We start from the raw sequence: 474,907 nt of genomic DNA on the forward strand, positions 1-474,907 counted from the left end.
ATTTTGCGAGAAATTCCCAATGAAAATACAGTTTACACTGTAAACCAGTTTCCTGGGGGTAAAGTGTAGATGACTGAGGAAGGCAATGGCAAAGCACTCCATAAACAAGAAAACGTTGTGATGTGACGTCCGCCCCCATGGGTCAGTAATGACTCGGTGCATGCAACCTTTACCTACATTGTATACAACTCGGCTCCACCGAGTTGGAATTTTCCTCCACTCCAAGGAACTTTCTCTGACAGCTCAAAAAGGAAAGCTTCAGTGACAGGATAAAAGCCACTTTTTTTTGCTCCCTGTGGGAGAAAGAGCAGCTTGCTGGGTGGTGGTTCTGATTTTGCTTAAGGAAACTGGGCTGGGAAAGGGTTACAATCTCAGTGAGAACTAGGCCTCAATTGCATCCCAAGTAACAGGTACAGAATGGAGGCAGCCAATAGCAAACCACCTCTGTTAGTCTCTTGCCATGAAAACCCCACCAGGGGTCGCCGTAAGTCAACTCTGACTTGAGGGCACTCTCCACCACACAACAGGTACAGAATAATACATCTGTTACCGACCTAAGGAAAAGAAAACAGATCTGTTCTCATTTGCCATGGATTTAACAAAGCAAGTTTGTCTTTGCATTTCCTAGCAAGCTTATTTCACTTGTTGCAATATGCAGAAATGAGCTGGGAGACAACGCGAGCTGTGACAGAGGATGGGATGAGTGCCCAAGACATCCTGCCAGCATGCTGATACAGGATGCCCTTTGAAGTAATCCTCCTCCTGGCAATTCTTGACACAGCCCAACTGCTTTGGTGAGCAGGCATGGTACCAGCCCAACAGATGGGCAGAGCAGAACAGATGGGCAACCCTATGCATGGTTTCCATGTGAAAAACGGAAGAGTCAGCCAGGAATTGCTAAAAGAATGCTGTGACTGTGGTATGAGATACGTCGCAGTTAATAGATCCGGAGGAGTTAGCCGTGCTAGTCTGCAGTAGCAAAATAGCAGAGTCCAGTAGCACCTTTAAGACTAACCAACTTTATTGTAGCATAAGCTATCAAGAGCCATAGCTTTCTTCGTCAGGGGTTTCAATTTTTTCCAAGAGTGTGAAGTTGAATACCTCCATTTACCTACCTACCCCTTTATTTCCTTTCACTTCCAGTGCATCCCATTTCTGATACTAGAAGGAAACTGCTGGGGGAGGAAAAGTACCCACAATACACAGTGCAGGTTGAAAAGAGCGAGAGAGCGACACTACATGAGACATCTGACATATGAAGTGTTTAAAAGGACAGAGCCGGCGGCAGGGCAAAGGCTTTGCTATACACTGGAGCTGTGTGAAGGGGCTGTGAAATGCCAGAAGGGAAACTTCAGCCCATTATAATCTCTCCTGGTCCAAGCTCGGCTCTGGAAGGCAGCTCCAGCCCATTTCCATTCCTCGCTGTCCTCTGGTTGCAATCCTACACAGTATTAGACTGATGAAATTGACAGAGCCTTCAGGGAGGCGAAGATGACCTGAACAAACCCTCTGAGGAGCGAGCTCTGCTGGCTGTTTTTTTAAACTATGCTTTCCGACTAACATTGCATCTCCCCACACTTGGCAAACACGAGGCGTTTCATGTAGAGAGACTCCAAGAGTGAGAGTGAGCAAGCTGGGTCTGGGGACTAGGTCTCTAAACATGGGGAATGGAACAGGACTGAAGCACTGGAAAAGTTAGCAGTTAAGAATTTCTATGTGCCCCCTTGACATTGAATGTTGGGATCTCACCAGACAGTTTAGTGGCTTACATTTGGGTGCTGGAGGCAGGAGTTGCTCACTACTATGCACAGGAGGCTTGTCCTCCAATGATGCATACTGATGTAGGGCAGGTGAATAAAATGTTGAACAAATAAAGTCAGTGTGGCATAGTGGCAGGCTAGGATCTGAGAGACCTGAGTTCGATTCCCCACTCTGCCACCTGACCTTGGACAAGCCACCTACTCTCCATCTAACTTACCTCACAGGGTTGTCAAGAGGATAAAATGAAAGAAAGGAGAATGATGTAAGCCACCCCTGGTCTCCACTGGGGGGAAAAAGTGAGATATAAATGAAATAAAAATTTAAAACGCCATTTTTGGAGGATCCAGCTGTGACTGGTGGTGGTAAGAAATTTCAGTTTTCCAGTTCATTTGCCCAAATGTCTGTCTGGTATGGATTCCACTTAGAAGTCTGCTATTATGAGTTTGTAGGGGGAAACTGGAGGACAGGAGCTGCGCCAGAGATTACATTTCAGAATTCATTGTCAACAACAGAAAGATGGCTTCAAAACGCAGACTACTTTTACAGGACTGTCATGTCTAACTTGTGCCACAACATATGTTATATACATGCTTTAGCATAAGGCACACTAATATTTACTTCCTAATAAACTATTCATAAAAAGCCATCTTGTTTGGTATGGACAAAAACGGTTTCGTATTAACAAACAAAGCCTCTGCAGAAAACAGGCCCTCAAAGTTTTTATTCCTTTAATAAATAACATTTTATTGCATATGGCTATTAAGGAGAGCAGCCAGGATCGATACAGACTAAATACATGACGCTACTCTAGTTCCAAGTATTCTCATCCCAGCACGATCACCGATCACTCCTATATACAGCGTGTACATTGGAAGACACAGCAAGATAAGTCTCTTGTCATATCACAATAGCAAGAAATATATTTAATATCTTGATATTCAGAAATAATTATGTATTCAAAAAGAAAACACTGCTTATTCACTAACTGTTTCTGTTACATAGCCAAAAATATTTTAAAATTTAAGGGAGAAAAATCAAGCAAAATATACAAAGACCCCAAATATACATTGCAAAGTTTTATCAAACTTAATGTTTATACATTTTGGTTCCATATTGTAAACTAAATTAAGAATGTAAATATTTGCATATGCCTTTCGTGAAATGTACAGTATAGACAAGAACTTGCTATAGATTCAAGTTCCTTTAAGATGCTGCCGACTTGCTGTGGCATCAAGAAATACCAGAAGCCCCACCAGAAAGAAGTTAAAATTTTGGTTTCCGCACGTACCGCATTCAGTGTCCCCATTAGCTGGGGACATCGTATGCAATTATCTTCATTATAGCCGTGCCGGCAGGAAGGTGGGCTGCTTAACAGAACAGGTAAGATTGATATTTACATATCAGTTACTTTTTCACCAGCATATGCATTGTAAGATCACCCTCCCCCCCAATGCCCTCAAAAGGAACACTAAGTGGGTGGGAATTACATTCAGGTTTGTCTTGTAATACAATCTTCTGTTCTAAGATTCAGCAAGGAAGCAGGAAGACTTTGCATTGCATTCGGCTTGAGCATTAAGACACTCTGGCTCCGTTCGTCTCCATCAGAATGAAGAGATAATGCTTTGTTTCCAATGACATAAAAGTTCATTCCTTCGCATAGAGAGCTTTCGAGAAAAGCAAACATGTAGCGTACCTTCATAATATGGGAACACAGAAAAGCTCATTACATGGCAAATGTTGGGGATAATCATATCTGGTTGGTTTCATTAGGTTCAGAAAAATCTGTAGCTGAGAGCCAAGCTACAAGTGACGCCTGGCACAGGTTGGACACTTGTCAGCTTCCCTCAAGTTTTGATGGGAAATGTAGGCGTCCTGGTCTTGCAGCTGTAATGGAGAGCCAAGCGGTAAAACCAGGATGCCTACATTTCCTATCAGAACTTGAGGGAAGCTGACAAGTGTCCAACCTGTGTAAGGTGTCACTTGTAGCTTGGCTCTCAGAAACACCAACAGCATCACACTCTCTGGTGTGGCTCAAAGCTGGGAAAGCGCCATCAAGGCTGTTGCCCCTGCATAAAGAACCACCTTCATTATCTCATCCTACACAAGACAGACTTGGTTGGGTAAGCTCTCATTGAAGAAATGTTTACACAAGCTACAAAATTACATTGTCAGCTGCTGAAAATAATCCCCCCCCCTTTTGTAGGCTAAAACACTGGATTTTAATTATATTTTTACAGCCGCTCTCCCCTTGGTTTCTCAATTTTCAAACAAGGAATTTCAAGATTCAATAAACTAGACAAATACTTCCTGATATATTGCTTTTCGGTCAAAACCATGTAGAAGGGGAACAGGTTTAATCACACAGCCGCTTACAAGAAAAAGACAATTTAGTTCGGAATAATAAAACAACGTACCAGTAACCGTCTGCAATAGAGCAAGGAGAGGTTTTGTAAAAGCAATAAATTAGTACGAGTGTTCCCATGTCAAGTTTTCTGTGAAAACCATCTACACAGCAAGTCATTTTAAAAGGTAGTGAAAGATCTACAAGAGTAGTTTCACTCATGTACCATCTGTGACATGTTGATAGCTTTTGGCCACAATAGACGAATTCAGTCTCTCAGGACTAATGGAGCACTTTGACATACTAGGATCAGAAATCAAGGCCATGTTCCAAATGCGGCATCAGTACACGAAAGACTGTTGAGTGTTGTGGCTTGTTGGCTGGAATTGAGGGAGCTAAAAGCTGTTCAAGATTGGAAATCTCAAAACGTGCAAGTATCTCACTGAGGCCTTCAATGCAAAGCTACTATGAAAATACCGGAAGTGTGATGACAACGAAGTTCACCCGGTGTTTAACACACATATTGAAGAATCTATTAAAATTATTATTAGGGGCAAGGGCTCCAGGGGATTTCACTAACACACTATGAAGTCAGAGACAAGTACCAGTGTTTGAAACATTCTAATAAAGAAGCTGTTGTCACACATCTGCACTAAAGAGGAGTTAACGGAATGCCGTGTAAACAAGAAGTTACAGCCCGTCAAGGATTGTGCAAAAGGATTTTGTTACACAGCATACTACAGTGTCTGCCAGACACTGCCAGACACTGTTCCTTGGTAAATCCAGTTCAGAATACACAGTAAGAATCTGATAAAGAGATACTTGGGTCTGCACACCATTGGTGCCAAGAAGAGAGGTGATACTAGACTTCTTATATCTGCACCGTATTTACTGTATTGGGCCTTGCCTCGAGACTACCTCCAGATACTTTTGTATGTGTGTGCGCACTCATGCACACCTTCAGGAGAATAGATTGCACTTACTAAAATGTATCTGTCCAAAGCAGCCTGCCTACTTCCTTGCCTTTTCATACTTTCACATCAGCACCAATAATTCCACAAGAATATCTAATTTAGTGACTCTTTAGAAAACCAAGGAGCAAGGAATGTCTTGGTACTTGCAGAGCTATGGTTTTTAACCCTCATGCTACTAAAAACATGTTTACAGTCCCCACCTAGTTTTTCACCTACAGAAAGGGAGGGGGGGATTTTAATCACAAATCACCACAGAGTGTATTTAAATAACTTACACAACCATATTGGTTCAACAGGTAACCGAGATAATGAGGTTTGTTTCTCAAGCCATGTCAGCCATCTTGATGGCTCAGTCCGCCAGTGTGTGATGCCGTGAATATTCAACTACAGAGGTTTTTAAATTGAATGAAACCATCTGTATATACTTAACACAAACACTTTGACATGAAGTTACACATGCTCACAGACTACGTCTGTCGTACAAGGCTCAGGGGAGGCACCCTGGAAACAGTTTTACATTTCCAAAAGTCTGTTTAGTCAATCAAATATAGACAAAGAGCAACACAAGGCTGAAACAACCTCCAAGCATCACATCTGTGAAAACAGCAGCCATGACCCTCTTCCTACCAAAATACTGAGTCTGTACCTGCCAAGAACTATTAGAAGAATGGGTGGAGATTTTGCCTCTTTCCCCTTTCAAATTTCATTCTCTCTCTTTTTCAGGAACATTTCATTCCTAGCACGAGGGCATTAATAGACCTGACGGAGTGACCCAAAGTGCAATCCTATACAGAGCTACTCCTGTCTAAGCCCAATGAAATCAATTGACTTAGCTTGGAGTAACTCTGCATAGGATTGCACAGACGATATTGTGTTCAAAACCGTGTTTTCAATCTGTTCACCACCCATTGTACCCTTGCATTTCTAGCATGTCAGTGTATGGGAATGTTTTTTTGGTTATTAAAAATGCAGCTAAAATCAGGGTCCACTGATGAACGTAAGCACAGAAATAGGGGGGGAAAGGTCTTTGCAATGTGAAGTACTTAAAAAGCTTAGACAGAGATGATTATACAAATGTGTCAGAGGTAAAGAACAACAACCAAATACAGTTTAATGATATTAAGCTCTGTTGTTTCCATTAGTTAATTTATTATTATAAATATCTTGATAAAAGTCTAATCTAACAAGTTTCATCTTGGCTTAACCTTTCCAGCTCCCACTCTGGGCTTTGCCTGATAAGTAAACACAGCGGCCAGGGAGTGAGAACCACTCAAACCAGCAAGCAGCAGGACTCTTTGACTGTATTAAATAAGGCAGATAGACTGTTCCACACTCAGCACAGAGATAAAAGGAGAGATCCCAGCAATGGTACACCAGCAATACAAATCCAGTTTCGCTTTTTAACTGAGGTAGTGCTGTAGTAGATTTGAAAGAATGCCAGTAATCACCAGATTTGAGTGCTGGAGCAGGTGAATAGTTGAATCTCCTAACATACTGATCAATAAATACAGTTCATCTGTGTTGACAAGGTGAATGGCCACGTGTATAACAAAACAGCTCGCTGAAGAGGTTCCAAGTCCTAAAGGGTATTATCTTAAGCACAGTTTATGCAAATAGCAGCAGAGTTTTGCAATGCATCCCAGGGAATTGAGACAGGCTGCTTTCCCGACAATATAAAGCGACATCAAATAGAGTAAAAGGGACCGTAAAGCAGCTTCCGATTGAAAATCATTTTAAAAAAATTCTACCAAGCAGCTTTTTTTTTTAAACGTCGGACATCTAGGGCATGGTGGTAAAATTGTTTTTGTTTTGTTTTTCATTCTGAAAAGAGAAAGAAAAAGAAAAGTGTCAGTAAATTTTGCGACAAGGAGGAAGAAGGTACAGTCAGGATATGTTCAGTTTATGTATAGCATAAGTGGTCATCCTTGCTGGATCCGCATGCAGAACCTCATGCAGCTCTTTTTCACCAGACAGACGAACTTCCCACGGAAACGAGAGTTCAGGAACAACCAGTTGTTCCTGTGTCTAGCAGAAGCCTCCATGGAGAGTACTGATTGGCTGGCCTTTGTGACATCACAGAGTCATAGTATACCCCCCCCCAAGGGCAGAGCAGAGTGCTGATTGGCTACTTGGCTAGCTCTTGCGACAATCACAAAGCCATGCACCTTCTTGCCAAGAGCAATGTTCCAAATTACAAAAATGGATTGTCTGTTCTGAAAATTAAAAGCCGCCAAACCTTTAACCAATAAACGTTTTTTTTAAAAAAAATCTCTTTTCAGGAGACATCTGTCGGCCTAGAACAAGGGTCCCCAACCTTTTTGAGACAGCAGGCACATCTGAAATTTTGAGAGGGTGTGGTGTGCCATCGCAAAACGACTGCCCCAAGAGGAGGAGCCAAACCAAAATGGCTTCAGCAAACTTAGCCCCTCACACCTCCAGTAAAGAAGGAAAGCCTGAAGGGGTAATGGAACCACACACACTTAAGAGGCAAGCCCATGTTCTTACCCGTCCTCCTGATTCTCCAGTGGAAAGCCCTTCTTTATTTGAATGAGGGCATCAATAAGAACCCTGCCTTATAATGGCTCACCCACTTTAGTGCCAAGAGAAATATCGGCAGGTGCCCGTGCACCCACAGGCACCATGTTGGGGAATCCTGGTGTCGAACATGTGGAAGAAAACAGAAAAGCAGTGCTGGATTTTGAACCAAATGAAAGGCATGGGCCTGTTACAAAGAAATCCCACGCCAGCTCCTAGAGATAGGTTCATCTGTATGCACTCACTGAATTTCATAGCTACTTCTTTAGGATGCATCCTAATCCCCACCCTGGACTGTACCATCTGCACATGGAGAAATTTCTGTAAGACGCAGAGCTCTTTCCATATCCCCCCTCCCATCATGCACAAAGACATTATGAATGGAAGGGTCCAGATCCCCAGTCAGCCCTTCCTGAGTGTAAGGCCTAGTGTAAGGCACTTAAACTCAAGTCACTTGTATCAGTTGCAGGGATGAGATGTCAGACGGAGGAGATAATGAAGCAGACCCTAGTGAGAAGAGAACATTCCCATGTCTGGCCTGACACCACTCGTCTTTTTACAAGCAAAACGCTTAACAGTATTGGGGAGGGGGGTTTAAGGCTCACAAAATGCATACAGGGACAGGGGACCTCCCACATCCCCGCAAGTCCCTCTTTACCAAGTCTTAAGCCTTACACCTGAAAAGAGAAAAGGGCGCCCAGGCTCTTTTCAGTGGCAGAGGCTAAGTGCCAACTCGGGCCTGTCTTTTCAGCAAAGCGAAAATCAATCAGAAAGCCAAAGGCAACCACAGTTTCCACCAATTCAAAACGAAAAGTCACACTTGGGCAGTTTGGGAAGAGACGAGGGGCAGGAAAAATAGAGCCCAGCAAGTTTAAAGAGCCCCCAGGGCAGCCAGTCCGTCTCCCCGCTCTCACTTTGGAAAAGGTGACATTTGTGGATTGGGCAAGGGGATAGAAAACAGCTGCTCATTTGGTTGTTGTGGATTTTCTGGGCAGTATAACCGGGGTCTTGGCGTTGTAGTTCCTGATGTTTCACCAGCAGCTGTGACTGGCATCTTCAGAGGTGTGGCATCAAAAGACAGAGATCTCTCAGTGTCACAGTCACTGTGACTGTGACACTGAGAGATCTCTGTCTTTTGGTGCTACACCTCTGAAGATGCCAGCCACAGCTGCGGGCGAAACATCAGGAACTACAATGCCAAGACCCCGGTTATACTGCCCAGAAAATCCACAACCATCGTTCTCTGGCCGTGAAAGCCTTCGACAATACAGCTGCTCATTTGAGTCAGTCCCAAATGTGAAGGGCCCTGTGTCCAAATTATTGTTTCTTTAACATGCGGTGCCTAGTTTAACAAGGACCTAGCCTCCATTCTGAAAATTACGTATTAAACACACAGATTTATAGAAACCTATTTACAACATTTTATATTCTGCATCTGACGAAGAGAACTGTGATTCTCGAAAGCTTATGCTACAATAAAGTTGGTTAGTCTTAAAGGTGCTACTGGACTCTTTTTGATTTTGCTACTACAGACTAACAAGGCTAACTCCTCTGGATCTTCATCAGTTGTGTATCTTCAGTATGACTGGGTGAGACAGCAAAGAGGTTGCATCGACCTTTGCAAACTATCCCTGCCAGTTCTTTCCTGAACAAGGGAGGAGTGCTAATAAAACACCCAACCACCCACTTGAATGGGGGGGGGCAGTTTCTTTCCAGCATGTAGAAGAAATGAAAAGCAGTATGATATGGGAGAAGAGGAGGGGAGAAAAGAGAGCCATGGCCTGCTTCAGAGAGTAGCTGGTGGTACCCATAAGCAGCAAAGGGGCCTTCTTGTGAACAGCCTACTCATGAGTAAATACCTGCTCATGAGCCAGTTTTAAAAACTGCTTACATACAATATTAAAAGACACATACAAAAAAGGACTACTCTTGAAGTATCAAACTAACTCCCCTTCAAAACTACAACTGCTTGGACGAAGAAGCTCCCATCTGAACCGAGGCACAGCACCAAACCCTGTTTTCAGTGCAATGCTCAGCCCTTTTTCTAATATTTTAGAGGATGCTAGCGAGGCATCCTTTGTACAGCCACCATCCATGGACCAACAGGGTGAACTGGATTCTCCCTTTCCTGTGAGAGAGCACACACACACACACACACACACACACACAGACAAACATGTGGCTCCCCAAAGGAAGACTCCCAAACGAGCCAAGTAACACAACTGCTCAACTCTGACCTTACAACAGTCAGAAGCACTCAAACTTCTAGTCAACTTTCAAAGCATACAGTCACTACACCTCCTTTCTTCACTGACACTAAATCCACACCGACTAAGCAAAATTCAGGTGACTCTCCAGGGTTTGTGTTTTGTCTGCACAGTGGGAAAGTATCATATTTCCCTTTGCAGAGGAGAAGCTAACATCAGAGGGAATTCAGCTGCAGGACTTTTCACTGTGGCTAAAGACAATAGTCCAGCCTTAATTTCCTATGCAATAAAGCTCTTTCTAGAATAGTAAGTTGGCTGGGTTTCAAAGAGATGCTGAGCCATTCCATGGCTAACTCCTGTAATAAGCTCGAAGCAAGCATTTTGTTTCACTGTTTTATACAGGGCAGGATCTCACTCTCAGTTACAGCTTCCCACAGTGTGCACACGCAACAAAATAAACACAAGTATATGGTTACCCTCGACATGTGCATTTCCTATCCAGGAAGCCATCTTTGTTTTAGGACTGCCTGCATTCTCTGAATCTGAGAACATCCATCTTTCTGTATACAGGAGCTAGAGAGGACACGGCTATCCTAATACAAAGAATTGGCCTAAAATCCAAAATAAGTTATCAGACTGTTACAGAAACAGCAGAAAAACCATTTTTGAAGAGCAGGAGGAAAAATTATTGCCTTTTTGTACTGTCCAGAACGGTGGTGGGGTCCAGCCACTACTTGTTAGGGGTGAGTGTGTAGCCTTGGGGCTGCCATCTGCCGAAGAGGAAGCATTCGGCCGGAGGCTTTCATAACATGCTGGCATCAAAAATACACAAAGCAGTGGATCCCTGCTAACCTGCTATGGAAAACTGCTGTATCAACTCTATATTCTGCCAAGTTCTTCCCTTATATCTTTACTGAGTGTGTCCGGGTGGTGGGGGAAGAAGAGATATTTATGATAAAAATCATAATATACTAGTATTCATATTTATCTCAAAAACTAAGTATTTTACCATGTGTATGTGCCTGTACCGTTACTGGACTCAGCTGTGTAATACAAACATCAAATTTGATTATAATGTTAGATGTTTCAATAAAGAACACGTTTAAGGCTATTTGATATCTAATACACGGCAGGGAAGAAATCAGAATCGACTGCACCGTTGTAGATATGCACTTTTGGTGGTTTAAGTTACTGGAATTAAATGCAACACAGACCTCTTTCCCCAACAGTGAAAGCCTTTACATTGTAAGTTCTAGAGGAGCACCAGCTACGGCAAGTACTTTCTCACATGCAGCAACCCGCAAAGCAGCATATCCAGTCAGCTGCGTCTTTCATTCATTATGCCAAAATGTTTGGATTTAAGTCACTTTCATTCCCATGACCAAGTAATCCAAACAATAAAAATGAGCCATCAGCAACAACGTTCACTGGTAGAAAATAAAAACACAACACAGCACAGCATAGCATAATTGACTGAAAGATAAACCAATGCAAGTCTTTAATTTTTTTTTTTTTAAATCTTACTATGGTATGGCTACAATGGCAACCATAGTTCAATTTTCTTCACAACTGGAGACAGCATTAGTGCCCAAATAAGGCCAGGTCCATGAAATTCTAAGCTTCCATTTCTCTTTGAGACATATATGCTAGTGCATTTTTAAAAAAAGAAAGAAAGGAGTGCCTTACCGACTGGGTCTCTTGTTCTCTGGGATCAACATGGCAACAATTCTAACAAACTGGGGAAAGAAAAGAAAAGGGTAAGGTGAGGTCCCTTCACAAGTCCTTTAACAGCATTTCCTTGATGTCCTGTGTGGTGTGGCAAGAAAGCAGGGAACGTTGGGTCTAGCTGTGCTTCACCATCTCTAGCTTTGAAATGCTGAGGCTCAGTTTGGGAGCCACTCCTGATTTAGAGTCCCGTGCCTGCCACCTTCCTTCCTTCCAGCCAATCTATCCTCTCCTGCAAAATCCCTCATTTCCCCCAAATCCCACCCACCTTTGGGGGAGACACATTCCTAAAAGAATGCAGCTGTCCAAAGCCTTTTGAAAGAAGATTTTGAATTGCTCCAACTTCCCAAGTGTCCTATCTACAGTACCGCTAATAATAGCAAACACAGGAACACATATAACTTAACTGGTTGCTCTCTATTCCGTGCACACTGATTAGGGGTTCTAATTGTTTTCGAACCACCTCACATTTTATACCATGTCATATCTGCTCCAAGGGTTCTGGTGTCTAATCAGAGTTTATTGAGGCAAGTGAGGGTTGAGCCTGGCATCTTCAGACATAACAGCTGACCTGCAACCCAGATTGTGACAGATCACAGCTGCCTAATGCAGGTTCCAGGATGACTGGAAATGTGTCATCTGCCCTTCATTGTTGCAGTAAACACAGATCAGATGCCCGTATTCACAGTGACAGCACATTTGTCCTATAAAGTTTACTTCAGCTTTAATACAGCTGCCGAGAAGAACAATCAGCTATTGGTGAAATACAATCAAGCGAAAACACCTTGTGCTGGTGTTCGTATATACACATTTATTCATTTTGTATCACCCTTCTAAGTGTTGAAGATCTCACCTGGTCACCAATCTGGGGAGCCATAAAATATTAGACTTGGCAAAACAATATAAGCAACAAGCAAAATAAGTAACCATGCACCATAAGCAGTTACTACCCAGTCACCAGCACACCTTATAGAGCTTTCAACCATTTGGGGGTGGGTGGGTGGAGGGGTATGTTCACCACTTTGGGTCCACGAGTGGAAAGCAGGATGTCAATCCCACTCCCATCACTACAGGTCACAACTGGTTATTACAAAGATCTGAAGGTCTTTTCAAGGATTTGAGAAAGATCTAAGCTTATATTGCTAGTCTAACATCCTGAATATCTTTTATATTCTATATATGATCAGGCCAACTTTATGGCACTGCATAATGTTATACAGTTACATGTGCGTGTGTGTAAAGTGCCATCAAGCCACAACTGACTTATGGCAACCCCTGCTGGGGCTTTCGAGGCAAGGGAAAAGCAGAAGGGGTTTGCCAGTGCCTTCCTCTGCAGTCTTCCTTGGTGGTATCCCATCTAAGTGCTGACCCTGCTTAGCTTCCGAGAGCTGATGAGATCGGGCTATACCATGTTGCCTTCCCTCCCATACGTTTACATAAAGTTTCCAAAAGTTCTGAAGGAACAGGAAAGTATGATCCAAATGCCAAGAATGACTGGAATTAGCAAAGAGCAGACCAGCACTTAATTTTGAATTTAATAATTACTTTTGTATAGAACTTCGTTTGCTTACATTACTACTTGGTTAGGACACAACACAGAATTATTTGGCATATTCATAACTATGAATGTGTGCAGGTTTTTATTTCAAAAATACGAACATAACCTCAACGTAAGATGTTGTACCCATAACATTTACTGCCCTTCCAACAGCACCTGCACAGTCTAGATTTGTCAAACATGCCACAGAGTTGAGATGGTACAAAGATTGGGCAGTAATTGTATAAAGTTGTAAATGAGTGGCTGGGGGAGTATAGAGAGCCTTGCATCACTTTTGGGGTGTGGTAAGTTCCCATTAAAATAATAATTAAGTGGTCTTCTTGTAACTGACTCATGGAGACCCCTCACAGAGTTATCAAGGCAAGAGATGTGCAGAGATATTTTGCCATTGCCTTCCTCTGTGCATCAATATTGGTCATCCAAGAACTAACAAGGACTTACCCTGCTTAGCTTTTGAGCTTTTACAAGCTTGCACTAGACTGGGCTATTTAGGCTGCTTCAAGTTCCTGTTAGTCCTAAAAAATCTATGACAGAGGCAGGGCTTTTTTTCTGGGAAAAGAGGAGGTGGAACCCAGTGGTCTCGGAGAAAATGGTCACATGGCTTGTGGCCCCGCCCCCTGATCTCCAGACAGAGGGGAGTTTAGATTGCCCTCCGGGAAATCTCAACTCCCCTCTGTCTGGAGATCAGGGGGCGGGGCCACCAGCCATGTGACCATTTTCAAGAGGTTCCGGAACTCTGCTCCACCGTGTTCCAGCTGAAAAAAAGCCCTGGACAGAAGTTCCCAAACTTTTCGCCCTCTTGGTTCCATAAACTCATCCACAGTGTCCCTCACCGTACCCCTACCCTACAAAAAGAATTATTCAGAACAGCAGTCCACTAAGTAAGATCATAACAATAACATTCAAAACCATAACAATTAATCGCACCATTTATTCAAAATCCAATGAATTTTTTTTTTTAGTTTCATTAAACTATAGCGGTCTGACTGGTGGCGTGTTTACTAAAAATTCTGATAGTTTCCACAAGATTTCAGCACCATGCCGAGGCAGAAACTTGAAGCAGGGAAGATGTTTTGCTCTAGCCTGGTCAAGTGAATAACACACTCAAAGGGGTCCACCTCCACTGCCCCCCCTTGCCTCTTAGCACCCTCCTAGGTAATCCCACCACTCCCCAGGAGGTGCTGCCACCCACTTTGGGATCTATTGATCTCTGATCTGTAACAAGGGTTCTGAGTTATTTTAAAAAATTATAAATCCAAAAAGGAGAAAATATTCTGAAAACATATTTAGAATGTTTTCAAGTTCTAACACTTCCATGAGCCATGAGGCAGCTTTAGAGGAAGGCCTCGGCCTCTATAACAACAACATTTATATACTGCCCTTCAGAACAACAATGCCACACTGGGAGCAGTTTACAAAGTGTGTTGTTACACCTCACGACAATCGCCCCGTGAGGTGGGTGGGGCTGAGAGAGTTCTGGAAGAGCTGTGACTGACCCAAGGTCACCTAGCTGGCTTCAAGTGGAAGAGTGAGGAATCAAACCTGGCTCTCCAGATTAGAGTCCTGCTGCTCTTAACCACTACACCAAACTAGCTCTCCTGTTGTTGACCCTTCAGAGTAACTGGTTGACCACTGGGTAAAACAGGAGGCTGGACGAGCTGGATCACTGGTCTGATCCAGCACGGCTCTTCTTGTTTTTCTCTTGCCTAAAAAAAAACACCTTTAAGAAATTTCCAGATTTCTTCCCTATTCTAAAATTATATATATGGTTTGTGAAAGGGCTAAAATGTGTGGGGATTTTTGCTAAATTGCAAGGCTGCATTTCTACAGAATTGGCTAAGTTGAAATGAAAAGCGGAAAAAATGTCTGTCCACATCGGTATGTAATCACTTGACCGTAAAGAACCAACCTATGCAGCTCCATTACAGTTGCAGAAGTGGAGGATTAAGAAAGAAAGAATGAACCTCTTCTTCTCCAAGGAACCTGACTATACCAACAATGCAACTACGTTATCAAGGAAATGTATACGCAGAAGAACGAGTGTCTCCATCCATGTGCTCTGTGTGTGCATTTGTTTTCTTACAAAGTGTGTAGTTAACCCCACTGTACTACTTAAAAAGATCTGCTGATATTAACACGGCTACTACCCCCGCAAATGTTTTACTGTAACTTGTAAATATTGCTCAGTGTGCAAAATTTGGGGAATGCTGCCCCCAGGACCTAATTTCATAAAGACAGTTACTATTCTAGGAGAGGATGCTGATTGTATAAGGCAACCAAACAGTAGGAAAACCAAAGCTCTACTAAACTGATTAATTCAATTCTATCACATAATGCTGGGTTTTAATTAATAGCTCTTAACATTTTATTATAATTTTTATTTTGTATGCCACCTCACACAGATTCTTGGGAGAGGCAGCGTCAACATTTTCTAAATAAAATAATAAATAAATCTCTGGGGGCTCAGTCATAGAATCATAGGGTTGGAAGGGACCTCCAGAGTCATCTAGTCCAGCCCCCTGCATAATGCAGGAAATTCTCAACTACCTCCTCTCCCCCCCCCACCACCACTCTCACACACACTGACTCCATGCCCAGAAGATGGCAAAACACTGTCAGGATCCCTAGCTGAACTGGCATGGGGAAAATTGCTTCCTAACCCCAAAGTGGCAGTTAGCATTACCCTGAGCATGTAAATCTTCCCAATATCATTCATGCCACTGTGCAGCACATAAAGTGGCAGACACAGACAGCTAAACCAGAAGGTAGTTGAAAAAAATTCTCATAACCAAGCATGCAATCTTTCTGTTGCATATTCTTGGAATAATCAAACTGGCCTTAATATAATTAATCTGGGGTGTGAGAAACTGTGGAAATATCAGATCCATTAAAACTTGAAATTGATTACTTCGATCCAGTCATTTTCTACAAAAATGCTTGTGTTTATAGTCACAACGTCCCCATAACTGCGTATACATGTCTTTGTGAACATGGGACTTACAGTGCAATCCTATGCAGAGTTACTCCAGTCTAAGCATGATGAAATCAGTGGGCTTAGACTGGAGTAACTCTGCTTAGGATTGCACTGTCAATGTAGCACAACGCAAGGGTGCACTTTGGAAAAAGATTGACATATACAGACTGACTAAACTTGATTTTCGGTCCAATTGTTAGAAAGTATTTTCATTTCTACATTCCTTGAAACGGCTATGAATCTTTTTTTTAAAAAAACTTTAAAGGGATTAAATTTAAAGCACTATTCCCTGAAGCTATCTTGTTTTTAAATTAATTTCAACATTGCAAAAGATTTCACTTCTTTAGCAAGTAAACCAAGCCCCACAAATTGAGCTATTTCTCCAAAAGCAACACACAAGACGACAACATTAGCCTCAGTTGCCATCTTAAAAAGAATCCAAACAACCAGAAGCGGACTCCTTCCTGCTGGTATGAATAACCGTTCACTTTCCACCATCCAACTTAATCCATTTTATATTAATCGCGACAGTTTGGAAAGGGACCGTTTAACCTAAACAAAAAGTTTCACACAGAGCCATTTACAAAACTATTCAGGTGGCCAACACAGTACCCACAGAACATTTTTTAAAATGTCAAATCAAAATGAGCTGGTTTAATGGCTGAAACGAGCAATATCCCTAAAAGTAATGCCCGATTTAAAGCATCCATTATTATCACAGGTGATAATTGCATTCCAAAAGAATTTTGCCCGGTTTGCTTTCTTCCGGAACCCTTTTCCAGTATGCAAGCGATCCACAGCACAATCCCAAGTGGGTCTATACAGAATCCTAATCAAGACTACTCAATAGGACTTACTTCGAGGAAAAGGCTCTTAGGGCTGCGCTCCCCATTTCCTGCCTATTCTAAAGGATCGCTTCTCTTTCCACTTGTCCATCTAAACGAAACTGACTACAGGTATAGGACTTCTTAAGATAAAAGCACCAAATAAGAAACAGGGACAGGAAAAGGGCCAGCAGAACTTAGAAGCATTTGCTGTCCTCCTTGTTCACCTACATTCAAATGCGTAATAAGACTAGAACAATTGCAGGCATTTGGTCCCTCTATCGCCTAGAAGTGGGATGAACTACCCCCGGGCATCTTTTGGGAGGGATGAAAGATGCAGTAGAAATAATTCCATAAATAATAGTGCCTAGGAGATTGGCATATTCAGCTCTGGGCAGAGCTGTCGCCTACAAATACAGCACAAATTCCAGAAGATTAAAATTTACACCAAGGAATATAAAGTATTTGCCAGTCCTGTTGGAAAGTTCTCCCCACCCATCTTGCTCTGGTGTAACGATCCTCTTAGTTTTAACCAAATCCCTATAAAATAAAAATATTCTTATCGAAACAACTAAGTGCCTGTTTATTGTCTACACTGCTTAGCTTAACTATTTGCATCAACTACAGCTCGGGTTCAGACGTAGCATGAGACAATGGTTTCTTTAAAGTTTGGGAAATCTGAACTTGGCTCACAATCAGGCAAACCTTGGCTTGCCTCAACAAATGCTTTTGTTCCGACCAGTCTCTTTAGCCATGGTATGCAAGGACGGTGTTTTAGGGGACAAACCAGGATTAAACCAGAAAATCCACATGCATACATCACACGAGACCAGAGTTAAGGCGAACTGTATAGTAGCTAAATCAACTTCAGACCATATAGGCTTGGATTTGGCCCGGACCCAAGAATTCTGGGGTGCAACATGGAGGTGAAAAAGTCACATTTTGTGGGCAGAAATCATTCCCTCCAAGGAAACACTCTGGTGCACCCAGCGCATGGTTTTAGATCCTATTTATTTATTTGTGTACACCCCACCTTTCTTCCCAATGGAGACCCAAAACTGGCTTACATAATTCTCCTCTCCTCCATTTTATCCTCACAACAACCCTGTGGGGTAGCATAGGCTGAGATTCTGTGACTAGCCCAAGGTCATCCCAACAAGTTTCCATGGCAGCACAGGGATCTGAATCCGCTTCTCCTAGATCCTAGTTAAATACTCTAACCACAATACCACACTGCAATACCATAATTAATAGAGGTGAGTCCAAACAATTACCCTAACAACAGTTTAGTTAAGCCACGGTCGGAAGTTCAAATGTACCTTTCTAAAGAGCTGGTTTTCACACCTTTAAAGCTTAACCCTGGGAGGTTTTTTTTTGTTGTATATGAAACTGTCCCCTTATTAAAAAAAACTTCTTATAGAAGGTTCTGAAAAAAGTTCAATTAAAGCTGGGTTGTTCAGTAAAGCGGCAAACCCACTCAACTGGTTCATTTAAACATAATGTGGTCGTTCCTTCAATTTAATGCATCAATACGTTCGCATTACAAAAATTGAGGTTTGAGCCATTTCTTATAAGAGACACTCATAAGGGTAGTTAAATAATAGTTTTCTGCTTTCTTATTCAGATATCAGTTCAACACAAAAAAGTAAGGCAGATCACCTCTGATGTTTATCACTAGGTCAGCCCCCAGGGAATACACAGCAGCATCTGGTTACTAAAAAAACTGCTTAAATTAATATGTCCTTTGTAACAAAGGGCCTGCATTCAGTGAAGATGTGTTTTATTTTTTAGCCAGCACACTTGATCTAATGGAGGATGCACTTCTATTTTTACAATTTCAGCTCTCAGTAAGCTTTCCAATCATACACCCCAGTGCTGTTTACTCCTTTTATCAATCTGTAATTTAGCGTCAGAACGATACGCACGTGCCAATTGGAAATCCCAAGACCGAACAAGGTAGCAACAGCACTTTTTAAGCACCGAAAGGCAACATGCCTTTGAAACAGAGGTGGCTGGTGATGACATCCTACATACCATCTTGCACTGGCGTAAAAAACAACAACACCCTTCTTAAATCACCTTCACCACATCCCTAATGCATTTAGAAATAACTGAAACTGGTGGGATAACTAGGCCATAAGCACTGGTCGGTGCATTAAGAGGTAACTAACCGTAAAGATACTTTTCTTCATAGAAGTCCGTTTGTTCTGCCAGTTAAATGGCAGAGTGGCTTTGCAACCTGGCCCACATTCTCTGTCTCTCCGCTTTGCCCCCTTACTCAAGGTCACTGGTCCATGGCTCTAAAGGAATAGGTGTTGTGTTGTCATCACATGACCTGCTTAGCCCAAGATGAAAAAGGCACCTGGGCGCTACAGTTCATGCCCATTGCGGCACACTATTTACAATGTTAATTTTGTTAAACGCTAGGTTTTAGACAATCTTTGCAAGTTCTCTCCTCCAGCTCCACTCCCCATCATTTAAAAAGTAAACTGACTTCTTTCTGGAATGCAACCTTTTCAGTTAAACTTTTGAAGAACTGATACTGGAAGAATATCTATTGCAAGCTCACATCATTATATGCTAATCAAACCCCACCTACGAGATCTTTCCTGCTTGTCTGATAACTGATTACCAGTAATGCAGCCTCATCATTGTTCGTAACTCTGTTCAGTATTCATTTGAGAAATGCCCGATCAAAACACTGAATGGACTTAGTATCATATACAGAAATAATTTGCAGGCAAAGACATTAATGGTGATCCCAGGTACGTGAGGAAACCCTGTGTATCAGACCAGCCTAGCCCACCTCACAGGGCTGTTGTGAGGCTAAAGTGGAAATAAGAATGATGCTGTAGGTTGCTTTGGGTCCCCCCACTGGAGAGAAAAGCAGGGTATCAATATCTAAATAAATAAAGTGAACGGAGTATTCACTGTAGGAGAATGAACGGTGTGAAACTACACAGTTAACACGCAAACACTAGTGTGTGGTTGAATTCAACATAACCGTTCTGAGGTCCAGCTACTTGAATTTAAATGATTTCAGAGAACTATAAATTATCTCCCTGTGAACTCAAAAGAAGCATTTAAAAACATGTTACAGTTTGTGGATCTCCGCACTGTTTGTTTTCCCCCTTGGATGTTGCTCCCTCAAAATCCCACAGGTCACAGGCAAAAAACTGCACGTTAAGGAAGGAAACTGACCTTTCACGGAAGCCGCTTCTTTCACACCGTGGGCCTGGAAGTCCATGCTAGCGTAAGTGCCATTGAGGGGTTGCCTTGCTTTGGCCTTGCCTGGGTCGCCATTTGCCAGAGGGTCTCCCTCCACATCCACGGCGATGTAGTTCAGGCCATTTTGGAAGCCTGCCGAGGTCTCCCGGCACATCGGGCTGCTGTTCTGCTCCTCCGCCAAGCCTTCATTTTTCCTGAGGGACACGTTCTCCACAGAAGCAGAGTTGAGCCGCTTGGGGACGTGTGCAAAGGAAGGAGAAACGGGGGTCACGGTTGTCGTGGAAGAGAACGTCTCCGAACTGTGCCTCCGGCGCCCCTGAGGATCCACCCGGATGACTTTGGCTCCGTGGTTGGGATCGGGAGGAGGGTTGGCAAAGAGAAAGGCTTCCACTCCCGAGATCGTAAGTCGTTTCAAGCCAGCCACGGGGCTGGTGACACGAGGGCTCTCCAGCTTGTGGGAAATGGGCTGAGGCGGGGTGGTTGCTGTTGAAAAAGCCATCTCAGCGTAGTCCCCCACCTCAGAAGACGGGCTAGAAAGGCAAGCCACCCCCATCCCCATCTTTAGGTAATGCTCATCTGTCTGCCCGGGGCTGGGGCAGGAGCCTGGTAACAGGACTTCATCCATGGATCCCACTGAGGCAGTGCCCAGTTGCGACCCATTAAAGTTGAGGTTCATGTAGTTGGAAAGAGGGGAATCAGGACGCTCACCCACACCAGGGCCAAGCGAGGAAATGCCACAGGCTGGCACCAGCGGGTAGCCCAGGCTGACATATTCCCCACTGGAGCTTTGGAGTTTACGTGGAAGGGGTTCCTCGTTCCTACCGGGCACCAATGTCCCCAAGGAAAGGCGACTGGGCCGCACACCACCACCAGGCAACCCTGCCTGCCGGCTGAGAGCGCTCTCTGTCTGGCTGTGGCGCATGGGAGAAGGCATCACCCTGTGGTGGCAAGTGGGGGGGAAAGGCTCCCCTTTGGGGGCATGGATCGGCTTCCCCGCTAGCGAGTTCATATGCACGTAATAGTCACCGTCCTTCTCATCACCCAGAGCATTGGGCCGACCCCGGCAAGCATGGGCCAAAGGACCGCACAAGCAGCTGGATCGGACTCCGGGTCCCAGAGCACCGAAGCCCTCAGGCGAAGGCAGGGGCGAGGCAGAAGAGGTGGAAGAAAGTCCATGAAGAGGAGGCACCAGCAAGGGAGACATGTTGATATAGTCGCCATTGACCAGCCTGCCGTCAGGGCTCTCCCCAGACAGCCGGCTGCCAGCACCCCACATGCGCATGTAGCCACTGTCATCGGGAGAACTCTCACTACTGGTCTTGCAGGGGCGAGGCCGCAAGATCTGCTGTGGGGCTGACACGCTGGTGGGGCTCATAGGCATGTAGGCATTCGAAGAAGCCTGCCCTGGTGAGGCAGACGCCACCCCTGGACTCATGGGCATGTAGCCCTCCTCCCCGCCACCGCTGCGCCCCAGATGGGAGCTGTCACTACTGCTGGTGCCCCCCGAGCCAATTTCCAAGTCGCAGTAGTCCTCTGGATAAGGGGCGTAGGTTGTCCTCGAAGAAGCCCCCGCTGCAGGGACGGTGGCCCGCATGAGCGTGTACTCATCCAGGGAGGCGGAGGAAAGCGGAAGGGGCAAGGGGCGCTGGTGTGCCGGCGTGGTCAGGGAGTAGGTGCGCTTCCTGGGTGCTTTGTCCGCTTGGGCGCTCTCCCACAGGTACAGGCCGAGCGGGCCCCGCTCCATCGCCATGTAGCCATCCAGCTGCTGCCCCGGGGGCGTCTCGGGGGTGTTGCTGGGGTTGCTGACCGTGGAGGAGGAGGAGAAGGGCCGCGGATCCCCCCCGGGGCTGGAGCTCAAGTCCTCGAAGGCCATGAAAGCGGCAGGGTCGCCGGGAGAGCCGGAGGCGCTGGAGGGCCGCTTGGCGAGCAGGCCGGCCTCGGAGGCCAGCTTGGCCAGCACGGAGGCCGAGTGGCCCAGGGCCAGCGAGCGGGCCGGCCTGCCCGCGGCGGCCAGCGAGTGGGGCCTCCCGGCGTCCGGGCTGAGGGGGCTGCCGGCCAGCGAGCCACCCCGGCCGCCGTCGCCCTCGCTGGCCGTCCGCGCCCGGGCCAGGGTGTCGGTGCGCGAGCGGCGGAGGAGGCCGGTCTGGCTGGGCGGCAGCGCGCCCAGGGCCGGGGGGTGGTGGCGCCGCCCGGGCACCGAGATGGGCCGGCTGCCCGCGGCCGAGGCGGCGACGGCGACGGCGGCGCCGCCCGAGGAGGACGACGACGACGAGGACTGGCTCTTGCTGCGCGGGCGGAACTCGGCCAGCTCGCGCAGGGCCCGCATGGCCTCCAGGATGGTCTCGTGGATGTTCTGCGCCACCACGGCGTCGTCGGCCTGCATCCACAGCTCGCCGGGCCCGGTGGCGGCCGAGCGGCCGAGCTCCATGAAGAAGAAGCTGTCCGAGTGGCCGCAGCGGCGGATGTTCATGAGCTGCAGCGTCACGGCGGGCCGCGGGCAGTTGAGGCGCACCAGCCCCACCGTGCGCGCCGCCAGGCACAGCCGGTGCACGCCCGTCAGGTTGCGGCTCTGGCCCAGGCCCTTGGCCTTCAGCGTCACCTGCCACACCTCGCGGTAGGCGGGCGCCGGCGCGGCCGGCCCGTAGCCCGCGTCCTCGGCGGCCGGCGGCGAGGCGCCCCCCGGGGCGGCCTGGCTGTCGCGCAGCAGCTCGGTCAGCGCCCGGAACCAGGCGTCCTGCTCGGGCTCGCTCTCGGCCGCCAGCGCGAAGTACTCGTCGGGCGTGTAGAGCGCGATGAGGTGCTTGTGCTTGGCGTCGGCCCGCTTGTGGATGTTGAGGCAGGCGTCTAGCGCGATGGCCCGCTTGGGCGCCGCCGCCTTGCTCCGCCACTTCTTCTCGCTCTCGTAGTACTCCAGCCGGGCGGGCTGCGGCGGCGCCGACGACGCCTCCTCCCCGCCGCCGCCGCCCGCCCGCAGCACGAAGAAGCGCTTGTGGCCGTGCTTGTGTTTGCGCAGGTAGCCGCACTTGCGCACGTCCGACGGCGCCGGCGGCGGCTGCTGCTCCGGCGGCTGCGGGTGGTTGTTGTTGTTGTTGAGGTTGAGGCCGGCCGAGGGGCTGCCCGGCGGCTCCTGCCCAGGGGGGCTCGCCATCCCCCGGCCCGGGACGGCTACGCCGGCCGCTCCAGCGCGGAGCCGAGCCGAGCCCGGCACAGTCGCCTCCTCCCGCTTCAGGACCACGGACGCGGCCAGGAACTCCTCGCGCTTCTACGCGCCCCAGCTAAAGAGCAAAACAACACGTGACCCGCCGGGTTACCCAGACGCTCGCGCTGGAGGCGAGGGGGGGCCGCGAGGAGGGGAGGAGGCCACGCCGTCCAGCGCCGCTCCTCCTATCGCGCCGCGCAGGGCCGCGTAAAAGACAACGCACTCCGCCAATGGGCCGCGGGAGGGAGGGTCTCTTGCAGGACTCTCAGACACCATTGGGCTGCCGGCGGGAGTGTTTGTGAGCCTCTCCACGCGCGGGCGCGCGCGGGCGCGACGCCCCTCTCCCCGTCGCCTGGCTGCTCGCTACCTGGCGCCCCCATCACCGGGGGCGCCCCTCGCGCGTCCCCTCAGCGCTTAGGCGCCAACGCTGCGATGCTAAGCGGAGTTGCGCCAGTCTAACCCCTTGGGGCGCCCGTTTTCCCCGAAGGAGCCCGGGCGCTTTCCCTCTAGCCTGCTTCAGGTGGGTAGCCGTGTTGGTCTGCAGTAGGACAGCAAGATTGGGGTCCAGTGGCACCTCAGAGGCCAACCAGGTTTACCTTTGTACAGTCAAAGCTGCCTCCCTCAGATATATGTGTATTGCATGCTATCAGGGCGCTTCTACTCAGGAAAGCTTATGCAAAAGAATACTTCTTTAACATTGCTTCAGGAAGGTAGTTGTGTTGGTCTGCAGTAGAAGAGCAGGACTGTGAGCTTGTGGCACCTCAGAGACCAACAAGGTGTTCAGGGCATGAGCTTTCAGAATCAAAGCTCCCTTCCTCTAGCCAGGTGGGGGGAGCTGGAAAAGGTGGAGCACAGGCCACCTGGCACAACGCAGATCTGGCACTCCCTCACCGGTGCCCCTTCCCAGCAGTTGTGTGTTTAACAGGCCAGTGCCCTGCCTTCCTCCTCCGAGGCCCAGATTTCAGCCGCTCTGCTTCTCTGAGTTCCAGACCAGTAAGACTAGTGTCAAGCAAGAGAGCATCCCCACGTGTCCGACTGCCCCGGCACCTGTGTGTGTTAAAGTACCATCAAGTCACTACTGACTCATAGCAACCACTGTTGGGGCTTTCAAGGCAAGTGAGAAGTAGAAGTGGTTTGCTATTGCCTTTCTCTGCAGAGTCTTCCTTTGTGGTCTCCCATCCAAGTACTGACCCTGCTTAGCTTCTGAGATCTGACAAGATTTGGCTATGCAAGATTGCCCCCCCCCAGCAACTATTTTTCACTATTCTGAGGATCAGACATCAGCATTGGATACCAGGTTCCAATAATGGGCAAACAGGTCCAGTGTAGGGTTGCTAACCTCCAGTTGGGGGGCTGAAGTTCTCCTGGAATTACTGTTGATCTTCAGAGATCAGTTGCCCTGTAGGAAATGTCTGCTTTGGAGATTGGACTCTATGGTATTCTACCCCAGCTAAGGGCCCTCCTCTCCCCAAACTCCACCCTCTCCAGGTTCCACCCCCCCCAAGTCTCCAGGAATTTCCCAACCCAGAGCTGGCAACCCTAGTCTGCTAGAACCTCCTGGTTGGGGACAATCCCCCAGCATGAAGTAGGCGGCACAGAGAGGTGGTGGCTTGAATTGCATTGGCCAACATTTAAATGCATTTTTGAAGAATTGACACGTGGTGTTTTCCCACAAGAGACTCGAGGCAGCAAAGTATTGTTCCAGGGGTGGGGATGGGAAATCCCCCAGAAACCCAGGCACTGGAGAGGTGAGCAGCCAGGTGCATTACCAGGCATACCACAGTGGGTTTGGCTTTGGGTCATGGGGCAAGGCACTTAGTTGCCTCCTGCTTCCTTCTCCTGGCTTCTGTGTTCACACCAAGCAAATACTTTATTTCAGCACTAGGCCCATATTTACTGCATGCCCAATCTCCCCATCTCTCATTCCTCTTTCCTATCCCCCAACAAATTCTAGGCATGACACAATATTTAAAAATGAGCAAGATTTGAGTCCCAATTGCAGCTTAGAGACCGACTAGATTTCCAGGGTATTTCAAAAATGATGTCCCTATTTAACTGGTACTTGACATAAAATGGGTCATGCTCAGCTGTTACGTTAACTCCTGAGGGAAAGCAGGCAAGAGCTGGGGACCCCTTTGGACAGGACAACTCAGCATTAAGGGGTGGTGGCGACGCAGCATAATCTTTAAGGGAGCAGCAGACCAGAACTCAAAAATGAGGACAGAAAACCATGACTGATGGAGAAGACCGAAGGGCTAGTGGAGATGAGGACGTTGGGGGAGGGCTACAAGTGCCTATCTATGTGTCTGTGTTAGAAGCACTGGCCCAATACCACCGGTGTGCTTCATGGTGCACAGGGGTGGTGTTAGGCGTTATGTGCCGTCCGGTCACCTCTGACCTATGGTGACCCTATGAATGAAAGACCTCCAGAACGTCTCCTCATTAATAGACTTGTTTAGATCTTGCAAACTGGAGGACGTTGCCTCCTTTATTGAGTCAGACCATCTCATTTTAGGTCTTCCTCTTTTCCCACCGCCTTCCACTTTTCCTAGCATTATTGACTTTTCCAGAGAATCTTGGCCGTTTCCAGATGGCTTACCTGAAGCCGCTCCATGCCGCAACATTGTGGATCGTGCTGGGGAAAACGCAAAATACCGTGTTTTCTCGTGCGAGTTTTGCATGACGTCGCGCAAAACTCGTGCAAGAAAACGCGATATTTCGCGTTTTCCCCGGCACGATCCACAATGTTGTGGCATGGAGCGGCTTCAGGTAAGCCATCTGGAAACGGCCCTTGTCTTCTCATGATGTGACCAAAGTACGATAGCCTCAGTTTTGTCATTTTAGCTTCTATGGAGAATTCAGGCTTGATTTGATCTAGAATCCACTTATTTGTCTTTTTGGCCATCCATGGTACCGGCAAAACTCTCCTACAGCACCACATTTCAAATGAATCCATTTTCTTCCTGTCAGCTTTCTTCATTGTCCAACTATCACATCCATACATAGTAATGGGGAATACCATAGTTATTAACTTGTGAAAAGGATCTTTCAGAACTTGCAGCAGTTACAGTTTGGGTTAGAAACAAGAGAAATTGCTAGTGCTGCTCTGAGTCTCATCTGTGCTGAGACAGGCAGGGCTGGACCCACAGCGCCCCCCAATGGTTGGGAGGAGTAAGGCATGGAGTACCAGGCTACTGTTTGCACCTATGAGGAAGGTGGGATACATTATTAAACACAATACCAATAACAATAAAAGGGGCAAGTCTCCCTTCTTGCTCTGTGGGTGTTAGGCTGTTGCAAACAGCCGTATCATTCTAATATCTGGCCAAATGGAGCCTGGCAAGCCATAGCAGATTTGCTGATACGCAGAGATACACATTCAGATCTGATGCCTGTGTAGAGGTATTAGGATGGGGCGACCCAGGACCAAATTCTGACTCAAACACTAAACTAACATGATGATCTTGGGCACTCCGTTTCTCATCCTAACCTCACCTGTGAGATTGTTTGGAGGATAAAGGGGGAGGGCTGGAATCATGAAGATCACCCTGCATGAAAGGGAGGGCGAGCAAAAATTAATAAAACCAGAGGAATTGATTAATAAAATCAGAGGAATATTCTTCTTCCAGTGCATAAGAAATGAAGAATGGGAAGTGTTTGTATTTGTGTATTTATTATACTTTTCTCCCTAGTTTTCTCCCCATTGCAGACCCAAACTGCCTTACAAAATTATTCTCCTCTTCCCCATTTTATCCTGATGTCTGCTTTGAGCCTGTGTAAGGTTTCCGGCTCAGGGTTGGGAAGTTCCTGGAGATTTTGGGGTGGACACGGGAAGGCAGGGGTCAGGGAGGGGAGGGAGCTCAGCAGGGTATAATGTCATAGAGAGCCAGTTTGGTGTAGTGGTTAAGAGCACGGGACTCTAATCTGGAGAGCCGGGTTTGATTCCCCACTCCTCCACAAAGCCAGCTGGGTGACCTTGGGTGAGTCACAGTTCTCTTGAGCTCTCTTAGCCCCACCCACCTCACAGGGTGATTGTTGTGGGGTAATAATAACACTTTGTAAACCGCTCTGAGTGGGCATTAAGTTGTCCTGAAGGGTGGTATATAAATCGAATGTTATTATTATTATTATTATTATTAAATGTCCACTGGTTCTGAGTAGAAAGATAGGATTTTCTACCCCATTATATTTTTGTTATGTCTAGAACAGGAGGCTGTGACTAACAGGATTTTCTGATTGCCTGGCTGTCAGGAACACCACCTCATCAAAATTTGGCACATATGTATGAGGGTTTTAGTTATGTGATATTCCCAGGAACTAGTACTGTTTGAACTCAAGAGGAGGTTAATTCCCTGCTTGCGCTATGACATATAAGGGGCATTCCAAGTTTCAGTCCCCAAGGCATTTTCAGTACATGTTCCCTATCAGTTGCAGGGGGAAAGATCCATACGGAAATTCCCCTCCTGTGCAGAAGCAAGGTTTACAGTAAGAGAAAATTCCAGTTCTCCAATCCAGGTCATTCAACTTTCCCATAAAAGTCATATGAAATGAATTCAATTCTATGGAAAATTATTTGGGAGACACGTGGCTCGGTGAAAAAAAGCCATGGCTTGGTGATTTGGCATGTGCTTTGTGTACTGAGGTTTAGTCCCCGGCATCTCCTAGTGGTGGCAGGTAATGGGAAAGACCTTTCACTGCCAGAGATCCTGGAGAGCCACACCAGTCAGAGCAGACATATAAATATATAAAGCTTCCTTATACTACCAGGTCTATGTAGATCAGTATTGCCTCCTCTGTGCTACGCGGCTCACGTCTTTCCAGCACCTTTTCCCAGACCTAACACCTGAGAACATTTAACTGGAGGTGCCAAGAACTGAACTCGGCTCTTGTACTTGCCAGGCCAAGCTTGGGCCTCTTGTTGTCCCAGGGACTGCTGCAGAGAAGTTACTGAGCTAGATGGAGTAATTTGAATGGCTGCACAGCAGTTTTACAGGCTCATATAATTTTTGAGGTATGGTTGGAATTGCTCCTTGCAGATCTTTGGACAGGTGGGACTGGAGCAATGAGGAAAAAAAGCAGGCCATTTCCAGAAAGTATTTCTCTCTCTCTCCCTTCCCCAAAGGGAATGCACACCATTCAGATTTCAATAGTTTCTGCAGTAAGGTGGAGACAAAGCATTATAATTCACACTTCTCTGTGCTCAATATAGGGGATCTCAAGGCAGGGCACTTGCTCTTTAAAGTGAGGCACGTCAAACTATAAGGGTTTTTTCACACTGGAATGGGATCATCTTCTAACTGCTGTCCAGGTGGGAAGGGCTTTGCTGGCTCTGTCTTTACTTAGCTCTCCATCTTTTCTACCAGGTTGCAAAATAATTATTATTTTGCAAAACAATTGATAATTGTATTTTCCCCTCCATAAGTTTCAGATTTATTTGGTCATCAGACTACACATCGCTTGGTCTCTGATGTTATCTGGCCTAATTATGCCTTGTTTTATGTACATTCTCTAGAGCATTAAAACAGATTCCAAGCATGGGCAACCAAAGGTCAGAGGGCCTCCACTACTGTACCAAGTGTGTTCCCTCACAGTGAACAGACCCAGTTGGCATTTGGTACGGAAATCAGACAAGTACTAGGTAAGCTGCTGCCTCTGGCCACTGTGCTGTTGGTTTACTTTGATGTTCTTCCTAGGGCTGCCACGTGTGCCTTATCTGACCTCATTCTCATGGAAGTGATAAATCTGTGCTTGGGCTGCCCATAATGCCATGAATCAGCACTCTGCCGGTTCGAATCCCACTACTGCCATGAGCTCAGCAGGTGGCCTCGGGTAAACCACTTCTTTCACCCCCAGCTCCTCAGGTGTATTGTGGGGATAATAACAACACTGACTTTGTTTACTACTCTGAGTGGGGCAATCTGTCTAGAAGACCAGTATATCAGTGGTTATTATCATTATCGCTATTACTATTATCATTGATGGGGGAGGCTCTCATAAATAGGAAACCAGCGCAGTGGGGAGAAAACTAGGCCAGAGCCCCCACGTGCTAGTTTTCTAGGCGCAGGACTGTTTCTTAATACAGGCGCATCCAAGCCACGCTGCTGGCAGCAGGTGCCTTCCATGTCTGCCGGAAGCAAAGCCTCGTCCTGTGCTGAGCCGGCAAGTGTTCCAACAGAGAATCGCGGCGGCTCTCGCCCGAGGGGCGGCGGAGGAAGAGGCCGGGGCGCCCTTCCGCTCGTCCCGCCGTGTCCCAGCGAGAGGCGCGCAGTCACGTCCCTCCACGCGCCTCTCCTCTGCAGAGCAGGCCGAGCAAGAGGCGCCCCTGCCCCCGCTTGGCTTCAAGGCAGAAGGGGCGGCCACGCCGCTCCAAGGAGGTCCTGCGCCTCGGAGCGCGCTGAGTCACGTTCCGCGCGGGCGAGGAGACGCGAGAGCCGCCCGCGCGTGTTCTCCGGTGCGCCCCTCGCCCGCGCCGGACTCCTCGTCTGAAGCGGTGACGCGCGGAGGAGGAGGAGGCGCCCGTGACGCACGCCCCTCCCTGCCCGGCGCAGCGTGCGGCAGCCTACGCCAGTGCCCACGCCGCGGCTTTGACGAGGGAGGCGCCGCAGCGCGCAGCTTCTCTCGCTGTTAGCAAGAGGAGGCGCGGAATAAAAACTCGCAGGGAACCAGCCGGCGTCTCCCACAGTGGGAAGAGCCTACTGACTTTGGGCTGCTAGGGTTGCCACCTCTGGGTTGGGAAATTCCTGGACATTTGGTGAAGGCATTCCTGGAGTTTGGAGAGGGGAGTGGTGCAGGGATGTGATGCCATGAGCCGCTGCCCTTGTCTCCCGGGAAACTGCTCTCTGTAGTTTGGAGATCAGTTGGAATTGTGGGAGAAGTCCAGCCCCCAGCTGGAAGTTGGCAAAGCTAAGCGAGCAGGCGCCTGTCGAGAGGGGGAGCGTTTCCCGGCCTCGCAGAATTTTGGATGGGGGGAGTATCCGGGAGAGAGGGCTGCGCCTCCCTCCAGCCATCCAGGGAAGCAGCCCTCGGTCATTGTCTCTGCGGCTAGGCAGGTTCACCAGCTGCAATTCAAATTTCTTCCTCCTCCCTGAGACAAAGCACATGTGCAGCCTGGACCAAGGCTGTCTGAAGCAGGGAGTTTTTGACTCTCGAAAGCTTACACCCTTGAAAAAACTCTTGGTGGTGTCTAAAGTGCCACTGGAGTCCCTTCCTGCAGTTCTTGTGTGGACCAACACTGCTGAACCACCTAAAACTGAACCAGGTTTTGTTTTTTTTCACTCCTTTCACTGGTTCAGCTGATGGATTGCTCCAGTGCCAGGGTTAAGGGCCTAGGATTGCCAGCTCCAAATTGGGAAATTCTTGGCGATCTGGGGGTGGAGCCTGGAGAGGGTGGATTTGGGAGAGAAGGGACCCCAGCAGGGTATAATGCCACAGAGTCCACCCTTGAAAGCAGCCACTTTCTCCAAGGGAAACCAGACCTAAAAAGTCTGCCAAGAAAACGTTGTGATGCGACGTCCCCCCATGACTTGGTGCTTGCACAGGGGACATTTTAAAATTCAAGTCATGGGGGGACGTCGCATCACAACGTTTTCTTGGCAGACTTTTTATGGGGTGGTTTGCCATTGCCTTCCCCAGTCATCTACGCTTTACCCCCAGGAAACGGTACTCATTTTACTGACCTCAGAAGGATGGAAGGCTGAGTCAACCTTGAGCCGGCTACCTGAACCCGGCTTCCGCCAGGATCGAACTCAGGTTGTGAGCAGAGCTTGGGCTGCAGTACTGCAGCTTACCACTCTGCACCACGGGCTCTTATTGGGAGTAACACTTGGTAAAATGTTAAAGACAATATAGCATATACTTCCCCTTACATTGTTCAGATTTAAGGGGGAAAAAACTTGAAGGCCCTGAGAACTGATGATGTACTAATTTTAGTAAACCTCAAAAATTGTGCATGAAAAGTTGTTGATGTGGCTGTCCCCTTACCTGCTACAGCAGAATTTAACAGTAAAGATCTTTGGAGCATCTCATTGTATGTATTATCAGATTGGGTATTATAACATACTTTAATTCATTTGAGAGGAGACAGAGAGATAAGAATTTTAGCTTTGGTTTGAATTTGACCTGCACAGCCAACCATGTGAATTCCTACCTTGAATTTAGATTTGGATTATCATAAGTGCTTAGGGACTTTATAACCAAATCGGTAAAACATTCGTGTACTGTCTCCCACAAGACAACCTCCTGAAAAAACATTAGGTTCAACTTTGAAACAGCCGTGCTTGCCTAATATTTTATCAACAATGGTATCCATTATTTACTAATTTTAAGAAAAAAATAATTTTCAGAAATGGAAATACTTCCATAGAAAAACTGGAGAAATTTCCACCCGCTTCTCTGCCAATGGCTGGTTTTAAATCAGTGTGATTAATGTGTCGAATTAGAACTAAGGAGTCCCAGGTTCAAATCAGCTGTGAAGCACACCAAGTGACCTTGGGCCAGCTGATCTCTCCCAGTCTAACCTACCTCACAAGGTTGTTGCTAGGCTAAAATGAAGGATATCTATCTGCACTACCCCCCCACAAACTCCTTCAAAGAAGGATGCAATAAAAAAGTAATAGACTGAACTCAAATTTAGCCAGTGGTGTGTAGTGGTTAGAGTGTCAGGCTAGAATCTAGGAGATCCTGGTTCGAATTCCCCACTCTGCCGTCGAAGCTCACGGGGAGATCTTTTGCCAGTTGTGCTCCCTCTCTCAGCCTAACCTACCTCACAGGGTTGTGAGGATAAAACAAGAGAAGAGAATGACATAAGCCACTTTGGGCCCTTGTTGGCGAAAAGCTGGGGTATAAATGAAATGGTGGTGGAGTGCCCTCAAGTCATAGCTGCCTTATGGCGACCCCTGGTGGGGTTTTCATGGCAAGAGTCTAACAGAGGTGGTTTGCCATGGCCTGCCTCTGCAGCCCTGGTCTTTGATGGAGGTCTCCCATCCAATTACTACCCAAGGCTTCTGTCCCACACCACCATGAGTTTTGCTGAAAGACCCACAGATAGAATAGCAGCTGTGTTCTGTCTAACCTCTTCCTTCCTCTTTTTGTTGCCCAGGTTTACTACAGCAACAAGGGCCTACCTACCTCAACACCCTCAACGATGCCATCATTCGCGCCAACCTGCCCCAAAGCAGGGGGAACCTGGCTGCCTGCGGTGAGTGGCCCTGGAAACGGGGGTCCCATACGGCATAAAAAACTCAAGACAGAAATCAGAAGTGGTGCTGAGTTAATTTCTTTGGTTTTTAGCTTTGTGGATCTCCAAAGCTGTGTCTTGATTTGGGATGGTAAAAAGCCCCGTAGTTGCTGACTTGCTAAATCTGTCACTCAGGAAGCCATGGATGCTGAATAGGGACTATGAATGGTTATCACATTATCACAGGTAACAGATTTCCTTTACAGAGGCGGGGTCTGGGGGAGCTCAGTGGCACCTGGCGTGGGCTTTCGGGGACCACAGATCTCTTTGTCAGATGCATCTGGCAGGGAAAGCTGTGGTTATCGAAGGCTCATACTGCATTGGAATTGGATGGTCTAGCTGTTTGGCTGCTACAAACTAACATGGCAAACTCCTTTGAAGCCAACTGATCCACACACCAAAAGGAGATGTTTACATATACTAGCAAAGGAATGTTTTGGTTGCACCCTCCCCCTTTCCCCCCCTAATTGCCTCTTCTCTCTCCTCCCCTTCTCTCCCTCCTCTTCTGTATTTGACCAGTCTCTGTATCAGGCATCTGACGAAGAGAACTTGATTCTCGAAAGCTTATGCTACAATAAAATTGGTTAGTCTTAAAGGTGCTACTGGACTCTTTTTGATTCAGGAAGCCATGGTGCTTCTCTCTCCCTCTCCCTCCCTCTCTCCTTCAATCCCGCCCCCCTCTCAAGGCTGTCAGTGGGAAGCACTCCTGGGTCATATGGAAACTGAGTGGACTGAGAAGCAATCTGAGCCTGTGCTCAAATTGTTTTGGCATTGAGGAGCTGGATTGCCATATCAGGAGAATCCATCTGTGAGAAACTTGATGCTGCTTGGTGGTATGTGCCTAAGTGGGAGTGAAAGGAAACTCCCTGAACATCCCCTCTTCCCCTTATGTGCTCCAGGTATCACTCTGACCAACCACCCAATGAACAAGACTAGTGCCAGCCTCTCTTTGGATTACCTGTACGCAGGGCTTTTTTTCAGCAGGAACGCAGTGGAACGGAGTTCCGGCACCTCTTAAAAATTGTCACATGGCCGGTGGCCCCACCCTCTGATCTCCAGACAGAAGCGACTTTAGATCGCCCTCTGCGCCTGGTGTGGAGGGCAACCTAAACTCCCTTCTGTCTGGAGATCAAGGGGTGGGGCCACCGGCCATTTGACCATTTTCGCCAAGGGCAATTCAAACCTGAAAAAACTCCCCCTTTGTTCCAGCTGACCCAAAGTGATGTCATTGTGAGGTCTTGAGTTCCACCACCTCTTTTCCCAGAAAAAAAGCCCTGCCTGTATGTATCCTTTTTTAATGGATAGCTCACCTGGGCTATCTAGGTGAGGCCATAAATGAAGTAAATAAAAATAAAAAATGGCTATCACTGGAAGATCAAACTAGTTCTGAGTATTAATTATTGTTCTGTGGAAAATAGCATTAAAGGCCATGTTTACACAGCTTGGTACTTAAGTACTGAGCCAGATTCTTGCAAGGATAAATTGTTTAATGGAGGTTCCTTCCCAATACATCATGTCCCGTTGCTCAATATCTCAAGAGCAAAGATGGTCCCTTCCGGTGATGGAGACAAGATTTTGAATGGCGCGAACTGCCTGCATAGTGATAATGGAACTGTAGCAATGAACCAAATTTCAGAGGGTTAGCCGTGTTAGCCTGTTGTAGCAAAATAAAACAGAATTGTCGTAGTACCTTACAGGCTTGATACGTTCCAATAGAAGCTTCTTTGCCCTTCATCTGATGAAGTTAGTTCTGGCTCACAAAAGCTTGTGCTGGAATAAACTTTGCTCATCTTTCAACTGACACTGGACTTCTGATAGATCAAACTGACCTTTAGCTCCTGTTCGCAGGTATCCCAGAGCAGGGCACCTCGTTGACATCCCCCTGTCACATTTGACATAATTGGCAGAAAAGAGGACAAGAGAGTCTCGTTTGGGTAGTCTGTCTAACCTGTAGGCTCCTGTTCATGTGACTTAGGATGCAATTAATGGCCTTTTTCCCCTAGTCAGGGAGTGAGTTTCACCTTAGATGTGTCCCCTCTCCCCACAAGCTGTTGATCTTGTTTGAGTAGAACAAGTCTATATTTGCAGAGAAACCCCCACAGTAGAGAGATAAGCCTCAGGCCAGCCGTTTCACAGGAAGTGCGAGTTCCACTGCCTTTATCACCCACCCATCTCTCTGAGGACTCCTCTGCCACAGCTCTTCCTGCTTTGCCTCCCCCAGGTCTGTGATAGGAGGGCAACATTTGGAAGACGGTCCACACAGATCGACCGAAAAGTGGGTGGCATGTTCACTGTGAGCATCTTCTCTCAGAGCACCCCAGCCTGCCCCAAAACGCTTTCCTTTCCTCAGCCCAAGTGACCATGGAAGCAACCTGCCAGCACCCTCAAAACAGAATTTGTGTTTATTCGTTTATACCCTACCTTTTACCCCTTTTATCCTCACAACAACCTTGTGAGGTAGGTTAGGCTGAGCGAGAGAGTGATTGGCAAAAGCTCACCTAGTAAGCCTCCATGATAGAGTGGAGATTCGAACCTGGATCGCCCAGATCATAATCTGACGTTCTAACCATCACACAACACTGGCTCTGAAAATATTTTTCCTTTTAACAAAGTTCCTAACATTGTTCTACAATCAAATCAGGGCATCCTTTGTTTAAATCTCGCCCCATATGAGCCCCAGAGGACCCTTCGTTCATGTAATAAATATCTGTTAAAGGTCCCTGGCCCTAGGGAGGCCCACCTGGCATCGACCAGGGCCAGGGCCTTCTCGGTCCTGGCCCCAGCCTGGTGGAACTGCTGTGTGGAATGTCCAAATCAAATTATGTGCTGCCTTGTTTCTTTGCTCTATGTGTGTGTGTGTGTGTGTATATTTATATTTATATAATTTTAATGATAAGATGTAGTATTTTTTAATTTTAATGATAATTAAATATGTTTTAAATTGTGTTGTTATCCGCCCTGAGCCCACTGATATGGGGAGGGCGGAGTATAAATCCAATAAATTAAATTAAATTAATATTTGATAGAGGAAGAGGTCAGCAATATTAAAACAAAAAGAGTCCAGTAGCACCTTTAAGACTAACCAACTTTATTGTAGCATAAGCTTTCGAGAATCACAGTTCTCTTCGTCAGATGCATGGAGGGCAAGAAGATGCATGCCCTCCATGCATCTGATGAAGAGAACTGTGATTCTCGAAAGCTTACGCTACAATAAAGTTGGTTAGTCCTAAAGGTGCTACTGGACTCTTTTTGATTTTGCCACTACAAACTAACACGGCTAACTCTTCTGGATCTATGAATATTAAAACAGAAACGCATGAACAAATCAGTCGTGCAAGCCTTGACTCTCAGTGCAATCCTAAGAAAAGTTACTCCAGGGTAAGCACATTGATTTGGAGCAATTCTTCTTAGGATTGCACTGTATATCAGTATGAGTAATATTTGGGCTTTGCTCTTACTCCTTTTCAGTCGTAAGTGTCTGTTCACGTATTTCATTTGTAAGAAGTTTGCTTACCAGTTATTGCTGTACCTGATGGATCTTGCTCTTCTTTTACCGTGTTGCATCGGTGAGGTTGTGGCTCAGTGGTAGAACATCTGCTTGGCATGCCGAAGTCCCAGTTCAATCCCTGCACCTCCAGCTAAAGGGATTGTGTTGATGGTGATAGGCAGGGCTTTTTTTCAGGGGGAACGTGGGGGAACGGAGTTCCAGAACCTCTTGAAAATGGTCACATGGCTGGTGGCCCCGCCCCCTGATCTCCAGACAGAGGGGAGTTTAGATTGCCCTCCGCGCCACAAGTGGCGTGGAGGGCAATCAAAACTCCCCTCTGACTGGAGATCAGGGGGTGGGGCCACCAGCCATGTGACCATTTTCTCTGAGGGCAACCCACTGAGTTCCATCACCTCTTTTCCCAGAAAAAAAGCCCTGGTGATAGGAAAGATCTCTGCCTGAGATCCTGGAGAGCTACTGGTGGTCTGAGGAGATAATACTGACCTTGATGGACCAAGGGTCTGATTCAGAATAACCCAGCTTCGCGTGTGCATTTTAAAAATGAAATCCTGCCATCAAGACATAGTTGACTTATGGCGACCCCTGGTGGGGGGTTTATGGCAAGAAACTAACAGAGGCAGTTTGCCATTGCCTGCCTCTGCAAGCCTGGTCTTTGTTGCAGGTCTCCCATCCAATTATTAACCAAGGCCGAACCTGCTTAGCTTCTGAGATCTGACAAGATCAGGCTCTCTTGGGCTATCCAGGCCAGGGTTATGTGTATATTTGTGTAAGAGAAAAAAATACAAGAAGATGGAAGGAGCAGTGAAAGAATATGAAACAGAAGAAAGACATGGCAGGGTTCTTATCAATGAAACACAAAACAAAGCGGCAAACTTGCATTCTGTCGTACTGAAGACGTCTGATTTTAATCAAAACATCTTCCAGCCTTTTTAAAATGCCGGTAATGAACATTTTAAACAATTATTTAACTTACGCTCCACTTAATCTGTGTCTAACAGTTTCACACACTAACCCTGAATGCGTTACTTGGAAACAAGTGATTTATCCAAGATGTAGTTTTAAGTAGGTGTACTTCGTCAAGCAGTCTTAACTGGAGATGCTAAATTCGTTTCCATGGAGGTAAGCTCTGCTTAAATAATGGAGAGAAATCCAAGTACCTGCATTTACAATTAGGGTGCAACCCTCTCCATTAATTTTAAGACACATTTTAAAACTCAGATCTATTCCCAGCTGGTCTCAGTGGAGATCAGTGCTACAGAATCCTATGTGATCATCCTCTGCCAAGTATCCATCAAGGGAAGTGTGTGTTTACATTCAGCTTTTCATATAGCCATCAATAATGTAGGAACAGCCTGCATTTTTTTTTATCCATGAGCATGCCTTCTTACAGAAATAGTAAAGTGAAATTTCTTCATGGGTATTATTGTGGAAAGAGACACTAGTAAATAGCTTGCAGCAAATGTTACCTGACTTAAGACTCTGCCCGGTTTAGGTTGATCTTCCTCCAGCTAAGGAGGAGGTGTCAGATGAAGCACGCACACGCACCCCAGTTCCCCACAGCTGGAGTGAGTTTATTCAGCCAAATAACTTGGGCAAGATTTCATCTGGGACCTCTTTAAGACCACAAGAAGCAACTCTGCTGCAAGGGAATTGCTTGCCATAAATATGCATCATTAGAAGCAAACCTAACCACCTCGAGGCTTCCTTGCGTCAAGATGCTGTCTCTCCAAGGTAATCTTAGCCCCACCTCCCCGCTGTCTTCTGTTTTTCAATTTGATGTTTGCTTATAACGAGAACACTGTATTGTCCCCATATTTTTTTAAATTCCTCTAACAGATACAAAAAACGCACAGTGGCAAACCTCACCTCTCCCCCTCTGTCAGGGCATAAGTGCCAGGATGAGATTGCCTAGCCCTTCTGGTGTTTGTAAACGCTTCCCAAATGACTGGCTCTTGCATCACCCTCCATATTCTCCTGAGCGGCAGTGTTATTTGGTGGGGGGGGGGGATTGTTTCATCATCCCAGACTATACAGAGGGTGAGGGGTCTGGAAGAGTTGGTCTCATCTGGATGGGGAGAGATTAAGGAGGATGGTTTCGTTCTACTATCTGAAGTAAAAAAATGGCTGTGCAATCTAAGTATATCTTTCTTGGTAAAGCCAATCTATGTAAGCAGGGCTTTTTTTCTGGGGAAAGAGGTGATGGAACTCAGTGGGTTGTCCTTGGAGAAAATGGTCACATGGCTGGTGGCCCCGCCCCCTGATCTCCAGACAGAGGGGAGTTTAGATTGCCCTCCGTGCCGCCGAGCGGCGCAGGGGGCAATCTCAACTCCCCTCTGTCTGGAGATCAGGGGGCAGGGCCCACCAGCCATGTGACCATTTTCAAGAGGTTCCGGAACTCCATTCCACCACGTTCCAGTTGAAAAAAAGCCCTGTATGTAAGTATTGGCAGGTCATGGGGGGCAAGTGGAGAGCAAGTGAACAGGGAGGAATATACGTGAGTCTGTTCACTTGCCGTTCAAATGTCGTCACTTGTAGCTTGGCCCTGAGACTGCCCCACGGGCCCCTACCAGTCACCTCTCTCACCCCCACCAAGAAGTTAATTCCTCATTCCCTCCTCTCTTGTTTTCCAGAAAGAAGTAGTTTTGTGGCCTTTGAACTTCTCTTGCACTGATGTGGCAAACTCCAGATAGTTGCTGATGTGGAAGAGACAACATTTACAATGCAAACAAGAGTTCTCTCTAGTGCAAATTCTCACTCCTTTTACTAAGAGATTGAGTCAAGAATTGTTCTACAGGGTATGCACAAAAATGCTGGCCTGAATCCAGCCACTTTCATAAGACTTACAGGCGCTTAAGAATAGGGTTTCTCCCAGAATTACTTATGCTTATGGCTTTCAGATCACTGAAACAATCTCTGTGTTGTCACGAGTACTTCCCATTCTCTCACACTTTTTAAAAACAGACCAACATTTGTATGTAGCAAGACATGCATTCTTCAGAGTACTCAGGCAGCATAGAAAAGCAGATAATCTTTTCACCTGTACAGAGAAAAATGTCATAGTATATATTATTTGTTCAAACCACCTCTAAGTCTGCTCAAACATCCTGGGTCCCAGACAGGGCTTTTTTTCTGGGAAAAGAGGTGGTGGAACTCAGTGGGTTACCAGCACAGGGGGCAACTCCTGGCGGGAGGTGGAGCCCCTGGTACCACATGCACGCGCGCAAAGTGTGTGCACACTCCCAGGACTGCATAGTGATGTCATTTTGGGTTAGCTGGAACAAAGAGGGAGTTTTTTAAAGTTTAACTCACGCTCGGCGAAAATGGTGACATGGCTGGTGGTCCCGCCCCCTGATCTCCAGACAGAGGGGAGTTTAGATTGCCTTCCGCGCTGCTGAGCGGCGCGGAAGGCAATCTAAACTCCCCTCTGGAGATCGGGGGCGGGGCCACCAGCCATGTGACCATTTTCAAGAGGTGCCGGAACTCCGTTCCACAGCGTTCCAGCTGAAAAAAAGCCCTAGTCCCAATTAAGAAACCTCAAGGGCTATAGTTCCATGAAGGGTGAAGAATCTCTGGCATGGTCCAAACCTAAAATTCCCATGAGTCTTTGGGGAAAGCTTTAAACAGGTTGATGCAGCCCTTTGGTATTCAAGTACGTTGTTATTGCAGCTAGGCCACAAAACATTTTTGCACATCAAAAACATTACCACCCTCTCCTACTGTATAGCAGCTGATCATAAACAAAACTTGGTGGGAAGTGGAAGGAAAGAGACCCTTACCCTGGAGAAGTATTGACTTTTAGAATATTTCAAATTTCTGAAACAAGAGGAAACAGTTCTCTATTTTATCCTTTGTTGACAAGGACAAAATAAAAGTGTCTGGTTACTGAATGATAGATTTAAGTTAAACTTTAAGGTTGGCTTCCCAGCTCATCAGACGAATTGAAGGAGATTGTGAAATCTTCTCTTGTGGAGGCTTGCAAGTAAAGACTTGGCAGGAAGCTAATAGCCGTGTTGCAAAACTGTTTGCCCCCAAATCTTCAAATATGGATTGATGAGATATAGAACCTGACTTGAGAATTTTAAACAGAGTCATTTTTGCACAAATTAAAAAGGAGTATTTGTAATGGAGACCGTTAAAAAGAAAAATCTCTCAGTACAGAGAAGCACAAGAGCTGTATCCTGGACAAGACCCAGGAGAATTAGAATATATTTTTTATATATTACAAATTGTGGCTTACTTTATGCATATTTATGACTCACACGATACTGTCCTCTAGGTCACCAAAAGATGGGACTCAGGACGCAAAACTGGGCGAAGAGCCAAGTTGAATCACACCAGGGGCACGGTCACCATTTTGGTTTTTACATAAAAGCAGGAAAGGGGGAAAACCGATGTAGCGAGAGAGGTTGGAGAGGGGGGAGGAGAAAGTTGAAGCAGCAGCAGCAGCCAATTAAAGTGCGTTGGGGGGGGTTCCTATGTAGCAGGAAGGGGTAGAAGGGTGTTTTTAGAACTCAAAAGGCTGATAGGATCAAGAAAGCTGATAGCAAAAACTTTCTCCATACATACATGCCTGTACGAGTTTTCTCTCAAGAGACAGAAGTTAAGTTAAATCTCTGCGTGTTTCTTTCCCTTGATTTTAAGGACCTCGTTCATTACAATAAAAAGAAATTTCTAAATTTCGGCGCTCTCCACCACCAAGTCTATAATCACATCTAAAGTACAGAACAGCTGTGGTTCTCAAAAGCTTATGCCTCAATAAAGTTGGTTAGTCTTAAAGATGCTACTGGACTTTTTACTATTTTGCAACTGCAGACTAACATGGCTAATTCCTCTGGATCTCAAGTACAGTGACATTGATGGACCAGTGAACTGATGCCGTATAAGGCTGCTTCATGTGGTAATAGGTCTGATGTCGCCGTAACTCAGCCTTCTGGTGTGGCCATGACCTCATTCAAAAACCCAGTACAAGAAAATTTGAACTTGCCTTTCTTTTCCTTACATGTGCACATGGACAGTGGGAGAACGGCCAATCAGTACTTTTAAGCGGAACGTGTGAAATAGGTCAAAGCTACTGATCTTAGCTAGAAACAAAGCATTCCCAGAGGCTAGTGCAGAACATCCAAACTAATGAGAAGGGAGAAAGTGTCTTGTGACACTTTGAAAGGCTTAACAGCTTTGTGGGTGGCACACACTGTTGCGGACTTGAATCTATGTGCCTATAGAGAAAAAGTCGCAAATGGGGACAAAAGGGTGTATGTTTAGACACGCTATGATCTATGTATCTGTATGTATGTACGCACACTCAATAGATAACCGTCTTCCGCTGCTCCTCCCCTCTGCCTAAACAAGAACAAAATTGGTACGAAATAACTTTTCCACTGACGCACAACCGGGGATGCTATCAGGTGTCCCTTGAGTCACAGCTGTCAAAGTGCCAGCGTTACGCTGGGCAGAGAAAACAGATCCGCTTTAAATTTCTCCACTGTTATGTAACTGTGGTTTCAGGGATTACTTGTACTTTTTCATGAACATGTCTGCTGCTACCTTTCTTCTTCACTGCTGATGCAGTTGCTTTATCAACTACTGAAATATCGACAGATTGGACAGCATTGCTTAGGTAGCTGCCTGAGCAAAGGAATCTTCTCAGGGCTTCTCCAGAGTAAGATTCTTACCCAGAGGCCGCAGCAAGGCTGCCGTGAGTCACGCCCTGGCATCGGTTCCACCCCAACGTGTTTGGCAACTTTATGTGCCTTTCCCAGGTCGGTTTGTTGTGTGTTTTCCTTGAAGTACCAGGAAGACATTAAATGGCAGGTAGGACAGGGTTTTTACTGGTAGTCTTAAGGGGGAGGGATAGAGAGAATGAATACTGACCAACTTCCACAAATGTGGAGCACGCTGGCAAAAAGATACCACCAAAAAACCACTTGTGACAGTTGGGCTGACAGGAACAGGCCCTAATATTTTTGGTGGGAAAACTCCCCTCACCCTACAAACCTGCGCTATTGTCCTCACGCTGACAGTACATATTGATTTTGGGATTAATTGAGGGCTATCTGTCCATCCCACATTTCCCTGTCACGACATCTTTCAATTTAAAATCACTGCAAACTCATTCAAAACTCACAAAGAGGGCTTCAATGGTCTTTCAGATAAAAAGGACATTTCTAACCCTAAGATATTCCAGTTTAGCTCTCAATTGGATTTCCTACCGTTTTAACATTTGCGACTTAATTTATGCTGTCTAACTTGCCCACTTTTTTTGGTTTGCTGTTTGACACAACCAGTCTTTCTCCCTGTCTTCCTTGTTCCCTCATCGCTCAATTTCTTGTTCTCTTTCCATCTTAAAATTTCTAATTCTCTGACTCCCTTTCTCTCTCTTCCTGAGCTAACATCCATTTCAATCTCTCTTCTCCACATTTCCAACTGTTCTGCCCACACAGTTTCTTCAGCCTCTGGTTCAGCGATTTGGTCTCCCTCAGCTTCTTCAGCTCCTGCCACATGCTCTTCAGTCTTTTAAAGAGGTGTTATGACAAAATTTTACCTTATGATTTACAAAACTGCTTGGGCCTATTTCTAATCACAAACATTTTTCCTGTCAGATTTGATGGCCTTCATCCTAAATATCCCATTGTTCTAGCACCAATTTATGATGGTTTTGGGAAGCAGGAACAGGCCCCCTTACCCTCCTGGCCAATTGGGGGCCCTGTGAAGCTCAGGAGCATGCCTGCTGATGGGTGCAATGACGTCACTTAAAGAAGTAGGGTTCCCAGGTGGTAGCTGGTGGCAGGCAAACTCCAGGAGATTTGCCCCCTTGCCCACCAATCCACCAGCAATCAGCAGGAGGTGGCAGGCACCCCAGGAACATGCGTGGCATGCGCACTCCCAAGATAGTGTGACAGTGATCCAGAAGTGATGTTGTTGTGCCAGCCGCAGGAGTGCTCCCGCGCTTTGTTTGGAGCTGGTTTTGGCTCCCAATGGGCCAAATCTGCCCCATGTAGAGCACAGGAGTGCTGTCATGGCCGGCGTGATGATGACACTTCCAGAAGTGACATCAGCGCGAAGCGTGTGAATGGAAACCTCATGACAGGTATGAGGTAAGTGCCAGGTCCCCCTCCCACTGGGGGGGTGGGTGGCATCCCTATAAGGAAGTGATGTCATCATGGCTGGTGGGAGCGCACCCACTGCATGCTGGTCCAGGAGGCTCTTTGCCTCCTGGGCCCGTTCCCTGAACTACTCCCCCCCCCCGCCAGCCAAGTGAGTGGCAGCAGGGGCCAAAGGCTGTGAGCAGTGGATCCCCCGCCCCAACCAGTGGACCTGGCAGCCCTAAAGGAACCCTAAAATATTTTTGGTTGGAAAGTCCCCACACAGCTCAATGCCATTGTCTACATTTTACTACTGTTTCTGAAGTCCTCTTGTCAGACCCAAAAAGAAGATTCAACTAATGGTAATCCACAGAGCAGGCTGGAAAGGTAGCTATAAGTGGAGCTAACATATTAGTTCTTTGCTCAGCATACATCTTGTAGGAAAAAAGAAAATGGGCACCATTTTCCCCATTCCCGTCATCCATGATAACTGTTGGCTCCTTTGTAAACAAAAATCAGCTACCCTATGTCATTCCTGGGTTTTTCCCAGAAGTGACACAACCGACATCTCCCCTTTAAAAACATCCCACAGCTGCTTGGAGCAGCAATGGGAAACAGAACCTTATGGCGGGGACTCCTCATCTTAATTGGGGTACTGGCAAGTCTACTTTTTACTTGAAACACTGGTAAGCCCTGACCTGGATAGCCCAGGCAATCCTGATGTCCTTGGATCTTGGAAGCTAAGCAAGGTTGGCCATGGTTAGTAATTGGATGGGAGACCTCCAAAGAAGACCAGGGTCACTATGTAGAGGCAGGCAAAAACAATCTGTCAGATTTTCTGTATTCCCAGGTTTTTTTTAAAAAAGTAAATCTTTAGAACCTTTTCTTGAGGAAGGAGCACCTCTGTTACTCCCTTGCTTTGAAAACCCCAGTCGAGTCAGCTACAACTTGATGACACTTTCCAGCACCTCTAAGAGCCAAGCTAGAAGTGAGGAATGACACTTGAACGGCAAGTGAACAGACTCACGTGTATTCCTCCCTGTTCACTTGCCCTCCACTTGCCCACTCCACTCCACTGAGTGCCTCCGTCCTGACTCCTCCTCCTTGTCTCTGTGCCTCTTGGGAGAATCTCTCACCACATGGTCTTCCAAGGAGAAGGATGTAAATTCTCAATGCTCCGCCATGGAGCTTGGTCGACACAGACCCTCACCTCTCAACCTCACTGCCTACCTTTCAGGCCATGGTTTAGAATGAGGGAATGTAACTCTATAGACTAGGATCTTTCTCTTTTACTACAAGATATTTCTATGGAAGAAATCTACTTTAATAAAACTGTAAGTTGTATCTTTCTATGATATTGTCTGAAGACTAATTAATGCACGTTCTGGGGGTTTAAACGCTTCTGCCTAAATAACTCTGCTGTTACTCTGCTGTGATACCAAATAAAGGTTTCACAACTATAGTTTCAAACCAAGAAACTTCCGATACTTTCTCCCTCTGAGGCCCCTGTTTGATTGTTTCTCCAGTCCAGACCAACGGTACAAAGGGGATTGACAGATAGTGGAAAATGGGATGGACTTTGTTGACTACATCACTCAATAATTCAAGTATCACTGAAACATGTATTGGGCCCATTGAAGATGGTCTTCATGTACTTTGACAGAGCACGGCACAAAAATATTGAGCCTGGGTAAGTAAACACTCTTTCAGTTAGTTAAGAGCACTTCCACACAGGTTGTTTGCCCCAGCTTGTGTTTTACCCAGTATCATGGGGCTTCCATGCACCTCCCTGGGTTCCCCCCATTTTTCCTGGAACCTTTCCCAAAGTAGTTTTGCTATGATGAGCAGAGTCACCTGGGCTCAGGAGCACATGGTCTGCAGCTGCTAGAGGAGGTAAGGGCTTTTTGCCTTTCTTGGCTGTGGTGGGTTAAGCTGAGAAGCTAAGGGTGGTCCTCTCTAGCTTTGGGGCTTTTTGTGTGTAGTTTTGTGTTGATTTGAGTGTAGTTTTGAGGCTGAGTGTGTTTGGGCTTGATTGTGTTTGAGGGTGAGTGTGTTTGTAAGGCTGCTGGGGGTTGCTGGAGTACAAGCCACACACACCCTTTGTGCTCACCTCCTGTGCTTAGCAGGAAGTGACCTTTTGCATTGAAAAGGCAACTGCTGGGCAGGGGCGCGAGCCTTTGGCGCGAGCCGAAGGGCGAGAGCTAAAGGGCTCTTGGCCGGGGGATCATAGCCGTTTTCTTTCCTCTTAGTGTGTTATTCCTAAAACAGATTAATGAAGTCAGAATGCCAGCAGGGGGTTGGGGGCTTTCCAGTGTATTGCACTGAGTGTCACATGTATGACTATCTGCCTTCTGGTCAGAAGTCCTGGATGTGTGCTCGCTGCAAGGAGCTCCTGGTTCTCAGGGAACGAGTACGTACCCTTGAGGCCAAGGTGGCTGACCTGGAGAAGCGGAGACAGTTAGATAGGCACGAGGACAAGATTCTCAGGGACAGGATAGATGTGTCCCACTCTAAAAATGGCAGCGTTCTTGTTGTCAAGGAGAATGAGGATCTTGTGGAATCAGGGCACCGTACTGAGGATAAGGGGATCATGCCCTCAGAAGGGACCTCTTCTTCAGTTGGTGAGCAGGTTTCCCTTCGCATCAAGGAACCATCCCTGGGTGGGGCGGGAGGGAGGCTCTTGGTAGTTGGTGATTCGATCCTTAGACAAGTAGATAGCTGGGTGGCACAACCGCGTTCTGACCGTATGGTGACTTGCCTGCCTGGTGCGAAGGTAGCGGACATTACGCGTGTTATAGATAGGCTGGTAGATAGTGCTGGGGAAGAGTCAGCGGTCGTGGTCCATGTTGGAACCAACGATGTTGGGAAATGCAGTCGTGAGGTCTTGGAACAAAAATTTAGGCTGTTAGGCAGGAGACTCAAGGCCAGGACCTCCAAGGTAGCCTTCTCAGAAGTGCTACCTGTTCCACGCGCAGGGCCAGAGAGACAAACGCAGATCAGGAGTCTCAATGCGTGGATGAGACGATGGTGTAGGGAGGAAGGGTTCAAGTTTGTTAGGCACTGGGATTCTTTTTGGGACAAGCGGGAGCTGTACAAGAGAGATGGTCTCCACTTGTCCCGAGAAGGAACCCGGCTGCTGGCACTTAAAATCAAAAAGGTGGCAGAGCAGTTTTTAAACTAAATGCTAGGGGAAAGCCGACAAGAGATAAAGTGTCTCTGGTTCAGGATGGTTCATCTCAGAGAGATGAAGGGCTAGGTATAACACTTCTACAGGGAGATAGATTAGAGTTGTCAACTGAGATGGAGACAAACAGTGCAGATGACCTAACTACGTCTCGAGGCAAAGTGTGCCGGGGAAGTTACAGGTGTTTATATACAAATGCTAGAAGTGCCCGAGGTAAAATTGGGGAGCTGGAATGTTTAGTGTTGGGCGAATCCATAGACATTGTGGGCATATCAGAAACTTGGTGGGATGAGGAAAATCAGTGGGACACGGTGATTCCTGGATATAAATTATATCGGAAGGATAGGGAGGGAAGGGTTGGTGGTGGGGTGGCTCTATATGTCAGAGAAGGTATACATTCCAGTAAGATTGAGAAGGTAACTGAATTAGATTCGCTTCTGGAAATGCTATGGGTTGAAATTACGGGCCCAAATGGAAACTTAACTGTGGGAGTTTGTTATCGCCCTCCAGATCAGAAAATAGAGGAGGATTATAAAATGATGACAGGATTAAAGATGGCTGCTAAACAAAAAAAACTGTGTTGTAATGGGTGATTTTAACTACCCACACATTGACTGGGCCAATGGGTGTTCGAATCGGGGGAGAGAAAGTGAGTTTCTAGACTGTCTCAATGACTGTGCTATGGAACAGATGGTTACAGAACCTACTAGGGGAGAGGTGATCCTGGATTTGGTCCTCAGTAATGCTGAAGACCTGGTGAGAGATGTAAATGTGATTGCACCACTTGGGAACAGTGACCATAATGTTATTGAGTACAACATATGTATAAATAGGAAATTGCCAAATAAGACCAACACAGCCATGTTTAACTTCAAAAGGGGTAACTTTTCTGAGATGAGGGGGTACGTGAAGAAGAAACTGAAAGGGAAAGTAAAAAAGGTCAAAACACTTGGGGAATCTTGGAGACTATTTAAAACTACAATCCTGGAAGCTCAAATTAAATATATACCGCTGGTTAGGAAAGGCACAAATAGGTTTAGGAAAAGGCCAGCATGGTTAACAAGCAATGTAATAGAAGCTGTAAAAGGTAAAAAGGATTCTTTTAGGCAGTGGAAAACTAGTCGGAGTGAGGTTGATAAAAAGGAGCATAAGCTGTGGCAAAAAAAGTGCAAGTCTGTGATCAGACAGGCAAAAAGGGAATATGAGGAGCATATTGCAAAGAACATAAAGAAAAACAATAAACAATTCTTTAAATATATTAGAAGTAGGAAACCAGCTAGGGAGGCAGTGGGGCCCTTGGATGACCAAGGCGTAAAAGGATTACTAAAGGGTGATAGGGAAATGGCCGAGAAGCTGAATGCGTTCTTTGCTTCTGTCTTCACTGTGGAAGATAAGAAGTGCATGCCCACTCCGGAAGCACTGACTTTGGGAGGGGTTTTGAAAGACCTGAGTCACATTGAGGTGACGAGAGAGGAGGTTATGCGACTGCTAGATAATTTAAAAACTGATAAATCACCGGGCCCAGATGGCATACATCCAAGAGTTCTGAAAGAACTCAAGTGTGAACTTGTAGATCTCACAAAAATATGTAATCTGTCATTAAACTCTGCATCTGTTCCTGAGGACTGGAAGGTAGCTAATGTTGTCCCCATCTTTAAAAAAGGTTCCAGGGGAGATCCGGGAAATTACAGGCCAGTCAGCCTGACGTCAATACCGGGTAAGTTGGTGGAAACTATTATCAAAAATAAAATTAGTGGGCACATTGATGACCAAAAGCTGATGAGGAAAACTCAGCATGGGTTCTGTAAGGGAAGATCTTGTCTCACCAATCTGTTAGAGTTCTTTGAGGGAGTGAACAAACAAGTGGACAAGGGAGACCCGATAGATATTGTTTATCTTGACTTCCAGAAAGCTTTTGACAAAGTTCCTCATCAAAGGCTCCTAAGTAAGCTCAGTAGCTATGGGATAAAGGGCCAAGTCCTCTTGTGGATCAAAAACTGGCTAATTAATAGGAAACAGAGAGTGAGCATAAACGGGCACTTCTCACAGTGGAGGGTGGTGAGCAGTGGGGTGCCACAGGGGTCGGTATTGGGTCCAATGCTTTTTAACTTGTTTATTAATGATTTGGAATTGGGATTAAGCAGTGAAGTGGCTAAATTTGCAGATGACACGAAATTGTTCAGGGTGGTGAAAGCCAGAGAGGATTGTGAGGCACTCCAAAGGGATCTGTCGAGGCTAGAAGAGTGGGCATCCATGTGGCAAATGAGGTTCAATGTAGCCAAGTGCAAAGTAATGCACATTGGAACCAAAAATCCAAAATATAAATACAAGTTGATGGGGTCTGAACTGGCGGAGACTGACCAAGAGAGAGATCTTGGAGTCATGATAGATAACTCACTAAAAACGTCAGCACAGTGTGCGACTGCCATAAAAAAAGCTAATGCTATGCTAGGGGTTATTAGGAAAGGGATTGAAAACAAATCAGCCGGTATCATAATGCCTCTGTATAAATCGATGGTGAGGCCTCATTTGGAGTACTGTGTACAGTTCTGGTCGCCACACCTTAAAAAAGATATCATAGCACTGGAAAAAGTACAGAGAAGGGCAACTAAAATGATTAAAGGGTTGGAACACTTTCCCTATGAGGAAAGATTGAGGCGCTTGGGGCTCTTTAGCCTGGAGAAAAGACGACTGAGGGGAGACATGATAGAGGTTTACAAGATAATGCACGGGTTAGAGAAGGTAGAGAAAGATGTGTTTTTCTCCCTTTCTCACAATACAAGAACTCGTGGGCACTCTATGAAATTATTGAGCAGTCGGGTTAGAACAGATAGAAGAAAATACTACTTTACACAAAGGGTGATAAACACATGGAATTCGTTGCCACAGGAGGTGGTGGCAGCTACAAGCATTGCCAGCTTCAAGAGGGGACTGGACAAATATATGGAGCAGAGGTCCATCAGTGGCTATTAGCCACAGGAGATAGATGGTATTCTCTTTGTGGGGAGGTGGTGCTCTGTTGTCTTGGTGCTGGAAGGAAGGCAGTGGGAGGGCTTCTGGTGTCCTGGCCTTACTGACAGTCCTTTAGATGGCACTGGATTTCTAGCCACTGTGTGTGACAGAATGTTGGACTGGATGGGCCACTGGCCTGATCCAACATGGCTTTGCTTATGTTCTTATGTTCTTATGAAAGATTGCAGCAAACCTGGGTTGCTTCCATGTGGATGAGAAAGTCTGGATGTTCTATGTCCCATCCAAATGGGCATCATTTTCCCCACGCCTGACTCCCATGGTAACTACTGGCTCCCTTGTAAAAAAAAAAATCAACAATTGACATATCACTACTGTGTTAAAATTGTCTATCAGGTTCTTTGAGATCCCACTTTTTGTTACAAGCATCAAGCTCCTTCCTCAAGAAAAGGTTCTAAGATTTACTTTAAAAAGAAACCTGGGAATACAGAAAATCTGTTATAATGCTATAACAATCTGTCATTTATTAAAAAATAAACCCTGGGAAGAAAGTGCTAAAGATGTGTATTACAAAACAACTGTTAAATATCAAAAAAGATCCCAGGATTCCGTAAAACATATTTATCTCAATATCAGGATTAGGAATCACCTGTGAAAATAAGGGCCTAATATCTGTCTGTACCAGTCTGTCACTTTTCTGCCTCGGTTATTGGTCACCCCCACCCACTCCAACTGATAGCCAGATGTCAGACATTAAATCCAAGCAATTAAATCATTGCCCCTAATCTTGGTTATAGAACCTCCCATCCAGGGCTTTTTTTCTGGGAAAAGAGGTGGTGGAACTCAGGACCGCACAATGACATCACTTTGCAGCAGCTGGATCAAGGGGGGAGTTTTTTAAAGTTTAAATCGCCCTCAGTGAAAATGGTCACATGGCTGGTGGCCCCTCCCCCCGATCTCCACACCGCGGAGGGTGGAGATCACCGCGGAGGGTGATCTCAACTCCCCTCTGTCTGGAGATTAGGGGGCGGGGCCACCGGCCATGTGACCATTTTCAAGAGGTGCTGGAACTCCGTTCCCCTGTGTTCCAGCTGAAAAAAAGCCCTGCTCCCATCTGTTTTTAGTTCTAAAAGAAACATTCAGAAACAATTGTTGAAGGTATGTGCCGGATGGTTGACCATCGATCCCACTGTTGTTAAAAGCCTGCTTTAAAATGCATTTATTTCCTCCTTGCTGGCGTAAGAGCAGACATTTAAAATATCTTTGTTGCTGTTGTCGTTGCATTTCTTGTAACCGGATAGCAGCAAGCAGCAGAGCAACATTTTCCGCTTCTTCGCTCCAACTCCAGGTGCATCAGACAGAAAGAGCGGAAACGGAATTCACAGTCTGCGAAGCTGCCTTTTTTCTTCGCAGCTAATCTGCCAGCTATTATTCATGAACAAATAAGGACAGAATGATCATATAGGACATGGTGTACTTTTGCCGGCATGAAGAGAGGCAGAGAGTTCCCAGCAGCAAAATTACCACAGCGGCGTCAGACTGTGACAGCTTGTTCCCTTAAGTCTGCGTCTCTCTAGTGTTGTCATATCCTTTGTATGCAAAGAAAACAACTGTCCTCCTCACCCGCTCCGAGCATTACCAAGATAGAATGAACCAGGGGTCAGGCCGTCCGTTTGGTGGCAGAGCATCTGCTTGGCTTGCGGAAGGTGCCAAGTTCAGTCTGCAGCATCTCCAGCTAAAATGATCAAGTAGGAGGTGAGATGGAAGAGCTCTGCCTGGGACCTTGGAGAGCTGTTGCCAGAATTGACAAGATTGACCGCGAGTGGTCTGGTTCAGCAGAAGCTTTAAGGCCCTTAACGGACTGAGATCGGCATATCTTTGGGACCGTCTCTCCCTGTATGTTCCCCAGAGGGTGTTACACTCGGTAGATCAACATCTGCTGTTGTTCCCTGGCCCCAAGGATGTTCGCTTGGCCTCAACCAAGGCCAGGGTCTTTTTGGCACTGGCTCCGGCCTGGTGGCATGCTCTTCCAGTTGAGACCTGGGCCCTGAGGGACTTTTTACAGTTCCTGTAAAGTGGAGATGTTCCACCAGGCCTAGAGAGTGGTTGAGGAGCTGGCGAACTATCCTGCTGGTCGCCTGTTTTGTTTTGTTCCGCTCCACTGTCCAATGAGATCTGTTGATTTTGTTTTGTTATTTATTGTATTTTAAACAGTGGTTTTATAACGTTGCGACTCGCCCTGAGCCCACTTGCGAGAAAGGCGGGATATAAATCCAACAAATAAACTAAACTAAAGGCAGCTGCAGGTATGTGTGTGGCTGGACTGGGTTTCATTGACAGGCCTGGAGACGTGGCCTCTGAGGTACTGCGCTGAGTCCGCACCTGTTGTCTGTGTTGTTGTGGCCCAACTCTGAATTGAGGGGACCTTGTGGCGCTGACAGCATAACAGAGGGCCATTTGGCTTAGCTTGACCTTCTCTGGCAGCATCCTTCCAAATGCTTCACGGGCCAGTCTGCCCCTGGAATGAACAGAACAGCTCCTTGGGCAGGGCTGACCTTGCCACAAACCAGGAGCAAGTGCTGTCCTTGAAGGGCGCACAAAGAGCTGCCTACATGCTACTGCTTCTTTGACAGTTAGCCAGTTTTGCACTTCTGGAAAAGCAGCCTTTAAACGTTTTAAAGAAACAAACGTCATTATGTCACTGCAAAAGCCACAAACGTGCTGCTGGTGGTTCCCCTCAGGGATTTTTGACTGCCTGCCAGTTTCTCGTGCAGCCTGTTTGCCCGTCCCACTCAAGAAGCCTCTCCGTTATTCAGCTGTTTTGAGGCATTTGAATGTGTTAACTCGAGCTGGCTGTGTGCAAGTAGAGTTGGGGAGGCTGCCTTAAGATATGAGGCTTGTTGCTTTAAAAAAGGAAGGGATGCACTTTATTGGTAACAAAATCCATACTGATAGGAAAGGTCAAAAAGGCATTCTAACTAAATAGAAGTTGTGAGGTGTGCTGGTCCCAATGTCAAAAGCTGAGTGTCACGGCGGGTACCACCATCAGTTCTGCGTCTAACACCTAAAGCACAGCACAGATGACACCAAGTCATGGAGCTTCTTCTTTGTCCTGATTTTTTTTTTGGTAACATCCAGCCTAAAGAACAGTTCTGTAGAACTAGAAAGCTTGCACATTTTTATGTGTCATTTGGTTAGTCCTGTTATGTGGGTTGTATTTTGACCGTGAGAGACAGAGAGCACACACTGCCTTCTTGGTGGTTGGAGAGGGGGTAGTTGGAGGGAAGGAAATCCCTCGGATGATCAGTCTCTGCATTAAAGGGATAGCAGTGGAACGGACGAGAGGAAAGCAGACAAACTCCCAAAATAGGCAACTTATTGTCTATAGCATTCTTTGAAGGGTGAGTTCAACTGCACAGGTACAAAGAAGGAGTGGACTGCAAGCGTTCCGCGCTTCGTAAGTAGCACAATGTACTGATTCAACCACAACCCTGCCATATCCATGCCTCTCAGGTAAAAAAGTTAGTTGGCAGACGGTGCAAGTGCAAAAGCCTCTGTTAACTACCACTTGTTTGTTACTTCTTACCAAGGCACAATCAGGCACATGCAGATGTTCAAGCAGTGTAAAAATAGTTAAGAACACTGCTTGAGATGAAGTTTTGATAGAAAACATAGAAAGGATCCCGTCAAGAGATCACCTTAGGTGAGCAAAGAAGGTCATTCAAGGTAAGTTCACCTGGTGTTTGTGTCCAACTTCTTTGCATGCCTGCTTTTCATTCCCCAACATCCTCTCTAAATTTGGAGACCGTTTGCGTTGGCTCCTTCTCCTGCAAGTTCCCTTCTCATCTGCTTTCTGCACATTGTTGAGGCACGCCGGCCATACAGACATTGCTACCTTTGAGCAAGCAAAAGGCAAATATGCCTACCTTATTGTTCTGAAATCATAGTCAAGAAGGAATATGCAGTATGCCAAAATTAAGTGCATATGAATAAAGTTTTGTATGGAGTCAGGGTCCACTGGAACAATTTCAGTTCTAAAACATGTTGCTTTCACATCATATGAATGGCTGTGGCTCAGTACCTGTTAGGGGCTTTTAGGAGGTCAAGCAGTTTCAACAGTACTATAAGGTTGCCACCAAATTCCAGAATTCAGTCTGGGAGCACATGTAGAGGGTCTGAGCCAAGCAAACTCCAAGCAATTGGGGTTGAACAAGCCTTCCATTTGCATCTTACGGCTGGGTAGAGAAGACAGTGATCTTTGTCTTCTTATTTATTTATTATATTTATATCCCACCCTCCCCGCAAGCAGGCTCAGGGTGGGTCACAACAGTAGATAAAATATACAGAGAGAAAATCACAATCATTTAACACAGCCTTCTAATAAAACACCTGCTCACCGTATAAAAACCATATAGCATCTGACTAGGGTTGCCAGGCCCCCTCAATCTCCCAGTGGGAGATTGGGGCCTAGCTCTTACCTGGGGGGGGGCGGGTGCATGCGCTTTGCATGCGCTCGCTCCTGCAAGCGTGATGATGTCACTTCTGTGAAGTGACGTTATCACACAGCCCCTGGATTGCGCTGTTGGGGGCTGCTGCGGAGCGCAGGAACGCTCCTGCACTTCACAGCAGCCCAAAACAGGCCTGATCCGCACCAAAACGGGCCTGATCTGCACCCATTTTGGCATGGATTGGGCCTGTTTTGGGCCCCTGCGGAGCGCAGGAACACTCCTGAGCTCCAGAGGGTCCCCGATCCAGGCCAAAACAGGCCTGATCCTGGTGGCGGCTGTGTGCGGGGGCACGCAGCACCTCAGAGGGGCGCACATGGAAGGTGCGCCCCCCCCCCGCTGGCCAGGTAAGTAGGGGCGGGGGTGAGAGGGTGGAGGCGGGGAATCCCCCGCCCCCACTGGGGGTCTGGCAGCCCTACATCTGATGGAGGTGGAGGTGCAGCTTAACCACACATGATCGTTCATATATAGGAGGTAGATGGTCAACACCCTCCCTACGGACATAGGGGAGACCGGGAGAGAGGCTCATTTGATGGAATCCCTGATTCTTAGTTTGAACCCACTGATTAATGCTCAGTACAAAAAAGCTCAAGAACAATTCTAAAAGTGGCAATGTTTAAAATGTTTAAAATCTGCCTAAAATAGGCAGTTTTCACATGCTCTTATAGGGACAGTCCACTCACGAAACCTTGGCAGCTTTCCCACAGGAATCCAGATATCTCCGTTTTCAAAACGGTTGTGGGTTATTTGGCTTCCTTTTTTTGGTGCCTTTTCTGGGTCAGCAGAAAGTGCATTCCCAGAAAAGGCGCCAAAAACCCTGAAGCCACACGGCGCACAACCATTTTGAAAATGGAGACATCTGGGGGAAAGCTGCCAGCGTTCCGCAAGTGGGCTGTCCCTATAAAAACGTGTGGAAACGGCCCTTGATCAGATAGATGAAGAATAGCTGCAACGGCATCATAAAGATCATCCTCAGGATGCGTTGAGGTCCATTCTTCTGGAGGCCTGCAGCAGAGCCCAGAGGAAATGCTCAACTCCCTCAGAAGCAGCAGTTGCTAGATGAGACGACAACTGCTTTTTTAGTTCAAGGGAGCAGGACCTCCTCAGTTCTCACTTGAGCCCCATGGTATTTCATGGCTGGCAGACGGAGGCGGTCTTGGTTTTTCCTTTCCAATCCTCTTGGGGTGGTTTACCATAGGGAAGTTAACAGATCAGCTCCAGATAGTACCGAGTCTTTCTCTCTCTCTCACCCTTGTGAGAAGGACACCCTTTGTTTGTTTTTTTAGTCATGAGAGAGGCCATTTTGAAGAACTTCAGGAGACCAAAATGCTGTTTCTCTATCTGGGGCAGATAATGTAAGCCCCAAAGGTTTGACTCCTTGGGGTGGCTGTTAACCACTCGCTTTATGATATACCGGGGGAAACAACAACATCACAGTTCGTGGTCCATCTCAGGGAAATATCTCCCCGCTTCTTCCATTTTTTGACACCTCTGGTGCAGATCTGCCAGTCCTAGGGTGTCAGTCCCTGGCAGTAACATCTCCAAGTCCCTCAGAGCAAGCAAACAGATGCATTGGTTGAAGAAGCTTTATTTAGAGATCTATTCAGTTCAGGTATTCACTCATAGGGAAAAGTTGGCAGAAGTAATTAGGCAAACAATAGGACTACTGATATAGAGGGACGGTCTCCCGCCCCCTTTGCATTCAGGCGTGAAAACCCAAAAGTTATATGAGAACAATTTAGCTTAGTCTAAATAAAGTACAAAGTGGAATCTTCTCTCCTGTGAAAAAGATACAGTTCAGTACACAGCTGCAAGGCCACTCAGAAATCAAAGTGCATATTTCTAGAGATAAGGAATGAGCTGCTGGCTCATTTGGAAATTAATATTAATATTAGCAGTTTGGGCACTCTCAGGAGGCTTATATGGCATTAATTTACAAGTATAAAATGCAGTGTAAGATGCAGCCTACAACCATGGTAGAAATGTCTCATTCTCAGTATAAAAGTCAGAAGGACAGAGTGATGGCATATAACACAACAATGGCATGGATGCTGGCATACATGACAAGATCATTCTAAACCTTTGCTCTCCACTCAAAAGTACCGTGTTCAAAACCCACCTGATCTTGGGTATTTAGTTTCATTGGTCAATGAGATTTTAGATTAAACGTTTGCATACAGCCTCATCGTCCTTCATTGGCCCAGACCAACCCTTCCTCTCCTCTCCTGATCTTTGATAAAAGCTAGCAAGTCACGGATTTTATCCTCAAGCCTTTGGAAGACTGTTCTGCTATAAGTTTTATATTAGCTAGACACTATCGGCTTATTTTTTGTGTTTTAGATCTCTCTCTCTTCCCCACCCCCCCCGACCCCGAATTTCCCCTTGACCATCTCTCTCTGTTTGGCTCTGGGGCAATTCTGTCAGCCAGCTTGCTAGGAAGAAGGTAAAGGGAGAAAGACCATTGCCTCTCAGAAATGAGGGACAGGTCTTCCCTTCCTAGAAGGTGGGAATTTCTTCAGCTCTGCTCACACTCTTTGGCTGCTGAATTCCATGGCAAGTCTAGGGCAGATCATAGCCATAAAAGGTTAAACGCTTGGAAAAATTCACACAGGTGCAGTAGACTTGAGATAACTGAGCTAAAAAAGGCTACTTGGTTGTGTTCCCAATGTGTTTGGTTGCTCTAACAGCATTTTTAGAATGTCATCATAAGCGATTAGTTCAAAAATAACATTAATGATAGAGGTATGCAGGGCTTTTTTTCAGCAGGAACGCGGTGGAACGGAGTTCCGGAACCTCTTGAAAATGGTCACATGGCTGGTAGCCCCGCCCCCTGATCTCCAGACAGAGGGGAGTGTAGATGGCCCTCTGCGCCGCTGGAGGGCAATCTCAACTCCCCTCTGTCTGGAGATCAGGGGGCGGGGCCACCAGCCATGTGATGATTTTTTCCGAGGGCAACCCACTGAGTTCCACCACCTCTTTTCCCAGAAAAAAAGCCCTGGAGATATGTTAACTGGGGGAAAAAAACTGGTGCGAGGCAATGGAACCAGATGTGAAACAAACTCCCTGGTTCCATTTCTGTGACTGGCCCAAGATCACCTGCTGAGGTTTGATGGCAGAGTAGGGATTTGAACCTGTGTTTCCCAGACCGTAGTCTGACAGTCAAACCACTACACCATGCTGGCCTGCTCTTGTTCTGCTGCAGAGCTCTCATTTTCACAAGATAAAAGTGTTAACCAAAAGAGAATTCTGGAGTAGCAAGAGGGGCTATGCAATCCAGTATCACCCACTATGAGCGGCTCATCATGATACAGAGTCCATCTTGTTCCAGGCTCCTTGTGAAAAAGTTGCAATTTAGACCGTGAAGGCTTGCTGCATCCCCGTTGTTGGGGTGTCCCATGCAGGCTGTCTCTTTGTGGCTCGCAGTGAAGTGCTTCCAGACCCGTTGGCTTTTTGGAGGGCAGCACTGCAGAAGGGGGCACTTCATGCTTGTTCCCACAGCATTGCTGGATCCAAGCTGAGCGGATCTCCCCTAAGGCAGAGAAGCCTTAGAGGCTGCTCTGCTCAGACCTGGTGACACACGAGGAGGCAATAGGCAAGCCTGTGCCTTTGACCTTGCCGCTGGCTAATGCTGCAGTTAGGGTTACCAACTTCCACGTGGTAGCTAGAGATCTCCTGGAATTACAACTGATCTCCAGGCCATAGTGATCAGTACTCCTAGAGAAAATGGCTGCTTTGGAGGGTAAACTGTATGACATTATACCTTGCTGAGGTCCCTCCCCTCCCCAAACTCTTCCTTCTCCAGGCTCCACCCCCAAATCTCCAGAGATTTCCCAACCCAGAGATGGCAACTCTAGCTGTAGTCAGCCCCTGGTGCACACGAGAGTGCTCCTTCAGGGCTTCTCCTTCTGAGCCCCGGGAAGGCTGGGAAGAGAAACCAACATTTCCAAGTCCCAACAACAGCACTTGAACTCAGGGCAGAGAGGAGGCCAAAGGCTGTCTGTCCATGACCCAGGACTCTTCCTCTCCTCCCTCCCGTTTCCAGAGGGGCAGCAACTAGAGAGGGCAGCCCTGGTCAGCGTGTCAGGCGAATGCTCTCAATGAACTAGGGTGAACTTAGCTTGGCCCTGTTGATCATTAACTGAGCAAAGGGCAGGAGAAGAAAACAGAGCGAGATGAAGAGGACTCCGGCCTTGTTTGTTTGGCTTTCATCAGAACAAGCCGACTGTTGATTTAAGCTGGTGCTGTTTGTAACTCTTGCTGCTAATCAAATGGCAGGAGATGAATCATAGATAATGTCCTATAAGAGAACCAATTCCCCTTTGAATCTCTGTGGAAAACATCCTGTGAGCCTCGCTCAGTTTAACGGGAGTGAGGGGGAGAAAAGATTAAGCAACTGAAGCAGTTCAAGGGCAAAGGAGCCAAACTCTGTACTGTTCATAAATGCCCCCGCCCCCAAAATTCCTTTGGCTGGATTTTCCTTGTTGTCATCAGAAACCCTTCCATCAGTAACTATCTAGGGAGATTAAGGTAGAGTTCAGTTCAGACTTAACTTACAAGGTTGTCTGTTTCCATGTGGGGGCCTAGACTGTTCCTTGAATTACAAGTGATCAGTTCCCCTGGAGAAAACAGCTGCTTTGGAGGGTGGACTCTATGGCATTATACCCCACTGAGGTCCCTCTCCTCCAAACCACACCCTCCCTAGTAGAGTTGCCAGGCAGCACCTAGTAACTGGCAGGAGGGGACAATGCCAGTTGCAGCATCATGTCACTTCTGGTAAAAAATGGAACTGACGCTGGCAGCTCTAGGAATCTCTGGAAACTCTATGGTTAGTTTCCAGTGATTCCTAGAGCTACTCTATGTTCTTTCTTTTTTTACCAGAAATGATATTATGATGCAGCAATGCTGCTGGTTTCTTTATTCTCCTGCCACCACTCTGAGCACTGGTGGACAATAGGAGAGGGGGGATCCCCATTGGTGGAATAGTACCCCTCTCCTCAGACTCTGACTCCTAAATTCAGGAATTTCCCAACTTAGAGTTAGCAGCCGTAAGGCTGCCAGTATTCACACTGCCTTCTCTCCACATTGCCCAGGGAGCCCAATACTAACTCCAACCTGGCACCTTACAGGTGTGCATGACTTTCCACCCAGGAGAAGACCAATGGCCTCAAGTCACGATCAGGGCCTGAAGCTCTCCCCCTCACCACTTTTTTGGATTAACCCCCCACCCCACCTAATGAAGAGTTCTGCAGAACTCAAAAACCTGCACAGTATTTTGAAAAACTTTAGCTAGTCTTAATAAAAGGTATTACATGGCTTTGTTTGGGGGGGGGGGTTCTTTGGATCAACATGGCTACCTGTGCTAATCTGTCTCCCAAAGACTGCCTGTGGGAAGACAGAGACGTGTTGTGAAGTGTGCGAGCCTGCAGAAGCTCCGCAGAATGGCTGCTGGTTGGGTGTGATCATGCGGCACAGAAAATGGCCATCAGCTGAGTCCAAGAGGCTTTCACTGGGTCTGTTGGACACAGGGCAGCTGTGGAAATCTGTCATTCTCTCTGCCCGTTGTCTGTGAGCCATTCCTCGCTGGACTCAGAGCCAAAACACACGAGAAGAAATACCTAGGTTCAGCACGTGTTCTCTTACCTCAAGGTTTGCCGGGATCTGTAGGCGTCCTGGAAACTTAAAGTTTAGCATTTACAGAGCAGCAGGAAGGGAAATACAGGCGCCTGTATTTCCCTTCCCCTTCCTGCTGCTCTGTAAATGCTAAACTTTAAGCTGCCAAGACACCTACACTTCCCAACAAACCTTGAGGTAAGAGAACAAGTTTAGCATTTACAGAGCAGCAGGAAGGGGAAGGGAAATACAGGCGCCTGTATTTCCCTTCCTGCTGCTCTGTAAATGCTAAACTTTAAGCTTCCAGGACGCCTACAGATCCCGGCAAACCTTGAGGTAAGAGAACACGTGCTGAATCTAGGTATTTCTTCTCGTGTGTTTTGGCTCTCAGCATGACTCAGCATTCTACTTGTTGACACAGTGATAACTTCTATGTAAAGCGACAGGAAACCACACGCCTTGCAGGATGGGAGACATCCCCTCCTTATTCTCATATCCTCATAAAGGTCTCACCTTTTTACGTTTTCTTCTTCATCTTCGGTCTTCGTTGGTTTCAGGGCTGAATTTGGTGGCGTAGCCTGAATAAAACTGACCTTCAGTTCTGTGGTTAGCAGCTTGTGAAAAATAAGAGGCTGTTTCCAGAACAATTTTTTTTTTTTTACAGAAATAGTTTTATTACAAATTTTCATTTTTAACTACACAGTCAAGGAATTACCTCAAAGGCCTTACTTTTCAAAATATCTTTTATATTGGCTTGGATATATGATACAATCAGTTTGAGACATAAACATTCTCAAATAGCATATTTTATAGAAAATCAATAGGAATCTGCTGAGTGCTTGACATGGAATATTCAATACACATCTTAAGGCCTTGGTACATGTTTCAAAATCAAGTCATTCAGTGTATTAGTGCTTAACCCTGAAAATATTAAATACTTAAAAAGGAAGCTCAAGGCATGACTTTACTGAGTTAGTCATAAGGTGACCGGCAGGATTTTAACCCTCCTAGCAGAATTAGATGTTTTGCACTTCCCTTCTGTGAGAGTTGATACTAAAAAAAAGAAATCTAAAAATAAACTAAAATTCATTTGCCCAGTTGTTGACATAAATTAATATATTTACTTATTACTGGACCGTTCTGAATTCCACAGGAAAATGGCCTTTAAACAGCCACAGAGTACCGGAGGGCAAACGTCTCTCTCGACTGACAAGACGTTTCCTCCTTTTGCTCGTTGGTTTCTTCGCGCGACTTGCAATTCAGGCGGGAAGAGATCGTTGCAGGCCAGCACCTTCCACGGCGTCACAGGGAATCCAGTCCTCCTCCGCCTCCAGAACTCTTATTTACATTAGTATTACTTTGTACAATGACCGTTAACTACCAAGCCAAGAGCCTGAAAATTTGAGGCAGGTTGGCAGGGCTTAGGAAGGAAGAAGAAAGTAAACCTGTATATCTCATCGGCACAAGTGGGGAAAGGGGCATGTCACACAGGAGGCAGAGACGCAGCCTGCCTAGCACCTTTGGAGGGGGTGGGGTGGGGGGGTCTGGATTTTGGGTACGTATCAGTGCATCGCTTTCCATATATAAGACTGTAGGGTGGATCCTGACCACATCCAATCACTCCACTGAGCAAAGTTTACTTATTTATTAATTAAAATATTTATACCCCACCTTTCCTTTTGGCTCAAGTCTGTAGCCTTCCTCCAGTCTAAACAGCCTTCCTCCAACTTAAGTGGCTCCTTAGTTGGAGGAAGTCTCCGTAGGCTGAAGGAAGGCTACTTGGAGGATGGTGGAATCCACCTCAGCATTTCTTCCAAAGTGCCCTCTGAAGCTTATCTTCATTGTTATCTTCTTCCTCTTCAGCAAGAAAAGGGCCGGGAAAGCAGAGGTTTAATTAGATGGGTTCCTTTAAGGCACTTGACGGTTTTATATTGGGCAACAAGAGTGAAGTCTGTAGACCTAAGCTTCACTGCTGTTAAAGGAATAGCACCATATTGTGACATTAGCTACAACTGGAAAGTCCTTATGTTCTCCTCATACAAACTTGGCAGCGGCTAACGTTAGAGCGGAGCTCTCCTGCTTTCAGAGTGGAAGGAGTTGGTTTTCTGAGGGGGGAAAAACAAGAGAGACAGAGAGTCTTCAATAACCCACGAAGAAAAAAGTTTAAAGATTTTGAGAGGCTAATGGAAAATATCTGGCCGCCATAGCTGGGACGTATTCAACAACAGACACAAACAACTTCTTTGGCCAGAGCGCTGGAAACCCTTTCCCCAAAACGGCATTCTCATTTTCTCACTGTTTTCTTAGTTTGCTCCATGTGTGTTCTCTGTAAGCTTGGCTCTTATTTCTCTATTAACAAAAAACCCCTTTCCTGTTGAACATCTGCCTCTTTATTTGAGTGTTCTGGTATACATAGGTAGAGAATCCCAGTTGCTCCCTCTTGCTGTCTCCTTTAATGCTAATTCCCCCTATTCTGGGAGCAGCCAATAGGAGGGGCTGACTCCCAGGTAGCTTCAATGAGCTGTCTCTTTAGACCCAGATGTTAAAGGGATCCTTACTTACAGTTGGAGCCAGTACACGAGACATGGTTCAACCAGAAGCTAGGTGCATCTTTATTGCTCTAGATTTATTCGTAGACTAGTGGTGAATTCATAATGACTTTTGCATCCTTGCTTGAGGGGGTAAGTTGCCGAACAAAGAGGGGAAGAGGGCAATAAACTAACACTCTAACAGGAAGATCTACAATAAACTTCTCAAATGTCCTGCTGTCTTAATACTGGAAGGGGAACTACAATTCCCGTGAGTACCAATTGTTAAAGGGACAGCACATATTTCTGACTACACAGATACAGAGGCTTTCTAAGCTGTGGTTACAGTACACCCCCAACCAGTTAAGGAGACCTCCTATTTGGGTAACACATGGACTAGATTATCAAGCCCACAGGACTTACTTGAACATTTCGTTCCTCTCAATCGTGGCGAGCCAGAAGCTGTAAGCGTTTGCATAATAGTTACAGGTGCCTCTGCCATGGCATTCGATGAAGGGCGCACTGCGGAATTCTTCCAAGCAGGAGCCAGGAGAGGCCAGGGCTTGTCCTGAGCCCTCTGCTCCGGCGCTTGTGTGCTGTGAACAAACACAGGCATCAGGTTAGAGAGGGACGTGGCGTCGGTTTGGTTCTGGACTTAGGTCTTGTTTGTGCTTAACACAATTCAGCAGGGATGGTGGCTGTCATTTGCGTTCTCCAGTTGGGAAAAGGAGGCAGATGAACGGCAGCTTGCAGGAATTGCATTTAAATAGAGATGCAAGAAATGAAAACAAACAAGATGGTTTCTTTGCAAACGTAGTGATGCAAAAAGCTTGTGTTTGGGCAGAAAAACCCAGGTTCCACTCTATCTCCTTCTGAAGCAGCCCTGCCCTAGAAATACATTCCAGCAACTCTGACTTTGGGAGTGCTTTAATCTGAAATGCAAGATTCGAGTCCAGTAGCACCTTAGAGGCTAACAAGATTTTCCAGGGTATAAAAGCTTTTTGAGGAGTCAAGCTCTCTTCATCAGATCTGACGAATCCTTGGAAATCTTGTTGGTGCTGAATCTTGCTCCTCTGCTGCAGACCAACATGGCTACCCACCTGGAACTGTAATCTGAAATGTGTCCCTGTAGAATTTTTAATCTGTTAGGTGCTCGCTCTTATTGCTCTTGGTGCAGGCTGATGGAGCAAGCAAAGACAATTGCTTTGCTGACTTCTGCTGGTCTAAAATCTGAGAACTTCAGGGGCGCTTTCGGTATTTGAGTTTCATTACGAAGTTAAAGGTATAGTCCTTAAAATGCAAGCAATGTCTTTTCAGGCTGCTGAGCAGTGTTCTTACAAAACAGGCCGGTGTGCTTCAGGAGCTTGAAAAGGGTAGAGGAGGACAAAGAATATTCTGAGGAGCTTCTTATCTTTTCCATGTGGACACTACGTAAATGCACAATGGGAGAGGGGACAGACCCCTTTGCCTCCCTAGTCAGTCAATTGCCACTTTATCCTCAAGAAATCCTGGGTTTTGGCTGCCCCTCTGTTCCCAGGCACATTTCAAAGTGCCGGTGCTCACCTTTAGAGCACTAAACAGCTTGGGGAACAGGGTAATCGATGGACTTCTCTCCACCTGGATTCCATCTTCCCAAGCTCTGCTCTCTGTGCCCTGCCTCCAGAGCAACTAGAGTCAGGGCTTTCTCAGCCGCTGCACCCTGGTTGTGGAATGCCTTCCCCTTTGAAGCTCACCTGCTGCCTTCCCCACTAGGGACAAGGCAAAAAAAAATTCTGTCCCCCTCCCCGCCCCAAATTTAACTGAAAATATATCTCATCTTGGTTTTTTCCTCCTCTCTGATACCAACAACAACATTCGATTTATATACTGCCCTTCAGGACACCTTAACACCCACTCAGAGCAGTTTACAAAGTATGTTATTATTATCCCCACAACAATCACCCTGTGAGTTGGGTGGGGCTGAGAGAACTCTGAGAGAGCTGTGACCGATCCAAGGTCACCCAAGCTGGCTTCAAGTGGAGGAGTGGGGAATCAAACCTGGCTCTCCAGATTAAAGTCCTGTGCACTTAACCACTACACCAAACTGGCTCTCAGGATGATTATATGGCCTTCTTTTAGAAGGTTCGCTGACTTTTAAACAAATGTACTACTTGTTTTATTTTCTTCTTGCTAGCCACCTTGAGCAAAGAAGCAGGTTGCAAAGGGAAAATTTCTTGTATTTTCCAGGCCACATCCAAAGCTGTAAGCTCTACAGCAATAAGACAGAGTTGACAGAGGCTGATTCTGCACATGTTGGATAATGCACTTTCAATGCACATTATCAATCGTTTGAGGTGGATTTTTTGTTCCGCACACAAAAAAATCCGTTCCAAATGATCTATAAAGAGGATTGTAAGTGCATTATCCAAATGTGCGGAATCACTCAGAGTTGGGTTTTTTCTGTGAAGGGACTTCCCGGATGCAACCCTGTGAACGGTTTCAGTGCACATTCCACTGGCAGATCTCACACTACAAACCATGTTGCAGTCTGGCAGCCAGGCACAGTGTGAACCGACCCAAAAGACCAAGCTCTGTGCAGGTCTCCCTGTTCCCCATGAAGTAGGAGTCTGCCTCAGGCCACTTCACTAGGAGGAAACTAGGATATCGTGGCCACCAGAGTTACCCTCAAACCTCTGTAAAATTAGTTGGAAAACGGGCATTCCTTCTGCAGAGGAATAGGATGAAGAAAAGAGGATCATTCTGACTCGGATGCATGGTAAAAGCACCACGGGCTTGATCCTGACACATCGGGCACTCACCATCACAAAGGAGTAGCCGATCCAGAGAGAGCTCCAACCATCAGGACAGGGTGGGATTTGGACTGTCTGGCTGTGAACTGCCATCACCATTGCGGGAGCTTCGCATACAGCACATCTGAAAAGGGGAAGGTACAAAAACTGCACAAATGAGATTCTGTACTGCACCCCCCCCCAAGTCCCTCCCCTCCCCTGCATCTGTGCCATTTCACACATCACAAACCCCACCTCCTGCAAAGCCCCGTTATTTTTCCATTCCGGTATTAATTAAACAACAATGGTCTGTACGAACATGCACAAAGGCTTCCCTGAAATTATGAATAAGTCTGAATATTCTGCTCGCAGAATTGAATCTAAAATGAGATTGATTTTTGTTTCATTTCTACAACCAAGCAGCTGAAGGAAAAACGTTGTTTTACTATCCAACAGTGGGGGGGAAATAAAGCATGGATAGGCCCCCTTCTTTCCCATCAAAGGCCAAAGGAAGGTGGAAAGAAAACCACCAACCCCTGAGAATATTATAGTTGGTTGCAGGGGTCATTTCGTAGAAAAAGAGCTGCAGGAGCTCATTAGCATATGCCACACCCCTTGCCATCACCGGAAGTGTGTCATTAGCGTAACTGATTTGCATATGCCACACACCCTGACATCACTTATCCTGGCTGTTTTGGACCCAATTCTGGCCATTCAGGGCCAAAATTGGGCCCAAAATGGCCAAAAGGGGCCCAAAATGGTCAGAATTGGGCTGCTGCTGAGCAGGATAGTGACCCACCACCCATCAGAGGCCCAATCCTGGCCATTTTGGGACCAATCCTGGCTGTTTTAGGCCCGATTCTGGACATTTGGGGCCAAATCCAGGCCAAAATGGGCCCAAAATGGCCAAAAATTAGGTGGGCGGGGCCACCTGACATGTGACCTCTTTGGAGAACTACCGGAACTGCGTTCCTGCGCATTCCCCCTCAAAATGAGCCCTGGTTGGTTGTAGAAATTAACAGCCAAACTTTAAAGGAGAAACATTCGAAGTTGTTTGTGTTCTAAGTTTTCAGGAATGTAAGAGAAAGAGCTGAAGAGAGCTGGCTGGGTCTCTGCTTCTCACGTTCCTTCCCAGATAGTAAGTGGCCATTGTGGTCCCTGAGGAAGTAGAGTAAGATACGTGCAGCTCCAAGACTATCCAGCATGCATCACTCAGTGTCCCAGCAGAGCCACCCAGCTCCTTTCTCTCCACTCTGGGCAAAGTGAAGACCAGAAGCAAAGGAGTTAGAAGAGCACAGCCACAGAATGGGACATCCAGTGGGCAGCAGTCATGGAAGCCTGAAACCACAATGACCTAACAGGAACCAGGGTTTGCGTGTGATGCCCCCCCCCCCCCCAGAGCAAAGCGAAAACACCCACAATTTAAAATAATTGTTTTAAGAATGAACAAAGAGAGAGAGAGAGAGGACTTAACAGAATCCTTTTATTTTTCAAAAAATGAGAATTTCAGTCTTGTGCTGATGCTCACCTGCTAATGAAGGGCCGGATACTATCCCCGGTCACGGGAGCCATGCTCATTGGCATCGGCTCCGGGGTGGAGAGCCAATAGGAATAATCATTCCGGGAGGCGAAATTGCATACGTTATTAATGTTACAGAAGAGGAAAGGCATTGTGCTGAATTTACGTAGACAACTGCCAGCTGTGCCTGAAAGAACAAACGTCAGAGGGTTGGCTCCATATGTTTCTTGTAACATCATTATGACACCATTCTTGAATTGTTTAAAAAGAATGTCTGCTAAGGGCTATGGTTTCTAACCTCACACCGAGGCAGGCAGGAAGGCGTGTATTTGTTCAGAAATCTTCTCAAGGCTTTAAAAAGACACACATGAACAGCAAGCAGCAGGAACATGGCATGAGTTTCCCCGTTAATAAGATCTGTGACTCACTGAGAGCCAAGCTACAAGTGACGCCTGACACAGGTTGGACGCTTGTCAGCTTCCCTCAAGTTTTGATGGGAAATGTAGGCACCCTGGTTTTACAACTTGGCTCTCCATTACAGCTGCAAGACCAGGATGCCTACATTTCCCATCAAAACTTGAGGGAAGCTGACAAGTGTCCAACCTGTGTCAGGCGTCACTTGTAGCTTGGCTCTCAGATTGGCCCCCCTTTTCTGCCTCTCCATCCCTTTCTTGCATGCATCCAGGGCCTCTGTGCCAGCCGATTCCCCCATTCATCTCAATGCATCCCCCCTGCTCTGAAGTTAAAGGGGAGATTTTAAAAAATCCCATTTCCTTTTTGAAGTCCGTTATGAAGGCTTTCAAAATCCTCTTCTCATTTCTGGTGACCTAAGCCAGGTTATGTTAAAAATCTAGGGTCCTTTTATTTTTGATCTAGGAAAATAAAATTAAGTTGATCTAGGAAAATACTCCTGCCTTATATCATATATATGAGCAACCAATACTAAAGAATTCTACTAAAGATCTTCCAAGAGCCCACAGCAATGGTCCAAGCTTGCTCTGCTCGCTGATGAAAATGAAATTGCCATAAATCTGAAGTATGCCACACCCATGTAAAGCTTGTATGATGTCTGTTGTATGATACAACATGCACGATTCGCTGATTTGCACATTCCTTCTCCCTCTCTAAACGGGGAAAATCGACTACGCCCTGCCCATTTAATTGGGTGCCTTGCAGGTGTGTTGGGGAAGGATTGCGTGTTCCCGGTCTGGCATTCTCGGGGAAACAGCTTGTCCTAGCGACTTGCAATCATCAAAGTATTCTGGTCTGGATTAACTAAGACCAAAGACCATCCTATTCTCCCCTTGATTTTCAAAAATAAATTCATTGAAAGGTTACATTTTATGTAGCGCCGCAGGAAAAGTAGGAGAGAAGGAGGGAGCCGGGGCTGCAGATCTCTGATCAGGATTTCATTTATTAACTCTCTCTCCCTGCCTATGACATTAATCAATGTAGCTCCTGGCTGGCTTTGGGAGGTGGGATGGAGGTCAGCGGGTGCTGCTGTCACTCTGCCAAGCGCAGGAATCCCCTTGGCAGAGCTTACAGAAGGCCTGCAGCAGTTTTGAGGAAGATACCCTTCCCTTCTCCAAGGCAATGGACACCACAATCATCTATGCTCGTTGTCTAGGCAACGTGAGACTGGACTTCTTTTGTGTTCTCTCACCCAAGTCCTGGCCGTGCGCGCGTTCGTTTCCTTGCACGTAAAGCAAAGAATACCCAAAGTACATGAGTCTTGTTCCAGATGGGCACAGGGGCTCTTCGGTGGTTTGACTGTGCCGAGTCACGAGGAAGCCGTGAGCCACGGAGGGAGTCCCAGGTGGGCCCATTGCCCCCGGCACACCTTCAGGGCCAGGCGGGCCAGGAAAGCCTCTTGGCCCTGCAAGACAGCAAGTGTATTTCTAAAAGGAGTCGATGGAGGTTGATAAAATATGATATGCTCAGCTCTCAGACACAGCTGTTGTATATTACTACACAGGCTATTTTAAACACTTAAAGTACATAGTAGATACATCATCAATAGATTATATTCTGTTCACACTCATGAATGAAGGGTTGTTTTCAGTTTCTTAAGTCCTTTTAGTTAAGCTCCAAGGCAATAATGAATGTAAAGCCTTTTCGTTTTCTTAAAGACAGGATAGCTTACACCCTTTCTATTCAGGCGAGTTCTAACCAGCAGCAGCCCCTGAACTTTTACACCAAATTATGGACATGGAAATGTTTTGTTGGATTTGCTGACGCCAGCATTTCCACACAGATCCACTGCGCAAAAACGACTCACACAAGTCACCGCATCCATCAGCTGTACATCGACAGCTTGGCCATGATCGTCCAGCAGGACAACGGCTAGTGCCATCTCCATAATTGTGCCTGCACAATTCATTGGGGTAGTGGGCTATCTCTAAGAATCTTTTTGAGATTCAAAATATTGTATAGTTCAGTTTCAGTTCAGGATTTATTGTATTGGGCCAAAATATTTTATAACCTCCCCTTGTCTATTTAGAATAGCAGTAGAAAAACATAGAACACCACAACGTCCTTTTTATCAGAGACTCCCAAAATCTTGAAAAAACAAACAGTTGCTTGGAAAACTTCAAATATCTACAGACATTTCTGTAAACTTAAAGCATTCAAGCTGTAGGTTGGATCCAGACTAAATTGCCAATTTCTTGTGATTTCTCCTTCCTGCTGCAGGTACACCTTAGGTCTTTCCTTGGGGTCTCTTATCCCCCAGAAACAGCATTTTGTGGAAACCCATGGGTTGCAGTGGGAGGTTACTTGGGCTTACCTGGGGGGCCAGCAGGACCACTTTCTCCTTTCTGACCAGGTCTTCCATCAAAGCCTGGGCTGCCAGGGGAACCAGGCACCCCCACAGCTCCTGTTACACCTGTTAAAGCAAAGACATCATTTTTACTGATTCACGGAACATGGCCTACAGTTGGTGACATGGCCTCCATTCGAGAAAAATCAAAATTGCCCTTCCAGGGTAGGGGGTGATATTTACAGAGAGTTGCTTCAAGAAGTGCAAATTCTTCCCTAATTCCCTGGATTAGATTACTGTAATGGGACTGATGTACTAGGAATGCCAGAAATAGTTAAGATTGCGTTTTTTAAATGTTGTAAATTGTTTTTAAGGTCTTTGTGATCCAAAAACGAGATCTAAAAATGAACAATAGTTTGCCTCACCCTCTTTTGGTGATGAGGTCAGGGAGACAGACACCGCTCAGGGCCAAACTACATGACACGCCAGACACGTATTCTTCACGTGTCTGGTCTCGCAAGCTTACCTAGAAGGGGTAGTCTTAAAAATAAAAAAAAGCCGCTCGATGCGATTCTCAACCAGGGACAATTGCGACTGGAGGGACTTTCTCTCAAAAATCCTCTGGGAGCTTGAGGGGGGGGGGGGGGACCATAACAGGAGGTGGGGAAAAAGCTGAGTTTTTTTGTGCATGATAATCTCAGTTCCTCTCATTATTCTTCTCCTGGTAGGGAATCACAGCACAGATTCTCTCTCTCTCTCTTTTTCTCTGTGCTTTTTTCCTGCCTTTTACATCTCACCCCCCCACCCACCCCGTCTCCGAGCTCCTGAAGGAAAACTGAGCGGAGTGGATTTTCTTACAAAGAACAGCTGCTTGACTGGAGAGATTCTCTCTTTCAAAAATCCATTGGGCACATTTGGCCTGAAAGACTCAGTTGATGGTGCCTTGTAATAGGTGCACTCTGTGAACACTTGGCCAAATAGATGCGCGCACAGTCATCCCATTGGGTGAGCTATGTTGAGTGCTTTTTTCTACTTGGAAAGAAGCACTGGAAAGGTATAATATTTGATGTCACCCGTAGTTACTCTAGGAGAGGTTCAGATCACTTGGTTCCATTACTGAAACACTATCAGTGCCGTCCTATGCAAAGTTACCTCTTCAGCTCATTGATTTCAACAGGTTTAGGACCAAACTAAGCGTTCGGAGTTTTAACAAGTTGGGTTTGGGGTACCTGGTTCCTCAGACCCAACTCAAGTTCCTTCCAACCACACAACAACTGCAGGCAATGGCTTTAAAGGAAATAAATAAGGGAAAGCCCAAATGGGCTAAGAACACCACTGCAGGAGAGGGTTCCAGCCGTTGCCCCAAGTTGTTTTCCTGCGCTGAAAATGCATTGGGGGGGAGTTATTTCCCCCTTTTTGCTGCTCCATTTGCACAGGAAGCAGCAAAAGTGGGATATAACTCCATCATGGGAAAATGGCTGGGGGGGGGAATCAGGTGCCCTTCCTCCCCTCCCTACTTGCCGTTCCAAACCCATTTAGGTTCTCCTTTATTTTTTAAAAGCCATTCCCTGTGGTTGCTGTGTGGCTGTGGGTCCAGGGAAATGGTTAAAATCCCAAATGTGTCGTCTGTCCTTTAGAAGACTTACATTCCATTTAGCACCGCACTGCTTGTCTTATCACACTATGATACACTTAACACAATCTATTTGTGGCATGCAAAATTGTGGAAGGGTTTAAAGCTCTTTCATTGAATGGATTATATATATTAATTCTCCTTTCATAAGTACCAAGTGTTATCAAACACTTAGCGATCCCATTCAAAAGCCCACGCTGGGACGGATGTTCATGTCCCTCCCACCCCCCTGCACAAACCCGCAGTTTTTCATATACGCGGTGCCATGCACCCAAGCAAACGAGTGTCCCAGCCTTTCTGTTAAGATGCTTTTAAAGGCCCCCTAATGCCACCCAAACACAAACCCACCCCTGCCTGACAACCAAACTGCTTATGCAAAAGGCCAAATCATCTAAAAGTAGTCATGCTGCTCTCAAAAGAAACAAAGTATTACAAACGTAAGCATTACACATTGCAGGGGCTGTGGTTCAACGGAAGAGCATCTGCTTGACATGTAGAAGGTCCCAGGTTCAATCCCTGCATCCCTTGTTAAAAGAACCAGGCAGCAGAGGATGTGAAAGACCCTGGAGAGCTTGCTGGCCGCCAGACAATGCTGATCTTGATGGACCAAAGGTTTGACTCCGTTTCTTGAATTATAACGGCTCTGGATTGGAGTGGCATTTGCAATCTTTCCTGAGCAAAGTTAAAGAACTGACACAGAAGCTACATACAAAGCTGCTCACGGGCGCCTTTCTTTCGCTAGCTAGAAGCAGGGCTTTTTTTCTGGGAAAAGAAGTGGTGGAACTCAGTGGGTTGCCCTCAGAGAAAATGGTCACATGGCTGGTGGCCCCGCCCCCTGCTCTCCAGACAGAGGGGACTTTAGATTGCCCTCCGCACCGCTCAGCGGTGCGAAGGGCAATCTAAACTCTCCTCTGTCTAGAGAGCAGGGGGCGGGGCCACCAGCCATGTGACCATTTTCAAGAGGTTCCGGAACTCCGTTCCCCTGCGTTCCCCCTGAAAAAAAGCCCTGGCTAGAAGCATTAAGAGAGCACCTCACCTTGTTGCCCTTTTGGCCCTGGAAGACCAGAAAATCCTTTGGGTCCAGCTGGGCCTTGAGGACCCGGTAAACCTGGGTCTCCTTTCAGGAGCTGAGCAGGGCCTGGAGGGCCCGGGGGGCCTGGGAAGCCTGTCAAAATGAAAGAGGCAAATAACATGAGAAAACGGTTACCAATGCAGTGCAGCAGTCAAAGCCCATCTGACATATATCCTAGATCGGTATTCTCTGGTGGGTTTGTGGGGGAAGACTCTATGCTGAATTAGGAATATTCCCACTCTTGTCAGGTTCAAATTCAGGTATAGCCCAATCTCGTCAGATCTCGAAAGCTAAGCAGGGTCGCTACTTGAATGGGAGGCCATCAAGGAAAATTGTTTCAGCCATGTTGGTCTACAATAGAACAGCAAGACTGGAGTCCGGTGGCACCTTGAAGACCAACAAGATTTTAATGGTATAAGCTTTCGAGAGTCAAAATTGGCAAAGGGAGCTAAGAACGGTTGGGACTTGGATGCGGGACCACCAAGGAAGACTCTGCAGAGGAAGGCAATGGCAAACCATCCCTGCTCCTCATTTGCCTTAAAATCCCCTAGATGGGTTCTCCATAAGTCAGTCGAGACTTCACAGCACACACCCACATATATCAGGTTCAAACAGGGTGTTCGTAGCAGAGGCCCCTTGAGAGAGGCTCAAAAAGTTGACTTTCTGCACATTTCACCCAAGGTGTCTTTGTTTGTTGACAGTTCTGAAACACCGCATGTTTATAAAGCCCTGTCATACCTTTAGCACCGGGAGTCCCTTGGTCGCCTTGTTCACCTTTGAGTCCGGGGAAACCCGAAGACCCTTTGGAACCTGAAAGAGGAGGAAATCTTCAATAACCTGCTCTTTATTTTTTTTAAGTTACTCCGCCCTAATCACCTCCTCCTGCCAATACTAAATAGTCAAGCCACAGGCAATCCCAGCTATACTTAAATCTGATTCAGGGGTGAATTGACCAGGAACTTTGCCAGTGGACTTCTGCACCCTTGAGGGCCATAGACAGCCAATCCCCAGCATCTCATTTAAGATCAAATAGTTGGTGATGTAAAAGACCTCCACCAGAGACCCTGGACAGCAGCTGCTAGCCTGAGTAGACAACGCTGACGTTGGTGGGCCAATGGCCTGATTCAGTCAAGGTAGCTTCATGTATGACCTGGCCAAGGGGTATACGGCAAAGCAGACCAGCAGGGCAGAACCAAGTGCCTCCTTGGTACTTCTGTGTCTGCTCATCTCAGCTTGCTTATGGGCCGCTGTGAGGTCCCAATCCAGCCCACTGAAACAACCAGGGGATCGTGCTGTGATTATGCCATGAATTTACCAATGAAAGTGATGACTATTATATTATTTTAGATTTCTTCCAGCTGCTTACATTAAGTGAACTTGCGGGATGAAAGGCTTTTAACAGAAACCCGTTGTTTCGCACGCTGCTGCTCGTACTATTGCTACCTCTTTCTGAGTAGTACTAATGGAAACAGACACCAAATTTTCATTCTTATGCTTAAAGATATACCAATTGGGAGTTGAGAAGAGTAGTAATAGAAGTTATTTTGTCAGGGCATGTGCCACTAGAATAATCTTCCATTTACATTTTAAAGCTATTTTGAAAGAATGGTGATTTCCATTGTTACAACCCCCTTTCTTTTTCAGTTAGATTAGATTTTAACCCTCTTCTTATACCCTCTGGGTGGATTGCTACCACCAGGAATAATATTCCAAAATAGTTAATTTAAATTTCCCTTTTAATAACATGCCCAAGCGTCAGGCTCCTTCGTGGATCTATGTGACCCTGAGGATAGGAATGGGTTATAGGAATAACACATACGCTTGGATGAACAACAAAATAGACTTTTATTTTTACAAGAATCATATTGGTTTCACACTAGTACTTAAGCTTGATGGTTTCAAGGACAGTTATCGGTTCTTAAAGTTTCCTTACACAGGCTCAGTCACACAGATATACTGTCATGGCCCAGTCTGAGAGTGAGGTCTCCTCTGGAGGAGAGGAGCCTCGTGTAGCCAGCCAGGACTCCTCAGGAGAAGAGGAGCCCTGTGTAGCCAGCCCTAGCCCTGATTCAGCAGAAGCCAGCAATCAGGAGCAACAGCTGCTGGCTGATCAGAGCTTACAGCCAGCAGCTGAGGCACCAGCACTCTCAAGCTCCAATACTACAGAGGAAGCTCAGCCAGGGACTTCTACAGGTGCAGCGCAGCCAAGAGCCTCCACCCCCCCAGGTTCACCCACGCCCAAGGAACGCCGCAGGCAGCGCCAGAGACTGGAACTGCAGGAGAGACGGCGCAGTGCTCGCCTCTTAAGCCAACGCCAGCTGCTGGAGAGTGACGATGAGTAGTGGCAGGATAGAGCCCCAGCAGCTGGCTGAAAACCACGCCTGGCTATAAGAGCCAGTCTGGAGGAACTGCTGGGCGTGGAAGCAACGTGTCTACTGCTTGCAACCACTCCGTGTTTCGTGAAGCTTGCCTGTGCCTGCTTTTGGACCTGATACTATCGGTGAATGACCTTGGACTGTGCCTGACCTTGCTTTTGGACTCTGGACTCACTCCTGGCTTTATTTCGTGCTCTGACCACCGGTTTGACTTGGCTTTTGCTCTTGGAACTCCCCTTTGACTTTGGCTTTAAGGTTTGGACTTGAACCACCCTGCTTGGGCTGGCCCAGCCCGTGACATATACTTTCTCTCTCAGGCGTGCACACAGTTTGCGTGCTTCAGATAAATTAATCTCTCACTCAAATATACATAGATTTTCTCTCTCAGGCACACACACAGTTTGCCTGCTTCAGGTAGAATGAATGTTCTCTCACAGACACACGAAGTTCAGGCTTCCACACAGGTTGCCTAACTGAACTAGAATGAGAATCCCCTCAGGCTTCCACACAGGTTGCCTAACTGAACTAGAATGAGAATCCCCTCAGGCTTCCACATAGGTTGCCTAACTGAACTAGAATGAGAATCCCCTCAGGCTTCCACACAGGGTGCCTAACTGAACTAGAATGAGAATCCCCTCAAGCTTCCACACAGGTTGCCTAACTGAACTAGAATGAGAATCCCCTCAGGCTTCCACACAGGTTGTCTAACTGAACTAGAATGAGAATCCCCTCAGGCTTCCACACAGGTTGCCTGCTCTGCCCAGACTGAATCTTTTCTCTCCACTCAATAATTAAAAACTGCAGTTCGCTCCACCCACGCTCTCAGTCAACCAATCATCTCACTCATTCCTCTCTTTCATCCCCACTCTTCATCTGTACCACACCAAGCATTTAAAGACACACACACACTTAAAATCATTACATCCACCATGGCCAAAAATCCTCAGAGGAGACCAGGCTTACTTATATTTCCTTGCCTACCTTGAGGGCCAGGAATTCCAGGAGGTCCCATGTCACCTTTCTGACCAGTAGATCCAGGAAAGCCAGCATTTCCCTGCACAGTACAAAAAGCAACCCTCAGTTGTGGCACCCAAGCCCCTTTGGAGAAGTGTAATGCATTGATAGCTCAGCAGCTCCTAAAATCAGGGTGCAGGCTCCATGTGGATCCTCTAAATTCAAAAGCAGCAAAAAAGGAGCTATGCTTGGAAGATAAGGAGCCAAGCTACAAGTGACGAATGACACTTGAACTTCAAGTGAACAGACTCACGTGTATTTCTCCCAGTTCACTTGCGCTCCACTTGCGCTCCACTTGATCATGTAGTGGAGCGCAAGTGAACAGGGAGGAATACACGTGAGTCTGTTCACTTGCCGTTCAAGTGTCATTTGTCACTTGTAGCTTGGCCCAAGATCTAGGATCGGCTTCAGCCAAGCTCATACAGGTGTGGAGATGGAGAGCACAGAGGAACGTGCATGCCAAATGAATCCAAATTCTGCACTTGAAGACTTGGGCTCTTATGCTTCCCATCTGTTTATGCAGCTCTTCATCCATTGCAGAGGTGGATTCTGGCCAGAAGAATGTAATTAGCTACAAGGGAGAGGCCCACAATGACTGTACAGGGAAGGGAGAGGTAGTTTTTAAGGTACAAAAGCTCTGCCACCTGATAAGCTTGCCAGGCCTCCCACCGGCAAGTCCCATTGCCTGCCACCACTCGATGAAGCAGTAGGAGAAAAGTAAAATAAAAAACAGTGACACAATCACTTCCAGGTAGCTCTAGGAATCGCTGGAAACTCTATGGTTTTGTCATTTTCAAGTTGTATCCAGAAGTGAAGTACTGACGTTGGCAATGTCACACACATGCCCCCTTGTTCCTGTCCCCAGCCTTCCCACCTGTTTCCATACTCAGCCTGGCCACCCTATCAATTGATCCTGACCTACCCAAGGTCATTTCCAGGCTGACTAGTATGTAATGAGTTTGAAAAGAAATGACTACTTTCTATGTATAATGCTTTTGTGAAATATAAATACCATCTGCATGATGTCAAGGACATTGCCCTGAAAAATCTGCTGCTAGAATCAAGAAATCACTTGTGCTCCCAAAAATCAACTTACAGGGAGTCCTTGAGGGCCTGGGTCACCTTTGGTTCCTACCCTTCCAGGGGTCCCTGGCCAACCTGGGGTTCCTTTATCTCCTTTCACCCCTGACAGTCCAGGAACCCCTTGAGATCCTTGCGGTCCAGGTAGCCCTAAAGAAGAGTGGACAAATCAGTTATTGGCAAAATGAAGCTCGGCTTTCATTTTCCCATTCAGTAGTTCTGTGGAAAACAGCCCCGATATATTCCAGCATCTTGCTACAGATACTACCACGACTGTCATTGTTTGGGAAGCAAAATGTACCAACCTGAATCCTTCAGTACTAAACAGAGGGGATTTTGGAATCCATATGTACAGAATGAACACATGCTTTTGGGGGTGGGAGGAGCTGGCTGTTATTAAAAAAATGTGATTTCTTTTTAAAACTTCCCTCCATCTTGAATTTGTCATTTATCTGTAGTGTACAAAAATGTCTCCTCTTAAGTTATGATTAGAGGTGGGCATGAACCAGGAAAATTCCAAACCATGCAGTTTGTGGTTCGTCATGTTTCACAAACCACGAACTTTCACAAACTTGGCCTGGTTCATTTGGTTCATGAAAATGTCACTTCTGGGGCAGCAGAAGGTCTGCAGAGAGCCCATCCCTCTTTTTGCCTAGGAAACTGATTGATCAGCGCCAGGCTGTCTGCAATGATGAACTGAAAAATGAACCAAATGAACCAGCCAAAATATCTTGTTGGTTCATCAGAAATGGGCTCTGACAAACCACCAGTTTGCGAACTACGAACCAGCCCAGTTCGTGACAAACTTTGGTTCGTATTTCGGTGATGATGACTACAATCAGGGCTTTTTTTTCAGCTGGAACGCGGTGGAACGGAGTTCCGGAACCTCTTGAAAATGGTCACACGGCGGTGGCACCGCCCCCTGATCTCCAGACAGAGGGGAGAGAGCAATCTAAACTCCCCTCTGTCTGGAGATCAGGGGATGACGCCACCAGCCATGTGACCATTTTCTCCAAGGGCAACCCACTGAGTTCCACCACCTCTTTTCCCAGAAAAAAGCCCTGACTACAATGAACAAACTACATTTCTTAAGGCTCTTGTAAACAAATTGAATTTCAGTAGGTTTTGAGTAGTAACTGACACTGACACTTGGAAAAAAAAGAAATGACTGCTGCTGGTCTGAAGAGACAATATACCTTTATATGTGATCGTCATTACTCATTAAATTTGCTTAATCTGAATCCTTACAGGGAGAGAGGGTGGTATGATATAGCCCAATCTCATCCTATCTTGGAAGCTAAGCATGGCTGGTACTTGGATGGGGGAACACCAAGGAAGACTCTGCTTCACACTTGCATTGAAAGCCCGTTTCCAGTGTCGCCATAAATTGCTTGTAATTTGACAGGTCATATGTACATAATCTGAATCTTAAATCAACTACAGTTCCCTTACCTTGAAGCCCTGGTCGACCTTGAGGTCCCCGATCTCCCTTGGGTCCTTCTGTGACTCTGCCTGGTAATCCAGGAACACCTGGCTGGCCTTGTGGACCTTGTGGACCTGCAAATCCTGGATCCCCCTTTGCACCAGGAATCCCTGGACTTCCTGGGGATCCTGGGAAGCCCACATCTCCTTTTATACCTAAGATTTAAAACAACCCTAATTTTGGTTAGATAAACCATGTCTAGAATAAAACAAAAACATCAGAAGCTATGTTAATCCATAAGAATAAAATTCACAGAGACAGCAAGGGTGTCCTAATGACATCAAACAAAATAATTGTCATTATTGGTTATATGCACGGGATTATTATACTGACAGATCCACACCGGTCATAGGGGATAGGGGTGAATAGTGTGCCATCATCATGCTGCTCCCCTCCCCCATGGCTTTCTCAGAATGTTGTATGGGTCTATGCCATGGTACTCTCAAGTCTAGACTACTATAATACACTCTACGTGGGTCTACCCTTGAAGACAATTCAGAAACTCCACCCGGTGCAGAATGCAGCATTTTGTTCACTACTGAGAGCCAGGTGGAGTATATGCATACTGCGCCTGTTCTGTAGTCACTCCTTTGGTTACCAATTAGTTCCTGAGTTCAATTCAAGGTGCTGATTCTTACCTACAAAGCCCAGGACACACTTATCTACAGGACCTCTTATCTCAGTATGTTCTACCGAGACAGCTTTGCTCATCTGAGGGAAGCCTCCTGAAGATGCCTTTAGTAACTCCACTGGACAAGTAACTAGTAAAGACTCACTTTAGGTCAAGGCTTTACTACCCAGACAACTCATTTCAATTCCTGCCAAAAAATAACTTCAAAAAATGTCAGCAATTCTACCAGGATGTGAAATGTATACCACACACATCTTCCTGTTGGGCAAATGCAATGAAGTATTTAAAATAATTCAAAACCACGACTTTCTGATATCACCAAAGGGCTACATGAAGCTAAGACATTGCATTCGTCTAATCAGGATATCCATATTTCAGATGTCCACGTAATTTTCTTTCTGTCCAGTGTTGTTTCTATTACCTTTCTCGCCCTTGTCACCTGGGAAACCAGGAAGTCCTCTGCCTGGAAGACCTGAAAGATAAAGATAGCCACAGTGAGAAAATATTAAAAAATTAAATATCACCTCAAAATCTTGTTACAGGAAATGCCCCACCAAACTCCAGAACTGCCTTCCAGAACACCTCTGCAGAACCATATGAATGGCATTCCATAACCAAAGAAGCTGAGTACAGAAACTGTTATTTGGCTTGGGCATTGGGTGAAAGCGGCGTGTGCAGTGGGCACAATCCAGAAAAGTTTAATTGTTCTTAATTGTTCTAACTTGCCCCCAATATAGTTAGTGCTGCTTGTCTATATGCCTTCCCATTGATTTTGTTGGATAATTTTTTACTCTTTTCAATATCGATGGGGGCAGTTCTTGTGCATGCGTGTAACCTTTCAATAATATTGACACCTCTTATGAAGTCTGTGGAGACTAATGGGTTAGAATGTTCAATAGGGCAATTATTATAACAACATCTTATATACATGGAGGAGGAGGGAGGAAAGGCTTACCTGGGTCACCCTTTGCACCAGGGAGTCCTGGGATTCCATCATAGCCTACTTCACCTTTTTCTCCTTGGGACCCCGGAAGACCTTGGTGACCAGGGTCACCTGCAAAAGATCAACGTTTTTTGTCATCAAGGTTTCAGCATATGACAACGGTGGCTAGGCTTTTATATACGCAAAAATGGAAAAGTACAGTACTGCCTTCAATGGATGACTGGATTGTGAAAATGATGGAGTTAGTGGACATGGCTAAACTTACAGCTCCGATCAGAGATAAAACATTGTCTACTTCCATAGTAAAATAGCAACAACGCCCGTTGTGGGAAAAAATACAACAGGCTCTAGAAAGAGGAGGGTGGGCAGATGGGTATTGCCTCCTCCTCCATGACTGATCCTGACTGGGTGAAGGTGGGAGGGAGCAGGCATTGCCACCTGCTGGGTGAAGCAGGGGGTGAGCATTGCCACCTGCTCCACTCCTGATCCCAGCCAGGTGAATGGGAGGCAGGCATTGCCTCCCAATCCACACCTGATCCTGGCTGAGAGAATGGTGGGATGGGCATAGCCACCTGCTCCACTCCTGGTCCGGGCAGGTGGAGTGAAGCAGGGGGTGGGCATTGCCACCTGTTCCTCGCCTGATCCCAGACAGGTGAAGGGGGGCAGGCATTGCCACCTGCTCCACTTCTGATCCCAGCCAGGTGAATGGGAGGCAGGGTATTGCCTCCTGATCCACACCTGATCTTGGCTGGGAGAACAATGGAGTGGGCATTGCCACCTGCTCCACTCCTGGTCCCGGCGGGTGAAGGGGAGGGTGGGCAGTACTTTCTGTTCCGCTCCTGATCTCAGCTGGATGAAGGCAGAAGGCAGGCATTGCTGCCTGCTCCATGCCTGATTCCGGCCTGGGTTTCCTACCGCAGTGCGCTCTCAGAGGAACGGGCTGCCTCTTCTGGGCTTCCCTCCATGGCAGTGCTCTCTGGAGGTGCATCAGGGTAGAAACTGAGTTGTCTGGAACACGGTTAGCCTTTTATATAGTAGGACTGAAAAACCCTTATTGACTTGCTGCGTGAGACGAGAAAAAACGAACTGATAATTTGTGGATTTGATTTCTAAGAAGATAAATCTGGGAAAACTAAATAGAACGGGGCTTTATTGAAAATGTAAATTCTGGAGGTATCAAAACTACAAGTAAAGACATGACAGGTGTTGTAGAGAAAAATGGAAAATGACTTCTTATACATGTATTGTTTTTCTTTGTTTTTTTCCTTTAATTTTTGTTCTCTTTTTTTTCTCTTCTTTATGTCTTTTTTCTCTCTCTTTTCATTTGGATTTTAAACTTATCAATAAAATAAAAGGTATTCAGAAAAAAAAAGTTTCAACATTTCTCTTGGTGTATAGTCAAGAATAACAGGACATTCTCACTACCATTAACTTACATTTCAAAACATATAGGCAGCCATTTGTGATTATGCCTGAATTAATGCTACACCTGTGACAAATGGATCAGATATCAGAATTTCTATGAAATCAGTTCAGAGTTCAGCAGAAGACAATCCTGGGTTCCCCTCAGAATGTTTATAGTGAATAAGAAGTGGCTATATCCTGTCATGAAAAAAATTAATATAAATATAGCCAGGGCTTTTTTTCAGTGGGAACGCAGTGGAACGGAGTACCAGAACCTCTTGAAAATGGTCACATGGCTGGTGGCCCCGCCCCCTGATCTCTAGACACAGGGGAGTTTAGACTGCCTTCTGCGCCGCTCAGCGGCGCAGAAGGCAATCTAAACTCCCCTCTGTCTGGAGATCAGGGGGCGGGGCCACCAGCCATGTGACTATTTTCTACGAGGGCAACCCACTGAGTTCCACCACCACTTTTCCCAGAAAAAAAGCCCTGAATTTAGCCCACTTGATTGAAAAAGCTGGGGGTAGGCAGAATCTATATAATATGTGTTTATTTACATTTCACAAAATTTTTAAAAGACATTAAAATATATTTATCATAAGGTGTAATATACTGGCTTACATTAGTATCCAATTGTAAGCAAAGTATAAATTCTAGAAGGATAACCATGTTAGTCTGTTTTAGCAAAAAACATCAGTCCTCCAGCACCGTAAACTGTATCATGGCCAAGACTGTCGTGGCTTATGTAAGTCTAAAGCTGACAGATATATATGGTACATATTTTAACAACATTTGATTTATATACCGCCTTTCAGGACAACTTAATGTCCACTCAAAGCAGTTTACAAAGTATGTTGTTATTATCCCCACGACAACCACCCCGTGAGATGGGTGGGGCCTGTGAGAGCTCTGAGAGAGCTGTGGCTGACCCAAGGTCACCCAGCTGGCTTCAAGCAGAGGAGTGGGGAATCAAACCCGGCTCTCCAGATTACAGTCCTGCTGCTCTGCAGCCAAAAGGACAAAAAAAAGACAGATACAACTAGGGCTGAGACAGGGGTGTTCCAACTCTATGCAAAGAACAGGCAATTTTGGACTCAACCACAGCAGGGCTGTCCCTGCCCTCTTTGAAGCCAGAGGGAACCAAGCTACTACCAACCGCTGTCCAATCTCCTTAGTGACAAAGGCAGCAGTAACACCTCAAGAACAATTACCTTCCCTGATGGAAAAAAACTCTCGTGAGATCATGTTGAATTTGCTAATAAATTCTAACTCAAGAATGTTCTGTTGACGTCTCCTTTCAAAGGTCAGCCAAAACTGATCAAAATGCTTTCTTGTGGATTTCTGAAGACTTCCATTTAAAATGTCCGCTCGGTACCAATTTATTCTCCCACAGCAGCCCTGAAGCTGCTGGAAATGTGGAGAGGGCAGAATATAAATCGAAAATAAATAAATAAAGACCACATACATTACTTTGTCCCCCCTCCCCGCCATTTCTACCCATGTATTGCAATTTTCCAAATGACTTCATGCACCTGATCAAACGTGCTCTAGCCCACCAAAGCTTACATTTGGAGTTTTCAATGTGCCACAAGGCATTTGGTGGTCTTTCCAAACTATAAAGGCATCACATCTTCTCTGGTGAAGACATTGGCTATAAATTAACCAAGCTATTACAGTCTCCCCTAAACATCAAAAATGCCAACTTAGGCCTGGGGAGGGCAGTCTGGAGTTCCTTTTGTTATTTTGTTGGTGAACTTGACCAGTTCGCATGTTCTTGGTCACAGATGCCCAGCAAGTGAGCTGTGTGTGAACTTGAACTTCTGAACTTGACTGAGAGAGGGAACAGCCTCTAAGGGCCAAATCACATGGCCCGGAATGATACTAGATGTATGATGAATTGCAATTTCCCTCCTGTGTAGTTCACTTGTGTACCAAATTTCCTAATGAGCCCATAAGTCACTATGTTTTTTCTGACACACACAGCTCACTTGCTGGGCATCTGTGACCAAGAACATGCGAACTGGCCCTAGAAATCACCTGCTGCTTTACAATTTGACCTCAATTTTTACAATAGAGGAGAACGGTAATATGGAATTCCTACCTGCTTGTCCTTTTAAACCAGGAAAACCAGATGAGCCCGGTAATCCTTTTTCACCTCTTTGTCCTGGTGTTCCTGGAATACCTTTAAAACACACACACACAAACAGTTTAAATTTATTGTATGACAATCTGGTAGTGCTAGCTCTACTTTAGTACACAGTTTTAAAAGAAGCTTTCAGTCACTTACCTGGAAGACCTGGAAGACCTGACTGTCCTTTGGGACCTGGAACACCAGGGACACCTGGAAGTCCTAAAGAACCTTTTTCACCTGTCTCCCCAGGTTGACCTGGAAAACCTGGCTTTCCATGTTCTCCCTGAGGGGTAGAAGAAGCAACAGTAAAACAATAGTAAAAACTGTTTAAAAAGTAAAAAAAACCAGTAAAAACAGTTAAAAATGGGAAGCAGAGAGTGCTTTAAATATCAACAGTTGGGTTTTTGACAATTGGAGGTAGGGTTGCTAGGCCTCTCAACCAGTGGGAGACCAGGGGTGTCTGTGACATGGGGGCAGCCATTGGTGATGGTGGCCATTGGTGATGGTGTAATGTCACTTCTGGGAAAACCAGGAAGTGACATCATATCTCTCTGGGAATGATTAGATTCCTAGATAGTCTATGGTTTTACCAGAGATTCCAACAATTTCTAGACAGGTTTGGTCAAGAAGTGACATTACTCCGTGACCAATATCATTTTAAATTTGTTTATTCCCACTGACCACTGTCGTACTGTTGGGCAATGCCAGCTGTGGGCGAGAAAACTGCCTCCAGTGGTTATATGGTAGCCCTAGTTGGAGTAGGAAGATAAGAGACGAAAGTCTGGTGAACAGTTTAGCCTATCCAGAGAATTATTTTAGGGATCAGGTTTTTCATTAAAACCCTTTATGCTGTATGGAAACTGAGAAGGTTACTGAAGTAGAGCTGAGACCTGGGAATTAGTTATACCAGTTTCATCCAGAGTAACTACCCTCATGTATGGTTTAAAAATGAAATCCCATATCTTCCTGTTACCCGTCAATATTTCCCTCGATTTGAGCTATAACAAATACATTTTGGTTTTGTTCGCTTTTTCAGAGACGAAAAACCATCTTGTCTCTGTCCATATACCACCTAACTCTACTTATCAACCGCAGGCTTGGGTGGGTTTTTCAAGCAAGCCAGAATTTTATCCTCAAACATTATTTCTGCTGGAATCCCCAGTGCGGTGGGGAAAGCAGGAAAGTGAGGGGCGGGGAGATCTGGCAAGGTGATTTTGAAAGGGAGTCACCCCAGGAAAATATCGCAATACATAATTCTAGAATGGCATATTTATAACATTCCCCACTCTGCTCTTTTCTCTCTAATGTCCAACCTACAACATGCTTAGGACCGAAATATTCATTACCACATACAGCTGTGTGCAAAGTTAGCTACAAAGCAACTGGCAAAAAAGAAACAGCATGCACGCGTGGGGGCTAATTTTAATAATAAACAGGGCTTTTTTTCTGGGAAAAGGGGTGGTGGAACTCAGGACCACACAATGACGTCGCTTTGGGTCAGCTGGAACAAGGGGGGAGTTTTCGCCCATGGCGGAAATGGTCACATGGCCGGTGGCCCCGCCCCCTGATCTCCAGACAGAGGGCAATCTAAACTCCCCTCTGTCTGGAGATCAGGGGGTGCGGCCACCGGCCATGTGACTATTTTCAAGAGATGCTGGAACTCCGTTCCACTGTGTTCCTGCTGAAAAAAAAGCCCTGATAATAAATAATAACATTTGATTTGTATACCACCCTTCAGGACCACTTAACACCTACTCAGAGTGGTTTACAAAATATGTTATTATTAATCCCACAACAATCACCCTGTGAGGTGGGCGGGGCTGAGAGAGCTGTGACTGACCCAAGGTCACCCAGCTGGCTTCAAGCGGAGGAGTGGGGAATCAAATTCCATTCTCCAGATTAGAGTCTCGCCGCTCTTAACCACTATACCCAAACTGGCTCTTATCCTGTCCATCATGTTTCTCCTGAAACTCTCAATCCCATATTTAACTTTAAAGTTCATGGAGGGTAGGGGTGGGAGCAGTTGAGGTAGGGTTTCCAGAGAAACCTGTGAGTAGGGGAAAGTTCTACATCACAAATCATCCCCTTCCAAGGACATTTGGTGGCACAGAAGTATCCCTCTGGCCCTTATGCGTAATGTGTAGATTGGCACTGAGGGTTCTGTGCTGATTTCAGTAGGGTGATGGGTGAGGAGCTCTAAGAGCCAGGGAGAGAGGAGCAGAGACTAGATAGGCAGTGAATGGCACAAAGGGGGTGGTAGGGGCAAGCTCAGGCAGCAAAGGCAATATGAGAGACAGGGAGTGATTCCGCACACATTGGATAATGCACTTCCAATCCTCTTTAGAGATCATTTGGAACAGATTTTTTTGTGTGCGGAACAAATAATCCCCCTCAAACGACTGATAAAGTGCATTGAAAGTACATTATCCAACGTGTGCGGAATCAGCCAGGATCTGGCAGGTAAGAGGGCATGTGCAGTTGCTAGAAGGAGCAGCACAGAGATAAGCAAGACTACCTTTCACATATTGATTAAAAACAGCCCTGCAAATCTTTGGCTGTCAGCCCCTTGTGATAAATACTAAACTGTATTTGAACCCTTTATATCTGCACATATAACAGTATCTCTTATAGCGCTTTTTTAAAAAAATGGCTTAAATCTACACGGGTCTTACCCCCGTTAAATTAGAAATAAATACATTTAGCAGAGGATTTGTCTGTCATTTAGGAGGCTGAGTGTAACCAAACGGAGGCTCGGGGATACCTTTTCACCAGGAGACCCTGGGATGCCAATTCCAGGAAGTCCAGCCTCTCCTTTCTCCCCCTTCAAACCTTTCTGTCCAGGAAATCCTGGTATGCCTGGATCACCCGGAAGACCTTGGACACCCTTTTCTCCCGAGTGCCCTAAGAAAAAAGGTTATATGATATTACATTATACTCTTTGCTACAAATGAATTTTCATCTGACTATTTGGGGCGCTGTCCATTCAACAGACGTTAGGCACCAACAAGGTAGAAAAGTTAATATTACCTGGCAGACCCATTTCTCCCATGGCTCCCTTCGACCCAGGAGGCCCCGATTCGCCAGGGTACCCTGGAGATCCCGGGTCCCCTTTGAGCCCTAAATAGCAAAGGAAGTATTAAACATTGGATTAACTCACACAGCTCACTGAGATGCACTGTGATAAAGCTTATGCTTCTACATGTGTATGTTCTTGGCAACATGATGCATAGAACAGTTGTAGGCTGTGGTAGCTAGATGCTACGCTGGGAAGAAAGCAGTGTCATACCCGGTTGGCCAGGTAAACCAGGATCGCCATCCTTCCCTGGCACGCCCGTTGTGCCAGGCTCTCCTTGAAACCCCTTCTCTCCAATTGCTCCTTGATGACCTGGAAAGCACAACCATTAAAACCTCGTTTAAACTGTAGGTTCATTTCATAGTTCTCTTCCTATCGTATCAGAAGCTATGCTCGACATAATGGTAGGAATCTGTTGGTATGAACAGGAGCTGAAAACTTTGTGAGAGTAAACAAATACTACAGTTTATCATATACCAACATCATAAACCAGAGGGATCAATTGAAAGCACAATTTAAACCTATTCTGTGGATTGGCCTGGAGGGGGTTATTGCGTGGCTGGCCTTGCTTGGTGGCTGAAGTCAGATGTGATGACTTGATTTGGGATTTAATGTTGCCATATAGTGCCTGGCAACCAGCGAGAGTATTGTGGGCAGGGACATGGTAGGGGGGCTCGCAACGCCAGCTTCGGTCATACATCACTTTCGGTAAAAATCTAAAAGTGACATAGGGTAGCTCTAGACAATGTTGGAAACTGTATGGTTTTACCATAGAGTTTCCTGCTATTCCTACAGCTACCTTATGTCACTTCTGGATTTTTAGTCAAAGTGGTGAAGTGCTGCTGGTTATTTTTCTCCTGCCACTGCTCGGAGTAGTGGTGGGCAACAGGAGCTGGGGGCAGGCAGTTCTCCACCCCGACTGGGGGCTTGGTGCCCAATCTGTACGTAAGCATGATGTAGACATGACTCAAACTCAAAAGACGTGATCTGCAAGTTACAGATGCTGTTCATCTTTACAGACCTTTTTCGCCTTGATCTCCCTTTTGCCCTTTCATGGTCTCCATGTCGACGTGATCCATTTTTCCTGGCTCCCCGGGCAAACCCGCTTCACCTTTTTCACCCTTGAAACCTGAGTCACCTCTGGGTCCTGGCAGTCCAGGAAAACCAGATTCACCTGCAAAACACATGAGCACTGAGCAGTAGACACGTCCCACCAGAACGACCACAGATGCTGGGTGGAGGGTAACAGGGGCATTTTCACAATTCTTTGAAAGGCTTGGTCTACAGGCTTGCAAAAACCCATTCAATTCACAATACAATTTTAACTTATTTTAGACTACCTGGTTTTATTTTCCACACTGGATCCAATTTATTTGTACTGGATTCATCGAGCATTGCTCATCCAAGTTACTTGCACTTCCCTTTTCGATATTTTAGGTATTTGTTTTTCAGGACATTTTTCAATAATTCAAAATACTTTTTGGGTGGGGGAGAGAAGTATACCAGATAACCCTGAACTCGTTTACATGGATATATATCCAGAAGGGTACGCAGGAATCCGGCCAAAAGGAGCAAGCAATCGGGCTTGTGGCAGTGTATACATTACAGTCTGCATAGATACAACATAGTGATCTCTACATGGAAGTCCCTGGGTAGGAATTTTGTATTCTGAATCCACCCTTAGAGATAATTTAAAAGAAGATATTCCCGCTCAGTTCACTTCAGGAAACTCATTCTACAGGATTTTCCAGCTACAACCCCTGATCTTCATTCATTACATTTACGGTAAAATAACTGACTGATGTCAGCCAAACCTCCTCCCACCCATAGCTCGAACCTCTTGTGGCCTCTTGTGGTACTTCCATCCATGAATCAGAGAATGTCACCCAGAATATGTGCACCAACTGTCTTTCCAGTGTCTCAGTCCTCGAGGGACACTGAGTTGCGCTTTACATCTTTCTTCGGGATTGATTTTAGTGTCTCAAGCTTCGAGGGAGATGGGACATTGTTTCCGATTTTCCTTTTCCTCCCTTTGAAAATCAGCATGTGGTTCAAGGCACAGTTTGGATTTCAAGCGGAGAACTGCAGCCTGAATGTTTATACCATATTTTACTCTATCTCAGTGTTTAATGTGAGCAAACTCACATACTCTAACAACTGAATGATGAACAGTTGAGTTAAACCAGAGACCTGACTTCACTCAGCCAATTAATCTATCCATACTTCTTACCTTTTTCACCAGGAAGTCCAGGAGATCCTAAAGGGCCAGGAGGACCCTGAATTCCAGGGGTTCCCATAACACCCATTTCTCCTTTGATCCCTGAAACAAAATTGGAAAAATTTTGTGACTAAACTTCGTGCAATTCCATTGGCATCCAACAGTTGGTGTGTCTAACTTCTAATGATGAGCATCACCTAAAACCCACTCGTGTCTAAAGGATATATTTTAAACAATCCATTTGACCATCATTTAGCTTTGCCTTCTTAGGTTCTCTTCCTAGAATAGACATTCATCGTATAAACTGATGTAAGACAGTTTGAGAGAGGAGTTCTACATATATATATCATCTACTATATCTCTCTCAGGATCACTTGGAAAAAAAGGTCCGCAAACTATATAAATCTTCTATTGGACCAATGGGACAAATACCAAGACCAAATTTCAACAACAAGAAGAGACCTAATAGCCACCTTACTCTAGTAGCTGCGAAGAGTGCAATAGCTACCTTTTGGAAATCTAAGTCTACACCCTCAATTGATAACTGGCACAAAAAAATCTGGGACCATTACATATCAGAAAAGCTGTATGATAAAATTCACCAAATAGAAAAATTTCCAAGAACAACCACCTTAATTGAGAAATGGTTTCCTTTCTTTGAATACCTCGAAAATAATAGTTCCTTACGTGGTCTTTCATACATATGCAAATATATCAGTAATCTGTCAATTTAATATGTTAGAATTTACAAGTACTTTCTCCATTTATTTGTTCAGATATATGCTCAGATATAACCCACTAAAATTGCTCTAATATGCATTCAATTGTTACTTACTATGACATGTCATGTGTTTATTCATTCTGATGTATGAATTTATTAACGGATTTTAACATTAACTTCTTGTATGAGTGTAAATTCTTGATTGTATATAGTTTAATAGTTTATAGTTATTTTAAAAAGTCCAGGATCACTTGGAAAGACACAATAATGTTAAGCGATTCTAACAAAAATTCTTACTAATCTGTCAACTTCTAATTAATTTGGTAACTTATTTGATAACTTTTCTATTGTTTTGTTATCATGGGTGAGGACAACTAATGGGGTACATACACAATCAGATAGTCCAACTTCCTGCTAAAGCCAGCAGGGCCAGAAAAGTATTTTTTCCCAGTGAAAACTGGGATTGCGTATTCTCATACTGCATTATTTCTGTTCCCTCCTGTGTGTTTAGCTTTACAAAACTCTGCTGTGTTGGTCTGCAAAACAGAAGGTTTTGAACTAGTGATGATCTCTTTCAGTTAAAGAATGTTGCAAATTTTATTCCAGAGTTAGTCTATAGAACCCTGATAGGGAAATTTTTTTAGTAGTACTCTGCTGCCAATTATAAATTTCCCTTCTACCGCTTACCCAAATAATGCCTGATTCCGCACATGTTGGATAATGCAATTTCAATGCACTTTATCAATCGTTTGAGGTGGATTTTTTGTTCTGCACACAAAAAAATCCGTTCCAAATGATCTATGAAGAGGATTGGAAGTGCATTATCCAACGTGTGCGGAATCACTCATAATCCGAGACACCAACCACAGTGATACAGAGACATGTGAGTTTTATTGTTACATAAAACTCAGATGGATGAGGTTCCCTGGGTCTGAGCTACTTTATGCTTACTTTAATGCTAAATTGTTTACAGAACAAAACGAATCAAAAGGTCAAAAAGATTCTTACAAACATCTCTTCAGAATCACGTTTCCCAGCATACATGGCACCATACAAGCTTGAATGACAAGTCAGTCACATCTCACTATAATACAAACACCTCAAATGCTGGAGCCATACTTTTGTTATGAGTTTGAAACACTTCTGAGAAGTAACACTTCCAAGGCTGAAATCTTAGTTACGGAATGAAAACAAAAAAGATGTTTACAGTTGCTGGAAACTCTCTCACTTGTTACGAATTTACGCTGACCCGTAGCTAAATCTCACCAATGAAGCAGAAAGAATTTGCCACTGAGGTAAATTTGTCTTCTGTGTCCATGTCTTGCTTGAATGAATGCTCACACATGATTTTAGAAGAGGGGTCCCTTAAAAAATCCCTTAACAAACCCACACAAACATACCTGCACAATTCAAAATATTCTGTGTAGCTTAGGAAAATCTAATAATGACAACTAAGGTAGGGAAGTCCAGACTAGAGATGGGCACAAACAGAAAAAAACCCCACAAACTTGATGTTCGTTGTTCATTGCCATCCATGAACAGGAACTCACGAACAACCACAAACATGGCCCTGTTCACGAACATGTTCGTGGTTGGCTTTTCGTGGAGGCCAGCAGGCTCTCATCCAGCCATCATCCAAGTCAAGATCCCTACCGCACCACTCCCAGAAACCTTACCTGAGCAGGCAGCAGGAAAGGTACCAATAATAAATAATAGCTTGGCCCAGAGCCTGGCAGCAGCCCTGGAACTTGAAGGGGTAGATCCCTATCCTACCACACACAAAGAAAATTCAAGCTCCAATGCACTCTATCAAAATGCCAACAGCAACTGTCTCTCCACTGTCTGCAAAGTCAGAGCTGGGAACCCCCCTCCCCCCTGTTCTTTGCTCCCTTGTTGTAACAAATTTGGAGCTCCACACTTGAAAGGAGCACCTGCCTATCAAGCTAAATTGGACTTAGACTGGAATTTCCAGGGCAACAGCAGGAGTTCAGACAGAGTTCAGGCAGTCCCTGCCTCCAATTGCCAAGGGAACTGATTGCAGGTGCCAGACTGTCTGGCTTGACGAACAGCAACGAACGAGGCTTGCAACGACCACCTGTTCGTTTAGAATGGGGTCTCATAAACAGCTTGTTTGTGAACAGCAGATTGAGCTGTTCGTGGCTTTTTGTTGTTGTTCGTATTGCTGTTCATGCCCATCTCTAGTCCTGGCATCGGGTCACAGCACAAAGAGGTAGACAAGACCCCCATTGTCCCCCGAAGTCACGTTCCTTTACTGTTCCCAATGAGTGTGTGGGGAGGAAAGGAAGCACAGCCCTGTGTTGAAAGTGAGAGAACCAAAGGGCAAACGCCCGAAGTTTTACTTCCACCCACTGGATCGATTTGCTACCCTCTCCAAACCTGCAAGCCAGACCAAGAGAACCAAGCAGGTACTATGCAGTCCACTCCACATTTCTCTAATTAAAGGTTTTCACATCATTTCAGTGATTCTTGTTCCTCAACTTCTCCCAACCCTTCCCTGCATTTGAAATATGAATTGGAAGAACCCTTGATTGAAATATGGTCACATGGCAATTCTCTCAGTTGTAGAGGCAGACCTCCATTGCAGAGCACATTCCTCTGGGAGGACAGAACGGAGGACAGCATTGCACAACCAGAAGGAACATGTAGGATCCAAACTGAAGCCCACACATTAGACATTTCTTTCCCTGCTTGTCTTGTTTTGCCCGCTGCATCCAATCAAAGTCCCATCGACCAAAGGAATAAAGAATAGTGGCAAGGTAACACTCAGACACTTGTTTTCAGAGGGGTAGCCACACTAGTCTGCTAGAGCAAAACAAAATAAGGCTCCTATGGCACCTTAAAGACTAGCAAATTTATAATAAACGTTCATGGAGTTGCACGGCTGGTTCTTTACTCGCAGATGGCATACATGGGCCAGAAGCAGATTTCTAAAGGTGGGGTCAGAAGACAATGAAATGCACAGAAATCTCATAAGCTGGACTTCTTTCTGTACATTACCTGTGCAGTTGACCTTTCCCCGCTTCTGCGTGCATGTGTGTTTCTGCCGACTTTGTGCATCTCACCAAGTATTCTCTAGCCCAGAAATGCTTCGGCCAAAACAAATCTGTGAGTCTTTAAGGTGCCAAAGGATTCATTTGTATTATCCTTTATAATGCCCTGCCTGGAGAAGTCCCTGAGTGCCCTTCCCTGTTCGCTTCCTAGGGACAAAGTACATGTAAGTCATTCTCAATACATTCAGCAGAAAGGTGACACATATAACGTGTGAATACATAAATCAATGAATTCAAGGCTTACATGAGCCAGGAACAGGGGTGTACACTAATAAAAATTCAGTGTTATTTGGATTCAATATTTGAATACTAGATATAGTTAGTATTCCCAATATGCGGCTCCAAAAATACTGGTATAGTATTCGGATTTTGGTGTGTTTTTTTGGAATTATGAATATATTCAGCTTATTTATTTATTTATAATTTGTATTCCGCCATCCCTGCGAGCGGGCTCAGGGCGAATAACAACATATTAAAAATACAATTAAAAATTCATTATTCCATATGGAGAACTCTTTCCAGAAGGCTGTAAGGGCCATTTTTCAAGCAAACTAGACCAAAATTGCAGGGAGCCTAGTCCTTCCTGTCTATTAAAGACCTCCCCAAGTTTTAATCAAATTGGAACAAAGGTCCAATTGGTTGCCATTGAACAAGCTGCCCCCAGCTACTCTCCATTCTCTATTGGGGGGAGGGATACAAGGCTTTCTCCAGGACACAGGAAGCCTTAGCCAAACATACAACAGCAACCAATGACCAAAAACCTCCCAAATGAAACAAAACCAACATCAAATCAGAGAATCCCATGAGAACTAACATCAAATCAGAGAATCCCATGAGAACCAATGTCAAATCAGAGAATCCCACGAGAACCAAACTGAAGGGACACTGTTACAAGCCCAACAGAACCAGTGTCACTCAAAGATGCCAAGCAGAACCCAGGGACACTGCAAGCCCAACAGATCCAACATCAAGCCACAGAATCACAGCATTCACCCTAGCAAGCCCGTAGCACCATGGCAGCAGCCAGACCTGGCAATGGCATACGGCAAGCAAGCAACACCGACGCAGACCCACACTCAGTAACACTGTTTCTCTCCCCTCTCCTCCTGTTGCCTGAAAAGTCTGGGAAACAACAACAACAACAACATTTTTAATCCGCCCTTCCCACAAGCGGGCTCAGGGCAAGGTACAGCAGTTATAAAAATATAATACAAATATTAAAACAATTCATAAAACCACAGTTCATCATAAATCTGGATTATTTAGGAACATAACTACTGTTTTATCAGAATATACCCGAATAAGCCAGATCTATCCAGATATGCCCAAATAATGCCAAATTTATATTTGGCTTGGAAATACCAAATCGCACACTTCTAGCTAGCAAACTTCTGAAGCTTTATTACTGAAAGTTATTGTGGAGTTTCTTTGATAAAGTTTATTGATTTGCTAAATGTATATTGAATTACAGTTCAAGTGGTTTTATTGTGTCTGATTCTTTGAAAGCTCGTAGTCTATTTTTATTGTTTTTAATGCTCCAGGCATGGAGGCCATGAGAACGGGCAGGCTATACATTCTTAAATCAGTAAAGTAAATCCCTGTTCATTGATAACAGAATTTTGTAGCATCTTTTGGATGGCTTCCTGGCTTCTGTGGGCTTGTGCCCAACCAAGGGTCCATGGTGCCTCTTGACCATGGAGCCAGCCTTAGGGGTCCAGCATGCAGGCTTTAAATCCAAAGAAGCGGTGAGATCACATATCATGTGTATACTCTCTTGTGTTCAATCTGCTCAGGAAGAACCTTGCACTAATCATCTTTTGGGAGATTCAACAGGCAGGGTCAAGAAATCAGCCAGTTCCCAATTCTCAAAAGCCACTGGTTCTTTCCAGGGGTCATTTCATAGAAAAAGAGCTGGAGGAACTCATTAGCATAGCTCATTAGCATATACCACGCCTCCTGCCATCGCTGGAAGTGTGTCACTGGTATAACAGATTTGCATATGCCACACCCCCTGACATCACCTAACCTGGCTGTTTTGGACCCCATCCTGGCCATTCAGGGCCGAAATTGGGCCCAAAATGGCAAAAAGGGGCTGAAAATGGCCCCTGATGAGCAGGAGAGTGATCCACCACCCATCAAAGGCCTGATCCAGGCTGTTTTGGCCCCAATCCTGGCCAAAATGGACCCAAAATGGCTGAAAGTCAGGTGGGTGGGGCCACCTGACATGTGACCTCTTTGGGGAACTGCAGGAACTGCGTTCCTGTGTGTTCCCCCTCGAAATGAACCCTGGTTCTTTCAGGGCATCCAAACAACTCGTTAGCAGAACTGATTCCTTCTATTGACAGAATGCTTACACTTCCCAGGCATGCTCTTCTATGCCATCTTGGATCGTAGCTAAGGGCTCTGCTACTCCATTGCTTTTTGATATGAATGTGCTCTAGAAAGGGGAAGGAAATTAAACAAGGCAGAAGTGTACACCCCTGCCATTTTCTTCCTTCTTAATATTTTCATATATTGCAACAACATAACTGTTTTAATGCATCAGTGAGGTAGTAACATAACATGCTATTGTTCATTAGAAGTCAAAATGAGTACCTGGAAGTCCTGCTTGCCCTTCTCTTCCTTGTGTGCCAGGTAGACCTGGAAGCCCTTGCAAACCTGGCAGCCCAGGTGGTCCCTGGCCACCTTTATCTCCTTTTGGCCCTGGCATATCTAGCCCACGGACACCAGGGTAGCCCTTCTCTCCCTTTATTCCTTGAGATCCTGGAATAATGAGAGAAAGATGTATACAGCAGCTCCGAAAACCGTACATTCAATACAGCTGGTGGTACATGGCACTCTTGCTATTGTGCCTAGGAAAAAATATATCATTTTTGAAGTGCTTTATTTTTAGCACTTTTTAAAAAACCTTCTCCATTTTTGTTCCCCTTTCAACATATAGGTCAGGTTGCTGATTAATGAAAGAAAAGCCCCTATAATGTAACAATTTCATCAGAGGAATCTGTACTTTCAGTGCTATGCAATAATAAAGCAAAGCTATGATTTCCACAAGGGGAGGAGGGGGGTGAAATGGCATGGTATAGCCATTCTCATCAGATCTCATGGCATGGTATAGCCCTGTCTCATCAGATCTCATGGCATGGTATAGCCCTGTCTCATCAGATCTCATGGCATGGTATAGCCCTGTCTCATCAGATCTCCTGGCATGGTATAGCCCTGTTTCATCAGATATCATGGCATGGTATAGCCCTGTTTCATCAGATATCATGGCATGGTATAGCTCGCTCATCAGATATCATGGCATGGTATAGCCCTATCTCATCTGATCTCATGGCATGGTATAGCCCTGTCTCATCAGATCTCATGGCATGGTATAGCCGTCTCATCAGATCTCATGGCATAGTATAGCCCTGTCTCATCAGATTTCATGGCATGGTATAGCTCGATCTCATCAGATCTCACGGCATGGTATAGCCCTGTCTCATCAGATCTCACGGCATGGTATAGCCCTGTCTCATCAGATCTCATGGCATGGTATAGCCCTATCTCATCAGATCTCAGAAGCAGGGTCAGTACTTGGATGGGAGAATATCATGAAAGGCTGGAGTTGCTCTGCACAGAAAGGCCACGGCCAGCCACCTCTGCTGCTCACGTGCTTTGAAAGCCCCTTGCTGGTGTTGCTCTAAGTCAGTTGCAAATTGATGGCATGCCCATACATTCATATGATTCCCTCAAAAAGTGTACCAGCAAGTTTAAATTTCAATTTTTTTACAAGAAGAAATCAAAGTCTTCTAAAAGCAACCTTCCTACAGTTCTGCGCTACGCCCAGATTCACAGCAAATGTTAAGAAATGCAAACAGCCATACCGATGATTAAGAAAAGCTTTTAGTTGCGCAAATTCAAGCAAATGTGCTTGGTTTTAAGGCCGTCAGCCCCATCCATCTTTATTCCAAATGTAAATGAACAGGAGATAAAAAGCAAAAAATTACCAGTTGGTCCTGGAGGCCCAGTTTGCCCTTGTGAACCTGGAGGGCCTGGAGGGCCTATTCCTGGCACACCGGGAGAGCCTTGCAGGCCGGGTGATCCAGCAGGACCAGGGTCACCTAAATGAAAAATCGAACGACATTATCTTTCATTCAGAGTCAATTGATAGCTTCTTGTACAGTCTTCATTCATTCATTCGTTCGTTCGTTCGTTCATTCGTTCGTTCATATTCAATTGACAGCCTGCTTTTTTGCTTCCAGCAGTGCTCTCCTAAGCAGAATTACACCCTTCGGAGGCCACCCTGTTCAGATTGCACTGTCAGTCTTCAAAGTGGCTAACACATACAAAAATGCAGTTCAGTTCAAAATCAAAGCAATAAAACCATCAAATCAAGCATCCTGAAAGAAGGAAATGACATTAGCTCTTTCCCAAGTGCCCTTTCCCCCAGGTGGTCAAATCAATCACAATAGGAAAGTTATCCTCCAGATGTTCAGCGCCACAAAGACGAAACCTAGAATAATTCACAAATCCTACGTGCCCTGATAACATCTTAATTAGATGGTTGCAATGCACTGTATGTCGGGCTGCCCTTGAAAGTTTCAGAAACTTCAATTAATGCAGAATGCTGCAGCCAGGATGTTGGCTGGAGTGGGTCATTAGGCGTATTACTCCATTCCTGGCTTATCTACAATGGCTCCCAATTTCTGGTCTCAGTTCAAAGGTTTGATTCCTTATATGGTTTGGGACAAGCATACCTTAAAGCCTGCCTGCTCCCATCATGGCCGATTCCACACACGTTGGATAATGCACTTCCAATCCTCTTTATAGATCATTTGGAACGGATTTTTTTGTGTGCAGAACAAACGATTGATAAAGTGCATTGAAAGTGCATTATCCAACGTGTGCGGAATCAGCCCATATGAACCTATTTGGCCACTACATTCATTTTGTGAGGTTCTGATTTGGCAGTGCCCACCTTCTGAGGTTAGGCAGATGGCAACCCAAGAAAATACGTTTTCAGCCATAGCACAAAAATCGTTGAACTCCCACCCCAGGTGTATTCCTCTGTCTCCTTCCATCGCTGTGGTCTGCTGGTGGGTGAAAACTTTTTTTGTTTCAAGAGCCATCCCCTTCTCTTTTCTGCCCTGTGTTTTAAGTGCCGTATCTGTGTTTCTACATATATATTTTAGTTTTGGCTTTAATTGGTTTAATGTTGTTTTATAATGTTTTGCTTTTAATTGTTGGCTGCCTTAGTGGCTCTGATTGAACAGGAAGGTGGGATATAAATTTTGCAAATAAATAAGCAAATAAATCATTGGTATAGTTTTATGCTGTTGCCATATGCCATCCTTTATCTGCTGCACTGGAAGGCCCCCTAAAGTCAATACCCTCATAATCGATTGACATTGTCTGCGGGTGCTATGTGCCGTCAAGTCACCTCCGACCTCTGACAACCCTATGAATGAAAGGCCTCGAAAATGTCCTATTGTTCACAGACTTGCTCAGATCTTGCAAACTGGAGGACGTGGCTTCTTTCATTGAGTCAAGCCATATCATTTTAGGTCTTCCTCTTTTCCTACTGCCTTCTACTTTTCCTAGCATTATTGACTTTTCCAGATTATCTTGTCTTCTCATAATGTGACCAAAGTACGACAGCCTCAGTTTTGTAATTTTAGCTTCTAGGGAGAATTCAGGCTTGATTTGATGTAGTACCCACTTATTTGTCTTTTTGGCCATCCAAGGTATCTGCAAAACTCTCCTCCAGCACCACATTTCAAAATGTTTTCTAGTCCCAGAAAAATGTGGGGCTCATCCCAAACAAAATGCAGTTAAGGCCTGCTCTTCATCTCCAGAATAACTGTATCTTTTCAAGGTCCAGAAGTTGCTAACTCTTCACAAATTTTATTTGCCATTCATTCTTCATAATTGTGAAATCCACCTATGCCTCCAACTTCATAAAATGTGGTGCAAGGCAAGTTATCTGACAAGCTGGCTATAAATTTCACCTCATTTGCATTTTTACACAGAGAAAATTAACCATAATACTATTTTAGCCAATCATAATAAAGGAGTTGTGGGGGGAAGGCGGCATGGTATCGTCTGATCTCTTTAAATCTGAGAGCCAAGCTACAAGAGACGAACTACACGAGGAGGAGCACATGAAGGGAGTCGCAATATTAGTCGGGAAGCTGAGTTTTAAGAGATTAGGAGGCTTTGTCAATTTCTCCTCTATACAGAGCCAGAGAGATTGCTGCTCAGAGGGTTTGTTAATTTCCTCTTTGCCTCTGGAAGGCTCCATCAGTTTCACCTCCCCTTCTAAGAGGAGAAGAGGAAATAAACAAATCTTCTGAGCAGAGTTGTCCCTGGCTCTGAAGGGAGGGGAAATTGACAAAACCTTCCAATCTCTTTTAAAACTCAGCTTCCTGGCTAACATTTTGACTCCCTTCACATGCTCCTCCTCGTCTAATTCATCTCTTGTAGTTTAGCTCTCAGAAGCTAAACAGGGTCATTACTTAGCTGGGTGACCACCAAGGGAGATGCTGCAGAGGAAGGTAATGGGCAAACCACCTCTGCTTCTCAGCTGCTTTGACAGCTCCTCGCTGGGGTCTCCATAAGTCAATTGCAACTTGATGGCACATGTGTGCACGCACGTATACACACATGCACATACACACACACACACACACACAACAAAGGAGTTACCTTGGAGACCTGGTTGCCCAGGCACACCTGGGAATCCTTTTTCTCCTGGTAAACCAGGTAGCCCTTGATCCCCTTTTGTTCCAGGAAATCCATCTCGTCCTTTTGGTCCAGGAAATCCTTTCTGACCTGGGAGACCTACTCCAGCATCACCCTTAACATAGGAATAATAAATCACTGTTGATAACAGCAAAGGCAGAAACAGGACCAACCCTCATAACATCAGATGAAAGCTACTGTATGTCCAGCTGGATGCTAACAAAACGCAAAGATACGTTAGGCTAAGAATGTGAAAACTGGCTACTATTTGTGAGCTTTTGTCCCCCCCCTTCCCTCAATCATTTACTGAGCTCTTGTGATGTTATGGAATGAGCACAAACATCCTAGCTTGAGTGGATGAAGCTGCAAGCCATAGAATGCTGCCAAAATCTGGAATAAAATAAATAAATAATATGAATAAAATTTTCACACAGAGGTTAGGAAGAAGAGGGGCTGTTTGAAGACAGCAGGAAGGGAGAGGGGAGACAGAAAGAGAACTGGGAAACGGAGTGTCAGGTTCAATGTGTATATGAGCTGTACTGACTCCATTTTCTAATGCTTCTAGTGTTTAAGTGCTTTCTCCACAGGTGCACAAGTTCCCAAGCAGACTTCTCTCCAAATGAGATTGTTATGGCTATCAACGTTCCACCCAAGATTGGCCTTGAGAGAGACCGGCTTCCCAAGCCTGAAAGATGTTGTTTTGAGAACTATGGGGGGAGGCTGGTTCAGCTGGGAACTGTTACTTTGTACCTCATGCTTTTCTCTTCATTGGTAACAATGCTCTTGTACCATCCTGAATCTTCTATTCAGGCCAGTGGACTATAATGAACTATTTCTGCAGTAAAGTTTCCTTATTCAAACAATGGACTCTTGTTTGCTTGCAAAGGAGAACCTGTAGGAAAGACATTATCTAGCCACAGTCTGACATTTTGTTACCAATCATGTCTAAGCCGGGCTCATCGGAATCCAAAGCAGTCCCGGACAGGGATCCTTTGTTTGATCCGTATGCGTCTCTCGGCGAACAACAGTTGCAACCTCAAGGCCCTGCACTGGCGGGGAACGGAGCTTCAACTACCACCCCTCCTCTCATCGATCTCGACAGTGAGGGTGAAAAGCCGACGGCCACCACCATTCCACTGTTCTTGGTGCCTACACCCTCGGAGTGGGGACCCAGACCTCGAGAAACGAGAGAACGCAGAGCCAGCGGGATGCTCCATCCGTTACCCATGGATGGGCGCCGAAGCCTAGAGACAGTCCCTGAGCAGGACAGCAGCCAACCATGGCTATTTTGGAACAGGACGACCGAACAGATGGAATGGGAAACGTCCCGCTGCGGAGTCCTAAGTTGGGACTACTCGGAAGTCACCCCGTGGACGGGACAACCAGAGATTTCCGAACAACGTTGGGTACAAATGCAAAGTCATACCCTGGCTGTGGATTCCGGCATTTCTGCAGTTACAGGACTGGCCAAAGGAATTCTAGCAGCGAGGTCGCAAGACGATCAGGGAGACCCTCCACCATGGAGGCCGAGTACCCCGGTGGCCACCACCGTGGGAGACTCATCTACACTGAGTGAAAGACCAACGGACCAACCGGGTCCAAGTAGAGTTCAAGTACTAGAAGCTAGGATAGCCGATATGGAAGAAAGCCTAGCTCATGCCATACATCTACTCTCAGTAATGGTGACGGGAAACGGAGAGAGGCCATCACCCAAAGAAATGGCTCTACAAATAGCTACCCTCCAAAGCGTCATTTCCAACCCGCGGGAGCCCGCCCCAGTCCAGCCGACAACCACGGACGGACAAGGGACAGGAGGTGAAGGGGATTCCGATAACCTGTGCCCAGACGATCCTGAGGGGTCTACATCTGACACGGAGGAAGAGGAAGATTCCTGCCCCGGAGATACTCCGACAGAAGTCCCTGAAGACCCCAGTCCCGGAGATACCCAGATAGAAGTCCCGGGAGAGGGCGAAGGCGAACCAACCCGCCCGACGGGATCAACTACTCCGGTAATACCCCCCCCCAACTTCTCTGGTAAATCTCCAACCGGATCAGCAGGAAGAACGTCCAGCTCCTCCAAGGGGGGGAGACACCACACCAAACGCATACAACAACCCCCTTGCAACAACCTCCGGGGGGGGGTCAACCTCTGCAGACCATACCCCGAGGACTACTTCCAGGTCCGAGATTGACAACGCCGGGAGGGGCAAGCCCGTGCGGTCCGGCACCTTCACCGCAGCGGCCCCTTCCACTCCGACCTCAACAAATACCACCACAGCAGCCTGTAAGGCTACCACCAGCGCAACCGACGTTACCGCCTCCCGATCAACCGGTAAGGCCTCCCCCACTTCGGCCGCTTCAACCCGCACCCCAGCAGCCACCTCCGGCCCAACCTGTACGGCCACCCCCAACCCAACCGGCGCGCCCACCGCCAGCTCAGCCGGCGAGACCGCCACCAATTCAACCGACCCCGCATCTGCTGCCGCAGCCGGGGGGGCCCGGGCAACCATTTCCGCAGCCACAACCCCGGCCCCAACAACCCCCACCCCCCCAGCAGCCTCCTATCACACCGCAAACGCAGCTATCCATTCCGATGGACTACTACCCCACCACCACCACAGCCCCAAGACATGATCTCCCAATGGGCTGGGTGAAACTGGAAGCCACTTTTGATGGAGATCCCTCCAAGTTGGGATTTTTCCTAGTGCAAGTGGTACAGTTCTTCAATCGATGGGGACATCTATTCGGAAGTGAGGCCAGCCAGATCGAACATCTCGGATCACGGCTTCAAGGCAGAGCAGCAGACTGGTATGTAGGACTATATAATGTGGGGGCCCCAGAACTTAATACCTTACAAGGGTTGGTAGATGCGCTAAGGGCACAATACGAGGACCCGTTAGAAGAGACTAGAGCCAGAACGGAGTTGCAAGCTCTTAAACAAGGCGGCATGTCGGCCAGAGACTATGTTACAAAATTCCGACAACTAGCCGCCAAATGCCCCAGGTGTGAAGAATCCACTAAAATAATATTGTTCAAACAGGGATTAAACCCGAAACTTTTAGATAGAGCTCTCATGCAAGATAATCCTCCTACATTATTGGGATGGATTCAACTAACCTGTGAAGTTGAGAATCGTATATTAGAAGTCCGATTAGTTGAGCAACAACAACAATCGGGACAAAGACGACCCCTAACTTTGCAGAAGGGAGGACGGGGCACTGGATATGCTGCCCGAGGAGCGCGAGATGCTAGATGGCAACAAGGTTTGTGTTTGCAATGTGGGCAAAGCGGTCACTTTGCAGCACAATGTCCATACCGGCCTGTGCAGAGACCTCCGCTCCAACTCCGGTGTCCAACCCCTGCTCCGTTTCCCCCAGCGCAACGCCCAACACCAGCTCCCAGAGTGGGCAGGGGCCGTGGTACCTCTCAACGAAATGTCCCCGACAGGGGGTTAGAGGCGGAAGAACTCATGGAATACGACCCTACCGCCTTAAACGGAGAAGAGAATCCAGAAAGCCCACAGTCAGGAAACGAGATGGATCTGTCGTAAAGGGACCCAAACGGCAGATCCACCCTCGGTCCGTCCCAATAAGGGACCGACCACAAGGGTCCATATTGTTTATACCAGTGACTTTGTTAAACCCTGAAAGAAAGATGCATATCCGTGTACAAGCCCTAATTGACTCAGGCTGCTCTAGGGACATCATTGCCCCCGCCCTGGTTAATGGACTGGTGTTACCAGTGCGGGAATTGAAAAATCTAGTCATTTTCGAACAAATGGATGGCACCAATATGAGCCCCGTCACCACTGAAACCATCCCGGTGGTGACGGGCATGGGCCAACACTGGGAAAAACGATCTTTTGTTATTAGTACCACCGCCAAATACCCACTAATTCTGGGCAGCAAGTGGCTCTGCGATCACAACCCCTACATAAATTGGGCAGAAGGTAGCGTCACCTTCAGTCACGCCAATTGCAAAGACCATCGATGGAATCAAAATTGGGGTACAAATCCGACCCACACCGAAACGGCCCTCCTTACACAGGAAGAAATAAACCAAATACCTAAACATTACTGGACCTACTTACCGGCCTTCTCCGAAGAGGAAGCCGATACCCTACCCCCGCACAGACGGACCGATTGTGCGGTAGAGATTTTACCCGGAGCCTCGCTCCCAAAAGGCCAACTCTACCCTATGAGTCTCCAAGAAAGGGAGGAACTCAGAAAGTTTATTGACACCAATCTCCAGAGAGGATTCATTCGTCCAGCCAATAGTCCCCATGCGGCACCGGTACTTTTCGTAAAGAAAAAAGACGGAGGACTCCGACTTTGCACAGACTTTAGAGGACTTAATGCTGTTTCAACCAACAACGCCTATCCCATCCCGCTCGTCCGAGATCTACTCAACGTCGTGGCTCAAGGTAAGATCTTTACAAAATTAGATTTGAAAGATGCTTACTTCCATGTCCGTATCAAAGCCGGGGACGAGTGGAAAACCGCTTTTAATACATCTCTTGGACAATATGAATACTTAGTTATGCCTTTTGGATTAACTGGAGCTCCGTCTGTATTCATGTCCATGATAAATGAAGTGCTACATGAATTTCTGTATAAAGGAGTGGTGGTGTATCTGGATGATGTGTTAATTTATTCAGAATCAGAAGAGGACCATATAGAATTGGTCAAAAAAGTCCTGGCCACCCTAATGAATAACAAACTGCCTAACCTTGGTTACTGTATATCCCAAGATGGCTTAAAAATGGATCCAGCCAAAATACAGGCGATCCAAGAATGGCAAACTCCCACTACCCGTAAAGAACTGCAATCTTTCTTGGGTTTTGCCAACTTTTACCGAGAATTCATTGCAAACTTCGCGCAAATCGCGCTTCCCCTGACGGAACTGTTAAGAACTAAAGACAAGGGGAATCAAGCAAAAAAGCCCAACTCTAAATTACCGTGGACACCGGATTGCCAGTTAGCCTTTGAACGCTTGAAAATGCAGTTCATAACAGAACCCGTTCTCCGCCACCCCGATGAAAACTACCCCTTCATAGTGCAGGTCGACGCCAGCGATACTGCAATTGGGGGAGTGCTATTGCAGAAGGGGGAGGATGGGAAGCTTCGACCTTGTGCGTTCCTGTCGAGAAAGTTTTCTGAGGCTGAAAGAAATTGGAATGTGTGGGAGAAGGAAGCCTTTGCAGTAAAGGCTGCCCTCACGAATTGGCGGCATTGGTTGGAGGGGGCGCGCCACCCATTCGAAGTTTGGACAGACCATAAAAATTTGGAAGCCCTCCGAAGTCCCCGCCGACTAAATGCCAAACAATTACGGTGGGCCGAATTTTTCTCCAAATTCAAGTTCACCTTAAACTTCCTACCAGGCAAAACCAATTTTCTTGCAGACGCCCTATCGCGCATGCCCCAACATAAAAGCAAACGGGAGGAGACTATAGATACAGTCTTCCCACCTACGCAATTGGGAGGCGTGGTGACTACACGCAGCCGCACAATTCAGCCCCTCCCAACCAGTTCCCAAGAATGGAAATCGAAACTTAAGGCTGAGGTGGAAAAGGAGGGGGATAAAGCACCCAAAGCCAAACTGAATCAATCCCAGCAGGGGGATTGGCTAGCAGGAAACCGCTTTTATGTGCCCGACAGTATGCGGAAAGAGGTTTTGCAGCGGTGTCATGATGCCCCCACCGCAGGGCACTACGGTTACGTGAAAACGCTACATTTAATACAACGGCAGTTCTGGTGGCCGGGCATGCGCAAAGACATTTCCCAATATGTAGCCTCCTGCCCCATTTGCCTCAGCGCCAAAACCCGTAAAGAAAAGCCTCCAGGTCTGTTGCAACCCCTAGAGACGCCGAGTAGACCTTGGGAGACAATATCCATGGACTTTATCACTGATTTACCAGTCTCCAAGGGACACAACTGCATTTTAGTGGTAGTGGATCTATTTTCCAAGCAAGCTCATTTCATCCCATGTACCACTATACCCACCGCTCGGAAACTGGCAGATCTATTCCTAAAACACATTGTAAAATTACATTCTTTTCTGTCCAAGGTGATTTCGGATCGCGGCGGACAATTCGTTGCCAACTTCTGGCGGGAGCTTTTACAGATGTTGAATATCGAGCAAGGAATCAGTTCAAGCCACCACCCGCAAACCGATGGGCAGTCGGAAAAAACTAATCAAATCCTAGAGCAATTTCTTCGTTGTTACATTAATTTCCAGCAAGATAACTGGGCAGACCTCCTCCCTCTAGCAGAATTTTCATACAACAACAGTGTACATGCATCTACGGGAGAAGCCCCTTTTAAGGTTGTGTATGCAGCCCACTTCAATCCTTTTCCATTAGACGCTCCCCCCTCCCTTGCACCGACTTCGCCAGATGTCTCTTCATGATGGGAGGAGGCAGCCCAGCACTGGACTCTCATTAAAAAACAACTAGAGAAAGCCAAGCAAGATTATAAGAAATATGCAGATCGCCACCGTGCGGCCGAATGGGATTTGCAACCAGGAGATCATGTTTACATATCCACCAAAAATCTAAAACTAGCACAAGTCAGCCGCAAACTGGCGTTGAAGTTCCTCGGACCTTTTACAGTGCACAAAGTAATCAACAAAGTGACTGTTGCTGTAAATTTACCCAAAAACCTTCGCCATGTCCACGACACCTTCCATGTCAGCCTGCTGAAGAAGGCCCCAACAGATGATAAATGGCACGTCAAGGCTCCACCCATCCCTACTTTGATAGATGACCAAATACATTACGAGGTACAACAAATTTTGGACTCTAAACTCAAACGCAATCAGTTGTTTTACCTCATCAGATGGAAGGACTTTGACTCTGGGTTCGATGAATGGGTGAATTCTGTACATGTTCATGCTCCTAGACTAACCAAAGCTTTTCATGCTCGCTATCCATATAAACCTGGGGGGGGATTTATTTTAAAGGGGGCAGAATGTCAGGTTCAATGTGTATATGAGCTGTACTGACTCCATTTTCTAATGCTTCTAGTGTTTAAGTGCTTTCTCCACAGGTGCACAAGTTCCCAAGCAGACTTCTCTCCAAATGAGATTGTTATGGCTATCAACGTTCCACCCAAGATTGGCCTTGAGAGAGACCGGCTTCCCAAGCCTGAAAGATGTTGTTTTGAGAACTATGGGGGGAGGCTGGTTCAGCTGGGAACTGTTACTTTGTACCTCATGCTTTTCTCTTCATTGGTAACAATGCTCTTGTACCATCCTGAATCTCCTATTCAGGCCAGTGGACTATAATGAACTATTTCTGCAGTAAAGTTTCCTTATTCAAACAATGGACTCTTGTTTGCTTGCAAAGGAGAACCTGTAGGAAAGACATTATCTAGCCACAGTCTGACACGGAGTAGAAAGCAAATGAGGTATAATGGCTGAAGGAAATGGCTGAAGAAAAAAGGACAGAAGAGGGCGACGGCATGATACGAAGTGACCTGAGGTAATTATGTGCAGAGCAGAGATACAAGGCAAAAAAAGGAAGTGGGGAAAGGAACATGAGGATAAACCTCAGGGCCAAGAGGGAATTGAGGGGACAGGAAGGCCAAGGATGCGGGCGAGGTAGGGACCGAATGTCATACATTTATCTGAACCAACAAGCCAAAACTCAGGCTACATGTCTCTAATTTTATGCATTTATTTAAAAACAAATTCGATCTGATCTCTTTGACTATATGGCTCCTCATTTCTCCTTCTTACCTTGGTTGTGGGATATTCGACTTCTGTTTTAATGTTTCAGTTATCCTCCTCCACCCTTTGTCTCTGCCAAGTCCCACTTAGTCATACCACCCCATCCTATCTATCCATAACACTTGGACAGCGCCGGATCCAGGTGTGCGGACACCTGGGGCAAACTTTGCCCGGGCGTTCCGCGTGCGTGCTCCCGGTGCTGCGTGATGACGTCACTTTTGTGACATCATCACGCAGGGCAGGAGCCATGCACGGCAAGCCGGCCGCTCCAGCGCCCGGTGAGCCATGGAACTGGTGGCGGCGTGGGCATGTGCTGGGGTGGCTGGCTGGCTTGCCGAGCACGCAGAACCTCCCAGCCCTGTGCTCAGCCACCCCGCGTGGAAAGCCAGCTGCCCCAGCGCACGCTCTCACTGCCGACAGCTCCGCGGATCACCAGGTGCTGGGGTGGCCGGCTTGCTGCGTGACCAGCTGAGCGCAGGGCTAGGAGGCCCTCCGTGCAGTTAGTGTGCCCCACTGCCCTGTGCCGCCTGTGCGGCAAGCCAGCCACCCCAGCGCATGGTGAGCCGCGGAGCTGGCGGCAGCGAGGGCATGCGCTGGGGCAGCTGGCTTGCTGGGCTGGGAGGTCCTGCACGGCAAGCCAGCCAGCTGTCCCATTGGCGGGTCTGGCAAGGGTCTCCCAACGCCTGCGCTCAGCTTCCCGGGCAGCTGGCAGCTGCGACCGGCGCCCCCTCTTTGGCGGTGCCAGAGGCAGGCTACCCCCCTGCCCCCCCTCGATCCGGCCCTGCACTCGGATGAGGCAGAGATGTTGTCTGGTGGGACTTGCCACAACATGAGGAACATCTGGAAAATAAGAGCTCCCGTGGCCATGCAAAGGTGGCAAGTGTTTGAGTGGTCATTATCGCCACCCTCAGTTGTTGCCACTCTCCCAAGGTAGCCCAAGAAGCCCCCACTTACTTTGAGACCTTGTAACCCTGGTGCACCAGGTAACCCGCTGGAACCAGGATTGCCCTTCTCCCCAGTTGGACCAGGAGCGCCTGGCTGACCTGGGAAACCTACAAAACCAAATACATGATCACTCAGATAATTTTGCTAGCAGACCATACTAAATTCCCACAGCTATCCCCAAAGCTGAATAAAACACCTCACAAGGATTGCTTTGATTTAAGGTAAGAGAAAATTGAGGCTGGTGGTGGCCAACTGATGAAGACAACTGAAGGATGTTTGTTAGAGCAGACAGTAAAAGCCCAGGTTTATCTTAGCCCTGAATATGAGTAATGGAATGCAACTAGGAAAGACTTCAGAGAAGATCAATATTAGACCTTTCACAGCATGACAGTAGAAATCTAACTCCTGGCAAATTTGGAGATATGCATCAAAAATGTGGTAATAATCTAGAGAAGGGAGAGTTAAACTTGGCATTTTCCTGAGCTTACTACAAATCAGGATGTGTTGGCTGGCCAGACTTGGGCTGAATCCACACTCACCTATTTTCCATTTTTCAAACGCAAAGATTGCGTTAGTTCTTATCCCGCAATTTTCAATCCACTGTTAACATTCATGGCCAAATTGTGTATGCCTTGCGAGACCCAATGTTCACATGTTTGGAGGAAATTGCGCCATAGTGGGTGGGGCTTAGCTCACCCGCACCAACCCCCTTTTTTGTTTTTTTTTAAAAGATTTCCACTATATCGAAATTGCTGTTTTGAAACATCAGAAAATAGAAATTTCGTGCACCAATTTTTCTTTGTGTTCATTGGTTCCTATCTCTGGCGGGCAATTTAAAAATTATCTAAAAAGGAAGCACTTAAGAAAGATCGCTTTGTTGGGGGAAGTGGCTGCTAAGAATCAGGATTTACCCAAGTTAAAACATCATTTTTCCGATATTCCCTTAATTCCAAACCAAAAAAAAAAGACGTCGAAGCGGCCATGGAGTCCTAGGCATTTGTGGTGCCAATAAGTGTTCCCTTGTATTCAGTACGGTTTTCCTTTTTTGTACAGCGGAACTGAAGTGGGGGTGGTTAGAGGGGGTGGGCATTTGAAAACCGATTCTAAGCATTCACATCCAAAAGAACCAAAAACAAGCGTTGAAACCACAGCGAAGGAAACACATAAGACTTGCGGAATTAAGTTGAGAGAGTGTGAACAGCACTGAGAATTGCACTGAACAAGTGGAAAAATGCTGGGAGAACATAAGAAGTGTGGATTCAGCCTTGGAGGCCTTGGCCTAAGTTGTCCTCTCCCTTCCTAGAGCAGACTCTGCCAGCAGCAGAAGAAGGAGGGCATGGCGGGTTCTGCCAGCTGCTCCTTCCCTGATGTCCATCCCACAGCCCATTCATGGCCAGCCCAAACCAGCCGCAAGGAGACGGAGAAGGAGAGAGAAGGATGAAGAACTTGCTCGTGTTTCTTTGCTGAGGCCAAGCACATCTTTGTACTGCTCCTGCTTGCCACTTTCAGTGTTCCTTTCAAAAAAGGCAAGCTATAAACAGGAAGTATAAATCAAACTATTTTGTGCCCTTTGTTGAAATCATGCAGTAAATGTCGACCACATTGTTATGCCTGAAAAGGCTATCTCCTCCAGTGCTTCACCCAAAAGACACTGGAGGCCAGGAGTAAGAAAAGGGTAAGATTGATTTTGTTGTTGCAAGAACAGGAGGGAAACCAGGCCTTAGAAGCCCCCAAAATTGTTTCCCTCTAGCTCCTCCCTTGAGCAGCAGAGTTTTTATAGTGTTTTTGACATCACAGTATCAGCGTACTTAATTATAATATGATTGGTTCATAGTATATGTCGCAGTTAGAAATTTCAGTACGCATGTCACCTTTTTAGTGCAAAGTCAGCTCATATCACATTTGCGCAGGTGTGGCACTACAGAACAAACCATTGTCTTGAGTATGTTACCTTTTAAGAATTCCTTTCCGACTGAATGTATCTGGTAAACAAACAATGCTATTATACAGACAAAGCTCTGAAGTCTTGCTTTCCATAGTCAATGTAACTAAACACAGTTTCTCAAAGTTACTAAGCAATGGTGAAATACTTATTGCAAACACATAAGAAATCACTGCTTGTATTATCAACATACAATTAATTGTTATTATAGGTGAGCTTGGCCATGGTATCAACATGAGACAGTAATTGTCTCTCAAGGGCTTGAGGCAAAGTTAAGCTTTGCCCACCGTCATTCGACCTAAATATGGAATGTTTGGTGGAGTAAAATGGTGGCTTGTCTTTGTGAACTTTTCCTATGGCACAGACTTAGGTTTGGGCTTGGAGATTCCCCAGAATCACAATCTTCAGATTACAGAGATCAGTTCCCCTGGAGAAAATGGCTGCTTTGGAGGGTGGACTCTACAACAACTACATCTACAACAACAACATTCAATTTATATACCACCCTTCAGGATGACTTAACACCCACTCAGAGTGGTTTACAAAGTATGCCATTATTATCCCCACAACAAAACACCCTGTGAGGTGGGTGGGGCTGAGAGAGCTCCTAGAAGCTGTGACTGGCCCAAGGTCACCCAGCTGGCTTCAAGTGGAGGAGTGGGGAATCAAACCTGGTTCTCCAGATTACAGTCCTGCCGCTCTTAACCACTACACCAAACTGGCTCTCTATGACATTATACCCTGCTGAGCTCCCTCCCCTCCCTGACCCCTGCCTTCCCCTGTGTCCACCCCGAAATCTCCAGGAACGTCCCAACCCTGAGCTGGAAACCTTACACAGGCTCAAAGCAGACATCACCGTGGTCTTTATAAAGGGAGAGAGCAGCTGCGTGTGTATTGGGGTTTTTTCCCATTTCCATTCACTTTGGAAGACCTCCTAGATGTAAACGACCCTCTCCACCAAGAAATTCTCTTCAAATGGCCAATTCCTTTTCACAGCATACCTTTAGGCCCTGGAGAACCAGGAAAGCCTATTCCCGATGGACCTCTGACGCCTTTTTCACCTGGCAAGCCAGGTATTCCTGGGATCCCTGGGTCCCCCTTGTCACCTGTGCAGGTCAAACAAATTAGGCTTTGTTTAGTTTTTATGCAAACAGAGACTTGTGGGTGGGATTGGGAGAGCTGAGGAGAGGTCCCAAGCACTCCTCACATTAAAATAAGACGAGGTACCTTGGATGCCCGGCAGTCCAGGAGGCCCGGGAACGCCAGCTGGCCCTGGAGATCCGTGCATGAAAACCGCCTGGCCAGCTTCACCTTTCGGCCCTGGAAATGCAAAAGAAAGATGTAGCAATGGAAGAGAAATATATTCCCACCACTTTGGTTTTCAGAGCAAACCCTTATTTTCTTCTCTCCTGCTTCTACAGGACGAAATCAGAGTGGGCCTCTATATTCCTGAAGTAGAGGCTTTAACTCAATGCAATGGAGGATCGGAATCCTAGGGGTTTTTTTTCAGACTTCAAAGCCCCTGTATGATAGAGCTGCTGATGTGACTGGGAAAGACATACTCGGGGAGGGCAACTGCATCTTTCCTTCTGTTCATATCCCTAACATGCCCCCCCCATGCACACACACACACACACACAGTTGCACTTAACATTGCAATACGCTGTACTGTCTTTTTGGGGGGCCTCTGTGGAGCTAACAATTTCTTAGAAAGGGAGAGCCCATTTTTTGTAACACAGACTAAGAGAAAATTTGGATTTTATATTTTATTTGCTACTGAAAATTGGAAGCATTTAGTTTCTGTAGTTTTCCTTTTTGTTTGTTTTATTAGTCTGTTCTTTCCCCCCCTTTTCTTGCTTTTGTTATTAGTTGCTATTTAATGTGATTTTTTGGAAGTTGGATTTCTGTTATTTGGTTAATTTTTGTATATAAAACTCTAAATAAAAAAAAGAGACCATTTAGAGAGGGGAAACACTATGAGAGGAAAGAGTTAAACTCGCATCCCCTCTCCATGCTTCCCCAATGTGATCAGTAGCCCCCCCCCCGCCTCGATCTCCCACTGCTCTGAGATTGAAAACAAAACAAACCTCAGCACATTATGATCACAGACCTACTGGGTCATACCTAGTTACAGCTGAGGCTTCTTAACCCAGCTTAGAATAAGATCTTACTGTTTTTGTTATTTTGCCGATCTTCATTTGCTGTAATGATTATTTGTGTATTAATAAATCTGACATCAACATTCCTTAGAAACTGTAAATACTTTAAATTATTTTTTCCTCAGATTGGGTTTTAGAGCAATGACTGAGAGTCCAACTACATATTACACACTGATCAGGCTATGCCTGGGTCCACAACATGAGGACTAGACACATGCTGTGAGTTCTGCACTGGAGAATTTGCCGTTCCCAGGACGTGGGGGCTTGATGTAGATAGGAAATGTGCTGCTCAGGAAGAAGGTGCTTAAGCCTTTCTGTACACTGTTTTCCCAACAAGTCACTGGGGGAGGATCCATATACGGTACATATAAGTTTCCCCAGTACATCTAATAGAGCCCCTGAGGCAGTTGCAGGCGGGGGAAATGGGGCCTGAAAACAGCACTGCATGCACCTGAGAATTGTCTCCCATCAGGCAACTCACAGTACACCTAGTCTTCATGTGGACGTGCCATGAAGACTATGCACCTTGCATGTTCATACCCTGAGGATATGCTCCATGGGTTTGCCCTGAATGCAAAGTTGAAAATGGAGCATCAGCGCCCACAGACCTCTCCCACTATGCCAATCAAAACGAAAGGCATGAAACCAAGGGTTTTAAACCAGCCTTTGGGAGTACCATCTGCAGGAACCTTTTGCTTGCAGATGAAATGTGAGATGGCTCTAAGAAAATTGGATCTCAAAAAGGAAATGCCTGTGCAAGGGAATAAGTCTCTCACAGCATCACACTTGAACCTTGTCTCCTGCCAACAGCTAGAACAACATGCTGGTGGGCATGGATCTTCTCTAAATTCCCCTTCCATCATCAGTCCCTCTGACCCCTCCCTCTCAAAAAGTGTTTGTCTAGGGTGCTAGGCAGAACCATATAGGGTAGATCTAGGAATCATCAGAAACTCTATAGTTTTACCATAGGGTTTCTAGCAATTCCTAGAACTACCCTATATAATTTTTAAAATTTCAATTAGTTTTTTCTACTTTTCTTCCGAGTAGAGGTGGGTAACAAAAGCAGAAGGATTCCCCTTTTCCACCAGGAGAATGGGAGCCCTCTGTATGTCTCTTCCTGATCAATCAGTCTAAGCAGGTGGGAGCGTTTACATAAAAAGAATATTCCTTATTTTCCTCCTGAACAAAGCCAAGTAACAGAGTCACTGTGCACCTTCTTCTTCAGCATCCTCAGACCACAGTAGCATCCTCTAGCCCTCCCACTTCCTCCTGGTAGGAAGAGAAAGATGGGCCTTTGTGTTTTATTGAAGAGCCATGGTGTGGCACAAGAATATTTTGCCCAGGCACCATTCCTTAGCGCAAACAGGGCTTCAGGATGTCACCTGGCTCCCCAACAGCTGCACAAGGCTGATGCATCCCTGAACAATTCTGCCCAGAAGCATCTCTGCTCAGGGCCTCTTAATTCTTAAATATGAAAAAAACTTTTGATCACAAGCCCTTATATAGACATTGACACAAATCAGAAGAGGAGGAATAAAGTCAGAAGAGAAGAAAAACGCTTTCTTGCTCCCGACACTATATTTTGACAAGGCTTGTTCACATCTCCTGCTGTCTATCTGAATCTCATGAAAATCACATGTATGCAGGGTTGCCCCTGCCTCTTGAGCAGCAGCAGAAAAAAAATTCAAAAGTGGCTGTTGGGCCTATGGCTTTACCATAGAGTTTGCATTGATTCCTAGAGAGACCTGACATCACTTTCAGTTTTTTCCCGGAAGTGACATCACATCATTGTTGACAGCCACCTCTTCATTGCCCCATCCCCTTGTTCTCCTGCTGGTTGCTATGCAGTGCCTTGGCAACATACATGTACATCATACTGTTGATTGTTCACTAATCCTGTTGCCACCCCTGTGAGGGAACCCTTATAGGCATGCAGATTTTCTATTTCAAAAATGGCCATTGGTGTGTATATTAAATATTTATTTTAAATATAAATATAATGGCCTTACCTTGGAGCCCTGATGGGCCAGGGATCCCTGCAATACCTTTTTCTCCTTTATTGCCTGGTGGCCCTGGAAGCCCCACTCCGGGGTTACCGGGGAAGCCTCTTTCTCCACGGGGTCCTGGAAAACCACTTGTTCCGGGAGGGCCACTGTCACCTTTTAGGCCAATTGTTCCCTGATTGTAATGAGACAGAAATGTCACTCTCTCTTCTACATCAAACTTTCCTGTGGCCTCCAGACTATAAAGAGCATTTAATATTCTTTCATTACTTTAGATTTAACAGCAGATGTTGGTGTTATCCACCGGCAGGGTAGGATTAATCAGTATGCTAAATAATATACAAAGAAGGGTCACAGCAACATTAGACTCTTTTATGTGGGACTTCCTGAATGCACGTAAAATTCTGTTCCTGGAATTGCATAATTTTACGCTTCTCAGTGGCTGTCACCTCAGCACAATGCAGGAAAGGGGAACTGTGCTTGTTTCTGCATATAGACATATTTGGAATATTAGCACACACAGTCATACTTTAAACAAAGCCAAGAATCTTCTAGAGCAGGAGGAGGGAAGGCGAGAGAAGACAGGGCATGCCCTTCCTCCCTGGGAGAAGGAAAAAGTGAAAGATGCTTGGTCCTTAATTCTGAGGAGAAAAGAACAACACCAAGGCATTCAAAAAAGGGAAGGCCCCAAGACCAATTTTCAACTGAACTGTTCAACTATGGCCTCTGGAGGTCATGTTGTTGTCCTGCATTTATTGGAGGCCACAAAATGGACAAAAGTGTGACATCAGGGCTACTGCACACCTAGCCAAATGCCTTTCTTCACCTGTGCTAACAACTTAAAAATACAAAGTTACACCCAGAAAGAAAGGAAGGGAGAAAGGGAAACATTTTTTCCCAATATATTTATCATTTATTTTGCCTTTCTTTATTGGCCCTCTAACACAGACTGGAAATGAAAAAAAATTTTTTTTAAATCCTGGGCAAAAACATATTTTAAACGACATTTTTTTAAAAAATTTGCCAAATCTGCAGCTTAGAATCAGAAGTGCCCAAGGGAGACCAGTCAAAATCCTTCATACAGCCCTAACAAGGCTGAGCACCCTTTTTATCAGAGGGCCTTGAGACCCCTGATTAAGGGGCAGTTGATAATCAGAAGTGCAACAGGTAAACCCCAAATGAGAATGACATTAGATACATCATTCCTAAAATTACTGGGACACTCTCCCTTGAATAGAGACCCCTGTAAACTGTCAAAAACATACTTGAGCCTTGCTTAGGTCTCAGTACTGCTTGATGCTCTAAGTTTTAGAAGGAACAAGTGGGGGACTTGTGGGGGGGGGATCTCATTTCCCCCTCTCCTTCCCCGTCCTTTTTCCTTCCCTGGACCCCCCATAGCCTGTCCCCCTTTTCCTGCTTCCTTCTCTCCTTCCCACTCACCTTTGTCTATCTTTACCTTTTCCCCTCCCCCCACAGCCTCTCCCCAACGGGCCTAGAAAACTGGCTAAACTGTTATGGTTGCCTAGCAACAGTTGCTGAGAGTATCTGGTTAAAACTACATGTATTCCTTTTATCATTTCGGTTTTTTTAAAAACCCCAATATATCTGTTTTAGATTTCAGATTTTTTCTGCAAACCTAGGGCCTTTTTCAGGTGTGCAGGAAGATCTGTCTTGTCGGTTCATGGTTCCAGCCTCCAGATTTAAGTATCCAAAGATCAGGGGTACTTGGTTATTAGTGTATAAGACAGACTGTGCAATGTCACTTAATGCTAGCAGAGACATTGGAGTCCAAGGGGAGGACAGTTCAGGGCTCAGAAAGATCAGCTTCCTGATCTTTCTTTTATCCTCTTCTGCTGCTGTCCCTTTGTTACCCAGAATGCTACTGTTAGAGGTTCCTTCCTTCCTGTCACTTCCTCCTGTCTCTCTCTTTCCTTAGTCCACTAAGAGAGCTGGACATGCTTTCTACAATCTCTCTGTCCGAGTTTAGATTGCTAGCTAGAAGCCTTTACTCTCTCTTTCTTATAGAGTATGGAATTCTCTTACAATAAAGAACTTTTATTTCTTTTCTAAGTAACAAATGTCAGTGTTAAATTTTTCTTCAAGCATGTGCAGAGATTCTGCTCTGCTTTCACTAAGCACCTTCTAAGCATTTGTAATGCAGTTTGTTTTATGGCCCTGATCCAAGCAACTCTACTGCTTATTGCCTCAGAGTTTCTAGGACGAAGTGTGAAGCCTTCAGAATTACTAAACATGTCCTAAAAGTGGCCAGGCAATGAAATATTTCTTTTCTTTGATCTTATATACAGGAAAAAGTCAGTCTAAAGAGAATTTGAACTGTGTCTTTTTTTTAATATTGAGTGACCCACAACCTCAGAGGGAAAGCTTCGACTGTACAAGAGAGAGGAAATATATAAAGTTCCTATAAAAAGCCAATTATATTTTCAAACATGCTTAAACACAGGGCTTTTTTTCAGCTGGAACACGGTGGAACAGAGTTCCAGAACCTCTTGAAAATGGTCACATGGCTGGTGGCCCTGCCCCCTGATCTCCAGACAGAGGGGAGTTTAGATTGCTTTCCATGCTACTCGGCGGCAAGGAGGGCAATCTAAACTCCCCTCTGTCTGGAGATCAGGGGGCGGGGCCAACAACCATGTGACCATCTTCTCTGAGGGCAACCAACTGAGTTCCATCACCTCTTTTCCCAGAAAAAAAGCCCTGCTTAAACACAAACTCTTCATTGCTTCTCATGAAGAAATATTTCTCAGTAGTAAAGCTGACAGGAAGCCCCTAATATTTTACCCTCACACTTGTGCTTTATATATATATATTTTTAGAGCATAAAAAAAGAGATGTCCCATAGGCCAATTAAGGGCCAAACTAGATGTTACTTCTAACTTGCAGCTTCAAGTTACCCATGGGAACTCAATCCCAATATGCTGACTGCAGCACAGGAGAAGGAAGAGTTTTGGCCTTCAATCCTGAGCCGTTTTCCAAGCTGAAACAGCCTTTGGGGTGTTATTTGGACATGCAGCCCCCAAAACAGCAAATGATACCCTGCAGAGCCATTTTGGCTCAGAGAAATGGTGTGGAGGGAGAAAGGCTGAAGTCCCTCCTCCTTCCATGCGAAAATCTTGCTGAATTGGTCCCCTGTGGTGCCTCAGGATTGAATTCCCACGAGGAACTCACAGCTGCTGTGTCAGTGCAAGTCCCCGTGGCAGCCACCAATTAGATCCAATGTCTAGTTTGGCCCTTAGACTCTTCCATGAAGGCTGTGATTCTTCTCAAGTCACTTCCTTAGGAAGAGTGAATACTGGAAATGAGGTGGTTTTAGTGATTCTGTGGCCCTGGACAGAAATCTAGGATGGGGCCCAGGAATCACTGCCACCCCACCTTCCCCCCAACTGCTGGGGCCAATCAAGGGGTGGCCCTCACAATGTGTGGAGTGGGCAGGAGCTAGGACTGACAAGTCCTCAGTGGAGAGGGTGGGGGTTGTCCAATGCTGCTGGAAATGGCAGCAGGAGAAAAATTAAAAAAGAAAAATATGGCCTCATCTACTTACAGGAATTTCTAACCATAGAGTTCTGGCAATTCCTAGACTGAGCCAGAAGCTAAAAAAACCCCCGATAGATCTAGGAAATGCTCTATGGTATGGCCAGAAAGTTCTTACCATACTTCCAGGTAGCTCTAGGAATCACATGAACTCTATGATAAGAATTTTTGTAAGTAGATGAGATATTAGTTTTCTTTTTTATTTGTCTCCCAGGATGCAGCCCCTTCCCACTGGTTGCCTCTTAGCAGGAGCCACTGCCATTCCCAATAGGCAGCCTGCTCTTCTTCTCCCCCCGCCCCTGCCTTGGAAGGATGGGGCCATGGACAGTTGATGCCCCCCCCCCGAGTGTGGGGCCTAGGACAGCTGCCCCTGTTGCCCATTGGCTAAGACCACCCCTGTCTTGAACCAACATTGAAATTGGATACTAGCATACCAAAAAACAAGGGGGCTACTGCTAGACTTCTTTCTTTCTTTCTTTCTTTCCTTCCTCCCTTCCTTTCAGTATTAATTTCAGTTACATCAATACAAACAGAAAGAAAAACGATATTGCTTCACTGATAAGTTTTTCCCAACAAAAAGGGAAACAGAACACATTCTGCATATCTGGTCATCTGATACAAGTAACAGTTATTGACTACTAATCATGTTTGTTAAACAAAAGTTAGTTCCATGCACTGCAGCACCTCTTTCCCTTGTGAATCTATTTTAACAACGTCATTCTTTTGCAAGGCCACGAGTCACAACAGAACATAGTAATATGTTACTTTTTCAAAGAGGACATTGTTAGGGGAGGGGGGGCTTTCTTTTGTTTCCAAAGTTTCGGAAAAGTTAATCTAGCTGCTGTTACTACATGCAGTGTAAATCCCTTGATACTTTTCCAGTATGGATACTGCATAGATCAGCAGAAATAATTCAGGCAGATGTGAGTAGAAATCCACCTCATGTGCAAATATTTGTCAAAGGATTTACTTGCAAAAGTATCTCAACGAATGAGAATGATCAGATGGGACAAAGCAATATGGCATGCATAAAGATTGTGGTGTCTAAGGAAGAGGGGGAATGCATTTGCTTCACTTGGTAAAATGGCAGTCTACAATTAATTAACTATAAAGAATGGCAGACAAATATAGACAGATGTGACGTACCGATGCACCTTTAGGACCTGGGATTCCTGGCACGCCGTCTCGCCCAGGCCTTCCATCTGTGCCAGGAGTACCAGGAGACCCAGGGAAACCAGGATTTCCCTTCTCACCCTTCATATCAGAGTCAAAGAAAATATCTCCAGGTTCTCCTTTAGGTCCTGGGTTTCCAATTGATCCAGGTGCACCTGTCGGTCCCTGAAATCACATTTAGTTACAGTGTCATTAACTGAAGCATAAAGTATAGCCAAGTAATATCACAAAAGCTGCAATTCTGAACAAGCTAGCTAGGAAGAAACTCGCACTGAACTTAGTAGTGTCTTAGAAACTGACTTTTGTGTAATATGTTTAGGAGGGTGGTGGAACGGTATAGTATAGCTCAATCTTGTCAGATCTTGGAAGCTAAGCAGGGTCAGCATTTGAATGGGAGACCACCAAGGAAAGCTGGGCTTGCTATGCAGAGGAAGGCAATGGCAAATCACCACTGCGCCTCACTTGCCTTGAAAGCCCCTTGCTGCTCGAAAGCCCCCTTTTTTTTTTCTTTTTTTTTTGAAAAATTTTTATTGGGTTAGAATCCATTATTTCCATATTTACATTCAATTTTCCCCAATTTTTTCATCTCTAACCCCCTCCCTTCCCCCCCCCTTTTTGTTGACTTCCAACAGCTTTCCAACCCTTTGTCCCCTTTCCCTTACTTTTATTAGCTTCCTCTATCTAAAACAAATATATATTCTCCATTATTCTAAGCAGTACATCCTTAACTATTTTTAACATTATATGCCCAAACTGTAAGCCTTTGTTTCTATCTTAGATAAACAATTTATCCCAATTTTTCAATTTCAGGTATTTCTATATATCATAAACCATATAGATCATACATTCGTTTATATCAAACAATTTGACTTATTCTCTATATATATTACTCATTCTATCTTTTTATAATAGTTCTATATATCTCTCCTCACATAGTCAATCAATTTGACCCATCTATATCTTCAGACATTCAGTTTGGTACAAAACTTGTCAGAAAAAAAAGAAAATATTGTTAGTTAATCGCTCCTTATATTTAGTCCTTATAATTAATTATTTTCTCTATGTTCTGTTTGTTAACCTATATATATCTATATATATGTCAATCTATTAATCTGACTGCTTATTAATTCACATTTATCTCTTCTCCCCCCGGTAAAGTCTCCCCCCTCTACTTCAATACTTCAGTAGTTCTCAAACTGCCACAGTTTTCCTCCCACCTCCCATTTCTTCTCCAGGTATTGTTTCAGCTTCTCCCAGTCTGTGTTGAACTGCCCTGAGTCCAGATCTCTCAATTTTCTTGTCATCTTGTCCATTTCAGCCATATACAGCAATTTGTAAGTCCAATCTTCAATAGTTGGCACTTCTTGTACTTTCCATTTTTGCGCATACAAAAGTCTAGCTGCTGCTGTCATATAAAATATCAACGTCCTGTGTTGGGCTGGAATTCCCTCCATTCCCAAGTTCAGTAGCAGGAGTTCTGGGTTCTTATTAGTTTGAAATTGTAAAATTTCACTCATTTCTCTTATTATTTCCCCCCAGTACTGCCTGGCTACCTCACACGACCACCACATATGATAGAGGGAGCCCTCATGCTTCTTACATTTCCAGCATTTATTAGAAGTATTCAAATTCCCTAGCGCAATCTTCTTTGGTGTCATGTACCAACGATAGATCATTTTATGAATGTTCTCTTTGATATTAATACATGTCGTTGTCTTCATTGTAGTTTTCCACAAGTATTCCCATGCCTCCATTGTTATTTCTTTATTAAAGTTTATAGCCCATTTCACCATTTGTGTTTTAACTATCTCATCCTCGGTATACCACTTCAACAGTACTTGGTATACCTTGGATATTCTTTTCTTATCTTCTTTAAGAAGGGTCTGCTCTAGTTCCGAATTCTCTATTCGTATACCTCCCTTTACAGAGTCCGAATTATATAAGTCTCTGATCTGTCTATACTGGAACCAATCGTAGTTAGGTGATAGTTCCTCTTGTGTCTTTATTCTAAGTTTGGATGCTTCAGTTTTAGTTATTTCTTTATACGTTAAACATTGTTGTTCATTATCAACAGCTCTCGGGTCTATCACCTCATATGGAACCACCCACAAAGGGGTTCCTTCTTGTAGATAAATTCTGTACTTCTTCCAGATTATGTATAGACTTCTCCGAACAAAGTGATGCAGGAACATCGGGTTGACCTTTACTTTGTCATGCCATAAATATGCGTGCCATCCAAATATTTTTTTATATCCCTCTAGGGCTAATAGTTTCTTGTTCTTTAATGTCATCCATTCTTTCAACCAAACTAGGCAGATTGCATCATGATAAAGTCTCAGATTGGGCAGTTGCATTCCGCCTCTTTCCTTTGCATCTTGTAAAACTTTCACTTTCACTCGAGGCTTCTTGCCTGCCCAAACAAAATCTGATATTTTCCTCTGCCATTTTTCAAATTGTTTGGAGTCTCTGATGATTGGTATTGTCTGTAGCAAAAACATTACTCTTGGTAACACATTCATCTTAACTGCTGCAATCCTACCCAACCATGACAAATTCAATCTATTCCATTTAATCAAGTCTCTCTCTATCTGAGTCCATAGTTTTTCATAATTGTTTTTGAATAGATCTATGTTCTTTGCAGTTAATTCGACTCCCAAATATTTCACTTTACTTGTTACTTCACAATCCGTTGTTTCCATTAACAATTGTTGTTTCTGCTTAGTCATATTTTTGCATAATATCTTTGACTTCTTTTTGTTAATGAAGAAACCTGCCAAGTCTCCAAACTCCTTGATCTTATCTATCACTCTTGGCATGTTCTCCAATGGGTCCTCTACAATTAACATTATGTCATCCGCAAATGCTCTGACCTTGTATGAATAGTCCTTTATTTTTATTCCACGAATTTCATCATCTTGACGTATTTGTATCATCAGAATCTCCAATACTAAAATGAACAACAATGGAGATAACGGGCAACCTTGTCTTGTTCCTTTACTTATCGTCAATTTCTTGGTCAATTCATCATTCACCACAATTGCTGCAGTCTGGTCTCTATAAATTTCCTTAATTGCTCTGATGAATCTTTCTCCCAATTGTAGCTTTTCCATAGTGGCAAACATAAAGTCCCAGTTTAAATTGTCAAACGCTTTTTCAGCGTCAACAAAGAAGAAACCAACCTCTTTGTCACAACGCTTGTCATAATATTCAATAGCATTGATCACTGTCCTTAAGTTGTCTCTTATTTGTCTGTCTGGCAAAAAGCCTGCTTGTTCCTCCTCTATGACTTCCGAGAGCCACCCCTTCAATCTCTCCGCCAATATCTTCGCAAAAATTTTGTAGTCATTGTTGAGTAGCGATATAGGTCTATAATTTTTCACATTAGTCAGGTCTTGGCCCTCTTTTGGGATCAATGATATATTCGCTTCACTCCAAGTTTCTGGAATCCTTTGATCCCTTAAAACCCCATTCATCACCTCTTTTAGGAATGGTGCCAGTTCATTAGCCATTGTCTTATAGAATTTAGCCGTAAGTCCATCTGGCCCTGGCGCCTTTCCTAGATTTGCAGATTGTATTGCCTTACTTATTTCCTCGTCAGTTACTTCACTATTCAACTTATTTCTCCAAGCTTCCGAGATTTCTGGAAGTTTGGTTTTCTCCAAATATGACGCTATTGATTCTTTGTTTACTTCTTTTTTATTATACAGCTTAGCGTAAAATTTATAAAAGGCTCTACTAATGGTAGCCTGCTCCAAATACGTTTTGTTATCTTCGCAAATTTTATTTATTATCTTCTTTTCCCTTTTCTTCTTCAATTGCCATGCCAGGTACTTCCCAGGTTTATTAGCACCCTCAAACGCTTTTTGATTCAGTCTTTTGAGATTCCACTCCAATTCTTTATTGCTCATTGCTGTTAGCTGTTCTTGAAGTATTTTAATTTCCTGGTATACCTTCTTTTTCCCTGGTCTCTTTTTTAGCTGTGTTTCTTTGGCTTTTATTTTCTCCTCAATCTCTTGTCTTTTCTCCTCTTTCTTCTTTCTTGCTCTACCATTTAAGTCCATTAGTATGCCCCTTACAACCGCCTTGTAAGCATCCCAAACTTTATTGGACTGCTCGAAAGCCCCTTGACGGCACACACACAATATGTAATAGCAAAGTGCCAAAACAGTTTCAACTTTCAGCATGGATATTCCATAACTGCCAAGATGACCTGTATTCCGGTGGAATTTGTTCCATGTTTTACAATGATTCTGAGAAAACTGCATGTAAAAATGTGGCATGTTATTTTGTTTCTTTTGCCACATGTAAATCTCCCAACTCTGAGCCAAGCTACAAGTGACGCCTGACACAGGCTGGACACTTGTCAGCTTCCCTCAAGTTTTGATGGGAAATGTAGGCGTCCGGTCTTGCAACTTGGCTCTCCATTTAATTGAAGGTTGCAGAGCGGCAGTCTATGGGAGGGAGAACATGTGGTTGGGAGGGGAGTGCAGGCGTCGGGGTCTTTCCAGGAGCCCCCCTTCCCCTCTGCTGGGCGTGTGGGGGTGGTTTCTGTAAACTTCAATTAAATAGAGAGCCAAGCTGTAAGACCAGGACACCTACATTTCCCATCAAAACTTGAGGGAAGCTGACAAGAGTCCAACCTGTGTCAGGGGTCACTTGTAGCTTGGCTCTTAGTCTTGTGCATTCCTACATTTTATCCCAAGAGAGAGATATCCATGACACTGCTGAAATAACGCCTCGTTGAAAAAAATATGTCCTTTTGCAAAATATCCGTGTCATTTCCAGCACAATCATTCTCTCCTAATGGTCTGGTGCAGCAGTGGTTGAATTTGTAGCATCTTCATGCTCGAGTAAGAACATTACTCACAGTCCTAATGCATGGAACTCTTCCCATAGCTCAGGTATTAGGGGATGAAAGCACTGAGTAACCCCCTCACCCACAATAGATCCAGAGGAGTTAGCCGTATTAGTCTGTAGTCACAAAATAGTAAAGAGTCCAGTAGCACCTTTAAGACGAACCAAATTTATTGTGGCCTAAGCTTTCGAGAACCACAGTTCTCTTCGTCAGATGCATGGAGGGTAAGAAGAAACTGGCCAGAGCTGGTGAGGGGAGGGGGGAGTAGACTCTTAAGTGAGAGTCCCGATCTCTCTCTTAAGTGAGAGTCCTGATCAAGAGCACTGGAGCAGATACGATTGTAATGTAGGTGAGAGTCCTGATCAAGAGCATTGGAGCAGATACGATTGTAATGTAGGTGAGAGTCCCGATCAAGAGCATTGGAGCAGATACGATTGTAAGGTAAGTGAGAGTCCCGATCAAGAGCATCGGAGCAGATACGATTGTAAGGTAAGTGAGAGTCCCGATCAAGAGCATTGGAGCAGATACGATTGTAAGGTAAGTGAGAATCCCGATCAAGAGCATTGGAGCAGATACGATTGTAATGTAGGTGAGAGTCCTGATCAAGAGCACTGGAGCAGATACGATTGTAATGTAGGTGAGAGTCCCGATCAAGAGCACTGGAGCAGATATGATTGTAATGTAGGTGAGAGTCCCGATCAAGAGCATTGGAGCAGATATGATTGTAATGTAGGTGAGAGTCCCGATCAAGAGCATTGGAGCAGATACGACTGTAAGGTAAGTGAGAGTCCCGATCAAGAGCATTGGAGCAGATACGATTGTAAGGTGAGAGTCCTGATCAAGAGCATTGGAGCAGATACGATTGTAAGGTAAGTGAGAGTGCCGATCAAGAGCACTGGAGCAGATACAATTGTTAAGGTAAGTGAGAGTCCCGATCAAGAGCACTGGAGCAGATACGATTGTAAGGTAAGTGAGAGTGCCGATCAAGAGCACTGGAGCAGATACGATTGTAAGGTAAGTGAGAGTCCCGATCAAGAGCATTGGAGCAGATACGATTGTTAAGGTAAGTGAGAGTCCTGATCAAGAGCATTGGAGCAGATACGATTGTAAGGTAAGTGAGAGTCCTGATCAAGAGCATTGGAGCAGATATGATTGTAAGGTAAGTGAGAGTCCCGATCAAGAGCACTGGAGCAGATACGATTGTAAGGTAATTACATTCCATTCAGATTCAGCTATGGAGGGGAGGGGTCACACCTAGCCTTAATTGTGCACTCCACCTCTTTCATGACTTTTGAAACTGATGTGCATCGACTCCCCCCTCCTCTCACCACTTACATATCTCTGGCCAATTCATACCCTCCATGTATCTGACAAAGACAACTGTGGTTCTCGAAAACTTATGCTACAATAAAGTTGGTTAGTTTTAAAGGTGCTACTGAACTCACCCACAATGAGGCACATTTCTAGTTGAGCATGGACATCCACGTGGACAACGCATGCATCTGAGAGGGCTGTCACTTCAATCCCCAAATAACAAAATGTGACCTTGTCTCCATTCACCTCAACAGAACTTATGGCCTGCACTGGAGTCCAGGAATTCTCTCATGATAGAGAACTAAAACTTAGTTGTGAGGCATCACTTACCGTCACTCCAGGAATGCCGTCGTACCCAGCAATGCCCTTGTCCCCTTTAGCACCTGGGGAGCCCGGAAAGCCTTTCAAAGAAGGGGAAAGAAATTCATTGAACTGAGAAGTGTGAATGGTTACTAACAGTACCGTACAGCAGAGGCTTTGCAAGCAAGTCAACAATGCATTAAAAAAACCACATAAAAGAATAAAAATAAAAGAATAAAAAATAAGAAACAAGAAAAAGTAATAAATAAGAATAAAAAATAATAAATACTGTGACGGATTCATTGTGTTGTTAATAATGGAGAAATTGTTAAAATAGTAAATTGCTTCCTTGTTGAGCACACAATTTTACCACCTTAAAGGTGGTTTCATTCAAATGATCAACAAGAAGAAAGGAGGTATAGAAATCGTCAGATCTGCCAGGATATTTGGTTAAGTTTGGGGTGATAATAGATTTTCCAAATGTCCTCGTAGAATGAGCTATGCAAAAGGACATGTTTGACTGTTTCAACTGTGCCCGATTGACAGAGGCAGATATACTAGGGGCATGGAGTATGTGAGTATCTTCCTTCCAGAAGAACTGAAGGTAACCATAAAGCGGGCCAATGTAAAGGCTCTACGGTATTTAGGGAAATCTAATGTGTACAGCAGGGGTCCACAACGTGGTGCCTGTGGGAAAATTGTGCCTGCTGATACTTTTTGTGGTGCCCGTCAAGTATCTTTAGAAAATGGGTGGGACCAGATGGAGCTTTTGCAAAGCATGGCATCAGATTGGCCATTGGAATATTGATCGGTTGTGCAGTTTTTTAAAAACATTGCTTTGGCAGAAGCAGCTTTGACAGCACGAGGGTCTTCACTGTGTGACTGAAGATGGCAGTTATTTTGTGGTTGGCTCTGCCTCCTGAAGCAGCCATTTTACGGCAGCCATTTTGTTTCTGCACACACCACACTGTCAGAATTCCAAATGTGCCCACAAGCTTAAAAAGGATGGCGACCCCTGGGGCAGAGGTTTTGCTGGGGCAAAATGTTTGCCACAGTTCCTGGCCACCAGAGCAGATTAGTCCCATGATCCGTAGCTATAGGATATAGCTGAAGAGCTATATCCTATATCAGTTGTTTTATTATTTCTCCAGTTTCCAAGAACTCGAGATGCTGAAGAGCTGAGAGGGTAAAACCATAAAGCTGTATTTTCTCCTCAACAGCTCTTACCCACCCTGAGCGATAATTATCTAAGAAAATTAATGAGGTTAATTGGGGGGCGGGGTCATTGCAGCTAGCAAAGACTCTCTCTAGTACTTGCTTTCAAGACTCAGTTCAAAGTTAAAGGGAAAAATATTTGCAGAAGTGATTAAGGTAAACTGCAACTCAAAAACAGTTAAAAGCTTTTAATAACCTAACCCGAGACTTTTTATTTAGTGACATACTCATGCTAGCCACAATCGGTAAAAAAAATACAGAGAATGCTCAGACTAAATTCCTGCATTGAAGCAGAGAGACCTGGCAGGTCTTCCCCACTCATTCACAGGAGTATTTTGGTACTCCGTTGGTTAGTACTGCCATCTTAAGACTTCAATAGACCTAGAACACCGTAACTCTATTTAGGGCTGCAGTGTTAGTGCAGGAATACTTTGCCTTTACAGAAATACAGGAACAAAAATAAAAGGTTGCTAAATGGTATGGCTGTAGCAGAGACATTTACAGAACCGCTGTTATGGAGCTCTTATCTGCAAAAATGGTTGGACTTGCCATGGACAGGGCAGGGGGTGGGGGACAGAGAGAGAATGGGAAACAAATAGCATTTTCTCAGTAGCCACAATATTGTGGCTTGAATTCTTGGATATTACTTTGAATTACTTGGTGTGGTGTGGTTTGCAAGAAAATATTTTTCAACAATATGTTTGTTTTTAAAGACATCCTGTTCAACAGAGCTTCTGCCTGAAATGTTAAAGAGTTCTATTAGAGTTATGCATGACCTCACTCCCTGACATTTTGTGGTCAGCTCCACCTCCTGCGGCAGCCATTTTGTGGCTGGCCCCACCTCCTGCAGCAGCCATTTTGTGGCTGCGCCCACCACCCTTTGTCAGAATTCCAAAGGAGCCTGCAAGCTTGAAAAGGTTGGGAACCCCTGAACTGGCAACAGTCTGCCCTGACAAATGATGTCTGCAATAAATGAATAACAACTATCCATCAGAGCTAGCCATATAGGGCAAGCTCACCACTGATGTGGCTACTTCAATGGCCAACAGGGAAGCTACGATGGAGCAAGCTGGGCTGAGTGGTCTTTTGGACACTGGCAGTACTGCTTGGGGCAGTTCGACTCATCCCCACCTGATGCCGGAACAAGAGGCGGTGATGGGTAAACCTGCATCGTTTGTCTTCCCCACTGGCAAGGTCCTAGGCAAGCAGCAGCCCGCCAAGCACTTTCCCAATAAGTTAAAAGGGCCAAAGTGCCCCTGGGGAGCTTTGAGAAGACATCAGTACCTTGCTTCATGAATCTAGGTATTTACCAATCACAGTACAGATCTCGAAAGGAAGGCTGTTCCTTTGGACTGGATTCTCAGTCCAGCTTTACTGACTATGAATTTCATTCTTCAAAATGGATCGCAAGAAGAGGTATGCATTGTCATGGTTCAACGCTGATGCAGTAGGCCAATAAAATTTAGCACACCCGCTTTGAAGTGCTTATAGAGCTTCCCGGACCGTCGTCAGTCAACATAAACTTGATTTTTAAGGGGCCATCGACAAGTCACCATGCAAATTGGAACACAGTCCTACAATCCCGTTCTCAGCGATCTAAGAAGTGGGGATGGATGCTACTGCAATCACAAGTGAAGGATTCATGGGAACGCAATTAGCGCACCAATGTGCTTGAGAGCCCAAATTCCATTTGTGTAGAAATAACCTGATGTTCTGGTATTCTTGCCACTGACAAGTCTCTGTCCTGATGGAAGCTAGCAGGGAAAATTCACTGACTTCATGGTCACATGTGTTACAGCAGAAGTCAGTTGTGTTCTTTTGCATATGAAGCAATCTGTCGAATCGACAAACGGGAATAAATCTTGTTGGAATTTTCCCTTTGCAACCTAGCGGAGCGCTTATTTTGTGCCTTACCTGGTTCCCCCGGGAGCCCCTGGGGACCTGGTGGTCCGGGAAGGATGGGCACATCACAGGAGAGACAACTTGTGCCCTTTTCACCTGAATGAAAAAACATACAGACATGTTTGAGCAAGATGTCTGAGCAAGATTATTTTTTAAAAACCTGTGGATCACAAGTGGCAGTGCAAGCTTGTATCATCACTCCTATATCCCTGGCCATAACAAAATAATGCGCACAGAACCATCTGCATGCAAAATACTCTTTCCCAATAGCTTGCAAGTGTCCATCTGGTACAGAGCCAAGAGGGACCAGCTCCGCATGCCTTCACATGTAGATGAGAAGAAGGGAATGAATGTTCACTAGCAGACAGGGAGTCATAACTCCAAAGAAACCTGTCCTCCCTGAGCCACGGACAACAGAGTTCTCAGAGAAGCAAGGCTCAGACATGGAGGATGATCTCAAGGTGCACACAGTAGTCCTACGAGACCCAGCCTCACTCGAGTGGAGTTCTGCAAGACCCAACAGGGCAAGTCGCAAACAAGGAGTGGACAATAGCATACACCCTCACACTCAACAGGAGCATTATCAGCCATTGTTGCAATCCCAGCTTTGGGTTGTAGATTGCAGGTGGCTGGTTGTATGTCAATGGGAATTGGCTACACAGTCAACTTGCATTGTGCAGTCAACTTGCACTTGGTTCATCCAGCCCAGGTGAAGCGCTCACATTGCCTGTGGCATTCAGTAGGTACATTCGGGGAGAAGCATCCTTAATGGCAACCTGGGAGTAGCAGAAAGAGAGCGCGGTCTCTTCTCTTGGGTCCTGCACTATGCAATACCCAGCTGCACTTGTGCTTTTCTGGATGGGGGACTTGCTTTCTCAAGACTCATGTTATCCCCCTTACTGACTGGCCATGTGCTCAGTGAAGCCATGGTTTAGAGGACTCTTGCCAGAGCTCCCCACTACCTTACTGTGTAACCTGTAGGCCTGGCTACAGGGTCTTGCCAGGGGGCAGGAGAGGACCAACCTTGCTCCTTCCCACATGTGTTCAATAGTTCATCGTATCTCCCCCATGTTGAACTGACTGTATTGTGCTCAGTGATGACATCCCGGAGTGGAGGTGTAGCTGGGACTGGCATCTACTTAGCATTATCATATGAGTATTCTAAGTACAATCCAAAATGGCAGCTCCATATGGTACAGCCCACTAGCCCTTCAACAAACGCAGCTGCTATACCAACTAGCAGTCAAGTATCTGGACCTCATCCAGAGTTTCCAAAAGAGTACTTGGATCCAAATCACAAGTCACAGTGAGACAAGAAGGTAGCTGACTTTATTGCTCCTTGGACTACCATATAAAGGGCCAGAGATACCATCCAGAAATGACGGACCAACATATAGGCTGCTTCCACACATGTTGGATAATCCACTTTCAATACTCTTTAGTGAACATTTGGAACTGCTTTTCCATGTGTGGAACAAAAAATCCACTTCCAAAGGATTGCTAAAGTGCATTGAAAGTGCATTATTCAAGGTGTCTGGAAATGGCCATAATTAGAGATGCCAGCCGCAAACAATGAACTGGACAGACACACAACCAGAGATGCCATCCACAAACAACAGACCAACACGTGACTGGACGCCACCCACAAACAATGGAATGACCCCTTTGGGAAAGAGAAATAATTGGTATTGGCACTGATTGTAGGCTGTAGTGTTCTATACAAGGCTCTGATCCAGGAGCTCAAGTGGATGAAGTTCAAAAGCACAAGCTCCTTTCCCAAAGAGTGCCTCCTCTGCCCAGGCTTCCACTCCATCAGTCACTACTGGCTCCGGTCCACTGGTGCCCGGTCTCTAGGCATCTACGCCAACAGGAGCCACTGGAGCCGCCCCTGAGCTGGCCAGAACCAAGCAGTCACCTCCCAGATCAGAGCAGGAGCTTAAGGAGCCAGGAGCTGTGCTGATAAGATGCTACTCCAACAAGAAGAGCTCATCAGAGGCAGAAGTGGCTGAAGAGAAAGCTGGTGAAGGCACATCTCCTGGTGTGCTCGCCACTGTAGCTGGCCTCTACTCCCTGAGACATATCACGGTGGTGTTAGGTGACAAAACCCACTTGTGACCCAAGAACAGGTTACATGCAGACTGACATGCTGGCAGCCCAACATGGCCTCAACTGAGCAGAGACAGAGCACCTAGGAATGGGTCCAACCACTGCTGAGTCATGGGGAATGAAGTGCAATAAACTTTGGACCTGGTCCAGAGGAGGTGCCATGTTCCCAGGCTAGGAGTTTATGTCCTTTCTACAGGGTTTGGGCCCCATAGTGCTGGCTCGGCTTAGATCCAGGCTGAAACAATTGCCACGGAAGGCCAGTTCCCAGACCAAGGGCACCCTGCCAGAACCTCTTGGCCCATCTTGCTCCTGGCTGTCTGTGGCTCACTAGGAACTCTCCCAGTAAGCAGAAGGGCCAGTCTACCCATGAATGCCAATATGATTCTGTCCAGCCCTTTTCATAAAACAGCCTTTCCTTCTTTTGCCCGAAACTCCCTTCAAGCATAAAATAAAGGTAATCTCACTATATATTTTTGGACAGACAAGAACATAGAACTAGGAAAATCACAACCAAGGTCAACGGTGTTACCTTTCTCTCCTCTTTCTCCCAAGAAGCCTTGCTGGCCAGGGACGCCCGGAGAACCCGGATCGCCAGGGAACCCAGGCTGACATCCGAGAATTCCATCTGCAATTTGAAAATAAGAAAGAAGGACACGGTTCCGACATGTCAAGGCAAAGACTTAAGACCTTTGTCGCTCAGAGGAATCCGAGTCATCAACACGGACAGCTACAAGCAAGAATAAGTAGCAAATCCTTTTTGACTGATCGGAGTCGTGTGAAGATGTGAGGGGTAATCCCTTCTTGCCCGAGGCTAGGTCACACAGCACTTTTCTCCCATACCCAAGCCATTCAGATGATGCTCCGATATGCACCTTTATGACATAACATGCAAAGTGGCAGGTCACAGATGCTCTATGAAGCTACCTTGATGATGTCACTGGCTTGAAACTGGCTGTTGCAACTAAAAAAACCCACACTGCTGGCTAGGGACATGCAAAGGGGGAGCAGGGAAGGGGGTGTGGCTCAGAGGTGGAGCATCTGCTTGGCAAACAGAAGGTCCCAGGATCAATTCCTGGCATCTCCAGTTAAAATCATCAGGGAATAAGTGATGTGAAAGACCTTTTCCTACTTGGGCCCCTGGAGAGCAGCTGTCAGTTTGAGAAGACCAGACCGAGCCAATCCCTTCCTTTAAACCCACCAACTTGATTCTATCCAGTGCTTTTTTTCTGGGGCTACGTAGGGCTACGCATACCCCTAAACTTTTTGTGAATCTAATGGGAGAAAGTAAAAATTTTAAAATTTTGGAATTCCCGCTAAACCAACTCCAACTGAGAGTACCCTTAACCTTTTTTTTAAAGAAAAAAAGCACCGATTGTATCCAACAAGATTGGCTGGAGGAGCCCTAAACATCCACTGAGCCATGGTCAGGAAAAGCTGCCCTTCCATGTTCAGAACTAACTGGCTGGATGCACGTCTTCTTGGCTATGAAGCTTATGAGGCAGCCTCTTAATCCACAACTCAAACTAAGCCTACAGATGAGTAACTGAAATGAACACCAAGTCTCCCCCCCCCCACACACCCCTTTCTAGTAACCACTAAAGTGGCATAGCCATTTGGTCTGTGATGGCACTAAACCAATTATTAAAAATGAAGGGGCTGTGTGTACTTTATTGCAATTATTTTCCCAGTTTTTTTGGCAACTGTACTGATGCCATTTACTGAATCCCATTTGCAGTGCAGTCCTGTCTTTTTGTTTAATTTTAATTTAATTTATTAGATTTATATTCCGCCCTCCTACACCAGCAGGCTCAGGGCGGATCACAATTTACACACAAGTTTGTTTCGCACCTTTCCTTCAAACTCATACTTCTGTGGGATTAGCAAATTTTAGTAGAGACTTTGGATCAATTATGTAATCATGAATTTACACTAGTAAGAGACGCAAAATGTATTTTCTATGCATGTTTTAAATAACTAGTCTCCGCAGGGCCTCTCTGCCTATATACCAAAGAAGAGGGGAGAAGTTTAGCCTTCAGGAGATAGATAACTGGACATTCCTGTGATGCAGAGGCAGGGGTAGAGACAAAGGAAGAATTATGAGTTCTCCCCCCACCCCTCCCGTTGGAGAGGTGTGTGTGCGCGATGCTGTCACGAGAGTGAGAAATGGAGAATAGCCAGTCTAAAGGTATAAAAAGATCAGATGCTTATTTTGAATGTGACTTTCGTTTCTCCAAAATGATGTCATGAGCCCTTAAAAGTAGCATGTGCTCCTTTGTTCTCTGGTACACTCTGAGCTCACTTGTAGCCTGTACCCTATTTGCAAATATACGTTGTTCTTTACATCAGACCTTGTCTGTCTCATCTCTCTTTTGCTCGGCGAATTGGAAGGAGCAAGGGGGAAGGCACTTTTGTGCAACACTTCCCTCCTTCGCCTTTTGTTTGAGGGAGCTGGGTTTTTTTAGGATTAGAGGGGGGAAAGTTTTTGGAGATTCCACTAGGGTTGCCAGCTCCAAGTTGGGAAATTCCTGGAGATCTGGAGGGTGAAACCTGGAGAAACCTGGAGAAAGTGGGTTTTGGGGAGGGAAAAGACCTTGGCATGGCATAATTCCATAGAGTTCACCCCCCAAAGTAGCCATTTTCTCCAGGTGAACTGATCTCTGTGGCCTGGAGACCAGTTGTAATTCCGGGAGATCTCCCGCCACTACCTGGAGGCTGGCAACCCTAGATTCCACATTCCTCTAACAGCTCCAGCTCAAGAGAGAGAACAGCTCGCTTACCATCGTTTAAAAAGCAGTAAACAAAGCTATGGCCACACATCCCGGTTTGCAACCTTGAGTTTAGGTCAAAATCCAAATAAAATACTATTTGGGAAAAAAAAAGCTTTGCTGATGGAATGAAGCTGGAGAGGCAGGCCTGCCCCCCCTCTGCTCCTGCTGCAGCCCACAGAGCCCCCCTCTCCGAAATTCTGCTTCTCATGAGTCAAGGGGGGCAAAGTAAGGTTCTGCAGAGGGAAGGGGAAATGGGCAAAAATCGCCCTCTCCTCTTTCACTGCTGGGTTTTATTTTTTAATTTATACCCCACTTTCCTCCTCAATGGAGAATCAAATCAGCTTAGCACATTCACCCCTTCTCCATTTTATTCTCGCAACATAGTGTTATGAGCCTGGGCCTAGTGAAGCCTAGTGGCTCTGGGGAAGCCTGCACTAAGGTGACTGCAGGGCCTACATTTCCCAGGTTCCCTTCGGCCCCTGTGATTGGGTAAGAGGGGATTCTGAGGGAATATTGCACCAATAGGAAAGTAGGGGGATGGTGCCTGAGAGAAGGGAGAGCTGAGGAGAGACTGCTGCAGACAGAGGGATCCCTCATTCCAAAAGAGTGAGACAGTTAAGAACAGTCTAGTTAAATGCGTTTTTGAACACCAGTTCTTAATAAACCTTTTAAATAAAGTTCCTTACTATTCTCCCTGGGTCCTCACGCCTCATTCGGTCACACAATAAATCAAATCTACTGGGAAAGAGTAAACAGAAGGGCTCCCTTCCAAGGAAACCTGTACCAGAGTGGTGGCAGCCTACAGAGAGCTTCCCTGGATCTCAACCTGCTGTGACAGGTAGGTTAGGCTGAGTGTGTGTGACTAGTGCGAGGTCACCCGGTGAGCTTCCATGGCAGAGCTGGGATTCAAAACAGGGTCTCCCAGCTCGTACTCTGACATTAACCACTACACTATGCTGCTGGCTCGTCATGTTGGTTGTCATAATGCTGGCAGGATGGCACCTTTGGATCGAACCATTGTTGTTTAGTAATGGACCTATGGGTAGAAACTGGAAGATGGCATGGATGAAAATTCCTCTCCCCCATGCTACCATCAAGCTAAAATACCACCCCTTGTGATTGATTTTAACTTTAAAAACAAATGTAGAAGGTATTTTTCTTTTTATCTGAATTCTTTCTGTACATACAAAATTGTATATTGTGGGTAATCGGATTGACTTGCCTGCAGTGCCAGGAGGCCCCGGAGGCCCCGGTAAGCCAGGAGGGCCTTGGACTCCGTCTCTTCCTTTTGGACCAAACAATGGAAGTCCAGGGGGGCCCCTGTCCCCCTTTTCTCCTCTCTCACCAGGAAATCCAGGAGCCCCTATTATCCCTGGGCTGGGTTGTCCTTAAGAACAAGAACATGGAGAGAAGAAGGCATGGATGAAAACCAGCACGAAAGAAAAAAGCAATCGACCAAGAAGATTACAGTATACTGATGGCAACCATCACCTCTACCACTTACAGAAGGAGCAGTCACCAAAGCAGCAGTGGGAAAAAAGTTAGATGCTGGACAAAAGCTTTTCCCTGAAACCAACCAACCCAAGCCACAGCAAAATATGGTTACTTTTCAGAGCTATTGTCGAAGGCTTTCACGGCCGGAGAACGATGGTTGTTGTGGATTTTCCGGGCTGTATAGCCACGGTCTTGGCATTGTAGTTCCTCACATTTCGCCAGCAGCTGTGACTGGCATCTTCAGAGGTGTAGCACCAAAAGACAGAGATCTCTCAGTGTCACACTGTGGAAAAGATGTAGGTAGGTAATTTATATCTATTCAACCCCACCTTCCTGAGTAGATATAAATTACCTGCCAACATCTTTTCCACACTGTGACACTGAGAGATCTCTGTCTTTTGGTGCTACACCTCTGAAGATGCCAGTCACAGCTGCTAGCGAAACGTCAGGAACTAGAATGCCAAGACCACGGCTATACAGCCTGGAAAATCCCCAACAACCACTTTTCAGAGCGGCTGCTAGTCCCAGTGCACAGAAATAGACACTGGTTGAGTGCCCACGGGAAGCCGGTTCTGTGCTATGCCAGTCTGCCATGGCAATCTGCCCCCAAAGGAAATTCCCCCCTCGCCCCAAATAACATGGTGGAATTGGTGGAAGTTTATGGGGAACTGCTGAATGCAAAAAGTCTGCCATGTGGAGCAGCCTCCAAGAGTTTTGAGTTCAAAAGCTATGACCCCACTCAAGAGGAGGCTGCATTCAGATGCTGCATGTAACTAAGGTTAAAGAAAAATGTGGCCCAACACCACTTTTGGTTTGCTGCTTCTTAAACCACAAATCAGAGTTACTTTATTTTGGATACCGGTAACACGGAAACAAGCATGCAGGTTAAGCACACAGGTTAACTGGAGCTAGTCCACACACACACACACCCCAGTTAGGGTTGCCAGTCCCCTGGAGCCCAACCCGGGGGGTGGGGGATTTGGGGAGTTTGCAAGAGTGCCTTGTACTCACAAAAAGTGTGCGCATGCTCCAGAGTTCTTCCTTGTCACACCGGGAATGATGTCATTCTGGTGTGACAAGGAAGAGCTCTGGACTGCATTCCTGCACACACCGGAGCTCCTGGGCCCATTTCCCACACTCCCCCACCCCCCATCTGCTGGGTGAGCAGTGGCAGCGGGTGGAGGCTGGGAGCAGGGGATCCCCTGATCCCACGGGGGGGTGGGGACTGGTAACTCTACACCCTGCCTATGTCACATCTGAACCAGAGTTGGTGTTTAGCCATGATCAGTGGTGCAAGAAGGGAGGGTCATACACTCGAAGAAGCAACAAGCAAAGTTTTGCACATTTGTCCTTAACTGTGGTGAAATGAAGCTGAACATGACCTCTGTTTGACGTGACAGCGAAGACAATGACTAAGCAATTGATAATGTAAAATCACAACACACTAAGGAGACCTATAAGCTGTTTATTCTCATTTTATTTATTTTAGATCGAAACATCTGGTCTATCAATCTTATCTACAGTTGCAGAGCAAACGCTAGAAGATTCTGAAGGCGGAGCCTGGGGAAGGTTGTGATATCACTTCTTGCTGACACACTAGAATTTTCCCTAATATCCATGGTAAGACCACATAAACATGGGAAATCACTATGGGGCACATTTTCCAGCCATTCTTTGTTCCACCTCTCAGTTTCTTGAGGATGGAGGACTGGGCAAAAGGGCAGGGGTTTACCCACTGCAGGCAGGCAAATGACAAGTCTATTCTTATCAGCAACTTAATCTGTAATCAGTGATTTAATCTGTAATAAAATCAAGAATGGAAAAATCGAGTAAGTTATTTAGCAAATGTAACTACCATATAGTGAACATTCTACAAAAGCGACAATCCTGAGCGGATTTTAGTAATACCAGGCATAGAAAACTTGTGCATGGCAGTGGAAGAAGAAAGCAACATTACAGGATATTCTATGAAGTATTTAATTTGTTATCTTAGTATACTACAGGGTTATAAAAGTTATCTATGTATGTGACTTTATCAATATTTGATAGGGAGAGAAATATAAAGCTGTAGAAGTGGTGGTTGTGTTGAAACTAAAAAAAAATTGGTATCGAAGACGTTCTTGAATTTAAGCAGAGAGGTAAGATTCCTCCTCAAGCAAACGCATCACTAGTCTCACCTGGAGGACCAGGAACCCCAGGAAAACCTGCAAAACACAAACAAAGGAATGTTAGAAGTCCATCTTTGAATTGGCCTTGGCACTCAGTGTGCAGGCAGGTTGTGTTCTAGAAAGCCCTTGAGATGGTCAGCCAGAATGGGAAGTCACAGTTTTTTTCTACAACCAGCTCCCTTTCAGCATGGCAAAACAGAATTACCAAAAAAAAAAAACCCCAAGAGAACAACTATTGTTTACAATCTCACCAGCAATGCCCATTAAAGCATAGCATTACTTTGTAATTCCAAGAGGCAGGAAACTAAAAGAAAGGAACGGGTACCTTTGAAACCTGGCTCCCCTTTTTGACCTGGGGGTCCTGGAGGGCCCGGATCTCCCTTTTCCCCAAACAGTTCCACATCTCCTGTACCGATAACCTGAACAAAAGGGAAACGGGCAAGAAAGAAGGAAATTCAAACCCCTCAAACTGGTAACAGTAATGAACATTTTCCTACGTAGACTTTGTTTGCTTCGTTCCCTTGGAATTCAATCAAGGGTATGCAGATTGCAGTTACAATCTGCCATGGGATGGTGTATCATATATGAAATTTTGGTCATCTGCTCCAGGTTAGTAAATTCCTGGAGATTTGAGGGGTGGAGCCTGGGAAGGGACTTCAGTGAGGTGTAATGCCATAGATTCGACTGTATAAGCCATCCATTTTCTCCAGGGGAACTGATCTCTGTTATCTGGAGATCAGTCGTAATTCCAGGAGATCTCCAGGCCCCACCTAGAGGCTGGCAACCCTGGTGATTCGAGGCTGACGAGGGATTTTTCTCATCACATCTGGAAGTAATCTCAGTTATCTGTATGAGATTAGATGAAAACAGCCCTCGTGCAGATGTGTGAGATGGGACAATGTCTTGTCTCTCCCAAGCAACTTCTTGGGCCATTGAGAATCCTACTCTTCAGCCAGTGAGTCTGCAATTTCTTCAAACAAAAATTTATTGAGGAGAGAGAGAAGCCCAGCAGATAAGAATAAAAGACTGCCTTAACTTCCCTAATCTGTGAAAATGCATAATTTGTGAAATCTTCAGACACAGTTATTAAACCATTAATTTGAGAATAACTTCAGTCAAATGTTCTGAGGGCTACATATTCTGAGTCTAGCAACCTTTATTAGTCACTCCTGCATGGGAAAAAATATGTTTGCACCACATAAAGCCACAAACGCACTGACTGATAGCCCCAAACTTAAGAAGCACGCCCGGCAAGTTCTTTCATATAATGAAGTGGTCATTGTTTAACTATTATTGCTTTCTAATGACAAAAAAGTTGGCTGTTGTGCTATACATTAACAAATCAAATGTTTCAAGGGGAATCAGTTGGAAAAACTTACGCCCTTTATAAATTTCAGATTTACAGACCTATAAGTAGACCTACAGAAAATAACCCTGCATTGTGTTGTTACACTGTTACGTTGTTAATTATTTGGTTAACTAAACTGAATTAAAAAAAAAGAAAGAAAATAACTCTTAAATCATATTTTAAAAAGAAACCGTCTCAACTGGATCAAAACAGGTAGATAGGGCCTTTCTAAAAATGTTACTGCAAAGAACTTGCCACTTTAGAGTCCAGGTTTTAGTAGAATGGCTGAACTCTGGTTCAGAACTCTAAGTATTGTTGAGATTCCAGCCTATTGAAAAAATGTGCTGCCCAAGTTAATTGGTAACACCTTCAGAGCAGTCTCTGTTTCCTGGAGATTTGACCTTGAGAGACTGTTTCACAATCTACACATCCTATGAAGCAGAAACGTCAATTAACAGCTTTGCCCTGATTGGCTCTTGAGTTTCGGCATGATGTTAAGCTATTCTATTCTATTCAACATGTGAGAGAAGCTGGAAGCTCGATGCTATTCATTTCCTTTAGCATGCCTCATGTCGCATGGCGTGAGAGAGGGCTTACATTCTGTGAACGGGTGAAGAGCAATTGAAGATGCCAACCAGAGATGCTAGATAGCTAGCTCCGTAAGTTTTAGAAAGGCGGGTTTTTATGTAGGAACAGTGAGGTTTCTTGTTTTATGTCTGTTGCCTGTGTTTGAGTGCTTTACGCCTTGCAACTTTCAAGTCAATAAACGTAAGTTTTATTTCAGCCTGTGTGTGGAGTTTATAGCGTGACATGGGTACACTTCAGAACAAACCTAGAGACTGAAAAGTCTCACAAATAAAAAGAAACAGGTACTTCCCTCCTGCCTGACTGTTGGTGTGGCTATTATCACTGCCCGAAGTTAGGAGGTTGGGGGGAACCTGGTTTATATAGTGACCAAGGAAATAGCATACTGTGGTTATACTTCAAGCATATATTCCTTGAAATATAAGGTTTTACACTCACAATTCCTGGAGGGCCTGGGAGACCAGTTACACCCTTATCTCCCTGAAAAAGGAAACAGAGTACATTTTTAAACAGATCAAAGGAAACTGTTCTTACACAATCCAAAATAAAACAGAAGTCCAGTGACACCTTAAGGACTAGCAACGTTGATTTCAATATGAGCTTTCATGAGTCACAGCCCACTTCTTCAGACATACGAAGGGAAAACCATTCTGAGAATTCTTCTTAGGAGGAAGATCAGTGGTGGTGAGGGGAATCAAGGCAGAAAGGTTTGGTGCGAACTCCTGCATGAACCTTTCAACATATGTATTTGTAACCAAAAAATGTTCGCTTTGTTGCAAGCCCACCAAAGATGATAAAATGTTCCTTCATGCTGTTCACATTCCCAACATTTATTTGAGATACCTTTAACCATTTTTGTCATTTTGTCTGGAGACATGTACCACTGATACATTATCATTATATAGAAATTCTGCTTGAGAGTGGAACTCAAAAGTAAATGTGAGGCCTTTTCATGACGTTCTTAAATGTTCCTGTTTGAATGTTATACTAGTTTGTTGTTTATGTTTGTTATGTTTATATACCCCAGAAAATTTATGTTTATGTTCGTTCTTTATGTTCGTTATTGTCATGGGCCAGTTTGGGCACACTGGAAGTGAGGAGTCCTCAGAAGGAGAGGAGCCTCGTGTAGCCAGCCCTGACTCAGCAGAAGCCGGTGATCAGGAAGAACAGCTGCTGGCTAATCAAGAGTCCACAGCCAGCAGCTGAGCCAGCTCCAACACCACCAGTAAAGCCCAGCCTCCAGTTGCCCAAAGTCCTTAGTCAGCAGCTGAGTCAGAGGCACCCATGCCCTCCAGCTCCAACACCACTGGTGAAGCACAGCCAAGGATGCCCAGACCTCCAGCCTCTCACCCAGAGAGCGCCGCAGACAAAAGCAGCGGGTGGAGCTGCAGGAGAGGCGGCAAAGTACACGCCTCCTGGCCAGATGCCAGCTGCTTGTTGAGAGCGATGAGGAGTGAGCACAGGATAGCTCCCAAGCAGCTGGCTGCAAGCCCAGCCTGTCTATAAAACCAGCCACAGAAGACCAGAAGCCGTGGAAGCAACGTGTCAGAATCCTGCTCTGACTGGGACCACACTGCTGAATCTTGCCTTGCTGTGTGACCCCTGGACCGTTCCTTGACCTTGCTTCTGGATCGCCCTGGCTCTGACTGGTAACTGACCTATGGACCTCCTGACTTGACTTTTGGATTTTGGACTTTGGACTTTGTACTCACCCTTGGCTTTGGACTTGTGCTCTGACCTCAGACCGAACTTGGACAACTCTGCTTGGGCTGTCCTAGCCCACAACAGTTATGTTATGTTTATGTACCCCAGCAAATTCCACAGCTCAGCCATATTTCTACAACAAAGCCCAGCTGTGAGATAAACAACAAAGGTAAGATTTCTGTACCTGCAGTTTGTATAGTCAAGCTTTAATGGCAATATTGCTCCATTCTGCAAGTTAAACACCTACAAAGATACAACAGGTTTTTAAAGGTATGTCTTCAAAATATATGTACTTACTTTAAGGCCGTCAGCACCAGGTAATCCCGGAAATCCTGGTTGGCCACTAAATCCCTAGAAAGAGAGCAGAAAAAAATTGCAACAAAATTCCCTGTTAATGCAACAGAGACAAATGTTGCTTTTGTAGTAACAAATGTTCTCACACAGAGTATGAATACATTTTATTTGGGAAATCAGACTAAACCTGAACTCCAACTCAAAGGTTGGGTTGGAAGCATACTCCATGAACCAAAACTGAACCAGAAGAAAATCTCTCCTAAACACAAAAATAGCAATCGGATCAAAATAAGTGGTCAATAACCAGAAGTCCATAAAGACTGTTCAGTTCTGGCAGGAAGTCAAAAAAGAGAGTTCCCAAAGATGGGAAGGTAGAGGAGAAGAGAGAGAAAGAGAAAAACAGAAGTGATAATTCTGGATAAGAAGTTCTTCCAAACTTGATCCATATATTAGCTTGGATCCCATGGGAGATTTCCACAAAGGGGGAGATTTTTTGCCAATCGTCTTCCCACCCCAAACTGTCCTCCTGGAGCAGAATTTCTCGGGTACTTTAGGCTGCAGCGAGAAGAGAGAAGCAGGGAAGAGTTGCTCTCTGGGCAGAAATCCCTTCTTTTAGCAGAAATCTCCAGCGGATCGAAGCCATTCCAGATAAAAGAAAAACAATCTAACCAAATGGTGGCCTGATTTGGAATTTCTCACTACTTATTTCCCAAATGATGAACTAAGGACAAAATGCATTGTGATGTGGAAGATCTACATTAAAAAAAATGTGCCAATTAATTCAGATTATGAGTCTAAACTCCTCAGAGTAATCAAATTCCAAGAAGCAAGAGAAAACATCATCCACAAACATACTACCTTATATGCTATCTCGAGAAGAAAAAGACCAACATATTGTTGCCAGAAAGAAAGATTGAAAGACCTCATCCTATGGAAAATGGTATTAATGGCTAATACGGTTTAGGAGTGTATAGGAATTTCAGTTGATATAGTTGTGCCTTTGAATAAGCTATTTGTCCAGAATGGAATCATAGTTTGGTAAAGGCTTAAATTTGAAATGGAGGTATAACCTGGGGATACCCGCTAACTGAAAACAAAACAAAAATTCTAAACAATACAAGTTTTGAACGAGGCAATTCTAAACAATACAAGTTTTGAACGAGGTTAGAAGTTCTAACTACAGAAGTTCAAGATTGAAGGCAATTTACGGAATTTGCAAGTTATTTGCCTAAAATCAATATGGACTTTATTTTTTTGTATGTGGCTATTGTAAATATTGGATATAGATCACTTTATATTTAATTTGTAATCATTTGTCAATGTGTCTTTGTTGTTACGATAGTATGCTTGTGTAGGAGATATTGTATAAAACACTTTGGCTAAACCTTGTTTTTAATTAGCCTGTTTTTACGGTGGGTTGTTTATTTTGTTTATATTCTATCCCTCCATTCTCCTTTCTCCATCTCAATGAGATTTCTTCCAACAAAGTCAACGGGCTTCAACTGGAGTAACTCTGCATAGGATAGATCCAGAGGAGTTAGCCATGTTAGTCTGTAGTTGCAAAATAGTAAAGAGTCCTGTAGCATCTTTAAGACCAACCAACTTTATTGTAGCATAAGCTTTCGAGAACCACAGCTCTCTTTGTCATCTGTCGAAAGGTAAGTATTCCAACGTAACTTTTCCTGTATTTTATCATGTTACTCATTTTATAGGAGTTACATCAAAAGTTTCTGGCATTAACTGAAGCCTTCAGGATTTATGATCAAAACTCACCCACCTGACGCTCAATAAGCATCCTAATTATGTGGCCTGCCTAAGACCACAAACCCCGGGTTGGGGGGGGGGGGCACAGTACATGACATCTACATGGGAAACGGATCTGAACAGCTTTAGACTGGAGTGGCTGAACTAAGTAAATGGAACAGTTTTACAAAATTAGCAATACCTGAAACATGCTGGCGAGCTAAAAATACTAAGGAATGTTAACGGGAACTAGAACAAACCCCTATTTTGAAGGTGTTTGTTCTAGCTTGTTAGTCCTCCAAAATCAGGCATTACCAAAGAGTAATCTCTAAGAAGGATATAAAACACGGACAATAGAGAAGATAAAACAAAATACATACAGTGTTTCCCTTTTCTCCATCCTCTCCATCTTTTCCAGGTCTTCCCTGTAACATAAGAAGTTTCATTTTACTTGGTCAAAAGAGAATCTGTGAGACCAAATGTTAAAGTCACAAAATTATGCACCAGGCCAAGATTTTTTTCCTTCCAATGGATGGTGAGAGGCAGCTGGAATGCTGCAGTACCATCCGGGTGGGTCTGTCCTGCAATAGTCCTCACATGTCCTGCTATGCTTATACCTCCCATCCCTTGAGCACTGGGGAGGGAAAACCCAATCTGGGCACCTCCTCCCAGGAAGCATCTGATTGGTGGAACAATCCGCCAGCACTGCTGCTTTCAGAGAGCTGCGGATCCTGTTAGTTGTAAGAGTTCTCCCTACTTTTTTAAGCCGATAGGCAGTATGGTGTAGTGGCTAGAGTGACAGACTAGAATCTAGGCAGCTCAGGTTTAATTCCCTGCTCTGCTATGGAAGCTTGCTGGGTGACCTTGGGCCAGTCACACACTCTCAGCCTAGCCTACCTCACAGGGTTGCTGTGAGGGGGGGAAATGGAGGAGGGAATCATGTAAGGTTCTTTGGGTCCCCACCGGGAAGAAAGGCAGGGCATAAACATAAGTATTTTTTTTTCAAAAATGCCAAATGTCACTTCCAAGGAAGCTGTCCATTTTTTTCTGGTTCTAAATTGTAACATTTCTACCCATCTATGTTCTTTCATTCGTCTGTTTAAAATTTCCCCCAAACAATTTAAGAGCCAAGCTACAAGTGACGAATTACACTTGCCTGGCAAGGGAACAGACTCACGTGTATTCCTCCCTGTTCACTTGCCATTCACTTACTCTCCACTCTCCACAAGTGGAGCGCGAGTGAATGGCAAGTGAACAGGAAGGAATACACATGAGTCTGTTCCCTTGCCAGGCAAGTGTAATTCGTCACTTGTAGCTTGGCTCTGAGTTTCAGCCATGAATGATTATTCTTCATTTGGAAATCATGAGGATCTACCCTAAGAACAAACTCGCGCATGTGCACACACATACATATCCAGGGCTTTTTTTCTGGGAAAAGAGGTGGCGGAACTCAGGGGGTTGCCCTCAGAGAAAATGGTCACATGGCTGGTGGCCCCGCCCCCTGATCTTCAGACAGAGGGGAGTTGAGATTGCCCTCCGCACCGCTCAGTGGTGCGGAGGGCAATCTCAACTCCCCTCTGAAGATCAGGAGGCGGGGTCACCAGCCATGTGACCATTTTCAAGAGGTTCCGGAACTCCATTCCCCCGCATTCCCTCTGAAAAAAAGCCCTGTACATATCTATCCCTGTGTCTGTCTATCATCTCTATATCACTATCTCTGTCTCTATGTCCAACTAGGGCATATCTGGACTTTTCTACAGAATCTCACAATCTCTGAGTCACTTCATAAAACTAGGAATAAAGAATGTGATTTGACAACTTGATCCTAAGAACAGTTGCTTCTACAAATAAATGCTTTGGCTGTGACAACAACTGGGTTGCAGCTTCTTGATGTTGCTGACAGATGCCGCTGCTGGCTTGTGCCTAGAGTTCCATCCGTCTAGTATAAATCACAGCCCTAATTTAAAAAGATGCTTCACCTCCACTTGACTTGACCAATTCATGTTAAGAATTACGTGATCCTTTGAGTAAAGAAAAGCTGACTTGGGAATGATTTTTTTCCAGTCCTTTCAGTGATACTCAAGTCTAATTCTGTACCTAGAAGGAAGGTACTAGGCAAAGGCCCTCATGCTCTCAAAAAGGGTGGGTTTTTTTTACAATGGTGATGCATTATTTCCATAAACAGAAAAATTACCTGTATTACCTGTAGTACACATATTTAAACCTTACTGCAAAAACAAATGGATGAATAAATATCACGCATACGTACCCGTGGACCTGGTTTCCCGGGTTCACCTTTGTCCCCTTTGACGCTTATGCTTGGTGATCCCTTTTAAAAAATATATCAATATTGACATTAAACATGTTTCATTGCTAATTTTTTTCTAAAACACCCCCCCCCCAATCAATCCCTCAAGATGCCTTCATATCGTAAGATGAGCAAACAAGAGGCTTAATGTTACTTACTGGATATCCGGGATCTCCCTTTTCACCAGGATCCCCCTGTTAGAATCAGAAAATACAGCAGGTGAAAACACAGCAGGAGAGCAGTGTTGTGGGACTTCACTGCCCTCTCTGTCCTCCCTCCAGCCTACACCTGCATATCACAGTGTACTGTAGTCGGGCCATATACTTGGGCCAGCTGCTAAGTGCCTGGGGGAAGATTTTCTATGGCTATTGATTTTCAGTGAAACTGCAAGAAAGGATAAAGCTGAGAATAGTAGATGTTCCTTTGCTTTCTGAGTCATACATCAATGAAGAATTTTTTTAAAAAAATGGGAGAGAGAAGTATCCAGAATTCTGGAAGTTGTTGGCTGTGTACAGTTCCCTAAGCAATGCCTACTTACCCATACACAGTCAATAATTCTCAGTTCCCTCCCACCCTTGCAGTTCCATTTCCTACATGGCTTGTCTATTGCCTGCCATGTTTTGATTCATCTCCCTTGCACTTAGCATATACCCCTTTCCTTCTCTGCTTTCATGTCCCAACCTCTCTGCCCATAAATAGTCCAGTACCAACTCTCTTCCTTTCACATCTTCACTGCACCATTTTCAGGATGTGTCTCAGAACTCAGGGCCTACCCAGATACTTAACAGGAACATGCCAAATCCTTACCCATCTCACCTCCCCAACTCATTACTTCCTTAATCCAGTGCTGGGCTGGAAGGAAATCACAGGGGCAGTGGATACGGTGGGAAGAAAGGCAAGAAGAATTCAGCTGCCCTCATTCATGTTTTTTTTTTAATGTTAAAATGAAAAACGCACAACTGCCCCCACTTTATGAGTGGAGGGTATATAGCTAGAGGAGACAGGGCTACCTAGAAGCCAGAGGGTCTGCTTCTTACTGTGTATGTGTCAATATATTGCGGCTGTGCAAATGCCAAAACATTCTACACATGCATGACATTTTATACAGGCAAAATGGGTAAAGATGGATGGCATGAACTTGCTTACCCCCTCCTCAGTTACTGTGTGGTAATGGCAGTGTAACGAGCTTTTTCCCGTGTCTGAACTAAGCTTCCACTTAGCCAAAAGAAAGCTGTATCTTTCTCTTGGAAAGCTTTCAGCAATTAGTTTTCAGACCTGTCAAACAGCTAAATTCTTTGAACCACCTGTTTATTAGTATGTTTATTTTATATAGGGTTCAGTATTGCTTTGCAGCCCCTTATCAAGCACACAGACACCTATCTAGAGTTTATTGAAAATACACCCTAGTTTTTTAATGAAGCAAGTAATTAAAATATAAACGGTTATTAATATAAATCCTATAAAAACAGAACACAGAAAGGCAATGAGAAATAAGTTTGCTAACATTTCCTAATTAATTCTAAGTTTAACATGATCAATGTTTCTATGAAATGCATAGGTAAAGATAAATTCTCACCTAAATTCTCTCAAGAGATTTCTTCCATCAGAGCTCTGCCATTCTATCTGAATTTGCATTTTTATAAGTTATCATATGCAAATATCTAAGATCTATTCACATGATAGCACAAACAAACGATAATTGGTCTGATGCTTCATCGAATATTCATAATTTCTATTGTATAACCTTCCAATTAGTAAAAAAATGATGTTATACTCAAACTTGCAAAACAAAACTATAAATCTCTGAGAAAGGTCAGAGTTAAGAGATCACTATTGGTTGAATCTCTGATGGCAGGACATTAATCTCGATAGAGTCCACTATTTTAAGTAACTGTCAAAAGATTAAAGCACACCTGTTAGAATTACCTAACACTTAGGAAAAAAACACACAGACGGTTCATGCAAAGTTTGAAAGTTCATCTAGAATACAAGTACATGACCTAGTATTGCATAGTATTGATTATTGCCATGTGCTTTTATCTATATTGGTGCAACGGCTGCATGACCTATGCCTCATCCCATACCATGTCTATGGAGAGGATTGTGGATCAACGGCATCTCCAGTCAACAAATGTCCCAGAAAGAACCATTTACTTCCAAAAAAGAAAAACAAGTGATGGCGTTAAGACTGTTTATTTCTAGTTTTATGGCCTCGTTCATCCTCGCCGTCATTATTTTGGAAACAATGCCAATAATATACACAGCAATAAAAGCCATAATCTTACTTTATTGCCTTGTATGACTATGGTCCCTTTTTCTCCCTCGTGTGGTGTACCTCCTTGGGGACCTGGTGGGCCCATAACTCCCCGTTCACCCTAGAGATGCCACAAACAAACAAACAAATTAGCAGCCAGGGTTGCAGTCTACATAAGCAGAAACAAAATTAAAGTCTTCTACTCAGGGCTTTTTTTCTGGGGAAAGAGGTGGTGGAACTCAGTGGGTTGCCTGCAGAGAAAATGGTCACATGGCTGGTGGCCCCGCCCCCTGATCTCCAGACAGAGGGGAGTTTAGATTGCCCTCCAATCTAAGCTTCCCTCTGTCTGGAGATCAGGGGGCGGGGCCACCAGCCATGTGACCATTTTCAAGAGGTTCTGGAACTCTGTTCCCCCATGTTCCAGCTGAAAAAAAGCCCTGCTTCTACTCACTCCAAAATTGATTTTTCAGATGTTTATTATGGTCTAGCCAGTATTGAGACCTGGATGATCAAACTCAACCAATTCACCCCAAGGCCGTCCTGTCATTGTGTAGGATTGTGAGCTGAGAGATTTTCGTCTTTTAGAATAGAGGCAAAGGAATTTTTTTTAATAAGGACTGATAAAACAGAGTTTTCTGGTTGCTTTTGAGGAAACTGCATTTCTCAGAGCGACAACAAATATTGTTGGAAGCTTGCGAGATTCTTTGTTTTTCTCTAGGTTCAGATTTTCAAAGCTCAGGTCTGAAGTAAATGTTATGATTGCACTGGCTTCCTGTCGAAGCCGAAGATAGTGTGTTTTTTCAAAAAAAAAAAAGCATAATATTTTACTACTACACCCAATTAGGTTCTAATTTCTCGGTCTCTTACGTAATTTATGGATTTCATTGTGATCTAGATCTCACAACTACACTCGTGTGAAACGGATTATGAAATTTGCCTGTATAAGACACAGATCAAGCAAAGCGATAAATATTTTATTCAATTATCAAGGTTTAGTTTTGAACCTACATGGTGTTTATCAGGCACAGTTGGCCAGAACAAAAATGAAACAATATGGTGTTCCATTGGAAGATAGCTGGGTCTGCTGCCCACCTCAAAGTGGCAAGTACATACTATAACCAGGGCTTTTTTCTGGGAAAAGAGGTGGTGGAACTCAGTGGGTTGCCCTCGGAGAAAATGGTCACATGGCTGGTGGCCCCGCCCCCTGATCTCCAGACAGAGGGTAGTTGAGATTGCCCTCCAGTCTAAGCTCCCCTCTGTCTGGAGATCAGGGGGCGGAGCCACCAGCCATGTGACCATTTTCAAGAGGTTCCGGAACTCTGTTCCCCCGTGTTCCTGCTGAAAAAAAGCCCTGACTATAACTGACTCACAGATAGGCTGGACATACCTGCATGTCAGAAGCTGTCCTGTACTGAGTTAATCCATCTATTCCACTATTATCTACTCTGGGTGGCAGCAACTATTATCATGGTCGTAGAGAAAAGATCTTTTCCAAACACTTGATGTTTAAATTATCAGTGTGGGAGACTAAACTGTAACCTTCTACATTCAGTGCTGCAGAGACACATGGTAGTATATTCAAGTCCCACATCTGCCAATGAAATCATCAGGTAGTCATGGACAAATCATGATCTCTCTATGGGAGGAGGACCTTGGATAAATGCTGTCAGGGCTTGTTGCTGCCGCCACTGGGCGGGGCCCCAGCTGGGCCAGCCCTGACATCAGAGGGGCACCAGGGATGCTGCAGGACCCTGCTCTGTGGAAGGAGGAGTGGTATACATCACCCTGATTCCCTCTCAATCCACTCGCTGGCCTGCTCAACCTGGTCTGCTTACCCTCTGCGTCCTCCATCATCTCCTCCTCCCAGAACTCTCCTCCAAGCCTCCACTCTTACACTGCTCTGCTTCCACTCCACACCATCACTCCTTACTCACACCCACCAACCCAGAGCTCTTCCCAGCCACCCTTTATAGGGTTTCCTTTCTCCACCCCGCCCTCCTTCCAGGCTTGTTCCCTCTCCTGACTTGGCCCAGCTGTGCCTTCCCTCAGGTGTTTCCCTCTTACCACTAATCCCTTCTAGGCTTCTTTGCCTTGCTGGCAGGGTGAGGTTGAATGCGAGCCATCCCCAGCTGAGGTCTCCTTGGCCTTGCTCCCGAGGAGCTGCCCCAGTGGGCCTTTGAACTGCTGAGCTTGCCTGGCCTTGCTCATGAGGAACTGCCCCAACCAGCTGCTGCGCTGCTGAGCTTGCCTGGCCTTGCTCGTGAGGAGCTGCCCCAACCAGCTGCTGCGCTGCTGAGCATGCCTGGCCTTGCTTGCGAGGAGCTGCCCTGGCCAGCTTCTGGGCTGCCTGCTCATTGCTGCTGGGCGGGGCTACCCATCTCCTCCCCCAGAATGCCTGTGGCAGCTCCACCTGGAGGGGCTTGGCTCCTAGCACCTCCTGAGCCAGGCTGCTGTCCTCTAGCCAGGGTGTGGCTCTGGGCTGTAGTGGCTGCTTCTCCTCCTTGGCTGGTAAGGGCTCTGTTTGGGCTGTTGCTGGGTCCCTATTCCCCCTGCCTTGGCCCTTTTCCTCTTGCCTGCTTAGCCCCCTCTTTTCCCCCTGGAGGGTGGGACTAGCTGGCCTCTCCCTGCTCCCCCCAGCCTTCTGAGGCTTTGGCCTTTCACCCCTTCCCCCTGGAGTAGGCAGGTTCTGGCTCTGTTTGCCAGACAGAGCGGTTGAACTGCTGTCTCCCGGCTGCCCCCTGCTGCTGACCCCGGACAGCAAGTCCGGGGGCTGGGCTGCTGACCCCGGACAAATGCAACTGGATTAGAGTTGCAGATGCAATTTCATATACTAACCATTTGAATGGTGGTTACCATCAACCTCAATCACTTTGACAGAAAGTGAAAGCCTTTTTGTTCTAGGTAATAGCACTCACTTTGAGACATGCTTGCTTCTGTTATTACTTGCCCCGTAGCATAGGAGATAACATAAACTAGAAGGACATGATTAAGTCTTGGATCCCTCACCTATGGACTGCTCTTCAGTATCAAAACATTAGGGGTAATTCAACAAGCGGATTTGGGGTGTTTCTCTAGGGTCTCTGAAGGTGGCTAACATGGGGGGCATTTTTTTTAAAAAAAATGTATCAGGTGTTCCACACTTGTCAGAATCTGCGATACTAGAAAAACACATTAATGTCTACAAAAGCCCTAGAAATCAGTTTAATACTAAAAAAAGTGCTTTTTGATATACAAAGCCCCAACTTCTAAGAGGTTACTGATTTGTTTTGTCACAGTGTTGTTTCTATAATGCAGAACACAGGAAAAACAAAAAATAGAAGCCCCTTCGAATTAGCTAGCTCTTTGGCACACCAAGAACTAACTTTGTAGGGGTTTTGATTAGTTTCATGTTCTTTTTAACACTGCAACCCGTAGTTGCATTTCTCCTGGGACCCCTCATTCTTGGGGTTATGAAAGTGTATCCTCACAGGACTTTCTCTCTGGAAAATGGGAAGAAGCTTCTCAAAATCCAACAGAAGAAGACTGGAAAAACTCAGAAGAGAGAATGTTTCCCAATGAGATGGACCTGGGGAAATGGACTTATCCATTGATTTTAGCTCCCAGAGTGGTCAGCTTAAATCCTAATGAGGGGACAGTGCTGTATGAACCCATTTCCTGCAAACTGTCCGTTTGTTATTGGGACAGAAGTGAGCAGCCTGGATCGCCGCACAGATTTTTGCATTTAACATAAACCTTGGACTCAAAAACATTAGCTTTGCTTCTTTGCTGAATTAAAACAAAGCTGGCTCATGATCAATATGGAAGGGAACTCAGTCAGCGTTCTTCTGGCCAGGGCCAAGCTGATGCTGCAGGGAAGTTCCCAAGCAGGGAATGAGAGCGATATTATCAATTGCTGCTGATCTTCAGCCCCCGCATCAGAAGCAGATCTCCGAAAGGGAAAGTTCAACTAAACATAGCCACTGGGGAATCCACCTTCTCCGAAGACACCTACGCCTTTAAAAAAGATGGTTGCCACCCAAACATCCTGCAGTTAGGAATCTCACCAGCTACAGTAGCTCTTTGGAGCTGAGGAGGTGTCAGGTGACCTGTGGTAGGTCTGGCCAGGCCCATGGAAAAGGGGTGAATTTTGCAAGCACTCTGATTGCAGGCTCCCAGTTGCCATTGCAAGCATAGGCGGATGGTTTTCCAAAGAACAAGCTTACCTTCTCGCCTTTTGGTCCGTGGAAACCTAATCCCATATGGCCCTGGAGACAGAGAGTGGAAGCATTTTATAAAAGAAAGGCCGCTTGTTTTCAGGTATAGCACTTCTCAACAGACAGGACAAATTTTTTAAATGTAGGGAAGCAGAAAGTCTAATCCTTATTTTTTAAAAAAATTAAAATCATGTGATGATTAGGGATATGGATAGCGTACATCATCTACTCCCCTGTCCACATGGAGAAAACAAATTTGCCAGGCTTCAGTATATCACAGAATCTTTGAGCCCAATGCATAACTTGGCCTTTTGTACACCGAGACACGGACAGGAACTGGTCAGCAATTGCTATCCCAAGGGCAAAGTAGCCAACCACTTTTACAACGTTGCAAAGCCTTTGGGTTCATAGTCATACATGGCCCTGATTCAAGCATTTCCACACATGCACGTTTTCACTTAAGGAAACCAACCAACCTCTTGCTTTACGATTATGCATCGTGGAAAAGGGAAAAATAGACATCTAAAAGCAAACTGGGTGGGGGAGATTCAATTCCCTTCGCCACCCACCCTCCTGGCCCTATCCTGAACTGGAGTTGCACATGGTTGCAATTTACTTATTCAACACATTGAAAAGACCAGATCACGTCTCACCCAGCATCTTGTCTAACTTGGCCCTAAGGGACTTCATAGGTACATTTCTGCCTCTAGACACAGGACCAGAGTGTTTCAGATGTTGTAGGCCTGGCAGGAACTGGTGCACATCGGCCAAGATATTTTACAAACAACCAAAAATAAGATTTTCACAGGTAGGAACAAATAGACAACAAGTCCCCGTGAATAACAGTCACTACCTCAATATATCATATCACTTTTTCTCTCAAAGTGCAAGGTGCATAATAGTCTGTGAACAGTAATTATTATCAATAAGCACCCACTCTGTTACAGTTATATGCCACCGGCACCTTTCAATCAGTTAAATATCACCGGAAAACCAATATAATATCACATACTCAAATATACTCATGAATATACACAGATTAAATACACATTGATACAAACTTCATGAACAATGTTCAATAAATATTCAAAAAATATTCAATAAATTTTACAAAGCCTAGTCTCACTTTTTAGCACCCTGGTGCTTCAGAATAGATGAAGCTGTCCTGCCCTGAATCAAACCCAGACACTGCAATCCTAAGCAGAGTTACTCCAGTCTAAGCCCATTGAAATCAATGGGCTTAGACTGGAGTAACTCTGCTTAGGATTGCACTCTTAGTTTCGAGGCCAGTCTTGTTTCCTGGTATCAGGTGGACGTCTTCTGCATCATCTCCCACCTTATCCTTTTAACTAGAGCTATCAGGGATTGAATTCGAGATCTTCTACATCCGGGGAGGCTCTACCACTGAGGTGTGGTCCTTCCTGAACAAAGCAGCCTTAGACCATTGCTATATTAAGATGAATACCACCTGCTCTAACAGACAGCAGCTCTCCAAGGTCTCAGCTGGAGGTCCTTCGCATCACTTCCTGCCTGATCCTTTTAATCGGAGATGCCAGAGATTGAACCTTGGACCTTCTGTCTGCCAAAGCAGATGTTCTCCCACTGGCTCATGATTTCCCCAAGGAAATGGTTATCTTGGAAAAAACATTTCTTGTTTTTATTGATTTTAACTTGTTCACCACCCAGAGCCCCTGAGGATGGGCAGTTTATAAATTGAAATATTATAATAATAATAATAATAATAATAATAATTTCAAACATTTGCATTATTGACTGAGTTCATCCTTACCTTCTCACCTTGCAAACCAGGTGGCCCTGGAGGACCCTGCAAAAGAGGACATTTTATTAATTCTACGTTTTACTTTTTTCAGGTTACTTTAACAAAGTTAATAAGAGGGGTCTTTGTTTCTATTACATTTTTATTCCCTCCTACCTCTGCAGCTCAGGATGGCATACAACACTTTCCTCACTTCCCTTTTATCCTCACAACCACCTTGTGACGGCAAGGTCAGGGCTGAAGGATTAAAGACAGAGATTGTTCTTCTTTTCTGCACAAAATGCAAATACAGCAGGCCCATGCAGCCTCAATTTGCCTTGCAGTCATGCATGGAAGGTAGAGGTGATTTGACTTTCAACTTCCACTTGGTTTTGCTGCTTGAAACTAGCTCCCCCATTCTGCTCTTAGAATTTTAACAGGGAAAATACATGTCTTTTAAAACACACACACGTTTCTCCCTTTGAAATGCTAATATTAAAGTAGAGAGTTCAGTTTCAAATACGATGGCCTAGTCTCTACTTAGAGCTAAACTACAAGAGGCGAAGCTGAGTTTTAAAAGACAGATCGGAAGGCTTTGTCAATTTCCCCTCTCTACAGAGCAGCAAAGATCACTCCTCAGAGAGTTTGTTAATTTCCTCTTTGCCTCCAGAAGGCTCTGTCAGTTTCACCTCCCCTTCTAGGAGGTGAAGAGGAAGTAAACAAACCCTCTGAGGAGTGATATTTGCTGCTTCTCTGAGGGTTTTTTGTTTACTTCTCCTCAGAGGGTTTTTTGTTCACTTCCTCTTCACCTCCTAGAAGGGGAGCCTTCTAGGCACAGCCTCCTGGAGGCAAAGAGGAAATTAACAAACTCTCTGAGGAGTGATCTTAGCTGGCTCTGTAGAGAGGGGAAATTGACAAAGCCTTCTGATCTATCTTTTAAAATTCAGCTTCCCAGCTAACATTGCAATTCCCTTCACGTGGGCATCCTCATGTAATTCATCTCTTGTAGTTTAGCTCTCAGTTGTTGGAGGAGAGGGCCTTAAGTCCTTATGGCTTATGGCGACCCCTGGTGGAGTTTTCATGGCAAGAGACTAACAGAGGTGGTTTGCCATTGCCTGCCTCTGCCACCCTGGTCTTTTTTGGAGTTCTCCCATCCAATTATTAACCAAGGCCAACCCTGCTTAGCCCCTGAGATCTGACAAGATCAGGCTTATCTGGGCTATCCAGGTCAGGGCTCTACTCAGTTACCATATCTGAAACTGGGTTCCTTGCCAAAGCCTCTTTCCCTTCCCTGCATGGACCCAAGGCAACTTGAGGCTACATGAAGCTGCCATTTTTATTCCATAGGCAGAATGAGATGTCTATTCTTCATCTTCTTTGTCTGAATCCTGAGAAGGGGTGACTGGCCCAGGAACTCCATGTGAATTTCATGGGAATTTGAACCCACTAAATTTCTCAGTTGTAGTCACAGTCTTAACATTCTAGACTGCCCTGGATTGTGCCGGATTTTCATTGGATCTTCTCAGAACGGAGCTTGCACAGACTGAAACCTCCGAGCTTTCATGAGGGAGAAATGCTGAGTCAGTTGTATCCCTGGAGAGCCAACCTGGCTCAAAGCCAGCTCCGTATAATTCATTGTTTCAATGCACTTTTACGTCCCAGCCCAGAAAAGAAACACCTCTCTGAAAAGAGACTGAATCAACACCTTTCTTGTTTATTCCTAATTGATGTAATTAAATTTGCTACCTTGTCAAAGTCAGAGAGAGGCTTCAGGCCGGCATTTACCACAGCCACAATTCATGGTGCCTGCCAGGCTATTTTTCTTTTCAGTCATGTGAGCTTTCATACACACAGGAACAATAACCAAAGTAGCTGCAGATCTGGCAAGCCAAATTGGAGGCTGCTTGGACTTAATTCATGCCACTCTGTTCTCCTCAACGGAGGAAGGAAACTCTGGACAGAAAAGCGCAGTGGATACTACAACACTATGAATGCATACAAAGCATTAAGGTGAAATTCTAAGCACATTCACTAATAAATACCAAACTTTCAATATCCTCACTCATAATCCTAGGGGTGTATTCTGGGGCCATTACAAGCCGAAGTTGAACTTTAGGAGTACGAAAATGTGACTTTTAGCTGTGCTCACATGCGCCCCACTCCTCACCCCCCACCCTTCTTGCCTGGCACTTGATGCAAAACATCTCAGTCTGATCAAGCTCCAATTCACTGTGGGGTCCAAACGCAGGTGCCCTGGTAAACTGGGTGGCGCTTTTCTTTGCTCTACTCAAACGAGGTTTCTAAACTGGAATTAGAAAATCTCCAATTCCAGAAGGCATTCACATTTGGAGGTCGCAGTGAATTGAAGCTTGTTCACACCAAGATATTTTGCATCAAGTTCTGTGCAAGGTGTGGGGGACAGAGAGGTGTGCAAAATCACAACAACAAAATTGGAGTTTGACAGCAGCTTGTCATCCAGCCAGTGCCAATAAAACTGCATCCAATGGAAGCGCCAGCAGTTTGCATGTTCGTTACATTGTGTTGCAGAAAATGACAAATGTGAACATGGATTTCATAGGGAGAGATAATCTTCCACGAGATGAAAGACTGGAAATGAGCATACTTTTGGGACTGTAATTCTTATATCTCTATGGAAACACCGGAGAAGTCAGCAGGCATTCAAGGTACCCTGCACTAGGGTTCCCAGGGGCCTGCCGGTGGTGAGTAATTTCCCAGGGGTTTGCCACTGTTGCCTGCCAATCGCTGGGGATAGGCGGGAGGTGGCAAGCCCTCCAGAGATTGTCTACCACTGTCAGGAAACCTGGGAAAGTGTACACCGGGCATACTCCTGACGTGGAGTGATGTCATTGTGCTGGCCATGGGTGTGCTTCGCTGGGGCTAATTTTGACCCCATGACCACTGTAATGACATCACTTCCTGGAAGTGACTTCATTTCATGTGCATGAACTATGACACACAGGAGGCACGAGGTAAGCTCCAGGTTTCCCCCCTCACCAAGAAGATATAGAAACCTGGCAACCCTGCTTTTGCACTGAGAAATGAAGCTGGATTCTGGGCCAGTACTGCACCTACTGGATTAAACTTGACAGGGGCCAATTCTGCACATGTTGGATAATGCAGTTTCAATGCACTTTATCGATTGAGGTGGATTTTTTGTTCCGCACACAAAAAAATCTGTTCCAAATGATCTATAAAGAGGATTGGAAGTTCATTATCCAACGTGTGCAGAATCACTCATAGTTCAGACACAAATCTTTAATGACTGCCCTTTATGGGGAATGCAGCCACTCTGAAGGCCCGATGGTGGAGCACAAATATACAGAAAAAACAGGGATTGCCCTTGACTTTCAGCTTATGGCAACCAACAGTATTCTTGAGGCCCAGTGCAAATAAATAAATATTCTCCATGTATCTGTCTTATGGATTGTAGGTCAAGCTGCTGATGGATGTATTTAAACCCAGGTATATTCGGCTATTTACTGCTGACCACAGTAGCCAGTATTACAGGATCGTAGGGCTGCAAGAGAAAGTCAGCGTGCAAAGCCCGGTCCTACATGACAAAGGATCCCCATGCCAGCACACAACAGCTCAGCCCACATATTCTAGGCATCATTAACAACTGCAGCAGCAGCAGCAACAACAACACCATTCGTAGTGCAAAGAGCTGTGCTGAAACACAGCCAAGCTCTGTGCTGCAGAAATGTGAAGAGATCCACACTTTACGCTGGAGGAAGTGTATCCAGCTAGCTGATGTATTTTTACTTTCATTTCTTTTTTACTTTTGTGGATTGGGTCCGAGTTACCTTTGGCTCTCAGATCAAATCTTTACTCGTTTCAACTCCCTCTTTAACTTCTTTTGGGAGATGTATCCAAATAAACTTCTTTACTCTTCCTTGGAATGAATGCCAAGATATTTCCCTTTTGAGCTCGGCATACACCCAGGGAATTCTCAGCCCAGATACACAGAAAAGTAAGGAAGGGGTTAACCTTCCATCCCAGGCTTCTCTGTTCCCTTTCTTTCCTTCTGGGAACTCCCTGCACTCTGCTGTCCAAGGTCCTGAAAGAGAAGGCTTTTAAGCCTGGAGCACCCGGATTCATTAACAGCAACGTGCCGGCTGGTGGCAGCAGCACCTCCATGCACCTCTTGCTTTTTAGGGGATTCCACTTCCCTTTCCCCCTTCATCCGAACCTGAGGACAAAACTGCTTCCTCAGGTCATCACAGGCTGACATTAGGCGGTGTGAATATGAGCTAAGTGTTTTAGTTGGACAGAATGCCTGGAAACAGAGATTTTAAGGATTTTATTGTACTTTTAAAAAATTGGATTTCTAAACCATCTTGAACCACTGACCAATCAATAAATAAAGTAGGGTGCATCTATGGACATCACTCCACTACCACAAAAAGTGCCAGCTCTGATCTAGTCGGTTTAAACCCGAAAGTCAGATAAAATTTTGTTTGGGTTCGTTACCCTTCTGAAGTTAATCAGCAGGATTGTGAATTCTTGTGTATCAGGAAGGAGAAAATAAACAGCTTCCTGTTCACTTTTTGCCATGCCATTCATAAATGGATCAGCTTTGTCCTGTCCCGCTTCCCGTGTTGTCTCCTTTCTTTATCCTTGCCCTGCTACTCCTAGAATCCTTTGGCCAATGTAGACAACTAAATATGTACTCGCTATCAGGAACGACCGCTAGCTGGATGCAAACAAGAAAAAGTTGACACTTACTGGTCTTCCTTGAGGTCCAGGTGGTCCAACAGGGCCTGGAAGTCCTGGGGGGCCACTTATTCCCTATTTACAAAAAAACCCATTAAAATGAAGTTGTGTTAGGCAATGCATTATCTCCCCCATTTACTTATGAATCAGAACTAAGGGCAGAACGAAGCAGGAAACAATATGAATGGGGTTCAACAGGCCTCAGTGATGGAAGAATCTAGGGTCATCCCGAGGTAGTCACATGACTTACTTCCTACCTTGTTAGTGTTCCTGAACACACCCTTCAAACCCATATGAAAAGTATACATGAAGCCTTCTTCTACTGAGTTAGATCATTCATCGATTAAGGTCAGCATTGTCTACTCTGACTGGAAGCAGCTCTCCAGGGTCTCAAGGAGAAAAAGTTGCCTGTTGGTCCCTCAAGGGTCCGTATCGTCTACTCAGGCTGGCAGCGGCTCTCCGGGGTCTCAGGCAGAGAGGTCTTTCACATCACCTGGGCCTTTTAAACTGCTGCTGGCAATTGACCTGTGGACCTTCTCCATGTGAAGCAGATCTCAGCCACTTAGAGGCACCCTCAATACAAAACTGCCTTACAAAGAGTCATACCATTGGTTGATCTGATTCAGTGTTCTCTCCTCTGAACAGCAGTGGCTCTGCAATGCCACAGGCAGAGAAAGACCTTTCCTAACACCTCTCTACCTGAAATCCGTTTTAACTAGAGGTGCCAGGGACTGAGCCTGGCAGCCTCTTTATGCAGAGCAGGACTGAGCCATAACAGCGGCCTCCGAAACTGCATTTGTACTAGCAAAGCGAGTCGCCAATGAGAGGGATCCCATCGTGTTCTCCACATCACTTCTTTGTGCAAATCGCACCGATGCATTTCAGACCTCATCTAAGCGCTTGCTGTCTTTTGGGCCTTGGCTCAACCTCACCCATTATAACAGTAAGGAATTTTGCTAGGTTTAGGATAAATCTTACCGGTAATCCAGGCTGGCCAGAAAATCCTTTTTCTCCTTTTATTACACCACCTGGTGTTTGCCCAAGAATTTCTCCTGGGTCTCCCTAAAAGACATGAATTCAACAAAAAAAGGTTATGTACATGATTATCTGTTGCGGGGGGGGGGGAGTATCTGCTTCCCTCTCCTGAACCACTGTAGTCTTTCAGCACTCATCTATGCCCACTGAGGGCCCAGCAGCATTTGCCTCAGTGAACCTACAGAACATGAAGGTGACAGGTGGATTTTGGACCAAAGCAGGTATGCACTTCTGCCATTCCGCTTCGGTGCTTTATTGCTGCAGAACCCCGTATACTTGGTTCTGCAGCCTAACATGTGAATTGGCTCTAAGATCTTCTTCACTTCCTATATCAAAGCTTGCCAAATACACATCATGAGTTATCCTGTACTATAGTTCACAGTGAGAGGAATGACCTACAGCAATTACAGCTTTGAATGGTCAGGATCCGAGAAATGATTACTAATGTTACGGTCCCCAACACGGTGCCCATGGGTGCCATGGTGCCTGTCCAATACCTTCCCTGTTGCCCACCAAGTGTTTTTAGAAAGTGGGTGGGGCCAGGTGGGGCACTTGCCCAGCAGGGCTTGTGATCGGCCACTGGAGATCCAGTTGGCTGGACAGATTAAAAGAATGATGTTTCAGGGGCAGCTGCCACTACAGTATTGGTTTTATTGTCTCTCACACACCTCTTTCACTTCCCTAATTTTTAAAAAATACCCCTCTTCTCCCCAGCATTCAGGCTTCCTCTGTGTGTGTGGCTGCACCTCCTGTGGTAGCCATTTTGCGATAGGCTCCCTCTCCTGTGGCAGCCATTTTGTGATGGGCTCCCTCTCCTGTGGCAGCCATTTTGCGATGGGCTTCCTGTCCTGTGGCAGCCATTTTGTGATGGGCTCCCTCTCCTGTGGCAGCCATTTTGTGGTTGCCCCAACCAAAGGTGCTCATAGGCTGAAAAATGTTGGATACCTCTCATTTACGATGTTTTAAAAAGTCATCTGCACGTTAATATGCTATAAGCAATAAATAAAGCTTATTGTGAATTGTAAAATTACCTTTATTCCTGGAATTCCTGGAGGGCCCTAGAAAAGAAACGATATGTTGTCTGAAAAAATGCAGAAATTATGCACTGATTTTGCAGAGCATACATTTGAAGTCACAGTAAAAGATGAAATTCTCAGTTGAAAGATTTGCTGAACTTGGTTTTTTTAAAAATAAAACATACACTTGCACTGATTTTGCTTTAATGTAATTTTGCTTTCAATGTTAAAAAAAAAAATACTTACTAGATTTCCAGGTAGTCCAGGTAAACCTGGGGGACCCAAAGGACCTCTTTCACCCTAATGGAATAAAGGAAGTGCCTTTAATTTTGTGTTCAGTCACAGAACTGAAGCAGTCGCACTATCAAAATGTTTGTTTGAAATGTTTACCTTTGTTCCATTGCATCCTGGGATACCAGGAGGACCTGGAGGGCCATCTCCTCCAGGGATTCCCTGAATTAGGAAAGAAGATGGAAAAGAAAAATAGAGACCACATGAGTTGCTAGTGGATATCCCTGCTAAAACATGGATGGTGTTTCAGATTTGAATGAATGCCATACGTACAGGAAGGCCAGGGTTTCCTGGATAGCCTGCAGGACCTGGTGGCCCCTAAAATTAAGGAAAAGATGAAGAGTATTAAAAAGGAAAAGTCATAATTATTGATTCCAGAGAAGTCCTGCTATATGCGCCGATCTCGGCAAGAATGGTATCTGCATGTTACTGGAAGCAAATGACATTGCCTGGTAAAATTGGAATGGTTCTTAAAGATGCAGGGATTGTTATCAATAATCAAGCTAACAGCCATTCAAAATTCTAAAAAAATATTTTAGAGGACAAAATCGGCAACAACTGGCTGCATTTTTTTAAAAAAAAAAATCCTTAAGCTGTTAGAAATGAATGGATTAGAAAGGAATGACCGTAACTGTGTACATTCTCTTCCTTCATTGTTTTAAATTTTGTGAACATGAACACAAAATCAAGCATGCAAAGTGCAAATGGGGAAAAGGTTTATAACACAAGAGAAGACATTGCTTTTAGTACATTTATGGAAACACTTCCATTAGGGTTTTGAATTCCACAAAATATGCAGAATTGATTGACGGGTTAAAAACATAAATAAGGGGAAAATATTTGGTGCCTTCCAGCTCTGAACAAGGATGCACAGCCAGTATCTCAGAGCTCCTGACATCACCTCTCCTTCCTTTCTGGGATTATTGCCGGTGTTACTATCAGCAAAGTCCTTCCAAGTGCCCAGTTACCACTTACATCCTGCCCCCTTCCCTTGAAATATCTGCACTGGGCTTTTAGCAAATAATTTGGAACAACTTTCTGATTGACAGATCCACTGACACAGCTGAGCCCATTAAGATTTTAAGTGGGAGTGGCTGCTTCGCCGTCATCTCCAAATCATTGCGTCAAATATCTTTGGATATCTCTTAGCAGCTAAGCAACACTTGAATAAGATGCTCTGTGTGTTGTGCCTCCAGGATAACTGGCTGACCACCATGTAAAACAGAATGCTGGAGTAGATGGATCACCGATCTGCTCCAGCAGGGCTCTTCCGATGTTCTTATCTAAGGGGAAAGTTCAAGAGCTACTGAGCTTTCCTCCTACACAGTTCAAAACAGATCCCGGCATACTCACTCTGGTCCCTTTTGTTCCTGGCAGTCCTGGTTCTCCAGTGTCACCCTGTAAGAAATAGATCCAGAGGAGTTAGCCGTGTTAGTCTATAGTTGCAAAATAGTAAAGGGTCCAGTAGCACTTTTAAGACCAACCAACTTTATTGTAGCATAAGCTTTCGAGAACCACAGCTCTCTTCGTCAGATGCATCTGACGAAGTCAGCTGTGGTTCTCGAAAGCTTATGCTACAATAAAGTTGGTTGGTCTTAAAGGTGCCACTGGACTCTTTATACAGCGTCCACTGGCCAGCTGCCCAACATATGGGTACAGCACAGGGCTATGTAGTGCCCATTCATTTGCTGACCCACGTATGGGTTGCAGTACATTATCTGTCCGCTTTCCTCCCCCTGTATGCTGATGGGCAGGAATCTGAAATTGACCCCATCTTGGGACAGTTATTATCGGTTTGTTGATTTTATGATGAACTGTTGTTTTATGAATTGTTTTGATATTTGTATTATATTTTTATAACTGCTGTACCTCGCCCTGAGCCCACTTGCAAGAAGGGTGGGATAGAAATGTAATTAATTAATAATAATAATAATAATAATAATAATAATAATAATAATAATAATAATACCCTGTAAGAAAGATAAGTGGAGGTGAGAAAAAGTCTTTTGGTTTATCAGGGCTTCAAGTTAAACCCCTTCAGGTTAATTCTTTTCACTGCAGATCAATGAGACAGCAGCAGATCTCTGATCAGGTCACCCCCCCCCCAAAAAGTGCTATTAAGTTCATGACTATGCTCCCCCAATTGGCCAATCGTTGCATGTTGTAGAAGCTGTGGAAGATCCACGGCCAAACCATTTGCCATGGTGTCTAGTTGGTGGTCTCAAATCTTACCTTCAGTCCAGGGGTCCCAGGGGGCCCTTCAGGTCCCTGCACACCAGGAAACCCAACCAATCCTTGCAAACCTGGCAAGCCCCTTTCGCCCTGTGAAAATCGAGAAAACGTGACATTTAGCAAAACCAGTTAATGATATCCCTTATTGACGTCAGCGCAATTGAATGAAGCAACCAAGGGGCCCCTATGGAAGTGAATAAAGCATCAAAGAGTGAAGAAATTGGCTTTGCCATCTTTTGATCCTCAGGGTATCCTTTACCAGCTTTTAAATAACCACAACACTGCATCAAAACTGGCAGACAAAAATTCATTTCTTCAGAACCGTAACACAGAAGCCTGGGCATATTTCCATTTTCTTTCATAAAAACCAACGTCTGTCCGAACCATATTTACTTCAAATATTTATTTACTGTATTTATACCCTGCCCTTCTCCCCAGAGGGGACCCTAAGTGCCTGACATGGTTCTTCTCTCCTCCATTGTTTCCTCACAACAACCCTGTGAGGTAGGTTAGGCTGAGAAAGTGTGACTGGCCCAAAGTCACCCAGTGAGCTTCCATGGCAGAGTGGGCTTTTGAACTACGGCCCTCCAGATCCTAGTATGACACTCTAACCACTACACCACACTGGCTGTCACTGTGAAAGAAAGTCAAAGGTACCTCAGGTTTAGGGAAGATCTTTGCCTCAGAGCGCAACATCGGGCAACGGGGCTTCCAGTGTATTTTACCTCTAATAATCACCGCCAGGGACCCAAATTCAGATAGATCAAGGGGACTGTAGATCAAGGGGATATGTCAAGCTTCCCCCCCTTGTGCCTTTTCCTCAACCTGAAGTAGCCCCTGGGAATCTGTAATTTGCACCATTGGTCAAAGAGTGTGCTGTTCTGGTTTACTTGCTTATACCTTATATAATCCCAAGAAGATTGTGTTAGAGAAGAATATGAAGCAGAGCACTAAGTTTGGTGTAGTGGTTAAGAGCACGGGACTCTAATCTGGAGAGCCGGGTATGATTCCCCACTCCTCTGCTGGAAGTCAGCTGGGTGACCTTGGGCTAGTCACAGCTCTCTGGAGCGCTCTCAGCTCCACCCACCTCACTGGGTGTTTTGTTGTGAGGATAATAATAGCATACTTTGTAAACCACTGAGTGGGCATTAAGTTGTCCTGAAGGGCGGTATATAAATCAAACGTTGTTGTTGTTGTAAGCCACCACTCATTCTTCCACCAGTGACTTTCCCATCACTCACTGGCTTGGGCACAAGCTTGGTTCTATCTACACAGAAGTGAGTTACGCTTGCTCACTATTCCGTTCTCTGCTCTGGTTCTCAGCACACCTGTGGGAGATAAGAGACAGACATTTTGCTGGTACCTGCTGGAAGGCAGGCAGCCTGCAGCAAAGGGAAGGAACAGAGACAAACTTTCTCAGTGTCAAAGGTGGAGCCTAGCTAGGAGCTTGTGAGACCCAATCAAATGTTTCACGTGCTGAACGAGTCTGCTTACTTCCATGAGGGGAAAAAAATCAAGGAAACGGTTTATGGTTTTAATAAAAAACAGGACATGCAAGAAGAACTAAACCCTGTGCCTTATTGCAGATGATTTTTAATGCTCCATGGAGAAATTTCAGCATTCTAGTTCTGACTCCAGAAACTTTCTGGGCTGGGAGGAAAATGCTGACATAACTGAATACAATGAAGTTAATTTGCATTACAAGGGGAGTATTACAGGAAAAGACTGGAAAGAAGCAATAAGCCATGAAAAGCTAACTATAAATACATTGCCTGTCCCAAATTATAAAACAATTTTTATAGCAAAATTCTTTATATCAAAATTCATTTTACAAAGTACATAATTAAAGATGTTAAGAGTGCTCCCTAAAGTGCAAAATATTGGTATCCAGACTATGAATAATCTTTTACTACAATCTCACCGCAAACCGGAAATGTCTCACATTTAAAACTGCCATGTAACTTTAAGAACTGGAGGCATAACAATGGTGGTGGAAAGGGCTATCAAGTCGCAGCCGACTTCTGACGACACCATCGAGGGGTTTTCAAGGCAAAAGGCGAATGGAGGTGGTTTGCCATTGCTTGCCTCTTTGTTGAGACTCTGGGCTTCCACGGTAGTCTCTCATCCGAATACTAAACAAGGCCAATTCTGATGAGCTTTTGAGATCTGGTGAGATCAGGCTGCCCAGGGCTATCCAGGTAAGGGCTGTCATAACTACAGTAAAGAATAAAAATTAAAACAAATGGAAAATGACTCCCAAACTATTTTTGCTCACTTTTCTAGTGAACAAAATATGAATGAACATATGCACACCGTACATTGCACTACAGAGGACAACACCACAACGATTCTAGCCTTCTGATCAAAATCAAGATGCATGAAACTGTACTGTCAGCCTTTTCCTCAAATGGAAAATGTAAGTCCCGGATTAGATCTTCATAAGTTTTGGAGTCAAGTGCCAGAGGTCTGCGATCATAAAATGCCTAGAACTGAAAAATGGGTTCTTGAACTGGGACGCTGAAGCTGGTGAGATGGGCTGATGCCGCATCATACAAATGTTAGCAGTGTGTCTGTTGTTAAGCTGGGCAAGGGTGCTTTTGATATGTAGCGGGGAGGGGAAACTGGCATGCAATACGATGAACTGTGCTTTTATAATATTTTAACTGAGTTATCTATGCAAGCTGCTTTAGGAGTTTGCTGACAGAAAAGGCGGACCAAGAAAATAAACAGAACTACCTTGCATACATATGTACATTCATGCTGTCAAGTTGCAACCAACCTTCAGAGACCCCAAAAAGGGGCTTTCAAGACAAGCGAGAAGCAGAGGTGGTTTGCCATGGCCGCCTTCTGCAGAGTCTTCTTCGGTGGTCTCCCATCCGAGAACCAACACTGCTATCTTCCGAGATCGGGCTATACCCTGCCTCCTTTCCTCCCTTACCTTGCATCCCCAAATATATGATGTCTGATTTATGCATGCATCTGAAGGAGTGCAAATTGTCCCTTCAAAAATAACCTTGCCATGTTTGGCACCACATCTGTGTTCTCTTTCAGATAAACAACGTACTGAAGATGTTTTGTGTGAAGCAGCATGAAAAATAATCGACATGAAGAGAAGAATGCCAGATTAGGTGATGGACAAGGGAGATCCTAAATTGGCTTACGTTCTCCTAAATCCATTGAAGCCAATGGGCTTAGAAGGGTGCAACTCTCCTTAGGATTGCCCTGGAAAGGTCCTTGCTGTGTCCCACGGACAGCTGTCCTTCTGGCGCCAAAACGGCAATCGCATCTGCAAAGGGTGATGAAGCCTCACAAAGGATCCTGAACATCTGCTTTTGTAGCCAACGGGGATTAAAGGGATTGGAAAGAGATAGAAGGCACTAAAGTATAGTCAAAGCCAAAGACTCACTCCTCCATGGAAGCACAAGATGTACAGACAAAAGGGGAAACGGTATCTTTCACAATCCATGAGTCATGTACTGTTTTTCCATAAAATGGGACGAACAGCTTCTTTTTTATATGAGAGGTCATCTAATATTTAATGGACAGCAAAGGTCTTGTAACACTAGGAAACATTTCTACATTTGAGAATGATGATTGTGCTGGAAAATTACGAAAACCACCTCTGGCTTAAAAAGGGAGGTTTGCATTGTCCTGCGAATCAATCCTGCTTCGCAAACCGAAAGCGTCAGTCTTTCAGGGGAGATTTGTTTTGGATTAAGAATGCAGCGTATTCTAAATTCTACCACAGCTTTTTAATATGTGCTTCCAGCAAATCACTGTGTATTAACTGGGGCCAACTGACAAACCAAAATATTGTAGAAGCTATGTGGGAGACACGGAGGACAATTCCTCTCTAGGAACTGTGCCTGTGGTCTCTGGACGTGTCTAGTGGGGTGAATTTTAAGTCTTTGGTGTACAGTTGTGTTGTGTAGCATTGTGTTACTACATAGTTTATGACTTACTTCTCTTTTTAAATGTTTTTAACCTTGTATATATTAATGTTGTGATCTACCCTGAGCCCGCTTGCGGGGAGGGTGGGATATACATGGAATTAAATAAATAGAGAGCCCCGTGGCACAGAGTGGTAAGCTGCAGTACTGCAGCCCAAGCTCTGCTCACAACCTGAGTTCGATCCTGGCAGAAGGTGGGTTCAAGTAACTGGCTCAAGGGTGACTCAGCCTTCCATCCTTCCGAGGTCGGTAAAATGAGTACCCAGTTTCCTGGGGGTAGAGTGTAGATGACTGGGGAAGGCAATGGCAATCCACCCTGTAGAAAGTCTGCCAAGAAAATGTCGTGATGCGACGTCCCCCCATGGGTCAGTAATGACTTGGTGATTGCACAGGGGACTTTACCTTTACTTTTAAACAAACAAACAAACCAAAGCACCATGAAGACTACAAAGTGCTAGAGTGGCTATTTATAATTTTTTAAAAAGTGGTTTTTAAAGCCACATGTACATTCCTTGAAAGAATCCCAAGTAATGGGTATCCTTATTGTTTCCCTGCATAAATGGCATTGCAGTTCTTCTTAGGCTCACAATAACCCATCAGACATAGATTTGTCACCCTGCCCCAGTGTGCCTCATTGAAAGGACATTCTAAATGACTGCCCCCAAACCGCAGAACTCCCTCCCCTGGGATTTAGAGGGGAATATACTTATTACAAACTTTCTGGGGCTTTTTGAAAAATTACTGTTTTCCATGAGAAAAGAGGAAGAGTCCAGTAGCACCTATAAGACAAACAACATTTGTGGCAGGGTATGAGCTTTTGTGAACCACAGCTCACTTCATCTTTCAAACAACCATAGAAAAGAGCAAGATATCAGATATCTGAAGAAGATATCTGTTAGTCTTACAGGTGCTACTGGACTTTTGCTCTTTTCTACTGCTACAGACAGACTAACATTGCTACCCGTGTTGATCTTTTCCCGTGACTAGAAGTGACATGACGGTGTTGTCAGCATGCTCTAGCATTCAGTCAAAATGCGGCCGAGCACGAGAGCATCGACAGCAAGGTGATTACTTCACTTCCAGTCATGCTGGTGGCAGCATAGTATTAAGTCACCGGCGAGCGTCCCTCCTCCACGGGAGTCTCCCACCAGTTGCTGGTGACCCTGTCTGTGTTTCACTGCCCCTTGTGGCAGAATGACCCCTGGGATGTCAGGTCAGGTCAGAAGGCTCTGCGGGGCTCCAGCAATCATTTGCAACGGGATCATCTTGTCCAAAAGGGAACTCCATTTGTGATTGACTGCTAGATCGCCACAGCCAACCCTGAACAGATCAGTCCAAGGCATTCGCTTCTCTTGGTTTTCATGTCCGCGGGTCTCCAAAGAGACTACCCAGCTAGGTTTCCCTGGACTAAACGCAGTTCTGTCAGAAGCACCCAGCTGGATCCTGGTAATGTTTAGTGTGGACTGTCTCTTCCCATATGCAATTTATAGCTCCAGGCATGGGAGGGCTTTTTCTCTGGCCTGCTCACCCATCTGCCCACCCGCTTGCTGGCATTGCCACGGGCCCCATCCTAGAGCATGTCCAGCTCCTGTGTCAGTTTGGTGTAGTGTTAAGAATGGCAAGACTCTAATCTGGAGAGCCGGGTTTGATTCCTCTCTCCTCTGCTTGAAGCCTGCTGGTTGATCTTGGGTCAGTCACAGCGCTCTCAGAGCTCTCTCAGCCCCACCCACCTTACAGGGTGATTGTCATGAGGATAATAACAACACCCTTTGGAAACTATTCTGGAAACTATTGGAAACTATTCTGAGTGGGCATTAAGTCGTTCTGAAGGGCAGTATATAAATTGAATGTTGTTGTTATCATTATCATAATTATTGTTCTGCCAGGACCTCAACAGCAAGTATTGGTCTAGCAACATTATGAGGCTATAAACTGTGCTATATTGACCTGGGAAAAAGCCCAACTCAATGCCAAACTACACATTATGGCAGGTTGGACTGCCAATGCCATTTTAGAGGAGAATTCAGCTGTATAAAAATTGTCGTGGGGCCATGACACAGTGGCACCATGAAATCTTGTCCCCCCTACATGCCTCTCCAAGTGCCAGAATAGCCCCCCCCATGACTATTTTGGCACCTGGAAAGGTCGGGGGGCGACAAAATTGCATGGTGCCACTGTGCCGTGCGCCCAATCAGGATTGGGCCCTCATTGCAATTTTTAAACAATTATATTCTCCTCTAAATGGTAGCATAATAATAACCATGCTTATATACCGTTCTTCTAGACAGATTAGTGCCCCATTCAGAGCAGTGCACAAAGTCAGTGCTAATATTATCCCCACGATACAGCTGGGGTAAGAGGAGTGGCTTACCCAAGGCCACCTGCTGAACTCATGGCAGTAGTGGGATTAGAACCAGCAGAGACCTGATTTCCATCCCGACCATTAACCACTATGCTACAGCAGCATGTAGTTTGGCTCTCAATAGTAAAAATAATACATTAATGTACATATCTCAGTAGCGCCTGTATTTTTTAACCACAAGAGGGAGTCCAAGAGCAGCTTTCAATAAAACGATTCTGCTTTCCCATAACTGATCTTGCCATGTACCATTTGCTTAAAAAAAAGACTTATATGATTAAAGAATTGTTACTCTGTTTTTGTCACTGTAACAAGATGTTTGTTTTTGCATCATTTAAGGTCGGGGAGGGCACACGGAACTTTTTCTCCATTTTAAAAAAGTACTATTAAATACACATATATAAAGGAATTATAATAAAACAGGAAATGTTTATACATTAGTTGTTCACAATATAGAAATATTCGTCAATATTTTTAGGATTCCCCTAGCTATATTCACATGTATTTTGCCCTTTACTGGAAACTGAAAGAGACTGATAAATATCTGAAAGATTTTTAAGATATACCAGGAAGTATCCTGTTCTTCAACTAAAGGACTTAAAGAGAGAATCGAGGGGTTCATTCTGATTGAGAAGCAGCAGAAAGCAGCCATAAGGTCCTGCCTGTCGCAAACCACCCATTGCTGCTGCCTCTACTACTCTTCCCTGGAATCCAGTGGCAGAGAATGTAGAAGCAGCAATTTTCTGGAGCAAGTTTTGGAAGGCCACAGAAGAAGAGGAAGTGTTTGGGAGCCTTAGGGAATGCGCTGAACTGCATGTGCAGTTCTTTGGATCCTATCCTATGCTGAGGGTCAGAGGCCTGCTCCTCACAGAGGGATGATCACTATGAAATCTTATTTTGTCTGATTTTGTGATCAACTTGGTGTCTGCCCCTCTTCCTGTAGCATAGTGGTTAAGTGGTAGGGTAGTGAATTAGCACACTGCTGGCTCAAATTCCAGTACTGCCATGAGCTCAGCGCATGGCCTTGGGTAAGCTGCTCCTCTGAGCCCCGGCTCTAGTTTGTGAGGGACCCTTACCCTCCCAGAGGGGTGGGGGTAGACTTGGTATTCACAGGTGTGGCAATCTTTGTGAGCACGCAAAGCGTGCACGAGCCCTCTCAGTGCCAACGTGATGACGTCACTTCCAGAAGTGACGTCCTCACACTTTGCTTGGGAGTGCTCCTATGTTTCATGTGGGGCCAATTCCAAATCGGGCTCTGTGAAGCACAGGGGCACTCCCCTGCCAAGTACGATGATGTCACTTCAGAAAGTGATGTTGTTGTTCCCCGCTGGGAGTGCACCTGCTGTGTGCTTGCCCAGGTTGCCTGCCAGCAGCAGGCGATTGTTGGACCACTTGCAACCTCCCACCAATCACCAGCGATCAGTGGGCAATGGGGCAAACCCGCAGGCACCTGCAAAGCCCACCCAGCTCCCCAGGTGTATTACGGGGATAATAATAACACTTTGTTCTCCGCTGTGTGTGCGGGCACTAATCTGTCTAGAAGAGCGGAATATAGGCACTCTGTTATTATATTATATGATCTCAGTTCACAGGATATTTGATGAGCAATTGGGACATGTCACACATTGATTCAGTTTCGTTTTCCCGCCCATGTCGGATGCTCCTCTCCGCAGGTCCGGGAGGAAACGTCCGAGCAGCCTGACCGGGCGGTTGACCCGCAAGGGTTAACCCCCAGGACTCCCAGTGAGGGAGTCAGGGTCCGGGGCGCCGCGGGAAGAACCTTCTGGAAGCAATGCAGGGGGTAAATTGCCCGTTTGCTCCAACGGAGGCCGGCAGACTTGTGCAGCGCCTCGCGCGCTGCCGGGCCATGGAGAACGGCAATAAGCAGATTTAAGGTGAAAACCTGTAAGTAAGCGAATCCCTTCTGACTTCTAAGCGTATGCACAGGATTGGTGGGAGTTGAAGCTAAGAAGGAGCGGATTTCTTCCCCTTCACGGAGTTTCGGAACTTAGTTGGCGCCCCCCCCCCAAGATGGCGACGAGAAAGCAGAGCCCAGCAATAAGTAAATCGGTGATGGCGACGTTATGGGGAAGGGGGAAACCCTGGAAGAGATGGTGAGGAGAGCAGTCTTCGATGCTGTGCAGCCCTTTGTGGCGAAACTAAATGAAATGGGGCAAAAGGTTGATTCAGTGGAAAGCGAAGTGAAAACCATTAAAGAAACAGCGACCGGAGCAGAGCAGTCTGCGCACGAGAACGCAGTACTCATGAAAGCAGCAAGTAAGGAAGTGAAGCTTTTGGAGAATCAAATAATAGGATTGCAAGTGGACCGTGCCCAAACGGTACTGCGTCTTCAAAATGTAAAAGAGGAGCAAGGTGAAAATCTGAAAGATCTGGTGTCTGGACTTTTGGCGCCATTCGCAAAGGCAACTAAAGAAGAGTTAAAAAGCGATATTTTGGAAGTCCGGCAGACATCTTCAAAGTATGTAATGAAGCGTCAGCTGCCTCGCGAGATTATTATTGACTTTTCATCTAAGAAGACTCGGGACACCATTTTATATAATTCGTACAATGTGGACTTGGATTATTTGGGCAACAAGGTTAAAATATTGAAAGATGTTCCATTTTTGGCTCGTAAAAGAAGATTCAAGTATAAAGGACTTGCGGCTTCCTTGAGGAAATGTGATGTAAAATATAAATGGTTGTTTCCAGAAGGTGTTTGGTTTGGATATAAGGATCAAACTTACAAGATTACATCAGAAGCACAGCTGACAGACTTTTTGCTCAACCATCAGGAGTTTCAGCAGGAAGAAAGTTCAAAATCTGAAGGGGAAAGTGGGGGGGGGAGAGAGAGCGGGCGCAGCTGCTCCAGCCGCACAGAGAGAGCTGAGACCGAGACGTGGGGGGGGGGGGAAGAAAGTCTGATCCTGAATATAGTTTGTATTGTACAAAATCTACCAATCTGATAGCATATTAGAAAGTTAACTTTTAAGGAAAATTACAGCATGAAGGGAATACAAGACATGTAGTGCAGTGTTTGTTGTTTATGTGTTGCCCTTTCCCTTTTCCCACTCCCCCCTTCCCTTTTTTTCCCTCTCTTCCCCCTTATATTTTTGTAGTTCTTTGTAGTTTTTTATGTTAGATATTAAAAATAAAAAAAAAAATTAAAAAAACATGTCACACATTATTTAGTAAAGAGGCCAGTAGCACCTTTAAGACTAACTAACTTTATTGTAGCATAAGTTTTCGAGAGCCACAGCTCTCTTCGTCAGATGCATCCAATGGCAAGCTGCTGAATTGGAATTCATATGTAAATTTGACTCAGTCAGACTTGGATTGAATAGAGACTATGAATGGTGATCTCATTACCAAAAGGAACTGCCTTCAGGAATTCTATTCAGATTCTGCCATGGAGGGGAGGGGTCACACCCAGCCTGGATTGTGCATTCCATCTTTTTCATGAACTTATTTACATTTACATGACCCTCACTCCCTGCACCCTCTCCCCCCTCCCTTCACCATCTATATATCTTTGGCCAGTTTCTTCATACCCTCCATGCATCTGACGAAGAGAACTGTGGCTCTCGAAAGCTTATGCTACAATAAAGTTGGTAAGTCTTATTACTAAAGAGTCAGCCTCTTTACTATTTTGCTACTACAGGCTAACACCTCTGGATTATTAATTTAGCATTTTTAGCCATTTCCCTGAGTGTTTGTGAAAGCCAGGAACAGCTGAGATAATTTTAAGCGCACACTTCTGTGATTCTCATATTTAGGGATGCAGTAAATGTATTCCATGGTTTTTGTAATACTCCCTGGTGTCTGCCAACTGTATACATGAAGGAAGAAAATAACGAGGTGTCCATGTGCCCATTTTTATAACGAAAAGACCTCTGAAGAAACATTCTCAGGGGCTCAGTGAGGCTCTCTAATATGAATTAAATGATTCCCTAATGTGATACAGATTTAAAACCATATTACAGAATATCCATGGGGGATTTTTAAAAAATATATAATAGGAGAGAGGAGCTCTTTTTCTGCTCTTGGATGTTTGCTTCTTGTTGTTTGTCAACATCAACAAAAAACAACTGCAACTGGGTCCCATGAGCAGAGAAGAATCAAACTCCAAAAGGGACAGAAATGGGGGACTTTTTCTGGGGCTGCCCTCAGCCATCTGCTATGCCCATATATGGACTCGCAAATATTTATTTAAATAGCCTGCATCCGGACTATTTTAATGACTTTTAAAGATTATTATTGATGTTATGGTTTTGATTGATTGAAAAATTCTAGACTAACTTTCTCCACAACATATTAATTTTCTATACATAGAAAATTTTGTGAGGGGTGTGTGTGAAGGTGGATATTCCATCAAGTGAACCACCCCAACCTGCAGTCTTAAGTAGTAGAGTTGATGTTTGCCACCTCAATAAGATGTAGGCCATAATTTAATTTTAAAAACTGGGTAATTTAGGGGCCTCTCACTATCACATGACAGGGCGCTTGTGAAAGCTAGAGCCTAAAACCAGAGCAGAAAGTAGATAACAATCAGTTTTAAGGAACATAATTAAGCCCAGTGAGTGTGGAAGCTCCAGGGTGCAAAGGCTGGAAAAATTAAACTTCTGCGCGAAACCCGTAACTTTGCAGCTGAGATCAGCTGCTGAAGATGGTTACGCAATGCCAGATGAATCCCATTACACAGCTGGCATCGGAATGACTGGCACTGAGAACCGAGAAACATCTTTCTCCCTAAAGCGGAGCTATTTGCGTACAATGCAGGGCACAATCTGGAATCGGGAAGAGAATTGGTCATCCAGGAAAGGTCAGACCTTGTTTTCAAAAAATTGAAACAAAACCATGTTTTGAGTCCTCAGACATGTGGGAAAAGGTGTAAAAGGTCTGTTTAGCCCTCTAAACAGAAGCCAAGGAAGCCCAGATCCAGAGGAGTTAGCAAAACTTGCGCGAGAGGACTCTATCTTCCGCATTTTTCATGACGTTCCGCAGCATTCCAGATGAAGGTGAGTAGTGTGGAAACGGCCCAGGTTAGTCTGTAGTAGACATGGGCATGAACCGCATTACGAACTTCAAAAACCCACGAAATTGGCGATCGCATGATCACGATCCGGCAGTTCGTGATTGTCCATGGCAAACGAACCAGCGTTCGGAAGAAGCCTGGTTCGGTGCATTTGGCCGCGGTTTGGGAAGCCAGACAGTCAGGGCGCCATCAATCAATTCCCCTGGAAACAGAGCCGGGGGAATGCCTGAACTCTGTCTACACTCCTTCTGTTGCCCTGGAAACCCGAATCGAAGCCCAGCTTACCTTGATCGGCACGTCTTCCTTCCAACCATTGAGCTGCAAAGTGGTTACAAGTTGGGAGAAGACACCCGGGGGAGGGAGGGGGGAGGGGTGTTCTGTAGCCATGGGTACTCCAATCTCATCCCTGCAAACCCTGATAGGCAGCTCTGACAGCCAAACACAGACCTCCTGACTTGCTCTATGGGACCTCAGTTTATAAAAAGCACTGAGCTCCTAGGCTGGCTTTCACTTTCAGTGAGCAGTGGAGTGTGAGAGCTGTTGCTTGCTACTTGCTAGCCTTTGGGGAGAGACAGAGAGAGTATAATTGAGCTTGGATTTTTTGTGGCAGTTTCCTGGGGGCCTCGGATTGGAGAGGGAATAACTCAAAGATCCCTATTGCAATCTTGACCAAACTTGGGTGCTGGCTGGAGGAGAGTCTGCTACACACTCCCTGTGAACATGGGCTCTCTAAGTGCAACAGGGGCCGTTTTGAGCACCACGAACCGTGAACCGTGAACCGCAAACCAGTTTGGCAACAGGAAATGTCTGTTGCGGTTCGCGACCTCAGAATCGTCATCGGCACCAAACCAGGAACCGCGGATTTGTTAAATTTTTTTGGTTCGTGCCCATGTCTAGTCTGTAGTTGCAAAATAGTAAAGAGTCCAGTGACTAACCAACTTTATTGTAGCATAAGCTTTCAAGAACCACAGTTCTCTTCATCAGATGCAAAGAAGCCCAGAGAAGAATTCCTAGTTTACAAGATCTGGTTAGTCAATCCCCAATGCAGCAAACTGTCCTTTCATGGCACCAGTCTCTCCCCCACCCCAGCTTTATACTCTTGCTTGTTACCAGAGAAATAATTATTTAAAAAATCACCTTAGCTTTCATTTCTATTGGCATTTATACAAAACAGTTACCCCTTTTTTCCTCACAAGTGCCATGTAAGGTGCTATTGACTTGAACCTTGTTCTTCTACTGCAGACCAACATGGCTACCCACCTGAAACTATCTTCTTGTGAAGTAGGTAAATCTCAGAGATAGGAAGGACCTGGGAAAGGCCAGTCCACTGAGGGCCAAGCTACAGACTGTGCTTGCAATCTGTGACCGGAACATTCAGTGTGTGTTTTGAAATCTTTTGGGATTTCCTTCCCCTCCGGGTACAGAACACTTGCCAGCGTAGGCCTGCTGCTTCCAGGCCTCCTCCTTATCTGTTCTGGCATGAGAACTTCTAATGATAAAGGCACCTGCAGTCGCAGATGGCCCCATGCAGTAGCCCCAGCCACCGTTTTGCTAGGGATATAGATGAGTTCTGAGCATGAAACATGATGTTACTGCAATGCACACGAGGAGGCAAAAGAGGTGCCAGCCAAGAAGGGTCTTTTGGACAGAGGCAAAGAGCTCTGCCGCTTCTTGACCTTTTGAAAATGGGTGTGGCATTTGGGTCCTAAGAGCCTACCTGCTACCCTCCAAAGGGCAAATAATCCAAATGAGATCCTCTCTCAGTTTTGGATCTGTGCCCACTAGGCCAGATTGGGCAGTTTTTCTGGCACTGCCTGACGTCTGGGACTGGTTTCCTAGGCTGTTTTGAAATGTACATTTCCCCAGGGCAGTGAGGGGTGGGGAATGGGTAGCACAGGGAAAGAGTGACTCAGCAAACATTTTGAGTGATGCGGTGTCTGAGCAGAACACAGAGTTCATGTCTGCACTGCATCCAGTTTCAGTGACTCGGGAGAACAGCTTTAAAAATGTGTTTTTCCTCTATGATGGATTCACTAGAGCCTTCCATTCAGCATTTCCGACCATGAATTGCTACAGCTGTAGTAATCTCAGAGCCTTAATAATCAACAGCATGGAGATTTTGCAAAAATTACTATTTTAATGTGACATCTCTACATTTGAGAGTCAGCAAATTGGTCATGGTCTCTTTGCTTCCCAGATTTACCCCTGGCTTTGCGGATTTCTTGCCAGCACAACATTTGGCAAATCCTAAACTGACATTCAACTGACCATTAAAGATGAAACATCTGTGAGTTTGTGTGTGTGTGTAGGGGGGGTTACTCGGCGGACATCGCCCTGTGGGTCTGGATGTAAACGGCTGGATTTGCTGGTAATGCTCTGATTTCTGAACATTTGGGAAGGGGTGGAATCTGGGTGGTGAATTCCTCCCACATTATGGGATCCTGTTTTAGCTGCCAAGGCTGGCAAAAGTAAAATGTGACTGAGTGATAGGAACTGTGTCTCCTCTAAGGACAACTTAGGAAAAACAGTCCCCCACAGGAAAAGTGTTTTTGCCATATATCAAAGGAATCACAGATCAGATGGGAAAACTTATGAAAAAGCACAACCTACAAACAGTATTCAGACCCAACAGAAAAATACAACAGATGCTACGATCAGCAAAAGACAGTAGAGACCCCGTCACCTCTGCAGGAGTATACCGCATACCCTGCAGCTGTGGACAAGTTTACATCAGGACCACACAGCGTAGCATCCAGACAAGAATAAAAGAACATGAAAGACACTGCAGACTTGGCCAACCTAAAAAATCAGCAGTGTCTGAACATAGCCTAACTCAAACAGGACACAGTATCCTATTCCAGGACACTAAAATACAGGACAACATATCTAACTACTTTGTCAGATTGCAGAGGGAAGCCATTGAAATTCATAAGCACAATTTCAACAGGAAAGAAGAGAGTTTAAGAATGAACAAGGCATGGTTTCCAGTCCTGAAAAACACCAGACTAACAAAATACTCAGCATCTTACAATAGCCCTGCAGATAAGATTAAAATATCAACCACCAATCCATATGCAAAAGAACCTCCTCAGGATACAGTGAAGCTTTCCCCCATTAGCATTCCACACCCTGGGAAACTCTTACAGGATGACTCAGCCCAAATCCACCTGCTATAAATTACCTGCTAACATCTTCTCCACACATTGACACTGAGAGATCTCTGTCTTTCAGTGCTACACCTCTGAAGATGCCAGTCACAGCTGCTGGCAAAACGTCAGGAACTACAATGCCAAGACCACAGCCGTACAGCCTGGAAAATCTACAACAACCAACGTTCTCTGGCCGTGAAAGACTTTGACAATATATCTGCTTAAGACTGCTCTGCCAGTTTCTTTCCTTTGAACTATCAATTATCATCATCTTCAACAACAACTACAACAAAAACTATCTATCTACCAGATCCAAGTACAAACAGAGACTGGGGTAAGAAACAGACCTTTATCCAACTCCACCTTGAGCTGTGGCCTGGCTCCCTCCAGAGTGCCTTCAGACCCTCTCAGCACACTGCTAGAAGCCCAGACCAGCCTGCTTTTGCTGACTCATTGTTTTGCAACTGCTAACATTGTGACAAGACAAAAACGCAGCTGCGTTATACTGAATCAGACCATCAGTCCATCAAGGTCATTACTGTCTATTCAGACCAGCAGTGGCTTTCCAGGGTCTCTGCTGGAAGTCTTCCCATCACCTTCTACCTGATCCTTTTTAACGGGAGGGGATGGGATTGAACTTGGGACCTTCTGCATGCCAAGCAGATGTTCTGCCACTAAACCGTGGCCCCTCCCAAGTATATCAGGTTACCCCCATTGCACTGCTGTCTGCCATGCAGTCTTGAGAGGTACACAAGCCACAGGGGGCAACTCCACATGGGAAGAGCTGGATTCCCACTGGGCCAGATCGCTGCCAGTTTTGTTGCTTTCTTTGCTTATAGTCTGCATTGCCCTGAGCATATGGAAATTCTTTCCTCTGCAGCTGCTGGAAGGCTGGATGGTTGCCTGTGGACACGCAAGAGGGACGTGGGGATACTAATGAATATTGGCAGCTGCGCCCCACGGTCGACTTTCCCCCCTCTTTAATATTTCATGGTAGGTTTCTAGGACAGGGGCTTGGTTACACCATGCCTGTTTAGAGCATTCTGCAAGACCGGAGTTTTGCAAATGTTATGAAAATGGACCATAAACTAGATGTTTCCCAATGCTTCCATATTCAGCAGCTGTTAAGAACCCTGATTCCCCCAGGACCAAAACAGTTTTTCAGATCGGGCTGTTACAGTTTCTCTGACTTAGGCTGCCTTGTCCATAAAACGTACATCTTCAAGACTCTTGCCTGCCACCTACTTCCTACAGACTATGCCTGACTGCAAGACAAGGCAGCAGTTTTACTACCTAAGGGAAGGGGATGTGGCTCAGTGGAAAAGTGTCTGCTTTGTTAACATTTCCAATTAAAAAAAGATCAGGTGATGATGGGTGATATGAAAGACCTCATCCTGAGACCCCAAGAAGCTGCTGCCAGACACAGCAATGTTGACCTTGATGGATCAGCGGGTTGATTCAGTAGAAGGCAGCGTTGTGTGTTCCCTTTGTATGAACATCTACGGGTGCTGCTATATTATCTCTCCTTTCTCCTGGTATATCTTGCTATCTGTCTTGCTGTTGCGAGTGCATGGGAGCATGCCTATATTAGGTTGCATTATGCCAGTGTTGGCAGCTGTCCGCATAGCAGAACCACAGGATTGCTCTGCCAGCTATAATTTGAGAGAGTGAAAGCCGTGGAGAGCAATATATAACAACACTGTGAGGAATAATGTCTAATATACCTAATTCTCCATGGCCCCATGGGTGTATATTTAAATCCAGAAATTTGGGCATATCTTTCTACCAATTTGAGAAAAACTTCAGGTTTTCACAAAAACTGAACACAAACATGCAAACAAAAACAAGGGGCTTAACCCCACCCCCACCCCCAGTAACAGAAACTGCCTGTACCTTTGAGAAATGGATGCTCTCTGAGATCTCATTGGCCATTGTGGGGTTGCTAGGCAACCAGAACAATATTGCCAGCCTTCAAACCTTGATCTGTCAGTAAAAGGCAGGGGGGAGAGGGCAGGGCCCTTTCCAGACTCTTTTGGCTTCCCTTGTCACCTGTCCTGGAGAGAGGACTCATCAGGGCCAGGCTCAGCAGCAACCACTGGACAGCTTGCTATGATGCAATTTGGGTAACTCATCCAGATGCAGCAGTGGCTATGACTTGATGCCTCTCAACTTACCTGGGCCCTGCAGCTGTCTCCAACACCACCTGCACAACTTGGCCAGGTCCAGCATTAGCCAGTGTATAACTTACCTGAGTGACCAGCTAGTACACAAATTTGCACTTGGTCAAATGGGCTGGAGCAGCACGGAGGGCAATCTAAACTCCTCTCTGTCTGGAGATCAGGGGGTGGGGCCACCAGCCATGTAACCATTTTCACCGAGGGCGATTTAAACTTTTAAAAACTCCCCCCATGTTCCAGCTGACCCAAAGTGACATCATTGGCCTTGGGAGCATGTGCGCCCTTTGCGTGTGCACATATGGTACCAGGGGCACCACCTCCCTCCAAGAGTTGCCCCCTGTGCTAACAACCCACTGAGTTCCACCGCCTCTTTTCCCAGAAAAAAAGCCCTGGGATTGAATTAAGCATAAGTAAACTGTGAATAACTAGCGTAGCGAGAAAAATCTGGTTATAATTATGCACTGACTACATATATTATACATGACATAGCACTGCCAGAACTAAAAAACAGTTTTCCATGTAGGATACAAAATAGCATGTTTAATAATTATGGTTAGCCATTGTCATTACTCCTATTAATTTATAGCTAATTTTATCTTTTTAAGGAACAGTGTAATTCAGTCTTATTTCTTAAATTCTTTGAAGATCTTAGTTTAGTATAACAGAACAACACATCCTTTCGGCTATTTCTAAGTTAGCAAACCAAGCGTTCAAATAACCGTTTGCCCTGATACTGTACTTGAGTTCCCTACCTATATATAAAGTCCAGATTTAATACAAAACTTCTGAAAAACAGATTTAGCTTTTTCATGTTTTGCAAATATCTAATATACAGACAATATTTTATATATATTCTACTATGCTAATATATGGTACATTCCTACATTCTATAAAACAAAAAGACCTTATGGGAAATGCACCATATTTTAGCTAATAAAAGATTTAGACCTGTCTTGCAATAAGATTCATTTTCTGAATTACAACCAAAGGCCAAGCTTCTTCAGTGATATATAATGAAGCAGAAGTCTTAAACCATTTTGGCACAGCGGTATGATATTGAAAGTAATTCAGAAAAAATAAATTCTTTGCACACTGCAAACAATCTTAAAGCGGCCACTTGATGGAGCTATTTCAGAAAAATTTTTCTCCACCAAGGACGAAAGGACCACAAAGTTCTCGGCCACTTTTCAAGCTTCCAAGCACAACATTGCAGAGGCATTGCGCAAGGGCTTTGTTTCCAAGATTTTGTCCTGCAGTCTAGTGATGAGATGTTTACTACTCTTACTTAACAATAAAAAGAAAAAATGTCAAGGCGGAGGGCCAGACTGCACATTCCGTATGAGATCCATGTTCAGTTTCCCCAATGTTTTCTTTAAAACTATACAGCAGCCACTAGGGGGCCCCAAACTAGATTGGCACTGTGGTAATGGGCAGAGGTAGAATTGTTAGCCTTTCCCCTCAGCATTTCCCTTAATAAAAACCACTCCTTCAAGTGACATTTAGCCACATTATCCATCTCCTCTTCCATTCCCCTGGGGTAACAGCAGCTTTGGGTTTCTGTCAGAGGAAATGGGAAAGGGGGAAAGGATTAACCCCCACCCCCCAGAGACTCAGTCATAATCCAATACTTCCTGCTCCCCGGCCACCATTTTACTTAGCTATGTGCCGTCAAATCATAACCAACATGGCAACACCAGCAAAAAGCTTTCAAGGCAAGTGAGAAGCAGAGGTGGTTTGCCATTGCCTTCCTCTGCAGAGTCTTCCTTGCTTGTCTTCCATCCAACTTCCACCCTGCTTCTGAGATATGACAATCGGGCTATGCCATGCCCCCCTCCCTCCCCCTGCATTTTAGTCTCTCGGCCCACATACCAGCTGAGGTTAGCTTAATATTCAACAAAAGCTACCATCTCTTCTGTAACTGGCTCCACCCTCTGGAAGAATCTTCCCAAGTTCGAGTGCAAAGCGCCTTCCCTGATGAGATTTAGAAAACCTAGCAAATCTATTTTATTCCTGTGAACCTCGGGGGTTTGTTCAGCTGTCGGCTGCATGACAGTTGAATTAAAGTTGCACTATTGACGCAGATGGTCCGGTATAACTTCCGATGGTCTCAGGCCAAATGAATGCTTACGGGGCAGGTTTTGAGGCATTTGATCGCTTGTGAATATTGTTTGAATTAATCGCATTGTATGGATTTGTAATGCTGTTTCCTGTGTTTCAAGAAGGGCAGAAATATTCTAAATACATTAATAAAGCCAAGATAACTGACCACAGATTTCATGTGTAATATGTAGTTTGGTCCTCAGCCAGCACTTCTCAAACTTTTGGAGGTGGGATTCCCTTTGAAACTGTCTGTGTCTTTTGGGACCCAATTCTAACTTCACTCTAATTTTCAAGATCCACCTGCAAAGTCACCCCGTGCTACTTTCTCCTACCCGATAGAAACTGACAAATTCTTGCATCAATCATTAACGAGCAACTTTATATTTTATTTTTAATTTTTATAAGTATATTGAATCGGTGAGCAAGATTTTCTTTCAGCCCTGTTATGGGCCGTTTCCACATGGCTTACCTTTTGCCGGGATGCAGCATGTTCTCGCGCAAAAGCGTGATCTCACGCGAAATTGAGCGATAACAGTGTGATCTCGCGCAAAATCATGCCATAACAGCGTTTTCCTGGCGTGATTTCGCGTGCGAAGACGCTGTATCCCGACAAAAGGTAAGCTGTGTGGAAACGGCCATGGATTTAGCAATTTTAAAACATATTTACAGCAGGCCTTTTAAAACGCTAAGTCCAGCTTCATACCTATACTTAGCACAGGACATATTAGGATAATATAGAATGAGATGTTGCAAACAGAGACATTCTGATTTGGGACTTTGTCCAAGGCAGGATTGTTTCTTAGGATAGTGTTTAATGGACTCACTTTTACTTTCATTTTTCTTTCTTCGAGTAATTTGTTACCAAAATCAGCAAGAAAAATAACACAGTAGTCACTGGAGACTTACTTTCTGCCCCTTCACTCCACTGCAGTCACATTTTCCACAGCCAGAACAAGCCTGAAAAATAAGGAGAAAATGAATATTTGAATTTTGCAACAAATACATGGCAAACTGCCGGTTAGAGAATATTGTGACATTCAGTGAAAATACAGCTGTTTACCCATAGGGGTAAAGGTGGTAAAACCTCTACAACACCCCACTTTCCAACTATGCATCCTACGCAGAGTTAGAGAAGTCCAATAGGTTTAGAAGGGTTCTGCTCTGTTGAGGATGGCACTACCACTAGAACAGGTCAAAGGATGCCTTAAAGAAACTGAGTCACTTTTTGCCAGAAAAATATTTGGATTTTTTTCTAGAAAAGTAACTGTTGGCATTTTGATAGCGGCTTCGTTTATACAGAACATCTGTGAGAGCAGCAGTGACCGTACCGAAAGAAATCAATTTCTTAATAAAACACTCAGGCAAGAATTTCCCAATTTATATCTCATCTGCGTAGTTTTTGTCAGGTGACGTATATGGTAATGAACCACTACTTCCCTGACGGAAAAATGACATAATGACTGCTCTATCGACAGTGTGCATGGATATCATTATGCCTAAATATCAACGAGAGTGCCCGCAGGAGAATCTCTCACAGATGAGAACTCCCCTTGCCATTGATTCAACCCGTCACTCCTTGCTTTGCTTCAAGCGATAGAGGGATCTCGAGAAAGGCCCCCCCCCCGAGGCAGAACTAAATGAGCGGGAAGCATCATAATGCAGCAGTCTGCTTTTCAGGTATCTGGGCCCAAAGAGTCTTGAATTGCATCCAGAAACCAAGTGGAGGCCACTGTTGTTCTAGGAAGTCCAGGGCTCTGCAAGTACTTATTGGGTTTTAGTTAAGGCACGTTAACTAAACAAACTGCATGCAGAAAGCTCTCATCCAAGTTAGAGAACCAAAAACTGTTTATTTGTGTAAAGAAATACATTTACTTAAGATTAGCGGAGAGATAGAACAACTGATCTAACTAGGGTTGCCAGCTCCAAGTTGGAAAATTCCTGGAGATCTGGGGGGTGAAACCTGGAGAAAGTGGGGTTTGGGGAGGGAAAGGACCTTGGCATGGCATAATTCCATAGAGTCCACCCTCCAAAGTAGCCATTTTCTCCAGGTGAACTGATCTCTGTGGCTTGGACACGAATTGTAATTCCAGGAGATCTCCAGCCACTACCTGGAGGCTGGCAACCCTAGATCTAACTAGCTAAGGATGACATAGAAAGTATGCCATCTCTCTCAGAGGGAGACACTAGACATGGGCACGAACCAAAAAAATTTAATGAACCGGCAGTTCATGGTTCGGTGCCGACGACGAACCCGAACCAGCGAACCACAATGAACTTTTCCCATTGCCGAACCGGTTCAAGGTTCGTGGTCCATGGGCGTCAGAACAGCCCCTGTTGGAATGAGAGAGCCCATATTCCCAGGGAGTGATTAACAAGATATCCTCCAGCCATAGATCCAGAGGAGTTAGCCGTGTTAGTATGTAGTAGCAAAATCAAAAAGAGTCCAGCAGCACCTTTAAGACTAACCAATTTTATTGTAGCATAAGCTTTCGAGAATCAAGTTCTCCAGCCATTATCCAAGTTTGGTCAAGATTGCAATAGGGATCCAAGCTCCAATTAAACTCTCTCTGTCTCTCTCCCCAAAGGCTAGCAAGTAGCAAGCAACAGCTCTGTCACACTCCACTGCTCGCTGAAAGTGAAACCCAGCCTGGGAGCCCACTGCTTTTTATAAACTGAGGTCCCATTGAGCAACACAGGAGGTCTGTGGTTGGCCATCAGAGCTGCCTATCAGGGTTTGCAGGAATGAGATTGGAATGCCCATGGCTACAGAACACCCCCTCCCCTTCCCTCCCCCGGGAGTCTTCTCCCAGGTTGTAACCACTTTGCAGCTCCATGGTTGGAAGGAAGACCTGCCGATCAAGGTAAGCTGGGCTTCCATTCGGGTTTCCAGGGCGACAGAAGGAGTGCAGACAGAGTTCAGGCATTCCCCCGGCTCCGTTTCCAAGGGAATTGATTGATGTTGCCTGATAGTCTGGCTTCACGAACCACGGAAGAACGCACCAAACCACACCTCTAACGAACACTGGTTCGTTGGCCATGGACGCTCAAGAACCGCTGGATTGCGAACAGAAGACTGGGTGGTTCCTGGGTTTTTTTGGTTCGTAATGCGGTTCGTGCCCATGTCTAGGAGACACCATGCTGCCTCTCCTGGTGCTTGCAGGGAAGAGAGAGAGGAGGGGGACAGAAGGGAAGGAAGGAAGTTCCCCTGGCAGGAAGGAGACTGATAGCAGCCTATCTATCTAAGTGACTCTATGGTTGTTGCCTTCCTTCTTCTTGGCTGGCAGTCCTAAAGGTCTGAGCAAGAGACATCGCCAGTCCCTTCTTCTAACAGTACTGACTTCAAGTGTGTTGCGGTTTATTCCCTTCTCGGGAACATCTGGGAATCTGGTTCTGGAAGAAAGAGCTACACACTTCAACATTTTCAGTACCCTCTTCATTAGTATTTCTGCTCACCCCAAAACAGACAGAGAAAAACCTATCAGTATGTGTATTTCAGCTGGGTTTTAATTGTTTTAATCAGGGGGGGGGGGTTGAGCCAGTATATGTCAGTACAGTGTACTTGCACCTCTTTTGGCCCACAGGGCTCAGGCCATCTTTCCTAGAGACAGCCCTAGAGTTGCTAGATTTCACATAGCAACCAGCAGGGACAGAGGGAGATGACAGGTGGCAGGGAGGAGACGTAACCAGCCTGTTCATGTGCTTGCCAGTGACATAAAGATGGTACTTCCAGAAGAGATGTCATCATGTGGCCAACCTGCTGGAACCACTCTGGTTTGGGAGCAAAACTCTGTTTTTTGTCCCAAACCCACGGCTTCAGCAGTTCACTTCCTAGTGCATTGGAAGTAATGTCAGCATGTTTGTCAATCGAGATGCTAGGTGGCTTATGGGAGGATGTAGGTCAGGGAAATGGGTGCATGAATGCTGGCGGCCCTGGTCAATGATGTCAATTCTGGCATGGCATGGAAGCAACAGTATCGCACTGGTGCTGATTCTTTAAGAACTGATGCTGGAGCGATGCCATCAGTTTGGGGTCGTGCAGGAAGTGACATCGTCGACTGGGGGCATGGATATGAGGCCATGCTGGTGTGCGCATACACAGGGAAGAGGGATAAATGCTTGCCATTCTCCCACCCCCAACTGCTGCCAGTTGCCAAGGGGGACCAGGTAATCGTATCAGCCAAATATGTCATCAGTAAGTACATGAACCTGCCATTGAGTCCCTGGGCAAATCCGCACACCCCTGGTGCGTCCCAGCGTTGCACTAAATGTTCGCTAAACACCCGGAAGTATAGCGTCTTTCTAGCGTGATTCAGAAATCATGCTAGAAATACGCTATACTTACAGGTCTTTAGCGAACATTTAGTGCAACACCGGGATGCTCTGAGGGCGTGTGGATGCAGCCCGTTTCCCCCTTTAACCCTCCCCCAGCCAGGTGAGTGGTAGTGGAGGGTGGCAGGCTGGGTCCATGGGATCCTGCACTCCCAGTGGGGAGATGGCAAGCCTAGCCAGGACTGGCTGATTGAGAAGCTACCGCCTGATTTGTCCTGCTGCAGAAGCCACACCCTTTGATGATGTCACTGGACAGGGTGGTGTCCCTTGGCTGCACTGCCACCATTTTCCTTGCCCACATACTTCTTTTCTACACCAGCCAACTTGCCCCGTGCCTTTGCAAGCAGCCTGTCAGCCCTGGGGCCTTAAGCAGCCAACCCCCAAAGAGAAATAGCCCTGATCGAGGGCCAAATTACACATGATGGCAGACATAGGCCACCAACATTATTTTAGAGGTGAAAATAGCCATTTGAAAACTTCCATGAAGCCTGATCCTGCTTGGCCCTATGGGGCAGTGGCCACAGGTGATCTTGACCCCCCCTTCCTCAACTATGCCAACTCTGGGTTGCGAAATTCTTGAGATTTGGGGTTGGAACCTGAAGAGGGCAGGATTTGGGAAGGAGCTCAACAATGTGCAATGCCATAAAGTCCGGCCTCCACATCAGCCATTTTCTCAAGGGGAACTGATCTCTGGTGACTGGAGATCAGTTGTAATTCCAGGGAACCTCCAGGCCCCACCTGGAAGCTGGCAACCCCAGACACAGGCTGTCATGGTAACCTGAGCAGAGGGAATGAGAACTTCTTAGCAAGCTGCCGTTGGGAAGAGCATGCCCACATCTCCCTAGCTATGAAATTAGCATTTCTTAGGAGCTACACGGTAGAGATGGGCATGAAACAGGAAAAAACGAAACAAGAGTTTCACGTTTTGTCACGTTCCACTAATCACGGAACAAGAACTTCCACGAAATTGTCCTGTTTTGCGATACGATTCGTTAGTTTTGTGATTCGTCAGAGCCCGAGGCATTTCAACGGCCCCCTTCATACACACAGATGCCAAACTCGCAGGGAGATGTCAGCAGGCTCTCCTCCAGCCACTCTCCAAGTAGCTCTCTTCAGGCTCCCTTTGCTGACTTTTCCTTCCTGTCCTCCTGTCCTCCTGCTGCTCTGACATGCCCTTCCCCCTCACCTCCAAGTTCTCAAAGGAAAAGCCGAGCAGACTGGATCCACTCAGGATCCGTTCTGGGGAGCTTGTGGGCAGGAGTGGGTGGGAAGGCATGTCAGAGCAGCAAGAGGACAAGAGGTAGAGACTCAGGGAAGGGTTCCTGAAGCTGGCAAGAGGCGAGCCGTGGCAGAAGGAACTGCTGAGGCTGCCACCACTGCTGCTACTCCACCATTCAATTTTTAAAAATGGAGAAGGGAAACAGAGAGGGGAAGGAGTCTCTGACTACAATTCCCTGGTAAACTTGAGCAGACCCACATTGCTCAGCTCTCAGGTTAGCTGCCTATCAAGGTTCTGTGGGCTAAGATTGGGGTTTCCATGGCAACAAAAGATCTGCAGACATTCCGGGCCTATGTTGCCTAGGGAATCAAAGGATTGGTGCCAGCATTCACAAATCGAACGAATTGGCCCCAAAAGTCATGGATTTCGTGAAAAACGTGGCCCCACGAAACACGGTTTCACAATACACGAATAGGCCCAATTCGTCATGAAATTTGATTCATATTTCAATTCGTGGCTGTGTCTACTACACAGTCATTCTTGAGAAAAGCAATCCCCTTCCTGAATCTGCAAACATTTTCGGCCCAGAAGATAAGAATTAGCTGGCTGTGGGGTGGACAAGAGCATACAGCATTGCACGTGGCATGAGGAGTTCATGGCTTGCCATATTATTATACAAAGTCAGAAATGTTTGCTTCTGTTCCAGAAAGCCATGCTGAATGTTTTGATACGTCAATCCATCTCAACAGGGTATGAACAGCTTGTTGTGTTGAGGGGCTGGGTAGGTGGCCTGCATCCCACATGTGCTGTGTTTACCCCCCAACCTGCAACCCAGAGTCTGGGTCTCTGCAAGTTCTTCCTTGGATACCCAGTTTTAAATAAGACAATGACGTGCAATGCTGCCCAACTTCAGTGACACTCCCTCACAAAGCAGAGGGCAGGAATCACAATCTAACAGGCAGCCTACAATTCTGGCAAACTGCAGTTTGTTGAAAAAAGAGCCCGGCTTCCAGAAGTATCTGGGCTTGCTCTAGAAACACAAAGGATAGCCTCTCTGAAGTGAGCCTGACCGCAGCTGAGCTGACCTCAATTCCTTGGTTCAATTAGACGACAACGTAAGGACAGAGGACGGCAAGCCACATTTTGCTGTTCTCTAGACCTCCTGGGAATGCCTGGAGGGCTTGTGACAGCATTGACATTTTTGTCCCATCTGGTATCGGAAAAGCCATTTCGGACATCTACATTTACATGGGGAAAGTTTCCGATGAAAACACTGGTGCTGTCTTGGAGGAGAAATCTTTTTAAACAAGGCTGATTTCATAAACAGGAGCTCTCCTGACTTTAATTTAACGTCTTCTGGAAAGCCAGACACATGACTCAAAGACTCGGACTTCGCCAGTTCTCATGACCTTTTTGGAGGAGGAGAAGTCACCACGGCTTTTCAGTCTCCAGTGTCCTAGGGGCTAATGAAAACACCCCATATGACAAGAACAGTTTCCAGAACTTGTCAACTTGGGAGGGACCTATCCACATGGGATCGATTGTGCAAGATCCTTTTCCTGCATCCGCCCCCACAAATGAATTTTCTATCCCCCCAGTTTCTGATTGCGTGAACTGACTCTTCACCTAGAGAGAGAGAGAGAGAGAGAGAGAGAGAGAAAGAGAGAGAGAGAGAGACAGACAGACAGACAGACTGAAGTGGTGGCACAGATGCAAACTGGCAAAAGGAGGAGGTAAGCAATGTATAGTCATCAACAGGCGAGTGGGTGGTCACTTGGTCAGCATTTCATAGGCTGGATCAGAATTTAAGTTTTGGACCTGTGACCAGTCTGGGAAGTTGCAACGCCAGAGAAAAGCCCAGCCAAACTTGCTTCTGACAGTGTGGACATGAGAGTCAGGCATGCACGCTCAGGCATTATGTAGCATTTACATGGATACGCGATGAACGTTATTGTTTTGAGTGGAAAGGGAATGCATGTGCGCTGTGTGCCAACACACAAAGATTTCTTTCTTGGCGAAGCAGTTGCTGAGGGACTGCTGCAAAGGGTTTCCCCCCCCCCCCCACATGGTGTGACAGGGTGATTGTACTGAGAGCCAAGCTACAAGTGATGCCTGACACAGGTTGGACACTTGTCAGCTTCCCTCAAGTTTTGATGGGAAATGTAGGCAACCTGGTCTTGCAGCTGTAATGGAGAGCCAAGCTGTAAAACCAGGACGCCTACATTTCCCATCAAAACTTGAGGGAAGCTGACAAGTGTCCATCCTGTGTCAGGCGTCACTTGTAGCTTGGCTCTGAGTCTTGTGCATTCCTACATTTTATCACAGCCACTCTCATACCAAACCTGAGCCTCTCATATCCGCCCTGAGCCTGCTGGTGCAGGGAGGGCGGAATACAAATAGAATAAAATAAATAAATAAAATAAACAGACGATCCAGGGCAGAATTTGGGTCTTAGCATCTCAGTCATGTGAATGCCTGTTGTCTCATTCCAAGAGTCAGATGAGATGAGATTCTGTATGACTCACCAAGAGTGTCTATAGCACAGGTACCCAACATGGTGCCCCTGGGAGCCACCATGCCCGCCAATACCTCTCCTGCTGGCCACCAACGGTTTTTAGAAAGTGGATGTGGCCATGTTGGGACACTTGTCCAGCTAGGGATCCCATTCCCCCAGTGCAGGCAGGGGATCCCCCACTTTCACCCTCCATCCCCGCTACCACTCACCTGGCTGGCAGGGGAGAAGGGCATGGGAACGGGCATCCTGGGTGCACTCCCGGGGGTGGTGTGACAATGAGCCGCTGCCCAGAGACAGTGCGCCTTGCAGTGGGTTGATTTGGGTCCCAAATCGGCCCATTTGAGGCCCAAATCGGCCCATTGCAAAGTGTGTACATGCTCCTGCAACCACAGGATTACGACACCAGAAGTGACATGATCGCACGGGGTTTTGCGGTTCATGCACACAAGTGAAACATGCTGGGTACCAGGTCCCCAGCCTCCTGCCGGGACAGTGAGGTGACCTGGCAACCCCTATGTCCAGCAGAGCTTCCGACTAGCCACTAGAGATCTGATTGGCTGTGCAGATTAAAATAACGTTTAATCACCAGCTTCACCATAGCATTGGTTTTATTCAGGGATTTTTTTCTGGGAAAAGAGGTGGTGGAACTTAGTGGGTTGCCCTTGGAGAAAATGGTCACATGGCTGGTGGCCTCGCCCCCCCTGATCTCCAGACAGAGGGGAGTTGAGATTGCCCTCCGCGCTGCTTGGTGGTCCATTTCCATCAACCCTTGGTTAAGATCCATAAGACAGGCAAATAGTTTAAAAGTACATAAACTTTTACATAAACGTCCTCAAAAATAAATGAGTATTCTAATACAAAATTAATATGACTAATGACTTCCTCTCCAAAAGTCTGAATAACTGGACCTGCTCAGAGACATTTAAGGACTCTGACCTCTGTGAAGTAAAAAAGGAAGGAAAGTCCTGGGGGAATTGTAGTTAATCCCCACCAAGGGCTCTTAGAAAAGGGGGCAGCAATTCTAACGATTTAGAGAATACTACATTGAGGGTGTGTAAGGGTCAGGGGATAAGCAGCATGAGACATGCATCCCAAAGTCCCTATTTCCCACTCCAAACTCTCACGTATGCCACTGGGAGGGGAAAATTTAAAAACAAAAACTTCCCAGTATGGTACCACTCTGGGTCAAGGGCCGGACGAGCCACTTCCAGCCGCAGTCACCGCTCTCATAAGACTTTACTAATTAAAATGTGCAGCTAGAAACATTTTTGTGCAGTAGAGATTAATTGGGTGTAGTTGGGCATACAGAGTTTTAACAAGTAGCCAGACTATTCCTTAAATAGACTGGGGAGGGGCAAAAGAAGTTAAAAAGAAAATGAGGATGAATGCTGCCTTTCTTTCTCTGTCCTTTCTCCTTCCTTCTGGTCAGAAAAGGTTCGAGTGTTCTTGCTTACAGATTGGGGTGGCTGCTGAGGCCGTGGAGAAAAAGGCTTAGAATAAACCCGACCCAAAGCAGGGCAGCAAACAGCCCCTCATCTTGCCCTTTGATCTTTGGCAGTCTTGCGGTATCATGCTAGGCGGGGAGAATTTCCCAAAGGCTTCTTCCCCAGCCCTGCACTGGCCCCTAGGCTTGCCAACTTTCAGGTGATGGCTGGAGATCTCCCAGAATTATAACTGATCTCCAGAGATCAGTTCCCCTGGAGAAGATGGCTACTTCGGAACATGGATTCTATGGCATTATACCCCACTCAGGTCCCTCCCCTCCCCTCCCCTCCCCTCCCAGGCTCTACCCCCCAAAATCTCCAAGAATTTCCCAAGCTGGAGCTGGCTACCCTACTAGCCCCCAATTCTGTATGAAGTGGCATCATATGCCTTTATCCATCCATCCATCCATCCATCCATCCATCCATCCATCCATCCATCCATATGTCATTCCCAACGCAATGTGAGAGTGTTCCAGAGCATGCACGTGAGCAAAGCACATGCCCCAGTGTGCTCCCCTCAAAGCTTCCCACTTTAGACCCCTAGGGACCTCACAACCCTATGTCAGGAGAAGCGAGGCTCTAATTCCAGCTTCCCCGCACCACAAAGAGTAACTCCAGTTGCGTCTCCCAGTTGTCTCTGAGGCGTCTGGTGTATGCCCCCTCACAGGGCACAGCTGGCTCCTCCTGGTTCTCTTCTGCATGCAGCAGGGCACTTCTCATATTTTTGTTGGGGGGGGGCATTACACATGAAACTCTCTTAATCAGACCCTTGGTCCCTCAAGGTCAGTTTGGTCTAATGTCTACTCAGACTGGCAGCAGATCTCCAGGGTCTCAGGCAGGGGCCTTTCACATCACCTGGTCCTTTTAACTGGGAATGCCAGGAATTGAACCTGGCACCTTTTGCATGTCAAGCAGATGCTCTACCATTGAGCCACAGCCTCTCCCTCAGTGACCTTACACAATAATACCTCTGCTGCTCGGGCTACAGTGATAAAGACCAAGATGAGCAGGGAGTGGGAACCGCAGGAACACGCCGTGCCGCTCCATTGGCACAGTGGCCCATCCAGTTAAGAGGGAGACTTTTGCCTTTGGGACCAAGCTGAAGAGCGGGGTTTTCAGAAGCAGGAACCACGGAAACCTCCGCTTGCTTCTGCTTCGTTTTATGGCCAAACGCCACTTTCCCTTCAGCATTATGCAATTCTCTGATTCATAGTTCTTGGCTGATTGCAATGTTAGGTGGGGCTGCTGCTGGTTTTTTTCCCCCCCAAAAAACAAAATACAGGCAATGATAGGATTTGTCAGAAACCTCAAGTCCGAATGAAATCCCACAGTGGGAATTCATGCCAAAATAGCACAAGCATGTGAGAAATACAGCAGGGAAAATCAAAGGCCCGAAAACACAGGTAAGGCTGGTGGGAGATATTTTTGAAAGAAAGCATATGGGAGGTGAGACCCATTCCCTTTAAAATAGCCTTTTGTTGTTATTTTATTTTTGAATCATGCTACAGATAGAATTCAGCTGACTCCCCCCCCCCCCAACACTGGTAGGAACGTTCTCAAATTTTAACTGTTCTGTATTGGCAGTTTAAAACGTTATTCCATTAGCCACTCATCTGCCTAATGCACATTCTTCTAATAAAAGGGCTCAGTCCTGACCTTGCTGGCAAAGGTGAACCGCCTCCGTTAAGCGGAGGAGAAAACTGGGACGGTAGCTTTGTGTGTGCCTTAGATCCCACCAAATAGGGAAATGATGAGGTGCCGCCAACTGGAGGCGGCTTATCTCCCAAATTCCTTCAGCATTCCCTTCTCCGACAACATGTCAAAGGAAGTCTCCCTCTGGATTTGTATTCCAGCCCTCTCCCTCCCCTCCGGAGAAATTAGCTCGGAGAAATAAACCTGGTGGTGTAGCCACTTCGCAAGAGGGCCAGAAGCTTGGATGGAAAAGCACAAGGGAAGACTGGACTTCAGGCTCCTCAGCCGTTACAGGTTGGCAAACTTGAGGCAGTTGCCAGTTCCTGCTATTGTGAGCAGTCTCTGTGCTTTCCTGGATTAAATTTGAATTGTACATAGTGACATTTGTTTCACCCTGACCTTCCCGCATCTCGTAGCCGTTTATTTTTTTTCCAAAATGTTACATATCAATATCAACTTGATGAGGACCCGCTACCTACATTGGATGAAGGGGGGTCTAGTCATAAAACACTGGTGCTGGAATAAGAGCTTGTGTGTGGAAAGCCAGTGTTGTGTCAGTGATAAGAGTACCAGACTAGGATCTGAGAGAACCAAGTTCGAGTCCCCGCTCTGCCATGGACTTTTGCTGGGTGACTTTGGGCCAGTCACACATTCTCAGCCTATCCTGCCTCACAGGGCTGTTGTGAGGATAAAATGGAAGAGAGGATGACATAAACTGCCTTGGGTTCCCACTGGGGTGAAAGGTGGGGTATAAGTGAAGTAAATAATCACAGTAACAATAATTTCGGAGGTGTCGAAGGATTTCCATTTTTCCCTCTTTATAGTCCTCCACAATCTATTCCCACAACACTATTTCACAGTGCTAGTAAACTGTATCAATGGTCTATTGTCACTTTCTGAATATTCTTACTTTAGCGTGGGGTGTGTGTGCACAGTTCAAACAGTTACATGGGCCAGAACTGATGCTGACAGGAATTAAGTGGGCCGCACTGTGAAAATATGACATCACCAGGTGGGCCCCATAACATCATCAGTGCTTGGGATGCTGGGAATTTGGCAGAACTGAAGGTTCAAACAGGAAGAGGGAAGATCTTCATCTCTTAGCACATGTAGAGAGGCACGTTAGTTGGGAAGAATAGTTTAAAAAGTCAGAGCCAGCGGAGATCACTCTTCAGAGGGTTTGTTAATTTCATCTTCGCCTCCCTGAAGGCTCTGTCAATTTCATCAGTCTAATACTGTGTGGGATTGCAACCAGAGGACAGCGAGGAATGGAAATGGGCTGGAGCTGCCTTCCAGAGCCGGGCTTGGACCTGCAGAGGTTATAATGGGCTGAAATTTCCCTTCTGGCATTTCACAGCCCCTTCACACAGCTCCAGTGTATAGCAAAGCCTTTACCCTGTCTTTTAAAACTACCCTTCCCAGCTACCATTGCATCTCCTGACACGTGTTCTTCACGTGTCATATGCCTCATGGAGAGAGACTCTCATTCTATTGCTGGATTGCAAACACAGCCTCAATTTGCCTTGGGGGTGAGAAGGAAGGGAGTGGGAGCTTAACCCTTCAAAGTCCACTCCCTTTCACTATTTGAAACCTGGCCCTTGCTTTGGTGTTGGCATTTTAAAGGGAAAAAATGCAACCTCCTCTTGCCCCCAGGGGCAGTGCCTCTTGGCAGCTTGCCTCAGCTTTGCTGGCCATCTCTCATGGCGCTGCTTCACTGGCACTCAGTTGCTTTGACATTCCCGGACTGGCTGCTGCCCAGAGCTGCTGTTACTTGAGGGCAGACTCCAGCAGTAGCTGCTGAGTCACCAGATCAGTGGGGGTGGGCGGGCTGTGGTGATGCACCTACACACACCTGGCTTTAGTGCCTGGGCCACAATCACAACAAGAAATTGAAACAAAACGACAATGGATGATCAGTGGCATTCTTCGCAACTGAGAGTAGGTGACACGGCCACAAGAGAATCATAAGACTGGGTGAAGTAGAAGAATTGACGGCAGGCTTCCCATTTTAACCTCGTAACAACCTTGCAAGGTAGGCTAAGCTGAGAGTGTGATTGGACCAAGACCACTCAACAAGCTCCAAGGCAGAGGGGGGATTTCAGATCTTAGCTTTACGCTCTAACCACCATGCCACGCTGGCTCATAGCATGTTTGTCTTAAAGGAGTAGGATGGATAGCAGAACATTTGGAAACCAAGGTATATGTTTTTTTTTAAAGCAATCCAAAATATTACTTTTTTTGCCCTTAGGTTACAGCCAACTTAGGGCCACCCCAAAGGGTTTTCAAGCCAAGAAATGTTTAGAGGTGGTTTGCCATTGCCTTTCTCTGTGTAGCAATCTTAGACTTCTTTGGTGGTCTCCCATCCAAGTACTACCCACAGACAATCGTTCTTCACTTCTGCGATCTGACAAGATCAGGCCCCTTTGAGCTATCCAGGTCAGGCTATTCTATGCCTTCAATGAAATAATTCTTTAGCTGTGTCGCTGGCAACAGCCAAAGTTCAACCCATAGAACAAAGGCTTATGCAGCTACTTCCAAAAAATGCTCAAGATGGGACCGTCTGCAGAGGAACGGAATTCCACAGCCGTAGAGCAGCCTTGTAAAAAATCTTTCCTACATACCCTTATAGTTTGCCTGGATGGAATCATGAAGATACATAAAGATGTCATCTGGCGACGAAGGAAACACCAGGCTTAAGCCACTGAGAGTTTTAGGGCTAACTAACAATGTTCATATCAATTGCTTGAATTCTACCGCAGAACAGCGTGCCATTGTGAGCCTGAAATTTCCAAACACGCAAATGGGGGGGGGGGGGCACGCCAGAGGAGCAGGACTGGTCTACTTGCTCCTGGCTCTTAATCGTGCATTGAGAAAGTATTTTCCTTCCAGGGAGTGGAGGATGGAACATTCGGGGGCCTTTCAAAGGATGGAAAAGTGTGAAAGGTCAAGCACAGCCTATTACTAGCCCTTCCCATACACCCTTTGGATGCTCTCTCTCCTGTCTGTGCGGGTGAATCAGTTCAGGAGGAGGCAGACAGGCTTATTCTCATACCTGCATCTGGAACATGACTGCAGATGTAGAAGTATGGCACAGCCTGAGCGCCACGTGCTCCTGTGAGTCCACCCCAGCGACGAGAATGCAGCAGCAGGCATGCCTCGTGGTCGCAGCAGCCTGAACGCCAGTCAGCAGGTTCACATATGAAAGAGCCGTTCACAGCTAGGAATGCTTCCAAATTCCACTGTTTCGACCCCATTTGACTTTTGCCTCTCCCTTGTGCGAAACAAATCCATGATTTTTTCCCCAGGCCGCTTGGCCTCCTTGCGCTAACTTTCCCCATTGCATTAATGCAATCTTTTCGTGTCAGTTGCACAGCAAATGTATATATGGTACTTGGAAAAGTTTTTCATGAGTGTCTTCCTGGATTTGGCCTTGTAGAACAGGTTGCAGATCTTGTGGGTGTCCTGCCCATTACGCTGCCTAATAACGCTGCTCCTTGAGCTACAAGCCAGATTTTCCTTGAGGACTTTTTTGTAAATGTCTTTCGATGTCAAGTATTTAGCAAAAAGCATTCTTGCGGCATCGGTCATGTGAACCCAGAACGGTTCTCAGTCTTTAGGAACGAATCCTTTAAAAAGGTCAATAAACCTTTCTTTTTTTAAAAAAAAACACATGGTTGCTAAGTACATCTCCAATATAGTGTACGATGTAGCGGACACACAAAATTCCTAACACCCCCCCCCCAAAGTAGTTTGCCGGTGGAAAGAAATTAGCGCTGATCTTACTACATCCCCACCATTCTCCAATGTTGCTGTATATATGTTAGCCATTTTACACGGCATCAAGTACCAGTGAGTTATAAACAACAAATTTATGCTGGTTGTGACTTTTCCTTGGAAGGCACAACCTGGCTGTGGTTCTCTGGTCTTTGATGATATCTGCACTGGATGATTGCAATGCAGAAATGGAATTCTAGCGATGACCAGCCTTCTTGTCTTTGGGTCTTATTTAACCTTTTATTTGTAGTTGGTTCTAAGTACTTATTTTTTACCTGTTTTAGGTAAGGAGCAAACAATAGATACCTTTAGAAAATTAAATTTCTGGTTTTTTTTTGTTTTATTCTTGATTGTGCCTATAGCACACTGTACTGTTCCGGATTACGGCAGATTAACAGCAGCGACCTCATAGTGCCAGGCGGGCGCCTACCTTCTTGAATTAGAATTCTCCCCTTCTCTACACAGGGCTGGCTCAAAAGACTGTCAGCTTCAACTGGTACAAAACAGAACAGTGAAGGTGTTTGCCAGCATTGGCTTCAAGGAGATGCATTTTACCAGTACTAAAAAAAGATCTGCATTGCCTACCATTTTATTTCTGGACACAATCCAAAGTGCTGGTTAGCAGTTAGGGAAAGGATTTCACGTATCTTGTCCAAGCTCGGAAGAAGCCAAGCAGGGTCTCAGGACATGGACGGGAGATCGTCAAGGAAGGCTACTATGAAGAGGAAGCCAATGGCAAAATCACCTCTGCCCATCTCTTGCCTGGAAAACGCCATGTGGTTGAACCTCATGGGGGCACCACGAGTCAGTTGCGACTCGATGGCACGCTCTTCCTTGAAGGGTTTCATACTCCAGTCTATAAATTAATTTCTGTTTCCGATCAAATGGATTGCCCAGATTGGTCCTTCTTCCAGGAATATTAATCAACATTTATTTTTTGCTGCTCCACCCTGCTTTAGTGGTATCAGCACTTAAGAGTTGCCAGTTGCCAGGTACCACCTGAAAACCCCCCAGAATTACATTCATCCCCAGTCTACAGAGATGAGTTCCCCTGGAGAAAATGGCTGCTTTGGAGGGCAGGTGCTATTCATTGCACCTCATCCTCCACCCTTCCCAGTCTCCACCGAAATCTCCAGGAACTTCCCAACCCATAGTTGGTAACCCTGTATCATGTGGATCAGAATATCCAACCACACCGTTCCTCTCACATTTCCATTTATAGAAGAGAGGGGTGACAATTTCCACCAATTTCCCCCTCCCAACTGCACAACTCCACATTCCCCCCCCCCCTGTTTTTCCCATGAGGGTGCTGCTGACCTCAGGAATAAAATTGGGGGAGCTTAGTGAGCAGGACACGGAAACACGAAAGACCCACCGCACAGAGTCTGTGGACGGTACACCAGTCTTTCTTCTGTGCATGTGTAGTATAAAGCAGCCTATGTTCTTATGTGGAATGTGAAAAATGGCATATTCTGAATTCTCACAAATGCAGACAATGCAATGGAACTTGCACATCAGTGGAAGACTCGGCCTGGGGAGCTAAGACGGTGGCCACCCAGAGACTACTGGAGCATAAACCATCCACTCCCCTTGTGTGGCTTAACACGGCTGAAGCAGGCAGGCAGATGGCAGTTTTTTTAGAAAGAGAACTCTGCCCTGATAGCGGCAAAAGACGTCCTGTTTTTTCTCAGCCTTTCTGGGACCGGATCAAATGAGCCACAGACTTTACTCTCAAGATTTACCATACGGGTTTTGACTTACAGGGCATCAGCTCGAGCGTAGAACAGACATTGGAAAGCTCCTCATCACCTGCTTGTCTGTCTTTGGCTATGGCACTGAAGAGATGTGTGTTGCCATACAATATGTGAAAATCCAGTCCTAGGCCGGTGTTCGCTCCAAAGGGGCTGCTTTCACACACGTCGGATAATGCACTTGCGATGCACTTTAGCAATAGTTTGCAAGTGGATTACCCTCGTTCCTACGGGAAAATCTACTTGCAAATAATCACCGAAGTGAATTGATTTAGGGGGGTAGCCGTGCTGGTCTGCAGTAGAATAACAGGATTTGAGTCCAGTGGCACCTGAGTGACCAACAACATTTTCAGAGTGTAAGCTTTCAAGCTTATTCTTTCAAGCTTATTCTCTGAAAATCTTTTTGGTTTCTAAGGTGCCGCTGGATTCAAATCCTAAAGTGAACTGAAAGTGCATTTTTTACCATGTGTGAAAGCAGCTGTGGTCTCCCGCACACCTGTGAGTGCTGCTTCTACCGCCGCTTAAAAAGTCACATTTCCCATCGTCAACTTCAGATCCAACCCAGAGCATTTTCCAGAGCACCTTATTGACCCCCCAAACCCTTCTGACACCTACTGGTCACCGTGCCTGAGTTTGTTCCTAACCAAGTTATTCTGGAGAATATTTCTAAAGGCAATGAAGGGGCTTGTTCAGCTTCTAGCAGGTGGAACGAAGCTATGGCTTATTTGTGATGGGTAGCTTATTTTATAGATTTTATCTGGGTACGTCTCAAAAGTGTTGTTGTTTTCTCCATGTCTTCAGAACAGAGCACAACAAAAACAGAAACAAATCAGGCTCTTCTATGTTATAGCATGCACCTACTGGTGTACGTTATAGATTATCATGGTTACAAATTTGTCTATAAAATTGACCACTGGTGCACAGATGAAGGAACGGCACTTTAAGCCCATTTCCCACTTTAAAGCACCAAAATGCTCCCAGGATTCCAAATTCTAAGCTCTAGAGAAGCAACAAGTCAAGGGATAGGACATGAAAGTCCACTGCTGGTCTGTTTAGGATTCGACCGGTGTGGTGTGCAAGGGCAGGAGAAAATAGCACCAGCCCCCATAGGCTGCATTTGACCACCCAAGCCTATAAACTTGCTGGGCTCATGCCACCAATAACACACACACACGGATCCCAAATCCTATACAAGTGCAAGACAGCTGCACCCTAGCCTCTGCTGGGGAAGAGAGACATTGCACTTCTCCCTAGAAGAAAACACACTTTTAAGGCAAAAATAAACAGGAGCCTTATGGTATCTTCAAGACTAAAGATGACTTTATACCAGCGGAAACTTTTCGTGGACTAGAGCACCACTTCATCAGGTGTTCATGGTTGATGGAAAGAACGAACATGACGAACCCTCTGGATTTTAAGGCAGGTGCTGAGAGCTGCTGTAGCACAGAGGTTAAGTAGTTTGGCTACAAATCAGCACTCTACTGGTTCGAATCCCACTACTGCCATGAGCTTAGTAGGTGGCTTTGGGTAAGCCACTCCTCTCAGCCCCTGCTGTATTGTGGGGATAATAATAACACTGGCTTTGTTCACCCCTCTGGGTGAGGCGCTAATCTGTCTAGAAGAGTGGGATATAAGTGCAGTTACTACTACTACTACTACTATTATTATTATTATTATTATTATTATTATACACTCTAGGATCATGGTTATGGCAGAAGTCGAGTTCTCGATCTGTATCTCCCTGCCATCTCCCTCTCCTCAAAAAACCATCTGCATGTCGATTACAGAATTACGGTCTGACTATGAGCCCTCCATCAGCACTGCATTACACAGGAAAACTAGACAAGCATGGGGAAATCTCTTTTTTCTCTTACGGGGACATAACGCAGTTGGAGCCAGGTCATGTTTTATTGGAAAACTAGCTCTGATCCATATCGGGTTGCCCCCTGGCTGTTTTTAGTGTCAAATAACAAACCTGGAGTTCCACTCTCAGAACTCCAGCATCGTTGGGACATAGTTTGGCCCCAAGTCTCATCTGGGAGCAGATCTAGACTTGACATCTGCCGGAAGAACAGTTGTAAAGAATTCCGGGAATGGCTGTAGAAATCTGCAACGACTCAAGCACCTGGTCAGACACTGAGCTTAAAAGGGAAAATGTGTGTTCTTCAACTGACAGCTTAAGCAGACCCTTTGAAAGCCCCCTTTTAAAAATAATTGGCGGGAAAGGATTCTGATGTTATCTGTGCAATGCCCAAATATGTTTTATGCCATGAAATGTAGTCAAACTGAGATGATGACAACAGTACAGTAAGACATGTAGGGACGGCCCTGGCATTGCCAAAGGCTGTCGCTCCATGGGAGCAACATGACAGCTTGTCAGAACCATGGCAAGTGGCAGTGCCCTCTGTGCCAACCACCACTTCAGCCCGCTGGCCTTGCTACAAATGGGAGGTGTGAACTTCTACTGCCCTGCAGCGACCACCGCCAGCTGTCTGGACACGGGGGCAATAGCCCCTCATGTGCCATCTCTTCTCTGCTCTTTTCTGGCTTGTCACTTGACCCCGGCCACCCCTACCAGCAGGGAAGATCAGAACGGTTGACATTGCATAGCTTGGCCACTCCCATTTACCAGATGCCCACCAAGGCTATCATCAACTACAGGGTGAAGCTGAAACACTGCAAAACAATATTTGGTTCAGCCCAGACTGCAGAGACTGTGATACTATGGCGAGTGGCTGGATTGTCCCCGCATAGCCAATTGCTTCAGGAAATAGAACTTTGCCCCCATGCACCCTCCACGCCAAATCGCTGTGCCTCTTGAATAACCAATATAGGGCAAGTCCCCATTGAAAGGCAGAGTGTGGCCCAAGGGGCTGCTCCTGCAGAGGAAACTCATCCCTTCTTGCGGAGGCTGCATCTTCCTGTGTTTGCTTTGTGGCTAGGAAGCTCGTTTCAGACTGTTGATTGTATACATAGCTCGGGAAGAAGCACCCTCACTTTAACACTATTTGTGTGCCCTTAAGGACATCATCACCTTGACATGGATAGGCCAGGCAAGCCTGAATTTGTCAGATCTTGGAAGCTAAGCAGGGTTAGCCTTGGATAGTAAATGGATGTGAGACCTCCAAGGAAGATCAGGGTTGCTATGCAGAGGCAGGCAATGGCAACCGCCCCCCCCCCCTTAGCCTCTTCCCTTGAAAGCCCCAGCAGGGGTCTCCATAAGTCAGCTATGATTTGACGGCACTTTCCTCCACCGCTGAGGACATCATCACCACTGCTATGTGGTCTCTAACTGACTGGAATAACTTTAGGCAGAAAAGAATGGGGGAGAGGGAGAGAGACAGAGAATGAAGGAGCATTGCCTTGTACCCACAGAGCAGTGAGATCTACCTCAGAGGTAAGTCCCAGGCAACAAAAATAGGGCTGAACTTCTTTTTCTCCTGGTCCTTTAACTGATCTACGGGACCGTCTCTCCCCATATATTCCCCAGAGGACTCTCCGATCGGGAGAAAAACAGCTATTAGTGGTCCCTGGTCCCAAGGAGGCGGCCACAGTGGGATCCAAGGCTTTCTCAGTCCTGGCTCCTACCTGGTGGAACACTCTGTCTACTGAGACCAGGTCCTGGCGGGATTTATTGTCTTTCCGCTGGGCCTGCAAGACAGAGTTGTTCCGCCAGGCTCATGGCTGAGGTTGGGCCTCCGCCGGCCTGGGGTGGGGGGAGGAAATTTAAACCCCCTCTGTAAAAAACTGTTCACCATAGAATGCATGCAAAATATTATAAGTCTTCCTGATGCTGCCGCTGTACAATACAAAATGTTTTAAATTGTTTTAGATGCTTTAAAATGTTTTAAATTGTTTTTAAATGTTGTTAGCCGCCCTGAGCCTGCTTGCGGGGAGGGTGGGATATAAATATAATAAATAATAAATCAATCAATGATATTTTCCCCTTCTCGAAGAGAAGCTCAGGGCCAAACTAGACATAATGGCATCCTTGTGGCCACTACGGAGATGCCGCCATTTTAAAAATGCTATGAGGGCCCGATCTTGATCGAGCTCACAGCATAGCAGACTGAGGTGATCTTGTCCCCCTCCCACACCCTGCACCTTATCAAATGCCAAAATGGCCACACTCCTCCCCTCAGGTTGTTTCAGCACTTGAAAAAGTGCAGGCTCAGTCAGGATGGGGTCCGCACAGGAGTTTTTCATCTTTTCAAAATGATGGCGGTGTCTTTGCGGCTGCCATGAGGACTCTGTCACCCTGTACTCTGTATTTTAATAATCCTTGTTGCACACGGTTATATATTTGTACAAATAATCCTTGTAGCACACATTTATATTTGTATAAATATATTTATATATTTGTCTTGCTTGTTCCTTTTTTCTCCCCGTCTTTTCTGTACTCCCTTTTTGTTTTATTTAAAAAAAAAATTAAAAATGAGGACACTGTCAAGTCTAGTTTGCCCTCAGATGCCTTGGTTGCTGCTGGTTCCAGGGCTGGATCGAGGAGGGGACCGGGGGGGGGGGGTAGTCTGCCCTCGGCACCGCCAAAGAGGGAGTGCGCTGGTGGCAGCGCGGGTGGCTGAGTGGCCGCCCGCGCCATTCGCATGCCCAGGAGTACAGGGAGCGCGCAGCAAGCTGGCCACCCCCTCAGTCGGGCAGGTGAATGGCACTGAGAGCTGGGAGGCCACCAGCACCACTTGCCTGTCCCGCTGAGAGGGCAGCCAGCTTGCTGCGCGCTCCCTGTCCTGCTGGGCAAGTGAGTGGCACGGAGGGTTGGGAGGCCGCCCGCGCCATTCGCCTGCCCCACAGGACAGGGAGCATGCAGCAAGCCGGCCACCCCCTCAGCCGGGCAGGCAAGTGGCGCAGGTGGCCTCTCAGCCCCCGGCAGGCACGCTGCCCTGCGTGATGATGTCATGAAGTGATGTCATCATGCAGCGCCAGGAACAAACGGAAGTGGGTTGCCCTGGGCGCCGGGAACCGAAGATCCGGCCCTGGCTGATTCCCTTCCTCACAGTTGCAGCACAAGCCGACACCGTTCACTCTTTTCTAACTGCTCCCTCTCCTTCTGCATTCTTGTGAGGATGGCCTGCTAACACGCGCACACTCAAGAGTCTCACACAGAGACGTCAAGCTCCAGTCTTTGGGCTGGGCATTTGATCAGTGGGTTGCCAATCTCCAGGTAGGACCTGAAGATCTCCTGGAATGGCAATTGAACTCCAGACTACAGAAATCAGTTCACCTAGAGAAAATGACTGCTTTGGAGAGTGGACTTTATGGCATTATAACCTGCTTAGGTCTCTCCTCAGACTGACCCCAAAACCTCCAGGAATTTCCCAACCCAGAGTTGACAATCCTACACTGGGATCAGAGTTGGCAACAGCCAGCCTGAGCGAGAGGCCTTCCCCCTTCTCGGTTCTCTGCTGAACAACTCCAGTACTGGGGGGCAGGAGGTGTCTGCACACTCCACGGGGACTGCCCTGCCCTCTGCCCCTGCTTTGACCCCTTTGATTCATTCATACATTCAGTAATCGTTTCCTCTCTCTGATCTTATCATTAGTTCTTTTTTAAATTTAAAAAAAAAAAAAGATCTGTCGGTAAAGCTATTTCAGTTCCGCACACTTAACAAGATTATGAGCCCACGCTGCCTTTTCTGTATGGTCATTTGCATTTTTAATGCAGCGTTTCCTGATTTTCTTCCTCCACGGGCGGACAGGTGCCCACAGCCGCACACCCAGTCTGCGGCTGCCTTGCCCTCTTCTCTCTGCAGTAGTGTTAAACCCAGCTTGGCTCTCAGCTTGGAGACTTGGAGTCCATGCCCCTTTCAGTGCACTCAGCTGGGCACCGCAGCCTGGTTGCCCGGAGTGCCCTGCTCTGCTCCATGACAGCCAAATGGGATTTCCTCTGTGCCATCCTCACGATTATTCCGTGCTTTTAAAAACTGGTCTGTCCGAATTCTTCTTTCCCTTAAGTGCCTAAGTGGGATTGAAAATAAAAACAAACAAGCACAAGCGGCGACTCTCCTCCCTTCTTACAAGTGGCCTTTTAATTGAGAATTTCCGGATCTCACTGCCTCTTTTCTTTGCAATTCCAGCAGTTAAAAGGTCATAGGGGAAGGGATTGCATGGCAGGGCATTTCACAATGGCAAAGCAACCAGGCAATAGTGGGCCACTGCCAAAACAGCCTGCTCCTTCCACCCAGCCCTTAGACTCAGGCCAGCGCTCCTACTTTGCTCAAAGTAATTCACAAAATGGCAACAAACTCCCCGCCCATTTTTGTTTGTTGGGAAACCAGGATATTCAGAAGTAGGGGCAGTGTTCCCCCTCCCCTCCAGCACCTGGGACAAAAGCCTGACTATCTTTCCTTTAGAACATACATTCGGGTCCAGCTCTCTCATTATGAACCCCAATTGTGGCTCCCACCCCTTTGGAAGGCACTGTTGGAAGGCACTCATGCTCAGCAGGACACATTGATGTATTGGAAACTCTGTAAGGCAGAACTATTCCACCAGGCCTCTGCTCTCTAATATTCTTTTGTGAGGCAGAGCAAATCGCTGGAGCGGCGCGGAGGGCAATCTAAACTCCCCTCTGTTTGGAGATCAGGGGCGGGGCCAACAGCCATGTGATCATTTTTGCTGAGGGCGATTTAAACTTTTAACCCCCCCCCCCCATTCCAGCTGACCCAAAGTGACGTCATTGGCCTTGGGAGCATGTGTGCGCTTTGCGCGCGCACATGTGGTACCAGGGGCACCCCCTCCCGCCAAGAGTTGCCCCCTGTGCTGGCAACCCACTGAGTTCCACCACCTCTTTTCCCAGAAAAAAAGTCCTGCTCCTATCAGTGTGTCTGGATGAAGTGGCCTTGCTCCCTACCCCTGCACACTAGCAGTAGGCCCTTCCAAGAGAAACTCACAGTCCTCAGGGTCAGGTCTTGGGGTATAGGATCCTGAAGAATGATATCACTGGATCAGCAAAAGCCCCGACTTCCCCTTCCTGGTTTCTGCTGAGTAAGACTGATCTCGGGACAATGTAAACAAAGCAGGGACTTTATATCAGAAAATTAACAAAAGCAATCAGACATTCGTGAATTGTGTGGATGGAGGTGGGATTGTCTTCAGAGGGCTTCTTCACTCAGGGGCCTGTTGGCTACAGGGTCTGTCCATGGAGGAATCCAAAGAAAACATCTGCTGACATGAGTTGCTAAAAAATAATCCTTTTTATCAAGGAGTACAAGGCTTGGATGCTTGACCAATTGCATAAAGACAGAAGGATCCTGTTTCTTCCTACTGGAAACCCTCTTGTGATTCCAGCTTCCCTTCCTGCAGTGGGACGCTTTAAGCATACAGGATGCATGTTAAAAATACTCGGTATACGGTTCTTGAATGCTGCTGGGCATTTCTGCATACGTTTTGGAAGTTTTTTTAAGTGTTGGGAAATATTTTGCTGTGCATGGACCTGCTATAGAGGGCTTATGTTATGCAGCCTTCTGCTTGGTGGGTAGCAAGGACAAAGCTTGCCTCGTCATCCTCCCGTCCATAAACACATTTGGTAAGCCTGCCCCACCTCCAGTCATTCACACAGAGATATAAAACAGAAACATGACCAAAGGCAGGCAGCGTAGGCTCAGTCGAGTTGCCAGATAAAACAGGGGAATGAACCACAACGCCTGCGCTTACGAACACTGGCTCTGGCCCTGTGGGAATGCTACACTCTTGCAAGCGAGGCCAGAGATGATGCTGGTTTCAAGGCCCTGGGTTGGGCACACTCTCTCTCACTCCCTTATCCTTTATTTATCTTCCACAGTATTATTATGAAAATCCCTCTGCACCACTGGTTTACAGCCCATGAACTCTCCTTGGCTGGGCTGTGGGTCCATACAGAGCTGCCAGTTCTTGTGTGTGGCTTTTTTGCAGCTAGAGTCTCTAGTTGAGAGAGGTGGCAGGATGAGGAGGCCAGGTCATTCGACAATAGAGGGAATTCCTTTTTAGCACAGAGGCACATGCACACACCCCTCCGCCACACACAGCTGATGCTGCCCGGGCCTGCCAGCTGCTCCTCCAATACTCTTTGCACATTTGCAGTACAGAGCCATCCCTCCCTCTCCAATAAAGTAATAACAGTGGCTCCTCCTTTTCCTGTCATGTGACTTCATGCCACATGCTTGCTGCTCAGAGGGTCCCCCAAGCTATCACCCTGGGGTTAAAGATTGGTCTAGCATCCAGAGAACCCGAAGCCCCTTACTTCATCCTTGATACACTTTAATAAAAGCCCATTATGCTTTTGACGACAATATCAGACCAAAAGGGCACAGGGGGGAGGTAGTAGGGATCCCTGGTGTTAGTGGTGGGCCATCTCCTGGTGGTTTGCCTGTTTGCCCACCAGTCACCGGCACCCACCTGCAGGCCCACCCAGGAACATGCACAGCACACATGCTCCCAGCAGACGCGACAACGTCACTTCCGGAAGTGACATCACTTCCAGAAGTGACGTCACTTCCAGAAGTGGCGGCCATGGAAGTACTCCCAATGCTTCACTTGGGGCCAATTCTCAAAGCGCGCATGAGCGAGGAAGATCTTCCTGGTAAGTACTTGGTGCCCCCCTCCCACCGGAAGGGTATAGGGGCCTGTCAACCCTGGGAGGCAGGCAGGGAGTGGCCAAGCTCCTCTCCCTTAGATGCCATACACATGAAGCAGAATATTCCAGACTAAAGAGAGGGGTAGGGTCAAAGGGCACAATATCGTCTCTTCCCTGCAGTCAGTGGGCCCACCTGATGACCATTTCCTGGTGGTGTTTTTATTTATCTACATATTTACTTCATTTATACCCTGCCTTTCTCCCCAATGGGGACTCAAGGTGGCTTACATAACTCTTCCCTCCATTTTATCCTCACAATAATTCCGTGGGGTAGGTCTGTTTGTGACTGGCCCACGGTCCCTTCAGCAAGCCTTTGTGGCAGAGTGGCGATTCGAACCTGAGTTTCCCAGATCCTAGCCCGACCTTCTAACCACGACGGCTGTTTTCACACTTCTTACCGGCTGCGGAACATCGCGCCAAGCTCCCAGGACGACAGCATCTTCCTGGCGCGATTTCGCACAAGAATCGGAGTTATGACAGGAAATCGCGCCGGGAAGACACTGTCGTTACGGGAGCGTGGCGCGATGTTCTGCAGCCAGTAAGAAGTGTGAAAACAGCCCACGCCACGCTGGCTCCATCATCTTTTAATCACTTACTTCAGGTAGTCTATATATTGAAAATACAGTCCTAAAAAGCATAAAACAGTATGTTTTTCCTATGCTGGATTATAACTGTACTTTTATTCATTGAGAAAATATTTCTAAGCAAGACCTCCGCCACACCAAGCTGTCCCATCATGCGGCTTGCTACTGTGCCAATTCCAGCTGCCTTGCTTCTTCTCCTAGTTCATACACCCCCCCATAATCTGATATTATCTATCTTGGCTGAAATCCTGAGCCAAAATTAAAACCATCACTTTTTTAAAATAACAAAAAAATGCTTGATGCAGAATAAGAGTGAAGCAGTCATAGGAAAATGTATTGTATATTTTTAACAATTGCCTGAGGTTGAACCTAATTGGTCAATATTTCCTCTTCTATTTTTCTGTTGACTAGACAGGAAACTGGAAAAAATTAAACTTCTCCCCTTACAGAAGAAAAAAAATATGATTTTAAAAATTATGTTCTTCCTGCTGAGTGTTGCATCTGGTAAATAAAAAGCGTATTTTTTACAACTTTCTGGGAACATTTCTTATGTAACGTATTACATAAACGCAACACAATAATTGCCATTATTTTTAAAAGTAATTTGTCCTTGGCTGGGTCATAAAACCATATACTTATGATTTTATCACTCAGTAATGGACACATTACTTTAAAAATTATGGTAATTATTGTGTAACACACGCGCGTGCGCACATACACACACAATTTTATACACACACACAGCACGTGGATTTAATTTACTTGAGTTATTGCTACGGGATCATAGGAGTATAAATGGATGGATACGAACTGATTGCTCATAAAAACAAAAGTATTGCTTTGCTGGATCAGTTTAGGATCTTTCTCTCTTTCCATTTGCTTTCCAACACTAATCGGCTTTTATTTCAGCTGTGAGGACCTTCCCTGGGCCAGCCTTGATGTTGGATGATGCCGTCTTTGGAAGAGGAGGATCCACCCAACGTCTCCATCCCATCTGAGGCTCTTAGCATTTGAGGATCCTTGGTGGAATGCCACATACATCACACAACAACAGGATCCAGCTAGGGACCCAGTGGAGGTGAATAATTAGGACACCCGTCCCCTGCTGAACGGACCTGTCTGCCTCTTGAACCCTCATCGTCCTCCATCCCTGAGCAAAGATTGCAGCAGGCCCAAGCAGAAGTCTACACAAGATGGAGGAATGCCCAGCTGGCAACTTGGTAGGGTTCCAGGTCTAGGTTGGGAAAGTACTGGATTTTTTTTTTTGTAATCAGTTTTTTATTTTATTTTTTACTAAGAAAAGGGGAATACAGAATAAAGAGGGATGGGGAAAAGAAGTTCACGTTATATCACTCTAATACATTGCACCGTTCAATCTAATATATTTCTTGTCACATCAATCTGTTCTGCAGATCAGCCACTTATTTGCAAGTTTTTCCGTTCATTTTAAATAATGTCCATAAAGTCTTCATCCTAACTAAGAGCTAGGTTTCTTCAGATTTCCTCTGTATCCAGCTATAAAATGAATCCCAAATGTCATTATATATCGTATTGTCCATCTCTTTCAATAAACTCGACAATTTATCCAGGAAATTACTGGATCTTTGGGGGTGGAGCCTGGGGAGGGCAGGGAGGGACCTCAGCGGGATATAATGCCACAAAGTCCACGCTCCAAAGAAGCCATTTTCTCCAGGGCAACTGATCCCACGGTCTGGAGTTCAGCTGTAATTCCAGGAGATTTCTAGGCCCCACCTGGAAGATGGCAACTATACTGCTTGGATATCCAAAAGGCTAGTCCTACTTGGGAGAAGAGTAGTGCATTCTAACTCCTGGCAGGACAATGGTTGTCATTCAGATATCAGGAAGGCAGCCACCAGCTTCCAATAATGATTCCTTAATTTGGATTTGACCTCTACTGGTTCATCATGCTATAAAACCTGTCAGGATTGCTCCATTACTAGGTGGTATCCAGCTATTCAGGAGTTCGACTGCCTCCTTGCCTGTGTCTCCTTGGTGTTGTCGACTGATCCTGGTGGACAGCTCCAGCCCTGGTCCATCCTGGCTGCTTGCCTTTAGATCCATGAGCCTCTTGCTTGGGTAACTGTGCCAGCCAGGCGATAAATGGGACATAGAGAAGCTCCTGTGTGAGGCATAGTGAAGTCCACTCTCGGTCTCCAAAATGGAGTGTTCAGCACATCCCGAACATGGAAGTCTCGTTTAGCCACTGCTGTGGGCAGATATAGCATCTAGGAATGTGCCTAATCCTTTCATGATGAATGGATAGTTATTGACAGCCGATATGAATCAAGTTAATTTCAATATTCGCTTTTGGACTGTGGTGCAATTTTTCAAAGTAAGGGACAGTCACAAGTCCCAAGCATTTTGTATGAAGGTCCGAAAAATTTGCATTCAGAACTTTCAAAGTTCTGGGATCCGTTTCAACAGACCGCCTTGGTTCCGCAAATAGGATTTTGCTGCTTGCACTCCATCCGCTAGCTTCCAATGGCGGCAATCCTAGCAGCATTTTCATGCCCCACTGAATAAAGTGGGGCTTACTTTTGAGTAGGCCTGCTGATGCCTGCTCCTATTGACTCATTCTCTATTGCAAATTAATATCTAGGCTTGTTAACGAAGAACTGCCACATTTGGTTCCCTTGCTCTCTGCCTTAAAACGGACCTGGGAGTTTCATTTAGTACTGGAGGGACTTTTGAGCCACAGCTGCCTTTACGTTCAACATGGGAGAAATGTCATTTTCTCTCTCTATCCTTCTCAGTTCCTGCCATCTTGAGCGTAATATGAAGCATGGGCGTTTTGCACCCAACACTGTCTCATCCAATTAACTCCACGGCACAACTGTATTCCATTTCAAGACCCTACAATGTGTAACAGTTGGGGTCTTTCCACCGCCCCCCCCAACATAGATTCCACTCTCCTCATTTTGTGTTGTTTTTTGTACTGAACACCCATCCTGATGAAGAGCTTGGCAGAAATGGAAAGCTTGTTTGTTGTTTTGTGATACTTTCGTTAGGCCTAACAAAAAGTTTCATGCAACTTTTGTTGGGGAGGGTTTTTGGTTTGGTTCTTCGGCTATGTGCAATCTTTTTTCATCTATTCTGTATTTTTTGTTCTGCAACATGAGCTGCCTTACATTTGCTCCAGGGCCCATCAATCTTTCTGGCAGCCCTGTTCACACGGTAAGCTGGTACCCACAAAATTGCTTCTGCGAAGTAACTCACACAAGTTAATACCTTTTCCAGGATGGAGTAATTAAAAACTTTACTGCAATAGTATGTGAAAACAGAAGAGGAAAACTACCTTGTGCTGACTCTTCCACCTTTAAAATGTGATCCTATGAGCAGCTCTGGACGGCCATACAAAAGACCAAATTCCACAGCCGTTACTTGTTATGCAGTACCATATGCGAAAATCTGGTCCTATGCCTGCATTAGCTCGAAGTGGACTGCTTTCACACATGTTGGATAATGCACTTGAGCAACAGTTTGCATTGCATTGCATTGCATTGCAAGGGGATTATTCTCTTTCATACAGGAATATTCACTTGGAAACTATCTCTGAAGCGAATGGATTTAGGCAGGTAGCAGTGATGATCTGCAGTAGAATTTGATTTGAATCCAGTGGCCAACAAGATTTTCAGACAGGGATGCATGTCAGCCTCCAGGGAGTGGCTGGAGATCTCCAGGAATTACAACTGATCTCCAGGCAACATAGAGCAGCTCCCCTGCAGAAAATGTCTGCTTTGTAGGATGAACCCTGCAGAGGTCCTTCCTCTCCCCAGACTTCACTCTCTCCAGGCTCCACCCTAAAATCTCCAGGCATTTCCTGACCTGGAGCTGGCAACCCTATTTTCAGAGTGTAGGCTTTCAAGAGTCAGGGTTCCTTTCTGAAGAAGTGAAATTCCACAGCTACTGCCAGTTAGAAGACAGAGGCAGGGAAATGACAGACATTAGTGGCCATTTCCAACAGGGGAACAATTGAAAAAGCGAGTACTTTGTTGTTTTTATTAGGATTCAAATATGTAAAATATTAATTGACGCTCTAAAAACGTACTCATCATGATCACTATGTTAGATTGTCCAAAGGAAAGCTGAATTACTGCAGAAAACAGATTAACAATCTCAGGAACTGGGCAAGAAGGGCAAGTGAAATTCACCCAGGAGAAATGAAAAGACGTAAACATTTGGAAACGCATTCAGAATGCCCTGAGCACAGTGTTGGAATTGCCTATTGGAAAGAGAGGGAAAAAAGTGGATTTCCTGTGTACAGCTCATTGAAAACAGCTGTAATGCACATTACACTGGTTTTTTAAAAAACAAACAAACCCCGGCATAGGGTTTCCGGTCACAAGCAGGGGGCAGGACCTGTACCTTTAAGACTGCTGCATGAACTGATCCCTGTTTTGCTATTGCTGAGTGGCATTCAAAGGAGAAGGAGATCCAAAGAACCCAGTTTACTTTGGACCAAGCCCTATGGCAGCACAGAGCAAATTGACAGGTGTAAAGAACCTGATCTGGAGGCAGCGTGGAGGGGAATGCCCCTTAGCCGGTGCAGTATGGGAAGGAAGTGAGCCAGGCTCTTCCACGACCACAGCCTGCCGCTTGCTTCTTCAGAAGGCAACCCCAACATCAAGGAGCGTTTTAGGAAACAAAACGCTGCTACTCTAGAAATGCCTATTCCACAAAGAATAACATTAATGATATAAAACATTTTTTCTCCTGGGAATCAAAAGATACTAGGACAATCTAGACGAGACAGTAACCTCAGTTTTGCCCCAGGGACACATCTCTATTTGTTGTTGGTGGTGAGTGCCCTCAAGGCATAGCTGACTTATGGCGACCCCTGGTGGGCTTTTCAAGGCACGAGAGTAACAGAGTTGGTTTGCTATTGCTTGGCTCTGCAACACTGGTCTTCATTGGAGGTCTCCCATCCAATTACTAACCAAGGCTGACTCTGTTTAGCTTCTGAGATGTGACGAGTACAGGGAGAGGAGGCGCTCCTGTATTTCCCCCTTGTCTTTAAAAAAAAAAAATTTAGTGCAAAAAATTATTTTTTTAGTGCTGGAGTGGCGCAGAGGGCAATCTAAACTCCCCTCTGTCTGGAGATCAGGGTGCGGGGCCTCCAGCCATGTGACCATTTTCTTCGAGGGCAGCCCACTGAGTTCCACCACCTCTTTTCCCAGAAAAAAAGCCCTGATAGGATCCAATGGGGAGAGCAGCAAGGTGGGAGTGGGACAGAACAAAATGGGAATGGGAGCAGAACGAATGGCTTTAACTGAAGAGGCAACAATGCACCTACTATGCCCGTCTGACAGATAGGGAACTAAGACTGACAGCTCCCAAATTCTACAAAGGCACAATTTTAAAGCGGTTTTGGCTTAGAGGGTTGCAGATGTGCAAACTGAAGCATTGTTCCCAGTTTCCGTAAAATAATAAAAATGCCATCACTGGGCTTTAGGAGTCTCACTCATCCTGCCATTGCCAGTGTCTTAAAAACCTTCTCTTGAAAAACTGCCTGTAAGAATTCTTCAGCGGCAATGATATTTGCGGCGTTTCAAGCACAGCACCATTTTGAGGCGTTCTTGCAACAGAAGGCCTGGCTGTTGCTCCCTTTCTGCTACTTCCTATTTGAGCATCCAGCTTGTTTTTGAGCAATGCAACTCTTCAGTATCAAAAGAATCTGCTTCCCAAATGCATCCAGCTCTCCAAGGCTTGAGTTATATTTGCAGACCCGCACAGAGGCATCAAAAGGTGATTGTGGCCTCCTTCACAATTTCTCTTTACTTTTATCCAGTATCTTTTTATTAGTTTTACTTTACTTTATGCAGTTTTACTTTAATACTTACTTGAGGTGGGGGGGGGGGAGCTCTTTAAGGCATATAGTTAAGTATGTGGTCCACATTAGTAAGCAAATTGGGAAAACATCTGGTGTATCAGCAAATGTGCCAAACGTAACATTTCACAATCAGATGTTCTGAATTCTCTGTTTTAAAGCAAGTTTACAGCTGCGTTGGCTTCAAAAATAGTCTTATGACAGTTTTGGGTGGCTTCGTTTTACAAGACTGGATTTCAGCCTTCATCGTTTTAAGATGTTTGTGCTGTCCACATAGCCAATATTTATTTGGTTAAAAAGAAAGTGGGTTGCTTTGTAAATTTCTACTACAAACGAACGTAAATCTTGAAAAGCAAGATTTATTTGTGGCATAGTCAACCCTTACAGATATGAACCCAGCTCCAGCAGATCGAATCCCGTTCTCAGCCACAAACTCACCAGGTGGTCTTCGGCAAAGTCCCCTTCGCAACTTTAGCATCCCTCTCATGCTGTATACACAGGGCTCATTTCAAGGGGGAACGCAGTTCCGGCAGTTCCCCAAAGAGGTCACATGTCAGGTGGCCCCACCCTCCTGACTCTCAGCCATTTTGGGCTCGTTTCGTCCTGGATTGGGGCCGAAACGGCTTGGATCAGGCTTCTGACGGGTGCTGGATCACTCTTCTGCTCAGCAGCGGCCCGATCCTGACCATTTTGGGCCCCTTTTCAGCCATTTTCAGCCTCTTTTTGCCATTTTGGGCCCAATTTCGGCCCTGAATGGCCAGGATTGGGTCCAAAACAGCCAGGATAGGTGATGTCAAGGGGTGTGGCATATGCAAATCAGTTATGCCAATGACACATTTCCGGTGATGTCAAGGGGCATGGCATATGCTAATGAGTTATGCTAATGAGTTATGCTAATGAGTTCCTCCAGCTTTTTTTCTACGAAATGACCCCTGCGTATACATACACCAGTCTTCTGGCTTCCCTTACAGAGTTGTTGTACCAATCACTCCAATAATGAATGTAAAGTGCTTTAGGGAGCAATCCTAAACAGGTCTTCTCTGAGGTTAGGGCTGCCAGACCCCCCCAGTGGTAGAGGAGGATTCCCTACTCGCACCCTCTGCCTTCCCGCCACTGCTCACCTGGCCAACAGGGGTGTGGGGGGGGGGAGTGGGAAATAGACCTCCCGGGTGCACTCCCAGGGTGGGGCAGTGATGTCATTTCTGGCAGTGACCTCATCACACAGGCCCCGGGAGCACTCCCGTGCTTCGCACCGGACCAGTTTCGCAGAATGTTTTGCCAGATGGCTGCCCTTAAGTTGATGGCTTTAAGAAAAGTTCACAGTTTCTTGTTTGGAGGTAGGCTATTTCTCCATGAGTCCACACACAAAATCAATGACTCGTAAACATTCATCCAGTTGGTAACATGTGCACGTTGTGTTTCTGGAGATCCTGAACTGGGGGTGGGGGGGGATCGCTCTCTAGTAAATGTTGAGTTTCTTGCAGAACATATTGAGGGGAGACTCCTCCAGACCCCAAAAGGCAATTTAGGATGAGAACTGCATACCTGCTGCCAGGAAATACATTTCCCAGCAGGTTGTTAAATCTGAGGGGAGAGATGGCCTGCTTAGGGCCTAAAGGGGCCTGTCTTCTGAGCTCAGTTTCCACCTCCCCATTCTCCCTAGAAATGGTCTGGAGGGAGGGATTAAAAATGACTTTCTGGTGGTCATTTTGACATCCAGTGCCTCTGCACATGGAATGTCCACTTTGCTAATCTTTGTGTATATGAAACTCTAGAATTGTTATTACTAGATCCCCGCAGACCCTGTTAAAGACTAACAATTTTACTCTGGCACAAACTTTCATGGATTAGCTATTGCAATCCATCCTAAATCCTTTGGACAGAATAAGACAGAATTCTGAATTATATTTCGTTTTAGGAGCCTCTGAGGTAGGGAGAGCATGCATCGTGGCCTCTCTTCCATTCTTTTGGATGCAGCCCGACATCTTAACCAGTCAAGCTAAGGAAGTGTGGGGATTTTAGCATGGAGAGGGTGACTATTGGGCTTTGAAGCAGTTTCAGGTAGTGAAGGGACAGGGCTGATCAGCAAGTTTGGTGTATTTAGAGAAGAAAAAACAAAGAAATGGGAAGCAAGCAGCAAACTCCAGAGGAGTATGTAGCCCAACAGAGGCCTGTGCAGGATTCTCAGGGAATCTACCTTCCCTTCACAGGAACTGAGGTACATTTGACTGAGATATTATAAAGGTGGTGTGGCTGTATCGAAACAAAGTAGAAGAGGAACAGCCCTGTACCCAGCAGGCCACAAGGCTTCCAACTCCAGAGTATTCATCCTCCTAAAAGGCTGAGGTAATTTTTGATGGGCAGGCCTCAGAGCCAAACTACAAGTGACGTCTTACACAGGTTGGACACTAGTCGGCTTCCCTCAAGTTTTGATGGGAAATGTAGGCGCCCTGGTTTTACAGCTTGGCTCTCCATTACAGCTGCAAGACCAGGATGCCTATATTTCCCATCAAAACTTGAGGGAAGCCGACTAGTGTCCAACCTGTGTAAGACGTCACTTGTAGTTTGGCTCTCAGTTGCTACAGTAGCCAAAGTTGGAAAGCATGGAGGGTAATAGACAGGGCCACCACCAATGGAAACCAACAACCTAGGGAGGGGGCACGATCACTAGGAAAGCGACTGAAAATAAGAAATTGAAGGTGTTAGCAGGCAGGACTCAGGCTCTCAAGTGACAGTGGGAGGGCGAACAGTCAGATTGGAAGGTGAGATCCAGAAAGCAGAAGCGCTTCCCTGTGAAAGGCTCCCAGCCCAACTGAGGCAAAGGCTGAGCTCTCCTCCAAGATTCTCCTCAGAGAGGAAGTGTCGATGGTTTGGCAAATGGTTTTACCTGTAGCTTTAGGATCCCCTTAGAAGATCCACAAAGCCCACTCCCCAGCTGACAGGGCCTCTTCTGCATGCCTTTTAGCTGACCAAGCTGTGAAGCTTGGGGCCAGGAGGTCTCAAGATTGTTCCCAGGTAGAAAGGGCACCTGCCGTGAAAGTTAAGGAGTTTATTAAACAGTTATTTGGTGCTGTAAAGGTAGTCCCCTGTGCAACCACTGAGTCATTACTGACCCATGGGGGGGACATCGCATCACGACGTTTTCTTGGCAGACTTTTTGTTACGGGGTGGTTTGTCGTTGCCTTCCCCAGTCATCTACACTTTACCCCCAGAAAACTGGGTACTCATTTTACCGACCTCAGAAGGATGGAAAGCTGAGTCAACCTTGAGCCAGCTACCTGAACCCAGCTTCTGCCAGGATCAAACTCAGGTCTTGAGCAGAGCTTGGGCTGCAGTACTGCAGCTTTCTACTCTGTGCCACGGGGCTCTTCACATTTGGTACTGTACAATCATGTAATTCCTAAAGCTGTTGCATTTAACCAAACACATTTTCTCATGCCTTCCTTCCAGATGAGTTTCCAGGAAATATTGTTCTTTGTAACATTCTGGCATGGTATCCTCCTGGCTGGCCTGGAAGTAGGGGGTAACAGTGGGTTCCCCTGTTTCTTGGGTGGCCAGTTCCAGAAATTGGTACTGGAGGTCTTCTCTCCAGCCCAGGCTATGAATGCAAACACCCCATTCGCCGCTTTCACACAAGGGGGACAGTTCCGTTCTTGCAGCTGTTCTGCGCAGCACAAATCCTTCTCCATCAGACCAACATGAGGCTACATGACCCATACTTGTGTCAGAAGGTCATGAGAACAGCTTGTATAAGCGATCTGCAGGGTCAAACACATCAGTGGCGGGTTCACTGGCTAGAAAAACAAGGCTGTTTGTATGCTTTTTCTGAAATAGCCACAACACTTCTAAAATGATGCAAAATTATGAGCTTCCTTTATGACCTATGCCAGAACTGAGAGAGGCTGTCATCTTTCTTTCCTCTTTTAAATATTTGCTTGATAGGCGTCTTTCATGAGAAGAACCATGTTGCATTTCAATGAAATCCCGCAGGGAGAGGAGTCACCACGCTGGTCACCTCCCTGCTTTTTATTCATCCGCTGGCTAAAATAGGAAACACCACTTGGAAGATACAGTTCAAAGTTACTATCTGCTGGCAAATCTTAATATGAGCAGCAAAAAATGCTCTAGAAAGAGACATAAGGCAGATTTGGGCATTCCTGCTGTAAATCCCGCTTGTTACCCTTGGGCTTTCGATCCAGTCGCACGATCGAACAGTAACCTCTCTGGCTGCTAAGTTGTGTGGGTAACAAAAGCAACACAATGGCACCACCCACAGGCAAGGTAGGGCTCCCTAACTACTTGGGGAGACCCTCCCCACCAGGTGAGCATAAAAACTGCTGATTCACCAAAATGAAAAAGAAAAAATACAGTAATAGCCAAATGAAAACTGAAAATGCTTCAGGGTTACAGGATGCTGGGGCATCTAAAGGGGGGAAAGGAGGAGAAATGAGCCCCTGAGAGCTGAGAGAATCCTGGTGCTGGGAGTATACAGGGTACAATTTCCAAATTATCCCCACATCAGTTCCTTGACACTTCATATTACTGTAGTCTTTGCATACATTATAATGTAAAAATTAAATGCTTGGGAAAAGGAAATGGGAGTTTGAAAAAGACTTTGGCCGAATCCACATTACCTCCGCGCGGCGCTAAATGTCCGCGAAACACCCGGAAGTATAGCGTCTTTCAAGCGCGATTTCTGAAATCGCGCTTGAAAGACTCTATACTTCCGGGTGTTTCGCGGACATTTAGCGCAACACCGGGACGCGCGAAGGTAATGTGGATTCGGCCTTCATGGGGAAGCCAAAATCATGCCATTGAAACGATGGAGATTTTTTCCCCCTACATGACAAATCTCCAGTTAAATATTTATTTATTTTCTTCATTTATACCCCACTTACCTCCCCAAGGGGAACTTCAAGCAGCTTACATCATTCTTTCCCATTCTATTTTCACAAAAACCCTGTGAGGTAGGTTAATAATAATAACTGTGCGTATGCAACGCTCCTCTAGACAATTAGTTCCTCACCCAGGCCGTTTCCACATGGCTTACCTTGTTCCAGAAAACAGCGAAATCTCGCACGAAATTGCGTGAGAAGGCGCTGTTATCACGTGAGAAGGCGCGATAACAGCATCTTCTCACGAGATTTCGCCGTTTTCTGGAACAAGGTAAGCCATGTGGAAACGGAGTGGTGAACAAATTAGTGTTATTATTATCCCCATAATACAGCTGGGGAGCTGGGGCTGAGAGGAATGGCTTACCTAAGGCCACCTACTGAGCTCATGGCAGTAGTGGGATTTGAACCAGTAGAGTGCTGATTCACAACCCAACCACTTCATCACTGTGCTACAGCAGCTGTCAGTGGCCCAAGGACACTCAGCAAGTTTCAATGGCAGAGCGGGCATTTTAATCTGGGTCTCCCAGATCTTTGTATGACACTCAAAGTCTGGTACTCTCTGTTTTAGCAATTCATTCATTCATTGACTATTTTTATCTTTTTCTTCTTGTTTTCCCTTTGTCTCAGAGCATGTTTGTTGTATGCGTGATAAATACCAAACTACTAGGGTATTAAAAGTGTGCTTTACCTTTCAGGATAAATGGTGGCAGCAGAATATATGGCAATTGTGTATCAATATTGGTTTTTATACTATTTATAATGTTTTAAATAATATATTTGTTGGAAGCCACCCTGAGCCCACTAGCTGGAAGGGCGGGGTATAAGCCGAATAAAATAAACAAACAAACCAATAGACCCGGATGGCTCATTCCTGAGCAGTTAAGAAGTGGGTGGTGGGGTTTAGACACTCCAGACTCCACTTTGCAGTGGCAAGGTGTTGGGATGACAACACACAACCCTCCCCAGCCCCCAAAGCTCCACAGTAGCCTGGGATGAGCTAAGATGCAAAAAAAAATTGATGGGAAGTTTGTGAAACTATTAATGTGAAAGAGGAGGGAGGGCTAAGCACCCTGGAAGCTATGTTACATTTAAACAAAAAACCCAACTTGCATTTATGAATAAGCCTCAGTGACACGCAATGGCTCATGCAAAATTAATTAGGATGGAAATGTATTGGCCACATAAGCTGGCTGTGTCAAACTGCCTGCCTATGTAGATTTGCAAAGCCAAGAAGTACTTTGGATTCCACTTTGGCTGGGAAATCAGACCATTTCCTTACAATCAGCTGGAATGTTAGCTCAATACATGCTCTATTATGAATAATGGTCCAAGTTAAATTTGGGCTCCTTTTCATTTGAAAACATCTTTCAGTTCAGCTGCATTCCCCAACTTCCTTTTAACTCCCACACTGCCCTTCCCCAATAATAAAAATTAATTTGCAAGTATGCTAGAGCAGAAAAACTTTGACACAATTAATGTGTGGCAATAAAATGGACATGCTGCGTTGAGGCACTGCTGTCGCGTGGGAGTATATGCATAATTTATTGTTGGTGATGGCAGAGAAATCTCTAGACTACACATACGTACATACATATAATATACACAATCACACAGGGTTCATTTCGTAGAAAAAGAGCTGCAGGAACTCATTAGCATAACTCATTAGCACAACTCTTTTGCATATGCCACGCCCCTTGCCATCACCGGAAGTCTGTCATTAGCATAACTGATTTGCATATGTGCCACCCCCTGACATCACCTATCCTGGCTATTTTGGACCCAATCCTGGCCATTCAGGGCCAAAATTGGGTCAAAAATGGCAAAAAGGGGCTGAAAATGGCTGAAAAGGGCCCCAGAATGGTCAGGAGTGGGCCGCTGCTGAGCGGGAGAGTGATCCACCACCCATCAGAGGCCCAATCTGAGCTGTTTTGGCCCCAATCCTGGCTGTTTTGGGCCAGATCCTGGCCATTTGGGGCCCAAATTGGGCAAAACGGGCACAAAATGGCCAAAAATCAGGTGGGCGGGGCCACCTGATGTGACTTTTTTGGAGAAGTACCAGAACTGCGTTCCTGCATGTTCCCCCTCAAAATGAGCCCCGCAATCACACATATATAAAATAGAACACACACACATTTTGTGGGGGGGGGGGCGGGGTCATGGACAAAAAAGACAATCTTTCTACAAACCTGAAAAATGCCCCAGATTTGTAAAAAAAAAAAAAAAAAAAAAAATTGGGACAAAACCCTTAGGGAATGTATCCCTCATTGAAGGACAGGCAAATATCATATTTTTCCCACCCACCTCCAATGGTCAAACAGACAAAGGCTTTATTTGTAACCCACATGTCAAGGGTAGCATTGCAGACTGGGACGTACAGACAGAGGCAAATGCTACTTTCTCCCTCCCACGTGCCTGATGCATGGCAACATCTTCTCATTAATCCGTGTGCAGAACAATCAATAAGATAAAGAGGAAAACGAGAGAGACGTCTTACAGAACATGTCCGAATATCCACCCACCCCGGTCAGGATAGAAGCAGACATGGCACAGGAGGGAAGGGATAAAAGTTCCGCCCCCTGCCCACACTGGTCTCCGCTTTGAAACTGGATTTCAGTAAACATTTTTTAAAAACCATTTAAAGGATTAATGGAAATACACAACTTGCACAAATAAAGGCATGCAACATCTGCCAGTCCTACTTTTTGGAGCGTCTTCTCCCATGGCCAATGCTCCCTCAACCCTCTTGGGGGTGGGGGAGTAACTTTTCAGGCGTTCCTTTAGGGTTGCCAGTCTCCAGGATGGGCCTGGAGTTCTCTCCATAGTACAACTGATCTCCAGACTAAAATGGCAGCTTTGGAGAGTGGATTCTATGGCATCACATCTCTGAGCCCCCCTCCCCAAACTACACTCATCCTAGGCAAAATTCCCAGATCTTCAAGAAAGGTTAAATTTAAATATGTATAGCCCTCCTCCAATCTAAGGAGCCTTTTCCCCACTAAAAGAAGAGCCACTTGAGTAGAGGAGTCATTGGAGGGTGGTTGGATCCGCCCCATAGTCAACAATACCTGTTGAAGGAACTGTTAAAAATGGTTCTTCACAGGGGTCATTTCGTAGAAAAAGAGCTGGAGGAACTCATTAGCATAACTCATTAGCATATGCCCACACCCCTTGCCATCACCGGAACTGTGTCATTAGCATAACTGATTTGCATATGCCACACCCCCTGACATCACCTATCCTGGCTATTTTGGACCCAATCCTAGCCATTCAAGGCATAAATTGGGCCCAAAATGGCAAGAAGGGGCTGAAAATGGCCAAAAAGGGGCCCAAAATTGTCAGGCTCGGGCCGCTGCTGAGCAGGAGAGTGATCCACCACCTGTCAGAGGCCCTATCTGGGCTGTTTCGGCCCCAATCCAGGCAGAAACAGGCCCAAAATGGCTGAGTCAGGTGGGCGGGGCCACCTGTCATGTGACCTCTTTGGGGAACTGCCCGAACTGTGTTCCTGTGCATTCCCCCTCAAAATGAGCCCTGGTTCTTCATCTGAAACTCACTGTGGCTGCACCTGAATTTGTTATTGTGCATTTTTAAATGTATATGTTGCTACCTTGACGTGTAATGTTTTTATCGTATTAAATATTGTTATCCTGACAGAAATTAGTTGTGCTTCATATGCACTTCTTTGTTCTGGTTTTCAGCTTTCTTTCCATCACTGCTCTTTTTTCCCCTCCAGCCGCATCAGCTGTTTTCCATTTATGGTTTCCAAAGAGAGGATTGTTTAGAAGATACAAAACAATGCAAGAATGTATTCTTCCAAACCAACATCGTTTTACTGCGACAAGGAAGTGCTAAACATCAAACCATCTGCATTCTTCTTCCCAGATTTCCTCTCCCCCATTATGTTTGCCGGAGAGCAGATTACCGTTCACGAAACAGTTCATAGAGGAGAAGACTCTTGGCCAAATATATCTGGCTAAAAGACAAATCCTTATGCAGCTGCCTGGAACCTCCCCAAGTGGGATCCTGCTGGGATCCCAATAGAAGGACGCATGCATGGAACCCTTGCCTGTGGGATTTCATGCATCTTTTCTTTCTCTCCACTAGTACAAAATATAACTGTGTTCTTACGCAACCTTTTCTTAAGCCTGGACCAATGTGGTTCCTATCAGCCTCCTTCACAGAATCACTTAGAACACCAAGTACCAAAATTTTAATGATTCTCTCGTTATTTTTTACAGAGATTGTTGCAACATTCTTCTTGTTGATGATCTTACTTCTGCCCGTGAGGCTGTCCACTCACAGTCTCTCTACACAAGACATCTGACACGTGAAGAACACATGTCAGGAGATGCAATGGTAGCTGAGAAGGGTAGTTTAAGAAGACAGAGCTGACGGCAAGGCAAAGGCTTTGCTAAACACTGGAGCTGTGTGAAGGGGCTGTGAAATGCCAGAAGGGAAACTTCAGCCCATTATAAGCTCTCTAGGTCCAAGCCTGGCTCCGGAAGGCAGCTCCATCCCATTTCCATTCCTCATTGCCCTCTGGTTGCGATCCCACAGTTTTCCACTGGAGAGGTGACAGCCTTCTGGGAGGCGAAGATGAAATTAACAAACCCTCTGAGGAGCGATCTCTGCGGCTCTGTCTTTTTAAACTAAGCTTCCCGGCTAACATTGTGTCTCCCTACACTTAACGAACTCCCAACGAAGTGTCTCATATAGAGAGACTCTCAGTCTTAAAGGCTGCCACTTGTTGGATAGTTTCCATTTGATCAGATCATATTACTCCTTAAGCCTGTTCTCTTCACTCACTTCCTCTTGCTTCTCCTCTTCAATTAAAGCTTCTCGTACTTACTTCTGAACATTTGTTATGTTCTCGCTTCTCTGCTCTAGCTTCCTTTCTTACACTGTATGACCTTCCTCAGAATCAAAACCTTCACTCTTGGTACAATCTTCCATTAAACCAAGGATTACCTAATCTATTCTGTACCTGTGACTCTTTTCCTTTGCAACTCCCTGCCACTAGGAAAGTCCTTCCTTTCATCTGGCCAGGATTGCTAGACTCCCACTGGAGGGTGAGGGACCTATGCTCAGCTCCTTGGGATCAAGCAAACAAGCTCACAGAGCACCGTGATCAACTAACTAAGACCTGCACGAAATCAATCAAGTGGATCAGTCTCAAGAATATAATGTATACATTGAAATACAATTCAAGGTCCAAAAACGCTGGCAAAGTATAAGGCATGGAGGGCAATCTAAACTCTCCTCTGTTTGGAGATCAGAGATCACCAGCCATGTGACCATTTTCTCCAAGGGCAACCCACTGAGTTCCACCACCTCTTTTCCCAGAAAAAAAGCCCTGCCTCACACATACACTAAACAGCTAAGAATCCATATGGTCCCACTCTGCCACTGACAACAATTGTAAATATAACCAGTTTCTGATAACAGAGGTTACTCATTTGGAAGCCTTCTTGCCACCTTGATTTGTATCGGCTCCTCCAGAGCGAAGGCTTTTGTTCTACGGAAGAGCACACAGCATAAGAAGGGAAGCTAGAAGTAGAGATCCGTGAAAACATGACCAATGTTCAGAAGTAAGTTACAAGGAGCTGCTCACCTCACAACCAAGTCAAGGGAACTACCGTGATTAATGCCCCCAAGGGGACTGGGAGCTTGGTCTGAAGAACTCCACATTCCCTTTTAAAGCTTGTCCTTGAGGTCATGCAGGCCCAGCCCGGCAACTGAGAGACTCTGTCTGTCCTCATGTCCAGTGCACTGGAAGAAGAGCTGCTCCAAGCTAGTTTTGGCCGGCTCTCTAAGCTGCCTTGAGAACAGGGCTGGATAAAATTGTTTTGATAAACAAACCACATAAAATTTTATGATGGGGAATTTCAAGGCAGAATTAAGCACCTGACAGAGAATTAATCATGTTTCTATAGAGATCTTTTTTGTCCACCCTCTGTGTAAACATCCAAAATAATGAAATAACAACTATAGAAACTGGTGTGTGTGATGTGTTCTTAAAGCTGTAGCCAGAAACAACACAATAATGTGGTTATTTTATAAAGGAGTTGTGGGTCTAGAACAACTGCTGTGAAACATCCCCAGATGAGGAATCGACGACAAACTAATTTATGGAAGAAAACTTAAGTAGTAGAATTTGAGATATTTGAACACAAATATGTAGGCCCTTAGTTAGGATGGCCAGCCTTCATGTGGGGCCTGGTAATCTCCCAGAATTGCATATGTTCTCCAGACGACAAAGATTAGTTCCCCTGGAGAAAATGGCTGCTTTGGAACGTGGATTCTGACATTATACTGCACTGAGCTCCCTCCCATCCCCCCTCTCCCCAGGCTTTACCTCCTAATCTCCAGGAATTTCCAAACCCAGAGTTGGCAACCCTACCGTTGGCCACTGTACTCCTAATTGTCAAGGCTTGTCTCTACCATGGTATCTAAGAGACAAATGCTGGACTCCACCACGTTGTGCTTATCCACTGGAAGTTCATATATGTGTCTGTGACTATGCATGGCTGCCACATAAATCTTTCAAGACTATTGTCACTAAATTCTGCCCAACTGAATATAAGCAGATTTGCATAGCCATCTAGAATAAAAATCAATCTTGTTTGCAGGACACCTTTGAACAACAACAACAAAATAACAATAACTGATTTATATACCGCCCTTTGGGACAACTTAACACCCACTCAGAGCGGTTTCCAAAGAATGTCATCATCCCCACAACAATAATCACCCTGTGAGGTGGGTGGGGCTGAGAGAGCTCTGAGAGAGCTGTGACTGACCCAAGGTCACCCAGCTGGCTTCAAGTGGAGGAGTGGGGAATCAAACCCCGTTCTCCAGATTAGATTCCTGCTGCTCTTAACCACTACACCAAACTGGCTCTCGGTATCTTGGCTTTGGGAGCAGAATCTGGACCTCGAGTCTGTCAGCTTTAAATTTTGATTAGAATATATGCTAAATTAAAAACGGCTGTGCATGAGATCTAGTTCAAAAGAATAAACTTGTGTACAAATAAATAAACTGGACTTTAAAGGCATTTGGCAAAGTTGCTGTCTGTCTTATCCTTGCGCATACAGTTAAGCTTTGTTCTCCAATTAACAAGAAAATCTTTCCATTAGCCTAGAAGATCATGGCTCAGGCACAAGAGAAGCACCATGGAAAGGTCAGGAGTGAAATGCCTCTTCAAGATCCCAAGCAACCTTAAAAATAAAACACATCTCTAAAGCGGAAATGATCTAGAAACACAATATCATCCTTATTCTTTTGAAAACCTAAGAACAATCATCCACTTATACGCTAAAGAACATGCCCAAAGCTGATGCAGAAGACGCATGACAGTAAAAAAATCTTAAGGCGTGTTCTCAAAGAATCAACACATTTTATCTGTTGTCCCTGTTATACAGGAATGAAGGCAACCCAGAACGAATGACAAAATTCACCAGGAAAAGGCACTATGACCTTCTCCAAGGTTGATTCTATGCTCCATGCAATGCTAGCAGTGCAAACTGTATAACAGACCAGAATTTCCTAACATGTTGCCTGTGGATGCCATGGCACTCTCTGTGCTTCTCTTGGTGCCCACCAAGTTTTTCAGAAGATCGACACCAAAGGCAGAGCTTCTTATTGGCTGCCTTGAAAGGATTTTCCTCTAGTAGATGAGGAGTATTGGTAAACTCCTGAGCTTTCCTTAGTATGTGGTTCCATTTCCCCCTCAGGATTACCTTCTTCCAGGAGGTGTGATGAGGGAGGCATTCCATTTGGGCCTGCCTACTGAGGCAGCCATTTTGGGTTTGACTTTATCTCCTGTGGCAGTCCTCACCAACCCCTCTCAAAATCTCAAAGCTGCCTGCAGGCTCAGATAGCTTGGGGACTGCTGTGATAGAACATCCGTGGCCCTGAGTAGAGCACCTGAAGGTCCACAGAAATGACTCCAGCCCCCCAGCTGATACATCAGCAAAAAGGAAGAGCAAGAAAGTTCAAAGGAGCTTTGAAAAGCAAGAGAGCTGAAACTAGTAAGATGGTCCTCCAAAGACTGCCAAAATCAGTCCTACGGCAGGTGGCACTGACTCATCTTCAGCTGTGTGAATGCTGAACATACAGCATTTCACACCCCACACCATAGCCAACAAACAATTCAAGATTGAATTAAAATGGTAACCTTTCATGAAAATATTCATTGTTGTTATTCTAAAGTACCAAATCCTCAAGATGCTTTTAAAAAAACCCCAATTCTGCTAGCATGGGAGAATCAAAATAAAGACAGACATAAGAGGATCTGGGAAGAACAAAAAGACAGGAACAAGTTGTCAATTTACACAGCACACTAGACATGTTTCTTGTACCACAATAGAAGCTTAAGGGCAGTGTCTCTATAAAGGGGAGTGGAATGTCATTCTCCCCCCTCACAAAAATCAAATGCCCTTTGGCAGTCTGTGTTTCTAGCAGACAGGAACAATTCTTGCTATTTGAGAGGACCTGTGTCAAGTTAAGCAACCTGCCCATTGTTTCTGTAGGATGTGATCTATAGCAGCAGGATATATTTGATTTCCTAAACAGTATCCTGGTATGCACTTTGCACTCAAATGTCAAACTCACTGGGTATTTTCCATTTTTTTCAAATTATTTTATTGCTAATTTGGCAATCTATGCAGGTATCCTAAAGAGGTTGTTGAATAACTCTGTGATGCCTGGTTCTGTAGACAGGGTCTCGCAGGAGATTGCCACATAAAAGGCCACCTGGGAAAACCTACTCTGAAGCCCTGAAGGATACAGGGTCTGTCATAGGTTTCCAGAATATTCAGTTCTAAAAAATTATTCTGACTGCGGTAAGGAACAGCAAGGCATCATGACATACGATAAAAGGGTGTCAAAAATCATGCCAACTGGATCTCTGGAGCTGTACCATTAACAAAATATTAATCCTTAGTTCCCTGTCATGAATTGTACGTTCCCTGTCTGATCCATTATTGAAAGTGTTCTTGATTCCAACCAGCAATTTGTTCTCCGGAAGATCAGGTACTGACCTGTCCTTCAAGCAAACAATGTATCTCTGAACAATGGTAGTTTCTGAGAACAGTGTACATAACTGCAACAAAACCTTTCTTCCTGTCCAAGCATAAAAATAGACCACTCACTATGCTTTCCACCACTATTTTTTTTAAAGTCACATCGACACAGCATGAAGAACTCTCAGGAGATCCAAAATGGCATGTGGAGAACTCTCAGGAGATCCAAAATGGCACGTGTGTCTTTAGCTCCAAACCAACCTCGAGATGTTCTTCTCGAAAGGGGCGGCCAAACCTTGCCTCAGGAGCCATAGGCAGTTCTTAAACAGGAAAAGTGGCTCATTGGCCAATATTCTTTCTCCCTTTTCATGAGTGGTTATTTTCCCCTACTCAAATGCACTCATCGGCTCTTGCAGAGGCCTCTTTCTGCAATTAGCAGTGGCCGTGATCAGTGGTAGGAGAAAAAAAGAGTCCAGTAGCACCTTTAAGACTAACCAACTTTACTGTAGCATGAAGTCTGCTACTACAGACTAACGCGGCTAACTCCTCTGGTAGGAGAGTTTGTGAAAGGATTCTCTCCACTCCACCCCAAGATGAGAAGGCCCAGAGGGAAACCGGAAAAATGCAAAACTTTTTTTTCTGGGGCCCTTTTTTCAATAGAAAAAAATGGGAAATTTGAGGAGTACTGAAAAACATCTCCTATGAAATATTTTGTCTTTTAGAATAAATGAAATGTTTTTAAAAACAAGGTGAGCATGCTGTAGACATAAACAGCTCTTAAATCCAAGATGCAGTTCTGCACCTAGAAGGAAACGTAATCCTCACAAGGGGAGCTTGCAGGCTATTCACTGCTTCTCAACTCTCGTATGCCTTCTGCTATCCTTTTGCTCTGACTCTAGGGTTGCCAGCTTCCAGGACAGGCATTGAGATCTCCTGGAATTATAACTGATCTCCAGATAGCTCCGTTTGCCTAGAGAAAATGGCTGCTTTGGAGAGTGGACTCTATGGTATTATACTTTGTTGAGGTCCCTCCCTTCCCCAAATCCTGCCCTTCCTAGGCTCCACCCCCCCAATCTCTAGGATTTTCCCAACTCAAGAGTTGGCACCTCTACTTGACTCTTCTCGTTGTTAACCTTTTCACCTCTATGACTAATAACAAGATAATACACAACTGAATATTTCAAAGCTTTAATATTATAAAGTTTAACTATTTATTAAAATATGCTACTAGTTTTATTGTGCATTTGTCATTCTTTTTCTGACCAAATAATACATTTTTGTTATTTACCACAAAGCTTATGTTTTCTGTTTAACTTCCATCCCCCCCCTTTCAGATAGCAAAAATGAAGGAACATGTGCTAAAGTAACATGGGGGTGCATCAGCTTGCAGTTTTCTCCCAAACATCTGGTATATTTGCAATTTTGCTTGTAAAAAACTAAGGCATTTATAACTTTTTTTTCCAAATTTTATTTTTGATTCTAAGATTTACAACATATAATATTGATGTTTCATATGAGTTATATAACAGAATGAATTACAGATAACAGATCATATTATCAGAGCCAATTAAACATATTAAGTTTAAACTAACAATACAAGCTGCAAATGAAAGAGCTATGAGCAGCAACATTCTATTAATGATGTCAGCATGTACTCCATGGCTGAACATTGCACACAACAGAGAGTAACCTTAGATATCTTATACTGTTAAGATAGCTAAATTGTATAGACAGAAGAGTTTCAGATAAACTGGGTTTTGGGGGAAAATATCTTCTTTGGTAATGTGCTCAAGAAATGGGAGCCATTTCTCAATGAACTCAGTTGTTTTAAGGTAAATTTCAGATTGGAGAAGACCATCTGAAACCAGGCATTTATAACTTTTAAAATCCATAAGTATGCCAAGTATTGTAATTTTATAAGCTGTTGTTAAAGCAGTAAAACTTAGTTTAGGCTTGACAGGACAGTAAGCATTGCATATATTTCAATTACCCCCAAAATTTTGGGGCTTTTTTTCCTGAAAAAAAAAAGTTTTTGTTCTGGGGTTTTAAAATGTCCAGGAATTTTATGTCTCTCCCCCTTTTAATTGTTGCAAGACTGTAGAAAGGACAGGTGGGGTGAAGTGAATGGAGAATTCCGTTCAGCAGCGGTGCCAGCATTTTCATGCCCAACCTTGCCCCATTCATTACTCCGGTACACCTTCACCACTTGAATGGCACAAGTGAAAGATGAATGCAGAATTCCCTGTCAGGTCTGTTCCTTTCACTCATTTCTGCTTGCTTAATTTTCGTGTCCAACTGACCTCTTTTGGGAGGAGGGAATAACACTACCTTCTCACCCCTCCCCAGGTCGGAGACCCAAAGCTGTTGCTACGAGTGAAAGAGGAAGAATGGCTACAACCCATGCCTACACATGTCTACTCAGAAGGAAGTCCCACTGGATTCAATGGAGTTTAACCCCAAGAAAGTTTGCACTGATGGGGGGAGGTGGTGACAGGAAGTGGAGAACCTGAGAGAAGATGGGCTGGGGGAAAATATGGTTGGGGGATAAAGTCCAGAAGATTTGATCAGTGAGGTCTGATTGTCTAGGCGTCTTCATTCTGTGGAAGAATACAACCCAGAGCACGCCACTCTCTCTTGTCTCCCAAAGTGCAAGGAAGACGACCAAGGTTATTTTGGAGTTGCATTCCTGAAGGTCTGTTATCAGCTTCTGCACCTCACTGAAAAAATTCTGCTGTGTTTCTCCCCACAACCTGAAACAAATTTCATAAACGGAGGGTCCTTGTCCCCCATTCTTTCCTACATGAGAAGCTCAAAACAAAAAAAAAATACTTTAATACTAAAATTTGGCGTATTATGGACCAGTATCTTTATTCTGTCAGCATCTTAAATGTTTTATAAGGTGCAGTGTTAGCAACAGCAAAAAAAGCACGTCTTTGTGGCTCTTGAACTTCTGAAAATTATCATAAGCAGAAGGACAGTAAGTTTGACCACACCTGTGATACTGTATTTATAATTTAAACAGCGCTTTCTGCTTTTCTTTTAAAAGTATTCCATGCTCTTGATTATATTCAGCATTGCCTCAAACTTTTTAACATCTCACAGCTCTGTGTGGGCCTTTTCCATGGTCTCCTAAGGAGAAAGTACTTCCAATATTCCAGGATTTGGTAACAGATAATGTCTTTGAATCTTTATTGCTTCTTAATCGGAAAAAAATCCAAATAAGATGCTTAAAAGCCCACTTCCGTAGGCTTAATATTTTTGAATAGATGTCTATGAGAGGAGCTTCCACTTCAGTGAAAAAGGTTTTATTCACTCATTATGCTTCTGAGGAGCTCAGGGCAACATATGTGAAGTAATCCCATCTTCTCCTAATAGGCATACAAAACGGATTATGCTGAGAGACGCTAAATTTCCCCATGTGAACGGAGCACATCTCTTGACTTCGGCATCTAAATCAAACATCACCACTCTATCCCCTTCTTTCTCTCCATCCAGTGCTGCTTCATACAACTGTTGAGTACTTGGAGCGCCAGGCTTACATTCACCATTCCTTTGCAAGTCCAAAAAGCACTGATGCTGCCCCCGGGCCTCCAAACTGGAACCCAAACAACTAGTTCTAAGGCTGTGGAAATTCAAATAAATAATTTTTTAAAACATTAATTAGATCTGGAGGGAGCTGGGAAGGGATCTGTCCTAAAAAAGGACGTTAGATCAATGGACTTCCAAGCCTCATGCTACTGGGCACCTGAATTGCTAACCCATGCCTTATCCTCAGGGCTCATTTCGAGGGGGAACGCGCAGGAATGCAGTTCTGGCAGTTCCCCAAAGAGGTCACATGATACGTGGCTCCACCCACCTGACTCTCAGCCATTTGGGGCCTATTTCGGCCTGGATTGGGGCTGAAACGGCCCAGATCGGGCCTCTGACGGGTGGTGGATCACTATCCCGCTCAGCAGCAGCCCGATCCTGACCATTTTGAGCCCCTTTTGAGCCATTTTCAGCCCCTTTTTGCCATTTTGGGTCCATCTTCAGCGCTGAATGGCCAGAATTGGGTCCAAAACAGCCAGGATAGGTGATGTCAGGGGGTGTGGCATATGCAAATCAGTTATGCTAATGGCACTCTTCTGGTGCTGTCAAAGGGTGTGGCATATGCTAATGAGTTATGCTAATGAGTTCCTCCAGCTCTTTTTCTACGAAATGACCCTTGCTTATCCTACGCTCTGTAATATTTAAGCCAGAACTGAGGTCATTCTACAGATTGCAGGAAGTTTTAAGGTCTCCCACAGCATTAAGGGTTGTTGTTTTTTGTGATTTAGCAGCTGTGCGTTTGTCAGATTGTCTTTGTAAACCTCATGGGACATCTGCACATGGAACTCCATAGTTGAGATGTCTAATTTACAAAAGAGTACATCCTGCATCCCAAAGTACCACAGAAGGAAAGCAGGCAGGAAGCCGCTGGGAAGTTGACTCAGTTCTGTTTTTTTGTTCTCTGTTAAGAGTTTGTTTGCAAAGATTGGTGGGTGGAATGGACAGGGCCAGTGGCAACACGCTCTCCAGCTGCGTGTCCGCAGCCAAGAGACTCTCTGTGTGACCAAAAGGCACTTAGTTGCTTGTGTGTATATCCATATATCATAACCCACAGTAGAAACTGAACATACAAAGCCTGCTCACGGACATTTAATTGGATGATGTCCTGTTTTTAGATAATTTTTGGAAATTCGTGAAAATGGGTCTGCATCAAATTCAGAGAACTGTTGAGTTTCAGTCCAGATCAGTGGTGGTGGTGGGGAGGCCATTTGGAAACCCATTTATTTATTTGTTTGTTTGTTTGTTTATTTATTTTATTTCATTATATTTCTATTCTGCCCTCCCTGCAAATGGGTTCAGGGTGGATTGCAAGAGCTAAAACACATAGTCAACAACATAACAGAAGTTCACAATTCATAAAAGCATATTAAAATTGCAGTCCACATATAAATTACAGTTCCCTTAAACTTAATTTCAGTCAATTAAAACAGAATTCTAAAACGGCAAGGCGACCACGGCAAACTTCACTTGCTTTTAATTATATTCGAGCACTTTTCTGCAATACTGCATTTCTGATATAGAAAGATAGTAACAAATAGTGGCATATCTAAAAGGTAGAAAATGTAGAAAACGTCACAAAAGATGGGGGAAGGACGTCTTCATGAAGAGCAGTTGGCTTTTTGTTTGCCCCCTTCCCCTTCAAGAATGGCCTTTTCCACATGACCTTAATGGGATGGCCTGCTAACAGAACTTTCGTGAGTTATTTCACTCACTGCATACGTCATCTTTTCCCATGCGCGAGCCGGTTGAGATGATCCCGGTCTTTAAGCGTTTTTTGTGAAACCTGTTTTGTTCCTTTTTTATTTTGGATGCTGTTTTTCTCACGCAATTATCTACCATATCAATGCTTCTGGAGGCTTTTCACTTCAGAAGAGCCCTCCCACAAATCTCCAGCCCCTCCTCTCGCCATTACTCTTCCTACCCCCAGACACAAGCAAGCATCTGGCTCACACGCACAATCATATAATCCCCCCTTTTAAACTTTTTAACATAATCCTTGCACTATTACGATATCTACATATACAAAGGGAATCATACTGCAGTGCTTGCAACATTGGATCACTTATCAATTGGACTGTCAATCACAACGGGCCCTAGCAGCACTCCCCCCCCCCCGCGCTTCCCTCCGTGGCATCAGTTGGAGGGGGGATCAGGGAAGAGATCAGGGGCTCCTCTTCCTCTGGCCCCTCGGCCGCCGCTCGGCTTGTACAGGGCCCTCCCAAGGCCCTGTGGAGGTGTCGGGGAGCCCCGCCCCAGCTGCTGCAGGACCTTGGGAGGGCCTCGTCGCTGTGCTGAGCCTTTCCATGTCTCTGGGAGCCTGAGGAGGCATTGGGGAGGCAAACTGTTTCGCCCTCGACTCGCTTTTTATCTCTGCATACTATGCTTGCATGGGGATAAGGAGTGGTCAGTTGCATGGTTTGCCTTTTATATAGTAGGATATGGAATCGTGCGATCGTGATACTCTACTGTTTGCATACTTATGAAACACTTTTGCATTTAAAACTTTGAGTGGAAAATCAACGGTAGAGAATGCTGTACTACACATGCCCAGTTTCCAAAGAAGCTGAAAGACGGGACAATGGTATAGTGCAATCCCACATACACCCCCCCCCCCGAAAAAGGTAAGTTGGGTGGGAATGTGCCAACATCATTTGTGACAAAGTGCAAATAAAGAATGCATTTTCTGTTTTCTGACCTTTTTTTCCACAACAAACACCCACAAAACACGCATAAGGACAATGCATGTGAACGGTGAGTTCTCAAAGTGGATTGGGAAGACGAGGCTTTGGGACTCGGAAAATCCGAAAAAAATTGGAGCATGTGGAAGCGGCCAACATTTCTTCAGCTCCTGAAATGCATCTTAGCTGTGCTTCCAAACAGTATCTGGTTGTTGCTCCACCCACAACCATTTTTGCTTCTAAACCTATTAAGTGCAGGATGCTTTCTCTCTTTCCTTAGTGAGAAGAGTTTGTTACTAGATGAGGAAGGTGAGAAGATTGCGTAATGGCTGCTACTGCCACAAAGACATTTTGTCCTAGGGAGATGTAGTGTACCTGAAACACCCCCTCAAGTGAAAGGCTGAAGGTTGTAACCATCATAAACATGGTGCCCGTGGATGCCAGGCCATCTACTTGCTTCAAACCAAACAGCCGCCAACCCTGGCTGTCTTCCACTTCACTGGAGCAGGAAGTACTTCAGAAGAAACCAGAAGGAACTACCTTTGTGTCTGTAGAGAGCACACATTTGAAAACAGCAGCCTCCATTATTCAGGGAATGCGTGCCTGAAATCTCCTAACATTCTGTAGCACCCTCCCAGTCTTTTCTGATTGGACCTAACTTCCACAGCAGCCATTCTGTGATTGGCTCCATACCACCATCATGACTGCCATTTTGTTGCGGTACCCACCCCTGATATCAAAGGGGTGGGCCCATAGGCTTAAGAAGGCAGAGAACCCCTGGTCTCTTTCACTCAAACTACTAATTGTACCCCCTCCTGTCCATGTCACCAAGACAGTTTACGAGGAAAAAATGGACAGAATCACAGGCATGAGGAAGATTATTATATAAATGACTGTTTTTGCTGTGTGCTGCAATATTCAATACAGCTGGAAAGAATGGGAAAAACCTCACTTGGATCCTCACATTCAGAGTTTTCAGGTAGAAAACCGCAGTTTTGAAAACTTCAAAACCACATAACATTTTCTTTCAGCTCTAGATGTTACGTACATACAGAGTGCCGTCAAGACGCAACTGACTTCTAGCGACCCCGGCAAGGGACTTTCGAGGCAAGCGAAAAGCAGAGGTGTTTTGCCGGTGCCTTCCTCTGCAGGGTCTTCCTCGGTGGTTCCCCCAACCAAGTACTGACCCTGCTTAGCTCCTAAGATCTGACGAGATCAGACCATACCATGCTGTCTTTCTTTCCCCTAGATGTTACATTCATCAAGATTATGGAACATTGGCGTGAAGGTATTTTGCCACAATTAAACATGCCGCCTTCCAACAGTTGCTCCATGTGGATTCAAACATACAGGTTCTAAATTTGGACCTCTGAGTGCAAAGATAGCCTTACAGGTGCATCTAAAATAGTAAAGAGTCCAGTAGCACCTTTAAGACTAACCAACTTTATTGTAGCATAAGCTTTCGAGAGCCACAGCTCTTTTCGTCAGATGCATCTGATGAACAGAGCTGTGATTCTCGAACGCTTATGCTACAGTAAAGTTGGTTAGTCTTAAAGGTACTACTGGAATCTTTACTATTTTGCTACTACAGACTAACACTGCTAACTCCTCTAGGTGCATCTAAATGACTTTTGAGGTGGAACTTGGGTAGGAGGAGATAAATATACCAGGGATAGTATAGAGAGGTGCTATGATTGAAATCGCCAAACCAGCAAAGTGTGAAAAATTACACCTAAATCTAAGAAGTTAATTTGATGGATACAGCACATTCCCACCGCCCTTCAAGAGGAGGGTATATATAACTGGTTGATCTATGGCAGGAAATAAGAGGTTCATTTTAATTTTGCTACTGCAGAACTCATTTGTTCCTGAGGTAGGTCTGCCACAACTGGATATACTTAATTTCTAAAGCACTCGAGTCTCTCTCCCCTGGATTTTGACATATTACTGATTTATTGCACATACTGCCCTACTAAAAGACTAGAAGAAACTGGCCAGCTACCTTATTCTGCAATCAATTCTTTTTTTAAAAAAGCAGATGTGAGCCTTCTTCCAAGTTGCAGAAGAGTTGCTACATGAGTTTACCCAGGGCTTTTTTTCTGGGGAAAGAGGTGGTGGAACTCAGTGGGTGGCTCTCAGAGAAAATGGTCACATGGCTGGTGGCCCCGCCCCCTGATCTAGCTTGGCGCGGAGGGCAATCTAAACTCCCCTCTGTCTGGAGATCAGGGGGCGGGGCCACCAGCCATGTGACCATTTTCAAGAGGTTCCGGAACTCTGTTCCACCGCGTTCCCACTGAAAAAAAGCCCTGAGTTTACCACATCATTATTCCTAACTATACTGAGGGGCAATCCAGCAACATTTCAGAACATTCAAGCTCCTGCGATTAAATGGGATAGTTTAGCATATGCTTAATTCTTCACCACTGGGTCAATGAGAGGGCTGGATCTTACACTTCGTCACGAATGCCATCATTTGTTCATATGTGGCTGCTTCAGACAGGTATAACAAGAATGTGAAAGCACTGGGGTATATAGGTAAAACTATTTGCATGTCTCATGGAACTTAATTGATGGTCAATGGAAATGGACCCTCTATGACCTTACAGTTGCTAAAAGACTTACACCACAACACTGGAAAGACAAAAGCCCACATTCTGTAACACAATGGATTGAGGACCTTATAAACTTATCAATGTTTGAACGTATCACATGTAGACGGCAATTATGTATGGACTTATTTTTAGATCCGCCCTGAGCCTGCTGGAAATGTGGGGAGGGCGGAATAAAAATCGAAAACAAACAAACAAACAAACAAACAAACAAACAAACAAACAAACAAACAAACAAACAAACAAACAAACACAATAGATACTTGGAAACCTTTTATAGGAGCTTGTGCATAGATTTGCCAACACTGTTTTTGTTGCCAGCACTGTTTTTCTTTTGTTTCTTTTTTGGGGGGGGGGGTTGTTTTGCACTAATAAATACAAATTTAAATATATAGAGAGGCAAAAGAAAAAAGGCCATTTCCCCAGCATTACCATTTTCGGTGTCTGTCACCCCATTGCTAGAACGTACAGGGGCAATTAATAGTTTTTGACGAGTGAAACTCTTCTAAAAGAGGAAGAACTAGTCCAAGAGGCAAGGTGCACACAGCCCGTCACGTCGCGGACATCTCTGGCTGCTGACTGAACAAGCAACCCACCAGTAATGGTCATGTTTGTCGCCAGTTAACCTTTGCTGCATTGTTCAGACTTGCTGTGAGGTCATTTATTTATGTCTCTTTGGGCATCCCTGCCCACGTCCAGGAAGTGGAAATGTAAACAGCGATGTAGACCTACTCCAGCCTGCCCTACCTATGATCCACCCATTCCTGTATCCTGCCTTTGTCAAAGGCTTATTACCTGGAGAGGGAAAAAATCTTCAGGAAGTCTTCAACTTGCTCGAGCATGCTTATACACAGAACTGTCTCGTCTGAACAAACACTGGAGCAGCTTATCAGGCCACTACTACCCAGCTGATGGCTTACAAGAAATAGGCCCAAATCCAGATCATCTGTGACCATCTCCAAAGTCTTTCCTTCCTTTACCAAAGACAGTGAGAACACTCCCATTTCAATCAGATTCCAATCACGTGGCATTAATTTCTCCCATACCATTTTTCCTGCTTTGGTTATTGTTTAATTTCTCTAAGGAGGCTTCTAGGGTTGCCAAGTTCCCTTACCCTCCTAGTGGGAGAGAGGGGGACCTAGCACTTATCTTTTGGACGCGGCACGGTGTGATGATGTCACTGCGCAGGCTCCAGGAGTGCTCCAGGGCTTCGTGCTGGGCCAATTTGGCTCCCCAAACAGGCTGAATTGGCTGATGTGAAGCCCGGGAACACTGGCAGGGCCTGTGCAATGACGTCACTCTTGGGAGTGACGTCACTGCACCGTGCCAGGAGTGTGCCCTGGGAGACTTATCCCCGTAACTTTCCTCCTGCCAGCCAGGTGAGTGGGGAGGGGGGAGGAGGCTGGGAGCAGGGACCCCCCAACTCCTCCAGGGGAACAGCACCATGCAACATTTATATAATCCACCCCTGTAACAGTGCCATCCCAAGAGCATTGTCCTGAGAGTAAACCCAATTGAATAAACCAGAGTAAGATTCCAAGTAGGCCTAGCAGACCAGCTTAGCATTGCTCACGCAAGTAGTGCAAATAGCCCTAAATTTCTACATCTAATCATGAAGCTTCACAAAGCAGTTATAAGAATGCCATTAGTTTTTGCAATTCTTCGTAGGTCAATCACATATTAAGATATTTTAGGATCAAAGTAGTCTTTTAAAGACAGATTACGTGCAAACACACAGCCCTAGATCAGATCAGGGCAATGTAGGGAGGCAGTTCTACCTCCAAATGATTTCGCAAACTGAAACAGGGCCTGTTTTCACACTCTTTAACATCACGCAAAACTCACAGAACGAGGGTGCAATTTCTGACGTCATCGTGCCACAAAAACGGAATCATGACGGGGATGACGTCAGAAATCGTGCGATGAAGATGCCCTCATTCCGTGAGTTTTGCGTGATGTTAAAGAGTATGAAAACGGCCAGGACCTTCTACAGTGTTATTAGCCCTTTAAGGGAAGAAGGATGGATGCCACCTTTAAAGAACAGACTTCCCACTACATAGACCTATGTCCCGTGCAATTCTCAAAGCCCGGTACATGTGATTCTGTCTCTTTAAGCACCTCAGAGCCACATTCCAGGAAAACATTCCAGGAAACAGTGGCCAAGGAAGGGAAGGGCAACAGTGCTGTTCAGTCCAGAGGAAGGAAAAGGAATAGATTCTGGAGAGGAATGGGAAGCAGGGGCAAAAAATAGCAAGCACAGAGAGCAGAAATGAAGATTCAGGCTCATTGTTCCCTGGAACTTTTGGCAGGAATTGTCCGCACATCTAAAAAGTTCTTCCTGCAAACTTTTGAAACAGATCTGAGATGGGAGTTGAAACAGATCTGGGTGGGAGACCGAGTCAGCTGCTCCAGTAGGCTCTCTCCATAAACTAGTCACTTCTGTGTTTGGAAAAAAGCTTAAGGGGCACTGGGACTCATGGCCGTCTGGAAGACATTCCTTTTTAATCTTCCCTTTAATGGATGAGGCAAGTTCTAGTTACAATTACTTGGTTCCATTTCTTTGCATCTTCTGGAAGGGGTGGGAATGTGTACTATATCCATGAATGGAGGCAAAATCATTCCAATATTCTGATCTCATGCTACCGAGAGCAAATTCTCACATCAAGGTCACGACATAGGATATTGTTCCTCCTACAGTATAAATAGATCTCCTACGGATGTGCAAGCCAGGCACTTGATGAAGTGAACTCTCACTCATGAAAGCTTCTGCTGGAATAAATCTGGTGAGTTTTTAAGCAGAGCCTAGATGGCCATCTGACAGATGGAAGGGTTACATCAGTGCTAGTTCTTGTGGCCCCTTCTTACATGCCCAGGGTAATGCCAATCGCCACCTTGGGGTTAGGAAGCAATTTTCCCCAGGCCTGTTCAGCTAGGGATCCTGACAGTGTTTTGCCATCTTCTGGGCATGGAGCAAGGGTCACTGGGTATGTGCGGGGGAAGGGAAGGTAGTTGCGAATTTCCTGCATTGTGCAGGGGGTTGGACTAGATGACCCTGGAGGCCCCTTCCAACCCTATAATTCTATGATTCTAGTCTTTAAGGTGCTACTAGACTGGCTGGTTTATTTTGTTCCTCCCTAAGCTTCTGATAGCGAGTGATTCCGCACACGTTGGATAATGCACTTCCAATCCTCTTTATAGATCACTTGGAATGATTTTTTTTGTGTGTGGAACAAAAAATCCACCTCAAACGATTGATAAACTGCATTGAAAGTGCATTATCCAACATGTGCGGAATCACTCAGCGTCACATTCTACTATAATCTCCATACTCCTTTGCAAGCAGGCAAGCAAGCACTTACCATTTATTCAAGGCATACCACAGGCACTTAGCTAAAATGCCCAGGGCAACTCAGTTCTGTGCTATGAGCACAAAATCAAAGTGCTGTTGCAAGAATCAACATTGCGTGGGCATTGAGAACGAAGGCTACCATTTTTACCCATGCCCAGGACAGCAGCCGTCAGGGTTCCTGCAGTGGCACTGGGCATGTAGTGAAGAACCACAGGAGGAATAGTAACAATAACATTTGATTTATATACTGCCCTTCAGGACAACTTAACGCTCACTCACAGCAGTAATAAGTGTGTTATTATTATCTTCACAACAATCACCCTGTGAGGTGGGTGGGGCTGAGAGAGCTCTGAGAGAGCTGTGATTGATCCTCAGTGACCCAGTTGGCTTCAAGCAGAGGAGTGAGGAATCAAACCCGGTTTTCCAGATTAGAGTCCTGCCGCTCTTAACCACTACACCAAACTGGCTTTGGAAGGACAAGGAAGGAGGCAGGGAGATGAAGTTTGCCCACAGCTTCTAACCTGGAAGCTTAAATGAACATGGAAACAACCCCATCCCATTAACAATGGCATGTGCTTATGCCAACTAAAGGCATTACTCACAGACTTTGGTGTGCGCTTGAGAACATATTACAGCTTTAGCGAGTTTTTGAATAGCCTCTCTCCTAAACACCTAGAGCAAGAATTGACTAGGTAGGGAAGCTTAATAAAATCTGGTTAAGAACATATGAAGAGGCTTGCTGGATCAGAACAGTGGCCCATCCAGTCCAGCATTCTGTCTCACACAGGGGCCAAACAGTTGCCACAGAGGGTAAACAAACAGGACACAGAGGCGGAGGCCTCCCCCTGGTGTTGATTCCAATGCTGTGGTATTCAGAGGTTTAGTGGTTCTGCCCACAGAAGTTCCCTTTAGCCATCAAAGCTAATAGCCACTCATGGGTCTAACCTTATCACAAACCCTCTGCTCGGCCTACCTCATAAGGTTGTTGTTGTGAGAAAACAGAGGAGGGGGGAATTAAGTCTTAATCAGCTTTGAGTCCCAACTGGGAGAAAAGTGGGATATAAATAAATACATGCAAAACCCTAAAAGACAATTCTTAATTACCGCTGATCTATGCAGTGCAGTTTCTGCCATACTTAAAAATAATCTGAAAATAGTGTGCTAATGACTGAAAAATATTTTTTTTAAAAAAAACTATCCCAATGCATTACAGGTATGACAGAACTTTAAAATTCTCATTTCCCCCCCACAGGAATGTTAAAGGGCAACAACTGGAAGAGCTATTCTTTAAGCATTGTTTGTGCAAGATTCCCCTGAGCATCTTTTTAATCAGAGCTGATGGTCAGCAGTGTAAATAACAGTATCATCTCCAGCCATGTCACACCCTTCTAAGTCCGTAGAAGTCAATGGGGTTGGGAGGGTGTAACTGTGCTTAGGACAGAACTGTGTGTTTCCACGATAGAAACAATGGAAACTATGAGAGTGCAACTACAGCACTTTAAACATGTACAAAGATGACAATGTTGAACGGTGCGGCTTCCGAAAAATCTCTTGTTTAGTCTAGATCGACAATGAGAACAACGCTCATGGTAACATGCAGCAACGAAAGTGGCTTGGAACTTAGTCATTAGTTATCTTTTAGCGAAATCCTAAGCGGAGTTCCTTCAGTTTAAGCTCATTGATTTCAATGGGTTTAGACTGGAGTACCTCTGCTTAGGATTGCGTTGCACATTTATTTGCCTCCAAAAGACCTTTGCTATTATCCTACCCCCGTCGTCCATGAATTATCGGAAGACTGAATGATGAGTTCTTTGTCTAATTATAGCAGGAAACCTCATTTGTGAGAAATCTCTGCAAAGCACACCTGAACTACTACTGAAGTGTTAGGGGCTACAGCAGGCTGGTAGAATGGGGAGAAAAGTAAATGGATAAATACCAAGCAGGACGGCCTTCCCCATAAAAGACAGCTTCATATAGTCATGCATTACCCGCCTATGGTGACTTGCAGGCCAGATGTACAAATACATGTTGTTACAGTCATGGAGTGAGGAATGATCTTTTTTCTAGCCCTGCTGTATAGTCTATTCAGTAAATATGTGCCTTCAATGACACCAATGCCCATTAATCAAATTCCATTGATAGCATTTTATGGCTGGTGGCTGCTAGTTGCTGGGCACACTCGATTGGCTTGGGCAGGAGCTGAAAGGAACCAGTTCGGTCGTTTTAAAGGTAGCTTGTGATGGAGAATGAAGTCTGAGGCCTAGCCTAGCTCTTAAATACCGGAGCTAAGGCAGTAAATCCATGCCTGGCATGTATGACTTCAGATGAGGGTTCACATTAGCAAGCAATATTAACATCTTGCCATGCAGCTAAGAGCTGGCTCAGTTCTCACTGGTTGCAACTGGGGACACAGCTGAGAAAAGAGATGACTTGTCCGGTTGTCTCAGAGTCCCCTAACCCTTTTGAGCCTGCAGGCACCTTTGGAATTCTAACAGCAGTTGGTGGGCATAACCACAAAATGGCTGTCACAGGAGGCGGAGCCAATTTGAAAATGTCAAGGGGTGAGGTTATGCTTGACTCTAATAATAACTCAGAGGTCATTTCGTAGAAAAAGAGCTGGAGGAACTCATTAGCATAGCTCATTAGCATATGCCACTCCTCTTGCCATCACCGGAAGTGTGTCATTAGTATAACTGATTTGCATATGCCACACCCCCTGACATCACCTATCTTGGCTGTTTTGGACCCAATCCTGGCCATTCAGGACCGAAATTGGTCCCAAAATGGCAAAAAGGGGCTGAAAATGGCCAAAAAGGGGCCCAAAATGGTCGGGATCGAGCCGCTGCACCTGTCAGAGGCCCGATCCAGGCCGTTTCAGCCCCAATCCAGGCCGAAACGGGACCAAAATGGCCGAGTGAGGTGGGTGGGACCACCTGACATGTGACCTCTTTGGGGAACTGCCGGAACTGCGTCCCTGTGCATAAAATGCATGTATTCTTTAAAAATATTTTCTTGCACGTACCTTCAATCAGTGAAGATTCTACTACTGTGGAGGCAGCTGCTGCTGAAGCAATTTTTTAAAAAATTTACACAGCCAATCAGATCTCCAATAACCAATCAGTAGCCCTGTTGGGCAAAAGCCCTGCCCACTTTCTAAAACCACTTGGTGGGCACCAGGAAATATCCCGGCAGGCATCAGGGTGCCCAAGGGTGCCACGCTGGACACCTCTTCATTATTCCAATTCACTATTTAACCTCTATCCCAAAGGTGTCCTTGAGTGCTTAACTTTTGTTAAGCACCTGATATGAAGATGACCCAGAAAGAACGACAACTGTTCCTATCGCTTCCCCTTCCCATCCTCCCTCTCCACCTCTCTCCAGGTTTAGATGAGACAGCATCAATCAGCACTACTCAACTGATGGGTCTTCTAGCCAAGCCAGAAGGTACACATGCTAAGTCAGACTTTTGTCAACCTCCATATAGGGACTGGAGATCTCCCAGAATTACAACTGATCTCCAGGTGACTGAGATGAGCTCCACTGGAGAAAATGGCAGCTTTGGAGGGTGAAATGAAATTATAGCATTATACCCCACTGAGGTCCTCTTCTTCCCAAACTCTTCCCTCTCCAGGCTCTACCCCCAAATCTCCAGGAATTTCCCCATCAGAAGTTGGCAATCCTGGGGACACACAGTCTGCTTCCAATCCCACAACCCTGCTGGGTAGATTTTCTGCTGCTAGGAGAGGAGCAAGGTGAAGACACTGTCTTCAGCCACTTTACCATAAATATTTTGTGTTCTTCTTATGTTAATAGCAAATCCACATGCTATCTAGTTTGCCCCCACACACACACACACAGACACTTTTCTGGAGGGAAAGCGTCCTTCTTCCTCTGTGTTGGCACTGCATAAGGCAAAAGCCAGAGGCTACTGTATTTGCCTCGGACAAAAGCCAGCTGCAAGAGATAAAAGGGCCAGTCCCTTCTTTCCTGAGTTCTCTGCCTGTCCTGAGGAACAAGGCAGGGCTATGCTCCGTTTTGGGCCTCAAGAGATTACAGGGAGAAGCTGCAGACTTCTTGCAGCTTCGTCCTTCCCCAATGTGTCAGCTAGGAAAGGGAGAAGAGGCGAGAAAGTGGAATCGGGCTACAAGCCAGTGAACTGGTACATCCTCCGGGTTGCTGAAGGTGTTCTTCCTACTTGCCATCCCTCTACTTCTTCCGCCACCCCTAGCAGTGCATCCCCTTTGCCCTGCCCAACTGCTGAGGCACAGGCCGTGGAAGGCGGTGGGGTGTGTGGTGTAGCCATAGCAAAAGAGTGCCACTGCTGAACAAAGTCTACTCCACCAAAGAACAAACCAGAAGAGCCGCGGTCCATCAAGAAGGGACAAAATATATCCAGATGGTGGACAAACAAGATCTCTTGCTTTCTGTGTCATCTGAAGCCTTAAGTGGGGTGAAACAAGACCCCAACAGGAAGGGCTTTAAGATGGCATGCTTTGTTTTATGGGCAGTGGGGAATGCCAGGGGTTGGTGGCTACCATGGTTTTCATCCAGACCAGCTTTGCATCCAAACCAGCGTCATAGGCCTCTGTCATTGTACCTGGTTTTTGTTACTTCCCCCCCAAAAACAGGTGCCAGTGCTGAGACTCCTGTTCACAGCTCTGTTTGAATGAGCATAACCTAATAAGTACAACTTCCATGTGTGAGAGTATTTGCAAAGCAGAATGCAAACTGTGCAGATAAAGAACGTGGTCCAATTTTAAAAGCGCATTTGCAAACATGAAAAACCTGGTTCGGCCCTTGAAAAAAAACTGATATGTAAAAACTGATCCTAAAGGTGGGGGGGAAACTGCAATTCTTATACACTCAACTAAATCCATGCAATGAAAACCCCAAGCATATTTACACAGAAGTAAGCCCCAACTGGGTTCGATCTCCAAGGCACGTAGAATCAGCACCAACAAAACACAGAACACAATGTGTCTTAAGTTAGAACAAGCAGTATTCCACTAGGGGTGAAAATCTGGGGCACTTGTAAGGTTGCCAGCTCTGGATTGTGAAATTCCTGGAGATTTGGAGGTAGTGCCTGAGGAGGGTGGAGTTTGGGGCGGGACCTCAGTGGTGATGTAACTCCATACAGTCTACCCTCTGCCGTTGACATTTCTTTCATTCAGGGAAACTTTTCTCTGCAGCCTCGCTTGTAATTCTGGGAGAAATTCAGGCCCCACCTGGAGGTTGACAACCCTAGGCCCCAGGCATGCTGGCTCAGCACGAAGAGCCCAAATACAGGCTGCAGGGAGAAATGGACAATCTCCATATACCTCACATCCATTTGTAGTATTCTGCCTTCTTCTCCCCCACTGCACTCTGGGAACTGTAGTTCTAAACACACCTGGTATTAAATCTGGAGTCTAAAGTCATCAAACTGCACCACTCAGAGCAAGGTGGTGGAGGTCTGTTGCATTCAGTGATTAATTTTAGCAGGACTTAGGCTAACTAATTTTGGCTGTGTTAACCTGCTGCCAATTTCGGCAGCCGTAAAGACTAAATATTTACTGGCTTATGAAGACTTCTAAGAGACCCTCTGCTACCAACCTCAAATAATGCTATTTTCCAGATGGAAACTCATGACTATAAGTCACACTCCTTGACATAGTTTCTGTGGAGTTGTTTCCTTTAAACAAATGAGATTAGAAGAAGTTCTTATTTGGATGCCTGGAAACTGCGCTCACAATTTCTCGACATGTGCCTGAAGATGCAACCCCCCCACCCACCCCGTTTAAACTTTCTTCCACTGAAGAGTAAAGAAGGCTAAACCTCAAATGAGAATCATTTCTACAAAGGCTTATAGAGTAGAACCAATATTTTAGGTGGGAAGCAGGCAACGAGTGATGCAGCTCACCGTTCAGGCATACCAGTGAATTAAGCAGATCTCTGGACAGGAGAGTCCATAACTTGACAACTGAGGAAGGGAGCTGTGACTCTCGAAAGTTCATATCCTGGAAACCTACTTGGTCTTTAAGATGCTCCTGGACCTGAATCTCGCTCTTGACCACCGCCTCGTCCTTTATCACATCACTTGTCAGAGGTGAGATCATTCTCAAGAGCACAGCCCCGAATCCGGCAGCTTCACCCCACTTGACTGAGCTCAGACTAAACAGACAGGGCCACCCGGCAGTGCATTCACCGCAAGGAGATCAATCACCCCCACGGCAGTTTGATACACCGAGCCCCGTCGGGGGTAGAGCGTTACAACGCCCGTACGAAACACCACCACTCGGGTCTAAAATGAGCCGGCGCTTGCAGCTTGCCGTCCCCTTTTGCACCGCTTTTGCTCTTTGCACAATCGCCTCGGGGACGAGGGAAAGCCGCCTGCATCGAGCCCGGCCCCCCTCTCGCTTCCGAGCATGGGAATCCCCGAGCGCCCCTGGGATCGCGGGTCCGGTGCCCTGACCTTCGCGGCGCTCGCCAGGTCCCTTTACTGCGGGATGGCGAAAGGAACCCCGCACACGCACCCGTGCACACACACCCGGCCGGCCACACGTGTCCCCACACCTCGGGAGCGCATCTCGCCGGAGCCCCCTGGGCCAGCCCAGCCGCGGAGCCCCAGCAGCATCCAGCCTCCCTCTTCCAGGGCGCCTCCGAAGGCGCCCGTCGGAGCAAGTCCCGCCGCGACTCGTCGGGAAGGGGAGCGGCCAGCGCGCCCCTTCCCCGCCGGGCTGAGCCTCTCCCGCGCCGGCTCGCTACTCACCGCCGCCGCTTCCGCCGCTGGGCTGAGCAGGAGCGCGGCCAGCAAGAGCGCCGCCGCCACCGGCCGCCGCCACCACCCGCCGCCGAGGCTGCTGCTGACGCCCATGGTCGCCCGGCGGCCCCGATCCCCGGCTGCGTCTCTCCGGCGCCTCGCCCGGGGCGCCTCTAGAGCCGGCCGGCCGAGCGTGCCTCAGAGCCCCCGCGGGTGGATGGGTGGGCGGCCGCGGCCCCTCCCTTCCCCGCCCCCCGGCGGGAGGGCGCCGCCGAGCCGGCCTGGCGGGGACGGGCCACTGGCCGGCCGGCGAGCCCCTCGCCACTGCCAGCCTCCAGCCCCGGCCAGGCGCTGCGTGGACGGTGAGTGCCGGCTGCGAAGGGGCAGGACGGGCGGGCGGGCTGGCGAAGGGTCTCCCGCGCCCTGGCCGGCCTCGAGGCTTCAAACACGCGCGCAGCCCCCCCCCCGCCAGCCCCTCCGCGCCTCGCCTCGCCTCAGGCGCCCCTCTCCGCTCGGCGTCTTGCGCGCTGACCGGGGGCCGCCTTCTCTCTCCCCCTCAGGAGTGTCTCCGCGAGCCCGGCGACGATGAGGCGCTCGGCGCCCCTCCGGCGGTAAGTAGAAGCCCTTCTGGCGCGGCTCCTCGCCTGCCGCCCTCCCTCCCTGGCTGCGGGGTGGCGTGCCCGGCGGCGCTGGCAGCCTTCCTGGCCCACCTGGGCGCGCCTCACCCTCGCCTCTCCTCTCCCTTCTCTCGGCAGGCTGGCGCTGCTCCTCGTGGGACTGGCGGTGCTGCGAAGCGGGCGAGTGCGAGCCGTAAGTGAGCGGGCCTCTGGGGGGCTTCCCTGCCGTGCCAGGCGTCTTGTTATAGGGATTAGCAGGGTCTGGCCCCTTGGAGACCAACCAGGTTTGCAGGGGAGAAGCTTTGGACTGTGAAAGGCCCCTTCTTCAGAGATATCTTATACATTTTGGGGTATCAGTAGCTTTGACTCAGGAATGCTTCTTCAAAAGAATACTTATTTATGTTGGTCTGCAATAGAACAGAAGCGTTTGAGTCCAGTGGCACCTTAGAGAATAAACAGATTTTCAGGGGATAAGCTTTGGATAGTCAAAGTTCCCTTCTTCTTATATCTTATACATATATCTTCTCCAGGAACGCTTATTCAAAAGAATACTTATGTCGGTCTGCAGTAGAACAGCAGGATTTGAGTCCAGTGGCACCGTAGAGACCAAACAGATTTTCAGGGGACATTCAAAGCTCCCTTCTTGTTAGCCATCCTCCCTGCAGATGCCTGCTGTTGCCCCACGTGCCGGACAGTGCTGCCTTGGCGCTAGCCAATGGCCCTAAGACAAGGGACTCTGTTGCCAGTGCAGCCACATTCTTGGCTGCCAGGAACACTTGATAATATTCCCTTGATGGTACTTCTGGTGGTGTGCCAATCCTTAAGTGGTGTATGGGTGTGTGTGTGTGTATGCACAAGCTTTCTCTTTGCATGCCCACCTTCTGTAACTTCTAGCTGGTGCAGTTTTTCCCGTGGCGGCATCCACAGTTTTGGGAGATGCTTTACCTGTTGCACAGAAGCCTGCTAGGAAACAGCTGGCAGGGGCAGAGTGGGAGGGAGATGATGGAGGTTGTGAGGAAGGCCAGCTAAGCATTCTGGCCAGAGACCTCACGTCAAGTTAGTGTGGTCAAACTGATCGCTATGGAATAGTAACTTTTCATATACTCAGTTGTAATTTTGTTTTCACCAAAGTGCGCTGTTGTTTATAGAACTCATGCTGGGATTGTGCGCCAGTTAGATTGTGTTATTGTAAACCACAGATTAATCTGCTAATATTCCTATTCTGAGGCCAGCGAATTCTGTTTCCTGTGGCAGTGACCACCTGTGCTTATTAGAATTTTTTTAACGTGAAAGGGCAGCAACTGTTTTGTACGAATACTGTCTAAATCCCTCACGTTTGGGGGCATGTATGCATCTCCGCCCACCATTATCATTTTTAAAAAAGGAAACATCTGTGGCTCTGATCCAGCTATACGTGTCCACTGCAGTGGGCTGATGCTTGTGCAATTCTCTAACCTTCCCCCCATTGCCACTATTGCTAACCACCTGACTGGACGTGTGTATGCGTGCACATGTGCATCCCAGGGTCTTGGATGGGCTTTCCCAGGCTGAGAAAATTTGAAGGGAACGTGAGTGCAAAACATGGGTTTCATGTCCTGTAAGGCTGTATGGGCAGAAGCCATTTCCACACACGTTGAATAATGCACTTTCAATGCACTTTCGCAATCCTTTTGAATTGGATTTTTTGTTCCACACATGGAAAATCAGTTTCAAATGTTCACTAAAGAGTATTGAAAGTGGATTATCCAACGTGTGTGGAAACAGCCGAATACTGCCCCAGCCACGCTTGCTGGATTAACTTAGTTGAGAATTGTTCCTCTGACAATAGTTGTCCGTTTTCTGTAGCTTTCTCCAGTTCTATTCCTTGGGTTGCCAACATCTAGATGTGACCTGGAGAGCTCCCAGAATTACAATTGATCTCCCAACAACAGAGATTCGTTTGCCTGGAGAACATGACTGCTTTGGAGGCTGGACTCTATAGCATTATACCCTGCTGAGGCCCCTCCCCTTCCCCAAACCCACCCTCCTTAAAGCTCCACTCCCAAATCTCCAAGAATTTCCCAACCCACAGCTGGCAAGCCTAGTTTTAACAGTGTAATAGCAGACAGTTCTCAAGTTTGGGAGAAACCACAGAGGAGAATTCTGATTTTTAAATTTTATCTGAAAGCCCCTATCCTAATAACTCATTTGCTAGATTTTCATCTCAGAATTTTTTTGTAGTGAAAAATGTGATTTTGGGGGTGAAATTTTGCTTCTTTCACAAACTTCACTTCTCTCTCCCTCTTTCAGTGGCATATATTTATTTGCACCTTGACCTGCTGTTTTCAGTGCCTTTTTTCTTCCAGGGCTCTTGTCTTCCCCAAGTAAGGAATTGTGTCATGCGTGTCATGTGGCAATTGGGTTTGGTTCTGTGATGATTTCACGCAATGCCCTTGCATTGCCGTCCAGGAGATGCCCGCCTTGCCAAGGCAACTAGATCAGTCATCAGTGCCCCCTTTCTTGGCATAACCACCTGGCAGTCATGGCTTCACTGCTCAGCACAGAGCAACAAACATAGAGTGTTGATCAGGTTATTTGGCAGGACCCAGGTGCATCTCCTGTCTTGATGTGCCGCACTGCAGGAGTGGCTGATGAAGCTCCAGGGCAGTCTGCTAAGACCGGGAATATCACTCCAGTTGATTTATTGATTGTGCTTCTTCCCATGAATATTTAGTGCCCTTTTGAGGCCTCACCCCAACTTAATTAAAAAGAGGCTACATTTCAGGCTTACTAAAATCAGCCCCCTTTTTGGGGTCACTTCAGAGAATTTTTTTAAATGGTAGTATTGTCCTGATATTTCTAGCAAACTTCTCACAGTCCTTGAATATAAATGTTAAATCAGAAACCAGTAGAATGTATGTAAAATTGAGTTTTTGTATTACCATGAGTTATTTATTTATTTATTTATTTATTTAGTTAGTTAGTTAGTTAGTTAGTTAGTTAGTTAGTTAGTTAGTTATATCCTGCCAATGGGATCTCTAAGCAGTTTACATCATTCTCCTCTCCTGCATTTTATCCTCATATACCCCTGTGAGGCAGATTAGGCTGTTCGTGTGTGTGTGTGTGTGTGTGACTGGCCCAAAGTTACCCAGCATGCTTCTGTGGCAGAATGGGGATTCGAACCTGGGTCTCCCAGATCCTACTGCAGCACTCCGACTACTACACGACACTGGCTCTCATTCTTTTCTCTTGTTGAATTTCATCTTCAAATTATCTCTCTTTTTTTTTAGTAGGAAAACTATTTTGCAACTCAAAAAAGTAAAAGATTAAGACAAGAGAGGCAGTGTGATGTTAAGTACTCAGTCTGGATGAGTCAATCCTAGGTTCAAAATTATACAGAGCGCATGGGAATTATTTTAGTTAAGAAGTCATTGCCCAGGCAAAGCTACCTGACTGTGTCGCCTGTGAAAATAAAATGGGATAATCCTGTGTATTCTTTGTTAAGTGCCTAAAATGTAGACTAGCATGCTTACAGTGTTTATCTCAAGATACAACTCCAGCCCAAATCCCAATACTCTCTGCCTTTGTTCTTCATTTTCTAAAAGCGGCATTACATGGATATGCTACACAAAATAGGTGAATGAAAGGGAATGCCACAACATTATAATAAAGTTTAAAGTAGAACTGTCTGCCAGATTCCTTTCAGACTTTAGTGCAATGATAAAATTATAAACATGCAAACTGTAATGTGATTTTTAAGGAGGGCAGCCGAGTGGGTGCGTCTCCGTGTCTGCTTCCCCTTTTGTGGTGTACTGTCCCAGGTTTTGGCGGCTTGAACTTTGTATGTGCAATTCAGCTGCTATGGAGAAATATGTCACTCAGGCCATACTAGTGTGTCCAAAACTGTAAAATATTATTTGAATCTGCATTTGATAGCATATTTTTCCTTGTGCAAAACCAACTATGTACTATGAACTAAGTCAACTGGAGTTTTTTTTATAGATTATCTTCTAGCAACTAATTGCAAGAGAGAGAAAAAAATCTGGGAAATGCCACAAAATTAGATACTCAGTTCTTCAAAATGTTAGATCACAAAGCCATCTTCAGAACTTCTGAATTCTGCCTGGAGACATGCTAGCATCCAACAAACATCTTTGTGCCCCAGATGAATTCTCTTGTTGCAAACCTCTTGTTACTAACTGGTTGTCTGATTCGGGAGCAGTTGTAGAGTTTTCAAGGCAGTCCCATAAAATTGTCAAATTTGGATGTCCTTTATGTCAGGGGTCCCCAACATGGTGCCCGTGGGCACCATTTTTCTTGCTGACAACTTTCCTGGTGCCTGTCCAGCAGAGCTTCTGATTGGCCATTGGAGATCTGATTTGCTGTACAGAGTTCCAAAGGTGCCTGCAGGATTAAAAAGGTTGCTTTACACAGTGCCATGCTAATCCTGTCGTCTCAGAAATAAGTCTCACTGTATTCACTTTTCCATTAATGTACTTGCAGTTACATTAAGTGTGAATGCTTGTGGCCAAATCAGTCTTTCTTGGGAGATGCTGTAGATGGCCTAGCAAACAGTTGGCGCTGGCAGGAAGCCTACATGCGTCCATAGACAATGGGATCCAACCACAGCCAGCAAACATGATCTTTAAGAGGGAGGGCAACCACATCTAACATGTGCTAAGCATCACTTCTGCAGTTCAGCAGCCCACCATAACGATGCGATCTGGGTTCAGCTTCAGTTTATTAGTAAGGATTTACAGTTGGAACTTGACTAATCAAATTCCAATCCAAATCACATCCCACTCAGAATTTTAGTACATTCTGTGAATCCAAACAAAATCATTTCAGACCTTTGGGAATGGGTGGAAGCCTTCGTGTCTCAGGCGTACCCTGCTGTCTTGTTTACATTACCCTGTTCAGTGGGAAGGAATGCCATGTGCATAATAAAGAGGGCATCCAGTCATAACAGACCATCTTTGCGTGAATCATCCTTACATGGACTCGGCTTGTATGAAACGGAATCATCCTAAATAGCATTTCTGTGCTGTTTCCCCACTTTTGGTCAGTCATTGCACCATCTCACTAGCTTCCAGAGGATTTTTAAAATCTGTTCAGCTAAGCATCCTGGTCTCTCGAGGTGTACCGTTACCTGGGGCTCTACCTGTGCCCATGTATCTTCTGGCTGCCACAGGAGATGGAGCCAACCACAAAATGGCTGCTGCAGCTTACCTTCAGCCACCACAGTGAAGATCCTTGAGCTGTGATGCCAGCTGTTGCTAAAGCTACATCTTCAAACATCTGCACAACCAATCAAGTCTCTAATGGCCCATCAAAAGCCTTGCTGGGTAGAAGCCCCACCTGGCCCTGCTCAGTTTATAAAAACACTTGGTGGGCGGCACACTGGAACAAAAAATCCCAACCTGAAGTAGAACCTAATGGGGTCTGAACTTGATGACACTGAGAGAAAAGAGACTGTGGAATTGTATTAGAGAATGTAATGAAAATGTCAACCCAGTGTGCCACAGTAATGAAAAAGATACATTCTATACTGGGGATTACTAGGAACTGAAAACAAAATGGCCAATGTAATGCCTTTGTCTAAATCTATGGTGCAGCCTCATCTAGGGTTGCCAGCTTCAAGTTGGGAAATTCCTGGAGATCTGGGGAGTGAAACCTGGAGAAACCTGGAGAAAGTGGGGTTTGGGGAGGGAAAGGACCTTGGCATGGCATAATTCCATAGAGTCCACCCCAAAAGTAGCCATTTTCTCCAGGTGAACTGATCTCTGTGGCCTGGACACCAGTTGTAATTCCAGGATATCTCCAGCCACTACCTGGAGGCTGGTAACCCTAGCCTCATCAGTTCTGATCATCATATCTCAAAAAGGTCATTGCAGAGCTGGACAAAGTACAGAAAAGGGGGAAACCCAGATGATTAAGAGGTTGGAGCACTTTTCCTATTAAGAATGACTGAAGAATTGGGGACTTTCCTGTCTAGAAAAGAGATGACTAAAGGGGGACATGATGGAAGTTTATGAAATTATGTACATGGTAGAGAGAGTAGACAAAGAACTTTTTTCTCCCTCTCCCCAAATACTAGAACTTGAGAGCTCCAAAAGAAGTTGATGGAAAGTAGATTCAGGACAGACAAAAGGAAATACGTCTTCACTCAATGAGTGATTAAAATGTGGGATTTGCTGCCTGAGGATGTAGTGATAGCCGTAGGCGTGGACAGTTTTATAAGGAGATTAGACAGATTTAGGTCTACCAGTGGCTACTAGCCTTGGTGATTAAAGGAGACCTCTACATTCAGAGAGAAGAAACCTCTGAATGCCAGTGCTAAGAGGCAACATCAGGGGAAGGCCCTGGCCCCATTGGCCCTCCATAGTTACTGACCACTGTGAGAAACGGGATGCTGTACTAGATGGACCCCTGGACTGATCCATCCGGGTGCTTCTTAAGTTCTTTCATCTTGTCTGAAAGGGAGATACTAATGTAGAACTTTTGCAGGGATGTGTTGAATTACTTGCAGTCCTCGTGACACACTTTTGAGAAACCAAACCATGCACATTTTAATCCAAAGTGGCTTCCTGTCCTCTATGAGAATGCAAGAGTCTCCAGAGAACTTTCTGTAACTGCTTGAAATGTTCTGCCCTAGAAGGTCACGATTCTCTTTTATGCAGGATGTTAAACCGACTCACTGTACACTATATGACCTACTGTCGAAGTCCTAAAATTAAAAACTCATGGCCATAAGTTGGAAACTCCAGAGACTCAGGAATGGGAGGGGGGGGAAATCATACAAATTAGCTGCTCTGCTCTCGTTCAGGATCTCAATTTGATATTCCTCAAATTCCATGGCCATAAGCCATTGAAGCAATTGGAAGTGTAGTGAGTGAATAGAGAGTTGCGAGTAGCAGTTCTTGGGTTTTGGGCTTTCCCTAACTTTAGTATCCAAGAAATTGTATGTGTCAGAGTTGGGCAACGTGCCATTTCCATCTTAGCTGTGCTTTTACACTGCTGGATGAATGGCCTTATGCCCTTTCACAGAAGCTCATTGATAAATAGCCTTAGGCAACCTAAAAACCTGTATCTAGAATGTAGCCTTCACCACTCGATCTAGATCATTAGCTCCATAAACATGCGAAAGGAAATTAGAGAACTGTATTTGCATATGTATTGAGTTAACTAAGCATCCTCCTCAGGACTGCTGAGTCTGAACCAAGAAGTGGGCAGAATGGAATGTCTACTTCCCCTTTAGAGTTCGACCCTGGGGCTCCAGAGCATGGGAAACCTGGGATCATCATCAGCCCAAATTACGTCTGCTGGATGTAGCCCAAACCGTTTTCCTCATTCTAAGCTGAGAAATTTTAATGGACATGAATGTTTCAAAAGTCAAGTCGCAAAATAAAACTGCTTCCTTCGGGAAAACCAAATATTGAAGCATGGGGTAGGTACAGCTGCTCTGTAAATGGGAAAAGCAAGGAATTCCTTTACCCTTCTACATTATTGCAGGCAGTATCACAGCACTGCAACCACATATTATCTGAATGCTTTCCCTTCTGTCCTGTCCCCATTCTAAACTTTACCGTATTTTCTTCCCTTCTCCTGCAAATATGCAGTATTAGTCACCTGTTTCACAGCAAATATATACTTTATGCGGGGAGATCACACAACAGGGTTGTTTGAAGCTAAGCAGGTCTGCGTCCAGCCAATACCTGGATTGGAGACCTCCTCGCAATCTTGGATAAGCCGCCCCGCCCCTCCAGTTCCATGATGAAAAAAGGAAGGGCTATAAATGGAATGAATGAAAATATAGCCATGTATGTGGATATGAAGGCTTGTGGCTTGAGGACATGGCATTAAAGGAGGAATACAAGACTTTTTGGCCTCCTTTCTAAAGCGACATGCAGCAAAACACCCTTGGAAGACAGTAACAGCTTCCCTTGATCTCTCCTCTTTCCAGATCAGGCATAGAGGAAGTAGGGTTGCCAGCCTCCAGGTAATGGCTGGAGATCTCCCGGAATTGCAACTAGTCTCCAGGCCACAGAGATCAGTTCAGCTGGAGAAAATGGCTACTTTGGGGGGGTGGACTGTATGGAATTATGCCATGCCAAGGTCCTTTCCCTCCCCAAACCCCACTTTCTCCAGGTTTCACCCCCCAGATCTCCAGAAATTTCCCAACTTGGAGCTGGCAACCCTAAGAGGAAGGCGTATTTGGAGGGTGGTCAACTCCACAAATGCAGTGTGGATCTAGGATGGTTCCAAGTCAATAGGACGGAGCTTTCTGTTCCCTTTCCCCCCTTCCTTCTTGGTTGAGAGAACAGAACACACACTTGTGTTTGTGCGCGCTCGTGTGCACACACACATGTACACATTCTAGCACTCTGAACAAGGCTAGCTCCTCCTGGGCTCTTCTCCCCAGCTTCTCCCTTTCCTCTCCCACCATCTGGCTTCACTGCACCTTCTCATCCAGCCAGCCTACCAGTTCCTTCTCCCAGTATTCTATTTTTTTCCACTGTATTCTATTCCACCATATTCTATTTTTCTCCACCATAGTTTGCCAGGGGTGTGCAGAATCCCCACGCTGGAGTCTCTTGATCCAGTTACGACTCTTGCTGCCTGTGTCATCTTAAAGAAAACATCAAGCGATCCCATCAGGGCCTTCAGAAATGGAGGCAAGGCAGTCATTTCAAGGGGCTGAAATTGAGAAGGCACTGTCTCTTTGACATCCATTCTGGTTTGTAGATAGAATTATCTGCTTTGTTTTCATTGCTTGCTAAGCCTAGCAGATGCTTCCACAGCATCGTGCCTATAGATTGTATATTCTTCCGTTCCAGGGTAGTGGTCACATCCGTTTGTTAAAAGGGCCATTATGATGCCTACGTCTAAAATGCTGTCAGTTAGTTTGTTGGAATGTGCTTGGCTTTCATTTCTAACTTGGTGGGGTTTTTTTTTAAACATCGTCGTTTGTTCTAGCTGAATAATTGGAGGTTGATAAATCTACCCTGTAACCAAATAATATTCAGTTAATATGTATACAGCTTCAAATATTGTAATGGCATTCTTGGATCTAAGTTAATTTGCACTGTGTACTGATGCCTTGATTGTTTATTTTTGATTTTAAAAAAAAAAAAATATACCAGATCATGAAAGTTCGGGTTGGAAGGCTGCACTTTCTCACGTCAGGAAGATTCTTGAGGCCCTACTGCTTTTCACAGATTTATTCCCATGGGGTTTATATTAGCTTATTTTATAGATTTAAAAGGGGACACAAAATATTTATGGTGGGATCAGCATTCCAGCTCTCCTGACATCTGTCTAACCAACATTTCAGCAACTGGATTCATCAGATGGATAAAATCAGACCATCTGTTTTATCCGCCCTCTTTCAGAATAGACCGGCAAGGGAGCCCGGTGGGAGGGGTGGTGCAGGTGTTGTTCACTTCATGTTCTGCTTCCTTTGTGATTCTGGTCCTCTGGCCACAGACGTTCATATGGTCTCATGCAAAGCACATAGTGCAGCTTGTTTTCTACATAGTCTGTGGCGATTTTCACACAATCTGTCCTGGGTTCAATGATGTTGGGAGGCAAAGGGTTTCCTGCTTCCCCGTAGCATATTGGTGCATCTCTCAGGGTTTTCCTGGATTTTTTCTGATCTTTCTCAAAGCTTTGAGAAACATCACAGTAAAGCCTGGATGGCTGCTGTGTGGATGGGAAAATTTGATTTTTCCCACCCACATGACAGCCCTTTTCCCTGACGGGGCTTTTTTTAAAGCAGTAGAACATTGTTATACTGATATACTGTAGTAGTAACAATAGGTGTAACAGACTCTGAATTCTCAGCTTTCAGTTTTTTTAAATAAGTAAGACTCTAGCCTTTTCCTTTGTGGAGCTATAAGGGGAAAGACCTATTTTCACAACCGAAGGGACTAGAGACGACCTTTTTTCGAATTAAAGCTGGGAATTCACAGAATCTGTTACAATGATATATTGATTTATCAATATTCTAATGGTGATTTTTTTAAAAAAAGGCAAAAGCCTCAGTGGTCCAGAGAAGGGATAGCGGCTACATCTGGGAAACCCTGGCAGGGAAATTGCAGGGAAAACTGCCATACAGAAGCACCATTGTTGCTGTGCTTTATCTGCAGCCACACCAGCACAAGCCCCTCCTCATGTTGAAACCACCTTTGCCACATGCCACATTCTTTGCTTATGACAAAAGGAATACTAGCCCCTTGCAAGGGAGTTAGAATCCATGCGGTGGTGTCTGTCAGCATGGAGGACCTTGTCATTTGAACAGATAAATACTAAAAAGGAGACAGGCCGTTCTGCAGAACAGAGATTTATAGCCCCCCGAGGGGAATGCGCCAGAAATAGAGAAGAAAAAACAAATGACGGAGATCATGCCAAAGTCTAACTAGGAAATGGGTCTATGATGGTGACAGGCAGGAAGGATGTAGACCTCAATAGGAAGTCATGGCCAGTCAGGAAGGGAGGCTGAAATTGATCTTGGCTAGGATGCTCTCTAAGCCTTAGGATGGAAAATCAGGAGATCATAAACACTGGAGGAATCATATCGGCAGAGGTCAAGTCTGGTAGATATGGCAAGGCCAGCATCACCATACCCTGAGGTGGGCCAGTGGCCAGCATCCCAGGGTTGCTGGTGGACCCACTGGAGCTGACCTCCACACATTTCCTGACATGCCTTTCCCCTCCCTGCTTGTGAGTGCTTTGTCACTCACGATTCTAGCTGCCTAGTACTGCCAGAAAAAGGCGTGTGGGTGGTGCACACAGAAGAGGTGCTCCTGTGGTAATGGCATTCCCAGGTGTACCTACTGCACAGCTCCATCAGGGAAAGGGCACACAGGTGGTGTAGAGAGCTGTGAATGCAGGCAATGGGAGAGCTGGTGAGTGGGTAGAGGAAAAATCCACAGGCATGTGGGGAACAGGTCAGTAAGCAAGAAGGGAGGAGCTGGTATTGGGCATGTACAGCTCCTGCATACTCTTCCCAGCCCCGCCCCCCAACCTAGAAGTGGTCCTGGGATGCAGTGTGCAGTTTTTGTACAGTTTGTGGCTTGCATGGTGCATGCTAGGAAAGCAGAGCTGTTTTGGGGGAAAGAAGCTTTGCCCACTTGTATCCATAAGTAGCTCACTTGCCCTTCAGCTCTGAGTCAAGCTTCCTTTTAGGAAGGGTGTTTCTTCAGCTTGAATTGCCCAGACCAGTCTGAACTCATCTGAGCTGAGAAGCTAAGCAGGGTTTGTCATGGTCAGTACTTGGATGGAAGACTGCCAAGGAAAACTAGTGTTGCTATGCAGAGGAAGGCAGTGGCAAGCTACCTCTGTCCATCCTTGCCTTGAAAATCCCAGCAGGGATCACTGTAGGTTGGTTGTGACCTGAAGGAACTTAATTATTATCCTACAGTCTGCACCATCGTCCATGTCATCAGCAGCATGGAGGGAAGGAAGGCATACACCTCAGGAGCTGGGGGCTGTTGCAAATTGTGCATGTACCAATGACAAAGTTAATTTATATAGGAATCCTCCATATGAAGTTGAAAGATGGGCAGAGTGACATGCGGGTCTCAACCACAGAAATGGGGTTGCCAACCTCTGGGGCAGAGGTTGAAGAATTACAACTGATCTCCAGACCAGAGATGGGCATGAACCGAAATACGAATAAAAATGAAGCACGAACCAGGCTGGTTCGTGGTTCGCGAACCAGCGGTTCATCAGATCCCATTTCTGACGAACCGCCACAAACTTTAGACTGGTTCGTTTGGTTCATTTTTTGGTTCATCATTGCAGACAGCCTGGTGCCAATCAGTCAGTTTCCTAGGCAACAGAGGATGGACTTCCTGCAGACTTTCTGCTGACCCGGAAGTGACCTTCTGCTGGCCCAGAAGTGATGCTTTTCTAACCTGAATGTGACGTTTTCACGAACCAAACAAACCAGTTCGCGAACCAGGGGCAGGTTCGTGGAAGTTCATGGTTTGTGAAATTTGACGAACCACGAACCACATGGTTTGGTTTTTCCCCGGTTCGTGCCTATCTCTACTCTGGACTACAGAGCTCCATTCCTCTGAAGAAATTGACTGCTTTGGAGGGTGTACTCTATGGTGTTATACCCCACTGAGATCTCTCCACAAACCTCACCATCTCCAGGCTGTGCCCCCAAATATCCAGGAATTTCCCAACCTGGAGTTGGCAACTTTACACAAAACAGTAACTAAACTATAGAGAGGAGGCCAGCCCATCCTGAAATCAGGATTGCAAAATAGAAGCATTTTGTTAGTGAGCTCTTGCCTCTAGGTATAGATTCTAAACCAAGCAAGTACACTGGGCAAAAGATAATGCTTTCTTATATATATATATATATGAGTCAAGACCTTTTTACTGTATATTATAGTCTAAGTGTTGCAAGCTGCTTCCTTGGAAGTCTTCTTTTAGCTGTTGCCTTAGACCTCCAAAACCTAACTCATAATCTTTACAGCTGTGTTTGTCCCACAGAATAAGAAACACAGCAAATGAAACATTACTTGCTTTAAATTGGTGTTTACCATGCAATATAAAATATAATGTTGCTGTGGGTAAAAGACAAAAGGTCAAAACAAATGTATCTCTTCATAAAGATCAACAGAAAATCCTTATCATATATAATTGTTCAACTGCTAGTGTTTTACTGTATTTTTTTCCGCTTTGCATTTTATTGGAAACATAAGCATACTGATAATTCTCTTGTCACTAATAAAAATAGCTACGGAGGGGAGGGGAGGTCACAGCCCAGTTATTTATTTTCCCTAGCAGAAATCAGTCATCCATTTGACCAGTCCTAGTTTGAAACATCTGGAAAACAGATTCTTTTGAAAAAAATCCCTGTATGATCAACAGAGATAAGAGATCAATTTAAAATCTCTTAATTCCTATGTTTCAGTTTATGTTGCAATTAATCGAAATTAGATCCATCAAAGATTTTGAAATCTTTCCTTTATATGTGAAGTAAAGTATTAAGTAATACTGTAAAGTATTAAGGGCCGTTTCCAGACGGCTTACCTACACCCGGGATGTCACGCCATGTTTCAGATCATGCTGGGGAAAACGCGAAATATCACGTTTTCTTGCGCGAGTTTTGCGCGATGTCGTGCAAAAGTCACGCGAGAAAACGCGATATTTCGCATTTTCCCCGGCACGATCTGAAATGTGGCGCGACGTCCCGGGTGCAGGTAAGCCGTCTGGAAACGGCCAAGGACTTTTACTTTAAAATCAGAGTCCAAGAGCAAAAAACAATCTTTATATTGGGTTCAACTGAACAGCATGGAAGCTGTTGAACTCTCCCGAACTCTTTTTTTAATTTTTTTTTATTTTTATTAAAATATAAAAATAAAACTTACAACCTTACTAACTTTAATGGTTAACAACTTGAAACATATGAGGTTATAAATCTTAGAGCAACCATCTAAATATATACAAACAAGAATAATATTATGACGAATGAAACAGACATAGTTACAAAATCCTACTATATAAAAGGCTAAGCGTATTCAAGACAACTCACTTCCTACCCTGGTGCACCTCTAGAGGGCGCTGCTGTGGAGGGAAGCCCAGATGAGGCAGCCAAACCTCCAGAGAGTGTGCCACGGTGGAAAGTCCAGGCCAGGATCAGGTGTGGAGCAGGCGGCAATGTTGGCCTCCCGCCTTCACCCCGCTGAGATCAGGAGGGGAGCAGGTGGTATTGCCCGCTCCCCCACCTTCACCCATATGGGATCAGTAGCTGAGCAGGCGGCAATGCCCGCCCCTGCCTTCACCCAGCTGGGATCAGGAGTGGAGAAGGTGGCAATGCCTGGCACCACTTCACCCAGCTAGGATCAGGAGTGGAGCATGTGGCAATGCCCGCCCACTACCTTCACCCAGCTGAGATCAGGCGTGGAGCAGTTGGCAATGCCTGCCCACACTTTATCCAGCTGGGATCAAGCTCAGAGCAGGGGGCAATACCTGCCCTCTGCCTTCAGTCAGCTGGGATCAGTTGCAGAGGAAGTGGCCATGCCTGCCCCCCCTGCATCCGGCTGGGATCAGTGACAGAGGAGGAGGGAATGCCTACCTTCCCGCCCTTCCCTTTCTAGAGCCTGTTGTATTTTTTCCCACAACGGGTAGCATTGCCCGCCCGCCCCCCGCCCCCGCATTGCCCACCCGCCCCCCGCCCCGCTGGGATCAGAAGCAGAGCAGGTGGCAATGCCTGCCCCCCTTCACTCGGTCGGATCAGGTGCAGAGGAAGTGGCCATGCCTGCCCCCCCTGCATCCGGCTGGGATCAGTGACAGAGGAGGAGGGAATGCCTACCTTCCCGCCCTTCGCTTTCTAGAGCCTGTTGTATTTTTTCCCACAACGGGCTTTGTTGCTAGTTATAATATAAAACTTTCCAGAACTCTTCATCACAATGAATGTTCAATAGAGGAAATAAGTTAAAAATCAATGTTTGGTTCAAGATAAAGCAGGTTCACGTTGGTAAAAACCTGGCTGTGGCACTTCAGTAAGGTTTTTACCAAAGGGAGAGGAAAATAGGTGATTGGACCCTATAGGAACTGGGCCCTATTACATGAGCTTGTAACAAAATGATCAAGGGGTTAGTGCTTCCTTGTAAAGGTAGGCGGGAACATCTTTAAAAAAAGATGACCAAGGGGCCACAACAGAATCATGCAAGGTGTGGAGAAGAATGGATAGAAAGAACTCTTTCTCACTCCTGCATAATTTGAGGTTACCCAGTAAAATTCATGGAGAATAAATCTATCACTGGCTGCTAGCCATCTTAGCAAAATTGTTCAGAGAGACTATACCTTTGAAAGTTCCTGGAGAAGTGATAGTGATGGAGGACTATTACTTCACATTTTGTTGGTGGATAGTTGCTGTCGTATCCTGTGTCTTTGGTCAAACCCGCAGAGTTCTTAAGTGTTATGTTTCTACTCACTGAAAAGTAGGGAATGTTCATCTTAAGGTTCACTGGGAAACCTCATGAGCCAGGGATGGCACAGAGCTTCCGTCAGGTATTGAAGTGGGAAAGCAGCTCGGGGTCAAATTAAAATGACCCATAAGGGAGTGGCAAACCAGAGCAGAACGGTGGCTAAAGTGTCAGATTAGAATCCGGGAGATCAAGGTTCAAACATCCACTCTGTCATGAAGCTCACTAGGCGATACTGGGCCAGTCACACAACCTCTGCTTTACCCAACATACAGGATTGTTCTAAGGATAAAATGGGGGAGGGGAGAATGGTGTGCTTCTATGAGTTTCTCGGAGGCAAGGCGAGATAACTAGATGGTGCCAGGTGAGAAAAAGTTAGAGGGACTCATCTAATCTCTTTGTTTGGGGTTCCCATTTCTCCACAAGGGTCAAGAGTTGAAGCTAAGACTACGAATTGGATTCCACTAATTTTTGTTGATTCCTCCTCCTGCAGAAGGCCTTATGTTGTGCCTGGGGGGAGGGGTCTTGTCCCCTAGAAGTAGTGTTTTGGGGGAGCATTTTTGGCTGCAGAAGGCGCATGGAGGAAAAGAAGTTGTGCTGCATTAATGAAAATCCTTCTGTCAGCAGGAATCTTGAGTGGAATTCAAGCCTGTAATTCTTTTTCTCTCTCAAGCATTTTCTCTCCATTTTAGGAAAACCAGTTTTCTACTCCAATTTCTACAATATATTGAAACGTCAAAGAAACATTATTTTTCTAGTATTGACAAGACCGATCATGGCTGTGCTATGTGCATCCCTAAGCAGAAACTTTCCCGTTTTGGGGAGAAGGCAGGATCTCTTCTGATACCATTAACCAGGGCTTTTTTTCTGGGAAAAGAGGTGGTGGAACTCAGTGGGTTGCCCTCAGAGAAAATGGTCACATGGCTGGTGGCCCCGCCCCCTGATCTCCAGACAGAGGGGAGTTTACATTGCCCTCCGCGCGCGGAGGGCAATCTCAACTCCCCTCTGTCTGGAGATCAGGGGGCAGGGCCACCAGCCATGTGACCATTTTCAAGAGGTTCCGGAACTCCGTTCCACCACATTCCAGCTGAAAAAAGCCCTGCCATTAACTGAACGAAATCCCAACTGGCTAGCTGGCATAGCTTCTCTGTATGAATGTCCTGCCAGACTTCCACCTTCCCACAGCTGTGCAGCTGGAAGGGGAGCTGGATAGAGCGGAGGCATGGAACTGCAGCATATTCTTCTGAAGCATGCCACAACAGGCACTTTGCCCTCCTATGTTCATCGTGTAATAATTTTGTTGTGCAAAACGGGTACCCCAGACTGACAGTCCAGAGTGAAATCTTTCTTCTTGTAAGAACAGAATGAATATGGGCAGCAATAGTCATGTCATGGGAATCATACCACAATTGATGAGATGGATCTGAAAAAAAATAATCCTGGCTACCAATTTAGTCAAAGAGATTTTCTGTGCTGTTTTTCCTGTCACGCAAAGCAGCTTCCAGTCACAACAACCATATAAACAAGAGGTTAGAAACAGCATTTTAAATAACCGTAACATTGCAGAGATTTACCCAAATGCTTTCTTACAAAAGTTCTGCTTTGCAGCTTTTCTTAAAGAGAAGCAAAGATGCCACAGTTTGGACTTCACTGAGCAGCCTGTTTCACAGGAGTTCTAAAACTTCAGTAATAAGTAGGGCTGCCAGGTCCCCCATTGGGGGTGGTGGATCCTCTACTCCCACCTTCTGCCCCCCACCATCACTCACCTGGCTGGCAGGGGGAAAAGCAGGGCAACAGGCCTCCCAAGCTCAAATTGGTCTGGTGCAAAGCATGGGAGTGGGGTCTGTGCAGTGATGTCACTCTCGGAAGTGACATTGTCATGCCGCACTGGAAACGTGCACACAGAAGAAAGGTGAGTGCCTGGTCCCCACCCATCCCACTGGGAGGGTAAGGGGACTTGGCAACCCTAGTAATATGGCGGGACCTACGTGTTACAGTAAAAAAAAAGGCTGCTTTGATTTCTACCAAAATGAAATTTCCAGCTGTCTTCAAGGGTAGCCCTGTGTAGAGCACATTGTAGCAGTACAGCCTTCAGATTATCACTTTCCAGTTTCTTGAAGATGCTGTTGTGCAGCCAGCGCTACACTCTGAAACTGTGACCCACAGAAGGCTTGTGCATTTGGTAGGTTTGTTGTAGGAACCAATTGGAAATTATCACAGCTAGTTATGTGCTGTTCCCCCTTCACACACAACTAAGGTAGGCAGTTTTGGAACTGATTTCTTTATTGGTGATCATTGGTGAGCAGAGGAGTTAGCCATGTTAGTCTGTAGTAGCAAAATCAAAAAGAGTCCAGTAGCACCTTTAAGACTAACTAACTTTATTGTAGCATAAGCTTTTGAGAATCACAGTTCTCTTCGTCAGATGCATCACACACATCACTTCGTCATGCATCTGATGAAGAGAACTGTGATTCTTGAAAGCTTATGCTACAATAAAGTTGGTTAGTCTTAAAGGTGCTACTGGACTCTTTTTGATTTCATTATCATACAGGCACTCAAGTTAGCCATGAAAATATAGTATAAAATCAGGCTAGGACTGTCCTCTCCCCTTCAATAGTGCTCAGCCATTCATGAACTTTTTTTGCAGAATTTACCTTGAATATAAAATTGAAACTTTTTGCAAGTCAGTGTCACCATTTCATTAAGTGCTTGTGTAGATGCAAGAGCATTATTCAATGAGAAGTATAATATGAATTTCCCCTCCCATCCACACACAGTTTTCAAGCTATGCATTCTGGCTAGTGCCATCAAAGGAGCATTTGGTCACCCCTGTTGCTCTGCAGAAGTAACAATCTGTGTTATCAACTAATAAAAGCTCAGAACAAGGAAAAATATTATAATTGCTCTTATCGAGCAGCTTGTTGTTTAAGGAGGACTGACCTAAATTCAGTTTGAAATCAGAATTCTTTTGAATGACTGCACTTTCACACATGTTGGATGATGCACTTTCAAGACACTTCAGCAATCGTAAGTTAATTTTTCTGTTTCACCCAGGAAATCCAGTTGCAAACTAGCATCAGAACGCCTTGAAAGTTTATTATGCAGTGTGTGAGAAAGCCATTTCTTGACTTCAGCTCACTGAGAGGGGGGTGAGAATGTGGGAGGGGGCTGTGGTACCTGACCTCCCCAGTCTCTGCCTCATAATCTTCCTAGGAGGATGCAAGTATGTTCTCAAGTATGGGATGAGAAGCAAGAGGAAGAAGGGGGCGCTGTCTTCTCTTTACTGCTCCCTCTCTAGACAGGGTGGGAAATCAGTCAGAACTTAAAAGAATTTCAAAACTTGTTCAGTACTAGAATCCTTCTTCCTAGAGTGCTTTTAAGGTCATGTAGAGACCGAAGCGTCGTATTCTTGGATTGTATATGATGCTGCGTCTGAAAGGTTGGATTAAATGGTTCCTTCTGCTTGCCAGGTCTTGCCAGATAAATCCCTCAAGCACTTCACTGCAGACACTCAGGTGTGAAAGTTTAAAGTTACTTTATTGAAGAGGTATATCAAGGTACTCAGACAGGGCCATTGGCAGAAGTGTCACAAGGTGGGTGAGCAGTGTTAATTACAGGGGAACGTTCCTGCCCCTGGGAATGGGAGGCTGTTAGAGTTTTGGTGGGAAGGGTCCAGGCCTCGGGGAGAAGGGAACTAGAAGGAATGAGTTCATCACAGTTCTCAGAGAGGACTGGCTCCGGCCGTGCACGTTCTCAAGCCGGCCAGGAAATCGAAAGCAAAACACCTGTAAGATAAGTAGCTATCAGCCAAGTAGCAATTAGGTTCCCTTTTCACATTCTCAGAGGACCAGAGCACTATACATAGAAACAATCATGGCAGATATACTGGGGTGTATCTGACACTAATAATCTAAATTAGATGCCAATTTTGTAAAAAAAAAAAAAAATGAAAAGGAATAGTTCTTCTGGTCCCCCTTTTTTCCAACATCTCCTTTTAAAAGGAATGTCAATTATCATGTTGACTTTTCTTAATTAGCATCAACCCATTCCAATCTGGTAGGGTCAGGACCGGTTTCATGCTGTATGTTTCAGTCCTCTAATGGACTTAGACTGGCTTAACTGTGCATAGGATTGCATTGCCAGTCTCCTAATACTATTGTTAAAAGAGGGGGGGGGGGGGAATGCTACCATGCTTGAAGAATATCGTAAAGAAACGTGACAGTTTACAGTACTGCTGTTTAAGGGATTTTAGACTGATGGAACAAAAAAATGTCACCCCGCCAAAACAGGTAGCTCAGCTAACGCAGCACAGAGGACGCCTGGCATGCAGCAGCAGAAGGGCAAAGTCAAAGGCCCTGTGACCCACATGCTTGGCATTTAGTGGGTCTTTGGAGCACTTCTTGCAAGCAATAGTCTCTTACTTCTGCACGCCGCCAGGGAAAGTACTTCCAAACTTACGGGGACGCAGGAGCTACCTTCAGCACAACGCAGTGAGTTGCAGCAGGCAGGGTGGGAACCAGGGGGACTCCAGTGCATGAGAAAATCCCTGTGAGCCTAATGCGATCACAGCCCAAATCTGGAGATCTCTGTTGAAATGCACTGTAAACTCTGTGGGATTTCTCTGGACTTTTCTTTGTCTGGTATTTGATGTCTCATATATACAAAAAGCAACCATGTCATGCATCCAGAGAATAAAATCGTGCCCTGCTAGAACATTGTACCATTTATTTATTAAAATATTTATAGCCTGCCTTTCCCACCAACTTGGGCAGCTCTCAAAAGTCTGTCTGGCAGGCCGTTGACCATTGAAAACAGACCCCTGCAGTGGACGATAGCCCTCAAGGAAGGTTTTCTTCAGAATTTGGGGCTGCCACCAGAAGAGAGCAGGACAGAGCAGTAGCCCAGTATATATTGGACAGAGGGTCTGCATCCTTCAAGTGCCCGATATTGCCTTTGCTTCTGGTCTGCTAGTCCAGAACAGTGTAGGAATAGAGGGCTGCCATTGCTGCATAACCTAGCATGTAGACCCTCTGGTTCCTGTTCAGGGATGTCCCAAACCAATAGTATCCATTGCAGTTTGTGGCATAAATACTGCCCTTTGGCTGTATAGGATGCCATCTCTTCAGTTCTCCAACAAGAAATGAGGTATGGAGGGAGGGTTGCAATACTCTACATGTGGCCTGGAGGTTTCCCAGAATTACAATTGATCTGCAGACCATAGAGATCAGTTCCCCTGGAAGAAATGGCTACTTTGGAGGTTGGACTTTATTGCATTATACCCCACGAGGTTCCTTCCCAAACCACTCCCTCCTGAGGCTCCGCCTCCCCACAAATCCATGAATTCCCAACCCAGGGTTGGTGACCCTACATGGAGGGTGGGTCTGCTCTTCCTATTATAGGAAAATATTTGTTGAAGTAAATCTGTAAGTTACCTGATCCATAGCAGACAAATAATAGATCCCTGCTGATCAAGTGCCTGTTCAGACTTCCTTAAAATCCCTCAGGAGGAAAGGCCAACCAGAATAACACAACACAGTGAGCAAACTTTCGCAGTCTACAGAACTCTTCACCAGGATGCATGATCAGAGGGAGGGGAAAGAGATCTCTCAGGCCATGCTACTCTTCATCGACATCCTGGGCAGAATCCTTCTGTGACTGCAGTGGGCACAGGAGCTGGTTTTATTTTTATTTATTTATTTATTTATTTATTTGTTGGATTTATATTCCACCCTTCCCGCAAGCAGGATCAGGACAGGTCACAACATCATAAAACCACAGTTTAAAAATATATATACAATAAATAACACTTAAAATGATAAAACAATAACATCAATACCTATCACTCTGGGTAGGCACAAGAGGTCTCGTTAGACAGTGCAGCAGAACAAAACAGGCTATTATCAGGTTTCACCCTTGGCATGTTGAAAGGGGTGGAGGAGGAGGAAGAAAGAGGAGGAGGATCACATTGACTCATAGTGCCTCAACTTAAATTTATCTCCATAACATTAATAAAAGGGCTACTGCATTTGTCTTCGCTTTCAAACTTTACGGGATTTGTGTGTTCTCTTGGGCATCATCAGGTCAACTCCTCGTTGTTATGTTTCCAGTTGGATGGTGGTGGTGGAGAGTACCCTCAAGTCATAGCCAGCTTATGGCGACCCTGGTGGGGTTTTTCATGGCAAGAGACTAATAGAGGTGGTTTGCCATTGCCTGCCTCTGCAACCCTGATCTTTGTTGGAGGTCTCCCAATGGATGGCTTCCTCTTTTTTTGGCTCCTTTTACCCAGAATGCCAAGGGTGCCACCTGGTCAGTGGACACACCCTGTGTCCACTGAATTCAGGAAAGTGTTCTGTCCAGGATGCTGATCATAGACTGAGAGAGCTTCCCCCCTCCTTTTAAACATCTAACTTGAAGAAGAGTCCTGGAGAACTCTTACGTTTCCCTGTTGTGATGTGTTATTTTGGCTGTTCTTAATAAAAGGTGTTCAGTGACGTGTTTTTCTGTGGGCCTTTTTTTTTGTCAGGAAAAGAGAGTCCTCTGTGCAGCATATTGTGTTGCTGAACCATTCTTATTTTCACAAAGGAAGAGACCCCCCCACACATCTAAATCCAGGGCTTTTTTTCAGGTGGAACGGAGTTCTAGAACCTCTTGGAAATGGTCACATGGGCTGGAGGCCCCGCCCCCTGATCTCCACACAGAGGGGAGTTGAGACTGCCCTCTACGCCGCTCAGCGGCACAGAGGGCAATCTGAACTCCCCTCTGTCTGGAGATCAGGGGGCGGGGCCACCAGCCCATGTGACCATTTTCTCCTAGGGCAACCCATTGAGTTCCACCACCTCTTTCCCCAGAAAAAAAGCCCTGTCTAAATCTACTTCCTGGAATTGCTGCCCCCCGCTACTAGCTACTGGGAATGTCCAACCCGTAATGTATTTCCCAGTTGAATTTTTCACATGGAGCGTCTTTGTTGATCTTATAGAGTGTTCTGTTCTCATAAAACAGATTTTCTGAAAGGAAGTTGTACTAATAACTATGACACAGACTTTCTGTTGGTGCATTTGCAGCTGTGGCTGACTGGGAATTCACTTAAGTTTCTTAACTGGGCAAGTTTTGTTCCTCTGTTGTTATATTTACAAGATCATTGCTTCTTTGGAAATAGCGTGCTATTTTATAGCTTCTATAAAACCCCAGAAAATTACGGTTCAGACTTTTTTTGTTGTTGGTTACTCTAATTTGTCTGTTTGTCTAATTTGTTTAGTCTGTGTGGTACAGGGTTTTTCCCCCATTCATATTAACATTTCAGTACAGCAGTTCTTTCCTGAAGGCAGCACCTGATACAGGGTACCCAATAAAAAAGTTATGTTGATAAAAGCAATAATAAAAGTGGGTAATAAAAGATATAATACCCATCAGTTGCAGGTGGAATTCCTAAGCTTTCAGCCTGCTTCAGACACAACCATCTAAGCATGACAAAATAAATCACTGTATACAGTAAGAGTAGACCAGGATTGGTAACTTCTGCCATGTGACCATGTTATCCTGCCAGACCGTTTTTGCTCAGTGTGCTGAGCCAGTTCACCACCCGAGTGCTGGCACCACTGCTGGCTTGGTAGCATGAGAGTCAACAGCCTTGGCTTATGCCCTTCATCACCTTCTGGACTCCATGAGGCTGTCAGTTGGCTTCGACTTTAGCTTCTTAGTTGCTAGCAGTTCTGTGGGACCTCAGCATGCCCCCAGTACATCTGGCTAAGTACAATCCTCATCTCTCTCCCCCCCACCCTCGTTTGCTGGCACACATCTTCACAGTTTGTTCAGCACTCAAAGTTTCTTCCAGAATGACAGCTGATCTGCAAACTACAAAGGTCAGTTCCCCTGATCAAAGGCCACAGATCAAAGGCCACAGGGGTACACATATGGGTCAAGTCCCAGACCATTTAGGCCTCTAAAGGTCCAGAGCCACATGGAAGGAGATAAGCAGGTAGAACAACCAACATGGGTCATACGTGTTGTTCTCTGCAGCTTATATATAAAAAGTAGAGTGGCTTAATTTTTTACACCAACTGCACCTTGCAAAGTCTTTAACGGCAGACCCAGATAGAATACATTGCAGTGATCCTCACAGGGACTGAGGCAAAATCCCTGTCTGGAAGCAGTAGCCGCCATTCAAACAAGGTGTTCCATGCCATAACCCACCCAATAGCCCCACCCTTCCCCAATGGCTGCAGCTGTACACCACTACAACTCCTAGCAAATCAAATAGGCTTGCAGCACCTCTTAACAGATTTTCAGAGATGGCGCCCACCTCACTTCCTCAGGGTGCCTGTTCTGTACTGTGGAAGTGATGCTGGAAAACGTAGGCTCTTGCCAAGCAAGCCATCTTAAGTGGGGGAACAAGCCAGTATGTGGCTGCCTGAAGACTATAGATGGTGCACTGGGACACACAGAGAGAGACCGTCCTTTAGATATGTGGCCATCAAGGACTTTAAAAGTCATAACCATCACCTGCGACTGAACTCTGAAACAATTGAGCAGCCAGTGTAGCGGTTTTAAGATAGACGAGATAGGTTCCTATCAGGCAGGTTACAGGTTTTGACTGCCAAATTACTTCAGAGGAAGTTTCGAGCTTGTGTTCCAGGGCAGTCCATTGCAGAGTGCATTTCAGTAATCCAACTGTGAAGTTGCAGGACCATGGACTAGAGTGGCTAGCTTGACTGAGAGCCAAGCGACAAGTGGCTCCTGACACAGGTTGGACACTTGCCAGCTTCTCTCAAGTTTTGATGGGAAATGTAGGCATCCCAGTCTTGCAGCTGTAATGGAGAGCCAAGCTGTAGAAACAGGACGCCTATATTTCCCATCAAAACTTGAGGGAAGCTGACAAGTATCCAACCTGTGTAAGACGTCACTTGTAGCTTGGCTCTGAGTCAAAGAAAGGAGAGGATCGGTTGGCCAAATGCAGCCGATAGAGGCAAACTTTGGTCACCGCACCGACCTGCTTTTCAAGGCTGAGTCAATCACACACAAACACACACACCATTCTTAACCTGCCAACTTGACTCCATCCACCACCAGTGGATCCAGTCCCTCCAAAACATTAGACTTCCCAAACAGCATCACCTTTGTCTTGTCTGGATTCAGCTTCCTTTGCCTCAGCCAGCTGACCTAGCAGTTTCCCATCTTTCAAGTGCAACCCCACAGAGATGTGTTGAAAATTATCTACCCAACAGGATAAAGCTCATGAATGATTGACAGCAGTGAGACCTTTCGTCTCCAGGAGAAGGTGAACAGTTGAATGGATGTAAGGTGCTCTTTGCAAAACCTATTTGTGCGTGTTAAATTAAGACACAACCTTCCCAGAGGCTCTGGAAAAGCAATTTACTGCTCCACAAATGACAGGAAACACCTCCACGAGCCTTGGAATTTCCCACCAACATCATCCATTTGTCTGCTGCGCCAACCCACCTCATTAAAGCCTCCTGAAAGGAAGAGCTGCTCTTGGCTATTTAGATAACAAGATACCACCAGACGGATGACAGAACATTCCAGAACTCCAGGCATTCTTCACTATTTATTTATTTATATATTTATTTATAGTCTGCCTTTCTCAGTGTAAGGAGGAAATGGGAAAACTTGCATTCCTTCATGGTGCCTAATACTACTTTTGAAGAGTGCTACAACTATTATGTCAAATCGCACTCCACAAAATAGCAGGCTTTTTTTTTAACAACATCTTAAATGCTTTCTCACTTCAACATACTTGTGCTAAGAATGCATACGCTCTCTTCCATGTTACAATAATAGTAATATATTGTTAGAACTCTCAGTGGCCTTGATACAACTCAATTCTTATTCATTGGTTGGAATACGGAGTTGATATTAAAGGAATTGCTCTTTGGTAGTTTTGGTTTTTCCTGTCTGATTGGACACAAAAAGTTTCCAATGGAGGGTTTGGATTTGTCCTGTGGAATGCCAGTTTGGTGTAGAGTGCATTTCAGGTCCTGTACTTGGGCTGTGGGCTGTTGGAAGTGAGGATCCTTCTCCCAACCTTTGGGGGGGGGAGCAGCACCACTTGTGCCCGTACCATCGGTTAAGAGTTTGGGCATGATTCTGGACTCCTCGTCTATGGAGGGCTGTGGCTCGGGTGGCCTTTTTCCACCTTTGGCAGGCCCGGCAACTGGTGCCCTACCTCTCAGCCCAGGACCTAACGACAGTGATCCATGCAATGGTCACCTCTGGGTTAGACTACTTTAACTCACTCTATGCAGGGCTGCCCTTGAGCTTGATCCAGAGACTTAAGTGGGTCCAGAATGCTGCTGCGCGTGTCCTAACTGGAGCTTCGTGTAGGACACACATTACACCTATCTTGCAGCAGCTTCACTGGCTCCCAGTAGAATTCTGGATCCGGTTCAAGGTGTTGGTTCTGACCTATAAAGCCCTAAACGGACTTGGACCAGCATACCTAAGGGACCGTCTCTCCCCATATGTGCCCCAGAGAGCACTTCGTTCTACCGGAAAACATCTATTGGTGGTCCCTGGCCTGCGGGAGGCTCGGCTGGCTTCTACTAGGGCCAGGGCTATTTCGGTCCTGGCCCAACCTGGTGGAACTCTCTGTCTGAGGACACTCAGGCCCGCCAGGATCTTTTATCATTTAGGCAGCCCAGTATGACAGAGATGTTCCACCAGACATATGGTGGAGGCTAATTTTAGTCCATCATTGCCGAGCCCTCCACCAGTCTCCCTCTATGAGGGGTTATGGAGAGTCCACTGCTGGCTGCCCTGGAAAGGGGTACAGTATTCTATCCATCTGCTACTACCTCCCCTTTTTGTATGCTGATGGGCAGGAGTGCAGGACTGCCCCTTCTTGGAATGGTTTTATTGATTGCTGTTTTTATGCTGTGATTATTGCTTTTATGTTGTATTTTAATCAATGTTGTACCTTGCCCAGAGCCCGCTTGCGGGGAGGGCAGGTTAAAAATATAATAAACAAACAAACAAAATACTGTGCAAAAAATAGTAATGTGTGGCATCAGTAAGATGCTTTGGTAAAGGGACAGGGACTTTAAAAACTTAAAGCGCTGAGCGGCGCAGAGGGCAATCTAAACTCTCCTCTGTCTGGAGATCAGGGGGCGGGGCCACCAGCCATGTGACCATTTTCAAGAGGTTCCGGAACTCCGTTCCACTGCATTCCAGCTGAAAAAAAAGCCCTGTTTGCAAGTAAAACAAGAATATTTTCTCCCTTCAGTAGAATGTTCATTTTTAAATACTTTGCTTTGTTCCTCAAAGATGGGCATTTCCTGAGTCTTGCTAAGCACTTGGGCTGAGAGTCGGAGAGAGGAAATGAAGACAGACCACATGAGATTGTTTAGATCTGCTAAAGGAAGTCCTCTGGATGTTTGTGTTAGTTATTTGTGCTTTGATAAGAGCATAGTTGGTGTACGGAGCAAACCGCAAGACTCACTGACATGCAGGCACACTGTATGTGTATAAGGAAAAGTAAATGGAGACTTTGGCGACCTTATTTGGTTCCAGGAAAGAGACTAAGGGGAATGCCTGAAGGATCCTCAGTCCAGTGTTTGCTATAAACTACGATGAATGTCATTTCAAGGACTTTTTCCAATCATTTTGTGTTATAACAAACAAACAATTCCTGGAGGTGCAATCGTGGGGAATATTACTATTTGGAAAAATTTTCAGTCCATTTTCCCTAGAGAAATTCTTTGATAACAGTTTTATCTCATGAACAAAGAATGGCTGGCATCACAGAAGGGTTAAAAGCCCAGATTTTTCAGCGTTTTCAAGGTAGATGCATGACATAATATTAAGGAAATATTTGTCTCAATTTAAATTTTTTAATGGAAGGCAATGCTACCAGGAGGCTGATAGCCAGCCAAACTTCTGTTAAGTTTAAGAATGTCATCGATAACATTACAAAATAAATGGAATAAAGATTTGAGTGTCAAGATGTGGAAAGAAAATGGCTTTCTCTGAATTGATTTGAAAGCATTTTTTTCAGCAAGAGACAGTTTAGCGGTGTTTACCATCATGTAGACATTTTATAACCCATGTATTATACATATTATATACATATATATACACATGTGATAATCAGGAATCAATGTCTTTTGTGGACTTCAAGCCAATAAAGGTGGCTTCCTTATCTATCCTGGTCTTGCCCAACACTAATGTGTTTTTGGAGAGAAATTCTGGAGCTAATTAGTGATACAGCTGATTTGCAACTGAACCTTGATGAGTATTATTAAAAGGGTATTGTTGAAGATGTAGATTTTTAAATTATTTTGAATCTTATTGCAGTAACTAGAACATTTCCTTTTGGGATGGGGGGAAAATGGAACCACTTCTAGTGCCACGGTAGTTCAAAAACATTTGGGACAATGCATTGATGTCCAAATTAGCTTGCTGCCAAAAGATTTTCTTTACTTCATTTATACCCAGCCTTTCTCCCCACTGGTGACTCATTCTCCCTTGCTCCATTTTATCTCCCAACAAACCTGAGGGAAGGTTAGGCTGAGAGCGTGTGACTGACCTGAGGTCACCCAACAAGCTTCCTTGGCAGAGTGGGGATTCGAACCTGGCTCTTCTACATCCTGGCCTGACGCTCTGACCACTATACCACACTGGCTGTCAGGATGGGTTATTACATCTCAAGCAAATCCGTTTAGTTATGGATAGGTGTTGTTGGTGATGTGTTGGAATGATACTTTTCAAAATAATCTGTAACCAGGGCCGTTTCCACACTACTTACCTTCATCTGGAACGTCGCGGAACGTCACAAAAAAACCCGTGGAAGATAGCATCTTCTCGTGTGAGTTTTGCGTGATGTCATGCAAAACTCGCACGAGAAAATGCTATCTTCCACGGTTTTTTTGCGGCATTCCACGGCATTCCAGATGAAGGTAAGTAGTGTGGAAACGACCCGTATGCTGTATCCTCAGCAGGGTATAATGTCCTGGAGTCCACCCTCCAAAGCAGCCATTTTCTACAGGGGTACTGACCTCTGTGGTCTAGAGTAGAGATGGGCACGAACCAGGAAAAACCGAACCATGCGGTTCATGGTTCGTCAAATTTCACGAACCATGAACCACGAACTTTCACGTACCTGCCCCTGGTTCGCGAACTGGTTTGTGAAAATGTCACATCCAGGTCAGAAAATCATCAGCAGAAGGTCACTTCCAGGACAGCAGAAGTTCACTTCCAGGTCAGAAGAAGGTCTGCAGGAAGTCCATCCCCTGTTGCCTAGGAAACCCTGTTGCCTAGGAAACTGATTGATTGGCATCAGGCTCTCTGCAGTGATGAACCAAAAAAACAAACCAAATGAACCAGCCTAAAGTTCGTGATGGTTCGTCAGAAATGGGATCTGACAAACCGTGGTTCGCGAACCACGAACTAGCCTGGTTAATGCTTAGTTTTGGTTCATATTTCAGTTCGTTCCCATCTCTAGTCTAGAGATCAACTGTAATTCTGGGAGATACCAAGATTCTACCTGGAGGTTGCAACCCAGTCATGAAGAGAGATTAGCAGCTTTACCTCAAAGAATACTCCCAGGCTGTTTCCACAGCTTGTGTAGATACATTGTGATGTTAGTGCTTCTTAACCTGTGATCCAGCTGATGAGCTCATAAGTTTCCAGACTAGCCAGAAAACAAGCAAAGTGGAACTAAAGCCACTTTGGAAATACATATCTACATGAGCTTACTCAAAAATAAGTCCAGAGGAGTTAGCCGTGTTAGTCTGTAGTAGCAAAATCAAAAAGAGTCCAGTAGCACCTTTAAGACTAACCAATTTTATTTTATTGTAGCATAAGCTTTCGAGAATCAAGTTCTCTTCATCACATGCCTGATCCGAACTGGTCAAATACAGAAGAGGAGGGGAGGGGAAAGAAGGGAACATATATCACAAGACGACAGGATGCAATTAGTGTGAAGGCAATCAAAACATTCCTTTGCTTGTAAATGTAAACATCTCCTTTTGGTGTGGAGTCAGTTTGCCGTGTTAGTTTGCCGCAGTGAAGGTATACAATTCCTATGTAGTATAAGCCCTCGATAACCACAGCTCTCCCTGCCAGCTGCATCTGACAAAGAGAACTGTGGTCCCCGAAAGCCCACACGTACTCAGTCTGAGATAATTGACAAACAAAGCCCACACCAGGCGTCTCTGGGCTCCCCCAGACCACGCCTCTGTAAAGGAAATCTGTTACCTGTGATAATGTGATAACCATTCATAGTCTCTATTCAGTCCCAGCTTGACAGAGTCAAATTTGCATATGAATTCCAATTCAGCAGCCTCTCGTTGGATTTTGTTTTTGAAGGGTTTCTGTTGAACCACAGCGACTTTTAAGTCTTTGGTGGAATGTCCTGGTAGATTGAAGTGTTCTCCTACAACCGTATCTGCTCCGATGCTCTCGACCGAGACTCACACTTAAGAGATTTACAACAAGCATTTTTTAGACTACAGTACCCACCAAATGAAGTGAAGAAACAAATCAACAGGGCCAGACTAGTACCCAGAAACAGTCTGCTCCAGGACATACCTAAAGGAACTAACAACAGAACACCACTGGTTGTCACCTATAGCTCCCAGCTCAAACCCATCCAACGTATCATCAGGGAGCTACAACCCATCCTGGAAAATGATACCTCTCTCTCAGAAGTCCTGGGTGGAAGACCTTTCCTTGCCTACAGACAGCCCCCCAATCTTAAACGACTTCTCACTTACAATCATGAATCGGCCAGCAGGGTCACCAGCACAGGTACCAGGCCCTGCAACAGACCCAGATGCCAGCTCTGCCCCTATATCTACCCAGGGAATACAATTACAGGACCCAATGGCATCAACTACACTGTCTCTGGCTCTTACAGCTGCTCATCCTCCAATCTGATATATGCCCTCATGTGCCAACAATGTCCTTCTGCTCTGTACATTGGACAAACCAGCCAACCTCTACGCAAAAGAATAAATGGACACAAATCTGACATTAGAAATGGAAACGTCCAAAAACCAGTGGGAGAACACTTCAATCTACCAGGACATTCCACCAAAGACTTAAAAGTCGCTGTGGTTCAACAGAAACCCTTCAAAAACAAAATCCAACGGGAGGCTGCTGAATTGGAATTCATATGCAAATTTGACTCTGTCAAGCTGGGACTGAATAGAGACTATGAATGGTTATCACATTATCACAGGTAACAGATTTCCTTTACAGAGGCGTGGTCTGGGGGAGCCCAGAGATGCCTGGTGTGGGCTTTGTTTGTCAATTATCTCAGCCTGAGTACGTGTGGGCTTTCGGGGACCACAGTTCTCTTTGTCAGATGCAGCTGGCAGGGAGAGCTGTGGTTATCGAGGGCTTATACTACATAGGAATTGTATACCTTCACTGCGGCAAACTAACACGGCAAACTGACTCCACACCAAAAGGAGATGTTTACATTTACAAGCAAAGGAATGTTTTGATTGCCTTCACACTAATTGCATCCTGTCGTCTTGTGATATATGTTCCCTTCTTTCCCCTCCCCTCCTCTTCTGTATTTGACCAGTTCGGATCAGGCATGTGATGAAGAGAACTTGATTCTCGAAAGCTTATGCTACAATAAAATAAAATTGGTTAGTCTTAAAGGTGCTACTGGACTCTCTCAAAAATAAGTCTCACTGTTCAATGAGACTCATCCCTAGGTAAGAAGGCATAGGATTGGAGCTTTACATTGTGGGACGGTTGGAATCTTCCATTGTTGGATACGTATTTACCAATTACTTACTGTTTGGACATCTAGAACTTTGAAACACTTCTCTCCCCTCCCCTGGCCCCAGTCATCACAAGCAATAAAATGCAGTGAATTAAGATCATGGTTATTAAGGCAGACATCTGTTAGCAGCACTTTGCTGTGCTTTTTATCCAAGTTAGACCAAAGTTTTAAAAAGAAATGTGATAGATTCTGTATGAAACTTGACTGTGCCAAAGAGACAGCAGATGACAAAGGTGAGTGAATTTGAGAAGTCAAACCAAAACTAGTTTAAAAATAGACCTATCTCAAAGTCCTTCTCTACTACAATCCCATATATGGAAGAGTGCCCAGTCTTCCTGATTTCCTATTGTGTCAAACTAATGAAGTCATTTCTTTGGATGACTTTCCGGAGTTAATCAAACCAGAAAAACTGTAGATATGTAAGCCAAAATAAAGGTTATCTAGTGCATTAAAAACCTCTGTGTTTTATTAATACAATGCTGATGTTGAAGGAACCCGGTTCCACTGATATATCTTAGTAAATGTTAAATAGATCTAAGTAAAGGTTGATGATAAGTACTTCAGCAAAACTTTGCCTTGATAATATGGTCTCATATAGCTGACTGCATTTCATTGTTTCCTGGGCCCTTTTCACACTGCTTACCTGCTCCCGAGACATTGCGAAATATCGCGCAAAAAATGCGGAAGATAGCGTCTTCTCGCGAGATGCTGCGCAAAACTCTCGCGAGAAGACGCTATCTTCCACGTTTTTTGCGCGATATTTCGCAACATCCCGGGAGCAGGTAAGCAGTGTGAAAAGGGCCCTGGTTTATAATTGTTATATATTGTCTTAGCTTCTGTCTGAACTAAGGCTCCTGAAGTCTTCATTACTATTGGTTGTTTTCTGCTGGCAGCAGCCAATCAGTGCTGTAAAATGAAGACCAATCACTGTACTGTAAATAAGTTATGTTTGTATATAAATGCAAACTAAGGATTCTAGTTGTGTGTGCCTGTTGGTTGCTGCTTGAAAAAGAGGCGTGGCTTGTGTGTATTTAGTTGGCTCCTCTTGAGCCTGTCTGTGTCTGTCTGCTTCCAGTTTCAGTAAAGCTGTTACTATGAGCTGAAATCTCACTACTTAATAACAATATTCTGTTTATGTCTCGAGTAGGTGAGTCTAGGGTTGTCAGGTCCCCTTATCCTCCCGGCAGGAGTGGGGGGGGGGGGGCGGACCCAGTGCACTTTTTTTTTCTCCTTGCATGTTCCTTGCATACGCTTCTCAGCGGGCCAATTTGGCCCTAAACAGGCCTGATTCAACCTGTTTGGGGCCAAAGTCAGCCCACTGTGAAGCATGGGAGCTCTCTCAGGGCAGCTCACCCGGTAAGCCCGTTCCCCCATCTTTCCCCCCAGGTGAGTAGGGGTGGGGAGCGGTGAGTGGGAGCTGGGAACCTGGGATCCCTATATAGTACTGTTGGTATAAATAAACTAAATGTTGAGGAATGGGAGAGTTATAAAGCCATTGTGACTGGGATAATATCTTGGAGAATCTTTATATTAAGTATTAAACTTGCCCTCCCGTGCAGCCAGCCTCTGTCGTAAGTCTTTCTTGCTATAAGAAGAATGTATGTTTAGGAGTAATCCCTTTTCTGAAATGCATGCATGCTTGCATGGCACTGTGACCTGTTTGCAAAGCTGTATCTTAGATAAAATTATTCATATTTGACAGGAATTGAGCTTCACAGTTTTAGCCAGTCAGTATTAAGATGCTCACTGAATTTAGGTTGGTTGCAGTTGCTTCCTTGAGCTTCAGTTTGTACAGCTGAGGAACAGAACAGGTTGCTGAGGAGAGGTACAATCGACCACACCAGTGCTCAACCGTCTTGACATTACTTTGAGCCAGAAGAAATGGCTCAGTAAGATATCAGGACTGATACTGTATGTAAATGCTTCCTTCTTGAATGAGACAGTCCAGAGAGCCATCCTGAAGAAACCCTTGGACACAGATGATTGAAGTGTTGTCTTTTCGGTGCCAAGTGTTTGAGTGAATGCTGGCAATGGAACTGTGGGCTCTCTTCTAAGAGATGGATTCTCTCTTGACCCATTTTGGTCCATCTTTATACCAGCTTTTAGGATTTGGAGCGCATTTACTGAGACCTTTGATACCATTGATCATGTAATCCTTATGGACCAGCTAGTTATTATGGAAATTAGGGTTGCTGCCCTCCATTCCCAGCTGGATGATGTGTTTTAGGAGGAGATTTGGGGGGGTAGTTGTTCAGGTCCTGGCACTTGTGCTCTGTGGTCCTTTAAAGTTCACACGTCTCTGCACATCTACATTGAACCACCAGGAAAGATTTCCAGAGAATTGGAGTGAGATGCCATCAATGTGCTGATATTGCTCATTTTTATTTTTTTTTATTCAGATGTTTGTCTTGTTTTTCTCCCCACTAGAGACCAAAAATGGCTTACATATAGGGATCCCAGACCCCTGGTGGGGGCAGGGGATCCCCTGCTCCCACCCCCCTGCCCCCACTTACCTAACCAGCGGGGGGCGCACCTTCCCTTCGGGCCCCCCTGCGGCGCTGCGCTCTCTCGTGCTCAGCAGCCACCAGGATCGGGCCCGGTTTGGCCTGGATCAGGGCTGCTGTGGAGCACGGGAGTGCTCCTGCTCTCCACAGCTCCTGAAAACGGGCCCAATCCGTGGCAAAAAGGGATTGTTTTCGGGAGCTCCACAGAGCCCCAAAACGGGCCAGTTTGGGTGCGAATTGGGCTCGCCTTGAGGCACTGAAGAATGCAGCGCCCAAAAACAGGCCCATTCTGCTGCTGTTTCAGCGCAGATCGGGCTCGTTTTGAGCCCCTGTGGAGCCTGAATGTGCTCCCAGGGGCTGCGTGATAACGTCACTTCTGAAGTGACATCATCGCGCTTCTGGGGGCGCACGCACACCCCCTCTCCCCCAAGGTAAGTGCCAGGCCCCGATCCCCCACCCAAACGTTGAGGGGGCCTGGCAACCCTAGTTACATAACCCCTCCACAACTATAAGCAAATGACCAACAATAAAAAGAAAATTCAGTACTATGCCTAAATGGCTTACAAAACTTCTCCACAAATATAATTAAACAACCAGCAACAGAAAGAAAATTCAGTGCTAGTCTAGGTCTGGCCCAAAATCCACCTGGGTCAGCTCACTGATCACCACGGGCTGCAAGCCAGGAGCCCTTTGGCTCTTTTCCTTCAACTCACACTTCAGTCTGCCTAGGATCTGAAATGGGCAAGAGAAACAGAAATTCAGCCTCTATTTTCTGCATGTGGAAAATACGTTCCCAACATGCCCCTTGGGTCAGCATGGCTACTGGCTAGATCAGCTACAGGGAAGATAACTTTTGTGCTAAGTGAAAAAGAAGGACAGCACCACTCGTAGCCTGCAGTCCTAAGGACACTTTGCTAAAGTAACCCTCACTGAATAATATAGGACTTACTTCTGAGGAGACCCACTTTGGATCGCTCTCTTAGCCCCCATTTTAACTTGTATTTCCACGGCGAGTGGGCATCCTAACCTCCCCTCCTAAACTCTTAACCCAGTCTGTCACTCATGCCCCACCCAAGGTGGGCAGCAGAGTTCCCTCCAAAATATCATCCTTACCAACCATCTTCATTTCCATCTTCTCTGGAGATTCCATTTCAGCCTGTTCTCCTCAGCCAGTCATTCTCAGGTCATGGATTAAGGCGGAATTGTCCTCCCTTCAAGTATTACCCTAATCTAATTTGTTTCAAGTACCAGGTCAAATCATTAATCCTCTGAGGGATGTGAGTGGTGAATGGCTTTTGTGGTGTTGTTATGACTGAGTTCTTTTCCCTCCTGACCTTTTCTGTACACAGTGGCTATAGTGCTTTATTGGCTTCTGTGATGGGTGTTTCATCAATGTCGGGTGCAAATTGAATTTCATGTGATTTTGTCAGTGGAATATATTTTATTTTATTCCAGGCAGGAACATTATCATGGGGTCTGTATTGTTGATCACCGCCTCAGGAACCCTTGAGTTGAGAGTCTGCATAAAAACCCCATATAAATAATGTCAAAGCAATATTTGTGACCTCTGTGCTAATGTCAAAATACGTTCATTGCATCCAAGGTAGTCCTGGCCTTACGCCCTCATCTTACTGTCCAGAGTTCTCAGCCAAAGAGTCCCATGAATAGTCCCAAAGCACACCCACACCCTTGCTTCCCTTCCTTTTGACCGCTTGCCAGATAATGCTTTTCCATCCTCTTGAGCGCTGCCTGTCCAAGGACATGCTGTCCTCAGACAGGCAGCCATATCCCCTCCAGAAGAGTGGTGAGCAAACCCCGCGCTGCCACTGCTGCTGTTCACGCCAAACTGCTAATTCATGTTTAAACCGATTATCGGCAGTTGAAGCAGCAGGAGCTTGATTTCCCCCAAAATTCCTTCTGGGGGTACGTTTCTGTCGGTTAGAAAAATACTGAATTACATGCTGGCTAGAATTGTATGAACTGGGTTTCGAGCCAAAAAAAAATTTCAGTTTTCTTTCAGCCGTAACAAAGACACCTTACTAAAGCATTGAAAACGCAAGTAAAAATATCAGAAAATCATTGTAAACATCAATAAAATGTCACTTATGCTGCTTATTTGCTCAAATGCAAGACTAGCATTTTTTCCAAGTGTGCTGTCATAAAAACAGGGAGCCCGCTTACATTCACATACAAGTTACAGTTACATCAAGTAATAATTTTTTTTTCTGTGTATACATTTGGGTGGGGGGTCATCTTACATTCAGTGTTGTCTTCCTTTTCAATAAGTATGATAATATCTGAGCATCAAAATAAATATAACTCAACGCGAATTCTTATAGCCAAAGAGTTTACAACGGGGGCTGGATCTACTCACCAACCGCGCCTCCAGCTCAGCTCCAAAGATACTGTGACCTTTGAGGTCACTGACTGATTTCAGTGGGCTTTGAGCTGCTTGTGTTTTTATTTCAGAAGTATGTATGGAATCCACAGGCCACGGTCTAAATGGATTAGCACATTCATCTTTTTGAGGATACCAGATTGTCACAGTACCACCAGGCTGAACTAAACCATAAAGTAAACTACACAGGGCAGATTTGGTGTAGACGCAGTGAAGGGTCTGTGGTTTAGATTCAGTGGGTATTTCTTCAGTAAAGCTAGGGCAACAAGGCTGATGGTTTGTTTGTTTGTTTGTTTGTTTGTTTGATTGATTGATTGTTTCATTTATAGTCCATCTTTCTCACTGAGACTCAAGGCGGATTACACAGTATGAGATTAGTACAGTCAGTATCAAGTCTAGCATTCGGGATGGTAGGTGGCTGCTGCTTTAGGAGCTGTCTCCATTGAAGCTCTTGGATACACACGTGGTATCATGGCAGAAAGTCTACTCAAGACAGGGATTTCCTGTTTTCCCCTGGTTGTTGCAGCTGCGCCTTCTATTTGCTAATTTTCAAACAAACAAAAAAAGCAAAGTAAGTTGTTACATCAGTATTTTAGGACCTGAAATTGAAGGGAGTGAGCATGAATTTACAAACATAATCATAAACCCCTGGGATGGGCGGTATATAAATTGAATAAATAAATAAATAATGCCTTTGTTCATTTGCCCAAGAGCAGTGGTACTCACACCGCAGCTCATGGAGAGCCACATTTGCAGTTAACTTCAACTGAAAGAGCCACATTTATTTCCATCCCTGGCACCTCAGGGAAGCTCACAACTTACCTGTGTCAAAGTGGGAACCATCTGCCAGCCACAAGCCCCAGTGGCAAGGGCCTTGCCCACCTTCCTGATACTTGGGGCAGATGATATGCTGGGGAACAGTGCTTAGAAGAGCCACAGATAGCACATTACAGGGCCGTATGTGGCTCCCAAGCCAGTCAGTATCACTGCCACCACCATCTCCTCCCCTTTCCTACTGTGCCTTTACCTCCTCCTTGCCTCTGAGGTGTATCTTCTCCTGGAGAATGTTGTTTTGGCATTCATGCAGGCACCCCAAGAACTACATTCCCCATGATGCAGTGCTGCTTTGAAGGCTCCAGAAGAGGCAGGAAAAGGGAGAGCTCTCCCCTGCCTAGCAACTGGCTGAGTGACCAGCCCATGGCCTGATGCCCACCCCCATCTGACTGGCTCTAGCACCACAAGCAGTAGCCTAGTCTCAGCAGGCCGCATCCTGCATGAGGGTTGGTGGTGGATGAGGAGGCAGCATTCCCAGTGAGAATAAAGATGAACAAAAATCAGTGCCAGCACAAATAAAATGAAAACGAATGATTTTTTTAAAGGGAAAAATGAAATAAAATGAAAAATGTTGGCTTCCTTCAGTTTCTTCCACAGAGACATCATAATTCTCGCCACAGTAGCAACCCAACTCAGGCTGGGAAACTCGGCTTCCAAGTAGGCCTAGAAAATAAGGGAGTGTGTTGAATCGAAGAATTTCGGCCCCCACCCGGCCGGCAGCCAAGGGCTTGAGGCCGGGGGCCACATTTGCCGCCGCGGAGGAGAAGCAGCAGCGTTTCCCCAGCCTCTCAGGGTCACATGGGAAGGGGGTGGGGCTAAGTGCCTTAACAGGACAGCCCTGCCTCTGCATCAGCACTTGCTAGAAATGGGGGATTAGGTTAACCGATTGGGTAGAAAATAAAAAGTACTTCAGTTGTATATGTGTTTCCCATTAAAACAACTAAACAAAATAAAGAATCTGAACGGCTGCAATAGGAATAATGAAGAGAACAAATAAAATTATTGACAGACAATGCAATCTCTGTAAAATTTATGTGTATGTTTCTATTCTAATCTTGACTTCCCCTATTTCCTGCTTCTGTCCCTCAGAACTGTGGACAGTTTATTAGTTTTTGAGTTAATCACAAATATTAACTTGCACATGTGCAGGAGTTACAGAAAACTCTGAAACCTGTGTCTTAAGAAGGGAGCTCTGACTCTAGAAAGCTTACGTACTGAATATCTTGTTGATCTCTAAAGTGCCACTGGACCCATACCCTGCTGTGAAATCTTTCTGACCTTCGATTTTTCCTTGACAAAGTTACATTGACAGAAAATTGAAAACCTTGTGGAAACTTGGAATTGTGATCAACCACTTTTAAGGGAATTGTCTGTGGATTGCAGGATGCACTATGTAAGATATAACTTCTCCAGGCAAAATGTTGATGAGAATAAGTAAAGGAGAGGACACGGAGTCCTTTGCTTTTCAGGCACATCACTTAATGCCTCTGTTTCTACATAAATCATTTGAGTAATAAGAGGTGTTCCTAGTTTTCACAAAGAAAAAACTGGGTCATCACCAGTGATTTTACATTCTTTGAGTTGTTTGTACATAAATGGTAAGTTTTTTCCTGTTTTATGCATCCATGGTTTTCATTAAGAGTGCTCCTGTCTCCACAGACACACCAGGAGTTGTATCAACATTAAAGGAAATCATTTGCACTCAGGAAGGGGTGAATACAGGCCTGTGTTATTTAGCTATTGGCATAGCCAATCACATTTTCAACCTTTTCCAGTGATGTCTGTGTTTCAGAATATGTAACCACTTGTTCAGCATCAAAGGAGACCGTTTTCTGTAGCTTTTATTTTCCACCCCTGTTGGTTATAAGGAAATGTCATTTTGTCTTTGGCACTGTTTCATTTTAAAATTATTTCCAAGTTGAAGTAGACAAGTGATGTATGCTTAAAAGCTTTTGTGGTAGACATCAACTGCAAATTGATATGGGTCTGACAGTGCGATCTTAAACAGAGCTGTACCCTTCTTAAATCCATTAAAGTCAATGGGCTTAGAAAGGTATAACTCTAGTTAGGAGTGCTGTGTAAGTAGGATTGCTGAATGAAACCCAAATCACTCAACTCAGCTGTGCTTCATTTGATTCTGGGTTGCTATACTATTCCCTGCCCCCTTTCTTTCTTTCTTTCTTTCTTTCTTTCTTTCTTTCTTTCTTTCTTTCTTTCTTTCTTTCTTTCTTTCTTTCTTTCTTCGTTCGTTCGTTCGTTCGTTCGTTCGTTCGCTCGTTCGTTCGTTCGCTCGTTCTTCCGTTCTTCCGTTCTTTCTTTTCTCTCTCTCTCTCTGTCTCTCTCTCACACACACAGTTGTTAAGTTATTTAACTGTCTTCTTTTTAAAAATATATTTTTTATTTCATTAAAACAAAAGGGGACAAGCAAAGCAAATATAAAACTGTGTACTACAAGGATTGTTAAAATACAGAGTACAAAAGTCATAACCTTTATAGATATTAAAATGATTAGAATAATAATTAAACCTGTTAAGTAAATATTTTTCTAAATAAACAACACATGCAAAATTCAAACCTATTTCTACTAATTATTTTAGTAATAATAAAAATTTTTTTTTAACAATAACAGTGCTTATTACTTAATGTAACTGATTGTCATAACCTTTAAGAGTATTAAGATAAATACTATTAAAAATGCTGACCTTTTTCTATTCCTTATCTTAAAAAAATGAGAAAAAAATCCTTATTTCCTCCATATTTATCATAATCTTTTACTTATACTTTACTTAACAATAACAGTTGACTTTTTACCAATATTTCAATAATACAGTCTATTGTCTTTATATAACTAATTATCTTACAATCAAATTATAAAATATATCAATATGCAATCATTTTCAAATTTACAAGACTAACAGTGCAATCCTATGGAGAGTTACTCCAGTCTAAGTCTATTAACTTCAATGGGCTTAAACTGGAGTAACTCACCATAGGATTGCACTGTTAGACATCTTATCAATGTTATCCATTATAGGCTAAATATTTTCCCCATTTCTCTTCGAATTCTTTAATTGGCCTTCTATTTATGTAGTTCGTCAGTTTTGCCCTCACTGCATGTTCTGACATTCGTCCATCCAAATTTCCCTGGTTGGGCATTCTCTTTCTTTCCATTTACTTGTCATCATGACCACTCTTGCCTCCGTCAGCAAATACCAAAATAGTTCGTGTAATGGTATGTCAACTTTATCTGGTATTCCCAACCAGGGCTTTTTTTCTGGGGAAAGAGGTGGTGGAACTCAATGGGTTGCCCTCGGAGAAAATGGTCACATGGCTGGTGGCCCCGCCCCCTGATCTCCAGACAGAGGGGAGTTGAGATTGCCCTCCGCACCCGGCGGCGCGGAGGGCAATCTCAACTCCCCTCTGTCTGGAGATCAGGGGGTGGGGCCACCAGCCATGTGACTATTTTCAAGAGGTTCCAGAACTCCGTTCCACCGCGTTCCAGCTGAAAAAAAGCCCTGTCCCCAACAACATAGTCTGGGGCTTTATGACAAAATTATTTAACAGTCTTCTGATCTGTGCTTTGTTTTTTTCAGGGAGGAAAATCCTACACTGGACCATGTGCAGGAAGAGACTGTAGTGGGGGATGTGAATGTTTACCGGAAAAAGGAGCTCGTGTGAGTATCGGTGTCAGTTTACACAAAGAATCCTCCTACTTTGGCCAAGCCTGAAATGTATTGGTCCAAAGATCTGGGAGCTAGATAAGTATTATGCCGGCTACTGTCTGTGTTTTTTCTTCAGATATTTAAATTTGAAAAAGTCAGATGGAATGAATAGCCTCCTTTGTACTGAAGTATAATATAGTACATCCCTGAAGTAATACAGGTTCTATAATACATGTTAGATCTTTTTGGATATTGCAGGGGGCAGGTGCTAATGTAAGTGAATAAGGAGAAGGGATGGGAGACTCCACCCCCTACTTTCATGCAGCTATAAAGCCTGTGTGCTTAAATGAATGGTTCTTTCCATTGAATTGGAAATGCTAAAAAAACTGGGGTCTCAGTCACATGAAAAGAACGGGGTGCGTGTCTGTAAGTTCCAGTGAACTTTTATAGGTCAGGGGTGGAGCTTACTGTTACAATAGTCTCCCCATGTACCTTTGAAAAGTGTTTGGAAGCTGCGGTTAGAGCAGAATTCTGTGGCTCAGGTGCTGATCAGGGCCAGTTACTGGGAACATGTGACTCCAGTATTACAGCTGTTGATCTGCTCCTGAGCCCAGTTCAATATGTTGGTCTTATCCTTTAAAGCCCTAGATAGCTTGGGACCAGGATATCTGCAGGGCCATCTTCTCCCATATGTTCCTGCATCACAGGAAGAGGCTCTCCTGATTATCCCATCAATCGAAGAAGGTAGTCTGGTGGGCACATGAGACAGGGCCTTTTTGGTGGTAGCCCCACGATTACGGAACAACCTCGCCAGTGAGATGCACTTAGCTCCCTCACTTTCGATCTTTAGGAGGCATCTGAAGGCAGTTTTATTTAGCACTTCATTTGACTGATAGTTTTATATTGTGATTTTAAATTGAATCTTTAATGCTTTTTATGTCTTTTGTGTCTTGAGTGCAATATGGTTGAAAGGCAGCTAATAAATGTTTTAAATAAAAAAAACCCCTTTAATCTCTTTGGAGAGGGCTGTTGTTAGAATTGTCAAACGCATATCCCTTTACTGTGGTGTGGCAGCACAGTTTGATATAACAGCACCGACCCCCTGATTCTAAATATTTGTTCACAGCCTCTGATCCCAAAGTCTAGGATGTCTTGCTTCCTTATGAGTAAGGAACTACACCCTTGGACTCAACTGTTTGATACCTGTTGCCAGGGCTTTTTTTCTGGGGAAAGAGGTGGTGGAACTTGGTGGGTTGCCAGCACAGGGGGCAACTCTTGGCGGGAGGTGGTGCCCCTGATACCACATGTGCGTGCACAAAGTGCGCACATGTTCCCAGGACCAATGACATCACTTTGGGTCAGCTGGAACAAAGGGGGAGTTTTTAAAAGTTTAAAGCACCCGTGGCGAAAATGGTCACATGGCTGGTGGCCTCTAGACAGAGGGGAGTTTAGATTGCCCTCTGCGCTGCTCCAGCGGCACAGAGGGCAATCAAACTCCCCTCTGTCTGGAAATCAGGGGGCGGGGCCACCAGCCATGTGACCATTTTCAAGAGGTTCCGGAACTCCATTCTACCACATTCCAGCTGAAAAAAAGCTCTGCTTGTTGCTTTGTTTAAAAATGTATACCTCTTTTCTGAAAACATTCTATTGATTAAAATAATACAATTGTCAAATCAGCAACATTTTTACAGGGTTTGAAGATTTTGACTAATGTTAAAGCTAGACTTCCAACAGCTGTAACCATTTGTGCAGTGAACAAAATCATGTATTTGTCTTGGCAAGAAAACATCCTTCTAATTGGTCTAGCGCTTTAAAAAGTTCTTTGAATATATTTACTCACTTTACTCACAACATGAGAGAGATAAGTTGGTCTTCTTAGAATCTTCTAGCAATAAACACTGTCAACTGTATAGCTGCTTGCATCGTTAATTCGTTTAGAAGCTTCAGAGGCAGCGGGAATTAATGGAGTGTTTTGATCTTGCCATAGAGAGTGAGAAAATAGGGCCTATTGAAATGTTTTCTTTGTAGTTTCCCAGTGAGTCATCTATCCAGCAGCGCTTGAGTTAATCAGCCCTTCTTTTGATAATTGGGTCTAATAATGAAAAGCGCTCCTTTGCAGAGAAGTTGGATGTTCCAATCAGGGCCTTTTTGTGGTGGAATCCTTCCCTTTGACTATTGTATTAATTAAGATAAAAGGCAGGAAAGTTGATTCGCATTGCTAGACTTTCCAGAAGTCATTAAAATACTTGTTAAATTGTTTTGCAAGCAGAGGAGCCTAGTAGTAATTTATGAGCAACATATGCACTGCATCAACTGAAGCAGCGAAGCTTCTGTTTCAAGGAGTTTACACAGGCAATACAAGATGGATTATGGCTGGGAATATAAAGGGAACTTTTTTAAAAAAAGTATGTTGCCAAAATTTGATGAATTCTTATAGAAATATATAAACTTGACTGGTAGCTGCTAGAAATATTTAATACGAGTGAAAATTCATGCTCTCTCCTCCCATTAAATACAGCTTTTCTCTTATGCACTCTCTCATGTGCATACACACACTCCTTTTATACATACATCTCTCTCATACATTTAAAGAATACTTACACAGTCCCCTCATTCTAGGTATTTTTTTCTCCCTGCCAGCTGGAAAAGGCGGAAACACTTGGCATCTCCAATCAGATACCTTCCCAGATTTTAAGAAACGGCCAATTACCTCATTCCGCATGACAGGCTTTGAGGATTACTAGGGTCATGAGAACGGGAGTCTTAGTGCTGCTCAAAGTAACTTCAAACCATACATTATAGAAGAAACAGGTATCTACCTTCCTATACGGTTTTCTGTGGTTAGAAAGCTAAGCACAGTCATTCATCCCAGGAATCAAAACTGGTATAATACTGCCTGTCTGCGAATTGTTCCCTCCAAATGGGCATTTTACGCCACAAGCCTATTTTTGCTGAAATCTCAGAGGCTTGAAGATTGTATCATATCTTTAATGGACCCGATTTGGACATCAGGATACATCTTTCTTGCTTTTCTACCGAGAACCCATTTCAAGTTGGACTGACTTCAAGACCTATAACAGGCAGAGGGGAATCATGGAGGAATGGAAGAAAGACAAGACAAAGCCAAAGAGTTTTCCCCTTCTTCTTAGTATCAAGAACATCTGCATGCAGGCAGCACTGTTTATCCTAGGGGGAGATAGCGAGCTAGTCGCAGAAAAAGTGTCCTTTGAGATAATTTCCCACCTCACACGCTCCTTGAATCTTTAGGGGAGCTCTTTCCCTCATCATTTAAAGGGTCTGAAATGGAGGGGGTATAGGGCTCTGAGTGGGCATGTCCTGCAATCCAAATTTATCAGCATAACTTAGCCAAATTTACCCCCACAAATTGGAGGAGCAAGCATAGCTCCCATCCTGGCAGACTGAGGGCATGCACGTAGGTTCGCCAGTGCTTAGAGGCACGAGACAGCAAGCAATAAAGGAGCAACCCTCAAGGAGAATAACAACACGTACGGAATAAGAGGGCACTAACAATGAAAGGTAACAATACTATTAAAGATATATTTCAAGATAAATTACAAAGGTTAAGGCGCAACCATGCTACAAAGCCACAAATACAAAATATATAAAGAAGCACTCAATAAGCAAAAGGTCAGCGGCAATAATACATGCAAAACACTGCATAAGGTGCCAGAACCAGTATTGTTTAGAAGCAATGGTGTTTTACCACCAAAAAAGGTATCACTTTAAACTCTATTACATTATACTCTTTTTTTCTTTTCTTTAAACAGGTGTCAGCAAAAAGGGGGTACAGGGACGCCCCACGACTCTGGAAAAATGAGCACCTCAGAAAGAGAATGGCCATTCTCTTTCTGAGGTGCTCATTTTTCCACCAAAGAGCTTCATGGTGGTTCCTGCTTCTCAGGTTTAACTGATGTAGCGACTCCTGAGGAAGATACACCAAAACAAGTAACTTGCTGGCTCCTTGCTGAGTCGTGGGGCATCCCTGTACCCCCTTTTTGCTGACACCTGTTTAAAGAAAAGAAAAAAAGAAGAGTATAATGTATTAAAAAGAATTTAAAATAAAACTCACCTTTTTTGGTGGTAAAACGCCATTGCATCATTGTTTCTTAACAATGCTGGTTCTGGCACCTTATGCAGTGTTTTGCATGTGTTATTGCCGCTGACCTTTTGCTTATTGAGTGCTTCTTTATATATTTTGTATTTGTGGCTTTGTAGCGTGGTTGCGCCTTAACCTTTGTAATTTATCTTGAAATATATCTTTAATAGTATTGTTACCTTTCATTGTTAGTGCCCTCTTATTCAGTACATAGTGCTTAGGGTGAAGAAGTACTTCTTTTTATCTGTTCTAACCTGACTGCTCAGCAATTTCATTGAGTGCCCACGAGTTCTTGTATTCTGAGAAAGGGAGAAAAATACTTCTTTCTCTACCTTCTCTATCCCATGCATAATCTTGTAAACCTTTATCATGTCACCTCTCAGTCATCATTTCTCCAAGCTAAAGACCCCAAAGTGCTTTAACCTTTCTTCATAGGGGAAGTGTTCCATCCCTTTAATCGGGTCATTTCATGGAAAAAGAGCTAGAGGGACTCATTAGCACAACTCATTAGCATATGCCATGCCCCTTGCCATCACCGGAACTGTGTCATTAGCATAACTGATTTGTATATGGCACGCCCCCTGACATCACCTATCCTGGCTACTTTGGACCCAATCCTGGCCATTCAGGGCTGAAATTGGGCCCAAAATGGCAAAAAGGGGCTGAAAGTGGCCGAAAAGGGTCCAAAATGGTCAGGATCGGGCCGCTGCTGAGTGGGAGAGTGATCCACCACCCGACAGAGGCCTGACCTGGGCCATTTTGGCCCCAATCCAGGCTGAAATGGGCCCAAAAGAGCCAAGAGTCAGGTGGGCGGGGCCACCTGACGTGATCTCTTTGGGGAACTGCCAGAATTGCGTTCCTGCGCGTTCCCACTTGAAATGAGCTCTGCTTTTAATCATTCTAGTTGCCCTTTTCTGCACTTTTTTCAGTGCTATAATATCTTTTTTGAGGTGTGGCAATTCTGAGGTGTACCAGAATTGTACACAGTATTCCAAATGAGGCCATATCATTGATTTATACAGGGACATTATGATACTAGCAGAGTTGTTTTCAATTCCCTTCCTAATAATCCCCAGCATAGCGTTGGCCTTTTTTATTGCCGTCGCACTTTTTAAATTGCTGTCGCAGGTCAGTCGAGGCAACCTCTGTGCAGGACTTAACAGGAACTGGGAAGATTTGCCTGATCCCATCATAGTTAGAAATCCCAATTTATTCCCTGGTTGTAATCACAGTAAGTTCCAAATTACACGTGATGTGGAGATACCCATAATGGAGCATGAGCAAGAGCATAAACTGGTGTTTAGCAGACTGGTGTCATTTGATGCTGAACTCCAGAAAGGAGTATGGAGCCAGAGAGGAGACCAAGAATAAAAAGCAAAACCATATCTAGGTGTATTAACCAAGAGGTAAAAACACAGTCCTTTTTCCTCTGAATCCCTCATCGTTCCTCCTAGCCAGCTCCCTGGCCAGACTTCTTGGTTCCCAGCTTCCTTTCCCTTCAGCCTTCCTTGCACCCCTAACCCTGCCATCTGCTCAATCCCTTGAGGGTTCAAGGGTGGAAATAACAAGGCTTCCCTTCCCCCTCCTCCTACAGAAGGGGTAACAGTCAGAATAATCTAAACAGCCTGAGAAAATCTGCTTCATTTTGACCTTATACCCTACAAATGAATAGACAAAACACAAAGGCTGAAGCACCCTAAATGTACTTCAGATACCCTGCATTTTTTAAATAGAAGTAATAAGTTTTGGAAGTAGATTGTTCTTAGCGCTTTTTTAATTTAACAGGCTAATGACTTGTATATTCCGATGCTCTAGTGATATGCCGTTAGAAAATGAAATGCTGTAAATAATAAGAACAGGAAGCTTCCCCCCCCCCCCACCCAAAGGGCTGAAGAATATCCTCCCTTGTTTGTTCTGGACCTTTTTCTGGGACTTTCTTGCATCGCTAGAAAAGGTCAACCTCCTACTATTAATACACAAAAATTTCTCCAAAAATGTTATAAATATGCATAAACAAAGGAGACTTTAAGATGGTGCAACAAGAGCCCCGCTGTGCTGCGTGTCACTCCCAGAACCATCTAGACGAGGCTTAGATGATGGAATTTAGCATGTGTGTACACACTCACAAGAGTACATTCACACACAATTTAGGCAGCTTTGCCAGACTCTTTAAACGTTTGTACTGATATCTGAAAATTCCATATTCTTGACTGTCCTAATGAGAACATATCAAGCTAGTTGCTGGTGTTCGTCATGTTGGCATGTACTCGGAATTTACTGGTTTGGACTTCCATTTTCCAAGTGGCAGTACAAGATGTCACAAAATATTTTATTTCAATTTTGAACACTGACCTTATCGCAAATATGTTTGGCTTTGGACAGCAGGCAGACCGTCTAGGCTAGAGAGACAAATTTGGCATATTCCTTCTGCCTTCACCCCTTGGCAAGACTGAGACAACTAAGAAAAGCACCTCTTTTTCTAAAGCCATGAACTGACATGGTCAAGCAAAAGTGCAACGCTAGATTTGAGAGTCAAGCTAGGATGCTCCCACACACACACGCACACAATCATCCCAACAATCTGAAAACATTTCTTTTAAGCAAGTTATTCATAATATATATTTGACAGTTAAGAGACGGGACAGCTACAGGGAAAGCAGTATGAAAAGCTCCCATGCATGTGTCTTGCGGTAAGATTTAGAACATTTTTGAACATTAAAAAAGATGGACTTTTTTTAGCGTTTGGGGATACTGCGTGCAAATTTACAACTGAAGTGTGCTCGGAACAAAGAGAGATGGCTTATCCCTGTTTTCAGTTGGTATTTGTATTAGATGTATTTTAGTGAGTTTTGGCTTTTTAAGCTGCCTTGAACAAAAAAGCTAAGGGGGAATAGAAAAAAAAATTATATCCATAATGCCGTACATTAGGACTGTGCATGCATATGTTACATAAATGCTATACAGCCCAGATAGTATTTTTTAATTTTTATTATGGAAAAGTTAAAAGAGAGAACAAAAGAAAGTAAAACAACAAAAGACAACTACAAACACCTTTTTGCTTGTGTTTACAGTGTGATCTCGCACCCTGTAATTCTGGTTCAGGTGTGGTACAGTGGTTAGAGTATCAGATGAGGACAAACTGATTCAACTCCCCACTTAGTTATAAGATTCACTGAATATCATTGAATCAGCATGTCCTCTCAGGCTAACCTACTTCTCAAGGTTGTTGTGGAAAATGGCAGAGGTGTGAGCCACATTTTGCTTCTTGGGAAAAGGGGTAGGATAAAAATGCTAAATGTCAAGCATGTCTACATAAATCTATTGCTGAACAAGAAATGTAGGAAACAGTGTCTGAAAGAAGGAGATGTGGTGTCTGTAAGGGTTTGTAGAGTATCACTCCATGTAGCCACAGACTTCCCTAATTCCCTGTTTTGACTAGCCCGAATCCACAGAGAGATTCCCAATGTTCTTATCTTCAGACAAGACCAGCCCAGGATGGTGGTGTTTCCCACAATGTGGAGAAAAAATTAATAGTTCAAATATCCACGCTTTTGTCATCTAAATATGAATCTTGAGTTTGCTACTTCATTCTGTTTCCAGTCTTCAGAGCACCACGTGAATAATTTCAGATTGATCTGTCATGAGTAGAGATAGGCATGAACCAGGAAAAAAAGAACCGTGCGGTTTGTGGTTTGTCACGTTTCATGAACCACGAACTTTCATGAACCTGCCCCGGTTCGCAAACCGGTTCGTTTGGTTCATGAAAACGTCACATCCAGGTCAGCAAATCGCCATTTCCAGGTCAGCAGAAGGTCACTTCTGGGCCAGCAGAAGGCCACTTCCGGGACAGTAGAAGATCTGCAGGAAGTCCATCCCCTGTTGCCTAGGAAACCGATTGATCAGCACCAAGCTGTCTGCATGGATGAACCAAGAAACAATCTAAACGAACCAGCCTAAAGTTCATGGTGGTTCATCAGAAATGGGCTCTGATGAACTGCCGGTTCACAAACCACAAACTGGCCTGGTTCGTCAAACTTTGGTTCATATTTCGGTTTGTGCCCATCTCTAGTCACGAGTTACATTCTTGTTCATTCCACTGACCTGTTATCTTTTCTATCTGGTGTTAACAACCCAATTGCCCCAACCACTTAGAGTCATCAGTGTATAACAGTTTTTCCTAAAGAAACTTTTGTATCAAGGTATTTGTTACCTTTTGAAGTCAATCTGTGTGTTTTAGGAATCATGTTCTCTCATTCTTGGATGGCAAATCCCTAAACCTCAACTGAAATGTAGATTTCTTCCTTCCTTCTTTCTAAAGTTCACCCCAACCCTCCTCTTCTACCCTGGTCAGTTAAAACTTGGATTTGAGATGAGGTATTATCATTAGGGGTGTGCACTAAAAAAAATGCATTTCAGTTTCAAATCCAAGGCTTCCGAATAAAATCTGTTCTGTTATTGTTTGTTTCTGGTGGAGAGGTGTTGGTTCAGATCTAATCCGTTTGTTTTTTTCCATTATCATAAGTTTTCACCCTGTTGTTCGCAATGAAACCTTCGGGACTTGTTGGGGCAGCTATTTTTGCAGTTAACGGCACCAAAATCACACAACATGGCGTCCTCCCTCTAGACTATCAACCCCCAAGTTTGAGCACACACAAAATTGGGGTTAAGTTTTTACAGAACCTCAAGAACACTTTGGGAAGGTGTCAAGAAGAGTGTTGGGCTTTGTTAATTGTTTATTAATTTCGCCTTTGCCTACCCCAAGGCTCTGTCAATTTCACCTCTCTGGTCTAAAACTGTGTGGGACTGCAACCAGAGGGTAGCAAGGAATGGAAATGGGCTGGAGCCACCATCCATAGCTGGGCTTGGACCTGGAGAGGTTATAAAGGGCTGACGTTTCCCTTCTGCATTTCACAGCCCCTTCACAGAGCTCCAGTGTATAGCAAGCCTTTGCCCTGCCGCTGGCTCTGTCTTTTTAAACCACCCTTTGCATCCATTGCATCTACCATTGCATCTCCCAACACTTGTTCTTCATAGGTTAGATGTCTTGTGTAGCTACCTTGGACTTCCTTGGTGGTCTCCCATCTAAGTACTAACCAGAACAACCCAGCTCCCGAGATCTGACAGGGCTGGGCGAGCCTGGACCATCCAGGTCAGGGCAAATAAAACATTACTGACTCATATTTTATACCATGAGAAGCTACAGTTGTTATTGCAGAAGAGTAAACTGCAATTTTGTTGTAGGCATGGTTAATACTGCAGATTTGATTAAAAACACCTGGGAACAATGGTCTTGCCAAATGCAAATACATTCTCTAGAGATGCTTCTGCATTGTAACACACTGTGCTATCGTGCATTCCCCATGACTCCTTAGGGAGAACTAGTTGAAGGTCCGGTCCAAGTAACGCACTTCAGAGTCCCATTGATTTCCTTGGGAATCTTAAGCACGTGCTTAAATTTTACCCATTCAAACCAGTGAGATTTGAAAGGACTTGTGCTAGAGCATGCACCAAGTTTGAAGCTGTTGTACTCAAGAAGTACAGTATTACTTTACAAGATACGATTCACATTTCAGCCCTGGCGTGGATGGCCCAGGCTAGCCTGATCTCAGAAGCTAAGCAGGGTTGGCCCTGGTTAGTATTTGCATGGCACACCACCAAGGAAGTCCAGGGTCACTACACAGTCAGGCACTGGCAAACCACTTCTGTTCTTCTCTTGCCTTGAAAACCCTATGGGGTCACCATAAGTCAGCTGCAACTTGACAGCATTTTACATGCACATATTCAGATTTCAAGTGCAGAACTGGCAAACCATTAACAAGTGCTCAAGACTTCAGATATTTGCTGTTTAGCAGGATGGAATATATATTGCTCTTACTCCAGTGATACTCAGTGGCTCAGGATGCCACTTGTGGCTCTTAGCACTGTTTCCCAATGTGGCACCTGCCCCATGTTTCAGGAAAGTGGGCAAGGCCCTTGCCAGTGGGGCATGTAGTTGGCAGGCGGTTTCCACTTCACGATAGCTGTGGCCAAAGGAATGGGTAAGCTGTGAGCTTCCTTGAGATGCAGGCTTCATGCTAGGAATGGAGGTGAATATGGCTCTTTTGGTTGATGGCAACTGCAGATGTGGCTCTCTGTAAGCCACAGATTGAGTACCACTGCCTTTTCCCATCGACTGCAGAAGCATGATCCAAATTAAAGTAATTTAATTTAATTTCTTACCTGCCCTTGCTACAAGTGCGCTTAGGGCAGGTCACAACAGTACCCAATAATAGGAGAAAAGAAAAGTGAAGGCTCTCTTCCACGACATACCTGGAGAATGACCATGCTTGGTGGGGATCAAGATCACAGCAGCAGGCTATCATCCCAATTTACACCTGTTCATTAAAAGATGTGCAGAAGCTTTGCACATTATACTGGACTTTCCCCTGTTTTTTCCCGGATTCCTGAGCATACTGAGAGCTAAGCTACAAGTGACGCCTTACACAGGTTGGACACTTGTCAGCTTCCCTCAAGTTTTGATGGGAAATGTAGGCATCCTGGTCTTGCAGCTGTAATGGAGAGCCAAGCTGTAAAACCAGGACGCCTACATTTCCCATCAAAACTTGAGGGAAGCTGACAAGTGTCCAACCTGTGTAAGTCGTCACTTGTAGCTTGGCTCTGAGAGAGTGTCCACCTGTTTATCATTGTATGCAGGTAGTACACATAAACCTTGCCAATGAACACTGTAGAAGAAACCAAGCTCGACATTGTGATTAGAAAGAGATTGACTGTTGGGTCTGTGCTCACTTCCCTCACCGTACTGCATGTGGTATTCCTACGGCACCAATCCCATGGACTTTTGAACATTATCTATCCTGGAAAGATGGTTCTCTTAGCAAGCTTAGTTGGTTAAAAGTGAAGAATTCTACCAAAGTATTGTCCTTCCACAGTACTGATTAGGGACAGAGCTCTCTACCCTGACCCTGATTCCTGCCTGTGTGTGTTCATTCTCTCCAGATTCCCAAGTGAAAGCAACACCAATCTCTCAACTGCATGCTAGAAATTATTTTTCACAGAATATCATGTAAGGGATGATTCAGGTTGGGGTTGGTGGATTCAAGGTAACCTCTTTGACAGGATGCAGGGACTGAGATGGACAACTGAAAGGGAAGCTGCCTATTTCCCTCTCTATCCTCCGATTCCTTATAAAGTGTCGAGATCAGAGGTTGGAACTACCATGCAATGGTCAAAAGGGATATTCACAGTTTTCTGCATGGTAGTTCCAACCAGAGTTTTCTAGTCTGCCCCACCCCAAGAGGTGCCAGAAAAAGAAGAAAACGGAGGACTTCTGCAAACGCTCGTGTGTATGGAGGGTCACAGTGTGGTCTTGTTGAAAAGAGGTCCCTGCAGGAGCATCCAGGTTGTTGCACTTCTCGGTTCTTTTTTCCTTCAGTTTAGGAATGCTAGGAGACTCAGATCTTAACTATCCAAGTTTTCTTCCACATGAACACATGAAGGTGCCTTATATTGAATCAGACCATTGGCTCATCAAGGTCAGTATTGCCTACTCAGACCACTCTTTAAAGACTCAGGTAGAGGTCTTTCACACAATCTAATACCTGATCTATTTAACTGGAGATGCTGGGGATTGAACCTTGGACCTTCTGCATGCCAGACAGATGCTCTACTACTGAGCCACAGCCCCTTCCAGGACAATTGTTTCTTCCTCTGACTCACACAGTGGTAAAGGAAGATTGTATGGCACCAGTGCAAATTACACCTTCAGATCAGGAGACAATTTCTACTCTTTGCTCAGCTGTGTACAGGGATCACATTAGATGTCTGTTTGGTTTCCAGAATTTGCCAGGATTACTTGAGACAACTTTCCCATCTTCCTCAAATCCAGGACCCAAGCAAAGTTATAGTATTATCAGGGCTGGCGCATCCATTGAGGCAGGTCCGGCAACCGCCTTCAGCGCTGAGGCTCTGGAGGAGGCACCAGGGGCGAGGGTGCACGCTGTGGAGCTGGTGGCAGCAGCACATGGGCAGCTGAGCAGGAAGGATGGGAAGCCACCCGCACACCACCCCGGCTGCCTGCCATGCCTGGCCTTCAGCCTCCCAGCCATCCCGCGCCGCCGCTGTCGCCAGCACATGCCCCCAGCTGGGAGTAGCCGCCGCAGGCCAGGCACAGCAGGCATCTGGGGTGGCGTGCAGAGCAACGGAGCAGGAGGGCTTGGAGGATGCATGCATGCCTCCCCAGCCACCCGCCATGCCTGGCTGGGAGCACACGCCAGTGGCAGCAGCACGGGGCAGTCTGAGCGGGCAGCCCTCCCACCCAGCCGTCTGCCGCCCCGCAGTCCGGGTGCGCACATGCGGGGGCGGGCAGGAGCAGACCTGAAGCTGCCCCCTGGCCTCAGGCGCCAGAAACGCTGATGCCGGCCCTGAGTATTATGAGAAATGGCAGAGTCAAACATCCCCCCCAATTTCACATGACAGCTTTTCATTCTGTCTTTGTAACTATCTGGAAACAAGATTTTCTTTCCTTGAGCTAAGTTCCTGACACTCACACTGCCAGTCTAAGCAGAGTTACACACTTCTAAGTTCACTGACTTCAGCACATTTAGAAGGTTGTAGCTCTTGTTTAGGATTACACAGTTAATGGCATAAACCTCTTTGAGCCATCTTTATTTCATGAGGCTTGTGTACAGCAATCACTACCTGTAGTGAAGTGTGCTGTCTTAATCAAGATCCTGATCACCTGAACAAGGCTTGGACTTTCAGGGAGTCATTGCATTTCTGTATCTCGATGATGTCTTGGTAAGGTGTCCATCTTCCACCCGAGCCCTTCCAGATCTTAGGACTACTGCAGATTGCCTTGATAGATGTGGCTTTACGGTGAACATGGACAAGTTCTAACTGCTGCTGGGACTCTCAGGAGTAACTTTGAGTACCATACAAAACACCCCACAAACAGGAAAAGGTCAGGAGGTGTTCATGTCAGTTCACTCAGATCTCATGCTGTTATTCTGACTCCTGGAAATGTTCAAATCTTGTCAGGGAACAATGAATAAAACTTGGTCACATCATGTCTTTTCAGAGATTTCTGCTCCTTTTTCAGCTGGACAGCAACCACAGGAGGTATTTCTGAGACAGCCCCCTCCTTGACTCCTGGTCATGACCAATGCCAGACCGTTCAGCTGAGGGGCTCATTGCCAGGAACTTGTGGTTCAGGCAGCCTGAACAGCCAGTAAAAGTACAAAGAAACCTATCAAGTTGGCCTGGTCCAATTTCTGTTCAAAGCTGATAGCAGAGCATGTTCTCATTGCTTTTTTTATTGTTTACAATATTTTTATACTGTGGAGACTTAACAGATAGGGCAGATCTGTTTTCCCAGGGACCCATCCTGCATCTTCGTCCATCTGTCTTTCATTTAGCTGCCTGGAAGTGGAATGGCAGCTGCCAGCCAAACCTGGTTCTTAGGGTCTCCGTTCTTGCTAACTTCAAGAAGAAAAGTAACTAACAGTTTATCAGTCCACTGGTGTGAGAGAACAGTCTAATAATGCCAAGGCCAGACCAGTAAAGTCTTGGAATTACTCCAGGTTGGTTTATATCACAGTCTTAAGTAGACTTAGGGCCAAACTACAAATGACGAATGACACAGGTTGGACACTTGTCAGCTTCCCTCAAGTTTTGATGGGAAATGTAGGCAGCTTGGCAGAATGTTGGACAAGTGACAGTTGAAAAATCCATTGGACAGCAGTCAGAGAGCCAAGCTGCAGGACCAGGACGCCTACATTTCCCATCAAAACTTGAGGGAAGCTGACACGTTTCCAACCTGTGTCATTCGTCACTTGTAGCTTGGCCCCCAGTCTCTGCTTTTATTCTTTATGGTTGCTCTGATGGTTTGAGATCTCTCAGAGATGGGGTTGCTGAGAGGCCTGGAAAAAATTTCCTTTACTAGAGGCTTAATTTGTGGCAATGGACAGTTGAAACTTTTAGGGGTGTGGAGGTACATCTTGTGAATCATGCCCCATTAGACTATCAAGGTGGATTAAGGTCGATATAAATCTTGTGCACAAATCATTAAACATGATCCTCCTTTGGATGTTCCTTCACATTCAATGAAGGGGTCAGCGGTTTCACTCTGGACAAACAACTGCCTTTCTGAATAAACTCTCCAGTTTATAGACTCAACAAGGCTTCTATCAGGTCTTCATTTCACACATTTACTTGTTCTTACCACATAGTCCTCTGTGGAGAACTTTTTGCGGAAGTCAATGAGACATTTCTCCTTCCTCTTCCATCAGTACAGCTCCCCCTTCTCATCGTCGCCCACCAGCCTGCATGGCTGTTACTCCACATGGGTCTCGTGACCTGAGGAATCAACATCCCCAAGGGGTGGGGGGAGTGGGTACCGTACAAGACAGGATGAGTCAGTTTGGTGTAGTGGTTAAGAGCGGCAGGACTCTAATCTGGAGAACTGGGTTTGATTCCCACTCCTCCACTTGAAGCTAGCTGGGTGACCTTGGGTCAGCTCTTCCAGAGCTCTCTTAGCCCCTCCCACCTCACAGGGTGATTGTCGTGAGGATAATAATAACACACTTTGTAAACCGCTCTGAGTGGGGGTTAAGTTGTCCTGAATGGCGGCATATAAATCAAATGTTATTATCATTATATTATTCTCTCCAGCTATTGGACCGTTTCCCTTGATGGATTTGTTTACTTACTTTATTTATACCCACCTTTCTCCCCAGTGTGGATCCAAGATGGCTTACATAATTCTCCTGTCCTCCATTTTATCCCCACAACAACCCTGTGAGGAAGGTAGGTGGGACTGAGAGAGAGTGTCTGGCCCAAGGTCACCCACTGAGCTTCCATGGCAGAGAGGAGATTCAAACTTGGTTCTTCCATATCCTAGTCCAACACTTGATATCCACTATACCACAGTAGGGGTTGGATCCAGACTAAATTTTTCACTCAGACACAGTCTTCTGTCACTGGAACTGAATTTTCTTGACTCTCCTCTCCTGCTGTAGCCCACTGATCATGTTCCTGGGGACAAGGGTCCTTCAAGAACAGGGTGAGAGACAAATTGGGGGTCTGCAGTTAGAGATGGGGAATTGGTGGAAATTACCTCTCCCCTTCCATTAGCGGAAAATTTAGCCTGGATCCAATCTGTGATGTCATCTCAGTTGAAAGACTGCCCTACATCATCATCATCATCAGGAGCCACTTCGTAGAAAAAAGAGCTGCAGGAACTCATTAGCGTAACTCATTAGCATATGCCATGCCCCTTGACATCACCGGAAGTGTGTCATTAGAATAATTGATTTGCTTATGTCACACCCCCTGACATCACCTATTCTGGCAGTTTTGGACCCAATCCTGGCCATTCAAGGCCAAAATTTGGACCAAAATGGCACAAAGGGGCTGAAAATGGCCAAAAAGGGGCCCACAATGGTCAGGATTGGGCCGCTACTGAGCGGGAGAATGATCTATCACCCATCAGAGGCCTGATCCTGGCCGTTTCAGGACTAATCCTGGGTGTTTGGGGCCCAATCTTGGCCTTTGGGGCCCGAAAGGGGCCCAAAATGGTTGAAAGGGGCCCAAAATGTCCAGGATTGGGCCTGAAATGGCTGGGATTCGGCTGCTGCCAGATGGGGGAGTGTTCCCTCACCTGGCAGTGGCCCAATCAGGGCTGTTTTCACCCCAACTTGGGATGAAACCATCCGATCCAGGCCGAAATGGGCCCAAAATGTTTTGGGCACCTTTGGGCCTTGATCGGGCCCAAACCGGCCCAGATTGGGTCAGTGTCGGGCAGGGGAGGGGTCCCTTGCCAGGCACCGACTCAATCCTGGTGGGTTTTGCCCTAATCCTGGCCGAAATGGGCCCCAAATGGCCAACCAGATACAGCCATTTTCCTGTGTTTGTTTCTGCAGTCCCTAGAAAAGTCATTCCTGGAGTTGCTGGACCTGAGCAAAGGAATAGCCATGAGAGTCAGGGGGCTGCAGTAAGGAGGCTGAAATGGGGCCAAAACAGCCAGGACCGGGTCAGTGGCAGGCAGGGGAGGGTTCCCCCACCCAGCACCAACCTGATCTGGGCCGTTTCGGTCCCAATCTGGGTTCCCCTGCCCAGCACCAACCCGATCTGGGCAGTTTCGGCCTCAATTCAGGCCGAAACAGGCCCAAAATGGCCAAAACTCAGGTGGGCGGGGCCACCTGACACGTGACCTCTTAGGAGAACTGCCTGAACTGCATTCCTTCGCATTTCCCATCATCATCATCATCATCATCATCATCATCATCATCATCATAACAACAACAACATTCAACTCATATACCACCCTTCAGGGCAACTTAATGCCACACACAGAGCAGTTTGCAAATGTGTTATTATTATCCTCATGGCAATCACCCTGTGAGGTGGGTGGGGCTGAGAGAGCTCTGAGAGAGCTGTGACTGACCCAAGGTCACCCAGCTGGCTTCAGTCAGAGGAGTGGGGACTCAAACCCGGCTCTCCAGATTAGAGTCCTGCCGCTCTTAACCACTACACCAAACTGGCTCTCTCATCCCATAGGAAGACCTTTCCAGAACCCTGAATAACAGTAAGGAGATTGAACACTAGTTGATGACAGTGAATCAAAATATTTAGTCAGTCATCTGCAGACTCTTAATCAGGGGTGAGATGGAGAAGGCTCTTGATTGTGGCTTCAAGGGAAAAAATGGGAGGCATTTGTGAGAGCCTGCAATTTACAGCAGAGAAGCAGCAAAGGACACGGACACTTATCCTCTTTTCCCACTATCCATTTTTCTACTCAAAATCTCTCTTGTCCTACCCTGCTGTTCCCCCACCCCATGGGAACGAGATTCGTTTCAAGCTACGTCAAGATAACCTATTAATACAAAAGTGTTTTTGAAAAGAGCAATTTTGTGATTTGTGATGTTACTTGTAGAGGAAAGCAGCATGGCATGGCCTGATTTCGTTAGATCTTGGAAGATAAATAGGGTCAGAACTTGGATGGGAGACCGTCAAGAAAGGCTGGGGTTGCATGCTGGAAATGTAAAAAGCATGACGGATCATTGTATCATATGTGGTGGACTTGTGAGGTAGCTAAGCAATACTGGGGAGATATAATAGAAATAATTAATGAGGTTTTGCAAACCCAAATAAATAAGAACCCAGAATTGCTGCTACTGAACCTGGGGATGGAAGATGTTCCAACACAGTATAGAACATTGCTATTTTACATGGTTACAGCAGCAAGACTTTTGTACGCGCAGAAATGGAAAGTGCAAGAAATACCAACTATAGAAGATTGGATTTACAAATTGTTGTACATGGCAGAAATGGACAAAATGACAAGAAAACTGAAAGATCTTGATCCAGGAGAATATATTGCAGACTGGGGGAAATTGAAACAATATTTAGAAAAAAAAATGGGATGTGAAAGGAGGACTGTGGCAGTTTGAGAATTATTAATGTGTGATTTTATAAAGGGGAGAGAGAAGTAACTTTACCATTAATGGGGAAATTTAGTTATTAATCAATCTAAGCTAATACTAGTATTAAGAAGAATGCATTAAAAATAGATAGGTTAAACAGGGAGATGTAGATTGGATACATCAGTAAAATGGAGATACAGAAGAATTTGAATATGCTTAGAATAAGTGATATAATATAGATAAGATTTAGAAAAATTATAGTTAAGAGTAATTTAAATAATAAGACGGGCTAAGGGTTGGAAAGCTGTTGGAAGTCTATAAGGAGGGGGGGGAAAGGGTGGGAGTTGATATAATTTAGGTAAGATGGGGAATTTGTGTAATATTTTATGTACTCACCAATAAAAATTTCTTTTAAAAAAAAAGAAAGAAAGGCTGGGGTTGCTCTGCAGAGGCAGGGAATGCCAAACCACCTCTATTCGTAACTCACCTTGAAAGCCTTTTGTGGAAGTTGCTGTGAGTCGGTTGTGACTTGACAGCACATACATCAGTAATGTTTCCAGTACTTGACTGTTGGTTAAAATAGTGGTTCTCAAACTATGAGTTGGGACCCAAAGGCAGCTTGTGCCTCTCTTGCAGCAAATCATGAGGCTAGCGGGGAGATAGTGGAGGAATGGATGAGTTGGGAGAGGAGGCTCAAGGGTAAATTTAGGTTTGCTTTCCTCAGCATCATGTGTGAAATGACTGCAAAATGCAGCCTGTTGCTCAAGTATGCTGTATATACAAGTGCTAAAAATGAAAAATAAAATATGTCTCTCCATTGGTAATGAATGTGAGATTCCTGTATTTTATGTTGTGAAAGAGGGAAGAAGCCTGGGGTTACTTTGCAACGGGATCCCAGAAGGCAGACTACGTTTAGAAATGGGTCCCATTCAGATAGTTTTGAAAACGAACAGGTAAAAAGGATATTAGATACTGTATAATTTAGAGGGAGATCTTATTTCCTGCATATTCTGCCCACCCTACCAGGATATAGAGTCACCTTGGACAATATATTTAGGGCATCAATAAAGGAGTGCAAATTATTGATTAATTTTAAAGATCATTTCCCCCTTGTAGAAAAGCTGCTTGGGTGAGGCTATTTTGCAGAAAGAAAAATGGCCCAGTGGAGAAGGGTTGAAGCAGTGCCCCCCACTGCTATTTTCCCACTCCTAGCTGCAGATTTCCATACCTGCTTTTCATTTTTTAAAGAAGGCCAAGGAAGTCTTAATAATGTTAATAGGCAATCTACCTTAATGGACGGTGTTGCTATGATTACATGTAGGTGGTGTATTAAAGGCAAATGTAGTCCTCTGTGTAAGCACCGAATCATTACTGACCCATTAGTTTAGAAGTACTCTGATACTGGGGGATTCCAGAAGCTGATGTATGGACTTTCTTTTAAAATATTATCAACTGGTTGTGGTTATTGCAGCCCAGTTTGCAAGTGGTCAAAAATTAAGGAAACAATCAATTTACACAATGGAAGAAGGAAAAAAAAACAGGATGCAATTTCAATATGGTGATTCAGCCTACAATAATTGGAAATTTTTTGCACCTCATTATTCCTAAAAACAGGCTACACAGAGAGGGTCAAACAAAGCCAAACATACTTGGAGAGTTAGAAATATTTCTGATGAGAATTAATGCATTGGAGCCTGTTTACGAAAGGAAAGGCAAAGCCTTAAGTAACCTTAAGGGAATTAAGCCGAGGAGTTTAATATATGGTAATTTCGTTGCTGAGGCTGAATATAATTCACATATTGGGAAGTTAAGAATAAGGAAGTATTTCATGTTTACTAGAAAACAGTTAAGAACAAATTAGAATGGAGAGGGGCCTTCCTTGGTTTAGTGCTAGAATACCAACTCGGCATTCAGAAGATCCCCGGTTCCATCCTTAGCACCTCTAGTCAAAAGGACTAGTTAGTAGGTAATGTAAAAGACCAACTCTCTGATCTAGGATAAGGCAGCCTCACATGTTTATGTATAAATCCCAAACAGAATTGGCTGTTTCATTGTCCATCTTTCCTTGGATGGTTGTCAAGGAACCCGAGGGCATTGAAAGGGCACCGTGGGGCATTCATAATGATATGATGCCCCAATCCTGGGCCATTCACCTAAGATCCTTCCTGCTGACACATATACTGGCCATCTTTTCTCAGAGATAGACTAGTTTACCCATACACTGATGCTCTACGTCTACAGTCTCACTGGCTACCTTTTGTGGGAGGGGAGTAAATTGCTCAAAAAGGAGCCATGTTTTGACCAAAGAAGTGGCAGGTGGAAGAAGGGAGGTAGAGTGCTGAACTCTTTCCCTTCAGGCCTTTAAACAAAAAAGGAGGTTGCTGCTTTTCTTCAGTGTGACTAATAGAGAATCCGATGAGTCCTCAGCACACTTCTAGAAAAGGGAAGATCGTGGAAGCTGCTCTGTGCTTTGTCTGCCAGCCCAGAATGCAAAGATTTATTGTTGGTCCTTGAACAAAACCTTCTAACATTGTGAATGTTTTTTTTCTTCAAAGAATGTGTTAATCAAGGGATTGTATCTATCCACCCGAGAAGCTGCAAGATGCCCAACACCATCTTCTGTTTTAATAACTTTTTCTCTTAATTACATATTTGATTATTCAAATACATTTAATGCGAATTTTGGTTGCAAAAGAATTTCGCATCAAATAGGCTTTCCCGAAGATTACCACTTTCATGTTTCTCATGTACCTAAGTGGACTTTTTCACTAGTATTGTTTGTGTACCTATACTGTAAATTTCATAGCAAGTATTTCCCTCGTTTTTAATAAGAATTCACACAGGCTTTCTTGCCTTAACTTTGACCTTATGTTATATTTCAGGATTCAGACTTTCTCTGCTGCAGTCTGTACTGATTCTTTTGGGATCAAGCACTTGAAATCTCTCATGCTCTTTGACTTCATTGATTAAAACTGTGAATGACACATTTTTGGAATGCTTCCTGCAGAAGGATTCCATATAATGCGGATGGGGGCTGAACATGTGAAAAGCTATTCCCTGATGGTGGAGTAGTACAGGGTCCTTCGTTCCAATTCCCGTGCTGTTCTCAAGTTGGTTATCATGAGAGATTCCCAGCTCTGAGAAATTAAATTTCACTTTAGAATGAGATACTTTCAAAGAAGAAGTTGGACACAAACCAGCTCCACAGCTGTAGACACTACTACAAAATCTGTTCTCTTGTTAACAGTACTGCTATACAACCAAAGAAATGGCTGCATTTGCTGGAATGATTTGAGAATTAGAATCTCCCCCTGGGACCAAACTCTCCACTGAGCTATCATAACTTACTGCAAAGCTCTTTCTTGCTGGGGAATGAAGGTGCCTGCATTTTCCCAGATACTGAGTGAATACAGAGGACACAAGTATGGAAAAAGAATTTCAGAAATGGCTGTGTGTGGAGATGTTTGGAAATCCCCAAGGCATTGTAAGCCTGGCCCAATGCCCTCCAAATTTCTGCTCTGGCCATAATAGCACCAGATCTCTTGCCTCCCCGTTTCCCTCCTATTCCTGCACTTAACCCCCTATTCCTAACCCCCAAATTGTGATCGCATCACTCAACTGAAAATGAGCCATTGCTTATGTAGAATCAGAGACTATTCCCATGCCAATAAGCTAGCTATGTGGTTGGTATAAATACTTTGGAAAGATACTCTTACAGTGCAATCTGCTTTGGTGACAAGAGTGGTGTAACTCAACTGGTTGGTAGCTGTCCCTGTCAGTTGCCTGTCTTCTGAGATAAACACATATTCTCTCACTGACCTCCATTAATTCTAAGCAAGATAGCCAGGCACCAGAATAGCGGATCAATCCCAAAAATTTCTTACTAGTATTAATTTTTTTTATTTGGACTAGTTTAACTTTATTAATATATACAGATAGCAGGGGAATGCTTGGGAATTATGTGAATTATGTGAATGTACAACCTTAGTCTGGATGGTGACACAGAATAAATGGAAGAGTTGAATCTACTTTGGATTTCAAAGAATGTATGGAATGTATACAAATGAAGTTTCATTAGCTGAGCTTTCAAATCTAACAATGAACTCTTTCAGGTTAAGATATTGTAAGACAACTTACAATAAATAGTACATTTAATAGATGAATGACAATAAGCCACTGTGATTGGAGAGGACAGATAAAACGAGAACTTTTTCTGGTAGGAGCACTGTTTCTCCACCTCATCCTTGTGGGTGCAAAGGAGAAGGGAGAGTAAGAAGAATGAGAAAATAATTCCCTTTGAAACGTGGCTATGGGAAGTGTGTAGGCTGAAAGAACTGGATAAAAAATTATTAGGTGCTGTTCTCAAGTATGACCATAACTAAACTAGCACCAAAATGATTTCCAGAATTATGGGAAATGAGCTGAAAACTACTTATGAGCAAAAATATTCCCAGGCTTGAATTGGAAAAGGCACATCAATTTGTGAGCAACATTACAAAACTCTCCAGGGGGCAAAACATCCCCCCCCCTTCTAAAATGGCTCATAAATTCCTTAGCCCTTTCTATGGGCCCCCTGACCCTCTTCCTGTGCACAACTCCCAGTTTTCCCTTTATGCCTGGTGGCAGTCAGTGGTAGGAGAAGAAAGGTCTCCTTGCCTCCTTAATGCTCTCCTGGGCCATGGCTGGGAAGGAAGTTTCAGCCTCCTCTTCCCCTCTTTGCCCCCCCCCCTCTGCCCCAAACATGGTCACAGCATGTTCACCACGGAAACTGGGAAACGTAGGGCAAGATGCCGACATTTTTAAAAGACTACATTTCCCAGTCTGTTCGATGCCTTGAATGCTGCCATAGCCAAGGCAGTGCCAAGAAGGGGGTGTTGAGACCAATACAGGCCCTTCCTCTCTAACCTCTTGCTAGAGCAGCTGCTGTTTCTGCTGCGTATCCCAGAGGAAAGTGAGTGGGAGTGAGAGAAAGGAATTCTTCTCTAATTTGGATTCAGATCTGAGTTGGAGAAAAGCCCGGAGCTCATGCTGAAGGTGAATATTCCAAGCCACCAAAGTTCATATTCTTAGGAACGGAAATGCTGACTCTCTATGTGAAAGCCGAGGTTGCTTTCTCCTGGTTACCACCAACCCTGTGGATGTCAGCCTCCAGTTGGGGCCTGGAGAACTTCCAGTATTAAAAGCAATGTGCAGGTAACAGAGATCAGTTCCCCTGGTGAAAATGGCTGCTTTGAAGGGTGGACTCTATGGCATTATAACTTGCTGAGTTCAAGCCCCTCCTCCAAACCCCTCCTTCCCCAGGCTTGACCCCCAAAATCTCCCAAGTATTTCTCCACCTAAAGCAGGCAATCCTATCCTTTCAAAATCAAAAAGAGTCCAGTAGCACCTTTAAGACTAACCAACTTTATTGTAGCATAAGCTTTCAAGAATCACAGTTCTCTTCGTCAGATGCATGGAGGGCAAGAAGAAACCGGTCAGATATATAGGTGGAGAGGGGAGGGAGGAGTAGATGCAAACAGTAGCTTCTGATATGGAGATCAGTTTGCTTCTGTTAAGGAAGTCAGTTACTTCTGATAACGAGAGAACCATTCATAGTCTCTATTCAATCCCAGCTTGACTGAGTCAAATTTACATATGAATTCCAATTTCATATGAATTCCAAATTTGACTCAGTCCCAGCTTGACTGAGTCAAATTTACATATGAATTCCAATTTCATATGAATTCCAAATTTGACTCAGTCAAGCTGGGATTGAATAGAGACTATGAATGGTTATCTCGTTATCAGAAGTAACTGACTTCCTTAACAGAAGCAAACTGATCTCCATATCAGAAGCTACTGTTTGCATCTACTCCGCCCTCCCCTCTCCACCTATATATCTGACCGGTTTCTTCTTGCCCTCCATGCATCTGATGAAGAGAACTGTGATTCTCGAAAGCTTATGCTACAATAAAGTTGGTTAGTCTTAAAGGTGCTACTGGACTCTTTGATTTTGCTACTACAGACTAACACGGCTAACTCCTCTGCATCTAGCCTTTCAAGAGTTCCTCTACTTCAAAAGTTTGAATTCTGCTCTTTTAAAAAAATTATCACCAAATTTCAAGGAAGTAATCTATCTCATTCTTACAGTAGAAAAGAGCTCTTTTTTACAGCTACAGACAAACTAACACGGCTACCCATCTTGATTGGTTCTTACAAACAGACACACACCAAAAAAAACTCTGCTTTGGAGCAGGAATGAAAGTTTTTATATTGTTTACTTAGCATCCACAGAGGGCACAGCGTTTTGTTGGTTAATTTTGAACAGATTCATGCCTTCAGGTGTCAGATACTCCTTGAGCAAGCAAAGCCAGCAGTGAGAAGTCTCATTTCGTCTCTGCGGGACGGGAAAAGGCCTGTACTTCCATGGCTTTGTGCAGCCAAGATTTTCTCCTTACCATCCATGGTCATAACCTTGCTCTAAGTCTGGCTGCCAAAAACACTTTGGATTCCTGTAAACATTACATAAGGGCTGGAGTTCCTTGAGAGAAGTCCCTTCACAGATTGTTTACACCCCCATTTTGCTATCTGTCTGTCTGAGGATGTTTTATAGCTCATTGACTTAGAAGTGCGTCAGGAGACGCGACGGTTTATGTGTGGTTTGCCTCTTGCAACACTAACTCCTCATCCCCGCTTGCTTAGAAATACTTCTTGCCATTGGTGCTCTGTTCACTTTCTCGCCCTGCTTTCACAAGCACTGGGAAATGGCTGGAATGCCATCGTGCCTTTGCATGGCTTAGCTCGACAGGCCTGTCTCATCCCTAACAAAGCTCTTTTTTTTCTCTTTTTTTTGCTGTGCTGCTGCATTCATAAGCAAGACAAGCTGGAGAAGTTGCATGTTTTGTCTGTATCCTTTCATCTCTTGACTGGTGCCCCTTAGCAAGCCCATAAAAGGGATCTTGCACCTGTTTTATTTAAGAATAGGGAAGGGAAAGCAGTGGAGTGAAAGGGAATAGCACTGGAATGGAGTTTGGGGAGAGGCCTATTAATAGAGAGGGGAAAGTTGGATCCATTGTGTTTGGACATTCCTTTGGCCAAGAAGGCTGCCTGGTCAGCTTTCATTTTCAACATATTGATAGTTGCAATGTATGAATTAGGGAATTGGGATGATGGAGTTGCTGTCAGTTGGACACACAGACGGCATGATCGATCCTAACCAGACACTCTAACCACAATATATATTACAGGTGCTTCTAGAACTATATTCCTGAAATGTGTTTCCCAAAAGAAGCAAAAATAAAATTTAAATGAACCTCTCCCAAACTAACTCAACATGTGCCGAATTTTTTTTAAAAAAAAATTGTTTCTTTTCTGAAGATTACAATTCCAATCTTACGCAACGTAGCAAAAAAAAATCCCCCATAAAAATCTCTTTAAAAAATAGGCCTTTATATGCCAAAATACTTGGAAACCGAAGATTAAATAACTCTTTCGCAGAAAATCACAACAGCAAATCTTCTGCTACAGAACCGTCAGCATTTATTTATTTACTACATTTCTATAGCGTGTGTTATCAATTGGGTGTGAAGGACAGAGCTATATGAGCAATCGGCTGAAGAATACAGATTGTTTTAATTACATCAACAGGCAACAGTTGAGGCTGACTCCTCTGGGAAATCATGTGGTAATTCCAGAAGTAGTGATCAGGTCATGCTATCAATATTCTATTCAGCACACCCAGGCAAATTGAGAAATATGCCGGCCAAGACACTGACTGTGTATGGCAAAGGAGTGCCAACCAATTCCCACCAGCTCAGTGAGATGGCCAGCTAGACTAATAGAAAACCACAGTCTTCTGATCCATCTGATAAATTCTCTGGTAAAAACCACAGCAGAAGCAAGTGACCTCATTCTATGTGGATGGCTGATTCTGTCCAGGATGAGTTGAATACTTCAAACTTTTCCATATCCCTGCACTAGTGAGTTCCAGCAGTCGTAGATCATCTTTTTCAGCACTGGGAGTCAGCAAGATACAAACTGCCTTCAGGCAGGAGCCAGTGTTTGTTTCATTTATCTTAAGGACTCAGGAGTAGAGACGGGCACAAACCAGAAAAAACGAACCATGCAGTTCGTAGTTCATCGCATTTCACGAACCATGAACTTTCACGAATATGCCCTGATTCGTGAACTGGTTCATTTGGTTTGTGAAAATGTCACATCTGGGTCAGCAAATTGTCACTTCCAGGTCAGCAGAAGGTCTGCAGGAAGTCCATCCCCTGTTGTCTAGGAAATTGATTGATCAGTGCCAGGCTGTTTGCAGTGACAAACCAAAAAATGAACCAAATGAACCATCCTAAAGTTCGTGGCGGTTCATCAGAAATGGGCTCCGATGAACCACTGGTTCATGAATCATGAACTGGCCCAGTTCGTGCTGAACTTTGGTTTGTATTTCAGTTCGTGCCCATCTCTACTCAGGAGGCGTGAGTGAGGCCCAGAGACAAGCTGGAAGAAAGAGAGGTCTTGTTCTTTGATTGCAACAGTTTTAAATTTTGCCCAGGATATTTTTGGACAGGTTTTGTGAACCAAGAGCCAGTTTGGTATAGTGGTTAAGAGCAGCAGGATTCTAATATGGAGAACTGGGTCTGATTCTCCAGTCCTCCACATGAAGCCAGATGGGTGACCTTGGGTCAGTCACAGCTTCTTGGAGCTCTCTCAGCCCCACTTAACTTCTTTGGGCAGTGAAGGGCAGGATATAAAACCAGCTCCTCCTCCTCCTCCTCTTCTTCTTCAACAGTTCCTTGTTCAGCACAGAAGCGTGTCAGATTGTGCCTGCTGTTCACACAACAGCAAATTTCACTTCATGTTCTAGAACAAGGTTCAGATTCCCACTCTGCTGGGTGACCTTAGGCCAGTCACACTCTCTCAGCATAATCTGCCTCACAGTATTGTTGTGAGAGAAAAAATGGTGGAGAGGAGAATTATGGAATCTATCTTGGGTCCCCATTGGGGAGACAGGTGGGGTATAAATGAAATAATAATAAAAATAAATTTTAAAATATAAAATAAATATTCACACAGTATGAGTTCCACTCCAGTAAAAGTCACTGATAATACTGAACCCCGGAATCCAGGGCTAAACTCAGCTTTGGAAGATAGCAGAAGCATCCTTAGTTATTGTGTTCCTGCTGAATTGCCCCAAACATGAGACTCTCTTGACCAAACTGTGAATCCTTGAATACCTCAAGAAGGTTGCCTTAATTACGTTCTGAAAATTTTCAAGGCGCACCAAAATTTAGCTGTTTGTTGCAGTGAAGACACGTGTGGTGAAGTACTAAATAGTGACATCTAGCAGCAGAGTCAGTTTGGGGACAGTCTTTGCTCTGTCTAGGTTTGATGTTCTCCACATCATATTGGGCTCCCAAGAAATGCCTGAATGCAGTACTTCCTACAGGCAAGTCCCCAAATTTCCTCTGGTCCCACTTACGGCAAGGTTAGCTAATTGCTGGATCCAGGTGATTAAAAAGTTATTGTTGGCGCATGCTTTTCCAAAACCAAAGCATAGTTACTTTTGTTACAGCAGTTTGGGACCATGTGTATGTTAGGGAAGAAGTCCAAAAGCTTCATTACATTTTGTCACAGCTGTTATTTGTACATAATTTCATAGGAGGCAGAACAGAGCATGTAAACCATGACAGCAAACAATGTGCAATAACTTTGCCAAGTTGTTGTGAATGAATAGGCTTTTTATGAGAACGCTGAAGAAGGAGTAGATTGGAATGTGGTAGGGAGAGTGCCCATAATTGACCCTGTATTTCATTTATACATATAATTTATTTAGTTACTTCATTTATATGCTGCCTTTCTCCCCAGTTGTGACCCAAAGCAGCTTACATTATTCTCGCCTCCATTTTATCCTTACAACACTTTGAGGTAGGTTATGCTGAGAGTATGTTAGTGGCCTAAGGTCACTCGGCGAGCTTCCATGGCAGAGCGGGGGATTCGAAACTGGGCCTCTCAGATCCTGTGTGTGTGTGTGTGTGTGTGTGTGTGTGTGTGTGTGTGTCACTAATTTAAACTTTGGTATTATTATGTCTCATCCATTTTGAAGGCATTTGATGTATTTTCTCAATAAATTTTACTCCAATTCAGGTTTTGTTCAGTATGCATTTCCACTGTACTTTCTGCCTACCCCCAGGAGAAGGAAGCAAAACAACTCCTTTCACCATTATACCTCCATCCTGAAGCTTCATTCCTCCCAAAGACACAGCCACGTACCCCCTTAATACCTGTCAGTGCTTTAATTGTCATTTTAATTAATTATAGTGTTACCGTATCATCCTGTGAGCCCACAACCAATGAGCATTAGAGGACAGATTGCCTTGGTATAAACCCAGAATTTCAGCCATTCCCCCTTACTGACTCATCTGAAAGATCCATGTGTTGAATTTGGTAGTTCTCCACACTAGCTGTTGACCACTGGCCATTACTGACCACTGCCTTGGTCTACATCTGTGAGCAAGAGGGGCAGTTGTGTTATCTTCATCTCCTTATGTGAGCCTTAAATTTTGTCTGTATAAGAGTTTGCAATGTTAGAATGTTTTCCTTAGGTGCTCACCAAATGAGAACCTTCTATATAGTGCACATGACTGTTTCATTACTTTTAAAGCCCTCTATTTCAAAGACTCTGAAAAATTCTAGCTGGCTTAAAATAGATTTTTTAAAAATAGAACTAATTTTGTGAGATGCTACAATGGATAGGAGAGGACTGTGACATTTCCTATTGTATATCAAATGCCTTTTCCCAGGCATACAATGAGTTCCAGAATCTTTTGGACAGTTTGTGCATTTTCATTCATTGTCCTTTTAGATCGCTGCTTGTGCATGACAGATAACCCTGCAGTTACATCCATCAAAAAGAGCTTCAGCCTTTGTGCTTATTCCAGTGACACCCACACCGATTTTTGAAGAATGGCTTCTCTGCCCTTGTGCACGATCTGCAATAACCTTAAGTTCCATAAATGCTAGAGTTCCATACGTATGTGCATTAAATAAAATGTAGTGCACGGAGCTGTCACTGTTAGTTTGTTTAAGGATTTTATATGCCTCCTCTCCAGACAGGCTTGAGGTGGCTTACAAGTAGAAATAATGCCATAAAAATCATAAAAACCTCATAAATCATCAATAGCTGTTGCTCCCAGGAATCTTATTCAGTGAAGCATATTGTCTCCCTCTCTTTAGGATGAGCTTGGCTTTTGCTGTTCTTTATCACAGCTTGCAGTTTCTGCAGATGCTCTGACACTGGATTTCTCCTTCCCTTCATCTGCAAACTTCCTTTCCAGAACGGGGCCCTCCTGCCCCCATTCCTGATGTCAAGATCCAGCGCTTCATCCATTCCCCCTTCCTGACTCGTCTGGTGAAAGATCCATGTGTTGGATTTGGTCATTCCCCATGCTAGCTCTTGACTACAGGCCATTACTGCCCTGGATCTTGAGTCCAGCTGTGTTCATTTTGGGACTCACAGCCTTAATGTTTTGGCACCATCCCAGCCTCTCCTTGTGTCTTCCTTCAAAAGAAGAGGCTAAGGCAATGTGCACAGCTAGAGAGGGATTTGGGGTGCCGGGTGCAGAAGATGCATTTGCTTCTCTCTCCGCTGAAACCCAGCAGTGCAGATGCTCTTCACTGCAGTATTGACTTGACTGTGCCCATGCATGTTCTCTCTTGCACTCACTCCCTGGCAGCTGTTCCTGCAATTCCACATCCACAGGCAGATATAGTAAGATATAGAGTGATTCTGCACACATAGGATAATGCACTTCCAATCCTCTTTATAGATCATTTTGAATGGATTTTTTGTGTGTGCAGAACAAAAAATCCACCTCAAACAATTGATAAAGTGCATTGAAAGTTCATTATCCAAAGTGTGCGGAATCAGCCATAGTATCTCCAGTTCTCTTAGTCTTGCGTCACGGTTGAAAATATGCAATGCCGCTAAGTTATGTCCACGACTTTTCCTTTCCTTCCTTTCTCCTGTCCTCAGTTTTTGTGATCTGCACTGGAACTGTAAGCATCATCCGTATTTTACTTGGGGTTGAGAGCCTCTCTTTGATGAACTCCTGCCTGAACTTGGGGATAAATTGGCAATGTCCTTGTGAAACTCACATGCGGAAAAGAAACTGACAATCCGGAATTCTGTAACACATTTTGTCCATCCAAAGGCAAGCACCCTGTTTGTCCAGAAATGGTCGCACAGCAATACTCCTTCCTTTAAATAACAGCTTTCACTTTAAAGTCATCAGACAAAAATGTTATTTATTTTCAAATAAACAGCCCTAAATTGGATGCAAGTTGCTGCCAGAAAGCAGCGTATCAGCATTCGGGGTAAATCCACCCTGCCTCCCAGCTTGGTCAGCGTTTACTGGCAGATCCTTTTATCGTAGTGTGCACAGAAGCCTGTCAAGTCTCATCTCTCTCCCCCAACATATCACTGCAGCAACTAAGGACAGATGATAACTGCCCACTGCCAAGGTTGTCCCCTCCACGAACCACCCAGCAGCCAAAGTCAGTGATGATTCGTTTCATGAACAGCCCTTTTTAAGGGCCTTGGGGTGCTTGCTGATCAGCCCTGCCTCTGTGTCGGAATTTAACTCACTCAACCACCAACCCTGTTCACAGTCTCCTCAGACTGGAGCTGCCTCAGCACAGTTGGATATTGTGCTGTCATTGCACTGTTGAAATCATTTGTTACTGGATACCAGGGCCGTTTTCACACTACTAACCTGCTTCCAAAGCGTTGCGAAACGTCGCGCAAAAAACGCGGAAGATAGCGTCTTCTCGCAAGAGTTTTGCGCGATGTCGCGCAAAACTCTCACCAGAAGACGCTATCTTCCGTGGGTTTCGCAACGTTACGGAAGCAGGTTAGGAGTATGAAAACGGCCCAGGTAAGGCCAGGTGCAAATGATAGCTATGCATTGCAATATAACATCCAGTGCTATATAGATGAAGCCCACATTTGTTTCAGTAAGCTTCCACTTAATGATACATTATGAAGCAGACAAAAAAGGGGGGATTCCTTTATGGCCAATCAGAGATAATCGCAAATGATTCCTGGTGGGCCTCAAAGCAAGCAGCTAATCCCAAACTGTAAACAAACTAATACATACACATGTAAATATCTAAATAAATCCACCAAATGTCCCAAATATTTCACATTTGTTTCTTGTCTATTAAAGGCAACTCTTTCTTTGACCACACAGTCCAGCATTGCTTCTTGCTGTCTCTGCTTTGCCCAAAGGAAGGACCCTGATCTTTCACTGTGACTTCTCCTCTAGGCAGTTAGGAGCTGGCACTGTGCTTTTTAGAAAGCTGCTCTTTCTCCCTCTTCAAAAAGTAGCCCATAGCCCATGCCAACCTTCTCTTCAGAAAGGAGCTATGTAGAAATGTGTGGTATGGAGCTCTCCTCAGAGGCTTTGTGCCTGCAAGCGTTTCTTCGCATCTGATCACTACTCGTGGTTTTAAAGGGGATAGAGATATCTGAAGAAGATGGGAGGCTGTAGAACCCGCAATTACCCAGGTACATACTGTAAAATTTGCAGTGATTTGTTTCACCTGTCAGAAATTGTATTATTCTTCATCGGTTGAATTGAGCTCTGCTCCAAAATATGTCACATTTTGTTATTTGCCTTTTTATAGTTTTTGTCTACTTTTGTTTTCTTTTGAGTTTGTTTGTTTGTTTGTTGCTTATTTGTTTATTTATTTATGTTATGTACAGTCTGCCTTTCTCACTGAGACTCAGGGTGGATTACACAGTGTGGGTCACTACATTCAGTTTTAAAGATTCATGTAATAGGGTATATACATGTAAATTTGCAAAGATTTAAAACCAACAGGAATCCAGTTCATAGTTGAAGAAATACTGGAACAGAGCCTAAGCCATTCTAAGACTGATGTATTAAACAACATAGGATCAACCCAGTAGGATCATATTTACAGCAATAGTAGAAAAGTCTACAGTCTATCATACTTACAGCAATAGTAGTAAAAACTGTAGTCACTCCCTATCCTTTTAGTGATTCATCTGTTTGAGACAACTACATTTGGAAATGTATTGATACAGTTTCCCACAAAGCTTCAATGGTCAATGAAAACAAGTAGAATGATATTTCCAAGGGTGCTCTCTCTGTGTTAGACCCGTGGTCTGGAAAAGGTGGCATCAAAGCATTCCCCCTGAGTAATGAAGCCTGGAAGGCTAGGACTTGACAAGCGGCGAAATTACTGTATTGACAGAGTCATGTTCTGGGTGTATGTTAGGAGATACTTGTTTGCAGAACAGATACGCTAAGTAGAGAATTATGACAAGCCACCTGTTTTCTTCAAAGAGAAAAACAGTTGCAATGGATGTGGAGAGAAAGCAGTGTTTGATGGCGTTTCTTTGGCATTTACTTCCCACCGTTAGATAGTGACACAACTGCCTGCGTATAATGCTTCATTAAAATTCTTCCTGACTTGAGTAATCCCTACGGGACTGTGAGAATCCCAAAAGTTTTGGAGTTAGTTCCATGTTTACAATGAATTTAATTTGACTGTGGGTAGAAACCAAAAGAATGATCCAGAAACTCAGAGGGGAAAAAATTGCGGCCATCTGGATTTCTGATACTTTCCTGGGCTTTGCAAGAATTGGTGTGTAAATGCATATTGCTAAATACTTCTGACAACTGGCTGCATGCGGATCTACCCTGTACTTACGTATAAAAACAAGAGATGTTTTACAAGCATTGTTATAATTATTTGGACTAAATTATTTATTTCAACAAAAAGGTCACACAACTGTACCTCCTAGAAGCGATTGTGAACAGGTGGATTAGCTTGTGTCCTCTTGGCCTAGAGCCAAGCTACAAGTGACGAATGACACTTGAACGGCAAGTGAACAGACTCACGTGTATTCCTCCTTGTTCACTTGCGTTCCACTTGATCACTTATCAAGTGGAGCGCAAGTGAACAGGGAGGAATACACGTGAGTCTGTTCACTTGCCGTTCAAGTGTCATTAATCACTTGTAGCTTGACCCCTAGTCTCAAGGAACAAAGCTAGAGAGAAATCAGAGGTTTTCTTTGCCCCAGTTATTGCCCAAATCTGTTCAAAGCAGGCTCTCTCAGTTTGAGAACTTTGGAAATAAAGCAACAGGGACCACTCCCATCTGATTTTGGGTAGCCAGTACAAGTAATGTATTGGTTTGGTTTATGAGTATGTGAGAAGTTGGCAAGGAAATATCACAAAGAGATGCAAGCACACTTCATAGAGAAGGAATCCCTGGACTGTGCCACTGGAATGGCATCAAATAGAGTGTCTCAGGGCCAAACTACAAGTGATGTCTGGCACTATTTGGACACTTGTCAGCTTCCCTCAAGTTTTGATGGGAAATGTAGGCAGCTTGGTGGAATGTTGGACAAGTGACAGTTGAAAAGTCCATTGGACAGCAGTCAGAGAGCCAAGCTGCAAGACCAGGATGCCAACATTTCCCATCAAAACTTGAGGGAAGCTGACAATTGTCCAACCTGTGTCAGGCATCACTTGTAGCTTGGCCCTAAGAGCATTGCTCATATTTCTAGTGAAGCACAATGCTTCTTATGATGCTTATTTATGTAGTCGAGATTCTGAACTTGGCATCCCAAAACTGCTGTTGAAATATGGGGTAGTCTTGTGTTTCTTTTCATTATTAATTACAATAATTATGAAAATGGAGTGTTTCGTAATTACAGTAATTAATATGAGAACAAAACAAATTCCCTATCTAAATAGCCTAAACCAAAAAAACCTCTACAATTTTCTTCCATGTTCGTTTCTCTCTGATCTAACCCGACCTGACCTGACCTGTCTCCTCTCTCTGCTGTGTTTTCCTAATAAGGGCATAAAGCTGTGTCCCTTAGGGGGAGGGGGGAGAGAAACTCTGGGTCTTCTTGAAATGATTGCAGACTGTAGCCGCTAAGATTATATATGTATGTGAGGTAGTCCAGTCCTGAAGCATATGGGATAGGACTTTGAATCAGATATGGTTACATATTCTGGAGAGCACCTGTTTGAAGGGAATCAGAGTCGAGGGAGGGAGGGGGAGAGAGAGAGATTGTTAGCAAGTTTTCTTGTGCTAAATTACAGTGTCGTATACTATGTTTTTCCTTCCTTGTTTCCTTAGAGTAACGGGCTTCCCCAGTTCTGCTTATCCCCCACTCATTGCTGATGGGAATAGAACTGTGATACTTCAGGCCATTGCGGAGTTCCACAACACAGCTTTGCCCATCTGGGCTGCCACTGCAAGCTTGAGAGAGGATAAAAGCCACATCCTTCACAGCTATATAGCAACCTTGTGAGATGTGGCCTTTTCTTCCCTCAGTCATGTTTGGCCTGCAGAGGGCAGGCATTGCTACTAACCATACCACTGCTCAACCAGTCCCTCAAGAGGAAGCATATCCTTTGGTGCGCAATGGCCTGACAAAACTCTTCCTTTCCCCTGAGCTCAGTTGGAGATGCAGAGCAGATAGGCTGGCACTGCCCGTCACTCACCCGCTGGGTGTGAGCAGGAAGCTGCTGCACTTCTAAAACCAAACTAAACAGCCGCTGGGGTGTTCCACGTCTGGAGCTCCTCGTGATATTCTTAAAAACTCAGTTCTCAGCCACAGTTTTGCATGCCTGAGAAAAATATCACGAGGAGCTCCACACAGAGAGATTCCAACACACATCTAGTTTGGCCATCTGGGTGGAAAGCATGCAAAGCCTCATACTGGAAACCAGCCCTGCCGTTTCCTCACATCTGTGCTGCTAATATCCCTGTGGTCCATTCTGACGTGCAGGATGTTCTGGGAGACTAAGGGGATGGAAACCCCAAACCAGCAGGCTAGGTTCTCTCAGATCATCTTTCTTTAATAGTGGCATTGAATTTTATCATATGCAAAGCATATCTGAAATCTGAAAAAAAGATCTCAGAATACAGTATGTAAGATTCCTTCCTCCCTAGTGACATCTGGAACATAATATGACTGCATGCCTGTAGTCTAAAAGCAGCAACGATTCGTCACCCAAATCATTATCGTCTTTGCTTGCAGGGAGCATCCCTGCCTCCTTTCCATTCTTGGGCATAGCGGCCCTTTTCCTCTATCCGGAAGGGTCCATGGAGAGGACACCGGTGAAGGAAGCTGTGTCCAGTTCGCCTGTTCCTTATATAGGTGGTTGGACTAGCGCTTTTGAAAATCTAGGAGATTGTTTTTGAAACCGTTCCCACCATATGGGGCTTAAATGGAAAAAGAAGTAATAAAAAAATCCTTCTTATAGAAACTACAGTCTTCATGTCAATTTGCGTTTATGTAATTCAAGATTATGAGTCTTGCCAGAAACCTAGTTTGGCAATTTCAACGCTTACTGGTTTTGGAAGAGAAGTATGTTCTCACAAATATCTTTTTTTTTAAAAAAACAGATGCAATTATTGATGTCTTTTAACGCCTACTGAAAGAAAACATCTGTGTTAAGCCTCCTGAACATTTCAAGTCTTGAGAACACTCCCACGCAGTTTCTGAAAAAGAGTTTAAAATACAAGAGTTAGTCACTCAGTTTTCACTTTGTTCAGTGAAGGCTCTAATGCAAACAGGTGCTTGTTGGCAAACCCTTAAGAGCTAAAGGAACTACTTAAAAGGGATCCGAGTCCTGGCTTAAAGGCCTGACATCTTTTTAGTACTTGACACACTCGCAACTTGATATCAGAAATCAAAATAATTTGATGTAGTGTGAGAAAGTGTAATCAGCCTTAAGTGAGTTGTCAAGAGGGAAAGATGGGGAAATCATCATATGCTATAGATGGGGGCTTGCATCCTCCCCTGCTGCCGAGTCAAGGTTGGAGTCTTCCTCTGACCCAAGGAGCCTTCTTTCAACAGAAGAACCAGCCTCTTCCTTTAGAAGAAGACTAAGGCTGTTTCCACATGTCCTTAAAGGGTCAGCCCACTCACCGAAGGAGGGCGGCGTTTCCACTTCACTCCAGATGTCTCCGTTTTCAAAACGGTTACAGGCTGTTTGGCTTCCATTTTTTCAGCACCTTTTCTGGGACTGCACTTTCCCGCGGTCCTAGCAAAGGTGCCAAAAAAACAGAAGACAAACAGTCTGCAACCATTTTGAAAACAGAGAAATCTGGAGTCAAGGGGGAAAGCCAGCAGCATTTGGTGAGTGGGCTGCCCCTTTAAGGATGTGTGGAAATGGCTTAATTGGGCTGCAGGAAGAATTCCAACTTAGATGAGCAGAGTGGTAGGATCCAAACCAGGGAACTTGGCTAAGTTTCAGATACTCAAAAATACAAATGTGATCTGTTTTTTCAGTTTGAATCCCTGAGACGCTTCACCGAGCCTGAGCAAAAAGAAACTGGTTCAAATATTTTATTTTTCCCAAACATGAACAATTATTTGGAAGTTCCTCTTCTGTTCAAAGTGGTTCGATTTGCCTTTACAGGTGTCTGTATCTTCTCTTCACGTCGGTCACATCAGTAGAGTTGCCACCTCTCCTTTCTGGCAGGAATCATTTGCTTTTTAGCTGCCCCATGCCACTAAGAAGTTTGTCACCCACAGTTTTTTCCCACACAAACATGAAGTGGTGGGGTAAGCTTTACCAGTTGGACTTCTGCCAAACACAGAATTATTAAAGGCTCAGAAGCTCTGATAGGATGAAGTGAGGGTAAGGAGCCACCCTAAAAAGGGAATGCTGCACTGGGATTGGAAAAGGGGTCCAAAGGATGCTTCTTTGCTTCCTTAACCCCTTTGCATCTTTGAGGGCCTGGATCCAGGCTTCACGGTTGCTCTGCTGGAGGAGGAGATCGCTCCAGGCTTTGTCCTTGGTTGCTTGTATAAATGGGCCCTGCTGAATTGTTTTCAGTAGGGTTCCATCACAACTAAGAGCAGAACCACAAGTGACAAAAGGCACAGATTGGACACTTGTCTGCTTCCCTCAAGTTTTGATGGGAAATGTAGGCATCCTAGTCTTGAAGCTTGGCTCTCTGACTGCTGTCCAATGGACTTTTCAACTGTCACTTGTCCAGCATTCCACCAAGCTGCCTACATTTCCCATCAAAACTTGAGGGAAGCAGACAAGTGTCCAATCTGTGCCTTTTGTCACTTGTGGTTCTGCTCTAAGTTTTACTGGACTGGGACCATAATACTTGGTCACCTACAAGAAAAGTTGTCTGATCAAAGATATAAATAACGTTCTCTTCAACAGAAGCCACCAGTCAGTGGCCTATATCCTCCTATCGCACTCAGTCAAGCTTGTAGCTTTCTGATGGTCCAAGTAGCCTTTCCCTCCTGGTGTTGTCCATGAAGAAAACCAGGGTTTCCCCCTGGTTTTCATCTGTGAATATTCCAAGGGGTTTCCCCCTGGTTTTTGCTGTGAATATTCTTCAGATATAGAAAATCAATTCCAACAAGAAATTCTAAGGAGGAGGCAACTCCACAAATATATTCCTTGAAACGTTTTATATTGTTGTGTTATGTGAAGAATTTTGTTAATAAATCCTTTGAGTATTTAGGGTCCTGTGTTTGAAACTCTTTGGGTGACTCTCTTAAGTTTCCAAAAGATCAAACAGTTTGAGGGAAACATCTGATAAATTAGATTGAGCTGTGGGAAAAAGAGATCCCTCTACAGTTTGTTTAGTTTACTGCCCGCAAACAAGGATGTGGCTTGCTGCTTGTTGAAGATTTCTTAGCAGGCACTTCTCTGAAGATTTCATGTTAATTTTGTCGTTATTTGTAATTTGAAAACAATTTGAGAGCTGAATCACTTGTCTGGAATTTATTTCATTTCCCAGGAGTAAATGTCAAATGTCTGAGCGGCACAGTTTAAATGAGCAGTAAATCAAATGCCCATTAGACTAAACTATGAGAAATGGTGTTTTCTTTCCTTGGCAGTTGTGTCCCCTGTACAGTTGTGTCTGCATGAAACCACCAGCTGAGATCATCAGGGATGTGAATGGCGTCCAGCTTTCTTTCCCCTCTTCATTGACAGCCAGTTTGGTGTAGTGGTTAGGAGCACGGGACTCTAATCTGGAGAGCCAGGTTTGATTCCCCACTCCTCCACTTGAAGCCAGCTGGGTGACCTTGGGCTAGTCACAGCTCTCTAGAGCTCTCTCAGCCCGACCTACCTCACAGGGAGATTGTTGTGGGGATAATAGTAACATACTTTGTAAACCGCTCTGAGTGGGCATTAAGTTGTCCTGAAGGGCGGTATATAAATCGAATGTTATTATTATATTATTATTATCTGATCCAGATTAGGCAGTTACTTCCTTGAGTGGGCATCTGCGATGCATGGTGGACTAGGGAATAAAGATGAGCTCAGTTCAGACTGAGATGATGACGATAGAAACTTAGTGGTCCAGCGAGCTGAGAAAGTGCCCATCCTTAATGGAATTATTACCCTGTGCGGAACTACAAGTGACAAAAGGCACAGATTGGACACTTGTCAGCTTCCCTCAAGTTTTGATGGGAAATGTAGGCATCCTAGTCTTGAAGTTTGGCTCTCTGACTGCTGTCCAACGGACTTTTCAACTGTCACTTGTCCAACATTCCGCCAAGCTGCCTACATTTCCCATCAAAACTTGAGGGAAGCTGACAAGTGTCCAGTCTGTGCCTTTTGTCACTTGTAGTTCCGCACTCAGTTGACAGGTTTGGAATGTTGGGATGCTGCTGGAATCTCAGGGGCAATTATGGCAAGGGCTGCCTTCTCCCAGCTTTGGTTTGTTCACCAGCTACACCTGCTGCTGGAAGACAGAGAGCTGGCAATCTTGTCTACTTTCAGATTAGATTGCTGCTAAGTGTTCTGTATTGAGCCACCCTTAGTTTAGAAACTACAGCAGGTACAGAATGCTGCTGCTGATGGGTGTAAGTTAGTGAGAACACATTGCTCCTATTCGAGAACATTTTCATTGGTTTTGTTTCTGGGGCTTAGCTTCAGGTACTCATATTGACCTTAAATTCTTATTTTGGTAGGATCCCAGGGAGCTCTTCTCCCTTGTCGGCCTTCCTGAGCTCCTGAACCTGCTTGTCAAACCCTGCTTCTCCAGTTTTCCTCTGTCAAGTGCTTCTCCCATTGTCCTCTATCAAAGTATTTTCTGTAATGGCTCCAGAATGGAGAAATACGACCCTTGTAAAGTCTGTTGCCCTTTCATTCACAAAGGAAAATGCTGGGTGCATGGGCAGGGGGGGAGATATTCTTTCTGCTGCTTTTATTAAGGATGGTTGAAAATCTTTAGGATCACCTTAAGATATTTTGCCACCCTAAGGGGCTCTGATGGGTCCAAATCATGCAACAGCAGTACTAACAGTACCTCCCTTGGAGCCAGTCAGGCATAGTAAGTTCAAAAGGCAAAGATGGACATAGGATACATCCCTCAAATCCTCCCACACCACTAGCAGCCAGGAGAAGAGAGAGCCCAGCAGCACTGCCAGGAAGCTTCTCTTCAACCCAGACAGTATGGCCGTTTCCACACATCTTACCGGCCTCCGGAACATTGCACAAAACACCCGGAAGATAGCGTCTTCTCGTGCAAAATCGTAGCAGGAAGTCACCAGCATCCGGGAGTTTTGTGCGACATCGCGTCTTCCTGGCGCGATTTCACGCGAGAAGTCACTATCTTCCGGGTGTTTTGCACAACGTTCCGGAGGCCGGTAAGACATGTGGAAATGGCCTATGAGAGATGCAGAACACACATCATCTCCTCCCACACCACTAGTACCTGGAAGCTAACCAAGAGCCAGTGATAGGTCAGCTGCTTTGCCAGTTATTAGATCCACCAAGAAGCTACTTGAGTGGTGAACCAGTCCTGGGTAGATCTCCCAATTGGATCTGGGTTCTACCCCCTATCCAATCTATAGATAACTGAAAGGAGTTCACACTTGGAGGGGAACCCCTTGCTGTTTTAATATGACCCAATCCCCGTACTTGGCCAGTGGTTTAATTTTGTTACCCGTTTTGTAATGTTGATTGATTATTTTTTTCTGAGAGAGGGAGGAGAAAAGTTAATTATAAAAGCGAGCTGGTCTTTTGCTTTGATTGTGAAGGAAGCCGGAGATTTGGTTTTCACAGGAGAGCTCTTAACAGGTCGGTAAGACAAACGATTTTCAGGAGGGCAGTCAGAACTCACGAGTTGTTGCCGGCCATTAAGGGGAAACTTCCTTGCCTAGAGGATCAGAAGATTTTGAAACAGACTGCCTAATGCTGGTCTCTGCCTCCCTCCCTCACTTGACCCACTTACCTACTAACACAGTCCTAGAATTAAAATGGCAATGAATCCTTAGAAGTTTGTCAGCGCTTTTCGGCCTGTCTGTGCTGCCAAAAACATTGCAAACAAAGACTGCCATCTACTGGACATTCCCAAAGATTTAAAACTACAAAAATCAAAATGGGAATAAACTATAGATTTGCCGGCGCATTCTCTCCACATCCAGGTGTTTTCTGCAGGCATGCTTATACCGGGTTTTCTGGGTATTCGATCCACAAGGATCGGAACTGCTTTTGGCCTCTGTAGTTCCTCACTTGAAGGAATCAAACCAAAGTGGTGTCTGATGGTACACGTTATAGTTCCTACCGATGGTCTCCGATGGGAATGACATGGGGCCAGTCACACACAAACTCTGTGATATTTCTGTTAGTGGTAGTAACATAACTGTTAAGACATGTTCTGTTACCAGTCCAGAAGACAGTAAGAAAGCAGCAACCAGAACCTGTACAGCGTTTGAACAGGCAAAAAGATTCCTTTGGTGTGTTGCTTCCTTATATAGAATCACGAAGGCTCTCATTGAGCCCTTAATCTACCACTGTGATTGGTGGAAACACTGCAGAGAAAGCTCTCATCCCTGGCCTGTTCAGTGGCAAGATCTGTTTGCTCCTATGAGTTGGAAAGCATCCATGTCAGTTATACTATCTCATCATTCTCTGCCCCTCCCTCTGACCTCTGTGAGCAAGATAACCAGAATAACAAAAGATCTAAATTTTATCAAATGTTATATTTTTAACTTGCTTTTGTCACAATAAAGAAATTAATAAAATGGAGGGGTGGATTTTGTTATCTGATTAGTTATCAAATGAACGCACACCCCCAAATGTTGGCACACATGAACGATCAAAGAAATAGAATTGCTGGGTTACAAATAACTGTTTTCTTTTTTTGCATGGAAAGAGGCAGATATTTTCATTGTGTTCTTCATGTATGACTGACAAATTGATTTGTTGTGATCTTCAGGGCCAACCAGGACAGCTTGGGATCGTTGGACCCCCTGGACCTCCCGGAGTGGAAGGCATCCCGGGATTGCCAGGGCACAAAGGTGACAAAGGAGAAAGAGGCCGACCAGGAATATCTGGACCAGCAGGAGAAAAGGTAATAGCAAAGCACCCAGAAGACCAAACTCATTGAAAAAGAACAAACAGGATGAATGATTATTTTCTTCAATTTTTTTTTTGAATCCCAGGGACAAAGAGGGATCACTGGATTTTCTGGTGCTGATGGCGTTCCTGTAAGTGGCTATTTACTTCATATTTGTAACTGGGAAGACAGAGTTTATGGAAACCAAAACGAAGTTCACCCTTCGAAGCCCATTGAATTCAATGGAGATAGTAAAGTGTATCTGTGGTTAGGATGGCACTGCAAATCTCTTTTGCCGAGTGAGTTTGGCAACACATACGCCAACTGTTGTAGGAAATGAGAGATATTTCGTATCTTATAGACAATAAATCTGTACTCACATGGAGGGAGATTCTGAACAAATGACAAAGGTGTGTGAATCATCAGTTGCTAAATACGTGGTGCGTGGGACAACATTATTGTTTCATTAAGCTGTGCATTGGCTGATTTTTAAATTCATATATTGAGGTATGCAGTAATAAGCAAAGAACTTTTAAAAAAATTTCTAGACACTTTCACAGAAATCCCCAAGCAGATTTCCCAGAAGTGGCCTCTTCTGCAGTGCCCTTTGACACCAAGCCTTTGTCTACCCCCCACAGGCAGAAATCCAAACATGTTCCAAATGTCTGTTTTCAGATTCCAGCCCCTCTCGCCTACACTTTTCTCTCTGGGTTGCTTTGCAGAGCAACCTGTCCCTCTAGCGCTATTGTCAGTTTTATAATTGGACAAATCGCCTTGGCTTTAGTGGAATTTTCAGTATATGACATAGTTGGGACAGTATTTGACTATATATGGACATACAGCAATGCATACTTCAAATGTCATGGGTTGCCTACACAGAAAACATTGGAATCACATGAAAACTGCACAAAGGTTCATGTGTCAGTCACGTATACTCTTGCTTCACATGATGCATATATGTTGAGATGCTGTGGCTAGTTGCCACTTCGTTACATGTAGCACAGTAGGCACACATGCAGTTACCACATTGACAAGCTGAGTGGTCTCATGTTTACCCCCACAAAACTGCTTCCTTCTGTAATACATAGAGATCCTTCTGAGGGTTAGATGTATGGGGAACATCAGGGAATAAGGCCAGTAACCCAGATTTCACTTCCTGCCTCAATGAAGGACCAGAGTCCGTCTACACAAGATGTGTTACATGAGGATGCAATGTTAGCCGGGAAGTGTAGTTTAAAAAGACAGAGCCAGAGATTGCTTCTCAGAGGGTTTGTTAATTTCATCTTTGCCTCCAGGAAGGAGAGATGAAATTGACAGAGGTGAAATTGACTGCCTATTTTACTGTCTACACAAGGGTAGTTTAAAAAGACAGAGCCGGCAGAGGTCGCTCCTCAGGGGGCTTGTTAATTTCATCTTGCCTCCCTGAAGGCTCTGTCAATTTCACTTCCCCTTTGGGAGGCGAAGATGAAATTAACAAACCTTCTGAGGAGCAATTTCCAGCTCTGTTTTTTTTTAAATTACACTTCCCGGTTAACATTGCCTCTCCCTACACGTGAGCATCCTCGTGTAAGATGACTTGTGTAGAGAGACTCTCAGTCATTGCCTGTTGCAACCTTTCTCTGCTGCCCTATGTTTCTTCCTTTGTGCACCTGCATGGCACACATGTAGAGGGCAAGTTGAGGCTGCACGAGCCTATAATTTGCATTTTACAATTGGAACGAGATGTGTGGTCTTTGTCTCATCTCTGTGAGCCCCCAGCAGATCTCATTTACCATGAACTGACTGGGCCGCAAAGTACCTCTGCTGTGTTTGTCCCCCTTTATCTAAAAGCTCACTTTCAGGAGGTGTAGATACAGTTCTGTACAGAACTTCCATGATGCTGGCTGCCCTGTAATGCTAAACACCTCCTGGCATAACTGGGAGAAGGCTCCAGCTGTTTAGGGGGGGGAAGGTTAACAGAGCCTTCTTTGTTTCCGCTCTGTTCAGGGTGAGTGCCAGCAGGGAGGCATGTTGCCCTGCTTGTAACCCTGAAAAGATAACCCTCCAAGAATAGCTTTTCCCTTGCCCAAACCCCTTTTCCCACCCCAGTAAATCAGGAAAACTGATGAGAAAAATGAAGAAATGAAGGATGCAAGCTGGGCCAACATTTCCCTTCCTCCGAGGGCATGAGTAGCCAGTTTGCAGCATGGGTGCCAGAAGTGGTCCAAGCAGTAGGAGATGGGAGTAATCAGCATGTGCATCACATCAATAGTGCATGGCCATACCCTCACACTACTAGTTTGCAGCATACACGACCAAACATGGCTGGGACCCTCCAACTATATTCTGCCGCTCCCCTTCCCCTCCATTGCTGCTGGGGGTTTTCAGCTCAAACTGAGCCAAGCTACAAGTGACGCCTGACACAGGTTGGACACTTGTCAGCTTCCCTCAAGTTTTGATGGGAAATGTAGGCATCCTGGTCTTGCAGCTGTAATGGAGAGCCAAGCTGTAAAACGAGAACGCCTACATTTCCCATCAAAACTTGAGGGAAGCTGACAAGTGTCCAACCTGTGCGAGGTGTCACTTGTAGCTTAGCTCTACAGTGGCATGTTTGACTCTGGAATTTCCAGCTTTTGGCCAATTCCTACATCCAAACTCTGCCATGGACCTCAAAGCCATCTCTTATTGGTGGAAGCCATGGGAATGGAAACAGACACTGCCTCTTAAGAAACTTCACATCCTATTGGGGTGTGGGGGATGTTGAACCATAAATCAGTGGAAAGTTCATGGCATGCCACCAACTATAGGGGACACCCTATGGGCCTCTGGAACAAGGTCTGCCTTCTCCCATAGTATAGGTGCTTCTCTAGTGTGGTCACTCACCTTTAAAAAAAAATTATTCTAATTATTTTCTATCCATTAATTTTGCTGCTCCTATACGCTATAATTTTGCAAGTGGTGTTTTTGTAACAATTGTAGACGTCCCAGAAACAAAAACTCTCAGGCCTGGTGTCAGCATGAGGGCAGACAAAGTCAGAAGGTCTTGTCCATGTGGTCTGCACATTTGCAGCATGTTGTCTTCATTGGATCTTCCTCAGCTGTGCATGCCGTGTCAGCACATCTGTGCATTATCTGCCAGGGCTATAAATCTGTGGTGTGCTACCAGTAGATGCTCGGGCAAGGTGACCCGGTTTAAAGAAGACACTGGGGGAGTGCTGCGTGAGTAAGTTTTCCTTCCTCGCTTGGAGTCACATTTCAACTGGGTCTCGGTAGGCTTAGCTCTTTGAATAGAAGAAAGGAAAAAGGCAGTAGCTGGACTTTTCCTCCATTCTTCCAGTCCGTTGCTGGTGAGTGCATCTAGAGTTCCCTTGTCGCTGATGCTATTCACTGAGGCATCTGGTTTAAACTACAGAGATTTTTTTTTATTATTCCTTCTTTTTACTGCATTTTCCCATGGAACTGATGAGACTATTGAAGAGCTGCATGAAGCCTGGGAAGAAGCAAACAGGAACACATGGTCAGATGAGCCTCCTTTTTTTGTTTGTTCTGTCTCCACAGGGCCATCCGGGTCAAGCAGGATCCAGGGGAAAACCTGGCCATGATGGCTGCAACGGGACCAAGGGGGACGCTGGCCAGCAGGGAAGCTCCGGGAATCCAGGCCTGCCTGGTTTCTTTGTAAGTGACTAGCAGTGACTAGATACACACCATGTAATGAGTGTTGCCCACACATCTACGAAGAACAGAATGGACTCTGCTCTGTCCCTGTGAACTGGGATCAAATTCTCAGCGAATGCGCCTGTTACCCAATGCATCTTCGCTGCCAGATTACAATGAATGAAAGCATCTTCCGTTGTATAAGCAATTAAAATTCCCAATCACAAAGCAGGCCCAGGGAGGTATGAACTGTGTGCTGCTGTGATTATCAGCAGTGCACACAGATGTGCTGAGTTGTTGAGTGTCGTTCATACTTACCGAGGGCAATAACACAAAATGCATAGATATCAGAGGGTTGGTTCCAATGGTTCTTCAACGGTTGGTGCTGGCACCTGCAGATGTTCCCTGCTTCCCCCTCCACCCAGCAATCTCTTCCATCCCCGGGAAAGTTCATTCTTGGGGTGAAGGTCCCATGGGAGGAGGGATAAAGGGGGGAAATCACTCCCACTCCCTCCTTGCTCAGCAGAGCTCCATGATGGAAGGAGAAGGAGGGAGCAATTTCCTTCCTAACCCGTCCTCATTTCAGTCCACTGACCTACTGACCCCCTTCTCCCTCCTCACCACAGCTATTGCTCCATGTGGATGCCGTGATTTTAGAACTAGCTTTGCTGGGATCTCTGACCCGTACATGATCAGACTGCAGGATCCAACCCAGTGTCTCTGTTACTGTGCATCACACATGGCGAGGCAGGTATAGTTAGAGGCAGGGCGCTTTTTTTGTGGGAAAAGAGGTGGTGGAACTCAATGGGTTGCCCTCGGGAAAAATGGTCACATGGCTGGTGTCCCAGCCCCCTGATCTCCAGACAGAGGGGAGTTGAGATTGCCCTCTGCGCCACTCAGTGGCGCAGAGGGCGATCTCAACTCCCCTCTGTCTGGAGATCAGGGGGCGGGGCCACCAGCCATGTGACCATTTTCAAGAGGTCCCGGAATGCCGTTCCACCGCGTTCCAGCTGAAAAAAAGCCCTGGTTAGAGGTATTTTTGCCAAGCACTATCATCCCAATGCTTGCTTTCATCCAAGCAGTCACATTTGTGGTTTGAACAGTGAGCTGGAGATGGAGAGTCATACCTAAGGGATTGTGCATTTCCCCAGCAGAGAGGCAAAAAGCACGCCCTCTGAGACCCCAACTTCTTGAATTGGCTCCTCTGGCTGTTTTCTGCTGTAGAACTCCTGTGCGTGTGTAATTGGTGACCAAACTTTGTGCAAGGAGGGGAAAAGACGGGAAGAAGGAAAGGAGAGGAAAAGGTTTTCCCTCTCTGACCCCTTAATGGCTTTGGGGCACCTGGCAGCCATGAGGAAAGGAAGACTGGAGAGGACGTGCATAAAACTTTGGCTGACCACCCCTGCCCAGTTCCATTCTGTGCCCTAAAGGTGGGGGAGAAATCTCCCACTATGCCCATATCTTACAGAAAGACAAATATTATACCAAGCCACCGCACTGGATGCCTGTTCCACATAGGGGTCTGTACAAAGTGGGTCTGTTAATCTATAAAGTGTTGTAAAGTTGCAGCAGACATATAGTGGCCCCGTAGAGTTTTCAAGGAAAGAGACAAAACAGAGGTGGTTTGCCATTGTATAGCAACCCTGGACTTCCGCCCATCCAAGTACCAATCAAGGCAGACCCTGCTTAGCTTCTGAGACCTGATGAGATCATGCTAGCCTGGGCCATCCAAGTCAGGGGATATCTATTAATATGAACTCCAAATCCAAGCGAATTTGTTACTGCAGTCATTCACTTCCATTGGTTTAGGATGGCTGCTGTCTATTGCTGTTGTTACACTGGGCCCATTTCATAGATCTGCTAGCTGAAAAGTGGGCATCTCTGTGGACTCCTAGATGTGAAGAAGGATAGTGCTGCTTGTGTATAGACAAGAATTTACTGAAATAGCTCCATGAAACACCTGTGTTGCTAACGTACTCATGGACATTGAGGCTTTTGTCTTCAACACTCTAGGGGAACCAAGGACCCAAAGGTCAGAAAGGGGAACCATTTGTGCTGACTCCTGACTTAGCTAAAGAGTTCAGGGTAAGTCGAAGCAGCGCTTATGTACTGATGTATTTTTTATTGTGTGTCTCAAATGGAGACACACTATGTGTCCCCCAGCTTCCTGCAAACATTTGTAGAACCATGCTCCAGTCAAGTTCTGAAGCTCAGTTTTTCAAGAAGGTTCATCATGCCACCTATTTTAGGTTGGCTATAGAGGCACTGAAAACTTTGACCATTTCGTGGTTTGGTATTTACTTATCCCTTAACAGATACAGATACTTTTGCAAGTTTTATAGCTTCCATATGTTGCACATGGTTTCATCGTTCTTTTTCTTTCTGTAACATACTTCTGAAGAGGTTTTTTCCATGTGGCTTTTATGCTGTACAATTGAAGTGGGCTAATTTGAAACAAAAATTACATTATAAAATGTGACTGTTATGACTGTATAGGAATAAATAAATGTTATTAGTATATATTAGCGGTTAATTTGTATTTTATACATGTATGAGTTGAAGCTTTATCATACTTATAGCTGTCATTTCCTCTTTTGATTCCTTCTTTTTACATTTCACAAATTATCACAGGGCCTTATATTAGATCCCATCTAAACAAATGTGTCCCATATATTTAAATCTCACTTTGCAAAACATGTTGTTTAGGCTAGGACTGTGTACAGCTCTTTTAACATCACTTTTATAGTCTGTCTCTAGCATTGGAAAGGTTTTAGGAGGCTTATTGTCATCTACTCAGTGTTTTGTGCTGTTTTGATAACCTGGTTGGCATTCTTAATGCTTGGGTTCTTAGTTGATTAACCATGTTTATTGTATTTTATGTTTCATTTTGCAAGTGTTTTGTGTTGTTTAGATGACCTGGCTGGCATTTGCTTGAGTTTTTAGTTGATTAACCAAGTTTATGGTATTTTATATTTTGTTTTGCAAGTGTTTTATGCTGTTTTGATGACCTGGCTGGCATTTGCTTGGGTTTTTACTTGATTAACCAAGTTTATGGTATTTTATGTTTCATTTTGCAAGTGTTTTGTGCTGTTTTGATGACCTGGTGGGCATTTGCTTGGGTTTTTACTTGATTAGCTATGTTTACTGTATTTTATTACTCATTTTGCAAATGGCTTCAAGCTGAACTTCTGCATCAGTGGCATAGAAATTTTCTAAATGAACAATGAAAATCAGTATATAATGCTTTCCATTTATCTTTCTGTAGGGGGATCCTGGCGATCCAGGCCTGATGGGCTTTCCAGTAAGTATCATAGTATACTAGACCCAGATGTCACTGATGTCAGCATGGATATGTATAACGGGCCATCAAGCGGCAGCCAATTTATAGTGACCCCTCAAGGGGATTTCAAGGCAAGAGATGAGCAGAGGTGGCTTGCCATTGCCTGCCTTGACCGTGGACTTCCTTGATGGTTTCTCAGCCAAGTACTAAGCAGGGACAATCCTGCTTAGTTTCCAAGATCTGACGCAGTTGGGCTAAAAACATTCTGTTCTTGCCTTTCCAGGGTCCTCAAGGTCTCCCTGGTTCTCCAGGTGTATTTGGGCCTGTTGGAGATCCAGGACTACCAGTAAGTGTTATTTATTTAGGTCATTTGTATCTCACTTTCAGCATCACGTTAAAATTCTGCTTAAAGCTGCCCAAGTCAGCCTACTGACCATATAATTTGCAAGAGCAAAATGTGAATAAAACCAAACTGTAACTGTGCTTAAAATAATATCCAAATGCAACCAAACAATCTCAGCCAAGAGCAGTTTTAAAAATTTGGTATAAACATGAGTCAGCAGCAACAATCAAAATATCAACGCAAAAGCAACACATCATCCCAGAGCAAAAGCCCTACAGTGCAAACAGTCGCTTGAAGACCAGGAGGGAAGGGGCAGCAGCTTGAGAGCAAGAGCTCCAAGACTCAGTCTTGAGGGCCCACTGGTCTTCCTTTGGGCACTGCAAACGTACAAAGCTGGTCACCACCAGCAAATATGAAACCTCAAGCAGGTTCATATGGACCAATGATGTAATAATGGCCATATATGTTCATCTCAGTAAGCTAGATTTTGCACCAACTGAAGTTTCCAAATGTTCTTCAAAGGCAGCTTTACATCGAGTCTAGGATGGATGTTAACTGAGTCATGTGGCATTGTGACCAGATCTTCTTTTTCCAGAAAGGGTTGTAGCTGGTGAAAAGCATTCCTGGTCATCTCCAAAATCAACTTCTCTGGCAGCAGTAACACGCCCAAACTGTGATCCTGACAATAGGTTATATAGCTGTTTCCTAACCAGCTTTACCCCTGATCTGCAGCACCACCATGTGTCGTGGATTAAGGTTAATTTAGTTCATCTTCAGTCCAGAGCCCAAGTTTAGGCTTTCAGTTGATGCCTGGAGTTAAATGGAAAGAAAGGGAAGAGATTATATAATCAACATATCAATGACACTGTACTCTAGATAGCCTTATGTGGATGTTAAATTGCATAGGAGCCTGGCAACACCTTGTAAGTCAGTGGCCACAAGATGGAGTAAAAGTCTTCCAGTTCCATCTTCCGAAACTCACCAACCTACGAGGAAAGATCAAAGCCACTTCAAGACAGTGTGCCCAGCCAGGTTGTCCAGAAAAATCCCATGATTGATACTATTGAAAAATCCCATGACTGATAGTATGATTGATAGATGGATAGGAGGACCGAAAGTCCCAGCAGGGATGCTCTCCACGTTAATCAAGGACATCTGCTAGGCCCACCAAGGTAATTTCTGTTCCCTACCCAGGCTGAAAACCTAACTGAACGGAATCCAATTAATCTATATCATCCAGAAATATCTGGAGTTGAGTTACCCATATGAAAGCCTGAGATTATAAGAGCCTAGGGGAAAAAAACTTCTGGACTAATGAACAGGCTCCTTTGTAATGAAAGTTGCACCAGCCCGGACCACCAAAGATGAAGAAGTAATACCATCATAGCCAGAAGAGGTAGGTAAGTATATAAGGCTGTGGCTGTTTTCACACACTTTTAATGCCCTTTCAAAGTACTTCAGTAATTGTTTGCAACTGGATTGTCCTGCATGAAACAGGAAAATTCTCCTGCATAAAATTGCCGAAGTGCATTGAAAGCACATTATCCCATGGGTGTAAAAGCAGCCTATGAGTAGTCTCAAACCTCAGAAGTCCCTGAATTGGGAAGTTCTGTTTTACAATGAAAACTAAGAGCAGAACCACAAGTGACAAAAGGCACAGATTGGACACTTGTCAGCTTCCCTCAAGTTTTGATGGGAAATGTAGGCATCCTGGTCTTGCAGCTTCGCTCTCTGACTGCTGTCCAATGGACTTTTCAACTGTCACTTGTCCAACATTCTGCCAAGCTGCCTACATTTCCCGCCAAAACGTGAGGGAAGCTGACAAGTGTCCAATCTGTGCCTTTTGTCACTTGTGGTTCTGCTCTAGGCTGAAAAATTAAAGTGCTAAAGATAGAAATAAAAATCTTTTAAAAATATTCTAATGTATTCCAGTATGTGTTGTGTGAAATTACTTTTTCGTGCATGTATATGAACCGAACGCTTCTAAGAAATCACTTATTTCTCCCCAAATGTTAGGGGCCTCCGGGAGTACCGGGACCTCCAGGAGTTCAAGTAAGTCTTCTTCTGACCCGTTGTGCTCATTTTGGGATTGTTGAACATGATTCAAAGGCTGGGGACCACAGAGGCCTAAAGGGGGCCATTTGATCAAACGGCCATCTGTTAATTATTGTTTGTTTACTATGTCTTTCTTTATCCAAATAAAAACTCAGGGTAGCTCAGAAAGGAATATGAAACACAGAATTCTGGGAACAGGCCAGTGGAAAGACTCTGGCCTCCCTTCCCCCTCACCTTCTGCAGGACAGCTGGTCACTGACGAGGGAAGGGACACGTGACACTTGGGCCAGGCAGCACCTTGTTCACTCTCCTCCTTGGTTTTGTCTTCTTAACCATCCATAGACTTTGGGCTGAAGGGTTATCGGCCTCCATGTGGGGCCTGAAGATCTTCTAGGATTGCAATTGATCTCCAGGTCACAGAGATCAGTTCATCTGGAAAAAATGGCTGCTTTGGAGGGTGGGCTGTATGGCGTTATACCCCACTGAGGTCCCTCCTTTCCACAAAACTTGGCCTCCTCAGGGTCTACCCCCATATCTCCAGGAATTTCGCAGTTCAGAATTCAGTAAGAAGGGACTGAAGAGTTCTTATAAAATGTGTGTTCATCTCAGCTTTCTAAAAGGGCCAGAGGTTGAGCTTCCAAACAAAAGTTTGGAGTAGTAGTTAAGAGCAGCAGGATTCTAATCTGGAGAACCAGGTTTGATTGACCACTCCTCCACTCGAAGCCAGCTGGGTGACCTTGGGTCAGTCACAGCTCCTCCAGAGCTCTCTCAGCCCCACCCACCTCACAGGGTGATTGTTGTGAGGATAATAATAACACACTTTGTAAACTGCTTTGAGTGGACGTTAAGTTGCCCTAAAGGGCGGTATATAAATCAAATGTTTTACTACTACTAATAGTAATAGTAATAGTAATAGTAATAGTAATAATGTCTCCGGTGGAAACTTGTATCAGCTTAGCAAGGCCAATCAATAACATGTGACCTCTGCTTATTGTTGATTGTGTTTCAGATCATTCGAATAATAATAATAATAATAATAATAATAATTATAATTATAATAATAATAATGTGATCTAACAGCAGAAAGAGTCAAGATCATAAAAGCCCTGTAGAGACATGAGAAATTTGCCCATAAGCCATAGCTCTGAAAGGAACTGAGGCAGGACCAATGAAGGGAAAGAAAGTCAGTGAAAGGGAGCATGAAGAGAGAAGAATCAGGCTCTACCAGTTTTAAACCTGTTTATTTATTTATTTACTTCATTTATACCCCACCTTTCACCCCAATGGGGAGCCAAAGAGACTTAAATCGTTCTCCTCTCCTCCATTTTATCCTCACAACAACCCTGTAAGTTAGTTTAGGCTGAGAGTGTGTGACTGGCCCAAGGTCACCCAGGGAGCTTCAATGGCAGAGTAGGGATTCGAACCTGGGTCTCCCGGATCTTAGTCAGGCACTCTAACCACCATAACATGTGATGACCGTTGGGATATCTGGACCTGCGCCCATTATAGCGAGCTGAAACTGCTGCTAGAGATCTTGTAACACCCCAGTTCCGTGGTTACCCAGCTGGATGTTTTCTGGAATTTTCTGTTGTGCTGTCAATGAAGAGAGAGAACTTCTTCGCTGGCTTTGTGACGCTAGCATCTGCTGTTTCCCATGGTTCATGGACCAATTTATCATCAGCGGAAAAAATGTTAGTTCGGTAATAGGTTTTAAGTGTAGAAAAGATCTACAAGATAATGAAAGATAAAAGCTATGCAGAATTATTGTTATTGAGAGGATTCTATTATATTGCAAAAAAAAATTGGTATCTCAAGTAAACATTCTATCCCCTTCATGTGTGAAAGTTGTCTAAGAACAGATTATTTTTAAACATCAAGCTGTCTCATATAAGTGATATTTTAATTATGTCCCAAATATAGTACTGGAATTAACAGTAGAATGGTATATACTTATGCTAGTCACAAAGAAAGAAACTCGATTTCCAGACTTTTTTGGATTGCGTGCCCTGTAAGTCTCAGAATGTTCAACATGGACACCGTATATTAACTAAATGCAAATTAATTTTCATTTCAGGGCAACAAAGGTCTTGGCTTTTTCAGAGAAAAAGGTGAAAAGGTAAATAAAATCTGAGGAATTTGTATATTTAATAAAATACGATCAATGCTAACTATTTTTGTTTAGAAGGAATTCTTAAACGTCTAATTTATTCACGGATGTCAATATATGCAAACGTAATTTCTGTAGCCAGAAATCTTTTCTGCTTAGGCTGCTATTTCTTTAACTTGCGCCAGCATAAGTTGGAAAAGGCAGGTATAAAAAACCGAACAAATTGAACTGTACTCATTACAGGGTACCTGCCTTTGAAAATTCACAGAAAGCCATGAAAATGATGGCCCTTCCCTGTTCTCTGTCTCCAGCATGTGACATTCAAATACAGGATAATCACAGAATTCTATTTCATCAAATCAGCATTTCTCCCACCCCTGGCTTCCTGGACTGCTTATCAGATCAGGTCCCAGTTCATGGAATTTCCCATGCGCATTGACCAAGTTCATACTGTTTGTTTGGGTTTTTTACCCACTTTTATTCTTTGGAGACGTACATCAAGGAAGTGCACAACCAGGGAATTTAAAGAGTTCCCCATGTGGCCTCCATAGACGTTGTTGTTGTTTTAATTATTATTTTATTACATGGTCATGCAGTTTCCTGATGCCACAATTTAGTGAAAGCATCCCCATGACATCATTAAGGTTCCTCCATGGCTACCATGAAAGGACACTAAGGATGTCTTTTTAGGCCCCTGCATATTCACTTCCACATTTATGGCATCTCTGAAAAAGCACCCCCAGACTCCGTTAAGTGCATTTCATGATTTATATAATTATATAATGTGATGTGCACTTAATGGCACATTAGGGAGTCACAGCGGTGTGATACTCTAATAGGTGTTTAAAACTGACACCTTAGAGAATTGTGAAAGTTATGTTAGAGAATCTCAGTGAACTCTGGAGTGTGCTTTTCCAGAGACTCTTTAATTATGAAAATAGGTACCCAGAGACCTCTTTTGCCTGGCAAACAGCAAGGAACCTCAGTACCATTCATCGTACCATTCATAATTTTAGGAATCTCTGTAATGCCCCCCCCCCAGTCATTTTTCTGATTTACTCACAGAAAATGATTATTTCCATCACTCCTTTTGGCACTTTTCTCCAGCTCTATGGCATCCTTTCTAAGACAGGATGGCAAGAAAGGCACAGAGTATTCTAATCCCTTTGTTGTCCCCAGCTCAGAGTAGCAGATCCTCCGGATGTGAAAAGCATTGGTCCTGAAACTGTTGCCTCTGCATATTGTGTTCCCTCTCACACTAGTCTAATTGTGTCTGTCTCTGACGTTGTTTAAATATTTCTTTTGCTTGGCAAACTTATTCCATTGTCTTTTCTGCAGGGTGATATTGGTCCCCCAGGTCCACCTGGGCTTCCATCAACTGTAGAACTGGTCACCTCAACAGATACAATCACAGCTGAACACAAGGTAATTAGAAACTCTATGGAAATTTACTCCCTCTAAGTTATAAGAGCCTTTAAAAAGGACTGAGTTACACCACATCTCCATATCTTTTGGATTTTACAAACGAAAGATGTAGATGGGCCTTCTCTAGAGCACGCTTTGATGCATTCCTCTCTGCAGTTTTGTATGGGAGATTCTCTCACCTGCATTTGCAACAGCGTTGTTGTCCCTGTTCGAATAAAATTGTTGAAAATATCACACACATATTTTTGCACTGCAAATTCTATCAAGAAGATAGGATAGAATTAATTATTCCACTACTTTATAGATTCAAACCATTACAGTATTATATGGATTTCAGTCCTGAAACCCTTCGGGTATATCTTTTAGAGGATAGTCAGAGAACTGTATCTTATGCAGCTGCAAAATTTGGTGTGACAGTACTCAGGAGGCAGAATCACTTAACGAAGGAAAAGTCAATTGCTGGGAAGTGAATTAATGAAGTGAGTTTCTAGTGAGATGTGTATATCTATATATATCTAGAGAGAGAGAGAGAGAGATAAAATCATCTTTTATCTATTTATCCATTTTAAGTATTTCAAAAACATTCTTTTTTATCAGTACTTTACTTGGCTGGTCTTGCGACTGTAATAAATGATTGATTGATTGACTTTTGTATGGAAGTGAAGAAAGATGTGATTCTCAAATATTTTTTTCATCATAATAGTTTATACTATCTTGTCCATAACTTACGTGATAAAAATGAAGCAATGTAACTAGGTTTTCTTCAGGGAAACACCTTTTCGTGAAACCCCCACCATGAACACTATAGAATTTAATGGCTCTATATGTTCTACTGTGATCAAAGAATTAGTTTTATTTTAGAGAAACGCACTGAAATGGAACGTGTCGACCCTCTTTGACCCATATGAGGGATGGATCCCAAAAACCTGAGATTTGCTTTGCTGGATCATACTGAACGATTTCAAATCCAGTATTCTGTTTCCTAAAATGACCAGCCAAGTGTCCCTGTAAGCTCCCAAGCAAGCTTAAAGGGATAGCAATCATATATTACAGTATTTAACCAAATGCAAGATTGAGTTTTTTACCAAATATGCCATCAAAAAAAAAAAAAGAGGGAGTCAGCTTAAATTCACAAATTACAGTGATATCTAATAATAAAAAAACTTTTGGTATATATCATTTTTTGGGAGGGGATGTCTTACATTCAGAGTTATCTTACTTTCAAGTAAATATGGTACTAGTTTGGGGGTGGGCGGTGTTCAGTGGTGGAGAGAAGACAAGATACATTTTGCTTCTGTTACTGGCCCAAACCTTTGAAGTATAGCTTTGGGTGATTGATTGATTGATTATTTAGTTGAATTTATATTCTGCTCTCCTCACAAGTGGGCTCAGAGCAGCTCACAACAATATAATGAATACAACAATAAAAGCATGGCAGCATAAAATATAAAATCATCAAGCTATAATATAGTTCTTTAAAACAGCTGCGCACATAATTGCACCATGTGTTCAGCCTAACCAAATGGGTGATCTGCTGGTGGCACACAATGAGGGGTAAGCAAGCCAAACAGGGAATGGCCCAGGGATCCTCCTCCTGTTAAAATGATAATATAAGACTGAAAAAAAATTAGCACTCAGGATGCACCTCAAAATAAGATGAGATTAATTTCTGTATTAAATGTTCATACGTGAACTAATGGAGTGGTGACTCCAGTTTGGATAACTGAGGGCCAAACTACAAGTGATGCCTGACACTAGTTGGACGCTTGTCAGCTTCCCTCAAGTTTGGTGGGAAATGTAGGCAGCTTGGCAGAATGTTGGACAAGTGACAGTTGAAAAGTCCATTGGACAGCAGAGAGCCAAGCTTGCAAGACAGGATGCCTACATTTCCCATCAAAACTTGAGGGAAGCTGACAAGTGTCCAACCTGTGTCAGGCATCACTTGTAGCTTGGCCCTGAGATGCATAAGTTTGCGTTCCAGAGAGAGCGGAGATAAAGGCATTTTTTGAGAAACGTATTGGGCTACACCTTCATCCTAACAATGGCCCACTTTGTAAAGTCTTGCCTTTTTGTACGTCAGCGCAAGCTCTGGCTCAAGATCTCTTCACCAAATTGTTATGCTTGTTGATTTACTTTGTAATATACAACTGCATCCAGTGAATGAAAGGGTGCCTGAGGGATCTCCTTGGGTGAAATCATCAAGTGACAGGTGGTCTGTGTGTGTCCCCTTCTCTACAGTGCTGCCACCACCGTCCACATTGAACCTGCCCATGCCTGAATGTAAATCAAACTGGATACCATTAAGAAAACTTGTGTTTATGTGTTTTGTTTTGGATTAGTTAAGAAATGAATACACATCCTTAAATGCAGACAAGTCCATGAAATTAGAGCAGTTATTTTTGTAACTCATATCCAGATTACCCAGTGATTATGGCCTCCAAAATTATTTGTCTTTTTTTCAGTTTAGAGCCTTGCTGAATTCACCAAACATTATTGAAATTTTGAATCTTTAGTATAAAGGAAAAATGAATTCAATGATATGTATGAAATACGTTTCAAACTAATAACATTCCCAAAAAGCAAATCTGTTTTTCGAACATGTAGTTTTGTTACGTCATCACCATGGAAGTGTGCACCGGTAAATTAAGTGTGTTCTGAACAACTATTGGATATCTGCTATTAATTTTCACTGATCAATATTTCTGTTTGCAGTGTCTGCTGCTTCAGTTTTGAATTTTGCTTCTTGACTAATGTAAATGTCTTATTTAAACATTGACTCTTATGTTTTTACATTTTGTTAGGGAATGAAAGGAGCAAAAGGAATAAGGGGAGAACCTGGAATTCCAGTAAGTCCTAGGGAATCCATTTTATCTATTAGCTTGTCTGTTTATTAAAACATTTCTATCCCTTTCACTGTAGGGTTGTCAACCTCCAGGTAGGGGCTGGAGTTCTCCCAGAACTATAACTGATCTCCGGACCACAGAGATCAATTCCCCTGGAGGAAAGGTCATGTTTGGAGGGCAGGCTATATGATGTGGCTCAGTGGAAGAGCATTTGCTTTGCATACAGAAGGTCCCAGGTTCGATCCCTGGTGTCTCCAGTTAAAAGAACCAGGCAGTAGGTGATGGGAAAGACTTCCACCTGAGACCCTGGAGAGCCCATTGCTAGTCTGAACAGACAACAGTGACCTTGATGGACTGATAATGTGATTCAGTATAAGGCAACCTTCATGTTGTTCAAAGCCCCCAAATGGGCAGAGGCAAATTTCACAGCTGTAGAAAATGCTGCAACCATGAGTTGTCATGAGCAGCGCAGCTGGCATGCAGGTTTGTGCAAGGAGAGAAAGTCCTTCATGTATGTGGGTCCCAAGGCTTTATAGGTAACAACCCGCACTTTAAATTTTGCCCAGAAACAAACGCAACCAATGAAGATGTTTTGGAACTGGTATAATATGCTTGTTTGGGCTCAGTCAACAAATGAGCTAGCACATTGTTGCACAACTTGAACTTTTTGAGTTCTCTTTAAAGGGCAGCCCCGCAAAGAGTGTGTTACAGTAGTCTAGCCTTGAGTTTACGGTAACATAGATCACCGTAGCCAGTTTGGCTAAGTATAGGGCAGTTCCATCAGAGAGTGTTGGGTTTGGAGAAGAAAGCAAGTCATGTACAGCCAAAGCACTGTGTTAGCCTGGGTTATTAAACTACAGTTATTTTTTGTAGGGTTCCTATGTATATATAACTGAAAAGGGAGAAGAAGGAATCACAGGCTTTCCAGGACAAAGGGTAAGAATGTAATTAAGATAATGAGGGAATTCTTCCCCTCAGCTTCCCCCCCCCCTTTGATGTTTTCCTTTCATTCCTTTGGAGCACTGGGAATCGTCACTCTTACAGGCCACGTTTTGGGCCACGTGTGAGCTTACCCTTGGGCAAGATGAATTCTAGGGATTTGTGAGAGGAAAGCAGGAGAGCTTTTGCACACCCCTAAGCAAAGATGGGTGCCACTTTCAGCCAGTTCAGGGAGCTCTGTGGTGAAATGTGATGATCTTCGTATTCCCTCTTTCTTTGCTGAACCCCTGATTACAAGATCAGTCGTCTGACGTTGCTTGTTAATCACATTTTTATAGGGTTTGCCAGGCATCAATGGTCTAAAAGGAGCTGATGGAGACGTGGTAAGTCGGCAGCTCTAAAATCAGATTTTATTTCTAACATTTGTACGTTTGCATGTTTTTTATCAGTTGCGCACCTTGCCCGTCTTCCCATTTACAGAAGTGGAGAGAGAGGAATAGCTATGAATTTGTTTCTGAATTTGTGTGTGGTATGACTTTCCCTACTTGGTCTATTGAGTCCTATATCCAGTGTATACACTTTCCCTCACCTGTGCTAGCAAAGTCCAGTATCCAGAGAGGAAGCAAAGCAGCAGATGAGAAATGGAGGGAGGGAGTCTGGAAAATACTGAGCAAGGCGAGGGAAATTTAGGTAGAATCTTGAAATTACATTGTTGGATTTATATGACTAGTTAATTGACTGTGTTTAAACCACCAGTTTCATGTTTGTTTCAGGGCAGCCCAGGACAGGACGGCTTCCCTGGCCCTGATGGTCAAAAAGGAATGAAGGTATTTCATGGATTTAATTAGTTGCTTGTGCAGTCAATCAGTTCGGTAAATCAGGCTCAGTCACTGTAATAGAAACAAATTCATGGCTGTCTTTGGTCACTATCCCAAATGTAAGCTCTTGGCAATTCTGAGGATACAATTAATTTTGCAACGTTTGATCGTGGGCCTGTATATGAAGACCAGAGAATGAAGGGAAATGTAATTTATAGGAACACAAGGCCTCGGAGAGAAATTAGTGGTTTTTCTGGTTCATCCCATACGATTATAATAGTTGGCTTTCACCTGAGATTTCATGCACTGAGATTTTGGGAAGATGTTTTTTGTGACAATGTAATTTGTACCTGCACAGGGAGAGCCAGGAGACCGAGGTGTTCGAGGCCGGCCAGGTTATGCGCATCAACCCATTCTGATTAAAGGTACGGTTGTGACACAGGATCCGGTTGTCACTCAGTGAGGAGAGGGGAGGGAAGTCATCGCTTTTGAGCAAAGCCTAATCAATACATGGCTGGACCTCCCGCAGGCACCTATTTAATTCATTAAGTATTCTCTGTGTGGGTTTTGTATGCAGCTTCGGTTTAAGAAGAAAACACCAACATTATATCCAATGGCATGACAGTTTTAGAGGTCGCCGCCAGCACCTTTTAACAAAATAATTCCTTTGTGAACCAGGGATGCAAATGGTTTGACCGGTTAAAGTACTTGAGTGCCTAAGGTGAAATGATAGCCGAAAAGCATTAAAGAAGTCCGAATTCAGAAAACAGAATATCTTGCCGGCAGGACTCAGCCTGAGAAACTCTTTCTATGTTTGTCATTTGGAGCATCAAGGAAAAGCAAAGGCCAGGTGCCAGCAGTCATATTGGTCAAGATTCAGAGGTCATACCAAGGCCCTGTGGTTGTTATACCACATGCCAGAATGGGAGAGGGGCAGCCCTTACCAATGAGTGAGGAATACTCATTTCCAAGATGAGCCTTGGATCAGGGGCTGATTGGAGACAGGATTAGGTGGGTCTGGGACTGTCCCAGTGTTCTCTTGGTTCAAGCAACCAATGGAAGTCTCCGTACAGCCTGTGCAGTCTGCTTTCCACCCAATCAGATTTCTCTGAGCCCTCAACAAGTGGCTTAGTAGTTGGGATACAGATGCTCAAATCCCAGCAAGGGCTGCAGTATACACTATGTGGCTATAGAAAAAGCTAAACTGTGTCTACACAGACCCTATGTGCATGAGAAAGAGACAGTGTGTGGTGTGTGCACGCAGTCAACCTTGGAGTGTATGCTACTTGCATGCGAAACTGGGTGGTGGCTCAAGTGCTCGGCTGCACCATTGGTGCAAGTGGCAAGATGGGTCACTGGGAGCATTCTTCTCTGGAATCTATGCCCCGGGAATCTTGCACATGCCTCTATGGCTTTGTGCCGTTCACCACTGGCGGACAGATTACGGTCATTTCCTACAATGCAACTCATTGAATGGGGGTTAATGATTATTTATCATGAAACCATGGTGGTGGAAAGTGCCGTCAAGTCACAGCCAACTCATGGTGACCTTGTTGGGGTTTCAATGCAAGAGACATTCAGAGGTGGTTTGCCATTGTCTGCCTCTATGCAGTGAGCCTTGATTTCCTTGGTGATCTCCTATCTAAGTATTAATTAGGGCTGACCCTGTTTCACTTCTCAGAACTAATGAGACTGGGCTAGCTCGGGCCATCCAAGTCAGGGCCATGGAACCATACTTGGAAAAAATAAATAAAAGCATGACACTTTGGTCTTTATTCAAGGGTTCTGAATGCCGTTAGTGTAAAACGTTTGAAAAATTGCATCATTTTGCCTTATCACTTGTACAACATTTAGTCATAAACCATTTTCACACTCTTGCCTTATTCCTGATTTTGTAAGAAGTGAAAGCTCATTTTTTTTTGTCCCTTTATTGCTTGTTGCATTATACAGCTCCGCCTTGGGAATGGGTTTCTTTCTGATGATGTCTGTGTTAATTTTTGGCATGGTCTTATTCCGTTATCAAAAGAAGTGTTTTGATTGTAAGGATGATCTTCCCTCAATACTTTCCTCTTTGCTGACATGACATTGAATTTTTATATTTTTTAAAATTGTACATGCACTGAATAGCTAAAGCAACCATCTGCCAATATCCTATCCAAGAATCTCTCCTCCTCTCTCTCCCTACATGCTGAGGTTGAGTTTTTATTGCACATGCGCTGAATCGTTAAAGCGACCATTCCTCTATGTCCTGCCCAAGAATCTCTCCTTCTATCCCTCCTCCTACATCCTGAGGTTGCATTCTATTGCACATGTACTGAATCACTAAAGCACCCGTCCACCTATGTCTTTCCCAAGAATCTCTCCTACACTCTGATGTTGCGCCTTTTTATTGCACATGTGCTGAATCGCTAAAGCGACTGTCCACCTATATCCTGCCCAGGAATCTCTCCTACATGCTGATGTTGTGCTTTTTTATTGCACATGCGCTGAATACTAAAGCAATTGTCTGCCTATGTCCTGCCCAAGAATCTCTCCTCCTATCCTTCCTTCTACATGCAGAAGTTGCATTTTATTGCGCATGCGCTGAATCGCTAAACCAACTTCCCGCCTATGTCCTCCCCAAGAATCTCTCCTACATGCTGACATCACGCCTTTTTATTGCACATGCGCTGAATCTCTAATGTGACCAACCGCTAGAGGGCGATGCCCTACCCAAGAATCACTCTTGGAATCCTCCTCCTGGACTGCTGATTGGTCAACGTTCCTCCTCCCCACAAAATTTTTGAATGAACAGGATCTTGAGAGGATGGTCCTCTGCAGTAAAACTATCAGGGTGATTTATTTAAACTGCTGATTTGCTGTGGTGGACAATCCTAGGAAAGTGGAGCTTAATAATGGTTCTGCATTTAACACTGTTGCAAGTCTTTCTCCCTGAATTTTGGGAACATACATAGTGCTGCTGCTTAGGCAGTCAAAAATCAAGGCTTTTCATGGAATGCGCTTGAGAAACAATGCATCTCGAAGGTCGACTGCACATACAGAATGGGGTCATACCACCTTAGCGTTCCCGTTAGGCGTTACACCTGAGCTAAGATGTGTTTGGTTTGCTTTTGTGGGTGTGTGACTTCCCCTTCGCTGCAGGGTGTACCCTCGGAGCAAGGACTGGTGAGATCACTGGTTCTTCGAAAATGATATGGTCAGCAGTGGATGGAGAACTTTAGAGTGACCTATCCAGCCTTCAATGATACTGTATCAGCCATCAAAGTACACCTGCTGCAGCAGAATACCATCATGCATGAAGTGATGCCTGTGCGGAACAGAGTTGCCATTACCATGTGATACCTTGCCAACACCAGCAATTTTATTCATTCATTCATTCACTCACTCACTCACTCACTGAGGCTCAAGGCAGATAACACAGTGTGCACCCCTGCAGTCAATTCCAAAGTCATTTCAATGAACGATGTAATAGGGTCTCTAAATGCAAATTTGCAAAGATTTAAAACCATTGTAAATCTAATACAGAGGTGAAGAAATATTGAAACAGAACAATTCTAAGACAGACATATTAAACAATATAGAAACTACCCAGTAGGATCATACTTACAGCAACAGACAGTACATAGTGTATGGTTCCTCCCTATCCCTTTACTGATGCATCTGTTTGAGACTACTTCCTTACAGTACAGCTCTCCTATCTGAGTAAAAATCCCTCTGGAATTAAACCAGTTTTGCATAGTTTGCAGAAAACCAGGAGCATGGGAGCTTCCCTGACCTATTCAAATAAGCCATTCCATAAAGTGGGGGAACATAGGGAAAGAGGCAATCCCGTGGCTATGATGGACCAAGGCTGTGAAGAGTTTTTTATGTGATAGCCATTACTTTGAATTGAGCCTATAGGGAAGCAGTGAAACAATTCAGCGCTGGACTTTCAACAGTTGGGCAAATTGTTCTGGAGAAAGAACTGCTGGTCAAAATGGAGTCAAGACTGGAAAGGTAAAATTTTGTCTACTACTTAATACTTCTTCTCCATCAATTAAGCAATTAAGCAATAAGACTTTGGAACCTAAATAACCCTTTTCTTACTCAAGGATTTCTTTATCTTGCCTCTCTTTGAACACCTTTCCCTTTTCTGAATGTTTGTAAAGTAACCTTGTCAGGAGAGGGGAATCCTAAATTACTACAGCTCAACTGCAGTCTGATCAATGATGTGCCCTGCTTAATGTTTTTTGCTAAAGTTCTGATCTTACAGTGATTATCATCAACTGTGTATAACACTTTTTTCTTTTCCTGTTCTCGCCTATTCCAGATAATGGACAGCTGTTAACATTTGGGTTTCCCTCATTGTATTGGTGCAATTGATGGAACACACATCCCCATACGTCACCCTGGATGGCAAATTGACCAATATGGTAACCGCAAGAAATTTTCATTCATCTTGCTTCAGGGTACCGTTGATTCATCAGTGCAAGACATGAATGGAGTGGCAGAAACCATGATACATTTGTTTTCCAAAAATGCAATATGCATGGCAATGGATGCTGGAGTTCTTGTTCCCAGCAACCCCACTATAATAGTGGGCATCTTGGTGTCAACCATCATAATTTCTGATGGCACATACCCCATGAGTTGGTAGCTAATGAAGCCTTTTGGCAGAACCAGTGACCAGTGCAAGAGACAATGTGATTACTCGTTATGACAGGCTAGAAATGTTGTTGAGCTTACCTTTGGGAGACTGAAGACTTGCTGGAGGTTGCCTATCCGTACATCTCACGAGTTTTGAAGAGAATGTTACATCAGTGATGATAGCATATATGTAACAGTTTGCTTATTTTTGTACCACCCTGTAATGTTTTGCCCTGTTTGTTTTAAACCTTTTTGACTTTTGACCTTTAATTCAGCTACTCACTTTACCTTAAACTTATACCTCAGGAGGGCTCTGGTCACAACCAGTACTTTTTAATTCCACTCACAGAGAGCTTCAAGTATTCTCTACTTTACCCAGACTTTTACCTCAAGAACATCATCCCTTTTGTGTTTGTATTCCCTATGTATTGTTGCTTCCCTGACTCCCTCAAAAGGTTTTTGCTGCCGCCAAAGGCTTTCACCTTGGACCTTGTTGGTTAACTATAGGAAGGCATGGTAGGTCTGCAGAACGGTCAGTGTGTGAGAGTGGTTGTGCGGTAAAAAAAGGGATCGTTTTCTTAAACACAAGTAGAATTTATAAGTACATAAAGTGTGATGGTTGCAGAGTTTTGATATGCATATTGATTTCAGAATAGTTCATAAGCTTGGTGGTTTCACAAACAGTTATATATTCACAAACTCATTCACACAGACAAATTTCCACACAGATCTTCACTCACATCTCATCCACATGGACATACATTCACTCAGGCCTTCCTGCACAGCTTGCCTGACTGAGATAGATTAATGTCTTGCTCAGATATACACAAACTTCCCTGGGCACACTCACCGCTTGCCTGCTTAGACAGAACTAGGCTCTCGGGCTTCCACATGGCTTGCCTGATTTAGCTAGAATCAGTACTTTCTCTGAAAGACACAAGGACTGACTCTCCCCCAGGCTCACACACAATTTGCTTAATAGACAGAATTTCTCACAACGACAGCTCAGGTGACACACAGATTGCTTGCCTTAACTTGAGTGAGTACTGTCTCTCAACTCTCTGACGAAAACTGCAATTCACTCTGCCCCTAGGGTGCAGCTACCATACAATCAGATCATACTCCTTTAGGGTTGCCAGATCCCTGGGGGACGAAAGCAAAGGAGGGGGGTTGTGGGGGGGTGCATGTGCTCCAGAGCACCCCTGTGAGGCACTGGCAATAATGTCATTCTTGGCATAACGTGGAAATAATATCACGTTGCACGCTGATAGAATAAAAATTGCCCCCCAAACCTAAATTGGGGGGGCAATTTTTACTCAATCAGCCCCTGATGTGACCCATTACTTTCACATTCTACCAGTAATGAGGTCATTCCTGATTTGACACAGAAGTGCTCCAGAGTGTGCAGGAGACTACTTTGCCCGCACCACCGCATTCCCATGCCTTTTTTCTTTCACTGGTACACAATAGGGAAGCCATCCTCGAGTATAGCTAAATTCTAAAATGCGTAACCACCAACCGAGGGAGTAAAGTATAGTAAAGTACAGTAAAGATAATAAATATAGTACATATTTATAAAGTGAAATAGTTAAAAAGTGCTAGTACATATGAAATATAATAAATAAAATAAATATACAGTATCAAAAATTTTTTTTACAATCACTGTCCAGAATGAATCACATACCAAAATACATTCAAACCACCGAAAAGTCCTATTATTTGTGCAAAGGCACAAATGTTGATAATGTCACTTTATCTTTTTTTCTTTTGCAGGTGCTAGCACTTTTTCACTATTGCACTTTATAAATAGTTACTTTTTTCCTTCACTGGCAAGGTGAGAGGTGGCGAGGGATGGTGGAAGCTGGGGGCTAGCAAGCCTACACTCCGCTCATCCAGCCCCCCTCCTTCTTTCCCAAAAGGCCTGCATTTAAGCTCACAAACCCTATATTAGCAAGCAAAAATAAAATCCAAACTATTTAGATGCAAAACATTACAATATGTTATACTACACAACATATGTGAAGGAAAATGCCATGTTGTATTGTTGGAGCCAGAACCGCTAATGGTGCCTAATGAGGGGTTGGGGATTATGAAAGGAATGATAGACAGCATTAGATGAAGGGGAAATTGTCAGAGAAGGTACAGCAAAAGGCCGTTTCCTCGCAGCCTTATTTTAGTGCTTTTTTGCACCTTGAAGTCTTGTCTTGTGAACCCACTTTCAGCACTGACCATTCACATGCAGCAGCCACTGGCCGGATTTGTGCGTTTGCGTCTCCCTTCCAGAAGTCCATATTCTACATAAAAAGCAGTTTTCTTAGATAGGGGATCCAATGTGCTATCGTCACTGCTGACAAAAGTGCAGTCACACCCACCTTTCCTTTTTTTTTTTCATTTGCTACATTCAGAATTGTGTTATATCACTAGTTCACTGTCATCGGAAGAGTCGATTCCTCCTCCCCCAAACAAGGCAGTGATAGGCTGTTCGAGGGTCTGCCAATTTGAACAATTCAAAAGTAAAAAAAAAATGGGACAGGGCTTGCATTCTGCACACCAAGAGGGGAGCATCATTATCACACATTATTGTAATATAAAATACAGCAATGTTTTTCCAGTGCTGTCTCCATTACCGGTGTCAGGATTTTAGGGTAAAGACACCTTTCCTGTTTCTCATCACAATAGCGCAATGAAAATACAGAAAAGGAGGAAAAGGCAGGAGGTTGTGACTACACTCGCAAAATGCTTGGAGGATCGCTGTTCGGAAGGAGGGGAAATTGAGAAAGGAGGAGTGGCTGTATATGTGTGGGCATTCTCTTAAGCGCTTCTAAACGTCCTCACACATTGCAATAAATTTGCAAAAAAAAAAGTATCCAAGAAGAAAAAACGGTAGAAGTGCATTCTCGGATGAAGCGCAACAGAAATGGAAAACTGTCGAGATGTGCACGGCTGGATAACGAGGACGTGTGGAGCGATGGGAATAAAATGTCAGAATCCCAAGGGTGTGCCGTTCTAATAAGGACATATGGAAACCTATATCTGGAGTCTTATGAGACAATGAAGCAGGAATGCTTCTGTCACTGCACTTCACAGTTGAAACGTAAACAATCCATTGTGGTGCTACACTTGGCATCCACACGTTTTCTTTAATAAAATTCAAATTCACTTATAGGAACTCCTGCCTTTTGCCTCCTTTTTATGTATATTGCATTGTTTCACACTGTTCTGTGGCAGGAGCGGGGGGAGGGGAAACCTTGGGAAGAAAAAGTAACTCCTAAAGGGCTGGCCTCAACGCGATTGGTCTTTTCTAATGCTAGCACTGCTTCTGCATGCCTTTTTTCTAAACAGAGTGGCGGTAAGTTACTAAATGCGCAGTATTTTTTTTAATACACCCCATTACTCTTATTTTCCCCTTTTCACTAATGCCCTCCTTTATTGCATCACTGGTTCTGCACTGAGAGAGGAAAGACAAGACCTAAGGAAGTAACTGCTAGGAGGACAGTCTTCAGCTGTTGGTCCATTAGAAAACGAATGCTGCTTCTGCACCCACACAGCAGTACTAGGGCATTAATTTGTCCAAACAACATGACAGAGCAGAGATGCAGAAGCACATTCTGGCAGCATCAGGAGGCCGAGAAACTTCTCTCCATTATTTGGAGGGAGGATTCTTGGGTAGGCTGATTCCGCATGTGTTGGATAATGCACTTTCAATGCACTTTATCAATCATTTGAGGTGGATTTTTTGTTCCGCACACAAAAAAATCCATTCCAAATGATCTATAAAGAGGATTGGAAGTGTATTATCCAAGGAATCACTCGTAGATTGAACTCTCCAAGTTCAAGTGCCTCAAAAGCACTTTTATGGATTCCCCAGAAGCAGGGCAGGGCACTCCCTAGAGAGAGTGGCAGGCCTTCCCACTTCCAATCCATCCTCAGGCTTTGGGAGGATGTTAGGAGGCCTTGTTAGGTGGATCGCTGGCATGAAAGTAATTAGCATTCATACCTCAGCATCCTTATTTGGGGTGCATCAGGTGGGAGCGCCCCCACGGATGTTACTTGCCTATTTTTGTACACCCTGGTGCTATGGTGAACTTCCAGTGTTTAAAGCAGCCATTTTATTCAAGCGATTATAAACACTCCCCCCCCCACACACACACATACACGACATGTTCTTCCATAGAAAATTTATCCCAAAAAAGTTTCTCCTGGTGCTGCAGTTATCTTTTCTATAATTAAATAATGTTCTACACCCATATACAAGGAGATTGTTTCTTGCAATTCCCCTCCTCCAAAAGGAATGGATTCTTTTGAGGTAAATGTGCCACAAGTATTCCTTTGATGTGCCATGTCCCAAATCTGTTTTGTTAGACCAAGAAGTAACAGAATTGGAGACCACAAAGGGGCCCTCATTCACCATTCCTAAACAACAGTAGAGTGGCATGACTTCTGACCAACCCCCTGTTATTTTTGGACTGCTTCCACGTTGAATTTTCCCGATGCAAGCCAACAACTGCTCCCCATGATTTAATAAATATTTTTATTGGAATTTTATAAGAAGCTAGGTTGTTCTCGGTGATATAGCACTATTTGGATAAAATAATAATGTTCTGTGGTGTACGTACAGCGAAAGGCCCAATCCACAATTTAAAAATGTCATTGCCCTTCTCTGTACCTCACTGGGCCCTTTCAAGGAACAATGTCCATGCATTCCACCTCATTCATCCAACATTTGCAGTGTAATGAAGTTATGAGCTCTTCATTATCCAGTAAAGGACCCTGAAATGCAGGAGTCAGTTAAACAAATGACCACATAAACTGCTCCCCACTTCTTTTACTGGAAGGATTATGTTTTTCCCCGCATAGTGACAGGAAGCTGTAGGGCATGGGAGCCTGAATGTGGCCAGGGCAAGGGGAAGAGAGAGGAAGAGGAGGAGGAAACTGGGATGGCTGGCAAATCCTCACTGGTGGCGGAGAAGATGGTGTCCTCTCCTGACCTTGGTTCATATTTTTGTGTTGTAAGAGAACAATTAGGGATCCTTCTTTGCTCTCTTCGATCACATGCTAGTTCCTTAATGTTACGCTGCTGTTTTCAGAGCCTTCTTGCCTGCAGGAAGCCGCCTCTCCTGCAGATTGTTCCATCCCCACTGACAAACCTCCAGTGGCGCCCCCATATAAAATCCCGGCAACATTGGAAACACTGCAGGAGGGGTTGGAATCACTCTGGGCCACCTACATGGCAACACGTGAGTACACTTTCTAATCGTTCATTTTTATCTCAGTAGTATTGGTATAACAGTTGGGGTGGCAGCATGGGGTGGTGAGCAAAAGTCTGTAGCACGGCTGTCTGAGATCCAAACCAGAATATAGTCTGAGCCATTGATGCCTGCTTGGCAACTTACTGAAATGCACACACACACACCCCTAGAAATATATTAGAGGGTGGCTGTTACTAAAGCAAGGGAAAGAGAGGCAGTGTGGTTTAGTGGTTAGAGTGTGGGGCTGGGATCTGGGAGACCAAGGTTCAGATTCCCACTCTACCATTCAAGCTCACAGGTGAACCTTGACCCGATCATGAACTCTTGGCCTAACCTTCCTCAAATGGCTGTAAGGATAAAACATAAGAGGAGAAGGATGTAAGCCCCTTTGGATCCCAAATGTGGAGAAAGGCTGGGTTTAAATGAAGTTAATAGATTAGATAGATATTTAAGTAAATAAAATGTTTGTTGAACATAACGTGGAATAAACAGCTAATTGCACTCCCCCCCTCCTTACAGTTACAGAGATAAACAATCGCCTCTGCAAGATGGATGCCAGACTCAGGAAGACAGAGTGTGACATGACATCCATGAAAATCAAGATATCAGAGATGGAGAGGGTGCCATGTTAAGGATAACTTTTTGGAAATAGTTTGTTCTGTTTATTGTTGTAGGAATGGTGGGAAGGGTGGGGTTTGTAAACACTTGTAACGCTTATCATCGAAAATCTTTATATTGGGTTAAAGTGGTACAAAAACAGAATATAGCTGTAGCATATATCAGGAGATGATAAAATATGGATGCAAATTTTCTGATAATTTAAATGAAAAATTGAAAAAAACTAGAATATAGAACTAGATTTCTAGAGATTAGTGTGAACTAGTGTTTCGTTTCAATGCTAGGGGCTGAACAGATGCCTTCTTCACCCCACATACGAATGCTTCCTGGGTCTGTGATGGTTGGATTGGCTTTCAATGTGGAGGGCTGGGCTAGTTTGAAGGGAATCGTTTGGGGGGAGGTGGTAAGAAGCACCCACCACCTGCTTCCTCCCCGTTAGTATGTCACGCATAAGTTTGATTGCATCTGCCACTGCAAGCATAACGTTGACATTCTTCTGTATTGCTACCTGGAAGACTTTCTGGTTTTTGCTCTCCACCCTCAATAGGTTTTTTATAGTTTTTTTCTTGTTCAACAAGCAGATTGTGGGAGGATTTCTGTTCTGTCAACATCTCCTTGTGGTGCTATTGGTCAGGGGCGCACTAGTTCAGAATGTGCTCTGCAACTTCACTTAGCATAGCAACTCAGCGCTTCCTGTTCCGCACTTTAGCCAGCCTGGTGGCAGGAGGCGATTCAGCTGCTTCACATCATTTGTCAGAGGAAGAGGAATCCACTGCAGTATCACACATACAAAACAAGAAAAAAAATAGTAATCATTAGGGATATGTATCTAAAACATTTTCATTGTGGGTTCAGATCTAGGGCTGTTGATTGAAATGTTTAACATGGGTAGTTTTCTGGTAGGGCATTACCTGGCCGGTGTCAAAATTTGTTAGTTTTTTTCCATTCTCATTATTTTGGGGGCATTATTTTCAATGGAGAAGGGGAAGGGACCAATTGGAGGTTCTGGGGCAGATGTTTTTGCACTTAACAGCACCAAAATTGCACAGAATCCAGTCCTCCCACTAATCTAAAAAAGGTAAGTTTCTAGCAGATTGCAAAAAGGGTGTGTGTGTGATTTTTCAGACTCCCAAAGCAGCTGCACTAAGTTCGCTCTACTAATTCCTTAAATGGCTATTAAGCAGCAGCCAGACGGCAGGAGAGCTTCAGCTAGATACCAGCATTAAAAAAACCAAAGCCTTGTCTGCATTAATTTCATTTCTCTATTCTTATAATGACTAACAATATTTTTTTTTACCTTTCCACTGAAAACTGCATTTTCCTTCCTTCCTTGTTGTGGTTTGTTGTTTATTTCCTTTCAAAAAGTGGGGAGGGCTTCTATTGCAGATACCCTCCCCAGTCATCATTGCACTTCCATTATTCCATATGGAAGACTTTGGGGGGGAGCTGGAGTAGTCATTTTTTAAGCAAATGTCATCAAAATTGCAGCAGAGTGTCTTCTGCCTGTCCTTTAAAGAACCCCCCAGTTTCAAGCAAATTGGGCAAAGCGTTTGAATTCTATGGTCCCCTGAACAAGCCAAGGCTTTTCTACTTTCAGAAGAAAAAAATCTCTCTCCAGCCCACAGGGAAGAGGGAAGGAGGAGAGAAGGAGAATGGCAGCTCTCTGCAGCTTGGGAATGGTTGGGAATGCTCTTTGCTCTTCCCTTGCAATGATCTGATTGGAAGGGAGAAATTCTCTAGATCCAAAGTGAAATGCAAGTTCATGCTACATTGCTGGTAAATGCTAGAATTCAAAAATATCATGGATTTTTTCAAGAAAGGGTTTTATGACTACCAAGGAGCCAGGACTAGTGTTTCTGTTCTGGAGAGTCACATGTAAGACCCGGAAACAATTATTTTCATGATTTTTATGGCTTGTGATTTTCATTATGCACATTCCTAGTAGTCATTATTCAGGGTGGACCTAATCCTTCATTGATTTGAAAATTGCAAGGTTTGTGAGTGTGCATGGAGTGCCTTTACTTGCTGAGTAAAGGCACCTTACACAATGTGTTTCCTTGGACAGGCAGCTGCTAACCACCAAACATTCCATCAGGTAAACCCTAAACACATCTATACTCACCCACAGGGAAGGTATCTTTAGAACAACAAAGTAAGCTGTTGTCACCAGGGAACAAATAGATAATAGTATCCCCACATAAAAAATTATTGCTCCATGGAAGTCCAAGAAAAAAATTAAATAAAAGTTGTATTTCCATAGGATTGAGTCAATAAAATGTTGACAGTGGCATTGTTCTAAATGGGTACAACTGGGTAACACAAAATGAGTTGATTTGTTTTTGGTTTTCATTTCAAAATGGTGATTGTCTCTTTGAGCATGTACGAGAACCCTCTCGTACGCAAAGGAAACCTGTTGATCCCGAAGCGCCCATTCACTAATGGAGCCGTTTTAAAAAACTTTCTGTAACCCAATATTAGTGTTTAAGGCGATGTACAAAAATGGCAATTCTATGAGTGCTTATGTGAGAATTGCTATCTTCAAGGGGAAAAAAACTGAAAAAGACAAACCCGTTGATCCTAAAGCACACTTTCTATACATTAGCAGCCTTTCTGTTTACCGGGTGTTTTGGGGGGCACTTGCTGAAATAGTGATTCTCTGTGTGCACAGGAATCATCCTTTTACAGAAAAAAGAAAAACCATCAATCCTTAAGTTCCTGTTCTGGACAGCAACAGCCGTTTTTAAAATCACTTCTTGACAAATTAAGTTTCCCTTTCAGAATGACAAGATGGTGATTCTCTGTGTGTACATGCTCAGGAATAAAACAAATGTAAACCCATCAGTCTGGAAACTCCCGTTTTCTAACCTGCTAAAATATTTTCCAGTTAGTGTGCAGAGATGGCAATTCTCTGTGTGCGCATATAAGAGAATTGTCATCTTCAAGGAAAAACCAAAAAAAGAGAAACCTGTAATCCTAAGCACCTGCTCGATACAGTAGCCATTTAAAAATCCAAAATTACATTAACTATTTACTAAGTATTTTCTGTCACTGCTTTGCTGTGGTTTCTTGGACTGCGTGTGCACAGCAATCACTATTAGGACAAAGCCATTGAAAAAGTCCTTCAGACTACCTATTTTCTTCTTTCCTCGGGTCACTGCCTCAAAGTTACAAATCTCAACTTGCACATGCTTAAGAATCACCACAATAAAAATGATGGTGGTTTGTTTTCCATTGCGGGGGTACTTTTGATGCACTTGAGATCTGCTTACATGATATGTGCTGTTTCAAGTGGGGAAAATGAAAAGGAAGACATTTCCAAAGGAAATATCAACAGCAAACAGTTTAAGGAGAAATGAATTAACGTTAACATGGGCCATTTCCACACAGCTTACCTCTGCCCATAACAACCCGGTAGATCGCGCAAAAACCACGGAAGATCGCATTTTCTCGCGCGAGATTTGCGAAAAAACGCGATCTTCCGCGTTTTTTGCGCAATCTACCGGGTTGTTACGGGCAGAGGTAAGCCGTGTAGAAACGGCCATGGTGACTCCCACAGCAGCGAAAGAACAGAGGGATAAAACATAAAACCACCCATTGTTTTAAGGGAAGTTTGAAAGGTTCATACAAGCAAAAGGAAAATAAATTGAGAAAGAAAAAGGATATCCTCATTAAGGTAACAAACCTAATGTATCAACTCAATCCATGTTCGTAATCTCATCTGGATCCTGCTCTCTGGGAATGATGTCAATGGTACAAGGAATGTTTACACAATTTGCTGTAAGGGAAAACAAAGGGAAATGTGGCTGTTCAGGAAAACGTCATCTGCCTCCGATTGGCTCAGATTTGTAAATAACGGAACACAGTGAACACAAATATACTCCAATCGCAGGTGTGGAGCACCAGGTGAATGCTGGATTAATGGTGATGAATTTGGGATCATGGAAAAACAGTTCCTCACATCTCACCGTTACTACAGCTGGTATTCTTTTGACTGAATCTGGTGCCTTGAAAGACAAGCATCTCATGAGCTTCTAAGGCTTCACACTGACATAACCCCTATTTTTTTTAATTAACATGCAAAAATGGCGATACAATAAACATAACTGACATAACCCCTATGAATGCTGTGCGGTTCTCGGTAGAAGGGGCAGGTTGCCAGGGAATTGCTTATTGTGTGCCGCCACATATTTGTGCTCTGGGCACATAGATTTTGTTTTTGTTCTACATTCTTGACCGAACACTTATGACCAAGAGCAGACAGCTGTTGTGCTATGTTTTCAAAAATGTCTGTGTTTCGGAGTGAGGCCAAGTGCATCTCCTGTACCTTCTCGTTGCCCCATATAGCTAGCAGATCCAATGTCTCCCTAGTGTCACCAAGGCACCCCACGAACTCCTACTGGCTTGTTTTGAACAACTATATCCACAGTACAGGAAAGGAAATGGTGTTTCTCTATGCATGATGTAGCAGATCTTCATCTTCTGTTCTGCAAGTCAACAACTTTCAAAGATGCCACCTATTTACATACTGTGTGCTCATTGGATGGTTAGGGTTGCCAGCCTCCAGGTGGTGGCTGGAGATCTCCCGGAATTATGACTGATCTCCAGGCAACAGAAATTAATTTGTCTGGAGAAAATGGCTACTTTGGAGGGTAAATTCTATGGCATTATACACCACCAAGGCTCCTCCCCTCCCTGAACCGTACACTCTCTAGCTCCACCCCCCAAATCTCCAGGAAATTCCCAACCCAGAGCTGGCAACCCCTTTTCCATCAACCTAACAGCTAATTGGCTGAGTGACAGCCTTGTGACAACTCTCTGGTAATTGTGCCTGTGCAAGAATTGCCATTAGTTCAAGCCAAAATAAAACGTAAGCTGTAGAAAGGCAATGGAGTTCTTCAAGTTTAGTGACCTTGCAAGCCCAATGGAAAATATTTTTAATTTTTTTTCTTAAATAAGATAAGAGAGGGAGGAGAGGAAAGAGGGGAGAGAGGTGGGCAAAAAGACCAGTTGGCATCTGTTGGTCAGGTTGAAGAAAGGCAAATCAAAACATGCACTGTAGTCAAAGCCAACATGAAATCACATTGAAGAGAAAAGCACAGCCAACGTGAACCCACAAAAGTTGGACAAAGCCCGGGATACAATTGGGGTGGAATACTGTGCAGAAATGTGAAAAACAGTTTAAGGCTGAATGTGGGGAGTGCAAAGCCCATATGGAGAAGATGACAGTGTAAAGTTTGCATGCCTCTTCTATTGTAATTTACAGTATTTTTAAAAACTTTTCTTATATTCTCTGCCCAATTATGCCTTGTGAGAAGCTGAAGACAATTCAACTTGAGTTTGTCACCTGCTACACTGAATACCTGTATTTCAAATTTATAATCAACTGATGCAGGGCAATGCTCTCAGTCAGGAATCCCCAACATTCCTGGTGCCTGCCAAGTGTTTTTAGAAAGGGCTTCTGATTGGCCACTGGAGACCTGGTTGACTATGCAGAGTTTTTTAAAGTTGCCACCATAGCACTAGGGTCTCCACTGAGTGTCTGGAAGTAAGTTGTGTGTATGCCAGAAAATACTTTTAAACAATATGTTCATTTTAAAAGGCGACCTGTTTAAAAGAGCTTCTGCTTGGAATGTTAAAGAGTTACTAGAGTAATGCGTGACCTCACTTCCTGACATTTTATGGTTGGCTCCACCTCCTGTGGCAGCCATTTTGTGGGTGTGCCTGTGTCAGAATTCCAAAGGTGTCCAGAGACTCAAAAATGTTGGGGACTCTTGGGATATTTATCAGTTTACTGGTCTGGATCGTTCCAGCTTGAGATTCTGTGTGCCTCCTCTGGAGTAAAGCATGTGTGATACTCAGCTCAAAAGTTTAACTTGTACTCTTGGGGATGCTTTCAGGCGCAAGAGGTGAGCTGGGATCTCCGGGTTTTCCTGGTCCTACGGGAGACAGAGGTGAACAAGGCAGTCCTGGCATTCCTGGTCAGCCAGGACCATCCCCGGGTAATTTCATGTTTTCCTTCATTATTCAGATATCAACCAGGAAACAACAAAATGGTTTGGTGATACTGTGTTCTGGCCAGGGGCTGAGAGGGTCCATGGGGCAACATGGAATTCTCAGGAGGCAAACATCATTCAGGATCAAGGACCACAGTGATTGGTCAGAGGAGCGGGTAGCAGGATTGGTAGAGCAGGGGCTGCAGGACAAACCTAGGCCTGACAACTTAGCCCAGTGAGTGCTAGGCCCTGATCAACCGCAGATAGCTCCCGTCTGGCCCCACCCCTCTGAAGAGTGGAAGAGATAGCGCGCGCCCCCTCCATCATCAGGCTGCTATTTCCAGGTGAGGTCCTTGATGGTTTTGCTGGTGAGGGCAGGAGGCCGCATGGCTTTCAGTGGTGCTTGTGATGCTTCTTCAGAAGGTCCCAGAATCCATAGATGAGGTCCTCCTTTCCATTGTTCAGAACTACAGGGGCCCAATAGAACTCTTTGGCACATCCTCTTATAGAGTCTGGCACATTCCTGAAGGCTAGGGTCAGGATTGGTAAGGAGAATTGGCAGGAGAAATTGCTTATTAGTCACAGATGTGGACTTTTGTCTGAGTCCATTGACTTCAGTGGACTTAGAAGGATGTCCCTTCCAAACACTATGTTTCTGTGATCGTTAGACTTGATGCAGACAGCGTTTCTGCTGAGGTCTAGTCAATGCAAGTTGAGGTTAGCAATTATTTTCAGTGTTTAAGACCATAATAGTAATAATAAAGTGCCATCAAGATGCAACTAACTTATGCAAACTCCTTTTCTCAAGGTGCGAGGTAAGCAGAGGTGGTTTGCCATTGCTTTCCTCTGTGTAGTGACCCTGGACTTCCTAATGTCAGGCTATGGATGACAGGATACTGCAGACAGATCTCTGGCCCATTTGCAGTAAGACACCAGTACTTAGTGAAATGGATTTTATTCAGAAATCAGTTCATTTCAATATACAGTTCCATAGGTCCACTTAGGAGTAACATAAACATCTAAGCAGCTCGACTAGAGAGTGACCAGAATGACGACGCGAGAAAGAAACAGTTTTTTTCTCGTTCACTCTTCTCCTCCCCCACCCAGTTATCAACAAAGTTTCCCCGCTTCTTCTCTGTGAGAACATTTTACATATTTGTGCTATCACGCTTCGTTGCCAAGGAGAAAGACATATCATAGTCTGAGAGGAAGCCCAAGGTCATAACAGTAGAGTCCAGTAGATAGCCACCTGTAAGCTTGAGAAACAGTTATAACACTAACAAAAAGCAAATCCAAGTACATCAAGCCTCTGTTTACAAATACTGGCATCAAGCATCCAGCATCCAGCACTGAGCAGTAGAATCAAAATTGGCATGGATGGCTGGGCAGAGACATACAAGACACCTTGGTGGTCTCCCATTTAATTAGTAATCAACACCAAACCCTGCTTAGCTACCAAGTTCTAATGGGCTTGGACTAGTCAGGGCTATTCAGGCTGCTGTTTAAGACCATACTTCCCTGAACTCTTCTGAAAATGCCCTCTGATAGCCAAGCTACAAGTGACGCTGTATACAGGTTGGACACTTGTCAGCTTCCCTCAAGTTTTGATGGGAAATGTAGGCATCCTGGTCTTGCAGCTGTAATGGAGAGCCAAGCTGTAAAACTAGGACGCCTACATTTCCCATCAAAACTTGAGGGAAGCTGACAAGTGTCCAACCTGTGTACGGCGTCACTTGTAGCTTGGCTCTCAGTGTCATTCTAGCAGCAATGTAATATTTTCAAGCGACCCTATAACCCCTACATGTTGGAGAAATGTTCCTAGGGTTCCTCAACTTTGATCCTGTTCCAGTCACTTGCCTCTGCCTCCTTCTTAACCTACTCTAGACAATTAAATGAAGTCCCATTTTGATAAAGTGTCCAGAAGAAAAATGTCATTGTTATTATTAGTATGATCAGAAAGGCCTGTATGTTTATATGTAGCAGTTATCAACAACTTTTCCATCCATATAACTAAAAATCACCAACGACTATTTTCTCCATTTCAGATAGCTCTGTAGGAAGAGGTTTGCCTGGAGAAATGGGGCCCAAAGGTTTTCCTGGTGATACAGGGTTCCCAGCTACAGAACCAGGTCACCCAGGGTTAGATGGTCAGCCTGGACTACCTGGTTTTCCTGGCTCACCTGGCCCTCCTGCTAGTTCAGGTAAGTGGCTAAAGCATTTTTGGATGACCGTTTTTGGAAACGAAACCAACTGAACTTTAAAGAAATAAAATTGTTTAGTATATTTTTATCCCACGTTTTTCCTGGAAGGGATACAAAGCAACCTATAAAAATACAATATAATTTTAACAAATTTGGGGAACATAATATAAAGACAGAACAAAAAGTACACAGCACATCCTAAGGTGTTTACTGGGTTAGTTCATCAAGGCCGAGGCAGGCTACAGCCTAAGAGCCAAGAGCCCTTAGATTCTTCCCCTCTGTCTTGTGCCCAAGAGCTCGTGTCTCTGGCCACAGCCAGGCTTTAAATACCTGGAGCAAGAGAGAGAGAAGAAATCCACATGGATGTGGTGGCAGCTTTCTGCCATTATGATGGGTTGTACTTTTAAAAGACTGTTCTATCAAGTTTCCCTTGGTTAGGTGTTTTGGAACAGTTGGACAGTCCAACAGGAATTTGAAACCTTCTTATCATTGAACCTGGGCAGATCACAAGAGGAAGGGCAGGATGGATTATGTCAGTGCAGGAAAGGTTACATCAGTGCTTAGTTCTCGTGGCCCCTTCTTGCATGCCCAGAGTAATGCCGATTGCTCCCTTGGGGTCAGGTAGCAATTTTCCCCAGGCCAGTTTGGCTAGGGATCCTGACGGTGTTTTGCCATCTTCTGGGCATGGCACAGGGTCACTGGGTGTGTGTGTAGGGAGAGGTAGTTGTGAATTTCCTGCATTGTGCAGGGGGTTGGACTAGATGACCCTGGAGATCCCTTCCAGCCCTGTGATCCTATGAAAAAGAGGCCTTTGCTGAAAGTCTTAGCCTTAGTTCATCTCTTGTTAATGTTTTTTTTCTTCTTTCAATTGCTTTGCCCGAGTTAAAATTGTGCTGACGGTTGTTTGTCCACATGCCGTCAGATTGTTGTTGAGAGAGATCAACAAGAGTGTTTGAAAAGCTGTGAGCCACTTTCCATGTTCTGTCAGGACGGAGATGTAGATGGGACTGATAAGCACAGCGTGCAGTCACAGGCGCCACGTTTTACCTAATAATAAGCATCTGCAAGATTGAGTGTGTGTGTGTGTGTGAACCTGAACAAACTTGTGTACAGTCACTCCGAGTTTGCATTTGAAGGTGAGGTATTAGCTAGATTCCAGATACGCACTGCAAATGTTCACAGTCCTCAGTCTTATGACACGCACTATTCATGGATAGATTTATTGTTAAAAACAGAAAGTTTTGTCTGGTGCAATGGTTCCTCAAGTCAAGAAAGGTAGAGGAAGAGGCTGTGTGCAGGTGATAGTTGCTTTCAGATCTGAAGGAGTGGGTGATCCACAAAAGTTAATCCTGGGGCCACTGGACTTTTATTTTGCTACAGCCAGGGCTTTTTTTCAGATGGAACGCGGTGGAACGGAGTTCCGGAACTTCTTGAAAATGGTCACGTGGCTGGTGGCCCCGCCCCCTGATCTCCAGACAGAGGGGAGTTTAGATTGTCCTCTACGCTGCTCCAGGCAATCTCAACTCCCCTCTGTCTGGAGATCAGGGGGCGGGGCCACCAGCCACGTGACCATTTTCTCTGAGGGCAACCCACTGAGTTCCACCACCTCTTTTCCCAGAAAAAAAGCCCTGGCTACAGCAGACTAACACGGCTACTCCTTTGCAAGTATCATAGTGCAGTCACACACATTGCTAATAGATGTGATATAGTGATTCAAGCAGTACCTGGGAAGAATCCAGAGTAGCTAGTTTGCTGGTTCAGGGGACAGGTGCCGCATCCGCCTACTGGACAATACCTGTGGTTCATAATACACGCCATCCTGTTGTTATCAAGAGTAGCTTTCTGTACTGTTTTTAAAGGTTTCCAGGACTGTTTTCAGACTACAAGGTGATGAGTGCGTGCCAAATATCTATATTCATACTTCGATAACCAGAGGTGGATTAAGACATGCTGAGACCCTAAGCTATTAATAAGCACCACAGCATGACCAAAAAACGCCCTCAAGCATAACTAACTTAGGGCCAAACTACACAATATGCCTGACATATGTGAGCTACCAGACTGGGAGTCAAGCATACATTGGAGGAACTCGCCTTAAGTGTTGCGCATTTGCTTGGGGCTGCAAGGGACCACTGCTGGGGTGGGGGGAGTAGGAGCTTCTGGTTCCCCTCTCACCTGGTTTTCACCGTCCAAAAGGGGGGCGGGTTTCATCCCATTTCTCTGGTTCCACATGTCCTTCCTAGGACACGTAGAGGCAGAGAAGAGGGGCAAACAGCCCCTCTGCTGCCGACACCCTTTTTGTAAGTGAGAGAGAAACTGGAAGGTCCTTCTCAGTGATTGCTGTGCTCCGTCACAGAGTCCAGCAAACAAGTGCTTTTTAAAGTGAGTTCCTCCCGTGTACATCTGACAGAGCGTCTGGTTGCTGGCCCGTAACCTAGTTGACACAAGTCAGGCGTATCATGTAATTACTCTGTTAGTTTGTGTGTAAATCCAACCCTGGATCTAACCCTTTAGAAAGGATCCGAAATACAAATGGCACAGGCCTCTCACCCTCTCTCACTTGCTCTGTCACTTAAGAGCTTTTCCTTCTGTTTTTTAAAACGTCGTCTTTAGGAGAGAAATCTATTAGACCACAAGTCGTGATCTGCTTTAGTCAATTTTGCCACTCCATTGACCTGGAAACTTGAATAGGCACTTATCTTAATGGTATAGCTCAGTATTTATGACAGAACTGTCTGTGTAGAAAGCAGAGATAAACAAATGGAGATTACAGGTGGTTATTCCGTTGGGCTAATAGACATGCCTCCTCCCTTGTTGCTATGGAAGCTCTGTATTTTTTAAGGTTGCCAACAGGCCTGGAGGGAGAAAAATGTCCTCTTAAAAGAGATTTAATGTCTTGAAATGGGCAGCTGAAGCTTTTCATGGCAGAGAGGTAAACCACATCACCTGGTAAATAACATCTCATTAAGCCACGGTCATTTTTCTTGGAGCCTTCTGGCAACCCTAATGTTCATAGGTTATTAACTAGAGAAGTTCATCAAAGAAACCAGCATAAAAGATGTCTTGGAGACAAAACAGGAACATCTGTCTTCTAGACAGTCCCTTCTAGATAGTACCAATATGGGGAACAACTTCTGGAAACTTCCCTTAGTTTTTTCTTGCCGTAGAGTAAGTACGGCTTTTTTTTCTGGGAAAAGAGGTGGTGGAACTCAGGACCGCACAATTACTCCACTTTGGGCCAGCTGGAACAAGGGGGGAGTTTTTTAAAATTTAAATTGCCCTCCGTGAAAATGGTCACATGGCCAGTGGCCCCGCCCCCTGATCTCCAGACAGAGAGGAGTTTAGATTGCCCTCTGCACCAGCGGAGGGCAATCTAAACTTCCCTCTGTCTAGAGATTAGGGGGCGGGGCCACTGGCCATGTGACCATTTTCAAGAGGTGCCAGAACTCCGTTCCACCATGTTCCCACTGAAAAAAAGCCCTGGGAGTAAGGATAGTATTGCTATGAGATTACAGTCCAGTTACAGTAGATGGGCCTTTCCTGTGTTTTTGTCAATCCTTCTGAAGCAGGGCCTTTGACAAAACAATGTTAATGTTTCTTAATGACTCTGGAGGTTTTCTGAATAGCAATTCACCTGCAAAGAGGAGGGGTGATTAAATGTTTAAAGCATTAATACACCTGCCTTTCTCCCAAGGAACTCAGGACCCATGGCGGGTTACAACCATATAAAATATAAAAACAATTAGATATAGGCAAGCATTAAAACATCAAACATAAAATAAACATAAAATAAAAAATAAAATTAAACACCAAAACAAAGATACTTCTTTCCCAAGTGGCAGGCTATACCCCACCCCTTTACTCCCCTTTGGCATGGAGAGTGCCCTCAAGTCCTAACTGACTTGTGGCAACCCCTGGCAGGGTTTTCATGGCAAGAGACTAACAAAGGTGGTTTGCTATTGTCTGGCTCGGCAACCCTGGTCTTTGTTGAAGGTCTCCCATCCAATTACTAACCAAGGCTGACCCTGCTTAGCTTCTGAGTGTCAGACTGTGGCATTCCAGTCGGCTAGCTACTGCCTTCTTCCCTTCTGCAAGACGACAGAGTCTCTTGATTTCAAAAGGTTTATTAGAAAACAGCATACAGGCCCTGGGTCCACATTCCAGAACTTAGACCGTTCTGGCCGACCATAGACTTTGCTAGGAATGAGGTACCTGATGAAAGCAATTACATTTCAACCCTTGGGTTCCCATCCTCCCCCCTCAGAGTTCCCAGCGCTGAGAGTGCGGAGACGAGGAAGCGGGAACCTCAAGGTCGGAGCTGCAGACATAAGATAAACTTGCATTCTCTCCCACAGAAGGAGCTGTCCGGCAATGCCTGGAAGGAAGGAGAGGCTAACAACTAATACATTAACATGGCGTAACTGTTGTTCAGTACTCAAAACATGGAAAGGAATAAACTAGACGGCTATACAGTTTAACATAGCAAATTCTAGACATGATGTATAAGAAAGACACCACATTGTTCAGGTGAAGAACTCTGCCAATGAGATCCTGACACTGAGATCTGATGAGATCAGGCTCACCTGGGCTAAGGTCAAGGCTTACTCCCCTTTAGGCTGCTCCAAAATCTCTGAGGAATAACTCTGTCTTGCTGCCTTACGAGAAAGCCAGGAGGATGGATTCCCTCTGACCTCTTGCAGCATTGGGAGGCTGTTCCACAACCACAGGGAAGCCACTGGAAAAAACCTGAGCTTGGGCAATAGCGGACTGCATCTTAGACAATGAGGGTACAGCAAATTAACCTTGATGGGTACAGTGGAGATGCCGCCACATAGGAACATACAGGGAGAAGCTCTCCTTCAAGAACAAAAAGTGCTACAAACACAAAATGAAAAATTTTTGATTGAAAGAAAATTTTAAAAACCTGACATTCATTTTACTAAACATTTCTTTTAACCTAACACAAATAAAAGATTAAATAAGATCCTGAGATGATCGTAACAGAATTGGCTGAGCATGTCCGTTCAGTGCCACCCTGAATTCCATCCTGGGAAGCAGTGAAAAGGCAGCTGGCACTGTTGGTGGAGATGCCAACACACAGAAAAAGTTTGGAAAGAAGTGATAAGCCAAATTCAAGACATAACAGGATATAAAATACCCCTTAAACCAGAAACATTATTTCTTGACCAGTGGAACGATGTATCAGTTCCTCAAATCAGACGTGACCTCATAAACAACCTACTAGCTGCAGCTAAAAGTGTAATTGCAGCTAATTGGAAATCACATCACCCACCGACAATAGCAAACTGGCTCGTAAAAATCTGGGAGAAAAGATTAGAAAAGATCAATGATAAAATATACCCAACAGAATACTTTCCCAATGCAACAGAATTTCTGGAAAAATGGTTCCCCTTCTTTGAGTTTATTACAATCAGGGTTTTTTTTCAGTGGGAACATGGTGGAACAGAGTTCCGGAACCTCTTGAAAATGGTCACATGGCTGGTGGCCCCGCCCCCGATCTCCAGAATGAGGGGAGTTTAGATTGCCCTCCGCACCGCTCCGCAGAGGGCAATCTAAACTCCCCTCTGTCTGGAGATCAGGAGACGGGGCCACCAGCCATGTGACCATTTTCTCTGAGGGCAACCCACTGAGTTCCACCACCTCTTTTCCCAGGAAAAAAGCCCTGATTACAATCAACAATACCCAACCCCTTACAAGATCATTTCAAACAATTCTAAGCTTATAAGATTAATTAAAATAAAGACCTATAATTTAAGCTAGCTTTACAATACTATTTGAATATATATAAGGAAATAATATAATTCTGTGTTACTTTTACTTTTAAGTATTATAGTAAATAAAAAAATAGACAATGAAGACAATAAGAACAGAATTGATGTAAATAGTTTATTTTTAAGTGTAAATTGGTTATGTTAGGAAAACTTGGAAATTGTAACAATATGTTTGTATATTGCATCTTATAAATAATTTTTTTAAAATGTTTCTTGTTATGTATTGGGCTCAGGGCCTCTAATGTTTTCTGGCTCACCTTCCCCAGCCTATCTGCGAACAACAGGGTGTTCCAAACTAAGGGGAGAGGGGTGTTGTGTACTGGGCTGAGTTGGCCGAGCAAGGCCTCTAAGGTATTTACTGTATTGATTGTAATGCACTATACTGTGTTGAGCTTAAGGTTCAGTCAAGGCTCCCAATGCCTGCAGTTCTCATTGGTCCATAATCCCTGCAATATCACTGGTTACTTTTTCAAGGCAGCAGCCAATCGGTCCTCAATAATAAAGACCAATCAGTGGCCTGCCTACTTCATACATTGTATATAGTTTATGCAAATGATGGTATTGTAAACTATGTGTTCTCATTGGCTATCAGTTATTCTTGGGGTGGAGCTGCTGTATATATATTGAGGGCTTCTGTTCAGTCTGTGAGTGTGTTGTGTTCCTGCTAAATAAAGAGCTGTTGAATTACCTCATGTCTGAACCCACTATTTAACACTTTTAAAAAAGGCAGCTGGGAACCTGAAGGATCTGTTATCGTTGTGTGAAGAAATGTGTACCTGGGAATGGGACAAGGGCTTTAAGCAAAAGGGCAAGCTCTGACTGTAATTGACAACCTGAATGAAAATTGCAGAAGGAGTGCATACGTTTATTCTCTTTTCTTTCCAAAAAGAGATCGTTTCAAACGGTCTTGGGGACCAGATTTTCTTTGTGAGGGGGTGATACTCTGTGCTTTCTCTCTGTGGTTTTGTCTAGATGGAAATTGGAGCTTTTGACAAAGGAAGGTTAAAAATGCTTAATGGTGAACGTTTCCTGCATAGGATGGAGAATAGAGCAGTTTTTAGGAGATGAGGGATTTAGAAAACAGGAATTGTCAGTTGAGAAGATACGGAGGGACAAACCACACATGAATTGGGAAAAGCACAATTGAATCGCTCGCATTTGGGGGGGGGGGGGGCTAATGGCAATTTTGAGGTGGTGTTTGAATCAGGAAGGCCATCACAAGAGAAAGGGTTAAAAAACAGTCCTCCAGTGCCACTGCACTGGAGACCTCCCTCGCTACCCCAGCTGCTTTAAAGTAATAAATGAAAACATCAAGAGATACCATTATGGGTCTCCCACATCACGTGTTGTTGTCCCAGCAGCAAACGAGAACATGGCCGTTTCCACACTACTCACCTTCATCCGGAACACTGTGGAACGTTGTGAAAGAAATGCGGAAGATAGCATCTTCGCACGTGAATTTTGTGCGATGTCGCGCAAAACTTGCATGAGAAGACGCTATCTTCTGCATTTTTTTTGCAATGTTCCACAGCGTTCCGGATGAAGGTGAGTAGTGTGGAAACGGCCCATGTTTGCTGAAGATGGAACACCTTGGGGGACAGAGTTCTTCTTTGGACCTCTGGCGCTGGGTAGCAGAGGCTCTTTTGTTTTTGAAGTGTCTCTACAATTATAAAGCAAATATTAAGTTATGCTCCAGTGTTTGTTCATCGAGACAAAACAAGACCCAGTGAAGTTGTACAACCCTCATCTCATTTATCTTTCTTTCATGCTTCAGTTCAGCTTCCCTAGATGGGAAAGAGAGAGTCCTCCACTGCCATTACTCTTCCTCTCACCTTCCCAAAATCCAATAGGAAAGTGCAATGAGGATGGATTGATGTTGGTATGATAAACTGGTTTTTTCCATTGAGACATTGGAAAGGCCAGTCATGAGCTACCTCTAATATTCTAGTTTTCCATTTCTACAGAGTATTCTGTTGGGCTGAAGGGGCTTCCTGGATTTCCTGGCCCTGGGGGCAGGCAAGGATTCCCAGGGCCACGTGGACAAAAAGGCTTGAAAGGTAAGCTGCATTTTAACTCGTCTACTGCAAATTGTCTTGCGAGCAAGAAGCCTGATCAGAGTCAAATCCTACCTGCCCATTACCTTTTCTTCCTGCTTTCAGACCTTGGCCGATTCCAGACGGCCCTCCCCATGCCGAAACGTCTCGTGGAAAACGCGAAATTTCGCGTTTTTCGCGCGACAACGCGCGACGTTTCGGCATGGGGAGGGCCGTCTGGAATCGGCCCTTCTTACCAAAAAACGTATGCCGCCAAATTTTTCTACAACACAGGTCTTTTGCTGTCCCTCTTTCCCAGCTATTTCTCCATGCTTCTTCCTTCACAGTGTTTTTTAAAAATTGTTTTCATTCTTCCATGAGGGTAGGATTTGTACAATTTAGCTTCTAAACTTTCGATAACCTCGACGGCTTCTTAATTACATCAGCTACATCATTTTTAAAGCAAATCTAAAATGAGCTAGTTCATGATATCCCAGAACCTGTCACGCCAACTGATCTCAACTTTTCCTTCTGCATATTGCATCTAATTTCCTAGAGGATGTACAGGAACAAATTCAACATTATATCAGAGAGAAAAATGGGGGAAACTGAAGCACACAGAGCCAAGCTACAAGTGACGCCTTACCCAGGTTGGACACTTGTCAGCTTACCTCAAGTTTTGATGGGAAATGTAGGCGTCCTGGTTTTACACCTTGGCTCTCCATTACAGCTGCAAGACCAGGATGCCTACATTTCCCATCAAAACTTGAGGGAAGCTGACAAGTGTCCAATCTGGGTAAGGCGTCACTTGTAGCTTGGCTCTCAGTTCCAAGAGACGACAAGTATATGAATGGAAAATGAATAAAATGAACAAAAACCCTCTTCTGCAAAACAGTCTCAAAAGGGAGCTATTGGGAGCAGAGCATGATGGCTGTTTTTTCCTTTCCTGTTGCAGCTTTTCCCTGCCCAGGTCTCTCTGTGTGTGTTTGTGAGTTCAATGTGTGATTGAGTCCAAAGGATGCTCTTTAGGGCACAGCCTCAGCATGCAAACGGCAGGTTGAACTCAGGCCCCCTTTCTGGTCCATCGGATGTAACATTAAGGAAGCCACAGTGTTTGCTCCTTTTCAGTTCACATATGCTTGTGTACAGGGCTTTTTTTCTGGGAAAAGAGGTGGTGGAACTCAGTGGGTTGCCCTCGGAGAAAATGGTCACATGGCTGGTGGCCCCGCCCCCTGATCTCCAGACAGAGGGAAGTTTAGATTGCCAATCTTTAGATTGCCAATGAAGGCAATCTCAACTCCCCTCATTCTGGAGATCAGGGGGCGGAGCCACCAGCCATGTGACCATTTTCAAGAGGTTCTGGAACTCCATTCCACCACGTTCCAGCTGAAAAAAAGCCCTGCTTGTGTATATGTTTTTTATCTCTCAGAAAAAGATGGGACATGTATTTTTCCCTACAGGTGAGGCAGGGGATTGTATTTGTGGAGGTGATGAAGGAAGAAGGGGCCCTGCCGGGGAACCAGGACCCCCAGGTTTTCCAGGCCCAGGGGGACAACCTGGGAGAAAGGGAGAAACCGGCAATCAAGGCCCTCATGGTGTCCCTGGATTTTCCGGTGAAAAAGTATGATTTTTGTGATACTTTCACATTTTCCATATTGAAACATATATAAGGAGGCATCACACATATAAAGAGTAACAAAATTCTTGAACATTGAATGACTGCATTTAACAAAATAGATATTCATTCCTGGATTTTTTTCCTTTTCTCTCATTTAAAAAATTAAGTGCCCAAGGAACGAATAAAGCAAAGAACACAGTTCTGACTTTCTTGGAAAGATTATTATTCTCCGTTGCCTTTGAACATTAATTTCGTACGTCATGGGCACAAGTTCATCACACCAATCCCTGTACAGAAACAGAAAGGAGCTTCCTCTTTCGATGTCGCATCTGTTCCTAGGTCGACTACAGTTAACTTGTTTCTCTTAACACAAACAGGGATTAGCTGGACTGCCCGGACTACCTGGACCACGAGGCCCAAAAGGGGATGCCCGATATGTAACACAAAGAGGTCAGCAATCAGTTTTCCTTTGAATGCTGCATACTTTGTAGCACCACGTGGTTTGTATCTCACAGAAGGCATTTTCCCCCAGGTATAAAGGGAGACCAGGGAATCCCTGGGGCTCCTGGAGTGAAAGGAGAAGATGGTTTACCAGGCAGAGATGGGGAAGATGGTTTACCAGGACTTCCTGGGCTTCGTGTAAGTAACCGTGGAAGTTTTCCTATGGGGGGACTCCCACTGTGCTTGCTGCTCTTGCCACCCCCCTCACTCCCTCCACCTTTTCTCCGTTACATCTGCACAAAAGCAAAAATGTGACAGCAGTTTTGCTCTGATCCTGGACCACCCCCACACTCTTTTTTCTGTCCCTCTTAGGGAGCATTTGCTTTACTCTCTTGGGTACCCACCTGGTGCCCGGATTTAAGTGAACAGCACGTGCAGACTCTCATTTGACATTGCTAGCTTGTTTGGGGGTTTTCATGATCTTTTTTTAACCTGTAGTATACGTTAGCATCATGAGCTGATAGGCACACATGTATTTTGAGCCAAAGGATTGTAAGTTTGGGGGGCATCACTAGAAATCAGAGTTCTTTCTGCATATTTTGAGACTTTATTCTCCACCACCATCCTCCCACTGGCAATCGTGGTTCATCCTGGTGATGCTTGGAGAGGATAATGGCTCTGAGTACTGAATGAAGTCCCTACACTGAGATTCCACTGCTAGGCACGTTAGGGGCATTTGCTGCTGTGTTCAAAGCTCAGGTATGGGTGCCTGAAGAAATCTGTCCTCCACCTCAGGGCTAACCCAATAATCTCTCCTACAGTAAGAGCCCCGTGGTGCAGAGTGGTAAGCTGCAGTACAGCAGCCCAAGCTCTGTTCACAACCTGAGTTCGATCCTGGTGGAAGTACAAGTAGCCGGCTCAAGGTTGACTCAGGGCCAAACTACAAGTGACGAATGACACTTGAACGGCAAGTGTATTCCTCCCTGTTCACTTGCTCTCCACTCGATCCACTTGCTGTTCAAGTGTCATTCGTCACTTGTAGTTTGGTCCTCAGCCTTCCATCCTTCCGAGGTCAGTAAAATGAGTACCCAGTTTCCTGGGGGTAAAGCGTAGATGACTGGGGAAGGCAATGGCAAACCACCCCGTAAAAAGTCTGCCAAGAAAATGTCATGATGTGACGTCCCCCCATGGGTCAGTAATGACTCGGTGCTTGCACAGGGGTCTGCCTTTCCCTTTCCCTTTAATCTCCCCTACACACAGTTTCCTCTTTTGTTAGAGTCAGTGGACACAATAACAAAACAAATGGCTCCTTCTGGAAGAATAAGCAGGAAGACAACCGATTTTGAGAACATGGAGCCTTTTGAACCCATTGGCTGGGACACCCCAAAGAGCAATGCAAAGGCGACAGGCTGGCAGCCCCCTGGAGTTGGCCAGATTTCCAGAAAGACAAAGCGCTTGCCTTCCATTGGACTGATTCAGTGAATGACAGGCCTTCTGTCTGCTGCCTGTGGCTGATGGCCACAGATTCACCTTGGTTCTGAGTTCAAGACAGCTCTAAAGGACAAATAGATAGATGAGCTTTATGTAAGCAGGACGGTTTGTATTTACTGTCTCTTGCAGGGTGATGGTGTAAGAGGTGCCGTAGGGGACCCTGGAGAGCCAGGACCGCACGGCCCTAAGGGCTTTCCAGGTGAAGTGGGTCTGCCTGGGGTGAGCTTGCCCGGCCCCAAAGGATATCCAGGTCCTGCAGGTGACGTTGGTGCGTTTGGAAGTCCTGGTTTTCAAGGCCCTCCAGGTCCTCCTGGGGCTCCTGCAGAAATAGGTATGTGCAAACATTCCTACAGTAACAGCTGTTGAATCACAAGCAAAACTGCTGTAAAGCCATTTGGGCACAGAATGCTCTTGTGGAGTGTTCAGAGAGTACAGAATGGGACAGCTATTCTCCACCCTACCCGAAACATCAATGGATGGTTGAGAGAACCTTGTACTTAAGGCTCCTGGGTTCTCTGTTGCCTTCTGGTAACAGTCTCTGGGTTTGATCTACAAACTCATTGCAGCTTATACATCACTTTGAGGACACTTCTCTTCCTGTTTGGTCAGTCCAGAGTCTAAGGAGCCCTCCTCAAACTGAAAAGATTTCCAAACCTTCTTTTGGAGGAAGGCTCCAATCTTGGCTTAGCAGTATGCCACACTCCACGCAGATGCTGCCGTGACTCAGTGATCCTCCACAAAAGAGTTTCCTAAGGTTGTTGGGCATTCATGGTTGTGAAGTTAGCCAGCTCTTATGTTCTGCTGTGAGGAAAGGGATCGTTTTAGAATGAGGCCATTCGTTGGCCTCATGAATGGATGGCATTCCATATGACATCACGTATGACATCACGACTGTTTGTTCCTCTCCTGTATTTCCAGCACTCACTTTGAAACTTTCCCCAGATGGATTCTTTCGTTCGTTCGTTCGTTCGTTCGTTCGTTCGTTCGTTCGTTTTCTTTCTTTTTCTTTCTTTCTTTCTTTCTTTCTTTCTTTCTTTCTTTCTTTCTTTCTTTCTTTCTTTCTTTCTTTCCAATTCATTAATTGTTATTATGGTTCATAACCAGCACATATCGATTTAACAAATTATACCAAAGAAAAACAATAGTGAATTTACAGACATGAGTATAAAAATATTACAAGTTTAAAAACAAGACTCAAGAATAGGAAATAAAAAAGGCGGTGGGGAACTCCCATTCATGTATCCAATAGCTTCTGTAATCGTTCTTTGTGAATTCTATAAACTACAGCAAAAAATCAGGCGCAAGCCAATGAAAACTGAAGAATTGCATTAGATAAAAACTTCTTAGTGATTTCCAAGCAGGGTATTTAGAATATCTCCTAAGCAAAGGTTGTAGGATCTTCACACGAGCATCCTGATAAAAAGAAGCAATGAAGCATGATACGCTCGATTGTCTCAACCTTGCCTACTCTGTTAAGGGCAGACCATTTTGAAACTTTCCCCGGATGGGTGGGTGGGTGGGTGGGTGGACGTACGGGTGCTTTCTTTCTTTCTTTCTTTCTTTCTTTCTTTCTTTCTTTCTTTCTTTCTTTCTTTCTTTCTTTCTTTCTTTCTTTCTTTCTTTCTTTCTGCCTGTGTAGTCTTGAGTACCTCCAGTTGATTAAAAATCAAAGCGTGGCTTCCCCATTTCAGCACAAGAGAACTGCATTGCATGGAGATGAACATAGCATCAGCCCTTTGGAACATTGCTTCCTCCAGACACCCCCAGACCGGCAGCTCTCCAGCTGTGAATTTGCCCCAACAATTCTGGGCATGACCAATTTACAGGAGCACTGCTTACATTTTTAAGTTGAGCAGATTTCCCCATTGCTAGAGATAGTTTGGGGGGATCACGTTCAATTGAGCACATAATTAGAAGCCATTTGTTGGAGGAGTATGATGCATAATATCACAGCCTTCAGATAAAATTTGCTGGAAAAGCCTTGTTAATTTTAAAGAACCACCAAAGGCTCCCTGAAGAGTTTGAAATCTGGCCATGATTGGAGAAGTCTGGATTCTCTTGTTTTGTTTATTATAATGAAAACAGTTTGGGTCCAGAATAGCTGAAGAATTGCTGGCTCGCATAGGACCAAGTGTTCTAAAGAGGGGACCCTCTTCTTTTGGTGCCCCAATCAGAGGTTAGATGGATGGTCACCTAATATATATATTCTACGATGGTTCCTCAACCAGGGATCTTGGTCCCCTAACTGTACACTTGGAACTTGGCCTTCATATCTCTAGGTTCCAGGGCTTTTTTTCAGCTGGAACACAGTGGAACGGAGTTCCGGAAACTCTTGAAAATGGTCACATGGCTGGTGGCCCCACCCCCTGACCTCCAAACAAAGGGGAGTTTAGATTGCTGTGGTGTGGAGGGCAATCTAAACTCCCCTCTGTCTGGAGATCAGGGGGCAGGGCCACCAGCCATGTGACTATTTTCTCCAAGGGCAACCCACTGAGTTCCACCACCTCTTTTCCCAGAAAAAAAGCCCTGCTAGGTTCTAAGTTGAAACTTCTATAATTATCTAAGTTTTGGTTGAATTTGTTGATTTTTTCATATCATATGCTGATATTATTTAATACATGCTGTACATTCATTAGTTTTTCTGATTTGTATGTTTTATTGTTTCATAAATTTGATTATTTATATAATATGACTTACATGATTTTCTTAGAAGCTTGTCGCTGAGAGGTAGGATATAAATTCTTTAAACGTAATTTTTTCTCCTCTCCTTTTAACTTCCTTTGAGATTGTGGACAAACAGTGCAAGTCTTTTTGCCTGGAAACAAGACTGAGCCACCACGGTCAGGTAAAATGAATGTATTAAGTTCCTTTTTAAATGAATGAGAGGTGGGACAAAAAGATATTAGGGCTTCTAAATTGCTGGGTTGAGGAAGTGTATTTTGCATATCTAATTGGGCTCCAATTTCACAAACCAAGATTTGGCTTAATAAAATGAACTAGTACTACTATGCAACGAAATCTAGTGAAGAGAATTCTGCAACTTCTTTTTTTCTTATTGAGGAGGCTCAATAAAGATACATAGAAGGGCTGGCGTCTATTCTGCTTTAAAGAATATCGTCACTTTAAATGTTAGAAGAGGAATTGTTCCCTTCCCTTCTCTTTCTCATGCTGGGCTTCAGGGCATGCTTGTCCATATGTCCTTATGCTTTATGACAAGTGTTTTTGCTGAGCAGTGGATTCTCTTTCATGGACCAGAACCATTCAGTCTATGTTGTTTGTCTCTGTAGGTACCGGTTGCCCTACAGCCCCAAAAGGGTCTCCAGGAAGTCCAGGATTACCAGGACCAAGAGGTAAAATTCTCCCTTCATGTTGGATTTGTTTGTTAATCAATGCAGGCACAGCTAGGTGTGATGCTGTTCCTGGGTCCATTTTGTAGTGTCGGAAAAGCCATTTAAGAGCACTGCAGGGGGGGGGGGCTAATTCTGGAAGGGGCCGCTGCAGCATAGGCGGAGGAAGGGATCTTTCCTCACTCTGTGCTGTTTTTCCAACCCCAAACAACTCTGGGACATGTGTATTAGTAGATGCTCCCCTCCAGCACCACATTGAGTTGGAGAAAAAATGTGGGGGAGGTCGGAGTCCCTCCTCTGTCCAAACCCTGTTGGTCCCAACCAGAACTGGGCCCCCATGACTGTCTTAAATGGCTGGGAGTGTCCAAAGGTCATAGATTTTTGGGAAAAGGTACGGGGAAAAATAGCATTGGTATGTAAGGTCAACCTTAATATAGATGTAGATCTATTATTCATGGGTGTATTGGGAAACATTAGAATTGAGAAACAAAACCAGGATATTTTCAAAGCAATGTTACTAGCTGCACATGCAGTGATTGCATACGGTTGGAAGGAGAAGTTAAAATGGACCTTAGAAAGATGGAATGATTACTTGTATGAATATATTCAATCGGATATGTTGGAATGTCTAAAAAAAGATAAGGCATGGGATGGAAAAATGGAGGAGATAAAAGATAAATGGTCTGTATATTTTCAATGGGTATATAATGGAGAAGCCAATACAACTATATTTGGAAAATTGGAAAAAATGTGCTCGTGGCTAAAAATTTAATTTGTAGTTATAGGATGGCCACCTTGCGGGGTTGGGGAGGGTTACAAAAGGGGTAAAAGATGTATCATAGGAGAACTGCGACTGTATTGAAATGTAATAATATGTGATGCATTAATTTTTTTTAAAAAAGACTGTCTTAAATGGCTTTCCCAGTACTACAAAATGGAGGTGTGTCCCAGAGCTGAACCTGGGGACAGCAACACATCTAGATTTGCCCTGAGAATGGAGATGCTGGCTAAATTGTTCAGTGGTATCCTCATAGCTGAATGATGGTTGTTGAAGCTTCCTTTCTGTATTCTAATTTTTTCTCCCTAAGTTCACTTAGTTGTTGATTGGTTTAGTTACTATATTGTCTTATGGTTTTCAAGCCATGTTGTCAACTGCTTCGTGAACCTGCTGTAGCACAATGGTTAAGCGGTTGGGCTGCGAATCAGCACTCTACTGGTTCAAATCCCACTACTGCCATGAGCTCAGTAGGTGGCCTTGGGTAAGCCACTCCTCTCAGCCCCAGCTCCCCTGCTGTATTGTGGAGATAATAATAACACTAACTTGTTCACCACTCTGGGTGAGGCACTAATCTGTCTAGAAGAGCGGTATATAAGTGCAGTTGTTGTTGTTATTACAAATATCTAAAAATAAATAAAATTCATGTGTTATTAAAATGTTCCATAACTACAAATATTAAGCTATGTAGACCAGCACTGGGGTAACAAAGGTTGAGTTTAAAGTAAATTCATATTGCCCATGTTTTATAATAATGCTATAACTCTAAACCCAGGATAATTCTTTGTATGCAGTATCTGCCACAAAATAAACTACACTGTATTTGTTTTATGTACCCTTAGAATTAACATTCAAACCAAATTTCTAAAGCATCTGGCTGTCATTTAGGGAGATACAGTCATTTAGGGAGTATGTGCATTTCTTATAGCACAATCACAGTTCTTAACTTGTTTATTGTCCAGAACCAGACAAACCAGCGATCCTATTACAAAGCGGTCACATTCCCCCAAACTGCAAGCAGTTTTGTTTTACACATATACCATTTTTTGTCAAACCTATGAATTTCTCTCCCATAGGTACTGCCACATACACAAAAACATGTTTAAAAAATGCAGTATGGAGGAATGTAGGGTTGCCAGCTCCAAGTTGGGAAATTCCTGGAGATCTAGGGGGTGAAACCTGGAGAAACCTGGAGAAAGTGGTGTTTGGGGAGCGAAAGGCATAATTTCATACGGTCCACCCCCCAAAGTAGCCATTTTCTCCAGGTGAACTGATCTCTGTGGCCTGGAGACCAGATGTAATTCCGGGAGATCTCCAGCCACTACCTGGAGGCTGGCAACCCTAGAGGAATGGGATATGCAACTTAACACATCGTTAAAGCCACGTCAGAAAAAAAGCCCACCTAAACATTACAGCCTTACATTATCACCATCTCCCCTCTCTCCTTTCCCAGTATTAGTCTCCATTTCTTAGTGTAATGTTTTAGCCCCTCCTCCCAGGAAATGACGTCTTTAGTGTCCCGAGGGCCAAGCGGGGAGGAGCCAGGTTGCTACATTGCCTCTGATGGTGGAGTGGCAGGATGGGGGATTCTCCAATAACTCATCCTAGGAGAAGAGGCCTTTAGTATCCTGATGCCCAAACATGGAGGAGCCAGGTGCTTATGTGTTGTCACGTATATGTTCATCTGATTTTTATTTGCATGTGACTTTCGTACCTTATCTTCAAAACTGCAGGTGCAATTGGAGTCAAAGGGTTTCCAGGAGACTTTGGTCTGCATGGCCACAAGGGGGTGAGCGGCCCTTCAGGAGATCAGGGCCCGGAAGGCTTAGCAGGGCAACCAGGTATTGCAAAATTCAGGACATAGGCCGTTTCCACATGTCTTACCTGCCTGTGGAATATCGCGCAAAAGACCCGGAAGACAGCGTCTTCTCACGAGAAATCGTGCCAGGCAGACGCTGTTATCTGGGAGTTTTGTGCGATTTCGCGCAAAACTCCCAGATAACAGCGTCTACCTGGCGCGATTTCATGCATGAAGATGCTGTCTTCCGGGTCTTTCGCGTGATGTTCCACAGGCAGGTAAGACATGTGGAAACGGCCATAGTTTCACATATAGACAAATGAAGGGTTTCTTTGTTTTACTTATGTATAGCATTGACGATTGTACTCTGTTTTTTTTAAAATGTGCCTAAAGAGATATACAGTTAACATGGAAGATATGGATATTTGGATTTGATCCAATAACTGATGTTTGTGCAGAGTCCTGGGTGGGTAAGGGTTTTCTTTCCATGGCCAATTAACGTCTGTTCCAGGTAAATTAGTAGAAATTGTTATAGATGATGGAATTGTTAAGCACACAGAGGAACAAAGCTTGCTGAAAAAAAATCAGCATGGCTTCTGCAAAGAGAAGTTCAGCCTCCTCAACCTGTTGGAGTTCTTCAAGAAAGGGTCAACCAGCAGATATTTTGTACATGGACTTCCAAAAGGTTTTTGACAAAGTAGCAAGGGGGTCGCCTTTGTTAGTCTGTCTTTGCAAAATAAAAGTCCAGTGGCACCTCAAAGAATAACAGTTTTTTTTCCAGAAGAAGCTGTCTTGAGTCACAGTCCACTTCGTCAGGTAGCTATTATGAGGGGAAATCATTCTGGGAAATCTTACTGAGGGGAGGAGTCAAGGCGTGAAGTGAATTTCAGGGAATTCACATGGGATTCACACTTAACCTGTCTACTTCAATCCTCCCTTTTCCCCTTCATTGAGATTTATACTTGAAAGACTCCTAATCTCCTCCCCCTAAACCTTCCTCATAGGATTTCCCAGTATGTGTGAAATGGGATGTTGGATTTAATGGATTAATCCAGCAGGGCTTTTCTTATATTCTTATGAAATGGTTCTGGAACACATATACCAAGAGTCCCTCTGTAAATCAATCTCATATTCTTTCCTAAATTACACCCGCTTGATTTCTTACAACAATGATTTCTTACAACAATGCTCAGATCATGAGAAGGAAGGCAGGAAGAATTACATCAGTGCTTAGTTCTCGCAGCCCCTTCTTACATGCCTAGGGTAAGGCCAATCGCCACCTTGGGTCTAGGTAGCAATTTTCCCCAGGCCACTTTGGCCAGGGATCCTGATGGTGTTTTGCCATCTTTTGGGCATGGAGTAAGGGTCACTGGGCATGTGTGTGCGGGGGGGTGGGGAGGTATTTGTGAATTTCCTGCATTGTGCAGGGGGTTGGACTAGATGACCCTAGAGGTCCCTTCCAACCCTGTGATTCTTCTATGATTCTAACAGGGCATGATCCATGCCAAAGGCAACCACTAAATGCAATTAACCTAGATTAGGAAATACAGTTTGCACAGCTCTAATGATGATCTTAGCCTTTCACAATGTTTTCATAATTCCTTTTTTTATTAAAGATCAGTATAATCAATCATAATTCAATGTAGTAAAAATATCTTCTTCTGCTGAGGATTGTCTTTCTATTCTGGTTAGGATTTCCTGGGCCCAGAGGAAATCCAGGTCTACCAGGATTACCTGGGGAAAAAGGCTTTCTGGGCAGTCCCGGTTTACCAGGCTTGCCCGGTGCTCCAGGGGCAAAAGGAATTACAGGAGATATCCTAGGAGCACAGCCAGGCCTCCCTGGAGATGCCGGTCCACCAGGATTCCCAGGACAGCAAGGCCATCAAGGAGATCAAGGTGTACCAGGATTTAGAGGTAAATTGGGGTTTGGTTAATGGAAAGTTTGAAGACATGGAATGGCATGAAGGCAAATCGAGGATACGTGGTGGCTTTCTCAGAAAGAGACAAGTGCACGTTGGATCTCTGCCACGAGCTTTTGGGCAGAAACAAATCTTTTCACCTACACTCTGTGCATGCTAATAAAATTAAGGTTTGTGATTTAGATATACAGATGCTCAGAACCACTTACAAGGTTGGGTGGCCGTTAGGATGGTCTGCCCCAGGAGACGGGTTGATCTGGACAGCTTACTAATGTCTCAGGGATTTTCTGGTCGCAGTTGATGCCCCTCGACTCCCTTTCCCCTTGATTGGCCTGTAGAATACAGATACGACCCTGGTGGTGGACACGCTTGCTCCGGGGCATCTTCTTCCCTCTGTTAGAGCCCAGAATGCCCCTTGGTTTACCGAGGAGTTCCAGGCAATGAAGCAGTTGGGCAGATAATTGAAGCACAAGTGAAGGAAGGTTTAGAATGTCACCAAACACAGGTGAGAGCGCACTGTCGTGCCTACTTTGTGACAGTGACGGCAGCTAAGCGAGCTCACTTCTCTACCACATCGGCATCCACAGCAATGCTGGCCCGTGGAGCTTTTCTGAGCTGCGATAGGCCTGTTATCCCAGGCCGCTAATAATGATGAAGTGGACAAGCTGATAGAAGTGTGCAGCTCACTAGGTTCCACTTCTGCCCTTCGTAGCTTTATCAAGCCTTGCTGGCTTGGTCAGGTGGGACCAGGAGGGTGTAGTCTTACCTGCTTTGAAAGAGATGGGTTTGAGCCCTTCCTGAAGAGGTCACCCCTGGACTCAAATAACCTATATACCCACCTCCCAGTGGCCAGCCTTCTATTCTTAGGTAAGGTACTGGAGTGGTTGGTGGCTGTGCAGCTTCAACTGATCTTGGAGGAGATGGATCTGGATGCATTTCAGTCTTGATTCAAGCTTGGGTTGGGGGGTGGATTGCCTTGGTTGCCCTGATCAATCAGTCAGTTTGGTGTAGTGGTTAAGAGCGGCAGGACTCTAATCTGGAGAACTGGGTTTGATTCCCCTCTCCTCCGCTTGAAGCCAGCTGGGGGACCTTGGGTCAGTCACAGCTTCTTGGAGCTCTCTCAGCCCCATCCACCTCACAGGGCGATTGTTGTTGTGGGGATAATAATAGCATACTTTGTAAACCACTCTGAGTGTGGCAATAAGTTGTCCTGAAGAGCGGTATATAAATTGAATGTTGTTGTTGTTGTTGTTGTTGTTCACCAGGAGAGTGACAGGGGGATATAATCCATTTTCCCAAAATTCGGAGTTTGGTTATACTCATATTATACTCATAATATTAGTGAGAAAAATCCTTTATTGTTAGCTAAGAATTCAGGGCTCACAAGGTATATAATTTTTCCAGCACAGACACCAATACTGCTTTTGTCTTCTGACCAAAGAGAGGCCCAAACAGAAGAGAGGTGCAGCTTCCATTTCCATACCCTTCAGGGTCACTGTTATTGTTTTCAGATTGTTATTGCTGGTGACTTCGTTTATATTTATTTTTAGGCAGTGATGGGATTCCGGGGCCACCTGGAATCAAAGGACATCGTGGATTTTCGGGTCCTTCTGGCTTGACTGGTCTGCCAGGACCGCAAGGATCTTTTGGATTCCCTGGAATGCCCGGCCCACAAGGATCCATAGGAAGAATGGGTTCTCAGGGATTTATTGGTGAGAAATTGCTCCCAAATTTGATTCTCTTCACTCTTTGCCTGTGTACATTTCCCTGAGAAAGGAGAGACTTATGTTTAAGTCATCAGAGTAGATCACCAGGGCCGATTCCAGACGGCCCCCCCGCCTCGCGCGTCGTCGCGCGTCGTCGCGCAGAAAACGCGAAATATCGCGTTTTCTCACGCGAGTTTTGCACGACATCGCGCAAAACTCGCGCGAGAAAACGCGATATTTCGCATTTTCTGCACGACGACGCGCGACGACACGCGACGTTTCGCGAGGCGGGGGGCCGTCTGGAATCGGCCCAGGATTCCATTCTTCAGTGTCCTTCTCTTAATATTTATTCAGGGATAAACTATCCTTTAATTTTAATACTTCAAACGTTTGTATAGAATAGGCCATTCGCCATGTAAAATCACCAGTGGAAGTGTTCCTGTTGAGCTGAGTATGTTGTCACTTGCAGTGTGTTCCATGAGACCATTCAGATATGTCACTCAAACATTTTGTAACCCATGTGGAGGCTGCTGAACAATGTTCCTACATGCTAGAAAGTAGCTTCAATGTTTGTATGCTACTTACTGTGTGGCTTGGTCCTGTTTTGTGGATAGCCCCCACCCCAAGACCACCAGCCAGTGCGACCAGCCAGTTGAGCTGGCATTTGGACTCTTTTTTAAAAAAAATATATTTTATTGTTTTTAGAAGGTAAGAAAGAGAAAAGAGGTAGGTAAAAGAGTAGAAAAGGAAACAATGCAATTTTGCAAAGTTCATTAAGCTTGCTTGTATCCACATTCTAGTTCTCCAGGTTTATATTTTATCCTAATACAACTTTAACTGTGAATTCTAATATTTCATACAGTGTTGCCTTATTATTAGATTTTAGTCTCTATATTTGTTCTTTATCCATTTATAGAAGGGGTTCCAAGGTGTAGCATAGTCTTCTTCCATTTGTCCTTTCATTAAAGAAGTTAATTTGTCCGTTTCTGCAGTTTCCATTATCTTCACTGTTAATTCCTCTTGCTGCGGTATTGTTTGTCGTTTCTTTTTTTTTTTATAATATTTTTATTTTTTATTAGCTACATTAACTAACAATACAAAGGGAAGAAAGGGAACAAGGGGAGGAAGGAAAAAAAAAACACAACAACTGCAACATGTAACAACTATGCTACACAAAATGTTTTCCCTTCATACTGCCATTATTCAAAAGTTAAAGCTTTATGTTATATTGATGGAGTGGTTGACCTTACTAAATGCAAATTACAATTTAAATTCAAATTAAGTTTTCCTTCCCCTCCTGGGTCCCGGACGCAATTCTCTCTGAGCAACTGCAGCCGCAGTGCTCGTTTCCTCCCCCCCCCCTCAGACTTCTCCTTTTCGTCTTGCTTGGTGCGCTGAAATTCCGGATTTTTATCCTCAAAATCCCTTAGTTGATCTTCTGATAATATCTTGAAAGCTTGATCTTTGTGACTGAACCAGATTCCTTCCGGAAATAACCATTTGTACTTTATTCCACGTTCTCTCAGAAGAGCTGCGAACTTTTTATACTTAAAACGTCTTTTCCGAACTAGAAATGGGACGTCTTTCAATATCTTAACTTTATTACCCAAAAAGTCCAAATCTGCATTGTATGAATTATATAGGATAGTGTCCCGGATCCTCTTAGATGAAAAATCAATGATGATCTCGCGAGGCAGCTGACGCTTCATTGCATATTTTGAAGTAGCCCGACGGACTTCCAAAATGGCGCTTTTTACTTCTTCTTTAGTTGCCCTCGCGGGTGTCGCCAGTAGTTCCGAGACCAGACCCCGTAAATCCTCATTTTCCTCCTCTTTCACATTCTGGAGGCACAAAATTGTCTGTGTTCGTTCCACTTGTAGCCCAATCAGCTGGTTCTCCAGCAGCTTAAGCTCTTTACTCGTAGCCTTCACGAGTGACGCACTTTCCCGAGCAGACTTCTCTGCCCCCCCCCGCTGCTTCCTTAATGGTTTTCACTTCGCTCTCAATTAAGCCCACCCTTTGATCTGTTTCGTTCAGCTTGTCAACAAAGGGTTTTATGGCTTCACCAACCGCCCTCCGCACTACTTCCTCCAACGACTCTCCCTTCAGGGCAGCCGAAACTGACTTGCCCAGAGCGGGACTTAGTTTTTTCGTTGCCATTTTAGGGGGGGGGGGGGAACCGCCAACCAGATTCTGAAACTCAGCGAAGGGGAAGAACGAGCCTTCTTAGCTTCAGATCCCACCACTCCTTCGCGTGCGCTTGTAGTAACAGAAGGGATTCGCTTACTTGCAGGCTTTCGCCTAATTCTGCTCTTTGCCGTTTTCCATGGCCCAGCAGCACTCGAGGTGCCGTGCACGTCTGCCGGCCTCCGTAGGGACAAACGGGCAATTAACCCCCCGCATTGATTCCGGGGGGCTCTTCCCGCAGCGTCCCGGACCCAGCCTCCCTCACTGGGAGTTTTGGGGGCTAATCTTCGCAGATCAGCCGCCCGGACAGGGTGCTCGGGCGCTTCCTCTCGGACCTGCGAAGAGGAGCGTCCGACATGGCTGAGAAAACGAAACCGAATCCGTATTGTTTGTCGTTTCCAATATGACGCAAATAATATTCTAGCTGCAGTTACCACATGAATTGTAAAGCACATCTGTTCTTTACTCATATCTGGCATTGAGCTGGCATTTGGGCTCTTCACGTGGCTGGACTTAACCACAAGAGAGCTACTTCTTTGGACTCCTGTCTCTTGCAAAAGCCTCTAAGCAATGTGATATTTTATTGTATTAAGTAACAGAGGCCGTAATTGACACACAAAGCTGCCTTATACCAAACCAGACCCTTGGTCCATCCAAGTCAGTACTGTCTACTGTTTTCTTTGCCTCCGGAAGGCTCTGTCAATTTCACCTTCCCTTGTAAGAGGCAAAGAGGAAATAAACAAACCCTGGGCAAATGCACATTACTCATTCTAAGTCGCATGTTCCCCGCATTCCCCACGCAATCCCGAGTGCCGGTCACATTACCTCATTAAACAGATGCATTTCATTCGCTTTTCTCCCGAATATGTGGTCGCAGGTTTTCAACGGGAGTTTCACGGTGGCCGTGAACGGGCCAATGCGCAATTTACGTGTTTTTTTTAAAAAACCACCCCCCTTCCTGTCTCTCCGGCCGTTCCGAGAGTTCCTATTGGCTGATTCAACTTGCAAGTGCTCCGTAGTCTGCAAAAGACTGTTTTTGACTTCATAGCATTGGATTTATTGATTATGCTGTTTCTGAATCAAATCTGGTAGTTTGAAAAATCATTTTGGGGTGAATCCATCCTCAGAACGGACTCACGAAACTTCCTTTTTAACTGTTTTTTTAATTATTATTTTATATTACTGTAATATCAAAATTATGAAATATCGAAATTATGACACTCCCAGGAAGTGAAACTTCAGTAAAATTCAGGCACTGAACTGTCCTGCATAGGAAATGCCCACGAAAGCTTCCCACATGCTTCCAAATTTCCAAAAAAGAAACGGGGGAGAGCCATCAGTGCTGTCAGCAGGGGAAAGAGAGGCATCATTATCTTCAATGATGTTTCTTTATAAGGCAAGATCGAAATAACGGAAAAGTGTGCTCAAAAAATAAAAAAATGGGCGGGAAAAAAAGGTCCCGCCCAAAAAAGCAGTTTTCGAGCGGTCGTGTGACCGGAGGGACGCGCGAGAAAGACGGATTGGAAGCAGGAATGTGAACGAAGAGGAAAAAATCGCAGATTGGAGGCAAACAGAAGATATCCGATAAACATGCGGGTAATGGGTGAATGTGGATTTGACCCCTCTGAGCAGCCATCTCCCTGGCTCTGTAGAGAGGGGAAATTGACAAAGGCTTCCGATCTCTTTTAAAACTCAGCTTCCCGGCTAACACTGCACCTCCCTTCACATGCTCCTCCTCGTGTAATTCGTCCCTTGTAGCTTAGCTCTTCACCTAAACTACTTCGCGGAATTTGTTGTGAGGAAAAAATGGAGGAGAGGAGAATGAAGTAAGCAGCTTTTTGTCCCCACTGGGGAGATAGGAGGTATATAAATGAAGTAAAATATAAATAAATAAATGCCTTTTGCACGCCAAGCAGATCTTCCACCACTGAGCCACAGCCCCTCCCCTAATTCTAAAGACATTTTCCTGGGAGTAAGGCCCATTAAATAACATGGAATTTACTTCTGCGTAAACCAGCTTAGGGTTGTTTCCTAATTTATTTATTTATTTATTTTATTCGATTTATACCCCACCCTCCCCACAAATGGGCTCAGGGCGGCTATTAATACTATTAAGCTCACCTATTGAAATAATGTCATCCTCTAGCAAAAGATTTATGCTGGAGATTTGTGTAGATTTATGTTTTAATCTCCAGATGATTTACTCAAGCAGTAAGAGAAACTTGGGGTCCAATCTTGATTAGGAAGCGGGGGGAGGGGTTCCCCCTGTAATTTGGAAAGACTCCGTGAATAGGACCTAATGGTTCATTCCTCATTCTGGTTAGTTGTTTTATTTTTACTTATTTTATTTAAAATTGTCATGTCTGTCTGTCTTCATACATGCCATGATTGTGTTACTGATACTGATATTACTAATGCTGACATTATGCTAAAGTTATGTTACTGTATTGATGTGTATTAATTAATATGCATTCTCTATATATATCTTCCTGCATAACTGTGGTGCAGATGTTGCTAAAGACCCAAACATAGGCATCTCCCTTATCTTAGAGAAATATGCAAGTCTCGGCTAGAAGTAACCTTGAAATGTCTAAATGCCAACCTCAGCTACTAACCCCAAATGCTGGGAATAAGTTGTTGTCTATCTGATTCATAGTCATAACTAAGTTGATTCTCACAGAACCTGTGTAAGATGTGCACCAAAACTCTAACTGTTGCTTGAAGTGCGGGAAAATGAAGTATAACAGAGATCGCCTGACTTGAATTGTCACTTCTGTCAAACTCCATGATGGAGTGCAGACCTGAACTGTATGGATTCTAATAAAGCTACTTCTTATGGAACCAATGTGTGTTCAATACAGATGGGCTTGAGGGATCTACCTGCCAGGGACTGACAAAAACTTTTATTCGTGAGGAGAAAAGCAGGGTATAAATGAAGTAAAATGATAAATAAATAAAATTAGCCGCCTTTCTACCTTATAGGAACTCAAGGCAGCTTACAATATAAATTAAAAAAATCATAAAATGAATAAAAACAATCTCGAAACAGTGTTTAAAAGCACAGTTTAAGATAGCCAATAAACATAGAAATAAAGAAGCAAAGTTAGTTAAAAATGCACCTGAAGAAAAACATCTTCAGCTGCTTCCTGAAGATCAGACACCTCCCTGAGGAAGCTGTTCCGTAATTGTGGGACTGCCATCAAAAAGGCCTCTCTCATCTACCTTATATTCCCTCAAAATGTCCACAGCAGCAGAATTCCATTTACTCTGTCGTATTCAGTGTCTCTTTGCTTTCTTTCCCATGTGACTCTTTACAGGCTCACCTGGTTCACGAGGGGATTCGGGGGATCCAGGAGCACCTGGTCCTGTAGGCGTAAAAGGTCCTTCTGGTACCAAAGGTGAACCAGGTTTCTATGGCGTTAAAGGCAAAGCTGGTGAGGAAGGCCTTACTGGAATACAAGGAATGCCTGGCCTCCCAGGTTTGAGAGGTAATGCAAAAATCTTGAACCCAGAATTGCATGGCTGGCTGCTGTAAGAGAGGCTGGCCTGGAACAGAGGGCCATGGAAAGTTTACAGGGTTGTGTCCTGTATTTTGTTTTTCCCACTCCGTGGCTTGTGTCCTTATTTTTATTGTTTCTGTAAATGTAAATTCTAATTTTCAAAAGTACAACACTTTGTAAATCAAGCATTTAAAAATGAAATCCAGCTTGTTCTTTACCTAAAGTATCAAGGACTCAGCAAGATTTACTATCCTTTCGCCGGGCCTGTTAAGACGGAGATGTTCCATCAGGCATATGGTAGTTGAGGTGGCAGGACCCCTCTTCTTGCTTAGATTGATTTTGTGCAGAGAAAAGTATTGGATTAGTATCTTACCACTAACAAGAACTCATACTTCCCTCTACCCAGTGGGACTCTGCGGCTGATCCATTTTTCTGAACCTGGAAAGAAGAAAGCTGAAGTGGTTAATGAACTTGTTTGCACTGACAAACTTTTGACTGTATGCAGGGCTTTTTTTCAGGGGGAACACGGGGGAACGGAGTTCTGGAACCTCTTGAAAATGGTCACATGGCTGGTGGCCCCACCCCCTGATCTCCAGACAGAGGGGAGTTGACTCCCCTCCCCTCTGTCTGGAGATCAGGGGGTGGGGCCACCAGCCATGTGACCATTTTCTCCAAGGGCAACCCACTGAGTTCCACCACCTCTTTTCCCAGAAAAAAAGCCCTGACTGTATGGTTAGGAATTTTGTTCAGCATTATCTATTGTAATTATTTATTATACTGTTAATTCACTCTTTATTATACTATATGCCCTGTTGCACTTTATTATATTTGAAACTATCAGATTTGCGTGTTTGTTGCTTGCTTGCGTTGGTGAATTGTGATCCCCAGGAGGGTGAAACCCTCAGTGTTGGCCCGTTTAGTGCAGGAAGAACAATGTGACCAGCTGGGTTTTATGAACTGAATCTGGTTTTATTATGCTACCTGTTTTATATTGGGATGTAATCCTCTCTGAGCCTGCTCTGCAGGGAGAGCAGAATATAAATATAATAAATATAATAAAGGCTTCACCTTCCTTGTTCCCATTTTCTCTCACAAGGGAGCAAAGGTTCCCCAGGTGTTGCAGGGTTCAAAGGTGCCATGGGCTTCAAAGGTTGGCCAGGATCGAAAGGAGTCGTGGGAGTACAGGGTTCCCCTGGGATTCTAGGTTCGCGAGGCCTGACTGGTGAAGCAGGACAGAAAGGTACTTTACTTCTCTTTCATTTTCCTTCACTGAAGTGCATGGGATGGGTTGGGGGTGTTTTTATCTAACACAGAACCTTTATTTAGGTGAATTCTAGGGTTAGCAGCCCTCTATTTGTGACAACTGGAGAACAACTGTTATGCTCACCGAGATACGTTGTGTCTTCTTTCAGCCAATGGCAAAGTCTTATTGATTCCTTGGTGCCTATCTAAAGGTGGCATTCTAGCTAATAGGGCAGGGGTCCCCAACATGGTACCCATGGGCACAGTTTTGCCCGCTGACACATTTTCTGGTGCTCACCAAGTGTACTGTAAAGCATGGTTTCTGATTGTTCATTGGATTGGCCGTTGCAGATTTTTAAAAACATTGCTTTGGCAGAAACTGCTTCCATAGCACAAAGATCTTCACTGTGTGGCTGAAGGTAAGCTGTAGCAGCCATTTTGTGACTGGCTTCGTCTCCTGTGGCAGCCATTTTGTGACTGGCTTCGTCTCCTGTGGCAGCCATTTTGCGGCAGCCAATTTGTTGCTGCACCCACCACACTGTGACAGAATTATAAATGTGCCCACTGGTTCTAAAAGTTTAGGGGGGTACTGTGATAGGGGATCCCACATCCTTGAAATATAATAGGGGAACCCCTGACAGAGGCTGTAGCAACCATAGAGCTATAGCCATGTTGGCTAGTTAGGATGGAAAGAAGCGGATGAGAATGCCTCCTTTTTTCTAGGCCCCATGGCATCACAAAAACAATCCGAGCTTAATTGTTCTGATTTCAAGGGAACAGCTGTTGAGCCACATTCCACTGCAAGTCACCAGAGTACAACAGGAATAATTTATTTACTTATGCATTTATTTAAAATTAGGAGCCCAGTGGCACAGAGTGGTAAGCTGCAGTATTGCAGCCCATGCTCTGCTCACAACCTGAGTTCTATCCTGGCAGAAGCCAGGTTCAAGTCGCTGGCTCAAGGTTGACTCAGCCTTCCATCCTTCCAAGGTCGGTAAAATGAGTACCCAGTTTCCTGGGGGTAAAGAGTAGATGACTGGGGAAAGCAATGGCAAACCACCCTGTAAAAAGTCTGCCAAGAAAACGTCATGATGCGGCGTCCCCCCATGGGTCAGTAATGACTTGATGCTTGCACAGGGGACTACCTTTACCTTTATTTAAAATATTACTATCCTGCCTTATGTCCTTGGACTCAAGGTGGTGCACAATGTAGCGACCAAGTTAGAAAGGCATAATTACGCAATTAATAGGGTTGTACTGTACAGAATGGCTTAGACAGCTACTTGGGTAAAAGTTTAGGGACTGTGATCTGTAGTACTGTGTATAACTTGTACCATAAGTAGGATCCTAAGATGAAATTTTTGCGTTGTTTAATGTGTCTTGTTAATACTTATACTTTGCTGCAGTTCTGTTTCCAGATTTCTGGTTCCAAATTCCTTCTTTAGAAATGCTATTGCATTATTTGCTGGATGTCCAATCCTGTTGATTGTATTAACTTTGGCTGGGCCATCCAATTTGAGCCCGAGTGAGAAAGGCAGGTTGTAAATAACGAAAATAAAAAAACAAACTAACCCAACTGAGAAACAGATTAAAATACACAAGGGATACCCGCTTTATCCTTGCATACTAGTCGGAGGGGGCCATATGTGTCAAAGCTGCAGATAACAGTAACTGGGAGAAAGGTGCAAATTACACGAGTCGCTCAGAAGTACTGTGAGAGGAGGTAAAGGCAAGAGGGGGCAACACTTTGTATTTACGCTTGCTATTCAGCTCTCTCTCTCTCCCCTCCTAAACATTTGTCTTTTTTAATTTATTTTTTATTTATTTATTTATTATTTTTTTTAAATTTTATTGGTGAGTACATAGAGTATTATTAAATGCACAAATTCCCCGTCTTATCTAAATTATATCAGCCCCCACCCTTTCCCCCACCCTCCTTATGGACTTCCAACAGCTTTCCAACCCCTAACCCATCTTATTATTTAAATTACTCTTAACTATAATTTCTCTAAATCTTATATATATTGTATCACTTATTCTATGCATATTCAAATTCTTCTATATCTCCCAATTTTCTAATATATCGATTTACATTTCACTGTTTCAACTATCTATTTTTAATACAATTTTTTATTACTAATATTAGCTTAGATTAATTAATAACTAAATTTCCCCATTAATGGTAAAGTTACTTCTCTCTCCCCTTTATAAAGTCACATGTTAATAATTCTCAAACTGCCACAGTTCTCCTTTCACATCCCATTTTTTTTCTAGATATTGTTTCAGCTTCTCCCAGTCTGCAAAATATTCTCCTGGATCCAGATCTTTCAACTTTCTTGTCATTTTGTCCATTTCTGCCATGTACAACAATTTATAAATCCAATCTTCTATAGTTGGTATTTCTTGCACTTTCCATTTCTGCGCGTACAAGTCTTGCTGCTGTAATCATGTAAAATAGCAATGTTCTATGCTGTTTTGGAACATCTTCCATTCCCTCCTAAACATTTGTCTTGAGAGATGTTTCTCACCAAGCAGACCAAGCGGTAGCAAGTTGAGAGGTTGATTAACATGACCACTAGGCATTTATTCCTGATAGGTGACCGTGGAGCACATGGCCCACCAGGCACTCCTCCAAAAATCATGCTAAGCATGCTTCAGGAAGTGAAAGGTGAAAAAGGAGATGAAGGAGAAACGGGGATCAAGGGCTACCTTGGTTTTAAAGGTAAGGAACTGCTCCAGCACTATGGGGAACAGGGTGTGTGATATCCTGCACACTACCAGGTGGGCAGTGGTTTTACTCAGCCCGTCAGCTTTTAGTCCGGTGTTTACCATTTTCAGCAAACTGTTTATCACATCATACCAGTTTGGTATAGTGGCTAAGAGCAGACTCTCATCTGGAGAACCAGCTTTGATTCCTCACTCCTCTACCTGAAGCCAGCTGGGTGACCTTGGGTCAGTCACAGCTCTCTCAGAGCTCTCTCAGCCCCACCCACCTCACAGAGTGATTGTCATGAGGATAATAATAACACACTTTGTAGTGTTATTATATTAGCAACAAAGCCCGTTGTGGTAGAAAATACAACGGGCTCTAGAAAGGGGAGGGTGGGCAGGTGGGCATTTCCTCCTCCTCCGTCACTGATCCCTGCTAGATGAAGGTGGAGGGGGGGGATTGCCACTGGCTCTGCTCCTGATCCCTGCTGGGTGAAGAAGGGATGGGCATTGCCTCCTACTCTGCACGTGAATCCAGCTGGGTGGTCAGAGGGGCATTGCCGCCTGCTCCACACGTGAGTCCGGCAGGTTGAATAGGGGGTGGGCATTGCCTCCTGCTCCGCTCCTGATCCCAGGTGGGTGAAGGGGCAGACATTGTCATCTTCTCACCTGATCCTGGCCGGGTGAAGGGGGGCAGGCATTGCCACCTGCTCCACTCCTGATCCCTGCTGTTTGAAGTTGGAGACGGGCATTACCTCCTGCCCTGTGCCTGACCCAGGCTGGGTGAAGGGGGATGGGCATTGCCTCATGCTCCACTCCTGATCCTGGGAGGGTGAAGGGGCAGGCATTTTCATCTTCTCCTCGCCTGATCCTAGCTGGGTGAAGGGGGCAGGCATTGCCACCTGCTCCACTCCTGATCCCTGCCGGACGAAGTTGGAGGTGGGCATTACCTCCTGCTCTGTGCCTGACCCAAGCTGGGTGAAGGGGGATGGGCATTGCCTCATGCTCCACTCCTGATCCTGGGGGGGGGGTGAAGGGGCAGGCATTTTCATTTTCTCCTCGCCTGTTCCTAGCTGAGTGAAGGGGGGCAGGCATGGCCACCTGCTCCACTCCTGATCGCTGCTGGATGAAGGGGAATGGGCATTTCCATCTGTCCCACTCCGGATCCCAGCTGGGTGAAGGTGGAGGGTGGGTATTGCCCCCTGCTCTGCTCCTGATTCCAGCTGGGTGAAGTCAGAGGGGCATTGCCGCCTGCTCTACACCTGATTCCGGCAGGTTGAATAGGGGGTGGGCATTGCCTCCTGCTCCGCTCCTGATCCCAGGCGGGTGAAGGGGCAGACAATGTCATCTTCTCACCTGATCCTGGCCGGGTGAAGGGGGGGCAGGCATTGCCACCTTCTACACTCCTGATCCCTGCTGGATGAAGTTGGAGGCGGGCATTACCTCCTGCCCTGTGCCTGACCCAGGCTGGGTGAAGGGGGATGGGCATTGCCTCATGCTCCACTTTTGATCCTGGGAGGGTGAAGGGGCAGGCATTTTCATCTCCTCACCTGATCCTAGTTGGGAGAAGGGGGGCAGGCATTGCCACCTGCTCCACTCCTGATCCCTGCCAGACGAAGTTGGAAGTAGGCATTACCTCTGTGCCTGACCCAGGCTGGGTGAAGGGGGATGGGCATTGCCTCATGCTCCACTCCTGATCCTGGCGGGGTGGTGGTGGTGACGGGGCAGGCATTTTCATCTTCTCCTCGCCTGATCCTAGCTGAGTGAAGGGGGGCAGGCATGGCCACCTGCTCCACTCCTGATCGCTGCTGGATGAAGGGGAATGGGCATTTCCATCTGTTCCACTCTGGATCCCAGCTGGGTGAAGGTGGAGGGTGGGTATTGCCCCCTGCTCTGCGCCTGATCCCAGTTGGGTGAAGGCAGGGTATGGGCATTGCCACCTGCTCCACTCCTGATCCCAGCAACCAGCAAAGGGCTAATACGGGTATGACAAGAAAAAACAGACCAACGTCCCCGTATATTGAACCAATAGCGAAAGTTCACAACTTATACACCATTTATCTGCCTAAGAAATTAGGCGTCAATAATTATATAACAAAAATATTTCCAAAAGGAACAAAGGAGCTGGACAAAATAATTGGCTCCTCACAATACACTGGAGCCTACACAATGATTCCTATTGTAATTGCTAAAGAAGTCCAGACTGGAGCTTTAAAATACACTGTGACTCCTGGTCATGAATATGAAAAGAGTCCATATGATGATGGTGATATGTTGCCAAAGACGTGAATAGCCAGGAATTTTCCCAACAGGATTCCGGGTATCCTCCTGTTTCAAAGTTTCTTGATCACGGGAATTAACTGCAAAAAATCACATACATGATATGGCTATCTCTATATTCTCATAAACCATTGCATTCTTGCCCCCAAAGATACTCACTCCTTTACAGCTTGACAAAAGTTCCCGACCGCATTCCCTGCTTGGTCAACATCTGTTCACAAGTATCCTAATTACAGAGTATTTAAGGATCCTATGCTATGAAGTCTTAAAGCTCACCAACTTCTCAGTCGCAATAACCATATAGTCCTTATCCCATTAGCATGTGCAAACAATTCAAACAAAGCCCGAGTAATCAATACATGAATTGAGCCCTAATGGCCCTAAACAATTCAACTCGAAGGTCCAAAAGGCTTCTCTTCTCCTGAGTTCTTTATTTAGATCCTTAGATCTGTCTGTCTTAAGTACCTCCAGGACCGAATATCTAAATTCCCTTTCATTCCTGTGATGCTCAATGAAATGTGGCGTGAGGGGTGCTTCCCTCTGATCATTTCTAATGCGAGAAATGTGTTCTTGAATGCGTATTTTGACAGGTCTACTGGTACTGCCAACGTAAATACATGGGCAAGTACATTCAGTAATGTAGACCACCCCACTAGTGCTGCATGTGTAAAAATGTCTGAGGGAGATTTCCCTGCCTGAGGAGGTAACCTTGAAAATAGACCCTATAGCTGCCGAGTTGCATACATTGCATCTTCCACACCGGTAATGTCCTACTGGTCTCTGAGGATCAGCCTCAATATTGACAAAGCGAGAATGAACCAACCTGTCTCTAAGGTTTGCCTTGCGGCGAAAACCTATGGTTGGTAACTGTGCACACCCCGGTATCTGGCTCACAATGTGCCAATGTTTCTTCATGATATTGCTAATGCCCTTGGCCAAGTGCGTATAGTCCACTGCCCATCTCAGGGATGCATCTGTCTTTAACTTACGGTCTCTAAACAAGTCTGATCTGCGCCGCACAGTTGCCCTCTGTTCTGCCTTCCTGACCACCTCTGCTAGATAGCCTCTCAAGAGGAAATCTCTACTTAAGGACTCCTTGGCAGAACAGAAATCCTCAGGATAGGTGGCATTTCTTTTCAACCTTAAATACTGACGAGGGCAATGCGCACGCGCTAGCGTCTGGACGCCTTGTCTCCACTCTCCCGAGGACATCCAAGTTAACAGCTTTAAAAGAATGTAAACTGCTGATTGAAACTGCTGAAACTGATTTATGAGACGTCTGGCACAACAAGAAGAAGCTTGGTGAAAAGAATAGGTGAGAGGATAACAGAACTTGTTTAGTTTTAAAAGGGAAGGGAGGACGAGCCGAGACAGATAACATGGCGGCTACTGTGAAAGGCTTATCAGAACAACTGGCACAATTTCAAGCACTAATGCTTGACTCCCAGACCAAAATACAAACTTCTTTAACTGAGCTAACAGCAGAAATGAGAAATTTGGGCTCAGAGGTTAAATTGGTGGCAGGCATTGCATCGGAAGCCAAGGCTCTTGCGCAACAGAACAAAGTGGAGATTGATTCATTGAAAAAACAATACGTAGACTTATCCGACCGTAATAGGAGGGGGAACATTATTTTCTTTGGTATTTCTGAAGAAGTTAAAGCATGTGATTTAGAGCGGACCCTGGTGGGATGGTTATCACAACAGGAGCTGGAAATAGAAGAAGAAGATATTGAACGTGCCCACAGACTCCAAACAAGAAGAATGGGGGGGGAACCGCGCCCGGTGATAATGAAGCTTGTGAGGGAGAAGTTACAGCAGAGGATATTCAAAACACTCAAGAAAAATAAAGAGCTGACATTTAAAGGCAGAAGGGTTTATGTGAAGGAAGATTTTTGCAAAGAAACGCTTTATCAAAGGACTCAAATGAAACCTTTTGCACAGAAACTTAACCAAAGCAACATTAAATTCAGCTGGGCGTACCCAGCATCCCTGGTTATTTACCAAGAGGGGAGGAGGCTTTGTGCGAGGAACCCTGAAGAGGCACGGGACCTATTAGAAACTTTGGGAGTAAATGTGAGGAATACTGAGTCAATCCCGATGGATGCAACGCATCAACCTCGGCCACAGCAACCGGACTCTGAGGAAGGTCCATCTAACCGTCAGGACAAGAGGCCAAGACTGTCTCGAGACTGAGACATATTAAGGGAAGTATACAAACAAAATTAAAATAGTATTAAAATGGTTATTAATATAACTCGGGGAGTGGAGGGTGCGCTTACCCCAGATGTGTAGAGAAGGGATGAGTACTCATCCCCAGCTCATGGCTCTACACAAGGGAAGGGGAGGGGGAGGGAGGGGGAAGGGAAGGGAAGTTGGGTATACAAAGGGGAATATCAAACTAAATATCGGGCCAGGGGAACAAAGGGAAGGTAAATCTGAGTTTGAAAATGGATAAAACGCTACAGGTGCTGACACTGAACGTCAATGGTCTGGGTTCAGATTTAAAAAGGTATAAACTTCTTAGATTTCTTAAACAACAGAATATAGATATAGCATGGCTCCAGGAAACACATAAATCAAAGAAAGATAAAAGACCTTTATTCAGAGACCCTAATTGGGGGATCTTGGCAGAGGCACGTGGATCATCAAAATCAAGAGGTGTGGCAATTCTGGCTCACAAGAGGAATGATATAAGAGTAATAGAAGTGATAAGAGATGCTGAAGGGAGGTTCATAATGGTTAAATGCCTGGTTGAAAATAGATTAACAACATTGATAAACATATATGCTCCAAATACGGGACAGAAAACCTTTTTATTAAAGGTATTAAAAAAAGCGCGTAGCTTCTCTGAAGGAGAGGTAATTTTGGCAGGAGATTTAAATAAGGATTTTAATAAAGATAACATAATTAATTGGAAACAATGGGATCTGACTGAAGTACACAAAGTTCTTAACCTAGTGCCCAAACCCACATATTTTTCAAGTAGACATAAAACCACCTCATGTTTAGACTATGTACTTATAAATAGAATGAGTACCTGGGAGGTAAAAAGAGTAACCACCCATCCAACATGGATTTCAGACCACGCCCCGGTAAGTGTAGAAATAATACTAATGCATAAACAAGTTAGAAGACCATGGAGATACAACAACATGATTATGGCTAGGGAGGAGGACAAGCGATATATTACGGATCAAATAAAGCTATACTTCAAAGAGAACAGAGGAACAGTGGAGACAAATACACTATGGGATGCGGCTAAGGCGGTAATTAGAGGGCAATGTATTATGAAAGAAAAGGAGATAAGGAAAAAATGGCATGCCGATAGGGAAGGGAAACTACAGGAATTAAGTAAGTTGCAAGAGGACCAAATAAAGAAATTTTGCCCCAATAGACATAAATTAATTAGGGAACTGCGGGAAAAACTGGATGTTCTTGACTCCATGGCATTATGGAAAAAGCAGGTTATGGTAAAAAACGAATACCAGAGAAATACACTTAATTCAGCCAAGAGATTAGCAAATTACCTGAGAAGGGAAAAGGAGAGACAAAGGGTGAGGAGTATTAAGATAAATAAAAAGGTGACACAGAATCCAGAGGAGATAAAAGGAGCATTTGAGAAATTTTATAAAAGTTTATATGAGGAAAAAGAGGTGAAGGAATTTGAGGAAGAGATAGGGACAGTGTTAACGGAAACTGAACGAAGGAGGCTTGAGGAGGATGTAAAGTGTCAAGAGATTGAGCAGGCGATAGGTAGCTTAAAGACAGGTAGATCTCCAGGGTTAGATGGTTTTTCAGCTGAATTTTATAAGGAAATGAAAGAGGTATTGATCCCTGAATTACAAGAAGTATTTAATAATATACTAAAAGGAGGAAAGGCCCCGGATACCTGGAGGAAAGCAGAAATAACGGTGATTTTGAAACCTAAGAGAGACCCCCAAGAAGTGGGTTCATATAGACCGATTAGCCTGCTGAATCAGGATTATAAACTCTTTGCCAAAATATTGGCAAATAGACTTAAGAATATTATTCGGAAAGTGATAAAAGAGGATCAATACGGTTTTATGGAGGGTAGAAACATTGCACACCCAATAAGAAATTTAATCAATGTCTTGTGTCATAGTAAATTTAGGAAACTGGCTTTATTAAAATTAGATGTTTATAAAGCTTTTGATACACTGTCATATCAATTTTTATGGACAGTTATGGCCAAATATGGAATTAGTCAATCAATTATACAAGTATTCCAGGAAATATATAGAGAAGGCACAGCGGTAGTTAGACTCAATGGGGAACATACCTCACAATTCTCACTTCAGAGAGGAGTTAGGCAAGGATGTCCGCTTTCCCCGTTCCTCTTCATAATGGCTATAGAACAACTAGCTCAACGCATTAGGAACTCTGGGAGGATAGAGGGATGTCAAATAGGCAAGGAAGAAATTAAATTAAACTTATTTGCAGATGACCTGATCATAGTTATATCTAATCCGAAAGAAGGAGTCAAAGAGACAAAAATTATATTAGAAGACTTTGAGTTAAACTCAGGATTAAAAGTTAATATGGCAAAATCAGAGATAATGTATATTAATGTGAGGATGGAAGAAAGGAAAGCGATACATAAATGGACAGGAATAGGTTTAGGGGTCAAGAAATTCAGATATTTAGGGATAGATATAGTTAAAAATGTTAATAAGATGGTAGAGAGGAATTATAATCGGACGTGGAACACAATATTGAAAGAAATGAGGAGGTGGGGCAAGAAGACATTAAGCATAACAGCTAGGATTAATATAGTGAAAATGTTCTGGACCCCAAAGTTATTATATTTGTTTCAAACGATACCTTTAGAAATCAATAGACAAAAAATTAACAGTTGGAATGCGAGAATAAAAGAATGGGTCTTTGGCAGTAAAAAAAGTAGGGTTTCTAGATATTTCATATATGCTCATAGATCTGACATGGGATGGGGTGTCCCAGAACTGGGAAATTATTATGAAGCATTTCAAATAAAAACATTAATGGAAATAGGGGAGAGAAGTGAACAAAAATGGGTTAGAATCGAGAATGAGGCAAATAAAGGGGTTGGAAGATTTGGAGTATTTACAGGAGGAAAGTTTAAATACAGTATGTTAGAACCGGGACCGAGAAAAACAGCATTAATGATTTGGAGGAAATGGCAACCGAAATGGTTAAAGGGAGTATCTAAACAAGTATTATTAGAGGCATTGGATGAGGAGGAGGAAGATGAGAAGTGGTGGAGATTACTTAAACAGAAAGGGTACACTAGATTGCAAGATATACTATGTGGGCAGTCACTTAAACCATTACAAACATTACATGATGAAATAGGAAGGCAATATTGGTTGAAGCTAATAGGTTTACATAATAGACTTAAAAAGATAATCGAAAATAGGACTCTGACGGCGGGGGAACCAATGGAGGAGTTATTAAAGGTGATGATAAACACAAAAAGAGGATTAGCAGGCAAGATATATAGAAGGATGATGTCTGATAAAGATCGGACAAGAACCCTCCTTCAGGGGAAGTGGAGCGTAGAAATTAGTCTAGCGGATAGAAGGGCTGACAGAATTATAAAAGGTATACAGGAGATAAAAGTGCATAAATTCAGAGAGCTGGAATTGAAATTCTACACGAAGTGGTATAGAACCCCGGCTATATTAGCTAATATGTTCTCAAGACTAAGTTCAAACTGTTGGCACTGCAGAAACGGGAAAGGATGGTACTCCCATATGTGGTGGGAGTGTGCAGAAGTTAAAGCTTTTTGGGAGAAGGTAACAGAGCAACTTTATAAGTTCTTCGCAATAAGACCAAAGATAGACCCAGAATTGATGTTAGGTAGTACTTTAGGTCATAAAGATATCAGAAAAGAAGGACAGGACTTATTTAAAGCAATGGTGCTAGCCGGTAAAGCAGTAATAGCATTTGGTTGGAAAGACAAAACTAAGTGGACGGAACTAAACTGGCAGGATTATTTATTTGAATACATTCAATCAGACATTATAGCCATAATTAATCAGGATGAGTCATGGGAATTAAGAATAGGAAAGATTAAGGAAAAATGGCATTTATATTTAAAATGGGTCATGGAGGGTCAACAACGGGACGTTCGGTGGAAGCTCCTAAGCTTGTGCCCCTGGCTAGAAAGGATGAGTAGCTAAAGGGAGGGCGGGAGGGATAAGGGTATGGAAATACAGATGAATAACTTGAATGGGAAATAGTCATCCAAAATACACTAAAACTCTCAACCCTCCCCGGCTATAGGATACAATATCTTCGGCGATGAATTAAGTGAGGAGGAAGAGGAAGGAGAATCAAGGAGGAATAGAAGAAGGAGAGGACTCAGAGACTTACTCCTCTTGTGAAGAAACAAGATAAATAGAAGAACGATTCTTACAAGGGACTTCTGCCGAAGATATAGAAACTGTATATGAACTTATGGGGAGGGGTTGGGCAATGGGTATATATGTACGGGAATAAGGATGTTTCGAAGGAAATGCACAAAAAATATTCAATAAAAAAAATAAATAAATAAAAAAAAAAAATAACCTTAAATACTGACCATACGACAGAAGCCGTTTTCATATTCATGACCAGGAGTCACAGTGTATTTTAAAGCTCCGGTCTGGACTTTTTTAGCAATTACAATAGGAATCATTGTGTAGGCTCCAGTGTATTGTAAGGAGCCAATTATTTTGTCCAGCTCCTTTGTTCCTTTTTGGAAATGTTTTTTGTTATATAATTGTTGACGCCTAATTTCTTAGGCAGATAAATGGTGTATAAGTTGTGGTGTATAAGTGTGTATAAGCTATTGGTTCAATATACAGGGACGTTGGTCTGTTTTTTCCACTCCTGATCCCAGCTGGTGAAAGCAGGGGGAAGGTATTTCCGCCTTCTCCGTGCCTGATCCTGGCCTGGGCTTCCCACCACAGTGCAGTGCAGGAGAATACTTCAGACAGATGCCTGCCTGGGAGCCTAAAGTGAACCCGAGCCAGTTTGGTGTAGTGGTTATGGGCATGGGACTCTAATCTTGAGAACCAGGTTTGATTCCCCACTCTTCCGCTTGAAGCCAGCTGGGTGACCTTGGGTCAGTCACAGCTCTCTCAGAGCTCTCTCAGCCCCACCAACCTCACAGGGTGATTGTCATGAGGATAATCATGACACACTTTGTAAACCACTCTAAGAGGGTGTGGCTAAAAACGGACCTCTCTGGAAATCTCTGACAGTTCTCCGTGTGCTACCAAAGGCAGCTTGGCAGAAGTTGGGTGTCCTCGGAAGTGAACATACGCCAACTCTTTGTCTTGCAGGCAGTAAAGGGATGCCAGGCTACCCTGGCCAGACAGGAAGACCAGGTTCGCCTGGATTCCCAGGGTATGAGAAGGGTGAGAAAGGACAGATTGGGGTCCCAGGATTCAAAGGCTTCCCAGGACACCCTGGTACCCAAGGACCTCAAGGCATTCCTGGCTTCCCTGGAGCCACCGGACGCCGGGTGAGCAAATCCCATTTGTTTGTTTATTTGAATCACAACTTTGTGTTGGTTATCTTTGGTTGGGGAATGGCAGAAAGAGAGGGAGGGAGAGTTGAATTATTGGGGGAATGGCCGAGAGAGAGGGAGAGAGAGAACTGAGTGACATCCCTCCTTTCCCAGGCCCTAATCCATGCTGTTTCATAGAATCATAGAGTTGGAGGGGGCCATAGAGACCATCTAGTCCAACCCCCTGCCCAGTGCAGGAACAGCCTAAAGACAAGTATTAGTTCAGCTGTTCCTTGAAGACTACCAATGAGGGGGAACCTACCACATCCCTAGGCAGCAGATTCCACTGCTGAACTGCTCTTAATGTGAAGAAGTTTCCCCTGTTGTCCAGCCAGTACCTTCTCTCCTGTAGTTTAAACTCATTGTTTCGAGTCCTATCCTCTGATGCTAACAGGAACAGCTCCTTTTCCTCCCCTGACAGGCTTTTAAATGCTTAAAGAGAGTGATCATGTCTTCCCTCAACCTCCTCCTCTCCATATTAAATCTTATCTTATTCAAATCGGCCCACTTTTCCAGGGTGTTCCGATCTCATTGAATTCTATCTCTGTCTTCAAGGGTGTTTGCTACTCCTCCCAGTTTGGTGTCATCTGCAAATTTAATGAGTAATCCCTTCACACCCTCATCCAGATCATTTATAAAAACATTGAAAAACACTGGGCCCAGAACCAAGCCCTTTGGCACTCAACTCCAACCAGACATGATGCCATTGACAATTATTCTTTGGGCGCAGTTATCCAGCCAGTTCCCTATCCAGCTAACCATCCTATAGTTGCCACAGTCCTCTAGTCTACCCATCAGAACACCATAAGGAACCTTATCAAAAGCTTTATAAACCACATCGACAGCATTCCCGCTATCCAGTAAGCTTGTCACTCGATCATAGAAGGAAATGAGGTTGGTCCGGCAGCACCTGTCGAGGACAAATCCATGCTGACTTCCCTGTATTACCATGTTGTCCGCCAGATGCTTGCAGACTTAATATCTACTCCAGTATCCTTCCTGGGACAGAGGTCAGGATGATGGTCCAGTAGTTCCCAGGATTGTCCTTTTTCCTTTTCTTGAAGATCGGGACGACATTTGCCATCCTCCCACCCACCCAGCGGCTGCTAATATATCTCATGCCCTATGTAGTTTATTCCTAGAACACTCTGGTCAACATCAGCACTGTATTCATGGTGGAGGGACTGATTTTGGAGAAAAGCCCCAACGAATAGGCCTCAGTAGGACCCAACCAAGCCACATTTTTACATTTATTCCTGCGCTGAGATACACTTCTTTTAAAAGTTAGATACAGTAGATAACTTGTGCATTTGTGAGGTGCCCTGAGGTTGCAGCTGACTTATGGCAACCCTGTTGGGTTTTTAAGGCAAGAGATGTACAGAGATAAGTTTGCCATTGCTTGCCTTTGCATAATAACCTTTGAATTCCTTGATGGTCTCCCATCCAAGTGCTAATCAGGGCCAACCCTGCTTAGCTTCTAACTAGATTGAGCTAGCCTGGGATTGAGCTAGCCTGGGAAAAGTCAATGATGTCGTGTAGAATTTTCCAACCCGGAATTAGCCACTCTAGGAGGATCTATACATGTCTCTTCCCCCACTTCAATGATTTATTAATTCAAAACATTTCCACATTATCACCTTGGACTCCAGGCGGCCTGAATCCATGTAAATCGCTACACATGTGCACAGGAGCCTCCATGTGGTTCATCTGAGAAGTTTCACAACTTGGGCCCCTGAACAATCATCCATTTATGTTGACCTGTGAGCTTCCATGCATGGTGAAGAAGATGGACCTTGCTCCATTTCTTCGCCAGGTGTTTGATTTCAGCAATGGCTCCCTGAGAAGCCATGGATCCGGGCTGTCGTTTCTTGCAAAATTGTCACAGAAATGTCCTACTTTCTAACCCACACTTCTTTGGAAAGAAACTCATTTCGATATTGAGTAGCATGTGTGTACGGGGTGTGTGTTTGCGATTTTTCATTTTTAATGTAACTGCTTTTGAATTAAGGTTTCTCGTTGAAAGGCAAAAGGTGAAAATGACAAAGGTTAAAACATTTGTGGCATTTTCATTTTATCATAATGTTGATCCGTTATAATCCATTCTGATCAATGAGCCAATGTCCGCTTTCAACCACATGACAGGGAGAAAAGGGATTTCCAGGGATTTCCGGGACCTTTGGCAAGACAGGGCAACCTGGGGACATTGGTGAGTCCATTTGTACCACTAAGCCTTTTTAAAGCATTATTTCAGGACACGTACAGTTCGATGCAGAATGAAAAGTTGTTACCCGTGACCCAATCCAGCGTAAGCTGAATTCACTAGAAAAATGTCCATCGTGTTTTGGGGACATTGATCTCAGATTCCCACATATTTTTTTGCTTTGTTCTTTTCTGTCAACTTTCATTTTTGGGTAATATTACACAGCAATCTCTTCACTTTCACATGAAAAGATGTTAAAATACATATACAAATGCCTTGCTAATTTGTGCTTCTAACAGGTAGTAGGGGAGATACCGTAAACGTACCTGGAATAACAGGCCCTAAAGGGGAGGCTGGTACCCCTGGATTCCAAGGTAAAAACCCTTTAACTGTTAGACTAAAAGTCACCACTGTGTGAGGGAATTAACGGCATATGTGTGCTACACATGGTTATAATGTGACCACAATGGACTTTATTCCCTGTCTAAGGTTTCATTCCAGACAATAGCTTGAGAGTTATATTTTATATATACTTGTTCTTAATTTCCAAAGTGTTTATTGTCATCCAGTGAAATTGTTTATTACAATTCCATGTCCAGATGGGGGAAAAAGATCTCCACCCACAACAGCTTACCAGCCCTAGTAAGATTTGAAGCACTTTTCTGTCTGCCACTTTGGTACAGGGAATACTCATGGCATAACTACACCCGATGCAGGCTGCAACATTTTCAGGAGCAACGGGCGTTTATCATTTTTTGCAGGTGTGCGAGGCCCCCTAGGAGAAAAAGGAGAAAGTGGAGATCCAGGTTTTTATGGCATTGAAGGAATCCGGGGCATACAAGGAGAACCTGGTTTAAGAGGGCAAGAAGGTGATGTTTGCCTTTTACACAGCCACTTCAAAGCTTGGAAGCCCTTTTTTGTGTTTTCCCCTGGTAGTGCTGGGTGTTGCCTTAGAGAGAATTAACATGCAGGCACAAGTACTTCCTAGTTCTGCATTGCTCCCACACAGCCATCATACTCTATCCAGCCTGGGAAGGCAGAAGAAGTACTAATACAGGTTTCTGCTTTCATTACTGCCTTTCCAAAGCACCGCGGAAATCAGAACAAAACAGTACAAACATCCAGCCTTCTTTGAATGTGGAAGGCTGCTTTGAAGCGCCATCCTTACATCATGCCATGAAGAGTATTGCACCGTGTCATCCTATCAATGCAATCCTGTGCAGAGTTACTCCAGTCTTAGACCACCATTTCAATGGCCTTGGGCTGGAGTAACTCTGCATAGGATTGCACTGTTGGATTACCTAGCACAGCGGTCCCCAATCTGCAGTTTGCAGAGAGCCACATTTGGAATTACCATCAAATGAAACAGACACATTTACTTCCATCTTCAGGATGAGGCTCGCATTCACGGAGGCTTGGAATTACCAGTTCCTGCATCGGTGGCCATTGAAAGGTGGGGACCAATTCCTAGCCGCAAGCCCCGTTGGGCAAGAGCCATGCCCACTTTTCGGAAACAAGGGAAAGCCACTGAGTCAGTATCACTGCCCTAGCACAATAGAGGGGTTTGAACAAACACACGAGTTCTAAATATGAAATCTGAAAACAATATACAGTGCGTTCTTACAAATAAAGGAGGAAAAAATCCAGTCCTTTTCATGTCAAACTACCAAACAACTTGGAACTCGCTCAGCGACAAAGCCCTTGTATTTAGCAATAAGTGCAGTGTCACTTCTACCAACATTTGGATTCTATAATAATTTAATGGATGCCAAGACATAATGATATTGTTGTACCATGTAGGATTCCCGGGACTGACTGGGGAACGAGGATTGCCGGGGGATCTAGGAATTCCAGGGTCTCCGGGTGAAAAAGGAAGTTCTGGACAGCCTGGGTTTCCGGGACAGAAAGGTAAATTAAATTATTTCTCTCATCTGTCTGTCTGTCTGTCTGTCTGTCTGTCTGTCTGTCTGTCTGTCTATATCTATCTATCTATCTATCTATCTATCTATCTATCTATCTATCTATCTATCTATCTATCTATCTATCTATCTATCTATCTATCTAATTAATCTTAAATTATGCATTCTAAGCTTAAATAGTGAGTTTTGCATTTTCAGTAAAAGCTTGTAATTTGGAATTTTCCAACATTTATTAATTAATTAATTAATTTACATCTGGCCTGTCTCCCCAACGGGGACCCAACGCAGCTTACCTCATTCTCCTCTCCTCCACTTTATCCTTCTACCAAGGTTTCCCTGGAAAGCACCCTGGTAGTTGTTTGCCACTGTTGATGTCCTTCTAAGAACATCTGGACTGGCCCTCTGAGAACATGCCCTTCCAACTCAGCCCTAGCGCAATAACATAGTAACTAGGTAAAATACTTTATAGCAAACTATCTCGTGCCCAGGCGAACTTATGATGGGCAAACTCCCTTTGGCTTGCTTTGATTTATATTCACTTTTTGCAGTCTTAGCACACAAGTGTGGAAAGCCGCCTTTGGACTTAGGAGCCCTGGAGAACTACATTTCCCAGGATTCCTTGCACCTGAGATACTGTTGTTACAGCATCTCAGAGCCAAGCTACAAGTGACGAATGACACTTGCCTGGCAAGTGAACAGACAGATGTATTCCTCCCTGTTCACTTGCCATTCACTTGCGCTCCACATGATCCAGTGGAGAACAAGTGAATGGCAAGCGAACAGGGAGGAATACACGTGAGTCTGTTCACTTGCCAAGCAAGTGTAATTCATCACTTGTAGCTAGGCTCTTAGGCACAAAGAAAGGACCTGGAGTTGAGAAGGAGGGAGTGAGAAAGAGATGCCTGGCTTCTGCCACCAAGCCAGAGAAGAAAGACTAAAAAAGGGCAAATACATACCCAGGCCCCAAACTAGAAGGCCCTGAGTTCGCTTCCTCATGGGGGAGGCCTTTTGAATTAGGGAGGGGTTGTATCCTGAACTTTCCCCATTGAAGAGGCACAAGAAATATAAAGGTCAAAGTCACCATCAGTAGCAGAACTGCTCCTACTCTCCAAGTCCCCTTGGGGATTTTTCATCCGTCCACCTCCTATTCCTCAGTGAAAAATGCAGGGGCCAATGGTTGCAAGCGCAAGTCCCATGACGCCACAGGTAAGCCACCTGCTAAAAGCCCTGTGCATTTCTTGGGCAGCGGTTTCATTCACAGCTGCAGTATGTAAAACAACAGATAGTGACAATCTCACATTGGATTATGAGTCCTCCTTTTTTAAAAGTTTCTTTTCTGTTTTCTGTAATTGCACACAAGTCGGTGGCCAGAAGAGTTACCATATCTATTTGAAGTTCCTGTTTCGTATTTTTATTATCAGGATGTAAATATTTTTGCATGTCTGGTATCTGCTTAGGGTGTGTCAATTTGTGTCATCTTTGGATTTCGCAGCATGATAAATCTCATCTACTGTTTGTCATCTTTGAGATTTGGCATGTTGTATAGTAGTTGGAACAACACGAGTTGATAGTTGGAAAGTGCCATCAAGTTGCAGCTGATTTATGGCAACCCAGAGTTTTTCTAGGCAAAGGACGAACAGAGGTGGTTGCCTGCCTCTGCACATCAACCCTGGACTTCCTTGGTAGTCTCCCATCCAAGTACTAACCAGGGTGGACCCGCTTAGCTTTCATGATCTAAGAATATCAGGCTAGCCTGGGCCATTCGGTTCAGGTACGTCCATGATGTTGTGTGCACTTAATAGCTACCAGTATTTGACAGTGTTAGAAATTTGTCGTGATAGCATTTGATATGTGACAGTTGATATGAGACAGTATTTGGTTTGGATATGATTAGGTAGCTGGCATGCAGTAACTGATATGCAATGGGTGTTTCATAGTATTTGACAGTATTCAGTTGCTGACACAGTAACAAGCTTTTAGCATTTGCTAAACCAGCTGCCAAGAATTTTCTAATAAGTTGTAAATAAAACCTCACCTCTCAAATGTCAAGTTATATTGTGGTAAAATATTTACATTGCTGCATCAGTAATATAAATTCATAGTTCATTGAACATAAAACTTCCACTGGAGAAAAACTCCACCGTGCCAGCTGGCCATGCTTCATACACTTGTGTATCTTAATCAGAACACAGTAGTAAACGTGTCCAAACATGTCAGGCAGAGTAGCAGCAATACCTCCTAGTTGGGCAACAGATGCTAAGCAGATCTAGCTACCTGCACGTCTCCCTTTTTACACATGGTTTTGTATCCCATACTTGAGTTCTTCCATAACAATCTGAAACACTTGCTAATTATGTCGAGGCATTATATCAACCATGTGATATTTTTTGGCAGGTGGTCCTGGCCTCAAAGGGATTCCTGGATTAGATGGGTTGGCAGGAGCTAAAGGATTGCAAGGAACACCAGGTATGTTCAGGTTATGCGGGTTGTTTCTGAAATGGGCTCCCTTTTCTAGGAGTCAGCTGACTTTCAGACCCTTTCTTTATTTGCTTAGCATTTCCCCCCAGAATTGATATTAGGGAACGGGGCTCAACGTTTCAAAGGGGTGAGAATTGATGGGTTAGATCTTGAATTTAACCCGGAAGCATATAGGCAGCTGGAGAAGCTCCAGTCAGCATTCAGTATCCCTTGCAGGTAACATTAGAAGGTAACCTGTCGACTGCATTCTGGACCACCTGCAGCTTCAAGGACAGCCCCGTATAGCATTTATGATCAGTCTGAACATTTCAGAAGTTGTCAACTGTGCCTCCCACGCTACAGCATTACGGATAATTAATGTTACTGAAACACCTATTTCCATATTTAGGACGCTGATGTTTAACATCACCGTCTTTTTCGTCCTCTTTTTTTCTTTTTCTTTTTGCACAACAGGTCCCGATGCATATGGCCCACCAGGTTTCCAAGGCATTTGGGGTGACAAAGGTACACCGGGAGAACCAAGTTCTGTTGAAGGCAGTTGGGGAGCCGCAGGTCAAAAAGGAGAGAGGGGAGATCCAGGTTGGTATCTCGTTCCATAGGTTTAGGCATGATACCGTATACTGTTTTGCCCCAATATTGGCTACCCTTGGAACCATTTTTATTTAGGTTATCTGGAAAACAGGGTCAAATAGGGTCCCCACAATGGCAAATATTTCAACCTTAAAAATAATATAAAATATATAACCAATACTTCAATGAAAACATGTAAATAGACTTAATGTTTACGTCTTTAATCTCTGACTGGCAGGACAACGAGGTGTGGTTGGCGATCCTGGACCGGCCGGAGTGCCAGGGCTTCCTGGAATTTCCAATATCTCTGGAATCCCTGGGGAAGTTGGAGCCGCCGGTTTTGATGGCGTTCCAGGTAACACCATCTTTCCTCTTCCTTTTGGAGCAGAGCCCTGGTGATGGTGGCTTATTTATATAGCGCCACCAACAAGAAGATAGTCCCTGACCTGAGGAGCTTGCAATCAGGAATTTGCCGTAAGGGAGACTCCAAGGGGAAGAGGGTTAGAATCTCAGAGGTAGAATCTCAGTGGCATGTGCTTAGGTTTACTTTCAGTGTGTGTGTGGAGGGAAGGTAGTTTGTGCCAAAGCTTTCACAGAAAAAGTGGGTTTGATAGAAATGGAGACGTGGCATCCCACAAGTGTTCTGGAAGACATTCCTGGCATAAGGGGCAGCCAGGAATAAAAGAGTCAACTGAGAGATCAGGAGACTGTTGGGTGGCTGGCGGTAGTGGAGCAAGAGGAGTGAAAGAACAAGATGTTACAGCAGAGGCACGGGGGTAAAGAAGGAGACCTCTGAAGATAAGAACAAGGATCTAGAAGATGCCATTATAGGGAGGAAAGGAAGAGCATCCCATGGACAGGCAGATTAGACAAGCAAAGGAATGCCGGACAGAGGCAAAGGGGTTGAGGTTTAGCAGTGGAAGGTGGATAGGAGGAGCAAAGTCAAGGGGCAAGATGACGAGAGCACAAACCTGGGTTTCTGCTGGTGGAGTGGAGGTAACCGACCCTGGGTTGGCCATGTTTATGTGACCTGGCAATTGACTGTATAGGAGGGAAGAGAGAAATAAAAAATAAAGGTGAGGTTTTATGCATGTCCTGAAAGATCAAATGTTGACTTTCTTGGGGGGGGGGCATAGGGGTAGTTTTGGACACACTGAGTTGGAGACAGCCAGGAGACATCTCGGCAGAACTGTCAGATAGTAAACTGGTGATAGAGGATTGGAGGGAGGAAGTTCAGGGCGCATCATGAGCACAGAGAGAGCCATAGGGTTTGAGGAGGTCTTCCACAGACTGTGTGTTAAGAAAGATGAGGGCCCGGGGCAGATCCAGTACAGTGGGAGGAAATGGCAGGCAATAAGCTCAGTCAGTTCAGAGGCCAAGGGCAGAAAGGAAACCAGGGGGGGATGAGGAGAGAGGGCGGGGCAAGGGCTGGCTTTGTGAGAACAGCATGTTGGAGGGGATTCATACAGTGGGATGGGGAAAGAAGAGAAAAGGAGTGAAAGAGATGGAGAATGGAAGAGGGAGAAGGTGATGAGAGAGGAGGGTGGCGAGGTCAGAGAAAACAGCCTTAATGTTCTCACTGGAAAAAGGAGGCGAGGCCGTAGGTAAGTGGAGGAAGGGAGCCTAGGTTAGAATGAATGGCTTACATCCTGCTTAGAATTGCCACGGGGGCAAATTTTGCTTGCCCTTTTTTCAGTCCTGCTGCTGTCACCTTTTAAATGCTTTACAGACTGTAATACACTTCTTATAACCATCGTCTGGAGCACTGTTTGTAGACTGTTGATTGTTTGTAGATTGTAGATCTACAAACCATTATTTGTAGATAAGGCCCAGCTCTGCACTGAATATTGTCAGAAAAGACGAGCCTTTGAAGCTGCTGCCAGCTTTTATCTTTTAACAGAGCTGGTAAACTATGTGTACATCTTAACAGGCTACCCAGGACTTCCAGGGGCACCTGGAATACCTGCTCCACCTGGACCCAAAGGGGAAGTGGGACAGGTAGGCGTGTTTGGAGAAGATGGTCCGAAAGGATTTAGAGGAGACCCAGGTCCAGATGGAAGGCCTGGGATACAAGGATTCCCTGGGGCAAAAGGTAGGGTGGAAAACCCAGCCCTGAGATATGTTGGTTGAGGCTGCCTGTGCAGATATGTAATGACATGCACAACCATCATTGCTTTCCTTTGAAGGACATAAAGGTGAACAAGGAGTCATGGGATTTGTTGGTTTAGTAGGAAGTACCGGTGACTTTGGCCCTACTGGACCCAAAGGAGACAGAGGACCTACAGGTGAGTACGTGCTTGTGCTTCGCTGGCTGATTCACTGTTTAGGAAACAATCCTTCCCCTCTTCACAAACTGCCTCAAAACTAAGGTTGCCGACACCAGGTGGGGAAATTCCTGGAGATATAGGGGTGGGGCTTAGGAAGGGCAGGGTTTAGAGAGGGGAGGGGCCTCAGCGAGGTACGATGCCACAGGGTTCACCCTGCAAAGCACCTGGAGTTCAGTTGTAATTCCGGGCCCCACCTGGAGGATGGCAACCCAACCCTTTATTGATCTCCCACAACCTGGAGCACTTTATTTTTTTTCCTTTTTAAGGGTGTGCTCAGAGGAAACATTCATTTTTTCATAAATTATAAGCCGTTCTCTCCTTTTTTCCTGGATCAACAAAGAGGTGAATGTACTGTATCATCACTAACCTCTATAACCTATACATTTGAAAGGTGGTTGGAAAAACAAAATGGTGGTCAGACAGCCCTTACTCCCCAAAACAGGGGCTGATACTGGTTTCTCTGTTGCTTCCTGTCCGTGGGGGAATTCCTTCATGGTGCATGTTCAGGCCAAGGGGACTGAAAAGTGGGAAGGCCGCCCAACAAACCACTTGCCTTGTTCTCCCTCCCTTATCCCAGGCTGGAGGGACACCACAGACGCAGCTGCTGCTCACCTCTCTACAGGCCTTTTCATCCCAACACCCCAAATCTCCTCAGCATTTGACCCTCTGTGTGATTTGTCAGCTTGAAACCTGCCCAGTTTTTATTGAAGAACAGAATTAAAATGCCCCCCCCCCAGAAGCCAAATCAAGAAGTGCCATGTTTGTAGCTAAGAGTGACCTCTCTAATACTAGCTAGCGGTAAAGAGAGAGCCCAATGCATGCTTATGTACTGCTTTTCTGGTCAGAATACTGTCCCACTCAGAGTAGTGAACAAAGTCAGTGTTATTATTATCCCCACAATACAGCTGGGGAGCTGAGGCTGAGAGGAGGGGTTTTACCCAAGGCTACCTTCTAAGTTCATGGAAGAAGTGGGATTCGAACCAGTAGAGTGCTGATTTGTAACCCAACCTCTTAACCATTATGCTACAGCAGCAAATCTTAATTTTTTAACGTTTAGGATTTCAAGGGCCTCCAGGTTCCCCCGGCGTGGCTCCTGTCCCCCCTAAACTGTATGCTCTGCAAGGGGCACCAGGCCCCCAGGGGAGCAGAGGGCCTTCAGGCAGTTCTGGAGAAATGGGTCCACAAGGTCCACCGGGAGATCCAGGTAAGAATTTTTTTTCCTGTGAAGGTGGCCATGATGGATGGGCAAAGATCCTGCCCCTTTCTGTCAGACACCACCCAGAGCACCTAACAGCCAGTCAGGGTCCCTGGATGGTGGAAGAAGCCAGGTGGGAGTAGTGAGAGAAAAAAATTAGTTACACTTACAGCTCAGATCAGATAGAGTCTAAAAGTCTCTCTATACATCTTACACGAGGACGCTCAAGTGAAGGGAGATGCAATATTAGCTGGGACCTGTCATTTAAAGAGACAGAACAGAAGGCGCTGTCAGTTCCCCCTCTCCACAGGAGGATAGTTCACAAAGACAGCAGGCAGAGATGCTCGTCAAAGGGTTAGTTAATTAGATAAAATGTGCAAACCCTTTGAGGAGCAATGGGGCTCTGTCTTTTCAAACTACTCTCCTGTGAAGAAGGGAAATTGACAGAGCTTTTGGCTTTTAAACTACGGCTCCTGATAAAATTTTGTTTAATTAATTAATTATTTTTTTAAAACCCTACGCCTCCTGGCTATTGCATCTCCCTTCACCTGAATGTCCTTGTGTAAGAAGTATCGTGTAGAGAGACTCATAGCCTCCAGCTGCGTAGTCTGGAAGAAATTCTTTCTCAGCAGACTTTATATATCTTAGAGCCTGGCTTTAAGAGTAAGCAGGCTAATTTCAGGGAACACTTAAAAGAGGAGCGTGTGCTGCCTCAAAGCCTGTTTTTCAGGAGTCCCACTATAACAAAGATGCAGAGGAGTTAGCCGTGTTAGTCTGTAGTAGCAAAATCAAAAAGAGTCCAGTAGCACCTTTAAGACTAACCAACTTTATTGTAGCATAAGCTTTCGAGAATCGCAGTTCTCTTCGTCAGATGCATGGAGGGCAAGAAGAAACTGGTCAGATATATAGGTGGAGAGGGGAGGGCGGAGTAGATGCAAACAGCTCCTTCTGATATGGAGATCAGTTTGCTTCTGTTAAGGAAGTCAGTTACTTCTGATAATGAGATAACCATTCATAGTCTCTATTCAATCCCAGCCTGACTGAGTCAAATTTACGTATGAATTCCAATTCAGCATCTTCCCGTTGGATTCTGTTTTTGAAAGGTTTCTGTTGAACTACAGTGACCTTTAAGTCCTTGATGGAATGTCCTGGTAGACTGAAGTATTCTCCCACTGGTTTCTGGATGTTGTCATTTTTAATGTCAGATTTGTGTCCATTTATTCTTTTGCGCAGAGGTTGGCTGGTTTGATTCAGTCAAGCTGGGATTGAATAGAGACTATGAAATCTGGCCCTTCCCCAGATTTCTAGGGCTGGGGAAGGGCCAAAGATTCATCACAAGAATTGGAGCCTGGCTGATAACTGCTTTCTGCACTTTTACCTTGTTAACTAAAACGTTATGACTTTATGAGCCTAGCAAATGCCATGTGTTATTTCTGCATACAGTTCCAATGTTCTTTAATGGGATTAATTATTCCATCCATTAATAAAAGTTATAGGGGGAGTTTCCTCTGGAATTACTGCTTTCAGAAGCCACTGAAAGTGTGACTGTCAGGTGGAAGTAGAAAAGAGCAAGAGTCCAGTAGCACCTATGAGACTAACAAAACACCTGAAGAAGTGAGCTGTGTCTCACAAAAGCTCATACCCTATCATAAATTTTGTTAGTCTTATAGGTGCTACTGGACTCTTGCACGGCCACAGGGAGACTAACACAGCTACCCATCTTGATCTGTCAGCTGGAAGTTGTGGTAAAGATCATTCTGGCCAAACAACACATCACACTAGCTCTGTTTCAATGGCATTTAAAAGCCTGTCCTTCAAAGAAGCCTTTGTGCCTCCTCCTGCTCTTTGTTCCGCACTGCCCAGGGCTTCTTCCCACATAACATAGCAGAACTCCAAGAAACATTTTGTGAATGGATTCTGTGGGGGCATACCTTTGGAACAGTTATATCTGAATGTCTCACCCAAGCATTTGTTACTTATGTGGAGTTTTGGGGACTGATGTCCTGAAGAGGGGCTGGTAGAAAATGAGTATCTAGCTTTTGGGGGCCTTAACTGAAAACTCTCCCATGAACCAGCACTTCTTTCATAAAATATTTTTCATGCATGTGAGGAAGGCATGGTTTTCCTCATTCATGCAGAATGAGGAACCCAGCCTCTAGAATGCAATTTGCTCTTGCTCATGGCCTGCCAAGCTTTAGGAAAGCTGCCTTTTGTGTTGCGTCTCTTAGCCAAACAGAGGGTTCTGCCTAAGCAGCCTTTAGACACGGTTCTGGCCCAACTATGCTTCTGCAGTAATCTCATTCAGAAAAATGTGGCTTCTGAGTTTGCAAGCAACAGTGTAGTGAGCGCTTTTTTCAGCTGGAACGGGGTGGAATAGCGTTCTGGCACCTCTTGAAAATGATCACATGGCCAGTGGCCCAGCCCCCTGATCTCCAGAAAAAGGGGAGTTTAGATTGCCCTCTGCGCCACTCCAGCAGTACCGAGGGCGATTTAAACTTGTAAAAACTCCCCCCTTGCTCCAGCTGACTGGCACCAGTCAGCTGGAGCAAGGGAGCGAGTTTAGATCGCCAGCGGTGCGGAGGGCAATTTAAGCTCCCCCCCTTGCAGGAGTGCTCCCAAGGAGTGGCTGTACCCTCGCAATGATGTTATTGCATGGTCCCAGGAGCCAGGGCACCTCCTCCTGCCAGGGGTTGCCCCATGTGCTGGCAACCCACTGAGTTCCACCACCTCTTTTCCCAGAAAAAAAGCCCTGAGATAGGGGACAACTGACTCTTGCTGACTCAGTTAAGAGCCTAGGGTGAATACTGGATCCCCCTTTATTGCTGGAGAAGCAAGCCGATGTGGCTGCGAAAAAGGCACTCTGCCAACTCCAGTTAGCTCAGAAGATGGCACCTATCTTGAGTTGGCTGATCCGGCCATGTGGATCCATGCTATGGTTGCCTCAAGGCTAGACTACAGCAATGCACTCTACATGGGTCTGACCTTAAAGACAACACAGTTGGTACAGAATGCTGTGGCCCTGCTACTATTGGGTGTTAAGTGGAATCTGCATATCACTCCCATTCTGCAGACACTCCATGGGTTACCAATCAGTTACTGGGTCAATTCAAGGTTCTGGCTTTCACCCACAAAGCCTTAATGGCATTCGGCCTATATACTTCCAGTACTGCTTCTCCTGCTAGGTTCCATCTTTGCTCATCTGAGAAAAGCCTTCTGACGATGCCACCTTGCAAACAGGTAAAATCCTTCTGGTGGCTTTCCCGTTATGAAGCAGTCTGCCTGAAGCAGTTAGGAAGGCCCCAACACTTGTTGTTTCACAGACTGGGAGCCAAGCTACAAGTGACAAATTACACTTGCCAGGCAAGTGTAATTCATCATTTGTAGCTTGGCTCTGAGCCAAACAGAATGGCTTAGGAGGCATTCTTGTAGCATGGTTCAGATCAGGAGGTGACTTTTCTTAGGGATGAAGTTTTCTTACATTGATTGTCCTGTTGCCTTAAAAAGGTATGTTTATGTGCATTTTTTCCCAGTTTTTCATTTTTGGTCTCACTGCATTCGTTGGTTTTACTAGGAATCTTTGCTGTTAGATTCAAATGTTGTTGTATTTATTAAATAGTTTTTAACGTACTTGTTATCTGCCTTGAGCCCCAATGAGAAAGGCAGATTGTAAATGAAAATAATCATAATAGACAGTTTCACTGAACAGGAAGCTGTCCCCTGAAATCAGTGGAAACGGAAACTGGACCCAATCCGTCGTTCTCCCAAGTGCTGATACACAGTGGCCACTTGATTGACAGATGGTTTAGATAAGCAGTTCTAGAATTCAAACAGCCCAATGATAAAATTAATTGTATCTGTCTTCATCGGACTATGCTTAACCTTATGTTTAAGGCTTTAGAGGGCAGCCAGGCAAACCAGGAGTGCAAGGGAGAGGTGGAATATCAGCATCTCCAGGCTTTAGAGGTGATGAAGGCCGAATGGGACTGCAAGGACCAGTAGGTTTTGAAGGTAAATAATGTTTCCTTGAATCTTGTCCCCTTTCTTGGGGAAGGCCAGACCTCTGGGACTGTGTGTTCTCCAGGTACTACCCAAAATAAGTTGCTGAGGAGGTCCAAGATCTTCCTTAAGCCATCCCAGGGCAGCCTTGATGGCAAATCACCTGTCTTCTCAACCTGGATTCCCTGACTGATTGCCTGGAGGTGATCATGGCTCACCACAGGTGACCAAGTGAGTGTCTCCTTACAAGCCTGTCCTTTGGCGTGATCCTGAAAGGAACACTGAGAAAATCTACACCTGGCATGTGTTGAGGGGGGATTTATTAACAGAAACAAGTGTGGAGCATCCTGCCTTTTGAAAGAAGATTAACAAGATGGGTTAATATCTTTATAGCGCAATCCTAGGCAGAATTACACCCTTCTAAGCCCACTGACTTCAATGAGCATAGAAGAGTGCAACTCTATTTAGGACTGCACTGCCAGTGTCTTCAGAGGGAGAAGGGCAGTTGCAGATCTCATATTTCCATGTTGACCCCATTTACCCTCCCCGCAAGTAGAGAAGTAGCATGTCAGCAAAAACAAAGCCAGGGATTTTTTTTTCACAAGGAGGGCATTCAGCCATGTGATTTCCACTCTTGCTTTACAAAAATGGTACAGGAGGACTATGAATGCGTACATTTGCTCAGGGAATGCTAGTTTAAGAAAACTTGAGAGTTGCACGAGATCATTTATTTTTATGTATATGCAACAGACAAACAAAACCTGTACCTTTCTACTTTCCTCTGATGCTAGGGCCTGTATTATCAGAATGGCTTCATTTCAGTAGTTGTGAGTCACTTAGCTGATTGATCGTTCTGCATTATTCTGCACCAGGCAGAAAGCAACTTGGCTTTAACTGGATACTAATAATTTCCACTTTTCAGTGAAGCCTTCAAATCAATGTACTTGTTTTCCCCTCTCCCCAGGTACCCCAGGTGATCCAGGGACCCCTGGGATACCAGGTATGCCAGGCCGCAGTGTTAACATAGGATATCTTCTTGTGAAGCACAGCCAGTCAGATCAAGAGCCAATGTGCCCAGTGGGCATGAACAAGCTGTGGAGTGGCTACAGTCTGTTGTATTTCGAAGGGCAAGATAAAGCACATAATCAGGATCTGGGTATGTACGGGCAAGCACTTTCCACGCTGCCTTATGCTACGGGAAATCTGCATAGTAGCGATCTTTACAAAATGCAACATTTTCACATACTAACCCAAAACTTTCAGAAGGCATCTCTCTACAGAAATTAAATATCGGATGCAAGCGGTGACAAGATTATGAGCATTTTTATCATTTTTGAAGCAAGGCAGAAGAACATCCAACAAGAAAACGAGCTTCAGGGTTGACTCCGCTTCTTCCAGAGGATGCTTTAGACCTTTGCTTGGTTTCTCAAATCTAAGTGGGCATTAAATTTTCAAGATAACCATGTCGCATCCTAGTCCAATCGCATTGTTCTTTGAATGTTTTATTGCATTGTTTTTAATTCTGTAATCCACCTTGAGTCACAGTGGGAAAGGTGGGCTACAAATAAACAAACAAATTCACACCTGATAGGACTACACACACCAAACAAAGCATGCCTTTCACTTTTCCAGGTCTAGCCGGGTCATGTTTGGCTCGGTTCAGCACAATGCCTTTCCTTTACTGCAATCCCGGGGATATCTGCTACTATGCGAGTCGCAACGACAAATCCTACTGGCTCTCTACAACAGCCCCTCTTCCGATGATGCCTGTGAGAGAAGAAGAAATTGAGCCTTATATCAGCCGATGTTCAGTCTGTGAGGCTCCAGCCGTTGCCATTGCTATACACAGCCAAGATGTGTCTATTCCACACTGCCCGGAAGGATGGCGCAGTTTATGGATTGGCTATTCATTCCTTATGGTATTTGCTTTTTTTATAGTCATTTTGATTGTGACACAAAAAGACTTTAAAAGAAGTATTGTACAATATCTTATAGAAATTATGTTGGTCCCCATGTTTATCAGCTGGGCAATGAAAGTGGGCTGAGTTGGGATGTTGTGGGAGTACTTCCAGAGACAAATTTAGAAATTACAAATATCCTGCTTAAAAGAAGTTATGAAAAATTTCCCAAACTACCCCAGTAAGGGATTAGAAGCTGTCTCCATTGCTTTTGAAAACAGTTGAACTTAGATTGGACTAGATTTACAGTCCACTCTCCCCACAAACAGGCTCAGAGCAGATAACATTTTGGGTGGAGTCAGGCCATCCATCCATCAACAGATACAACTGGGTGTCATCCGCATACTGGTGACAACCCAGTCTGAAGCTTCGTACCAACTGAGCAAGGAGACGCATATAGATATTAAACAACATCAAGGAGAGTATCGCCCCCTGTGGGACGCCACTGCACACCAGTGGGTGGTGCGATGACATCTTCTCCCCCAGCGCCACCCTCTGTCCCTGACCATGGAGAAAGGAGACAAGCCACTGCAAGGCAGTCCTTTGTATCCCCACATCGGCTAGGCAGTGGATCAACATATCATAGTCAGTTCGGGAGGAAAAGTATAACTGTGAGATGGAGTGCTGGGGGAAGAGAATGGTTGCTCCATTGAATATTCCTCCCCCCTCCAGCTGTTTTCCTACATCAAAACAGCAGTGAGGGAGAATTATTGTGCTGTTAAAATCTTGAAAGTGTAGTTTGGCCCTAAGTACGGCTAGGCATGTGCCTCTTTAATAGCCTAGATTTCTGAACTACTGTCTTCAGAAGTACTCTCTTCAAATAGAAATTTGCCAACACTACACCCTTTAGTTTAGACAGTACTTTTACCCAGTGACAAACTGGAACCTTCTGCTGAGGATTTTTCTCAAAGAGCTCAGTAATTTTCACACCTGTGTCAACATAGGAAGCTCTCTCCTTCCTCTTCAGACTTGTTTAGAAGGTATTTTTTGCCTCCTCATCTGTAGACATTTAGGTGAGTGAAACTGTTGCTGCCTATCACAGACCTGCTATATGAACACTGTTCTCTCCGGTCTCTCTTAGCACACGGCTGCTGGTGCCGAAGGAGGTGGTCAGTCGCTCGTCTCCCCGGGTAGCTGCCTGGAAGACTTCCGTGCGACACCGTTCATCGAATGTAATGGTGCTCAGGGGACCTGCCACTACTTTGCAAACAAGTACAGTTTCTGGCTCACTACCATCGACGACCAGTTTCAACACTCGCCCTCTGCAGATACGCTCAAGGCAGGACTTATCCGAACACACATCAGCAGATGCCAAGTCTGTATGAAAAATCTGTAAAAAAAAAACATAAAAGGCGCTCCAGAATGGCAAGGCCTAAATCCTATTGGTGCTTATTTAACTTATTACCTCAAAACCCAAACAAGACATGTATTCCAATGATTATCTGGGAGAACCAAACCACGGCCACTGCTTTTGACTAAATGGTGGTTTCTGTTAAAATTCATGTTATATACCCATCTAACTTCTGTTCCGTTGCAAATAGAACCAACTTTCTCTTACAAGTCAAAACAGTGGAGAGATTTCGTGGCTTAACTCATTTGCTGTTGGTTACGCCAATTTACACTATCCAGATATCTTCGTATGCATTTGTTCTGTATGCTTATCTCTGAAAACAATTAACAGTCCTAACTCATAGTCATTTTAAAAAATAGTCACTGATGGAGCAAAATACCCAAGGATCAGCTGAGAAATATGAAACACAAAGGCTGCAGGGTGCAGGGGAGAGATGTCTTTTTTAGTTTCTAAAACTCTGGCCATAATCCAGCACGGAGTGAGTCTGTAATGGACCGTGGCCTTGGTGCTGTAACAATATTCCAGGGTAGCTTGTTTGTCCTGACAGGTTGTCATCAAACAGTGTATTGTTTTATGTGCTTGCTTATTTCCATGTCCAGCGTTTCACATACAGGAAGAGTTACATGTCTCCGAGAAACAGTTGGCTAGTTACTCGCTCAAACCCTGCAACATCTGGAACAAAGAGATTTTGCTCCCTGAATCTCACAATTCAACCCCCAGATGCACCACATTGAGAGTCTCTCGAGACATCTTACACGGGGATGCTCAAGTGTAGGGGAGATGCAATGTTAGCCGGGAAGCGTAGTTTAAAAAGACAGAGCCGGTGGAGATTGCTCCTCAGAGGATTTGTTAATTTCATCTTCGCTTCCCCAAAGGGGAGGTGAAATTGACAGAGCCTTCGGCCCCATGGCAGGTGCCATTTTAACTCTGCCTCTCCTGGCTGCTTCCAGGCAGGAAAGCTAAATTACAGACCCGCAGTTCTCACACTCCCAACTTTCAGTTACACCTGAAATGTTAACCTGGCAGAGTGAGAAGGCACCACTTCCCTCCCAGTTGTGTGAGTCTAGATCTGCTTCCAACTGCAGTGCTTTCTCCAGCACTGCAAAGCAGTGGGAAAGGGAGGCAGAGCGAGAATGAACTCCACTGCAAGAGAGTTGAACACTCTTTTAGCCTGGGGCCAGGCAGATGCCTGGACAGTGAGATGTCTGCAGGAACCTTGATGCCAGCCCTGGCTAAGAGGCCACCAGGCACACTTTCATTGGAGGTTCTCTCTTCCCATGCTTCGGTGCTCAATTAGTTTGTAATTTTCCACATCATAAATAAAGAAGTTTGTTTTTAAAATTGGACTTTTTGACTGGCTTTGTCTTGAATGACACACGTAATAGGATTTAAACTGTAATATCCTGTTTTTGATATCTTTGATCTGTGACATTTCATAGCGCTGAGAGATGTACAAAAGGAAAAAAAAACCCATAAAACCTTTTTGCAAATTTGTACCCCTTAATATATCATGTTTCTCAATTATAATGATGAGGTTCAACCCTGCCATATTTTTTTTTTGCTTTAAAGTTAAAACTGCAATGCTGTTGGAGGTTTATTGCCACCCATGGAATTAATGGGGGAAATGAAAGCACCATATGCTCTGACTTATGGGGTCATATTGACCCAAGCACACAATCCCTTATTCTCAACCAGGAATACTTGTTCTACAAGAAGTGCATTGGTGGTTATTTCCCAAGTGGAAGACTTTGGTTACCAATATGCAACTTTGATTTAGCTTTGTATTCTTTACACAGCAGCCGTTTCATACGGTGAAGCTTCAACTTTTTTCCCCCTTTTACTTACAGAGTTGTATGAAGGGGGAATCTTATTTAGCTCATTTCAGCTCCCTCCTAGTCCCTATAATAGAGAACTTCTGAATAAGCAGAACTGTCGGCATGCTGAGTTACTTTCCCATTCTTGCTAACTGAACTAGCCTTACAAGATGCTAACTACAATGGGTGACATGCCAGCGTGGCATCGTGATTAAAGTGGCAGACTAGAATATGGGAGACCCAGGTTCAAATCTCCCATCCACCATGGAAGCTTGCTGGGTGACTTTGGGCCAGTCACACGCTCTCAGTTTCGCTGACTTCACAGGATCGTTGTGAGGGGGAAAATGGAGGAGGGGAGATTGATGTTGTAAGCTACTTCGGTTCCCCAGTGGGAAGAAAAGAGGGGTATAGATATCTAAACAAACAAACATAAACCACCTTCCACCCACCCCCTTCTTCCTTACAAACAAGAGGGCTTCCCTTGAATCAATCCATTGCAGCCAGCTAGGAGGCAGTTCCAGATTCTTAGAGCCAAGCTACAAGTGACGCCTGACACAGGTTGGACACTGGTCAGCTTCCCTCAAGTTTTGATGGGAAATGTAGGCATCCTGGTTTTACAGCTTGGCTCTCCATTACAACTGCAAGACCAGGATGCCTACATTTCCCATCAAAACTTGAGGGAAGCTGACAAGTGTCCAACCTGTGTCAGGCGTCACTTGTAGCTTTGCTTTCATGGCAGGGAGGGGCTCCTTCCAACTCCTCGACTTGCTCAGCTGTAAGTCCATCATACTAGCCCAGAAGAAAAGGTCCTAAGGAAAGAGCCGTTGCCCCCAGGCCCTGCATTTAGCAGCCTTGCTGTACTGTATGTTTCACCTTTGCCACAGGCAGTTGAAGGAGAGGCAGAAGGAGGCTTTAATGAGCTGGTGGTAGCCCTGTTTGGGTAGGAGAGATAAGAAACTAGTTTGCCGTACCCTAGCCAGGCAAAAGAGCTTAATTAATCCTTGACAAAGTCAACTTATCTGATCAGACGAGGAGCGATTTCTGTCCCTCCTGCCCTTTTCCTCCCTAGTGAGAGTGGAGGGGTAAAGCACGTTTTGTGTTTATTCTGTCAAGGATGGAAGGACGCTTCCTAGTAGTGTGATCCTAAGAAATCAACGAGCTTAGATTGGAGTAACTCTGCTTAGGATTGCACTGTAGATCTACTCTGTGCCTCTGACCAGAGTAAAGTTAGATTTATTCACCAGCATTCATTGATGGCACATGTAAAAAAAGTAGTCTTCATTTCAGGTAAATAGTTATCTCCCAGTGATTTCCTATATCCTGGGCAGAGCAAGGGGACAGCATGACATGTCACCCTCCCACACCCTGTGAATGGGCAAGTGGTCTTCAACTAGTAAATCAATGTTCGAACACCAACGTTTGGCTCTATTGTAGTCTGTTGTCTTGCAAGGAACAGTGCATGATGGGTCTGCAAATGTCTACACATTTCAGAGGGCAACCTCCTTCATTACCCAGGTAATCGCTGAAGAAATGAAGTACATAGAAATACCTATTTGTAGTTGTCCATTGTTTTAAAGCAACGTCTTCTAGAAGCAGGGTTCATTTTGAGGGGGAACATGCCGGAACGCAGTTCTGGCAGTTCCCCAAAGAGGTCACATGACAGGTGGCCCCGCCCACCTGACTCAGCCATTTTGGGCCCGTTTTGGCCTGGATTGGGGCCGAAACGGCCTGGATCAGGCCTCTGACGGGTGGTGGATCACTCTTGCACTCAGCAGCGGCCCGATCCTGACCATTTGGGGCCCAATTTCGGCCCTAAATGGCCAGGATTGGGTCCAAAACAGCCAGGATAGGTGATGTCAGGGGGTGTGGCATATGCAAATCAGTTATGCTAATAACACTTCTGGTGATGGTAAGGGGTGTGGTGTATGCTAATGAGTTATGCTAATGAGTTCCTCCAGCTCTTTTTCTACGAAATGACCCCTGTCTAGAAGTCAGAGCAGATTGGACAGTTTGTGTTCTGCTGTACATGGTGTGCAATGCTAGCACACTGCATGTCAGAGTACTGGCCATGCCTGCTGGAGTACTGGGAGCCACTGATAAGGGATTGTTGCCATGTCAGTTCCCCTCACCCGCACAAATCGCTTCCCTCTCAGAGCCTCCTGCACAACAGTTATTCACAGTCTCTCTCTTTGTGCCAGGACTTTTTCCTCCAAACTGCTCTCCAAAGGGGAGGCCATACTTCCAGCCATATCCAATTGCATGCCAGCAACAGTCTGGAGATGCATCTAGTGATAGATGCTCCTGCAGACCAACGACGCACTTGAAACTTTCTAGTGACAGTTCACAGCAGGGCTTTTTTTCAGCTGGAACGCAGTGGAACAGAGTTCCGGAACCTTTTGAAAATGGTCACATGACTGGTGGCCCCACCCCCTGATCTCCAGACAGAGGGGAGGCAATCTAAACTCCCCTCTGTCTGGAGATTAGGGGGCGGGGCCACCAGCCATGTGACCATTTTCTCCAAGGGCAACCCACTGAGTTCCACCACCTCTTTTCCCCGAAAAAAAGCCCTTGTTCACAGACATAGTTTGTTTAACCCCCTGGCTTCATGGGCAGGTGCAACGTCCTCTTCCAAGGGCAGAGGCTGGATTTGTGATGAAGATGTGACCCTATGATGCTAGTTCTGGAGGACACATCTTCCGTTTCAGAGGGAAGTAGATCAAAGTATCCCAATACTGCTTCCATATTTATAGTCTTCTCCCTGTAAAAAGGTGTGTATGTCCACACGTGCTTCCAGTGCTGGAGTTGTTGTTCATGCTGCCACTGTCTTCCTGTCCCACATTGCCCAAAGCAGCAACCTTTCTTTGCCCCACGGAACATGTTTTAAAGTGTTGGTTGCCCATGAAACATGGGAGCAAAGTGAAGCACAAGAACCATGCCCAGTAAACCACAGTGTTTCCAGAGTGTGTACTTTCTCTAAGCTGACTTTCTGTAATGATTTATTTTGAACATCTAAAACGTGATGGATTGAACATTTTGAACAAGTACCCGATGAAGCGCTTACCTAAAATGGCACAGTAATCTTAACGGACTTTCAGAAGAGTTAGATGCAGACCTCACCCACCAAAAATGTTGGCTGTTCATCCGCGGGTCAGTTAACATCCTGAGTCCTGCCGCACATGGGCACGCTGTGCAAATAAGACTTTAAAAAGGGCCTCCCTGGACATTATGCTGGAAAATCAGAAGAGCTGACCTTTGAGACTGAATTCTGAATACCCAGAATTTCATTTTAACTGGGATGCTACCTGTGCAAAGCACAACACCTGTACAGAGACCAGCTACTTTGGCAGCATTGCACATTGTCTTCTGGACACACGTACAACACCTGTCCATGTTATGGATCTCTGGCACAATAATCAAGCAAGCAGAGCTGCTTGGCCTGGATAGTGGTTCAGTTTAAATACATTATTTTGCCTCACCAGTATCCCATTTAAGTAGCTCCAAAACAACCAAGTGGCTTCCCCAGGGAAGAGATAAGGAAAACTTCAAAAAACACTTGGGGAAATGATCCTAATAATATCTAAAGATGCCTAATAAACAATCAATCATTTCACAATCAGCTATAAGAAGTGCTTGGTGAATTACAAAATTCAAATACGTACATATATACAATTCAAGAATCCATCATTACTGAATACAGGAAACAACATATACCTCTTACAACAGACTGTAGCCTCCAAACACTCAACTTTGAATATAGTCTCTTGTTAATAAGGTGAAATGTCCACAATCTCCAAATGAGTCAAATGTTGAGGAGCCTTGTGTCGCTGTCTATTCAAGGGAAAGCGGGTATCTTGAAAGGTGAGAGAAGTCCATAAAAGGTAGCAACAACTTCTGATATGCTTTTTATCTCAGCAGGTGGGAAAAGGGGGAAAGGGGGAACTCCAAGGAGTCCCCAAACGGCCCTACAAGTGGCCGGCAAAGTTATTCTGCTTGTTTCATCCCACAAGAACTTCCTCAGGAGCCAGCAGAGAATCCACCACTCAATATTCAATTGCAACAACAGAGAATCTCATGCGCGGTTCATTCTGTGTACAACGAGGTCGATCAGAACAGCACATGAGATTCTTGAATTGAATATATGGATTCTTGAATTGTATATATGTATGTATTTAAATTTTGTAATTCACTGAGCACTTCTTATAAAACTGATTGTGAAATAATTGATTGTTTATTAGGCATCTTTAGATATCATTAGGATCATTTCCCCAAGTGTTTTTTTGAATTTTCAGTACCCCATTTAAATCAGACTGCAACATGGTGAGTCTCCTTCACTCCTTCACTCACAGGAATGCATGTGAACAGACTGTTGCCCTATAAACAGAACAAAACACCCATTGTTCCACCTATCCAGTGATTGGGGAAGGGGGAACCAGATAGAACGACAGGAACAGATCCAGCATTGTACCACACATTATTTTAGCATTGTTGGACCTTCAGAAAACCGGGTGATAAATGCCAAGCGCTTGTCTATCTTGGCAACATCATGCCTTTCCTAGAAAAGATCATCTTAAACAGAAGATCTGCATATTGCAGTCCAGGGTAAAACACATCAGATAGGAGCTGCCAATCAACCCTCCCTTTCTTTAGTTCTGACTCCAGCTTCCCACTTATTTTATGCACACCCAGAGAAGAAAGCTACACGGTTGCTGTTTACAAGGACATTTTCTACAAAACCAAGAAGGTTCAGTGCTACAAAGGAATGTAATCCTTGTGAAGTGAGGAATGAATAAACAAACACCAAATGTCCGGAAGAGAACGTAAAGTGCTGCTGAAGTCGTTGGTCTCTCAAAAGCCAACAGAAATAATTCACCAGTTCTTGGCACAAATAATGAATCCAGTGTTGCAGAACAAACTGGCAGAAAGGTGCCCTCACATCTGAAACACACTTTAAAAAAAACTAAATTAAACAGGAGTTCAGCGGCACTTGATGTCTAAACAGAATTTATCCCAGCTTTCATGACCCTGGCTCACAAAAATTTATGCTGGAATAAATATTTGGTCTCTAAAATACTGCTGGACTCTTTTTCTTTACTTTCTTTTTTGTGGCAGAATAACATGGCTACCCCCTGGAACTACTTTTAAACAGAAGATATTCACTATCACCAGCCAGAGAAATAAAGGCCCGTGGGGAGGGGGCTGTAATCCCTCCCACTCAGGAAGAATGCCTTGGCAAGACGAAGAGCCCCTGGCATTCCTCATTAGCCAGACACAAAAGGCTACCAGAGAGATCACTTTCAGCCAAGCAAGATTACCAGCCCAAGAAGATCAGCTGGACCCAATCCTGTGTCATTTCTAAGTGTCAAACTGATCTCCCTTGCCTGTCTTTTCCTGTCTCCACTCCTATCTTCTTGTCATTGGAAATTGTAAGTCTGAGGGCACAGCCTGACACGCAATTGATACGGTCCACTTTGTACAATGGCACATGCAAGTCATTTACTGGCAAAGTGCATCTGTGGAGAAGTGCCCTCCACCCAGGAATTCACCCTAATATTTCAGCTGTTGGGACAGCTCTCTGTCCATGAGCTGGAACCCAGCTGCAAACTCATAGCTGGCAAAAAGGAGGTGGTTGGGAAGAGGAGCCAAGAACAGAGCATTCGAGCTCTTTGTTACACTAATAACTCTGGCTGAAGCAGCAGGGGAAAAAGGGGGATGCAGCAATGCAGAGCCCAAGCAGAGAAGGAAAAAAACGATGGTGCAATGGGGGAAAGATTTTTATTGTACTTCACTCAGAGATCCCTACGAGTTTCACATGTTTCATCAGGAGATCTAAAATAATATATAAAAACAGATTTAAATTTTCTTTCCATTAACAAACAAATACAAAAAATTAAAAACTGAAGACTGACAAGTCAGTAGAAACTGACCATGGCAAAACTAGCTTGCAGGAGTTTTAATAAAAATCTTTTCTCCACTGCACCGTAATGTTTTTTTCTTCTCAGCTTTGACTCTGGCCAAAGCAGGACAATGGTTTACCACCCCGAGCCCTACTGAAAGGTGTCACCCAGGGACAGAAAGGGAAACAGCCAAATTGCTAGAATGTATTCTCTTTCCCATGGGACAGGAAGATCTGGGTGACCTTGGAGGCAGGGGGAGAGACAAACTCTCCCAAGGAAGATTACAAATTCTCAGAACACAGAGAAGACCTTCTCTTTTGCTCTTGACTTGGAATCATCATCATCATCATCACCACCCTAATATTATACTAATAATATTCAATTTATATACCGCCCTTCAGGATGACTTAACCCCCACTCAGAGCAGTTTACCAAGTATGCCATTATTATCCCCACAACAATAATCACCCTGTGAGGTGGGTGGGGCTGAGAGAGCTCCTAGAAGCTGTGACTGAGCCAAGGTCACCCAGCTGGCTTCAAGCAGAGGAGTGGGGAATCAAACCCGGTTCTCCAGGTTAGAGTCCCGCGCGCTTAACCACTACACCAAACTGGCTCTCACAAGCCATGAAGGACTAACCTTTATCTATGTACTCCATCTTGTCAACATGACTGGGGCAATAGGGAGAAGACCCAACCCAGAACTAAGGGAATGTGGATATATAAAATGCCGTAACTTCAAGTAAATCTAGTCTTTACTATTAAACATCATTTAAGATAAATTCCGAGTGGAGGGAACGGCATGTTTTCACCTTTGCTTTGTACCCTTGCTGCAGCCTGACTGCTGAAAAAGAACAGGTGTGTTCTTTTTATTCATTTATTAAGCTTTCTTAAATTTTGAAAGCTCTAAGCCTGATCTCTGGAAAGGTAGAGCACCTATTCAGTCTTGCTATCTGAAATGTGGTAATGGGGCCAGCCAGCGGGTAAGCTTTCCATCCTTGGAGCACAGTAGCTTGGAATCGTGAAGTTGCGATAGATCACCCCTGCACTTGCTTGCTGAAGCGAAGCGAGCAGGTACAACAGCTTCTAAGTGGCAACACAGATACAGAGTGCTAGACATGTGACTCTGTTTAGCAGCAGCTACTCTCTGGTTTGCTGGTAGCCATGGGATTAGCCTGTTGTTTTGGCATCCCTGGGGAGCAAGGGGAAAGGTGGAATCTAAGTGCAGAGATTTGAGATGGCTGCAGGGTTTTTCAGCCTCCCGGGGACCAACCCAAAAGAACAGGGAATGCTTAAAAGTCCATTCCTTCACACATAGTGGCAACCGTGGAAGAACACCCAGGGACTGGTGAAGAAATAATGTGTTTACTTCAATGTATTTACTTTTCACATCAACTAGAGCAAGATTAGAACAGCTTAGAACTGATAAGGATTTGGAACAGGAGCTGATAAAATTCTAGCATATGAATAATGCAGGATTAAAAGAATCGTACAGACAGGAGAAGCTAGAGAATGCAAATGTATCCTTCAGCCACGCAGACCAGCAGAGAGAACTTCCATTGAGAGTGGCAGAGACTAAAATCCAGAAACAAAGTGCAAAATTCTGAAGAAGAAAGACAGCGGCAAGAGGAAATAAAGAAGCAGAAGCAGAAACTGAGAGAAAGGGAACTAGAATTTCAGAAGCTTGAGGTGCAAAGGAGAATGATGGATGAGTGAAGAAAACTCAAACCACAGATCCTTTGCTTGCAGCTGAAGCTGCTCCTGAAGTCTCCACTCCTTCCCACAACAGCCCATCGAGTCCCAACCAGACAAATAACACCAGGGGGAGACCTGGAATGGCTGCAAGGTTTTCCAGCCTTCTGGGAGCCAAACCGAAGGAACAGGGAAGGCTTTCAAGTCTGTTCCTTCACAGCACCATAAAAGTCACACAGCAGGCCTGTTTGATTTCCAGGCCTGCAGCCTGAGGGGCACGGGACCAAAAAAAAAGCCAAAACACAGAAAAACTCTGCCTGACAGCATCGTGCAGACAAAATGGTGCCAGAGAAGGAAGCTCATTCTCACACAGTAGGCACAAAAATGTGCTCTTACTTGTTTTTGGTCACAATGGGTTGGAACCAGGCTAAATTGGCAATTTGCACCAATCCTCCTGCCTTGTGCAGCCCCCTCCCATCTCATTCCTTGGGGAGTGGAGATCGGTGGGAAGAGGGAAGCAGGAATGTTCCATTCTGTGACTGGAAAATTTAGTCTGAATCCCACCGAATGACTGATCCTTCCTCCACTTGGGCTCTCGCTGCCCATCATCGCAAGCTCCTTGGGAGCCAGTGTGGTGGAGTGGTTGGAGTGTCAGACTAGGATCCGGGAAACCCAGGTTCTAATCCCCCCTCCCCCATGGAAGTGGGCTGAATGACCTTTCAGTCACACATTCAGCCTAAGCCACATCATAGGGCTGTTGTGAGGATAAAATGGAGAGGGGAGTATGTTGTAAGCCACTTTGGGACCCCATCGGGGAGAAAAATAGTGTATAAATGAAGAAAAATAAAATGACATTCCAGACTCTGCAGTAGAAGAGAGGGTGCTTCAAAGCAATTGTGTTTATCACCCTGGTCATCTCCACATTCAATAGGTCAACCAGGGCTGGGACAGGAGCGACAGCCTTCCTGACTGGAAAATTCCTGTGAGATACCAGAAAACACTTCAGCTCCGCCAGGTTTCTGGGGCGGATCCAATCCCTCCACCCTTGTGAAAGTTCTGAATGTCTGCAGATCTGAACTCACCTAGTTAGTGCTGGTCTACAACAAGAGTCCCCACATTTTTAAGCCTGCAGCCACCTTTAAAATTCTGAGCACAACTGCAAAATGGCTGCCTGGGAGGAAGAGCCAACCACGAAATGTCAGGCAGTGAGGTTCTGTATACCTGTGTTTGTAGCTCTCCAACATTTCAAGCACAAACTCTGTTTGATGGGATGTCTTCTAAAATTAACAGTGTTTAAAACATTTTCTTGCATACACACAAAATATGTGTGTATGTTGAGCTAGTTAAGAAACCCTCATCTGGCAGTATTTCAGTGTAATCCTAAAAAGAGTTACTCCAATCTAGGCGAATTGAATCAATGGGCTTAGATTGGAGTAACTCTGCTTAGAATTGCACTGTTTGTCTTCATTTTGCAGGCACCTAACACACTTGTGGCAAATGATGGGGAAAAATGTTTCTTCTCCTGGCTACCCCCTTTATAGGAGCCCTTCTCTCAGAAGCCCAGCCACTACTACTTGTAACAATGCCAGTGAGAGCTCCTTGCACATGTGTAGAGTAGAAGAAAGATTTTGACCAGATTTTGATAGGAGCGTAAATGATTTTTGAAAAGTGCCTAATAAATAATTTTGGAAAAGTGACCAAAATTTTACCTGAATTATAAAAATACATTCAAATCAGGAATTACCTGATGACTTTAGCAGAAGTTCCAGTTAGGATAATCAGACATGCAGCCTTATCATGTTTCATTAGAAGTAAGTCCCATTGTGTTTTTGAGTGTCACCTATTTGTACAGGTAAAGTCCTTTACAGAAAGCCAGCATCAGCATTATACCACAAACGGATTCGTTTTCGTTTTCTCGGCCATGTCGGACGCTCCTCTCCGCAGGTCCGGGAGGAAGCGCCCGAGCAGCCTGACCGGGCGGCTGATCTGCGAAGATTAGCCCCCAGGACTCCCAGTGAGGGAGGCAGGGTCCGGAACGCGGCGGGAAGAGCCCCCTGAAATCGATGCAGGGGGTAAATTGCCCGTTTGTTCCTATGGAGGCCGGCAGATGTGCGCGGCACCTCGAGTGCTGCTGGGCCATGGAAAACGGCAAAGAGCAGAATTAGGCGAAAGCCTGCAAGTAAGCGAATCCCTTCTGTTACTACAAGCGCACGCGAAGGAGTGGTGGGATCTGAAGCTAAGAAGGCTCGTTCTTCCCCCTCGCTGAGTTTCAGAATTTGGTTGGCGGTCCCCCCCCCTAAAATGGCAGCGAAAAAGCAGAGTCCCGCTTTGGGCAAGTCAATTTCGGCTGCCCTGCAGGGGAAAGGAGAGTCGCTCGAGGACTTGGTGAAGAGGTCGGTTATTGAAGCCCTTTGTTGACAAGCTGAATGAAACAGATCAAAGGGTGGGCTTAATTGAGAGTGAAATGAAAACCATTAAGGAAGCAGCGGGGGGGGGGCAGAGAAGTCTGCTCGGGAAAATGCGTCACTCGTGAGGGCAACGAATAAAGAGTTAAAGCTGGTGGAGAACCAGCTGATCGGGCTACAAGTGGAACGAACACAGACAATTTTGTGCCTCCAGAATGTGAAAGAGGAGGAAAATGAGGATTTAAGGGATCTGGCCTCGGAACTATTGGCGACACCCGCGAGGGCAACTAAAGAAGAGGTAAAAAGCGCCATTTTGGAAGTCCGTCGGGCTTCTTCAAAATATGCAATGAAGCGTCAGCTGCCTCACGAGATCATCATCAATTTTTCATCTAAGAGGATCCGAGACACTATCCTATACAACTCATATAATGCGGATCTGGACTTTCTGGGTAATAAAGTTAAGATACTGAAGGACGTTCCATTTTTAGTTCGGAAAAGGAGATTTAAGTATAAAAGGTTTGCAGCTCTTCTGAGGGAACGTGGAATAAAGTATAAATGGCTATTTCCGGAAGGTATCTGGTTTAGTTACAAAGATCAAGCTTACAAGATAACATCAGAAGATCAACTAAGGGATTTTGAGGACAAAAACCAAGAATTTCAGCAAGACACCAAGCAAGAAGAAAAAGATTTGAAGTCTGAAGGGGGGGGGGAGGGAACGAGCACTGCGGTTGCAGCTGCTCAGAGAGAACTGCGTCCGAGGCCCAGGGGGGAGAGGAAGACTTAATTTGGATTGTAATCTGTATTTTGCAAGGTCAACCACTCCATCAATATCTTACAAAGTTTTAATTTCTTAATAATGGCAGTATGAAGGGAAAGCATTATTTGTAGTGTAGTGTTGTTATATGTTGCTGTTTTTTTTTTCTTTCCTTCCCCTGCCCCCCTTCCTTCCCTCTGTATTGTTAGTTAATGTAGGTAATAAAAAAATAAAAAAAATTTCAAAAAAAAGCATTATACCACAAACATCAAAAGCTCAGTAAGCCCCACTTGGCCCCACTCACTTTCTAAAAACACTTGGCGGGTACCAAGAAAGGCATTGGCTGCCACCATGGCGCCCATCACCACATTGTGGGGCCCGGTCTATGACAAAGAATCAAAGGTTAAGGATCACTGAATCAACTCTTCCTAGTACCACTAAACTGAGAGCAAATTCAGACACACCAAACTTCCAAGTAGTTTTATAAATGTTCCCTTTTCTGCTGATCAGTACTAATATAATTTCTTCAATTAACATCTCACCTACACAATGTTACAAGCAGGGCTTTTTTTCAGTGGGAATGCGGTGGAATGGAGTTCTGGCACCTCTTGAAAATGGTCACATGGCTGGTGGCCCCGCCCCCTGATCTCCAGACAGAGGGGAGTTGAGATTGCCCTCCATGCCGCTGCAGGAGGCAGGGCCACCAGCCATGTGACCATTTTTGCCTAGGGTGATTTAAACTTTAAAAAACTCCCCCCTTGTTCCAGCTGACCAAAAGTGATGTCATTGTGCGGTCCTCAGTTCCACCACTGAGTTCCACCACAACTTTACCCAGAAAAAAAGCCCTGGTTACAGGGGATGTATTTACAGTCCAGTATAACTGAGCTCGTGCTTTCCCCTATCAGCTACAACCACAGCACTGCAGCTAGGAGAAGGAAAGAGACAGAGCTAGTTTGAAGCTTGCCTTACAGCAAGTTTGAAGGAAGTGACACTTTCTTTGCTGTGCGGGGACTTTGGGAGTTAAAAGCAGATACACCGGTATCTTTTCCTAAAAAAGTAATCGCGCACAATCCAAGCCACAAAGTTATGCAAATATTTCAAAATATTTATTACTAAAACAAAAAGTGAAAAAATGTGTCTTTTAAAAAAAGCAGTGATAGATCAGTGAAACATCTCATGAAGAGAAAGTACACAGAACTCAAGACTCCGGAAAACGATTAGACAGTTTTAGATAACTGCTGGTATGAAAGTTTTACTTCAAAATAATTGTTCTCCTCTTCTTAAATTATCTGCCTCTATTACCTCCATACTTTTACTCTTATCAAATTTTACAGAAGATCTATTCTGAAACATGGATTTCCTCTAGTTAACCTTGATATCAGTCTATGTTGTAGCCTTCACCCATTTAAATTGCTATACTCCAATTTAGTGTGAGAGGGGGGAAATCAAAGTAATGGTTTATCTACAGCAGCCAGGTTGTGTATTTTTGGCTGTCTTGTAATTATGTAAGTCTACAGTTTGTGATGATCCTTCAGCTTTCTGCTCTAAAATTGTTGGTACCACCATATCAAATACAGTCTCAAAGAGCTGGTCCACCATATATCCAGATTTTGCACTAGTTTCAAAACACATTTTTTCTGCTGCTGGGGCATCCTTCTCATCCATCATTTTGTACTTTAGGATCTTCTTATAAAATGCTATCGCGTCATCCATGCGGACTTGTTTTTTCACTTTCGTAGGCACACTGCTGCTGATGGGTTTCTCGGACAAATGTCCATCTTCTGCCTCTGGAACGCAGGCACAAGCATCCGTGAGGTCCACTTTGTTCCCGACAACGGCAAAGATGCAGTCCCTGTTGGCCGTGTCTGTCAAAGCCAGGAACCTGTCCTCCAACTCCACTACGCTCTGAAAGTTGGTGACATCGTAGGTGAGGATGACAGCAGCTGCACCTCGGCAGTACATAGATCCAAGGCCATGAAACTGCTCACGTCCTAGAAGAGGGATGGAGAAGCACAGAGAGCACTTTACGCTTTTCCAAAACGTTTTAAAAGAAAAAGAACATGGACACACAGCTAGCCCGTCATTAAGGCTATATTGAGTTCTATAATAAACAGGCTGATCACATGTGAATTCTTTATGCATCTAGGAAGCATAGCATATGCCTTAGAGGGCCCTCATCCGTCTTGTTTGGTGTAGTGGTTAAGAGCAGCAGGACTCTAATCTGGAGAGCCAGGTTTGATTCCCCCAGTCCTCCACTTGAAGCCAGCTGGGTGACCTTGGGCCAGTCACAGTTCTCTGGAGTTCTTTCAGCCCCACCCACCTCACAGGGTGATTGTCATGAGGATAATTACAACATACTTTGTAAACCACTCTGAGTGGGCATTTAGTTGTCCTGAAGGGCGGTATATAAATTGAGTGTTTATTATTATTATTATTATTATTATTATTATTATTATTATTATTATTATTATTATTATTGATGGGATGGAGAAAACACCTTTCCCTTACTCTCCTTCTGCTGCTGCTGAGCCATCTGTCACCAAGTTTTATGATGGCCAAAACATATAACTGCTTAGTTTCACATTTCTGCAGACCTAACCCTATTACACTGCTGGATCGACGCCGCATCCTGTTGATGGTATTGACTTACACTGTGAAACTGCACCCTGAGTCTCGGTGAGAAAAGCAGGCTATAAATAAGTTATTTCACTGCTTCCCTCCACCAAATCAGAGAGGAAGTTTATTTGCTCAGCAGGGTCCTTGGCTGATTTTAGATTGGATTAAACTGGCCACACAGCCTCCAATCCAGAACTGTGGAATGGTGCGGAGGAGAAGCAGGGAAGTAAGAAGCTGCCCGGAGATGTTAATACAGTCCACCATCCCTTGCCCATCCTTCATAAGGTCTTGATGGGGCTGGGTAGCCTCCAAAACATTTAAAGGGCTGCCCACTCCCATTCTGCGGTCACCCCACTGGCTTCCTATCAGTTACCAGGCACAATTCAAAGTCATGACTATCACGTTCAAAGCGCTTGGTGGCCTTGGCCCCTCATAACTGTGTGACTGCCTCTCCTCCTGTGTTCCACCACAGCGGCTTCACTCAGCTGGTCAGGGCCTTCTGTAGATGCCAACCTGCAGGTGGGCAAAATCAACAGTTGCCTTCACACAGGCTTTTTTCTATGGTAGCCCCCACTGTATGGAATGGCCTGCCCGAGGAGGTCAGGAAAGCTCCCCATGCTCCTGGATTTCCGCAAACTATGCAAAACTGTATTGTTCAGCAGGGCTTTATACCCGATTATAGGACTGTGTCAAAAGAAACAGCTCAGAGAGATGCCTTGGTAGGGACAAGGACTGAACGCTCTGCTACTGGATACTATCTGCTGATGTAGATATGCATCTACTAGCAAATTTCCTGCTATGCTTTGTTTCAGATAGATTTCATCTCTGCGCTCTGCTTTGTGCTTGTTTAAAAAATTTTCTGCTACTGTGCCCTATTGGATCTGTTTCCCAGAATGTCCTAAGTGTTCTTCACTATTATACTTTGCTCAGCAAATGTTCTAGTTGTTTATATTGCATTTTCACTTGCACTGTTGTAATCTGCCTTGGATCTTGGTGAGAAAGGTGGAACAACAACAACAACAATAAATTCAAAGCTAGCCCTGCATCTTTAAACAGGGTACACAAAGCTTGGACCAGAATTGGGCTTCTGTCACAAAGATTGCTATCATTGCTTCCACCTTCCATAATCATACCTGCCTTCTTCAGTCCCCTATTTGGGGGGGGGCTTCACAAAAATCAGGAAAGGGAGTAGCAGAGAGTCTGGAAGAGACAGTCAATATGCACACAAGCATGTAGAAAATGGCTATTCTCAAGTAGCTTGATACCGACACACCCTTGAAGTTATAAAAGCCCCAACCGTGGTCCAAGGTATTCCAGCACTACAGACTTTAGTCCTTCCCAGATTTGTCCCCAGCACCGCTGCGGCTACATCGCTCTTCTACACCCTGCTGGAAGCAGAACCATAGCTGTGGCTTCAGATCATAAACACAGCTACCTATTCCCCATAACAGCTGTGTCAAGCACAACTTTTGCACTACAAAGGCAAGTATGTGGAGCGAGAGACTAGCCTAGGAGTCGAGCCTCACAATAAAACCGCAAATGACTCAAGAGGCAGCTACCGGACTCTTGTTTGGGGAAAGTGGCACTGAACCTATTACTCTGGTCTAAATACAGCATCACTAGCTCCCTTTTTTGTTTCCAGACCTAATTCGAAGCGCTGGTTTTGAGCCAGAAAGCTCTAATTGCTATTTTTTATGATATTTTTGTATGACGCTTTTAAATGTCTTAATATGGAATGTTTTAAATGTTCTTAATATTGTTATCTGCCCTAAGCCTGCTCACGGGGAGGGCGGAATACAAAGACGATATAAAATAAATAAATAATTGGTTTGGGACCGAGATATCTGAAGGACCGCCTGCTCTGACGTAAAGCTACCTGTGTACTTAGGTCATGCAGAAATGCTGCCTGTACTGCCACCATCAGAGGTAAAACAGGAAGACACCCTGAAAGAGACCTTGCTATTGTTTCTATGACATCTTGACCCCCAAAGAGCACAGGATTTGCTTGCAGTTCTCAAACTAGGTATCACAACCCAAGAGGGTCACAACCTTTTCACGGGGAGGAACAGGGTGCTGAGCAATCTCTCTTACCACAAAGGCAGCCGTTGGATGAGGAAGCTCTGGGTCTGCATCCTTCCAACAGTGGGAGAAGGAGGAAAGAAGGTAGCACTTGCACCTTCTCCTTCTTGGAAATCCTCATTCCATCAGAGCAGGAGAGAGAGGCTCAGCCTGCCAGGTAATTTACTAAAATGAGCCTTAGCATCCCTTCTCACAGCTTCAGCACATCAGGTTAAGAGAGGCTGGGGTTGGGACAAGAGTCGTTCGTTGCTATGTTGATTCCGTGTACAACCCAAAAGTGACAAACAGCAGCTATTGGAACTGCTGGAGACTCCGTGGTAAATTCCAGCGATTCCTAGAGCTACTCCCTGTCACTTCCTGGTTGTACCTGGAAGTGATGTAATGACATTGGCAATGTTACTGTTTTTTTTACATTTTCCTCCCACTGCTGTTTGGAGTTGTGGTGGGCAACTAGGCTTGCCAGCAGAATTCCTCTCACCATAGTGGGAGACTTGGAGCCAAGCAACATGTGACGAATGACACTTGCCTGGCAAGTGAACAGACTCACGTGTATTCCTCCCTGTTCACGTGAGTCTGTTCACTTGCCAGGCAAGTGTAATTCGTCACTTGTAGCTTGGCTCTTGGAAAGCCTTGGCTAGAGCTGAGCTCTGCTGCAGGACTCAGTTCTTGCTTGGTGTGGGAGGCAGCAGGTGGTCCAAACCAAGCCCCAGCCTGTGCTGGTGCAGCACAGGGTCCCAAAACATAAAGAGAAGAAATACCTTCTGCTTCAAGAAGTTGCAGTACCACTGGACTAGAGTTAGCTAGGAATTAGAGGAATTAGGAATCATGCATCTGATGAAGAGAACTGTGATTCTCAAAAGCTTATGCTACAGTAAAGTTGGTTTGTCTTAAAGGTGCTACTGGACTCTTCTATTTTGCTACTACAGACTAACATGGCTAACCCCTCTGGATCTAGGAATTAAGAGTTTCTAAGTTAGGAAACTATTGGGGTTGTATGTTCATGACATAATGACAGACAAGCTGGGACTTAGCTTCTGATTTAAGAACTGTAAATGGCAACGGGGGCCCTCAGAGAGAGAGATAGGAGAAGTTGTGGTCAGTGCTTTTAACCCCGTTTACGCTTCAGCCTTTCAGACTTCTCCCCTACCAAATGGCGAAGAAAGTTCAGAGCCGCTGAACCGTACTGAAATCCTGGTATCAGACAAAGAGACAGGCATGTGATAAGCTGCTGCTGGAAAGAGGAAGCACAGAGAGTCTTCTCTTGCGAGGGCTTGCGAAAGAGTACAGGGAAATTCCTCACGTCGCCCACTAGACTGGTAGAGGTTTTTTATGGCATAAAACCTCCACGCAGGATGACTCTGGCAGAGTGAGATCAGATGAGAGGCAGACCCACGCTCCCCTGTTTTCCGGGCGGGAATGACATTTAGTTTCTCTTAGACATAAATAGAGTGATTCACAAATCTGAATTGAGCTCAGTTTCCTAATAGAATATAAAGACCTGGAGCTCCTCACAGGGATCTTGTAAGAATATGTCAGGGATTTTCTCCACAGAACTCCTTCCCCTGTGAGGCTCCCCCATCTGGTACCAAAGTGTCTGTCCTTTAGGATGGTGTTTAAAACGCTTATTTTCTACCATGCATTTAAGTCAGTCTATACAGGAATCATAAGCTTGGGAGGGTTAAATGATTTGGGACCCCCCCCCCCCCCAATAACACAATAGCTCAACACTGCTGAGCTCCACAGTTAAGAGGAATTTACCTTACCGTGAAGTGAACACTGTCAGTCTAGCTTTTTAGCACAGTAACAAGTACTGAGGTTTGAGGAAAGGAGAACAGGAAACTACTCCTTGAGCTCTGGATTTGGACAGTACAATTATTATTTTTTAAAATTAATTTTTACTTCATTTATACCCCACCTTTCTCCCCATTGGGGACTCAAAGAAGCTTGCAAAATGGTCAGTGTTTTTAACCTCCAACAAACCCCTATATAGCATAGGGAGTAAAGGGTTAAAAAATTTCTTACGGTTTCATCCTTGCTTCATCAAATGTGTCCAAGTTTGGCCAGATTATAGCGCTCAGCAGGTACTTTCTTTGTATGAAACTTCATACCGATGGGGCAAATTGTCTTCATTTTACGGCGGATGCAATATCCAGGTTGTATAATGGTAAAAAAGTAAAGGTCCAACACTGAGTCATTACAGACCCATGGGGGGATGTCACATCACAATGTTTTCTTGGCAGACTTTTGTTACAGGGTGGTTTGCCATTGCCTTCCCCAGTCATCTACACTTTACCCCCAGGAAAGTGGGTACTCGTTTTACCGACCTTGGAAGGATGGAAGGCTGAGTCAACCTTGAGCTGGCTACCTGAACCTGGCTTCCGCCAGGATCGAACTCTGGTCGTGAACAGAGCTTGGGCTGCAGCTTACCACTCTGCGCCATGGGGTAGAATGCTAAAAAACAGGATTCTACCTCTCCCGATTCCAATACATTATGAGAATTGTGAGGGGGAGGGGAATCAGCTTTCTGTGGAGAACTTAGGTGGGTAACCACGTTGGTCTGCAGTAGAATAGCAGGATTTTAGTCCAGATTTTCAGAGTGAAAGTTTATGAGAGTCAGAGCTCCCTTCTTTGGACATATGCAGGAATGGAGATCCCGGAACCTTTACCTGCCCAAAGTAATCTCTCTATGGGAATTCTCAGGGCGAACCACTACATGTGTCATGCAGCTGATTAACTAGTACTAGTCACGTTGTACTATGGATATAAAGCATCTTTTGTACTAGTGTTTCTATGGAAAGATCTTACAGCGTTATTATTTGAGGACATATGAGTGAAGACATCCATCAGCAGGGATCCTCACAAGAAATCATTATTCGTTATACTCAAAAGGAGTTGTTGACCAACATACATGTGAGTGTGTAAAGTGCCATTGAATCAAGCTGCAGCTATCTTATGGTGACCCTAGCCAACTTGAGGACTATTAAACTATTCCATAGTTTCCACTGACAGCAGAGAAATAAGCAACACTCAATTACTTTTTGCGCAAATGATTTCAGGGTGCAATTTTAACTGACGACAGAAAAGGAGAAGTTCAGAAGAGCTTCCAGGTTTATTTTGCAAAATTATAGCCTAGTCCTTCCTTGCATTTCTTAAGACACAGAAATTGTTTCAAAAGAGTTACGAAACTTTTCATCAAAATGCCTCCAACATCTTGAATGACATTTAGAACAAGTTTCCTTAAAGTAAAAACACAGCACACCACCAATTCACTGTATAAATGACAATTGCTACTGTAGGATGAAAAAAAACTCAAACAGATCCATTTTGATCCTGTGACAGTACGCCAGTGTTGGGGATCCTACACTAGTGTAAAATCACAGCATTACATTATGCCAGTTTAACACTCAATGCCAGGTGTCCTAGATGGTATTTGGGACATTCTAGGGAGGAGCTGCATTTAGTAGGGACACCAAGATGACTATATCATTACTCCAATGAAGAAGTTGCGTAAATGGAAAAAGCACTCATTGAACTCAATGGAAAGCCAAAATGACTGCCTGCCTCCCACTCCACCTCCACAGCCGAGCTATGAATTCCAGCGAACTCTGCAGACAGCTGCGGCTCACCACCAGCACCAGCAGCCTGTCTCAGAAATGTGACACAAATAGAGTGGGGAACTTTGTGGATACTATGAATGAAAGGCCTTTTGAACAAGAGAGAGAAATCACACCTATCAAGGTATCCCAACTATGGTATGCACTCATGTCCTCCACGAGGTTCAATTTTTGCTTACGTTATTCGCACTGTGATTTCACTTGTAGGAAGTGGTTTGCTCACTTCCTTGAGCGATGCGTTGGTTTTGTGACCCCAGCCACAGAGAAACTATGGGCGCCAGGCCGGGGTTGTTGTAAGCTGCTCTGCTTTTGTTTCCATGGCACAATTTCAATATGCATCATTATTTATCATGTAACACGCCCAGTACACATTTTGGACTGATTTACAAACCATGGACCCAAGAAGGAAAAACAGAAGGGAGTATAATAAAAATGGCCCATTTTGCAAGGACGTATGATGTGCGTTTAACACCTCCATGTGCAGCACATCTACTAGTCAAGAGCTGTGAAGGGACATTTGCCACCCTGTGAAGTGACCCAAGGCACATTTGGGGGGGGGGGCACCACGCTGCAGCAATCCATTTGCTGGAACAGATCATCTTCTCAACCTGTTCTTTGCTGCTTCAAGATGCTTTTGGGGCTGCATATGGCAATTCCTAAACAATCAACAGGTTCCTTCTTCTTGTGAGAGTTTGAATACCAGGTTACCTTTTGCCCTGCAAACCGAAATGGTAGCTGGGAGAAGAAGCAATCTTTTAGAGTAATGGGAAGCCCTACAGGGTTACTTTTAAAGGCAGCAATGCAGCCGACAGTGAGGAGTTTATCTCCTCTAGTTTCTGGGCAGGGGCACCAGCAAAACACCTTGAGCTGCCCGCTTCCAAGAAACATTAGGATCAAAACACTCTTTTGTTTTAAGTTACATTTGCTCATGCATCAAAAAAAAAATAAGGAAATGATTATGTTTCGGCTTCTCCGGTATCTTCTGCACCCCAGAAATAGTAAACACAATCTGGTCTCTCACACTTTGCTCACACCTTTCGCCTCCATGACCCACACTTTTCCTCAGTCTTTCAGACCCAGCTGGTCAGGGGCAACACAGAAGCTGGGGTCAGGGGTCTGCTAAACGTTAATACAATATATGCCTTTTTAGCCTGAATTTTTCATTCTAACCTCCAATCTGTTTTACCACTTAAATCACAGCATGCAATCTACTGCGTATTTAGTCAAAGGCAGCAAACTAAGCATTATTATTATTTTGTAGATTTTTATTCTGGCCTTCCTCCAATAAGATCTAGTGGTTTTTACACACGTGTTGGGAAGGGTGTAGTACGGACAGAAAGCAGAATGACTTGTAAATGCATTTGCCTAATGCTCCAGGCATTGTCCACTCGTTTTTAAATGTTTCTGTAGCAATGGGAGCTAGAAGCTTGAACTGACCACAAAAACGAAAGCTCTCCGTCTGCCAAATTCCCTGCCAGACAATTTGTTGTCATGGGGAATTTGCAGCCTCAAGGAACAGACATGTTCTTTCATAACCCCGTATTACATAGGCGTAATCCAAGTACGAGGACCTTTTTTTTCTCCAAATAACAGGGCTTACATGCATTTAACAGCACCATGCCAATGGATGGTATGCCTAAACATTACCTGTCTTTTCCTTAGATTATCTTGGTTACTTTTTGAATCTTCATGGCTGAATAATTTTTTTTCAAATTTTATTTCATTTATACCCATCTTTTCTCCCCAATGGGGCCACAAATGAGCTTACATTGTTTCCTGCCCTCCATTTTTTCCTCACAACAACCCTGTGAGGTAGGTTAGGCTGAGAGTCTGAGCAGGGAATTTGAACCTGGTTCTCCCAGATCCCAGTCTGACGCACTAACCCCTACATCATGCTTGCTCTCTGTACATATGTTACTTTGGACACATGAAGAAGAAGGAGTTGCGCACTGTCCCTACTGCCGACCTCCCAACGATTGGATGCATAGAACTAAAACCGGTTCAGGTAGGCAGCCATTTTGATCTGCAGTAGACCAGCAGGGTTTGAGTTCAGTCGCACCTTAAAGACCAACAGCATTTTTCAAGGACATAAGCTTTCGAGAGTCAAAGTTTCCGTCTTCTGATACCTAACTAAAATGGTACAGAGTCATAGGGTGTAGCTCATTGAGGCTGCCCCCTCTGCCACAAACTTGCCTCAGTAACCTTGGGCCAGTCTCTTTCTCTCAGGGCCAAGCTACAAGTGACAAATGACACTTGAACGGCAAGTGAATCGACTCATGCATATTTCTCCCTGTTCACTTGCCATTCACTTGCTCTCCACTTGATCACTATGTGGAGCACTATGTGGTCGAGTGGAGCACTTGCTGTTCAAGTGTCATTCGTCACTTGTAGTTTGGCCCTCAGCCTCACTTACCTCACAGGAGAATTTGAGTCCAGTGGCACTTTAGAGACCACAAGATTTTCAGGGTATTTAGAGACCTTGGAGACCAACAAGATGTTCAGCTTTGGCAAGTCAAAGCTCCCTTCTTCAGACGCAACTATTTGAAAGAATACTTTTTTTAACATCATCTCAGGTAGGTAGCCCTGTCAGTCGCAGTAGAATAGCAGGGCTCGAGTCCAGTGGCACCTCAGAGACCAAGAAGATTTTCAGGGGATAAACTTTAGAGAGTCAATGCTCCCTTGTTCAGGAATATTATAACCTCTATATGCTGCGTGTTATCAGGGAGCTTTGACTCAGGAAAGCTTACGCAAAAGAATACTTCTTGGCAGGGGTTTTTTTTCTAGGAAAAGAGGTAGCGGAACTCTCAGGAGGGAAATGAGGAAAAAATACACAGGATTCTTTGAAATAATATCATTTCCAAGCACTATTGCCAAGTATTTTCAAGAGGTTTCGGAACTCTGTTCCACTGCGTTCCCCCTGAACAAAAGCCCTGCTTCTTGGATATTGTTTCAGTAAAGTAGCTGTGTTGGGCGAAGTAGAAAAGGAGGGCTCAAGGCCAGTGGCACCTCAGAGACCAAGATTTTCAGGGGATAACCTTTGGAGGGTCAAAGCTCCCTTCTTCAGAAATATTATAACCTATATCTACTGCATGTTATCAGCGAGCTTCGACTCAGGAAAGCTTATGCAAAAGAATACTTCTCGAACACTCAGTAAAGTAGCTGTGTCGGTGGAAGTAGAACAGCAGGGTTTGAGTCCAGTGCACCTCAGAGACCAAGAAGATTTTCAGGGGATAAACTTTGGAGAGTCGAAGTTCCCTTCCTCAGGGTTACCTCACAGGGTTGTTGGGAGGGTAATATTGGGAAGGGACAGCCTTGAACTCTTTAAAGAGGGTCAAAATGTACTGGGCAGACAGACAGACAACCCGCCCCCCTCAGGGCACTCCGGCGGGCTCCTCCCTGCAGCCCCTAGCCAAAGCGCCCCCAAACTCTGGCGGCGCAACGCTGTTGCGCACGGGGAAGAGCGAAGCGCCGGAGCGCCAGCCAAGCCAAGCCAATGCCCTCGGCCCGCCGCTCACCTGCCGTGTCCCAGAGGGAAATGTGGTGCGGGCCCCACTGCTTGAGGAAGAAGGCGCCGCCGACCGTGCTGACGGTGCCCTGGAAGCGGCGCTCCATGTAGCGGTGCAGCAGCGAGGTCTTGCCCACGTTCACGTCCCCCAGCAGCACCACCTTGCCGTCGGGCTTCATGCCGCCCTCCCAGGCACCGACCCAGCCGGGACGCCGGGCAGGGAAGGCGGGGCTCCCTCTCCGCCTCCTCCCGGGCAGCCGGAAAGGGAAAGAGCCGGGCGGGTCCTCGGGAGACCTCGCCGCCCAGGCGCCCCGGGCCGAGTGGGGAAGTTGGGCCGCTCGGAGGGCGCCTGGGCGACGAGGCGGTGCAGTGCGGTGGGAGGGACAGGAGGCCGAGGTGCGCCACGACGGCCGCTTTGGGAGCTCGGAAGCTGGAAACTCTCCGCAGGCAGTCTGGCCGACGTGAGGCCGCCGGTCCCGTGGCCGGGCGGGCCAAGCTACTCTGGAGAGGGCGCCCTTCTGCCCCTGCTTATGGCAATGGGGAAGGAGCTCTTCCACCTTAGGAACAGGGGAGGTGGAGGGCTGCGGGAGAAGGGCGAAGAGAAGAGCGGGCGAAATAGCCGAGTCTGGTAGCAATAAGACGAGTGTCTTTCACCGGGGGAAGAGGCTTCTCTGGTTTTCTTGCCGTGGCTGCCCATACGGGCCTCTGCACGGCAGATTTCCGCTACGTTTTCTTGCCCTGTCCACTCTCAGTGGTGATTCTCTCTCCACCACCAAGGCCATGGGGAGCATTTTCAGGATTTTTTTTAAAAAGTCTGCAATTCGGTCGTGTAATACTTAAAATGTCTGTCAGGTTTGCTGACTCGGCGCCTTTTTTTAAAAGTGAGTCCTTATGAGGGGACCTGGACAGCCCAGGAAAGCGCAATCTCGTCTGATTCAGAAGCTAAATAGGGTTGGCCTTGGTTAGTAAATGGATGGCAGACCTCCAAAGAAGCGCAGGGTTGTTGTGCAGAGGCAGGCGATGGCAGACCACCTCTGTTAGTCGCTTGCCTCAAAACCCCCAGCAGGGGTCACCGTAATTCGGCTAGGACTTGACGGCGCTTTCCACCACATGAGGGAAAAGGTATATATCTCCACAATGAAAGGGACTAGAGACTTACCTTTTAAAAAGCGAAATCTAGGAATGCATAGAACCCAATAGAAGGATTGTTACAATGTTAAAACGATATGCAGTTGCCAGTTTTTTAAAAAGTCTTCCGGATGATGGGAATGGCCTCTGCAAGGACCAGGGCAGGGAAATGGCAGAGATGTAGACAAGAGCAGGAAGATCCAGATTTCCCGGTCTGCGTGGGTGCTCCCCAGCTTTGCTGTGAACATTTACAAAACATTGCCACAAAGTAAGTTTGGAAAAGACTCTGGAAAGATGGGGGAAACTCAGGAGGTGCATGGGAGCACCACGGTGCTGTTGGGAAGCAGGAAGAAAATGCTTCCTGAAAGCATCCAAGCTGGGGCAGAGAGCACATGGGTAAGTGACCTGACACTGGTGGACTCCAGGAAGAGGAAAGTGCCTGACATCTGTGGGGAAGGAAGGCCATCGCGGCAAGTTGAAAGATGGCAAGGAAAAGATGGCTGTAGTTGGAACATGCATGCATATCGCCCCCATTTACAGTCACTCCATTGGCTGCCCATCAATTACCAGGCTTAATTCAAGATTTTGGCTGGTAGACCTTGTGGAATGGCTTGCATAGAGAGGTCAGGAAAGCTCCCACTCTCCTGCCTTTTGGGAAACTCTGCAAAAGTGAAGTATTCAGGACAGTTTATTAGGTAGGAGGGCTGTACGGAAATGGTTCAGAAAGATGCTTTGGTAAAGGGAGAAGGATTGTAGACTACACGAATGTGTACTGCCTGTTTTAAGTATGTTCCTATTAGGTTGAATTGCTGTTGCTTGTTTCAGCATTGTTTTGGCTCTGTATCAGATTTCTGCTGTGACATGGATAGCCCTGGCTAGTCTTGTTTTGTAAAATCTTGGAAGCTAATGAGGGTGAGCCCTGGTTAGTACTTGGATGGGAGACCACCAAGAAAGCCCAGGGGCAGTCCCTATACAGAGGCAAGCAATGGAAAACCTGTTTGTTTCTTGTCTTAAAAATCCATAAGTTGGCTGCAGTTTGATAGCACTTTGCACACACACAAATCAGGTTTCAACTTGTCTTCAAATGTTCTGCAATCCAAATCCTACTGAATGGTTTATTGGATGTCCCAGCCGTAGATCATATTGGCTTAAATAACATAACATAAATAAAATTTTATAAAATAGGCATCTATACTAGGCATAGGATTACAGTTTTAAACATTCTTTTCTGTGTATGTTAATTCATTTAGTTAATAGCAACATTTTGGATTAATGAGATTTATTTATAGTATGTAATTATATGATTCCAAAGGAATTTATTTATGTCCCTTCCCCATTCCCATAAATCTACCAATAACCTCTGTTCTGGCCCATATTCTTAAGCTTTATATAACAAAATGACATTCAGTTTACGTACATACATCTTTCTGCTATCTGCAGCATATTTTAAGATGCTCGTTGTGCAGCCTGTTTAATTTCACCGCTTCAGTGATTTCTATGCCTCTAGAGGTTGTAAAAAGAAGAAGACTGAATCCTGTCTCTGCCTTCTGTTGCACAGAAATTCACTTATGCTCCACCTCCTTCGTAGCAGCTGCAGGAATTAAAATGAGCGTAGTTACTCACCAATCACAGCTTGGCATACAGCAACTCCCTTCCCTAGCAGCTGTGCACAGAAAACTCCAACCAGCAACAATATCACAACTTCTGACAGTCATCCTCAGCACTAATTCAACACAGCCAGTATATTCAGGGCAATATACAAATCATATGCAGAGATGCCCATATGATAGAAATACCTTTTCCGGGGGTTAATGCAAGCATCCTCTTCCTAGATACATTATCCCAGCCAGAGGGAGGGCTGGAATATGAGCTGCAGATTCAACAGTCACTCCTAAAAGCTATTGCTGCCAGCAGCTCCTTTCCTCAGCTCCAACCCAGCCATCATTTGGTTCCTGTACAAGTCAAAAATTCATTTTTTATGGGCAAATGTCCTGTGTGCAAAACAGTTTGTAATAGATAAGAGCAAAGGCAGCAGAAACAGTCAAGTTGTTGGGCTGTAGAACTAGAACCCCCATCTTCCGTTCCAAATAAATCTCACTTGTTGCAACATGCATGAGGTGGGAGTTCATATATTCTGTAGGCAGCTTCTGTCTCCACCCGCTGCCCTCCATACAGGTGACCCTGAATCAATATAGGAAAGCCATAGGCAGAATATCTGCAGGGACAAGGAAGCAGGACTGGGAGAGATTCCCCTCCCATGATGCAACTGCAGTACAGCTGCAAAGGTGATCTGTCCATTTTAATAGTTAATTGGAAGAAGGATTTCATTGGCTGCATCCCTGCACCACAAATGGCACCTGCCAAAAATGCCCTCTTTTATGGAGGGAAGGCGGCATATAGCCCAATCTCGTCAGATCTTGGAAGCTAAGCAGGGTCAGTACTTGGATGGGAGACTGCCATGGGAAGACTGCAGTGGAAGGCACTGGCAAACCACCTCTGCTCCTCACCTTGAAAGCCTCTTGCTGGGATCGCCATAACTCAGTTGTAACTTGACAGCACTTTACACACATGCATTACATGAATGGGAGTTCTGCTGTTCTTCTCTGCCACCATAGAACTTCAGCAAGGAAGGACTTGTGGACCCAAACAAGGGGAAGAAGTCCCCCGCCCATGCTCTTTCTGTTTGTAGGAGTGGGATGGGAGGGAAACTGGAAGCTCCCCCCCCCCCTTACAGCCCTGAGCAAACAAGCACTTTTTAAGTTGAGATCTCCCAATATACCTCTGACTGCAAGTCTGGTTGTGCACCTGTGATCCAACACGAGGCAGGCGTATTGTGTAGTTTGATTCCCTCCAGCTTCAGCCAGGTGTTCTAGCCAGTCTCTTTTTCTCACAGGCAGTGCACATTCCCACAATCCACCATCCTTGACCTGCTTTCTAGTGCCTTGTGTCCTCTTACCTGTTGTGGCAGCAACACTGCCTGAGTTTTCTTGTCGGCAAACAGGCTGTATCAGTGAGCAGGTGGAAGGGGTTACATGCCACATTTGGGGCCTAGGTGCTCATCAGGATTGAGTGGGTGAGCCCTTGTGAACATCCTCCTTCCCATTCCACAAACTTCTCCCCCAGTCACTTCAATTCCATCTTCCATAGAGTGTCAGCTTATGTGTTAAGTCTCCCCAAAGTCTTCATTTAATCACTTGTTGAGGATAATAAATGTTAATATATCAATACCTAATGTCCCAATGAAGAAATCTGCAATTACTTTTCTTATAGCTGTGCTTGTGCAAGGAAGACTAGATCAAAAAAATTTGTTTAGCCGTTCGTACCAATGAATAAAATGCTTTGTTCCAACAGCAAAGTAGATATGCATTTGCAGTTTGGGAGGGACATGGCCCTATTGAGCACAGCATATATTTAGCTGTAGTGGGAATTTCAGAAATTTAGCAACCCTAGCAGGTTTACTCAGAAGTAAGTCCCATTTTACTCAATGGTACTTACTCCCAGCAAAGTGTTCTTAGAATTGTTGCCCTAGTGTAACAGGAAAAATGAGTAGAACAGAGACATTTGGGAGTTCAAATATTTTACTAAATGAAAGGCGGCATTAAAAGGTGGGGCAGACAAGTTTTTGATCGCAGTGGCTGCTGTACAAGAAGACAGATAGAAGGGGGCAGAAGCTGACACTTTAAAAGTATGGTTCTCTCCATCTTCTATTCATCTTATGCAGGGCTTTTTTTTAGCAGGAACTCGGTGGAATGGAGTTCCGGCCCCTCTTGAAAATGGTCACATGGGTGGTGGCCCCGCCCCCTGATCTCCAGACAGAGGGGAGTTTAGATTGCCCTCCGTGCCGCTGAGCGGCACGGAGGGCAATCTCAACTCCCCTCTGTCTGGAGATCAGGAGGCGGGGCCACCAGCCATGTGACCATTTTCTCCGAGGGCAACCCACTGAGTTCCACCACCTCTTTCCCCAGAAAAAAAGCCCTGATCTTACGATCAAAAAAAGGTTGGAATTAGAATGAGTGTTCACAGACAGTGCTTCAGGCTCCTTGTAAGTCTGTAAGCATTACAGAAAGCCTTGATGTTTACAGGTTTGGGACACGGGAGACTTTTGTTAATGCAGTTCTAGAAACCATGGCAGATGTTTTACTCACATATCTATCTGGCAGCACTAATCCGGAGGGCACAGTCTTCCTGTTGCATATTATTTTCCAAGTATTGTTATTCTCATTTTAAAAAAACAGTTCCAGTTACTGCAGATTTTTGAAATAAACATTTCAATTTTGTATTCCCATACCCTTAGATGTTTGATGATGATAAAACATACCTTTATTGTATTGATTTTTTTCCTAAATAAATAAATTCGAAGTTTGACAATATTTCGACAAATTCTACTAGGTTTGGCTATTTTTCATAACTGAGAACTACCTTCACGGAGATATTTCCCTCAGAGTTTGAGGTTAGCGGATGGAATTATAAATCCGTTTACTAGATGTACACTATTTATTTCGAGATGCTGGACAGGAAAATTAGCCCAAACATCTCCCCCCAATACCTTCTTCGATCACCCACTTTTTTGTAACACAGCGAAGTCACCCAAAATCAAATCTGGGAACCCTGGGGCTTGTATAGAAGATCTTTTTTTTCTGCTTCTGAGCAACCTCTTTCAGGCACCCAAATTAAAGAAAAACTATGAAATATAAACTGGATTCACATGCTTCAAATGTGCCATTTTATTTATTTTTCTTTATGATATTTATAGTTGTCCTTTCTCATTGAGATTCAAGGTAGATTACACAGTGTAAATAAATACAATGTACATATGGGACATTAAACCCACAATATAAGGGGGTATGGATTGCAGAAATTTGAAAACAAGCATAATTCCAAATACATATATGAAGCACTGATGAAACAAAATGCAAGTAATTTGATGTGACATATTAAATAATGCAGAAACTACCCAGTAGGAGCATATCTACATCAACAGACAGTACCCAGTCGTAGAGTCTACACCCCTGTCGCTTTACCGAAGTATGTCTCGGAGCCATTTCTTACAGCACAGCCCTATTATCGGAGTGAAAAGGCCCTCCTAAATAATTCAGTTTTGCAAAGTTTGCAGAAAGCCAAGAGCGTAAGAGCTCTCCTGACCTGATGATGGCCTTCCACAAGGTGGGGGCCATCATAGAAAATGCCCATGTACAGGCAGCAACCAATTTTGCCCAATTGCCATGGCAAAGCTGTTAGCCAAACTGCCTCAAAGATGGGGAATTAATAGACAGCAGGCTTATATCAAGGGATCATGACCTGTGTATACCAGGGTCAGAGTTCCTGGAACACGCCCAACAAGAGTGGAGACTAATACTTCAATGAATCAAAGACTTTACTTAATAACCTTGAATATACAAAGTACAAGAAACATACATTCGTTACAAGACTAGGAAATAAAAGGTGGGAAAATATAGAGACGATTGCATTAGCAGGAAGATCGTTGTTTGGGCGATACTCACTTGTCCGTTGAGAAGCAAGATTCAGCAGCAGGGGGAAAGATCATCTACTGTAATGCCTGTGCTACACAAGGTGGGGTGGGGATGAGATCTCCCCGAGCGACCCACAAGGGTCTTCTTAAATAGCTAATTCCTATCTGGAGGCAGGACCCAAGGTGGGTACACTCCTTCAAAGTGGTTCAAAGGCATTTTTACAAAGAGAACGATTGATGTGCTGGACTAGTGTGATCGGCACGATTGATATATTGGTTTAGAGCACTATCTAACATTTGGCGTTGGTGACACCTTGGAATGATCAGAGGGGCAGTAAGGAAGGATGGGTGAGAACTGATCGGATCTCTAGATAGTCCGTCATGCTCTACATATCAGTGGCAAGATCTTTATGACATGATATGCACATCAAAGGTCAAAGGTCTGTATATCAAAGGCGAGTGCTGCGTGACTGGAGCGCTTGCAGGTCATGACTCCAACAGGAAGATAGTTGCTCTGTTAAGCTGTCTCTGGAACATGGCTTCTCCTTGGTTCACTGCTAGGTCTGGCACTTATAGGGGCTCAGCAGCAATGGCTGGCATTTTGGCAGCAGGCACGCGGATCTGGGCACACAGGGTAGCTACACCAGAGTGGTGACCTCAATACCAAGCCATGCACATATATATATATGCCTATGTCCAGCTGCTACAGGCAACAATTATAAACAATTTTTTTCTTAATTTCACATTTCGTTTTGCATTTGCCTTTTTGGGATTTTGTTTGTTGTGTTTTGGTAATGTATGATTATGTGTAATTTAAAATTTAAAAATAGCGTTCTCACATATGACACCTCAATAACATTCCAGGCAGACTGCTGAGCATCTCTAGAAGGCTGCCCGAATTAGCACATGTTTTGGTCAGATGACTCAGAGCTAAGCTACAAGACATGAATTCCGCAAGGACATGCATGTGAAGGGAGGCACAGTGTTAGCTGGGAAGCTGAGTTTTAAAAGAGATCGGAAGGCTTTGTCAATTTCCCCTCTCTACAGAGCTAGCAAAGATGACTCCTCAGAGGGTTGGCTAATATCCTCTTTGCTCCTAAAGGCTCTGTCAGTTTCACCTCCCCTTCTAGGAGGCAAAGAGGAAATAAACCCTCTGAAGAGTCATCTTTGCTGGCTCTGTAGAGAGGGGAAATTGACAGAGCCTTCCAATCTCTTTTAAAACTCAGCTTCCCAGCTAACATTGCGACTCCCTCCAAGTGATTGTCCTCATGTAATTCATCTCTTGTAGTTTAGCTCTCAGACCTGGGTTTATATTGACCTTGATTTGAACAAAGGGGGTTGCCTGTCTCTCAGGGTCGGGAAACCATGGCATCCTCTAAAGAGCAAAAAACTATTAAGGTGCACAGGTGCGCATCAGCAGCTCTTACTCGGCAGCCTCTGAAACACAGGTAGTGTTCAAGAAAGGACAGCCAAACACATTGTGATCGATGAACTTCTCACACTTGCAGGAAGACTGGCAGTGTGGCTGAGAGGGCAAATGCAACTGCCCTTATTTTAATGTATTATTGTCTGTTATTGATAGAAGCATCCTGCTTGCCGGGGGAATAGTTTCTCTGTGTAAGTATGAAGATGCGCACCCACTGGTTGTAAAGGTGGTTGTCCGGCTGGATCCCATAAGCCATTAAAGGTGTCCTCTCCTATTACGGAAAATACTGCCCCGGTGTCCACTTCCATGTCCAGGGTGTGATCTGCCATGGTCACATGGGCCAAAAGAGAAGTCAAGATATGGATCCTGCATTTTAAAAGTTTTCTCTGCAGTTGTTGCATCCTTTCAACACCTCAGTGCTATTAGGAAAGATATCACAAATAAGGGACTTCAAAACACTTCACTGTAGATAAATCAACTCCTTGTCTCCCACAAAAAAGTAGACATCATTTAGAGCCTCAGAACATTCTCACTATTTATTAAGTATGGCAATATCCAATCCGACTCTGAATTAAGTAAAGGTGCCCAATAGGAAAAGAAGCGCATACAAAGTGTCCCTATTAATTAGCCTCATTTACATAGCATATTAACTGCAAAGATATAAAGGTAAACCTAAAAGAACTGTTCTTTGTCCTTTGTGGATTGAGTCCTTTGGATCCTATACTTTTGTGATTGTTTTTTACCCAGTCCCTTTGGGGCCTGCCTGCTTCTTCTTTCTTTGTCCTTTGGGATCGAGTATTATAGCTCTAGATCCATTCAGATTGAATTGCTCTTTGTCCTTTTTAGATCAAGTTTTTCTGGTTTTGCTACCTTGGCTACCCAAAGCTCGACGACCCTTTCTTTCCTTTGCGTGCCCTCTCTTTTGCACCTCTTTGTATTCCTTCATCTTCCCCTTCTGAAAAAATTCTTTCTCCTTTTTATTGAACTTATCTGCCTACCTTCACTCTTAATTCACATCCTATTGTGTATGTGTAGGCAAACTTTTGGCTGCATCAGGTGAAATTAATTCCCCAGTAAGGTTGCAACACAGGAGGACTTGTGAGATCTTTCCCTAACAAATGGCATTTCCCCCTGAGAACCAGGGACAGCCCTGCCAGTGGACCCAAGTAACAGATCTTGGCATAAAAGTTCACCTGGTCGTGTGCTGGTTTGCGCTTTGCACTTGCTCAGAAGGACGCCTCTAGAGGCCAGGGGACAAACTTGAGTAGCTGTTTGGGTAACACAAGTGGAGTCAGGATGCAGAGGCATAATGCAAAATGTAATCAGCTTGATTAGAGCAAGAAGATATGAATAAAAGAGGGAAATGCAGAAAATTTGCATCAGTAATGAGATTTGAATACTGTGTCTCTAATGAACCAGAATTCATTACCCACTTCAGAACAATGGACCCCCAGGACTCAATAGGGGTATAAGATTTTTATAACATTACAGATGCTAACTTTCTGCATTGCCTCTGTTCGTATTTCCTAGGTCTAATCAAGCCCATTGTTTTGTATTGTACATGTGCATCGTGCCTCCAACTGGCCCTTCTTTTTAACATCCTTCCCACCCTCTGACCTGGATATAAGGCTGATGGATCTTCATTCTCTTTTGTATCTGATGAAGTGAGCTTTAACTCACAAAAGCTTATACCCTGGCAAATGTTGTTGGTCTCAAAGGGGCTACCAGGCTTGAATTTTATTCTTAGCCCCATTTTTCTTCTGTTCCAGGTCCTTGTTTCCCATTTTTATTACAAGTCTTGTTTTACAGCCCAGTGTGTACTTTTGTTTTTGTTCTGTATAAGGTTGCACATTGGATGGGGGTGGAGTGGCGGTCGTCCCTTGAGTAGATTGTTAATAAGTAAAATTGGGCTGCTGAAGCTTTACATGGCATGAAGTTAATTAACATCACCAGGGGATTGCTTATGGATCGAACAGATGTTAAAAGCGCAGCTAGAGGGACCAGTTTAAAAGTGGGCATCCATAGTTCTATAAACCACACAAATATTTAGCTTTTTCTTTCATGGGCTCTCCTTTCTACCCCCCCCCCCTTTCCCAACAAGATAAAATCCCTCCCATCTCTGTCCCCTGTTTCCCTTTTCCTTAGTAGCCATTCTTTTTGTTTTCCTACTCACCTCACAACATTTAAATTGGCATTCCGAATATGTGGCCGAGTGGATTATTCTGTGTGACACAGCTTCAGACAAGATATACAAATATTATTTCTCAGGAAGAAGTGGGAGGCAATGACAAGAGAAACAGTAAATACATGTGTCCAATACTCTGCAGTCAGCCAGGTTAATGGAAATGCTGAATGAGCAAGAAGATGCAGGGAAGAAAAAAGAAACAGATATAGCCAAGCCCTTGGAGAGAGGGATTTCTCTGCTATACAGTTCATCTGCTGTCACCACCCACTCCTTCCTATATCCTCGGCTAAAGCCAGAAGTGGATGCATTCCAGCAAGAAGATTCTGCCTTGGAATCAGAGATGAAAAGGAAGAAAGCTGTCTTTTAAAGAAGAATATCTTTGGAAGCTTTGTTCTCTGAACCTTAGCCTTCTGTTGACTGGCATTAGATGATCGAGAAACAGATGCCGCTGCAGCTATTTGTTGGTTGAGTTGCTATGGTGACAATACATCGTGGACCGCAAGAAGCTCACTGTACATTGGCTTATTTGATTGGAAGCAACGCTTGAGGTAGGCATTGCCGGCTGTAGTGGTAATTGATCATCCTGCCTCTAAATGGCTTATGGATGTGTGGCTCTCAGAAGGAATACCATGACCAGCATCTGCGTATAGATTTCAGTGTTAAATAGCAAGAGGTCAGTATTCTGCCCGACAGTGAAGATTACCTCCTTGTTTAGTGAATGGAACAGACTGGAACATCCGGAGTGGTGACAGCCGAGTCTTCCTTTTACCCTTTGTCACTGTGGTAGCACCAGTTGAATGAGAGACATTCAAGCATGCGGGCAACGGTGAGTAAAAGACGAGGTCGTTGAAATGGTCTCTTAGATGAAGCAAGTCACTCAACTTGATGGCATTCCATTTATGAGCCAGAATTTCCTGGCAAAAACAATAAATAAAATGAACTCAAGCCCTAACGGGAGTGCATTTAGTTTTGCTACTATTTATATGGAAGTTGTTTTTTTAAAAAATATGTGCATTAGACATATGAGAGGAAAATAAGTGGGGCTACATTTCATTAATCAGAGAGAAGGCAGTTTAGGATGCAGCATGAACAATCTTTAGCTGATCATCTTGAGATTCTCAGGAGTTGAAGCTGTCAGCCCCCTTAGCAGTAGCTCTGGAAATTAATCTTAAAATTAATTTGAGCTGGCATATTTTGTCCAGAATGCTTCTTATGAATAGTTAGGCCCCAATTACACTTGCAACATTTTTCAACAAAACTGTTCTCTAATGATGCTGAATTTTGTCTTGCTAAAGCATCTTGTTTTTCCATTTGCGAATTTATCGGCTACTGTTCCTTTTTGCTCCTTAACTGTAGTAAAAAGAAATGGAGTTGTATGCTTAGATAAATATCAAAGTAGCAGTCTGTATGGATGCTGTAAAATAACCCAGGAGAGGATGATATTTTTTCTTGTACAGAATCTTAGCACTAAAATATGGATTCAGAGCTCCAAACCTCTAAATTTGATCATTTTGCTTCATAAACAATACCCTGCTTTTTACCCAAAGCATAATTTGTTGTCATTAGAAGTTGTTCTGTCTTTCCTTATTACCCTTGTTTTCACTAGATATGCCTCATACCGTCCAACATTAAATGCAGTAAGTTTTGATACTAATCGATTAAACGTTGGGTCATTAGCACTGTATCATAAATTTCAATGGTAGAATTTAATATCCGCTTTGCTGTGCCCCGACTACATGTGGGGGAAGAAGGGGGGGGGGAACCTACAAATATTTTCATTGATGAAACAGCCTCTCCATTGTGAACTTTAGGGGGCTTACAACTCAGCTATAAAGTTAACATAAAGCTATAATTTGATCCAAGGGCAAACAAAAACAAATTCAGAAGGTTTGCAAAGCTTGAACGTTTTGGTACCTGACTCACATTGCTCTTACACCGCTGTAATCACGAAACAATCAGCTCTTTCCAGATACCCCCTGCCATGGAAAACAGATAGAATGAGGTTGCTGTTCCTGGGCTGATCATTGTGCAGCCTTTCCATCTTCTAGGGAGAACTGAGAGAGCACGCTTGGTCCATGAGTCACACAGCCATATGATGTTAAGTGCGAAATTGCAGTATTCCATCTCTGAATCCCTGCTCTTGGAATCGGAGATGTTTTCTTCCAAGGAGTTGGCGTTTAAGTACAAACCGACAGTTCCCTTCTGAAAAGTGCGTTCCCCCTCCCTGTTCAACTGATTTAGAATGCAGTTGGTTGCTTTCTTTGTGAACAAGTATGTATGTGTGTGCTGTCAAGTCACAGCTGACTTACAGAGACTGCAGCAGGGGGCTTTCAAGGCAAGTGAGCAGCAGGGTTGCTTTGCCACTACCTTCCTCTGTAGAGCAACCCCAGTCTTCCCTTGGTGGTCTCCCCTCCAAATGCTCACCTTGCCTAGCTTCCAAGATCTGATGAGATTGGGCTACACCATGCCATTCCAACACCAATCATTTAATTTTTGGTGGAAAGTGCCGTCAAGTCACAGCCGACATATGGCGACCCTGTAGGATTTACAAGGCAAGAGACATTCAGAGGTGGTTTGCCAATGCCTGCCTCTGCATAGTGACTCTGGACTTCGTTGGTGGTCCCCCATCCAAGTTCCAGTCAGAGCTGACATTGCACAGCTTCCAAGGGCTAGTTACCTCTACCTAAATACTGTTTTTTAAAAAACTTCAGCATAAAGCATACAAGCATTCATGCTCTGAACTAAAATATTGTCACCTGGAGGTAATGTGAAAGACCCGGAGCCAAACTACATGAGGCGCCCGACACGTGTTCTTCATGGGTCGGGTTGTGCAAGGTTCCCTGGGTAGTGTAGTCTTACAAAGAACAGCCGCTCGATGTGACTCTCTGCCAAGGGAACCGTGATTGGAGGGATTCTCTCTCTGTCTCTTGCAAAAAGCCTCGGCTTGGGTTTTCCTCCAGGTGCTCAGGGAGTGGGGATGGATGTAACAGGAGGCAGGAAACCCAGGGTGTCTTTTTGCAAGAGAGAGAGGGGGAGAAAGAATCCCCACCACCACTACTCTTCTCTTCGGCAGAGAATCACATTGTGAATTCTCTTTCTCTCTTACAAAAAGCTGCCCTGGATTTCCTGCCTCCCGCTCACACCCTCCCCAAGCTCCTGGAGGAAAACCTCTGTCCACCACCAGGCCCCATTCATGTGCTGCCCTTCCCTCCTCCCCACCCACGTGCTTCCCATGAGCCTTCCCACCACCCATGCTTACACTGCCTGCAGCCCTTTCCCCAGTGACACTGGGCATTGCATGCAGCAGGGAACATGGGTGGTGGAGTATGCGAGCGTGCAAGTGGCGTCGCCAGCAGTGGGCCCTTCCAGAAACCCTGCTCCACATCGGTGTATGCTGATGCCAGCCCTGGACTTGAATCTGAGTCTCCTTAGTCAGAGTCCACCATTCTAACCATTACACCAAGTCTGTCCAAGTTGGGTGTGTGTGTGCCCTATGCTATGTTTCCTATGCTCAGGGGGAGCTTGGAGGCTTACACTGACCCACCTCAAACAGATGAGTAGGGAGATGACCTCACACTTGGGCAAAAAGATGTGGCTACTTTGTTATAGCGAGGCAGGAAGGCTTCTGTAATGGATGACTGCAATGTATGCTAGTGCTGCAGTCCTGAGCAAAGTCCAAAGAGCTTAGAAGGTGTTTAGATTTGCATAAAAGGGGAGATCATGCTAGGATAATGGCCCAGTAGAAATGCCCATTCAGAATGTAACTAATCCAAGCTGATCATGCCCTGCACATTTTTAAATATTTATTTATTTATGTTATTTATAATCCTTTTTTTGCACTGAGACTCAAGGCAAATTACACCATGTAAATCATTACCTTGTAGGGTACTTAATCCAGGTCTTTTTTTCAGTGAGAACGCGGTGGAACAGAGTTCCGGCACCTCTTGAAAATGGTCACATGGCTGGTGGCCCCGCCCCCTGATCTCCAGACAGAGGGGAGTTTAGATTGCCCTCCGCGCGGTGCAGAGGGCAATCTCAAGCCCCCTCTGTCTGGAGATCAGGGGGCGGGGCCACCAGCCATGCGACCATTTTCTCCGAGGGCAACCCACTGAGTTCCACCACCTCTTTTCCCAGAAAAAAAGCCCTGACTTAATCTGAATGAAATTACCTCTTAGAACAAAACCAAGTAGGCCAGATCTGGCTTTTTTGCAGTGTTGATTTTCTCATACATCTCATGTGGCATGTGGAAGGTAGAATTCCCAATCTCTAGGTAGGACCCGGAGATCTCCTGGAATTATCACTGATTGCCAGACTACACAGATCTGTTCCCCTGGAGAAAATGGCTGCTTTGGAAGGTGGACTCTACGGCATTATACTTTACTGAGGTCCCTTCCCTCTCCAAGCCCTGCCCTCCCTAGGCTCCACCCCCAAATCTCCAGGAATTTCCCAACCTGGAGTTGGCAACACTAGTAGAAGGGGTAGCATTTTGATAAGATTATAAAATATAGTGGAAGGGGTAGAATTTTGATAAGATTATAGCAGGGCAAGGAGATGCCAGTTTTAATATCTTCCTTTATATGTTTCAGGAAGAAGTAAATTATACAAATTCAGAAACAAACTGCACCAAGTTGCTGACCTACAGGAAAGTCCCTACTTTGCAAGTCAAGTGTGTTTTTGTTTTGTTAGGTCTTTGGGAGAAATCTGACTTTTAGCCACAAGTGAGATACAAGTCCAAGTTCAAAAGTAGAACCATGTTCTACTTTTGAACTGCAATCTTGTGCAGAATTACACCAGTCCAGGGCTCATTTCGAGGGGAATGAGGAACACAGGAGCACAGGAGCACAGGAACACAGTTCCAGCAATTCCCCAAAGAGGTCACATGTCAGGTGGCCCTGCCCACCTGACTCTCGGCCACTTTGGGCCCGTTTCGTCCTGAATTGGGGCTGAAATGGCCCGGATCAGGCCTCTTACAGGTGGTGGATCATTCTCCTGTTCAGCAGCGGCCCAATCCTGACCATTTTGGGCCCCTTTTCGGCCCTGAATGGCCAGGATTGAGTCCAAAGCAGCCAGGATAGGTGATGTCATGGGGTGTGGCATATGCAAATCAGTTATGCTAACGACACACTTCCGGTGATGGCAAGGGGCGTGGCACATGCTAATGAGTTATGCTAATGAGTTCCTCCAGCTCTTTTTCTACGAAATGACCCCTGCACCAGTCTAAGCCCATTTATTTCAACCAGCTTAGACTGGAGTTACTTTGCATAGGATAACACTGAAAGACTTTGAAGAGGGCTTGATTTATAGCCCTTGAAAGGAGCTGGCAATTGGGAGGACCTGTGTGGGGGAAGAAGTGGGCAGGGGGGACCTGAAAATATTTTCATTGATGAAATAGTCTTTCCATTGCAAACTTTCAGGGGCTTACAACGCAGCTATAAAGTTAACATAGAGCTATAATTTGATCCAAGGGCAAACAAGAACAAATTCCAATGGTTTGCAAAGCTTGAACGTTTTGGTACCTGACTCCCATTGCTCTTACACCTCAGAGAGAGAACGAGATCCTGTTTGTTAACTAGGAAAAAACATTTCATGTGGAATATATGATGACTAATGGTAAACATTTAAACATTTTTTAAGGTTATTCTGGTCCAAGTTAATCCAGGAGAAGCATTTACAATAAGAAGAGAAGATGGACGGTTTCAGTGCATTACAGGTACAGTCGTTTATCTCAGAGATAAACTTGAATATTTATTTTTTTCTCCTCTTTTCATAAATCAGGGTAATTTGAGTGCATAAGTAAGCAATGTTGTTGCTGGAAAAGAGGCCTGTAAAATTGTAGTTCTTGATAAAGCACAAACCACACGGATGGACTCGAAGCTTCTGTTAGAAAGCTGCTAGCAGAGAGAACAGTGTCCCTGTTTATTGCAGAAGGAGCACGACCACATAAAATGAACATAAGTGGGTATGTTCAGTTCAACACATTTATTTATTTACTTACTTTATTTATACTAGGCTTGCAGTTCCCCAGCATCTGCCCCCCCTCTGCCACCACTAACCTGGCTAGGGGTGGGAACGAAGGGGGCAAAGCACGCTCCCGCACTCTCTAGAGGGCTCCCATGTGTCCTGTGTTGCACCAGAAACAACGGCCGATTCCGCATGGCTTACCTGAAGCCGGAACGTTGCGGGACGTTGTGGAACATGTCGGCAAAAAACGCGAAAGGTTGCGTTTTCTCGCGCGAGTTTCGCACGATGTCTCACAAAACTCGCGCAAGAAAACGCGATCTTCCGCATTTTTGCCGGCATGTTCCGCAACATCCCAGCTTCAGGTAAGCTGTGCGGAATCGGCCAACATCATCCTTGATGCAACACGGAAGTAATGGGTTGGGCCAGAGGCCACTTGAGTAAAAATCAGCCCCCAATTTAGTGTTTGAGGCCAATGTTTACTCAATTGGCCCCTGGCATGACCCATTTCTTCCACATCACACCAAGAATGACATCATTTCTGTTGGACACAGGGTGCTCTGGAGGCAAGTGTTTCCCCTATATGACTCTCCCCATAGCCCCCAATCCCTCAGTTTGGCCTCTTAGGGACCTGGTAACCCTAATTTATACCCTGCCCTTCTCCCCAGTGGGAGAATTTGGGAAGGATGGGATAGTTAGTTTTTAGTTTAGTTTATTACATTTATATCCTGCCCTCCCCACATGCAGGCTCAGGGTGGCTCACAACAATGTTTGAATACAGAATTTAAAATATACAGTAAAACATGTAAAACCAATCTACAAATACAGGCATCAATATTCACATATTGAATATTGTGAGGCTGAACTAAGGCCATAAAGTGCAGATAGTGAAAAGATGGAACAATCACTCTCAGGGTGGTAGGGCAGCACGGCGGGGGCACAAACAGTCAGAGGGGACATCGTCGAGCCTCAACCATAGGACTGGTGGAACATATTCTTTTACAGGCCCTGTGGAACTGTAGAGATCCTACAGGACCCGGGTCTCCATTGGGAGAGAGTTCTACCAGGCCCACGCCAGGGCCAAAAAAGCCCTGGCTCTGTTCGAGGCCAGACGGATGTCCCTCAAACTGGGGGCCGCTCATAGCTGCTTGTCAGCTGAGCATAAGGCTCTCCGGAGGACTTATTGGGAGAGGCAGTCCCACAGGTATGTTGATCCCAGTCCATTCAGGGCTGTAAATGTCCAAACCAAAACCTTGAATCTGATCTGGAATCCAACCAGGAGCCAGTGCAGCTGGCATAGGGCCATATGGATGTGTGTCCTGAATGGTGTCCCTGTGCTGCCACATTCTGGACCAGTTGCAATTTACAGATCAGGCCCAAGGGCAGCTCTGCATAGAGCAAGTTACAGTAGCCCAACCTGGAAGTGACCATTACATGGATCACCATGGCTAAATCATGAGAGGAGAGATAGAGGGAAAGCTACCTGACCTGCCAAAGATGAAAAAAATGCAGACCTGGCAACTGCTGAGACCTGGGCCTCCATAGAAAGCAAGGCATCCAAGGTCACGCCCAGACTCTTTTTTTTTAATTTTTTTATTTTTTAATATCTAAGACAGAAACCTACAGAAAAAAAACTACAAAAGTACAAAGGAGGGGGAAAAAGGGAAGAAGAAAGAAAAAGGGAAGGAAGGCTGGGAAAAGGGGGGGAGGTAACATACAAACAATAAACACTACACTACAATGCTTTCCCTTCATACTGCCATAATTAAAAATTTAAACCTTCATAAGATGGAGTGGTTGACCTTACAAAATACAGATTACAGCCCAAATTAAATCTTCTTCCCCACCCCTAGGCCTCGGACGCAATTCTCTCTGAGCAGCTACAGCCGCTGCGCTCGTTGCCTTCCCCCTCCCTTCAGGCTTCAGATCTTCTTCGTTTTGCTTGGTGTCTTGCCCAAATTCTTGATTTTTGTCCACAAAATCCCTTAGCTGATCTTCTGAATTTATCTTGTAAGCTTGATCTTTATAATTAAACCAAATCCCTTCCGGAAATAGCCATTTATACTTTATCCCACGCTCCCTCAGGAGAGCTGCGAGCTTTTTATACTTAAATCTTCTTTTCCGAACTAGAAATGGAACGTCCTTCAGTATCTTGACTTTGTTTCCCAGAAAGTCCAAGTCCGCATTATATGAGTTAAATAGGATAGTGTCCCGGACCCTCCTAGATGAAAACTCAATAAAAATCTCGCGAGGCAGCTGCCACTTCATTGCATATTTTGAAGAAGCCCGATGGACTTCCAAAATGGCGCTTTTTACCTCTTCCTTAGTTGCCCTCGCGGGTATCGCCAATAATGGTCACGCCCAGACTCTTCACAGTCAACATAGTCATCAATTCACTCCATCCAGCGTTGGGAATCGGATCCCCCTACTCATCGTCCCATGGCCCAAATTCAGGACCTCTGTCTTTCAAGCAGCTCTGCTTCAACCAAATCACGGCATCCAGACCCCTAGCCAAGGTATTTGGCGCAACATCCGGTCGGCCGTCCATCAACAGATATAACTGGGTGTCATAGGCATATTGATGACAACCGAACCCAACGCTACCGATCACCTGGGCAAGGGGGCACATACAGGTGTTAAAAAGCATCTGGGAGAGGATAGACTCCTGTGGGATGCTGCACACACCTAGGACTGGCGTGATGACATCTGCTTCCCAAGCACCACTCTCTGTCCCCGACTGTGGGAAAAGGAGACTGGCCCTCCCACCTATCCTCCCATTAGCGAGACGGTGTTGGTTCCAGTAGAGAAAAAAAGGAAAGTTGCAGCAGCAGCTGTTTCTTAAATCTGTCCGTAGATCTTTACTGAAGCAGCGGGGTGAGGTCATAGATAAACAGAACAATTGCTAAGCAGAGTTACACCTTTCTAAGTCCATTGAAGTCAATATGCTTCTAAGGGGAACGACTGAGTCCAGTAGCACCTAAAAAACGCCCCCAAGATCCCAGGGCATAAGCTTTTGAGAGCCAAGCTCCCTTCATCTGATAAAAGGCTCTTGAAAGCTTACACCCTGGAAATCTTGTCTGTCTTTAAGGTTCTACCAGAATCTAATCTTGCTCTTCTACTGCAGACCAATGCAGCTACCTACCTGAAACTATTTTCATACTTGGTGGTGGTGAAGAGTGCCCTCAAGTCAAAGTTGACTTATGGCGACCCCTGGTGGGGTTTTCATGGCAAAAGACTAACAGAGGTGGTTTGCCTTTGCCTGCCTCTGCAACTCGGGTCTTCATTGGAGGTCTCCCATCCAATTACTAACCAAGGCCGACTCTGCTTAGTTTCTGAGATCTGATGAAATCAGGCTCACGTGGGCTATCCAGGTCAAGGTATCTTCATACTTTGAAGGGTGTAAAGGTGCTTGGTATAGCACGGAAAGTACTGTACATTGGCCAAGGGAACCTGGGTTTACATCCCTGATCTGCCATGTTGTTTGTTGAATGGCCATGGGCAAGTGATTTTTCTCAGCCTACCCCTACCCCCATCTATACTGCCCAGATCTCCTTACAGCAAAGGACAGGAAAGAAATAAATGTGATAAATCCGTATCAGGTTTCTGTTGCAACATAATGTTCTCTCAATTGTTTTCTACTCTCAAAATTCATTCCAAAGCAAGCTAGAATTATATTTGCAACACTGTGGTTTAAACAACTTACTCTAATTGAAAACAGAACATTGCCTGTTTTGAAAATCCACACGTTTTGGCAGAGCTGGCCCAGTTGTCTAGAGTGTACAATCCAAGAGAGGTGCCCAAGAATTCCTTGTAAAGCCACAAAGGCTTCTGGGGCACAGTTTCTAACAGTGTGCAGCTCACACAGCTGGAGACCTTTGGCCATATTGCTCTCGCAAACCATCACGCGGGTTGCTTGTGCACTTAGAGCCAAGCTACAAGTGATGCCTGACACAGGTTGGACACTTGTCAGCTTCCCTCAAGTTTTGATGGGAAATGTAGGCATCCTGGTCTTACAGCTTGGCTCTCCATTTAATTGAAGTTTACAGAAACCCACACACACACACCCAGCAGAGGGAAAGGGGGCGCCCGACGAGAGCCCAATACCTGCAATCCCCTCCCGTCCACATGTTCTCCCTCCCATAGACTGCTGCTCTGTAAGCTTAAATTAAATGGAGAGCCAAGCTGCAAGACCAGGATGCCTACATTTCCCATCAAAACTTGAGGGAAGCTGACAAGTGTCCAACCTGTGCCAGGCGTTGCTTGTAGCTTGGCTCTTAGGATAGCCCTGTGTAACATATGTACCAGCTGCCAAGTAAAGTCTTCTCAGGTAACAATAATATCTGGAGTATTGATCAAGCTGCTACCATTGCTTGATCAATAGTTGAGCAAAGTTTAGTCTGAAATACACAGGATTGTTTGATCCAAGCCACTGCCTGGAAGGCTGCCGCTAAAGAATTGGTGGACTGGTTCAAATTCAGCACCCACTACATTTTTTACCATCACTGCTTGCGAGTCATAGAATCATGGAGCTGGAAGGGGTCTTACAGACCATCTAGTCCAACCCCCTGCCCAACTGAGGAACAGCCTAAAGCATTCCAACAAGTATTTGTCCAGCTGCTCCATGAAGACGGCCAGTGAGGGGGAACCCACCACATCCCTAGACATCCAGTTTCACTGCTGGATTAACATCCAGCCAGTAACTTTCCTCTTGTAGTTTAAACCCATTGTTTATCCTCTACTGCTCTCTTCCAAGAGCCAGTCTGATATGGTGGTTAAGAGCAGCAGGACTGTAATCTGGAGAACCGGGTTTGATTCCCCACTCTTCCGCTTGAAGCCAGCTTGGTGATCTTGGGTCAATCACAGCTCTTCCAGAGCTCTCTCAGCCCCACCCACCTCACAGGGAGATTGTTGTGGGGCTAATAGCAACATACATTGTAAATCACTCTGAGCGGGCATTAAGTTGTCCTGAAGGGTGGTATATAAATCAAGTGTTGTTATTAATCATGTCTCCCCTCAATCTCTTCTTCTCCAAACTGAACATTTCCAAGTCCCTCAGTCTTTCCTCATAGGGCTTGGCCTTCAGGCCCCTGATCATCCTGGTTGCTCTCCTCTGCACCCATTCCAATTTGCCCACATCCTTTTTGAAGTGAGGCCTCCAGAACTGCACTCGGTACTCTAGGTGAGGCCTGACCAATGCAGTATATAGTGGGACAATGATATCCTGTGATTTGGATGTTATGTTTTCATGTTCTGGACCTGGCAACCTTCACATCCTCTGGGCTCTCTGACCTGCACTCCCAGAGGCTTCTGCTGAGGAGCCCCACGCCTCGCAAATCCCCACCCTTCCCTCAGATTCATGGATAGGACTCAGGGGCCTGGTTGGCCATTATGGCCACTGTGACTTTTCCTGCTGGACTGATGGCCTACCTCCTTCACCTGGGCTGGGCCAGCCCAGTTATGAGAGGGGGGGGCACTTGGCCCTGTCAAGCGGTGCATGGTGCAAGAATAGGGTTGCCAACCTCCAGGTGGAGTTCTGGAACTACAACTGCTCCTCAGATAAAGATATCAGATCCCCTAGAGGACATGGAAGCTTTGGAGGGCGGACTCCATAGCATCATATCCCTAGTGAGCTCCCTCTCTCCTCCCCTAAACTATGTCTTCCCCACAGGGCCGGATCTAGGGTTGCCGGCGCCCAGGGCAACCCAAGTCTGGTCCCCCGCACGCGCATGCTCCTGGCGCTGTGTGATGATGTCATTTCTATGACATCATCATGCAGGGGCAGAGCATGCCACCAGCACAGCAAGCCAGCTGCCCCGGCGCATGGTGCACCATGGAGCCGGAGGCCACCCCTGCCATTCGCCTGCCCTGCTGAGGGGGCAGCCAGCTTGCTGCACGCTCCCTGTCCTGCAGGACAGGCGAATGCCGTGGGCGGCCTCTCCCCCTCTGCTCAGCTGCCTGCGCTGTCGCCAGCACGCTCCTGGCGACTGGCAGCTGCACCCAGTCTTTGGTGGTGCTGGGGGCAGACTACCCCCCTGCCCCCCATCGATCCGGCCCTGCTTCCCCAGATACCACCTCCAAATCTCCAGGAATTTTCCAAGCCAGAGTTGGCAATCCTATGCAAGGAAGGCAGCATCCAGCTGAATCGAGGTAGAGTGGGATTGTCTGGACAGGCAAGGAGATTGCTGTGGAACCTCATTTTTTCTAGCTGGCTCTTTCTTCCTCTCTTTCTTTTTTTTTGGGGGGGGCGGGTATCAGGATGGGAAGCAGGGCCTTTTTCCAGGGCCGTTTGTGCCTCTGACAGCACTCCCCAGCTCTCTCAATCTCCTTCAGCCAAATTTTGAACTCCTTGGATTCACTACTTTCTGAGGCCTCCTCCTGGTCAGTTTCCTATCACTAAGCCCTACAACAAAACTCCTTTTTCTGTAGGGCCTGTGTGAGATTTTCATTCCAAAATGAAATGCGAACATTTGTTGTTCACAGCGTTGTTCCTTGTGCACCATAGCCCATAGCATTACAGCAGCTGAGCCAATCAGGTACGGAGGTTTCACTGCCACAAACACCAATTCTTTTATTTTAATCGTGAGATTTCAAATTCTATCCCTTATTATTTAGAATATTTGGAAAGGAACAGGGGCAATTAGTGATCACCAACCCAACTCTAACTGTACCAAGCACAGGATATCTTCGCAGAAGTGAAGTAAGTCTCTCTTGTTCTCCTTGCTTCTGCCCTTCAGCTACCAGAAGGTTCTCAACGGCTTATTTGTCGTTATGTCAAACTGAGATAAAAGCAGCAGAAAAAAATATTCTTACGTGGCGTTTTTTTTTCTTAGATGGTACTTCTGTTTGGGAAGGTTTATTATGTCAAAGATGAGTAATTTCATGCATTAGAGTGATTCAGAAGCCAGGTTCAGAATGAATGAGATCCCTTTGTAGAAATGAATGGTACCGATCATCCATTCACGAATTCTCTGTAGAGCAATGAGTAAGATGACGCTTCCTGCACACATTTTTTTTCTAACAGTCCCAAGTTGCTGTGCTATTAAATATTTCTTGACATAAGAACGGCTATGATACGTATAGATTTATTCCGAAAGGAAATGCCTGCATTCATAATCAAATGAGGAAAATATGCAAATTAGAATGAGTCAAATACTTACAGAGCTTTAAAATGAATTTTAATTTTGGGTAGCTTCAGAGGGGGGAAACAGAAAGCCTTGCTCTTGATCTGCCTTAAAACAATAGTTTCTAAATTGGGCAGATGGTACTTTGGGGAGGAACAGGAATATTTGCCAACAGCTGCTGCCCTTTTCCCTAAAAGTAGCACAGGAATGATGTATCTGAGGATTTCAATATAATTTTCCATATTGCCTTTTCAGATGGGTCTGTAGAGGGCATGGGGAAGAAGAACTGAATGAAACATAAAAAGAGTTTGGTAACTGAGAAGCCAAGAACACCTGTGCAATGCTTGCCCTTGGTCTATCTGCTAGGTTATTGAAGGAAGAGAATGATCCTTTTAGAACTTCCTCTTTCTAGACAGTTTGTGAGATTTTGCTGTATTCCTATTCTCTTTGTGGCTACTCCTTTCTTCAGTTTCATGTCTCTGTTCTCTGTTTTCACTAGCCTCTGATGTTTAGCTTATAGACTCCTTTGTTCGTTTAGTCATTCTCTGTGTTCACCAGTCTGTCAACCAGTCCTGACCCCGACAGCATGTCCCCTTTTCTGTCCTTAACTACTGTGAAAAATTTCCAGAGGCACCTCTCTCAGAGCCAAGCTACAAGTGATGCCTTACACAGGTTGGACACTTGTCAGCTTCCCTCAAGTTTTGATGGGAAATGCAGGCATCCTGGTCTTGCAGCTGTAATGGAGACAAGCTGTAAAACCAGGACGCCTACATTTCCCATCAAAACTTGAGGTAAGCTGACAAGTGTCCAACCTGTGTCAGGCGTCACTTGTAGCTTGGCTCTCACATTCCAGCTCTGTCTTGCCTCAATTCCCTATCTCTTCTCTTTTTCCCTCACTCCTCCTCCACCATCTATTCTTTCCATTTCCTTCAGATTCTCATTTTCTTCAGACTCCAATTGGTTTAAAATTAGACTTGTCAAGGTCAAGCTGTTACTTGTGTGCACCTTCAGGTCTTTAGAAGTGAAAGTATAGTCTGTCTGGGATGTTGATATTTTCTTTGCTATACATTTCCACAAGTATATCCAAGATCTCTGTCCCTCAGCTTACCTTATTCCTAGGACCTCTTTCCTAGATGGCTCACAAATCTTTTCTAGTTCCTGAGATGTTGATTCCAGCCAAACAGACAGTGGTCCTTCCCTCACACAGAGCATATTGTAAACATTCAGACAGAATGTGCGAACTCCTAGAATGTTCATATAGCATCTCAGAGCAGAACCACAAGTGACAAAAGGCACAGATTGGACACTTGTCAGCTTCCCTCAAGTTTTGATGGGAAATGTAGGCATCCTAGTCTTGAAGCTTGGCTCTCTGACTGCTGTCCAATGGACTTTTCAACTGTCACTTGTCCAACATTCTGCCAAGCTGCCTACATTTCCCATCAAAACTTGAGGGAAGCTGACAAGTGTCCAATCTGTGCCTTTTGTCACTTGTGGTTCTGCTCTCAGTCAATCAGTGTCAGAAGCTTCAGCACTCATACTATATATGGCAGACTGCTGCTATTGGAGAATCTCTTTGTGTATGAAGTCACACCCTCCTTTTATATAAATATTCTCAGTTGAGTGATCAAGATATAATCACATTCACCAGTTTCCTTATCTAATTGTTGTGGCTTGGTGTTTGCATGATACCTGTGTTTCTAACACAATTTAGAGGGGAAAATGGTATACTGTTCTATATCTTGAGATTCCCATGCAGCTGGGAATGCTGATTGCCAACTGTTGGTGAATGAGGGAAGGGTATACAGGAGGCAGCATAAGGACGAGTGTAGGTGAGGAATTTGTTGACAGTTGATCTGCCAGAATCCTGGGTCTCTCCACCTCAGAGCCAAGCTACAAGTGACGCCTTACACAGGTTGGACACTTGTCAGCTTCCCTCAAGTTTTGATGGGAAATGTAGGCGTCCTGCTTTTACAGCTTGGCTCTCCTTTACAGCTGCAAGACCAGGACGCCTACATTTCCCATCAAAACTTGAGGGAAGCTGACAAGTGTCCAACCTGTGTCAGGCGTCACTTGTAGCTTAGCTCTCAGAGTATGCTCTCGCCAGCCCTGGTCACAAAGGTGTTAAAATCTTCTTACAGCCATAGCTTTGCTGTGGTTTATCCACCACATTTCTTAGGGAGGAAGGGGATATCTAGTGGCTTTCTCCCAGCGGAAATGTCACAGGATTTAGGCTATTTCCATGCCTCCTCCTTAATTTTCCAGTGATTCTTCTCCTGCCTGGAACAGTAGTTCCAAAGTAGAATGCAGAGAGCCTGCTCCACAACTTTCAAAGAGAGAAGTATGAACATAATTTAGACAGGTTTTAATTCCAGGGGTTTTTAAATCCAGGCTTATAAGCAGGTATTAGAGAGACTGTTAATGGTGGATGCTTTGCTAAGTGAAAATAGCTTTAGGTGGGTAGCTGTGTTGGTCTGCCGTAGAAGAGCAAGATCTAAGCGCAGTAGCTCCCAGAGGGAGCTTGACTCTAGAAGGCTTATACACTGGAAACCTTGTTGGTCCTTAAGGTGCTACTGGGCTCAAATCTTGCTATGCTAAATGAGTTTCTCATGAATTAGATGATCCAATTCCATTCATACATCCAAAGAATACTATCATTAAAATGAAATCCAGGGCCAAATATTATAATGAGTTTTTCTTCCTCATTCTCCATCATAAAACACTGTAAACGAAAGCTGCCTCCCTCTCTGTTTAACTTTGGTATGGTTACTGCAATGAACTTAGATAGGAAGATAAATGAAAGTTGTTAAATCTGATAGCACTAGGAACACTTCCCCTCCCTCACTTATTCAAAGCCTTCTAAAGCTTACATCTCTCCAGCTGGTTCTGTTTCTTACTAGAGTTGCTCATTTTACCTGTACCCGCCCAGCACAGATTAGTTAAACTGGCCACGTATTCCTATGCAGAGCTGAATTCAATGGGCTCAGACTAGGATATCTCTGCATAGGACTGCACTGTTAGTGAATGATTCAGAAACCTTACATAATAACATTAGGAAATGTAATTGAAGGTGGGTTCCTCTCTGTACCACTTGCAAGCCTGTCATTTAGAGGCAACTGTGTCAAATTACAAATCATGTTTGGAAAGGCTAACAAGAGCCTGCTTGCATGCTATAGATGTTATTTCTGGCAATCCCTGGTAATAACCGTGGTTACCGAAAGCTGAAAATAAAATATCCGAGTTTCTGCTGTTATGTAAAAGCAAGCTGAGAGCAACTATTCTTGGCCTCAAGGATGATTGACTTGCAGCATTGAGAGCCAGATGAGTCGGTTCCTACGTCAGTACAGAGCGCCATTGTTTCAGCTGCAGTGGCCTTTAGATTTGATCTTGGCAATGCTTGCGTCAGTGGTGCTTATCACTGCCTGTGTGATGTCAAAATGTGGGTGTTCAGCTAGAGAGGCAGAGGTAACCTAATGGTCTGCAGTAAATCCTGATCACTCTTCCCTCCTGGGAATAACAAAGAGAGAGTGATTCATTGCAACTGCGTAAATCCTAGTAGGGTCTGGCAGCTTCCACAAAGGGCAACTCACAATCCTTGCTATTTTCTAAACCAAGTCCTCCCTCCCCTCCCCAAAAATAGAGAATGGTTTTAAAGATGAGGTTAATTCCTCTCTAATGGAAGGGAGATCACTTCCTGTCTAATGTAATTCTTAGTAGTTCTGCCATAAGTATGTAAAATATTTAGGGCTTTCATATATCTTATATCTAACTTTGAACTTGTCCCTCCATGCAGATCAATAGATCCAAAAAATGGGGCCACGCTCAAATGGGAGGGTACTCTTCTGCAGACCCCTAAGAAAAAATTCATTGCTGTATCTTTGTAATTATAGAATGGGTTTGTTTGAAATCTGACCAGATTATACTCCTTGCTAGTTAGATCCTATGGGGCAAATTTCAGCTTGATAGGAAAAATGTCAAGATTTTCAGACTCTATAAAGTCAGAACACTGTTGTTCTTTCATTGCTTAATGACTCAGTGGTAGAGCATCTGTTTGGCATGCAGAAGGTCCCAGATTCAATCTGTGGCATCCCCAGTTAAAAATGATCAGGCAGTAGGTGATGTGACTTCTGCCTGAGACCCTGGAGAGCAGCTGCCAATCTGAGTAGATTACTGACCTTGATTGACCAAGGGTCTGACTCAGAGTAAGGCACAGTTATGTGTTCCATGGAGCCACTGCTGTAACTCCAATGCACCCCACCTGCCAGGAAGGCTGAAACAGTTCTCATGTGCAATTGTTGTAGGTGATGCAAAAGGAACTTTGTTTTGCCCAACGTACAAGGGAAGCCACATCTCCCTACACTCGACAAACACATGCCAAGGCATCTCGTGTAGAGAGACTCTATGTCATGTCTGTACCCCTACATCCATGCCATTGTTCTATGCAGTGAACCATTGTTAATGCTGTGCCCTAATATCACATTATTCATACCATAAGTGCTTTGTTGCCACAGGTGTCTTATCTCTTCTCTCTCTCTCCTCCCCGACAGCTCCCAGTGCCTTGACCTTGTAACTGACTTGTGATTGACTATTTCATGTTGCCGCTTAATCTGGTGCCTTCCGTAGTGTCTAGATGATATGTAAACCATGTACAATGTTCCCAGTCTTTTTGCGCTCAAAAGGATGTTTTCTGTTCAAGGGGGGAGGATTTGTGCTTACGAAGAAAGGGCTTTTCTCAGTTCCTTATTCCTATCAAGTTATTTCTGCTGCTTAGTTGCTTACACTGTTACTGAGTAATCCTATGGGCCTTCTATGGAAATGATTTGATTCTTGAATAAAACCTTTTAACCAAGAACCTGGATTTCTTGCTGTATGGGTGCAGGGGTTAGTGTGCCACAGCCTTTCATCCATAGACTGATGCTCTATGTAATCCACCTTGAGTTCCTTTGAGAGAGATGGACTATAATTAACAAAAACAAAATGAGTAAACTTTAGACTGGAGGTTGAAAATGTAAAAGAGGAAGCAATTAAGGTAGGGAAACAGAAGACACAGTTTTAAAGAAAACGTATGTCATTTATAAATTCTTGGAACTGATTTTCAAGACTAATGATAACGATTTTTGACCCTCTTCTAAAGGGAAAGTATTGGATTATTTTGAATGAAATCTGCAGTTGATAGCATCTTAAAAAATTATTCAGAAAATTCGTATGTCATCTTTCCAGAGACTTTTTACTTTGGCTCACAAAGTATAAGCAATACATTGAAATCATAAAAAGAACAAGATGAGGAATTCTGAAAAAAAACAAGCCAGGGGCGTTAAAATGTTCAGCACATTAAAATCATGTTATAAAACAGCCCTCCAGCTGGAAGTAGACCACAGATCAGCTAAAAAAGATAGAACCCATTAGTTAAAAGCCTGAGTAAAAAAAAAAAAAAACTTGCCATGCACCTTAAGGACAGTCAAGTATATGCCAGATGTACCTCCTGGAGGACAGCATTCAAAGGCAAGGTGCCAGACTGAAAAGCCCCCATCTCTAGTCATCATCACCTGTCTCACCACTGCCGGTGTGGGCACAGAAACCAGGGTTGGGGAAGAGGATCTTAGGGCCAAGCTACAAGTGACGCCTGACACAGGTTGGACACTTGTAATCTTACCTCAAGTTTTGATGGGAAATGTAGGCATCCTGGTCTTGCAGCTTGGCTGTCCATTTAATTGAAGTTTACAGAACCCCCCCCCCATACACAGTGGAGGGGAAGGGGGGGCCAGCGAGAGCCCGACGCCTGCACTCCCCTCCTGACCGCATGTTCTCCCTCCCATAGACTGCCACTCTGTAAACTTCGATTAAATGGAGAGCCAAGCTGCAAGACCAGGATGCCTACATTTCCCATCAAACCTTGAGGGAAGCTGACAAGTGTCCAACCTGTGTCAGACATCACTTGTAGCTTGGCTCTATGTTGGTGGGCCGGACAGCATGGGGGGAGGCGATATTTCAAGTACCCAGCC

The 474,907-nt window shown here is 44.9% G+C and overlaps 4 protein-coding genes, 1 long non-coding RNA gene and 1 other non-coding gene across 6 annotated transcripts; 2 read left to right on the forward strand and 4 right to left on the reverse strand.

Moving 5' to 3' along the window:
* Positions 1-2,474: 2,474 nt before the first annotated feature.
* On the reverse strand, positions 2,475-23,379 carry IRS2 (insulin receptor substrate 2). Its single transcript, XM_054973955.1, has 4 exons — positions 20,101-23,379; positions 11,505-11,554; positions 3,770-6,897; positions 2,475-3,561 (listed from the first exon to the last, which is right to left on the reverse strand). Exons 1-2 carry the CDS (start codon positions 23,273-23,275, stop codon positions 11,547-11,549), a joined length of 3,183 nt encoding a protein of 1,060 aa, XP_054829930.1. The 5' UTR covers positions 23,276-23,379; the 3' UTR covers positions 2,475-3,561; positions 3,770-6,897; positions 11,505-11,546.
* Positions 23,380-23,624: 245 nt separating this feature from the next.
* LOC129332291 (uncharacterized) lies at positions 23,625-34,251 on the forward strand. Its single transcript, XR_008597320.1, has 3 exons — positions 23,625-23,846; positions 28,839-28,964; positions 32,424-34,251. It is a non-coding gene; the product is annotated as an uncharacterized LOC129332291 (long non-coding RNA).
* Positions 34,252-60,074: 25,823 nt separating this feature from the next.
* Positions 60,075-245,376, reverse strand: COL4A1 (collagen type IV alpha 1 chain). The gene is made up of 52 exons (XM_054970138.1): positions 245,155-245,376; positions 181,350-181,400; positions 161,677-161,766; positions 160,798-160,842; positions 159,718-159,762; positions 159,544-159,606; positions 159,400-159,453; positions 159,169-159,195; positions 158,081-158,164; positions 157,115-157,177; positions 152,402-152,437; positions 150,622-150,663; positions 146,451-146,540; positions 144,324-144,359; positions 144,127-144,186; positions 142,238-142,282; positions 140,118-140,171; positions 138,555-138,596; positions 136,509-136,602; positions 136,193-136,219; positions 133,744-133,908; positions 130,283-130,378; positions 127,660-127,743; positions 124,561-124,631; positions 118,035-118,226; positions 113,346-113,514; positions 110,405-110,497; positions 110,179-110,283; positions 107,245-107,342; positions 98,527-98,677; positions 95,829-95,942; positions 94,435-94,602; positions 88,060-88,149; positions 86,851-87,003; positions 86,043-86,141; positions 85,784-85,873; positions 85,518-85,657; positions 82,913-83,039; positions 82,727-82,807; positions 79,237-79,335; positions 78,703-78,753; positions 77,620-77,805; positions 76,184-76,317; positions 75,055-75,127; positions 72,437-72,508; positions 71,663-71,791; positions 69,021-69,119; positions 67,899-68,111; positions 66,245-66,422; positions 64,747-64,861; positions 62,372-62,544; positions 60,075-61,525 (listed from the first exon to the last, which is right to left on the reverse strand). Exons 1-52 carry the CDS (start codon positions 245,257-245,259, stop codon positions 61,444-61,446), a joined length of 5,043 nt encoding a protein of 1,680 aa, XP_054826113.1. The 5' UTR covers positions 245,260-245,376; the 3' UTR covers positions 60,075-61,443.
* On the reverse strand, positions 190,860-190,935 carry TRNAV-GAC (transfer RNA valine (anticodon GAC)). Its single transcript has one exon. It is a non-coding gene; the product is annotated as a tRNA-Val (tRNA).
* A 56-nt stretch (positions 245,377-245,432) lies between the features above and the next one.
* COL4A2 (collagen type IV alpha 2 chain) lies at positions 245,433-422,596 on the forward strand. The gene is made up of 48 exons (XM_054970131.1): positions 245,433-245,507; positions 245,706-245,756; positions 245,901-245,955; positions 285,770-285,850; positions 326,615-326,749; positions 326,841-326,885; positions 330,272-330,388; positions 332,381-332,452; positions 333,633-333,668; positions 333,931-333,993; positions 336,007-336,042; positions 338,120-338,161; positions 339,491-339,577; positions 342,379-342,423; positions 343,294-343,356; positions 343,698-343,742; positions 344,133-344,186; positions 344,536-344,602; positions 360,568-360,669; positions 362,709-362,864; positions 370,621-370,713; positions 372,150-372,310; positions 372,685-372,757; positions 372,840-372,946; positions 374,369-374,570; positions 377,025-377,084; positions 377,527-377,589; positions 380,095-380,202; positions 381,852-382,073; positions 383,629-383,790; positions 389,289-389,459; positions 390,568-390,711; positions 393,310-393,435; positions 403,030-403,211; positions 405,399-405,462; positions 405,756-405,830; positions 406,218-406,325; positions 407,257-407,364; positions 409,770-409,841; positions 410,307-410,432; positions 410,662-410,778; positions 412,354-412,515; positions 412,610-412,708; positions 413,808-413,954; positions 417,837-417,953; positions 418,906-419,097; positions 419,574-419,860; positions 420,981-422,596. The coding sequence occupies exons 2-48, from the start codon at positions 245,731-245,733 to the stop codon at positions 421,233-421,235; spliced, it is 5,130 nt and encodes a 1,709-aa protein (XP_054826106.1). The 5' UTR covers positions 245,433-245,507; positions 245,706-245,730; the 3' UTR covers positions 421,236-422,596.
* Positions 422,597-434,890: 12,294 nt separating this feature from the next.
* RAB20 (RAB20, member RAS oncogene family) lies at positions 434,891-445,979 on the reverse strand. Its single transcript, XM_054986758.1, has 2 exons — positions 445,631-445,979; positions 434,891-435,797 (listed from the first exon to the last, which is right to left on the reverse strand). The coding sequence occupies exons 1-2, from the start codon at positions 445,797-445,799 to the stop codon at positions 435,265-435,267; spliced, it is 702 nt and encodes a 233-aa protein (XP_054842733.1). The 5' UTR covers positions 445,800-445,979; the 3' UTR covers positions 434,891-435,264.
* Positions 445,980-474,907: the final 28,928 nt, after the last annotated feature.

Source organism: Eublepharis macularius, chromosome 1, assembly GCF_028583425.1.
Source record: "Eublepharis macularius isolate TG4126 chromosome 1, MPM_Emac_v1.0, whole genome shotgun sequence".
Taxonomy (NCBI): domain Eukaryota; kingdom Metazoa; phylum Chordata; class Lepidosauria; order Squamata; family Eublepharidae; genus Eublepharis; species Eublepharis macularius.

Excerpts from the sequence above, each read along its gene's own strand:
- RAB20 (XM_054986758.1), bottom strand. The coding sequence starts at position 445,799 with ATGAAGCCCGACGGCAAGGTGGTGCTGCTGGGGGACGTGAACGTGGGC. Across the intron at positions 435,798-445,630 it reads TTCCCTCTGGGACACGGCAG|GACGTGAGCAGTTTCATGGC; the intron begins GTGAGCGGCGGG and ends TCCCTCTTCTAG.
- COL4A2 (XM_054970131.1), top strand. The coding sequence starts at position 245,731 with ATGAGGCGCTCGGCGCCCCTCCGGCG. Across the intron at positions 285,851-326,614 it reads TACCGGAAAAAGGAGCTCGT|GGCCAACCAGGACAGCTTGG; the intron begins GTGAGTATCGGT and ends TGTGATCTTCAG. Across the intron at positions 330,389-332,380 it reads CAGGCCTGCCTGGTTTCTTT|GGGAACCAAGGACCCAAAGG; the intron begins GTAAGTGACTAG and ends TCAACACTCTAG.
- COL4A1 (XM_054970138.1), bottom strand. The coding sequence starts at position 245,259 with ATGGGCGTCAGCAGCAGCCTCGGCGGCGGGTGGTGGCGGCGGCCGGTG. Across the intron at positions 140,172-142,237 it reads ATGGAGAAAAGGGAAACACT|GGATTTAGTGGCCAACCAGG; the intron begins GTATGTATTTTG and ends CTCTCTTTCTAG. Across the intron at positions 133,909-136,192 it reads TGGGGTTCCTGGTCCTCCAG|GACAACCCAGCCCAGGGATA; the intron begins GTGAGACTAGTG and ends CTTGTTCTTAAG.
- IRS2 (XM_054973955.1), bottom strand. The coding sequence starts at position 23,275 with ATGGCGAGCCCCCCTGGGCAGGAGCCGCCGGGCAGCCCCTCGGCCGGC.